The sequence below is a fragment of the Rhinolophus sinicus genome, chromosome 12 (assembly GCF_057876585.1).
Source record: "Rhinolophus sinicus isolate RSI-liver-muscle chromosome 12, RSI-T2T, whole genome shotgun sequence".
Classification (NCBI taxonomy): Eukaryota; Metazoa; Chordata; class Mammalia; order Chiroptera; family Rhinolophidae; genus Rhinolophus; species Rhinolophus sinicus.
Genome location: NC_142512.1, coordinates 3,496,534 through 3,944,555, shown reverse-complemented (window position 1 = coordinate 3,944,555; position 448,022 = coordinate 3,496,534). Strand labels below are relative to the sequence as shown.

General features: G+C 53.6%; 13 protein-coding genes, 1 non-coding gene and 2 pseudogenes across 37 annotated transcripts; 9 read left to right on the top strand and 7 right to left on the bottom strand.

Annotated features, from left to right (window-relative positions):
• Positions 1-14,060: 14,060 nt before the first annotated feature.
• On the bottom strand, positions 14,061-123,897 carry TOM1L2 (target of myb1 like 2 membrane trafficking protein). 8 transcript variants are annotated; one of them, XM_074320044.2, is made up of 17 exons: positions 123,732-123,897; positions 67,809-67,893; positions 61,327-61,405; positions 55,109-55,258; positions 47,638-47,772; positions 46,065-46,223; positions 43,279-43,395; positions 35,115-35,248; positions 32,787-32,835; positions 32,259-32,382; positions 30,367-30,484; positions 29,222-29,297; positions 26,835-26,900; positions 21,111-21,170; positions 19,078-19,114; positions 18,572-18,620; positions 17,944-18,082 (listed from the first exon to the last, which is right to left on the bottom strand). In XM_074320044.2, coding segments are annotated over exons 1-17 (1,491 nt in total). In that variant the 5' UTR covers positions 123,784-123,897; the 3' UTR covers positions 17,944-18,081. The 8 variants fall into 8 exon arrangements, 7 of the variants coding, with proteins under 7 accessions (XP_019609298.2, XP_019609299.2, XP_019609300.2 ...); XR_002139386.3 differs by lacking the exon at positions 18,572-18,620 and having other exon boundaries at positions 14,061-18,082; positions 26,765-26,900; XM_019753739.3 differs by lacking the exon at positions 18,572-18,620 and having other exon boundaries at positions 14,061-18,082.
• Positions 86,543-86,649, top strand: LOC141569121 (U6 spliceosomal RNA). The gene has a single exon (XR_012492513.1). It is a non-coding gene; the product is annotated as a U6 spliceosomal RNA (small nuclear RNA).
• A 424-nt stretch (positions 123,898-124,321) lies between the features above and the next one.
• On the top strand, positions 124,322-166,716 carry DRC3 (dynein regulatory complex subunit 3). 2 transcript variants are annotated; one of them, XM_019753761.3, is made up of 14 exons: positions 124,322-124,443; positions 125,440-125,539; positions 128,847-129,011; positions 132,238-132,354; positions 135,335-135,501; positions 143,169-143,315; positions 145,693-145,812; positions 146,375-146,487; positions 147,795-147,969; positions 156,552-156,683; positions 158,453-158,523; positions 159,993-160,116; positions 165,124-165,255; positions 165,608-166,716. In XM_019753761.3, the coding sequence occupies exons 3-14, from the start codon at positions 128,852-128,854 to the stop codon at positions 165,719-165,721; spliced, it is 1,572 nt and encodes a 523-aa protein (XP_019609320.3). In that variant the 5' UTR covers positions 124,322-124,443; positions 125,440-125,539; positions 128,847-128,851; the 3' UTR covers positions 165,722-166,716. The 2 variants fall into 2 exon arrangements, with proteins under 2 accessions (XP_019609320.3, XP_019609321.3); XM_019753762.3 differs by lacking the exons at positions 124,322-124,443; positions 125,440-125,539 and having other exon boundaries at positions 128,431-129,011.
• A 190-nt stretch (positions 166,717-166,906) lies between these two features.
• Positions 166,907-186,220, bottom strand: ATPAF2 (ATP synthase mitochondrial F1 complex assembly factor 2). Of its 2 annotated transcripts, none has more exons than XM_074320641.2 (8): positions 186,040-186,220; positions 175,904-175,948; positions 175,509-175,654; positions 174,109-174,206; positions 171,256-171,336; positions 169,538-169,650; positions 168,928-169,043; positions 166,907-167,236 (listed from the first exon to the last, which is right to left on the bottom strand). In XM_074320641.2, exons 1-8 carry the CDS (start codon positions 186,203-186,205, stop codon positions 167,099-167,101), a joined length of 903 nt encoding a protein of 300 aa, XP_074176742.2. In that variant the 5' UTR covers positions 186,206-186,220; the 3' UTR covers positions 166,907-167,098. The 2 variants fall into 2 exon arrangements, with proteins under 2 accessions (XP_074176742.2, XP_019609325.3); XM_019753766.3 differs by lacking the exon at positions 186,040-186,220 and adding an exon at positions 184,153-184,440.
• On the top strand, positions 184,492-204,838 carry GID4 (GID complex subunit 4 homolog). The gene is made up of 6 exons (XM_019753765.3): positions 184,492-185,197; positions 190,136-190,195; positions 195,085-195,192; positions 197,569-197,670; positions 199,263-199,393; positions 201,683-204,838. The coding sequence occupies exons 1-6, from the start codon at positions 185,009-185,011 to the stop codon at positions 201,744-201,746; spliced, it is 654 nt and encodes a 217-aa protein (XP_019609324.3). The 5' UTR covers positions 184,492-185,008; the 3' UTR covers positions 201,747-204,838.
• A 5,596-nt stretch (positions 204,839-210,434) lies between these two features.
• Positions 210,435-210,951, bottom strand: LOC141568959 (lamina-associated polypeptide 2, isoforms beta/gamma pseudogene; annotated as a pseudogene).
• An 11-nt stretch (positions 210,952-210,962) lies between these two features.
• Positions 210,963-213,558, bottom strand: LOC148756438 (lamina-associated polypeptide 2, isoforms beta/gamma pseudogene; annotated as a pseudogene).
• Positions 213,559-221,106: 7,548 nt separating this feature from the next.
• DRG2 (developmentally regulated GTP binding protein 2) lies at positions 221,107-242,597 on the top strand. Of its 2 annotated transcripts, XM_019753779.3 has the most exons (13): positions 221,107-221,265; positions 224,765-224,925; positions 231,305-231,394; positions 231,944-232,004; positions 233,523-233,613; positions 234,242-234,314; positions 234,423-234,513; positions 235,314-235,411; positions 235,810-235,886; positions 237,115-237,203; positions 237,980-238,038; positions 241,475-241,528; positions 241,890-242,597. In XM_019753779.3, exons 1-13 carry the CDS (start codon positions 221,202-221,204, stop codon positions 241,974-241,976), a joined length of 1,095 nt encoding a protein of 364 aa, XP_019609338.1. In that variant the 5' UTR covers positions 221,107-221,201; the 3' UTR covers positions 241,977-242,597. The 2 variants fall into 2 exon arrangements, with proteins under 2 accessions (XP_019609338.1, XP_088657992.1); XM_088801866.1 differs by lacking the exons at positions 241,475-241,528; positions 241,890-242,597 and adding an exon at positions 239,088-239,244.
• A 5,986-nt stretch (positions 242,598-248,583) lies between these two features.
• On the top strand, positions 248,584-300,791 carry MYO15A (myosin XVA). The gene is made up of 65 exons (XM_088801865.1): positions 248,584-252,324; positions 254,351-254,433; positions 255,007-255,070; positions 255,799-255,908; positions 256,258-256,332; positions 256,560-256,650; positions 260,989-260,994; positions 261,351-261,454; positions 261,599-261,662; positions 262,617-262,730; positions 263,235-263,396; positions 264,247-264,360; positions 264,934-264,992; positions 265,077-265,200; positions 266,157-266,252; positions 266,653-266,784; positions 267,328-267,453; positions 268,172-268,249; positions 268,988-269,136; positions 269,239-269,284; positions 269,471-269,595; positions 270,055-270,172; positions 270,517-270,692; positions 271,178-271,262; positions 272,016-272,069; positions 272,145-272,226; positions 272,305-272,435; positions 272,932-273,027; positions 273,923-274,158; positions 275,580-275,761; positions 276,090-276,162; positions 276,361-276,552; positions 276,808-276,968; positions 277,075-277,169; positions 277,666-277,789; positions 277,972-278,039; positions 278,113-278,190; positions 278,347-278,527; positions 278,620-278,752; positions 279,023-279,128; positions 279,259-279,331; positions 280,407-280,528; positions 280,743-280,802; positions 281,267-281,342; positions 281,654-281,769; positions 281,855-281,973; positions 282,838-282,979; positions 283,615-283,726; positions 283,825-283,899; positions 284,321-284,499; positions 285,098-285,213; positions 285,470-285,542; positions 285,821-285,893; positions 286,140-286,213; positions 286,444-286,526; positions 287,809-287,939; positions 289,122-289,216; positions 289,445-289,522; positions 289,902-289,998; positions 291,792-291,952; positions 293,023-293,156; positions 295,572-295,705; positions 296,064-296,197; positions 297,477-297,617; positions 299,742-300,791. Exons 1-65 carry the CDS (start codon positions 248,704-248,706, stop codon positions 299,841-299,843), a joined length of 10,614 nt encoding a protein of 3,537 aa, XP_088657991.1. The 5' UTR covers positions 248,584-248,703; the 3' UTR covers positions 299,844-300,791.
• Positions 300,792-305,038: 4,247 nt separating this feature from the next.
• On the top strand, positions 305,039-325,360 carry ALKBH5 (alkB homolog 5, RNA demethylase). Of its 2 annotated transcripts, XM_019753755.3 has the most exons (4): positions 305,039-306,577; positions 314,107-314,187; positions 322,917-323,072; positions 323,753-325,360. In XM_019753755.3, exons 1-4 carry the CDS (start codon positions 305,808-305,810, stop codon positions 323,928-323,930), a joined length of 1,185 nt encoding a protein of 394 aa, XP_019609314.2. In that variant the 5' UTR covers positions 305,039-305,807; the 3' UTR covers positions 323,931-325,360. The 2 variants fall into 2 exon arrangements, with proteins under 2 accessions (XP_019609314.2, XP_074176622.1); XM_074320521.2 differs by lacking the exon at positions 314,107-314,187 and having other exon boundaries at positions 305,674-306,577.
• Positions 325,361-333,720: 8,360 nt separating this feature from the next.
• Positions 333,721-350,452, top strand: LLGL1 (LLGL scribble cell polarity complex component 1). Of its 4 annotated transcripts, none has more exons than XM_074320603.2 (23): positions 333,721-333,910; positions 337,333-337,430; positions 339,496-339,577; positions 339,669-339,799; positions 340,906-341,064; positions 341,138-341,300; positions 341,379-341,514; positions 341,809-341,863; positions 342,027-342,181; positions 342,253-342,476; positions 342,667-342,734; positions 343,737-343,890; positions 343,964-344,068; positions 344,663-344,955; positions 345,292-345,439; positions 345,616-345,769; positions 347,323-347,618; positions 348,088-348,352; positions 348,543-348,657; positions 348,866-348,978; positions 349,202-349,322; positions 349,451-349,539; positions 349,791-350,452. In XM_074320603.2, exons 1-22 carry the CDS (start codon positions 333,830-333,832, stop codon positions 349,527-349,529), a joined length of 3,195 nt encoding a protein of 1,064 aa, XP_074176704.1. In that variant the 5' UTR covers positions 333,721-333,829; the 3' UTR covers positions 349,530-349,539; positions 349,791-350,452. The 4 variants fall into 4 exon arrangements, with proteins under 4 accessions (XP_074176704.1, XP_074176706.1, XP_074176705.1 ...); XM_074320605.2 differs by having other exon boundaries at positions 341,382-341,514; positions 349,791-349,928; XM_074320604.2 differs by having other exon boundaries at positions 349,451-349,530; positions 349,791-349,924.
• On the bottom strand, positions 350,412-363,305 carry FLII (FLII actin remodeling protein). Of its 2 annotated transcripts, none has more exons than XM_019753731.3 (30): positions 363,148-363,305; positions 361,296-361,406; positions 360,980-361,051; positions 359,752-359,832; positions 359,378-359,463; positions 359,088-359,249; positions 358,850-358,953; positions 358,350-358,525; positions 358,102-358,259; positions 357,383-357,467; positions 356,867-357,014; positions 356,550-356,686; positions 356,150-356,362; positions 355,693-355,872; positions 354,945-355,027; positions 354,763-354,837; positions 354,457-354,540; positions 354,177-354,348; positions 353,562-353,666; positions 353,285-353,476; positions 352,813-353,001; positions 352,527-352,666; positions 352,208-352,448; positions 351,905-352,059; positions 351,761-351,821; positions 351,547-351,675; positions 351,362-351,468; positions 351,164-351,269; positions 350,977-351,042; positions 350,412-350,894 (listed from the first exon to the last, which is right to left on the bottom strand). In XM_019753731.3, exons 1-30 carry the CDS (start codon positions 363,208-363,210, stop codon positions 350,760-350,762), a joined length of 3,816 nt encoding a protein of 1,271 aa, XP_019609290.3. In that variant the 5' UTR covers positions 363,211-363,305; the 3' UTR covers positions 350,412-350,759. The 2 variants fall into 2 exon arrangements, with proteins under 2 accessions (XP_019609290.3, XP_019609291.3); XM_019753732.3 differs by having other exon boundaries at positions 356,550-356,683.
• Positions 363,306-364,537: 1,232 nt separating this feature from the next.
• On the top strand, positions 364,538-369,525 carry MIEF2 (mitochondrial elongation factor 2). Of its 4 annotated transcripts, XM_019753737.3 has the most exons (5): positions 364,538-364,668; positions 366,569-366,725; positions 366,880-367,060; positions 367,527-368,616; positions 369,037-369,525. In XM_019753737.3, exons 2-4 carry the CDS (start codon positions 366,579-366,581, stop codon positions 368,609-368,611), a joined length of 1,413 nt encoding a protein of 470 aa, XP_019609296.3. In that variant the 5' UTR covers positions 364,538-364,668; positions 366,569-366,578; the 3' UTR covers positions 368,612-368,616; positions 369,037-369,525. The 4 variants fall into 4 exon arrangements, with proteins under 4 accessions (XP_019609296.3, XP_019609297.3, XP_074176711.2 ...); XM_019753738.3 differs by having other exon boundaries at positions 367,530-369,525; XM_074320610.2 differs by having other exon boundaries at positions 367,527-369,525.
• A 5,375-nt stretch (positions 369,526-374,900) lies between these two features.
• TOP3A (DNA topoisomerase III alpha) lies at positions 374,901-403,940 on the bottom strand. 4 transcript variants are annotated; one of them, XM_074320607.2, is made up of 20 exons: positions 403,522-403,915; positions 397,581-397,719; positions 395,962-396,021; positions 394,970-395,043; positions 393,815-393,890; positions 392,981-393,089; positions 391,496-391,639; positions 391,179-391,349; positions 390,809-390,909; positions 389,543-389,617; positions 387,546-387,628; positions 386,410-386,617; positions 384,701-384,886; positions 384,376-384,505; positions 381,507-381,620; positions 381,236-381,401; positions 380,270-380,413; positions 378,318-378,440; positions 376,670-377,367; positions 374,901-375,651 (listed from the first exon to the last, which is right to left on the bottom strand). In XM_074320607.2, the coding sequence occupies exons 4-20, from the start codon at positions 395,032-395,034 to the stop codon at positions 375,473-375,475; spliced, it is 2,772 nt and encodes a 923-aa protein (XP_074176708.2). In that variant the 5' UTR covers positions 395,035-395,043; positions 395,962-396,021; positions 397,581-397,719; positions 403,522-403,915; the 3' UTR covers positions 374,901-375,472. The 4 variants fall into 4 exon arrangements, with proteins under 4 accessions (XP_074176708.2, XP_019609294.3, XP_088657990.1 ...); XM_019753735.3 differs by lacking the exon at positions 397,581-397,719 and having other exon boundaries at positions 403,522-403,940; XM_088801864.1 differs by lacking the exons at positions 381,507-381,620; positions 397,581-397,719 and having other exon boundaries at positions 403,522-403,940.
• A 215-nt stretch (positions 403,941-404,155) lies between these two features.
• On the top strand, positions 404,156-414,885 carry SMCR8 (SMCR8-C9orf72 complex subunit). Its single transcript, XM_019753736.3, has 2 exons — positions 404,156-407,028; positions 413,023-414,885. The coding sequence occupies exons 1-2, from the start codon at positions 404,669-404,671 to the stop codon at positions 413,474-413,476; spliced, it is 2,814 nt and encodes a 937-aa protein (XP_019609295.3). The 5' UTR covers positions 404,156-404,668; the 3' UTR covers positions 413,477-414,885.
• Positions 414,886-418,235: 3,350 nt separating this feature from the next.
• On the bottom strand, positions 418,236-447,541 carry SHMT1 (serine hydroxymethyltransferase 1). 3 transcript variants are annotated; one of them, XM_019753767.3, is made up of 12 exons: positions 447,356-447,541; positions 434,825-434,940; positions 433,742-433,887; positions 430,221-430,336; positions 429,697-429,857; positions 426,234-426,315; positions 425,531-425,743; positions 424,088-424,204; positions 422,590-422,712; positions 420,352-420,468; positions 419,649-419,759; positions 418,236-419,331 (listed from the first exon to the last, which is right to left on the bottom strand). In XM_019753767.3, the coding sequence occupies exons 2-12, from the start codon at positions 434,918-434,920 to the stop codon at positions 419,159-419,161; spliced, it is 1,455 nt and encodes a 484-aa protein (XP_019609326.1). In that variant the 5' UTR covers positions 434,921-434,940; positions 447,356-447,541; the 3' UTR covers positions 418,236-419,158. The 3 variants fall into 3 exon arrangements, with proteins under 3 accessions (XP_019609326.1, XP_019609327.1, XP_074176702.1); XM_019753768.3 differs by lacking the exon at positions 447,356-447,541 and adding an exon at positions 446,570-446,700; XM_074320601.2 differs by lacking the exon at positions 447,356-447,541 and adding an exon at positions 445,849-445,920.
• Positions 447,542-448,022: the final 481 nt, after the last annotated feature.

Genomic DNA, 448,022 nt, shown 5'->3' with positions numbered 1-448,022 from the left:
GCTGAGGGCCTGGTATGCTGAGGGCCTGGGATGCTGAGGGCCACCGATGCTGAAGGCCTGGTATGGTGACTCCATTGAATGCTGAGGTCCAGGGATGCTGAGGGCCAGGGATGCCGTGGGCCTAGTATGCTGACTCCCTGGTATGCTGAGTGCCAGGGATGCTGAGGGCCTGGGATGCTGAGGGCCAGGGATGCAGAGGGCCTGGTCTGCTGTCTCCCTGGGATGCTGAGGTCCAGGGATGCTGAGGGCCTGGATGCTGAGGTCCTGGGATGCTGAGGGCCAGGGATGATGAGGGCTTGGGATGCTGAGGGCCTGGGATGCTGAAGGCCAGGGATGCTGAGGGCCTGGATGCTGAGGGCCTGGGATGCTGAAGGCCTGTTATGCTGACTCCCTGGGATGCTGAGAGCCTGGGATCCTGAGGGCCTAGTATCCTGACTCCTGGGATGCCGAGGGCCAGGGATGCTGAGGGCCTGGTATGCTGAGGGCCTGGGATGCTGAGGGCCAGGGATGCTGAGGGCTTGGGATGCTGACTTCCTGGGATGCTGAGGGTCTGGGATGCTGAGGGCCTGGGATTCTGACTCCCTGGGATGCTGACTTCCGAGGATGCTGACTCTCTGGGATGCTGAGGGTCTGGGAAGCTGAGGGCCAGGGATGCCGAGGGCCTGGGATGCTGAGGGCCTGGGATCCTGAGGGCCAGGGACGCTGAGGTCCAGGGATGCTGAGGGCCAGGGATGCCGAGGGCCTGGGATGCTGAGGGCTAGGGATGCTGAGAACCAGGGACGCTGAGGGCCATTGACACTGAGAGCCTGGGATTCTGAGGGCCAGGGATGCTGAGGGCCTGGGGGCTGAGGGCCAGGCATGCTGACTCCCTGGGATGTGAGGGCCTGGGATGCTGAGGGCCAGGGATGCTAGGGCCTGGGATGCTGAGGGCCAGGGATGCTGACTCCCTGGGATGTGAGGGTCTGGGATGCTGAGGGCCAGGGATGCTGAGGGCCAGGGATGCAGAGGGCCTGGGATGCTGATTCCCTGGGATGCTGAGGGCCAGGGATGCTGAGGGCCTGGATGCTGATTCCCTGGGATGCTTAGAGCCTGGGTTGCTGAGGGCCTAGGATCCTGTCTCCCTGGGATGCAGAGGGCCAGGGATGCTGAGGGCCTGGGATGCTGAGGGCCTGGGATGCTGAGGACCAGGGATGCTGAAGGCCTGTGATGCAGAGGGCCTAGGTTGCTGTCTCCCTGGGATGCTGAGGGCCGTGGATGCTGATGGCCTGGGATGCTGACTCCCTGGGATGCTGAGGGCCTGGGATGCTGTGAGCCTGGGGTGTTGACTCCCTGGGATGCTGAGGGCCTGGGATGCTGAGGGCCTGTGATGCTGCCTCCCTGGGATGATGAGGGCCTGGGATGCTGAGGCCCTGGGATATTGAGGACCTGGGATGCTGAGGGTCTGGGATGCTGAGGGCGAGGGATGCTTACTCGCTGGGATGCTGACTCCCTGAATTCTGAAGGCCTGGGATGCTGAGGGCCTGGGATGCTGAGGGCCAGGGATGCTGAGGGCGTGGAATGCTGACTCCCTGGGATGCTGAGGGCCAGAGACGCTGAGGGCCAAGGACGCTGAGAGCCTAGGATGCTGAGGGCCTGGGATGCTGAGGGCCTGGGATGCTGAGGGCCAGGGATGCTGAGAGCCTGGGATGCTGACTCCCTGGGATGCTGAGAGCCTGGGATGCTGACTCCCTGGGATGCTGAGGGCCTAGGATGCTGACTCCTTGGGATGCCGAGGGCAAGAGATGCTGAGGGCCTGGCATGCTGGGGGCTTGGAATGCTGACTCCCTGGGATGCTGGGGGCTAGGGATGCTGAGGCCTTGGATGCTGAGAGCGCGGGATGCTGAGGGCCTGGGATGCTGACTCCCTGGGATGCTGAGGACCTGGGATACTGAGGGCCAGGGATGCTGACTCCCTGGGATGCTGAGGGCCTGGGATGCTGAGGGCCAGGGATGCTGAGGGCTTGGGATGCTGACTCCCTGGGATGCTGAGGGTCTGGGATGCTGAGGGCCTGGGATTCTGACTCCCTGGGATGCTGACTTCCGAGGATGCTGACTCTCTGGGATGCTGAGGGCCAGGGAAGCTGAGGGCCAGGGATGCCGAGGGCCTGGGATGCTGAGGGCCTGGGATCCTGAGGGCCAGGGACGCTGAGGTCCAGGGATGCTGAGGGCCAGGGATGCCGAGGGCCTGGGATGCTGAGGGCTAGGGATGCTGAGAACCAGGGACGCTGAGGGCCATTGACACTGAGAGCCTGGGATGCTGAGGGCCTGGGATGCTGAGGGCCTGGGATGCTGAGGGCCAGGGATGCTGAGGGCCTGGGGGCTGAGGGCCAGGCATGCTGACTCCCTGGGATGTGAGTGCCTGGGATGCTGAGGGCCAGGGATGCTAGGGTCTGGGATGCTGAGGGCCAGGGATGCTGACTCCCTGGGATGTGAGGGTCTGGGATGCTGAGGGCCAGGGATGCTGAGGGCCAGGGATGCAGAGGGCCTGGGATGCTGATTCCCTGGGATGCTGAGGGCCAGGGATGCTGAGGGCCTGGATGCTGCTTCTCTGGGATGCTTAGTGCCTGGGTTGCTGAGGGCCTAGGATCCTGTCTCCCTGGGATGCTGAGGGCCAGGGATGCTGAGGGCCTGGGATGCTGAGGGCCTGGGATGCTGAGGACCAGGGATGCTGAAGGCCTGTGATGCAGAGGGCCTAGGTTGCTGTCTCCCTGGGATGCTGAGGGCCGTGGATGCTGATGGCCTGGGATGCTGACTCCCTGGGATGCTGAGGGCCTGGGAGGCTGAGGGCCCGGTATGCTGACTCCATGGGATGCTGAGGTCCAGGGATGCTGAGGGCCAGGGATGCGGAGGGCCTAGTATGCTGACTCCCTGGTATGCTAGTGCCAGGGATGCTGAGGGCCTGGGATGCTGAAGGCCTGGGACGCAGAGGGCCTAGGTTGCTGTCTCCCTGGGATGCTGAGGGCCGTGGATGCTGATGGCCTGGGATGCTGACTCCCTGGGATGCTGCGGGCCTGGGAGGCTGAGGGCCCGGGATGCTGTCTCCCTGGGATGCTGAGGTCCAGGGTTGCTGAGGGCCTGGATGCTGAGGTCCTGGGATGCTGAGGGCCAGGTATGCTGAGGGCTTGGGATGCTGAGGGCCTGGGATGCTGAAGGCCAGGGATGCTGAGGGCCTGGATGCTGAGGGCCTGGGATGCTGAAGGCCTGTTATGCTGACTCCCTGGGATGCTGAGAGCCTGGGATGCTGAGGGCCTAGGATCCTGACTCCTGGGATGCCGAGGGCCAGGGATGCTGAGGGCCTGGTATGCTGAGGGCTTGGGATGCTGAGGGCCAGGGATGCTGAGGGCTTGCGATGCTGACTCCCTGGGATGCTGAGGATCTGGGATGCTGAGGGCCTGGGATTCTGACTCCCTGGGATGCTGACTTCCCAGGATGCTGACTCTCTGGGATGCTGAGGGTCTGGGAAGCTGAGGGCAGGGATGCCGAGGGCCTGGGATGCTGAGGGCCTGGGATCCTGAGGGCCAGGGACGCTGAGGTCCAGGGATGCTGAGGGCCAGGGATGCCGAGGGCCTGGGATGCTGAGGGCTAGGGATGCTGAGAACCAGGGACGCTGAGGGCCATTGACACTGAGAGCCTGGGATGCTGAGGGCCAGGGATGCTGAGGGCCTGGGGGCTGAGGGCCAGGCATGCTGACTCCCTGGGATGTGAGGGCCTGGGATGCTGAGGGCCAGGGATGCTAGGGCCTGGGATGCTGAGGGCCAGGGATGCTGACTCCCTGGGATGTGAGGGTCTGGGATGCTGAGGGCCAGGGATGCTGAGGGCCAGGGATGCAGAGGGCCTGGGATGCCGATTCCCTGGGATGCTGAGGGCCAGGGATGCTGAGGGCCTGGATGCTGATTCCCTGGGATGCTTAGAGCCTGGGTTGCTGAGGGCCTAGGATCCTGTCTCCCTGGGATGCAGAGGGCCAGGGATGCTGAGGACCAGGGATGCTGAAGGCCTGTGATGCAGAGGGCCTAGGTTGCTGTCTCCCTGGGATGCTGAGGGCCGTGGATGCTGAGGACCAGGGATGCTGAAGGCCTGTGATGCAGAGGGCCTAGGTTGCTGTCTCCCTGGGATGCTGAGGGCCGTGGATGCTGATGGCCTGGGATGCTGACTCCCTGGGATGCTGAGGGCCTGGGATGCTGTGAGCCTGGGGTGTTGACTCCCTGGGATGCTGAGGGCCTGGGATGCTGAGGGCCTGTGATGCTGCCTCCCTGGGATGATGAGGGCCTGGGATGCTGAGGCCCTGGGATGTTGAGGACCTGGGATGCTGAGGGTCTGGGATGCTGAGGGCGAGGGATGCTTACTCGCTGGGATGCTGACTCCCTGAATTCTGAAGGCCTGGGATGCTGAGGGCCTGGGATACTGAGGGCCTAGGATTCTGACTCCTTGGGATGCCTAGGGCAAGGGATCCTGAGGGCCTGGGATGCTGAGGGCCTGGGATGCTGAGGGCCAGGGATGCTGAGGACGTGGAATGCTGACTCCCTGGGATGCTGAGGGCCAGAGACGCTGAGGGCCAAGGACGCTGAGAGCCTAGGATGCTGAGGGCCTGGGATGCTGAGGGCCTGGGATGCTGAGGGCCAGGGATGCTGAGAGCCTGGGATGCTGACTCCCTGGGATGCTGAGAGCCTGGGATGCTGACTCCCTGGGATGCTGAGGGCCTAGGATGCTGACTCCTTGGGATGCCGAGGGCAAGAGATGCTGAGGGCCTGGGATGCTGGGGGCTTGGAATGCTGACTCCCTGGGATGCTGGGGGCTAGGGATGCTGAGGCCTTGGATGCTGAGAGCGCGGGATGCTGAGGGCCTGGGATGCTGACTCCCTGGGATGCTGAGGACCTGGGATACTGAGGGCCAGGGATGCTGACTCCCTGGGATGCTGAGGGCCTGGGATGCTGAGGGCCAGGGATGCTGAGGGCTTGGGATGCTGACTCCCTGGGATGCTGAGGGTCTGGGATGCTGAGGGCCTGGGATTCTGACTCCCTGGGATGCTGACTTCCGAGGATGCTGACTCTCTGGGATGCTGAGGGCCAGGGAAGCTGAGGGCCAGGGATGCCGAGGGCCTGGGATGCTGAGGGCCTGGGATCCTGAGGGCCAGGGACGCTGAGGTCCAGGGATGCTGAGGGCCAGGGATGACGAGGGCCTGGGATGCTGAGGGCTAGGGATGCTGAGAACCAGGGACGCTGAGGGCCATTGACACTGAGAGCCTGGGATGCTGAGGGCCTGGGATGCTGAGGGCCTGGGATGCTGAGGGCCAGGGATGCTGAGGGCCTGGGGGCTGAGGGCCAGGCATGCTGACTCCCTGGGATGTGAGGGCCTGGGATGCTGAGGGCCAGGGATGCTAGGGCCTGGGATGCTGAGGGCCAGGGATGCTGACTCCCTGGGATGTGAGGGTCTGGGATGCTGAGGGCCAGGGATGCTGAGGGCCAGGGATGCAGAGGGCCTGGGATGCTGATTCCCTGGGATGCTGAGGGCCAGGGATGCTGAGGGCCTGGATGCTGCTTCCCTGGGATGCTTAGATCCTGGGTTGCTGAGGGCCTAGGATCCTGTCTCTCTGGGATGCTGAGGGCCAGGCATGCTGAGGGCCTGGGATGCTGAGGGCCTGGGATGCTGAGGACCAGGGATGCTGAAGGCCTGTGATGCAGAGGGCCTAGGTTGCTGTCTCCCTGGGATGCTGAGGGCCGTGGATGCTGATGGCCTGGGATGCTGACTCCCTGGGATGCTGAGGGCCTGGGAGGCTGAGGGCCCGGGATGCTGACTCCATGGGATGCTGAGGTCCAGGGATGCTGAGGGCCAGGGATGCGGAGGGCCTAGTATGCTGACTCCCTTGTATGCTAGTGCCAGGGATGCTGAGGGCCTGGGATGCTGAAGGCCTGGGACGCAGAGGGCCTAGGTTGCTGTCTCCCTGGGATGCTGAGGGCCGTGGATGCTGATGGCCTGGGATGCTGACTCCCTGGGATGCTGCGGGCCTGGGAGGCTGAGGGCCCGGGATGCTGTCTCCCTGGGATGCTGAGGTCCAGGGATGCTGAGGGCCTGGATGCTGAGGTCCTGGGATGCTGAGGGCCAGGGATGCTGAGTGCTTGGGATGCTGAGGGCCTGGGATGCTGAAGGCCAGGGATGCTGAGGGCCTGGATGCTGAGGGCCTGGGATGCTGAAGGCCTGTTATACTGACTCCCTGGGATGCTGAGAGCCTGGGATGCTGAGGGCCTAGGATCCTGACTCCTGGGATGCCGAGGGCCAGGGATGCTGAGGGCCTGGTATGCTGAGGGCCTGGGATGCTGAGGGCCAGGGATGCTGAGGGCTTGGGATGCTGACTCCCTGGGATGCTGAGGGTCTGGGATGCTGAGGGCCTGGGATTCTGACTCCCTGGGATGCTGACTTCCGAGGATGCTGACTCTCTGGGATGCTGAGGGTCTGGGAAGCTGAGGGCCAGGGATGCCGAGGGCCTGGGATGCTGAGGGCCTGGGATCCTGAGGGCCAGGGACGCTGAGGTCCAGGGATGCTGAGGGCCAGGGATGCCGAGGGCCTGGGATGCTGAGGGCTAGGGATGCTGAGAACCAGGGACGCTGAGGGCCATTGACACTGAGAGCCTGGGATGCTGAGGGCCAGGGATGCTGAGGGCCTGGGGGCTGAGGGCCAGGCATGCTGACTCCCTGGGATGTGAGGGCCTGGGATGCTGAGGGCCAGGGATGCTAGGGCCTGGGATGCTGAGGGCCAGGGATGCTGACTCCCTGGGATGTGAGGGTCTGGGATGCTGAGGGCCAGGGATGCTGAGGGCCAGGGATGCAGAGGGCCTGGGATGCTGATTCCCTGGGATGCTGAGGGCCAGGGATGCTGAGGGCCTGGATGCTGATTCCCTGGGATGCTTAGAGCCTGTGTTGCTGAGGGCCTAGGATCCTGTCTCCCTGGGATGCTGAGGTCCAGGGATGCTGAGGGCCTGGATGCTGAGGTCCTGGGATGCTGAGGGCCAGGGATGCTGAGGGCTTGGGATGCTGAGGGCCTGGGATCCTGAAGGCCAGGGATGCTGAGGGCCTGGATGCTGAGGGCCTGGGATGCTGAAGGCCTGTTATGCTGACTCCCTGGGATGCTGAGAGCCTGGGATGCTGAGGGCCTAGGATCCTGACTCCTGGGATGCCGAGGGCCAGGGATGCTGAGGGCCTGGTATGCTGAGGGCCAGGGATGCTGAGGGCTTGGGATGCTGACTCCCTGGGATGCTGAGGGTCTGGGATGCTAGGGCCTGGGATTCTGACTTCCTGGGATGCTGACTTCCGAGGATGCTGACTCTCTGGGATGCTGAGGGTCTGGGAAGCTGAGGGCCAGGGATGCCGAGGGCCTGGGATGCTGAGGGCCTGGGATCCTGAGGGCCAGGGACGCTGAGGTCCAGGGATGCTGAGGGCCAGGGATGCCGAGGGCCTGGGATGCTGAGGGATAGGGATGCTGAGAACCAGGGACGCTGAGGGCCATTGACACTGAGAGCCTGGGATGCTGAGGGCCAGGGATGCTGAGGGCCTGGGGGCTGAGGGCCAGGCATGCTGACTCCCTGGGATGTGAGGGCCTGGGATGCTGAGGGCCAGGGATGCTAGGGCCTGGGATGCTGAGGGCCAGGGATGCTGACTCCCTGGGATGTGAGGGTCTGGGATGCTGTGGGCCAGGGATGCTGAGGGCCAGGGATGCAGAGGGCCTGGGATGCTGATTCCCTGGGATGCTGAGGGCCAGGGATGCTGAGGGCCTGGATGCTGATTCCCTGGGATGCTTAGAGCCTGGGTTGCTGAGGGCCTAGGATCCTGTCTCCCTGGGATGCAGAGGGCCAGGGATGCTGAGGACCAGGGATGCTGAAGGCCTGTGATGCAGAGGGCCTAGGTTGCTGTCTCCCTGGGATGCTGAGGGCCGTGGATGCTGAGGACCAGGGATGCTGAAGGCCTGTGATGCAGAGGGCCTAGGTTGCTGTCTCCCTGGGATGCTGAGGGCCGTGGATGCTGTGAGCCTGGGATGCTGACTCCCTGGGATGCTGAGGGCCTGGGATGCTGAGGGCCTGTGATGCTGCCTCCCTGGGATGATGAGGGCCTGGGATGCTGAGGCCCTGGGATGTTGAGGACCTGGGATGCTGAGGGTCTGGGATGCTGAGGGCGAGGGATGCTTACTCGCTGGGATGCTGACTCCCTGAATTCTGAAGGCCTGGGATGCTGAGGGCCTGGGATACTGAGGGCCTAGGATTCTGACTCCTTGGGATGCCTAGGGCAAGGGATCCTGAGGGCCTGGGATGCTGAGGGCCTGGGATGCTGAGGGCCAGGGATGCTGAGGACGTGGAATGCTGACTCCCTGGGATGCTGAGGGCCAGAGACGCTGAGGGCCAAGGACGCTGAGAGCCTAGGATGCTGAGGGCCTGGGATGCTGAGGGCCTGGGATGCTGAGGGCCAGGGATGCTGAGAGCCTGGGATGCTGACTCCCTGGAATGCTGAGAGCCTGGGATGCTGACTCCCTGGGATGCTGAGGGCCTAGGATGCTGACTCCTTGGGATGCCGAGGGCAAGAGATGCTGAGGGCCTGGGATGCTGGGGGCTTGGAATGCTGACTCCCTGGGATGCTGGGGGCTAGGGATGCTGAGGCCTTGGATGCTGAGAGCGCGGGATGCTGAGGGCCTGGGATGCTGACTCCCTGGGATGCTGAGGACCTGGGATACTGAGGGCCAGGGATGCTGACTCCCTGGGATGCTGAGGGCCTGGGATGCTGAGGGCCAGGGATGCTGAGGGCTTGGGATGCTGACTCCCTGGGATGCTGAGGGTATGGGATGCTGAGGGCCTGGGATTCTGACTCCCTGGGATGCTGACTTCCGAGGATGCTGACTCTCTGGGATGCTGAGGGCCAGGGAAGCTGAGGGCCAGGGATGCCGAGGGCCTGGGATGCTGAGGGCCTGGGATCCTGAGGGCCAGGGACGCTGAGGTCCAGGGATGCTGAGGGCCAGGGATGACGAGGGCCTGGGATGCTGAGGGCTAGGGATGCTGAGAACCAGGGACGCTGAGGGCCATTGACACTGAGAGCCTGGGATGCTGAGGGCCTGGGATGCTGAGGGCCTGGGATGCTGAGGGCCAGGGATGCTGAGGGCCTGGGGGCTGAGGGCCAGGCATGCTGACTCCCTGGGATGTGAGGGCCTGGGATGCTGAGGGCCAGGGATGCTAGGGCCTGGGATGCTGAGGGCCAGGGATGCTGACTCCCTGGGATGTGAGGGTCTGGGATGCTGAGGGCCAGGGATGCTGAGGGCCAGGGATGCAGAGGGCCTGGGATGCTGATTCCCTGGGATGCTGAGGGCCAGGGATGCTGAGGGCCTGGATGCTGCTTCCCTGGGATGCTTAGAGCCTGGGTTGCTGAGGGCCTAGGATCCTGTCTCCCTGGGATGCTGAGGGCCAGGGATGCTGAGGGCCTGGGATGCTGAGGGCCTGGGATGCTGAAGGCCTGGGACGCAGAGGGCCTAGGTTGCTGTCTCCCTGGGATGCTGAGGGCCGTGGATGCTGATGGCCTGGGATGCTGACTCCCTGGGATACTGCGGGCCTGGGAGGCTGAGGGCCAGGGACGCTGTCTCCCTGGGATGCTGAGGTCCAGGGATGCTGAGGGCCTGGATGCTGAGGTCCTGGGATGCTGAGGGCCAGGGATGCTGAGGGCTTGGGATGCTGAGGGCCTGGGATGCTGAAGGCCAGGGATGCTGAGGGCCTGGATGCTGAGGGCCTGGGATGCTGAAGGCCTGTTATACTGACTCCCTGGGATGCTGAGAGCCTGGGATGCTGAGGGCCTAGGATCCTGACTCCTGGGATGCCGAGGGCCAGGGATGCTGAGGGCCTGGTATGCTGAGGGCCTGGGATGCTGAGGGCCAGGGATGCTGAGGGCTTGGGATGCTGACTCCCTGGGATGCTGAGGGTCTGGGATGCTGAGGGCCTGGGATTCTGACTCCCTGGGATGCTGACTTCCGAGGATGCTGACTCTCTGGGATGCTGAGGGTCTGGGAAGCTGAGGGCCAGGGATGCTGAGGGCCTGGGATGCTGAGGGCCTGGGATGCTGAGGACCAGGGATGCTGAAGGCCTGTGATGCAGAGGGCCTAGGTTGCTGTCTCCCTGGGATGCTGAGGGCCGTGGATGCTGATGGCCTGGGATGCTGTCTCCCTGGGATGCTGAGGGCCTGCGAGGCTGAGGGCCCGGGATGCTGACTCCATGGAATGCTGAGGTCCAGGGATGCTGATGGCCAGGGATGCGGAGGGCCTAGTATGCTGACTCCCTGGTATGCTAGTGCCAGGGATGCTGAGGGCCTGGGATGCTGAAGGCCTGGGATGCAGAGGGCCTAGGTTGCTGTCTCCCTGGGATGCTAAGCGCCGTGGATGCTGATGGCCTGGGATGCTGACTCCCTGGGATGCTGCGGGCCTGGGAGGCTGAGGGCCCGGGATGCTGAAGGCCTGGGATGCTGAGGGCCAGGGATGCTGAGGGCCTGGGATGCTGACTCCCTGGGATGCCGAGGCCCAGGAAAGCTGAGAGCTTGGGATGCTGAGGGCCTAGGATCATGACTCCCTGGGCTGCCGAGGGCCACGGATGCTGAGGGCCTTGTATGCTGAGGGCCTGGGATGTGAGGGCCAGGAATGCTGAGGGCTTGGGATGCTGACTCCCTGGGATGCTGAGGGCCAGGGATGCTGAGGGCCTGGGTTGCTGTCTCCCTGGGATGCTGAGGGCCTGGGATGCTGTGGGCCTGGGGTGCTGACTCCCTGGGATGCTGAGGGCCTGGGATGCTGTGGGCCTGGGGTGCTGACTCCCTGGGATGCTGAGGGCCTGGGATGCTGAGGGCCAGGGATGCTGAGGGCCTGGGATCCTGAGGGCCTGGGATGCTGAGGGCCAGGGATGCTGAGGGCCTGGGATGCTGACTCCCTGGATGCTGAGGGCCAGGGTTGCTGAGGGCCAGGGATGCTGAGGGCGTGGAATGCTGACTCCCTGGGATGCTGAGGGCCAGGGATGCAGAGGGCCTGGGATGCTGACTCCCTGGGATGCTGAGAGCCAGGGATGCAGAGGGCCTGGGATGCTGAGGGCCTCGGATGCTGAGGGCCTGGGATGCTGAGGGCCAGGGATGCTGAGGGCCTGGGATGCTGAGGGCCTGGGATGCTGAGGGCCAGGGATGCTGCCTCCCTGGGATGATGAGGGCCTGGGATGCTGAGGCCCTGGGATGTTGAGGACCTGAGATGCTGAGGGTCTGGGATGCTGAGGGCCAGGGATGCTTACTCGCTGGGATGCTGACTCCCTGGATTCTGAAGGCCTGGGATGCTGAGGGCCTGGGATGCTGAGGCCCTAGGATGCTGACTCCTTGGGATGCCTAGGGCAAGGGATCCTGAGGGCCTGGGATGCTGAGGGCCAGGGGTGCTGAGGGCGTGGAATGCTGACTCCCTAGGATGCTGAGGGCCAGGGATGCAGAGGGCCTGGGATGCTGACTCCCTGGGATGCTGAGAGCCAGGGATGCAGAGGGCCTGGGATGCTGAGGGCCTGGGATGCTGACTCCCTGGGATGCTGAGGACGAGGGATGCTGAGGGCCTGGGATGCTGAGGGCCTGTGATGGTGAGGGCCTGGGATGCTGATGGCTTGGGATGCTGACTCCCTGGATGCTGAGGGCCAGGGTTGCTGAGGGCCGGGCTTGGAGGCCCTGGGCCAGACCTGTCTGCGGGCCACCCAGCTGGAACCGGCAGGGGCTCCTCTGAAATAACCTGGAATTTCTTGGCGATTCATGCCTATGCAAGGACTGTGGTTCTGCCCACCCCCAGCACCTCAAGACCAAAAGAGACCCTTTTTTGAAACTCTGTCCTCCTCCGATGCTTTGGTGGGGGTCTAGCAGGCAGGGGGCCATGAGCCATGATAGGACCCACAGTGTTCCCACACTGCCCCTCCCAGATCTCAGGGGAAGGGAACTATAGCGGGAAAGCAGCGCCTCTGAGAACTCCAGTGAAGGGAAACAGCCGAGGGCTGAGGAGAGAGCAGTGAAGGAGGACTCAGAAGTGTGTCTTTGTCCAAGTTGTGCCTGCGTGTGTGCCGCGCCCATGCTGGTCCTCTCCATCCACACGGCAGTGACCGCCTATTGTTTGTGCCTCTCAGATTTCATCTTCCCTCTCCTAACAGTCTGGTGTGTCAGGGTGGGTTCTGGGACTTGTGCTGCTGAAACTACCAGGAAAGAGGCAGCCTCTCTCTGCCAGCATAATGTCAGGCCGGAGCTGCAGGCAGCCTTCAATCCACTGGGGAAGAGGCAACGCAGAGGAAGCACAGCCACGACATGGGGAGAGGCTGGTTCCTGACCAAATCTGTAAGCACCTGCCTCGAGCTGTACCTGAAGCTGAACTTTTCCGTTACGTAAGCTAATACATCCCTCTTTCTGATTAAATCAAACATTTCTGCCACAACCAAGAAAGTTCCAATATGCCGTCTCTGAATGAGGAGTTTGGACCACAGACTACCTTTGTCTTGGACAAACAGGTCCTGACACTGCTTAACTTTAGTCCAGCGTTTCCCCACCTCCTTCCTCCACAGAACCCCTCCTTTAAGGAACAGCGGTTACGGTTACATATGGGGAGATGCATCTTGGCCAGTGTCCGCCAGGGGTGCTGACTCCCCACCCTGCTGACTCCCCTTCCCCTTCCCCGTGGCTGGCCTGCCTACTGAAACAGCAACAGCGTGGCTGCTTCCCCAGGGCCTCCCTGCCCCACAGGCCCCAGAAGGAGGCTCCAGTGCTTCCCGGCTGCTCAGTGCCCTTGATTCTGGGAACTAAACCGGGCTGCGAACTCCCCCAGGGCAGGACCCGAGCAGCCCCTTTCCTCTAGCACCAGCCTGCACACAGCAGACTCTCAGGAACCTGGGCTGAAAGCACAAGTAGACCGGGTGTCCTGGCAAGTCCCCGGTGGTGTCTCACGGCTAGCCCCCTCTCCACGGACAGGGACACAGCTCAGGCTTCTTCTGGCGCCCCAGTGCCTCCCACAGGGCTAGGGGCACAGCCCCTATTCACAGGGACTGGGGCTTGCCGGCCTCCCACCCTTCAGAGGCCGCTCCCATGTTCCCCCTGGTGTGGGGGCTCCATCTCACGCTGACTGGCTGGAAACACGCAGGGTCTCTACAGAGCTCCCTAAGCCCAGGGACGCACCTGGCTGAAGGGAGCTGGGCGCTGCTGCTTCTGGCCTGGGCTGATGTCTGTCCCCGTGCGGCTCCCGGCCATGCCCACCTCCCACCACCCACCCTGACCCTCCCAGGAGGGCTGGTGTTCAGGGTGGGTGGGGCAGCCTTGCCTGCTGGTCACGGAGATGGTTTTCCCTGCCCACTTCTCCATTTTTTAAAAGGGAGAGAGGAATAGGGGGTGGGAGTGACCACTAAAGAGTAGCGGTGTCTTTTGGGGGTGATGAAAATACTCTAAAATTGATTGTGGTGATGGTTGCACAACTCTGTGAATATACTAATAATTGTATGCTTCAAATGGGTTAATTAATGCTATGGGGATATCTCAATAAAGCTGTGACTAAAAGCGGGGATTGCTTGGAGCAGCAGCTCTCAAATTCAGTCCCTAGCACAAACTCCAAACAATTTGAAGGCCTAGCCAAATTTGGGGAGCCCAGCTCATGGGGTGCTAAGGTGGTGGTGCAGGGCTGCCTGCTCAAGGCCTCAGATGCTCCGGGTGGGGGAGTGCCCCCCCCGCACCCCTGGGACCCCGGATGAGACACAGGAAGAGCAACGGCCCCTGGTCCTACAGCTCAGGCAGGCAGGGGCGGGTTTACAGTTGCTACAACCAGTGCCTCCAAACTGGGCTGTGCCCCAGGCTCAGGGATTTTCCTCCAGCCCAGACTCCTCTGGAAGCCGGGCATGGGGCAAGGCCATGGGGTGGGCTTCCCAGGCTGCTCCGAGCAGCAGGGCACCGAGGCAGCCCCTGCTTAAAGAAAATAGGCGTGAGCCCTTCCATAGTCACGGCCGACTCAACAGAGATCACAAAGGAATGGTTTGTTTGTTTGTTTGTTTATTGTGGGGTATTTTACATGCAAGAACACAAACTAGACACACGCTATCTGGAAGGAGAGCCAGTGGGTGGACGGACGCTCTGCTGTCACTCTGACCCACCCTCCAGAACTGGCTCCGCCTGCAGAAGCGCATGACAGTGACAGAACACCAAACTTCTGGGACAACTGGACAACAAACTCAACACTCTTTTTCTCAATAGCCCCCAACAATCCTGAGAACCCTCACAAATGAATTGCAAACTTTAGGAAATAAATATCCATCCCCCTTTCTCCTGGAGAGCCTGAAGGTTTTTTGAGAAGCAGTGTGACTCCGGAGTTGAGAGCTGTTGGGAGAGTGGGCAGCAGGGAAGACCGGCTCGGACCCCCATGGACAGGAAGGGCTGGAGACGGGCCCTGGGAGCGGCGGGCACCACAGGGGCGTCTTAGGGGTGCACACACTTATCCACAGGTGGTGAAGCCTGCTGTTCCCCATGTGGTGGGCCGGGTGGAGGAGCCCAGAGTCCTAGCGGGAGACAGCAGAGAGGCTCACGGTGGGCCGGCTGAGGGCACAGCACTCCTCCATGGAGCTTTCCCCTAGCTGGCCCACAGCTCCCTGGAACCATCCAGAAGGCTGGGCCAGACTGAGAACACATGTACGGGCGGGCGGAGGCGAAGGGGGTGTGGTGGCAGGACGGAAGAGGAGGGCAAGGGTGTGAGCGACAGGGCAGCGCCTGCCCCCCGCCCCACACTGGGGGAGTCGGTGTCTGCTGCTCCTGGGCCATCCTGAGCCCTTCCAGCACAGGCCCCACACCTCCCTGGCCCCCTTGCTCTGGACCCCTGGGGGAGGGAAGGGCAGTGAGCCAAGGCTTGGTCCAGGACAGATGGCACGTCACTCACACTGAGCAGGCTGACAGACAGACAGGAGGACAGATGACAGAGGAACAGTCACCTTTCCCTCCGGCCCCGGCCGGCCGCAGCAAGCCCTTTGGGCTCTGAAACCCCTTGTCCCATGCATGCTGGTAACGCCGGTGGTCATCTCTGCTTGGTGCTTGGGGGTTCCGGGCAGGGGCTGCTCTGGGCAGGATGGCCAAAAGCCCACCAGTGCCTGGGGCACACTGCACTCAGTGCCATCACCGCTGCCCAGTGCCAGGCAGGCAGGCAGGAGGGAATGGCTAGCCTGCACGTCTCAGCACACAGCGAACACAGGGAAGGTTAAACACATCCTCAAGAAAATATTTTGACAAAATAAATATTTTAACCTATAATCAGGTATAATTAGTACTTATAAGGAATCCCAGCAATAATTTAGTGTAATTAAGTCCATACTGTATCTGTGATTTCTAACACTTGTGGAGAGGAGGTGGCTCGCGAGGGTCTCTCTCTCCTGGGGTAGGATCGGCCAGCTCTGCTGCCAGGGCTCTGCTCCCTGCACTAAGCAGGTGGCCTGTGGGCCGCGCGCCCCACCGGAAGGAAGGCAGGGCTGTGGCCCAGGGTGCCTGCGGCCTCAGGACAGGAAGGGCTGAGCAGCAGCCCTCAAGGACATCTGGGCCTGTGCTTGTTTCCTGCGCAGGCCTCCAGCAAGCGTCACCTCAGCCTCCAGGTAGGGGCAGGCTGCCTCAGGTGCTCTGAGAGCAGGACGGGTGGCTCCAGGCAGGGGAGGCAGGTGACACTTCTCTGCGTGGGCCAAAGCCTTCCTGCCAGCCCGCAGGACTTCACCACCACCTGCTGCCCAGCTGGAGCTGGGGTGCCAGCTTCGCTGGGGTCTCCCCAGGCAGGCGCGTGCCTCAGCTTCACTCACCGCCAGGGGCCTCCTCTCCCCTCAGTCCCCAGGCTTCATCTTGTTGACACTTTCCCTTCCACAGAAGAGGGGGGCTGGCTCTGCCCTCAGAGGATGCTGGACGGCTGCTGCGGTGCTGCTGCTGCCGCACGATTGGCCACCACGGGCTGGCAAACTGGCAAGGGTGTGCCCCTGGCCCTCAGAGACAATCCCTTCAGACTGTGCCAAGGGCTGGGGATATGATTTGGGGTCACCGGGTAGCACGGGGCCATCCCAGCCACCTTCACTGCAGCTCGTGTAAGCCCGCTGACTTCAGCCATCTTGACTTTCGAGCTGGCCTCAAGGGCTGTGCCCTCAGGAAGTGCTGAGAGAGGTGTGGCAGGCCGAGGGCCGGGGCGGAGGTGGGGGAGACTGAGGTGTGCACGTGTTGCCAGAGGTGGCGGGGCTGGGAGCGGCTGGCTGAGCTCTGAGGGAGGGCTTGCTGGGTGTCCTCTAAGGAACCGCAGTGGCATCTCCAGCCGGTCCTGACAGACGAGCCCCCAGCCAGAGCCCAGGCCTACTCTCTGGAGGAAGCTGCAGCGGCGCCACACGGGGTAGGGGCCCTGGGGACGCCAGCACGCCCAGCTGCCCCGCTGTGCTCTCCTACAGGCTGCTGGCGGCGCTCGTTTCCCCCTGCGGCAAGCCCAGCTTCTTCTCCCTGCCGGGACTGCCAGGTGGGAAGCGCTGGCCGCACCATGGGTCAGGAACACCGTGGCCTGGCCAAGTTCTGCCCCGACACCTGTGCAGTGGGTGCTGGAACACTGACACAGGCCCAAGATCACAGCCGGTGCGGAGCAGCTGTGCGGCATTTTCTCTTCTGGGCAACAGCAGTACAGGGTGGTTTAGGCTGGACCCCACTGGGGCCGAGCCACGCGCACCTCACCTATGGCCAGGGGACACACCAGTGAGGACGCAGGCTGGGAGCAGTGTGGCCGGCTCGTGGCTGAGAGGCTCCAGCTCTGTTCCCTTCTAGGCTGGCTTGCAGAGAAGGCGCAAATCGGTGGCCTGTCAGGAGAGCCTGTGGAAAAGGCTGAGGCCCAGGCCAGGAACAGTGCAGGGACCTTAGTATCACTGGCCGTCAGTCACGTGGATCTCTAAGCGTAGTGCAAAGCCGTCGGCTGCCGGGCCCTGGCGGTAGAGGCACCGAGGCTGCCACAGGACATGCTCACAAACCCACAGCCTGCCCAAGCAAGCCACAGCAATTCCTCCCCCTGCAGCCCCTCCGCAGCCTGGGCCCACTGTGCGGGGAGCGTGTCGTGTGCTTGGGGGCAGTCTGCTTTCTAGTGTTATCTCTGCAGGAGCTAAGCCAGCGTGCCACGTGGCCACTGTCCATTGGCTACATGCAGCCTTCCCACTGCCCCTTGCTCTTCCCATGCCAGGAGCCTGTGAGTCCATGAGGGGCCACTCGGTCTCCAGCATGGCTGCTGAGTGATGGAAAGAGGTGCAAAAAGATGAGACCCCACACATCGGCTTCCCACAGAGTCATCTAAAGTGCTGAGCATGCCAAGTGCCACAAGGTGACACACGTCAGGGAGCAGCAGTCCAGGAGGGAGACCGAGCCTGCAGGTGCAGACAAGCCCTTTTCTGGATCAGAGGGGCATGGGAGGGCAGGCCAGATCAAGGAGACCCGCTGAGCCAGGCAGGGGGCAGGGGCACATGGAGAAGGGGCTGGGATCTGACCCCCTTCTCTGTGGGCAGGTGACAGGAGAGACAGTCCAAGTGTCTGCTCAGGAAACAGTCCCAAGTGGACTGCCTTGCTTGAGGCTGGGCTCTGCTGCCCGCTCTTCCTGGGAGGAAACATGGGCAGAGGGAGCCTGTGGGCAGGAGGGGCGGGGACGGGGGAGGTGCCTCTGGCTACAGTGCCGCTGTCCCACTGCCCAGAGAGAAGGTGGCTAAAGCGGGTCCTGACTAGTGGGAGGCCTGGGAGCAGACACAGGGGTGTTTCCATGGAGACGACAACGCAGGACCAATGGAGGCCAGGGATGGGAGGCGTGGCCAGTGCCCGTGTGGACAGGGATGAGAGGTGACCTGCTATCTGGGGAGCCACAGCACAGAACAGCTCACAGGGCGAAGAGGGCATCCTCTGAACGCTCTGGCTTCTTCCGGCCGGAGGGGTTTGAGGCCGGGGCTGGGGACTCCACTGGGGGCGACGGGAGGTTGGGAACCATTTCAGCAGCTTTGGCTCTTTCTTCAAGGAATTTATCGAACTCTGCAATACAAAACCAAGGCAAGGGCCAGGACTGGGGGAGGGCCAGGCCCACACTGAGGCTCAAACAGCCGCATCCCACCTGCTTCCCACAGAGTCCCACTCGCTTGTGCCCACAGGGTCACCCCAGCACGAGACCCCACCATTGCCACACTGGCCTGGAACACCTGCCAGGGGGGAGCAGTGAGTGGCAGGGTAGCAGCCAGCCAGAGACAGAGGTGCTTCTGGGTGCGCTGCTGCCTGCGGACCTAGCCTCAATTTCCTCCTCTGCCACCTCCAGGACAAGCAGGAAGTCCGGCTAGCAGTAGGAGGGGGGTGGGCAGTTATATTCCTGCCTCCCCCCAACTTGGAGCTTTTCCCCTCTCCTGATTAGCATGAGAGGCAGGGCAGGGACAGCTGGAGGGGTGAGTCCTACTTAAACTTGGCAAGGAACATTCCCCCTCCCGCCACCTCCCCACCAAGCAAGGGTCTGTGCCTGCAGGGGCGTCTCACCAGAAGGTCTGGCTGAGGGAGGAGGCAGAGCAGAGGAAAGGCCTGTGGGCTGCAGGGGAGGCAAGATGGGAGGGGAAGGGGGATGAGAGAGGGAGGGGGGGTAGAGGACCGTGATGGCGACTTCCCCACGTGACCCATAGAGCTGGCGCCCCAGAAGTGACGTCACGGGACACCAGGCCTGGGAGGCTCCCCGTGTACCCTGTGGACTGCATGGCATGTCTTTCCCCTGCTGGGCCGAACATTTGGGGGCTGGCTGAACTGGTTAGGAGTGCAGGTTTGGGGATCGTGTTGGCTTAGAATGGCAGTCTGTACCTACTGTCCACTAGCTTTGTGACCTTCTAATTGTCACAAGCTAGGACACTCTCCTCATCAGCATGAGGCCTGGAAGGGACAGAGCCAAGAAGCTCCTGGTCCAGGATGCCTAGCTCAGCCAGGTACCAGAAAGTGCTCTGGCAGAGGGCTGGGGCACATGCAGCCAATGGAGGGGCGGGGCTGTAAGGCCTCACCTTCACTTGTGACGCCCTCCTCCAGGTCATCGCCCTTCTGTGGGAGGAGCAGAGAACACCATTAGGCCCCCAGCCAGCCCCGCCAACTCTCCCCACCAGCAGCCACCCCAGGGCGCACTGCCCACGGGAGCCCAAGCAAAACTTCCAACTTCGTATTTCCCGTGCCCAGAGTTCTGTAACAGTAAGGCACTGTTTGCCTTATTAGAGAAACAGAAAGTTTGTTTTTAAAAAGCAAAAACAGAAACCATTCAAGTTGGTTCTAGGTTTTGATCCTCCAGAAGGGCCCAAAAGAAAAATGCCGCAGAAGGTGCAGGCTGGCTCTCTGGGCTGAGCTGCAGGGCAGGGCTGTGGCAGGCCTCTGCCACTGGTCTCCTCCAGAGGGGGCCATGAGCAGGCTGGGCCTGGGGCGTGCCAGGGCCCTTTCAGGCGTTCCTCTCCTCAGCAGTCCCTTGCAGCCAGCCACCGGGTCCTGGGAAGTCACTGCCCATGTCAACGGCCAGGAGCCACACGGGGCCTGGGAGGGCCACAGCCGTGAAGCCCAGTGCACAGGGCTCGACACCAGGCAGGGCTTGGCAGTGGAGCACTGCCGGCTTAGCTGGGAGCCCACCCCGCAGCCTCCTGGGAGCTGCGCCAGCCTCCTCCTATGGCCCAGATTCCATCAGCTGCTGTGGGTGCTGAGGAGACGTGGGGCTCTGTGAGCTTCATGAGCGGATCAGACTTGCTTTTGTTTGGAGGGCATGGTAGTCATCGGGGAACTCACTGCACAGACAGTGATGGGGCAGAGAGCTGGGTGGCCAGGGGATAAGGCCCTGGGCTGGGCCAGGAGACCTGGCTTTCTTCTTGGCCCTGCCACTAGCCTGCTGTGCAGCCTTGCCAGACACGTCCCTCCCCCTTTCTGGACCTTGGGGTCCCCTTCGTGAGGCGAGGGCCGCCGTGGCCCTTCCTGCTTTGCTTCTGTGAGAGGAGCTGTTTCTTTTCCAGGCATTCCCTTGGGAAATATATAATGAGGCATTTTCTCCCTCCTGTGGCATGGCACGTGGGTGGCAATGAGTGTCTCTGGAAAGCCTGGCCTTCCAGAGAGGTGGTCGGGAGCAGTGGGAGGCCCTATCTGAGGTCTGCTCGCCTCGTGTGGGAGGGGGCCACGTTAGCAGCCTACAGCCAGCTAGGCTCTGGGGACAGGGCTTCCTCAAGGGGAGGCAGCTAGGAGCAAGAGATGGGGCATCTCTAGGTCCGGGGGACCCACCCAGCCCATGACCGTGGGCAGGCCACTTTCCCTCCCAGAGTGCATTTCTTCATCAGTCTTCAGCCCACAACCTCCACCCCACCTCCCGCACAGGCTCCTGGGAGTGAAGGTGCTTTGTAAGCAGCAGAGAAAGGGGCCGGCACGGAAGCGGCCTGCTGCCGTTTGCAGACGCGTGATGCCCACATCTTCCTGCCCTCTCTCTGGGGACAAAGACAATGGTCTCTGGGGCAGGGCTTCTTTTAGGTCCAAGATACTGGAAGCTACTGAAGAGGGAGATAGCGGTGAATTAAAAAACAAAAAACAAAAAAACCCCACTTGATTTATCTCTGTGTATATGTCACACTTAAAAGAAAGAAAAACCAAAAAACGAACAAAACACTCCACAAAAAAACCCCTCTCAATTTATCTTTGTGTATACGTCACAATTAAAAGAAATGAAAACCAAAAATCAAAAAACTCCACAAAAAGCAAAAAAAGAACCCAAGCACAAACACACCTGCTGAAAGTGAAAAGTAACGGGGAAAAAGTAAGTGTATTTTGGAGCCGGCTAGAGCTAGATGAAGGATGGGGCCAGCTCGGGGCGCCACCCCAACTGGCCTCCTCAGGCCACAGGTGTTGGAGGGGAAGGCCAGCTGTGAGGGCCTGGTGGCGGCAGGAGCCACTCTGGCCCGGCCTCCCTCCTTCACCACCCCCTGGGGGAGCGGCCCCCTCAGGTGTCCCTGAGGCCTGTCCTCAGAAGCGCCTCTGCCTTGCTACACCCCACACACGAAAGAGAAAAGTCGAGTCTCACCAGGTCGGTCCTGAGCCACAGCTCAATGTCGTCCATGACAGAGGGCCGCACAACGGGGATCTATGGAGGCGGCAAGCAGCGGGCCAGGCAGCCCCACAGCCAGGTGAGGGAAGACAGAACACCGAACAAAGGAAATCGTCAAAAGCAACCCCAAACAAAACCAATATGTACACAGAGCAAAAAAAACACATGAGCACAGCAGGCACGGGCAACGAGGCAGCCACATGGAATGGCAGGTGAGGAAAGCAATGAGGTGGCGAATCTAAGCAGCAGGACCGACCGGGGGGCGGACGGGCAGGCGGGCGGGCGGCAGTACGCATTCTTGAAATGGAGAACTTTTTGACTATGGTGTCAGCCCTCACATCATGGGTTTCTCAGCCCCCGCTGCAAAGCAGGGTGCTTGCTTCTGAATGCATCGCTGATGACAGCTGGAGCACGAATGCCTACCTACTGCTGAGCCCAGCCCTGGGGGTGACTCCAGGGGCCACCAGTGGGTCCCTTGTGCCACTGGGAAGGCCAAGTGGCAGTCTGCCCGGAGCATGGGTGCAGGTGGTCAGGCAGGCCTGGGAGTCTGCACGGGGTCTGCTTACTCACTGAAAGTATTTCAATGCATCTCTAAGGGGCGTGGGGGTGTGGGTGTGGGGTGCGCTGGGTGTGGCCTGGCCAACAGAAGACAGGCACATCTCACCACCAACAGAAACTCAGTAAAAACAAAGGCTTTGATGACAAAAGGGACTGCCAGGCTTTAGTTGCCTTTGTGTCTCTTTAGGAGAAACTCACTAAGCGCGTGTGAATGCAGCAGCTCCCTTTAGCCCTTTCTTCTCCGCTTTCAATGGCTGTCTGTGCCTCAGCAGCCAGAGAAAAGAAGTTCAACTGCGATCTGGGGAGCAGCGGGCGGGGGTGGGGCACTGAGCCCCTAAGCAAACAAAGACACACCTCACGGGTCCTTGGACAGTGTCCACGCAGTGGTTGGTCACCTGTGCCAAGGGCCTTGGGGACAGTGTTCTGAAAAATGCATTTGGCTAGAAATATTTATGTTGCAGTAAGACATGATGAGAAGTAAAGGTAACCTTTAACCCTCTAGAAGCCCCGTTAACGAAATGCTGGCTCCCAGCCTAGAGGAGTGATCTGATGCACATCAATCCAGGTGACCTGCCCCCCCACCTGGCCTGGCGCACGATTTCTAAAAAATCCCCAGCACTGAGTCTATAGCTAGCTTCACCACAATGTCACAATCTAGGGTAAGAATAAAGTTAAAATAAGCAGTAAGAGGATTGTTTCAGTGTTTGCCAAATCTAAAAAATCACATGACCTTAACAAAGGAGAACAGAGATTTCGTATCAGCAGCCCTGCCCTGCGTGACAAGGCACTCCTAGAGGTAGAAAGCTGCCGAAGATGGGGTTTACAGCAGGCAGTGGGCTGGGGCCTTCGAAGCCCTCCCCACGCACGCTGAACAGAGATCTGATTCGGCCAGAGTCCTGCACACACTCACTCAGCGCGGCCGAAGACCCCTCACTCTGGTAACTTCATGTGCTTGTGCCAAACTACAGACGCAGCGTGGGCAGTCCACACACATTTCCATAAAGGCTCGAGTTAATCTGGATCAGATTCGGAAGATTCTATTTTCATTTTATTTCTTTGACTTACTTACTAGGGACTTAAGAATATTGAAATGAAAAAATGTCACAGAGTTCAAATCATCTGGAAATGACTGAGGGACAAAGAAGACGTGATTCACACTCTGGAGGGCACACGCGCCCAGTGGACGTGCTAACAGCACTAGACACAGCACCTACCTTCCCCATCGAGAAGCAAGCAGTAGGGCACAGGGTGCGATCTGCTAACTTTATGCTTGCTGGCAGGGCTTCTGCCTGACACATTCTCATGGCAGGAGATGCCAGTTTCATTATCTTGATGCTTATAAGTCAGAATGCCTGGCCTCTGGGAGGATGTGTACATCGCCAAGTTCCCAGAACTAAGGCTTAGAAAGTCAGCCGCATCTCCAAAGAGAAAACATGCCCAACAGCAGCTGTTGGAGTGCGTGCTGGGCTTTTTTTTTAATCTACCCAGCTTTAGTCCACCTAGGAGTAATGAAGACTCCATGGACAGAGCTTTCCAACATGTCGCAAAAAGCTTGAAAAAAGCCACGGAGGGGTCATGGACCTTAAACCTTCAGATTTTGCTCATAATTTTTTTGTTACTGTTCAAAAATAAATCCCTTGAGGCTGTGGATCATGCTCTAGTTTTCTTCTTTGAGGATTAATCTTGAGAGCCAGCGTGCTCAGAAAATAAACATTGACATTTGAGAAACTCCTCACCACCTCAAAAAAAAAAAAAAGAAAAAGAAAAAAATCCCCCCAAAGTGGATCATGGGAACCCTTTTCTTCCCTCTCCCAGCCTTCTCCAAGTGAGCATTAGTGTGCTTATGGGAAGGCATCCTGCAGGCGAGGCTCAGGCTGGGCTCAGCTGGTCCCTGCGCTCACGGTGTGGGACCGGGGGTGAGTCGCTCCTCTCTGCAACTGCTCCTTCACCCAGGAGCTCCTAGGCCCCTGCTGTCCTAAGAAGCCTCAGAGCTTCGGTGGAGAGTCAGGGGCAGGGGCTTGGGCAATTCTGGTCCTCGGTTTCCTCATCTGTGAAATAGGGTGATGGCTAGGTTGTATTTAGCATTCACCACGCATGATTCCAAATCCCTTAATTTCTAGGTTGGTGTGTCTGTTTTTGGATGTCAGAAATTATTAGAATTGAATCCTTACAGGCACTTGGCCTCAGGGCATGAGTCACTGAGGAGCTGGGGCTGGGCTAACAATAATGCTTCTCTAAGGGAGGGCAGGGGTTGCCTTGCTGTGGTCCCACACGCTCCTTAGCGATATAACCCTCCTGCCCTGGTAAGCCAGGGCCTTCAGTATCACAACAGGGTAAAGTCCCTTCTAATGATGAGGCAGGAGGGTTAGATCGCTACCAGACACAGACTAAACATGTCCGCTGATCTATAAATAGGGGCTGGAGACACGGTGAGGGAGGAAGAGGAAGGCCTCCCAGCCAGGCTGACGGAAGGGGAGGCCGTAACTAGAAAGAGGGCGCTGGGCTTCGTCACTGCCCTGTGGCCTCGGGCACAGCACCAGGACGCTGGGAGGCCTCATCATTCCCATCCCTCAAATGAGGGCCGGCCCAGCTTATCCCTGAGACTGTGGGCTCTGACCTGCTGCGGTTTTAGCATCTTCTTGGACAACGATCCCAGCTGAAGTTGGGTCTAAGGGGTCTGAAGAAGAGTGTGAGTTGGAGGAGGGACACAGAAAGGGAGAAAGAGATGCAGGAAGAGAGAAAAATAAAAGAAGCTAGTCCCGGAGCACCCTCCAATAAAAACCAGGGCCTAGAGTAACCCCCTCTGAGGACAGGCCAGACGGGCTGGCTTGGCAGAGGCAATGGTGAGATGAGCCCTGCCTATGTTCAGAGTCCAAAGAGAAACGGACATGTCAGGTGCCAGTAGCAGAACTGACAAGAGCGGTGGGGGAGCTGTCTGCTAGCAGCTTGTCCTCACGTGGCTGCAGGCAGGGCAGCTCTGCGTAGGGAGCAGAGAGGTGCAGCCACTGCCAGTGGTCTCTGTGGCCTCGGGCTGTGTCTGGGGGTCCTCCAGGTCTGAGCAGGGAGCCCCCCACCCTAAACCTGGGCTTTGGCAGCAGCAGACTTTTCACTAACCTAGTTCTGTTCGTGGGACTTATATTCGTTCATCTCCGGATATTTTCCTGGCTGCACCCTCAATGTGGGGGATACTCCTCTCTGATCAGCAGCCGGAAAAAGGCCCACGAGCTGGAGGGTGGGGAAGGGCACCCCCCACCCCACCCCCCGCAGCCTCGGGCAGGCCGGCTCATGGTGCTTGTCAGTGTTTTCTTCGACTGGTCACGAGCCTGGCAGTGTTGACTCCGGTGCTGGAGAGCCATTCACCTAAAGTCCCAGGAGAGCCAGGCTCTGCCGCCCACAGCGCCCACCTCCAAGGAAACCTAACTGTCCAATGCGATTTCCAAGGTGACAGGAGCAATTTCTGTAGCTCGGGAATGCTATTTCCAGAGAAGTTGTGAAGGTCTAAGAGGCCTTTGGTCTCACTCCATAGTACAAAAAGTTTCCAAGTAAAGAATTTGTACCTGGGAGGTCTGGAAAGGCTCAGGGTTCTAAACTACAGGAAATAAGGCAAAGCAATTAATGCACGTCGTTTAAAAGAAAAAACACAGCAGTCAGGCAGGTGAGACACCAGGTTAGCTGTTAGTTGGGCTTATTTCTGGGAAGTCGGAAACTGGAGCCCTCGGAGGGGACAGGTCAGCGGGGGTGGCCTGTGTGAGCAGAGGCAGCCCCCACACCAGCTGCCAAGGCCACACACAGGGTCGGTTTTGTGGGCAGTATCCTGTCTTGCAGGATTAATAGGCACAAGGACACATGGCTGGACTGTCCCAATTTGGACAGCGGAGTGCACATGGTCTCTAGGAGTCACCACACATGTGGGCCAGAGCCCCAGGGTGTCACTGAACAAGCAAAGGAGGAACCCTGGCAGCCCATGTCTCCAAGAATGGCCATGGGGTCTGGTGCAGAAACAGAGCAGGACGGAGTGCCTGCTGCTCTGACAGGTGGAGGGAGATGGGCACGGCTGTGCAAAGGTTACCAGCTCCAAGCTGGGGGGCAGGCAGAGACCCCATGTCCCCATGGCTCTGATGGGCCTGCATGGCCCACAGCTTTGTATACTGGTCACACCTTGCTCAGGCAGGAGACCCCATGCTCCCCGCAGCCTCGGACATGCTGGCCCTGCTTGAACACCTCATCCCCTGGACACAGCCTGGCACGGCCCCAAGGGATCACTTATGCTTCTTCCCTGGTGTGTGCCCTGTGTCTCCCCACCCCAGCTATAGGGCAGAGGCCTACATTTCCACTGCTTTTCTCACTTCTCCTTCTCTGCGCCTCCTGCCACACCAGCCAACCTCTGGGTTCTATGTCAGAGGCGTGCGGTGAGGGCTATGGCTTCATCACAGGTGAAACCAGCACACCAGGGCAAGCAGCCTGGAGCAAGGTCACCCCCTCTCTGTGCCTCTCAGGGCCACCTGATCAGATGAGGCAGCAGAGACACTCACAGGTGTCTGTGTCAGGAAGGCTCTACTTCCTGAGAACTATTAATAACTGCATTTAGGATATTAAACTCCCCTGGCTTTAATTTCATTCTTTTTATCCTGTTCCTATTGTGTTTGTGAGTTTAAGAGGTTTTAGATCCTTCTGGGGGACATAGTGAGCACAAATAACTAAATTGTAAACACCCATCAGCCCGGGACTGCCAAAGTCACAGGCTGGCGGGGGCTTCTCTGACCGGTCAGATGCTTGGAGTCTGTTCTCTTAGAAACATCCCCTCCCAAGCAAAAGCCACAGTAACGTGTGCTCATCCTGGAAAAGCGAATACTGTTGAGAGCTCCAGAGACCAGTGAAAGGAGGGAAGAGGCCCTCCCCTCACTCCTGAAAATGCCCCCGACCCTGGAGGCCCAGGGCCATGGACTGCAGCACACAACCAGAGGCGGTGTTCCTGGGCTGGACGTCTGTGGCTGAAGGAGACTGTACAAAGACAGGAGGGGAAAATTTGGCGCCCGGTCAGAAGGAGAACGGCCTCGTACTGTCTGACTCACAAGGGCTCAGCAGGTGACACAGGGAAGCGCTGGGGTGGACAAGGGCTCGGCTCAGCTGGTGACCTCTCACCATTCCTTGGGTTATGAGCCAGCTGTCTATGGGCTCCAGGCCAGAGTCCCCACCTTTACCTCTCTTCTGCATGGAGGACAGAAAAGTCCCAGAAAGAAAAGTCACAGCAAGACCCATGGTAAAGTAGCAATCGTATATACATCATGGAAACAGAGAAGCCCCTGTTCAGAGCTGGTCGTTTGTCATGTAAGGAGATGTGACCCAATGTCTGCCCCCCTGCCTGGCACGTCCCCCTTACCTACCTGGCAAAGAAAAGTTTAGCAACCAAGAGTCCCAGCACCGTGCTGTGTACTCGCGCCAACCATTCCCATACACTTGGAAACTCTCCGTGAGGTCACGGAGGTCACCCAAGGCTGCTTCTCCCAATTAGGGCTCTCGGGGTTGGCAAAGCATCGATTTAGCAAAGAACTTGCTTTTACAAAATCATTTCTACTTTTTTCTAACTTATTTCTGCTTTTTCTTCTTTTTTCCTCCTCAGTTACCTGTGTGTTCTTTTTCCAAACTCTTAATTTGAACATTGAATTTGGGTAAATCACCTTTTTTTAAATGATAAAAGTATTTAAAGCTAAGACCACCGATTTGGTTGCACTGCGGAGGAATGGCTGTACAGGTCCCCCCCACACACCTTATTGTATTCTTACTTTCCCCCTTGACCCAGTTTACATTTCCAGGCCAGCATGGTTTAAGATATGTAACACCGTAACCTGAAGTACTGGTCTAAAGATGCACGTGAGTCAGTGTGTGTGTACAGACACCAACACACACACACACACGGCTAACACAACCCTGCTTTCCCACATTGCCCCATCACGCAATAAACATGAAACGCAATATGCCTACCACCATGAGGAAAACATGCTGGAGTCATCAAGACCTTTGAAAACAGGGAGACTGGCCAAGCCACACACCCAAAGGGTGAAGGGTGGGAAGCAGGCTACCTCCATGCTCGGACCCAGGTGTGGGCACGGATAATGGCAGAGGTGTTGTAGGACACACCTTGGCATGGCCAGGGCAGGCCCTGGAGGCAGAGTGGGAAACCACCCAGGTGAGCCTGGCTGAGGTGTGGGGCTGGAGGCCAGGACAGGGTAGGCCAAGAGGAGGGGTTGTCCTCATCTGGCAGAGTGCGGGTGGCCCTCACCCGGCTCCCTAATGTCCTCCCTGGGTTAAGTAGTGGGAGCAACAGAACCAAGCTCACTGCATAGATTTTGGGAGTCTGGGTCTCAGGGGTTCAGGTGGCGTTCTTCCATGGAAAGCAGGGTGCTAAGAAACCAAAGCAGCTGGGTTGGCTCTTCTGTGCCCCCTGGTGGCCAGTGGAGAGGGGCGTAGAGTGCTCCGACCAAGTCGGCTGAGGGAAGGAGAGGCGTCCCTTCCCTCAAGGGGGGTTTCCCATGGAAACCAGGCTGCAGCACTGCTGCCTGCCTGGGCCCATTGGGGCCGGGGCTACCGGAGACCAAGAACTGGCATTTGGGAAGCCAACCCTCCCATCCAGTGAACAGGGGAGCCCCGCCTCTTTCTAGCCCATCTGGGGGACCTGAAAGGAGTTCCAGCTGTTCTGGGCTATTGTCCCAACAGCCCTCCGTTTCCCCACCCCTGCAAACAAACATTCATTCACACACAGCCACACACATTTCTTAGTTAGGCAAAAAGGGGAACAATCTTGTGAGAAGCATTAAGACAAATCCTTTCTCCTGTCATGATCTGAAATCTTACAGAAACCAGGGCTGCATTTGGGGGCTCTGACAGCACCACCCCTCACCTCAAAGTACCTCTGCTTTAGCTCTGCTCCTTCCAGACACAGAGCTCCCAGAACACCCTCGAGCCCACCCCCACAGCCCCAGCTGCCCAAACAAATCCTGACCATCGAATAGGGTGGGCACTGTTTCTCTAGGCCAGCTCCCGACGACCAGCAGAGAGGTGGCTCAGGTCAGCTTTGCCCCTCCTGTAAGCGTCATTATTTTGTCAGGGCAGGCCCACCCCCAGGGCACTGACCATTTGAGGAGAGACCCTCTCTGGCTGTAGGAGACCCGTGCTCTGAGAGCTCAGGGCCACCCACTCACGGCAGGGGGACACAGGACTTTCCTTGGCACTCCCAGGTCACCACGTAGGAAAAGCAGGGACTCTGGAGCTGGACCTCCGAGGAGTGGACCCTGCTTGCTGCCTGCTCACTTGTGCCTCACACACATTGCCACCTCTCTGGGCCCATTTCCTCTCAGGTGACCTGGGGTGTCCCTCATGAGGTGGGGTGAGGACTCAGTGAGTTAATACAGTGCTCCCATCCTGCTCTCCAGTGCAAGCCAGCTTCTGCCTAATTACCCAGCCAGCGTTACCAAACTGCCTGACTTTCCCTCCAGAGGACCCCCGGCACAAAAACGGGGTTAAAGACCTACCACTTCGGAGCTCTGTTTCCGACTGTCTAGTGCAGAAGCAAGTCCTCCGACTGCCTGGGGATCCTCATAGGTTACCCTGGAGACAAAGCACAAGCAGAATCAGTGGTCACGGGGGAGGGGCGGTGACCGCTAATCACGTTCCCTCCATGGCACCTTCTTCACATGTGCTCGGAGAAACGTTTCCCACAGCCTTGGCATTTGGCAGAAGCTACCGGCTCATCTTTCGCGCTGGCTGTTACGGAAGCTAGGAGGCCTGCCTGGGCTCCAGCACTGGCTCAGCTCCCCCTCTCCTCTCAGGTTGGGGCACTGTGCACCTCAGCAGTGGTGAGTGCTGAGCAACGATACGAGGGCATCTCTACAGCTCCCGACAGGACGCCCAGAGACTACTCAGCGGGAGGGGTGACATAAAGGCACTTCTTATTCTGAAAGCAGCGGCCTCAGTGGCATTTAACAAGGATGCTATGGGATTGGGGTCTGCTGCTGCTTATGAGCTGAGGGTCACCTTCCTTTGCTCCTGACCTCTTTTGTTGTATCCGTTTTAAAAGCAACTTTTGCTGGTGAAGGGCGCATGGGTCCTTGGGCTTCTGGCCAGCCTGTTGATTCTGAGCGAGGGACTCAGAAAGCTAAATGCATAAGGTGCTAGGCCCCCAGGAAAGGTGGGGAAAGTGTTCCTCGCCTGCCCGTAGGCTGAACAGAAAGCTCAAAGCCTGCTCCAGTGCCTCCCTGACAGGCAGTGGACTCTCTTCTGGAATGGCCCATCCTGACCAGACTGCTGTCAGGGAAGGCCCTGCCCGCACCCGGGGCAGGAGAACCGCGGAAGCAGGTCAGGCCCTGCCTGGCTGCACCTTCTTGCTCGCAGCTCCTCCTCCAGACCAGGTTTCAGCAGCAGCAGCGTGAGGAGCAAAGACAACAACAAAGCACTCTCTCCGACTGACAGGAGAAATCCAGCTACAATCGACCCCAAGGTGGGGAGGGACTGTCATTTAATATCTGTGCCTACTGCCAAGTCCTCACAGCCATATTTCAAAGTTCTTGGCAGTCCTGGCGCTGGTAAATAAAAGGCCTCTTTGTGTTGGCCCGTGACCAGGCCTGGATCCATCCTCCCCCAACACCTTCTGAGAGCCACTGAAATGGTCCCCACATACGTCTTGCGTTGCTCGGCCAAGGAGTTCCCTCTCGTCTGGGCAAACATATCAAAGCCGTCATGGGGATTACACTGCTGGAGTGAACTGAGGGTGCCGCTGACGCTCTCTGTCCCCAAGTCTGTGGCAACAAAACAGATGAGGGGAGCATGAGAACAAAATGTGGATCGCGGACTTCATGGAGGGTCCCAAGTTAGGGTGCCAGTTGAGCAGGTTCAAGTTCTATGGGTGGGGGGAGGTAGGGGGACACAGGACTTTCCTTGGCACTCCTAGGTCGCCACGTGCAGGAGCAGCCACGGGGGGGGGGGGGGAGATGGGGAAGAGAACAGCCACTGACCCCCAAGTTGCTCACGTGGGGAGAGAGTCATTACGAATGAAAGGGAGATTCCTGCAGTGAGAAAGCCGGGCCTAGGGCCGGTGTCCCTGCAGACGTCCGGTAACGCCTGCCGTTAGTAGTAGGGACTCCACATGACTTTGGCGCAATGTCTACGGACCTGGGCCATTTAGTTATGTGACAAATATTTCTCAGGTACCCACCACGTTCAGAGCCAGATCCTGAGAGGACCAAATTGAATCTGACGTGGTCCTTCCCCTCAAGGAGTGCACAGAGTAGGAGGGAGACAGACGCCCACAGCAGTGCGCAGCTTGAGATACAGGAAAGACTCGAAACTGACACAAGAGTGGGTCTTTAAAACCGAGTGCGACTATGCTGTGGGGAGAAGGGTGAAGGGCAGGTAGGTACAGAGGCACAGGGCCTGCAGCCCAGGGTGTGTGAAGCAAGCAACGCTCATGGAGCAATGAATGGAGGACGAGGCTGGACAGGCAGGTGGGAGACGGCTGGGGAAAAGCCTCGAATGCTAGGTAAAGGAGTTGATGGGAAAAACTAGACCCTTTTAAGAAGGGAGGCAGCATAATTCAGTTTGAATTTGGGGTATTAAATCTGGTGGCCAAATGCTGGATGGATTGAAGGCAGAGAAATCTGTTCTGTCAGAGAAATCATGGCTACAGATATATGAGATACTGAGAGCCAGAATTACAGCAACTGACAGGTCACTAAGTAAAAGCTCAATTCAACTGAAATGAAATGAAGGTATAAATACTATGAAATAAGAAAACAGAAAAGCAGGGTAGAAGAAAGAATTTTGAGGGGGCCATGCTTATTCATTATTTCAATACTATAATTTTTTTGGTCATAAATTGGTATCATCTAGTGTATTTGCAGCATCCAGAGTCATATATACACTTTTAAACTCAATGAACTGTTCATTCCCGCATGGGCCACTGTGAGCTGCACCCTCCTTAAATAAACAAACAAACTAAATGAACTGTGGAAAAGTGTTAAGTTTCTTGTTTTAGGTTTCAGACTGTGAAACACTTTAGGCTGATGTTAGTTCAAGGAGAGCAATGTGTCAGTGCCACCACCTCCTATTTCCAAGTCCATGGCAGACATCACCAATCAATCACAGACTCATCATCCAAGCCCTGATGTGGCTTCAGCATCCTTCTTAGACCTGTGTTCCAAGCAGCCAATGACTGAAACTTATTTGCCATCCTTGGCCTAGTTGATAGTGAGAAGGAAATTGCTTCAACCATAAGGAATATTGTAGATAAAACACAGCAGCCACCTTTCTTTAAAAAGCAAACAAGTTCCAGTTCTTTGGAACTCCCCCAGCCCCTGCTTTCCAACACAGGTTTAAACTTTTAATTTTAGGGAAAGAAGTTATGAACTGAAGGTGGTACAACTGGCCAGGACTCAGGAATATACTTTCCCATGGATTCCCCAAAAGGGTCTCTTCAGGCATTCCAACACAGAGAGCAAACGGGACCGTCAGCCCAGACACACAACCGGGAAGTGGCCTGTGAGGGAGGCTTTGCACCCCCCATGAGACACTCACCCAAGCCGGCAAGCTGGGAGGAGAGGGAAGATGGGGGTGCTGTGTTCCCCACCATTGGGCTCACCACGGCTGGAGACCCTGGCCCCAGGTCTATTAAGTTGTCTTCACTCACTTCATTCAGTACCTGTCAGAGCATGAGATGGCAGTGAGCCCCAGAGCCCGTGCTCTGGTCTCCAAGGTCAAAGCCAGCAGGCACCATGCAGGGTTTCAACACTGCACCAACACAGAGCAAGGCAGTTTCCCTCACTCCAATATCAGGGGTCCACCGTGGGCCCTGGCTGCAGTGAGCACCTGCCCACTGGCTCCCCCACACACACTTAAAGGAGGCAGGGCTGAATCAGTCCCCAGCACACGACAGGCCTTCCCCGCCACCCTCCTGCCAAGGATGTGCCTGCTAGCCCTTCCTCAGTACCCCATCAACCACAGCCTGCTGTATTTACCCAAATATTTAATATCCCAGTCAGGAAAATCAAACTGAGGCAGTTCTCCTAGCCTCCGGAGACGAGACAACCCTGCAGGAATACTTACACCGTTACTGCCATTTTGAACCGATCGGCCCGACCTGTATCGTTCGAACCTAACAGAGGAAGGGAAAGCAGAGTAAGGAAAGAGGGGTGATGGGGCACCGTGATGCTCACTGGTCCTGTGAAGAGCTCCTGGGCACCGAGGGCCCTGGGAGGCCAGCAGACACTGAGGCTCTGGGAAAGGAGACCAACCAGACCCATACTGGGGGTGTGGGGAGCGGACTCACACATGACTGCACTACGCCTTCCTCTGCCTGGGGCTCCCCCAAGGAGGATCAGGCTCTTGGGCTCACCCAGAGGCACCCACGGGCACCGAGGGAGGGTGCTGGCTGGCATATCCGGGAGGCCGTTATAAGCACCCCCAGCCATCCCTACACCCTGGACCCAAGTGCTCCTCTTGTCTCTGGAGGGACAGGCTGAGCCACCCACTTTACCTGGGGGCAAAGCCAGGCAAAAAGTGCAGCCCCCTCCGACTTCAGAGAGCTGTGCTGGGGAGTAATTATCTGATGTCACTGAAATTTTGCAGCTCAACTTGCTGGAGTAAGGGCCGTAGGGCACCCACAGGGCCGGCCCCTAGAGGAGAAAGACAGGCACGGGCCCCTGGCCTAGTGAAAAGGATCCCCCACAGCTGTAAAAAGGGTTAGGCCAACCAGAGATGGGCAGCCAGCCAGTCTCCTCCCCCAGCCTGTTGGCTGCTGTCTGGCCGAGGATGGGACGTGGCTTGAAGCAACTGCAGAAGCCCTCTCCTCTCCCTTACCTAAGTCCTTCTCATGCCAGGTAGGGAGCACGAGAGCAACTGTGAGGCGTGTGTGGGGGCTGCCGGTGCATTGAAAAGCTCCCAAACGCTCTGGCACATTGGTAGCCTAGAGCATGTCTCCAGCTGGAGCCTGGAGAAACCAGGGCTCACTGAGGTTTGCTGCTCCACACTGGTCGCCACTTGCTGGGTCAGTGCCTGGTGAGCAGGGATCCCCACATGGGACAATCTGGTTGGGACATGTGTGTTGACCGTGGTTTTAAGAAAGACTTGTGTGGATTTTCAATCATGGAGAACAGCAGTATTAATATATCTGAAAAGTATCTAACCCTGGAGTGCCTTTCTGATACCCTCTTCAAGGGATAGTCTTGTCAAAGGCACTCTAGCCAAATGGCACCCCACGGCTAGACCCAGGCTTTGCCTCTGAATGTGGGGTAACACTGGGACTGGCAGACTCAGGTGAAAATGCCCACATTAGTTTCTGTCATCATATTCTGGAAGGGGCTGAAATAGGTCTAACAGGTTAAAAGTCAAGCCCCTTTAAAGTGGAGACATTGGAACCGCATAGCAAAACCAAGAGGTCTCAGGCTGGGAGTCGAGGGGCGTCAGATCTGCTCCTGTTCTCCCTCCAACTGGCACATCCCTGGGTGGCCCCACGTTCTTACTGCACGTTTCTTCATCTGTCCGGTGGACACTGAGCCACTTGTCCCTGCTGCCACAGTCAAGGTGAGACAAAGCCCAGCACTGTGACAACCACAGCAAAATCATCCTCTAAGCCCCCAAGTGCAAGTAAGTATCTGTCACACAGATAGTACATGGTGCTGGAGCCAGCGTGGGGTCAGGGCCCCAAGTCTCCAGGGGACGCGGGGATTAGACCTCGAGTTAGGCCTGGTCAAGGTGCTTTCTGGTGCTGACGGTGGGTAATTCAGGAAAGCCCGAGGCGCCCCCGAGGGCCGATGGGGTGGGACAGTGATGCAGTGGGAACACCTCCGGTGGAAAACTGCTTCTGAATGAGACTCTGCACTTCCCCCCAGGGAAGGCTTTGGAAAGGGAATAGAATTTGCAAGTTTGTTACCTCAAACCCAAAAATGATTTGGATGCAGAAAGAACTGAAGTGAATGTGTGTGTGCTCTGTACGCAGACACATTCCAGCACTTACAGCCTGCCTGCTTCTGAGCCTCCAGACACTCTGACATTTGCAAAGGGAGGGAAAAAGTCTCTTTCTTTAAAGATTGGAAAGAGGAAGTCTTTTTTCTGTAGTAGAGATTTTCCCCCTTTAATCCTTTTCAAATTCAAAGGATCTTCAAAGGAGCAGGTGCCCCCGTCCTCCCCCTGCCTGGGGGGGGGGGGGACGGGAAGGCAGAGCAGCCTGAGGCTCACAAAGGGCAGAGCCTAATTCTGCAGTCACCGTCCTGCTGCTGGCTTCCCAGGAGAACAAGAAGCATTTTCCCTGGCTTCTGGGAACAAATTAGCAGCTCTGATGAGTATTTTCCAGCTCTAATCTCTCTCCCCCCCCCCTTTGTTTATGAAGGAAATCGCTCTTGTGGCACCGGTGGGAAAGAGGCCCCTGGCTCCCACCTCTCGTATCTGAGGAAGACGTTGTTGAGGTCGTCGTTCACGTGCAGCAGCTCCTCAGTGACCTCCTCGTTGGACACGCGGGAGATGAGCGCCACGATGCGCTGCTGCATGGCCCGGCAGGTCCTGTTCAGCTCCTAGGGGACACGCGCCGCGGGCTAGCCGGCTGCCTGCGCTTTCGGTCGGGACAAGGCGGGCCAGCTCGGGCCAGCTCGCACAAGGCACAGAGGGTACATGCTTGTCCACAAAGCCAGGCCTGGGCAGGCTGCAGAGTAGGGGCCTCCCTCCCTGCGCACTCCTGCCCCGAGCAAACCCGTCCTTTCCCAGCAGACAGGCAAACGTCCGTACACGTGCACTGTGGTGTGTATCTAAGCACATGTATGCACAAGCTGTTTTTAAATGCAAGGGGTGATTCACTGCAGCTTGCTTGTTTTCTTCAACAGAATATTCCAGACTCTGCCCATCCCTTTGTACAGATGATCTCATGCCCTCGCGTGTGTATTATAATGTATCGCATCATTCTTCTATTGATGGCCATTTAGCTTGTGCTCTCCCTTCCTTGGGCCAACACAAATAACGTACAGGGAGTATTGTTATGCGTACACGTTTACGTATCTGCCAGCCTCCATAGGATGAATTCCTAGAAGTGGAATTTCTGGGTGAGAGGGTGTTTATGGTCTTTGGTAAACTGACTGGTAATAGTAAAAGCCCATTCCAAAGGATGAGCTCAGTTCATTTATACTCCCGGCAACAGCATGAGAGTGTTTTACAACGGCATTAGGTGCATGTTGGTCAACCTGCGGAGGTCTCAGAAGCTCCTAACGCCCCCACATGGCTCTCATGAACCCCCAGTCACCATTGGAGCCCTCTCACCCTTGAAAGCAATGGCCTCTGCAGACAGGCTATACACCTGGTTTCCGTGGGCCTTCCCTGCCCGACAGCAGCCTGACTCATGCTCTCATTCAAACCTGCTGCGGGGCTCCCTCCAACACCTGCCAGGGCTCCTCGCCACCCTGTAGGCCAGGCTGAGGACCTACAAAGGCGAGAGCTGGCAGCCCCGCCGGGCGGGCCCCACAGCATTCCGGACTACAGGAACTGCCTGTGGGAAGAGCTCCACATCCCAGTGGGTCCGGCAGAGGTGAGATGCTGCCCCCACCTACCTGGACACTGGAGGCAGCTGAGAGAAGGGGACCAGGGGTGAGGCAGAGTTCTTCCTTCTCACGGCTCAGCCTCAAAGCTACCTCTTTTTGAAAATGTGCTGGTAGAACTACTCATTGCAGACATACGTGACCTCTGCTCAGTTCTGGATCTTGTCTCATCATCGGGCTGGCTTGGCCAGGTTTCCCCTCCTACCAATCCTAGACTCCGTGAGGGAGCTGCCATCATGTATCCCCTGGCGATGCCACACACAGGGAAATGGCCCAGGAATCATCTGCTGAGTCTGATCGCCCAGCTGATCAAGCACAAAGCAGGAAATCGGGGCCTCCCTGTGCCCCTCCTGCCCCCCAGGGCCCAGGGCGCCTTGCGGCATGGTGTCACCACACAGGGGCATTCTTATCTGCCCCGCACCCCAGACCAAAGCTTCTGGGGGGCAGAGATGGCATGTCTTGTCCCTGTTTAGCTAGTGCTGGTCACTGACACATAGGAGCCCCTCCTTCAGTGCTCCTGAGAGAATAAAGGCAAGTTGCATTCCTTCCATCCACATGTAGGCCAAGGGATGCAACCGCGTTCCCTTACGCACGCACACGCACACACAGCCCTCCTTCACTCCTGAAGGGCGATGGGTGTCCTAGGTTGGATCCTCTTACCTAGGCAGGTAAGAGCAAGGTAGTGACAGAGTAAGGAGATCACGGCCAGCCAGACACAGGCCTGGACACTCATGCGATCTCCTTCCCCAAGAGCGGGGACAGCTGAGGAAAGTGGCTCAGCCCAGTATCACACCAGCACAGCTGTAGTTTTCAAGACAGAAGTTCCATTGATTTAGGCAGCGGGGTACAAGAGCGGGTGTCCCCCCTGAGCAAAAAGTTTCATTTGGAGATTCTCTGGCTGGCTGGGCCCTGTCTATCTGGTTATGGAAACACTGCCCTTTGCCTTTTGCCCTGTTGCTAGCCCCCTGCCCAGCCAGAATGCTGCTGTCAGTCTCTCCTGGGACAGCAAGACCAGCCAGCATCTGGACCTTCTGGCTTCTTCTATAAACAGATTCCCACTCTTGGTTCTCTTAAGACTAACATTCTAGGTTTTGGAGAAGACAGGATTATTTCTGAAAATAGGGGGCTTCTAGGAAATCACTGGATACTCACAACCCGTCTCTCCATACCCGACCTGGATGAGACAGAGGAAAGAGACACAGCCCCTGCTGGTCTGCTGTCTGCCATCAGCTCTTCCTGGGCCACCACTCACTTCACTGCCCTGGGCATGTGCCCAGTATACACAAGACCAGCACTCGAGGTGCCTGAAAACAAACCCCAATGAGCAAAAGGATCTCAAGTCCCAGCGACGGGCCTACTCCCTTCAGCTGAGGCGGCCCCAGCAGACAGTCCCAGGACAGGGAAGTGTGGCTGCGTCTGGGGCTTGCTTTCTGGGTTCCTGGGTTGGGGAGTAGAAAGGGAAGAGGTCAGTGACTTCCCATCCACACTGCAGGCCAATTCCAAGATGCGGGACCTGCCAGCCAGGGGAATGTGGCAGTGTGTCCTGGGGAACAGGTCCAAGGCCACCCCTGCAGAAGCTTGCCCTGAGAAGTCGGCGCTCTGCCTGCACTGTTCCTCTCCTTTTCCATCAAGCAAATTCCTACTCTTCCTTCAATGCTCCAGGATGTTTCCCCACCCCAACACTTAATCATAAAATCTTTCAAACATAGAGCAAAGCGGAAAGAATTTGAGAGTGAACACCATGCACCCAACGCCTCAATTCTACCATTAACATTTTACAGTCCCGGCTTTCCCACACGCCTACCCAGCTTTCCATCTCCGTACCCACCCAGAAGGTTTTCTGGGGACCCCACCACCCTCCCTGCTCAGGACTTCAGCAGCACTCTAGACACAGCTCAGCGCTGTCACCCCAGGTCTTGGGAACTCCTCTAGCTGAGCCTCCAATAACTCCAGCCCTGACCCCACCCTAACCGTGGAAGCCCCAGGACAAAGAACAGGCCTCAAGGATGGTCCACTGCAGTTAAAGGAGAACCAAGCCAGATTCCTCAGAAGATTGCAGGGAGTGTCTCAAAAACTTGTCTCTGAATGCCCCTCGCAGCAGAACCCGCAGACGGGAGCGCAGGACTGGATCCCGCCTCCCCGACAGAGCCCGGTCCCTTCTGGGTGCTGGGGACTAAGTGGCAGGCGGCAGCAGCCATGACTCGATCCAGGCTGCCAGCACGCTCCGGGTAAAACAAGGGGGCTGGAAAAACGGTGAAGCTCTGCAGAGGCCACGGAGGTGCCTCCACAGCATTGGGTCTGGGGCACTCCTGTGGCAGCCTGTGAACATCACAGTGCTCTGTAGAACTCTACTTGCAGAGAAAAGAGTTCCAAACTTTATAGAAATGTTTGGAAAATACTAGATGATTTCTGAGCCTCTGCTAGCTTTAACATTATGACCTCCGGTTGGAGGCAGAATGGGACCCATGGGCACATGATCTCACGGACGGTAGCACCACGTGTGCTTCTGCCGGCCGGCCCGTGCATTTGCAGCCTCGCCCCCCCCCCCCCCCCCCCCCCCCCCCCCCCCCCCCCGCCTCCCACTGCAGTGCTGGCTGCGACCGCCCCAGCCCCACAGGCAGAGCCTGCCTGGCGCTCTAATCCAGAGAGGCACTCAGGGGTCTGACCTGGGGCTTCTCAGTCAGGGATCTATCTCCAGGGCTCTCTGCAGAGACAAAGTTACCATCTCCGTGCTCTTACCTTTAAGTTACTGTCTTAAAAAAAAAAAAAAAAAAAAATTAAAGAGGAAGAAAAAAGACAAAGAGATTGAAGGAGAGAGAAGGGCCAGAATGTTAAGATTCTGCCACCGCAGATGCCAGCCGGCCACGTGGCCTCCACAGGGTCACCCCCAGCCAGACCACCGCAGGCGCAGCCGGGAGGCCTTCCTCTGCCTCCCTCCACCTCAGACCGCTCAGAGAGCGACTCCTCTCTCGTCCTGAGATACCAAGCGCCCACAGCCGGCCCACTGACCAGCAGCTGCGACAGGAATTTCCTAAATGCTGAAAATTTCAGCTTTGGCCTCCTTCTCTATTGGTTCTCAACAGGGGGAGAACATCTGGTTTCTGTTCTTTGTGCAAAAGCCCTCTGCCTATCAGAACATCTTATTAAAATATCCTCTCTCTTCTAATTAATCCCAGTGCCTTTATCTTTTCTTCAAGGGACACTCTCATCCCCACCTCACAAACAACCTTTTAATCATCGTATGGGTATCCTCTGAACCGACTCCAACTTCTAAAGAGCACGAATAACGTCCTGAAGATCTGCATGTTACAGCTGCAAAGGAGAGGGGAGGGAGAACACATTCTTTGTTGAAGAGAAAGGAGGAATGATGAAGCTAAACACGTAGAATAAACTAGATTTCTCTAGAGAAAATGGTCCTGAACATTCAGTCTTTTGTTGACATGAGATGGAAGAAGCAAGAAGGAAGAGGGGGATATACCATCTGCCTCTTCAAGAAAAGACATGGAGGAAGGCTTCTTTTATTATCTGATGAATAGCCAAGTAGGAATGCCCATCATTGAATTAATTAAATTTTAGCATCATTGAATTAATTAAAAGTTCTTATTAATTGAAGACAAAGGTCAAGAAGCTCATTTGGGAGACAGAGGATACCGGATGACAGCATCAGGATCATGAAAGAGACACAGGCTGCAGCCAAGGGCAAGGACTTGAGCGGACAGAGATGCAGAACCTCGTTTTAGGCCCAGACCCAATGCACAGGCTGGGAAGATATGGCTCAACAGCCACATGAGAAAGAGACGGGCGGTTTTCAGTTGACGGAAGCTCTCGATTTTATGACGTCTGCCTCTTGCTGAGAACTGCCTCGTCTTCTACAAGGTGGGCTGCCAACGGCCACACAGAGATTGGGCCATGGGCAGTCTTCAAATATTTCAGGACCTCCCACATGAAAGAGGAATTTGTTTTGTTCTTTGCTGGAGAAGACAGCCAAGGGCAGCAGTTATGGGGACAGACTAGCTTGTCGTGTGCGAGGCTATGCCAGTAACAACCACAAAGGCTCCCACCTGTGGATGGCGTGTTTGTGCCCAGCACTGTGCTAGCTAGCCCTGGAAACGGATGCTGTCCAGTCCTTCCCAGGCGCCAGTGAGAACTCCCGCACGTGAGGACAGGCACTTGCTCGGTGTCACCCAGCTCATCAGCAGTTGGGACGGGACGTAAACCCAGCGAGTCCTCGGCCCAGCTGTGCGGCTTCCACCAGCCTAACCAAGACATGCGAGTGGAAACGGAAGTGCTTCCACAGGCTGACCTGAACAGTCTATTGTTGAGGACGTTACAAAAAACGAGGCAGGCACCAGGCAAGCTGCTGCTGAGGGCATCTGAGCGCAGGCGTGGAGTTGGACTAGTTGCCTAGGTCTCACCCAGTCCAGAGCTAAGGGCTCCACACACTGGAGGAGGTGCTGTGTTCCCCCTGGGGGTCCTGCTTTACCTTCCCCAGGGGCTGCAGCTAAGCTGACAGCACAGTTGAGTGGAGTAGCCTCAGCCTCCCTCAACCACAAGTCACGCACCCACGAGTCCTCCGGCAAACAGCTCTCCCCACCGAGCTTCTGCGCGGCGCTGCAGGCCTGTGGGAGGCTGCACCTGAAAGTGCTTTGCGATGGGCAGGAAGCGCTCGGGACATAAGCCACCCCTAATTACGGTTGCCCGCACCAGTGCATCCTGGGGCTGACACCTCCAATTTCCTCTCTTCCCATTTCCTCCACCTCCTACCCAGCAATTTACGTTCGAGTCGGGAGCAGCTTCTGTTGGCACGAACATTTGGGTTGATGACAAATGTGTTTATTTCCACGGCCCCGGCCAGCACTGTGAGCTCTGGACAGCTTCTACCCAGAGCAATCTGGCAGCTGTCCAGCTGCACTGAGGGTCCTCGGGGCACATTCTGATCCCGTCACTTTCCAAGCAGACTGTGCCATTTTCCCACGTGGGAGGCTCGCCATTCGGGGTGGCCCTGACCCCTGGGAGACCCTGCCTGGCGGGCTTCTGACTGCCGGGGGAAGCAGGGGAGGAAAATGTCAAGAGGAACTGAGGAGCGAGGCCGGCAGCCAGGGAGCCATGTCTGTTCACACAGAGCTGCCTGACTCCCGAATCTTCCGTGCTGAAAGGACAGCCGCCCACTGATACCCAGAGCCGTTCTTTCTCTGTTTGATTTATAAGATAGCAGTGAGGGCTGGTAGGCTCAGAGTTGGAACAAAACAGAGGGAAGGAAAACGTCATGGGAAGCAACCTATTTTTGAAAACTGTGAGCTGACGCCAGGAGATTATGTTCTGTTTGTCTTGGCTGATGGGCTTGTTTTAAAAAAACACACACACACAGACAGACACACACACACAGAGTATTCCTGCTGTCTGGGTCTGCTCTGGCTGTCTGGAAGCACGCTGGCTTTGTTCAGCCTACCCCCTGCTGCCAGGAGCTGGGCTCTGTCCACTGCAAACCCCTTGTCAGCAGGAATTCTGATGCTGACACAGCACTGAGCTGCCTCAAGAGGCCCTCTCAGTTTCTGGACTGTTTCTGGACGGATCTCAGATTCCAGTGCCTTGGGTACTGCCTGGAAGAAGCCCCGACTGCAGGCTGAAAATGGAGGCCAGTGATGCATTAACGGGATGCGGGGTCCCACGGAATGTGGCCTGTGGACAACTGGACCTGCTCAGCTGAGGCAAGCCTGGTCTGCTGCAGTTGCCAGAGTGAGGTCGGGGACTAGGAAGGGAACACTTAGGGGTCCTTGCTTGGGCAAGCAGAGAGGACTCGTGCTAGCTCCAAGAGCAGCCCGATGTGGTGATTTAGTGGAGATGAGCTGTTCTCCTGTCTCCTGCACTAGCTGTGAGCTCCCCCAGGGCAGGGGTCTCAGCCTATGCATCCCTGTGCTTCTAGGCCTTTGCTCTGTGTTCGGCCCGGAACAGGCCTTCACCTAGCCTCCCCCCGAAGCTGCTGGCTTGGGAGGACGAAGAGGGCACAGGAAACAGCTTGGGACGAGGGTCAGGCACTCCAGCTGTGTGTGTTACTGAAGGACAGGGCCATCAGAGCCAAGCCTTCACAGGCTGCAAGTGTGTGCCAACAGAAGGGTGGGAGGTGTGGCACTGAGGGGGCCACGACGGACGACTCTGATCGCCAGACAAGAACGGCAGCAGCAGGCACTTCGCGAAGCACTCAGGCCGGCTGGCCAGGCTGGTCCGGCTGCTGACCTGTTTACTCAAGCATCCAGCCACTTGCAGTTTACCGCACCCCTTCTCCACCACCACCCCCTTCAGAAGGTCACTGCTTCTAAGGGCAATGCTGCTGCCACAGCGAAGACCTGCTGTCTAGGTCTGGACCTGCTGGCCTGGGAAACAGGCCTGAGGCCGAGTCACTGGCTTTAGTCTAAAGGCGTCCCCTCAGGCCAGCCCTGCTCCTGGACCTCTTTCTGCCACAATCCCAGAGCTGCAGGGTGTCCAGAGGTGGAAAGGCCAGTTAGCAACCGAGCCCTGGGGACTATCCCGCAAGCCCCTCAGCCTGGGAGTCCTCGGTGCTCGGGAAGAGAAATGGAGGTTCAGCTCCACCTCGGTGTCAGGAAGGTCTGGGGGTACCGTGTGACTAGAAGGGCTGCCATGAGCAGGAAAGACTGAAGGTCCCCTTGCAAGTGTTTATGACGTAATGTTGAGGGAGCAGAGATACACAAAACGTACACATAATATCATCTCAACTACATTTGACATAAACACAGAAAAACGTTTGAAAGAAAACATATCCACACATCAGTGGTGGTGACTTGTGGATGCTGGCATTAAAGAAAATTATTATTGTCTTCTCTGTATGTCTATTTTCTTTCCAAGGGCATCTGTTCTGCAGTTGGTATTTTATAACCAGGAAACAAATTAACTGGCCTCTGAGCACCCCCAGGAAGTGTGAAGCTGAGCAGGCCTGCGTGGACTGGGTCGCCCCCTCACTGCCACCCCAGGCCCCGAGCCCCCACAACAGGAGGCCCCCTCACCTGCAGCAATTCCAGGTCAGACGAGTCCTCCTGCCCTGGGACCATTTCCGTTAACATCTCAGACATGACTTTTGTGTTTCCTCGAACAATGTCCAGCTCGCTCCGCAGCCTGGCAATCTGTTGGGGCCAGAAAGGAGAGGTCAGTCAACTATACCTGGCTGGTGACAGTCCCATCCACTGTGACATCAGGTCACACTTCTGAATCGGTGCAGCAGCAGAAGCCTTCTCGTCTCACTGCGGTCTGCACGTGAGGGTGACGGCCGCTCTGAGAGAGTACCGAGTGGGGTCGTGAGGACACCCCGGTGACCAAAAGTTTGCCACTGGGGACTCTGCTTGTGACGCTGAGGCAGTGCCACGCGGGGCAAGCATGCCGGGCCTGGAGTGGGCCGCGTGCTGTGCAGCCTCAGCGCTCCCACCACAGAACCTTGAGTAGGGAATTACTCTCTTAGGCCTGTTTGTGCTCTTTCAAGTGGGAGTGATGCAGTGCGTGATCCCTAAGGTCCCGTCAGGGCCGGAATTCTTGTTGAGAAACCTCATAGTTATAGACTCTGGCCCCTAGGAGTTTATAACCTAAATCCTATGTCCTCTGAGAGGCTGGCCTGCATTACCTGCACTTTGCTGCTGTGGCAGGACTAAAGGAGCGGGAGCGAGAGAAGACCCCAGGGGAGACCCCTCCTCACTCAGCTCCCTGCCAAGGGATAACACTGCCCCTTGAAAGCTCCCCAACCTGCCCATCCAACAGAGCTCCCCAGAGCCTGGGCCGGGCCGCCTCCCCTGCTGCAGGGGCACCATCCAGAAGGGCGCACCTTAACTTCTCTGAGCTACAGTCTCCGCACCTGTGTAAAGGGGATGATCGCCACACCTCAGACGGGCGCTGCGACTGATGGGAAAACGCCCGCACAGTACTGACGCACACATAAACACATATTGATTAGGTCCCTCTCCTGTTAGAAGGTCCAGAGGCTGGACTTTGCTATTGCTCATAACTGCACTGACCCCTCTCCACAGAGAAGCCTTTTCTGACTGCCCCCCCCCCACCGTGCCCCTGAGCACTCCCACCTTCCCCTGCAGGCCCCCCTCACCCCATCCCCCATCCTGGGCAGAGCTCCTGGGGACAGGGACCCCTGCTGGACTGAGGTCTGTACCCTTAGCATGGGGCAGGGACAAAAGGACTCAATACATGTTTATCTGATGGACGGGTGGATGAATGGCCATCCAGGGTGATGGCCGGGTCCTGCGGCTCCTGCCTACCTCTGGCTCTGCCTGGTAGGCCCAAGTCTTGGCTGAGAAGAGGTTTCTGGCTGGGGAAGCCCAGGCCTGAAGCAGTCAGAAACCATGTGGGTCTGAAGCCCGGGGGAGTCTAGGCCAGGCTGGCTTCCTGCCCAGCTCTGCTTTCATTTTCCCTCGGGGGAAAATTTTCACTCCAAACCCTCCTCTCAACTCTGCTGGCTGCTGGGAGGGCTTCTCCCAGGCTCCCACGCACACTGGGCGAGTTGGCAGGGGGTCTCAGTGGCCATCCCCCTTCAAAAATGTTCACCTTCCCTTTTAACAGAAGACAGCACAGTTCTGCCCATGGGAGCAGAGCCTGGAGCCGGAGACAGTCTTCCCCAGAGCTCCCTGGCCATTGTGGATAATGACAAAGGGAGAGTGCAGGGAAGTGAGGCCCACAATTAATGTGAGCCCTGCATTCCAGCACCCCCACCCCAGCAGTGCACACAGCACTTGGGTGATTATCACAGGCCCGTGACTGCCCCACGTGGTGAGAGGGAAGGATTACTGCCCCATTCTACTGACAGGAAGACTGAGGCTAAGTGACCTGGCCAATGCCTCCTAGTGAGCAGCAGAGTGGAGACGGTCCAGGCTGGTCTGACTGTCCAACCGTACTCCCTCCTGGACCCGGCAGAGCACCGAGAGGTGGGGCCCTGGCACAACACCTCGTTAACCAGAGAGAAGCGCCTGACCCCTCTGTTTAAATGAGGTTCTGTAATGATGACATTGTCACAGATATTAAATAAAGACTTTAAAACTGCAAACATTGGACAGATTTTTTTTTTTTCAAGTCTGACCAATTCTCAAATTTTAATGAATGGAAATTCTAGAGATTCACCGAAAGACCAGTCTCCACAACTCATCTAAAAATACCCAGCTTGGGGTTAACCGGCATTAGCATCTCAGGAAATTACTCAGGGAAGGAGGCGGTGTTTGGGATAAAGGCAGGAAGAGCGCTTCCTGAAGGCCTCCCTGCCATGGCCTGTGGCCTCTGCCCTGCTGATCGGGTCACCGGCCTCTGATGGCTGACAGCTCTCACAGGATAAATCAAAACATCTCTGCATGACACACAAGGACACACAAGGCTTTTCACAACTCAACTCCATTCCCGTGCCTGGGCCTCACCTGCTGCCACCATTTCCTCCCCACCTGGACCCTGCACCTGCACCTCCCTCTGAACCTTCCACCTGGTGTTCCCTGCGCCTCTGGACCACACGTGGCTGGCAAGGCCCTCGTCAGCTCCCAGGGTTGCCTTCCAGGCACTGCTCACCGCTGGGCTCACCGCTGGGCTCACCGCTGGGCTCAGAGCGGCGGGTCTGCTCCCGCCACAGCATGACCACGCTGTCCTGAGTGACTTTCCACCTGTGTCCCTTACTTGACTGTGAGTCCCCCTCGGAGTGGGGGCTCGGACCTTCCATTTGCGTGTCATTCGTCTGGGAGGCCTCTGTGCGTGTCCCCTGGAAGGGTGGATGGGGACAGTCGGCTGGCTCGCCTGTGGCCTGGAAGTATGCAAGTACCTGTTCTGAGTTGGCTGTGATGGGGCCAGTCACACTCAGAGCCGGGGCCTGCGGAGCGGAGTAGGGAGCAGGAGGCGGCGAGGAGTAGGAGCCGGCACTCGTCCTCTGCTGCGACTGGGACCTGGGCATGGTGGCGGCTGGATCCACTTCAGGGACACTCTGGCATGGCAACAACAAAGTCCTCCGTTCACTTGGGCGGCCTGTGCAACTGGGCCTGGCACCTACCCCACCCAGCACGGCCCTGCGCACCACAGCTGCCTGCAGGGAGGCGGGGGCCCCACTTTTCTGCTGGCCTGTGATGCTTGAGGACGCTCTCCGCCCCCAGTCTCTCCATCTGAGGGGGGAGCTACCAGTGGCTCTTCCCTCTGCTCCGAAGGCAGCAGCGAGAGCACTCGGAGAGAGCGCGGCTCGTGGTTCCCATTATGGGGCCCACCCAAGGACCCAGCAGAGGGGTGCTGCTATTAAGTCTTGCTACTCGTGAAACCTTGTTTGGTACCAGAAGATTCCATTTTGGTCTTTACAAGGAGACAAATATAAATAGTAATTATGCAATTTACGGAATGTTCGTTGTAATTATAGGGACAACAATACTGTTCTGTGTCGTTATTAGAAGAAAAAGACAGGTTATGTGCTTGTTCCACACAGAGTGAGTGGCTTGGAGGCACCAGAGTGAAAACACTGCTGTGGAAGTATGATTCCTGGTGCTTTCCCTCTGGGCACCGCCGAGCCTCCTCAGCATTAATGAGCTGTGTCCCCGCGACAGACCGCACAGGCACGCCGTCCTTCTCACCCTGCTTCACAGATGGGCCAGTGGGGCCAGGCAGTGTGCTCAGATGAGCCCTGCAGCTGCTGGCTCTCTCTGCCCCGGCCGGCCAGGGCTGCTCCCAGCCGGCAGAGGTACGTGCTAGCTTCCCCGGAAAAGGACGGACGTCGTCGCCGGCAGGCTTCTAATTCTGAAGCACAGAGCTGCCCCTGTGTAAGAGCTTCAGCAAGAGACATCTAAACGGACCTTCCACGGGCTTTGCATCCCAAGGCTGATGGAATCCAAGGGTGTCTAGGCTGACGCTGAACTCGTTGCTCAAAATGAATTTTAGACCCATTTAGATGCATCTGATTCACTTGTACAGCTGAAAAAACCCCAAACTGCTCTCTGCGCCATGCTCAGTGACGTCAGCTGCTCTGCATGCCAACGCTGAGGAGCTCTAGTGCTGTCAAAGGGGGATGCTGGCACCCCCACGCCGGATTCCTGAGCCTCTGCAAAGCAGCTGTTAATGACCCTCACAGGATGGCTCCACCCAAGCCGCCATTTCCATGAAAACGTCTGAACTGATCCCTCTATTCTATTCCTCCACAGGCAGGATGAAAACTGGGGGGAGACACTGCTGCCACTTAATCACCAGTCAACCAGCTGTCTCACTCCTGCATTCCCCTTGTTATTAAAAAGAAATGCCCTGGAGCTTTCAGGAAGCATGATGACAAGCTGAATAATTCAAATGGAGCAGCAGAAGGGCGGTGGTAGTGGCTTGCCTGTTTTGCAATAGGTCTTTCCAGAAAATGCCAGCTGGAAGCTTACCCGCTGTGGTGTGTGTATGGGAGACAGAGCGTCCAAATCCGCCATGGGAAACTCGACGCCTTTCCTTTTCAGCTCCTCATATATGTGCACCACGCCTGTGAGGTCAGGGCTGCTTCGAAAGGCATCAGCCCACGCCTGGAGGACAAAACAGGCCTGTTAGGAAGCGTTTCTCACCAAAGGCTGTCTCGCTGCTTGAAAACCCAAAGCAGCCCAGGTTCCCTCAGAGGCCAACGCTCTCCTGCACGCGAACGCACATAGCGCTGCCCAAACGTATCGTGCTCCTCTCCAGCCAGCTCTGCCACGATGCAGCACAATCTTGGTTTTCAAGGGAGCTGCTGAGCGTGAACAAAACACACAACTTAAATCAGCACGTAGTATTTCCCTGGAGAAGAGACAGAATAACACCCGAGGGCTGTGGTGCACCCTAAAACGCTGGCATCCCCCTGATGCAAGGAAACCACTTCCTGGTGATGTTTAGCTGAAGGGCGAGAAGCGGACGCCTTGGCGCCGTGTCCCCGGCTGCCATCGGCCTCGGGTCTACAAGCACGGTCACCCCTGCCCTCTGCTCTGCAGAGCTCTCCTCAGGGGAGGCAGGAACCGTAGGCAAGCTGAGCAGAAGGGACAGGAGAAAGTGATGTGTGAGCGGGAAGAAAGGCGACACTCGGTTTCCTCAGTAGGTGAGACAACGTTAAAGCCTAGCCCAGCCCGTCCCCTGGGATGGGAGGACCCGTGCTGCCCGCAATGTCAAGGCACACGTGCCCACACGGACGAATCCACTGGAAAGCATGACCACTAGATTCCCTTACATGAAAAAGCAACAGAGAAGAAAAAACTAAAATATGAATAGATTGCTACTTATCATTGATTAATGAAAGTCTTAGAAAATTAAAAAAATATATTCTGTTCTTTAGAAGTTACAGAATTATTTTTTTTAAAAAGAAATATAGCCAAAGGGCTCCCCCAAAACGGGGCCCAGTTCTTCAAGCTGTCCCCGTCACCATACCTACCCAGAGAAGGCAGAGCCTCTGGCGCCCGCGGTTCTGTTGCCAATTCTGTTGTCTCAAGCATTTAACTGCCTCTCTGGCTCCAGCAACGCATTCCAACCAATCCTGAGGCAGCCATGGAAACTCTATCTCTAACCAGCAGACCCATTTGAAGTGAAAAGGTCAGTTTCCAAAAAGCCTTGTTAATTACGACTGCCGCATCTCACTTACTACAAGCATTACCGGCAGCCCAGCTCCCTCGATGCACACACTTAATTTGCATACTCAGGGACTAAACGCCAGCATCAGGACAGCCCCTCTTGGCCAACACTGCCTTCTGGAGTCTCGGTGGGGAGGAAGGGCCTGGGGGAGCCGTGTGGAACCAGCTGGAGGGCAGCCCCGCAGGAGGCCTGCCCTTGGTGAGTGCCCCGGGGCCCTGTCCTCCCCCAGCTGCTTTGGCTGAAGCTACCTGGTTCAAACTCCAGCTGGGTCCTGTGACTCCAGCTTCAAAATGCACTATTAGCATTTAAGTTTAGGGCCTAAACTGGAGTGTCTAAGACTAGTTTCACAGCCTCCTGTGGGCAGCTGGGGAGAAAAAAGCACAACGGTCCTTCCGGGTGCCCCTTGAGGCCTCTACTTCCATGGGAGGACAAACAGCCCCTTTAATTCATCTCGCTCTGCATCCCAGCTAAATATGAGATACGAAGAATGAAGATTAAAGAGCCATCATTCTTCTCTCCAGTCAGTGGATAATTCTCGTGGTATCTGCCCAGTCAGGGAGTCAACAGCCCCTTCCTGCCACCCCCCCAACCCCCAGCACTGGGAGGGGAGGGGAAATACACATCCTAAGTTGGGCCAATCAGCTTCTTCTCCTAGGAGCTGGGCCCGGGCCTGGGCTTGCTGCGCTGCTCTCTGCTTAGGTGAAACTGTCCTCTAGCGATTCGAGCCCTGGGAGGCAGCCACGTGCCAGTTCAGGACCTGTGCACTCAGAAAGCTGCAGCTCATGTGCTGAGAGCAGTACACATACAGAAGATCTGGAGGGTTTTCCTGGTCCTTTCTGTCCCTTCCCCAGGCCCAGTCACACTCCAGGGTTCTGGAAAGCCCTACCTTGTCATGACAAACAGCCTAGGAGACCTGGAGTTGGCATCTGTTATTTACAACCAAGCAGTCTTGGCTAATCCACACCCTTCCCACTGCCACTGTTGCAACCCCTGTATGGAACCCCACTGCAATTTGGGTGAGGTGGCTGCTAACAGAACATATGTTAATGGCAACATTTTCTACCGATTCTGACGCCAACAGGGGAATGGGGCGTGGGGGAGGGGCGCCTTTAAAGGAACAGTCATATGTAGAAACACAGAAGTAGGAGAAAGCCAGAGATGCTGTGTCCCTCTAGCATCTTCCTGGGACGGTGCTCAAATACTGTGTTCCTGTCTTCTTTCCCAACGTCACACCTTTGAAGGCACACACTGAGTTTCGCCCTTGCACAGAGAAACCAGTCAGTCAGCATTTGTCAAGTTAGAATGAATTCAGTCCTCACGGTTACTAAGCGTCCTTATTGTCATACTTCAGGGAACAGAGGAAGATGGCCACTTCGGCTGTCAACAGACTGAGGTGATAGTGATAAAGCAGGAACCCCTCTAGACAGCTGACCCAGCTGAGAATGGAGAATCCACTCCAGGGGAAAGATGGAAAACCTTAGGAGGTCTGGTTCGCTCTGGGTCCCCATCCTGAAGCCAGGAAGCCACAGAGGTGGTGCTGGCAGGCTGCCCTTTCAGAAAGCAGAGTGACACGTCAGTGCTGGCAGCCTCTATCAGGTCCCTGTCACAGGTGCTGGCTGGTGAATAACCGAGTAGCCACCTCACTGCTCTTTATGTAACTCTCCCTTTCTCTGCCTGTGCCCACAGCGTTAGGGGGTTAAAAGACCCAGAGGAAAGTCTAATGAGGAGAAAAAAACACAGAGGTGAGAGCAAGTCATGCTTTCATCGCCTTCGTTCCTTTGGATTGTACACCAAACCGCAGACTAAAACCTCACACAAACGTGAACCATATCCTATTCGTTTCTGTTTTGACAGAAACAAGTTTTGAATCATCAAATTTCAGATCAATAAACAATTACCGATTTAAACTATGGTTCTGTTCTTTGGACAAAAGGAGGCTTCTGCTCCTGGGCCAGACTTCCTGTTCCCAGGGACAGGGTCGCCAGAGAGCCACCCGTCCACACGGAAAGTGGCCAAGGGCCGGGCCACCAGGCCTCTGACACCTTCCAAGAACATAACACCTCCATCAGCTCGCTTTCTTCAGTGGAAAGAAAAACCTTCAGTGGAAAGAGAGTATTTTTAGATTCTATTGCTGGGGCACAGCGGGGGCGAAGGGGGGGGCTCAAGTGAGGGAGAGAAGCAGGAGAGGCCTGAGCGCCACGAGGGTCCTCTGCCAGGATGACGTCATTTCCGCTCCTGAAAACCATTTCAGCGGAAGGCTGAGGGACGGCACAGACTCGGAGCAACCTTGTCTTCCCAACAAATGCGACTCGCCGCGAGGAAACAGACAGGAATGCAGCCAAGGCCAGCCATGGGAGCACGAGTAGGGCAAAGCTAAAAGTTGCAGGAAGTTCAGACTGGGAGAGAGAGAGGTGGCGGCTGCCTGTAAGGCTGCTCCGCTCTCAACATATCTCCTCCCATGCTATGAGGGAGACAGGGCAAACGCCCACTGCGGGGTAGGCCCCTGAGCCCTCACACCTGAGTCGGGTAAATGCACCCAGAACTCCCTGAGAACAGGAAGCTGGGACTGACCCAACTCCACTTCCAAAACACTGGGCTCCGAAGCACCAAGAAATGTCCTGAGAATGACGATGGTGAAGAGACCCTCACGGCTCCGGCACCCACAGACTTAGCTGGACCTCTCTGCAGTCTAGCTGTATTTATATGAGATCCTGCTGCCATTCATAGGCTGGCAAGAGAGCCAGTGTGTCAATAAAAGAGCTAGTATGTCAACCTGTCAATAAAAATCACCTTCTTTCTCAAAGGGATTAAAGAAGGTTGCCAGGATGCAGGACCTCTGTGTACTCATCAGGTGGGCTGCGTGAAGATACCGTGTGTTGGTGACGATGTGAAGCGGCGGAAACCCATGCCGGTGGGAGAGAACAGCGCTGAGACCGCCACTGCCACCAGGCGTGCCCCCCCACCCAGCAATTTCACCTCGGGATTGGGCTGAACCACATGAAGTGGCTAATATTCAACCAGTTTTGCCCAATGCAGATGGCAGTTCCACACATTAGACTTACTGTATACCCAATAAAAATGAATACGTATGCTCACCTAAAGACACGTGCTACATGCTCAAAGCAGCGTTTTTCATAATGGCCTAAACCTGAAAACACAAGTGTCCCCCGACAGTGGGAGAGACAGATCAACTGGTGGGTTCACCCAGAAGACCCAGCAGAGATGTGAGCCCCGGGACAGCCTGCGATGAGGCGAGGCCTGCAAACGCAGCAAGGCCAGACTCACAGACACGACACAGCGCGTGTGCAGAGGCCACACAGACGAAGCTCAAGAACAGGAGAACCCATCCACTCGGTGAGAAGGCAGGTGGTGGTCATCCCGGGTGTGGGGCTTTTGGGGGTGGGTCATATTCTGCTTTACAACATAGGGGCTGGTTACAAGGGTGTGTTCAGTTTGTAACAATTTATCAAGTTGTATATACTTTTTTAGTACGCGATTTCCTGTATATGTGTATGATTCAGTGAAAAGTAAAAGAAAAGAAAAGGCTGATCCTGGCTGTCCTTTAGCCGTTACAGAAGCCAAGCCACCTGCTCGCTCCGAAGGCTGCCTGCTTTTCGGTGTTGGTTAGTCACGGCAAAAGAGGAAAATCTTGAGGAAGTTGGACAGGCGGTGCAACCTGGACAGGAAGAGCTCTCCCCGGGAGGTCAGCAAGCCCTCCTGAAAGCACCCCACCTAAAGTCTTGCGTTTTTCCAGATGGTCCAGGGAGATTGGTCCAGGAAGGAGCCTGTGAGGCCCTGGAGGCCCATCCTGCTCGGTCCCGGCCAGGCCAGCAGGGGGCGTCCTCAGAACACGGGTAGGACCTCACAGACCCCCGCTGGGAGTAGACAGGCAGGAATGCAGATAAGGAGGTAGAAGCCCACAGAAGTCAAAATACCTGCCCAGGTTACATAGTGAGTCGACGCAGTGCTGGGAAGAGGTAATGACAGTGACAGGAGAGCTGCGGAGGTGAGGGCAGGGTGTACAGGGCTGGTGAGAGCCCTGGGGATGAGAGCCACCGGCCACAGCCAGTGCAGCCTTTGCCCCCAGCCGGGATCCCCGCACAGTGTGCAGGGGAAGCAAGCACAGATAAGGACCCTGGCAGCCACCCACCCACCAGGCCTGCTCACAGCAAGTGCTCTGTCCAAATCTGACCCCAGACAGACCTTGCCTGCGGCCATTGCAGCTTGCACAGTTCAGGTTGGGATGGCCCATCTTTTGTGAGAAAAAGCCACTATTCATTTCCCTGACATCAAATACTGGGGCTGATGAGGCAGAAGAGTGTACTGGGGAGTCCCAGAATGAGGGGCTGTTGGGGTGCAGATGGGGTGGGGAGGGTAGTGGGTGAGGTGATGTGTGTGTGTGTGTGTGTGTGTGTGTGTGTGTGTGTGTGTGTTTGAGAGAGAGAGAGACAGAGAGAGAGAGAGAGAGAGAGAGATGCCCGGGGGCAGGAGGAAGGAATGGGCACTACCCAGGAAGCATGGGAGCGGGCGCTGCTGTCATCCACACTCCTCCCTGTCTTTGAGCTTCAGCAACTACATTCATCCGTTCATTAAGAAAAACAACTTACTGAACACTGACTCCACAGTCCGCTGCCTGAGGATAGAAGCCCCCGGGTTCTCAGGGAGCTGAGTGAGGCGGATGACAGAAAGTGAGCAGGAGGCACTTGAAGCCCATAAAAGAGGGTGACTGAAGAGACAGAATGCGTGGTGTGTGCTGTAACCCGTGGTGGGAGGCCTGAGGGCTGTCTGAATGATGGAGAGGAGTCACCTGCCCCAAGAGCTGGGGATGATGTGCAGGTAGAAGGTGCAGGTGAAAAGGACAAAGCCTGTAGGCTCGCTGACTCGCGCCCCTCTCTGCTCCCCGGCCTCGGCGCCACCCTTGGTCACACCGCCCTGCCTTTTCGGCTCCACTCCCACGCTGGCTCGGTCTCACCTCTGCTCTTGGCTTCTGCAGGCGCTTCTCTCTCCTCCACCACGGCACGAATCACCCCACATTAGATGTGCTTCCTGACATCTGTGCCTTCTACTCTGTCCCTGGGCGCTCTGTCTAAAGTCTAGCTCTGACGGTGCATCCAGCTCAGGCATATTCAATGGCTCCTCACGGCCTGAAGGACGAAGCACCAACTCCTCGGTCTATGTGGCCCACAAGCCCTGACCATCCTCCTGGCCTCATTTCCTGGCCCCGGACATTCTTCATTATATTCTGCTCTCCATCCTCTTCTCCTTAAGAGGTGCAGCTTAATTCCTCTACTTTTGAAGATGAACCTGGTGACTCCCTTCTAACAAACAAACTGAGGCTGAAAAGATGGTGTGTGACTTCTGAGACCCGGTCCCAACAGGCGCTGCCGCTTCTCCCTCACCCTCTTGGATCGCTTGCTCTAGAGAAAACCAGCCGTCTTGTCACAAGGATACTCAAGAGGTCCACGTGGCAAGAAAGTCAGGCCTCCTACCAATAGTCGGCGGGAACTGAGGCTGCTTGCCAACAGCCATGTGGGTTGGCCACCTGGGAAGGAGCTTCTCCAGTCGAGCCTTCACATGAGGCGACCCCGGCCAGCATCTTAACTGCACCCTCAGGAGAGCTCCCAAGCCAGAATCACCCAGCTGACCTGCTCCTGAGTTCCTGACCCACAGAAACTACGAGATAGTAACTATTTATTGTTTGAAGCTGCTGAGTTTGGGGGGAATTTGTTACATAGAAATTATAATGAATACATCGCAAATGTGTCCACCCCTTATTGGTGCTTCTGGGCCTTTGCACATGCTGCTGTCTTTGCCTGTGATACTGCCACACTCTGAGCTTTCCAGCAAGCTCCTCATCATCCTCAGGGTCCAGCAGAAATGTCACCGCCTCACTGAATCGCTCCCCTCTTCCCATCTGACCCAGAGCTGGCCCCTGCCCTGTGACTCACCAGCCCTGGATATGGCTCTCACATGGCCCTTCCTACTCCACGTCGTCCCTGATGGCTCAGAGGCCTGTCAAGGCCCCACCTGTGGGCAGCAGAGGGCCAGGTACCCAGAAAACTTCAGTGAAGGCTGTCAACTGGCTGGAGAGTCACTGCTTAGGGTTTCATTCCCGTGGGATGAGTGCAAAAATGAAGTATTTGCACAGATGTCTAACCCCAGAAGCCTCCATCCTTTTCCCCACGTGATGGGCAAGCAGGAGGACTCCCTGAGTAGAGACCCCACCTGACTCTGCCCCAGGGACCTGGCCAAGAGGAGCGGACGTACCTGGATCAGAGCGAGCACCTTGTCCTGTACGACGGTGGGAGGGTTGTTCTTGGGAGAGATGATTTTGACCAGAACACTGTCAATGAAATCTCGGCTGGCCACGAGGATGTGGAAGCGGTGGCCACAGTTCTTCACACACGTCTCCAGCACCTGATGTGCAGGGAAGGAAAGAGGTCACCACAGTGGGAGCCGGGAGCCACAGGGAACTGGAGGCAGCCGAGTTTCCACCCCCCTTTCCTTCCCCAGATCATTCTTTCTAACAGTCTTCTTTCAGCCAAACCTAAATGGCACAGGTACCCTCACCCTCTAGCTCTCTCACTCCTGGCGATGAGGGCAGCCCCTTGCTGACTGAAGTCTCCAGTCCCCGCACAATACTCAGGCAATTAGTTGGTAATTGAGGCACCAGTTTTGCATGAGAAAGATGTTGGTGTTTCAATGGGATCAAAATGACTGAGTGGTCCCTGAAAATTAGCATTTTAACTCCTCTCTCTGGGCTTCTGGATGTGAGGCATTAGCCAATGGCACATACGCTCTGTCACAAGTGAAGGCTGCTGTGACAGCCTGAATTACCCAGTGAGTTATCAGCCCTTATCTGTGAGGAAGGAAGCAAACACACACACACACACACACACGCACGCACGCACGCACGCACGCACAACTCACAACCCTTCTACAAGTAAAATTGATAATAACAAAGAAAGTCCCACCCGGAATAAATGGTTTGTGGGCCTCCACTGCCGGTCAGCCTTACGGTCCCATGTACGTTTCAAACCCTGCCCTCTCCTTCTTTGTCTGGAAAAATGAGTCACACAGGTCTTAACCATTCAGAAAAGCATGGCATGTGTGGGTTCTGGCCAGATGGCCAGTGGGGGCTTAAATCTCAGCTCCACCACTTTCTCCCTGAATGGGTCAGGACATTGTCTAGGCCTCGGCTTCCTCATCTGTAAAGTGGGCACATGAACACCCCCTGCAGGACTGTAGTGAGGATGAGAGAGTAGGTTTAAAGCACCTAGCACAGTGGCCCTGCACAGGGGAGGGGCCAGTAAATGAGAACTATGATAATACAATTACCATTCAGAAGGCTACGGTACACACTTGAGTAAAGGGGGAAAGGCCCCCTGGAACTCAGAGGTATCAATTAGAGGGTCTCTCCAGCCTTGAACTCAGCTTTCTGAATTTCTTAGCTCTCTGTAAACCAACCCATATGATTACCCGGCCCTTCCCATGCCAGCACCCCCAGTGCCACAGTCGACCACTGGGGAAAACCTCCTTGGAAGTCCATCACCAGTAAAAGGGAACACCTCTGACTGCCTCAGTTATCCTCATTTGCCCAAACTGACCTGACCACCGGTTTCCGTATGCAGCCTTTCCACAGGGCTGGGCTCACCCACTAGGCATTACCTTGTCAAAGCACAGTCAGAAAGAAACGTCCCTAACCTTGACCTTCAGTGTGAGGGATTCTTTCACATTATATATACCTGCATTCAATTCTTACAACTAATTCTCTTTTAAGTGGATTTTAGGTTCCCATTTTCTCAGCGTTAGGAGGCTTAGAAAGGTGAAGAAACCGGCCCAGAAAAAAGCTGATGGTCAGGGCCAGATGCAGGAGGGAACCCCAACCACCCTTCCTTGGAGTGGTGGTCTCTGCACCTCCGGCGAGGCCTTCACTCCCTGACAGCTCCCCTGCAAGAGACAACAGGCAGCGTGCGGAGCACTTCTTGTTCCCTCATTTGTCCTTGAAATAGCCCTGAAAGGTGGCTCATCTGCCTCATCTGTCCTCTCATTGGACAGATGAGGCAGCTGCAGCTTGGAGACGCCAGTGAGCTCGCGGCGGAGGCCAGAGCTGGACATCGCCCTGGGCCGGCAGGGCTCCGCCACTCAGCACTTCCCTCCTCACCCCGTCTGCCCCGGGGAGGCTCTGGGCTCCGCTCGGCTTGCCCAGGAAGACTCCAAAGCTCAGCATCCTCGGCCCGCTGAGGTTTTCCTCTCTTCTTCTGCTTATGCTGGACTCCAGGTGACCATGAGGTAACCGGCATCCTCTCACAGTGACCCATAGAGGCTGCCAAGATGAACCACAGGGGCTGTTCCTGCCCTCAAAGACTTCAGTCGCCCTTCTTTTTAGGATCCTCTAAACCCTCCTCCTAACTTAGCCTATGCAAGCAGTGGGCTGCTGGGGCCCAGGCAGGTGGCAGGAAGAATGTTTTACTCCATGAGGAGCAGGAGGGAAGGGAGGACAGGAGGCTGGGGAGAGCAGGTGTGGCGGGAGAGCACGTGGGAAGAGAGGAGCAGGGCGCCCGAGGCGGCGGGGTGGCGGACGCTCTGCCCTCGAGCTCGGGCGGCGGCGGCCAGGACGCACTTCTCACCCTCAGAGAGCACATCCTTCCAGTTTCCTGGCAGCAGACTTTAAAGTCAGAAACTCTGGGGCTCAGACACAAAGGCTTGGAAATGCCTGGACAGAGGTGGCATGTGCTACAGAGCCGCCCCGAAGCCGAGCGGAGCAGGAGACGCAGGAGGCCCTCCCTGACTAGTGAGGGAAGCCCCGCGGTCCACTTTAAGCCATTGTACCAGAAAGGCCTGTGGAAAATCTGTCCCTGTGGGTTGTAGGACAGGAAACACACAGCAGCAATTTTCCAGAATGCAGCCAAAGCCCACAGAGGAAGCAATCAGTGCCTCCAAGCGATCAGATGTTCCCAGTCCGCACACGAGGGCCAAGCAGACAGCCTGCAGCACCTCTGACTAACTCCTCTTTTGGGTAAATATTAGGTTGGTGCAAAAGTAACCGGGGTGTTTGCAATTATTTTTAACCTTTTAAACCGCAATTACTTTTGCACCAACCTAATATTAACAATCTCGGTGTGTACAGACATGAAGGGAGGAAGGGCCCACAACGAGCAGGAAACTGAGACCGACTACTAGAAGTGAAGACGAAGACAGAGAAGCCTTAAAGCAGACATGAGACTCCACAACATGTGCCAGGCTGGAGCTTTCGGTGTAGGGAGGAGGGAGCTGCACATTTCACAAGTCCCCCCAAAGGCATCGCTGGATTTGCAGTGAAGACCTGACACTAAAATGAAAATTAAATTAAATACTTAGGAATAAATTTAATCAAGGCGGTGAAAGATCTGCACCCTAAAAATGATAAAACACTGATGAGAGAAAATGAAGAACACACAAATAAATGGAAAGATATCCCGGGTTCATGGATTGAAGAAATTAATATTGTTAAAATGTCCATACTACCCAAAGCTATCTACAGATTTCACAGAAAGAGAAAAGGCAAATCTAAAAGTTATATGGAACTACAAAGAACCCTGAACAGCCAAAACAAACATGAGAAAGAAGAATAAAGCTGGAGGCCTCACATTGCCTGATTTCAAACTATACTGCAAAGCTACAGTCATCAAAACAGCATGGTACAGGCATAAAAATAGACACATAGACCAATGGAACAGAATCAAGAAATAAACTCATGCCTATGTGGTCAACTCATATTTGACAAGGGAGCCAGGAAGACTCAGTGGAAGAAAGGAGAGTCTCTCCAATAAATGGTGTTGGGAAACTGGATCGCTACATGCAAAGAATGTAATCAGACCCCTTTCTTAATATCACTTACAAAAATTACCGCAAAATGGACTAAAGACTTAAATATAAGGTCCCAAACTGTAAAACTACTAAAAGAAAACATAGGGAAAAAGCTCCTTGACAGTGAGCTTGGCAAAGTATTTTTTTGATATGACACCAAAAGCACAGGCAACAAAAGCAAAAATAAACAAGTAGGACTGCATCAAACTAAAAAGCTTCTGCACAACAGAAGAAACAGTCAGGAAAATAAAAAGGCAACCCACAGAATGGGAGAAAATATTTGCAAACCACCTATCTAATGAAGGTGGTTCATATAAAATATACAAGGAACTTATACAATGTAATAGCAAAAAACAAACAAACAAACAAAAAAAAAACCCAAAAAACCAAAAAATAATTCTATTTAGAAATGGGCAAAGGACTTAAATAGACGTTTTCCCAAAGAAGACATATAAATGGCCAACAGATACATGAAAAGATGCCCAACATCACTAATCGTCAAGGAAATGCAAATCAAAACCACAAGGAGATACCACCTCACATCTATTAGAAGGGCTGTTATCAAAAGGAGAAGACAGCAAGCGTTCACCAGGATGTGGAGAAAAGGGAACCCTTGTGCACTCTTGTTGGGAATGTAAATTGGTGTGGCCACTATGGAAAACAGTATGAGGATTCCTCAAAAAATAAAACTAGAACCAGCATATGACCCAGAGATCCTACTTCTGGGTATTTATTTGAAGACAAGGAAAACACTACCTCGAAAAGATATCTGCAGCCCCCTGTTCACTGCTGCATCATTCACAACAGCCAAGACATGGAGACAACGTAAGTGTCCATGGACGAAAGAATGGATTAAAAAATGTGGTATATGCCATATACAAGAAAATATTCAGCCATAAAAAGGAAGGAAATCTTGTCTTTGTGACAACATGGATGGACCTTGAAGTCATTATGCTGAGTGAAATAAGTCAGATAGCGAAAGACAAATAGACAAATATTGTATGTTCTCACTTGTACACAGAATCTTACAATGCTGAACTCATAGAAGGAGAGACTAGAATGGCAGTTCCCGGGGCTGGGGGTGGGGGAGGAGAGACGACGGTAAGAGGGTACAGACTCCTAGCCAGAACATGAGTTAAGTCCTGGGAATCGAATGTATAGCATGGTGACTATAGTTAACAACACTGTAGTACACACTTTTAAGTTATTAGGAAAGTAGATCTTAAATGCTATCAATACCACACACGCACACAAAAAGGAAATGATGTGAGGGAATGGAGGTGTTAACTAACGCTGTGGTCGTCATTTTGCAATATGCATGTGTATAAAATCATCACACTGTACGTCTTAAGCTTATATGTGTTATACGTCAATAACATTTCAATAAAGCTGGGGGGAAATACTACTACTAAATGAGACCTGACCATCAGGAAAGGTGAAACGAGGCCGCCCTGCTCTGCTGTAGGGAGGAAGTAAAGGCAGAGGGCACTTTAGAAAGATTTCCATCTGGTACGGTTACCACGAAGCTGGGCACAGACAGCGGTGCGTCTTAGATACCAGGAGAATGTCCTGGCATGTTTGAGTTCATTCCCTGCTCATTTTAGTTCCTTAAAACAACTCATTTGGGGCGCCCTCTGGGTGCTCTGGGTTTAGTGAACGTGATGGTTCAAATTGAGGAATTTCTGAGAGAAAAACCAAAGGCTTTCAACAACCTATTTCTCAACTGGTCTTTTGCTCCTTTATATTCAAATCCCAATTCTGTGGCAGAGAGAACTCTCCTAACAAATCTTGGGTTCTCAATTGGGCAAAAAACCCAAAGTTTCTGTTTTTAAAGGATACATGTTACAGCAGTTTTGAATAAGTAACAAACCTACATAGAAGCCCAGCGCTGACCTGTTACAGTTTCCATTATAAGAATTCACTGTGGCCCAGATTTTGCCACATCTGAAAAACTGTTAACTTTCAAGACAAAAATAACACCTGAAGTTGTCCCTTTTAATTTTCTGACACCTTAAGGAAGGGCAAAAAGCTGATCTTTCCTTTCTGAAAGGACTCACTTGGCTGACTTTTTCAAGAGCGTCTCAGCAGTAATCAGTTTTTATTCCGTAATCCCCAGCTGGGTACGTCACTAGCTGGGAAGTCAGGCAAACTCCTAGACCTCTCTGAGCCTCAGTTTTTTCATCCCTTGAGAGGGATGGTGAAGCCTATTTTGGAAGGTTATTGTAAACATTTGCAGTAACATCTGAAAACCACGGCAGGGGGCAGGTGCTCAGTGGAAGCCAGCATTTTATAGAGGAAACTGACATGTCAAGCAGCAGCTAGCCTAGAGGTCTTAGTCAGGTTGGTAGCCCAAAGGAGACCCACACCCAAGGCTCTGACTTCTCTGATTTGGGCTTCTGTACTCGTCAGTGCTGCTCATGCCTTATCATCTGCTGGAATATACCAGATTGAAGCTGATGTCCCATCTAGAGGAGGTAGGAAAACTCAAGGGGACTACAGGAAGGCTGCACTGGGCTCCAGCGGCACGCACACCAGAGGCGGTGCTGAGCGACAGAGGGAAGGGCCTGTGAGTGGGGCACAGTCGGGAGCACGCCTTTTCCCACATGTTCTTTCACTCCCAGGAGGGCAGCACTTACTGTTAATGCCAGCATCACTTCTCTGTAGTTTCGGTTCCCGTTAAGCCGCTTCTTCAGGGCTCGGATGGCATCCTTTGGCCTGGAGAAAAGGACACATGAAAATCCTTGCAAATGACACGTTGTGCACGCTCGTGCAGAGTCCCCCCGCCCCCACGTGTGTGAACTAGCACACATACAAGGTTATTTGCTGCAGCATGTTTGTAAACGTGAAAGACTGGAAACAAACTAAATAGACATCAGTATGAAACAGGTTAAATTAAATCATGTCTATCCACATGACGGAATACTATGCAGCTGAAAAAAAGAATGGACCACTCCTTACGCACCGCTAGGGAGCAAGCTCAAAGATACGTGAGTAGAGCCATCAGCATGCAGAGCAGTGCATATGCTACCCTCTGAGTTATAAAGGACAACAAGTACATACATAGGACACATGCCAACATAGGGAAGAGTCTCTGAAAGCAGGCGCAAGAAGCTGGTACCCATGGCTGCCCCCTAGCAGGGGAGCTGGGTGACAGAGCGGGGAGAAAGGTTTTTCACTGGATGGTCTATTTGCAACCCTTTTGAATTTTGTATTATTTATGCAAATATTATTTACCCAAAACGATCAGTAAGCTGGAAAACACCAGAGAGAGAGACAGAGAGAGACGTCCGGGCCCGCACTCAGGCCTGCTCCTCCCCAGCCCCACGGAGCTCCTTCACCCCTGAGAAAACTTAACTTTTCTTAAAACCCAAGGAATTGTACACTTTTAAGTGATGGATCTGATGTGGCATCCCAGAGAGAATCTCACAGAACTACAGGCAGCCCCCAGTTTACAAGAGGGCCGTGTTCAAAAGCTCACTCATACGCTGATGCTTGGGACTTGGAACACATTCACTTAAATCACTGCTGGATCTGGGAGTTAGGGTCCCCAGCCAGCCCCCAAGAGCACCTATTACGTGCAGTCCTTGTGCCTGACGGGTTAATTTATTCTAAGCCAGGATTCAGCAAAGGTGTTGGACTCAGAGGCACCTCTGGCACGAAGCCCTGTCCCCTGGTACCCCATCACCTGCGCTCTGGGGAGGCCCCAGTCCGGCTGCAGGCCTGCCTTTCGCTCTCACAAGTGGGCTCCTGCCTCCTACAGATTGACACGTCATTATATCTGGGTCTTTCCAAGGCTGGAAGTCGGTCAGCCGGGGACCTCCTGGTCCTACAGCTCTGAAATATTTATGATCTATTTACCAATCGAAAAAGTCCTTTCAAATGTGTGTGACGAAGCTGAGGGAGAGGAGGGCGGAAGCTCTGCTAATCAGCCCAATTTAGACAGAAAGACGCAGTAGTAAGGCAAGCTTCTGGAAGAAATTTAAAAATACTTGAGACCTGTTTCCATTCCCAATTTGAAACATGGCTGCCTGGAGGAATGAACTCTCGGCTCCCGAGTATAAGGGCTGATGGGATGAGGCTCTCGGGAGACGGGTCCCTGCCAAGGGTGTGTGCAGTATGGCTGCAGTTTCCAAACAGGAATGCTGATTTCTGCAAATACGGGACTTGACAAGCTCTCGGCTTTGAGGACTGCTTGTGGACTCGAGCTGGTGAAGGTCAGTGGCTGCTGGCAGGAGCACGGATCGGTTTCCTCTCTCTCAAGGTCTCTGCCCAGCCACAGTTAGCCCTGACCCACGGCTGCCATCCCTCTCAATCTAGTCGCATTCCTCTCCCCTTGAACTTCCATGGAGCAGAAAAATGGGAACGACCTCCAAGGGCTGCCATCACTTATAGCTCACCGAGCACAGCACACTCAGAGCTCTCCTGGTGTGGGGGTGATGGTGGTCGAGGGAAATCAGAGAGTCAGCAGGCTCCTGGGCTGCAGTTAAAATGAAAATTCATTCTGGGGAAGTGCTGCCTGGGAGTGACTGGGTGAGCACAAAAGCAAGTATTTATCTCTCTCCCTGGGGGAGAAGCTTCAGAGAGGAGGATCAAAAGCATGTCAGAGGAATTGCAAAGTTTCAGAAAGCAGCAGCAGATTTGACAGCGTGGAGCTGGAAACAGGGAGAAAGCAGAGAGGGAGGAACCAAGATGGAGCAGGAAGAGCCAGGAGGGAAGGACACTGAGATGCTCGGACGCCCCGCCCCGGCAGCTCTCGGAGGAAAGGCCGGCCCCTAGGGCAGCCCGCAGGGCCTCAGCTCTGGCCTCTGGGCCATCGCCAGCCTCCCCACGCTCACCTGCGACTCAGAGGAGCCCTCTCTCCAGTCATACTGACGTCACACGGTCCTCTGGCTGCAGAACCGCCACTTGCGGGATGCTCCCCCTCAGTCCCGGCTGGGGGACACGGCTGCCCTCCCTCAGTCTGAAGGCCTCCTCGCCCCCCACCCCAGCTGCTACTGCTCCATTTCATTGCTCCTCTGCGCCCCCTCCATCTCAGAGGCTGGGGCACCCACCAAGCTTCAGTGAGCTGGGGAAGGGTTGGAAATGGTCCTGAACACAACCCAGGTCAGTGGATCGTCATCAGAGCCACACGTCAGAACCGGAGAGCACTTCCCAAGTCCATGCACCTGGGCCCTGACCAGGCGGCGTGAGTGAGGGCGGTAAACAGGGTGAAACACTCCTGCGTAGGCTACTCAGCCAGGCACGCCCGGCTAACGACCCATGGTCCAGGCCACGAGGGACTGCCACTCCAGGCCTCTGGCTGGAGGTGACTGGACATTAGGGAAAGCCCAGGGAGGGGCCTGTGGGGCGCCCAGCAAGACCCCAGCCTTCCAGAGGTAGAGCTTTGAATAAATCAGAGAAGTGCAGGCAGAGCGTCCGTCCGTGGGGGAAGCCAGCCTGTATCCTGCATCTGCCTGTCCTCGCCACGGTGGGCGAGTTTTGGCAAGTGACCAAACCACTGTGAGCCTCAGTTTCCTCAATGTTACTAGGACTGTCCCTACCTCCTAGGGCTATTGGTGGGAGGCGGGATGGGCTGGTACAATCCAGGGCTCAGGAGAGGGGCCTGGCACATGGCAAGTGCTCGGAGAATGGCAGACTGGGTAAGGGCAGTGAACCCACAAGATAGGTACTATTGGTCCCCCCACTTGTTAATGAGGAAACAGATACAGAGAGATTAAGTCACTCACCAGGGGCACATGGCAAGTGAGTGGGGAACCTAGGATTCCAGCCCAGGCTGGTGGCTCTAGGCCCCAGGCCCCTAATCCCACAGCCCCTTCCCAGGGTGACACACTGCCTCGCAGCCTGCGTGTCCAGCTGCCTCCCCTCACGTGGCTGACAGAAGGCTCCGCATGGCGTCACCTCCTCCAAGAAGGCTTTGCGGCTGACGGCCCCATGCCGGCCAGCTGCCACTGCTCTAGTCTCTCTCTTGCTAGCTGTATAAGCTTCTTTCTCAGAGCACTTGTCACGCTGTGTTATGATTCTGTTCACAGGCCTGCGTTTCTCATAGGGACGTCATTCATGTATTCACTTATTTAACAAATGTTCGTCAGGAGCCAATTATGCGTGTGCCACGCTAGGTGCTGGGGATAAAATGGTGAGCAAAACAAAATTGCTGCCCTCATGGAGTGCACAGTCTAGGGGGCTTTGGGGATGAGACACTCTAACAAATGTCACACAAATATGTCAGTTTCCACTGTGATGAGTGGGAGTATAAAAAAGAGTATTGTGAAATCATATAAGGGGGGACTTGTCCAAATCAGGAAGGAGGCGTGTCAGGGAAACGAGGTTCAAACTGAGATGCAGTGAATGATAGAACTAGCGAAAGGGAGACGTGAGCGGAAACAGAAGGAACACCAGGTCTAGGGCCCAGAAACAGGAAGGAGTGGGCAGGGTGCCAGCCGTCAGCCCGTCCTGTGGGGAGAGGTTCTGACAGGCATCTCACAGCCGAGGCAGGGACAGGAACTCCCCGGCAGGCGCGCACTGAGGGACTGTCACGGAAAATGCAGGAAAGGAGTGTGGGCCACTTCAGAGGAAGGAGCCTGGAGGATTGTGAGAGCAGCTGGCCCAGCTCTCAGACCCCGGAAGGAGGCCTCCTTCCCTTTGGAATGAGCAGCCTCCATTCACACATTGCATGCATGGCCCTCATTGGTGGAGAGTTACAACCTGGGTCCAGGGGGCTAACGGGCGAGGACCCCAAATGGAGTGGCAGAGGGAACAGGTCGTCCTGCAGGGCATGTGAAGGACTTTCACCCCGAGAGGAGGCTTCTTAGCAAGACAGTGCCTCTGAGTGCGGAGTTTCTAAGGGCCTCTCTGCTGGCAGCACGCAGCATGGACAGCGGGACGGGGACAAAAGTAAACGGCCTGCCCAAGAGGACGGCCCTCTCCTCAGGGTGATGCAAGAAGAAGGCGCTTCACATTCTGACCAGCTTTCAGGACTGTTGCAGACAGGTCCTCCCCACCCCTCCCCTGCGTACCCAGACCCCCTGTACCCCCACTGCACTGCCCTCTTCATGCCATCCTTGGCCACACGGCACGTTTCTCCTCTCCTGCCATCCTGGAGGCTCAGCCCCAAGGCGGCCCCTCTAGGCGGCACCCCACTGCCTTTCCCTCGGAGTCTGCAGCCCTGGGCACAGGCCTCGGCCACGGCCACGGCCCATCTGGTCCTGCCCTGGGAGTGCCTCGGGAGTGGCCATGCTGCCCTCACTCACCTTGGCATCTGGAACCAGCTGGGCCTCCAGCCGTGGTCACTAAATGTGGCTGAGCAACTGGATAAACAAGTGAATAAGTGGCATCTGAGGGGGACGTGAGGAAGAAAGAAACGCAAGTGGGTCTGCGGGAAGACGACCAGTGTGAGCCCAGTGACGTGGGTTAGGAATGTGGCATCCCAATTGCAGAAACGCTCATCTCCAGCACAGGCCACTGCCCAGCTCCGGACCCCTCTGTGCCATCACCCCTGGAGGCATCCCTGGCAGCTCAATCTGAAGGATTTTAGCTGAACTGCTGATCTCTGCACCCGCAGCCTGCTCCAGCCCTGTTATTCGTGACTTGTCTCAGGCCCACGTCGGCACATTTCATTGGGTCCCCTTCTAAATCTACTCAGGATCTGATCATTTTCTCACTGTCTCCTCCGCTATCGCCCCAGTCAAAGCCGCCATCATCTCACACCGGGATTACCGTGACGACCGCCAACCACCTGGTCCATTTCTGCCTTTGGCCCAGCCCTGCCCCCACCCCCAGACAAGCCACTGTTAACATGGCAGCCAGAGTGACCTCTTTAAAATGAATGTTGGACATGCCGCTTCTCTGCCTGAATCCTCTGAGGGTTCCCCGCCCTCTGAAGTCAAGCCCGAGGTCCTGCAGTGCCTGTGTTACCGGGATCCCCGACATCTCTGATCTCACCCCGGCACCTCTTCCTCTCGCACTCTGCTCAGGCCCCACTAGCTTCCTTGCTATTTTTCGCACTCATCAGACACCTCTGTCCCAGGACTTCTGTGCGTGCTGTTTCCTCTGTTGGAAAGTTCTTCTCTGGTATACTCGTCATATCTCACCCCCTCATCTCCTCATCTCCCTCAGGTCTTGGCGGAAGGTTACCCTCGGCGACACGTGCCTGGATCACTCCATGTAGAACGGCTAATTCCCAGCCTTCTCCCTCCCCAGCTTTGTTTCTCTCCAGGGAAATGTCACCGGCTGACCACATTACGTGTTCTACTTTTGTTGTTCATGGCTTGCCTCCCCACTCGGCTCACTAAGGGGAAGGCGTCTGTCTGTTCTGTTCACCTTGTGTCCCCAGGACTTACTCACATTAGCCTGGCACAAGGTCGTCACTTAGTACAGATTTGCTGAATGGAAGCAGGAGCAACCCTAAGAGGCTGGTCCCTCGTTTATACATGACAAGGCAGTAAGTGACAGTGTACTGATGGCAAACTCACGGCAGCCTGACCTCTCTGGAGATGGCTTAAGACGGTATGGTGATGTACCTTGCCTTTTCATGGCGTGGACAGAGGGCCCAATACAGACTGCTTTGGAAGAAGCCTCACTAGCACGCAGCTGTAACACAGAAGGCAAGGCTACACGGCGCACAGCAGTAAGAGCAGACCCGCACACAGGGGTAGCCCAGAGGTGGCCTGCGGGGAAAGCCCTCCCCCATCGGACACACCCAGCTGCTCTGGGCAGCACGCTTCCTCTCTCACTGCCGCCCTCCTCTGTGGACACTATGGGCGCTCTGACTGCTGGGGTGCCGGCCAGCAAAGCAGGGCCCACGGCCTCCTACCTGTGACCGGGAGGCAGAGTTTGGCCGGAAGGGCAAGACCAGCGAACGACCACTGGGATCAAGCAACCAAGCAGCTTCATTGTCAGTTGTGATTAAAAGCAGGTTATTAAAGAGGCTGCCACGGCTCTAACTCAGCACTGCTTTTGGGAAAGTGGGGGCAGAGTAGATGTAAGAGGAAAGACAATTGAGAGTGTCAGCGTAGTAAATGCCAAGGCACAGACTGAAAACAAAACGAAAAGTAAAACCCCCAACGGCCGAGTGACACCCAGGAGCCACCGAGCTCAGGGCGGGGTGGAGGGACACACGTACCCTTCCTCCGTCTCATTGATGATGTCACAGATCTCCATGTTCAACGTCCAGTCCTCGCTTTGCAGGGAGCCATCTGTTGCCTTTTCTGTAACGTAAGACAGAAAACTGGTTAACATTCTCCTGGAACAGGGGGCCCTGGCAGGAAACAGGAAAGGCCAGCACCACCACATTGTCCTTCCAAGCAGCTGGGCTGAGCCGACAGAGCAGCTCTGGGGGTGCTGCTTTCACAAAAGGACACCCAGCAAGAGATCTGGGCCTGATGGCTGATGTCATAACACTATCCTTCACTCACCAGACTCCAGACTGGACATCTCCTCATAGGCCTAAGCTATTAAAAATCACCCCAAACACATGCTGGTGTCAAATTAACTGAGTTTGAATAGCTCCACCACTTATTAGCTATGTGACCTCGGGCAAATTACTTAACTCCTATGTACCCCATTTCCTGATTTGTAAACTAGTGACAACAATAGTACCTAACCCCCAGAGCTGGTATGACAATTAATGGGTTAATATACACGGAAAGCCCTTGGAATAGAGCCTGGCACAGAGTCAGTACTATTAGGTATTTGCTATTATACTTATTAAAAATCAACTTCAGTCATTAAAAACTACATCTCAGATAAGGGGGAGCGAGAGGCACATCATTTTTTAAGTCACAGTTGGGTGTGGTGTTGGATGCCTCACGCACACTATTTTATTTCATCTACAAAATGACTTCAACCAATGGCGCTGGGAAAACTGGATATCCACATGCAAAAGAATGAAACTGGACTCTGAACCTTCACCATAGACAAAAATCAACTCAAAATGGATAAGAGATGTAAACCTACAAGCTAGAAATCTTAGAAGAAAACATAAAGGAAAAGCTTCATAACATTGGTTCTGGTAATGATTTCATGGCTATGACACCAAAAGCGCAGGCAACAAAAGAAAAAAATAGATAAATTGGACTACACAGAAATAAAAAAAAATCGTGCATGAAACGACACAATCAACAGAGCGAAAAGGCCTCCTACAGATGGAAGAAAATATTTCCAAATCACACATCTGATATACAGAATATATGAAGAACTCTTACAACTGAACAATAAAAAACAACCCAATTTAAAAATGGGAGAAGGATCAGAACAGACATTTCTCCAAAGAAATACAAATGGCCAACAAGCACATTTAAAAAATGCTCAATATCACTAAGGATTAGGAAAATGCACATCAAAACCACAACGAGATACCACCTTGTACCCATTAGGGTGGCTGCTATCAAAAAAACAGAATGTAACAAGTGCTGGCAAGGATGTGGAGAAATTAGAACCCTTGTGCACTGTTGATGGGAATATAAAATGACATAACTGCTATGGAAAGTAGTATGTCAGTTCCTCACAATATTTCAAAAGAATTACCATATGACCCTTCACCTCCACTTTTGGGTATATATCCAAAAAGCGGGGTCTCAAAGAGACGTTTGTACACCCAGATTCATAGCAGCATTGTTCATAATAGCCAAAGGTGGAAGCCACCCTAGTATCCATCAATGAATGAAGGGATAAATGAAATGTGGGGTATCCATACAATGAAATATTATTCAGCCTTAAAAAGCAAGGAAACTGTGACACAGGCTACAACATGGATGGACCCTGAAGACATTATGCCAAGTGAAATGAACCAAACAGAAAAAGACAAACAGTGTATGATTCCACTTACATGAGGTACCTAGAACAGTCAAATTCATAGAGACAGAAAATAGAATGGTGGTTGCCAGGGGCAGCAGGAGAGGGAAACGGGAGTTGTTGTTTACTGGGTACAGAGTTTTAGTTTTGCAAGATGAAAAAGTTCTAGAGATTGGTTGCACCACAATATGAATGTACTTAAGACTCAAAAATGGTGAAGATGGCAAATGTTATGTGTATTTTAACACAATTACATTTTTAAAAAATAAAAATAAAAAAAGACCTCCTAAGGTAGGCATTATTCCCTTCCACATTTAAAAAGAAGGAAAAGAGGTTCTGCAAGGGTAATTTCTGAAGTGCCCTTTCTGAGGGTACTTGGTCGGTCAGGATCACACCGTTAAATGGGTGGTTCCGACGTTCCATCTGCGGTCCGTCTGTCTCTGGAGCTGAGGCATTTGCCCCCACTCAGCAAAGGTTGAGTTGGGACCCAAAGGTCATTATCTTAGATGAATTCTAGACCTGCCCCACCCTAACTACTATTCATGAGAGGGATACCATCACCGTAATTTTAACAAAAGCTTCATACAACTCACACTGATGCTCAAATAATAAAACAGATGACCTCTGTACGTGCTGGAGTGTCCTTGTTTTGCTGGATGCAGCTATGGAAAAGTGACACTTGATTTTTACATACATATTAGAACTCACACATACAAACAAAGGCTGTACTTAGAAGCAGTGACAACACACTCTAAAAATATGGCTATTGCTCAAAACATTCTTGCCACAGTCTTCAGCTGGCATTAAAAAGCCTCATTGTTTTAATTTTTACCAAAACATATATATCCCCAATTTTTCACCCTCTTTATTCATCACCCTTGGCCCCCGAAGTCTACCCCCTGAAGAAGCAAACCCACCGTCAAAGGGTGCGACTCTGCCGCAGACGAATGCCATGCCCGCGGCGAACTGGGCAGGGCACGGGGAAGGCTCTGAGATCCGCAGATCCCTTCACCCCAGCCCACAGAGGGTGCCAGTCTGGCAGGGACAGAGGCAGTATGTGATGTCTGCCGACACGAGAGCAAAGTGTGTGTGCGGAGAGGGAGAGAAAGGGTAAGAACCCACGTCAGAGACTGCGCGGAACCAGGCAAGCCCCTGGAAAGCTGCTCCCTCGCCCCGCCCGCAGCATGCACGGGGAAGGGAGGCCACAGCACAAAGCCAGTCAGTGGCACCGCTGGGCATATGGGGGAATGAAAGCCACGGGGGTGACGGTATTTGTGTGTGTGCGGCAGCCAGGGTGGGAAGGGAAGGGTAGAGGCAGGCACCCAGGAAGAATGGCTCATGGCACCAGTCTAGTCTAGAGAAAAAGAGAGGCAGCATCTGCCAGTGGGCACGGGTGGACGGTCGTGCTTTGCCCAGGGGCAGAAGAGGCCCCGACTGCTTGGGAGGCTGCCGCAGGTTCCTGAGCAGGCAGGTGCGTGGGTGAAATGACCTGTGCCTCCAGCTCCCTGCTCACGTGTCCCACTGTCTCTGAGCACCGCCCCTCCCCGCCCAGGTGTCCAGTCCCAGAAGAGGTGACTCAGTCCCAGAGCCACACACAGCAGCCTCCTCAGGACAGGCCAGTCCCCATGCTGCGCTGCCTGCGGGCCTGGGCTTGTGACCCATCTGAGCCAGCGAGGGCAGAGGCCAGCGGGCCAAAGGGCCTCCCGGCACTTGTCTCTGTCCCTTTCGATGCACACGCTGCAGCTCACACTCTCACAGGGAAGAAAGGACCGAGATTGCACTCTGCTGGGGCCATAGGGACACTGCCTTGGGAGGCTTAATAGAGAAAATATTAAATCAATGAAACCTCATTTCCAAGTTGGGTTTAGCAGCAGAATCCATTAACCTCATATTCACCCTCTCCCTTCCTCTAAGAACACCGGGAAGAGTTCAAAGGCACAAACACTTATCCTCAGGGTCAGTGCCTTCTAGTCAATTATTGGGATTCTGCGTTTTCAAGCTAAAAGATACATACTTGTTTTGATTATAAAGAACCAACCCAAAAAGAATGCTTTTTTCTTTTCCTTTTCCTGGAAACGCCACACAAACACAACTGTGGATATTCGGCTCTGGTAAAACAAATGAGGAAAGTAAGGCCGACAAAGGAGCTCAAATCGGTTCTTATTTTTCTCTCCTCATAAAAGAATTCCCAGCAATGGGAACAAAGTTGTATCTGATTGCCCTGGAACTGCAGCCACTCAGTGTGGGCTCCCTCACTTGGTCCTGTCCCCAGGCCAGAGGAAACAAAATTCAATCTCATTTCTTTGGTCACGTAATTGTCAAAACCTGAAATAAATCCTGGCACAACAGCAGAAACACAACGCTCGAGGGAGCAATGAGGCAAGTCATTCCTACCAGCCAGCCCTCGGGATGGATAAAGATCAAAACACAAGTGACCCTGGTTGCAAAGGGCTGACCTCTCAGAGGTCTTGGTGAGATGCTGATGGCCAGGGGCAGGGCAGGGCTGGGCAGGGCTGGGAAGGGGAGGGGAGGGGAAGGCAGGGCAGGGCTGGGGAGGGGAGGGGAGGGGAGGGAAAGGAGGGGAGGGGAGGACTGGGCAGGGCCAGGGCAGGGCAGGGGAGGGCTGGACAGGGCTGGGAGGGCTGAGCAGGGTGTAGGGGAGGGGAGGGCAGGGCTGAGCAGGGGAGGGGAGGGCAGGGCAGGGCTGGGAAGGGGAGGGGAAGGGAAAGGAGGGCAGGGCTGAGCAGGGGAGGGGAAGGCAGGGCAGGGCTGGGGAGGGGAGGGGAAGGGAAAGGAGGGCAGGGCTGGGCAGGGCTGAGCAGGGGAGGGGAGGGGAGGGCAGGGCTGGGAAGGGGAGGGGAGGGGAAGGCAGGGCAGGGCTGGGGAGGGGAGGGGAAGGGAAAGGAGGGCAGGGCTGGGCAGGGCTGAGCAGGGGAGGGGAGGGGAGGGAAGGGCTGGGCAGGGCTGGGTACAGCTGGGCAGGGCTGGGCAGGCCTGAGTAGGGCTGGGTCCGGCTAGGCAGCATAGAGCAAAGCTGGGCAGAGAGAGACACAACTCCCATTAAACATTCAGTGCAAGAGAGTATGTCATCCTGATGCTGTTGCCATGACATTTTATCCACTTAGAATACGCTGCCTCCCGCCTGGTGCAGGCCGAGGGCCAGGGTGCCCTGAAGCCTGGACCCTGACAGTAAAGCCAGTGCTCTCAGGCGTGTTTTCCTGCCCACCCCTCCCCTGCAGCCTGAAACCCAAGACAGTCCTGATGGGAGGAGCCTCGCAACCCCGTGACTTGGTTTCGTGGCTGCTGCTTTCAACACTTTGATGTTAAATATAGTGACTTCAGAAGCAGCCAGCACCAGAAGGCAAAAGAGGGCTGATTTTAGCATTTTGCATTCAGCAGCATGCTTTTGGTGAGAATGGAGGAAAAAACAGGCAAATTATCTACCTCTCCAACCATCAATGGTGTGGGTGGGAGCTCAGAGGTACCAGCACAAAGGAACAGCGTTTAGGGTTGCTTCATGCCAGGTGTGGAGAAAAAAGAAAAAGGGGTTTGGATAGGCAGAAAGCTGATCTGATATCATGCACCAATAATATGAGATGAAGCTTCTGGAGGCAGGCTGGCATCTCCCAGTCAGGAGGAAAGAAAAATCAGCCCTGACGTTCTACACAGAACCGTGACCGCCTACTGCTTCAGCCCCTATCATGCCTCACGAGCGTTCATTGCAGCTGCTTCCCTTCCACTGGGGAGACAAGAGAATGAATTCCACAAACGCATCCCTACTTCACAGCATGTCCTTTCCTAGGACAGCGCCCCCACTCCTCCCTCACTCCTCTTCAAGGAAGAAAACAGGGCCCGAAGAAGGCACACAAAGCACCGTCGGGCCAGCCTGCAGGCTGCTGTGAGGCGCTTGCTCTGCAACTTCAAGGCAAAATAAAACCATGGTCTCCATGCCATTCGCTCAAGCTTGGCAGGGCCTGAGATGCGCCATGCACTGTCCTTGGAGCTGAAGAGGAGGAGATGGTTAAGACCCTGCCTGCCGTACGAGGTCGGTCTAATGGGAGCGGCCGATGGGTCATGATACAGTCCAGCCTGAGCTAGGACAGAGGCCAACCAGCTCTCTGAGTGGCTTCCATGCCTGTACCTGGTTCCAAGGGGCTGGGAGGAAACTAAAGGCACACACACACTGTCACATGCCTCTGTAAGCAGCGCACACAGGACCACAAGAGAAGCCAGAATGAGCCAGTCAGAGACTGTGTGAGGTCCCAGAAGCAGCTAACACTCCGCCTCTGCCCCTCACGCCGGCTGCAGACAGCACCTAGGAAGGCACGATACAGAGCAGCGCTTCTCAACCGTGGCTGCAGGTCAGAACCACCAGGGAGCCTTTACAAAAAGTCCTGCCTGGGTCCCATCCCTTGCCTTCCAATCAGAACCTCTGGGGCACAAGGCCCAGGGACTGACATGCTCTAAAAGCTTCCCGGGAGGTTCAGTGTGCAGCCAGCGCTGAGAATGCTAACTCAGGAAGGAATGCCAGGATAGTCAGGCAGCTGGCACAAAGGGGTACACAGCTGTCAAGTGCTGGCACTGGGAATGCAGTGGACAGGCCTGCGCCGGCCCTCGTGGAGCTCACGGCCCAGAGCGGGATGGGGCATCAAGTGACCCTGGTTCCAGCTCTGGCGCTGCCACTGACGGTCCTGAGCTCCGGGGCTACTTACTCCTTTCTTCTTTGGCCTGAGGTTTCCTGTCAAATGAGGCGACCGCCCGAATCATCTCCAGTCCCACCCATTCACCCCCCGGCCTCCGACTACACAGACAGCACATTGGTCTATGTATACTTTTCCCTTTTCTTTTCTTTTTTCTTTTTGGGTGATTTTGTGGTAAAGAATACAGGACATAAAATTTACCATTTTAAGGTAAGGGTCCAATTTCATTATTTTCTATGTGGATATCCAGCTTTCCAAGCACCAATTGTTGTAAAGACTGTCATTTCCCCTCTTGAATGGTCCTGGCACACTAGTAGAAAAACAATTGACCATATATGGGTGGGTTTATTTCCAAGCCGTTTATTCTTTCTATCCCATTGGGTTATATGTCTGTCCTTAAGCCAATACCACACTGCTTTGATTACTGTAAGTTCTGAAATCAGGAATTGTGATTCCTCCAACTTTGTCCTTCTTTTTCAAGATTCTTTTGGCTATTTGGAGTCTCTTGAAATTCCATATAATTTTAGGATGGCTTTTTCTATTTCTGCAAAAAAAAAAACGTTGGTGGGATTTAGGGTGGGAGTGCATTGAGTCTATAAATCACTGTGGATAGTATTGTCGTCTTAAAAATATTAAGCCTTCCAATCCATGAACATGGGATGTCTTTCCATTTATTTACACCTCCTTTAATTTCTTTCTGCAATGTTTTGTAGTTTTCGGTGTACAAGTCTTTTGCCTCGGTTAATTCCTAGGGACTTTATTCTTTTAGTTGGTATTGTAAATGGAATTGTTTTCTTAATTTCCTTTTTTGATTTAACTCATTGTTATGTGTATAGAAACACTGCCGATATTTTTTTTTTAAAGAAGGGCGCTGCTCACAGTGGCCCACGCAGGGAACGAACTGGCAACCTTGGTGCTACCAGCACCATGCTCTAACCAACTGAGCTAACCGGCCACCCGACACAGCTGATTTTTTGAGTGTTGATTTTGTATCTTGCAACTTTGCTGGATTTATTAGTTCTAATGGTTTTTCCATGAAATGTTTAGGGTTTTCTACACAGAAGGTCATATTACCTACAGAGACCATTTTATTTCTTCCTTTCCCATTTGGATGCCTTTTATATCTTTTTCCTCTCTAATGGCTCTGGCTAGACCTTCCAATACAGCGTTGAATAGAAGTGATGAAAGTGGGCAGCCTTGGGCTTATGCCTACTTTTACAAAACCCAATCATACACTGTGAAAGCAAACAAAGCTGAGAAGACGCACATGCGTCCTCATTCTACAGAAAAGTAGGTTACCTGCTGGAGGTAAAAGCAGGACCGCATCAGGATCTGGAAGGCTCTGGAAGCCGCGGGGCCTGTGTCTGGGATTCCAGCCCTGAGGAAATTACCTGAGACCTCTCTGGGGGGAAGGCCTCCACGCCAGCCCACCAGCCCACCTTCCAACCCTCTCTCTTCTCCAGAGCCTCCTCTGAAACCATCCCCAAGTGCTGCCGTCTGACAGGCACCAGCACCGGGAAGTACTGTCCCCGCACGGACTGAGCGCCGAGGCCACTCCAATGCTGTGCTGAGAGGTTCTCCCAATTCTACCGGCTTCCTGAGCCACGATCACGCTCTGCGTGTGAACCTGGAGCTGCCTGAAGGCAGGGCCTCTGCACTGTCTGGGAGGGCCCGTCTCACGCTGACAAGGGCCTTTCAGAAGGGAAACGTGAGGGCAAGCCCTATGAGAACCCTGGGTCCCAGGCTCCGAGCAGTCTGCTGAGGGAGGAACTGGGCTCGCGGCTGTCCCCACCTTCTCCCTTTGGACTCAGACGCAGGAGACATGGCCTCATCACACTGAGGCGTGTGGGTGGGTGCGGCAGGGGGGAGGAGGGACTCAACTCAGACTTTGCTTAGTCCTGGTTCTGCCAATTGTTGTGTGACCCCAAGGCAGTAACTTGACCTCTCGAAGCCTTTCTGTCATTTGTAAAATGCGCTAATAATAGCACTTTTCTCACACAGCTGTGGTGACCAAAACTAAATAACACACAAAAAGCACTGTACAGAGTAACATTTCTCCACAGGTCGTGGTCATCACTATTACTTTCATTATTACTACAGCGTTTCCGAAAGGGCTTCTGCCAGCCCTGCCCTCGGCTCCCCGCCTTCAACATTCCTGTGTCACCACTGCCACCTGCAGGTAAACTGCCACCCAGAAGCTATGCCCAGCAGATTCGATGCTCTCGAGGTCTTGCAAATATCTCCAGCCTTTCTGATTTCTGGGTTTCTGAGCAGACAGCTCCATGCCCAGAAGAAGCACAGGGGCTCCCCCACCAGAAGGAAGCCCCCAAACAGCCTGGCCCACCAGCAAGGTGAACAAACAGGCACGGAACAATTTCCTGAGGAACCAAATGTTAAAGCTCCAAGAAGTCTCAGAGCCCATCTAATAAGAAGATTCCCCAGGAGTTACTCCAAACAGACGTCACACTTCCTGGACCCCTAGAAATGGGGTATGTGTGTGTGTGGGGGAGAGGACACAGTGTGGCTGCCAGCGTCCCACTGGCAGCTTATTCACCTCAAAGCTACCACTGAGCCACTCTTCTCAAGTCTTTAAGGAAACAGCACTCATGTCTTTCACCAAAAAATGGAGAAGCAGAGGGAGAATGAAAACCAATGTTTGCCAAGCACAACCTCCTGTCTGGGCAGAGCTCTTCACATACATTATCGTATTTAACTCTCTCTTCCCCCCCCAGACAGGTTATCCCCCTTCTAACAGGTGAAGAAAACGAACCCCAGATTGTTGACTAGTCTAGCTGCATAGCTGGCAAGGAGCAGCACTGCCAGCCACGTGACCCAGGTCTTCCTGGTAGACCTGGCCTTGACCCTGGCTCATCAGAGAAGGCCCTTGCTCCTAGAGCAGGCCGGCCTAGATGCAGCGTGCCCTCCTGACCGTGCAGGTGAAGGCTAAAAGCCCCGGGGTGAAAAGGGCAAACGAGAGTGCTGACGAAGGGGCCAGTTAAATTAGCTGCCGGATCAGCCTTTCCCCTTCTTCTTCTTCATTATTAAGAAACTTTTAATATTGGAATAATTTTAGATTTACTGAAAAGTTGCAAAGATTTATAAAGGGTCCCTATATGCCCTTCTCCCCTTCTGCTAATGTCAACTTCTTATACAACCATCGCTCACTTGTCAAAACTGAAACATGAACACGGCAGAGGACTATTAACGAAACTGCAGACTTGATTCCGATTTCCCCAGGTTTGCCACTACCGCCCTTTACTGTCCAGGAGCCAATCCCTAATACCACACTGCATTTACTTCTCCCTCTTTTTCATCTTCTACTTTCTTTAAAGACTGACAAACTCACCAAATCACTGCTAACTTACTCTCCTGCCTGGCGCACTCAGTTCCACAGGGCAGCTGCGTGGGAGCCACAATGCCACAGCCGGCCTAATTAGGACACCACGTCCTCCCACCCCCAAACAAAGGAGCCCTTCAGGCCAGCCAAACAACAGAGAAAACAGAAGCTTGTTAGCCACACAGGCCCGAGGCTGCTGATCCAAGTTCTTTTTTAACTGGAATTCCCTTGAGGGGAATCCACAGATTGAAAATGCATCTGGGGTGTGTTCTCTAACGAGAGCCTCCAGTTTGATGAAGTCCCATCTTTGTACTTAAGGGACTATTTTACGTGTGGAGTGAGTGTGCGAGACAGGAGTTGGGGGAGGACCCAGATGGGGGGGCGGGGATGACAGTGGGCTACTGGGGAGGAGGGACCCTGCGGGAGCCAGGCCCAGGCCAGGAGAACGGGGCCACAGGTAAGTCGTCCCAGCGCAGTGCTGCCCTCACAGCCAGGCAGGTGGGCCAGTTGACTAGGAAGATAAAAGGTCCCCTGGGAGCTGGTGTTCAGGTTCGAGCTGCATTAAAGCACAGCGGATATGCTGCCAATTTCTTGTCTCCCCAGAGTGCCTCTTGGGGGCTGTTCACCTTGCTCACTGTGCTCTGAAAGAAGAGACGAGGTCCGCCTGCAAATTCCGCGGCGCCTGCCTCAGCCTCAGCCTCAGCCCCTGCCCCCGCCCCCGCCCCCGCCCCCGCCCCCGCCCCCGCCCCCGCCCCCGCCCCCGCCCCCATTCCAGCCGGGGCTGATCACAGAGACACAGAGACTCCGAGGGGAGCTGAATGCCAGTCCTTGGGGAGGGGGAATGGCAAAGGCCACCCAGAGGCTTCCGGGTTCAATGACAAAACTTTCACTGAGAGGTCTCTCTGTGCCAGGCACCATGGGAGGGGAGACAGAAAACGCACAAGATGGGGCCCCTGCCCATGAGGAGGTCACCAGGCAGGGACCCACAAACAGGCAGCCAGCACACAATGTAATGAGTGTTACAATAAGAGGGCACGGAAAACAGAAAGCCTCGTGGGCCCACAGATGACAGAGGAACAGTGAGTCATGCAGCAGCGGGCAGAGCAGGGTCTGGGAAGCCACGGGAGGAGCTGTGAGATGGAAGAGCAGGAATTTGCAGAAGGAGGGCGAGGAGGAGGGAGGCTCGTGGGCAGCGGGGACGGGCTGAGCAGAGGCCTGAAGGCCTGGGGCTGGGCCATGGGGAAGGGACGCAGGAGGCGGCCAGCTGGGGGGAGTCCTTTCATTTCCTGTCCGGAGCCAATGGAAGAGGCTTTCCAACATGAGTGACGACAGTATTTGCGCGTGAGACAGATCACTCTGGTAACAGTGTGGGGGCTGAGCTGGCTGGCGTGCAAAGCCTGCCAGCAGGACATGGGCGGTTCTCACACCGGCTCGGTGAACAAGGAAGGCAGCACAGCGCTCAGTCAGTGTGATGCGTGAGGGTCGGGCCTGGACCATTTGACCCTGGGCGGATTTCTTAACCTCTCTGAACTTCACTTTAGTCATCTATAAAATGAGCAAACTGGTCGTACCTCCGCAACAGGATGGTCATGAAGATAAAATGACTTAGTGATGGCAAACCCAAAATGGGGGACCTGGTACATGGTGAACGTGCAATGAATAGGAACTACAATCCTTAACATGGCACTATGCGTACTGGACCTCGGGAAAGACTGGATTTGCGCATGGGGGGCAACAGGGAAGGTGACTGCCTCCCAGGCTTTCACTGCAGCCCCCGCACAGAAACCGAGGAGGCCATCCCATCTACGTCCCTCCTAGAGCGTGGGCAGACTGACGGTGACAGGGCTGTAATCTGTTGACCAGGCACCAGTCAGCCTACCAGACCGGCCAGGAACGGCAGGCATCACCATAAGCCAGTCTAAAAAGGAAGGTCTCCTTTCTGCCTCAAAGAGCAATTACAAAATTCCAAGCCTGGAGGCACCGTCCCCAAAGTTCCCCACGCTCACACCTGCCGTGCTCAGCAAAGCCAGAGGCTCTAACTCCTGCAAAGAGCTGTCCTTCAGCGCCAGGTAAAGAGAAACACTCTCCTTGCCACCATCACAGCCTTTGCAGTATTCAGAGGCATTTGCAGGGAGCAGTCAGAGTAAAGCTCAAATGTTAGCTGGTTTTCCCATCCAGAGGCTCCTCTTAGGAAGAATATCAACTATAATAACAGTATATGAAAAGCGTCCCATGTTGAAACAACCAAGTTAAGTTCTTACTCTTAAATTAACACTTATAAAAGAATAATACCCACTGCTGGGATGGTTACAGTGAAACCAGAACATTACATTACTAAAGACAGCATACATTTAAGAACCTCCTGGATAAACAACTTGGGCAATAGCTATCAAGTGTCATGTCATAAAAGGATGTTTTCCTTTAACCTAATCATCTCTTTAGGTCTCAGCTTAAAGAAATCCTTCAAAGGCAAACCCAGCAATTCTAGGCTTAGGTACATACACCCAAGAGACATGAAAACACGTCCGCACAGAAACCTGCCCATGAATGCTCACAGCATCATGACTCGAATCGCCAAAAAGGTGAAACAACCCAAATGTCCATGAACAGATCAACAAAACACGGTCTATCCATACAATGGAACGGTATTTGGCCATAGAAAGGAATGAAGTTCTGATATGTGCTACAACACGGATGAACTTTGAAAACGTTATGACAAGTCCAAACACAAAAGGACATGTGGTGTGTGACTGCACTTGTATTAGGAGTCAAATTCATAGAGACAGAAAATGGCAGGGTATGGACAGGGGCTGGCGAGTAAGTGTTAAAAGGCCACGGAATTGCAGATTGGGAAGATGAAAAAGTTCTGGAGGCGAATATGGGGGATGGTTGCACAGCATTTGAATGTACATAATGCCACCAATCTATACACTTAAAAAGGGCTAAAATGGCCAATTTTCTTATGTATATTTTATCTCAATATTTTAAATGGGAAAAAAAGACCACAAGTTTATGATTCCATTTATAGGGAATATCCAGAATAGGCAAATACACAGGGACAAACTAGATTCGTGGTTGCCTGAGGCTGGGTGGTTGCTAATGGGTATGAGGTGATGAAAACGCTCTAAAATCGGCTGTGGTGATGGCTGCACAGCTGTGAATAGACTGAAAACCACGCAATTGTACACGTTAACTGAGTGAATTGCACGGCATGTGGATTATATCTCAATAAAGCTATTGGGGAACAGGGGAGAAAGCTACGCACATGTTCAATACAGTATTATTTAAAATTTTTAAATATCTCAAATAGGAAATAGAAACTGACGGCTAAGTAAATTATGGTACATATCAACTCAACTGAAAATTATATAGCCATTATAAATAATCATTAAAACATATAATAGGTGTAAAACAAACAACACACAAAATTGTTTTTTTTTTTTTTTTTTTAAATGGATGCCTGGAAGAGAAATGTGAAAAACTGAAAATAATCAATGTGTATTTGGCTTAGAGGGAAATCTTTAAAATTTTGACCTGTTACTATTGTTTTATAAAGAAGGAAAAGGGATGCTGCATTACAAAAGACTAAGAGTAAAATGGCAAACTCATAAGCAAAACTAAAATCCAGTTATTTAATTCTTCCATCTGAAATAGCTGGGCACAGGGAATACTAAGCCTGTCTGAACGTAAGTACACCTTCTGACTATAAAGACTATTTTCCCTAAGGATAAAAGCCCTTAACCCCAATATCTCTGAAAAGGCATTTTCATCCTAACCAGGCCTCCCTATTAACTCCCCTTCACCCTAGACTGGGTTACCCATGATTTGTTTTTTTACCACCAGCTAGTGGAGGACCAAACCGAGAGCTAGTTTGGGCTGGCTCAGGGGGAGAGGCAGACATAATATACACACGCAATTTGCATTCCAAAGCCAAATCCAGCAGGGTTCTGAATCATCTGGGAAATTGCTCTATCCATCAACATAGAAAAATCAGGAGTATCAACAGTGAGAACAAACAGGGAGATTACATTTAAATGCAACCATACTGAAATAGGAAGAAGAGATCCAACGCAAGCATGTACACTGCTTGTACAATATGCAGAGCTAACAGACTTATCATACCCTGGTTGTATAACTTATTAATGGCCATGTGACTTTCCACAGTAGTTCTAGCTGGGTCACCTTGAGCAACACCAAACAAAGCTTGCCAAGGGAAACATGCAAATGAGACGTTCGCAATCCAGTGGGAACAGGCATTTTCCTAGCATGTTGGTATTTTTATTGTTGAAAAAGAAAACAGTATCCATCCAGCTTCTTCAGCACTGAAGCCACAAGCACCCAATTTCATTCTTCAGTGGGGTGGGTTCAACGGGCGGCGCCTGATGCTTTCGGCACATGGCTCCCCACTGAGTGGAGCCAGTATGTGGACATTGTGACACAGCCAGTCCCCCGAGGAAGTCTGAGGAACGGTGCCTAGTCCTCCCCCCACCCACCCCCTGACACGAGGCAGGCCTTCCTCCCTCCTTCCCTGTCTGAAGGCAGAGCACCCTTATCTGGAAAGAACCCCAACCTTGGGACAGAGAAGATGCTGGTGCAACCCGCCTCCAGACAATGGCCAGAGAACAGTGGGGCATCTTACACCTTCAGTTAGATGACGAGGCATTTTATCATATCAAGAATAACGGTCAGTGTTTTTAGATGTGATAATGAAGTTGTGGTTCTACTTTTTAAATGATTCCATACCCTTTAGAAGTACACGCGTGGGTATTTTTAGATGAATTTATATGATGTCTGGGGTTTACTGAAAAACAATCCAGGACTGAAGTGTGTGGGCCTGTAGATGAACTAAAACTGCCATGAGTTGATAATTGTTGAAACTCGCTGATAAATACATGCGAGTTCATTTAAATAGTCTTTCTCCTTTTGTATATGTGTGAAATTTTCCATAATAAAAAGACAAAAAGTTCGGTAGGAAAGGCATAAAGCCATTCATAACTGTGACCCAGCAATATACCCTAAGGAAATAAGTTGGGGGAGGGGAGAGCTGATTCTGCAAAGACGCCTAATTGAGAAACACTCTGCTGCTCCCAACAAATGAGAGAATGGCTAAGCAACAAGGGTACATCAGTAAAGCCAAAAAACGCTATGTGGCTTTAAAAAATGAGACATACTTTGGCCAAGTCGCTAGGTGGAAATCGGTATGCGGCGTGAAAAACAGGCAGCATGAAATAGTACATGCACAGCAATCACCACAAAGTAAAGAGCACACAGGAGGCAAGAGCCCCCCTCGACCCCTCAGCCCCCTACTCCTCTCAGAGGCCCTGCCCACCCCGTGTGTGCGCATACACCCGCTGAATTAACTGTGCTCTTCTGGGACCCACAGGCCTCCATCGCGGTGTCATGGCTCCTCATAGACCTGCCTTCCCGGAAAGACGAGAATTCTACCAGCACACAGTAGGAATTCAACAAATGCTTGTCCAACGGAACAGAATATAAATGACTGCTGTCAACCTTCTAGGTTTTGTTTGGCTTTTTTCTGTACAGCACTTCATACCCACTGTAGCCACTCAGGAAAGGCATTCCTCAGTGATTACCAGAGAACAATGCTTCCATTTCTGATTCACAAAGTGCTTTTGCAACCGGGGACTTGGGAAGAGAGCAAAGCAAAACAAAATCAAGCGACTGACAGTCCAGATCCTCGCTGGACCGCAGAGAAAAATCTAATTTTGTTTTGCGAGCTTGTCGTAAGTTTCATCGCTGTGGCTCCTAATAGCAAGTCTGGAGCTATTCCCCAAGGACAGCTGGCCGCACGGGCCTTTCCTCAGCCCCTGGAAAGTGGAACACTGCAGGCTGCCGTCTGTGGCGGGCTCAGGGGCCAGGGCCGGGGCAGGAGTGCAGCCGGGAAACAGAAGCCGTGGGCTCCGCGGCGCGGCGGGGAGGACAGGAGCTGCATCGCCACGTTGGAAACCGCACAGGAGTTTAAAGGGCTGCACAGCCAGCCGTGTCCTCCGGGCCAGCCGGTCTCCCCGCCTGGCTGCCTGGCTGTCTCTGTGTCCCTGCTGCTCAGAGCTGCTGTGAGCAGCAGGCTTTGGGGAAGTGGTTTGATATGGATATTCAAGAATGTGGGAAGGAAGCCCATCGGAGGTCATTTTTCAGAGTCTGTCTTGACTCTTCTTGGATAAACCGTGACAGGAAGCACACATTCCCTGTGAGAACCTGTAAGGCCTCCCCAGAAGCGCGCGCACCCCATTCTGCCCACACTTTCTGCAGCTTCATCACGAACCCTGCCCCGAGTCAGACACCACACGTGCCCTTGAGCAGCGCAGGAGCCTCCGCTGCCGCTGTTAATAAGAACACTTTAAAGAGCTAAAGACAACATGAATTTTTGGAGCAGCAAGCGGCTGCTGTGTCTGAGGCGCTCACAGAAAGTGAGGTGCATGACTTCCTGAAGGCCACCAGCAGGGAAACAGCTCGGGCCTGAGCACACACGGGCCAGAGCGCCCCAGCTAACACACTCTGCTCCGGACGTTCAGAAAGGACACTGCCACGTCGGACGTCCTCATGGCCATCAGACCTCAGGATAGCGTCTTCTGGTTGGCCTGCGATGCTGACACACTCACGCAGAGTCATTTCACTGAGGGTTTCCTTAAATGCTCCAGAAAGCGGGGTACAGAGAACTGCCAACACACAAACTTTAGTCCATTTTCCTGGTAAGAGTAAAAATAGTGGTCCGGGGGGTCCTAGAGAATGAGCAAGTCAGAAACTCCTGCGAAAGTGAAAGAAAGGGTGATGTGGGCCCGGTAAGGACATGGCGTCACACTTGGAAGGGGTAGGAGGGCATCCGAGAGCTTCAGTCACACACCCGATGGCCCCTCAGGATATTCCACAACTCTGGGGGCTCCCAGAGACTCATTTCATCCGTTGTCCGAGAGATTAAATGCCCTTCCCAGCAGTCTCCTGCAGGCAGCTCATCAATGTGCAGGAGAGCTTGGATGACACAGCTGCCCTGCACGGGCCTTTACTCTCTCTCCCTATGGGGGTGCAAGAGAGTCCATCTAAGTTTCTTCCTATTCAGCATTAAAACATATTTTAAGGGTGTCCTACCTACTTCCACAAGGAATTTAAGGAAGTTTTTAATAATAATTTGTACCCAAGGCAAACAAAATAAAGTAAAAGGCAGACTAGAAACCACATGAAATAAAACGTGTGCTTTTTCGCTTTGTTTTGTTTTACCAAGAACAGGGAGGTAAGACAGCACAATCAAGCCTGGGCTGCCTGCTGGCCTCAGCAGAACGGGGAAGACAGCGAGTTCCAGTCCTCACTTTTTGATTAAAAGCAGAATAAAAGACTTTGCACTGGGGGGGAGAAATTCTTTTTCCTGACACTACATTTTGAGATGAATTTATTGCAGTCATTCTTATATTAAAGAATAGTGAGCAGCACAATATGTAACATCTTCAAAACGGTTTTACATAGAATACAAAACGCGCTTCCTATACCTTAGCTGGGCACCGAGTGCCCTTCACAGTTTGTCTCAGTTACTCTCCCAGCTTCATGGCCCTCTCCCCGCCCCGCCCCAGCCCCACAAGGAAACACACATTCAATAGAACCAGGCTCCTCATTCCCAGAACATACTCTGACTTTCTCATATTTTAAGAGTTGAAGAGTTTAATCATCCTAAACGCTTCAAATCCTGCCTCTTCTACAAAGAGCTCCCCAATCCTCTCAAGCTCAAGACGTCTCCTCCCACACCCTTCCCACACCCCTGCCACCCCACCAGGCAGACCCCATGCAGGCAGAGTCAGGCAGAGGTGCTGCGCTGACCTGAGCTCACATCTGATTCTGCTGTTTATTGGCTATGGGACCCTGAGCAAGCAACTAAATCTCTCTGACCCTCAGTTTCTACAGCTGTAGAGCAGGAATAATAATACCCACACCTTGCGAAGCTTTCGTCAGAATGAGATGAACAGCTCTCAAGGCCTGGCACAGGACCTGGCGAATAACAATCCTCAGGAGAAGTGGGGGTGCCACTAGCTGCTATTGTCATAGCTACCGAGACTTGGTATCTGTCTTCTCTCCTCCACCAGAAAAGGAGCTCTGTGAGGGCAACATACGGAAGCATCTCCCACAATGCTTTCCACATAGGAGGACCTCCACAACAGGGAGAGGTCTGCAAGTCTGTTTGGAATTAGGTATGTAAGAGACCCTGCCACACAGCGGCTTCCTGCCAGATGCAGGCCCAGAACTCAGCGCCTTCCTCCTAGGCCACACTTTATCCGGGCAATGCTGCAGCCCCTGGAGGCTCTCAGGACACTGACTTCCTGCTCACACAGCAAAGATCATCTTCCCCATCGGGAAGTCATTCTCACCATACAGCTCTCCAATACCCACGTGACTCGCATTATTACAACCGGAGGCGGCCACGTTACCCAAAGCTCCCATTCCAGCCAAGAGGGTGTGTATTTAATTGTAATGAATGTAGCGCACTCACCAATGCCTTCGTGATCTACAGATCAAATCCATCAGCCCTTGATGGCTAATTTGGTATAACATGAATACTGCGAGTTCTAATAACTCACAGGAGACTGCTCTAGCACTTACAAGCTGTATGTCTTCCACATTCATAAAACAACCATAATTACCTTTCATGGGTGAGATGTTCTAGTAACTCTTACGTGACTTAACCCTAGAAAGTCTACAGAAGAAACAGACTTCAAAGCATTTTTGTTTCAAAAGCAGAAGACAAGACCAAGGACTTCGGAGTCCACGTTTGCACAAATCCGCCGGGAACCACTGCCTTCTTCATTTCCGGGGGGATCGGCATTGCAGTGATGGGGTCCCTGGACACAAGTGCAAAACTGGCCCAAACCAGTTTTGAATCTTCTCTTTTGGAGTTCCCTTCAGAAGTAACACGTCTGTCTGTGTTGTGGAAAGAAAAGCCAGGCCTCACTGGGCTGGGAGGGTGGGGGAAGCACTTTGGAACCAGACAGTACTGGATGTAAATCTCATTTAAAAATATTGGGTAAAGTGCTCGCTTTGGCAGCATATACACTGACATCGGAACGGTACAGAGAGGATTAGCACGGCCCCCGCGCAAGGATGACACGCAAATTCGTGAAGCGTTCCATATTTTTTTAATGAAATTGGAACACCTCCCTTACGCCATATACAATAAATTCAAAATGGATTAAACACTTAAATGTAAGATATGAAAACTAAAACTCCTAGAAGAAAATATAGGAAGTAAATTTGCAGACATTACCCTTAGCAATATTTTTACTGATATATCCCCTCGGGCAAGGGAAATAAGAGAAAAAATAAACATATGGGACTACATCAAACTTCAAAGTTTTTTCACAGCATAGGAAACCATCAAAATTAAAAGGTAGCTTACCGAATGGGAGAAGATATTTGCCAATGATACATCTGATAAGGGGTTAATATCCAAAATTTATGAAAAACTCATTCAACTCAACACCAAAACAACAAACAACCCAATTAAAAAATGGGCAGGGGACATGAAGAGACACTCTTCTAAAGAGGGCATACAGATGGCCAACAGACATGAAAAGATGCTCAACCTCACTAATCATCAGAGAAATGCAAATAAAAACCACAATGAGAAACCACCTCACCCCAGTCAAAATGGCTATCATAAATAAATCAACAAACAACAAGTGCTGGCAGTATGTGGAGAAAAGGGAACCCTTGTGTACTGTTGGCGGGAATGCAGATTGGTGCAGCCACTATGGAAATCAGTATGAAGGTATCTCAAAAATCTGAAAATGGAACTACCTATGACCCAGCAATTCCACTCCTAGGTATCTATCCAGAGAAATCCAAAACGCTAATTTCGAAATTATATATGCACCCCTATGTTTACTATGGAGTTATTCACAATAGCCAAGACATGGAAACAATCGAAATGCCCATTGGTAGATGACTGGATTAAGAAACTGCGGTACATTTATACAATGGAGTATTACGCAGCCATAAAGAATGAAATCTTACCATTTGCAACGATATGGATGGACCTAGAGAACATTATGCTAAGTGAAATAAGTCAGACGGAAAAAGACAAATACCATATGATCTCACTTATATATGGAATCTAAAGAATAGAATAAATGAATAAACTAATCAGAAACAGTCTCAGAGACATAGAGGAAAAGCTGAGGGTTGCTAGATGGGAGGAGGGTGGGGATGAGGGAAAAGGTGAGGGAATTAGAAAGCACAAGATTGTCACAGGGATACGAAGGACAGTTTGGGGAATATAATCAATAATGTTGTAAAGATTTTGTAGGGTATCTGATGGACACTTGTCTTATTAGGGAGACAACCTCAGGGATGGTGTAGATGTCTGACCACTGCGCTGTACACCTGAAGCTGAAGCTGAATAATAATGAATGTCAACTATAATTTTATTTATATATATATATAGCCACGGGATGTGGAGTGCAGTCAGTGGAACTGTAACAGCTGCATACGATGTCAGAGGGGTAGTGGATTGGGGGAGGGGGACTATCACTTTATGAGGGGTGTAAATGTCTAACTAGGACATTGTTTTGTACACCTGAAACTAATAATAATAATAAAAATAATATTAGGTAAAGTTGTTTAACCTCCTTGGTCCTCACTGTTCTCATATATAAAATGGGGATAACAGTATTAATGCACATGGAAAAGATTCTCATATTTTATTGTGCATCAGAGTCATTTGGGAGTTTGTTTAAAATACAGATACGTGAGTCCCATCCCCAAAGATTCTGTTTCAGTGAGTCTGATGTGGGGCCTAGGGATCTGTGGGGATTTAAATTATTTTTCATTTTTAATTACACAATATGTAAATATACTTCCCCCTTGTAAAATATTAAAACATTACCTTATCAGTTATGATTGCATTCAGCTGCAAGCAATTTTAAAAAACCTAACAGTCACTTAAACAGGCGGGGGGGGGGGGTGTATTTTTCTCATGGAACGAGAACAAATCTAGAAGCAGGCAGACAGGGTTGCAGCAGCCGCTCCAGGACGGCACGAAGAACCCAGGATCTTGTCTTCTTGCTCCGGCATCACCGGCCTGTGGCTTCCACCCCTGTGACTGCCATGCGGCCGCTGCTCCGGAAGGCAGCGTCCATGAAACAGGCAGGGAGAAGGCACAAGGCCCTAAGCGTTTACCTTTTTATTTATGAAGGGGTGCTCTCGCTAGGGGCTTATGCCTCCATCTCATAGGTCAGAATTGTGTCCTGTGGTCACTCCTAGTTGCCAGGGAGACTATGTAAGACAATTGTTTAGCTGGGCACATATCCCCCCAAACAAAATCAAGGAGAAATGAGGCATAGATGTGGGATAGGAAATGAGCAGTGCCCAACTACAATTCCAGATAAGGTTCATGCCCCCTGTGACCCTCTCTCCCTCGTACCCCCATTAATCCGGGCCTCATGGGCATTTTTACCAAGCTCCTCAGCAAATCCTGATGCCCCCAAGCCACGGCGTGAGGCCCAGCGCCACACTTCCAGCGGCGTTCACGTGGAGCGGTTAGAGCTGGCTGTCAAGTGCGCAGCCTCGCGGAGCCGTCACACGTGTCCAGTCAATATTTACTCTCATCTTCTTTCCTCCCCTACAAGTCACCGAGAAACACTAACCTCATTTGCTGTCACCACATCTCAAGTTTGGCCTTGCCCAGCATACAACAGTGGGGTGTGGGAAATTATTGGCTTGTTTTAAAAATCAAAGCCACCCTTTAAAAGATGATGATCTGCCACCTCTGACTACACACACACACACACACACACACACACACACACACATAATTTTTTTTTTAATTGCGGAACAGTGTGTTTCTCCAGGGCCCATCAGCTCCAAATCATTGTCCTTCAATTTAGCTGTGGAGGGCACAGCTCACTGGCCCATGTGGGAATCGAACCGGCAACCCCATTGTTCAGAGCTCGCGCTCTAACCAACTGAGCCATCCGGCCGCCCACCTCTGACAATATTTAAAGAATATGATTGGGGGCCCCAAACCTGACGCCATGAGGCCCTAACCGAGATGACAGCATCATTCCACGAAGTGACTTTCTGCCTGCAACGGCTTGCTTGCAGTCTGCACATTTGGCTACTGCGTTAGGGGAAAAATGTGACAGTGGACAAGTGTTCATCACACATTAAGTGGGACAAAAATCAAGATAAAAGCAGTACACATAGTTTTATATTAAAAAGTGTACACCTATGTAAAAAAGAAAAGCCTGGAAAGCTAATCCCAATATGGTCACAGTGGTACACATCTTAGTGGTAAGAACTACGTTTTCTTCCATTTTGGTTTTGTTGTTGGGAAGGGAGGGTAACTTTCCAAAATTTTCTACAAAATATATATATATTTCTTTTAGAACCAGTTTGTCATTTTTTTTTCCCCCTAAGGAGGGCGCAGCTCACAGTGGCCCATGTGGGGATCAAACTGGCAACCTTGGTGTTATTAGCACCACGCTCTAACTAATTGAGCTAACCAGCCACCCCCAGTTTGTGATTTTTAAAAAAACTTGTCAACCTATACAGTCATCATATAGTAACTTTTGGAAGGCCTCTGGTGGGCCAGCTCATCAACTCTATGCCATATCTTATCTGGTCTTTGTGTAAAATTAGATGGTAACTAAGGAGGTCTTCAGCCAAAGCAAGGGCATGACCACGTACACAGAACCATGACAACGCTGTCAGCTATGATGGTAGCATTTTAACAACCTGAAACCATCCACATTTAACAGGGGAAAACACTCCCCAATGAAACAGAGGCTCAAGGTCCCTGTGATTTCCTAATCGAGAAGCTGCAAAGAAAAATGTGGGTTCATTACTCAGCTGCTACGCTGCACTCAGCTACCCTGCACATAGCAATTAGGGGAAGATTCAGGGTGCCATGTGCACTGCATACAAAGCCAGCCACCCTCTGGGAGGAACCAGGTACACAAGGCCCTGCAGCATGGCAAGCAGCCAAGTATTAAAAAATTTTTTTCCAACCAGGGTACGTTTTTGGCAAACCCCTGCCTGAACTTCCCTCAGTAAGCCCACGTAGCTTACTAATAAATATGTTAATAGGCAAGATCTACAAGTTGGATGCTGTTAACTTTAGAAAAGCAGCTGAACTATGGGAGTCAGGTAGGGGGAGGTAACTTCATATCTAAGACTCTACTGTCTACTTATCTTTTCCACTCTAGCAAATGTTTGTGGCCTGCTGGCAATAAAGAGCCTTGGCTGGGCTTCTTCTGAAACAAAGCTGCCCTAGGTCAAGATGGCAGAGTAGGTAAATGCTGTGGTCACCTCTTCCCATGACCACATTAAAATTACAACTAAATTATGGAACCCTTGAGAACCACTGGAAGACTGGCTGAACAAAAGTCCCATACCTAAGGATATAAGGAAGAAGCCACATCGAGACTGGTAGGAGGGGCAAAGAAGAAGAAGGGCTGGTACCACACCCACATGTGGTGGTTAAGAATCAGGAGGGATTTCTCTGCTGTGGAGGTCCCCACTGGGGAGTGAGGGGTACCAGACCCACACTGGGTTCCCCAACCCAGGGCTTCAGTGCTAGGGAAAGGAGTCCCCATAACACGTGGCTGCAAAAACAGCAGGGATTTCATCTGAATGAGATGGAGAGCTTCTGTAGACCCAGGTGTCCTCTTAAAGGGCCTGAGTACAGATTCACTCACAAACACTCACCCTAAGCTCCAGGGAAGGGACAGCAGCTTAAAAAGTGCCAGGGACACAAGGGCAGGAACTGAATTGTGTGCCTTCAGAACGAGGGCTGGAGGGGCAGCTCTCTCCTGGACTAAAGTGCTGGCAGGCACCACTGTTCCTTTGTTGAGCCGTCCCCACACAAAGTAAGAGCAGGCAGGTGCCAAATCTGAGTCTCCATCAACCTGGCTAACATAACACCACTCTTGCCCCACCCTGGTGATTCTCTGAGACCTTGCCCCACCCAATTTACATGCCCTGCCTTTCTGTCTAATCCACACCAGCGGCCAGCCTGGGCCTGGGCTGAGGACTTTTCTAAAATCTCTCAAAGGTCCACAAACCCCAAACAAGCAGCAGCTGGCCTTGGTGTGCCCTGTACCTCTTGCTAAGCAGCCCCAAGCCCAGCACTAATGGCAGCTGGTCTCGGTTCACAGCATACCCACTCCCAAGTGCTTCCAAGCCAAGCACAGGCAGCTACCAACTGCAGATCACTTTGTAGCTCCTACCAGGTGTCTCCAGGCCAGACTCAGGCAGTGGCTGGCATTGACCTGCACTAGAGCCCCTCCCAAGAGGCCCCAGAACCAACACACTTGTGGCTGGCTTCAGACCACACCAGAGCACCACTCAGTTAATGCCACAAGTGACACACACAAAGGGTGGACTCTGCAGGCACCAGAGTTCCGCTAAAGCAAATCCTGCCTCGTGGGGTCAGCCCCTGCACAACAGCTTGTCTGCTGTGCACAGCCAGTCTCCTCACAGCCAGTTAGCCTGGGGCTCAATCCCACCTACTGATGTGCCAACAGCAATCAAGGCTCAACCACAACAGGAGAGCACACATAACCCACACAAAGGACACCCCTGGAGCACCCGGCTCAGGTGAACAGGGAGATGGCCCCACTGGGTTGCACAGGACACCTACTACATAAGGCCACTCTGCTAAACTGGCAGACATAGCAGATCTACCTAATACATAGAAACAAATACAAGGAGGCAGCCAAAATGGGGAGACAAAGAGACATGTCCCAAATGAAAGAACAGAACAAATTTAACAGGGGGAAACAAAACTCCAAAAAAGAACAAAACTCCAAAAAAGAACTAAACAAAATGGAGACAAGCAATCTGCCAGACAGAGTTCAAAACACTGGTTAGAAGGATGCTCAAGGAACTTCAGGAAAAAATAGAGGACCTCAGTAAGAACTTCAACAAAGAGATAAGCAACAAAAAATGAGATAGAAAACATGAAAAAGAACCAGTTGGAAATGAAGAATACAAAAACTGAAATGAAGAATCCATTACATGGAATGAACAGCAGATTAGATGAAGCAGAGGATCAAATTAGTGATTTGGAAGACAAGATAGTGGAAAACACCCAACCAGAACAGCAAAAAGAAAAAAAGAATTAAAAAAAAAAAAAAAAATGAGGAGAGTTTAAGGGACCTCTGGGACACCATCAAGCATAACAACATTCACATTATAGGGGTACCAGAAGGAGAAGCGAGAGAGAGAGCAAGGGATTGAAAACCTATCTGAAGAAATAATGACAAAAAACTTCCCTAACGTGGCGAAGGAAATAGACATACAAGTCTAGGAAGCACAGAGAATCCCAAACAAGATGAACCCGAGGAGGCCCACACCAAGACACATCATAATTAAAATGCCAAAGCTTAAAGACAAAGAGAGAATCTTAAAAGCAACACGAGAAAAGCAGTTAGCTACCTACAAGGGAGCTCCTATAAGATTGTCATCTAATTCTCAAAAGAAACTTTTCCAGCCAGAAGAGATTGGCATGAAATATTCAAACTGATGAAAATCCAGGACCTACAACCAAGATGACTCTACCCAGCAAGGCTGTCATTTGGAGTTGAAGGAGAGATAACGAGCTTCCCAGACAAGAAAAAGCTGAAGGAGTTCATCACCACCAAACGAGTATTACAAGAAATGTTAAAAGGACCTCTTTAAGAAGAAGAAGGAAAACAAATGAAAAATATGAATAAGAGAAATCACAAAGGAAAAAAATCTCACTGAAGTAAGCAAACACATAATAAAAGCAGTGAATCAACCAACAGTAAAGTTAGCACAAAGGTTAAAAGGCAAAAGCAGGAAGAGCATGTGTAATTACAACAGTAAATTAAGGGATATATACAAACACATAAACACAAAAGAAGTAAAAAATAATGACAAAAACATGAATGTGGTGGACGGATGAGTAAAAGTGGTAGTGATTTTTTAATATGTTTGAACTTAAGCGACCATAAACTTAAAACAGACTGCTATAAACATAGCTTCGTTTATACGAAGCACATTGTAACCACACACCAAAACTCTACAAGAAATACACACAAAATACAGAGAAAGGAATCCAAACCCAACACTGCAGAAAGTCATCAACATACAAGAGAAGAAAGCAAGAGAATAAGAAGGGAACAGAGAGGAACTACAAAAACAATCAGGAAACAATTAATAAAATGGTAACAACTACATACCTGTCAATAATTATTTTAAATGTAAATGAATTAAATGCTCCAATCAAAAGATGAACCAGATAAAGAAAATGCGGTACCTATATACAATGGAATATTAGTTGGCCATAAAAATAATGAATCTTACCATTTGTGACAATGTGGATGGACCTAGAGAGTATCATGCTAAGTGAAATAAGACGGAGAAGAAAAAAGTACCATATGATTTCCCGTGTGTGGGATTTAAAAAACAAAATAAATGAACAAACAAAACAGAAACAAACTCATGGATATGGAGAACAAACTGAAGGTTGCCAGATGGGAAGGGGGCTGGGTGAGGGGTACAAATGGGCAGTGACAGAACAGTCACAGGGATGTGGAGTACAGCTTACGGGAGCACAGTCAATCTTGTAGTAATTACACGTGACTTCAGGTGGGTGTTATTGGGGGATCACTTCATAAGTTACGTAAATGTCTAACCACTATGCTATACACGTGAAACTAATACAATATAGAATGGCAACTGTGATTGAAAAATTTTTTCTAAATTAAAAAAAGATAATAAAAGAAACCTGCCCCGATGACTAAGGACCCCTGATTTAAATTAAGTTGCTGCACTCTGAGCCTCTTCCTCCAAATCTGATGGCAGAAAAGTGACCTCCGCGACCACTGCTATTTCCAGTCAGGTGACTCTGAGCTTGCTGAGCTGTGCTTTCCAAGGCCCTGGTCATGGTGCCTGCTTTAGAAGGACTGGGGTGAACAGAGGCTGGTGTGCCTGGAAGCCGCCATCCTGGGCCCAAGGACCCAGGGCAGCCCCTCGCCTTGCCGGGTCTCCCAGGCTCTGCAGCAAAGCTGACTTACACGCCTGGCCACACCGTTTCCAAAGTCTGCAATGGTGGTGCCTGAAGGCGCGAAGAGCCTTTCGGACATACGTGCTCGAGTCACAAATGATGAGACACAGCTGGCAAACCAACATAGGAATATCCAGCCTCAGTAGGAAGTAAACAGTGGGCATTTAAATGAAATGCACTCTCTCCTGTCACTTCAGCAGTCTGAGGAAGCCTCTTGTGCAACACTCCTAGCTGGTCTCCCCGCAGCCCCTCCTGCCCTTTCCAACCCATCCCCAACCAGCAGCTGGAGTGACCTTTCTGGAATGCAAGTCCCCTCACGTCCTGGTCTGCTTCAGGCCCCTTTATGGCTGCCCGCTGCTGTCAGGGGAAAGTCTACATTCTGCTCCCGCCCTGCTTCCACTGCATCCGTCTCCCTCCACCCCCCCATCGTCTGGCCTCAGCTCCGCTGCCTTGTGTTGTCTCTGCCTGGGTAACTAGGATACTCCCTCCCCACCACCTCCACGTGCTTCCACCCTACTTAACGCTCAACACCTTCACAATGTGGCCTAAACACCCTTCTTCCAGGAAGCCCCACCAACGCCATTCCACACGCGAGTCCCTCTAACCGGACCCGCATTGGGTCCCAGCAAGGCTGAGCAAATAGAAAGCAACATACATCTTTTTGGAGAGTAAGAATCTTAAAAATGAGCATACCCTTTGACATGGTAATTCTACTTAAAGGAATTTATTATAAGTAAATAATCTAAAATGCAGACAAAGATTTAAGTCCTACATGTTGATCGCTGCATTAATTATAACCACACAGAAAAAAGAACCAAAAAGAAACAATCTAAATGTCCAACGTTAAAGGAACGGTAAAGTAAATTACAATATATTCACATGATGGAACTTTATGGAGTCATTTAAAAATGATATTTATAAGCTGTTTTTTAATTAAAAATGCTTATTGTATGTTAAGTGAACACAGAAACAGTGCACAAAGTTGTCTTCACAGCACAATCTCTGTAAAGAAAAATGTATTAACAACACGGGAAAGAAATATGCCAAAATGTTTATTAGAGTGACCTCTGGGTAGTAGGATAATGAATATTTTTCTTTAATTCACGCTTTGAAATTATCAGGGGGGAAAAGGGCTTAAGAGCCTGATTCAACCCTTGCAGTCACCCTGCCTTGCTTCTCACCAGGTCACAGAGCAAACGCAGGACTGGCCTCCCATGACCCTTTCATGCAGGGTCTCCTGATGCACAGCATGTAGTGACAAATGTCAGGACAGCTGAGGACATCTGTCCCTGCACCCTAGAGATAAAGGAAAGCAATACCTGGCAATTGTCCCTTCTCCAGTGGTACATATTCCCAGAGTTATCTGGTCACCCCAAAGCAGGCCAATATGACCTCTTCCTCAGATAGAAATGTCATAAAAGCCCAACTAACTTATCCCCTGGTTTGGGAACAGGCATTCCACTATAATCCCATTTGAAGAACACTAGACTATTTACTTTTGTCTTTGATAGGGGTCAACCAACAACGAAATGGCAACCTATGTGTCAATATCCACCCAGTCCCATTAGGGGTTCCAAATTAGGGGAATTTCGTGGGCATGGCTGGTAATAGCAAGTGGGGCCTGGTACCCATCAACCAGATGAAACCAAAATTCTTTCCCACTTTTCTGTACCACCGTTGCAGGAGGGCATTTCCCAGCGATCCCGGAGCCCGAGGCCTGCGGACTCTATCCCCACGGGTGTCACGGGTGCTCAGCCCACCAGCAGCTTTCTGAGGCTGACATACTGCCCGGCATTGACACAGAGCACAGCACACATGCTGCAGTCTCATTTCCTGCGGGCTGCAGGAATGGGAAAATGCAAGGATAAATGACAGTGAGTAATGCCACGGCGAAGCACTCACACCGGAACATAACAGAGGCCCTAGAGAGCGCTGCACCGTAGGGGGAGGGGACGTGTGGAAAGGTTAACACCCACTCCGGGCTCCAAATCCACTCTTAAGCTTAAGGGTACTTCCCACATCGTCCCCTCTTGTCTCACCAACCCACCCCCCCAATCCCCACGTCTGACAGCGCATAACAGAGAACTGTACTCCATTTCGGTCACACCCACAGAGTCTCCACATACCACGTGCTTGCTGGGACTTTGCCATAGGGCACCTCTGCTTTGGGGGGCTCTCCAGAACACAGTGCCACTGGGAGCAGAGACCCCCATCTGTACGATGACCCCACACCGAGGTCGCCCCTCCCACAGCAGTGTGGTGCAACGGAGAGTGCCCCAGCACTGACAAGAGGAAAGAGGAGGGAGGCAGACTTCAGACAAAATCAAGGCCTTTCTGTTTCACCGGAGACGCAGCCAACAGGGGGGTGCGCTGCCTGTGAGACAACGAGTGTCCATCACTGGAGGTACCGGTGTGGGCTGGTGCTCACCTGGGGACACTCTAGAAGGAGCACTGCTTTGCCAGAAATGTTGCTCTTGGTAACCCAAGGGGCTGCTTCCACCTGGGAGACCCTGAGTGCCATGGATTTCACTGGAGTGGCCAGAAGCTGCCCTCTTCACTCGAAACGTAAGGCTGACGGCAGTCTTGCACCTGGCAGGGCTGTCCCACACAGTGAATGATGCAGGAGAGGCCCTGGGAAGAGGAAAGGAGTCACTCAACCCTCCACGAGGGAGTGGAATGGCGGGCCATCGTGGAAGAAGCCTGTGAGACTCACGACAGCCAGGAGGTTGCAGGTCTCTCCAGATTCCACTTCTACCTGCACGTCATAAACGCGCGGGCCTCGTTCAGGAGGCAGAGGATTGTGAAACGCCACCACCGCACCTGGCTGAGTCCTGTACTATCCTAGGCGCCTTACTTACCTGATTACCTCAGAGGAGCGAAGAGACTTGGCCAGACACACTCAGCAAGCAGCAGGACCGGTACTAGACCCAGTGTGTCCCACTGCTGAGCCCAGGTGCTCCGCCGCTAAGGTATAATGTAGTGACTCGGAGAGGGATGACAACGATCCAGTTAAGACCCTGATACGCGAACAGCTTCTAAATGACTTGCTGTCACTCAGTGCGGAAGTATCTTCATCTGAACGAAGCCTTTCCCAAGGCTCACAGAGGAGGCCAGCCCTGTCCGGGTGACGCTTCCCTCCCTAGCACTGTCTGCCTGGTGGTGCTGAGACCAATGGCAGGCAAAACACTGGCAGCTGGCTGGCAGGGCGGCACGGAACCTTCACTGCCATCTGGGGAGAGGCTTCTGAGACCAGCTGTGACCAGTCGCCGCCCGAATTCAACACGCGGCACTGGTGGCCAGCGCACCCCAGGTTAGTGCCCAGGCTGCCTGAGGCCCTCAGCTCCTGCCATCAGGCCGCACGTCAGTGCCCTCGGATCGCTGGGGGTTAAAGGAACAAACACCAAGAGCACTGAGCCCATGGGGGGCTTCTAAATCAAGGAGACAGTTTAATTCCTCTCCCCAGGGAGGGCCCTCTCTTTCTTTTCTCTTCTTTCTTTTTTTGAGGGCCATTTCTTAATGACCAATCAGTGAGCAAGAGTGTCTAAGCGAGACAAAAAATCAGTAACTAGTACTAATTCCCACCAAAGTTTCTTTGTGTGCCCAGCCCTGGGACAGGCATCTGAGGAACAGGCCTCAGGGCAGTGAAACTCCAGTTTGGAAACCACTTACAATCCCTAAGAATCGGTGGATCTAGGCACAAACATCACAAAGACAAATACAGCCAGACATCAGGTCCCTGCAAGACAGAAATCATCACCCTAAAGCAGTCTTGTCAAAAAAAATTAAAGCTGCCCCCTGCAACTAGAAAACAGCAAAACTGGACCCGGAGCTGAGCTGCGCCCTCCACAACTAAGACTGAAAGGACAACAACTTGAAGCTGAACGGCGCCCTCCACAACTAAGATTGAAAGGACAACAACTTGACTTGGAAAAAAAGTTCTGGAAGTGCACACTGTTCCCCAGTAATGTCCTGTTCCCCTTCCTCAATAAAATCTTAAAAAAAAAAAAAAAAATTAAAGCTGAATTTGATGAGACCATAGATGGAACTTCCAGTTTACATGAAATACTGAGAACAGAGGAACATGAAAATGTGAAATGATACCATGGAGATACAGTCAGCAAAACCGAGACCACAGGAAACTATAGGACAAATGAGCTGGTTTCTTCAACAAGTAAATTGTAATGAAATGAACATGGAGGAGGAACCTAGAGATTAAAAGAGACATAAGAGACATGTCAACCAACTGTAATGTTGTACCTTATTAGATCTTATTCAAACAAACAAACTTAAAAAAATGTAACAGTTTGAGACAATTACAAATTTGAATACTAACTGAATATGCAATATTAGGGGCTTATTGCTAATTTTTAAAGTATAATAATAGTATTATGGTAGTATTATGTTTTTTTTAAAAAAGAGTTCATTTTCTTTTAGAAATACACACTGAAATACATAACTGAAATAATGTGATTTGGGGAATTTACTTCAAAATAATATAGGCCAGGAGAGGGAGTAGGCAAACATATTGACAAAATATAAAAGGTCATGAGTTAATAATTGTTGAAGTTGTATAAAGGATAAGTAAGTGGAGGTTCATTATACTATTATACTTTTGCATGTTTAAAATTTTCCATAACACAAAGTTTAAAAAGTAAACCCAGATTTGAAGATGAGATTGGTACAGTCAATATTCTCAGAGAAAAGTTAAAGTAAAAACTATAGGGCACAGGTTATAAATGTAACAGATATTTAGATGAGGGAGGTATTGAGACTCAATAAACACTTATTGTATGTCTACTATGTACTAGATTCTAAAGTATTGTGTTTCCCTGAAAATAAGACCTAGCCGGACAATCAGCTCTAATGAGTCTTTTGGAGCAAAAATTAATATAAGACCCAGTATTATATTATATTATATTATATTATATTATATTATATTATATTATATTATATTATATTACCAGGTCTTATAGTAAAATAAGACTAGGTCTTATATTAATTTTTGCTCCAAAAGACACGTTGGAGCTGATTGTCCGGCTAGGTCTTATTTTGGGGAAACACGGTAGGCACTTTATTTACCAGTGGTGTGATCTCTGCACCTCAACTTCCTCATGTACAAAATGGGGACGTTAAGAGGTCTGCTTCATCCAGTTGATATTAAGAGGAGATAAGCTTGTATTTATCAAGCACTTAGAAAAATGCCTGGCCTGTAGTGAAAGTACTCAATAAATGGTAGCTTTAAATAACTCTATGCAATAAATGTTAGGCCCATTTTATAGCTGAGGAAACTGAGGCTCATAAAAGGTGACTTGTTCAAAAGGTCACGCTGCCATGACAGGTAGAGCCTGGGGACCCTGAGGCTGAGCTCCCTTGGGCACAGCACAGGCAAGAGAGCCCCCAGACTGCTGGGGAGCATGGAGGAGGAAGGGGTCAGGGAGGAAATGAGCTGTGACTCTTTGAACAAAGAGTAAGAGTAAGGTAAGGCTGAAAGGAAGAAGAACAACACTCAAGACCTTGAGAAATGCCATTCTGATGAAATTCAGGGCAAATTTTCTCCCAATTAAAGACTGGTCTCCACGGCTGTCATTGGGGTGACGTCACTAATTCAAATAAATAGCCACAGGGTTTCAGAGGGAACAATTTTAACTCTGCTTTCCATAATAAAGCTTCTGGATTACAGCTCAAAGCTTTAGCTAGTTAAGTGTGTGGGTCAGTCTCATAAATTGTTTTCTTGGCTGGATCCCAAGAAAGCCAGGCTGTCGTGCCAGAGGTGATCGCTTTTGCATTCCCACCCAGAAAGGTGGCTTCTCCACAAGGCTTGCAAACCATCCCTGTCTGATCTATAGTCCTGGGACGCTCAACCTTCCCCTAAAATCTGTCCTAGTGTTTTATCTGAGGAAACTACACCGTTGAAGACGGCTGTCCAGACATGACACCCAGAACCTGCCCACGGCCACAAAGGAGACCATTTCTCCAGGAAACAGGTAGACGAAGGTCACCTTAGTAGCAGAGCCTTCTAGATTTGCTGACCGCCATTTCCCGGACCTGGGCTTGCCCAGCACCGCCTGCGAGCAGGCCCAGAGGCCTTTGTGGTGGCCTCGGAAGAGACTGCTGGGGGCCGAACACGCCCCTCAAGTCACCGCTCTGCCCTCCCATGGCCTCGGCGACGCATTTATGTGTTTGGCTTCCTTGCTGACGAAGAGAACCTCACTGCGCCGTGAAAATGAAACATGTGAAAAGCCGGACAAAACGCTGAGCACGTGTGTGCTTATGCTGACTCCCATGAAACCAGAACCACCTCAGCTCAATGGCACTAGCCAGGCGGCAGGGCCTGGGTTTTATTTCCGGCTCTGCCACATTATCTGCAAATTTTCCATTCCAAGCAAAAGAAGCCCTGTCCCCCCCTCACTATCCTGGCTGAATGGAAAACAAAAATTCACAGATAACCTAGGAACCTCATTTTTGCCTTCGTGTTTCAGCCTCCTTCCACTAAGGTGGAGCACAGAAGGGCTAATGGGAACTTTTTTTACTTGAATGTTCTCCCTCACTCTGCTGTCTAGTTCTCTCCTCGCAGATGCAGGTGACCACTAGCAAGCCCCTCAAATGAGAAGCAGGAAGAAGGCAGGAGATGGGAACAAAGGGGCCCAGGGAAAATCTGCAACACAGATCAGCAGCTTCTACAAAACCAGCGCGGGTGTAAAACATCAGACAGAGGTAAGGACCGTGTGACCTTGGTCAGCCTGCCCCAAGATCAGCATGTTCTTTTCACAGGGCCGCACAGCAAGGCTCAATGAAGAATTAGCCATAATTAAGGTAGGGCCTTGGGGGCAGTCAGACCTGAGCTCAGACTCCTGGCTCTGCAATTTATTCGCCCCAAGACCTCAGGCAAATTACTTAACTTTGGATTTAAGCCTGTCATTTCATTTGTAAAATGGGGATAGTAACGAACACTGTGGGATTGCTGAGAATCAGAAATAATATATACACTTAAAGGATGTTTACAGTAAGAGCTGCCATGTATTAAGAGCCGTGCTGATACATACATTGTCTCGCTGAAACCTTGAAACCGTCCTCTGAAGGAGCTATGACTGTCCCCATTTTTCACAATGAGGGCACTGAGGTTCAGACTGAGTAACGTGCCCCCAAAACACAGGTGGTGAATGTTGGGGCTGAGAATGGAGCCTGGGTTTGTCTGCCCCCAGGCAGGTCGTAAAGAGACGGTAGCTATTAAGGTTCCAGCAAAGGCCTTCGCCAGCCTGCTCACAGCAGCCCTGGCGTGAGGGCGTCGTCACTCCCGCCTTTCAGGGGACCAGGCTGGGGCTCAGCTAGTTCAGACACCTAAAGTTCAACGAAAAGCCATTGTCTTTTAGAAACATATACTCCAGTATTTATGGATAAAATTATATGATGTCTGGAATTGGCCGCACAATAATGCTGGGCCCAGGAGCGGGGAATGAGATGAAACAAGACTGGATTGGCCAGATGTTGAGAACATGGGTACATAGAAGTTCATCACGCTGTTTTCCCTATTCTCATGTATGTTTGAAACCTGGCATAATAAACAGCAAAAACAACAACAAAAATCACCTCATCTCCTAGAGAATGTACAAGGCAGAGGTGGGTCTCAAACCGAGATGTGTTCTGTCCCCAGTTCGAGTCCCCTCCGCGCCGCTGTAATTGCTTTAAAGCGTCTCCCCTTGCCTTCCTCTCCATATGGCCCAGCCCACTAGGGGACTGGCACCATTCTAGAGCCCAAAGTGCTATCAGGTTGGTGCAGAAGTAATTGCAGTTTAAATGCAGAAACCACAATGACTTTTACACCAACCTAAGAGTAATCTGAGTTGGGGAACAAGGTAGTCTCTGCGGAGGGTCAGATGGTGTCAGCCGGCACTGCTGTGGGGCGCGGGAGAAGGGTGAGCGCTGCTCCCTGCAGAGTCCAGGAAAGACCTTCGAAAGGAAGCAGGACTTGGGTGTGAGCTGAAGGAGGAGGGGGAAGCGGCAGCGCAGGGGCCAGGACAGGGGCTGCAGGACCGGCTGGGCTCCGCCTCCTCAGCTCCCATGGGAGTGAACTGCAGCCCCCACCAGCGTCACTGCCCACACTGCCCCAAACAGAAATCTGACCGTATCTCCCCCACGCACAGTAAAAACCTCCCCGAGCTCCCCAGTTAACTCCAGATAATGTCCACGCTCCTCAACCTGACTCCCAGGATAACTGTCACTAACCAGCCCTCCCTGCCACCTCTCCCCTCGCCAGGTCCCCACACAGGCACCCAGAGCCTGCAATCTGGCGGCCTCACACTCCTGGGTACCTGTTCTCTAACGTCCTCTCTTCCCAGCACGCCCCCACCTCCTGTAGGACCAGCTCGGATGTCACCTCCTCGCTGTGCCCCAGCACAGCACCCCCCCCGTTAGCAGGGCACCCTCATGCTGCACTTGTTTGTGGGAATGTGGCCTCTGGGGCAGGAAGAGGCCACCCCTCACTGTCCCCCGTCTACACAATGGGTGGCTATTACCACTACGGTGACTACAAGTGAGATCCCTGAGCAGACAGGCCGAGTGCTGGGCACGCAGCAGCTGCTGGGAGAGGCTGCCTCGAGTGGACAGGGGAGGACGGCGGCGTGCCGAGCAGAGGGCTCCTTCCTGACCTTGGCTGAGGCAGCCTTACTGCGGTGCCTTCACATGTCTGAAAAGCCCAGGGCTGCAGGAGGCTTATTTAGTGCCTAAAATGTTACGGTTTCCTTCCAAAGGTTCCAGACAAATGGAAAGAGAGAATGACAGCTTGATGCTCCCTTCACCTCCATGGCTGCAAACCTAAAGAATATTTATGATCCGTGGGATCAGAGATTTGGTGTCTTAGACGCAACGGAAGGTCACAGGATGAACCCATGCAGACCATCTGCTCCTGGGTGGGGAGAGAGCCCGGATTCAGTTATTCTCCCCAGCACACCAGGCACCTACTTTTCTCATGAAAATCTGGAGCCCACACAGTGATTTTTATTTAACTTAGAATAAAACCAACGTCTCCTACAAGGAGGGGTGAAAAGCTGAACACAAACATGCAACTCGCAGGGAACTGAGGAACCTTCTGGCAGGGTGAGAAGAGACTGTGCACAGGGCCCACCGCCCTCACAGGGAAGGGCACTTGTGCTCTCCATATTAAATTCTTAGCAACAAGGTTTAACGGAGGAGAACAAATGCTCCAGGAGATGTTTGCATCATTGCAAACGGAGGAAAGCTCGACAGGGGCTGGCGCTAGAGGAGCTTCCCTCCTCCTCCATTTTTCATGGGCCTGCTGCTCCTGCAATTCCCAACACCACGCTTCTGACATTACAACAGATGCTGCCCGCCACGGCGGCCGCCGCCACACTAATCCTTCATCCTCAGGGGCCAATGGAAATGCAGGATTTCCCATTAATCAGGGCCGTGGACACCAAAATAGCTCATCTGACCTTTGCAAATACCAAACAGTGGATTTTAAGCAGAAACTAGCAAAAGGTAATGCAGAAGTCTTTAGCTTTCCTTTCAAAGATGATTTTATATCATTAGCTAAGAAACAGACTGCCTATAGGACCAACACGGTTAAAAATTGGGTAGAAACAGTCAAATTGGAAGTGAGGTAGTCACCAATGTTTCAACACACATGTTCCTTGATGAATTATTTAGCATATATTAAAAATATATATGGCTCAGAAATCTCTTGGATTGAAAACAATGTCAAGCTGGGAACTAGCAGTTTTCTGAGAGAACACACACATCGAACTAAGCATGGATTTCAATGCCCGACACCAGTTGGACTCCATCAGACAATAGAGAGCTAACACCGCCACAAAGCACAGGTCTGCCGCTGACAAGAAGACAGAGCCTCGCTTAGGAGCCCCACGTGACAGCAGGTCAAACGCATTATTAAGCTTCAGCACATACATACCAATTTCCTATTTATTGGCTGGAAATATTAGTCGATGGTAGATATTTTAGGAGCAAAAGCAACCCCTTAATATTTCATGGAGATTTTCTTTGCATGGCTATAATTCAGCACCACCCAAAACTAGATCCCAAGTAATCATCATGAAATGCAGGGCTCTGGGTTTTTCCCACTTAAACAAAGTAATTACAGAAAACTTGAGGAACAGTAAAAATGCTTTCCATGCATTATCCAATTTGAGCTAAGAGGTATGTAGTGGTCTGAGGCTGAGAGAGATTAAATGCCTGCATGAAAGCCTGTATTTCCTTCATTAAGGTCCCAGTCTAGCAGCTCCATTTTGAAAGACCAGCTGGACGAAACTATTCACGGACCTTTCACTGAGGCCGTGGTGTCACACACTCTGGATACCAAGATGAATGCACCCGAGTCCCTACCGTAGAGGTGATGTACAGCCCAGCAAGGGAAGGCGACAGCTTTCAAGGAAACGTGGAGCAAATTAGAAAGAGGGGCCCCTTTCTCAGACCGAAGCGGCACCAGGGCTGCTGAGCAGGCCACAGTCCACACGCCTCTTGCTGAAGCGTGAGGTCAGCAGAGTGGGTGCAGGGCAGCGTGGGCCTGCGGGGGCATTTGGTCCTCTGTCCCCACTGGCCACGCCACGAGCTGTGGGCATGCGCACTCTGGGGAGCGGGTGGAGTATAGATCCAGACTGTGCACAGTGGGTCGTGGACAAAACCAAAAACGGACAGTGCCAAGCAGGGGCCACATGAGCAGCGGACTGCCCCAAAGGCCAGTGAATGGGGAGCGGGAGCCGGCCAGCCAAAGCGGTGGAAGCCAAGGGACATCAGGGCCCCAGAGCAGCTGCAGAGGACCCCGCTTAAACAGTGTCGGGGACCCTCCATGGGGGCGTCACGCCCTGTGTTTCTCACACGGGAGCCTTCTACCCCGGACAGCTGCTCTTGCCACCTGCCACTCAGGGGCCGCACAGCCGCCCCTTCGCAGTGCTGGGTGCTGCTCTAGACTGGGGAGTGGTAGTTGTCGAACGCCTGCCAGGAAGACCCAGGTCCCAGCACCATCTCTGAGCACCCAGCACAGTAGGACAGAGGGCCTACTGTCCTACTGGTGCAGGGAACAGCACACCGACGCTTCAGCGCCCAGCAGCGTCTGCCCAGCCCCCAGGGCCTCCTGACTGAGGCGGGAGAATACACACCACAAAGCGACCTTCCCACAGGAAGTCTTACAGGATAAACACACACGCACCTTCTCACCATCCGATCTGTGCCAGGATGGATATATGGAAAAAGGTCCCAGGGAATCACTGGGACACCTGCAGCGAGGATGACAGTGGCCCTGTGATCAGAGGACATGTCTCAGTAACTGTGGCATTTGAGCCTCGCCTCGCAGGAGGAGCAGAATCTCACCACATGAGCAAGAGAAGCTGAGGAGAGAGCCACCGCGGTGAGGGGAAGGGCAGAAGCACAGGCCCAGAGACAGCTGGTGCGCCTGCAAAAGGGGCCCAGTCCAGGGAGCGCTCCCCCAAAGAGTGGGCTGTGGACCACTGGTGGGTGGCTTTGGGCGGGCCAGGGAAGCAGGTTCCAACCCGGAATGTTTTCTAACCAGGGCGTGGGGCTCAGGAAGCCAACAGGATCCAGTGAGAATAACCTTGTTTTGATCTCGCTGTGTTTATTATTTTTGTTACTTTAGATTAATGCCAAGTGAAACTGGTTTTCAATTTATAGTAGTGATAAAGGTCCTTTAAAAGTAAATTTGCCCAAGTAAAAAACGTGAGTCAATATAAAGAAATTATTTTGTAAATAACAGCATAGGTGGCTCATGGACACATCAAAATCACGAAGGTGGTCCCCAGGGGTGAATGGAAACAGCGAGATCTGGGGAACACAGGCCAGAGTCTCGGTGTGCAGGGAAGGGCGAGAGGAGAAACTGCAGTTTCTTCTGCCAGGGGGCCCACCAGGAGAGGCGCTCCGTCTTCACCTCTAGGGGGAGGGTCTCTGGGATGGCATCTCAGGGACCAGCTTGGAGCCCGCCTCTGAGCAGAGTGGTGGCTTCAGTGTGGGCCCACCTGGGGTCAAGTCTCGGCTCTGCCACTTGCTCCCTGGCAGGTCTCTGGCATGTGACTCAGCCTCACTGTTAAGTCAGAGGAAATCACACCACTGCCTGGGGTTGCTGCACCCTCAAAGAATGGCAGTTCCAGCCTCATCCACTCCCTTCCCAGCTCTCTGGAAGGAAACAGCACCTGAAACCCAGGCTCTGAGAATGCTCATCAGATCTGGGGGAACAGAATTTGACTCCTCTGTTCTGACCCTAATTAGACATACAAAACGCCCGATCTCAGTTTATCTCACTGGGTTAGAGACGGGGCGGGAGACCCTGGATTCTCGGGGCTAACAAGTCACCAGCCACATGTGGGGAGTGGGAGTCTGGCATCAAAGGTTGCTGTCCTGGAGCGGCCAGAGACAGATGTGGTTCCCTCACAGCTGGCAGGCGATGGGAAAAGAAAGGCGGCTCTGAAAGCCAACTGGGAAGTGGTGACCAAAAGGGTTCTTAGGAAACCAGACTTCAACAAGGAAAGGTAAGGTGCTGGCTGGCCTGGTACAGGGCGGGGGGGAGGCCAGAGCTCCAGGAGGGGCAGTGGGCTCTGCAGCCCCACCGGCGGGCACTGTCCCCTCTGCATTGTCACGGTGTCAGGAAGGAAGCCGCCAAAGGCCACGAGCTTTAATCCACAGGTGTCCGAGATGGTTTTCCCTCAGGGAGAGTGGCCCCCCACCCCCACGCACACGCCCCTGCCCTCCTCAGATGTGCAGAACGTAACAGGTGCTTAGTACTGATGAGCGTGCAGGGGAAACGCATACTGTTGGGGCCTGCTGGTGAGAGTCTCATGCCGGACCCCCTTCTGGAAGGCTATCTGGCAGTCTCTACAAAAGTTTTAAGTGCTCCTATAATCTGACCCAAGTTTTTACTTCTAGTAATCTAAACCACAGAAATGTATAAATGTACAAAGACATGGTGTTACAGCCTTGTTTATAAGGGCAAAACCCCCCCAAAAAAAACAACAACCAAAAAACTGCCCCCCAGTAGGAGAATGGCTACTAGGTGCACGTCCATTCTGTAGAACGCTGCGCTCAGTGAGGTAGATTGAGATGCGCTGCCAAGGAAAACTCCGAAACAGACAACGGCGTGACAGAAGCAAGTTGTAAACGGAAACCTATGCAGGAGCCCAGTATACAAAGGAGACGTCATGGAACAAGGAACAAACACTAAGCAGCTGCTGGGGTCACCTCTGGGGGGCCAGGCGTGAGTGGGAAAGTGGGGACCCGCACTTTGTACAAAACAGACTCCTGTATTGTCTAATTTTTTAAAAACAATGTGTACATTTGTTACTTTCACTTTATACACTTCTTCGTGTCTAATTTTGAAATAGGAATGGGTGTACCTGTGAATATGCATTCACTGAAGCGCAAACACACATTGGGCTCAGAAGGCCCAGAGGAGGCAGCCTTGCGGGGGAGGGGCCCTGGGGCTCGGTTCGGCTCCAGTGCTGGCCCCGCTGGGGGCGCCCTACACACGCCAAGGTGTGGCTTCCCCCTCTGCTCTCCTACAAGAAGGCTGGCAGGCTGTGCGCACGGTCCTCAAAGGCAGCCTGCCGACCACCGTGACGGGGCTTCTGGGAGGCCACACTCAGAAGGCAGCCCCTGCCCTTTACCCGCCTCCATCCCACCCCTTGGCGAAGCTCTGAAGCACGAATCACCCACCTCATGTCCTTCTCTCTGAAACTGAAGACCCCTTGGGACATTCACGTAAACGAGAGCAAGCACTTGATGAGGTGCAATGACAAGCTGAAGGCTTGTTCCCTCCACCTCCTTTCTCTCTCCTGGCCAAGTCCTACTCTTCCTCCCAAACCAGGTGCAGGCAGCGCCTCCCAGGCACCTTCCTGCTGCTTTCCTCCCAGCCCCCCAGGGCCCCTTCTATCCCAGGTCTCACTGGGGCGCTGAAATGCTGCTTATATCCCTCAGTGGAAACTCCCTGAGCGGGCGATTGTGTCTCAAACATCCCCCGCACCAAGCAGGCCATGGGGGGTCTGTTCCACCTCACCCCATTACCCTGCAACCTGCCTGACTGTACCCAGGGTGGTGAGCTGCCCCCCAGACAGGAGGTGTCTCCTCCTGGAGGACATCTATTCTCTAAGGGCCAAGATCAGCTCAACAGAGGGCTATACTTTGTGCTCTGTCACTTAGCCACAAGTGACCCCTCAGGTCCCTCTATTCTATCACTGCCTCTAAACCCGTAAGGCTAAGTGGCCACCCTCCCTCCCAGCAAAGCAATTCTATCTAACAACAACCACATAGCATCATCTAGCAAATACGAAATGCTGAGAAATGAACATATTCCCCATGACACTGACGCTCGGCTTTCCTCCAGATACACACCCTTCACTTAGGTTCTGAACAATCCTGAACCTATATAGGATCTTAATAATACACCCCCAAAAGTATGCAACCAGCTCATACCCATTAGGATGGCTACAATCAATAAAAGAGTGTCAGGAGGGTGTGGAGAAGTTGGGACCCCACACACAGCTGGCGGGAACGTAAAACGGGGCAGCCACTACTGAAAACAGTACGGAAAACAGTACGGCAGTTCGTCCTCAAACTATTACAAATAGAATCACCACAATCCCACCTCTGGGCATGTATCCAAAAGCATCGAAAGCGGGGACACGAACGGATACTTGAACACCATGTTCATAGCACTATTCACAGGCAGAAGCGACCCAAGTGAGCAAAGGTAGATGAATGGATAAACAAAGTATGGTGTGGTATATCCACAAAATGGAATCTTATTCCGACTTAAAAATGGAAATTCTGACACATGCTCCAACATGGGTGAATCTTGTAGACGTGATGCCAAGTGAAATAGCCAATGACAAAAGGGCAAAGACTATATAACACTGTCTGAGGTCCTGACAGTCCAAGTCATAGAAAGTAGAATGGTGGTTGCCAGGGGCTGGGGGAGGGGAGCAGGGAGTTGATAAATGGGTACCAAGCTTCAGTTTTGCAAGATGAAAAAGGTTCTGGAGATGGCTGGTGGTGATGGTTGCACAGCAATGTACTTAATGCCACTTAAAAATGGTTAAGACGGTAAATTTTGTGTTATGTGTATTTTACTACCATTTTCTTTTTTAAGTATGCAGAGAGGTGTTCTGTGCCTTGAGAGTGAATTAATCAGGAAACAGCAATTTGGTTTTAGAAAATTGGAGAGAAGCAGGAAGACTGCGAGGTCATGTTCCCCGGCCCCAGGAGAAGGCTGAACACAGCCGGCTCCCCCGCCCCCCCCCCCCCCCCCCCCCCGTGAAGCGCTCAGACTTCCACTTGGGATGCAGACCCCAAACACGGACCCTCTTGGCAGCAGAGGCTTTTCTCACCTGGCTTCAGCCTAGGAGGCAGTTGCACCCGCTATTGCAGACGGGACACAGAGCCTGCCAACAACTCACTGCCCTGCCCCAGCCCCACCCAACACCACAGGAGGCCGGGCGGGGTGCTAGGAAGCAAAGTTGTGTTGTGGACCTCAGTAGCTTTTAATCCTGCTGGTTGTGTGATTCTGAGAAAGTCACAACTGAGGCGAAAATGCCCAGCTCACAAGGTCAAGGGGGTCAAATGAGATAGAACCTTAAGTGAACCCAGCATCATTCATGGCCCACGTAGGCACTCCGTAAATGTCAGTTCCCTTCCACTTCCTTCCATCTCACACAAGGGTTCCATCCTTGGGCCCTGCACACTTAGCTCCTCTCAGGGCAGACATCGGACATTATTCATCTTCGAATTCAAAATCCCACATCGCACTACACCATGCATTGAAATAGAGTCAGATAATTATTCAATACATATAAGATATTAGTGCCACTGTGGTTCAGGGGCCTCTGGGCCAGCTTTGTGCAGCAGGGGGCAGAGGGGAATCTAAGCTAGGTCTTGAAGGATATACAAGAAAACAGGACCAAGAAAGAAGTGGGAGGGCCAACCCGGTGGCTCAGGCGGTTAGAGCTCCGTGCTCCTAACTCCGAAGGCTGCCATTCGATTCCCACGTGGGCCTGTGGGCTCTCAACCACAAGGCTGCCAGTTCAATTCCTCGAGTCCCGCAAGGGATGGTGGGCTCTGCCCCCTGCATCTAAGATTGAACACAGCACCTTGAGCTGAGCTGCCGCTGAGCTCCTGGATGGCTCAGTTTGTTGGAGCTCGGGCTCTCAACCACAAGGTTGCCGGTTCGACTCCCACAAGGGATGGTGGGCTGTGCCCCCTGCAACTAGCAACGGCAACTGGACCTGGAGCTGAGCTGCGCCCTCCACAACTAAGACTGAAAGGACAACAACTTGAAGCTGAATGGCACCCTCCACAACTAAGACTGAAAGGACAACAAATTGACTTGGAAAAAAGGCCTGGAAGTACACACTGTTCCCCAATAAAGTCCTGTTCCCCTTCCCCAATAAAATCTTAAAAAAAAGAAAGAAAGACAGAAGTGGGAGCGCCACGCCGGGGGAAAGAATGTGACCGCACAGGTCAGGAGGGCACGGGGCTGGCAGAACACACGCGGGCCCCGTTAAAGAGCAGACGGGAGGAAGCCCGCTCAGCGAGGGCTGAGACACCAGGCTACGTTTATAATTCGTTCTGGCAGATCTGGCAGCAATGTGGAGTGACCCAGTGCAGAAAGGGAAGGAGAGCGGAGGAATGAGACGGCTGAGAGGTGCCTGCCGTGGCCCACGTGTGACCAGGGTATGAGGAGGCTGACTTAGAGGAGAGGTAAACCAAGAAGAGGAAACACAGGTTAGAGACATTATGAAGCAAAACCAACCAAACCGTCCGCTCACCGAGCTCCACAGCCCAGGGCGGCCACGGGGCGTCCACACCGGGCCAGCCCCCCGACCCAGCTCTCGGCCCCTTCCAGGCCCCTGACTTCGGCTGTTGGTCCCTGGAGCAGTCGGCCTTTATGTTCAGAAGGATAGCTGTGAAATTGAAATGAGTATCGCATGGGCACCTTGTCAGAAATGTGCCATTAAAGTGACATTTTTGGGTGTCGGAGTTCCTCTCTTCCATCTGCGGCTGGATCCGATCTGCCAGTGACAAGTGAGAAGCCTGTGACACCAGCACTTACAGAAGCAAACCCAACCTAGTCTCTAGGAATCAAGCTGTTCCCTCTGGCACACTCAGCAGATGATATGGTGGCCCATGGAGAGCGCCCTCACCTCTCAAACCACAGTTCAGGGGGACCGGCAGGACCCCAAACCTCACAACCTTTCATGATGACAGGTGGGGAAAATAATATACATGATTTCTCAGGACTGGGGGAAGAAAGCAGAAAAGTTCAAAATACTACTGGGACCAAACGCAAAAGAGCACATACTGTATAACTCCACTGACAGAAACTTCTAGAACAGGCAAAACTGACCAGTGACAGAGTTAGAATCAGTGGTCACCTCTGCAAGGGGTGTGTTGGAAGGGAGGACTGACTGGGGACGGGCACGAGGGAACTTTCTGGGGTGATGGTGAGTCTATATTTTGATAGGGGTGTAGGTTACAACTGTGGAAGCATTTGTCAAAACTATAACAAGATTTATGCATTTCATTAATTATAATTCACAAGTAAATTATACCGCACTGAAAAATATTAGAATATATAGAATATATATATATACACACAGAGAGAGAATACACACACACACATATACACACATATATATGAATTAAAAATGACATTAGAATCTCTTATGGAGGCTAAACATTTTAAGAAAAACTAAAAGCCACTTGGACCCAGGACTTAAACTTTAGGTGTGGAAATGAACTTGGAGACCGACCCTATTGTTCAATCCATACTCTTCAAATGCGGAAACAGGTAGGACATGACCTACGGAAAGTCACAGAACAAGTCAGCGGCAGAGCACTAGTCCCCAGTCCTAGCCTGGGATTCGTGTCTCTGTTCTACGTCAGGGCCAGAAAAAGCAGATAAAACAGAAGACCAAAGGTTATTTTATGAACTAATTTCACTTCAGTCATCAAACCTGGAGCTAAACAGTCACCCCCACCAAGGCAATCTAAATCAGGAGATTAACTTTCCAACAATAAAAAAGTATTTACCTTCATAAGTCTGAGTCAAGAACTGCCCTCCAATGAAGGGCAGACTTTAGCCTCCCCGCCCATATGCAAATTTCCAAATTACTGGGGTAAACAGAAAAACACGTGAGAGCATCATAAACGGGGTTCTTTCCCCAGTCTTACCACTGACTCACTGTGGGATCTCGGCTGGTCATCTACTATGACACAGTAAGAAATGAATATTTGATCTTTGTCCTGGATTCCTGGCATGTAGCTCTTAAAACCCTTGGGACCTCCAGAGTGATGAGTATCTTTTATATAACAATGAAATAACTGGCGGGGGCTGGCTAGCCAGCTTCAGGATGGGGCCTGGTCCCCAGAAAGACCAGGGCATTAGAGGGTTGGCAACTTCCAGCCCACCCTGCACCTCCAACCTCCAGGAAGAGAGAGGGGCTGGAGTTCGTCGCCAAGGCCGCTGATGAATGACTTAGCCAATCATGGCCGTGTCCAGCGGCTCTGAGAATTCCCAGTTAGTGAGCACACGGGGCAGGGGGGGGGGGTGCACCCAGAGAGGCCTGGCAGCTCTGCGCCCCTTCTCTTCACACCTAGACCCAGGCATCCCTTCCATTTGGCTAGTCCTGATTTGCATCCTTTATAATAAACCATGAAATGTAAGTAAAGTGTTTTCCTGTGTTTCATGAGCCATTGTCGAACCTGAGGCGGGGTCATGGGAACCCCCAATTTACAGCCAGTTGGTTAGAAGTACAGGGGGCAACCTGGGATTTGCCACTGGTGTCTGTAGTGGGGGCAGTCTCGTGGGACCGAGCCCTTAACCTATGGGGTCTCTGCTAACTCCAAGTAGTTAGGTAAGAACTGACCTACAGGACACCCGGTTGGTGTCAGAAACATGCACACGCACACACACGCAGATGCGCACACACACATTTGGTGTCGGGAGTGTTGTCAGGGTATAAACATCACAGACCTACCCTCTCTAGGCCTCAGTTTCCTCAACTGTAAAATAAGGGGCTGGACCAAATGCCACCAAGACCCTTTCAGCTCAAATTCGGTAATTCTTTGAATTGCTGGTTTAAAAATTTCCAGAGTTAACATGAGGGACCCCCAGCCTCTGGAAGCCAGCAGCACATTCCGCTTTGCAACGCCAACCAACGCGTCATTTCTCAGGCCTCATTTCCTATTTTGACTAATGACGTGCCAGAACTCGGTGTGATTTCTCCTTTGAGGGGTGGTAGGAAACGCTGCAGTGTCCTCTTCCAGGACTCTGTCCTTGTCCCCAGCTCTCGAGACTTGCAGCTCAATTCTCCGAGATGAAAGAGTCAGTCTCTCTCCATTACACTCAATATTAAACCAAAATCCAAAACAGAATTTTTGACGTGTCTCCCAGACTGCAAGGCTTATGCTTCATTAATGATTAAAACAACAGCTGGTAACGTCTCAAAAGCAAGTTGGTCAGTTAGACAACTTGGCATCTGTTTAAATACCCTTCCTTTCTCCTTCTGATACTGTAGTTCCAAAGCAAATCCAAAGAAAAAGCAAAAGACATCAGTCTTGCATTACTGAGAAGGGCTTCAAGGACTTGTAAGAAAGTACATCCTTTAACCAAACTCTCAGAAAGCTGCCGGGATGACGAGGACCCTCGTATACTGAATTACACGAGGACGACCGAAACTTGGTGAATAATTTATAAGACTAAGGCAGAGATGAACTTGAGACAACTATTACCAGATTTTCAGCCACCAGGTTCATGCAGGTATCCATTCACTCAATTCCACAAATAATTACTGAACGATCCAGTTTGGTGGTTCAGAATACCAGCTCTGGAGTCCACAGGCCTGGGTTCAAGTCCCTGCTCTGCCACTTATTATCCGCAGACCTTGGGGGAGGTACTTAACTTCTAAGCCTCCGTTTCCTCCTCTATAAATGTGAATGACAGTACCTGTCTCACAGGGCTGTGGTGGGAATTAAAGGAAGTGGCGCATGTGAGGTAATTAATCCAGTACCTGGTGAGGAGTAATGCCGACTTCTTAGGAAGTACTATTATCTCCGATATCCTGTCTTTCAGGCATGTGTTAGACTCTATTGAAAAATAAGGGCAGGACACAAAGGGTGCAGGCAACAAGAAAAAGGAGGCACACTGGACTTCATCAAAACTAAAGACTTTTGTGCATCAAAGGACCCAACCAACAGTAAAAATGCAACCCACAGAATGGGAGAAAATATTTGCAAATCACGTATCTAGTAAGGGATTAATATCAAAATATAGAAAGAACTCCTAAAACTCAACAACAAAAACAATCTGACTTAAAATGGGCAAAGGACGAACAGACATTTCTCCACAGATACCCAAATGGCCTAAATAAGCACAGGAAAACATGCTCCCCATCACTAATGATGAGAGAAATGGTAAGGACATGGGGAAACCGGGCCCCTTCGCACGGCTGGTGGGAACGTAAGACGGTGCAGCCACTATGGAAAACAGTACGGCGGTTCTTACTCAAAACATTACAAACAGAATTACCTGATGATCCAGTCATCCCACCTCTGGGCATGTATCCAAAAGCATCGAAAGCAGGGACACGAACGGATACTTGAACACCATGTTCATAGCATTATTCACAGGTGGAAGCGACCCAAGTGACCAAAGATGGACGAATGGATAAACAAAACGTGGTATGTATATCCACACAATGGAATCTTATTCACTTAAAAAAGGAAATTCCGACACATGCTCCAACATGGGTGATGCCAAGTGAAATAAGCCAGTGACAAAAGGGCAAAGCCTATATATAACACCTGTCTGTCTGAGGTCCTGAGAGTCCAATCCATAGAAAGTAGAATGGTGGTTGCCAGGGGCTGGGGGAGGGGAGCAGGGAGTTGTATCAGTGACAGAGTTTCAATTTTGTAAGGTGAAAAAATTCTGGAGATGGCTGGTGGCGATGGTTGCACAGTAATGTGAATATACTTACTGTCACTGAACTTAAAAATGGTCAGAATGGTACATTTTGTATTACATATATTTTACCACAATTGTTTAAAAATAAGCAAATACAAATAAAAACAGGTACGCTCATGGAACATTTAATCTAAATGGTGCATAGTAACATATTTTGCTTTTACGTACAGTATCTCACCACCCTCTTCACAACCCTGTAAGCTAGGCCAGCACAGGTGTTCTTCCCACACACATACCTTCCCTGTTCACAGGTCAGGAGATGCGTGTTAGACTCAGACAGGGAGTCGCACGCAGAGGCAGCGGCAGAGGCAGAACTGACTCCAATCCAACATACTAAGTGCCAAATGTCGGTGAGGGAAAAAGAGAAGGCAATGGGCATCTATATTGTTCTAGCATTTGTGGACGGAACGATGCTAATTTCATGGAAACCACGCAGCATCAGTAAGGCCCCTTCGTGTCTAAATGGAAACAGACCACGCTTGCTGTCTAAACGGCAGTATGAACACAAGCCGGAAGCTGGACGCTCTGCGTGCAGGACACGCTCAGCCTATGCGAGCTGCCTCAGGCAACTTAACGCCTCCATTTCTTCATCTGCAAAATGGAGATAATGCCACTGACTTAACGTAGTTTTCAGAAGAAAACATTTTAATGAGATCATGTGTATAAAGCACTTAACACGGTGCTTGGCACACAGAGAAGGGTCAGTAAATGAGGGCTAATATTTTTAGCTTGGAAAGATGCTCAACAATAAGAGTGATAGAGAGGAACCTCTGGGGAGAACAGCTGCCGCGCACGCTCCCACACGCTGTGCCAGTCACAAGGAAATACAAGTACGCATCCCGCCCTGACGAACCGCCAGTCTGGATCGGAAGAGAAGGCAGTAAGACACAAGACACAAGATGAGTAACAACAGGAAACAGCACAGGCAGGAGAAATGGAATCAATAGGGTGAGTTATGTTAGTTCTAAGTGCAGCACACGGTGCTGGAGACATGTTTTTTCATATTTCTGTTTCTTAATTTTATTAAATGTAGTGAGGTAATATTGGTTAATAAAATTATATAGGTTTCAAGAGTACAATTCTGTAATACATCATCTTTGTATTGCTTTGTGCGTTTACTACCCAAAGTCAAATTTTCTTCCGTCACCATATATTTGACCCCTCTTTCCTTCTGGTAACCACTATACTGTTGTCTGAATCTGTGAGTTTTTGTTTGTTTGTCTTGTTTGTTGCTTTCAGTTTTATATCCCACATATAAAGGTCTGACACTGCTGAATATCACTACGGTCACCTTTGAAGTACTCCCCTTGGGAAGCTATGCACCGATACCAGTGCCTAGTCCACCCTTCAAAGCAATTTTGAACTCTTTCTGGAATGGCCATCAGAGCTGTCGTCGTATTACCCTTGATGTCCTGAATGTCATCAAAATGTCTTCCTTTCAATATTTCCTTTATCTTCAGGTAAAGAAAGAAGTCACTGGGGGCCAGATCAGGTGAGTAGGGAGGGTGTTCCAATACAGTTATTTGTTTACTGGCTAAAAACTCCCTCACAGACAGTGCCCTGTGAGCTGGTGCATTGTCGTGATGCAAGAGCCGTGAATTGTTGGCGAAAAGTTCAGATCGTCTAACTTTTTCATGCAACTTTTTCAGCGCTTCCAAATAGTAAACTTGGTTAACTGTCCAGTTGGTACAAATTCATAATGAATAATCCCTCTGATATAAAAAAAAACGTTAGCAACATCATTTGGAGTCTTGATTTGGACTGATGGAACTTTTTTGGTCATGGAGACTTGGCTGACTTCCATTGTGCACTGACGCTTTCTTTCAGGGTCCTATCGGCACGCCTGGTTTCATCACCAGTGATAACACGGCCCAAAACATGGTCTCGCCTCCAAAGGTCTTGGCAAACTTCCTCTCCTTTGCTTTTGTTCATCAGTGAGCGCCTTCGGGACCATTTTGCACACACCTTTCTCATGCCGGGATTTTCGGTTAAAATTTTCCTCTTTCTCTATTGATGTTTACTTGGTCTGCTATGCTTCTCACAGTCAGCCAACGATTTTGATGCACAGGTCGACGAATTTTTGGAATGTCTTCATCAGTTCTGCTCTTTACTGGCCGCCCTGACCTCTCTTCATCAGTGACGCATTCTCTCGCCTCAGAAAAGTATTTAATCCATTTGTTCACTGCCATTTTCTTCATGGCATTTATCCCCATAAACTTGGACTAACATGTCCCTGATTTCACTTCCACTCTTGCCAAGTTTAACAGGACATTTAATGTTTGTTTGTTGCTCTAATTCAAGCTCAGACTTTCTCGCAATGGCACACAAAAACATGCAACAACAATAATGAACGCCACTCAGCAAGACACCTCCACACGTCCACACAAACACAGCTGTGAGACACTGATATACCAAGGTTATGAAACCTTACTGGGCTGTTTGCACAGGGCTGCCAATGTACTAGGCGCACGGTGGCAAGTTCGCGAACTTAATTATCAGACCTCATATGTGCTACAGACTTTACACATGTTCTTTCATTTGATTTTCACAAACACCTGGAGGATAAGTAATATTCTATTTAACAGGTGAGGGAAGAGGCAAATGAATGACATGGGACAAACACTGTGAGTTCAGAGAAGAGATTCAGCACCATAAACAGGGTGGTCCGGAGAGGCTGCCCGGAGGAGGTGACTGCTGACTGACAGCAGGCTTGATGACCGGGGGAGAAGACCAAAGAGCTTTTTCTAGGGCAGGAGGGCTGGAGAGAGCACTAAAATAAGCACCACATCTGAGATTAGTTTTCAAAGGGCCCCTCTTCTAACCGCAAGGAGCTGGGTCAGCAAACAAAGCCTGAATGCTATTTGTATCTTTTCAGACCATTAGGTTGTCCTAAAACTTCTGAATTATTTATCTGCTAGGTCGAGAGCAATAACCATGAGCTGAGGCTCCTCTGGACACTATATTTCTACCCTTTTCCTCACTTTATATCTCTCCCACCAAAAAAACAAAAACCAAACACAGGTGGAGTACACAGAAATATGCTAAGAATGCATGTACAATGTTGCATTTCCAAAGCATGCAAAAATGAAAAATGAAATGCACAAGAATTCCACTTATTCCACTTGTTATATGAAATGAGAGGAATCTCAATGAGTTATTTAAAAAGCACATAATTTTTTCCTCTATTGCATTTTTGTACATTTTTCAAATTTTCGACATGGCTATACATTGTTTTTGAAAAGCACAATTCTGAGAATTTTTAATACCCCAATTAGCCCCTCTTAGCAGTGGTACCCCTTCAGTAAAGCCTTGAGTGTCTCAGCTCCCGTTCATGCACATGGAAAGCAGGGCGGGGCGAGGAGCAGGCTGACCCTCACCACGTGACTTTCCATGGCTGCTGATTTACAACCTGTCCAGCTCGCAGGAGCCCAGACTTCTTCCCATGCTCCATCACCCTGCCTCAGCACCTCCTCAGCTCTGATGGGGGCTCACAGGAAGGTCCCTGCTCAGACCTTGTAGGAACTGGCACTGCCCGCTGCTGTCTTCCTTGTAGGACCCCCCTCCCCTGTTGCACACAGAGCAGGGGCTCTGACGGTAAGAAAGAATGACCTTTGGGTGACTGTCAAGGAGGAACTCTCCCTGACTCTGTACAGACATTCATGCCTCTCCCTCCCTAGAAATCGGTCATGGCTCCCCAGTGAGAGTCCACATGACTTGGCCGACCTTCGAAGCCCTCCGTAGTCAGGCTTTTCCCCACCTTTGCAGTTTCACTTTCCACCTGTCCCCTCCAGTCTCTGGCACATATTAATACAATACTGAACTTAAAAAAAAAAGCAAAACCTTTAGCTGTTATTATTACTGCTCGAGGTAACCTCTTCCCTCCTTCACTCCCTTACTTCATTTATCTGTCCAACCTGTGCCACTACTTTCTATCTTAGCTGATTTAGCTCCATTATTAGTCTGAACATCCTGGCAAATGCTTGGTTTGGTTCTACAGACAGTCAATATAGGGCTACTGAACGAATGAATGAATTCTAAATAATATACTTATTGTCTATCTATAAGAACATTTAATGTCTGAGGAAAGATAAAAAAGAGATTAAAGAAGCAAAATTTTGCATCTGGAACAATAGTTTTCCAAGTGTGGGGCCCGGCCCAGCAGCACCAGCCACCCTTGGGAACCTGGTAGAATTGCACAAAGCTAGGCCCCAGCCTGCACCCCCTGAGTTGGAAACCCTGAGAGTGGATCCCAGCAACAAGCCCTCCAGGAGATACTGAAACCCTGAACCGTGGGCTCTGCGGTGCCGGAAGCAACAATGCACACAGAATGAGCACGGGATCGGGAGTGGATTCTGGGCTTAACTCTGGAATTGACCTTGCACAAGGCTGAACTTCTCAACTTCCTAGCCTCTCATACCACTGCTTGCTCTCTCTCTGAACCACACATCCTACTTAGGAACCATCTTCCAGAAGGAAGGGCAGAGTGGATGCAAGAAATGCAGACTGTGGGCTTAGCTGCTGCTCGACATGGGCAGACTATATTGGACCAAATGGCACCAGGTTAGAATGGCCGTGTGGGGCCCATGAGACAGAGAAAGAATTACTCTACTAACCCCTCCTGCTATGAGCCTAATGCTTCGCAGTCCAGGGCACCTTTGGTGGGTATGTTACCTCTGCTGAAAGCTCCAGCTTTCTAATATTGTATCCCAGAGCCTGGTACCCAACAGGCACTCAAAAAGCCCACTGAATGGGTCTGAAGGAATGTAAGTACAAGCCCCATGCAGCCACTGCGAGGTCTTTTTTTTTTTTTTTTTTTTTTAAAGAGAGAATGTTTTTCTTTTTTTAAAAGATTTTATTGGGGAGGGGGAACAGGACTTAATTGGGGAACAGTGTGTACTTCCAGGACTTCTTCCCAAGTCAAGTTGTTGTCCTTTCAGTCTTAGTTGTGGAGGGCGCAGCTCAGCTCCCAGTCCAGTTGCCGTTGCTAGTTGCAGGGGGCACAGCCCACCATCCCTTGCGGGAGTCGAACCAGCAACCTTGTGGTTGAGATGATGCGCTCCAACCAACTGAGCCATCCAGGAGCTCAGCGGCAGCCCAGCTCAAGGTGCCGTTTTCAATTGTTCAATTTTAGTTGCAGGGGGCACTGCCCACCATCCCTTGCAGGACTCGAGGAGTTGAACCAGCAACCTTGTGGTTGAGAGCCCACTGGCCCATGTGGGAATCGAACCGGCAGCCTTTGGAGTTAGGAGCATGGAGCTCCAACCACCTGAGCCACTGGGCCCGCCCTAAGAGGTCTTTTATGAGTGAAGAAATTGAGGCCGAGAGAGACTAAAAGCTGAAGTTAGCTGAAGAATATGGTCTTTGATGTTACCCACCCAGGGCGTCATACCCTACTTGCCACTGTTCCCCGCAATCACTTCTGTTCCAGTCCGATTCGTGCCCACATGTGCTCACACTCCCCTCCCTGCCTCATTTACCTGTCCCCAGGGACAGGGTCTGCTCCTCTGCCTCTGGAATTCCCACCCATCGTCATGACCAGCCCTCAGACTCAAAGAAATCTGTCCTATCACCCAGCCCTTCTGATTCCTTTCTCGACTCCTACCAGCACCACCAAGCCCTGAGCACCTAAGTACGGGGCAGCCTCCTGTTAGTGCAACATATCGCTGTCCTCTCTCCTGCTGCCCGAAATCCCTTGAGCACCAGGACAGCTATGAAATCCCAGCTCTCCCTCTTACCAGCTGAGCAGTCACGGCACTCCTCGGAGCCTCAGTTTCCTCATTTCTAATGTGGGAAGACAATAAAACGTCTTCCCAGAGCAGCTGCAATGAGCAAAGAATGGCTGTAGAATTGCTTTGCGTAAGCTATGGTTGCTGCTTTTAATCATTAGCTTTGTTGTTGTTTCATTTCTGTATTCCCCTCCCTCCCAGCAACCCCCTGGCACATACTTCTAAAAAAAGTACTAACAATACTAAGTGTCAAGAAAATCACTATTACACTCACTTTGTCACAACAGTACAGAATATACATTAGAATTGAACTGAACTGTGAAATCTCCTAGGCCTTGCCAGTTGACTAACTGGCAACAAAGAGGCTCCATTCTCTTTATGGTCGTGTGGTGGACACTGGGGCCTAGAAGGGTACTTTCCTTCACAGGACGCACACAGGCCAGTTGTCCCACGTGTCCTCTCCAGATAGAAAATTCAATCCTAACTTAATTATTCTGTTATTAACAGCAACAGCTACAATTTATTGAGCTTCTACTATGTTCCAGGTACTATGTTAAGTATTTTATATCCATCATCTCACTTAAATCTCACTACTGTATGAGTATAAACCAATCTCTCTCTCTCTCTCTCTCTCTCTCTCTCTCTCTCTCTCTCTCTCAGCAAACAGGCTCAGAAGCATTACACAATTTTCTGGGATCCCACAGCCAACACATGCGCAAGGCAAAATTCAAAGGCCAGGACTTCCTAACAGAAGCATCATGCTCTATGCTCTCACTACTTACCCCTGCATCCCTTATATTTATGTATTTAAGTCCCCTTTTCTTCTATCCTTCATCAACTACCTTGGCATTTCAAAGGTGTAGAGCTTCCTACTGGAAAGGATATAGAAAAGAGGGAAAAAATCCTCCCCATGCTTAGCGGCTTCCTCCAATAGCAGGTTGGAACTCAACATCCAACTGAGAAACGAGTTTTAAGAATATGGCTGCAGTGAAAGAGCACCCGAGCAAAAGAAGTGAGAAAAAAAGATGGGTGAGACTCTAGAGAGACACAGTAGTTTGTGAAGGTGGGAAAAGGCTCTCTCAGCACCCAGTGTCTATTATGTCTTCTCAAAGATCTTATAATAGAAAGAAAAGAAAGGTTCCCAAATACCAGTTAGCCAACAGGAGAGGTCTCAATAATTTCACAGGCCCCATTAAAGGCTGCAAAGTGAGCTGGAAGTTCTTAAGTAGAGCAGATTGTTCTTAAACAAACAAATCATTACTGCCTAAACCAGCCAGGCCCATAGGGACTCCAAAGGTCCCTGCTCATAAAAGACGTTCTACCAGTCCTTCCGCCAACCAGGAGGAACCCAGTTTTAAAAGAAACTGATCAACATTCTGGACTGCTCACTTGGCTAAGCTCCTGCCTTGGGTGAAGAGGCAGGTTGCCATTTCAGTGCGGAAATCCCATATGGTGGCCACTCTGGTGTTCTTCACCGGCCTTGGGCTTTCCTTACCCAAGATGCTGGTCACTTCTGGCTGCCGTTTTCCAGGTGCCCTGGCCCCCTCTGTAGGATTACCAGGTACTGCCGAGTACCCCTTTCTCTGCACTGCCACCAAAAGATTTCAGCTTTGGTGATTTCACACAGCAGAGAAGCCACAGTCAAGAGTAGAGTCTACTACCAGGAATACCAAAACTTTAGAATTCGGAGGAACCTACTTCTTCTAAGTACCTCACCTCCACACACCTCATTTGACAGACAGGGAAAGTGTCAAACCAGAAAGGGCAGTGACTCGCACAAGGTCATAGGGAGAATCACTGGCAAAGCCCCCACTGGAGGCCAGGCTTCCTGATTCCCTGTCCAGCGCTCTGATCATTAAATAACCTGGCCTCCCTTTCCCCCAAGGCAGTGCCGGCGCGCCACCCCCCCCGCGCCCCCCGCCCCGCCGGGATAATCACCCTCCAGAAGCCCCGCCCCCATCCCAGTCCCGCCCACAGCCCAGCCGAGTTGCAGCTCTAATTAGCAAATCTTCCTGCAGGGAGCCTCCCCGGGGAGGGTGCCCGGTCTGAGGGCTGCTAGTCCTGAAACGGAGGGCCAAGGATGGAGGGAGACAGGTCGGGAGGCACTGGTGCTGACGGCTGGCAGCGAGTTGAACAAGGGCGCACGCAGTGGCATTTCCCAGGAGGCGAGACGGTAGCCGACTAGCCAGCCGCCGGCACCACCTCGAAAGAGCCAGGAGGGGTTGGGCCCTGACGGGGAAGGACGCGCGGAGCATCTCCGACTCCAAGTTGGGCCTCCGGGCGCTGCCTGGCAGGACGGCACCGGCTTCGTGAGCAGGCCCAGCCCTTCCGTGGGCAGAGGCCCGACGACAAGGATGCCCAGCCCGCCCGTGAGGTGGCACCGGTGCCCCGCAGAGGCCCGTGGTCTTCACCAGCCCCGTCAGCCGCCGCCGTCGCCCACCCAGACGCCCGCCCTTCGCGTCGCCTTACCGAGGCACTGCCCCACCGGGGTGCTGAACGGGTTCCCCAGGAGGAACTCCATCTTGGGCGGACAACACGGCAGCGGCCCGGGAACCCTGTCAGCCGCCGGGGTCTCCGCTGTCCCCGGTTGCGCTCGCGACCTGACTGACACTCAACCCCCGGCCCCACCCTCAGGAACGCCGAACGCCCGGCCTCTGGCCCCGCCCCCTGTCGCGTCTCTATTGGGCAACGTTTGCCCAATCCACCTCCGATTGGCCCCTACACCTCCCCCAGCGAAGCTCCACCTACTCCACGGCGTCCGATTGGGCGGAGGAGCGAGCTAGGTCGAAGGACTCTCCGTCAGGCGTAGCGGCACCTCCCCTGGCCCGCCTCGGAACGAGAGTCTGTGTATTTTGATTCATCTACATATCGGTCCCTCTAGAATCCCTACTATTATTGGAAAACAGATGAGTCAATCACTCAAACAGGAGGCGGGAGAAAAGGCGGGGCTAGGAAGATCCCCGCCCACAGAAAGTGCTGATTGGAGAAACATTTGTTTTCTCTCCTGCTGGTTGGTAGTAGGAGTATTGGCCCACCCAGAAATGTTGTCACGTGACCCAACTTTCACCCAGGATGTACCTCTTAACTTCCCCTTAGCAACGAGTGGCGGCTCTTGGTTCCCCTAGCAACCGTTCAAAGCGTCTGCTGCGCGGAACCAGCTCGGTAGCCTGCGCTTGAAAAGGTGAGACCCAGGAGCTGAAGCTCTGGGAGGACCAGCAAGGGCAGACAGCGCCCCGACTTAACTCTTTTCTCTGACTTTTCTCCGAGGAGTCCGACCCCGCCCGTCTCATCTGTAAAATGAACCCACAGGTCCTCTGCTAGTTACTTTGTAGCCTCGCTAAGACAATCAAAACACTGGTCCTGGGCTTTCAGGCATGTGGATAAGAAAGAAATGCTAAGGAAGCATTTCTTTCGTGGGCAGGGCCCGAAGAGATTTTTAATGGGTTCCATCCCCCAGACTTCTGGCCTGATCCCTTTCATAGAAAGAAAGGTACCCGAAAGAAAGGTCCACTGATAACTTCTTCAAGAATTTAATCCTTATATCCGGCTTCTTAACTATCATTAAATTATTTCTCTTATTTTTATTCTTCATCTGGGTCTCATTTAAAGTGCTTTGGTTGGGAATATGGATACCTGAGTTCCATGTCTGTCTTGTCAGTTGCTTGTTGCATGACTTTGGACAATTTCCTTCCTCTCCTGGGTCTCAGTTTCCCTATCTGGGAAATTAGGGCATTAGGATTCTCCTCTCCAGGATTATGTGGCCTCCAGAGCTGATGCACTTACCATGTTTCCCCAAAAATGAGACCTAGCCAGACCATCAGCTCTAATGCATCTTTTGGAGCAAAAATTAATATAAGACCCGATCTTATTTTACTATAAGACCTGGTCTTATATAATATGATATAATATAAGAGCAGATACAATAGAGTAGAATAGAATAGAATAGAATAGAATAGAATAGAATAGAATAGAACAGAATAGAACAGAATACTAGGTCTTAAGTTTTGCTCCAAACGACGCATTAGAGCTGATTGTCTGGCTAGATCTTATTTTTGGGGAAACAGGTTAGTACACAGTAAGCACTCCACAGGGGCCAATTGGTTTTCCTCTTCGCAATTCATGGCCAGTAGGGGCTATATTGTTTAGATCCAGTTGATTCCAGCTTGTTTACTTCCAGGACAATTCTGGATCTGTTTCTCCGTGAGAAGGCTACTGCATTGACCGTGGTGCGTTCCCTGCCTCCTATCTGTCGTCTTCACCAGCTGAACTGTCATCAGGCAAGTCAACAGGAGCTCAGGCTGGGTGGTAAATTACTGACAAAATCCCCTTCGGGAAGGATTTTCGGACCTTGGCCCTGACCCAGAACATCTGTGAGAAGCACCGTGAGCTGTGACAATGGTCTGTAGTGCCCTGGGTACAGCTGAGGCAGATTGAGGAGATGGCTGTGGAGTCATGCTGTCCTTCTCTGCCATATGCTCGGTGTGTCAACGTGGGCACGGTACCTAACCTTTCTAACTGGATTCCACTGTCTTATCCGAAAGCGGTGGATGACTAGTCCTGCACATACATTAAGTTCCTAGAGAGCCACATCTTACCACCACCCTGGTCAGCTCTCATCTCATGACTCTTGCCATTCTCAGTAGTACCGCCAGAATGAGTTTCTTAAAATTAAAATCTGATCGTCACTTCCCTTATTAAGCCCCAGGAGCGTCCCAGGAATCCTAGGATAATAACACAACTTCTGTAGTCCTCTCCAACCTTGCATCACTTTAGCCAAAGTGAAACATGTCTTGTTCTCTCCCACCTCAGGCCCCTCATTGCGCAGTTTGCTCTCCCTTCTTTCCTACTCGCCCTTCAGATCTCAGCCCTGTCGCCCCTGGCCAGGCCAGGCGCCCCTTATGTGTCATAGTTCCCTACACCTACAAACTTGCCATGGTTTGTAATTAAATACTTGTATGATTATCTGGTTCATGTCTGAAACAGACGTAAGGAGATCTGTCTGCTGTAGTCACAACATGTAGTAGCTATTCATTACGTATGTGGACTAAATAAATGATCTTAAACAAATGTAGGAGGGAGGAATGGTTCATCTTTTATGGATGGGAAATCCAAGACTTAGACAGGTGAGGTGAGTTGCCAAAGGATGCACTTGTGTGCACAACAGCTGTTCCACATTGCAGCGATTGTGGGCTACACTGAAAGCAAGCTTGATCTGCCAGAGGTGCCAGGCCTTGATGATGTGGGAGGGATGAGAAGTCAGTTAACTGAATTTTGAAATAAGAACTAAAAATCACTTCCCAAAATATAGCACCTTTCTCTGAAAAAGCACAAATACTTTGCAGGTACCATCTGCCACATATAGCTCATTAAAATCCCCTAAAGGCAACATGGTGTCAAATTATGGGAAATCTTAGAAAAATTTGTTTCAGAAGAGCGGGGAGATGGAGGCAGAGGACTTGGAACATCCTGGCGGGGGAAGGCGCATGCTGAACCAATCACCCTGAGGAGATGGAGCCATTGTTGACAGGTTGTTGAGAATGGGAAGGTAGAAGGTGCAGGTGGAACATGGGTGGGGTTGTAGGGATCAGGTAGTAGGCTTAGGGCAGGCTGTGCCTCCTCTGGGGGTAGAAGGAAATGTGCATGAGAGATAAGAGCACTGGGACATTTGATCATGCGCAGTTCAGAAATTAAAGATGCATATTTGCATAAGCTGCATTCACGTGGATGGTGGGGGAGGAGGGAGGGAGGCAGCTGGGTAGTGGCAGGCTCTAAGACCAGGTGCTGTCATGCAGGGTCTCTGGTCCCGCTCCCCACACAAGAACGCAGGATATGGTGAGGCCAAAAGGAACACCCACGGAGACATGGATAGGGGAGTCATACCACTATATTCTCGATGGTGGCTGGTCGAGACACAAAAGCAAACATCCGCCTGTACCCCAACAAGAGGTCTTCCTGCACCCCAGTCTCGCTGGTGGCTGGGCGAGATACAGGAAGTAGGATCCACATGATCCGCAATCCACTGTCCGCTTCTCTGCCAACCAACCAACCAACAAGAGTAGCCACAGCAGTTATATTAGCGGCCAATGGCTAACTGGTTACAGCTGATGGCCAACTAGTCCTAGCTGATGACCATCCACTACCCGAGCCAGCACCTTTCCACGTGAGGCCGAGAGCCTAGAAACTGCTCTCTGGGACTCTGCCCGCACAGGTGGCAAGATTGTGGTGGACACCATCAGCCTGCCCCCAGGAGTCTCTCCAAGCAGCACTCAGTGGTTAACGGACAGAGTGCAGGGGCTGCCCAGCCTCAAGGACTAGCAGGGCAGGGAGGACAGGAGGTTCAGAGAGGCCTGGATATGGCGGACACGTGCAGACAAAGGTGGAAGGTGAAGCCAGAGGGGAGGGGAGAAGCAAGGGTGGAAAGTAGAAGGGAGGACTGAGTGTCCAGAGGGTTCTGGAGGCAGAATCTGGGAGCTATCTGTAAGCTGACAGCAGAGTGCCTTCCTGTAGGGCCAGCCCTTCTGGATGTTCTCGCTAGGAGGGTTGGTGATGAGAGCGAGGGTGTGCACCCCGGATCCCCAGGGCTGTGGCTCTGTTCAGCCAGGAACAGTGTCCCAGTGCCAGCCTCAGAGTGGTACTGACCAAATCCACAGCTGTCGCCTCTGCCTGCAGTACCTTAGCCAAATCCCTTTGACCGTTAGCAACAGAAACCTGCTGGAGTTAGTTTAAGTAAAGGAGGATTTAATGCAAGAAGTCAGGAAACTCCCAGAAAGGGCCACAGAAACCCTCACAAAGCCTGAACTTAGGGACATTAGGGGCTGAAAAGCCAGCAAGAAGATGGTAGCCTCAGTCTGTCTATCCTTTGGTCTTTTGTTCCTGGATCACCCAGGTTCCCATCTCTGCTTCTCTCTGTCCATCTGCCTCATCCCCCTCTGGCTCTCTCTGCTCAACCACGTGCCTGACCAGCCCCCAGCCCCCAGTTCCTCTCCATCTCAAGCGGCCAGCTCTGATGGGTATTCTCGTCCTGCGGCTCCAAGCTCACATTTCTCAGGGGGAGAACATGAATAACCAACTTGAATTGGTATCCACCTACACACTGAGCAGCTTGTGGGGTGGGTGGGGGGAGGACGGACATGATGCTGGAAGGGAGGCAGCTCCGAGAGAAGCGGATATGCGGCTGGGGCTGCCAAGGCTGGCAGTGGTTGGTGCCAAGAAACCTGAATGAGGGTGGGCACAGAAAGCCAACGGCCCAGTATGGCCATGGCCATAGAGGAGTTGAGTTCCAAAGGCTCAGGAGACCAGTGTGGATACCAGTCCACTTGTGTGGAGTAGGGTCACAGCTATGGTTGTGGGGCAAGGGGTACACTCCCGAGGAATGGCACCAGGCAAGATGGACACTTACGGCCACCGTGGGAGGCCCTGGAGCAGCCTTGGTGCGAAGGTACTGACCCCTAGGAGCAGAGGGCAGCATTTGGCGTGTCCTTTGCGGCCACGGTGCTCCACACCACCTTGAGAGGATGCCCGCCAGCCCCTGTCCTCAGACAAAGGGAGGAGCGGATTGTGGAAGAGGAACGTGTTGTTTTCCAGGGAGGATGAACCGGCTGTGCAACTCACTGGAGCCCAGAGTGATGGACGACGACATGCTCAAGCTGGCTGTCCAGGAGCAGGGCCCGCAGGACGAGGCCGGGCAGCTGGCCAAGCAGGAGGGCATCCTCTTTAAGGACGTCCTTTCCCTGCAGCTGGATTTCCAGAGTGAGTATCCTGGGTAGAGCAGGGCCACCAGGTGGGCCGCTGGCTTTCTTCACGCCACATACCAGCCCCAGGATTCCATGCAAAGTCCGTATAAAAAGATTAAGTTCTCCCACTCCAAATCTGAGTGAACCACATCGGCCTTGGTGTCCTGGCAGGTGGCACCTAGAAGCTGGTCCCTAGCTGTCAGGAGGGCGCTGTGGGGAGGAGGAGGAATGCACTGGGAGAGCAGCTTTGAAGGAGGGACAGGAAATGGGCCATGAGGCAGGGAGGCGCCTCGAGGGGCAGGACAGCCTCGTGGGAAGAGGAGGCTGGGGACCAGATACATCCTCAGGGCCTCGGCGTCCCCATCTGTGAAGTGGGATGGCTGCAGTCACTGTCCCCAGTGCTAGTAAGACAACATGTACACAGTGTCTGGTACACTCCGAAAGGCCAGAGAGGGAAGCCCTCCCCAGCAGAGTGACCTGGTCAGTCTCACTCCGGCCTGTCCTGGGCTCCCGTGCTGGCCTGCCGGATCGTGCGCTCAACAAGGGGTTCTTTCTTGTTGCTGTTGTTGGCAGGTTTGGGTGGGGTTTTATCCTCTTTTTTTAAAATTAAATTTAGTGGGGTAACAGTGCTTAATAACATTATGTAAATGTCAGGTGCACATCTTTATAACATCTGTGTACTCTGTTGTTTGCTCACCACGCGAAGTCTACTCTCCTTCCATCACCATATGTTTGACCCGCTTCACCCTCCTCATCCTCCCCGAGGCGCTGCCTCAGCCAGCCTGTACCAGACCGAGGACCCAGCAGTGGGCAAGGCCCTGGTCCCCACAGGCATCCCCGGATCACGGCCTCCAGGGCCCATCACACTTCTGCGGGAGCCAGCTGGCCTCCCAGAGCAGTGGGGGCCCCTGAGCCGCAGCCCCCTCTGTGGGGAGAGGTTAAAGGGACTGCAAAATGGCTGTCACCAGAGGGGGCTGTAGGGTTGAGCACCTTCCTTTGCTCACCCTCCCCAACCTAAGGTTCATTCAGCCAATATTTATCAAGTTTCTGTTATATGGCAGCTGCTATTTTAGGTACTAGGGATTCAACTGAACAACAGACCAAAATACCCTATTGGTCGTTGGTCTTTGTATGCTAAAGTAGCATGTGCTATGGACAAAAATCAAGTAAGGAGAGGAGCAAAAGGGAACTGGGGGTGGGGTGCAGTGTTTTATTGGGTGGTCAGAAAAGGTGACAACTGAGCAATGTCTGGTAGGAGGTGAGGGAAGGAGCCATGTGGAGATCCAGGGAAAGTGTCCAAGGCGGAGAGAATAGCCCATGCGAAGGTGGTGTGTGGACACAGGTCAGAGAGGTCCTGGGGTCAGCTAGCATCGGCCTGCGGGGCTGAGAGGGTGTTGGGCTTGTGCAGTGAGTGAGGTGGGAGCCCTGGGAGGGTCCTGAGCAGAGGAAGGACAGGGCGGGCTCCAGGTTTTCACAGGATCCCACTGGCTGCAGGGGGACAGACTGGCGGGCCCAAGGGCCAGAGCGGGGGTCTAGCGAGACAGCTACTGCTGTGGTCCAGGGAGCAGTGATGGGCTAGGACCAAGGTGGTGGCAGTAGACGAGGATTCCATATCTACGCTGAACATTAAACTGGCTTTTGGGGCAGTCCTGTCATGCTCGTAACTCATTTAGAGCTAACTGCTAAATACATCTTGGTTTTGTTGAGTTGTTTTGGCTTTTCCACATGAACTGCTGATGTGTAGCGAAAAGCCAGCATGCAGGTGTGCCAGGCAGAGCAGCCAGCTTGGCGGGAGCCGCCCAAGGGGGTGGGATCTGCAGGACGTCAGCCACAGCCAGGGGCTGTCAGTCTAAGGCCAGGGCCAGGGAAAATGGCTGGAAAATCCAGCTCAGGATGTGAGGTGGCTGAGATCCTGGGGCTGAACTGGGCTCTGCCCCAGAAGCACAAGGAGGGATGGTCGCTGATGTCATTCTGGGAAGTCTGGCCACAGAGAGCTGGGGAACAGACACCAGTCCCACCTGGCCCTGGGACCCTGGGGGAGGCAGGACCCTGGGTCAGAGAAACGCTGTCCGTTCACCCCATGGATACCAGGCTTGAGGAGGGCAGCGAGGAGAGCTGCGTGCTTCCCTGAGAACCTCACAACCTCAGGGCAAACCCTACCCCTCTGAATGAATATTGAAGCTGCTGCCCCGAATATGTGGTTATTAAGGGCACTTTTTTTTTTTTTACCCCTTTCACTTCTGTATTATTTCAGTCTTTTAATGAGTGTATTCTAATTTTACAAGTTTTAGAAATCATTACAAAAGTAAATATAGAAAAAAGGGGCATATAAGTAACAGAGCTATTTGTGGCTTCTAGAAAAAACTGGGGACAAGTATAGGCCTCTAGAATTTGACGTACACAGTACATATTTATAGTTAAGTGTTTTCAGAACTCTTCTGGCTGCCAGTGATAGAAACCACCCTGCCTGGTGTAGGAGCAACGGAACGAGTCGGCTGTGTAACTGTGAAGGTGGTGTTCAGGGACATCAGGGTCAGGTGCTTTGGTGACATGAGAAACCTGACTCTCCTATGGTGTGGGCCATTTATGCCATTCTGCATTCATGGACATTTGGGGTTCCTGCTATCTTTCTGCCCCTCATGTACCTGTAAGGTATTTCTTTGGGCACATATGTAAGTGTCTTTGCACAGATTCCAAGTAGAGAAACTGCAGGGCCAAAGGGCACACACATTAAACATTTAAGTAAACGTAGCTAAATTGCCCTCCAAAAATGGCTGAACTAGTTGACTGGCCCTCCCACCAGCAGTGCATAGGGAGGCATTCGCCCCTCAGCCTTGACTCTGTCACATGGCAGAAGGAAGAAGGAGGACCCCTGCCTGCATCCTGTGTCCTGTGCCCAAGTGGTTGTGGCCTCCCAGGCAGCCCTGAGCCTGGCCCTGGAGGCCCGTGCCCTGAGCAGGTCCAGCCCACCTTCACACAGACCCCCACCCACTGACACACCCATGGACCCATTAGGGCCTCTATGGCCCGATCACTACGCACTGTGCACTAGTGGGGCCTCGGAGCTCCTCAATGCTCGGCCCACATCTCCCGGGCGCTCACAGACTCCAGGGCGAGGCAGCGGATTGTGGGACCTTCTGTGTGGTAGCACTGGTCGCCTCAGTCCTCTGATACATTGGTACCCAACTGTAACCCCAAGCCGAGGCTGGAGCCCGCTGAAGCATCTCCTCTGATTGTTGCAGACATCCTCCGCATTGACAACCTCTGGCAGTTTGAGAACTTGAGGAAGCTGCAGCTGGACAATAACATCATTGAGAGGATCGAGGGCCTGGAGAGCCTCACACACCTGGTCTGGCTAGGTAAGGCCCTTCCTGTGTGTGTCCGCCCTCATCAAAGGTGACAGCCTGCCAAGGTAATTGTCTCCCCAGGCAATAGTCTGCTGCCGGCCCACCATTAGCCCAGGTGCCGCAGAAGCTCTGTCTGCTGGGAGCAAGAATGCCGCTTTCTTTTAAAAGCCCAGGGCCTGTGCTGGGTAGACACAGCAAAGACGTGCTGGGACAGAATATTCTATTCCCACCTGCCAAACTTCCCAGTTGCGGGGAGGTCACAGGAGCAGCCTTGGGTTCCTTCTAGGTACTCTAGATTCAGGTTGGCAGATAACTATGGGCCCTACCAGTCAGCGGGGCTCAGATAAAACCAAAAACAATCATCACAGCTGTTAGTTGCACTTACTACCTGCTAAGCATGGGCCTGTATGCTTTTCATGAGAGCTTTTTAATCCACACAGCTTCCCCATTGTAGAGATGAGCAAAGTGGGGTCACAGGCTCCCAGCACAGCTCTGCCTGACTCTGGAGCTGTGGCCCTCACTGCTGAGACCACAAGGGTCCTGATGAACTGTGTCTACCTGCTGGCCTTCAGAGGCAGCCTCACAACTGGTGGGCACCACAGAGGGGCAGGTGGGCACCTAACAGCGAGAGGGGCCTGGCTGGCGAGCTCTTCATAACTGTCTTGTTTAGCTCTCACAACAACCCTAAAGGACAGGAATCTGTCACTGTCCCAATCTACTGAGGAGGAACTCAGCCTCCAAGAGGCCAAGGCACTTGCCTGAAGCTTCACCACCAGGAAGTGGCAGAGCTGGGGTGCCCCCCATGCCTGTCTGAGCCCAAAGTCCACGTTCCCTCCGTCCTGTCAGGCTGCTTCCCCACGAGGAGCAGCCTGGGCACTGGTGTGCCTCTCAGTCTGCAAAGTCCTTTCCCCTACAAGTGTGCTGACAGTGGACAGCCCACAGCGCCACGCAGGCAGGACCGTGCTGCCATTTCACAGAGGCAGCAGCAGAGGCGGACCACAGCCAGGGCTCCTGACTGCTAGGCCCAGGCACCCCCTTCCGGCACCCACTTCCGGCACCGCAGCACTCAGCCAGCTCAGTCCCGGGCTGGGCAGCACGACAGCCTCACTGGGAGTCATCTGTTTCTCTAGGAGATGAAGGAGGAGGAGAGGGTGCGGGTCAGCCCCGATCCTGAGCCGTGTCCCCCACCCCGAAGGCCTACCAGGCACCGGCGTCTGAATGCTGTGCTTTCAGGCCAGAGCTATCTGTGGTATCAGGGTGAGAAAGCAGAAGAGGGAAGCTGTGGCCAGCCGTACCCCTCAGTGGCTCAGAAGCCAGCCCTTGTCCAGCCACAGCACTCGTCCAGGGACCTGCCACAGCCGGAAGAGCTGCGTCCCTGGGATGTCGGGGCTCTGATGGTTCAGCACAGCCCCCACCTACATGCACAAGCCCTGCTGGTGACCCGCCACCGTCTGCTGCCCCAGGGCTCAGGATGGGCTGGAGCTGGCAAGTGCTGGCCCTGCAAAGCTGGCCATGCTCACCTCGTCCACTGGCATTCAGGGATGTGTTGTTGGTAGCTTGAAATTGGCCGTGGTGGGAGGAGCCCTTACACCACAGCAATCAGCAAGCCCCGCACATCAGAGCTTCCCTCACCCCACCCCCATTGTTAAACATTCACCTGCATCACACCGCTGCTTCCAGTGCGTGTAGCCAGGCCTCCACGGGGTAGACGCTGGCTGCACGGTGGGAAAGGAGGTGCCGACCCCAGCGCACTTCCCAGCTCCGCCCATGTACTGACCGATTGTACACGAGTTGTTTCAGCCTCTGCCCCGGTTCCTTTATGTGCTGTGTGATCGTGACCCAGGCCCTTTTGCGTCTTGGTTTCCTCACCCATAAAATACAGGCGGTGACAGCTGTGCTGTGAGGATTAGATGAGGTAATGCACTTAGAGGGCCGTAGTCTCAGCTGTCAACAGGTGAGCGTCCCGTGATATACCAAGGAGGCTGAATTCAGAAGGGTAACTGACTCTCCAAATCACCTTTTTAAAAAATTTTATTGGGTAACAGTGTGCTTTTTCCAGGACCCATCAGCGCCAAGTCCAGTGGCCGTTTTCAGTCTAGTTGCAGGGGTGCAGCTCACCGTCCCATGTGGGAGTCAAACCGGCAACCTTGTTGTTAGGAGCTCGTGCTCTAATAACTGAGCTAACAGGCCGCCCCAAAAATCACCTTTTCAATGTGGTAGCTTGCAGCTATCATGGCCATATTTCCTAGTTCATGGAAAATTCCGTTTGGGTGTCTGGGCCGTTGGAGTTGCAGGACAGGGTTGCAACCCCAGTCCCAACCAAAAACCTGTGAAACTTGGGTTAGAGAGCATCCTGCCGTCTCAGCTGAGGTTGGGCTCGGGCTGGGCGGGGGAAGGGCAGCCGGAGGCAGCTGCGGTGCAGCTGGAAGAACTTGGCTGCCACCTGTCCAGGGAGCAGCCCTGGGTGAGCTGTTGGCACCACCATCGTTAGCTGTGTGCTTTGGGGTAAATCATCTGAGCAAATGGGGAGAGAAGCTGCAAACTGCCACTCAAGGCTGTTGTCTGGGGTGATACACACAAGCACTTGATAAAGTGGTAAACGCTACGCAGACAGGTATCATCACTAAAACACCGTAGGAGAGAGGGAAGGAGACACTCCCTCTTGTCTCCCCCACCCCAAGATACACTGTTTCAGACCTGCCAGTAAGCAGTTTCATCTCAGGACAATGACAGAGCACAGGCGTGAGTACTGGGCCATGTGTCCCCGGCCCGGAAGACGGGTGGCGGGGCTGGAGGGGCAATGAAAGTCTGAGGCCACAGGAAGGAATCCATGCACGGCTTCTAGAAGACCATAAGCTGCCAGACAGTGAGTCAGTTCCCGGCCCGACGACTTGGGGCTGGCTCACAGGGCATAAGTAGCCTTGATGGTTTTGTGGCAGGACACCCCACCCCCTCACCTGTCACCCAGCCCTCGCGGCCCTCTTCCTTCCAGACCTCTCCTTCAACAACATTGAGGCCATCGAGGGGCTGGACGCACTGGTAAACCTGGAGGACCTGAGCCTGTTCAACAACCGTATCTCCAAGATTGACTCTCTGGACGCCCTGGCCAAGCTGCAGGTTCTGTCACTCGGCAACAACCAGATCAGCAACGCGATGAATGTGAGCACAGGGCCCGGCTGAGGGTGCACCGACCCACCCCCAGGTCAGGGGGAGCTGGGGCCTGGGGGTCTGTGGCGAGGGGAAATGCAGGGTCAGCCTTCCAGATCGTCCCTTTTTTCTAGAAAAGCTAGAAATCCAGATTATTCTACAAGAGATCTGATAATGTTTAAACAACATGCTTCACCCATGAAAGCCCATCTGCTGGTGCCACTTGGCACCCTGCCTTGGTGGGGTCTCTTTCTTCCTCTGAGCCCCACCCTCAACAAACCTTTGCTAAGCTGGATATGGGGCATTTGGCCTGTGCTCAGTGGGTACAGAGACCAAAGCTACAGCCGCTTTGGGGTGCCCAGCACACACCCACATAATCAAGACACACAAGATGACAAGAAGCCTGGGTCCACCCCCAGGGTGTCAGGGGTATATGTGTGAGTGGGCAGGGGCCATTGGTCATTTGGAAGGTGGGCTGGCCCCTGCCCACCCCCACAACAGGTTCGCAGCAGCGAGCTGGGGCCATGACCCCAGCGCTGGGCGTGTGGCATCTTTCATGAGGGTCCTGTGTCAGAGGTGACATTACCAGATTTCTCCTGGATTAGAACCGTTGCTAGGACCCGTTTTTCTGGCTTGCCAGTCAATCCTGGGAATGTCCACTGCCCTTTCAAGATTCCTTTTCTGCTTAGGTCAGTCAGATGGTCTAGGTCCAAATCCCAGCCACACGCCCTAAGGCTTAAACCTTCTGTGCCTCGGTTTCCTCATCTGTAACATGGAGATAATGGCCATAACCTACCTGCCAGGGATCAAGTGAGGTGGTGAGCGTGAGGCAGGCACTGCGTTCAGGCTCAGGCTGGAGTACTTCCTTAACAAAGGGAGGCCTGTGATAGCCGAGATCCTTCCTGAGAGAGCGGCAGAAGAGGTGAGGTGATTTTTGAATCAGACTCACAGAAAGACGATTGGAATTTTGTCATTGAGCAGAAAGACCAGGCTTCCTGGGAGGAGGGCATGGCTTGAGCAAACCAAGGCCAGGAGATGCGCTCGGGGTGCCTGCCTGGGAATGCACATTCCCTCGAGGAGCTCAAGGTCACTGGAGGAGGTCCAGGGGTGTGTTGCAGGGCAGCGCCCAGGACAGCAGAGGGGAGTTATGGAGGCTTTGGGGCTTCGGTGTGTTTTGGAAGGAAACTCTGCCACCATGAGGATGGATTTGAGGGGGATTGTGAGTGGGGGAAGCAAGGATAGCGCCATCAGAAAGACACAGCATCTCTGAAGCAAGGACTTGGGTGAGGCGGTGTGTTGGTCAGGTGATCTCAGGGAGCTGCAGTGAGCCAGAGGGCAGGAAGAACCAACTTGCAGGTGTGGTACTAAGATTGCTGCTCTAAGTGATGGGGGTTACCCTCTGCTAGGCCCTCAGGGGTATCCAGAATGCCTCCCCAGAGTGAACACCTGAAGGGGCAGAGCCTGAGGCATTTATTCCCCAGTAGCTGAGGGATGCCGCAGAGATGAACTCCCGCCTGCCCTTGCTTCTGGGTGGTCTTCAGAGAGCTGAGGCCGGTGCAAGGATGAGATGGGCATTACCAGCAGGAGTCCAGCCCGGCGGCAGCTGAGCCCAGGGCATGCCAAGGGCCCAGCACAAGCAAACGGGGCATTCAGCACCATGATGACCGGTGCTGGGAAGATGGGCAGGCTTATCGCCAGGGCTTCAGGGATGCACGTGCCTTCTGCCTCTCGGCTCTGCTGTCCTCAGCATCTCCCGGGCTGCTGCTTTTCATGGTTGTAGTCAAGGCCACGGGCTTCCTCATCCACATCGGGCCGGGCAGACAGCTCAAGAAATCGCCGCCTAACAGAGACACTTCGTTCTGAGCAGAGCCCACACCCTCTCTCAACCAATATCAGAGCTGGGGGATGTCCAGGCGGGATGGCTCAATGGATGGCTGGAGTGGGTCAAGCTCCAGTTCTGACCTGTATTTAAGTCTGTGCAGCGGGGCTGCACCCCAGAGGCCATGTAGTCTTGGTAGTTTGCCACCCACCCCAGGCAGGAGGATGTAAACCAAACCAGTGCCCTTTTCAGGGCTCGAGTCCTGATTACTCAGCCTGCTTCTGCTGTGTGCAGCTGGCCCACAGCACAGCTGCCTCCTGAAGGGTCCGCAGAGTCCAGAGCTGAGTGGAGAGCTGAGATTTAATCAGCTACTGACTGTCTGACCTTGACCAGGGACTTAGCGTTCTGGGGGCTCATTTGCCCATCTGTAAAATGAGAAGAGCAGTAGTCTCCCCCAGGTTGCTGTGAGGGTTGAATCAATTAGAGAGTGCTAAGTAGCTCATGCAGGGCATGGCACATAGTAGGTACACAGAAAGTGGTGGGTATTCAGGAATTTCTAGATTAAGGACTACCCCCAAACAGCCATAAATCTTTCTGTTTGAAAACCTCTTTGAGCATTTCCCAGCTGTTCCTGCCTAGGCAGGTCCAGTACCCCCCAGGCCTGACTTGTTATCCCTTGGACATCGGAGACTTCAATGGACTGCAAGCGTTGTCCCTTATGAAGGTCCAGGCCTACCCTTGGAGGTGGCTGCCCACTCCCAGTCCATGCCCCAGCCCCGCTGCGGACACCCCACTCCCTCCCCTGACCTTGGGCACGCTCCCATTCCTCCCCTTCAGGGACTGGCAGCAAGAAACTCGATCCCTGTTTCCAGTGGGATGTTGGGGACCAGGTAGCCCATACAGAAGAAAAGCGGGTAAAGCTGGTCCCCAGAGAGACAGAGGAAGGAAGAAGATGCCTGGGAGAAGCCCCCGGGGACTGCTGAGGTGTCTGGGCCTGGATCTCATTGTTTTGGGGGCCTGGCCATGGGCCAGAGATACTGGAGTCCCTGCGTCCTCTTCGCCTAGTCAGGGGCCAGCCTCCTTGGTGCCTTCTCCCAGAGTCCGGACTTAATCAGCTGCAAACCCATCTGTGACTTTAGCTCTTACCTGCACTGTATATCTGACATCTAATTATACACTTTTTTGTTATTTATTTACTTACTAGACTTCTTTTAATACCTGTTTATTGTATTATAAACAAGCAGATGTTTCAGCAGAACTCAGGGCACACAGGGAAGAGCCCCTCTCGCTCCTGGCCCCTTCCAGAGGCCACAGCTGCTTATAAGTTGCATGTATCTTTCCAGGCATCTTGTTTAAACGTTTCACATGATTGTCACATCTGTCTGGCTAACCCTCCAAGTGCCTGCCTTCAGTCATTCCCTCTCCTTCTGAGTCATCAGTTCCCCCTCTGCTGGATCATTCCACTGCTTACGTAGATGTGGCACGATATATTTTTCTAGTCCCCAACAGGTGGACACTTATGTTGTTTCCAGCCTCATGTTGTTAAACAGAAGCTATAATGGATGTCCTTGAACAGGGCTTACTTTAAACCTGGATGAGTCCATGTGGAATTGCTGGGTTAGAGGGCATTGCACACTTTTTATTTTGATGGATCTTGCCACATTTTCATCTATAGAAGTGAAACTATTTACAAACCCGCCAGCAATTATGAGAGGACCTATTTCCTCTCACCTTCCACAACATATTTGGTTATCAGACCATTCTCTCTTTAACAATCTAAAAGACAAAAAGTGAAATTTCACTGGGAGACCTCTTAAAAATTAAATCACATCCTATCTCCTCCCCCCACATACACTTAAAACTGCAATGGCTTCCATTGTCCTTAGAACAAAATCCAAACTCGTGACTGCAGCTTTGACCCACGTCTTACATGAATCCGCCCTGACTTTGTTTCCAATCTTGCCTCAAGTCCTGCTCCGACCCCCTCCCCAGCCAAGCTGCAGCCACCCTGCCTGGCTTAATTCCTGGCACATGCCAAGTTCTCTGCTGCTTCAGGGTCTTTGTGCTGTTTTTGCTTTGGGGAATGCACTCTCTGCCCTCAGAGACTTCTGAGTTCCCTAACTGAAAAAGACCTCGCTCATATTTTTTCTCATGACCAATCTTTATGTTTTTATAGCACTTACCAAAAAAAGTAATGATTTTACTTATTTTTAAAAACATTCTTGTGCCCTACCCCTAGAATGCTCCTGCGATAAGGGCAGGGACCACGTTGGCTTTGTACCCCCTAACTCCCCGAGGCCTAGCATGTGCCTGAGGCCTGGTAGGTGCTTAATAATGTTTGTTAAATGAATACATAAATAACTGAACAATTCCTTCAGAAAAGCATGCTGGGTTTCTTTTCTGTCTTTTGCATAGTAAGACAGTATCTAGGTGCTCAGAAGTTGCTAGGAAAGAAAATACAGGCATACCTCAGAGATATTGCAGGTTTGGTTCCAGACCACTGCAATAAAGTAAATATCATAATAAAGCAAGTCACATGAATTTTTTGGTTTCCCAGGGCATATACCGTGTTTCCCCGAAAATAAGATCTAGCTGGACTATCAGCTCTAATGTGTCTTTTGGAGCAAAAATTAATGTAAGACCAGGTCTGATATTATATAAGACCCAGGCTTATATTATATTAAAATAAGACTGGGTCTTATATTACATTTTGCTCCAAAAGACGCATTAGAGCCGATGGTCTAGCTATGTCTTATTTTCGGGGAAACACGGTAAAAGTTATGTTTACACTATACTGTAGTCTATTAAGTGTGCAACAGCGTTATGTCTAAAAACAATGTACAGACATTAACTGAAAAATATTCTATTGCAACAAACTCAGATGCAGACAACAAACAGAATGGAAGTTACCAGAGGGGAAGGGGAGGGAGTGGGGGGAGGCTGAAGAGGGTAAAGTGAATCAAATACAAGGCGATGGAAGGAGACTAGACCTCCGGTGGTGAGCACACAATAGACCACACAGATGTTGTATTATAAAGTTGTACACCTGAAATTTGTATAAGGTTATTAACCAATGTTACCCAATACATTTAATTTTAAAAGTTTCACTATAAAAAATACTTTATTGCTAAAAAAATACTAACCATCATCTGAGCCTTCAGTGAGTTGTAACCTTTTTGCTGGTGGAGGCTTTTGCCTCGATGCTGATGGCGGCTGACTGATCCGGGTGGTGGTTGCTGAGGGTTGAGATGGCAATTTCTTAAAATAAGACAACTATGAAGTTTGCTGCATCGATTGACTCTTCCTTTCATGAACAATTTCTCTGTAGCATGTGATGCTATTTGATAGCATTTTACCCACAGCAGAACTTTCAAAATTGGAGTCAATCCTCTCAAACCCTGTAGCTGCTTTATCAACTAAATTTATGTAATGTTCTAAGACCTTTGTTGTCATTTTAACAATCTTCACAGCGCCTTCACCAGGAGGAGATTCCATCTCAAGAAACCACTTTCTTTGCTTATGCATAAAAGCAACGCCTCATCTGTTACAGTTTCATCATGAGATGCAGCAATTCGGTCACATCTTCAGGCTCCACTTCTAACTCTAGTTCTCTTGCTGTTTCCACCACATCTGCAGTTACTTCCTCCACTGAAGTCTGAACCCCTCAAAGCCATCCATGAGGGCTGGAAGCAACTTCTTTCGAACTCCTGTTAATGTTGCTATTCTGACCTCTTCCCATGAATCACAAAATATTCGTAATGGCATCTAGAACGGTCAGTCATTTCCAGAGGTTTTCGACTTATCTTGCCCAGATCCATCAGTAGAATCACTATGTATGGACTTATGAAATGTAGCTCTTAAATTATAAGGCTTGAAAGTCGAAATCACTTCTCTATCTGTTGGCTGGATGTTGTGTTAGCATGAAAGTGACATTAATTTCATCATCTCCATCAGACTCTTGGAGTGACCAGGTGCATTGTCAATGAGCCGTAATATTTTGAAAGGAATTTTTTGTTCTGAGCCGTAGGTCTCAACAGTGAGCTTAAAATATTCAGAAAGTCATGTTGTAAACAGATGTGCTGTGATTCAGGCTTTATTGTTCCATTTATAGAACATAGGCAGAGTAGATTTAGCATAGTTCTTAAGGACCCTAGGATTTTTGGAATGGTGAGTGAGTACTGGCTTCAACTTAAAGTCACCAGCTGCATGAGCCCCTGACAAGAGAATCAGCTTATCCTTTGAAGCTTTGAAGCCAGGCGTCGACTTCTCTCTGGCTATGGAAGTCCTAGATGGCATCTTCTTCCAATACGAAGCTGTTTTATCTACACTGAGAATCTGCTGTTTACTGTAACCACCTTCATTGATGGTCTTAGCTCGGTCTCCTGGAGAACTTGCTGCAGCTGCGCCGTCCGCACTTGCTGCTTCACTTGCACTTCTGCGTTACGGAGACGCCTTCTTTCCTTACACCCAGCTTCCAACTTTTCTTCTGCAGCGTCCTCACCTCTCTCAGCCTTCACAGAATTGAAGAGAGTTAGGGCCTTGCTCTGGATTAGGCCTTGGCTTAAGGGAATGTTGTGGCTGCTTCGATCTTCTATCCAGACCAGTAAAACTTTCTCCATATCGGCAATAAGGCCTTTTCACTTTCTTATCATGTGTTCACTGGCGTAGCACTTTTAATTTCCTTCGAGAACTTTTCCTTTGCATTCACAACTGGCTCACTGTTTGGCACAAGAGGCCTAGCTTTCGGCCTGTCTTGGCTTTAATATTCCCTCCTCACTAAGCTTCATCATTTCTAGCTTTGGATTTAAAGTGAGAGACATGTGACTCTTCTTTCACCTGAACACTTAGAGGCCTGTGTCGGGTTATTAACTGGCCTAATTTCAATATTGCTGTGTCTCAGAATAGCGAGGCCCGAGGAGGGGGAGAGGGACTGGCGGGCCGGCCGGCCAGTGGGGCAGTCAGAGCACACACCTCATTTATCAATTAAGTTCACTGTCTCTTATGGGTGTGGTTTGTGGCACCTCAAAGCAATTACAGTAGTAGCATCACTGATCACAGATCACCATACAAATATAATAATAATAATTATAATAATAATGTTTGAAATATTGTAAGAATTACCAAAATGTGATTCAGAGACACAACGTGAGCAAATGCTGTTGAAAAAAATGCCAGTAGACTTCCTCGGTGAAGGGTTGCCACAAACCTTCAATTTGTGAAAAATGCAATATCTGCAAAGCGCAATAAAGCACAGTGCAATAAAATCAGGTATGTTTGTATTAGCTATCTGGTTGACATTTCCCCCATTTTAATAAAAATAGGGTATAAGAAAAATAAACAGTAGTTAGTGAAATATTCCACTAGCTGTTATCCAGTTAATTCAAGGTTAACTATAAATTGGATTCCACTTAATGGGAGAGATTTGGACCTTTCACAGGGCTTCACAGTCTAAAAAGGCACACCTATTCTGAGTGACCAATAATAACGATAACAACTACCACCATTTATTGAGTAGGTGTCAGGCACTCTCCTATGCACGTTTCATAGCTCATTTCATTTGGCGCTTATAACACATCCTTATACCCATTTTACAGATGAGGAAATTGAGGCTCACACATGTTAGGTAACTTGTCCCATAGGTGGCATTTGAACCCAGGTCTGCTCGTTCTTTGGAAAGCCCAGGACTTACCAAAGGCCTCAGTGCAGCTGTCCTGCCTGGAACCCCAAGTGCCCCCTCATTGTCACTTCACCCTGTGCTGAAGACATTATGGCCAGGCAGAGTGCCAAAGAGAGAGACTCCCAAGGGTGTTTTCAGCTCTGCAGCAGCCAAGAAGATGGGTCTCCCCCCTCTGTTCCCCAGATCATCTACCTGCGGCGGTTCAAGGACCTGCGGGCACTCAGCCTCTCGGGGAACCCCATCGCCGAGGCAGAGGATTACGAGATGTCCGTCTGGGCCTACCTCCCTGACCTCGTGTACCTGGACTCGCGGCGCATCGATGACCACATGGCAAGTGTCTGCCTCTGGGCCTCCCAGCTCTGTGAGACGGCGTCAGGTCCCCTGGTTTCACGGAAGGAGACACTGAGACGGAGCTCCCCGTGTACCCGAGGAGGAGAGAAAGGGCCGCTCCCTCTTCCTTACTCCTTCCCTGCCTCTGCCAGAGCGATTCCCGCAGGACCTTCATGGTCACTATCGAGTGCGTGCTCACAGTGGCCAGGCCCCTTCCACGGGTTGCCTCCAGCCCGCTCACAGCCAGCCTGCTGTCTGGTTTTCTGGATAACGAAGTCGAGGAGACCAAGTGAGGACCAGCATTAGCCAGGATCAGCAGCTTGTGGCAGAGCCAGGATTCACCCATACTGTATGTGACCCCAGAAACAATATTAACACCTAACGGTTGTCATGCGCTTATATGCAAAACACATTGCGTTATTTCACATTATTTTCACAACAACCTGTGATGTGGGCCCTGCTCTCACCCCCAGCTTGCGAATGGTGAGGTGACTCACTCCGATCTCATGGCCAGTGGTGGTCAAGTAGGGAATTGGACCCAGGCCGTCTAGCAGCAGAGCCTGTGCTGTCAGCTCCTGTGCAGGGCCGGCCCCAGCGGGAGGGCCTTTCCCCATTCACTGCCTGGTCTGTCCACTGTCTGGTCAGTCCACTGTCACATCTGTCCACTGTCACGTCTGTCCACCGCCTGGTCTGTCCTCTGCCCACTTCTTTCCCGTGTCCTCTGCTATAAGCCGGACCTCTTTCACTTGCTTCTTATTCTTTGCAGTGAGATCAGTTTGTGGGTACTTCCCCCACTGGGAAAAAAGAATCTGCCCAGTTTCTGAGGCTTTGGCAGTGGAACCTGGGTGTCCCTGTGTGTTGGGAGCCAGGGAGACCAAGGACTGCTTGAGCTGGCCTCTCCTCACGGGAAGCTGGTGCCTTTCCTTGGAGGAAGGAGCCTGTATTTGGGGCACCCTGAGTTGATGTGGGGAGCAGCCAGGAGAACCCAGTGGAAGCAAGGAATGTAAGCGTACAGCTCAATGAATAGCAAGAGATATTTAGAAGGGTTTCAACTCTGGGCCACGTAAACTGTTCGCAGCCAAGGCCCATGTTAAGGCATAAAACTACACTGATGTGTGCTGACATCAGGTTCGGGAGGAAACGGGCCTCAGCGCAGGACGGAGAAGGCAAGCTGAGGCTCTGGAACTCTGGGGGAGCCCTGCCTTCCTTTGTGGAGCCAACACACAATTAGATCTTCCCACAGATACATGAAAATGTCAGGAGGGAAGGACACGGGCTGAGGTGGATGTACAGGAGGGGCTTGGTGGTTATGAGGTCGCTTCCCAAGGCAGTGGTTTGGAGCTGGGATCTACAGGATGGGCAGGAGTTGGCTGGGTGAAGGCAGAAGGCAGAGCACGTGCAGAGGCCCTGGGGGAGCAGGCCAGTTGCTGGAGTTGAGAGAGCTGGATATGGGGTGAGGGTTAGGGGGTGGGGGTAGGCGGGCAGGACCTTGCCGGCCACAGCAGGAGTTTGTCATTAACCTGTGCCCAAGAGGAAGCCATAGGAGGTAAATGAGGGGCTGCAAGATCATGTTTACATTTAACAGATTGCTCTGGCTGCTCGCTGGGAAGGAGTGGACAGATTGGAGGGGGACAGGGTGCACAGGGAAGGCCAGCTAGGAGCTGAGGCGGGGCTCCTGGCAAGAGATGATGTGACAGGTGAGGAGGCAATCAGGGAGTAGCACGGACAGACCTGGGCACAGCCTGGGTGCTGGCTGGCTGGGGGGCATCGTAGGACTCTAGGAAGGCAGAGGTCCATCTTGGGCAGGGTGAGTGGGCGGCGCTCTTGAGGCAGCCAGGAGGCATGAGGTCATCAGCAGCTGAGGTGCAGCGCTCAGTGGGTCTAAGCTGGAGGTAGAGACCTGAGTGTTGTCAGAGGATGAAAAGCCTTATCCTTGGAGCGTTAGCACAGGTGAGATCACCTGGGGTGTGTAGGGTGAGCCCAGAAGGGCAAGCACCAAGCCCTAGGGACACCCGCATCCCCAGTAGGCACAGGGGGTGAGGACAGCCAGGAGGCGGCAGGGCACAGAGCCAAGGGCAAAGATCCTTGTGACCAGACCCGTGAGTCCAGTTTTTCACTTAAGCTCTCCTCTCCCGCACTGTGTACCCCTAAAAGACACCCAGAGCACCTTCGGGGGGCGGGGGGCTGGGCTGCCTTCCTCCACACCTCTTGGACCTTCCCTAATTTCTCTTAGACTCAGAATACTTGAAAAGGGCACCGAGCCGTTCTCATGCACACCCGCACCCACGCTCAGGACACCACAGAAGGCAGAGGTCAGCATGGCTTCCAATTACCAAATGTCCTCTGGTCACAACGCCCCGTCCTCTTTCCCTGTCAGAAAGAGCTGGCGGCGCTTCAGCAGCAGTACAGCCTCGACGAGCTGAAGCACCGGGAGAAGCAGCTTCAGGCGCAGCTGGAGAGCGCGCAGGACCTGCGGAAGGAGCTGGAGGAGCACAGGGTACCCTCTGCCAGGCCCCCCCCCCCCCTGGCTCCCGGATGCGAGCTAGCCGCAAGGCCTCAGTCCAGTCAGCAAGGGTCAGCAGGCCCAGGAAGCAGGCCCTGTGCACCCACACCGGGCTCTGACGGGGCGTCAGTCGGGCTCCATCCGCGGGGCCTGGGGCCCTGCCCCTGCCTCGCTCTGCCCAGACCCACACGCCTGTCTCCTGCACGGGGCTGGGAGGTGGCGCTGAAGCGTCTGTCAGAGCAGCTCCTTTTCCTAACCCGCTAGGCAGTTCCCCACGGCAGCCGGGAAGGTTCACCTTCCTCCCTGTTCAGCCCGGCCCTGGATTCAAAGCTGAGCACCCCTGCCGCCTCCCACAGTCGCCACCTCCCCCCTAGACCAGGCCATGTGCAGCTTTCAGGTTTATGCCACTGGACCTCCTTGCGGGCCCGGCCCTGGGCCCAGCAGGCCCTTTCCTGCCCTGCCTCCCTCGGGGGACAGAGTGTCCGCCAGCCGCAGTGCCCAGGCAGGGCCTGTGCAGTGGCTCAGTCCCAGAGCTGGGCCGTGTTTCTGCCCACAGGCTGCATTTGTGGAACACCTGAACGGCTCCTTCCTGTTTGACAGCATGTATGCCGAGGACGTGGAAGGCAGCAAGCTGGCCTGCCTGCCCAGCGTCGCTGAGCTCCTTGAGGCATATCCTTCCAAGGCCATGGCTGCCTTCTCTGGCGGAGCCTGGGCCCCATGCCACCAGCCTGCCTGGGGCAAGTCCCTTTCCACTCTGGGCCTTAGCTGCCCCATCTCTCTTTGCGACCCAGGAAGGTAAAACCTCTACTTCAGGGCAGAGCCAGGTCATCTGAGCGGCACAGGGAATGTCTGGATTTCAGGGGACACATGGGGGGGTCTGGTCACATGGCCTGGGTCTGGATATTGACAAGCCAGCCTGTCAGAGAAGGAAATGTGACATCTGTGGCACTAATCCTCCTTTGCCATATTTCCTGGCTCTCCTGTGTGCTTTGCGTATAATTCTCTCACCCGCCCCGCTACATGGATGCTGCTAGTAATCCCGTCTTGCAGCTGGGGAAGCTCTCCGTGGAGAGGTTGACTTGTCCAAGGTCACACAGCTAAAAGCTGAGACTCGAACCCTAGTCTGTGGGGCTGAGAGCCTGCACTTTTCCCAGTTGGTGGAACACACAGGATTGTGACTGACACTTGTCATCAAGGCCATGGCTGGGACGGCTAATCAGTTGGCTTAGACTATACGCTGAGGGGTTCCTGGTCTGAGAGTACTAAGATGAGGCAACGAGTCACAGAGTGGGTCTGTGGAACCTCCGTGGGTCTGTGGAACCTCCGTCTCAGAGTACAGAAAAAGTCTCTGTAAAAAACCCAACATGCTGAAGAGTGTGGGAGGGAGCGGGGAGGGCCTGGTGAGCCGGACTCCGGGCCACACAGATGGGCTCCCGCCTGGCTCTGCCACCTGCCAGCTGGGCGACCTGGGCTTACGTCGAGGCTGCAGCACCTGCCTGACCTCCAGGCCTCTCAAGGACTCCCTGCAGCGGGTGGTGCTGTGCAGGTGAGGACCCCGGGGCCCAGCTTGCCAGGGAGAAGCAGCGGCCGAGCCAGCACTAGAATCAGGCTCTCTCTGCTTCTAGCCTGGGGTCCCCACCTTCGCAGTTCCCTCAGTGTCCCTGCAGCACCTAAGACAGAGCCTCAATAAAGGTGCCCTCTAGACAACACAGCACAGACGACAATACTCACTGCTTCGCTCCCAGCCCCGCCTGGCCCCGCCAGGTCCCCCAGGAGTCTCTTCTGGGGGCTCCCTTAACATACTTGTCCTCTGCTCTGCAGTGGCCCCCGCCTTCTCCCCTCACACAGGTCCTGTTCCCGAATCCCTCAGGCTGGGGGGTAGAGACCCCCCCACACTGCTTTGTCCTCCACATCTCAACTCCCACCACCAAGGCCTGCGCCCGAAACAGCCTCAGGCTTCCTTAACAGCCACTCACCTACAAGGACAAATTTGTCATCATTTGCCTGAACATTTTCGAGTATGGACTGAAACAGCGGGAGAAGCGGAAAGTGGAGCTCGACACGTTCAATGCGTGTGTGCACGAGGCCGTCCGGGAAAACCAGGAGCAGGGCAAACACAGGGTTGCCGTGTTCGAGGAGAAGCACTTGGTGGTAGGTCCTTCCTTCCCCTTCCTTCCCCCCCCCCCCCCCCCAGCCTCTGTGCCCCTGACGGCCTGAGGCCTGTGAGCCTTGGCCCCATTTGCCAGAGTCCACACAGCTCGGTGGCTGAGCCTTCCACTGGGGCAACCACAGCTCCTCTGCCGGCCAGGGCGGAGCCTGTGGGGCCTGTGGGTCTCCTTCCCCTAAAATGCACCTGGGTTCAAGGTAGCGTCATCATTGCTATTACAATGTTGTGACTGTTACCACTACTACTGTGGTGACAATGACGCCTCCTTCTCTTTTGTTCATTCGTTCATTTCGCATTTTCTGAGCTCTGCCCTGTGCCCAGCTCTGGGAAGCCGGAGCCGTGCTGGACGCGGCTCCTGTTCTGAGAGAGCTGCCATCTGTGAGGGGCGCAGTCCCAGGCCTTCCCCTTGACAGGCCAGCGCCAACCTGGAGGGAAGCCTTGCGGGTTTCCAGGGGCAGCTTGACTCTGGCTGAGGCGTGTGGGACCAAGGAGAGTTGTCCAGGGCTGATGGAGGAAAGAAAGGCGGTTCCCCAAGGCAGAGGCCGCGGGCAGGCAGGAGCCGTGTGTCCTTGACGGGATTGTTTTCGTTAGCATTACTTTTAAAGACCACTTCCTAAGCTGCTCTGAGTCACACGCCTGAGACTCTCAGGGAAGCGAGCTGTGGACCTTCTGTCTCCTCACAAGCCTGTTTACACACCAAGTATGTGAACACTGGCCTGCAGCGTCGGGGGCTTCCAGGCGCCCAGAAAGCCCCTCCTGGCTGAGAACTCTTAGTTTAAAGCAGAACAAAATCCGCTGCTGATGCCAGTTCAGGTGTGATGGGGTTGGTGATGGGCTCGGTCTGCCGCCCAGCCTCCCACGCCCCAGCGCCATCCTCCAGCCCTCTTCTTGTCTCACGAGGCTCCCCAGCTGGACCTAGGTTACAGGAGGGTGTTGTATGTTCAAGCAGAAGTGTCAGCGTGTCAGCAGGAAGCACACGTGGCGCACAATGGGTTTTGCGTGACCGGCTGAGGGTCTTAAACCAGTTTGAACACCCTGCTGGTGTTAAAAATGGGAGGGTTTCACAGAAAAGCCGTGACCGCCAGCTTCTCTGCAGGCACTTGTCATCAGGGCCTGCGCGTCACTTGTTCCCTCGGGACAGGCCACATCTCCAGTCCCCAGGGCCCGGTGTGGCATCTCCTGCATGACATTTCTTATCTGGTCCCTGTAACCACTGGATTTGGGACACCTGGATGTCAGCCAGCTGGCACCTCCTGAAGCCCCAGGCTGGGGCCCGGGCCCCTCAGCAACAAATGCCCTGCAGAAGCAGAGCCTGGGCCAGGCCACAGCCAGTGCTGTCCTGCTGGCACTGGCACCAAGCCCGACTCCCCAGCCGCTGCTCCTCAGACCTGCTGAGGCACACTGGTGTGCATGGCGGCGCCCTCACAGGCTGCCTCGGATGAGCTGAGTAACCTGAGCCTAGAGCCTAGAGCAGAAATCCTCATCCAGCCGCAAGCCAGGACCGTGGGGACCCGACGACACACTGACGCTGGCCCAGGAGCGCGCCTGGCCCTGGGAGTTTCCGGTGCTCCCAGGGGCCTGCAGTGCTCAGCCCAGTTGACCCCGTCTTGGAAGTTCACACCCCCACTGGCCTGAGGCCCCAGGCCCCTCCCCTCACAGAACCTCTCCTGTGAGCTTGCCCTGCGGTCCTGTCACACCCCCACTCGGCCCAGGCGCACACAGCACCCCGCCTGGTGTCCAGCAGGGCGGTTCAGGCGGACCCCTCACTGATGACCCTCTCCTAGCCTCCATTTCCTCATTAGTGAAAGGGTGATAACAGCCTCACAGGCTGTAGTGGGGACCAGTGAGATGGACCAGAGCACAATACACGACGGACAGTCTGTATGTAGTTGTAGTCACCTGGTGACTAGGTAGTGGCCAGTAGAGAACAGGTAATACCGTGTTTCCCCGAAAGTAAGACCTAACCAGAAAATAACCCATCGCATGATTTTTCAGGATGACATCCCCTGAACATAAGCCCTAATGCGTCTTTTGGAGCAAAAATTAATATAAGACCCGATCTCACTTTCAGGGAAACACCATACAAGTGTAAGCACAGACACGGAATGAAAAATGTACACAGGGGAGTGCAGTCAGTCTGCCTCCAACCCACGTGTGCACATGTGTGCCATTTGCCATGTACATGCACATGTGTGTGCATGTGTGTGTACATGTGTGTTTGTGTGGAGACAGAGCCCCAGAAAGCAGTTTCCAGGCTCTCGGCCTCACGTGGAAAGGTGCTGGCTCAGGTAGTAAATGGCCATCAACTGTGATGGGATGGCCATCAGCTGTGGCTAGTTGGCTGTCAGCTGTAACCAGTGAGCCATTGGCCACTAATATAACTGCGGTGGCTACGCTAGCAAGAAGATGGGGGCTGAGCTAAGCGGCGCAGTGAGGGTTGAGAATTGTGCGGCTCCTGCTTCCTGTGTCTCCAACCCAGCCTCCAGTGAGAATATAGTGGTATGACTCCCCCCATCTATGGCTCCGTGGGTGTTCCTTTTTGGCGTCACCATGTCCTGCATTCTTATGTGGGGAGGGGGAGCAGAGACCCCGCCTGTCACCCTGCACGACAGTTTGCATGTCAGTGTATATGCATACCTGTATGTGTGTGCATTGTGTGTGCATGTGTGTATGTTGCATGTCTGCATGTGCGCGCCTGTATGTGTGTGCGTGCTAATGTATGTGTGTATGATGAAAGTGCAGAATGCACTGTTCCACACTTTGCTTTGCTATTTTCTCTGTGCAGCTTAGAGGTCCTCCCAAAACTTGAGTTGCTTCATGCTTTTAATAGTTGTAAAATATGTCATTGCATAGGTGAGCCATAATCTATTAAGCTAGTCCCTACTGATGGATAATTAGGTTTTTTCCAATCTCTGGCTCTTTCAAACAGTGTTGCAATGAAGAACTTGCCGCGGGTGTGATCTGTAGGATAGAGCCTGCACGTGGCACTGTGTGTTGCTACGTTTACTAGTTATTTGCCCAACTCACTCCACTGCCGCTGCAGGTCTGCGGCGTTAGCAGGCTTTGTCATCTCTGCTAACCTGTTACACCGGGAGTGGATGTCCATTTTCTTTTAAATGGGGTGAGCATCACATGTTTTACAAACATTTGTATTTCTTATTCTATGAACTATTTGTTCTCATAATATGCCCTTACCCATTTTTTCTATTTGGTGTTTCTCTCTCTCCCTTTTTTATTTTTTAAAAAAACTATTTGTCATGCGGGACGGCCTGCAGGGTCTCAGCTCCCGCTCCCCACATAAGAACGCAGGACATGGTGAGGCCAAAAAGCAACACCCACAGAGCCATGAATAGGGGAGTCACACCACTATAGTCTCGCTGGTGGCTGGGTTGGAGACACAGGAAGCAGGAGCCACACTGTCAGCAACCTGCCGTCCGCTTCTCTGCCTGCCAACCTCACTTGCTGACTGCAATCCGCTCTTGCTAGCTCAGCCGCCATCTTCTTGCTAGCCCTCATTTTGCTGCTATAGCGTAGCCACAGCAGTTATATTAGTGGGCAGTGGCTCACTGGTTACAGCTGACGACCACCTACTACCTGAGTGAGCTCCATGTGAGGCCAAGAGCCTGGAAACTACTCCTGGCTCTGTTCCCACACTATTACTTTGAAGGAGCACTTTATAAATGGAGAAATTAGCCCGGGGTCAGTGAAATAATTTGCAAATCTTTTTCCCAATGTGTTGTTTATCTTATCATTTTGCCTATGGTGCTTTTATACCATTCAGAATGTTAAAAATTTTTGTGTAGTAGAGTTTATCAATCTTTTCTTCTGGTTACACTTAGAAAGGACTTCTCCATGCTGAAATAATTTATTTAAAGTCCTCCATTTTTTCTTTTAGTACTTGTATGACTTTATTTTTTACATTTAAATCCACACTGTCAGGAATTTGTTTTCATGTAAGGCTTGAGGTAGGAATTGAAACTGGTTTTTTCTACAGATGGGGTGTCATGCAGGGTGTCGTGCGGGAGACCCTGCTCGCTGCGCCATCTTTCAGGCGGGGCGGCCTGCGGGGTCTCTGCTCCCGCTCCCCACACAAGGACACAGGATATGGTGAGGCCGAAAAGGAACACCCACGGAGCCATAGGTAGGGGAGCCATACCACCACGGTCTCACTGGGGGCTGGGCCCACCGGACGCCGACCTGCCGTCCGCTTTTCCGCCAACCGACCGACCGACCGACCGACCGACCGACGACTCTCCTCCACTCTCTCTCCTCTGTTCCTCTCTCTCGGCCCTCCTCTTCCGCTCTCCTCGGCCCTCCGTAGTCGCAGCAGTTATACCAGCGGCCAATTGGCTAACCGGCCACAGCCGACGGCCAATCAGCCACAGCCGACGGCCATTCACCACCCGAGCCAGCACCCCTTCACGTGAGGCCGAGAGCCTGGAAACTGCTTTCTGGGGCTCTGTCCCCACATGGGGTAGCCATTATTATAAACACCATTTACCCCCTGAATCGTATCCAGTTACTTTTCCTTCACAACTAATACCAAACATCAATAGAAACAAGTTGACATTTGTGGGGACAGAGTCCCAGAGAGCAGTTTCCAGGCTCGGCCTCACATGGAAAGGTGCTGGCTTGGGTAGTAGATGGCCGTCAGCTGTGACTAGTTGGCCATCAGCTGTAACCAGTTAACCATTAGCCACTAATATAACTGCCGGGGCTACGCTGGCAAGAGGGTTGGTTGGTTGGCAGAGAAGTGGACGTTGGATTGCAGTCAGCAAGTGCGGTCAGCAAGTGGATTGTGGATTGCAGATCGTGTTGATCCTACTTCCTGTGTCTCACCAGGCTGCCAGTGAGACTGGGGTGCAGGAGGACCCCTTGTTGGGGTACAGGTGTGTCGTGCGGGAGACCCTGCTCGCTGCGCCATTTGTCATGCGGGACGGCCTGCGGGGTCTCTGCTCCCGCTCCCCATACAAGAACGCAGGACATGGTGAGGCCAAAAAGGAACACACAAGGAGCCATAGGTAGGGGAGTCATACCACTATATTCTCTCTGGCGGCACTATACTCTCACTGGAGGCTGGATTCACACTGTCCGCAAACCGCCATCCACGCTTGCCAGCCCAGCCGCCATCTCCTTGCTAGCCCCATCCTTCTTCTCTTTTTCTTCCTTCCTTAGCCACAGCAGTTATATTGTGGCCAATGGCTCACTGGTTACAGCTGACGGCCAACTAGCCACAGCTGATGGCCATGCAATCACAGTTGGCCATTTACTACCTGAGCCAGCACCTGTCTATGTGAGGCCGAGAGCCTGGAAACTACTCTCTGGGGCTCCGCCCCCACACTCCACCCCTACAGGCTCTCGCCTCACAATCTACGCGACAAGCGTCTTCCGCGAGGGGACCTGTGCAAGGAGCCTGGGGGTGAATGCAATATCCTGGACACAACCAGGCTCTCTGGGCACAGCCAGGGTTTCTCAGGGCACCACCAGTGCTTCTGGGCACGGCCAGACTTCCTGGACTTCTTAGGGTACCACCTGTCTTCCCGGACACAGCCAGGGTTTCTCAGGGCACCACCAGTACTCCTGGGCACAGCCAGACTTCCTGGACTTCTTAGGGTACCACCTGTCTTCCCGGACACAGCCAGGGTTTCTCAGGGCACCACCAGTACTCCTGGGCACTGCCAGACTTCCTGGACTTCTTAGGGTACCACCTGTCTTCCCGGACACAGCCAGGGTTTCTTAGGGCACCACCAGTACTCCTGGGCACTGCCAGACTTCCTGGACTTCTTAGGGTACCACCTGTCTTCCCGGACACAGCCAGGGTTTCTCAGGGCACCACCAGTACTCCTGGGCACAGCCAGACTTCCTGGACTTCTTAGGGTACCACCTGTCTTCCCGGACACAGCCAGGGTTTCTCAGGGCACCACCAGTACTCCTGGGCACTGCCAGACTTCCTGGACTTCTTAGGGTACCACTAGTTTCCCCGGGCACAGCTAGGATTTCTCAGGGCACTGCCACTTTCTCTGGGAACAGCCCGACTTCCTGGGCACAGCCAGGGTACCTTCAGGGCTCTACTACTCTCTCTGGGAACAGCCCGACTTCCTGGGCACAGCCAGGGTACCTTCAGGGCTCTACTACTCTCTCTGGGAACAGCCCGACTTCCTGGGCACAGCCAGGGTACCTTCAGGGCTCTACTACTCTCTCTGGGAACAGCCCGACTTCCTGGGCACAGCCAGGGTATCTTCAGGGCTCAGCCAGACTTCCTGGACTCAGCCAGGGCTCTACTCTGTCTGGGAACAGCCCGACTTCCTGGGCACAGCCAGGGTATCTTCAGGGCTCAGCCAGACCTCTCAGCGCACTGCCACTCTCTCTGTGCCTCTCAGGGTACCCTGCTGGAACAACAGCGACTCACAATCAAGGTGCTTACATATTCTCAATGGTGGCCAGTCAAGAGACAAAAGCAAATATCCCCCAGTTCCACTAACTACAGTTCCCAAACAAACAGTCAAGCGGTCCATTAAATTAGGGATGGAAGACAATTCCCCATAGTCCATAGTCATTCACCAGGGCTGTCCTGGGGGTGAGGGATGACCTTGACCTCACCCTCATCTCCCACGGAGGACTCAGCAAGCGTTACCTCCTGGGACTATAAGTCCTGCATCCGGGCTGCCTGAGCAGGAACTTCCCCGGCCCACAGGGCTGCAACGACCTTCGCTTTCTCCGGCCTGTGCTGGTTGGGGAACCGTCCACATCTTTCCACCTCTCCGCGGGGCTCCATCTCTGCAGCAGCTGCATGGCTTTTCCTGTGCTGGTGGGAGAACCGTCCACATCTTTCCACCTTTCCACGGGGCTCCATCTCTCCAGCAGCTGCATGGCTTTTCCTGTGCTGGTGGGAGAACCGTCCACGTCCTCCCACCCCTCCACGGGGGTCCAGCTCTCCGGCAGCTGCTCCTCCTGGTCTTCCTCAGGCTGGGTGTTCACATGCACAAACTGCTCCACCGTCCTTTGGAGAGCTTTGGCTGGCACCATATCCTGCCGACTACGCCATGTGTCGTGCGGGAGACCCTGCTCGCTGCGCCATTTGTCATGCGGGACGGCCTGCGGGGTCTCTGCTCCCGCTCCCCATACAAGAACGCAGGACATGGTGAGGCCAAAAAGGAACACACAAGGAGCCATAGGTAGGGGAGTCATACCACTATATTCTCTCTGGCGGCACTATACTCTCACTGGAGGCTGGATTCACACTGTCCGCAAACCGCCATCCACGCTTGCCAGCCCAGCCGCCATCTCCTTGCTAGCCCCATCCTTCTTCTCTTTTTCTTCCTTCCTTAGCCACAGCAGTTATATTGTGGCCAATGGCTCACTGGTTACAGCTGACGGCCAACTAGCCACAGCTGATGGCCATGCAATCACAGTTGGCCATTTACTACCTGAGCCAGCACCTGTCTATGTGAGGCCGAGAGCCTGGAAACTACTCTCTGGGGCTCCGCCCCCACAAGGTGTGTGGGGACAGAGTCCCAGAGAGCAGTCTCCAGGCTCTTAGCCTCAAGTGGAAAGGTGCTGGCTCTGGTAGCAGACGGCCGTCAGCAGTGATTGGTTGGCCCTCAGCTGTAACCAGTTAGCCAGTTGGCTACTGATGTAACTGCCGTGGCTGCGCTGGTTGGTCAGTTGGTTGGGTGGCAGGCAGAGAAGCGGATGGTGAGTTGTGGGTCATGTGGATCCTGCCACCAGTGAGACTACAGTGGTATGACTCCCCTACCTATGGCTTCGTGGGTGTTCCTTTCGGCCTCGCCATATCCTGCGTTCTTGTGCGGGCAGCAGGACCAGAGACCCCGCCTCACAACATTGCATCCGGTGGCCAAGTCCCCAGGCCCTTTGTCGGTGAACAGCTGGTATTCAGTGGCGGGCTTGGACCGCAGGGTACTCTCCAGCCTGTGAGCAGCCTGTCCTTCCAAATGGTCCAGCTAGCGATGATTATTGCTAACACCCACTCACTTACTGGGGTTCTGTGAGGTCTAACTGGTGTCCTCAAAGACTGGACCTGTCTTACGTTTCCACTCTCTCTCCCTCCCTGTGCCTTCTATAGTATAGGCCTTTTGTCGGAGTCTCCGCGAATTGAGCCCTCACTATGAGCCAAGGCCCCACACACAGCCTGTTTCCCAGGACTTTGTGAGAAGCATAGCTTCTCCCCTTTACATGAGGAGTGGAAGCTTAGAGAACACAAGTGAGTCTCTCAAAGTCACATTGCTAATCAGTGACCCAGAGAAGATTCAAATGCACATCCACCTGACTCTGAAGCCATTGCTCCTTCCACCCAGCCCAGCCACCTCTAATAAAACCCCGAGCTAAGTAACGTGGATTAAGCACTTGTCAGCTAGTGCTCTAACAGCCACCAGGCATGGAAAGGGTGCTTACTACAAGCTCACAGGGCTGGCAAGGGGCAGAGCTGACTCTTGAGCTTGGCACACCGAATTCAGAATCCAAGTTCTTACCTACAAAACCACATTGCCCAGTGTCACTAACTAATTGCACTTACTTGTGGATCCCTAAAGCACACTTTTGTTTCCAGAGTCTAAGTGCCATTCAAGATGAGGCCGACATAACCAGCACTGAGATGAAGATAGTGGAGTACGGTGAGGACATCACTGAGCTGTACAATGCGCTCATGACGCTGGAGATGCAGTTGGTAGAGCAGCTGGAGGTGAGGCCAGGCCCCTGGGCACACAGGTGATGTGACCGTGCCCTGCCAAGCTCATTTGCAAGAACCAGGTGATACAGTTGCAAAACCACCCTCTAGCTGTAACCTTCCCGGACTCTCCTCTGCTGGAACTGTCCGGTGCAATTCAGTGTGTCAGACTGACGTTTTCCTACTCATCAGTCCTGTTTGCTTTTAATACGTTTCAGTCATTTACATTGCAAGTGATTCTTAAGCAGCATGAGAGCGGTGCGCTCATTACTCCTCCGGAATGTTTCCCCCCAACCCTGGAGGAGCCCAGAGCCTCAGCAGGGAGAGGATTTTTTATTTTTTATTAGACCCAGGTGCTCAAAAAACAAGGTGGATCCCCACTCAGGTACGAAACAAAGCCTGCTCCACATCTGAGCCTGTAGTTGCTGCATGTTGGGGCCATTGCAAGGAGCCTGCAATTCAGCACTAAGTAGTAGAGATGAAAAGCGCTGTTATCTAAAATTCCTTAGAGGCCAGAGTGACTGGTGTGTTCACAAGGCAGCCGAGGCCGGGACTCTGAAGGGCTGTGATGAATCGAACCTCATTGGGTGCTGCCATGGCTGGGCCAAGAGATAGCACCTGATCAATTCCTCACATGTCAAGTGACACCTCAGCCGCAGGATAGATTTCCCCATCACATCACACAGCAGATGCGTGCGCCCCACTGGGGAACACTCATGCACGGAGAGCAGCATGCAAGCCTCAGAGGAGGCTTAGGCAGCGGCTCCCAACCTTTGCAAGCAGCGAGATCCCCTTTTCAACACCCCAACGTCCCCAGGACACAGGCACAGTCGTACTTGTATCGCTGTCATACCTGTGCACAGCAGCCAAAAGGCTGCAGTCATGCTTTTCAGTCACCCTGTTTTTATTCATTATAAGGATGTTTATACACCTTTGGAACATGTGTAATTGCCTTGGCCTGCAGATATCCCCAGGCTCGTGTGGACTCCCTGCGCCCTCAACCCACTCTGCAGTCCTGGGGCTCACAGGGTAGCTGGCTTCACCAGGCATCTTCCATTGTTCCCATTTAGGCCCTGAGTGCCTTGCTAAGCACTGGGACGCAGCAAGGCTGGGGTGCCCTCACGGCACTGATGTGAGTGGTGTGGGGTGACAGCCAGCATTACTGAGGGTGTCCTCTGCCAGGCACCTGACCTTGCACAGCATTTTGTGTGAAATAGCTCATTTAAGCTTCACCACAACTCCCTGACACAGGTACTCCGAAGGAAACCCATTTCATAGATGAGGAAGTTGAGGTCTAGGGAGGTTAAATAACATTTCCAGAGTTACACACAGCAGCAGAGCTGGGATACTGACCCAGGCAGTCTGGCTCTTAGTGACTACCCCTCTGCTTCTCTGGAGATGATAGATGCATGCCACTGAGAAGCCCCAAATAGGGGAGGAGCTCTGTGTGTGTGCTGGGGGTTGGTAAAATCAGGACAGGTGTTCCTGGCAGAGGGAACAGGCAAAGACCTGGAGAAGGCACCCATTACACATGCAGGGGGTGGTAAGTGAGTTGAAATGGCCAGGGAGTAATGGAGCTGTGGGACAGAGGTCAGGAGGGAGAGGCAGGGTTGGTTCACAGACTCCTACCAGGAAGGCCAAGGTGGCCGGTCTCTATCCTGAAGGTCTGTGATTAGAGCAGCTGCCGTCTAAGCTCTAAGGAGCACCTTTTGCTCTGAGGCTGGACCAGTCAAGTTCATGTGTGAATATGCATGCATGTTGACTGTGTTCTTTACTGTTTCCAGGAAACTATAAACACGTTTGAAAGGAACATCATTGACTTGGTGGGGCTCTTTATCGAGAATGTCCAAAGCCTATATCCTTTCCTTGGTGACCTTCCATGGGGAGGCAGTGCTGGGCCCGTGGCGCTATCCTGGCCCACACCACTACCCTTCTTCTGGGGGCTAGGGGAGACGCACCCACATTTTTAACACAAGGCAGGGAAGGGTAACACTTCTTCACAAACTAAGCAGGATGCAAATGAGGGGGGTGCCCTTCCTGCAGGGTCAAACGCCTGCCCCCTCCACTGCCACCAGTACCCTAAACACAATGGCAGAGACAGTCAAAACTAGCACTCGCTTTTGACCAGAACTACACGCCTGTTTGATTTACAGGAAGATCTGCACCTCAACCCCGAACACATTCATCACAGGATCCTATCGAGTGGGAATCTCCACCTTTGAATTTAGAGGAATGTAAAACCTCCAGTTTTCCACCAAGGGAAAACCCTCACCTTCAAAGGATGGAGATTCGTCAAGCACTGGAGGGTTCAAAGAATGCTCTCTGGTGGGGGGGTCTGAGAGAGCTCCCCACACCTAAGAACAATGATAGCTTTGAGTAACCCCTCCAGGGGCGCTGTGCTGGGGTGGGGGCATTGTTTGCAGGAGAGCTCCTGGCATGTTCTCAGCGGAATGACACTCAAGGGGACACCACAGCCCAGGTGCACACACAGGGTTGGGGGGCACCCTCCAAGTTGAAGACACTGACAAAGTATTCATAATGAGCTTGGCAGGTTAAATGTCGGGGTTTGGAGCCAACCTTTGGGGCATTACTGACCCCTCTGCCCATGAACTCAGGGCCCCGCCGTGTAGGGTGTGAATCGTGGTGCCCTATCCCAGAAGTCATCCCTGGTCCTGCCTTCCTGGTCCCACAGTCCTACAGGGAGACAGAAGTGATGGAGGCAGCCAACCCAGAGACCAGGGCCTGGAGCCTGGGGGGGGGGGGGCACTAAGTGACGACCTGAGGGTGGGCCAGAGGGACCCAGTGCAAAGGTGGGGAGGGCGCACCAGACAGAGGAGGCAGCCTGTGCAAAGGTCCTGGGAAGAGCCAGAGAGTTCCGGATCCAAGAGGAGGCCGTTAGAGCACAATTGAGAGGGGGAAGCCCCTGGAGGGCTGTAAGCACAGCAGCGATGAGTCCCATCCACCTGCACTCGAGCTGCTGTGGGGAGAAAGAGCCAGAGCGGGAGGCCAGGCTTTAGTCTATTGTCAAGTCAGGAGGTGGGGGGATGGAGGAAGCGGATGATGGAAGGACAGGTAGGGCGCCCATTGACACGGGTCAGGGGGGCGGGGGCAGGCAGGATAGCCTGAGGTTTGCTGTGCACAGCTAGACAGCTGTGAAGGTGACAGTGCACCGGCACCTCCCAGTTTGCCCTTTGGCCCTTAGAAGTCTGTTCTCAGGGAGCAGAAATGGCCCCGCCCTGTGCGCGGTGCGGAGGCCCCAGCCCACAGGTCAGGGGCTTGTGGAGCCTGCTCCGTGCCTGACCTTTGCTTAACTCCAGACTGCACGATGGCTCAGTGTCGGGACCTGGAGACCCACCACCACGAGAAGCTCCTGGAGATCTGCATCAACACCCTGGAGAAGATGCTCAAGGGGGAGCTGGACGCGGACCTGCCTGACGACGTGCGAGCGGTGAGCGTGGTGGGCGGGGCGGGGGCGTGGTCAGGGCGGTGGCTCTGCAAAGCGGACACTACCGCCTTTGCAGCGTGGTCGGCAGATGAAATAGGCTAACAAAGCAGCTGGTGGAGGCCAACGAAAGAGGAACTCCTGATAATTAGGTAGTTTCAACTTACCAACAGGTTGGTTTCCAAAAGCTCATTTCTGGGGGGCTTCTGGCACTTTGTAAGAGACACAGCTCCTAATAGAAGCCAAGGTCTGAGATTTCCCCAAAGGTCTTAGCTCTTGAGTCTCTATGATGAGAAGCAATGCTGGGGTGTGAGAACTGCCCCCAAGCACCAGTTCTGATCCAGCTCGGCGCCATCCTACTTTCCAGCAGACTGCCAGTGACAAATGGTCACAGAGCAGCAGGGTCTCCTCCCCGGGGCTCCGGGGCTCCCACATTGGGGCCAGTCAGAGTGTGTCTGGGAAGAGGCACGGGCAGCGATGGAAGGGCCCAGGCCCACGTACTCTCCTTCCCTCAGCGTTCACGCCAGTCGCGGTTTCTCAGCTCCTCTCCCTCTCTGCTACCACCAAGTCCAGCCACCACTGGCCTCTCCCTGGACACTGGCCTCCTTACTGCTGTCTTACAGGCGGTAGCCAGAGATCCTCTGAAAACCCAAAACACGGCGTTTTGTGCTTTTGCACACACCCTCTCAGGGCTTCCTATGACTCACAGTAGGCGCTCACCCGCATCCCCCAGAGCCTCCAGCCTGGCCCGCTCCCCCAGCCGCCAGCCGCTCCCCCAGCCGCCAGCCGCTCCCTCACCTCCCAGGTTTGCTCCTTTCATTGATGTTCCACCTGGCAGACATGCCCTTCCCTCTGGTCTCCGTGTGCTGGGCTCATCTTTGTCATTCAGATCTCAGCTCAGATGTCAGCTCCGTAGAGAGGCCTTCCCTCATCACCTTCCTGAAAAATCATCGTCTATCACACACCTCATTTGTCATTGTCAGAGGCCTTATCACAATTTCAAGCTGTCTTGTTTATGTTGCTTTGCTTCTGTGACTCCTCACACTGAGTATAGCGAGGGCGGGCATGGCCTCTTCACCACCACATACCTCCCCAGCGCTGGCAACAGGCAGCCGAGGTTCCAGAAGTTAGGTGCAGACTAAGTCCTGCAGACACCGAGACCAGCAGTGTCCGACTCTCACAGCCTCCGTCTGGGCTGAGACAGACCCCACCACAGCAGCATGGAGATGGGGCCACTGCGTCACCAGCGTGTTCCCTAAACACACGCTAAATGCTGTTGTCCAGACACAGGGAGATGCCCCAGCCCTGAAGTAAGGTTGCCACTAAGACCCCCTCTGAAACCCCTGGACCACAAGAGCTGGGTACAGTTCCCTCATGGCACCGCTCCCAGGCCTGTGACACCCAGCAGGCACAGGACTGAAACATGCTCCCTCCCTAAAGACTGGGACACACAGGAAAAGGTGTCCCCAAGTCCGTGGCAGACGAGCAGGCTGGCCTGGCCATCTCCTGTCAGGATGGCTGCCCAGCGCCGTCTGACACCTGTTTCGTGGCTCCAGGAGCACTGGGCATCTGCTGACTGGTGGGGGTGGGGGGGCTGACCACAGCGGCTGGCGGTGCAGCGCTCCCCTCCCCAGGCTCCCACTGTCCGGGCATCGAGCGTGAGGCTCACACACGAGCGCACTTCCTCACCAGAGGCCCCACGCAGGCAGTCCTGTTAGCATCCTTAGTTTACAGATGCGAAAACTGGGTCTCAGAGAAGTTTGGTAAACTGCCCCGGACAACACAGCTTCTGAGGACCAGGGTCTGTATTCACACGAGTCTGGGCGGTGCAGAGCCTGGGCCCAGCTGGCACTGTGCCCCCACTGTGGACTGCAGGTTGTGTTCTGGTTTGCCCATGGCCCCAAGCACTAGGGTAACGGAGCTCTGCCTCTGAGCTAAGGGGCTCCTTGGGCTCCATGGCAGGGGTGCTGTCGCCCAGTGGGGGCAGCCAGCAGCGCCCACTGGACACCCTTGCTGCGGCAGGCCTGTATGAGCCTCTGTCCTTTGGGGAATGTGCAGTAGCAGCAAGAGACGCTGCCAGGACCTTACACTGTTGCTTCTGTGTCCTAGAGTTAGGCAAGCCTATGTGTCGGGGGAGAAAAGCATGCCTTGACTGTAAGACGTAATAATAGCAAAATAGCCGACAGTTCCTAAGGGCCTCCCGGGGGCCAGCTGTCTGAGAAGCATTGGATGCATATTCGCTCATTTAGTCTCCACACCAATACAGTAAAAAAGGTACCATTACGGCTCCCTTTTACAGATGAGGAAACTGAGGCAGAGATGAGCGTCACCCACCTAAGACGCATAGTGTACACGCGGTAGAGTTGTGATTTGAACACAGGCAGTTTGACTCCAAGCCTTTGACAAATGTCTCCTGAGCCTGTAGCAGGTGGGGCTGTTCGGAGGAGGGAACAGGCCTTTGGTGAAAAGATCTGGCTTCTGTTTGTAATTATCAGTGAGCGTGTCGTAAAAAGTCACACTGTGAAGTTGTTCCTCACTTTAAAACTCATTCAGCTGAGTAATTGTGACCAGCTCATGACATACTTACGGCCAAATCTGTGTTTTAAAATCCTTCTCCACTTTGGGAGGAAAAGCAGAACACACACGCTCAAGGACGGAGCCTGGAGCTGGCAGCGAGGGAAGGCCCTGAGTGGCGCGGGCAGCCAGCTGCCCATGGCAAGGTCAGCGGGGCAGTGAGCATGTGACTGCTCCCCCCGCCAGGGCTGGGGGCGCAGAGCTAGCCTCGTGCTGCCATGAGCCACTGCCACTTTCAGGAGACAGCGGGAGGCCGGACACGCTCCTTGGGTGCTCTGAACACCCATGTGGGAATCCAGCCGCAAGGGCAGGCCAGTGCTCAGGCTCAGGCCATAGGACCTGTGAGTCCCCAGTCTGCTAAGTGACAGTGGGTGTGACCCAGTCATCAGTCCCTGGATAGGGGGCTGTGACAAGGTCCTGGCTGGGACCTGAAGGCTCCCGTCGGCAGGGGGCTGGCAGGCCAGGTCACTGCCCCTTCAGCTGAGCAGGGACTGGGTAGGGCGGGCTCTCTGCTCATTTCTCTGTGGCGGAGGGGGTCAGTGTCATCAGGTGCCCATTGGGTGGTAGAATGGTCTGATGCCACCTGGACACAGGGCCCACAAATCCTCAAACCCCCAGCATTGTGGTAGCCCTGGGGAGGGTGCTAGCCGTGCCCTTCTCAAAGGTCCCTCCCAAGAAGTCGTTTTGAAGGAAATGTGTCTTTATGGGCTCCAGGCCCACAGAGCAGGGGCGAGTGGCTCAGCAGCCAGGAGTGGCTGCCACGCCTCAAGGACCCCTGCATACCCTCCCCTCTATGTCAGGGCTTCCAACCTGCAGAAAGGGGAGGGCAATCTAGAATACGCTACCCATAAGAACTATTTTGAAGGCACTACTCCTGGAGTCCAGAAACAACTCGAAACTTTCATTTTAAAATCATTTATTTAAACCAGATTCCTTTCGTTTGTATTTTACAAATGTCAGTTTTCCATAACCTATTCTTATCTTGTCCATTCCAAGCAGACTTTACTTCCCACGGCTTCCAAAGCTGTCTTCTACGTATTCAAACTTTGGGGGGACAATTTCTCTGCATAGCTTAGGACATCAGCTGTGACACACTTTTAACATCATGGTGAGTCGATGTCGTTGTTGCCGTGTTTGAAATGGCCGGCGGTCACTCCGGCGCGTGCTGCCTGAGGCTCATGGCCAAGCAGGTTGTGTAGGTCTTTGAACCCTTCCCAGAGCCTGGCCCGGGACCTTCTATGCACAGAGGAAGAACTTAATGACTTCTTGTCATTTCTCCCAAGTGACAGTGCTAGTTAGTCCCCAGATGCCCTGCTCCCTGCATCAGCAAGCCTGGCTTTTCCATGTGGGATTCTGTGGAAAACCAGTATCCCACCAGATAGTAACAGGCTTTACTCTGCAAAGAAGTCTGTGGCCAAATCAGTTGGAAAATTGAGAGACAAAAGGTTTTCTTTTCCACAGGACTTTCCAGAGCCATCACTGGAAAAATGCTTTGAGCAGTGTGAAGTGCAGGAGGGACCTAGGGTATGCAGACTGTCCCAAACATATTTGACCAAAGAATAATTTTTTGCAGAAATATTCACAACTCAAATTCCACAGAACATCTTTTGGAGACTATCACGTTCCCTGCTAACATACAGAGGAGAAAAATAAGTATCCATCCACCTGTAGTCCTCTCTTCAGTGTAGACCATTCTGGTCGTGCGCTGTCCTTGGCACCGTTACAAAGCACGTCCCTTCACGGCGGAAGCAACCACTTGCCAAGTGCTTCGGCAGCCTTCCCCTGCCCTGGGAAATGATTCCACTTGATTTTCAACTGTGCCAGGCACACAGCAGCCACAGTGTGAACACCTAGAACCGGCCAGGCCTAGTAGAGGATGGTCGCTTTCAACATCTTTAGGCAGAAAGTAAGGTGAGGAATAAGAGCAGTCTGGAGGCCCCAACTGCGACCCGAGGTTTGATTTGATTAACATGAGGGGCAGTGGAGAGACGTGGGGTGAGCACCCCTCAGTGTGCAGGGCCCTCTGTCCTCAAAGCAGCCTCAACGCCCTTGGAGAGCCTCATCTCACACTTCCCAGCCGGCCAGCAGGGGTTCAGGCGAGTCAGACATGAGGGCAACCGAGAGAGATCCATTGTGAACGCAGATGTCCTGGGTAAGGTCACCCCTGGGGCAGCCATCTGCCTTCTCCCTGGAGAAAACGCGCTCCCAGCGAGGATCGCTGTTTCCCTGTAACACCCGCCACTGCCCGGCTCTGGGAGATAAGCAGTGAGAAAGGGCGCTAATACAAAGGTGGGCTATCCTCTGGGTGCTGGGCAGCCACCTTCCGGCACTGCCCCCACCAGCCAGGGGACTCTCGGGTGTTCTTTTATCTTCAGCTTGCTGGCTTTGTGCTCGGGGCACAGTGAGACACACTCACTTATTAGATCTTTCACTCACCAGCTTTTTGTGGACAAAGACACAATCGTGAATGCTGTCGGGACATCGCATGACATCCACCTCCTGAAGATCGACAATCGAGAAGATGAGCTGCTGACCAGGGTCAACTCTTGGTGTGCGCAGTTAGTGGACAAGGTGAGCGACGCACCTGGTCTAGCGGGCCGCACCGATGCCCCTAGGGACAAGTGGAGACCTTCCCTGGGGAGTGTATACTATTTGCAGTAAGAAATGGAGAAAGAAGTAAATTAAGGCTTGCAGAATTCCACACTGAAGACTTCCTATTGCCCGGACTTTAAAACCCAGGCGCTTCATTTTTCTCTTACCTCAAACAGGTAGGTAAGTAGAACACAGGAAGCTTGGAAGTAAGTGGAAGATGTAACTATGCAAACTTCGAAGAACTCCCTTTCTTTCCCCGAAACTGGACTCAGGGAAAGGTATGAACTGGTTTTCTGACTTGAGGACACTGGGCTTTGGTTTCCCCCCTCAGATTCACAAGGACGAGATCAGCAGGAACCGTCAGCGCGTGAGGGAGATCAATCAATACATCGACCACATGCAGAGCGAGCTGGACAACCTGGAGTACACGGACGTCATCGACTAGGGGCCTTGTGAGAACACGGCCTCGGCCCTGGCAGGGCAGTGCCTCAGAAGACAGTACTGGGGACTGCCCCGCCCACAACACCCAGAACGCCATTCCTCCCCCTCCCGGGAAAAACTTCCAAAGGTAGAGAAAAAGAAAGAACTTGTGTCACGTTCCTCCACTATTTAAATAAATCATCAGAATTCACCTTCGTGTAGGAGCAGGAGAAAAGCCCAGGTGAGCAGCTGGCCCGTCTACTGAGAGCAGCTCCACAGGCTGAGGCCTAATGCCAGCTGTGTGCGCTTCCGGGTGTCCCCGGGGCAGGTGGCAGGCTGTGGGCAGAGGCGGCCAGTGGGACTGAGCCCTTCTCTCCTCTGGGTGTGAGGAACAGCCAGAGAGGCTGCAACACAGCCCTGGGGCCCGGGCTGCCTGCTCAGGCAGAGGCTGCGGCTCCAGGTCCCTGGGCTTGGCTGCAGGGACCCAGCAACCCTACAGAGGTTACGAGCACAGGCTGGGCCTCCCACGCCACCTCTGCCGCCTGAGCGTCATCTGTGCAGTGGGGATGTGACAGTACCTTCCCTGAGCACAGTTGAGGGGTTCAGGGAACACGTGTGGAAAGCGTGCAGAAGCACCTGGCAGTGGCCAGTGCCCCATGAATGGGAGACATGCCGTTTTGTTTTGTTGGGAGAGGTGTGCGAGGCCTGGAAGCTCAGAAAGCCTTTGCTGCCTGCAACCAGACTGCGGCTTCCGTCTCCCTGAGCCCTGGCACCAGGACGTGCGCCTGCCTCCCAGGACTAAGCAAGTGGCTGTCGGGAGGATGCTCTGGGTGCCCTGCGTGGGACACGTGCACACACGTTGGGTGGCCTTGCCAGGCCTGCCAGGGATTTTAACCCAGGAGTGACGTATAGTTTCCATTTTCAAGAATAAATCATTTTTTTCTAAAGTAGTAGGAACAACCAGCTTAGACCAAAAAGGACTCACTTTCAAAAGATTGTTTGATTAAAAATCAGGAAACAAAAGCCTCTGGGCTGAGGGTCAAGGGCCACACACATAGTTGTCTGTTGGTGACACGATACCTGGGGGCAGGTGACGGAAGCAGATACCAGATCACGCTGTGAGAGGCAAGCTGGTGGACCTTGTGAAACGCAGACACAACAATAGGAATGAAGAAATGCCGAGGCGCAAGTGAAAACAGGGCTCAACACCTTTACAGGGTGGAGAAACATTTAATAAACCAGGGTGAAGAGCAACTCACTCAGACGGCACGTCCCCTCCGGCCAGGGCAGGGCACCCAGGTGCCCTCAGGCTGACCCCACACTGCGCACAGGGCTGAGCCGGTCCGCAGGCGGGGGCGGTGTCTGTGCAGCCAGGTCCTGCGCTGTGTGGGCGCCGCGGGCCTCACTCCTGCAGCAGCTTGTGCTTGAGCGTGCTGCTCTCGGAGCAGAGGTGGACGAAGAGGGTGCCGGCGGCCGTGCGCGCACGCAGCTCCTGCAGCTCGTAGTCATGGGCCCACTCAACATTGCCCCACTTTTGGATCTGAGGGGGGACAAGAAATGCCGTGGAGTGAGTGGCTAGTCCCCAGCGCCCGCCAGCCAGGGCCTCACACCATCCGTGTGGCCGGGGTGAGGGCCACAGGCTTCGATCTTGCCAAAACATGCCCGACACGCGTGGTGGGGAGGTAGTAGGTAAGAACACGCAGGTGGCCAGAGTAGGCACCCCTGTTCTACAGGATATGCATGGTCTGGAGGGGGGCAGTCCAGGCCCAGGCCCAGTGGGTGCCCACTGCTGGGCAGGCCAGGCACCAAAACTACATGTTTTGTGAGGCCCAATCTGTGCTGTTCCCACACGGCAGCTGTAAAATGTCAGTCCTATGAGCTGCCTCACCAGGTGGGGCTGCAAGTGGCCCGCGCATGGGTGGGATTAAAAAAGAAAAAAACCCAACCAAGCCCACATGGTCACTTCATTTCTGACACCGGGGGAGCTCAGCCCCGCCTCTCTGCTCTGCATACGGGGCCAGGCGTCCAGGTTGTCTCTCCAGAGTCTACGAAGTACAGGGACAAAGCCTGGACACACGGTGTGGCCACCCAGATGTCAGAGTCACTCCAATCCGACCCCGCTGACTCCTCCCTGGCCAAGGGCCCAGGGGGCCGGGCCTGGCTGCCCCAGCCCATCCAGAACTCAGAATGTGGCATGCCACAGAAGCTGTCAGCATTTCTGGGTGGCCCAGCCTCGATCTGGACAACTGTGATAACATCTGGAGAGCATTTTACACTTTCAGAGCGCTCACATACATAATCCAGGTTACTCTCCGTTTTGTGACAGACCAAACCAGAGTTCAGAGAACGACGGCCTGGTCCAGGCCCCGTAGTCAGCAGCAGCGCCCAGACCAGAACCCTGGTTTCCGAGCTCGCTGACTCTCACACCCCCAGCTCAGCCCTCTTTCTATTCAGTCGTTTCTAATATCCAGAGGCGGCCTTGGCAATACAGAAACAGCTTTTCCCAGGCGTTTTTCTGAGCAGATGACCAGCTGGACTGAGGCAGTACTGCCATGACAGAGGGCTTTCATCACGCTAGGGACCAATCTGTGATAGCCATTAACCTTCTGAAGTTGGAGGAATAACAGCAAAAAGGCTGCAAGACCGCCAGAATTCTCAGAATTAAAAAATGCGAATGACAGCGTAGCAAAACCTTAGTAATTCTGAGCCCACTAAAGCAGGATGTGTGTGGAGGCAGCAGCCGCGTGCTCCCCGCCAGCCAGCGGACCTGCTGCGTGAATGTCAGCGTGTGGAGGTGCCATCTCCTCGAGCACACATGTGGCTCCCACTCACTTAAGGAGGCCGGCGCTACAGGTATGCCAGGCCCACAATCGCCATCTGTCCATGAACCTGTCTACCTGCAGGGTTGGGGGAAGGACCTGGCCTGGAGTCACAGACCTGGCTCCAAACCCTGTGCCCCCGTTTCCTCCTGTGTAACACGGGGATGACAACAGCCCCACCTGACGCGGCTGTTTAGAAGAGGTGAGGGAAGGGGGGGAGCTGAGTACAACACTGGGACGCAGCAGCGGCACTTACTGGGATTATCCGACAACACTCTGACCCTCAGTGTGGCTTCTGTTTGTACACAGAAGTAATAAAGCCCAAGCTTACACAAAAGCAGACAGGCGAGCCCCCGCCCGCCCCGCCAGTCTGCACCTGAGGCCCTCGCTTTTGGGCGCTGGCGGCCCTCACCTGGTACTCCTCCTCCAGGCGCGACAGCAGCACGGCCTGCTCCACTGTCAGGCGCAGGTCCATCAGGCCCAAGGCCAGCACCATGGACTTGAGCTGGGCCACCACAAACTCAATCCCTGCAGGGACAGAATCCAAGTCAGGACCCAGGGCACCTCCACCCCGAAACAGGGCAGTTGCTAGACCTGCAGCCCTAGAGAGGTACAGAGGCACCAGGCAGGGGAGACCAGTCCCAGGGAACTTCGCTTTTTGGCCAACTCTGTATCCATCCCCATTCTCCTCCCAGAGCACTCTGGTCTTCCTTGGGGGAGACCCCTCCTCTGTTCCTACCTGAGGGGGGCACATGATCCACACCTGGCCAATCAGAGCATTCCACCCCAACCCAGTGACTGGCTCACGGAGGGGCCGTGGGACCCCGGCCAGGCCGGTGAGACGTGAACCCCTAAGAAGAGAAAGCGCCTTTCTCCTGGAAGGGTGTGAGCCTCCCTTCCCCTCTGACACAGCACAAGGGTTAGTGTCAGAGCCACCCCTTAGAGCGCTCCTGACTCTGGGCTTTGGATGTCCATGCCTAACCTGCCCGCCCTCCCAGGCCCGCAGGAAGGGCCATGTGTACCTTGTAGGGCCCACATGTTGTAAGAGGCCAGATGGCTGACGAGTACCTCCCGAGTCCTGGCTGGGATGCTGGGCCCCATGATGCTGGTGGAGGAGCCGATCTCCACGCCGTACCTGAAAGGAGAAGGCGTTGGCGTGCCCCAGGTGTTTCAGGAGCAAAGCCCTAAGCTGCTGAGCAGGTGTGCGCCCCTTCAGGGCGTGCGGCCAAGGGCTCAGGTCTGAGGATTCTGGGAGCAGCTGCCACTGGGGTCAGTGACCTCCTGACCTAATCATTTCTATCACGAGCAAAGCCAGAGGACTGAGAGACTGCCCTGAATACAGGTGCTGTTAGCGGGCCATGCAAGCAGGGCTTTCACTTATATGAGGCTGCCCTGCTTTTTAAACTTTTTAAGAACGATTTTCACATCTGAAATTGTAAAAGATTTCTTTTAAATATTGTTTTCCTTACAATAATATTTACATATGTCCTATGTCATTCAATCACTTTTCAAATATTTATTAAGCCTCTACTATGTACAAGGTGTTGTTTTTGGTCTGGGACATGGGCTGGCTCCAAGAAGGATACGTTTTCAAGAACAATTATAACTATATAAAATATAGGAAAAACATACTGGAGTAAAGCAATTTTTATAATTTTCTTTCATATATCACTGATTTTTCCCTACTGCTTTAGAAATAGTCGCTTAAATTTCTAATAGTACAAGTGGAACATAGGAAATGGCCAAGTTTTTCTATAAATTATTAAGGACAAGAAAGCTCAACTCTCACAAAAAGCTGACAATTTTATATCACAGTAAAGATCTCCAGGCACCTAAATGACCGTTAGATTTCATCAGACCCCAAAATGACAGTGTAGCCTCCCGGTTCTCAGCACTGCAGCTGTGACATTTTACCTGACCTTTTAATGCACTGGCCGTGCCTTTTACTATAGACCCCAAAGATGCCTGGCGTCAGCAGGCACTCGGGAGACACGTATTATACAAACGGGACAGAGCGACAGTCATCACTTTCGTGAAAAAAGCTATCCCCGAAAGTAATGCACGTAAGCTTACAAAATACTGCGGGGCAGGATACTCCTAAAGTAGGAGCCCTTCCAAAGTCCCCTTGAATGAAACTGAATTTTGTCACATCAATAGTCTGTTCAGTTCACAAAAAGAGTCTTCCTGCTAAGGAAAAATATTGGGTCTCATCAATTCCTAGACACCTTACATCCACAGGATGTCACCTATAATCTGGTAGGACACTGTCCCAACGGTGTAGACATGTCATACGTGCCATTTGATGACTTGTTTTAATAGTGTAGCAACTGTGACAACAGTCAAGATGTTCATGCCAGGAGGTGAGCATTTCCTGTGTGCCGAGCGGGACACTAACCATCACCCGCTTACTCTTCACAACACCCTAGGAGGTAGGGATCACGAGCCCCATTCACAGACAAGGACGATCGAGTCACCAGCCCAAGGCCACAGAGCCCATCAGGGCAGAGCTGGGCTCCACCCCTATGCTCGGCGCAATCCGCACTAACAGCAGGTGCTTGGTGCATGGCGCCTGAGACAAATCGGAGGAGCGTGTTCCCAAGTGGCCTTATTCCTGAACACATGGGAGGTGCCCAGTCCCAAGGGTGCTCTGGACTCGGGAAGACCACCGGCTAAGGGCTTCGCTTTCCAGTGTGGCCCCGACCCAACAGCTTGCCCAGCACCGCGGGGCTGCACATCTTACCTCTTCTCGGTCCAGTCTATGATGGGGTCCCATTCGTTCTTTTGAAGTTCCACTAATGTCTGTGGTTCTTCTACCCTGTAGCTAATTCATTGCAAAAATCACCTTCATTAATAAAAAAGTACAATTTCTTCCTTCAGTGACAGAAAAGGGAAAAACACAAAAGGCAACAGCATAAAGCACTTCCCCGCCGCCCCAACCCCACAAGTCTTGCTCCTAAAGCGGTGGTTCTCACAGCGTGGCCTTGCGGCCGGCAGCAGAACATCACCTGGGAACCTGTTTAAGCACAAATCCCCAGGCCCCATCCCACATCTGAGAGCAGAAGCTCTGGGCAGCGGACACGCCCTCCAGGGGATTCTCATGTGAGCTTGAGAACCAGTGTCCTAATTGTCCCCAATTACTTGAGGGGTCATGGCTTGCACCACTATGTTGGTACCATTCTAAACACTAAGACTGTCCCCCCAGAGCCACACCCACCTTACTGGAGGATGCTGAACGTGAATGCTGAACGTGAATGCTGTACAGAAGCTCAGTCACTGCATTCCTACCTACCTGCACCCTGGCCACAGACCAAGTTGCCTGTTTGTACTTCATAAGCCCACCTGTTGCCATGGAGGCCTGATACCACCTGATGCCAGGCTGTGCCACTTGTTGTGACTAAGAGACACAGAGAGTCAGCTGAGGGGAGCTTAGCTGCAAGGCCTTATGGGACGGGAACCCAAATGGGCACTGTGGGAAGCCAGTGTGGTGTGAGCAGAGTGGAGGAGATCACGAGTGTGCAGGACGAGCTGGGTTGCTGCACAGACAAGCGGGCAGGCCCTCCCCGGGGCAGAGGGAGGGCTCTGGCACACTGTCTTCCAGCCCCCATCCCATCCCTGGTGGCCAAACGTCCTTCATTTACGATCAGGTTCCCTGTATAGTTTTCAAGAAAACCCTTTTCACCTGAGCTAGGATGAGTGGGTTGCTTTTCCCTGCAATCAAATGGCCCGCAGCACCTATGGGGTGGACTTTCTGACTAGCAACTCAAAATCAGCACCTCTGGCTGCCTCTCCAGAGGCACTTCTGCCCCACGCCCAGCCCTCCTCGGTGCTGATTGCACACGCCACCTGTGCGATAACTCCGGCGTCCAGAGCACGGGAGCAGCAGACACGGTGCTGCTCAATTTAGCTGTTTCTTCAACTTTCCTGCAACACCACTAACCAATTAGCTAAGAACACAGAGAAGGGAGCTCCTTCTGCCTGATGCCTAAGCTGGGACATCAGTTCTTTTCCTTCAGACTCCAGCTGAAACGCTGGCTGATTCTAGTTCTCAAGGCTGCGGGCACTCAGACTGGGGCGCAGCGTCACCTCTCCGGGGGCACCAGTTGCTGACTGCAGGTCCTGGGACTCGTCAGTCTCCATAATCCCGTGAGTCAATCGTTTATAATAAATATCTTTATATACGTATATATGTATGTGTGTGTGTATATATATACACACACGAGGGGTGATCAAAAACTACGGTCAATATTTAAATTTAAAAAACCTGATTAGAATAAAAGACACATTGCCATTAATCCCCCTCAAAATACTTGCCCTCACTTCGAACACACTTATCCCATCGTTCTTGCCACTTTCTGAAGCAGTTCTGGAAGTCCTCTTTCGTGAGTGTCTTTACTTCATCCTCCATCATGACAACGCTCCGTGTCACACATCCCTTCTAGTACGGCAATTTCTGTCAAATAAAAACATTACCATGTGTCCTCATCCACCTTATTCACCAGACCTGGCACTGTGTGACTTCTGGCTCTTCCCCAAAGTCAAATGACCATGAAAGGTAAATGTTTTGAATCGATTCAGCACATGGAGGCAGCCATGACAGCGCAACTAAAGACACATGACAGAGGACGTCCAGAACTGCTTCAGAAAGTGGCGAGAATGATGGGATAAGTGTGTCTGAAGCAAGGGGGAGTGTTTTGAGGGGGATTAATGACAATGTGTCTTTTACTGAAAAACATTTTTTTTTTAAATTTAACATTCACTGTATTCTTTTTTTTAACTTTATTTATTTTAAGTGTGTTTTTCCAGGACCCATCAGCTCCAAGTCAAGTAGTTGTTTCCATCTAGTTGTGGAGGGCGCAGCTCACAGTGGCCCATGTGGGGACAGAACCGGCAACCCTGGTGTTACGAGCATCATGCTCTAACCAATGGAGCTCACCGGCCGCCCCCACACCATATTTTTTTCTTACACCTCATACATACTTTTTCAGACCTTCAGACCTGGACTGAATGATGCCACCTGCTTTAATTCCCCAGCTTGCAGACAGATCATGGGACTTCCTGGCCTCTAAAATTACATGAGCCATTTCCTCTAATAATTATATACATATATATGCAAACGAATGAATGATATACGACATGAGGGGAAAATTGAGGAGCGGAGGAAGCCAGCTCCTGAATGTCGACACCTGTGTCCACGCTGATGCATAGTCCTACAGACGCCTACCTGAGAACGTGCCGGTAGGCAGAAGTCCAGGGTCAGAGGCCCTGCTGGCGGTCGGCAAGCGACCCCCTTGGTCCTGAAGCCTGCAGAGCCGCCTATTCCACCACGCCACCCTGCCCCAGACCAAGGCACAGCTGCCAGGCCACACAAGAGGAGTGCCCAGTGCTCCGATAGCGTTCCAGCCTGAGGAGCCCTCCCTTCTAGGAATCTGCACAGTAGCTCAGCACCGATGTCAAACAGACTGCTCTCCCCGCCCTGTGAGATAAAGGAAAAGGGCCTGCCTCTTCCTCCACTGATAACTGTCAGGGCAAATGAGGCAAACAGCCCGAGGGACTTGCTCGGCCCGAGGGGAATGCCCATCTGCACGTCAATTACCAGATGGTGTCGGTGTCCAGAAACTTCACAGCCGCCCGGATCAGCTGGTCCTTGTTTCGCTGGGTTGGGTTGTCTAAAGACGTGTTGCACAGTGTGGTCTGAAGCAAAAGGCAGAAAGCCCCCTCACCACCTGCTGGGGCCTAAGGACACCAAGTCCAACCCGCAGCAACAGGGAGCAGTGGCCCGCAGCACCCAGCAAGGAGCAGAGCCGAGCCCGCAGCGGCGGCAGCACCTCCACGGAGACCTTATTACAGCCAGGCTCTGTGCCAACAGTGCGCCGTGTGCGCCCGCCGCGTGGGACTCACGGACTCTCACAGTGGCCCCAGGACGAATTGGCTTCCCAAGGTCCCATCCTCTTTACTACCACGCTCTGCTGTGTTTAATTTTGTCCTCACAACAAGCCTTTCTATAGGTGCTATTACACTCATTTCAGAGACGTGGCAACTGAGGCCCAGAGAGCTCAACGTCAGTTAAAAGACACGTAGGCATTACTGGAATTCACATCTGACTGGAAAGCTTACCCGTGGGCTCCCTTAACACCTTAGAAAGCAGGGGAACAAAGCAGCCAAACCAGGAGCAGGATTACTGTCTGGATTTAGGTACTGTGGTTCCGTTACCCTAATGTCATCAGACAGTCAAAGGAGCAGGCCAGCACTGCCGCAGGCTATGAAGGTGTTGAGGAGGCTTCCAGCGTCTGCGTGTCAAGGCCAAGCGCTAACTCCCATGCCTCCTGAGGGCTCTGTCTGCCAGCATCCACGCCAGGCTCATCCCACCCTGACCACCACTCCGTCACCCACCTCACAGATGAGGAACGTGGGGCTGAGAAGGGACAACTTGCCCAAGGTCATTGTACAGAGCCTGGACCCAAAGAATCCAGCTGACCCACTCCCTAGGTTGCCCTAGGAGCTTAGTGCGTCACCCTATGGGAGGGGGCTGGCGCCAAGGCGGGCGGAGTCCTCACCTCACCCCCTGCCCCTTGGGTTCTTGCACTCAACCAACACTCACTGAGTGCCAACTAACTTTCTGCTAGGGATCGGCTATGTGCTGGGGTCCTGCCCTTCTGTGCTTACAAGGCAGTGAAGGGGACAGACAACGACAAATTGCATAAGTGCTGATGAAACAAAGGAGCAGCTGCCATGATAGGAAACAGACAGCTGGGTAGTCGGGGAAGATGACCTCTGCCCTGAGAGCAGAGAGGACCAGCCATCCAGCAGTGTTCTGAGCAGGGGAACCGTAGGTGACCAGGCCACAGGGGAACGTTTGGCACATTCAGGGAGGCAAGTGTGGCTGGCACCACCCCCACCAAAAGGGCCTTCTCGTTGCCGGGAGAGGAGCCCTGTTTGGGCCGGGAGCCCGAGGAAGCCAGCAGCGGGCACCGGCTGTGGGGCTGAGCTGGTTACCAGGTGCATGGTGTAGAACTTGATGGTGTCCTGCTGGGAGTCCCACTCGGTGGCCACTGCGACGGCCAGGGCCTCGCTGGGGACAGTGAAGAGCTTGGCTTGGGGAGTTTTCAGCTTCCTGTGGTCCAGGTTTATCTCAAAGCCACCTTGAAAGATCAAGTGAAAACCTCTCAGAGACTGTTAAGTGGAATTGACCGATTATTCCTATATTTAGCTATTTGAACTGGTGCAAAGACAACCCCGAGTCCCTTCACGGAGGACTTACAGACACACACCCAACAAAAGCGGGAAGGGCAGTCACACCACTGAACCAGCTGCAGATGAAAAACGTTTCTACTCATTCACAGGGAAAAAAAGAAAAAGAAAAAGAGGCAGTCAAAATGTCAGATACTCACCTTCACCCTGCGTAATGCTGACATTCTGATAGAACCTCTTCCTTTCTGTGAGAAAGATTTTTCAAAAAGGCAGTTTAAAATCATGTTGAGACAGCTCAAGAAGCCACAAGACCAGCTGGTATCGTTACAGCTAATGCTGATTGATTGGCTTAATTTTCCTATCACCATTCAAGGTCTGCCCTACTCTATGCAGCATAATCAACGGCTTCCGATTAAAGCGGGGGGGGGGGAGGAGGGCATTCACTCTCCAGGGACGAGGAAGAGGACACACTGGTCAAGCCCCTGCCAGCCCCCAGGCTCAGGGCCAGTCTGATCGCATGACATCACGAACTTGCAGACTGTCTGACCTGAGAGACTTTTCCAGCACCTTCTGCTTTAAGTTCTAAGCATGTTCCCCCCACACTACCCTCACCAGGGCTGCTCCCATGCCAGCACAACGTGCCTGAATCTAAAGATGGTGTCTGAATGTGATAAAGCCAGAGACCCATTTCGGGCGAGTCCGATGCCTCTGAGGAGGCAGGAGTCGGGAAGCCTCTGTGAGCGTGCGCCCGCGTGCACGCGTGTGGTGTGCAGGCAGTAAGTAGAGGTCCCAGGAGCCCTACCAATTAATTAACCTAATTAGCCAGCTAGCTTGCGTATTCAAAAGGGACGCCAAACATTTCCTGTAAGAAAGGGGTAAATCTGGTCCTGTTTCCCTCTGAAAATAACTTGAATAAAATCTTAGATGAAAATGTAAACACATTCCCCCTTTTACCCGGGGGGATTAAAAACCAAGAACACCGCATAAGGAATTATGCAGATTCCTTCAACTAATAAAGAGCAAATAGGTCACATTTTGAAAGCAATAAACCATAACCCAGCCCTTACCATCTACGACAAACAAAACCTTCCTTCCTTCCTCCGTGTGTTTGTTCCTTCACATATTCATGAGGTGCTAAAAGCCTTCAGAGTCCCTGACTGAAGTTATTTATTGAAAATAATGATGCAGCATGTGAAGGAAAAGGAGATTCATTAGTATTTAATGCTTTTTAACTTCTTTTAATTTTTTTTTAAACCAAGCTTTGGCTAGTTTTTTATTAATTCAAATAAACTATGAAAATTAAGAGAACTTGGTTTCTGTGCACAGGGGATGGGAAGGGAGTGATGGAAAGAGAGTATCTGGTCTTACTCCAAACACTGTATTTTTATGTTTTCCACATTATATCAGTTTTTTTCAGAAATCTAATTTGCTACCATGAGTGCTTACCCACAGAGGGCTCAAAATTGCATTTCCATGGTTGCACTTACTGAACTAAGGCCCAAACTGTCTTCCCACAAAAAATATTTGTGCCTAGTATGTGCTGAGTCCTGTTCTAGGTACTCGGGATGAAACAAGCAAAAATCCCTGTCTTTGTAGAGTTTAAATTTTTTGTTCTAAGTGATGAGATGTGGTCACCAAGCTGACGCTACATTATTATGGCAGGACGTACCACCTTCGTCCGCAGTCATCATACTGATCTTCTGACACATTTGACATCAAAATAGGAGGTTTATACCCCCAGCTGTTTTTAAATTTCCCTACTTTACAAGCCGTCCCGGTCACACACAGGTAGCAGGTGAGACACAGGCATCCAGGCTGCGCCCAGGATGTTCTCCAATGCTGGGCTGGACAGCATGTGAAAGCCAATCCAGGCAGGAAGTGGGAAGAGCATTGAGACCTCTGCCTCATGGTTGGGGGGGAGGCGGGATGGGGAAGCAGGGAGGAGTATTTACCCCTCAGCAGAAAATGCCAGTGGAGAGCATTCTAGTACATTGCCCCACACAGCCCTGGGGAAATGGGCCCAAGAGACCTGGGGGCCAAGGAATGGACTCTGACAGCACAGACCGAACCGTCCAAAGCTGCCAGGATGGCAGGGTTTCCCACGAAGGAAGTCATTTTCTGCTTTGCTAGTCAGGCCTTGGCTCCTCTGTCCTGGCCAGACCCACTTCTTTATCTGTTAAGAGGAAGAAAAAACTGGAAGGGAGTGGGATTGATGGAGGGGCAAGGAGGCGGCAATCCAAACTGCTCAAAACAGGAGAGAACCACGCTGCAAGAGACGACAGCTGGGCAAAAGGAGCGCAAAGGCTGCCGGGCCTCCGTCGAAGGTGGGCCTGTGTGCGGGTGTGTTTTAGACAGGTGCTCTCTCGAATGGAGCTGTGACAGGTAGAGGGCAAACTTCCGGCTTGGAAGTTTTGAAACAAACTTCAGTGAGTGCTACTCCTGTTCTAGGAAGCGTGGTGAGTCCCGGTGATACGACTCAGAGTTCAGCCCTCTCCCTGAGGCACTAACTCGAGTGGGGGGACAGACTCTAAACCAGCCAAACAATAAAGTGACTGTGACAGCCAAAGTTATACAAGGGACACTGACGCACATGCAGAATTTCCTCCTGCACTAACAGAAGAGCCCCCAGCAGTCAGATTCCACCTGAGATCTGAGGAAGGGGCAGGAGTTAGCCAATCTGCATTGGCGATTTATTTTTGGAGGGGGTGCGAGTGAAAGAAAGTTTCCAGCAAAACAGCTAGGGCGTCAAGAGAGCAGCGCTTTGGAGAATGAGAAAGACGGTGAGGAAGGTAAGACTGTAGCCATCCAGCAGAGGACGGTTAGAGATGCCCAGAGACGGCGGTGGTGGCCAGATAGGTGGCAGTGAGGAGGGCAGAGGGAGCCAAGCGAGGGACTCGCACAGGCAAACGTGACCTGGAAAATTCATGTGGTGGGAGCCATGCTCCCCAACGACGTCAAAAGACAAAGGTTCTTCACCTGGCCCCTCAAAGGTCGTGGTTCCCATAAGACAAATTATGAGGCCCCTGGGAGCCCGTGAAACTTTCATATTCACCATGAACACAGGGCTAGCCGGCAGCATCAGGAAAACACCATCTTTGAAGATGAAAGAAACAGCCTGGCCTTGTAGGGATCACACAGAACTCGTTTCTATTTTGAGTATGAATCACTCCCCTTACAGAACACGTTTCTGTGGCAAAAAACACTCAGTGCCTTTTAAGAGACAATTTTGTGCACTGCGTAGCTACAAAGAAATGGGTATGTAAAGAAGTGTTGACATTACAAAACTGGCCAGAATAAAATAGGCTGTATAAGCAGAGACAACCAAAAAAAACTGCTCATGTAGATACTGAATTGGAAATTACTGTCCACTGGGTCCCTGTTCCTGCGAGGCTGCTCGATCCACACAGAGAAACAGGCTGTTTTCAGTGTCACTTCCCTTACACTGCTCCTCCTGTCCCAGGCTGCGGGGACCAGTGAAGGATCTTTCCACCGCCTCGATTTCCGGGCTGGCCTTTGCTTTGTAAAGACTGAAGCCTCAGAACTACAACTCCCACCGTGCACCACGATCAGAGGAAGGCCCTTCTCAAAGCGGTCTAACACCTTTATCTTTTTAAACAGCGCCATCTGGCGGGCCTTAAGCCCTAAAGCCGAAATTCTCTCTGGGCGCATCTCTCCGTACGTAATCCTCCGGCATCTCTGACCAACATTTTCTTGAATCAAATTTCTTCAGGCCAACTATATAAAGAGCCCTTAAAAATCAAATAAAAAGACAAATAACCCAATCAAAAATGGTCAAAGGACATGAATTGAGATTGCTCCAAAGAAATGTACAAATGTCCAATAAGCACATAAAAACACGCTCAACATCATTCACCATCGGGGAAATGCAAATCAAAACCAGGAGATAACACCTCACATTCATTAGGATGGCTCTAATCAAAAAGACAGATAATAACAAGTGTTGACGAGGATGTGGAGAAATTGGGACCTTCATATACGGCTGGTGGAAATGTAAAATGGTGCACCACCTTGGCAAGCAGTGTGGAAGTTCCTCAAAAGGTTAAACAGTTACCATCTGACCCAGACATTCTACTCTTAGCTGTATGAGAAATTAAAACATATGCCTGCATGAAAACTTGAATGTTCATAGCAGCATTATTCAGAATAGTCAAAAGATGAAAACAACCCAAATGTCCATCAACAGATGAAAGGATAAATGAGATTCAGCAATGAAAAGGAACAGAATACCGACACATGCTGCCACTTAGACAAGACTTGAAAACATTCTAAGTGGTGGAAAAAAAGGTCGTTAGAAAAGACCACATTCCATTTGTAGGAAATGTCCAAAATAGGGAAATAGAGACAGAAAGTGAAGCAGTAGTTGCCTAGGGCTGGAGGGGAAGAGGGGACAAAAGGAGGGTGACAACTAAAGGGCACAGGGTTTCTTCTTCTGGGGGTGAAACAATGTTTTCCAATTGACTGTAGTGAGAGTTGCACAACTCCGAATATACTAAAAACCATTTCATTGTACACTTTAAATGAGTGAATAGTAAATGAATTATATCTCAATGAACCTGTTAAGAAATTCTTCAGTCCAAATGTATCTGCCATAGCAATTAATGTAAGTGGACTAAATAACTAAACACACTTTTTCAAATTGCTCTAGCATCTAGAGCAGAGGTTGTCAAATTTTTACTGTCAAGAGCCAAATAGTAAATATTTTAGGCTTTGCAGGCCATTTGGTCTGTTGCAACTAGTCAACTCTGCCATTGTAGTGAAAGCAGCCCTAGACAATATGTAAATGAATGCGTGTGGCTGCGTACCAATAAAACTTATAAAAACAGGTGGCAGACAACAAAAGAACAAGACAAACAAATGAGAAACAAAAACTCATAGACACAGACAATAGTTTAGTGGTTACCAGAGGGTAAGGGGGGTGGGGGGTGGGAGATGAAGGTAAGGGGGATCAAATATATGGTGATGGAAGGAGAACTGACTCTGGGTGGTGAACACACAATGGGATTTATAGATGATGTAATACAGAATTGTACACCTGAAATCTATGTAACTTTACTAACAATTGTCACCACAATAAACTTTAATTGAAAAAAACACAAAACAGGTGGCAGGCTGGATGCCTTATCTACGGAATCTCCCTCAACCAACCACAACCACTCTATGAGGAAGACAGGGCAGGTGATGCCTCTGAGAAGCTAAATGACTTGTCCAAGTGACACCTTGCAAACGGAGTAGACAAGACTTCTAACCTTGATTTCACTGGGTGTTTCCACTCAGTCAGACGTGCTGCCCCTGCAGAGCACCTCCCCTCCAAGCAGCTGGTACAGAGCTGGACCACACAGCCTCACACAGGTCCCGTTGCTGCAATGTCTCCTCCAACAGCCCAGTGGCCCTTTCCTAAACCCCTTCTGTCCTGACAACCTTCAAATGACATGGCCATTCCTAAGAGGCCAAGTTCAATCCACCTGCCAATCGAAGCCTTCATCCAGGCCCCACTTGGATTTAATCTTCCACCACTCCAAAGCCTCAGAAGCTCACAACTGGTAAAGTCTCTGCAGAGCATTCACACGCCAGATTCATGTACCTCTCATTCTGCGCTTCATTCTTTCATTCGGTCATATTTTCTTTCACACTTGATACCTACCATGTGCCCAGTACTTCCAGGAACCTAACCTACTAGGTCAGCAGCAGAAAGGAAAAGGATATGGCAGACGACATGCCACCATAATGGGAAGTAGCATCCACTAACTTAAACTCACCCTCTGCTTTTGCCAACGTAAGTGAACCCCTGAATGAGTCACTTTGCTTATGCTATGCTAGGATGTTGCAAAGGGAAAAACAAAAAACCTCTCATTTTCCTTTATATATTCACACTCTGTGCTCCAGATGTGTGGTGGGTTTTCCCACCAATCAACTCTGCAACACCCACTGGGTGTCCCACAATTCAATTAAATTACAACACTATGCACCTGGAGTTAGCGTCAAATCCCACAGGTTAAGAGCTCAGTCCCATAAGATTGCCCCCCTCCCCTTCAGACTCCAATAGAAAGTCCCGATTGTCACCTGTGCTTCTGACCAACCCAACCAGCTATGAATTGGAGGTTCCCATGATGCCTCTTCAGATTTTATTAATTTGGTAGAGCAGCTCACAGAACTCAGGGAAACATTTCACTTACTAGATTACCAATTTACTATAAAAGGATACAGCTCAGGAACAGCCAGATGGAAGAAATGCACAGGGAAGGTATGTGGGAAGGAGCAAGGAGCTTCCCTGTCCTCTCTGGATACGCCGCTCTCTCAGCAGCTCTACCTGCTCACCAACCCACAAGCTCTCTGGATACGCCGCTCTCTGCGCAGCTCTACCTGCTCACCAACCCACAAGCTCTCTGAAACTGTCAGAACCCGTAGTTCAGGGATTTTAGGGACGCTTCACTAGGTAGGCATACAAGCCATTAGTGATGAAGTCACTGTCATGCAGGGCCTCTGGTCCCGCTCCCAGTACCAGAACGCAGGATATGGCGAGGCCAAAAAGGCACACCCACGGAGCCATAGATAGGGGAGTCATACCACTATAGTCTCGCTGGCGGCTAGGTTGGAGACACAGGGTGGGAGACACAGGAGCCGCAATCTGCTGTCTGCTTCCCTGCCAACCAATGTAGCCACAGCAATTATATTAGTGGCTACGGCAAACCGGTAACAGCTGATGGCCACCCAGTCACGGCAGATGGCCACCTGATTACAGCTGATGGCCATCTAATAACAGAGCCAGCACCTGTCCACGTGAGGCCAAGAGCCTGGAAACTGCTCTCTGGGACTCTGTCCCCACAGTCACTCTTTAGCCCCTCTCCCCTCTGTGGACGTCAGGGGGTAGGTCTGAAAGTTCAACCCTCCAATCACTGGGTTGGTTCCCCTGGCAACCAGTCCCCATCCTTAGGGGTTTTCCAAAAGTCACCTAACTGACACAAACTCAGGTGTGGTTGAGAGAGACTTATTACGAGTAACAAAAGACACTCCTTTCATCTTTATCACTCTGGAGTTATTTGAGGACAAAAGACCAAATATTTTAACAAAAGATTCTCCCACAGCTCTTCTGGCTTTTAAGAGATGTGTGCCAAGAAGAGCACAAAGACCAAATACATATATTTCTTATCATAAATCCCACTTATCGATGTCCCTCCTTCTTTACTGGCTCTTCATGGCCCACCTCCAGGCCCTTCACCTGGCCCTGATGGGTGAAACCTCAGATCCCTGTTGCATCTACCCTCTTCCACATTCGTATAAAATTATAGAACTTAACAGAAGAAACCTCGGAGGCAACCTAGTCCTTCAACTCACACAGGAAAATGAGGCCGAGCGCACACAGAACCTCAGCGGTTCAGCCAGTATCAGACCCGATTCGCACTCCTGCCATGATGCCTGTGGCGTTCTCGGTTTTCTAAAGGAGGCAGTGCTACAGCAGCAACACCCCTCACCCCCGTCCCCTCTGGATGTGTTCTAGCTGCCCAACACTCTGCCTCCTCTATATAGACCTTCTACTCATCTATCAATTCTCAGCTTAAGTGTCCTTTGGAAAAGTCAAGGTCTTTCTAGGCCATGAACAGCCCCAAGATGGGAGTAGGTGCGTCTTTGTACTTCACAGCTCCTTTGTACTTCCCTTCGCACGGCATCACAAGCTACTGTTAACCAGGATATAACCTTCCGCACCTGACAATGAACATCACCCAGGTGGGGACCACGTCTGTGTCCTGAAGACCACCATGCCTCCTGTTCTCAGCACAGAAAAACGAATTGAATGGAAAGAGTTACTACTCTTCGCTCATTTCAGTCACTGCCACTCTTACCCTAAAACCTCGCCCCAGGAGCAATGAAGGAGTCACTACCTTCTGCCAGGCGTCATGAGAGTCAGGAGTGGAAGGATGCACGAGTGTATGGATCAGCCCCCTCACGGAGTGGCAGTGGCTGCGGCAGGGCAGGGGGAGGGAGGTGGGGATGCGACTCAATGCCCGGGTCTGCGCCCCTACTGCGCGGGCTCCTAGGACACACAAGGCCGTCGGACGCCCTCCACTAACTTCTGAGTCTGCTCTGTGACCTTGGAGAAGTGCTGATCCAGGACCCGAATTTCCGTCTAAACACGAGGGTGACATCTGCTTTCCTTTTTAAAGAGAAGAAAGCCATAAACTTTGAGACAGGCTATGCGTGCCAAATGTCCATTACTGTCCCGAGCCGTGACGCGGTGTGTGCGATCTGAGCCCTCGGGTTGTCCCTGCCCCGGTCGGGACTTCTGTTTCCTAATCTGTAACCCGTGGCCTGTGTAACCCGACGAGCCTGAGCGCTGCCTCAGTTACCCCACCTGGCATGGCTGGACCCCTCAGCCCACCGTAGCCCGGCTCGGGCCCTGGCCATCGGGGGTACACGCCCTGGCCTGCCTCACCTGCCGGGGGCGCGTAGTCCCGGGATGGGGACAGGGTGTTTGGCCCCGGCCCCACGGAGGTCGTGGGGCCACCTGGCGACCAGTTCAGGAGACGGCGCCCCCAATGCCGCAGGCGGGGGCAGTTCCTCCACATCGCGCCCGAGGGCCTGGGAGCGCAACGGATGGGAAACCTGAGAGCAGGAAACAGAGCGAAGGGATTTCCCAAGCAGCACGCTCCGGCTGTACGGAAACCTCTCACCGCCTCCCTAGAGCCCTCAGACTCCGCTGGACGCCGCCATCTTCCGCATGACACCGACGGCGTGCCGTCACTCGCGCGCCTCCTGCGCACGCCCTCAGTCAATCAGCATCACAAATGCACTTCGCCCCGCCCCCTTCACGCCGCGCTGCGGGAAGAAGACTACAAGTCCCAGAGGGCGTCTCGCGCACCCCGCCACGTGTTTTTCTCCTCTCGCCAATGGGTGGAAGCGCCGCGTGAGCCTGCTCCCGCCCCGCTGGCGCGCCCGGGCCAATCGGAAGGGGTGGTGTGTATATGTGTGTGTGCGTGTGTGTGTGCGCGCGTGTGTGAGTGTGTGTGTGTGCGCGCGCGTGTGTGTGTGTATGTTTGTGTGTGTGGCTGCGCTAGGGCAAGTGAGGAAGGGGACTCAGCTCAGGACGAGGAGGCGCTCCTCGCAGGTCCCGGGGTCCAGGTGGCGGCCGGAGCGCTCGGTCCGCAGGCAGCGGGCGGGTGGTCCACCTCCCGCCCCAACCACGCGCGTGCGCGCCCCGGCCCCTCCCTCCCTGCCACCCTCCTCGGCTCCCGCGCGGCGGCGGCGGTTCCTCTCCCCCTCCCCCAGCCCTGGCTCCGGGGGACCCCGCGATGCCGGTCCGCACTGAGTGTCCCCCGCCGGCCGGTGCCTCGGCCGCCTCCGCGGCCTCTCTCATCCCGCCGCCGCCCATCAACACCCAGCAGCCCGGCGTGGCCACCAGCCTGCTCTACAGCGGCTCCAAGTTCCGCGGCCACCAGAAGAGCAAGGGGAACTCGTACGACGTAGAGGTGGTGCTGCAGGTGAGCGCCGGGCCGGGCCGGGGCCGGAGGCCTCCTCGCGGCGCTCACGGGCCGTGCCTGCCCTCGGCTCCTCGAGCCCACGGCCGCGGACCAGGCCCTCGCCGCCGGGCCTCCTGCACCCGGCGCTTCACCCCCGGGACCTGCCTAGCTGGTGTCTTACACTCTCTGAGCCCCCTTCCTGACCTGCCCCCTCACACCTGGTTCCTGTCATGAGCCGCTGCTGGCAGTACCTGAACACTCTGCCAGACCTGACGCCCATGACCAGCCCGCCTGGAATCCGGAAGCCCCCTGTGACCGGCCACCCTCCAACCTGGGTCCTGCGCATGACCTGTCACCCCACGATCAGCCCTCTCTCCAGTCCCTCTCAGACCCTGAAAAACTCTCCATTGGTTCTTCCTCACTTGGGACCCTCCTCTTGGCGGAGCCCATGTCAGAGTCTCCCGGACCTGAGACCTGCCTCCTTTGCCTGCCCTCTTTCCTCAGCCGCAGGAGTCCTCAGACCCTGGGGCCTCTTCCCTCCCTAGGGTTTCCCCTTGGGGGAGCTGCATCAGCCCCCTCAGACCTGGCAGCACCCTCCCTCCGTGAGCCCCTGAGCTTGAGCGCCCCCAACCCCCAACTGACTCCTGGCTCCTGAGCCCTCCCCCTCCCGCAGACCAGGCACGTCCTGGGTGCTGCTGGGGGAGCTCCTCACGGTTGTGAGAGCCCTGCCGCCTGCGTGCCCCCCGCACACCGTCCCAGGCTTCCTGATCGCCACCCTCACGCCGCCCCACACCACGCTGCTCACACTCCGACCCCTGTCCTCTTGCCACTTCAGTCTCCTCCCACACCGGCCCACCCTGTACCTTTTCCTCCTTCCTGACTCCAGGCACCCTCGGGCTCTTCACTTGTATCCACACAGCCAGGCTTCCTCCCAGTCCCCGACAGCCATGTGCTGGGGAACCTAAGGCACCCAGTTTTATTTGTCGCTCGGGTATTTCCTTCCCATGTCCTGCCACCCCCTCCCCCCATTTGACCTGGATTTCTGAGGACCTGCTGTCAGCCCCTGATGGGTTTGGAACTGCGGCTGCACCTGCTGGCCCTTTCCTACACCTCACCCCTCTCATGCAAATGGTAGTACAGTTGACCTTTTTTTCCCTGCCACAGGCACTCGGTAGTGGTTCATACTCCTTTTTCTTTCCCTTCCCTACAAAAACATTCCTCCTCTGTAGCTACCCTTGCCTGCTCAGGACCCACTTTCCCCCTCCCTCTGTCCCTTTGTCCTTAGCCTGACACCCACCTACTAGGCTGTTCCCAAAAGCCTCTCCAAACATCTGTCCCCTTGAAAGGACTTACAGAAGCATGGAGGTCCTAGCGTGCTGCCTCACTGCTGCCGTGGGAGAAGAGACTGCACGATGTGTCTTTTCCATGTACTCGCCCTGTGCCCTTTTACATTTTAAATCTCACACGCCTCTCTTCTGGGCAAGTAGGTCTCCCACCCGAAAGACAATGGGAGTACATTTTTCTTCTGCTAACTAAGAGTATTCATCTTAGTGTTTTGTGGGAATAAGTAATTTTCTCTTTGTTTGATTAGGAAAGCTGCATCTTCGCGTTAATTGTATCTTTGGTCTAGAAACTTAAATTTCTATCACGAGCCGTGATATTTATTGTAATTGAAAAACTTGTGGCTGAGGTGTTTCAGTCTTCATAATGATGTGATTCATGTGGTGATCCCCCTTTGCCTGAAATGTGAAAATTTAGTACGAAGGCACAAGTTTTTTGTTTTGTTTATTTGCAAGTAATCAACATTTTGGAAGTGAAATCCCTGGTGTGGGCCATGTTTGGAATGATCTTGAATTTGTGCCCATTGTTGAACTTGATAGTTTCTGATATGCTAGGGGACAACTGGCAGGGTAGCCAAGTGTCAAAGAGAAGTCTGCTTTGGTTACTGTGGCAACTACTCTACCGTCATCAGTGTGCTGTTTCTGAATTTCTGTCAGGTGCCAGTTTCCTTGTGAACCAGTGGAAGCGGTGATTGAGGTGGTACAGGACTGGTCTCAGGGTCTCAGGCCCAGCGCAGAAACCTGCTGAGTGGCTGGAAGCCACTTGAGTGGGGTGTGTGACAGTGGGGGCTGTTGCCATGCCCAGGAATGCTGGCCTGTGTCTGGGTGGGTGAGCTGCATCACTGAGAGGCAGTGGCATGTGAATTGCTCCATCATCTGGTTTTTCAGCCAGGACTAGTTTCTTGGACTCAGCCTTCTTAGAATACTGCTGTGTTTTATAACTCATCCGCTTTCCTGCTTTCTTTCTTTTCTTTCACAACAGGGTTGTTGAGATATAATATACGTACCATACAATTTACTCATTTAAGGTGTACGATTCAATAGTTTTTAGTATATTAACAGAGCTGAGTAACTGTCACTGCAATCTGATTTTCATCACCCTGAAAAGAAACCACATAGTCCGTAGCTGTGACTCCCCTCCAACCTAAGCAACTACTAATTTTTTTTCTAAGATTTGCTTATTTTGGACATTTCATACAAATGGAATCAGACACCGCAGTATGTGAGTGTTAACAATTTTTCTACGTCCTTGTCAACACTTGCTGTTGTCTGTCTTTTTTAGTGTCGCCATCCTAGTGGGGGTGAAGTGGCACCTCATTGTGGTTTGGATTTGAATTTCCCTAATGACCAGTGGTGGGGCACAACTTTGCGTGGCTCTTCGGAGCATTTTCCTATTTTGAGATTCCAGTTTAAAAAGTTCCTCAAACTCTGTGAGATTCTGACTGGGTTTGTTGTTGTTGTTGTTGTTGTTGTTGTGGCTGTTCTCCTTGTCGTCTGCCGTCCAAGAAGCCAAGAGTAAAGTGAGGGTCACTGTGAAAGGAATATTAGAAAGAGCAGCTGTTGGGCACAGCTGTGCTGTGAGACCTGCGGAACATGTGCCTTGCTGTCATTCTCATTGAGATGCTGGCCTGTCGTTTGGTTAAAGCGCTCTGCATTGTGGGGTATTTGATTCACCAACCGTCATCAAGATCAGTTTGGGCCGAATGGTTGAATGGAGGCCAAACTGAAATTCTGATTCCTGAGCGTGTGGTAATGCACGCAAAATGTTCGCTAATTTACAGTCAAGTTTTAATCTTATTAGCAAGTATTCTTGCCACCTGATACCCTTTCCAGTGGCTGTGAAAGCCCAGACTATACTGAATTCAGTGAGAATTGCGTACATGAAATGTAAGGCCTCAGCTTAGAGCTGTGTACCCTTTAATGAAAGTTCTTTGCTGAACGATGTTAGTGCTGATCAGCTGCTTAGGCAACGTCCAATGCCAAGGTCAGCAAATGAGGGTATTTAAAGTGCTTTGGCAGTTTTCAGGTGGAACACCTTTGTCACCAGCACCAAGTGGGGGGGCGCCTGAGCTGCCTGGCCCCCTGTGCTTGGTGCTGACCCCGTCTGGCTGCGGCGCTCATTGCAGTTTCTGAGGATTGCCTTAATAGTAGATTTATGGTGTAATTGAAGTAGTTGACTCCCCAAATCTGATAAATTCCACAAAACTTTGCTAGTTTCTTAAAATGAGATCTCACTTAACATTAAAATCTCAATGTGCTACAGCACCATTGTACTGGGTTTTACTTTAATTCCAGGGGTTTATTTTGTAGATAAATCCAGTTGTCATGAAATCTGAAAATCTGCCTATTCGGGATGAGCCTTTGTAGATTGGGGTAAAATGCACCCTTAGTATTCGTTCAGCTGCAAGTAACCATACCCATTTCAAAATAGCTTAAAGAATACGTGAATCCACTATCTCACATTACAATAAGTTGAGAAGTGGCTTGGTTCCAGATTGGCTCATTGAGGGGCCCATTTCTTTCCATCTCTCTGTGCTGCCATCCTTGGCATTTCCTGGCCTCGTGATCTCGAGATGGCTGCCACTGGACTGGGCATTGGGTGCAGATACTGCCACCACCAGGGGCAGGAAAAGAGCCTCTTCAAAAGCCAGGCTCTTTCCCAGAAGCACCCAGGAGACTTATCCACACGTCTACCTGGACAGAACTGGGTCACTCACCCCTAACCCAATAACTCACAAGGGGGCGGGGGCACCTGTTTGCATTGGAGCCATCAGGGTTGACCAGGTCTTGTGGGGCCACGGTAGGTGCAAGAACAAGATAGGGGCCTTGCCAGCATGGAAAAGTAGGAAATTGGCTGTTGGATGGACAGCCAGCAGTGTCTCAGCAACCAGTAATTGGTGGCTGCTAAACCTCAAAATCTACTCTTGTTACCCCTGTTTATTTTAGGCTCCTCTTTTCATCAAGAAATACAAGCACCCTTACGTGAAATGGGCAGAGCAAGCATTCACAATGTATTCTGATTTGGGGTCAGCATTCTGGTTTGGAACTGAAATTTATATCACAAAAGTCTTTGAAACATTCCTTTCCTGAATATTCTGCCTATCTCCTGAAGAAATAATGCAGGATGGTGCTTAGTGTAATAACATAGGAGGAGGGGACTTGCTAGACCAGTGACTGAGCAACGTGGAGACGGCCATAGGCCGGAAAGACATGAGAGAGCAGATGAAGCCCAGGGTAGGGATAACAGCACGTGCCCAGGTGGAAATGGAGGCCTGGTCTGCAGACCAATGGGAGACAGGGGTTGAAGACAGAAATAAGGTTGGAGTGGGTTTGCTGTCCCCGAAAGGGACTTCAGTCTTAAGATATTCAGCTGAAGGAAGTTAAGAGGGTCCTGCGATCAGTTTGCTTCATCTGAACAGGCACGTGGATGGAGAAGATTCACGAAGGCCTGAGGCCAGTGAGCCCCGGGCTGTGCTGGCCTCGCACCGACCTCCAGGCCCCCCTGACGCTGTGAGGCGCCAAGGTGCCTCTGACTGCTGGACACGTGGCTTTCTGAAGCACTTCCAGCTTGTCTGCTGGTGGCTCCTCTTTGTAACGAGGCTGTGTCCTTTCTTTCCAGCACGTGGACACGGGGAACTCTTACCTGTGCGGGTACCTGAGGATTAAAGGCCTTACCGAGGTAAGCGCTCATTTAGGTGAGCTCCAGCCGGAAAGAGGGCCGCCCTCAGCAGCCTCTCACTGCAAGCGCAGGCGTTCTCGGCTGAGGCTTGATTAAAGTGCCGTTTCTAAGTTGTTTTTGTAGTGGTCAACATAAAGCAGGCAGTGTTGATGTGTCCTGCTTGGAAGTATACAGATTCTCAAATCTTTAAAGTTTATAAATAAATCATAACAGGACCAATACTATTGATTTCATTTTTAATCCTTTTTGAGAAAAAGAAATACATAGTAGGACTATAGTCGCCACCCTCACTGTAAGTATAACAGTTTCTGAGATAAGCATCAATCCTTGGAGAAACGAGGCCTTTGAAGTTCTTTGTGTCCCTTACGAGCAGTTCACTGGAGTAATAAGCAGTGACCGTCCAGTTTCTAACAGAAGTAGCTGCTGTGTAAATGTAGAGCGTGTTCCTTCCTTTGAACCAACTTTGTAAACCTCAGAACCCCCGGGAATGTAGAGAGAAGAAAGCGCACCCTTTCTTTCCCACTGGTGACGCGACGCTGAGGAAGCGGGCGCTGCAGGGGCCGCCTGACTCCACAGCGAGGCCTCGGCTCCGTGCGTGTGGGTCTCGGCAGTGCTCACGTTCTTCACGGGCAGCGGTGTTTGGGAATGGCTCCTGGAGCCGGCAAGGGCTGGGTGACCTTCTGGCTCTGGCGCTCGCTAGTTCCCTGACCTTTAGTTTCCCTGCAGTTTCCTCATCTGTAAAAGGCGAATGAAAAGCACCTGTTCTGTCTGCTCCGGGGCCTGTCCCAGTGGGGAGCAAGTAATGGGAGAGTGGGGCAGGCGACAGTGTGATGCAATGTGGGCGCTCACAAGGCGGTGGTGCTCCTCAGGCTGGAAACACTCGTTTCTGCCTCTTTGATTCCGTTTTGGGTCTCCTGCTTCTCTACTGGCATTGTGGTTGAGAATTTCCCATGAAGTTTGTTGTTGAGACAAACGGTGATCTCTCCGTCACCTCTGGAAACTTACCCCGTCAAGCAGTGATAGGAAGTGGTAGCAAATGAGGAGCGCTACCCTTTGAATGTGGTAGCAGAAAACATGTAGTAAATAGAATATACTCACCTCTTAGGCAGCCAAATGTATTTATTAATCGAGTACAGAACATAAACATTTAGCTTCTTAAGAAAACCAGGAAGGTTTGTGAAGTGGACTATTTAATGCCGACCCTAAAATCAGTCATTCTGGTCATGGGAAGCTGCACAGAGATGGTAAAGTAGCCTTAAAACTCCCCAAATGGTACAGAAATGCTAGGAACGTCTGTCAGGAGCAAGTAACCCCACGGAAGGGAAGGGCCTCTGAGTCCTACACGCTCGGCTCCCTGAGGAGGTGCTGGTGCGGCTGTTCCTTGGAGGTTCCCCCCAGGGAACTTCGGCTCTGGGCCGGAACCGGACGCCACCCTCCTGGCCCGTCCGTCCCACCTGCTCCTGGAGGGCCTGTGGAGCACGCAGCCCCCTCCCAGTGCTCTGCTCCAGGCCAAGCAGGGCTGGCTTACAGCGCGGAGGAGGCGTTGGTGACACAGGCGCTGAGCTTCCTGAGTCCTGCTCACCTTCACGGTTCTTTGAATTCTTCTTTTTTAATACGTTTTTAGTACTTGACTGAGATTATAGTTCAAATACCGTACAATTTACCCATTTAAAACGTACAATTCATTGACTTTTAGTATAGGCCCCGTATTGTGCAACTTAGTAACTTTTAAAATTATAATCTAATACATGGTCACTGTAGATAATTGGTAAATGCAGAAAAGGGTGATGATTCTTTGAATGATTTTATACCAATCATTCTTTAAATGATTGTAATATAAAAGTTATTCATTTTTGTTTGCTTTTCCATTTATAGCTGTTAAAGTCTAAAGTATATAGTTTATTTTAATAAAACTATTTAAATAGTTTGGGTTTTAGTTATAATCTTCCTCGTGTTTGCAATATGGGATTAACAATTAAATTGGAGCTAGTTTGCCTCTTAGCTGCCTCACATTCACAAACAAGCACAGCTTTAAGGCCTGTGTGCCTCCTGGAAATGAAATCCCAGAATTGTAAAGAACAGGGTGTCAAATAACACTCTCTTTGTAATTCTGAGCCAGCCACCAGTAGGGAGAGGGACCATCCTGGGGAGGCCCCTGGCTGTCGGCCAGCACAGGGCCTGGGGGGACCCCAGTCTTGGGGGAGTCTTGTCAGATTCTCCACTCACTCACTAGACCAGTTTGGAGGGGCTTGGAAGCTCCCACTGAGGTTTTGCTCAACTTGCTTAGAACTAGGGAGACAGGCCATACTAACCAAACTCACAAGAGTTCAATGTATAAACAGTGCTTAGTTTACAGATTTATAAAACAAATTCCATGCATGTTCCAGAAGTTCTCTGTGCCTTAGTGGCCAATTGAATGTTGATCCCCCAGAAGGCAAGTGTACATGGAAAGCCAAACCCATCACCTGACAGTTTTCGGTGAGCCTGGAATCGGTTAGGGAAGTGGGTTGGACAACTTCAGTGCCTGGCAACAGGCAGCCCACCATAAGAAACTCACGCCTGTGGGGAGAGTGGGGCGTGCTGGCTCTGCCTCTCCCTCTCACTCGTTTTCCTGATGTCCCTCTTTCTGCTGACAGTGAATTACCACCAATTTGGCTGTAATCAGGTGCTTGAATTTCCTATTCCTGCACTGCGCGATGTTTTATCTTCTTGGGGACATCTGTACATATTGACTCTCATTCATTATGTATTTTATTTAATTCTCTGAGTTTGGGGGTACCTTGTAGTCACCCTGATATACTGCCTAAAATGTTTTTACAGAAAAATCAGTGTAGAATTCATTAGGAAAACAAATGATTTGAACTATACTTGTAAGTATTATCTTTGTGTCACATAACAGGACCACTTTATCATTTTCTTCACTCTTTTATGGAAGTTTTAAAAAATATATTCAAGTTCAAAACTCAGAAAAATCAGTATTTTAATTTAAAATCTCAAGTCAGGTGCTAACTTACGCAGAACCTTTTTCCTTAGTAGTCTTTCCTAAAACAGATTAATATAATTTGTACCATTAAAATCAGGTTTCCATGTAGAAATTTTTCTCCTCTTTCATTTCTTCACTCTATGTATAAATATCTGCATGAGGAACCCCGCCACAGTGTTGGGGTGAGAGGTTGTGGTTTGGGGGGATGTTAAATTTATAATATTTGAAAGTTCACTGTTGAGGGAACAGAAGGATGCCCAGTGGTGTGTCGTGACACAGGCCCCTTCCGTCACAGCGCAGTGGCGGCCATGCTGTCTCCTGGCAGCCGCTGAGCCTGTGCAGCAGCGTCTCAGGAACACGAGCCACGTGGCAGTCAGAGCTGGGGGAAGAGGCAAAGCCATCAGGATGGACTTATTTTAAACGTGTAGATGTTTGATGCAGAACAAGAGGGGCTTACAGAGGATCTGAAGGAGAAAGTGGGACGTCTGTGGTTCCAGGGACATTAGGACCCTAGGTGGGCTGCCAGGCACGGCCATCATCCCCTTGCTCCTGAGAAACACCGGGGGCTTGGCAGGCTGGGCTGAGGGGTGGATGGGTTTTTACAAATGCAGAGAAATGACAGACTTAATAGCATTCAGTTTGCTTCTGTTGATTTGGTACCTCCTTTATTAGCAAATGAACAAGTAGCAAAGAAAATTAACACGAGTATTCTAAGCACTCATGGTGACAGCTTATTTATTTTTTCCAGCAGAATTTTTTTTTTTTTTTTTAAGATTTTATTGGGGAAGGGGAACAGGACTTTATTGGGGAACAGTGTGCACTTCCAGGACTTTTCTCCAAGTCAAGTTGTTGTCCTTTCAATTTTAGTTGTGGAGGGCTCTGTTCAGCTTCAAGTCGTTGTTCTTTCAATCTTAGTTGTGGAGGGCGCAGCTCAGCTCCAGGTCCAGTTGCCATTGCTAGTTGCAGGGGGCACAGCCCACCATCCCTTGTGGGATTCGAACCGGCAACCTTGTGATTGAGAGCCCGCGCTCCAACCAACAACTGAGCCATCCGGGAGGCAGCTCAGCTCAAGGTGCCGTGTTCAATTTTAGTTGCAGGGGGCAGAGCCCACCATCCCTTGTGGGACTCGAAGGATTGAACTGGCAACCTTGTAGTTGAGAGCCCACTGGCCCATGTGGGAATCGAACCGGCAGCCTTTGGAGTTAGGAGCACGGAGCTCTAACCGCCTGAGCCACTGGGCCGGCCCCAGCAGAATTTTTTTATGGTTGTGATTTCCCATTGCAGATTTGATTTACATATATTTTCCTGGTATAAATCGTCTTCGTTTATATGATAGAATTAAATGTATCTAGTATTATCAAGGTAGCTACAAAAAAATCCACCCCTGGAAACTTGAAGAATTGGTGTAAAAGAGACAAAGCAGTGAGCCAGTGTGAGAACAAGTGGGCCAGCCCATGACTTGAGGGAGACTTAGCTGTGAGGGCTATTTTGGAGCCTCTTTGGGGGTTTTCCTTGGGAAGTACAATCCACTTAGTTACCATCTGCTTTATATGCTGGAATATTCAGAATTTACTTGTGGGAATCGTCCAAATTCTTTTTTGAGCCATCAACACATAGCAAGCGAAATCAAAGAAAGGTTCTCTGCTTCTGGCAAAGTCCCCGAACCAAGCGCCTCCCCTCACCCCCACTTCACCACACACACACACTCTCTGGGCACCTTCACTTCAGGTTCTCTCCACAGCCGTTGGCAAATCGCCCAGCCTGACTCGGGTTTGGATTGTTGGTTGGCAGTGTGATGATTTTTTCAGTGTTGGGAAGAAGTTATACAAGGTTGATTTTTTTTCCTTTGTAAAAGGTTAAGACTCCCCTTCAACATCTTGTTTTGATATTTCGGTTTTTACCATAGGAGTATCCAACCCTTACAACCTTCTTTGAAGGAGAAATAATCAGCAAAAAACACCCTTTCTTAACTCGAAAGTGGGATGCGGATGAAGATGTTGATCGGAAACACTGGGTGAGTAAGTCTGATGGCTCTAGGTCCCCAGGGACCGCTGGGAGCTGAGGAACGTGGCCCTCAAGGTCTCATCACTGTCTCCCTGTCCTTTCTGTTGGTCCATCTCCTATCCACTGTCCTTTCTAATCTCCTGTACCTGGGGAAGCCCTGTGGAGCAGAGCAGTGGCCTCTGACTTTAGGGGTGAGGCGGGAATGCCGTTCCTGGAAACCTGTCCCTGCGGCTGTATCATCCCGGCTCCCGCTAGGTGAGGCCCACACGTAAGCGCTGGCAGGATGCTGCCTCTCCCCCTTAACGGTCAGGTGTGGCGCGTGTTCTCGTTCACCAGAGTGAACACTCAGGGCAACTGAGACTTACTGTCCTTGAATCTTTTCTTCAGTTGTCACACAAGCCTTGTGTCTTCAAAAATCCATTTCTCAACCTATCGTAATGGCCTTTGGGCTTAGCTGACCGTGGCAATGAGGAATTGAGGTTTAACACTGAGGAAGTCCAATGTGCTCACCCTCTAAGCCGACCAGAAATGATTGTTTGTGTCAGTAGTGGAGAGTTGAGAACTCCTGTTCTCCCCATGGCCGTCCACACCTGGCCGTTTGCACAGCAGTCCTTGGATGCTCTTCCTGCTGCTGCAGACCCTCATCTGAGTTATCATCACTGTAGATTAGCTGCTGTGCTTGTTACCGTTTTTCTCTTGAGTTAGGAAGGGAACATCTGCCAAATGCTGAGTCTCGATTAAATTTAAACTTGAGCTTTTTAGAACATTTTTTGAAAGTTAACTTGTCTTGACTATTGTAGCAAAGAGACACTAAAACTTACACAGTTATTCGTATCTCCGTAATACGAGAGAATGAACAGGACTTGAGAATCCAGAAGGTTGGAGTGGACAGCAGCGGTGCCAGTGTCAGGAAGCAGCGTTGGAGGGCTCCTCGGCGCCGTTGGCCCACCTTGCCCAGTGCCCACTCTTCCGTATGGCTCGTCACCTCATGACGTGGCTCCTTCCCCTTCTGGACAGTCCCAGTGCGAAAGTTCTTCCTTGTAATAAACCACAGTCTGTCTCCCATTCAACTTCGTTTTCCGTCTCAATTGGTCCCGCAAAGAGCAAGGTCTTTGAAGCCCTATGAAACCTCAATTTTAAGCAACATAGGCTGCGAATGAAACACCTGGAAAGCATCTCTGAGGTTCTCATTGTCTTCCATTAGAACACTGGAAAATATCTGGGACTCTAGTCTTTGTTAGGCTGGATTGAAATATTTTGAGTGAGAATGGGGTGGCTTCAAGGCCACCCTTGGCCCTGGCGTGCTAGCGTGGTAGGACAAGAAACTGCGCCCGCGGCATCTCCTCCCGCAGCCGTCCTGGCCTGGCCGCCACTGCTGTCCTCCTTTCCCGTAACTTCCCCGACCCCGGAGGACTCGCTGTGCCCACATGGGACTCCTGGAGGTCTGCATTGTGCCCTTGTTGGTCAGGGATTGAAATGTCTAAGAAACTTCACCTGTGGTACCATATTTCCAGTGTAAACTGGACTCAGAAACATTGTATTTCACCCTCAAATTTTCCTGAGTGGTATTTAAAGTTGGTATCGTAGCAGTATATAAAATCAAGAGTCCATAAACTTAATCTATTTAGAATTTTTAAAAATGTATGTACCAAACTCTATGATTTAATATCTCTATAGCCTATTTTTACATTTAAGATGTTTTCTTATAAAATTATTACACGCTTTAAAAATATTTGCAAAAAAAAAAGCCAAAGTTAAAACAATTATCCATAATGACAACACCTAAAGCTAAAACAGGTATTAGCTTTTCCTGAATCTCATTTGAGTAGCTATGCTTTTTTTTTTTTTTTTTTTTACAAAACTGGGATCACAAGATACAGTTTTGTAGCCTATTTCTAGTGTCCTTTTCTTTTAATTTAACCATATATTTCCTGCTTCCCCAAGCCGCTGTATTGTGTCAGCGTCTTTCCCCTCGGCTCAGCGGCCGGTTCTAAGGTGTTCTGTAGGCCTCTTTCCTCTACTGTTGATGTACTTACGTGCATATTTTCACTAATCCTGGCCTGTCTGTCTGGTGAGGTGTCCTGAGCAAAGGCCCCTGGAGTCGCCTCTGCCCCCACCCTGTGGCCTTTCCTCAGGCCGTGCTCATAGGCAGGCGTAGCCTGTGGTTGCGGAGCTGAGTCTAGGCTTCTGCCCCGGAGTCCGGCTCTTGTTTCAGTGCAGGTGGCCGAAGGCTCTTCCAGGCCTCAGCCTTGGCTGCTCTCGCGGCGCCACGACCCCCAGCTGGCATGCCTCTGAGAAGGTGACGGCGCCTGGCCGCAGAAGGGTCGCTCTGGCACCAGCCTTTCCCTCTGTGGACCAATTCTCTTCCCCTGTGTTTTGCTTTCAGGGCAAGTTTCTGGCATTTTATCAGTACGCAAAGTCATTCAATTCCGACGACTTTGACTATGCAGAGCTGAAGGACGGCGACTATGTCTTCATGAGGTGGAAGGTAAGCCCCCGGGGGGTCCTCCGACGGCCGGCTCCGGGTCCTGTGCTGCTTCCAGTTTGTCTTCCTGGCTGAGTCTCGACACACTCCTACAAGGCAGGCGCAGCTCCGGGCACGCTGGTTTCCTGCTGACACCCAGACGCTTTCTCTCTGGTTAAACTTCTTAGTGTTAGCCCATGAATTTGTGCCCAGGGTGGGCACCCTCCACACTCTGTGTGTCTTCTCCCACCCGAGAATTCCTGTGCCCCACCCCAGCTTGACTTGGCCCCCGTGTTCTGTGGATTCAGGGGGGACCAGACTCCCTTTGAACTCAGCCACCCTCTATCCCCTATTCTCAGCCACAGGCCTAAATGCCATTTAAGTGACTGTTCCCTCACCACATCTTTGCCCAGGGCTCAGTGCAGTCCCCGCTCATCTGGTTCTCTCCAGCTCAGGAAATGAAGGACCAGGAATGGAATTCAGGTTTTCCACTCACCAGCCCTCAGACAGCTCCATCTGGCTGCGCTCCGTGGATTGGCGTTCGGCTGAGAGGTCATTTGTGCTCCCTGCTTTGATAGCACGGCAGTTACTGTGTGTGACCACAGCATAGCAAAATCATGAAGCAAGTTTGTTAAATCACTTTGTGAACATGCACCCACCTCCAAGCCTGACTCCCAATCCGTAGGGAAAAGCTGTTTTATCTTAAAATCTTGCTGATTTTCACATAGACGCATCATTTAGAGTAATCATGCCCAACCTTTACCTTGTGAAGCTAATAGTTTTGGGGAGTGAAGCTCATCACTCCTTCAGGAGACAGCTGCCAGGTGCTGCGCCTGCCCCTCTGAGCCATCGAGGGGGAGACAAGCCAACCACGTGACCTTTAAAGGGCATATCTTGTAAGGTTCTCATTTTGAAAACTATAATTTCAGAGTTGAGGAAAGGGACGGAGAGTGTCTTAGGATCCAAAAAGCAATGGAGTCGTTTTGTCTCCAGAGAATTTCTCAGGGCGACTCACCTGTGGGCTTGTAGTAACCTCTTGGGCCCTGGGGCCTCTGACCTTGTCTCCGGGGGACTCTGGCCTTTCATGTCTTGGCTCCAACCAGAGATAACAAGCTTGCCTGTCTTTGCAAGGGGCCTGATCGAGAACAGGACCATTCTGGCTGCTTTTGATGAGATGCAGAGCTTTTTAAGGGGGTATTACTGGGGCTGCTGGTGATTGAGCTGCCCTCAGAATGATCCACAGGCCAACAGAGGTGACCCGCTGTCCCAGAGGTGATCAGGAACCTAGTGACAGTTCCTGCAGTGGAGCAGAAACTTACTTTTCCTCGGTCGTTCTGTCTGTGGGCTCTGCCAGGTAGGTGGGTGGGAGGTACTGATTCATTTATGGATGCGTGGGCCGTGGTACCATCTCAGTTGCTGATCCCACTGAGCTCAAGACACGGCTGCGTGCATTAGTATGTAGACTGCTCCAGTGGCCCCTGTCTGCTCTCCACGGTCAAGCGGAATGCAGCAAGCCCGGGCTATGGTGGGACCTTAGAGCCACCTGGAGGACAACAGGGAGGCCCAGAGACGGTTGGAGCGTGGCCGTCGCTGACCTACCTTCCTTATCTGTGCAGGAGCAGTTCCTGGTCCCGGACCACACGATCAAAGACATCAGCGGTGCTTCCTTTGCCGGGTTCTACTACATCTGCTTCCAAAAGTCGGCAGCCTCCATAGAGGGCTACTATTACCATAGGAGCTCAGAATGGTAAGGGGTCCCAGGGGCAGGCGGAGGCTTGCTGTCCCAGCCCTCTTTCGTCCTCGCGGATGTGTCTGCCTGGCTCTGCTTGGATTTCATGCTCTGTTTGGATGCCCAGGGCCTCCTTAAGTGGTTTCAGTTGCTCACACTAGGAGCTTATCCCCATCCACAGTGCAGAGTAAATGGGATGAAAATGAACTGCTAGTTGAAGGAACTCACTGCTAAGTGCTTTCAAACAGGACTGTATTTTCAGCAATGTTTCTCTCAGTCTTGCTGGTTTTGTATTTAGTCTGCCCAAATGTAACCAGTAACAAAAATGTCAGATCCAGCTGCAGACAGTGTGAATTTTGTCGTCAGCAGCCTTGTTAATTCTGTGCTCACATTCCTTAGATACTGGTCCCATGTGCACTTGATCGCAGCCTGGTGCCCTAGGGGCCCATGGGAGTTGGCAGTCCTGCCCTGTGTTCGAGGCGGAGGACCAGTAGCCACTGCGAGTGCTAGCTTTCTCACCTTTGTGGGGACTCTCCCTCCTCCTCGCTGCTTTTCAAGCTCCTCGTTAGACCTGAAAGGTGAACCATCTCGTAAAATACCTGATTTCCTCTCGAATGTAGAAACACCTTATTTCCTTTCAGATTTTTCACACTTTGGTGACTTGTGAGAGATCCTACCCTGAGTCGACTCAAATTTCTTGTTCAGTGGCAGCAAACTGATATCTGCAGGTCAGTGCCCTCGGGCTCAGGGTAGTCCCAGCTCCTCTGAGAGCCAGTTATTAGAGTTTCAATAACTGTTCTATTTTCAGAGGAGTTTTTGAAACTTTTCATAATCCTTTTTTACATAATAGCTTTATTGAGATACAATTTGCATACAATTCACTCATTTAAAGTATGTAATTCAGTGGTCTTTAGTATATTAACAGTTGTGCAGCCGTCACCACAATCAATTTTAGAACACTTTTATCACCACAGGAAGAAACCCTGTGCCCCCTTAGCCATCACCCCCAACCCTATACCACCACTGATTGGCCTTCTATGTAGAGAGATTTGCCTATTCTGGATGTTTTGTATAAATGGATTCATACGTTATGTGGCCTTTGTGTCTGGCTTCATTCCCTTAGCATCTTAGCATCATGCTTTGAAGGTTCAGCCATGTATTATTGCTGAATAATTGTAAGGATACGGACCACCTTTCGTTTATCCATTCATCAGTCGATAGACACTTGGGTGGTTTTCACCTTCTGGCTGTTGTGAATAATGCTGCTATGAACATGGACATACAAGTATCTGTTTGAGTTCTTGCTTTCAATTCCTGTGGGCAGGTACCTAGGAGTAGAATTGTGGAGTCATACGGTAATTCTGTTTTTGACTTTCTGAGGAACCACCAGAAAGCTGCTACACCATTTTGCGTTTCCCACCAGCAATGCATAAGGGTTACAGTTTCCCCACTTTCTCCATGTCCTGCCCGACACTGGTTGTGATGTCCTTACGATTATAGGATTCTAGGGGGTATGAAGTGGTTTTGATTTGTATATTCTGATGGCTGATGCATAATCGTTTCTTAGTGGGTTTTTGGGGTAAGAAACTGCTTTGCCCTGTGCGCCTCCTCCCTCCTGTGTGGAACAAGTCAGGAGAGAGCTGACACCCACACCATCGACTCTAATTGTCCCTGTGGGTTATCGCCCCTGGCCTCTGCTTCTCCCTCATCTGCTGGACTCCTCAGAGCACCTGCCAGTGGGGAAACACAAACACCACCTTAGAGTTCTCCAACATTCTCCAAGCCGACCAGGCATGTTTAGGGAGCGAGAACGGGAAAATGATGGTAAAACAAGGGTTAGCTGTGGAGTTGTCTTTTCCGTGCTCTCTCTGGATTCTGGGGGCATTGGGATGGGCCTGTGTTACCCATGAGACAGACTCGAAGGGTCGTACAGCCTGACTGACGTTCCAGAAGGAGCTGAAATGCTATACAGCAAAGGCAGAGCGAGAAGCGGGCTGAGAGTGAGCACAGGGCTGAGTCCGTGACTTCTCTCAGCTCCCTCAGTCTCTGTTATAAGACGTGCTGCTAGGGTTGCTTCATGATTAGAACACAAGCCCTGAAAACATGTATGTATAGTTCCGGAGGATTCACCAGAGCAATAGACATCAAACCAAACTCAGTTCACCTGAAGAAGTCTGAGAGGAATTTGCATTCCCGTCCAAGTCTGTGGTTTGTCGGGTGCTCTGGTTGGGGGGTGCTTCAAACATCCTTGCTTTGGTTGTCAGGATGCTGAGACTGCTGCCTTCTGTTTGTGTCCCCCCATTGCAGGTATCAGTCGCTCAATCTAACCCATGTTCCTGAACACAGCGCACCCATCTATGAATTCCGGTGACAGTGGTTCAGAACAGCAACCAAATAAATCTGAACTTGGCAAAAAAGAACTTTGCCAAGAAAATCGTGTACCTGCCAGAACCAGGAGAACCTGTGTTCCTGTTTCTTCATGAGCAGACTCACATCAGAAAGCATGAATGTTAACCCACAGAATCAGAGGAGCGTGGCCAGCCGGTGGGGCAGGCGGAGGGGGCCGTCTCCGTTCTCCGTTCTTCCTCCCTTTCTGTGGCAGTTTGGTCTTAATCTGTTTTTAAGCTACCTTATATGCACTTTTCCTTCCTGCACAGCTAACTTCCATGTCACTGAAATGCCCATTCCTTCCTCCATCCCGCCGCCAGCCGAGTAGGTCAGCCCCCGGTCTCCCTCAGCCTTGGTGCTCAGTGGTCCCCATCCACCCCCCCAGTTGCTTAGTCTGGTAGCTCAAGAAAAGGCAGCGCCCCAGCACATGTGTGCCACCCAGAGCTCTGTGCAGGGAGTGGGTGAGCTGTAGCAGCGTCCACCGCAGAAATGTGAGGCGGAGGCTGATTGCCTCACAGGGTCGGCTGGCCCTGCCCAGCCCGGTAACGTTCACGCGAAGCTAGGCAGTGACTGGCAGGTTCCCTGGGCCTGCCATCGGGGATCACTAAATTTCAGGCTTCCAGATCCCTGGCAGGAACAGATTCCGATCCTGCTTACTCAGCACGTTTGCTCCAAACTTTTGAACTTGAGGGCAATACTAAACTTTAAAAAAAAAAAAAAAAAAAAAGAGTTTTTTTATTACAAAATTATTTTTATGGTCCCTTTAACAAGGACCCTATGGCAAATGCACAAATATTCAGAATTACATTTTATCGTTTTCACATTGAAAACAGCAAATGTTGACTTAGTAATTTTTATACCTATATCTCTATGTAAATGTATATTTAATCAACCAGCAGTTTGAAACTAGTCATCCTGGTACAGAAGTTTTGCAGCATTGCATAAATTACAGTGCTAAACATGAGAACTCTTTTTGGGGCCAGTTTAGCATTTGTACCTCCTCCTTTTGCTACTCAGAACAGCAGTGCTTCGTGGCGACTTCTTCTATAAGGCAGAAGGGGCCGTCATTCTCCTAAAACAGTGACTCTGAAATGTTGGGATGGGGGAGGGGTGGGAACATGAACACGTTCAAATAACTCAAGGCTCATGTGCCAAAGTAAGTGTGTGTGTGTGTGTGTGCGTGTGTGTTTCTTTTTGTTTTTGTTTAATGTTTAAAAGCTTAATAGATTGGCATCAGTTGCGGACCACAGATACAGGCAGGGCTTTGGGTGATTGGCATTTTCTGGTGGTTTATGAGACTGACTCAGTACAAGAGGGAAAGCTTTAACAACAAGACAGCATTATAACTCACTGGAGCGCAGCAAGCTGAGCGGCGTGTACATCATGGGTGGCGGGAGACACCTCAAAGCCCTCGGTCTAGATGAGTGGTGGGAGTCTTCTGTTATTAAAAGTGTGGACTAAGTAACCCCCATGCAGTCACATCGGCTCTGAACATGTGTGTGGGCTGTGTGTTACTGAGACTGAACGTTAGGGAAGCCTCAGAAGAGAAGTGCGTGGGGAAGCAGTCAGCATTGGGACATCTAGGACGTGTAGTCCTCAGGCTTTGTACAGACGTGTGACCAAACCATCTAGTCAGGCCATGGCCATGCAGCCCTAAAAAGTTGCTTCAGTGACTTTAGGGGAAAAATGATTCACATCCATTCTCAGAGATGAGTCAGAAATGTTTTCTTGGTTTTAAAACTCCAGAAGGCAACAAATGGGTGTGTCTGGCAAAGCCAGCTGAAGGCACAGTAACGAGGAGACAACGGTCGCTGTAGCTCAGGAGCTACAGACAACGAAGGCTCAATTTAGCTGACGGGTGTCACCTAAGAGAAAAGGAGGCAGCAGGGCTGCACTGGCTTTCTTCATACAATACGAGCCTTTCCATTTCACCTCCCACACCGTGCTCGTAAACATAGTCTGCATTTTGCAAGCTCCTGGAAGGATACAGCCTTCCTCAGAACACTGGCAGGGAGGTCTGACTTGTCAGGGCCTCCGGGTGGCTCCGAGAGGTCAGTGGGTTGGTTGAGTGGGCAGGAAAGGATGTTTGCAAACGATGGTGTTCAGCGAGCCACATGGGCCGGGTTCTGTGAGGATTTCTTTTTTAGCTGCGTAATGAAGTGTGCCAGTTGGGGGAAATGAAGAAGTGATACTGTCATTAGATCTTTTGGGCACATCGTGAGGAAGATTTGTCCGCGTAAAACCTGTCCATTGAGGCCCGGGAAGGGATTGTTTCCCACCTTCTCAGTAACGCCCATGCAGTCCGCGTCGGCTCCTTTTCTCTTGCTCAGTTCCCGGAGGCACTTTGGGGATCCTCTCCGTCTGCAGACGGAGGTTCTTTCCAGAACCGCCTCTGGTACTATGTGCAATATTTTTGGTTGACACTTGTATTCATCATTCAGAAGTTAGTGCAGATTGCAGGTTTTCTACCCTCTTCCTCTGCCCCCAACAGTACCGCCAACAGGTGGGACTTGGCTGTTCTTACTGCACTGCTCAGAAAGCTTCCATTCTGAGGTCCCAGCCTCATCGCTCTTCTGCGCTAGAATCCTCTCTTCCCACTCACCCTCCTCTTACACGTCCCGGCTTTCCAGAAGTACCTGAGCAGTGCCCAACATGAAGTAGAAAGTCCCATCTGTGAGCTGGTTCTGTTGGTGATGTGGAAACCACAAACTCCAGGGGAGCAAAGGGACTTTCCATGTCATTTGCTTTCAGAAACGGGATTTCTGTTCTTTAGGGCCTTGGATTGATTTTGTTTTCTCATAAAATGGTCTGATAAGCTAATTTAAAAAAAAAAATGCCATTAAGTATGTTGCATTGTGGTTTAAAATTACTAACAAGTTCTGGGAAAAAAATATTTGATTTTGAATCTTAAATGTTTTTAAAAATTAGATATGAATGGATGCAAAGTGTGAATATTTTGTTTCTTTAGGGAGGACATGTGGAAAAGGTTTGAGGGTTTGGGATGGGAGAAGTATTTTGCAGAGCTATCAATGTCCAAATAAATTTTTTAAAGTAATAAAGGTATTTAAGCAGTGACTCTGTCCTATTTCTCAGTCCAAACCATTGTGTTAGAAGATACCAGTCCTCTTTCTGGCCCTGTGGCCATGCAGGTTTCCAGGCCACTGGAGGCCCTGCCCGAGGCCCACTCGGGAAGTGGTGCAGTGCAGCGACCTTGTTCCCTCCTCATTCCAGATGTCACTCGACACTTCTATTTGAGCTCCATTGCCTTAATTTCTGTATATATTTTGCATGTGTGCAGAGCTTCTATTTAACGCAGAAAATAGACAAACGGAGCTATATTTCACTGTCTACTTTGCAGTCTGGGGCTGACACAGGCACTGTGGACAGGGACAGGCGTGGCCCCTCAGCCCTTGGCCCCTGGTCCTCAGAGGAGATGCCTGGGGCCCAGAGCACCTCGGCTCCTCAACAGCTGCCCCCAGCTGTGTTCTGAAGCCAGATGTATGCGGTGAGTTCTGGCCCTCGGTCTCTCTGCACCCTGTGGCCTAGGGCCCTAACCCAGCACGTTATGTTTGCTTTTCATTTTGACCTACCACACTGACTGGTGGCAGGACACCTTGGCTCTCTGGCTGCAGTGTTAGGTTTCAGGTACCACCTCCCTAGGCAGCGCCAACAAACACAGCTGGAAACACCATTTGAATTTTTGAGAAAATGGGTATCGTGATGAAAAGGTTTAAATTTTAAGCAAGATGAAATCCTAAGGGAATTTACATCAATGTCCGGGCAAAGGTCCCCTGTGTGTATAAAGGCCCATCTGATCTCGTTTCAGCAAGAATAAACTCTTCCCAAGGTGTGGGGTCAAGGAAGGAAGAGACTGTTCACAGGCCAGACTCTTGGCTGAAGACACCCTTTATTGGCTGTTTTGTAGACTGGGAAGCCTTGGCAGGCCTGGCGTGTTGACGTGCCTCCGTCCTGACGCGAGCTCCCGTGCATCAGCTACACCCTGGACCAAAATTCCCTCTGGAAAGTGGAAAGAACAAGCTCTACCTGGGTCAAAGACTCGTTGAGAATTCAATGCTCTCCTTGAAAGCACTTTATAAGCTATAAAAATGCTCCACACGTGTGAAATGAAGTTCTTGGTTAATAGTAACGCTACGACATACTTCCTGAGCCTCGCGATGTGCAGGGTGCCATTCTCGGTACGGGCATGGTGCAGAAACAAGCCATGCTCCCCACTCTCGGGGAACCAGCAGTCTGGACCAGAACGGAAACTGGCATTTTCTGATCCCCAAAGCTAACAAAACCCTCTTTCATATCTCAGTTCTTAGATCCCCAATTTTTAACCTTTAGTTTGCTTTTTTTTTTCCAATCGGGGAATATTGGGGAACAGTGTGTTTTTCCAGGACTCATCAGCTCCAAGTCGTTGTCCTTCAATCTAGTTGGGTGCAGCTCAGCTCCAAGTCCAGTTGCCATTTTCAATCTTTAGTTGCAGGGGGTGCAGCCCACCGTCCCATGCGGGAGTTGAACCGGCAACCTTGTTGTTGAGAGCTTGCGCTCTAACCGACTGAGCCATAGGCCGCCCCTAGTTTGCTTTTAAGCCATCTATAAAAACAATAGAAAATGTGCAGATTGTGACAAATGTGAAACCAACTGCAATACAGGACCCGGGAAGTTAAGTATCAACGCCGTCTCCATTGATCTGAACTGCACTGGAGGAAGAAGGCATTAAAATAGCTCAGTTATGAAACAGGCAGCTGGCTTTTTTTTTTTTTATTAGTTTCAGGTGTACAAAACAACATAATGAATAGACATTTACCCCCCTCACAAAGTGATAACCCCACAAGTCTACTACCCATCTGACACCGTACATAGCTATCACAGTACCGTTCATTATATTCCCTACGTTGTATTTTACGTCTTGTGAATATATATATATATGAATATATATGTATATACATGTATATGTATATATATACATATACGTAATGTTTTTTAGTTGACATCCAATATTATATTAGTTTCAGGTGTACAGCATAGTGCTTAGGCATTTAAATAATTTATGACGTGATCCCCACTATAAGTCCAGTACCCATCTGGCACCCTATCTACTAGTCTTTACAACATTATTGACTATATTCCCCAGAGTGTATTTCACATCCCTGTGACTATTTTGTGGCCACCAATTTGTACTTCCTAATCCCTTCACCTTTCTCACCCATCCCCTAACCCCCTCCCATCTAGCAACCATCTGTTCTCTGTATCTCTGAGTCTATTTCTATTTTGTTGGTTCATTTATTCTGTTCTTTAGATTCCACATGTAAGTGAGAACATGTGGTATTTGTCTTTCTCAGTCTGACATATTTTTCTTAGCATAATATCCTCTAGGCCCATCCATGTTGTTGCAAATGGTACAATTTCAGTCTTTTTATGGCAGAGTAGTACTCCATTTTATAAATGTACCACAGTTTCTTTATCCAGTCAGCACATTGGTTGTTTCCATATCTTAGCTATTGTGAATAGCACTGCAATAAACATGGGGGAGCATATATTTTTTGAATTGATGTTTTGGATTTCTTTGGATAAATACCCAGGAGTGGAATTGCTATGTCATAAGGTAGTTCTATTTTGAAATTTTTGAGGAACCTCCATACTGATTTCCACAGTGGCTGTACTAGTTTTCAATCCCACCAGCAGTGCATGAGGGTTCCCTTTTCTTTACATCTTCATCAACACTTGTTTGTTGATTTATTGGTGATGCCCATTCTGACAGGTGTGAGGAGGTATCTCATTGTGGTTTTCTCTGATGATTAGTGACGTTGAACATCTTTTCACATGTCTGTTGGCCATCTGTATGTCCTCTTTGGAGAAATTTCTATTCAGGTCCTCTGCCCATTTTTTAATTGGATTGTTTGTTTTTTTTTGGTGTTGAGTTGTATGAGTTTTTTTAAAAAAATAAATTTTGGATATTAACCCCTTATCAGATGTATCATTCGCAAATATTTTCTCTCATTCATTGGGCTGTCTTTTTGTTTTGTTGATGGTTTCCTTTGCTGTGAAAAAAAAAACTTTTTAGTTTAGTTTAATGAAGTCCCATTTGTTTATTTTTAATTGTTTCCCTTGCCCAAGGAGATATATCAGTAAAAATATTACTAAGGACAATGTCTAAAAGTTTACTTCCCATATTTTCTTCCAGGAGTTATATGGTTTTGGGTGTTACATTTAAGTCTTTGTCAAGTTTATTCTTGTATATGGCATAAGAACAGGTCCAGTTTCTTTCTTTCTTTCCTTCCTTCCTTCCTTCCTTCCTTCCTTCCTTCCTTCCTTCCTTCCTTCCTTCCTTCCTTCTTTTCTTGCATGTATATGTCTAGTTTTCCCAGCACCATTTATTGAATAGACTGTCTTTACTCCAGTGTAAATTCTTCCTTCCTGTGTCAGATTAAACGACCATATAAGCAGGGATTTATTTCTGGACTCTGTTCTGTTCCATTGATCTAAATGTCTGTTTTTATGCCAATACCATGCTGTTTTGATTACTATGGCCTTGTAGTATAATTTGTAGCTGTAGTGTGATACCTCCAGCTTTGTTCTTCTTTCTCAGGATTGCTATGGCTATTTGGGGTCTTTTGTGGTTCCATATAAATTTTAGGATTATAGGTCTAGTTTTGTGAAAAATGCTGTGGGTATTTTGATAGGGATGGCATTGACTCTATATATTGCTTTGGATACTATGGACATTTTAACTATATTAATTCTTCCTGTCAATGAGCATGGTCTGTGTTTCCATTTTTTTTTGTATCTTCTTTGACTTTTTTCTTCAATTTCTTATAATTTTCTGAGTACAGGTCTTTTACTTCCTTGGTTAAATTTATTCCTAAGTATTTTATTTTTTTGATGCAATTATAAATGGAACTGTTTTATTAATTTCTCTTTATGATAGTTCATTATTGGTGTATTAAAAATGCAACTGAGGGCAGCCGGTTAGCTCAGTTGGTCAGAGCGCGAGCTCTTAACAAGGTTGCTGGTTCAGTTCCCACATGGGATGATGGGCTGTGCCCCTTGCAACTAGATTGAAAATGGCAACTGGACTTGGAGCTGAGCTACACCCTCCACAATGAGATTGAAGGACAACGATTTGACTTGGAGCTGATGGGTCCTGGTAAAAACACAGTTATCCAATAAAAATTTTAAAAAAATACAACCAATTTCTGAATATTAATATTGTATTCTGCTACTTTATTAAATTCATTTCTCAGTTCTAATAGTTTCTGGTGGAATTTTTTTGGTTCTCTCTATATAGTATGTCATCTGCAAATAATGACAGTAATGCTTCTTCCTTTCCCATCTGGATGTCTTTTATTTCTTTTCTTGTCTGATTGTGGTGGCTAGGACTTCCAGAACTACGTATGTTGAATAAAAGTGGAGAAAGTGGGCATCCTTGTCTTGTTGCTGATCTTAAGGAGAATGTGTTTAGCTTTTCCCCATTGAGTATGATATTAGCTGTGGGTTTGTCATATATGACCTTTGTTATGTTGACTTATGTTCCTTCTATTCCCACTTTGCTGAGAGTTTTTATCATAAATGGCTGCTGGATTTTTTTTAATGCTTTTTCTACATCTATTGATATGATCATATGAAAATTGTAATTTTTTTCCAATCATATGAACACGTAATTTTTATTTTTCATTTTGTTTATGTGGTGTATCATGTAAATTGATTTGCAGATACTGAACCAACCTTGCATACCAGAAGTGAATCCCTCTTGATCGTGGTGTACGATCATTTTAACATATTGCTGAATTCGGTTTGCTAAGATTTTGTTGAAGATTTCTGCCTCTGTTTATTAGGGATATCTGCCTAATAGTTTTCTTTTTTTCATAACGTCTTTGTCTGGTTTTGGAATCAGGGTAATGGTGGCCTCATAAAATGAGCTTGGGAGCCTTCCTTCCTCTTGAATTCTTTGGAATAGTTTGATGAGAATAGGTGTTAATTATTTTTTGAATGTTTGGTAAAATTCACCTGGGAAGCCATCTGGTCCAGGACTTTTGCTTATTGGCAGCTTGTTGATTACTGATTTGATTTTGTCGGTGGTAATCAGTCTGTTCAGATTTTCTGTTTCTTCTTGATTCAGCCTTGGAAGATGGTATGCTTCTAGGAATGTATCCATTTCTTCCAGATTGTCCAATTTGTTGGTGTATAGTTGCTTATAGTATTTTCTCAAATTTTTTTGTATTTCTGTGCTGTTGGTTGTCATTTCTCCTTTTTCATTTCTGATTTTATTTATTTAGGTCCTCTTTTTTTTCTTGATGAGTCTGGTTAAAGGTTTGTCAATTTTGTTTATCTTTTAAAAAAGCAGCTCTTGGTTTCATCGATCTTTTGTATTGTTTTTCAGTCTCTACTTCATTTATTTCCACTCTGATCTTTATTATTTCCTTCCTTGTACTCACTTTGGGCTTAGCTTGCTGTTCTTTATCCAGATCCCTTAGGTATAAAGTTAGACTGTTTATTAGAGATGTTTGTTTGTTTCTTTCTTTCTTTCTTTTGCTTTTCAATGGAATACATTTATTGAGGTGAAATCACATTATTTTTAGCTCTTGGGTCAAAAAGTGAACACAAATGTTTTTTATACAGTTGTTAAGAATAGGAGACCAAGATGGGTGTGCCCAAAATATATTATTCAGTTGGCATTTCTATGGTCATCAGGAAGAAATTTAGAGAACGGATTTCATTGGTTGGTTTTCATAGCTTCACAGACAAAAAATAAAATAAAATAAAATAATGACCCCGACAGCAAACAGCAAAATTTTTATCCACATAGGAATGGAGCACCCCTTTTTTGTCTTTTCTGATTTGACATCTGCCAAAGGAACATACTTAGGAATATATTTAGATGAATAAAATTCCCCCGTCCTAAAATCACTGAGTTCTAATGGCCAGCCTGCAACCCCTGTGATTGGTCTGTGGCAACTAGCACTAATTCCTGTTGGTGTAGATGCTTCAGAGGGAAAGATTTCTTTAAGAATATCCCTTTCTGTTCTTCTTTCCTCCTTTTCTCCCACTTCAGCTCTTGTCAATGGTTTCTTTGGTGTTCTTCTGGGGATGTCTGAGAATTCAGTAATTGGCAGAATAGGAGCTGCATACTTGAAATTTCCAGTCACCCTGTTGACAACTAAGGTTTTGTTGCTTGAATCCATTATAGTTTCAGCTATGGGAGGAGTACTCTGAAATTATTGCACCATCTATACGAAATGTTCTGAAGTATCCACTGATTTTGCTCAACTCTTCTTTGCTTGCGTGTTACTGGAGTCTTTGCTCTGCCCTTTGGTGGGTCTCTCTTCTCAAGCTTGAGCTCTATTTTAGCCTTCCTCATTGTCACTGTATCTGTCAGAGTCATTGATTCCAATCTGTCTTGTATTTCCTGCTGAAGAAGAAATTGTTGGCAAAGAAGTAGAAGATCTTGATTCTGTTCCTTGTTCCCTCAGTTTTCAACAGATTTTTCTCATATAGCTTCCTGGTTGTTCCCACAATAGGACCAGGATTCACTCCATATTTCACAAGCTGATCCAGAAGGTCTTCATTAGTGAGTTCTGTTACATCTACATCATCTTTATCTTCTGGTCTGGGCTTATCAGTTTTTTTTGTGGCTTTCCTGCTGATTGTTGCTCAGCTGTGGCCCACGGCAGCTGCCCCAGAGCCAAGGACTGGGGTGGGCTGGCACTCGTCCTCGCTGGAGAAGTCCGGAGACCCCTTGCTGTTAGTGCCTGCGGCCTTTTGTTTCTTGAGATAGGCCTGCGATGCTACGGAGGTAGACCTCCAATGCTGTTCCCTCTTAGGACTACTTTCACTGTGTCCCATAGATTTTCGGTCGTTGTGTTTTCATTTTCATTTGTCTTAAGGTATAATATCTTTTGATTTCTTCCTTAATCTTATTATTGACCCACTCATCATTTAGTAGCATGTTATTTAGCCTCCATATGTTTGTGTGCTTTTCAGTTTTTTATCTTGTAATCATTTCTCGTTTCATACCGTGTGACCAGAGAAGACACTTGATATGATTTCAATCTTCTTAAGTTTATTGAGAGTTGTTTTGTGGCCTAACATGTAGTCTGTCTTGGAAAATGTTCCATGTGCACTTGAAAAGCATGTATATTCTGCTGCTTGGGGGTGAAATGCTCTAAAGATATCAATTAAATCCATCTGGTCTAGTGTGTCATTTAAGGCAGCTGTTTCTGTGTTGATTTTCTGTCTAGAGGATCTGTCCATTGTGTCAACGGGGTATTAAAGTCCCCTGCCATGACTGTGTTACTGTTGATCTGTCTTTATGTCTGTCAATATCTGTTTTTATATATTTAGGTGCTCCTATGTTGGGTGCATAGATGTTTACTAGGGTTATGTCCTTTTGTCGGATCAATCCCTTTATTATTATCTAATATCCTTCTTTGTCCCTTATTATAGTCTTCATTTTAAAATCTGTTTTGTCTGATATAAGTATTGCTACACCAGCTTTTCCCTCATTTCCATTTGCATGAAATATCTTTTTCCATCCCTTTAACTTTTACTCTATGTGTGTCTTTCAATCTGAGGTGAGTCTCTTGTAGACAGCATATGTGTGGGTCTTGTTGTCTTACCCATTCTGCTATCCTGTGTCTTTTGACTGGAGCATTTAATCCATTTACATTTAAAGTGATTATTGATAGATACATAGTCGTTGCCATTTTATAATTCGTATTTTTGATCTTCATTTGTTTGTTTTCTCCTTTCTTCTGCTTAAAGCAATCCCTTTAACACTTCTTGTAATACTGGCTTGGTGCTAATGAATTCCTTTAGCTTTTTCTTGCCTGGGAAGCTCTTTATCCCTCAATTGTAAATGATAGCCTTGTTTGGGTAGAGTAGTCTTGGTTGTAGGCCCTTGTTTTGCACCACGTTGAATATTTCCTGCCACCCCCTTCTGGCTGCAAAGTTGCTGCTGAGAAATCAGCTGATCGTCTTATGGGAGCTCCCTTGTATGTAACTAGTTATCTTTCTCTTGCTGCTTTTAGGATTCGCTCTTTGTCTTTAACCTTTGCCATTGTGGGGACAGAGTCCCAGAGAGCAGTTTCCAGGCTCTCAGCCTCACGTGGAAAGGTGCTGGCTCAGGTAGTAGATGGCCGTCAGCTGTGGCTAATTGACCATCAGCTGTTACCAGTTAACCAATTAGCCACTGATACAACTTCTGTGGCTGCGTTGATTGGTGAGTCGGTCGGTTGGCAGGCAGAGAAGCGGACGGCAGGTTGCAGGTCGTGTGGATCCAGCCTCCAGTGAGACTATAGTGGTATGACTCCCCTACCTATGGCTCCGTGGGTATTTCTTTTTGGCCTCTCTATATCCTGCGTTCTTACGTGGGGAGCGGGACCAGAGACCCCGCAGGCTGCCTCGCATGACAAATGGCGCAGCGAGCAGGGTCTCCTGCATGACAACCATTTTAATTATGATGTGTTTTGCTGTGGGCCTGTTTTTGAGTTCTTGTTTGGGATTTTCTGTATTTACTGGGCTTGTATGTCTATTTCCTTCACCAGGTTAGGCAAGTTTTCAGTCATTATTTCTTCATATGGGTTCTCATTTCCTTGTTCCCTCTCTTCTCCTCTTGGTACCCCTATGATGCAAATATTATTATGCTTGATGTTGTCCCACAGGTCCCTTAAACTGTCTTTATTTTTATTATTATTTTTCTTCTTGCTGTTCCAATTGGGTGGTTTCTGCTACCTTGTCTTATAAATCACTGATTCGACCCTCTGCTTCATGTAATCAGCTGCAGTTTCCTTCTAGTGTGTTCTTCATTTCAGTTATTGTATTCTTTCTGACTGGTTTTTTTTTTTTTTTAATGGTTTCTATGTCCTTCTTTATGCTTACTGTCTCTGTGTTGAAATTCTCACTAAGTCTTAAGCATTCTTATAACCAGTGTTTTAAACTCTGTCTCTGGTAGGTTGGTTGCCTCCATTTCACTTAGATCTATTTCTGAAGGTTTCTCCTGTTCTTTTATTTGGGACATGTTTCTTTGTTTCCTCATTCTGGCTGCCTCTTAGGCAGCTGGCTTTGACACAGAAAAAAAGTGCCTGGAAATTGGATTGCAACTGAGCAGCTTTTTCCTCCAGATTTTTCTCCCAAAACATCTAAAGATTGAAGTTTCCCATTTGTACATAGCCGGAAAAACACATACGGCTTTTCATTTATAGAGAAGCATATGCTGAAATTTAAGTTTATTTTGCCATTTTTTTCCTTCTGATTTTTCAGCTTGCCTCATCATTCACTATACTAGTTATTGCTCCTCTTCATAATTGTTCCTAGCCTCCTCCCTCCACACCTTCTCTAACTGGCACTGATTGGCTTAGAGCGTCTCAAACTTGGTTGCACCTTGGAATCACCTGGAAGTTTATTAAACTCCTTGTGTTTGGCAGCTCCCCAGACCAGTTCTGTCATGACCTCTGGAGTGCCTTAAAGTTCCCAGGTGATAAAATGTGCGGGAAAGTTCAAGGGATTAAGCCAGCCTCCCCCACAACATTGAAAGAAAGGCTTTCAGGCTTGTGATGTTGCTTCACTGAGTGTGGTTCCCACAGAGTGGCAGTGGCAACGCAGGTGTTCCAGTAGCGTGATGTCAAAATACAAAGTGCCAGCCTGGTATCTCAGTTAGTGTGCAGGTGGAGCCAGTGAAAACTCACCCCATCTCCGACTTCAAGCCCTTGGAAAATAAAAAGAAGGGCCGACACTATCCTTTCACATATCAGTGTTTATGTTCACGAGGACTTTCATTCATTCAGCAAATACTTATGAGCAGTTACTGGTTGCTCACCACTGTTCTGTGTGCTGGGGGTGCAAATTTGCACACCAGATAAAAAATCCCAAGAATGGCCTGTGTTTTTGTGAGGGGGGAGATACACAACCATAGATATCACCAAAAAATCATGTAATGTTAGATGTGATGGTAAGTGATAAGCATTACAAGAAAAGGAAAAGCAGAGCCCAGGGTTTGAGAGTTCCAGACTGTGGCAGGGTGCAGGTTGCCATTGCCAAAAGGACGGTCAGGCTGGGCCTCGTTGAGCAGGCAACATTTGAGCAAAAACCTGGAGGTGGGGGAGTGAGCCAACTGTGCTAGAGGAACAGCAAGGAGGTGAGTAGTAGGAAGTGAGGGCAGAGGTGACAACATTGTTGGGGGGGTGGGTAGGGTTAGGAGAGTCAGACCCTGTGGGACCCTGTTGCTCCCTGTCGGCATAAGGACTTTGGCTTTTACTCAGAGAGAGATGAGTCATTGGAAGATGTGAGCAGAAGAGGGATATCATCTGATTTAGATTTTAAAGGATCTGAAAGGGAGCAAGTGTACGAGCAGGCAGACCGGTGAGGAGGCTACTGCAAAACCCAGTGAGAGGCAGGGGGGTAACAGCAGGGACGTGAGGCGTGGTGCACGTGTGCATGTTCTGAAGATACAGCCAACTGGATTTGCTGGCAGACTGGATACGAAGTGTAACAGCAGAACAGTCCAGGGTGATTCCAAGGTTTTTGGCCTCAGCAACTAGGAGGGTGGAGTGGCCACTATATTAGTTAAAGTTACTATCTCCTTTGTTTCCTTCAGAATTTTAATTTATGGAGGTCACTAAGTGAAGACATGGAGAGGCCCATCCATTCAAAGCAGGTTTTTATTCTAGTCCCCAAGAGGAGGGGGCCCACTATGCCACGCAGCGCCCAAGAGGAGTGCAAGGTTTTGGCCAGGAGGCCAAAGGAGTGAGGGCAAAGCCAAGGCCAGCACACTTACTGGGGTTTCCAAGGAAAAGCAGTGTGGGGCAGAGCAAACAGTTCCGATTGGCTAGTTTAAATAATTCCGGTGGGCCTTGGGACATGAGGCTGTCCCTAGTTGTCTGGTACCTGGGCCTGGGTTGATTCGGGCAGGGAAATACTGATTGGACCTGTGAGAGTTTGGTAAGGAGGTGGCAGGGGCTGTGAGGTCTGCACTGGTTGTTTGCATGTGAAAGGCATACTGGGCAGTGGGGAGCCCTGTGCTCTAAGAATTGACTGGACCTCGGAGGGGCAATGTCTCCCCAGTCAGGAAAGCCACATAATGCCAGAGTATCAAGAACACAGAAAACAAGAAAATACAGTTAAAATAATTGACCCTATGATGAACGGATGCCAAACCAGACACATCCAGGATCACAGAACAGGTACGTATACCAGCGGCTAGAAAGACATACCCCGAACCCTCAGTGGCTTGCCCTAATGGAAGTTTACTGTTCAGTCACATCAAGTTGAGTTGGCACAAGGTGGGGTGGGGCTCTGCTCCATCAGTCGTCAGGGCTCCGCTGACAGAAGCTGTGCTGTCGTCAACCTGTGCCTTCTGAGACCACCCTGGGTGGGTGGCGGGTCAAGTGGTGGGTTTCCGTGGGCCGGGTCTGGAAAGGGTAACATCGCTCCTGCCCATTCACATAGGGGCGGAAATGCGGGGGAATGGGTGCCCAGAGGACAGGGAAATAGATTTGGTGAGAAATGGGTCAGTTCTGAGGGGCAACAGCTGGGAATGGCACAGGATGAGGGGCAGGGCAGGACATGTGAGGTCTGAGCTGTATACACAATAGACTTCTGCGTGGTGATGGGTGTGGATCTGAGATTCAGGAGCTACACGGTTGACAGCTGTCCGCATCTAGATGGGGAATGAGATTACAAAAAGGGTGAGGGTAGTTGGAGGGGGCCCTCCAACATGAGAAGTTCATGGACTGGACAAGAGGAAGAGTCAGCAATGGAGACGGAGGGGACAGCCAGTGAGGCCAGAGGCGGGCCGGCCAGCTGGTGTCCTGAAAGACGCGTGACTGCAGGGTCTTTAGCAGGAAGTCCCCGTCAGTGACCACAGTGATGACACTGAGGGTTGACCTTGGGGTACAGCTATGTGAAGGTCACTGCTGAGCTTGATGAGGGCGGCTCCCACGGAATGCTGGGGCTAACTGGGATCATAGCAGATTTAGGAGAGAAAGGAGGAGAAAGCCGGGACAGTGAAAACAGGCAACTTGCAGTTTGGGGCTGTATAGGGAAGCAAATAAATAGGAAATCATTCAGGGAAGTAGTGAAAAGGTTTTGGGGTGTATTTTCTTTCCTTTGGCAAATTATTTTTTATACCATCATATGTAATGAGGATTTTTTTTATTGTGGTAAATGTGTATAATATAAAATTCACCACTAACATTTTTAAGTGACAATATAGTGGCGTTAAGTACATTCACATTGTTGTGCAACCATCACCACCATCATCTCCAGAAATTTCTCATCATCCCAAACAGAAACTCTGTGCCCATTAAACACTAACAACTCCTCCCCCACCCCCAGGCCCTGGGAATCTCTAATCTACTTTCTGTCTTTATCAATTTGATGACTCTAGGGACATCATATAAATGGTATCTATCGTGCAGTATTTGTCCTTTTGTGACTGGCTTATTTCACTTACCATGTGTCAGAATTTCCTTTCTTTTTAAAGCTGAATAATATTCCCCTGAATGTACATGTCACATTTTTCATCCATTTATCCAGCAGCACTTGGGTTGCTTCGACCTTTGGCTATCGTGAATAATGGTGCTATGAACGTGGATGTACATATATCTCTTTGCAACTCTGCTTTCAATTCTTTTGGGTATATACCCAGAAGTGGAATTACTGGGTCATATGGTAATTCTATTTTTAACTTTTTGAGGAATCTCCATATTGTTTTCCACAGCAGCTGCACCATTTTCCATTCCCACCAGCAGTGCACAATTTCTCCACATGCTCGCCAAAGCTCCTTTTCTTTTCTTTTTAAATAATAGGCATCCTAATGGGTGTAAAGTGATTATCTTACTGTGGTTTTGATTTGCATTTCTCTACCGATTCGTGATGTTGAGCGTCTTTTCATGTGCTCATTGGCCTTCTGTATGTCCTCTTTGGAGAAACGTCTATTCAAGCCTCTGTACATTTTAAAAATCTAATTGTTTGTTTTGTTGTTGTTGACTTGTAGGTCTTCTTTATATATTCTGGATATTAACCCCTTATGAGATATATAATTTACAAACATTTTCTCTCATTCCATAGGTTGCCTTTTCACTCTGTTGATAGTACAGTTGTCCCCACCCCCTTATCCACAGGGGATACGTTCCAAGACCCCCAGGGGATGTCAGATGGTACCAAGCCCTGTATATACTGTTTCTTCCTGTGACGTGTTTCACCTGAAGGAAGCGCTTTGTGGGCATCACTACTCTTGCACTTTGGGGCCGTCACTAAGTAAAATAAAGGTGACTGAACACAAGCACTGCGAGACCGTGACTGGCCACCTGACAATCGAGATGGCCACTGAGTGACGAATGGGCAGGTGTGTGTGGCTACTGTGGACAAAGGGATGAGTCACGTCTGCGCGGGATGGAGTGGGACCATTTGAGATCTCATCACACTAAGAATGGTGCACAATTTAAAACTTAGGAATGGTTTACTTCTGGAATTTTCCACCTAATACATATTTTTGGACTGTGGTTGTCCAGGGTGACTGAAGCCACAGAGAGGAATGATGGATAAGGGGCGGCTACTGTGTCTCGTGATGCAGAAATCAAATGCAGCCTCCTCAGAAGTTTGTAAACTGTATCTCAAAGATCCCTTGGGTAGCAGGAACAAGCAAGGTTTGTTATTGGCTTCCCAGGTTTGGGACTGGAGGACCCAGGCCCTCCAAGCAGGAAAGGCCTGTTGCCTAGAGAAAGCCTGATATGCAGGTTATCTCCCTCGACCGTTGAAGGAGGCACGATTTGCACATTACTTGTGAAGAAACTGAAGCCCCTAGCGCCTGCGACTCAAGCAGACACAACAGCAGAGATGCCAGGACTCTGGGAAGGTGAATCATAGTCCAGAATGCTTCTGTTTCCTCAAACATAAAACAGAAGTACACGCACCCCTGCGGACACAAGTGTGGCAGCAAGTGGAGCCCAGGGAGCTGTGCCATACAATTTGGAGACAGAGGTGAGTTAGAGGCGGCCCCCAGGCCAGGGCTCTTGCAGGCCTCCACATTGGCATGGACCTTCCTAGTCCCCAAAGGGCTTTCCTATCGTCTTCTTTAAACCTGACAGAAACCTTACGCATAGACACTCCTATCCACAGTCTACCAGGTTACCTTGGCGTCACTGGACTTGGAATTGAAAGCTCTGCTTTCAAGTCGCAGCCTTACGATTGGACAGTCAGCCACCGGGCCAGGCACTTTGCACAGCTTGTACCCTTGATTTGTAAAATGTGGATGAGAATGGCAAGCTCATCAAAACTTACCAAAGCCCCTACTTAGCCCAGAGCCTGGGTTGAATACATGTGGGCTGAATGTGAGGACTAATGTGAGAACCACAAAGGAGAAGTGACCTACAATGGCTGGGATATCGAGGAGAGCTGTGAGCCCGCAAACTATGTGCCAGGTGCTCTACATCAATTCTCTTATTTCCTTTTTACAGCAACCACGTTATCCCATTTTTTGGACACAGAAACAGGCTCAGAGAGGTTAAGAAATGTAACCAAGCTCACACAGTCATAAATGTCAGATTTAAACACACAGTATAATTTTCAAGGACCTACTCCCCCTTCAACAGTTTTTTTTAAAGATTTTATTGGGAAAGGGGAACAGGACTTTATTGGGGAAGAGTGTGTACTTCCAGGACTTTTTCCAAGTCAAGTTGTTATCCTTTCAATCTTAGTTGTGGAGGGCGCAGCTCAGCTCTAGGTCCAGTCACAGTTGTTAGTTGCACGGGGCGCAGCCCACCATCCCTTGCGGGAGTTGAACTGGCAACCTTGTGGTTGAGAGGATGCGCTCCAACCAACTGAGCCATCTGGCCACCTGGGAGCTCAGCGGCAGCTCATTGACTTCGTTCTAGTTGCGGAGGGCGCAGCTCGCTGACCCATGTGGGAATCTAACTGGCAGCCCTGTTGCCCAGAGCCCGTGCAGAGCCCGTGCTCTAACCAACTGAGCCACCCGTCTGCCCCGCCTTCAACTTTTTATTAAAAACATATAGAAGAGTTGAAAGAATAATTCAATACATACCCACATACCCCTCCCCCAGGTTCAACAACTGTTAACATATTGCTACATTTACTTTAGCTTGCTTTCTCCACATGTATATATACTATTTTGAACTAATTGAAAGTAAGATATAGACATCATGAACTTTCTTTCACCCCCGTTATGGACTGAATATTTGTGTCTCCCCTCCACCCAAATTCATATATTGAAGCCGTAACTCCCAATGTGACCATATCTGGAGATGGGTCTTTGAGAGGTTATTAGGGTCAGATGAGGTCATGGGGTAGTGTCCTCGTAATGGAACCAGTACCCTTACAGGAAGGGACACCAGAGATTCTCTTTCTCTCTGTCTCTCTCTTCCTGCACATACTCACAGGGGAAAGGCCACACAAGGACATGCAGGAAGAAAGTGGCAGTCTGCAAGCCAGGAAGAGGGCTCCCGCCAGAACCCAACCACGCGAAGCACCTCCGTCTCGGGCTTCCAGCCTCCAGAACTGTGAGAATATTAATTGCTGTTGTTTAAGCCGCCCACTGTGTGGCCTTTTATCATGGCAGCCTGAGCAGACTAAGACAACCTCTAAATACCACAGGCTGCGTCTGCTAAGAATAAAGACATTCTCCTGCATCATCCCTCCCAGGAAAATTAGCAGCTACTCCATAATATCTAATATCCTATCCAAAGTCAAATTTTCACCAATTATCCGAAGAATATCTTTTTACAGCTGGTTTTAAATTTTTCAGCCAGAATCTAAGCAAGGTCCACCCATTATATTTAACATCTTTTAATCTAGAACAGTCCCCTTGCTTTCCCGCACACCCGCCCATTTACAATTTTGAAGAGCCCAGGCCATTTGTCTTATAAAATGTACTACTGTCTCGATTTCTCCTCGTGTCTAAACTCAGATACAGTGTTTCGGGGCAAGAATTGCACATAAGAGACGTTGTCTCCTTCGCACTGCCTCCTGTCAGGAAGTGTCTGATGGCAGATAGTAAAATTTAAATCGGAACACTCGGTTCACGTGGTCATGGGGACCCGCTTTTAACCTCTCCACAAAGAAGAGCCACCAAGCTCAGCGCCTTTTATTTACGCCCGCAAAGTCCACTACGCTCCCGACCCGCAGTCCAGGGTTCAGCACCTACGATTCCCTGTCTGTCCCCGACGCCCTACGCCTGCCCATCTCAGCCCCGATCCAGCACAGCACCACCTCGCCCCAGCCCCGCCTGCCCGGCGGCAGGAACCAATTGTGCCGGGCACTCCGCTCGGCGTCTCCCGCCCGGACGCTGAATGCCGGAGCGCTAGGCGCCCGGGGACGCTATTATCCGTGGGCTTCCGGACGCTGGTTGTTCCGCCGCCGCCGACAGGCCGGAACTGCTGGGGCTCTTGTCTCTGTCGGTGCGCCGAGCTCAGTCGCGACCATGGGGATCCTGGAGAAGATATCCGAGATCGAGAAGGAGATTGCTCGGACGCAGAAGAACAAGGGTGAGGGCCGGCTCGGCGGGGCCTTCCTTTGTGCCCGCCTCAGTTTTCCTGTCTGTTAAATGGGTGATGTTCTGCAGCGGTAGAGCTGGAGCCGGCTCGAAGGCCGCAGAGTAGTGCCTGCCCTATTAGTCGTGCCGAGGCAGGCAGGGCCGGGCAGGATCCCGGTCCCACGTCCCTGTCTGATTGCAAACGGCCCCTGAGACATCGGATCAGTGCCAGATCAGGCGACCGAATAGAGAAATCCCAGGTCACAGCGCAAGCATCAGACCCAGGGAAAGGCAGGGTCAGGGCTCGGACGCAGGTCTCCTGGTGGCCAGGCTTGAGGAGCTGGTGCCCTACACCTTTGCGATGGGAAGTCCGGGCGGAGACGTCTCCCAGCTACAGCCTCGCTCAGCAGCCGGCAGAGCCTGGGGCAGCAGTGGAGGCAGAGGACTCTGGCGGCTGGCGGACCCAACTCTGAACCCCAACTCCACCACTTACCTGCTGTGAAACCTTGGAAAGTCACTTTACCTCTTTGAGCCTCATTGTCCTCATCTGCAAATGGGGTTACTACCCCCCTGCCTCATCTTAGCTCACCGCTAGGTTAAGCTAGATGTCATATGCAGAGCGCTAGGCACATAGCGAACACTCGGTGTTTAAAGTAAACCTCCCAGCGTACGTAGCACATAAGAGTAATGAAGCATCAAATCAGGACTTCGGCTTGTCAGGGTTGGAAGAGATCAGAGAAGAGCGGAGAGGAGGGAAGAATGGTGACACCTAAAAAGGCTTCCAGGAGGAGGTGGGACTTGAGCTGGTAGAGAGTATTCCAGGTGAGGGGCACTGCTGAGGCAAAGACATGGGAGTCTAGGTGAGCATGCTGTGTTCATAGCAGTGAGGAGAACAATCTAGACCAGATGGAGGGTCTGGAGTAATGGCGGATGCGACTGGCCAAGGTGGGTGAGGCCCCGTGCTTGCTCAGACCTGCTGTGGGCTTATAGGAGCAAGAAGCAAGGAATGCTGGATGGCCGGTCTCAGTGTCTGTTCTGCTTGCCTCCGCTCAGCTCTGAGGCTGAGGTGTTGAGGGGCTTCCATCGTTCCTGCATTCCGTAAATCTTTATTGAGCCCTTACTGTGTGCCAGGCGCTGGTTAAAGCAGTGTGCACAGCAGGTACATCCCTGCCCCAATGGAGCTGACCTTCCAGTGGACAGGCTGTAAATTAGTAACCAAATAAACAAGACAGCAAAAACTTCTGTGAAGACAAACCAGGGTGATACAGCAGAGTGTTAAGGGTGGGGCTGGACCCACTAAGGTGTAATGATCGTAAAAGACCTCCATTTGAGCCGAGATCAGAAGAAGATGGAACCAGCCATGCAAAAATCTGGGGGAAGACTGTTCCTGGCAGAAGGAGCAGCTGGTGCAAAGGCCCTGAGGCAGGAACAAACTTGGTATGTTTAGGGATCGAAAGGTCTAGGCCTGGAGTGCAGTGATAGGAAAGGAGAGGACCAATCATGTAGGACCTTGGAGGTTATGGGAAAGAGTCTGAGTCGTGTTCTAAGGGCAGTAGGAGCTAGTAGTGGAGGGTGTTAAGCAGAAGAGACGTAGTCTGATTTCTGTTTTATAAGTTCCCTCTGGCTGCCCTGTGGAGTGTCATCTACAGGACTCAAGGAAAGTAGCCGGGAGGCTGAGGGGAGGCGAGAGCTGCTGCCATTTTGACAGTGGCAGAAGAGGTGATTAAGACGTAGTCCTTCCTTTCAGAGATGCTCAGAATCTCCTGAGCTGGGCTGACAGGAGGCCCCATGCGAACCTGACTTGCTGAAGCCATCCTTGACAATTTCTCACTGCCACCAATCCACTCGTTCACTTGCCCCGACATTGCCTGCGCACCTGCCCTGTGCCGGCAGCTGGGGAATACAAGTATGACAGTGCCAGTTCCTACCCTGTGAGAGGGCGAGAACTAAAGAAGCAAGATAGATTCAAATAGTGATAAGAACCCTGAAAACTAAACTCTGGACCGTGACACAGAGAGGGGCCTAGGGAGGGGCGCGCGTACTGTAGAGAGCAATACCAACCAACTTTGTTGGGTGCTTAATATGTGCCCGTCGGTATTCTTAGTGCTTTCTCGAAGCCTCACAGAAATCCAGTGAAGCAGTTCTTATTGTTAACATCCCGATTTTGCAGGTTAAGAAACTGACGCACCAGAAGATTAAGTACCTTACCCAAAGTGAAACGGCCAGTGATGGCAGGGTGGGATTCCAACACGGGCTCTGAACCTCTGCATAATGCTGTCCCCCAAGGACAGTCAGGGAGGCCTCTTTGAAGAGGGGATGGTTGAGTTGAGCCTCGAATGTTGAGAAGGAGCAAGCCCTGGGAAGATAAGATTGAAATGGAAGGAACAGCAAATGCAAAGTTTCTGAGGCAGGAATGGGGTCAGCATGTTCTGAAGAAACAAAAAGAAAGCCACTGTGGCTGGAATGTAGTAAAGAAAAGCGAAAGTGGTAAGAGATATTGTCGGGGAAGTAGCCAGGGTCCAGGTCACCTAGGGCCTTCTCATGCCTTTTATAGCAAAGATTCTGTGATACCCTCTTTACTGTCCTGAAATACAATTCCCCATCAATAGTATAACTGTTGTACACATAGAATTTGACAAATATCAATAGATTGCCCTAACAGTAATATAAAGGTGGAGAAAAAGGAAAGTTATAATAAAAATAGTGTGTATTTCAATATGCAAATGTGGGGCCACAGCCAAGATAGAATGAAGTTACAGGGAAGCAGTGAGGTGCTTGTAGCTCTGGGTAGAATCACGGGGGAGTGGTAGCCACCATGAACGCCAGTGTGGGTGTACTGTGCTGGTGCCTCGGGCCCTGCTCAAGGGGTATCACTGTTGTCGGCCTGAGATCCCAAGACGGTCAGCAGCTCTGGGGAAAGTTTCAAACAGAACATGCTGTAGTCTTCCCTGAATATACACAGGAGTTGCATTCCTGGGAATTTCAGCATTTATTCACACTGCAAAAAATACTCTGCATGTTTATGTGCAACAGAGTCTTGGCCCCCGCGATCCTAACCCAGGTTTCCCCTCTGGGTGTCTCAGGGATGTGAAAAGTCAGGTGGGACACAGGACAATTCCAGGCTGTGCAGGATGACTGTACCTTGTAGGGCAGTTGGCTTCCCTGGCCCCTGCCTGCAAATGCCAATGAGGCTGTCACAATCAGAGGGACAGTGGAAAACATCCCTGGGGATTTCCAGAATGCCCCCCGGGAGTGGTGCTGCCCCCGCTGAGAACCACTGACTTGGGGTCTCGAGGTCTCTTAGTAAGGAGACTCGCTTTTATTCTAGATGAAATGAGAAGCCAATGGGATATTTTAAGCAGAGGGCTGGTCATTTCTTTCCTGACCTTGACAATGATTGCTGTCTGGTTCTGATAGTCCCGGCCAGCATCTGGTTGTATGTGGGGCCCCACCTGACCCACGGGCTTGGATACTTTGGACACTTACCTTCCATCTTGCTTTTTGTCCTTTAGCCACTGAGTATCACCTGGGCTTGCTGAAAGCAAAACTCGCCAAGTATCGAGCCCAGCTCCTGGAACCATCCAAATCGGCCTCATCCAAAGGAGAGGGCTTCGATGTCATGAAGTCAGGCGATGCCCGTGTGGCACTGATTGGATTTCCCTCTGTGGGTAAGGTCAGTGACGGTCGGTGTGGGCCTGGGGAGGAAGGCAGCTTGTCTCCTTTCAAACACGCACTGGCCCTCTGGCTTAGCTCCAGGAACGGAGAAGACGCAGGGCCACGTCCCACTCCTGTGTTATCCTAACAGAACATTCTTTCTGCTCCAGCAAAATTAGCACCACTCAGTCTCAGACTCATCCACGTCTGTTGGATGAGCACCATGTGCCCTGCCGGTGCTGGAGCTTTGGCAGGGAACGAGCCCGTTCTGTCCCTGTCCACAGAGCCCCATTCTCAGGGGAGAAAAAACAGTAATGGAGTACCAGGCGAGGACCGCTTTGGAGGGGTGTGTGGGGTGGGATCTGACGTCACGCCAGTTAACGTCGCGAGTCGGGGGGAGGCTGCTCAGGTGAGCAGGTAATTGAGCAGAGGCCTGAAGAAAGTGTGGGAGCTTGCCGAGCCCTGGGAAGGAACATCCCAGGCCGAGGGGACAGTGAGTGCAAAGGCCCATAGATGGGAGTTGGCTTGGCGTGTTCAAGGGGGCCATGGGGGCCGGGACTGAATGAGCAGCAGTGGGTGACGAATTATAGAGCGCGATGACCTTGGGGTGGGGGAGGGGGCACCACACAGCTTTGGCCTTGAGTGAAGAAAAGTGAATTGAGAGCCACTGCAGAGTTTTCTAGAAGGCTTCCTTTGTAAGCTTCTCAGTTTAGTGTAAAAACCATATTTAATTTTTATGGGGGGAGTAAGATACACATCATTGAAGGGTTTTGAGCTGAAAAGGGACTGCGCTGACTGGCTTTTCTTTTTTTTTAATAAGCAGAGAAATCATTTCTTTTTCTTCCTTTCTTTCTTTTTTTTTTTATTGGGGAAGGGGAACAGGACTTTATTGGGGAACAGTGTACACTTCCAGGACTTTTCTCCAAGTCAAGTTGTTGTCCTTTCCATCTTAGTTGTGGAGGGTTCTGTTCAGCTTCAAGTTGTTGTCCTTTCAGTCTTAGTTGTGGAGGGCGCAGCTCAGCTCCAGGTCCAGTTGCCGTTGCTAGTTGCAGGGGGCACAGCCCACCATCCCTTGCGGGAGTCGAACCGGCAACCTTGTGGTTGAGAGGACACGCTCCAACCAACTGAGCCATCCGGGAGGCAGCTCAGCTCAAGGTGCCATGTTCAATCTTAGTTGCAAGGGGCAGAGCCCACCATCCCTTGCGGGACTCGAGGAATTGAACTGGCAACCTTGTGGTTGAGAGCCCACTGGCCCATGTGGGAATCGAACCGGCAGCCTTCGGAGTTAGGAGCACGGAGCTCTAACCGCCTGAGCCACCGGTCCGGCCCCTGGCTTTTCTTTTTTATAATAAATTTTAAATTTTAGAAGTCTTGCATTGACAGAAAAATTACCAAGCTAGTACAGAGAATTCCTGTATACCTCACACCCGCTTTGCCCTACTGTAAACATCTTAACACTAGTGCAGACACTTGGCACACTAATGACAATAGTGATCTGTTATTATTAACTACAGTCCATACGTTGCAGATTTCCTTAGTGTTTCCTGTCTTAGGAGAGCACGTTATACTCAGTTGGCATGTGTCCTCAGGTTCCTCTTGTTAGACTTGCCTTGATTTGATGATGTTGATAGATTTGAGAAGTGCGAGTCAGGTAATATGTAGAAAGTCCCTCAGTCGGGGTTTGTCTGATGTTTTTCTCATGATTAGACTGGAGTTGGGGGTTTTGGGGAGGAAGGCCACAGAGGTAAACCGCCATTCTGATCACATCATGTCCTGGGTACATACTATCAGCGTGACTAATCACAGTGGGTGCTGACTTTGGTCACCTGGCTAAGGCAGCGTTTGTCAGGTTTCTCTGCTGTAAACTCAGTTTCCTCCCCTGTTCACACTGTCCTCTGAGGGGGAAGTGTAGCCACACAAATTATTCAGAATTCTTCTCCACGGGGAGATTTGTGTCTGCATTTTGTTTTAATCATTTATTCGTATCAGTAACGACTCATGGGAATTTGTTTTTTACTTTGGGTTCTAATCCCATACTGTTTTACTTTGTTACTCAGATTGTTCTAGCTTTGGAGCTGTTTCATTTGGCTCTGTGACATACTCCTGTCATGTTTTCTCAGCACTTCCATACTTTCTGACACAGCAGATTTGCTTCAGGCTCATCGTGGATGTTCTCTGCCCGGGCCCGATCATCAGTCACTTTTCCAAGGGGCCGGGCTCCTCTCATTGGGGAGCGGTGTCTGGAAGCTGCGGTCTGGGCGCTGACTGACTTTGTAACAGAATCCCTGGGTGGCGGCTGGCGAAGAGGCTGCTCAGATATAGGCCAAGGGAGCAATTACCAGGTGGCTTGATTTTAAATCAATTCAGCTAAAAAATGTACGGAACCCATCACTCTCGGCCAGGCATAGGGGGAGTTGGTAACAGCTACCATTTCTTGAGTGCTTGCTGCAGACCAGGGAATATACTCTGTGCTTTATATGATTTCGTTTTGTTTATTTTTCACTCTGCCTGTACGATGGGTATGTGTGTGTCAGGGGGGGCAGAGTTTGATCTGCTGTCTGACCACACACACACTGCAAATGGGAGCCTACCTCCATTTGTCACTGGCGTTTTCACTTCTCCGTGGACATCTGTCATGCAGTTACCTTATGTCCTAACAGCTGCCTAGAATGCCGTGCTGTGGTCACAGGAACGTCCACAGTCCGTTACGTCCCCTCCCCCACCTCCCGATGGTACTGGGTTGTCCAGGCGACGACCACGCTGCAGGTGCTTGGAGCTCTGTGCGCCGGAGCTTGTGTTTCTCGGGGAAGCTTCCTAGACGCAGGCACAGTGGCTCGGGGGTTTGGGGTTTTTAAGTGGCCATGAACCCTGCAATTACCCACCAAATAAGCTCTAGCTGACTCCATCTGGGGACAGTTGGGGACGTTTCCTAGTGTACCCACTGCACACAGTGCCGTGCCGGCTGGGTTGTGTGTGCTGGGGCAGGTGCAGATTGGACTGAGACCGCGCTCCTTCCTGATGGCATTTGAGTGCTTCTTGGTCTTCAGGAACCTTCTCATCCTGTTTTATTATCAGTACCCAGCTGCATTCGTCTTCTCCTTGTCCTCCAGCATTGTGGGCTCGGGAAATACAGTGTCATTTTCATAATCATTTCAGCCGCGTAGGACGAGGCGGGGAAGTGGATGTGGATGAAAGTTATAAAATAGGCCGGGAACCAGCTGCTGAGGCCCCTGCTGCTCCTACCCTCCCAGCCCTTTGCAGCTCATCCAACATACCCCTTTAGCTCTCCCAAAAAAGGCTAGCCCCCCTTTTACATATAGCTTTCTGCTCTGTGCTCAAATTCCTTTAGAGACAGGGTGCTCATGACTCCCCAACTTCACAAAAGCTAGACATGGAGTGGCCCAGCGGCCTCCTGCTTCAGCTCCTCAGAAGGAGCCGCCCCGCCCGCCCCGACTGGAGCCCCTCCAGCTGAAGCAGGTGGGCCCTTTCCCAAGTGGATAGGCCTCCCAAGTGTGCGGGCCTCCCCCCAAGTGTGCGGGCCTCCCCCCAAGTGTGCGGGCCTCCCAAGTGTGCGGGCCTCCCCCCAAGTGTGCGGGCTTCCCAAGTGTGTGGGCCTCCCCCCAAGTGTGCGGGCCTCCCCCCAAGTGTGCGGGCCTCCCCCCAAGTGTGCGGGCCGCCCCCCAAGTGTGCCCTCTGGAGACTGAATACCCTCACAGTCTTCAATCCTGCCATGGTTTCCAGGTTCTTCTGTTTTTTTCGTCCTTTCTCGTTTTTCCCAATTTTATATAATAAAAATTTCCAAACATGCAGAAGAGGTGGAAGAACAGGTACAATATGCCCTCTTACCTAGATGCATCGCTGACTGACGTTTTGCCGTACTGCTGTATCTCTGTATTTATGTGAATGTGTGTGTGGTTTTGTTTTTTGGGTTTTTTGTTGTTGTTGTTGTTGTTTTTAAAGGGGAACAGGACTTTATTGGGGAACAGTGTGTACTTCCAGAACCTCTTTCCAAGTCAAGTTGTTGTCCTTTCAGTCTTAGTTGTGGAGGGCGCAGCTCAGCTCCAGGTCCAGTTGCTGTTGCTAGTTGCAGGGGGCGGAGCCCACCATCCCTTGCGGGAGTCGAGGAATTGAACCGGCAACCTTGTGGTTGAGAGCCCACTGGCCCACGTGGGAATCGAACTGGCAGCCTTCGGAGTTAGGAGCATGGAGCTCTAACCGCCCGAGCCACCGGGCTGTCCTTGGTTTTGTTTTTGTTTTGACCGAACCATTTGGGAGTAAATTACAGGTATCATGCTTCATGACCCCATACAAATCGTTAAGCTTGTACCTGCAAAGAACAAGGACGTTTTCTTATCCAGCCACACTGTTGTATCGCAGCAAACAAATGAGCAGTAAGCCAGTCTTCATGCCCAGACTGTTCTGATTTCAGTAGTTACCCCCAAGTGGCTTTTACAGCTCGTCTGTCCAAACCAGGGTCCATTCTGGGACCACATGTAGCCCCTGTGTGTGTGGTCCCTACATCTGCTTTAATCTGGAACAGTCCCTTTTGTCATAACCCTGACTTGTTGTCCTACAGAAAGTTTGTGCTCTGACGTGGTCTGCTTGCTTCCTCATGCTCTGCTTTAGCTTATCGGTCTATTCGCTGTATTTCTGTGACCTGGAAGCTGGGATTGGTTGGCCAGGTTCCATGTGGGAGAGGGTGTGTACCTCGTTTTGCCCCAATCCAGAAAATCCCTGAGCTGGCTGCATTGCCAAGACCACTGGGTTAAGGAGGGGACACTCCCCCATGCAGACAGACTGGCAAGTCACCTGTGGGTCACTACTGAGGTGGCGCCAGAAGTCAGGCCCTGTCAACATCCTTTCAGTGGCTTTGTCACCACTGAATTGTCCTTGCCGGGGGATTTTTATTAGTGGTTGTAAAATGGCAGTTTTCTGGTTCTCTCACTCCTTCGTCACTTACTAGCTGACGTGCCCCAGTGAAGTAGCACTTCCTGTCGTCAGTGTGGGCTGTTTGGCTACTCTGAAAAGTTCTACCTGGAAAGGCAGAACAAATGCTTACCTGTTGGCCTTAAATGATCAGGCAAGATATTGGGCTCGCAGCTGTCCCACAGGTGACAAATGAAGATTTCCAGGCTTTAACTCTTCGGGTGTTATTATGGGCTCATTAGTTTTAGTCTTTTGATTTGATTTGCCTAGGACTTCTTTCCCAGGGGAGAAGCCCAGGCTGGAAGAAGCCACTCTAGTTCCCAAGGTCTGTGCCCCTTGGGGTCCGGGCCCTGTGGCTGGCCAGCTCCCACCGCCCTGCTGGGAATCCAGGCTCCGGCCATGAGAGAGCCCAGGCCTCTCCAGCAACCACTGCTGAGGGTCTCGCAGCCTTTGTTTCCCCCACCCTGCCTTCCAGGAGGTCCCCAAGGCGGAGTATTTCTGATTTTGAGCCTGTTTCCTTCACATGCTCCATTCTGGGTTCCAGGGCCTGAGGGTATGTGAGTGAGGTCTCCCCAGCCTTCCGGCCCACCCCCCAGGGAGGGGGCAGGGTCTAGGCGGCACTGTCCATGTTGCAAGTACACCGCAGGCTTCTTATTCCAGGTGCCCTGCTGAGTAGGTGGCGCAGGAGGCCAGGGCGGGGTTTCCTCTCTCCCTGGCACTGCCCACTGCTGTGCTCACCCTCTGGGCCACGGCCTCCAGCACTGGGGGCTTGCCGTGCCCTGGCCTCAGTGTGCCACTTGCCGTAGCGTCTCCGTTAATCCCTACGCAGCCCGTCAGGGTAGAGACTAGATGGATGGCCACCCCACACTGAGGACTGAAGCTGAGAGGATGAAGCGTCTTGCCCAGAGCCCCCAGCAGAGGCAGGAATCCAGGGCCAGGTCTCTCTGTCTTCTAGCCCAGCCGCAGCCGCTGTAGGAATGGTCCTACAGCGAAGCGTGACATAAGTGTCCCCATGTGGGTCCTTCCTGTCCCACGCCTGCCTTCCTCTCAGCACCTCTCCCACCATCTGGCTTTGTCTCAGACCAGAAGGTCGTGTCCCCTTGCACATCTCACCTCTCCTGAGTGAGCAGCAACTTGAGGCGCCACGTGGCTGTCGCCCCTTTGAAGTTCTCTGGGGCCTGGGAGCATCCACAGGAAAGGGCCCCTGATTTAAATGGGGAACCCACTTAGAAAGCAGGTCCCTGTGTCCACCTGAGACAGGCCTTAAGGCCTCAGGAATGGAGGGGTCCTCTGGTGCCCCACACCTCCTGGCGGGGCCGGGAGCAGCTTTTCCAGCTGTTGTCCTCTTCCCACCCCGACCCCGCCATCACCAAGCTGAGGGTAAGGAGGGGACCCCCTCTGCCTGACCCCTCTGGGACTCTGAGCAGGCCAGGACGGGACTTCTCAGTGTGATGGCTTCCTTTCCCTCCCAGTCGACCTTCCTGAGCCTAATGACCTCCACAGCCAGCGAAGCTGCGTCCTACGAGTTCACAACCCTGACGTGCATCCCTGGGGTCATTGAAGTAAGTTGGGGTTTGCTGGCTCCCGGGAGGGGAAAGGGTGTGTGCTTGTGTTTGCGATTGTGTGTATGTGTGTCATGCACGTCTGTGTGTGTGTCTGAGGGGTGGGTGGCGATTCTGGCCGCTAAGACCCCAGAGATGCCTGGCCCGTCCTGCAGTCCTGACTGGTTTCAGGAGTCAGGCCAGTACATGGCAGCTCTCCTGGTACTCTTTGTGCCCCACACACCGTGCCAGCGCAGGTCGCTCGTTGCTACTTGGCTGGATGCTGCTTCCTGTGAAGCTCCAGAGCCGTGAGTAGCCAGTCCTGTGGCCGGAGCCTCTCTCTGTGAAGCTGTTACCATGAGCAATGAATGTTGTGAGATTGTACACCGTGTAGCGCCCTCCCCAGTGGCTTCTCAGCTTGCAGTGAGTGACGGCTCAGACTGGCCATGGAGGCTGAGCCCGGTTTCCTCCAGCCCCTCGCTGCAGGCTAGTGTAGGTGTCCTGGCTGCAGGCGGGCTCTGCTCAGCCGCAGCCCCTCCTCACCTGCCTGTCTTCTCTTCTGTGTCCTAGTACAAAGGAGCCAACATCCAGCTCCTCGACCTCCCTGGAATCATTGAAGGCGCAGCACAAGGTACGAGCCTGCTCCCTCGGGATGCAGGAAGCCTCGCTGCTGAGATTGGGGGTGGCTGTTGAGGGTTGATGGTGGGGCTCACAGCATGTCATGCTGCTCAGTGCTCTCTTCCTAAGGGACTCTGGCCAAGTCTGCGAAACCCACCTTAAAGTTGAGGAAACTGAGGCAGTGAAATGACTTGCCGAAGGTTGCCCAGCTCGCCAGACAGGCTTGAGTCCCCCCTTCCAGTCCGTGTGTTCCACTCGTGCCCTCTGAGGAGTGGGCACATGTTAGCTGGCGAGCTCAGACCGTGGCCTGGAGCCCTGCCCCTTGTTCTGGGCCGTGGTTTTGTTTTTGTTATTTTGAGATGGGAACATGGCTGTGGCTTCTGGTGGCAGGTGGCTGCGTCCAGCATTTGCAGAGATGGTGACCAGCTGCTAATTACCCAGCACCTGCTAAGTGCCAGCTCTGCGCCGAGCAATGTTTCACTGAGTCCTCAGATAGCCCTGTGACTTAGGGAGTGGCATCATTTCCTTTCCAGAGCCAGGAGGAACCCTGGGGGCACACAGGTAAAGGGTCTTCCTTAAGACTGTTCAGCTGTTAAGTGGCAGAGCTAGGATGGGCGCTGCCTCTCTCGCTCTATGGCCGCCCTGTCCGGGCAGCGAGATCTCCTCTCGAGGTGCCCAGTGCCATCTCTGCCAGGCACCCTCCCACGCCCCACCGCCCTCCTTGTAGCCTATTTGAATTGGGTGAGGGCAGTGGTGATGGTTTCCCTGCCATCCCAGCCAGCATATTGGGCCTGGAGGTGGTGTGGCCCTGTGGGGAAGTGCACAGACCGGAGGCTGGAGGCAGCGGGCCCGTGGGGACCAGCTTGGGCAACCCCTCGTTAGAAGAGGACGCAGGTCATAGTTGAAACGCACACTGTATGGATCCTGGTGCTGCGATTTCGGTCCCCGGCTTTGTGTGACGTTGGCCAGGTGCCTGACTTCTCTGGTCGTCTGACAATAGTGGTCTGGCCTTTGTATGGCGGTCCCTAAAGCACCTCCGCCTATGTGATCTCCGGTGCTCCTTCTGTAGCCCCAGCTGCGTTCTATCAGCCTGTTTTCTAGAAAGACCAGACAAGTTCAAATCCTAGCCCCACACTAGCTCTGTGTTCATGGGCAAGTGATTAAGTATCTCTATGCCAAGCCTCAGTTTTCTCATCTGTAAGGTGGACGTGGTAACACTGACCTTATGGGATAGTTCTGAGGATTACGTGAGGAAATGTTCATGAAGCACTTAGCACAGGGCCCTCCGCACGGTGGGGGGAGGGGGCGGACATCACTGCTCCGAAGGCGATGTCGGATACCCTCCTAAAACAAGTCTCCACGAGTAAGACAGCACCTGGATTAAAGGCATCACAGCCCGACAAGCAGCACGTGGTAGACAGCAGCATGGCGGGTCTGTAAAGGACCCGAATCCGGGTGCTCTGGGCTGGGTGGGGTCGCACGGGTCTTACCTATGTCACTGTGTCACATGCCTTCTGTTATACCTGTCCAGGGAAAGGCCGTGGCCGGCAGGTGATCGCTGTGGCACGCACAGCTGACGTCGTCATCATGATGCTGGACGCCACCAAGGGAGAGGTGCAGAGGTCTGCATGGTGGGGTAGGGGCAGGCTGACACGTCTGGGGAGGCCCCTCAGGCATGGCACTGGGACACCTTGGCTCCAGCAGATGTGTCCCAGAACTCACAGAGGGCGGTCTGAGGGATGCGTAGCCCTGTCACATGGCAGTAGTGGCAGGACCATTCACAGGCCAAGCCCAGTGCACTTGGCCTAGTGTGTCCGCTCTACGAAGCTTGCATGAAGCACCGAAGCCGGCTGACGCTCGTATCCCGAGCCCCCTGGCAGCGCAGGCTGGCCAGGGCCCGAGGACGTGGCCTGGCTCCGGTTCCTACCTATGGGGACCTAGTGCCCCAGTCCCTGCCCAGAACCTGCTAGGAGCTCAGCCCCAAGCGACAGACGCCTGTTCATGGCCCAGCCTGCCGGCCGAGGGGCACAGCAGGCCTGCCTCTGCCTGCTGACCACAGACCCGGCCGGTCTGCCCTGGCCTAGGCAGAGGGTACAGACACTCCTCTGCAGCTCTGGGTTGTTGGGAAGGGACGTCCCAGGTTGCCGGGGAGAGTAGAGGCGGGTCTGGGTGGGCAAGGGCTTCTGTGTAAGGTGGACGCCGTGCAGCGTGCCTCTGGGCTCCTGTGAAGGCTTGTGGGGGCCCTGCCAGGTCTCTGCTAGAGAAGGAGCTGGAGTCGGTGGGCATCCGCCTCAACAAGCACAAGCCCAACATCTACTTCAAGGTGAGGCTGCAGTGCGGGAGGTGTGGGACTGCGCCAGCCCGAGGCCAAGGCACAGAGGGCAGTCGCAGCTGCCCCTCCTCGGCAGCTGCCTTCCCCTTCTTCCTCCAGCCCAAGAAAGGCGGTGGCATCTCCTTTAACTCGACAGTCACGCTGACCCAGTGCTCGGAAAAGCTGGTGCAGCTGATCCTACACGAGTACAGTATCCTTCCCAAAGGGCAGGGGACCAGCCGGGCCAGGAGGCCCAGTGGCCAGGGTGACAGCACCACCCCAAGCAGGCCCAGGAGAGCTGCAGCCACGGACGCAAGGCGCTTCCTGTCTCCTTTGTCTCTGTGTTCACTGACTTCCAGCGGCTGAGCCACAGCCACGCGGTCAGCAGTGGCTCCCGTGTTCCTCACTGACTACTCGGTGTTATGGCGGCCAGTCCCATCTGGAAGGAAGACGGGGTGTTGAGGGAAACTGCTCCTGAGGACCAGGGCCTCGGCCTGGAGAGGCCTCGGGGAGAACCAGAGGCCTGTGCCCACACCGCTGAAGTATTGTTGGGGGGAGCTGGCTGGGTGCTGGAGCTCCGGGGGACAGGGCAGGGCCCCAGAGGCAGAATGGAGCTCAGCGTAGGGAGAACTCATGGTGGGACGGGCCACCGAGCAAGGCTGTGAGGCCCTCATCACTGGAGGTGCACAGGTAGAGGAGAGTTCTGCGTGGGGGCGGGGGGGCGAGCTGGACCAGAGCTGTCAGGTGGTGCTCCCAGCCCTTCTGGCAAGTAGGTTTTCTTGCCCAACAGCAAAGATGTAAATTATTGGTCGAAACTTTTACATATTGTGGTTCCATGTGAAAAGAAAAGTGAGGGGCTCCCCACACTTGAAAATTGTGTAAAACCTTGCAAGCAGATGACCAGGCAGGTCCCTGTCAGCTGGCGTATTTCCTGCTCGGCTCTCCAAGCCCTCATCTGACTGGGCACAAGAGGCACTGGCACACAGTTTGCCCTTAATCTGAGCCCCTCAGAGATCTTCAATGCAGAAGTGCTCTTCCGAGAGGACTGTTCCCCAGATGAGTTCATCGACGTGATCGTGGGCAACCGAGTGTACATGCCCTGCTTGTATGTAAGTGGCACCAGACCCCTGCCCCCCGGGCGTCCTGTGGGAGGGGAGCCATTGTCCCAGACCACGTTTCCTGAGCCCCCTTGACCCTGATAGGAGATAGGCTTCTGCAAGGAGCAGAAAGAGCCCAGAGCTGTCTCCGCCGTCAGTGGCTCCTGCTACCCTGGTGGCTCCCTGAGTCTTGCACACACCTACATGTCTCGCTGGACACGGGTTCCTGCCCAGGCCCCTTCAGCCTTTCCCCGTTGTTGAGACAACGGGAGAAGGACCCTTAGTGTCAGCATCCTGTGCCATCGCGTGCAGAGGAACCATGGGCAGCACTGTGGCTGCTTGAGGGCCCTTGTCCTGTAGGCCTTAGTTCCTTTCCTTCCCCAACACCCACCTCCACCTTTCAATCCCAGGTTTATAACAAAATTGACCAGATCTCGATGGAGGAAGTAGACCGCCTGGCCCGGAAACCCAACAGTGTGGTCATCAGGTGAGGCTCTGCCGTCATTTCTGTGAGCCCGTCAAGGAGGCCTCCCAGGCGCCTCGGCCAGGCACAGCCTCCACGGAGCGCCTCGGGGCAGAGGAGACCCTCCCACTTGCTGCTGACCTTGCCAAGTCCCACACTGACTTGACATGGACAGTTTGGGTGATGTGGGGTGGGCTCTGGTAAGAAAACAGAAGGATTTTGTCCACCAAGGTAAATGGTTAGGAATAGCTACAAGGCTTCATAACTTAGTAGTTAACTTCGGTCCCCCAGAAAGCGCCATGGTGTGAGCCAGTGTTCTTGATACTCTGGAAGATGTGGCTCTGTCACCACAGAGCAGGGGCAAAGGGAACTGAAGTCCTTGGCCTGGCAGAGCCATCCTTGGCCCCACGTTCTCTGCCCTGCAGGGTAGGTCCTGGGGGTGCCCTCTGCACTCTGGCTGATAGCTGTGTATTCACTTCCCATCATCGCTGCGGGGTTCCTCCTTTAGGGCAGACTGACTTGTGTGCTCCATCTTCCTGGTTTTCCACTTCAAACAAGGTGCCCTGGAGCTTCTGAGGCTTGGCTTATAGCGAGGGAGATGCTCAGGGACCAAGTGGGGGTGACAGGTGCAAATGATGGGTGAGGGGCCTGGACCCAAGCATGAGGACCGTTTCACAAAGGGCAGCAGAGAGCCAGCACCCCTTCCTCAGCCCCGCGCCTCCTGCTGCATCCCAGGCTCCCTTCAGGGGCGGCCTGAGGACATGCCTGTGTTCAGGGTGTGAGAGCACCTTTACCTGCTCGTGCTGACAACAGCTCCGTGGACGTCAGGCCACCCGCTCGGTTCCCCCATCGATGATACCCTGTTGGGCAGCCCCTCACCTCGCAGGAGGGGCGAGGTCTAGATTACCATCTTCTGCCCACATCCAATCACAGCCCCCCCCTCCCAGCCTCCACACAGCAGGTACCAGGAGGAAAGCCAAACTTCCAGGCACCCGTGTCAATTACAGGTGCCATGTGCCCTCCACAGGGAGCTCCTGGGGCCCCAGGAGAGAAGACAGCTCTGTTGGGCCTGATCCCGACTGCTGACTGAGGTATTGGCAGCTGGCGTGTCAGGCTGCCATCAGACCCCCACAGGTGCCAGCCGGGCCGTACAGGCCTGGGTGCCTGGGTCCTCTGCACCAGTGAGGAAGCAGGAACCCCTGGCCTCTGAGCCCCTGGGGTTCCTCTGACTGGCCGCCTCCCTTCCCTGCAGCTGTGGCATGAAGCTAAATCTGGACTACTTGCTTGAAATGCTTTGGGAGTACTTGGCCCTCACCTGCATCTACACCAAGAAGAGAGGACGTGAGTCGGGCAGCAGGCAGCCCTAGAAACAGCTGAGCTGCACCCTCCCTCAGCTGCCACGCTGTGCACGTGACACCCAGAGGGCCCAGTGCCCCTGGCCCAGCTTGTGCACACGTCCGCTTTTCTCCCATCTCAGAACTGGCACTGCCCCTACCCCAGGCTGCTAGAGACCTCAGCCTGAGCCCTTACGGCAAAGACTGCCAAGGGCTCGAGGGTGCCCTGGCGGGGTGGGGGGCAGTGAATTCGAAACTGCTCTGGAGTCCCCACCGGCTTCAGCAGTCACCCCCTCCCCCCGTCTCCCCCAGCAGTGGCAGGCCCCACGTCAGGATGTTAGGCAACTGAATGCACAAGAGCCTTTTCCGTGTACACGCACCTTACAGACTCAGGGACCTAGCCACTGAGTTGTGGCAGTTTTCATTGACCTTGACCTTGTAAGCAAGGGAGAGACATGGCTGCCCCTGACGGGACGCCCAGAGCTACCACATCTCTGCCAGTTCAGTCCAGATGCTCCCAGGCTCGTCTCGCTCAGGCCTCGGCCGACTGGGTTGCGTGCAGTTTGAGTCCTGGACTTGGACTTATTTGGATTTTTCTGTGTTAAGGTCAAGGCTGTAGAAGACCTCATTGGGGGGGACTGTAGTGAGGGTATGCCAAATAAGGGGGAACGGTTAGCCCGAGGCTGGGATGGGGAGGGCCTGTGTTCCCTGTGGAAAGGAGCCCCATAGCAGTGTGGGGCCCTGGCTGGGGCTGACCCCTGCCCCCCATCTTTACCTGTGCAGAGAGGCCAGACTTCACAGATGCCATAATCCTCCGGAAAGGGGCCTCCGTGGAGCATGTGGTGAGTTAACGAGACCTGCCTACCTGAGGGGCTCGGGGAACTCACCATCTACTTTGAGGGTGCTGGGGGGGGGCAGTGTGGGGGGTCCTGCCTGAAGTTCTTCCGGCCCTCGGCTGACTCCTGGATGTCACATGCTGCCGTGGCAGAGTTGGCGTTAGACCTGGGATGTGTCCTGACCACGCTTGCTAGCTGAACGTCGAGCCTCCAGCCTTCTGTAAGCAGGAATGGTGCCGCCCACCCACTGCAGTTAGGGGTGGATGAGGCTGAGCGTCTGAGGCACCAAGCACGCTGCCTGGTACATGGCAGATGTCCTGTCACAGCCCAGCACTGCGGGCTCCCCAGCGCCATTGAGGTGTTCTGTCAAGGAGACTCCTGTGCCCCAGGGGGCGCCTCTGTCCATGCCAGTGTTGGCCTAGCGTTCGGAGATGCCACCTCCCATGCCCCGGGCCGGCCCCTGCCTGCTCCCACATCCCCCCCCCAGCCTGGGGATGGTTTCAAATGTTTCCCGCACTTCTCTGAGCATTGACAAAGTAGCCCCAGTTCCCACCAGAACTAGGGTCCTTTGGGGTCAACAGATGCCAGACCCCCAATCCCAGAGCTAAGCAGTCGCACATAAAAGTGAGTGCAGGGAAGGAGGACAGTGGGTGGGGGCGGGCGGCACCGAGTACACAGAGAGGCCAGGAATCTCGGAGGAGGTGACCTTAATGGCCTGGAGACTTAAGCAAGACCTGACTGAAGAGTTGGGGGGAGGGGGAGCCTTCCAAGCAGGGGAACCAGAGGAGCAAAGGCCCTGAGCCGGGGGCTCTGGGCTGAGCTGGGGGAGGAAGGTGCGCTTCTGTGTCTGGAGCTCTGTCGGAGGCACAGGTTCCCGTCCCCTGAATGTGTCCTGCGCCATCTGCAGAAGGCGCCTTGGGCCCTGCAGGAGCAATGGCAGCCCGAGAGCCCAGGACGATGCTCCAGCTCATGCAGCCGTCTTCTTGGGCTTTTGTTTTCCTCAGGGTCTGTACTGTCGGCAGGGGTGGGTCTCAGGCATTCTTCCATTTGTTCAGTTGCCCAGCCTGAGGCCTCTGCCAGCCTGGAGATGCTGATACAAACAGGGTGAGGCTTGGCCTACTGACCGCGTAGAAGCCAAGGAAACTGGAGATTACCCTGCCACGTCCCTTAGCTCACTCCAGAGAGCTCTGCGTGGGAGTCCCTGGCCCCCCGGGACCGCAGTGTCTCCTGGGGGATCCAGCAGGCCATAACACAGGTGCCCACATATGCTGGCCCTCCCTAGGGTTGCCCTGCACCTTTTGTGGGGTTTCAACACTCAGACCCTCTGTTGCTTACCCAAGAGGTTGTGGGGCTTCAGCCACACCTGGGAAGAGAAGCAGGTGATACCAGGGGCAGGAGGGTATTCCAGGCACTGGGAATAACGTGCATAGGCCCAGAGGCAGGAGCAAATGTGAGGACTGCTGGCTATTTGCTGTCCGCTGGCAAAGAGGGTCAAAAGCAGCAAGTGAGGAGAGGCTGGCAGGGTGGAGAGGAGCTTCGCAGGCCTTGTTCCCGAGCCTGGACTTTGTCCCAGGGAGACCTGCTCTTCAGAGGTCACCGCCTCCCCATGAAGCCTCCCTCCTGGGATGCCCACCTGTCCCAGGTGCCACGGAGTGGATGTGAAGGCCTGCCTGCATGCTGGCAACAGAGACCCAAAGTCGAGGGACCAGGCAGACGCTGGAGCCAGGGAGACCTAGCTGCTCATACTGTCAGCCTCCCCGTGCCTTAGTGTTCTTATCGGGGGGTAACCCACCCCCCAAGGCCATTGTAATACACCCAGCCCCGGCCCTGGTACGTCTTCAGTGAGCTAACACAGGCTTGGCCAACAAAAGGGTCAGGGGCCATAAGCCCCAGAGGCAGAGAGGACCATTCAGGGATCTCAGGAGTGAGAGCACAGTGTACTCTGGGAAGCAGTCGTCTCCCACCCCCAAACAATATGCTCTCCCATATTGAAAAGATGGCCTTGGATGACCTTCAATTCTCCCCATTGCTAGAGACACAAGTACAGAGAACTGCTCTTGCATGAGAACCATAGAGCATGCGCAGTCAGTGGTAAATGACTTTACTGATAACACTTCACCTTCGTGTCAGATACACTGGGGGGGGGGGCTGTGATGAACGGAGAGCACGTGCCCAATCTGCCTTAAGGGCGCGAGCGCCAGCCCACTGCTCCCAAAGTTCTCCATCCCAGGAGAATCCCAGAGACTGTGCGACCCTGCTTTGCAACTTTGCCAGTGGGTTTAATTTTTTTAAAAAAGAACACTTTAAAAAAAAAAAATTATTGGGGAACAGTGTTTCTCCAGGGCCCATCAGCTCCAAGTAATTGTCCTTCAAGCTAGTTGTGGAGGTCACAGCTCAGCTCCAAGTCCAGTTACCGTTTTCAATGTTTAGTTGCAGGGGGCGCAGCCCACCATCCCATGCAGGAATTGAACCGGCAACCTTGTTGTTGAGAGCTCACGCTCTAACCAACTGAGCCATCCAGCCGCCCCTCTGGCAGCTCAGGTTTAATTTTGTTGTTGGGCATGCTGAATAAAACTTAAAGCCCATTTGCAGGCCAGAGCTGAACTCTGGGCCATCAGATTTCGTTCTCTGGTCTGGAAAACAGCGAGTGTGGGAACCGATTGTGTGGATATGTGCCTGTTACTGGCAGCAGCACCCTCTGCCATGGTTCTGGCATCCTTGGTCGCCCAAGGAGGTTCGCATCAAGTTGGCTCCTCGGGAAATGTTTTTGTAGGCCCGACATCTGTCTCTGTCCCCACAGAAGCTGAGCCATTTGGTCTCTGACAGGGGAGGAGAGGCACCACTGCACCGTCTTCTCCCTGCCCCATGTCTGCTGTGCCTGTGCAGCGCTGTGCACCCAGGGTCCCCCGTCCTCGGGGGAAGAGCTGCCTGTCCCTCCAGGACTACCTCCTCTGGCTCCCGACAGTGCAGGGATTCCCATGACCTTCAGCCCCACCCAGGAGTGCTAAAGGCTATAGGCTGTCCTGGGGTGGGGGGTGGACGTGAAGCGCGGGAGGCTCCAGGTCACAGCTGGGGACAGGTGTGGGACATGGTGACTCCAGCGGAGGCTGTGTCCATCTGAAGGAGCATCTGTCAAGGCCATTATTCAGGCACAGTGGGCAGAGGGCTGCTGACAGCCAGGTGCCAGACCCTCCTCCAGTGGCTATGGGAACATTTCCAACGGGGCCCCACGGCCCTGGGGCAGACCCGGAAGTGGGAGCCTCCGCCTGGATAACCTGCAGCCGTGAATGTGAGGCCGTGTGTGGACTGAGTAGCTGGCATTCCTTGACAAGAGGCCATGCTGCTTGAGCACCCTCCTAGGGAGTTACCGCTTGGCATGTGCCAGGGCTTGGTGGTGTGGGTGGGTGGAGCCTCATCGCACTTTCTCACTCTCTCCCGTTAGTGCCACCGCATCCACCGGTCACTCGCCAGCCAGTTCAAGTACGCGCTGGTGTGGGTGAGTCTGGGGGCGAGGCGGGCCGAGGTGATCCCCAACAGCCTCTGGGTTAGGCAGGAGGGAGGCGTCTGCACTGCTCTGGGTGGTGTCCCTGTCCTTCCATATGGGGACTGGAGTGTGTCCCGCTCCACACGGCATGCATACTGTCCTTAGCTGGGCACAGGCCTCCATCTGTGGGATCCAGGCATGGTCAGACCAGTCCTGCCGTCTGAGGCCTGTGGGGTTTGCCAGTGCTGGGACCCCCACTTTAGACTGTGGCATTCACACCCCCCCCCCACCTTGCTCCAGTGACAGCTCCATCAGCCTCTGCCCTGCTCAGTGCTGAGACTGATGCGGCCCCTCTGCCCTATTCCCCTCCCAGGGCACCAGCACCAAGTACAGCCCTCAGCGGGTGGGCCTGACCCACACCATGGAGCACGAGGACGTCATCCAGATCGTTAAGAAGTAGTGACCTTGGCCTGGCCACCACCCACCCACCCTGTCTTCATGCGGAGTTGAAGCCAATGGGACACACTAAAGCCCAAACGGGAAACATACAAATACACGTCTCTCAAGTCTGCTTTTTCCAGAAGTTTCTTCAGTAGGCAAATGATGAAGAGTTTATAGGACAGAGGGACAAGGTTGGGGGACTTGGGCTGTGCTGAGAGCATTTCCCATGAGACTGGAACCCGGGGCCTGTACCCTACCTCCAACCCCCTTCGGGCATTGAGGGAGCAAGTTGCCCCCTTACTCCCCAGCCAGGCCCACATGCAGTTGGCTTGCTTGGTGCTGGGGCGGTAGTTCCTGCTGGGGCATGTTGGCTCAGTTCCTGCAGCTTCAAGGTACTCAGGGGCCTCCCGGAACAACCCCCACCCCACCCCCCAGGGCTGCCTGTAGTGGCCCAGCTCGTGCCCTCCACAGCCTGACAGGTCCTGGAGTGCCACCCCTCCCAGGGCAGCCCCTGCCCAGCTTAAAGCCCCCTCCCCCAGGCCCTCTGCAGACACTGGGGTGGGGACTTTGGAGTTTGGGTTCTTTATCTTCTCTTTAAGCCCCCCAGCTCAGCTCTCTCTGAAATAAAGAATGAAAACAATTCCTGTTCAAACTGAGGTCAGTTTTGTAAATTTGCTGAATTTGGGTGGCAGGTTTGGTCAGGAGGCAGCAATGAGCCTGGTGACGAGTGGCTGGAGCCTGGGCTGTAGGGGACGAGGTCCAAGCCTGCGGTGCAACAGAGTGGGGGCTTTCAGGAAGGGCTCTGCCCTGTAGATCCCAGACAGGACACATCCTGAGACTGGGCCTGGCTGCCACAGTGGGCAGCCTCACGAGAAGGCCCCTGTAGCAGGAGTGGCAGAGAGGCTCCTCTGAGAGCAGGGCAACCAGTACATTCCCTGTTGCCTCAGAAGGGCGTGGGGGAGGGGCCGAGCAGTGGCGCCTACTGCGTGCGAGGGGCCGAGTGGGGCCACCTCCACAGCAGCCTGTTCTCCAGGGGCAGCGACTTGTTCTTGGCTACACGTCTTGGAAGTGCAGACCTGTGTTTGAACCCCAGCCTGCCATGTCCGAGCCATAGTGAAGGCTTCCTGGAGGAGGTGTGCCTTTTGGGGGTGAACGTTAACAGGTGTGAGGCTGGCAAGCACTGGGCGGGCAGGAGGGGTAGAGAGTTCCCCTGGGGGGTTCTCTGGGCCAGGCTGGGGTGTGGAGCAGGCCCACTGCACACCTCTCCGCGCTGTTCTTGCTCCTCTGTCAGCCGCTCAGGCCGCTTTCCAGAGACAAAACAGGAATAATAGACATCATTAAATATAGATGGGGCCCCAGGCGGTTAGCGTGGTGGGCTGGGCCTCCCTGCCTGCAACACTGAGCTGTTCCGCTGGGCCAGCCTTGCTTCTGGGGCCAGCCACAGGACCCCCATAGGCGGCATGCAGGCAGGGAGCAGACCACGGGACCCAGGTAAGGAGACCCTGGTCCTGGGCCCTGGGGGTCTGCCACTGACGCTCCCCAGGTTGCAGGTGGGAAGGGGAGGGCACAGAGCTGGGGGCTTGCCCCTAACAGTGTGAGGTCCTTCTCTGGGTCTCACTGTCTTTATAAGGTGGGTAAGACGATGCACATACTGGCCCCCTCTTGGCATCACAGCTATGCGCCCAGGGGCTTAGCTCAGCCCCGTCCCAGCTGCCACAAGGCCTAGGCACGAGGTCCTACATGCGGGTGTTCACCTTGGTAATGGTCACGGCCACTTCCTGCCTACAGGTAGGAAGGGCCCTGGGTTCACAGGGCAGCAGATCCTGTCCCCCAAGCTGGGACAGAGGGCGATGAAGCCAAGCAGTCTGGGCATCCTCGGACACTGGGCTTGTGGCGTGCAGTGTCAGTGGCTCTGGCCACTGGGCCACCATGTTCCTCACCATGGATGGGCTTGTTTCCTGGGCAGGGTCTGTGTGCCCGTGGATTGGGGCCATCACTGCATCTCTGTCAAGTCCTTGGCCTTGGAGCTGAGGCCAGCACGGCTATGCCGTCTTAGCCTGAGTGCGAGCCACAGGCTCTGCATGCTGTGCTCACCCGGCTGGTGCGAGCTGGCAGCTCCCAGTCCCCTCGTGCTCGGGCAGGCGTCCTTAGGCCTGGAGAAGCCTCTCCTGACACCTCCCAAGTATTCCCCGTCCCACCAGGATCAACTGCAAGGCTCGGGCCCTGCGCCAGGTGCCACCCCGTCCCATCCCTCACCAGGAAGGGTCCTGTGGGCAGGCCCTGCTGCCTGCAGTCACCCAGAGCCCCTTCCCAGAGCAGAGGGGAGCATGGCCGGTAGTACTGCGATCCGCAACAAGAGCAGCACTTTGTGCCTGGCTCCCCACTTCTCTCTGAATGCTTCCGTCAGCCCCAGGTGTAGGAGGCTCTATTAGTACTCACATGTCCAGATGACAAGCAAGTGCAGAGGCTGTGTAACCTGCTGCGGTCAGATCCAGGACAGGAACTGGACCCGACCCACAGCTCTGAGACACCGGCCCCACACCCCCTGGGCTCCACTCCCACAGCTGGGCTTGCCTCTCTGAGCTTCCATCTCATCTGTGCAGTGGTGCTTCGGGACCCAGAGACCTGCGTGAAGCTTGCTGTAGGCCCTGGTCAAACCTGCTGGCCTCTCAGTTCTGGACAAACTCCAGGAGGCCCAGGACCCCTGACTGGGGGCGCAGAGCACGTGGCTGTGGGAGGTGTCCTGGAGCCCAAATAGCCCTGTCCCTCTCCCCTCCTGTTTCCTCAAATGTCACATGGAACCAAGGGGTGGCGTTGGACCCTGTAGCCTTGACGTTCTTCTGGGAGCTGCTCTGAAGGGCTGTTTCTACTCACTGTGTCCAACTCCTTTTCTCCCCATTTTCAGGTTTTCTCTTTTTAAATGTTATTTGTTTGTTCATTTGAATTAGAAATGTATCCACATTTCAAAACTCAAACCACAAAAATGATTACAGTGAGATAACCACTTTCATCAATTTCTTGTGTATCTTCTCCAATATTTCTACATGTAAATAAAAGCAAATAGGAATTCATATTCTTACACACTTCTTACAGACAGCACAGTTTCCACACCACGCTCCACTCATTAGCAGATCTGGAGAGCTCCCGTCGCACACAAAATCTCCTACATTTTTATTACAGCTGCCCAGTCATCCACTGTGCGATGTACAAGGCGTATTGTAGAAAAGAGTAGTTTGGTACGTAGGCTGTTCCCTGTGTGCACGAGCCTCTATAGGACACATTCCCAGCAATGGCCTCTTTCCTCCCTCCTCCCCTCCTTTTTTTTGAGATATAATCCACACACCGTACAATTCACCCATTAAAGCGTGTTCACCCTGCGACCACCACAGTCCCTTCTTCCTCGAACCTTTTGTCATCAGACTGTAAACCCCTTGCCCCCACCATTCCACTGGGACCACCCTTGTCACTCTGTATAGCTGCTTCCAGTGGTTGGCTCTCTGTCCTCAACTAACCTGACCCATGTGCCCATTTGCTGCAGCAGCTGCCCTGCCCTCCGTTTCCGCCACTCACCACTTCTTTGGCCCCAAACAGTGCAGCTCAGGACTCTCCTTGGGCCTCTTCTCCATCCACACTCACGTCCAGCTGTCATCCTCCAGAGCTGTGGTTTTGACACCACTAGGTGCCAGTGACTCCCTAAGTGATGTTATCAGCCCTGAGCTCTGTGATGCCCCCCACCTCCTTGGCAGTGCCCAGCAGACATCTGAAACCAACAGGTCCAAAGCTGACGTGCGGTCTTCCCTCCTCTACTGCTCTGCCTAGAGCCTTCCTCCTCTCAGCTATGGCCTCTCCATCTTCCCTTTGTTGAGTGAGGAAATCTTGGCAGGTACTGTGACTCCCCTGTAAATCCTGTTGGCTCTACTTGCAAGATACACCAGCATCCCACCACTTCTCTCCACCCCCACTGCCCCCAGACTGTTCCAGGCCCCCTGCAGCAGCCAGGGGAATCCTGCGAAGACCGAGGTCCAATTCCAAGCTTTCTCTGCCAAGTCCTTCCTGTGGCCCGCAGGGCCCTGCACGCCTCGCCCCAGCCTCTGGCCTCACCTCCCACCTGTGCCTGACTGCACTGCTGTCACCCTGACCTCGCTGTTCCTCCAGCAGCACATCAGGAGCGCTGTGCGTCCCCCAGAGCCCCTCCCCTCTCCTCCTGCAGCTCTTGGCCCCAGTGTCACGTCCCAGTCGGGCCATCCCCAACCCCTAGTCAATGTTGCACACACACACACTTTTTCCTGCCCCTGCCCTGCTTAGTATATTTCAATTCCAGCATTTATTAACCCCCTGACCAATTACATCTTTTACTTATGGTTCCTTGTTTGTTGATAACTCCCTATATGTTAATTCCACAAGGGTAGGGTTTTTATCTGTTTTGTTCTCAGCTGTATCCCCAGCTCTTATACAGAGCCTGGTGCACAGCAGGCTTTCAACAAATACTTCCGAATGAACAAATGAGTGACGAAGCAAATGTGTTTCTGGCTATAGGACCCTGAGGGTCAGGGTCCAGGCTGACTGGGGAATCCGGCTCCCATCCCACATGATGGCCCAAGTACCCACCCGGTCCTAGGTCTGAGCCCGGGTCTACCCTCCCAAGCTCGGTGACCTTGAACAAGTCACTTTCTGTCTGAGACAGTTTCCTTATCTGGAGAATGGAGATGATGGTTCTCATCCCAGGTGCCTGTGAGAATCTCCTAAGATAATAGTGACTGGGGCCTCAATTTGGAAACTCGTTCCAGGAGGGGCAAGATGTTAGCATCTTGGCTCAGATAGAACGATTCCCCACCCCTCAATTTTTCCTCAAGTGGGCAGCAGCCACAGCCCACGAGGCAGAATAGGCAGCATAGGAGGTGATGGGAAGAGTGGATGCCCCTCAAAATCCCACAGTGCAGGAGGCCCAGTTCTTACACGAGCCTCACCCCCACCCCGGAAGCTGCCTAACTGCTCGAGTTTCCTTCAAGTTCCCTTTCTGCTACCTGGGGGTTGCCTGTAGCAGGCACCACCAGCCCCTGGCGCGACCCCCTCTTGAATTGCTGGGCACCTGACTGGCTCTCAGTGAATCTTGGGGGAGAAACAACAGAGATAAGAGGAGCAAAGTGAAGAGGCAGCGGAAGTGAGGAGATGGGGAGAAAGACCTTGCTCGTTTGCAGAGTCACCTCTCAGCTCCCCACCCCTTGTCTGAGAAGGACTTCTCACTGTCCCCATTTTATAGCTGAGCAAGCTGAGGCTCCGAAGCCACCTGAAGGCATGGAGTCAGCAAGTGGCAGAACCAGGGCCAGAACCTCTCTGCTCGGGTCTCCTACGCAAAACCTTAAAGGACCAATTTGCTTTGGGTCTAAACATAAGTTCAGTGAGTGGGGAGCCTGATATTAGCGGGTGGTCTGTCTTCAGACACCCTGTGCCCTGTACGTCCTCATCCTTGATCCTTGAGCAGAGAGAGGAAGAAAGAGGGGGAGGAACGAAGCCTCAGGTCCGAGTTGCCACCAAGTCCTCCTTCCCACCCCTCATCTAACAACCCACAGCTCCTACCTCTTACAGTGCAGGTTCTCAAAAGCGGACTGGTCACCGGCCAGACATGGGCATATGGCCTGGGGTCAAGTGTCCAGTCTGGGACAATCAGCTGCACCCAGAGAGGGTAGGAGGCACATGGCCACTGCCTTCTCAGCAAGGGCAGAGACCGAGCGGAGAGGCCAGGGACCTCAGATACGAGCCACACATGTGGCACCTCCAGCCAGTTATGCTCCCCAGCAGCTCCACCAGCTCTTGCTTCCTCCTCACGAAAAAGGCAGGGCATGACTTATCACTACCATCCTACAGATGAAGAGACTGAGGCCCAGAGAGAGCAAAGGGCTTTCCTGAGACCACATAGCCAGTCAGTGGCAGAACTGGGGATCAGGGCCAGGCCTGACCCATCCCCAGTTTCTGGTCCTCCAGCTCCCTGGCATGTGGCCTCACAAGGCCCTGCTGGACTTGTACTGAGATGGTCTCGCCTTGCCCTGCCTTCTGAGCTGGCAGCCGAGTTCTCCCCAATGCATTATTTACACTCCCAAGAGCCAGCCAGCTCCTATTACACTGACCGCAGCCCTGGGCACTTGCCCTGCCCACTCAGCTCCTCCTTTTCCCAGGACCTGGATGATCCAAGGCTCCCCTGCAAGGCAACTTGGTGGGTTTTGAACATCCCACCCTGGCTGAGGAGACACAGCTCCACATCCAGCCCAGTACAGATGTACTGGGCAGTTTAGGGCAGGTGGCTTCCCCTCTCAGGGCTGTGTCTTCTTCCCAAAAGTGGCAGTGACCCAAGCACTCACTTCGGTGGGCTGAACGGGCTGAGGCACTGGGAGGGCTTGACTCCGTCAGTACAGTGGTCCTGAAGGCCAAGATGGTTGACCCCAGCACGGGCCTCAGCCAGGCTTCCCCTGCTCGGGGGTAAACAACACCCACGCACTTTCCACCACCGCTTGACAGTGAAACCCAAGGCGGCGTTTGGAGGAAATAAATTATGGATCCGCCCTCTCAGAATCCAGGTCCCGGCCAGAAGCAGCTTAGCTGTCCCTCCCCAGGCACCCACGCCAGTCCTGGCGACTCAGAACCGGAGGCCGCCTGTGCAGCTACAAGCAGGAGACCCAGCAGGTCCCCTTGTCTCCAAGTCCCTGAGCTCGTGACACCGGCCCCGACCCGGTGGGGAGCAGGCAGCCACCATGGCGAAGGACGAAGAGGAAGAGAAGAAACCCAAGAAGAAGAAGGGGAAGAAGCAGGAGCCGGAGAAGCCCAAACGGAGCCTGAAGGGGACGTCGCGGCTGTTCATGGGCTTCCGAGACCGCACGCCCAAGATCTCCAAGAAGGGCCAGTTCCGGAGTGCGTCGGCCTTCTTCTGGGGCCTCCACACCGGCCCCCAGAAGACCAAACGCAAGAAGAAGGCGCGCACCGTGCTGCAGTCGACGTCGAAGCTCATGACGCAGATGCGCATGGGCAAGAAGAAGCGCGCCATGAAGGGCAAGAAGCCGTCCTTCATGGTCATCCGCTTTCCGGGCCGGCGAGGCTACGGCCGCCTGCGGCCGCGCGCCCAGTCCATCAGCAAGGCGTCCACAGCCATCAACTGGCTCACCAAACGGTTCCTCATCAAGAAGGCCGAGGAGTCGGGCAGCGAACACACCACAATGGATGCCTGGCTCAATCGCTCCGGCTCCCACGTGGGCTCCCGCAAGCTGCCCTTTCCGTCGGGCGCCGAGATCCTGCAGCCTGGAGGCCGCCTGCGGAGGTTTCCCCGCAGCCGCAGCATCTACGCGTCCGGCGAGCCGGTGGGCTTCCTGCCCTTCGAGGACGAGGCCCCTTTCCGGCACTCGGGCTCCCGCAAGTCCTTGTACGGGCTGGAAGGCTTCCAAGACCTGGGCGAGTACTACGACTACCACCGCGAGGGCGACGACTACTACGACCAGCAGTCGCTGTACCACCAGTACGAGGAGCAAGAGCCCTACCTGGCCGCCTACGGAGCCTACGGCCCAGCCTGGCCGCCCTACGGAGACCAGCCCTACGGGTACCCTCCCGAGGCCCCCTACGACTACTACCAGCCTGACTACTACGGTGGCTCGTACTACCCCGTGGCCGGCTACGGCTACGGCTACGGCTACGACGATTACGAGCCCCCCTACGCGCCCCCAGGAGGGTACGCGTCGCCCCACAGCTACTACGACGCCTATGAGGGCGAGCTGTACCCACACGGCTACTACCTGGACCCCTTCGCACCTTACCAGGCACCATACCCGCCCTACGACCTCCCGTACGACCTCCCGTACGAGGTCCCCGCCTACGATCCCTACGCCCTGCCCTACGCCGCGCCCTATGGTGTCCCCTACGCCGAAGGCATCTATGGTGGCGGGAACCAGGCCATCTACGCCCCCGATGTGCCCTACCTCTACCCGGAGGAGTCAGCCTTCGCATACCCGTGGGTGCCGCCGCCCTTCCTGTCGCCAGTCCACAACCCTTACGCCCACCCCATGGATGACATTTCGGAGCTCGAGGAGCTGGAGGAACCGGAGGAGGCGGCCCGGGAGCGGCAGGGCACCTCTTTCCGCCTGCCCAGCTCAGCCTTCTTCGAGCAGCAGGGCATGGACAAGCCCGCCAGGTCCAAGCTCTCCCTTATCCGCAGGTTCCGCCTCTTCCCGCGGCCCCAGGTGAAGCTGTTCGGGAAGGAGAAGCTGGAGGTGCCCCTGCCCCCCTCCCTGGACATCCCCCTGCCCTTGGGAGATGCGGACGAGGACGAGGAAGAGGTGCCGCCGATGCCCTCGCGGCCCTACACGCACCCCTTCTGGGGCTTCCTCACGCCGCGCCAGCGCAACCTCCAGCGCGCCCTGTCGGCCTTCGGCGCCCACCGCATCCACCACGGCCTGGGCTTCGGCCCTCAGTTCGGCCTCCCCCAGCCGCGCCCGACCACTTCGGCCACCTCGCTGGCGCGCTTCCTCAAAAAGACACTGTCGGAAAAGAAGCCGGCCCAGCGGCTCAGGGGCAGCCAGAAGGCCCGGCTGGGAAGCCCGGTGGTCAGGGAGGCGGCCTACAAGCGCTTCGGCTACAAGCTGGCGGGGATGGACCCCGACCGGCCCAACACGCCCATCATGCTGCGGAGGGCCGAGGCGCGCACGCGCAACAACAACAACTCGCACCACGTGCCCGCGCCGCCCGCGCACTGGAGCGCGCTGCTCCCCCCGCCTGCACCCCCGCGGCCCCCCAGCCCCGTGCCTCCGCCCGACGCCCCCTTCTCCCCGGTCCTCTCGGGCCTGCCTCGGCCGGTCTCGCCCTATGGCTCGCTCCGCCGCCACCCGCCGCCCTGGGCTGCCCCGGCCCACGTGCCGCTCACACCGCAGGCCAACTGGTGGGCTTTCGTGGAGCCCCCGAGCGTGAGCCCCGAGGTGCCCCCCGACCTGCTGGCCTTTCCTGTACCCCGACCTTCCTTCCGTGGCTCCCGCCGGCGAGGGGCAGCCTTTGGCTTCCCCAGCCCTTCCCCACGGGCGTCGCAGAGGCAGCCCTGGCCGCCCCTGCCCTCGCCCCAGCCCTCGCTGAGGAGCCTGCCGGGCCTGGGCTACCGTTCGCCCGTGGGGCCGGCGTCCCCTCAGCCTTCCATCCGCGCCGGCCGCTTCCAGCCGCCCTTCTCTCCGCCGCCCCGCCGGCCCCACTCGTTGCGGGAGCCCTTGTTCCCACGCCACCGAGTCTCTGGGCGCCCGGGACCACCCCGCTCGCCCACGCTGGGCTCCCGGCGGCAGCCCTCCCCGCCCCCTCTGCTGGGCCCCAGCCCGCGGCGCTACTCACTCAACCTGCCCTCGCGCCTCCCACACACGTGGCGCCGCCTCAGCGCGCCACCCACCGGGGCCGTGAAGCCCCGGGTGCGCCAATCCTTCCACCGGTCAAAGAGTCCTGGGTCTTGGCGGGCAGCAGTGGCTGAGGCTGCGGCTACCCCGGAGCTCTCGGAGAGCCAGCGCGAGTCTGAGGAGTCGGAAATGCCCTGGACTGTGCCCCCACTGGCCCCCAGCTGGGACGTGGACATGCCTCCCACCCAGCGCCCATCCTCACCCTGGTCAGGAGGCGCTAGGAGCCGCAAGGGCTTTTCCAGGCCACCCCCTATACCTGAAAACCCCTTCCTCCAGCATGTGGGCCCTGTGCCATCCCCTGACTCCCAGCCCGAAGACTCAGCCACTGACTTGACCAGTGTCTTCCTGAGTAGACACCATGACCTGGGGCCTGGACAGCTGGCCAAATCGGCCAGCCCCGACCCTGAGAAACCCGAAGAAGAGGCCCCCCCAGGGCATCCCCAGCCACCAACAGAGCCTGAACCCCCCACCTCAATGCCCCCCAAGGATTCCCCCCCAGAGCGGAAGGCACTAAAGCTAAGCTTCTCCTACCCACTGTCTGCACGTGACCAGATGAGGGCCACGTGGCCACCATGGCGCCGCTGGGGGACGCTGCCCAGTGCCCCAGCCCCCTTGGCGCCCACTGGGGTTCTGGGGCCCCTATCCAAGGTGGGTGGGCAGCGCCTGGCAAGTCCGGGGCGCTTTGCGGTGGTCATGCCTCAGCAAAAGCTGAGCTCTTCCCAGACTGTTGGTCCTGCCACTCTGCAGCCCCCCACCCAGCTGACCCAGGACCCAAAACCTGGTCCCAAGCCAAGAGCGTGGAGTCTGGTCTGGTCCTGCTTCTGGCTGTCAGCGCAGACCCACCAACCCTGGCCGCAAGCACAGGACCGCCCCCCATCCTGCCGCCTGGACCCTGGAGCTGCCTGTCTATCCCATGGGGGCCCCTGGGAAGAGGTTGGCCCCAAGAGCTGGTGGAACAAGGTATGGGGGCACAGCTCAGAGGGAGGGCTTGGGGGTTCTGTCCTGGGACACAGGGCAGAAGACAGCCTCAGGACCTTGGTGGACTGCTGCCTGCTCAGGCCTCACAGTCTTCCCATCTGTAACTTGGGAAGACCAGCCCCAGGCTCCCCAAGCCTCTCTCTGGAGGATTGGGATGCCCGCCCAGACAGGCACTGGACAGAGGCACCAGAAACTCCCCTCAGGTCACTTTGGGGAAGGGATCTTGTCCCAGCCTGGGCTCTGAGCAGCTTTGTCCTGGTCCAGTCTGGACGGCACATCCATCTTCAGTCACCCCTCAGAGATGCTGGCTGAGCACAGAACTGCAGTACTTGCCCATCTACCCTGTCCCACCCCCACGTTTATGTCCGTGCTGTTTCTCTTGCCTCCTTCTGACCCTCCCCCCCAGTTGGAGCCTTCTCTCTCTCTGGGGTTCCTGCTTAAGGGCAGTTCCCTGGGCTGCAGGATTCTGAACTACCCGAGGTGTGGGCTTCAGGAACCAAACTTTTAGCCTCTTCATTGAATAGTGGGGAAACTGAAGCCCAGAAGGTCACACAGTGGGTCAGAGTTGAGCCAGGAGTCTGGCCACCTGTGGGATGCAGGGCAAGCAACTTGCCTGAGGTGTGCCAAGCCCGTGCCTGGCTGCCACGCTGGTGGCGGAATGCGAGTCGGACTCTGAGTGGCCTGGCCATCAGGGAAGGGGGGTGGTCACCGGAGCCTCCCCCGGGACGCCTGGGGTGGGCGGGGCATACAGGGGCGGCAGGAGTTTCTCAGCTTGATGCAGACGGTGCCGGTGCCCCGTGGAGCGGGCAGCCAGCCGGCCCCACAATGGCGACGGGGGCAGCCTGGCTGTTGGGGGGGCCCTGGCCTCGGCGGCGGGTGCCCCAGGCTGTGTGGGCTGCAGCGTTGCGGGAGCGGGCCACGGGGCGCCCTGGGGTGAGGGGCAAGGATGCCTGGGCCCTCCTCACCCTGGAATACGTGAGTGGCTGAATTATTCAGGGTTTGTGGCCACTGGTGCACTTGGGCAGACGGGTGGGCGGGAGGCCAGGGCCTCAGGGTGATACTCGCCGTGGCCTCCTTAGCACACAGTAGTATCCCCTTTCCTCACCTGCTCGGGGAGGGGTTCAGGACGGCTCTGAGAGGCTGGAAAGGGGAAGCGCACACGTGTGCTCACAGTCGTGTACATCACATGCCGGCCTGCGTGCCTGGGGTGTGTGCTCGAGGGTACCAGAGCCAAACAAGCAGAGTGTGCGTGTGCACGCTCAAGGTCTGAGCAGCTGTGGCATCTGGGGGGTTATGTATGTACATATAGTGAGGCACAGAGAAGAGCCTGTAGCCCAAAGGTGGAATCGGGACTTTCGTTGTAAGACCCCCAAAGGTGAGGACAGCTCCAGGTATCCGTGTGCTTGAGAACATGTCACACGGACGCTGGGATCATGTGCCTCCAGCTAGGCACCACAGGCCTTCACCCACGTCCTCAGGCGTCTTGCAAGACACAGCTGTGCATGGGAGTTGGATGAGCTACAAACGCCGTTGCCTGTGGGTCTGTGCATGTGGGTCTACACGTTTGTCCCAGAGGGGTATCGCATGGAGTGGGACAGTCTCAGTCTTGGCCTTTCTGGAGGCCCCATGAGCCAAGATACGAATGTTCATCAAGTTGTCACATAAGCAAAGACTTGGAGCCCTCCCTGGAGAAGGGTGTCAGCACTGGGAGAGCATGAGGTTAGGAGGGCTTCCGGCAAGGCTCTGGGAGCAGTGCCCATGTGCAGTGCTCATCCCCCACGGCAGGACACGTGGAGCACATGGGAACACACGGGCAGAGGGCAGCCGTGTGTCCCTGTAAGGGCTGCATGCAGGCTCCACCGGCCATATCACTTCAAGGCCAGGAGGCCCACCGGACCCACCTGGCCTGGACTTAGGGTTCCCTCTTCCACAACAGGAGCAGGTCCCAAGCCAGGGGCCATGCGTGGGTGCCCTCCAACTGGGTGACCACAGACTCTGTCTTTGACAGATGCACTCTATCCGCAACCTGCCATCCACACGGTTCCGTGAGCAACACCGGGAGGACGGTGTGGAGGACATGACACAGCTGGAGTGAGTGGGCAGGGTGGCAGGGTCAGTGCGGGGTCACAGTGCAGGTGCCACACTCCCAGCCAGAGCACCTTCTCCCACCAGGGTGCCTCTCACCTCCTGGAACATTTTCAGAGTCTCGGTTTCCTTGTCTGCGAAGTGAGGCTCGTGCAATATCGCAAAAGCCAAACTTGTGCACAGTGTAGCTCTGAGAGTCAGACAGGCCTGGGTTCACCCAGCCCCACCACTTACCAGCTGGGGGATCTCGGGCAAATCACTTTGCCTCTAGGTACCCCAGTTTCTCGTCTCCAAGATGGGAGTCATATGTCTATTATGACGGTGCTGGCACATTGGAGGTACCTAAAATGTGAGGGTTGTCATTATCCCTCTGTCCTCACATCCACAACCCAGTGAGGTAGGGACAGTGATTATATCCACTGGACAGATAAAGAAACTGAGGCACAGAGAGGTTAAGTAACTTCCCAAGGCCTCATGGTTAGTTGGGGGCAGAGACAGGACTTGAACTCAGGCCTTTCTGACCAGGGCCCTGCACTGAGGCAACGCTGGCCCTGACTGCCCTTCTCCCTGCCCTCCCAGGGACCTCCAGGAGACCACCGTGCTGTCCAACCTCAAGACCAGATTTGAACGGAACCTTATCTACGTGAGTCATGGGGCTGGCCCTGCCCTGGGCTCAGGTGTGGCACGCAACTGCCTCCCTGCCTCCTGGGGCTCCAGTGGGAAACATGGTTCTCCTGCTGGAACCCAGACTTGTGACCTCTGGTTTCAACTCTGGGGTTTCTACTATCTGAGCACAACACACTACAGCTTGGAGCTCTGAAATCCACTTTTCTGAACATAGAGTCTTAGAGTGGTGGGTGCCAGGGGCAGAGCCCTACAGATAGGGAGCCCCTTGGGTAAAGCTTCCGGAGTCCTAGAATCCACTGATGTGGGTCCCAGGAGTGGGGTGGCCGGGAGAGGAAGGGAGCTGTTGCCACCGACAAAGGCTCCGGCAGCCTCTGAATCCCCTGCGACCCCGCCCCCCGCCCACAGTAGAGGTTTGACCTCACTATGAGGCAGAATCTGCTGGAGCCTGGCCCTGACTATGAATAAATGAAGTAGGTAGCAGCTGACACAGCCACCTTTGCAGAATCATGGCTGTGCGGCATTTCTCACTCCAAACTCCTCCCAGCCTCAGCCTGGCCCAGTACCTGAAATCCCACTACCGGAACGGATGACCCATCAAGCTGTTAGAGGGCCCAAGGTTCAAACACCAAGGCCAGGCAGCCAGATATCTGTCCCCAGGGAAACAGGGATCCAGGCTCCCAGGAGAGGGGGGGGGCACAGGGCTGCCAGGAGCCGTGGGCACTGAGGCCACTGTCTGCCCAGCAGACGTATATCGGTAGTATCCTGGTGTCGGTGAACCCGTACCGAATGTTTGGCATCTATGGGCCGGAGCAGGTGCAGCAGTACAGTGGACGGGCCCTGGGAGAGAATCCCCCGTGAGTGTCTCTCAGGCTGGGGGAGGGAACTGTCCTGGGCTCTCCTGGGTCCCTGTCTGAACTTGGTGAGTCCCTGGCTGCCCGTCCGCCATGAGTCAGGACTGACGGTGGTGGGCAGCCCACCTGCTCAGCCTGACGATCTTTCCCCCAGCCTGGCCACAGCTCCTACTGGGTGGGAGGCCACTGTGGCTCAGACCACGGCGGGGAGCATTGCAGGGAGCATTTCCCCAAGGGTTGGGGGGGAGGAGCAGAATTGGCTGGACAGAGATGCCCCCACACATCCCCTGGGAGGTTTGGAAGCATGAAGACAGGGGTCCTCCCCAGTGCCCCCTGTGGCCTATCTCTCCAGGCATCTCTTTGCAATTGCAAATCTTGCCTTCGCCAAAATGCTCGATGCCAAACAGAAGCAGTGCGTAATCATCAGGTGAGCGGCAGGTCAGGCGGGGGCCTTGGTGCATGTGGGAGGGGTAGATGGCGGGGCCTCAGGCAACGGGCGTTCATCGGGACAGACCTGCTGTGGGACTGGGGAAACCACTCGACATCTCTGGGCCAGCCTGCCTGCCCGTGTCCTCTTGCATTGTGGCGTGGTTGGGGGGGCCCAGAAGAGGCAGTGAGTTGGGTGAAGCTCACTCCGCCCCTTTGCTCGGTCAGTGGGGAGAGCGGCTCTGGAAAAACTGAGGCCACAAAGCTGATTCTACGCTACCTGGCTGCCATGAACCAGAAACGGGGCATCATGCAGCAGGTAAGTCTGTCTGTCCCCAGGGCCCTCAGGTGAGCACCCCTTGTGCTCCCCAAGAGGCAAGACTTCTTGGCTCACTTGGATGGGAAGGGTTGCACCAAGAGCGCTCTTAGGACTTGAGACTCTCTCTGCCAGCCGTCCCAGGGAGGGTCTCCCAGGGTCCCCTCCTGCCTGCGTCTGTCCAGCTCTCCTGGGCCTGGCCAGAGGAGAGGCCACATGAGCAAGGGGAGTCACTCCACTTCTCCCACCTGGCCTCACCTTTCTGGTTATGGCTCTGTTAGTCGTCAAAGAAGCAGGACAGGCCTGAATGTGGGGGAGGTCCATGGGAGGAGGGGTTAGTAGATGCCGGGGCACTGAGGAGGCCAGGCCAGGGTCTGCAGGATTGAGGTCTGCTGAGAATCCTCTGAACCTGAGAACGTTAGAGGTTACCCAAGGACCTACTGTGTGCTGGGCCTGGGCTAGGCTCTGGGAAGGCAGGCAACAGTAACGCAGACTGACTAATGTTCCCACCCTTATGGGAATTCCATTCTAGTAGAGGAGAAAGAAAGAAAAATAATACCCAAGTAAATTATGTTTATGTGAAAGGGTGGTAAGTTATGGAGAAAAAAAAGTAGGGAGGAGGATGGGGAGTGTTAGGGGTTGTAATTTGAAATGTGGTGGTCAGGGTATGCCCTACGGAGAGGCGAGGGCATGGGCCCTGAGGGCGTCTGGGGGAAGAGCAGGCAGGCAGAGGGAAGAGCACACGCAAAAGCCCTGGGGTGCAAACAGGTCTGGTGTGCTCGGTGCAGAGTGGCAGCATGGAGTCCAGGTGAGGGAGGACGGTGGCTCAGGCCAAGGAGCTGGACCGCAGTGCAGTTCAGAGGACAGCCAGCGACTTGTTGAGGGACCAGATAGAGTTGTAAAAGACGGACAGTCCAGCAGGCATTGAGCCTAGGCCACAGGCAGCATGAAGCTGCCACCAGCTGGGCGAGAAGGGCTGCAGAGAGAAGACAGATGCCCTTGAGGTGTCTTCTGGGCATCCACACAGAGATGGTGGGGAGGTGTGGATGCACGAGCCTGGAGCTCAGGGAAGGTGGGGCTGGAGGCAAAGGCCCATCAGCTCAGAACCTGACTCTCAGAATCCCCGCCCTGGGCCCACAAAGGTTTACAAGGGGCCACAGTGACCCAGCCAATGGCAATCTCAGCAGGTGATCTTGGGGGCATCAGGTGGGGGCTGCTCAGCCCTCAGTGGGGAGTGGGTCAGCCCAGGCTTTGCAGTCAGGAGGGTTACTTCCTGGCAGGCCCCTTCTGATGCCTACCTTGGCCTGCCAGCCCCTCCCATCAGCCTGAGTCTCCTGGCAGCCAACCTCGGCTCCAGTCAGGGTTTTCAAATCCTCTAAGGTTAGACTTCTGGAAGGACTGGCTAGGTAGGCAGGCAAAAGTGTGCGTGAAGCCCTTCCTTGCAAGTGTGGAGGTGCCTTCAGTTACATCACTCCAAAGCCTCGCAGCAGCCTGGGGCAGGGACATTGGTGTCCACTCACGGATGGCAAAACTGAGGACGCGATGGCTTACGCAGGGTCCCAGAGTGAGCGGGTGAGGAGCTGGGACATGACGCTCACAGCGGAGCACTATCTGGCAGGGTGAGGGAGGACGGTTGGAGCTGCGGGACATGGCAGGTGTGCACGTTTCTGTGCCAGGCACACGGTAGGTGTGAGAATGTGCCAGCCAGCTAGGATAACCATGGGCTCATTTCCTAGCTGCTCTCCGCCCTGCTCATGTACAAGGTGTGATAAAAAAAAAAACATGGTGAATGTTTAAATTTAAAAAACTTATTACAGTAAAAGACACATTGCCATTAGTCCCCCTCAAAACACTCCCCCTCGCTTCTAACACACTTATCCCATTATTCTTGCCACTTTCGGAAGCAGTTCTGGAAGTCCTCTTTTGTGAGTGTCTTAGTTGTGCTGTCGTGGCTGCCTCCATGTCCTGAATCATTTTGACTTTGGGGAAGAGGCAGAAGTCACATGGTGCCAGGTCCGGTGATTAAGGTGGATGAGGACACACCGTAATGTTTTTATTTGACACAAATTGCTGTACCAGAAGTGATGTGTGACATGGAGCCTTTCCATTGTGATAACAAAATATAGTGAATGCTGCTGCTGAGTGCCATCCAAAGGAAAGGCAGGGATCTTCAATACAGGAAGTGGGGCATGGTACATTAGTAACAGTGTGACAAGTTTCAGCTTGCTTGGTCCAGTCAGTTGGGTGTGACCTACAGTTGAGAGAAGATGTGGTTTAAAGTGTGCCGTAAATCTTCTTCCATCATGACAATGCTCCGTGTCACACATCGCTTCTGGTACGGCAATTTGTGTCAAATAAAGACATTACAGTGTGTTCTCACCTACCTTAGTCACCGGATCCAGCACCGTGTGACTTCTGGCTCTTCCCCAAAGTCAAAATGATTCAGGACATCGAGGCAGCCACGACAGCACAACTGAAGACACTCACTTCCAGAACTGCTTCAGAAAGTGGCAAGAACAATGGGATAAGTGTGTTCGAAGCGAGGGGGAGTGTTTTGAGGGGGATTGATGGCAATGTGTCCTTTACTGTAATAAGTTTTATGTAAGCATTCACCGTATGTTTTGATCACACCTCATATGGACAGGCCAGATCTAGGACCCCTGTCAGGCAGGTCTGGATTCAGTGTCATAAACAGTGTCCCTCATCTTGGCCCCTCCCTCCCCAGTCTCCCATTGGTCAGCAAGATGGAGCCACTAACCCACAACGAGCACCTCCCAACGTGCCAGAAAAAGTCTCAGGGCTCCCTCTCGTTGAACTGGTTTTGGCCACATGTCCTCACTGGACCCAGTCATGCCTTGACTACCTGAGTCTTGGGCCACTGGGCTGGGAATGTGACAAGGGCTCCCCAGGGGGTGGGGGTGGGAGGTGGATGCTGTTCACCCCCAACCACAGGCACCCCCCCCACCTGGGACCTGGGCTGATGGCCCCACAGGGCCAGATCTTCACCTGCCTGGCTCGTCTGTCCTTGCCCCTGGCCCTGGCCGTGTGCCCCAGCCCTGCGGTCGGCACTAGGCCCAGACAGCAGCTGACCCACCCTCAGGGAACTCGCAGACTAAGGGATAGTATAGGCCACACCAGGCAGACCCCGACTCGCTGAGCAGCCCCAGGATAGCCCCTGCTCCTCTCTAGGCCTCAGTCTGTTCCTCTGTACAATGGGCACAGGATTTCCTGATAAACAGGACTGGGGGGTGACCAGATGGAGGAAACTGGCACTGTCCCCAAGGTAACAGGTATTATTTCTGCAGAGACCAGGCCTCCAGGCCTCCCCTGCTGCTCCCCTCAGAATTCATCCTGAGAAAATGAAGTCAGCCAGAGACAACACTGCACACACAGCTACGCACATGGTGTTGTGCTCTCACTCTTACAGACGCTGGCACCCAGGGCACATACCTCACCTCTCCGAGCCTCAGTCTCCTAATCTGTAAAACAAGGGCGATATTAGTGCCTACTTCATAGGATTGTCAACTATGATATAATTAGGCCAAAGAGTCCGGCGCATAGTAGGTGCTTAATAAATGCAAGCTGTGATTAGCTGTGCTCTGGGTGGCTCTGCTCTCATAAAATACTATTCCTCATTTCTTCCGTTTAGCAGATGTTTGTTCAGGGTCCTATGCCCCAGGTCCTAGTAGCTGCTGGGGAGCCAGAGGTGGGCAGACAGATTCCTGCCTGTGGAGGCTGACATTCCAGAGGAGAGACAGGATACAAAGAAATGAGGGTATTTGCCAGTGGTACTGAGGGCTACAGAGGGAGAGAATTCTGATGCTCACAGGCAGGAGAGTGCCTGAGTGTCCAGGGCACAGCCAGGAGGGCCACGGTGCTGGGCAGAGTGAGGGAGGGGAGCTGAGCAGGAGGTGAGGCCAGCAGGGGCTGGGCTGTGCAGGGCCTTGGGCGTCGCTGGAAGGACTTGGCTTTGAGCCTGAGTGCGTGGGAGAACATGACCTTGAGGGAGCACGGGCAGGATGAGGCAGGAGGCTCCTGCAGGAGCCCAGGTGAGGCGTGTGGAGGTGAGAGGATGTCCCCAGAACCTTGTGGCAGGTGGACCCGGCACTCCCACACCTGGGGCCTCACTGCAGTCCCCAAGCTTGTGCACCTGGCGTCTCTGAGGCTCATGGCTTTCCTGTCACCTGGTGGCTCTCTGCGCACCTCAAGACCCCAAGGGGTCGGCCAGTCCCTCCGTGGTTGGAGGCCCCTGGTGTTGTGGGGGACGGGGGGCAGTCCTCCAGGTGACCTGCTTCTGTTCTGTCCTTGTCTCTTTCTCCTCTCGCCTGGCTGCTCGTGAAGATAAAGGTACGTGGAGTGTGTGAGTGCGTGTACGTGTTCATGCTCGTGCCTCTGTGAAATGCATGTCTGGGTGTGACAGCAGATGGACAGGAAGCAGTGTCTAAAGGCCTGTCCTGCCGTGGGCTGCCTTGTGAAAGGCCCGAGCTGGGAGAGGGGAGGCTGGGTCTGCGTGTAGGGATGGAGCAGCATGAGGTCGGGGCACTGGGGGACACTAGGGAGACCTGGGGTTCTCTAGGGAACCACTTCTGGTTGCCCCTCACAAAGGGGGTCCTTGGGGAGGTCTGTGTCTGGGGAAGCCGGGTGGCCCTCGTCACGCTCCCCACTCCAGACTCCCAGAATAATCCCACATCTTCGGGGCCCAGATCCTGGAGGCAACGCCCTTGCTGGAGTCCTTCGGGAATGCCAAAACGGTCAGGAACGACAACTCCAGCCGCTTCGGGAAGTTCGTGGAAATCTTTCTGGAAGGGTGAGTGCAGCAGTGGAGGAACCCCCGAAGTCCCTGCAACACACTCCATGTCCTGGCACAGCCCCCGGAGCAACACCGGCTGTCCTCACCCCCACCCTGCCCACTGGCTGCCCAGGCGCGCTAATGGTGCGCCCCCATTTCCAGGGGTGTGATCTCTGGTGCCATAACCTCCCAGTACCTGCTTGAGAAATCCAGGATTGTGTTTCAGGTGGGCCAGGCTCTCCCAGGCCTGTGTGTGCTGGGGTGTGGGATGGGGTCGGTGTGTGTGTGTGTGTGTGTGTGTGTGTGTGTGTGTGTCTGTGTAGATACACACAGCACCTGGACCACCCCGGGGGGGGGGGGCGGTAAATGTTGAATTAATGAACAAATGCATGTGTATTGTGAGCATGTGACTGAGTCCCCTCCCCTCCCCCACGCCCTGCAGCCACATTGGCTCTTCCCTGTCCCTGAAGCCCCAGGCACGATCCTGCCTCAGGGCCTTTGCACCTACTAGTCCTTCTACCTGGCGCGCTCTTCCCGTAGACACCCACCCCTCACCTCCTGCAGGTCTCCCCTGAAACGTCATCTCCCCAGGGGAGCTAGCCCATTAAAAGTGCTGCCCCTCTGCCCCACACGGGAACTCCCCACCTCCTTTACTGCTTTATTTCTCACCACCTGACATGTTTTATGTTTTCACCGGTGATTTGCTGAGTGTCTGTCTCCCCAGCTAGGAAGTGGGCTCCCTGAGGCCAGGGGCTTCTGTCTGCCTCGTTCCCCATTGTGTCCCAAGGGCCTAGAACAGGGCCCTGCCCACAGTGGGTGCTTAGCCACCCTGGCTGAGCCATCAGGAGGCCTGCGTGTGGTGTCACCTCTGTGGGCACACGTACATGTAGGTGTGTGTAGCCGGTACACGTGTGAGAAGGGCCACTTTTATTTCTCCAAAAAAATTAAATCCTGCCCAGAGCCCCTCCCCACCATATCGGGGCTTCTCCTATCCCCCCCCCCACCGCCTCCCGCCAGCCAGTGCCAGCCTGGGAGCTCACTCTGCACAGAGGTGCCCAGTCTCATTTGCAGGCCCTTGTGTGTATTTATATTTGTGGCCACACCTGGGCCTGTATGTGTGTCTAGGGGTCATCTAGGTGGGCGGCTCCCTCTTTGCAACCCCCCCCCACCCACTCTGCAGGCCAAAAATGAGAGGAACTACCACATCTTCTACGAGCTGCTGGCCGGGCTGCCCGCCCAGCTCCGGCAGGCCTTCAGCCTGCAGGAAGCTGAGACCTACTACTACCTGAACCAGGTGAGCACCAGCAGGGATCTGAGGGTCTCCAGCCCTGGCCCCCTGCGCCATCACCCCAGTGGGCTGAGAGAGCCAAGTCATGGTGTCCTGATGGCAGCGAAGGCGATGGAGGTTTGGGAGGGCAAATTGGATTTGAGGTGTCTCATCACGGCAAGCAGACAAAGCTGGGGCAGGGGAGGCCTACCTGACTCTTCATTTTTCTGGAGCCTAGAACAGAATTAAGCGGCCTGGAGCTACTACACATCCCCTCTAGTGCCTCAGCTTCTGCATCTGTAAAGTGGGGGCAGCACAGTACCACTTTCCAGGAATGTGTGAGGACTAGAGGAAGGAAATAGATGTAAAACGCTTACCACAGTCCCTGCTCAGAGCCTCCCGGCCTATGGGAACAGAACGAGAGCCGAGTGACCTGCTCAGGCCACACTGTGGGGTTGGGGCAGAGCAGGGGCCTGGAGGGCTCCCGGCCCTCGTGCAGGGCCCCTGACCCCTCACCCTGCCCTTGCCCAGGGTGGGAATTGTGAGATTTCAGGGAAGAGCGACGCGGACGACTTCCGCCGGCTCCTGGCTGCCATGGAGGTGCTGGGCTTCAGCGGGGAAGACCAGGACAGCATCTTCCGCATCCTGGCCTCCATCCTGCACCTGGGCAACGTCTACTTTGAGAAGTATGAGGTGAGAGAACGCCACAGCCTGCCGTGGGGCCCCAGCACTCTCGGGACACGGGCGCCTTCTCAGAGGCCTAAGAATTATTTATATCTGCCTCTCAGGTTACGCCATGCACACACGTAGCATTAGTTCTCCCCCACCCACTTTGGGGTTGTGCGTGGTTTACTTATTGATATATGAGAGCTCTTTACATATGTTAAGGAAATCAGCCCTTTGTCTCTGATATGAATTGCAAATACGTTTCTTGGTTTATCATTTCTATTTTGACTTTAGAGGTTGTTTGGTGTTTGGGTTTGGTTTTTTGTTTTAGCCATGCAGGCTTTTAAAATTATTTTCAGGCATTTCATTTATCAAGCTTTCCTTGCATAAATTTTAGACTTTTTATCATTTTTTAGAGAAATCTATCCCTCTAAAATTATAGCAGCCTTCTCCCATAATATTTCAAGACCTTTAATGATTTTCACGTCCTTTTTTTAACATTTAAATCTTTGGTTCATCAGAAATTTGCTCTAGTGAGGTGAGAGGTAGGAATCCAATTCCTTTATTTCCAGGCAGTCACTCAGTTAGCTAATCCTCCATCTTGAGAAATACATATTTATCATATACTAAATTCCTATGTACATTTGCGTCTAATCCCAGAATTTCACTGTGCATCATTAATCTATTTGCAAGCTGTGTCTTTCCCCGTACTGTTTTCATTATTTTACCTTTATAACATGTTTTACCGTCTCGTAGGGCTCCCTGCACACCTATTTCAGAATTTTTCTGGCTCTTCTAGCTAGTTTATGTTTTTTATATGAACTTTAAAAATCAGCTTCTCCAGCTGAAAACACACTCCTGTTGGTATTTTGCGTAGACGGATGCACAGGAGGTGGCCTCGGTGGTGAGCGCCCGGGAGATCCAGGCTGTGGCCGAACTGCTACGGATCTCGCCTGAGGGTCTGCAGAAAGCCATCACCTTCAAAGTGACCGTGAGTCTCTGGGCGCTGGACTCTTGCAGAGCCTCCTGCCAGTGTCTGCACAGAGCGACTTTGTGCCCCATCCTGTGGGGGCCCTCTGTCCCCCTTCCATCTCCTCCTGTGCCATCCATCTTCTGGGTCGGGCCCAGAGCGGGGTAACCTCAGACCCCAAAGGCGTTAGGCACCCAATCTCTGGGCCTTTGCATAGGCTGTTCCCTCTGGCTGGAATGCTCTTCTCTTTTCATACCTACTCCTCCTTCAAGACCCCACATAGGTGTTCCCGCCTGCAGGGAGCTGTCCCTGCCCTTCCTCCCTTCCCAGGGCTCATCTCATTGTGTTATGTCTGCTATGCCTCTGTCTCCCTGTGAGACCGGCACCCCCCACCCCTACCAGCATAGCCAGGCAGAAGAGGGGACAAGGCTGTCCTGTTCCACCCCTGGCCGACTGTGTACCTAAGACCTAAGTCTCAGGTGTACCTAAGTCACACCATCTCCTCGCCCCCCCCCCCCACCACACACACCCACCTCAATCCCCGGGGGAGGTGGTGGTCAGCCTACTGCCACTCAGGGCCATGTCCTTCCCTAGGAGACAATGCGAGAGAAGATCTTTAGCCCCCTGACTGTGGAAAGTGCCGTGGATGCCAGGTGAGCCCACACCCCTCTCTGCCCGAGCCTCCAGATGCCTGGCCCCCACCGTGCCCACCCAGCCCAACACCACCTCTTCTCCAGGGATGCCATCGCCAAGGTCTTGTACGCGCTGCTGTTCAGCTGGCTCATCACCAGGGTCAACGCGCTGGTCTCCCCACGTCAGGACACACTGTCTATCGCCATCCTGGACATCTATGGCTTCGAGGTGGGCTTCCGGGGTGGCTGAGGGCAGGGCACGGAAGGCTTTGTCTCTGCCTGCAGCACAACCGTTATCTATCGGGTTCCCTCCCTTACTATTACGCCCTTGTCGTGTACCGGTCCCTTCACTCCCCACAGGCACGCCTTGAGGCCTCTGGGTGCCGGACCCTGTGCTGGGCTACACAGGGGACCCTGGAAAGGACCAGACCTGGGCCCTGCCCTGGGGGGGAATGGGGGACAGACATTGACAAACACATATGGTCAGAGCCATGACAGAGGCAGCCTGGTGCTGGAAGAGCCTAGAGAAAGCCCTTCGCCGGGCAGGGATCGGAGCTTTCTGGAAGGGGAGGAGACACCCCTGAGCTAATTCCTTAAGAACTAGGAAAGGTGGAGGGAATGGCGTGTGCAAAGGCTGAGTGTGTGGCGGGACGTGGCATCTGGGGAGCTGGAAGTCGGGGGGCGGGGAGCAACTACTGTGTTGAGGGTACAACGGGCAGAGTGGTGAGAGACACAGCAAGATCATCATAGTAAAGTGTAGCTAAGACTCACGGCATCTATCATGTGCCAGGTGCTATTCTAAGTACTTTGTTTATGAGTTTACTAATCCTTACAGGCACCTTATGAAGTGGTATTGTCATCCCTGTTTTACAGATGGAGAAACAGGCACAGAAGGGTTGTCCAAGGTCATATAGTTAGAAACATTGGAACCCTGGAAGAAGGTTCCAGAGCCTGGGCCTTTAAGCAATGCCTAAGCTGCCCCTCACTGGGACGTAGGCTGTCAGGCTCAGGGCGTGTAGTGGGAGCCACAGCGCGTTCTGAGTGGGGGTCTATGGTCAGGACTCCAGCTTTCTGCAGCTGCGGCCATGGAAGGTGGGGGGCACTGAGCCTGAGCTGGGGCGTCGGGGGTGGGCGGGGGCTGCTGCCAAGGAGGGACCAGGCTCAGCCTCACCACCTGCCCGGCAGGACCTGAGTTTCAACAGTTTCGAGCAGCTGTGCATCAACTATGCAAATGAAAACCTTCAGTACCTTTTCAATAAGATCATCTTCCAGGAGGAACAGGTGTGCACCCCCACCCCGTCCTCACTGACCAGAGGACCTCTTTGGTGACAGACGGGATATGCTGGTCCTTGAAGGGCAAATCAGAGGTTGTCAGTAGGCCAAATGGAGGGAAAGGCATTGTAAGCTGGGGACCAGCACATGTCAAGGCCTTTGTTCTGGGGGGGGAAGGTGCTTGGGTGCTGAGCCCAGAGAAGAGCCCTCTTGGAGGGCCGTCCTAGGTGGAGAGAGGAGCAGGGCCCAGAGATCATTTATGTTGCCCTGCTAGGGAGTGAGCTCCCTGTGCTAGGAGGCATGCGAGCAGAGGTGCCCCTGGCGAAGTCCCTTCAGAAGGATTCAGCCTGGGAGGCCGGGTGGGTGGGACCTGGGCAGGGCTAGAAGGCTGAGCTTCTGCTGCCTGCAGGAGGAGTACATCCGCGAACAGATCAACTGGCGGGAGATCACCTTCGCTGACAATCAGCCTTGCATCAACCTCATCTCACTGAAGCCCTATGGCATTCTGCGCATCCTCGACGACCAGTGTTGCTTTCCCCAGGTGGGCCATGGGCGCTGTGTGAGCCTAGTCAGGTTGCTCAACGTCTCTGAGCCTCATGTCCTCATCAGGCCTGAGTCCTGCCTTCCTCTCTGCTCTGGCCGGGGGGTGGGGCCTCAGGACACCCAATATGCCATTCACAACCTGGGGTGATTGAGGCTGGATAGGGGGCTGCAGGTGTCCAGAGGAGGAGCTACACTAGCCTAGGAAGTCATAGAAGGCTTCCTGGAGGAGGTGACCTTGGAGTTGAGCCTCAAATTCTGATTGGAAAACACAAGGGTAGGATGGGTGTTCTAGGCAGTGGGACTAAAAAGTGCAAAGGCTGCTGGGCTGGAGGGGAGGCAGCTGGGAGCTAATCAGACACACTTGTCTGCAGAGGTCCACTTGGGCCTCCCCACCTAGGGCAATGGGCAACCAGGAGAAGCTATGACTTGTTCTCCTGCCCAGTACTCACTGGGAACCAGTCAGGGCTGGAGAATTTGCTACTAGGCCAGGAACAGGGTGCCCAGGCTCCCTGCCCACCCACTGACCCCCACCTGCCCCCAGGCCACAGACCACACGTTTCTGCAGAAGTGCCATTACCACCACGGCGCCAACCCACTCTACTCCAAACCCAAGATGCCACTGCCCGAGTTCACCATCAAGCACTACGCAGGCAAAGTCACCTACCAGGTGAGACCCAAGACGGCCTGCGCGGCCTCCAGTGCCACAGCTCTCGGCTGTTGGAGGCGTAGAAACACAACACGGGCTCCAGACACTGCCACCTGATGCCCGTTCTGGTCCTGCTGATCCTCAGCTGTGTGACCTTGGACAAATCGCTTTAACCTCTGTGAGCCTCAGTTTCCTCATCTGGAGAATGGGGATAATAATGGTACCCGTCTCATGGGTGAGTGTGAGAAGTCTAGGGCTGACAGTGGTTTTGATAAAGAGCAGCTATTATCAGTAGTGATACTGTAGCACTGTGCTCACTCTCGTCACTTATCTCAGACACGTTCCTACCCTGGCGTGGTCTCAGGCCAGGATTCTAAGCCTCTGTTGCCATCGGGGCCTCATTTGTACGATGGGCACAGGATAATGTTCTCCACTGAGGATGGGACCGAGACCCAGACTGGTCGTGTGAAGGGGGCTAGTGCCGCCTCTCCTGGGAGTGGGAGGATAGAGGGGCAGGAGGAGAGGGGACCATAGCAGGGGCAAGGCTGCAGTCCCTCCTAGGACAGACAGGGAGACAGGCCTGGAGGACAGGACCAAGATCACCCAAGCGCTGTAGGGAGGAGGGGAAGAGGAGGGCAGCAGGCAGGCTGATGGGCGCTGGGGTGGGTTAGCTCTCTACCCTGGACTGCATGGGGCGGGGGTGGGGTCCAGTCCAAGCTGCCCCACATCCCCCTTTCAGGTGCACAAGTTCTTGGACAAGAACCACGACCAGGTGCGGCAGGACGTACTGGACCTATTCGTTCGGAGCCGGACACGGGTGAACAAGCCTGACCTCCTCCTGCTCTGCCCCTGCCCCTGAGCACCCAGCCCACCCACAGGCCACTCTCCCAGTCCGAGAAATGGGGTCCTGCCTGGTCCTGCCTCTGGCTCACCCTAGCCCCAGCCAGGCCCTGGCTCCATCCCGACCCTAACCCCATACCCACCCAGCTTTGTCTTGCTCTGTACTTTCTCCCATTCCCGGCCCCGCCCCTGGCTGGCCCCAGTGAATTGCCCTGTCTCTCCGCTGGCCCATCATGGCCACGCCTACCCAGCCCATCCCCTCATTGAGTGGTTCTCCATCCCGCCCCATATTTCATCCACCTGCCTCTTTTTCCTCCTCTGGGAGGAAAAGGGCATCCATTTCCTCCTCTGTGAAATGGGCACCCTCCTCCTGAGATTGCCAGAGTTCATGACCATGTGTGTAATAGGCTACCTCAGGCCCAGGCACAGTCAGTGCCTGTGTGTCCCTCAGACTGAAGACAAAAGTCATGCCAACCACGGGATGGATCCGTTGGAAGGTGCTGAGCACCCTGACTTGAAACATATGCAAGCCAGGAGGACAGTGGCCTTGCATAGGGGGCAGGGGTTCAGTCGGTTAGTTTTCTGGTCCCTCTGACCTGGAGCTGATTCCTTTTGTTCTCTCTCTCTCTCTCTCTCTCTCTCTCTCTCTCTCCTGTCTCTGTCTCTCGGTGCCTTGACCACTACCCTGGGCCTGCTACCCCCCCCCCCCGTCCAGGTGGTGGCACACCTCTTCTCCAGCCATGCCCCGCAGGCTGCCCCTCAGCGTCTGGGCAAGACCAGCTCTGTCACCCGGCTCTACAAGGCACACACAGTGGCAGCTAAGTTCCAGCAGTCGCTCCTAGATCTGGTGGAAAAGATGGAGAGGTGGGCGTGGCAGGTGGGCGGGACGTAGCCTCACTTATGACCTTGAGGGATAACCACCTTCCTTCTCTGGGGCCTCACACTGCCCTCCTCCCCGCTGCCCAGGTGTAACCCCTTGTTCGTGCGCTGCCTGAAGCCCAATCATAAGAAGGTATGTGGTGGCTGAGGTCCCTGGGAGAGCCAAATGCTCTTCCCCATGCTGTGTGACCTTGGGCACATGGCTTTGCCTCCCTGGACCTCCATTGGCCCAGGCTACTGTGGGGACTGTTTGCCGTAGATAGTGCCCTTTGCCGTGGGTGGGCCCATGTGCAGACTCCCTGTTGGGCCCTCCCCACAGGAGCCAGGCCTCTTTGAGCCGGATGTGGTAATGGCACAGTTACGCTATTCGGGAGTGCTGGAGACGGTGCGGATCCGCAAGGAGGGCTTTCCAGTGCGGCTGCCTTTCCAGGTGTTCATCGACAGGTACCTCAGTCAGAATGGGTCCTGAGCTCCACAGACCCCTACACAGCCCCCCATGGTCCCAGAAATACACAACCCAGACAGAACAGAGCTGTGCAGTTGCTCAGGTTGTACACTACACAAGACTACCACATGCTAGCTGTTATATGGCAGATATACTTATTATTTTACATTTTTTCCTAGTTCTTTGTGTTGATTCCAAAGAGGAATATTTTTAATAGTTATTATGACGTTTCCAGCAGATGGCAGTAAGGTTTCTTATTCTACTGAAACCATTTTTACAATTGTCTGACTCCAAGAAGTAGTGTTGTGGATGGAGTGGCTTTTTCTGATTAGAAGACACTGAGTAGAGCCACTGCTGGGACCCAGGCCTCCTGGAGATGGGGATAGATGTGGTGACTCTGACCTAGTGGGCCACTGGGGTAGGCTCCACAGCCCCAGGCTGAGTGTGGGCCCCTGCAGGTACCGCTGTCTGGTGAACCTCCAGCACAACCTGCCCGCGAGTGGAGACATGTGTGTGTCGGTGCTGAGCCGCCTGTGCACGGTCATGCCAAACATGTACCGCGTTGGCATCAGCAAGGTGAGTGCCACCCCACACTCAGTCCCTGGAGGCCCCAAGTTCAAGGGCCCCGGAACTGGAGCCTGTGGAATCAGAAATGCCCAAGCTAAAGCTTCCTGTCCCAGAGGCGATCCAGTTGAGCTTGGTAAATGGATCGCTAATTCCACCTCCAGACCTTTGCTCAGGCAATTCCCCTGCCTAACGAACCTTCCCCCTGTCTTCCACCTCTCCAAACACAACCCATCCTTCACCCTCTCCAGGAGGCTGCCCTGTCTCTTCTGTTTCCATGGACTTCTGGCGAGGGAGGGGTCCCCAGTCCAGTCACGTGGCCCTTCCCTCCCTCAGTCCTTGCCTCCTGTCCTCAGTTGTTCCTTAAAGAACACCTTCACCAGCTGCTGGAGAGCATGCGGGAGCATGTCCTGAATATGGCGGCCCTCACTCTGCAGCGCTGCCTCCGAGGCTACATCATCCAGCGGCGTTTCCGCTCCTTGCGCAGAAAGGTCATCCTGCTGCAAAGCCGGGCTCGAGGCTACCTGGCCAGGTGCAGCCCAGATAGGGCAGGACTCCCTGGGGCCCTATGGCTAGGCTTGGGAGAGGCCAAGCCTGAACTTGGGTAGTAAGCTCCCTGTCCCTGGGGGTATGCAAGCAGAGAGTAGGGGCCTCTGCAGGAAGGATGATCAGGTTCTCTGCGTCTCTGCTTTTGGATGTCCTTCTGTCCCAACCCCTGTCCCTCGTGACTGGTGGGTGGGAATCCATCCAGCCAAGAAGGACCCTGGGACTCTGACCTGACGGGAAATACATGGTCCAGGCTGTTTAATCCAGGCCCTGACACTTAATTTGCTGTGTGACCTTAGCTAAGTCCTTCCCTCCTCTGAGCTCCAGTTTTTGTTTGTGCCAAAGGGTCCCAGAGTAAAGTGTGGGCACTGGCACCCAGGCCAAGCTAGCATGGGCATCTCTGATCCTTGTTCCCCTGTGACCCCAACCCCTAAGCTCCCACCGAGACACTGCTTTCCCCTCCACCCCCAGGCAGCGGTATCAGCAGATGAGGAGGAGGATGGTGAAGTTCCGGTCCCTGGTGCACACGTACATGAGCCACCGGCGTCACCTCAAGGTGCAGGCCTCCCCCTTGCCCTGTCCCAGGAGCCAGACCTGCCCGTCTGGGTCCAGGGCGCGGCAGGGATGGGGAAGAGGCACTTAGCTCCTAGGAGGAGACAGTCTTGGGTTCGAATCCCCGCTCTGCCACTCACTAGCTGTGTGACCTCAGCCCCTCTCTTGCCTTGCTTCCCCATCTTCCCCTTGGGGTTGGAGAGGGTTAAATGAGTGTTACACGTGAAGGATTTGGCCTGGTGCTGGGTTCACAGTGGGGTCTTCAGTAATGGGGTACGATTAGAATTTGGCAACTGGACCAGCACTGCATATGGTTTTGCCCTTACCTTGGCGCCAGTTTTGCCGTACTGTCGTATAAACCAACACCAGCAAGACAAATGTAAGCCCCAAATCATTGGGAAACTGTGGCTTTTACTGAAGGTTTTGTGGAGCAACGGGAGAGGGTTCCGTCACACGTCTCTCAGCTACTTCCCAGAAATCCTCTGTGCCTGCCTCCCTTTCCCCAGTGTCACTCCATCTGCCCTCTGCATCTACCTCTCTCTCGCTCTCGCTCTTTCTCACTTCTCCTCTCTTTCTCTGGCCACACCTCTACCTCCCTCATCTGTGAGGTGGGGGAGTCATCTCCAGACATCAGGCAAACTGACCCCTTGTTTCTTGTGCTGGCCACCTTGTGTGAGCTGGCTTGGCCTGCCCGGGCCTGCGGCCGGCCATCGCCTCTGCCTGCCGTTCTCCGCCTTGACCATCTGCTCTCCTGCAGCTGAGGGCAGAGCGGAGGCTCCAGGTGGAGGAGGTGCGGCTCCGGGAGCAGGAGGTGGGTGCGGGGGTCTGGGTGGCAGCAGGGGACAGGAAGAGAGGCCTGTCCCCTCACCATGCAATGTCCCTGCAGGAGCTGAGCAAGCGGGAGGTGGTAGCTGTGGGACACCTGGAGGTCCCAGCAGAGCTGGCTGGGCTCTTGCGAGCAGCGGCAGGTATGTCAGCACTGGACAGTGGGGTGGGGTGGGCACGGGCAAGGGAGCTAGGCCCGTCATGCCCTCCTCTCTCCACAGGCCTCAGGCCAGCCCAGCTGCCCCGGGTGGCCCCCGTGCGGGCTCCCCGGCTCCAGGCTGAGCCCCGTGTCACACTGCCCCTGGATATCAACAACTACCCCATGGCTAAGTTTGTCCGGTGCCACTTCAAGGTAAGGGCTGGCATAGGCCCTGGTCAATGGGCACTGGCCAATTAAAATTGATGCTGTCCTCAGCCTGGGCAGGCTCCTGGCTGTATCCTGCAGGATCTGGTATGAGCCCTTTAGTTGCTGGATTATAAGGAGTCTGAGAGCTCCACACGGGGCTGCGTAGCAGTGGAGGGCCCGCAGGGGCTCATGAAGTCACTGTTTGCCAACCAGTCTGGAAATGTTTCAGAAAATTCAGAATAAGTGGAGCCACGGCTGGTCATCCCTGCTCTAATTTCCTGCCCTCCAGAAAGAGCCCAGACGGGGGCTTAGACTGTCTCTACCACTGGCTCACTGAAAGCCAGTGTCTGGCCCTCTCCAAGCCCCAGGTTCCCCATCTACACACTGGGGAGAGGAGCCCTTGCCTCCTAGGCTCTTGTGCCCCCACCTGGCACAGAGCAGTGGCTCCAGATGTGCCTGTCAGTCCCAGCTCTGTCCCCATGGATCTGCCCTGTGCCCGCAGGAACCTGCCTTTGGGATGCTGACAGTACCCCTGAGGATGCCCCTCACGCGGCTGCCAGTAGAGCACCACGCAGAAGCCATGAGCATCTTCAAGCTGGTACAGGACTGTCCAGACAACCTCTGAATATATAGCCGCTGCCCCTAAGGCCAGGCCACGAGGCCCCTCGTCCTGCCTCCTGGACCCTCCACTAGCCAAAGCCATAAGCCCAGGCCTCTTCCTTGGAGGAGAGACTTCCGTTGGGGGTGGGGGTGGGGGTCTGGCCTTTTTTCTGGGCTGGAATCTGGGGATTAGGGGCTTTTCTTCTCCCAGCCTTCTCCCTGGCAATGGGGCTCCCTCTCTGGGTTTCCAGGGACACCCAAGAATAGACCCAGGTCCTTCCCTCCAGAACTTCCTAAGAAAAGCAGAGCACGCCTGACTAGTGAGCAGCAGCATGGACAGAGCAGGGCACAGAGGCTGCTAATCCAGCCCTGGGCAGGGTTCCAGAGGGCTTCCTGGAGGAGGGGGCATTTGAACTAGGGTACAAGGAGGAGTCAGAATCCCCCAGCCAGGGCAAGGCACAGAGAGAAGAGGAAATTGATGTGGTTAGAACAGAGAATCAAGAGAGCAAAGGCGAGGGGGCATGAGTCCTTGATTGACAGCCTGGGAGCTCAGATTTCATCCCAAGAGCCCTAGGGAGCCAAGAAATGTGCCTCCTCTGGGGCCTGAGTGGAGCAGGAGGTGCGGGGCGTGCTGGAAGCCGGGGTGCAGAGCAGGGCTGAGGCTGTATGGGAGCTGTGGAAGGTTCATGAGTAGAAGAGAAAAAACATGGATGTTGCATCTTGACTTTTCTCATGGTTGGGTGAACTGCTGCTCATCCGGCATCGGATATGGCTATTACATTGTAATGTGGGGGACTTTTTTATGGACGGGGACACATGGGAAGGACATGTTGAGGGTGGGGACCTGGCAGAAACCACTTTTCGAGAGGCTCAGGAGAGTGTTTGTGGCCCAGATCCTGCGTTTCATGGGTGACCCCCACCTGCATGGTACCCAGGAGAATGTCTTCGGGAACTACGTTGTGCACAAAGGGCTGGCAGTGCCCGAACTACGGGATGAGATTCTGGCACAACTGGCCAACCAGGTGTGGCGCAACCCCAGCGCCCACAACGCCGAGCGGGGCTGGCTCTTGCTGGCCGCCTGCCTCAGCGGCTTTGCACCTTCCTCACGCCTCAACAAGTACCTGCTCAAGTGAGTAGAACCGGGTGGGTCTGGGGTGAGGACGGTGACTTTGGCACAGGCACAGGCACAGGCCCAGGGTGCCATGCGAAAGGTCAGGCCAGGAGTGAGGTCTCTGAGCGGAAGCTCAGGCACAGAGGTCAGCCAGGGGCTGCTCTCTGTTTCCACTGGACTCACTGCGGGGCCTAGGAGTCGGGTGAGACTGGATAAAGGACTGCCAGAACTCAGCAGGAGGCAAGACCAGCGTGTGGGGAATTTGGAATTGAGGCATTGACATCATAGGAGTATAGCAGAGTGGTTAGGAGTATAGACTCTAACAGTTTGTGTTCAAGTCCCAGCTCAACCCCATTGGAGCTATGTGACCTTGGGCATGTTACTTAACCTTGCTGAGCCTCAGTTTTCTCAGTCTAAAATGAAAATAATAAGAGTGCCTACTCCATAGGCTGTGTGAGGATTAGATGTATAAATACATGTGCAGTGCTTAGAACAGAGACGGACATGGTCAGTGCTATGTGAGGACAGCCGTCATTAGCATCCTGAGGACGATGATGATGTCCCTCTGCTGGGTGATGGCTGCTTTGTGGCAAAGAGCTCAGGCAGGCCCTGGGTGCGAATCCTCGCTGTGACAACTACCTGCTGTGTGACCTCGGGCAAGTCGCTGCCCGTCTGTACCTCTTTCCTTACCTACAAACAAGGGACGGTGACAGGCCCCACCTCACAGGGTGCCTGAGCTTCACCCAGGCTGTATGCAGTGGGTGGGCAGCTCACTTGCCAGTCCTGTGAATCTATGGCAGTAGGGTCGGCCTACCTGCCTGTCCAGGGGTTCCTGTGGGCACAGCTCTAGGTTCCCTCTGGTAGCCACCGTGGGCCTGCTCCACTGCTGCTCCTGGCCAGGCCCCCCGTAGTTGGGAGGGGGACAGGGAGCCAGGCGTGAGGAGAGCCTGCCACTGGCAGGGATCAGGCTTACTGGTCCTGGGTCACGTTGAAGCCTCACAGCCCTCTCTTGTATAGGTGAGAACTTGGTGGCAGGCTCGGAGAGGGCAGATAAGCACTCTGGTTGCCTGGTAAAAGAATGGAGGGCAGTCCTCCAGAGTCCAGGCTCGTATTCACACCGTGTTGCAGACCCCACTCTGCCAATGACGTTCTGCTCCAACAAGCTTAGGTGGGCCAGCCTGGAACCTCTTTGGCCTATCCTGGGAGCGTCATGCTTCACGCTGCCTTGAAATACTTCTGGGCTAGCTTGGGACCCTTTCAGTTTAGCCCTGGACCGCTAGGCTCGTCTGAGATCCTTTGTAGCCTGGCCTCAGAACTCGGGCGCTTTTTCAGCCTTACCTAAAGCTCTGGGCTGGCCTGGGCCTCCCTTAAACTAGCCTCAGAACCTTCCCCCACCCTGAGCTAGCCTCTTCATCCTGGCTCCAACTCCTACCTACTAGGTTTGTGTCTGATTACGGGCGGAATGGCTTCCAGGCCGTGTGTCAACATCGCCTCATGCAGGCCATGAGCCGGGCCCAACAGCAGGGCCCTGGGGCTGCCCGCACCTTCCCTCCAACCCAGCTCGAATGGATAGCAACCCAGGAGAGGGCTGGCATGGCGCTGGATGTGGGCTGCTTCAACGGTGAGCCACCCTGTCCCACTGTGTACTGCCTTTTCTCCCTCCCTCCCTCGTGGAGGGGCAGCCGGAGTCAGCAAGCCCCAGCATGCCCTGGGGTCAGGAGAAGCCAGAGCTGGTTCTAGAGCTAGAGAAGGACCTGCTGGATATGGCCCTGGAAAGGGCTTCGTGTAGCTGTGGGGCTGGACCTGGATTGGGGACCGGGGGAGAAGATGCAGACCCAGGGTCCTGGATGAGAACGGCAGGCCTAAGTGCAGGAAGCAGGTGGGGAAGCAGCAGGACGGGGCTGACAGCAGATGCCCCACACTGAGCCCAGCACCTGCTGTCGTCCCAGGTGACCAGTTCTCCTGCCCGGTGCACTCCTGGAGCACCGGGGAAGAGGTGGCTGGAGACATTCTGAGGCACAGGTTGGCTCCTGGAATGCCCTTCCCAGCACGCCCCTGTGCCCATGGGAAGGAGGGAGGGAGGGGAAGAGGCCAGATCCCTTGAAGGGCCCCACGGGGTCCACTCTGGTCACGTTGGGGTCTGGCTCACCCCAGGGGTCTTCCTAGGCTGTACCTCTTGGCTCCGTCCCTCATTTCTGTCTCTTCACATGCTGTCCCCAGGGGACTGGCAGAAGGCTGGCGAGGCTGGACAGTGGCCATGAAGAACGGGGTCCAGTGGGCAGAGCTGGCAGGCCACGACTACGTGCTGGACCTGGTGTCAGACCTAGAGCTGCTCAGGGACTTCCCACGGCAGAAGTCCTACTTCGTTGTGGGTGCAGAAGGACCCATGGCCAGCAGGGGAGGCCCAAGAGCGTAGGTGGCTACCTGGGCCCCTCACACAGACGGCCTTTTCCAGCACAAGGCTCCCTCTCCCAGCTGCTGGGAGAGGCTGTATTGAATTTAAGTCTCAAGGAGGTGGGGCTCACCAAAAGGTTCTGCCTCTAAAGGGAGAGAGTCACCCAAATCCAGGGTACAGAGGAAATGGGGAAGTGGTTTGGGAGGGCCATGCGTCTCTCTGTCTCTCCGTCTCTTCGGGAGTCAGCTGCTCCATGTTCCCCTCCCCCACAGGGTGTTTGGGAACAGCTGGGACTCGGACGACGATGCACCCACGAGGCCCCAGCCGCACGGGCACGTGCCCAAAGTAGCTGACTCTGATGGGTACTGCAGCCACAATGAGGACGGTACAAATGGGGAGACTGAGGCCCAGAGAGGGACAGCGACCCACCAAGGTCAAACAGCAGTGGCCGCTGTCTCTGGTGGGGAGGGAGCGTGGGGGCTATGGGAGGTGACAGCAAGAGAACAGAAGTTGACTTTTGTGTGTCCCCCCACTGCCAGACTCGGACAGCCTTGGGGAGCCCACTGCACCCCACAAGGGACTGGACTGCTACCTGGACAGCCTCTTTGACCCTGTGTTGTCCTACGGGGATGCGGTAAGGATGGCTGGGGCGTTTGCAGACCGCAGTACAACACATACACACCGGGGCCATCGGGTGGTATCACTCCTGGGTGTCTGCTGGGGACGGGGCAGAGGATGAGGGAGGGTATCCTTGCAGCTAGAGATGCAACTAGCTGCCTCTAGAAGGAGCCACAGCTACAGGCCCACCTCCTGTGGTAGCCAGCGAGGCACCCTTGCTCACTCTGGGATCTCCCGGGAGCCCCTCCAGGGCACGCTATGCAGCCCTGAGCAGGGCACAGCCCCTCTCTGAGCCTCAGTTTACGCCTCTGTGAAGGGAGGGGTGAGTTGGGAGCTCGCACGGTTGTAGGAGGACCAAATGGAATGCACGTGGACAGAGGCTGGGCGTGCAGCAGCCACTTGGCGGGTGGGACGCCCCTGGATGGAGGAGGTGGCTGGTGTCAGGTGCCCGTTGCCTTGGAACCTCGGGAGGACAGCATTGAGGCGGTCACTCGAGCCACCGCTGCCCCCAGGACCTGGAGAAGCCAACAGCCATTGCCTACCGCATGAAAGGGGGGGGCCAGCCTGGTGGAGGCAGCACCGAAGACACCCCCAGGAGACCTCCAGAGCCAAAGCCGAGTCAGTGCCTGCCCCCAGGTTGGTTTCAAGGTTGGGCAAGGCCAGGGCTGCCGCTGGTTGTCTGGGCTCCTTCACGTGCAGAATGGAGGCAGCTATGAGCATGGTGGGGGTGAGATGACTTGGGGGGCCGTGGTAGGGATTCCTGTTACCCTCAGCTTCTGCACCTTGGGATCCACGCCCTCTGACCCGGCTCTCCCCAGTTCCAGGTCTGGATGCCTCCACGTTGGCTCTGCAGCAAGCCTTCATCCACAAACAGGCTGTGCTTCTGGTAAGTGCCAGACAGGCTACGGGGGGTCCCCCGAGCATGGGCCTGCCTGCTCACCACCACCACCTCTCCCCAGGCCAGGGAGATGACCCTGCAGGCCATGGCGCTCCAGCATCACCCTCTGAGCCCCGCCCCAAGGCCCTTGCCCCCAGAGGTGAGCCTGGCCCGCCCGGGTGAGTGCTGTGCTGCTCCAAAGCATCACTGCACCTCTCTGAGCCACGACCCTACAGTCCATCCTGGGCAGACATGGGGACCCTGAAGGCAAGCTGCTGTGTCCCAAGAAACCCACCTCACACTCTGCTCTCCACAGAAACCCCTAGTACCAGAGGCACGGCCGAAGTTAGCAGGCACTGGACCCCCGGCCAAGCCCGTGCTCCTGCGCTCCACACCAAAACCCTTGACCCCAGCCCCTGTGGCCAAGGCCCCACGGCCCCCCACCAAGCCCGTGGCTGCCCCCATTCTAGCTCAGGACCGGGCTTCTCCAGAAACCAGTGAGTGTCGTGTCCCAGCTGAGGGGGGCTTCCCAGCACAGGACTGGGAGCATGGCCTTACCCTGTCCCCCACCCTCACCCCTTGCCCACAGCTTCGCCGTCCCCAGAGCTGGTCCGGTACTCGACCCTCAACTCGGAGCACTTCCCACAGCCCACGCAGCAGATCAAGAACATCGTGAGGCAGTACCAGCAGCCACCGGGCGGAGGGCGGTCTGAGGCCCTCAGGTCAGCTCTGCCCCCTTACCGGTCCTCCAGACAGGTGGCCTCCTCACCAGGTCTCAGTGCTCAGCGACATTTAGGGAGTGAGTCTGTTTATGCAGATGGTCCCCGGGGCAGACGGAGGCCCAGTCTGCACTCTAGCTTGTGCTGTGTGACCTCAGGCCAGTCTCTGATCCTCTCTGGGTTCTCATTTATAATGATGGGGGGGGGAGGAAGAGGTTCCCTATTGTAGGAATTTGTGGCTGGGAAGAGCAGACTCAGTGTCCAACCCACCAGGAAGGACGGCGGGAGGGTGTTTGTGAAGCGGCCAGACCCCCACGAGGAGGCCCTGATGATCCTGAAGGGGCAGATGAGCCAGGCGGTAGCAGCACCTGGTACCCAGGTAAGGCCCAGGTAGAAGGGAAGACAAAGTGGGGCCTGCAGGGGATCCTTAGAAGCCATGGCCCTGCTGCTGCCCCCCTCCACGGGGCCCACTCGTTACCCCCTGAGCACTCTCTTTGGGGTGGGGACAGGTACCCAGAGAGGCCGTGGCCCGGGTGAAGCCAGTGACCAGCGCACCGAGGCCATCCACAGGGCCCACTCCAGGTGAGGGGCCAGGAGAGAGGGAGGGCGGGGCAAGAGAGCAGGCATCCCAGTGTATGAGTGTCTGTGAGCACAGGTGCGTCTCGGTCTGTGTCCGTGCCCTGAGCCTGTGTGAACCTACTGTGTACACATTGTATAATTGCATCAGCACTTAAGTACCTGATTTCAGGTCAGGCCCACCCTGGACTCATTGAAACCTTTTGACACAGTACCATTTGTAGCTATAGATGTTACAGATGGGAAACAGAGGCACAGAGAGGTTAAATGACTTACTCAAGATCACACAGCTCAAAAGTGTCAGACCAGAGATCTAAATCTAGGCCTCCTGACATCACAATGGGAGCTCTAATCTCTATGTCCTTTGCCTCCTGGCAGCCACAGTCATCTGAAGTGAGATAAAGAAGCTCCCATATGTCCCTGGCAAAAACGCTCCAACGGCCCCTACTGGGGTACATGCCACACTCCTCACCGTAGCCCACGAGACCCCACGAGACCCTGCATGGCCGGCCCACCTCCCCAACCTTGTCTCCTCCCCTTGTCCCCTTGGCACACTGCTCCTCAGGGTTCCTGGAACACCAAGCCTGCTCCTGGTCTTTGCATGCCTGGCCCCGTCTTATCATTCAGGTTTCAAGTGTCACCTCCTCAGAGAGGTCTGCCAGACCGCCCAAACTGAAGGACCCTTACAAACCAGCCCCCACCCTAGACTCTCCTCAATCATCCAGTTTTATTTCCACCCCATAGCTCCTAGCGCTGAGCTTTGTCATTTTCGAATAATCTGTCCCACCCACACCTGCTAGGAAACTTTGAACTCAAGGCAGGCGCCGTGTCTGTTTACGGTGGCACCCCCTGCCCCTAGAATTAGCCCGCATACACTAGGTGCTCTCTGTATGTATCGCATGAAGCGTCAGGCTGTATAAGTGTTCGTGCGCCCACATGATCAGATGTGTCTGCAGCCAGGGATGTGGGAGGGAGACCAGTCTGCCCCAGCCCCTTCCCCAATATGAAGTCGCTCCAGTCACCTCCTCGACCGACCCTGCCTCCCCTGACTCATGCCCCTCCAACTCGCTGCGCCCCCCAGCGCAGCCTTCCAGGTCGCTGGAACCTGCGGAGGAACCGGTGCAGACGCGGCTACACCGCCTCCTCAACCCTAACTTCTACGGCTACCAGGACGCCCCCTGGCGCATCTTCCTGCGCAAAGAGGTGCCTGGAACCAGGGGCGGGGCCGAATGGGGGAGCAGTGACCTACGCGGATCGGGTCATAGGGATGGGGCCAGGAGAACTGGGTCTGAGCAGAGCTGAGCTCGGGAGGGGACCAGCGGCTTGTGTACAGCGGGGCGGAACCTAGAGGGTGGGGCAGGGTGTGAAGCAAGGGGAGGGGGCTTGCAGGGTCCTCATTGAAGCCCCGCCCCCACAGGTGTTCTACCCTAAAGACAGCTACAGCCACCCTGTACAACTAGACCTCCTGTTCCGGCAGGTAAAGTCCTGTCTTTCCTCTCTGCCTCCGTGTGCTCGGTGGGGTAGTGGGCACAAAGACTAGAGGTCTGCAGGTTCTGCTTCTGCTTCTTGGAGTTGGGTCCTTGACGATGTTGAGGATGAGAGCTGCTCTCCTGCGTCCCCCACCCCAGGGACGGGGTCAAGGAGTCCACAATCCCAGCTAACCAGACTCGCAGTCCGTGTGAGCCAGACAGGGCCCAGAGGGCAAATCCAGGTCCCACTGCGTAGATTAGGAAACTGAGCTGGGATGGGCGGTATGGCTTGAGGAGGTGAGGGGAAAGGAGAGGGTCCTCGTCAGTGGGCTCTGTTTACCGAGATGACCCCACTGCTGCGTACTTGGAGCCCCCCACCCCCACCCCACCCCCACTGGTCCTGCAGCAGCCCAGCCTGGGCTCTCGGTGCCGGAAGCCCACGGGCTGCCTGCATCACCACTCATTCCCACAGATCCTGCATGACACCCTGTCCAAGGCCTGCCTGCGCATCTCCGAGGATGAGAGGCTCAAGATGAAAGCCCTATTTGGTACCACGGTGGGAGGGAAGGGAAGGGATAAGCCTAGTCCTACTTGCCTCCCAGACATCTCCTTGCTCTGCTGCTGGTCTCTCCCATGGCCAGGTGACAAGTTTGAGGTTAGCTCTGCCTAACCGCCTCAACCCTAACCCATCCCATCTGTGTCCCAGCCACCCCATCTGTGTCTGGATATCATTTCCCAGTCTGGACACTGAGAATACAATGGCCCCGTACCTTCTTGCTGAGTGTCAGCCTCCCTCCCTGCAATGTGGGCCAGCAGGGGAGGGAGGAGAGGGCCCTGACCCCACCTGGTTTCCCCTTAGCCCAGAACCAGCTGGACACACAGCGGCCCTTGGTGACGGAGAGTGTGAAGCGGGCCGTGGTCAGCACCGCGCGTGACAGCTGGGAGGTCTACTTCTCCCGCCTCTTCCCCGCCACGGTCTGAGCCCCTGCTGCCCCCCTCCCACCTAGGGGCTTTAGGGATGGGGCGCGAGGACCCTCACATGCCCTCATCCCCACTGCAGGGCAGCGTGGGCACTGGCGTGCAGATCCTAGCTGTGTCTCATGCGGGCATCAAACTCTTGCGGATGGACAGGGGCAGCAGGGAGGCTGGCGGGCAGCTGCGGGTCCTGCGCACCTACAGGTGACTGGGAGGCGGGTGAGAATGGCACTAGCTGGGCATTGGGGCACAGACTGGCATCAGCATTTCCTCACTGACTTTCCACTGCCAATTATTGAGCACTTACAATGTGCCAGGCTTTGTGCCAAGCTGTTTAGTCCAGCCCATTTTAGAGCTGGGGAAACAGGTTCAGGGAGAGAGGATGCTTGTCTCAGGACACACAACCAGGAAGTAGACGAGCCAGGAACGGATTCTGCCATCCTGCCTCGCAGACCACAATCCAGCCCTGCCCTCCCAGAGCGCTTTGCAGTGGGGCGACGGTGTGGCCAACAGCCAGCCCAGCCCAGAAGGGACAGGGGGCTGCAGCATGAGACTTTACTGACTCCTCTGGCCCCTGGCTGGCATCAGCCCCATTTGTCTGTCTCACAGGACAGGGGCAGAGCCTGGCTCACTGGGTGGGTGAAAGCTCCTTGCTTGGAAAGATGGAGAGAATTTGGTCAATGAAAAAAAGATAGATGTGTGTGGGCAAAACCTGGGAGATTGGATCAAGGGGTAAATAGATAGATGATAGATAGATGACAGATAGATAGATAGATAGATAGATAGATAGATAGATAGATGATAGGTAGATCAATAATGATAAATGGCAGAGGGCGGGGAGGACCTGGAAGGTCGGTGGTAGGCAATGAGCTGGAGCCACGTTGGGACCAGGGGAGGAAATGCCGGGGAAGTTCCTGGGCCCTTGCGGGGGGGCTGGTGTAATGGAGCTGAGTGTGGCTGGGCTTCAGGAATGGGACACGGCAGGGGCAGAAGGAGCAGGACGGGTGGGGTAGAGGGTGTCCCTCTGGTCACGGGGTCCTGCCCTCATGCCACCATCCCATCCTCCAGCTTTGCAGACATCCTGTTTGTGACCATCCCCTCCCAGAACATGTTGGAATTCAACTTAGCCAGCGAGAAGGTCATCCTCTTCTCAGCCCGAGCTCATCAGGTCAAGACGCTGGTGGACGACTTCATCCTGGAGCTGAAGAAGGTCAGAGGGCCCCCGCCAGTGGTCAGGGCCTAAGAACAGGCATCTCCCACCCCAGATACGTACCAGCCACGCCTGCCTGGGGAGTACGGATGTGTATGTGGGGAGGGGCCGGGGGGCAGTAGCTGTGTCCATCGACTTTTGTAGGCCTTCAGGCCTTTGCACAGGCTGTGCCTTCCAGCTGCGATGCCCTTTTGCCTCTTGCCTACTCCTTCAAAAACCTTTTCTTACCCCCTCAGCTGCTCTGAGTCGCACGGCAATTGCATCCCGCACCCTCCTGCAGTGACTGTACTGCCCAGCACTGCTTACTGCAATGGCAGTGTCCACCCCCCCTTCCCTCCAGACTGGGCATCCCCCAGGCTAAGAGCAGGTCATCTCTGCCTCAGGCTCAGCAGCTGGCCTCAGTGGGGCAGCTTTGGGAAGGGATGGAGGGTAAGACATGCACCTGCGTTCCTCAGACTCAGGCCTCTAGCCCTCTGCAAAGCCATCCCTTCTGCCTGGAATGCCCTACCCTCTTTCACCTAGAAAAGGTTCCCTGATGACTGGGGAGGAACGCCTGTGGATGTGAGGGGCAGGGGAGTGGCCCCTGGGAGGAGGGGTCTGGGCCTGTGACCCCTCCCCCTGCCTGGCTGTCGCAGGACTCTGACTACGTGGTTGCCGTGAGGAATTTCCTGCCTGAGGACCCCTCCCTGCTGGCCTTCCACAAGGGTGACATCATCCACCTGCAGCCCCTGGATCCACCTCGGATGGGTCAGCTGCCTTGCGGGGGTGGGGGGGGTGGGGGGTGGGGGGGGGAGGCTGGGCGAGGGGGCCTCCCTGGCGGGTGCTGACAGAAGCTTGGGCCATAGGCTACAGTGCCGGCTGTGTCGTCCGCAAGAAGGTCGTGTACCTGGAGGAGCTGCGCCCGAGAGGCCCAGACTTCGGTGGGTACCCAGGAGTCCTGCGTCCAGACTCCAAAACCTGGAAACCCCAAACAGCTCATCCTGGTTTCATGCACTCACACCGCAGATGCATGATTGGGGTTTCCCAGTGCCCCAAAGGCGTCTGCCCTGGCCGGGTCTGCTAGTGAGTCCTGGTGGCCATCCAGCCCAGCCCGCTGCCCACAAAACTGGCTGAGGGGTCTCTGTGGGCATTAGTGTTTCCATGTTTGTAGCGAGTCTCTCTGTGCCACACATGCTGCTCCAGCTCCCACTGAGGGAATCCGTTGCCTTCCCAGAGCCTCCAGTTTCCTCATCTGTAAATAGGCTCCCAGGAAGGAGGGGCCAAGCTAACTATCCTTAGAAGGCCCCTTAGTTCCAAGAGGAGACACTCCTTTTTGCCTCAGACCCCTTCCCCGTCCTCTAGGCTGGAGGTTCGGGACCATCCACGGGCGCGTGGGACGCTTCCCTTCCGAACTGGTGCAGCCCGCGGCTGCCCCCGACTTCCTGCAGCTGCCCGCCGAGCCGGGCAGGGGTCGTGCCGCTGCCGTGGCCGCCGCCGTGGCCTCCACGGCAGCTGCACGGGAAGTGGGCCGCAGGAGGGAGGTGAGACTGGTGGGGCAAGGCCAGTGGGGCGGAGACAACAAGGGGGTCAGATCAGCCTGGTTGTGGAGATGGATGAGAGCAAGGTTAGCCTCGGGAGTGGCGGGTTCTGGGATAGGGCGAAGCTGGTAGGGATAGCCAGACGTGTGACCCGCGGGATGTGACCAGAAGATGGCGCCAAATGGGGTAGGAAAGAGTGGAGTCCGCGGAAGGGTTGTAACCAGATGGATGGGGCAGGACTAGCCCTGGGATGGGGCGTGGCCAAGTGAGTGGGCGGGGGCGGGCGTGCGAAGTGGTGAGAGCAAGGGGTGGAGTGACGTAACACTAAGTAGTAGTGAGGGGCAAGGTCTGCTCGACTACGCAGCTGGAGGTGGGGCGTGGCCTCGTGGGGCAGGGGCGGGATCAGCTGGGCGTGTGGAGGGTGTGACTGGGCCGAGGGCAAAGCCAACGGCAGCGGGCTGAGTGTACAGGGTGGGGGCAGGGGCAACCTGAAACAGTAGGCGTAGCCAAGCCGCGGGTTGCATTGTCGGCTTTGGTGGTGGGTGCGGGGTGTGGCGGCGGGTGTGGTGGACAGGCCCTCCTAGCTCCTGCCCTCCTGCAGGGTCCCCCAGTCAGGACTGGCTCAGCTGACCGTGGGGAGGATGGCCTGGCTCTCCCACCTTACACAATGCTGGAGTTTGCCCAGAAGTATTTCCGAGACCCTCGGAGGAGACCCCAGTGAGTGGTGGCCCCACCCCTCATCCCGACCGTGAGGAGGGCCCTTCTGGGACTTCTTGGAGCTAAGTGGGAAGGCCCCACTTCTGGTGGAGGGCTGAGAAATAATCCAAGTGTGAGGCCCACCTACATCCTCAGCTCCTGGGAGCCTTCCAGCCTGGTGGACTGACATTGGATCAAGAATATCCCTTTGTGGGAAAAGGATGTAGCCACAGGCTGGGAGGCAAGACTGGTCAGCAGTGTCCACTTCCTGTTGCAGGGATGGCCTCCGGCTGAAATCCAAGGAGGGCCGGGAGTCCAGAACCTTGGAGGACATGCTTTGCTTCACCAAGGTGCGCAGCCCTGGGCCTCAGTTTCCCCATCTGTAAAATGGTGATGCAGGAGCCTTCTCCCAGGCCCCTGGGGCAAACAGCCTTGTTCCCAGAGGAACCCCAGCTCTCACACCCTGAGGGCCTGAGTCTTCCCAGGGGTGGTATCTGTCTGTAGTGTCAACCTGGTTCCCTTCTCGTGACTTGGACCCTCCTGTCATGAGACAGGACATACCATGTGGGCCTCTTCTTTTCTGACTTGTCCTCCCCCCATCATGACACAACGCCCCCTCCCTTCACAGACCCCACTCCAGGAATCACTCATCGAGCTCAGCGACAGCAGCCTCAACAAGATGGCCACTGACATGTTCCTAGGTGTGGGGGTGGAACTGTGCCCAGGGCCCTGGGCCAGGGGGGATCCAGCAGTGTGTGACCCCTGGTCATCACCACTCCTCTGGTCCTCACATGCTTCCCCTCCCCCAACTCAGGCTTGGGCCCTTTAAGAGGAGAAAAGCCCCCAGCTGCCCTGACCATAGCCTCTCAGGGAGGGGCCTGATGCTGGGGTCCCCTGAGGTGGGTGGGCACCTGGGGGTCTGGTGGCCTGAGTGGTGTTCCCCACAGCTGTGATGCGGTTCATGGGCGATGCCCCCCTGAAAGGCCAGAGTGAGCTGGACGTGCTTTGCACCCTCTTGAAGGTCAGTCCAGCGTCTGCCAGATGCTCTCTTCCCTGCCCTGTGGCTCGCTTTCCCCTCTGCCACACAGAGTTGCAGGACTTTTGGGGTGGGCAGTTTCTTGCATGGCCCAAAGAGGAGTGCATCCCACTGGTGGGAGGGGTTGGGGACAGGCTATCAGGCCTGTCGCCAAGTGCCCACTCTGTTCTTATGTGCCTGGTATGTGGCGTGTGACCTGGCCTGCCCTCCGACAGCTGTGTGGGGACCATGAGGTCATGTGGGACGAGTGTTACTGCCAAGTTGTGAAGCAGATCACGGATAACACCAGCACCAAGCAGTGAGTGAGCTGGGCCTTTACTTCTGTCACTTCCCCGCTGTGTCCCTGTCTAGGAGGGGCAGTCGAGGCTCCCACTTCCGGATTCTTTCCTCAGTCCTCTCCCTCACTCAACAGAGCACATGTATTTGGAATTGCTTGGTCTGAGACCAGCCGTTCTGCGCTCAGGGCTTCAGTTTCCTTATCTGTACAATGGCCGTGGTAACATGTGAGTCCACTTGGTGGCAAGTGATGAAACGCAATTCAAGCTGGTTTCAGCAAAAGAGGGTTTAGGTGACTGGAAAGTCCAGCATGTGACTTTAGGCATAGCTAGATCCAGGTGTCACCAGGAAGCAGGCTTTCTCTGTATCCCGGCCCTGCTTTCCTCTGTGTTGATATTCCCAAGCAACATCTTCCATAGATTGGCAAGATGGTTGCTCTGGGGAGACATTTCCCAGCTCAGCAATCCCAGGGAAAGCAAGATTGACCAATATTTCCAGCAAAAATTCCCAAATCCAGTCTTATTGGCCTGACTTGGTCACATGCCCATCCCTGAACCAACCACAATGGCTGGAGGATACAGAGCTGTGATTGGCTAGACCTGGGTCACATTCCTGTCCCCACACCAATCACAGCCAGAGGGAGGCTGAACTGTAATTGGCCAGACCTGCTCTCCTGCGTTCTCCACACAACACGCATCTAGGGAAGGGTGGGTGGTGTCCGAAGCGCTGTCCCAGACACTAGGTCCCCGCAAGTGAAATCCTCACACCAGGGCAGTGTGAAGGTGAACTGCTGTGTCTCACGCAGGAGCAGCACACAGCAGGGGCCCCAAGTGTGTGCTGCTCTTGTTACCACTGGGTCCACTGTCCCGTCCCCCGCTCCTCCACTTCCTCCTCTTGCTCTCCACCCCCCTGGGAATTTTAGAACCACTCAGCCTGTCCTTCGGTCCCCATCCCCACCCCAGGCCTTACCTGCCTTTACCTCTGCACAGCCCCAGCAGGTTCCCATTGCCTTGCTTCCGGGACCTTCACCCAGAAGCCTCTCCAGAGATATTCTAGCCAGGGAAGGCTTGTTTCTTCGTGCATGTCGGGGGCCTCATCCCCTCCTTCCCTGCCTCCCACCCTGGCTTCCCAAGCAGAACATATCTTCTGCAGGGCTTTGGGGCCACCTTCCCTGCTCTCGCCAGGCAGGGAGGGATGTCCTCAGAACACAGGAGCTGCCTGAGGACCAGAGACCTCCAGCGCTATCCCAGGAGACTCCTAGCACGGCACTCTAGTGATGTGGCCCTATGTGTGTGTCCTTGCAGAGACAGCTGCCAGCGAGGCTGGAGGCTGCTGTACATTGTAGCTGCCTACCACAGCTGCTCTGAGGTCCTCCAGCCACACCTCATTCGCTTCCTCCAAGATGTGAGCCGGACCCCAGGCCTGCCCTTCCAGGGTGAGGGACCAGCAAGTGGGAACCCAGGGCTGAGGGCCTGTCTGCATGGGGACGGGCTGGGCAGCCAGCAGGAGAGGAAACCCAGAGGGCCTGGCCCTCTACAGGTGCCCAGGCAGTGTTTACTAAGATTAATTCACTCCCCAGACACTTGTGGAGGTCCCACAGGGGCTGATGCGAGGGGTTGTCTGATCTAATGGGAGGGTGGCATATCAGGGAAAGCTTCCCAGAGGAGGCAGTGCTCTGGTAGAGCACATGGGAGGGGTTTGTAGGTGGACTGAGTGGTAGAAGCAAAGGCTTGGAGATTGAAAAGTGTGGCATCCGGAAGAAGAAGAGAAGGAGGTGGCAAAGTCTGGAGTCCTGGGGGGAGGTCTTGCTCCTCTGGCGATCGGCAAGGGTCTTGAGTGGGTCCAGGTGGGGGTGGGCCCAAGGCTGCTCGCAGGGTCTCAGCCTTTCCCCCCTGGCATATGGATAAAAGGGGTCATTCCTCAGCCTCACCTCCAGCCTTGTTTCCATGGCAACTCCTGGGTCCCCAAGAAGGAGGCCAGGGCCCCTGTGGTCACCACAGCAGCCATGAAAGAGATAGGGGACCTCCCTCTCTCTGCCTCTGAATCCTCCTTTCTGATTCGATTAGCAGACACTCCCAGGCTCAGAGGTGAACAGGCCCAGCTCTAGGGAAGGGCTCCCAGGGCCCTACAACTCTGGATTGGACCCCTCTCCTGAGCAGGATGAGAGCACTGCTTACCCAGAGAAATGGAGAAGCAGACAGTGGGTGGGGTCTTCTGCATTGGGACTCTGGGTGAGAGAGGGTGGTAGGCAAGGAGGTCCCAGCTGGCAGGGGCGTAGCTGCATCGCCAGTCACACAGCCTGTCGGGGGCAAGCTCCCTAGTCAGCAGCTCAAGGTGACAGCTATTTCCAGGGCTCATAGGTAGCCCAGGGACTGTGGTCTAGACAAAAGGCCTTAACCACGTGGGACGTGCATTCAAAATCAGCTCTTATACTCCAGCCCTTGACCTTGGGCAAATCACTGCCCCTCTCTGAACTGTTTACTCAACTATCCAATCAGAGAGTAAAAGCCCGTCCCACAGGTTGTGGGGAGAACCCAGCAGGCTGGTGGCTGGTGGCACGGGGAGCCCCTTGCTCTTCCTGCTTAACCTGAGCAAGGCCTTGCTTCTGTGTCTGTAGGGATTGCCAAGGCCTGTGAGCAGAACCTGCAGAAAACCCTGCGCTTCGGTGGTCGTCTGGAGCTCCCTAGCAGCATGGAGCTTCGGGCCATGTTGGTGCGTGTGCAGCGGGCGGGGGTCAGGATGAGCGAGAGACGTGAGCCGGGCCCAGTGACCTGTCGTGTGCTCAGATACACGCAGATGGGCCCTGTCAGGCCCAGGTGCACAAGTGTCCCTGCATGTGACTGCCCCGAACCTCTGGGCTGGGGCTGCCCATGGTGTGGACAGTGGCTGGCCCAGATCCCAGACCCCGCCTCTCCATCTTCTTCCCCTCCCTTGTCCCAGGCGGGCCGCAGTTCCAAGAGGCAGCTCTTTCTTCTCCCCGGAGGCCTCGAACGCCATCTCAAAATCAAAACGTGTACCGTAAGTGAGGGGCTGTCTCTAGCAGGCAGCCGTTGGAGGGGCAGGGACACCCCAGTCTTCAGAGTGGGTTCCCAAGGGTACTGAGCTCTTCCCAGGCTCTTGCACAGCCCCGCAAGGCAGGACTTAGTTCTCAGAAGAGCAGACTGAGCCTTGCAGAGGGGGAGCCTCCAGCTCAGGGTCACACTGCAGATAGGGGACCAGCCTCTCAGACTCCAAAAGCTGTGCTCCTCCTCTGTGAAGCTGACTCGCAGAGACCTTAGAGGACCGTCGCTACTATGCAAAGGGCGTGAGCAATGCTGCACTTGGCCTCCTGTGGCCTGGGCAGCTGGGAGGACACAGGTCAGCCTGGCTGGCACAGCCTCACTCTTCCCTCCCCCAGGTGGCCCTGGACGTGGTGGAGGAGATCTGTGCTGAGATGGCTCTGACACGCCCTGAGGCCTTCCATGAGTATGTCATCTTTGTTGTCACCAACCAAGGTGAGTGTCCAGGAAGACCGAGCATGCTGGGCTCATGCCTACCACCCTGGCCTGTAGGGTCCAGGTCAGATGCCACTTCCTCCCTGGACCCCCTGAACCCCCATGTGGAAGGACCTCTCTGTGCACTGAGCACCCCTTCAGCCCTTTGTCCTCATCTGCTCCATGGGAGTTCATGGAGGACAGGGCCCTCTCTGATTCCTTCCTCTGCCCTCAGGGCTTGCTCAGTGGGAAGGTTTCCTTTAATGGGTCCTGACTCCTAGAACCCACAAGTGCAAGCATTTTTCCTGCCACTTACGCCTTAATGTTGGCCATGTAGCCCCCGCCCTCGGTCTCACCAGGCCCTTTTCATGTGGCCCAAAGCCCTTCCAGCTACTGTCTACCCACTCTAGACCATGGTCTGGCCTGCCACCAGTGGGTCGGCTCCATCTACTTCAACCAGCTCTCCCCACTGCCTCTGTGTTCCTGAACCATGCCTGTGTCTGTCCTCAGCCCTGCTTGCCCCAAGTCAGGCCAAAACATGTGGGGGAGGGGAAGGCGGTAACAAAACGTTCCTAATAACCAGCATTTGTGGAGCAGATACTATGTCCCAGGCATAGTTCAAAGCATTTAATTCTATCAGCTTTTTAAATTCCCACAACAACCCTATGAAATGAAAACTGTTGTCATCCCCATTTACAGATGGGAAAACCGAGGCCCACAGAGGCTATAGTAGTTTCCTGTTGCTGCTGTAACAAATCACCACATACTTAGGGGCTTAAAACAACATTCGTTTATTATCTTATTCTGAAGTTCAGAAGTCCTGAAATCAGAGTGTCATCTGAGCTGGTTCCTTCTGGGGGTTCTAGGGGAGAAACTTTTCTTGCCTTTTCCAGCTTGTAGAGGCTGCCGGCATTCCTTGGCTCCTGGCCCTCCCTCCATCTTCAAAGCCAGCAGTGTAGCATCTTCATATGTCTCTTTCTCTCTCTCTCATCCTCCCACCTCCTCCTCATAAGGATCCTTGAGATTACATTGGGTCCACTCGGGTAACGTAGGGTCATCTCCCCATCCCAAGGTTCTTAACTTAATCACATTTGCAAAATCCCTTTTGCCATGAAGGTAACACATTCACAGGTTCCAGGGATTAAAATATGGACGTCTTTGGGGCAGGGTCATTATTCAGCCTGCCGTGGAGGTTAAGGGGTTTGCCCAAGGTCACATAGTTGGGATGTGAACCCAGGCCGTCGGGCCTCAAGAGTCTGGACTTTATCATCGTGCCTCACCCTGTCTCTTTGGTAAAATTTCACTGAAGATGTGGGACAGGGAGCAGAAATGACAGTGTGGGGAATAAAAACGTGAGCTTCTCCTACAGGCTCAGACCCACTCAGTGGCGGACCCCAGTCCTCCCACCCCCCACCCGTCCAGGAGCCCGGCAGGGGTCTGTCTAGAAGGAGTTCTGCAGAAAGGCAGCCCCTGGTCTCGTGATCTGAGACCTGCTGTGCTGCTTGTCTCCAGCCTCCTCTGCAAAGGGACTAGGCTTTCTCTGAGCCTAACCCGAGACCCTTTCCGAGACCTCGGGGGCTGTAGCTTTGAATTGGAGGTATTCCCATCTCTGGGCATCAACGTTCCACAAACCCAGGGCACCCTGTTCCATAACATGCTCTCCTTTACTAAGGACATTGTGTCCCAAAGTAGGGAGGGGACTTGCCCGAGGTGATGCCTCGCCTGGGCAGCAGGTTGGGGTCTGTACGTGTGCCTTGCATGGGCACACGTGTGCCCATGAATGCCCCCACCCAGCTGCCCCTGGCTCTCTGCAGGCCAGCACGTGTGCCCGCTCAGCCGCAGCGCTTACATCCTGGATGTGGCCTCAGAGATGGAGCAGGTGGACGGCGGCTACATGCTCTGGTTCCGGCGCGTGCTCTGGGATCAGCCACTCAAGTTTGAGAATGAGCTATACGTGACCATGCACTACAACCAGGTCAGCACATACGGGCCACTCTGATGCTCTGGAAACGTCCAGGCTCCCCCAGGCCTGTGAGCTCAGACTCCATGGTCAAACGCCTTGGCGTTTGGGGCCTTCATGCTTTGAGTGGGCCCTGCTGGTGTTTCTAGCCCTGGTGCCTCTACTCCCATGTGTGGTCTTCTCAGAGCAGTCAAACGACCTCAACCTCACTGCCCAATTCTCAGAGTTTTGCAGGCGCCGTCACTCCGCCTGGCCTGCTCTTCCTGCATCTCTGCTTTTCTAAGCCTCCCCAGCAAGGCTGCCTCAAACAGCACCTCTTCCACGAGGATCCCTCTGACTTCACCTTTCCTCCTGATTTTCTCCTCCAAGCGCGTGGCCTGGTTCTTGCTCAGAGGCCTGCGCAGGCTTTGGCTGGCATTGTTATTTTTATCTTTGTGTTATTCCTTCTTGATACTTGGTCCTCTAAGTCAGGGTCCTGGAATTTACAAAATCTGGTTCTCATCTCCTGTGCTAACATTTGTGGAAGTGCTTGGACAGAGCATGCGTGTTTTTGTGGAACGGCTGCCAAAGCTTCTGCAATTCTGAGTGCAAAATACGGTCACTGGGCTTTTTGTGGCCACGTGGGGACGCTGTTGCCAACTACCCAGAGCAGTCCCATACAGTGTTGGTCCAGGTGTGGCCTGGAGGCCAGCAGCATCCCTTGGGAACTTGTTCAAATGCAAATCCTCAAGTCCTGCCCCAGATCGAGTGAATCGGAGTATGGAGGTGCAGCCCATGGGTCTGTTTTAGTGACTCGAGCGTGTTCAGCTTTCAGTAACCCCAGCCCAGCAGACACTCCCACACACTGCAGTGTGGATGCCCACATGCTTCCCAGGTCACTGTGGAGACTGCCACGTGGGCTTCAAGGCCACAGCCCTCACAGCTCACCCTCGCATGCCTGTCATCTTTCCCCAAAACCCAGGAAAGGGATAGGCCACCCCACCCCCAGAAGCAAATGAGATTGGAACCATTAGAATGTGTGTGCACAGCCCTGTGATTGGATGCCCGAGTGCGTGCGTGCCCCTCATCGGCGTGCTCTCCTGCAGGCCCTGCCCGACTACCTGAAGGGCCTCTTCAGCAGCATGCCAGCCAGCCGGCCCAGCGAGCAGGAGCTGCAGCAAGTGTCCAAGCTGGCTTCGCTGCAGCACCGGGTCAAGGACCACTTCTACCTGCCCAGCTTGTGAGCACCTGCCCACCTGGTAGCCCTGCCCCCCCACCCCCGCACTCCCCAGGGCTGGCCTCCCTGGGCCCCCGTGTGGCCCTCTTGCGCCCGCAGGCAGACTAGGAAGGTGCTGTCTGGCCATGGGCCTGAAGTCCTCCAACTCCCCACGTGAGCGGGGCCCCGCCTCCTCCCGTACCAGGTTGCTTCCATTTGGTGTTCATAGCTCAGAGCAAATTTAATGATTCGGAGGCTTTCAGGACACACACACCCTGTGGTCCAGGAACTATACATGGCCATGTAGAAAGATTTGGCCACAGAAACGTTCACCGGCTGTCACCTACAGCAGCAACCCTTGTCCAACAACAGGGGGTTCCTTAAATAAATCCTGGGTGCTCGGCAGCCTTTAAACTGATGTTCTCAAAGGGGTGATAAAACAGTCCTTCTCAGACTTGGTCCAGGACCTTTTTACTCTCTAAAAGTAGAACCCCAAAGAGCTTTTGTTTATGTAGGTTATATCTATATAAATATATATATGAATATATAGAGAGATATAAATATACATCTCTCTATATATACATATCTATATATGTTTACCATATTCAAAATGAAAACTAAGAAACAGGTGGCCGGTTAGCTCAGTTGTTGAGAGTGTAGTGCTGATAACACCAAAGGTGCTGGTTTGATCCCCGCATGGGCCACTGGGAGCTGCGCCCTCCTTAAAACCAAACAAACAAACAAAAAACTGAGAAACAACATAAAATATTGATTTGTTAATTTAAGGATAATATGTTACATGTTAATGGAAATAACTAATAATTTAAAATATATAAGGAACAATTATAATACAAATAATATAAATTAATATTACATGTTAATATAAGTAACATGAAAAAAACAACTGTCGTTTCCCAAAAACTTTAGTGAGAAGGGTGGCACTGTTTTACATTTTACAAGTCTCTTTACCGTCTGGCTCAATAGAAGAGAGCTGGATTGTCAGAGCTGCTTCTGCAGTCAGTCTGTTGTAACAGCCTCGGGCAGACTCCGCTGTCCACCCGTGGGAGTAAGAGGGGAAAAAAGCAAATAACATCTCAGTGTCATTATGGAAGTGGCTTTGACCTCCCAGACCCTCGGCCATGCTTTGAGAATCACTGGTGTGACTAATAGTAAGACAGTGTATGTACAGTGTGTCCTCGTCTGGTAATGCAGCAAGGGCTCAACACGTAAAGCTCTTTTATGTTACAGTTTTATGCAAAAAGCACAGGAAGCACATAAAGGTATAATCCCAATCCTGGATAAAAATAATCACTGAGTTCTTAATTTTTGCAAGGCACTCTTACTTTTTGCATTGTCTTACCGTATTTCCCCAAAAATAAGACCTAGCCAGACCATCAGTTCTAACGTGTCTTTTGGAGCAAAAATTAATATAACACCTGGTCTCATTTTACTGTAATATAAGACCGGGTCTTATAATAAATAATATAGTATAATAAATATAATACTGGGGCTTATATTAATTTTTGCTCCAAAAAACACATTAGAGCTGATGGTCTGGCTAGATCTTATTTTTGGGGAAACACGGCAGCTAATCTTCCCAAATGCACTTTATTTTCCCCGCATACGGATGAGGCAGCTGAGGCCCTGAGAGGTTACATAGCTCACTGAAGCTTAGCCAGCTAATAGGTGTGTGTGGGGGGGACCAGGATGCAGACCTGGGGGGGGCCGGGTCCAGGTGCCAAGCTCTTACCCCAGCAGTGCAAAGAAGAAAAGATACGCCTGGACAGGGGCGGCTCTTGGGGCAAAGGTGCTCCCCTGATTTTCTCCCAATCCTTCCCCAATCTGCAGCCCAGGGCAGCTGGGACAGACTAGGACAGCTGTTGGTATTTTCTAGATATCCTGAGAGGAGGAGGAATTGCCCTGAGATAGCCAACATGTGTCAGAGAGAAGGGACTGGAGTGGGGTGGGGGACTGGTGGTCCCTAGAGGTGCAAGAGGGGTCACAGCATTCCTCTCCCGTGCTCTGACCAGCGGTGGTGGTGGCTCTGCCTGCCCCGGTATTCGCCCCCCACCCCAAGTGCTTCTCACGCTCTGCCCTGGGCTTCTCCTTGGGGGCAGGGGCTACAAGGCTCAGCCCTCGCTTGGTGACTGTGTGACTTGGACTAACCAGGGAACTTCTCCGAGCCTCAGTCCCTTCGTCTTCAAACAGGGAGCCTAGTGGTGTCGGCGTGCCGTTATTGAGCACCTATTGTGTGCCAGACTACTGTGTGAGCACTTTACACCCACCTTCACACCTTCCAGCATTTCGTCTTCCAGCGAGGTGCAAAGATCACGTCCGTTTGGCACAACACGGGCATTGAAGTGAGGCTTGAATGAGCCAGTGTGCAGAGCTCCTGTGGTGATGGTGACAAGCATTCAGGACCATTTTCCCCCCATCTAGGCGGGAGGTCCAGGAGTACATCCCGGCCCTGCTCTACCACACCATGGCCGGCTCGGCCTGGCTCAACCTGGTCAGCCAGCACCGGCAGCAGACACAGGCGCTCAGCCCCCACCAGGCCCGTGCCCAGTTTCTGGGTAAGAGTCCGGGGCTGGGGGAGAGAGTCATGGGGGGCCTTCTAAGGAGGGGATCCTGGACCGTGGATATGGAGGCGCCGTTTTCTTTGTACAAAGGCATTTTCGGTGCTAGCCAAGCCGAGCTGCCTCAAGAGAACACCTTGCTAAAATTTTCCCCATGGCACCACCTGGGCTATGGGTGGCCCTGGGCAGAGAGAGCTGGCAATTGGGGAGAATTGCTGGGAGTGGGGGGAGAGGAAGGTGCCAAGACAGGAGGCTGAAGAGGCAGCGGGAAACCCAGGCGTGGGCAGCAGGTGGCCATGCGGTTGAGGGATGTCGCTGCGGAGCCCCCACGCTGACCACCCCTCTCCCGCTCCAGGCCTCCTCAGCGCCGCCCCCATGTTCGGCTCCTCCTTCTTCTTCATCCAGAGCTGCAGCAATGTGGCTGTGCTGGCCCCCTGCATCCTTGCCGTCAACCAGAATGGCCTCAACTTCCTCAGCATTGAGACCCACGTGAGTGGCCTCAGCCTGGCGCTGCCGCTCGCCCCCTCTCCTCTGAGCCCCACCCTCGGAGGGGCTGAGATCGCCAGCTGGGGATGCCTCCTCTACCACTTACACCTGTGTGACCCTGGGCGCGTTTTCACCCCTCTCTGAGCCTCATTTCCTCACCGGGAACATGGGGATAAGAGAAACCCCCCCCATGAGATAAAGTACATGCCAAGTCCTCACACAGTGTCTTAGTCAGCTCTGCTGCCATAACACAGCACCAGACGGGGCCTTCGGGGACAGAAGTTTATTTCTCACAGTTCTGGAGGCTGGAAGTCCAAGACCCAGCTGCCCGGGGGTTGCTTTCCTGTGAGGCCGCTCTCCTTGGCTGGTAGACGGCCGCCTTCTCCCTGTGTCCTCGTGTGGCCTGTTCTCTGCGTGCACATTCCGGTGTCTCTGTCTGTCCGAATGTCCTCTTCTCATGAGGACACCAGTCAGATTGCATTCAAGCCCACTTTTACCGGCTCATTTTAATTTAATCACCTCTTTAAATGCCCATTCTCCAAATACAGTCCCATTCTGATATGGGAGTTATATAAGGGCTTCAACATATGGATGGCCGGGGGCACAATTCCATAACTACTAGGACCTGTTGCCTCCGTTTTTACTTCTTCTTCCAGAAGTGGACCCTGAGATGAGGTGTCTAGGGCAAGTGGTTTATTTAGAGGTGATTCTAGGAAACACTGAGTGAGGAAGTGAGCCCAGGAAGGGACGTGTCACACACCTTGGGAAGGTATTCCCAAGCAAGGCAAGCAAGCTGGCGCTGTGGCAACTGGTGCTCAGTCCAGCTGGAGCCCTGGGAGACAGCATGAAACACACCCTTCAGCTGTCCCCTAGCCTGGAGGATGGAGCTAAGTGTCTGGCATCGGCTCTCATTGCTCTGGTTTTGCGTGCATGTGCTCCGAGTTTCCTCCTGGGGCTAAGACAGAGGCGTAGGTGTGAAGGGGCAGCTTTGCTGTGAAGGTCAGGGCACCACGGGCCTCTCCAGCACCGCTGGGTCCCAAGCTGAGAACAGTGCCCGCACACTGTACACGTGTGCACGTTACTTGTGGAATCAGCTTCATAAGTGACGTCCAGAGAGGTAAAGCGATGACTTGCTCCAGGTCACACAGCAAGTCACTGGGGAACTGGTACTCGAACTGGGGTACCCTGCATTCTACTGATCTGGTCTGCAGGGGAGGGGTAAGGGTGAGTGAGGCTGTCCCACCTGTCCCGCCTGTCTGCTCCCCCCCCCCCCGCCCTCCAGGAGCTGATGGTGAAGTTCCCCCTGAAGGAGATCCAGTCGACGCGGACCCAGCGGCCCACGGCCAGCTCCAGCTACCCGTATGTGGAGCTCACACTGGGGGACGTGGCGGCCCAGTGTACCATGCAGCTACAGCTGGAGCAGGTGGGTCCCACTCTGGCCCCCAGCCTTGTCACCCAGCCCGTCTCTCCATTATTCCGCTCACCAGCCTCTTCTCTGGGCCTTGCTCCAAGACGGGTCAGCTCCTGGCCCCGCCCCAGGGAGCATCCAGCGCAGTGCAGGGGACAGAACTAACCCAACACGGCACAGAATTGCAGGTCTTTCGCGTGGTCTCCCAGGGAAGCATCTTGGTGATGGGATCATGGGAAAGGGCCCAAGCTGTTTGCAGAATGGTGAAGAATTTGATGGGGAACAGCAGGCGGGAGAGCTCTTGAAGGTCCTTGAATGTCAAGCTAAGAATCGGGGACTTTTGTGCTGAGGGCACTAGGAAGCCATAGAGGTTGGTGAGAGGACAGAGACACACCAAGTTGAGGGCATTCACCTGGGCTGAGGCTTGGAAGATGGATTGTAGGGCCTGGGATTGAGGTTGGGGATGAGTCCCTGTGTGACAGACAGGGAAACTGAGGCCCGCCTGCCCTGTCCCTTCTCATATTGGTGGCAACTGTGGCCGCCCCTTAAAAGGCGTGGCAGACCTCTAGGTTCCTGTCCAAGTATCACAGCCCCTTTGGGGTGGGGCAAGACCAGAGTTCTCGCCCCACTGGGAAGGGGACAGAGCTCACAGAAGGGGCAGAATTGCGGCAGGGGCCCACATGTCTGCCCTGGCCAGCCTACCGCATCCCTCCTGAAGATCTGGCCCCAGGACCACCCCTCCATGACGGGATCTGCTTTGAATTTCTCCAGTGGACCATAATCAGTGCTGAGAAGGTGTATTTGAGCTATCTGGGAGGTCATCAGAAAGGCTTCCAGGAAGAACTGCTATCTGAGTACAGCAGCGTATGCAGCCAACAGATATGGGTCGCTATCCCACCTACCTCTGACAGGCTGTGTGGTAGGATCTCGAAGCAACCCCACTTCCACACCTGTCAAATGAGGCAATAACCCCAGTGAGGCCTGGAGCCCTGCAGCATGTGGGTAGGAGGATTGGCTGGAGGGGGAGAGCCCCCACCGTGCACTCCGATCTCAGGAGCTGAGGTGGCCCCCAGGGAGGGACAGCCGCAGCTAACCTCAGCAGAGCACTTCAGAGTGTGCCCTTGGGCCTCCTGACCTGTTCCCCGAAAGTAAGACCTAGCGGGACCAGCAGCTTGTGTCTTTTGAAGCAAAAATTAATATAAAAACTGGTATGTTATATTATATCATATATATCATATCATATATTATACCCGTTCTTATAGTAAAATAAGACGGTCTTATATTAATTTTTGCTCCAAAAGATGCATTAGAGCTGATGGTCTGGCTAGGTCTTATTTTCAGGGAAACACGGTACCAACTGTGAGGTCTGGGGCAAGTGGCTTCAGGGCTCTGGCCTCAGTTTCCTCACCTGTGGAATGGGATCTAAGAGCATCTGCCTCATGGGAACACCGCCAGACTGTAAACTGAGGGACCTGTCAGTCCCTGGTGTGGGCACTGGAAGGGGTAGGACACAGGAAGCTCTCAGGACAATTCCAGGCACATAGTTGGCACTCAGTAAGTGCTGCCCTCATTATTTCTACCTCTCTCTGAGCAGTCCTGCGGGCCCGCAGGACATTGACGGGGATTCCAGTTGGCTGTGGTCTGAGAACCACACTCACACATGCATCCTCCACAGTTCTCTGCTTCCTTCCTGCGCCAGTTGGGAGCTCTGAGGCAGTGGGTGCCAGGTGGTAACCATGGCAACATCGTTAGAAATGGTTACCATTTATTGACTGGACTAGTATTTTTAAGATCTAAAGGATTCACATATAATGAAATCCCATGAACTCCTCACCATAGCCCTGTGAGGCAAGCCCTGGTAAACTGACACCCTGCAGATGAGGCTACTGAGGCTCAGAGAGGTGAAGTAACTGGCCCCAGGTCACACAGTTCACATGCAGCAAAGCTGACATGATCTTTAAACCCCTTCCCGCCTGTAGCCCGGCATTCCTCCTTCCATCTTCTTACACTCCTCCCAGGGTCCTGGGAAAGGTGTGGAGGCTGGCCTCTGCCTCACTCCCAACTCACCTTGCGGTAGGTACCAAGGTGAGAGCTGGGGAAGAGTTGGGTGGGCATGGACTCTCACTGTCTCTCCTGCAGGGCCTGGAGCTGTGTCGTGTGGTGGCTGTGCATGTGGAGAACCTGCTCAGTGCCCGGGAGAAGCGGCTTACACTGCCCCCCAGTGAGATAACGCTGCTGTGACTCAGTCCCCAGCCCTGAAGCTGTCCTCTGCCAGAAGGCTTGCTGTGTGGCCCCAGGGGAGTTACTCGGCCTCTCTGGGCCAGTGATTCCTGTAAAGAGCCGGAATCTTAAAGGAGACCAACAGGTGGTAGGAGGAGTGACCCATGTCCCCAGGAACCCTAGAAGACCCATCCAGAGTTTGGATAGAATCACAGAATGTGATCCTGGAGGAGATAGCAGGAGGAACTTCCGAAGGCTGGCTCCTGGGGCCTCCTGCCACGTACCCGATGCGGACCCTGCCCGACTCCCACCTGTGTCACGGAAGCCCCATACCAGTGGCCTGGATGGCTTAGACTGCACCTTTGGGCTACCTTGGGTCTGATGTTCGAATCTGCTCCACATCCCAGCCCCTCACGTGTCCTCCTCCTAGGGTGCCTCCCCACCCCGCACTGCCGCTCAGCTTGGATTCATGACCCTTGGTTATTTCTGTGCAAATAAAAGGTGCGCCTGGCAGCCACCATTCCTCCATGGAGTTGCTGAGTGGCTGGAAAACAAATCTGAGGGATGAGGCAGGAGTTGAAAGCCTACTTGTGCCCAACTCACTGCCCAGGCACAGAGCTTCCAGAAGAGACATCTGTCCTTACCTCTCCCTGCAGACCTCGCCCTGCACTCCACGCTGCTTGGGCAGCCTCAGCCCCCATCACTGGATGGCCCACACAAGGTTCAAGAGTGGTACAGCTGAGGGAGAAAGAAGTTCCACATTAGGGGCTGGGGCAGGAGAGGTCTGGGGAAGAGCTTCCCAGAGAACAGTACTTCATGGTTAGGTTTCGAAGGATGAGTAGGAGTTTACTAGGCAGAGATGGAGGGGAGCGGAATGAACATTCCCGAGAAAATGGTGGTGTTCCTTACTATATGCACCAGAACCTAGGACAATGCCTAACACAAAGCAGGCGCTCAAAAAATACTTGTCACGTGAATAAAAGAATAAATGAATGAATGTTTTGTTTTATTGGGGAATATTGCGGAACAGTGTTTCTCCCGGGCCCATCAGCTCCAAGTTGTTGCCCTTCAATGTAGCTGTGGAGGGTGCAGCTCAGCTCCAAGTCCAGTCGCCGTTTTTTCAATCTTTAGTTGCAGGGGGTGCAGCCCACCATCCCATGCGGGAATTGAACCGGCAACCTTGTTGTTGAGAGCTCGCGCTCTAACCATCTGAGCCGTCCGGCTGCCCCAATAAATGAATGTTCGTGGAAAGTGCTGGTGCTTTGGAGGGAGCCGTGAAGGAGGGGAGCAGTAGGCTTGGGAAAGGAAATCTGGATAGACGTGGGGTCATAATTGGCTAGAACCACGGTGTCAGAGAAAAATTTATTCAGTACCTATTAAGCACCTACTGTGTGCTGGCCACTGCCAGGCACTGGGAGTTGCTTAGTTAAGGTATAAACCAGGACAAGGCCTGTAAAGGAATTAGCTAGGTGGTGAGGGGAGGAAATCAGCATGTAGGAGCCCAGAAGTGGACATTACTAGTGCAAGGTCTTGAGACTGAAGAGGCTGGCAGAGGTGGACTGGGTACGGCTTTGCAGGCTGCACTATGGATTTAGGATTTCATCCCAAGAGCCATGAAGAACCTTCAAAGGGTTTTCCAGCGGGGGAGGGACAATCTGCTCAGATTGTACTTTGGGAAGGTCATTCTTACCCCAAAGCAGAGCGCATGTAGGAGGCAGGGAGACCAGAGAGGAGGCTGCTGCAGCATCAGCTGGGAAACTGGTGTGGACACTGGTGGTGGAGCCAAGGGTGGGGAGAAATTTAGGAGGGCCAATGGGCAGGACTGGGGCATCAGTCACTGTCCTGAGACAGGGAGGGAAGAGATGCCACAGGGCTGTTCCGTTTTCACCACTGCCTTAGGCTGGCTTCCCCTAGAAGCAGCCCTGAGGAGTCCAATGCATTAGCAGATTTAGGAGGTGAGAGATAATGGGGAAAGAGCTACAAAGAGCTATGCCTGCTGCAGTCGCTCTGCGTGGGTGAGAGGTGAGAAGCCGCCTGGGTTTCAGAATACCAGCAGGCCGTGTGAGTGAGGCCACGGGAAAGTGAGGCTCCCAGGTCAGCCGTCCAGCTGATGCACATGGAACTGAGAAGAGCCTCCTGGGCAAACTCTGGCCAGACTGCAGACTTGTGAACTGAGTAAGTGACTGAGGTCTCAGTTTTGGTGTGCTTTGTTACAGAGAATTGGGTAACCCAAACACCAGGGTTTTTGGATTTCAGGACCTGGTCCTCAAGGCATAAGGCTCATGTTTTAACAGCTATTCTGGTGGCTCTGGTAGCATCAGTGAGTTGAGCCCTCATAAGAGGAGGTAATAATCTCCACGAGGGTGAATGGAAAGAGAGGTGGCAGGAGAGTCAGACCCTGCCTTGTCCCCCAGACACCCTAGGAGTACCACACTGGGTCCCCCTACCTGGGCCAAGGCCCAGAAAGAACTGCAGGTAGATGTGGGGAGATCCAGAGCAGAGGGGACCAAGCCCCAGGGTTTCCAGCCTAGCATGGGGTGAGAACAAATACAGGAGAAATGTCTGGATGGCATGGGAACCTGAGATAGTCAACTGGTAAAGGCTTGTAATCCCAGATGGGTGTAACAGGATGCGCCATATTTGCACTCTGCAAAGTAACCGGAAGGACCTCAGTGCGGCCTGTGTGGGACTGGGGACCGGACTTGGCCAGGTTCGTGTCCACATCTTCACACCCCTGGCCTCCCTCTGCCCAGGGGTGCCTCCTCCTGCCCAGGACCCACAGTACTGTTCAGAAAATCTTGGCTTGGTAATTAAAGGCCAGGCTGTGGAGCCAGGAAGGCCTGTGTTCAAATTCCGTATCTGTACGCTGATGAAATGTGGGGCCTTTTGCAAGTTGCTTGCCTCTCAGAGCTTCTGCTTCCTTCTTTGTAAACTGGAAGCATTGACAGCTTTAGGGCAAGTGCTTTCTGAGTGGTCATTATGTCCCCCATTCAAGGGGATTGTCTGGGGTGGGGAAGACTTCTTTCAAAGAAAGCTAATTCTTACCAAGTTTTTACTTTGCAATAACAGGCACGGTACTAACCCATTGAATCCTCAAAATACCCCAACAAGATGGGCACTATTATTATCGCCATTTTGTCATATGGGGAAACTGAAGCCCACAGAAGTGAGGCACGTGACCACCAAGCGGCAGAGCCAAGATTCAATGCAGGCAGCTGGTTTCAGTCTGTGCTGTCTCACTGAGGCTGAGGTGGGGCGCCTGGCTCCAGAATAGTCAGACAGGCGGGAGGACATGGACGCTTCCAATGGGGTGTCTGGGGTGGGCGGAGCTGTTGAGATCTAGAGGAGGCGATTCACATTTTTGCCCGAGTGAGCAGAGCCGGGCTCCACTGGGGAGTCTCTGAGAAGACTGATGGCTCCCTGTCAAGCAGGCGTGTGAGCAGAGTCCAATGCCCCCGTTGGAGGCAGTATAGAGGTGGCACCAGGCTTCTGATGGGTCTGAGCCTTCCCAGCCAAACTTCCCAGCACGCAGACAAGGGGGCCCTGCCTAGGTGTTCACACAGTGAGGCCCAGGAAGGACTGGGCCACCGCAGAGGCTGCACTGCCCACTGGCCACCTTCTCCCTACCTGAAGCTGCCTTCCTACAAGCAGTAGCAGCAGCAGCATCACCACCCCACTAGGCTATGTCAAAAAAAGGCAGAAGCCAAATTTACTAAAAGCTTCATGCCTGCTCCGTTTTCCCCCTGCACCTGCTGCTTCTGGGGAAGGCAAGCTGGCAGGAAGTTTGGGGACAGTGCTCAGGGTCCCAAGTATCCAGGGTACCCCATCCTACAGACCCTCTTGCGTGGCCTTGCCAAGTCATTACACAACCCTCACCTCCCAACAGGGACTGACAGGACCCTCCGTTTACAGATGCAGAAACTGAAGGCCAGATTCAAGGTCAGCAATCCCGTGCTTAACATACATAGCTTTATTCCAACCTCACAAGTACCACATGAAGTGGACACGAATATTATTCCCATTTTACAGACCAGAAGACTGAGGGTCAGAAAGGGGAAGGCACTTGCCCAGGGGTATAACAACCATACAGTCTGTCAGGAGGTCAAGATTCAAACCCATGTCTGTCAGATTCTGGAGTCCAGTGCTCATGTCCTGACAAGCTGCGGGGTAAGGGGGCGGTGGAGAGGGCGCAGAGACACACTGGCAGGGAGCAATGGCCAGGGCGTTGGGTCTGACGGCAGACGCCGAGGCCAGATCGTGAAACCTGAGACGCATTTCATTTCAGTGAGAATCTGGGAAGGTTGCTAGAAAGAAGTGAGCTGAGCGTCAAAATATGAAAATGAAGATGGATGGAAGGGAACTGGTATTCCAGGTGGAAGAAACAGCTTGGATAAAGGCCAGGATGTGCAACAGGTGATGTATGCAGACCTGGCAGTGTCAGCGCGAGGCTGGGGCTGTGTTCACGGAGAAGGGTAGGAAGGGTCTTCAACAGAGGCCTTGAACGCCGAGCGAAGCAGATGAACTTTATCCTGGGAGGTTGAGCAGAACCCCCGATCTGAGGGCCCGCCTCTGCGCACCCCGAGTCGCCACGCCTCTGTTCACGCCGAGCATCCCGTCCGACCGCACTGCTTCACAACTTTGGAATTGTCTCTCGTAATCACCTACAGTTTTGCCTTCTCCGTGAGCCTACTCGTTTCCTTCTGTCGTTCCCAGAAGAGGCGCTCCATACCTGCCTCCAAGGAAAGGCTCAGCCAAACCCCGCGCGTCCCGCGGCTGAGCATGCGCCCGCCGCCTCCCGGACGTGACTCTGGGAACGTCCGCTCCGGCCGGCGGCGGCGGCGGCGGCGGGGTGGAGGAAAGGTGGGCAGGGAGATGCCCCCTCAGTGCGTCCAGGGTCTGCGAACGTCGCCGTCTGGGTTTGGAGCTGGGACGCGCGGTGCTCTCGGCCTTCCAATTTCAGAAGTTTCCGCTGGTTTCAGTAGTTTCCTTAAGCGCCTGAGGGCTTTCTTCCGGTGGGCTCTACATTCAGGCACTTCCTTGGCCACCCATTCACCCTTCAAGGGTCCTCGCCGCCCTCCCGCTGCTAATTAAGTGACGGACGCAGTAGCCAAGGCGACCTCCTGATTGACAGGCATAATTACCAACCAACTCCCGAAGCTTCCGTCTGGACCCGCCCGGCGCGTGGCCGGTGGCCCAATGAAAGAAGTGAAAGCGCCAAAGAGGACGGTAGCGGAGTATCTTAGGTTGTGGCGGTTTCTCGGTGATTGCGCGCTGTGGGCTGAGGCGTTTACGGTGGTCGGACGAAGCTGTGACGTAACATAGCGACAGCGTTGGCAGTCTGAGCGCACTCCTGTGGAGGGAGCCCTTGGTCACGGAGGTGTCGCAGCGCGGAGACAGGTTGCTATTTGAGGGCGCTCTCTCGGAGCCCTTCACGAGTGGGGGAGGGGCAGCGGACGACGAGCGGCCCCGGTCTGCGCTTGCGCAGGCACCCCTGCTGAGCCGGCCCGCACGCACGCGCATGCCCGCTGCGCGCGGAGCCGCGGTGACCGGCAGCACTGCGCGTGCGCGCTGAGGAGCCCGCTGAGGAGCGGCGCTGGCGGACGTCGGGCGGGCGGCGCGTGACGTCGTGAGGAGCGCTTTAAAGTGCGGGTCGGGCCGGGCATCCGGAGGTCTGGTCCGGAGTCAGGCGGATCCAACGCAGCGGCCCAACGCGGCATGAGGCGCTGCCGGCGCCCCTGCCCCCTGGGACGCGGAGAAGGTGGAGGAGGAGGAAGCCCCGTTGCCGCCACCGCTGCATGACCCGCTGCCCCTGAGGTTCGAGCCCTTGCCTAGCCCCTCGACTCCCCCCGCCCGCCCCTCCGGCCTCGCATGGGGGCCTGGCGTTGAGGACCTTCTTTCCTCCGGGGGCCCCGGGGCACGTCCCCCGAGAGCCATGCCCGGCCGCCCTGCCCGCCCCGGAGGACCCTAGAACAGCGTCGCGGGGCCATGGCGGCCGCCAGCGGTTACACGGACCTGCGTGAAAAGCTCAAGTCCATGACGTCCCGGGACAACTATAAGGCGGGCAGCCGGGAGGCAGCGGCGGCCGCGGCCGCCGCTGTGGCCGCCGCCGCCGCCGCCGCCGCGGCCGCCGAGCCTTACCCGATGTCCGGGGCCAAGCGCAAGTACCAGGAAGATTCGGACCCCGAGCGCAGCGACTACGAGGAGCAGCAGCTGCAGAAGGAGGAGGAGGCGCGCAAGGTGAAGAGCGGCATCCGCCAGATGCGCCTGTTTAGCCAGGACGAGTGCGCCAAGATCGAGGCCCGCATCGACGAGGTGGTGGCCCGCGCCGAGAAGGGTCTGTACAACGAGCACACGGTGGACCGGGCTCCACTGCGCAACAAGTACTTCTTCGGCGAGGGCTACACGTACGGCGCCCAGCTGCAGAAGCGCGGGCCCGGCCAGGAGCGCCTCTACCCGCCGGGCGACGTGGACGAGATCCCCGAGTGGGTGCACCAGCTTGTGATCCAGAAGCTGGTGGAGCACCGCGTCATCCCCGAGGGCTTCGTCAACAGCGCCGTAATCAACGACTACCAGCCCGGCGGCTGCATCGTGTCCCACGTGGACCCCATCCACATCTTTGAGCGCCCCATCGTGTCTGTGTCCTTCTTTAGCGATTCCGCGCTCTGCTTCGGCTGCAAGTTCCAGTTCAAGCCTATCCGGGTGTCGGAACCTGTGCTTTCCCTGCCAGTGCGCAGGGGGAGCGTGACTGTGCTCAGGTAACCACCTGGGAGGTGGGGACGGCCCTGCTGCTTTAGCTGCCCACCCTGACCCAGGAGGCAGCAGCTAATGTAGGAGCCTGCGCTTTACGGTTCTGACCCATTCTTCTGTTTCGTGGGTGTGGTGAGCGGAACGGAAAGGATCTGCCTTTAAAACATGTACCAAGAGAGCAGGCAGGGACGGCTCAGGGAACCGTCTAGAATTTGTATCGGGAGGGTAGGTTTGACAAGATCAGGGACCTGACTGAGAATCTAAAGGCATTTTTCCAGAAGGCTAAGATTTTAGGAGTCTGCCCCTTTGTGGTTTTTAGCAAGTCTCTTCTTTATTCTTGGCCTCCATTTTCAAATTTATGTTAAAAAAAAAAGTTGAATTTACCATTTTAAAGTGTTTCCAACTCTGCCATTCATGGTTGCCTTGACAAGAGAAAGTGTTCATGGATTCCGTAACAGAGAAAATACTCACAGAGGAAGGCCCCTGATCATATTTAATTGGTAGACGTTCTCCATTCCCAAGAGGGGGAGTGACTTCCCTGGAATTGAACAGAGTTGTGGTTGGGCCAGGAATCCAGTGCAGCCCACTCTTAAAACCCAGCCCCTGCTGGCTGTAGAGGAGCCCATTGGTCCTTTGTAAGAATGTGTTATCTGTTATCAGGACTAAGTGAAACAAAGTAAAGCTGGTTTCTTTACCTGGAGTTCGGTCTAGTAATTATGTCAGCAGCAGAACTTAGGTTCTTGGCCTATTTTGTATCCCAGACCCTGCTGAGAATTACTTAGTACCCTGGTTTCTAGAGACTTCCTGCTGGAACACCTTTGCTGTTTATATGAAGCAGAACATTTACTTGGAAGCTAAGCTGCCTCCTTCTAGCCCCGAAACAAGTACAGCTAGCAATGGATTCAGTAATCCGCAAACCTCTTCGGGAGGTCTAGACTCCAGTTGTTCTGAGTAGCTCGGTTGACCCCCAAACTCTAGTACGGGATCAGGACACAGATTTTGTTGTGAGCAGTCTAACCTCGGAAGTGCAGTCATGCCGTAGCCTGTGGTTATGGGGAGAAGCAGGGTCCCTGGAGCCCTCTTAATAGCATGAGCAGGTCATCTAGTTTGAGTTGAACAGCTGAGGCTGCTTTCATATCTGGGGATGGCGGCAGATCGCCAAGGTCTCCTGATGGGGAAGTTTGGGAAGTTAGCAGCAGAAGCAGTACTTTGGCTTCCTTACGCATCACTTGCCGCTTTGTCGTTTGGGCTCTGGAGCTTCTCCTCAGACCTATACGTGGTGCTCCTACATTGATGGATTAGCGAAGCCCTTTAAGATGGGATTTCTAGGGCAGATCCTCCCAAGTGGCGTGGAGACAGCTTGGTGTGTTGACTTCATGGCAGGGTGCTAGCTGCTGAAAGGAACTAATGCACGGCCGTTTGGTCTCTTACAGGGATGTTGCTTTCCCCCTAGTCACAGGCCTTCCGGGTGGTGGTGAGGTCTGACAGTAGTCGGGAGTGTGATGGGGAGATCACAAGAGGCAGCTTGTGACTGAGACGCCCTCCACCCCTGTATTGAAGAGCAGCAGTTTCAAGTTCTGAAAATGCAGGTCTGTTAGTGATCAGCAACAGGATTGCGTCATCGGGAAAATTCTCCTCATCTTTTCCTTAGAAAAGTCCTAAAGCTTTCCTAGTCCCTCCAACCCCTCCTGGGTTCTGACTTGGCTGTGGAGTTTGTGTGGGAGGCTCAGCCATGTCCTGAAAAGTGCTGCCCCAAGCTTTGAATCCTCTCATTTGCTTTGGGATCTTGTGGGTGTTCTCTGAGCTGGCTTTCCCGTCTGTAAAGTGGGGGTGATGCCAACTTTCAAAGCCTACTAGAATTCAGTGTGATTTGGTGTGTGATACAGGGCCTGGCGTAGGGTGGAGGCTTGCTTTCATGCACAACCATTTAATGGTTCCCTGCTCTCTCTTTGGGGAAGGGGCCAGGGTTGTGGTGGAGCCTAAAACATGGCTCTTCCCTTCATGGAACTCAGCACAGTGGAGGCCGCAGACAATTACAGCCCAGGAAGGTAACTGCGGGAGTACATTGAGGGGGCACATCTTAACCCATTCTGGAATGTCGGAAGTTTGGGGGAGGAAGTAAGCTGGAACTTGAAGGGTAGCTAGGAGTTAGCCTAGCAGAGAAGGCCTTGGCAGCAGTAGCAGGGACTAGCGTCGGCAAGGGGCTGACGAAGTGCATTGTTAGTGCTCACATCCGCCCTGGGCCTGAAGTCGAGACTTTGCTGAGCTGCCTTGGGGAAGCTCTGCTAGATCAGAGCTCAGCTGTGCTGGGGACGTGTTGGGTTGGCTCATTCTTTGCTGAATGAGGGCTGTCCTGTGCATTGCGGAATGTTTGCAGTATCCCGGTCTCTAGGCATGAGATGCCAGTGATACCTTCTGCGACAACCAAAAGTCTCCAGACGTTGCCAGGCGTGCCTTGGGGGGGGCAGAATCATCCGTAGTTGAGCTCCACGGCGCCAGGGCTCTGACACCCCACTAATTTAAATCTTACAGCCCCTGCTAACGTAGCGCTCCCAGCTTACTTGGTGTGCGGGTGAGTGAGCGCCTGCCTGTGAGCCGTGGTTCTCTTCAGATGGTGCTTGGGCTCTTCCCCAAGCTGGTCACAGGTAGCCCTTGTTTTCAGTTCCTAGTGGTACGGACCCCAGCCCAGGGGTGAGGGCTGATGCAAGGCTGCATTTCGGACGGGAGCCGAGCGGCTGGGGGGGCTCTGGGAATCTCATGACGCAGACTCCACTGGTCGCTGGCGGTGGTGTCTGGAGCCGTGCGAGGCAACATGGCAGGACTGCAGTTTTATATTCAATGGTTGTCAGTGTGATGTTGGTGTGTGGCACCCGTTGACTCAGCAGTGTCCAGACGTGGGCATTTAGAGCAAGGCCTCACATCCCTCTGGAAGTGCTTCAAACTTCTCTCCAAACCCACTTGGCAGGTGTTTTTCTTTTTTGTCACCTTCCCATCTTAGGCCTGGTTGGATCCCCTGTTAGTGCTGTTTTCTAGGAAAATAAATATATTTTATCACCTCTTCATACCAATTCATCCCACCTTCTTTCTCCTGTTCCCTGTGGGGTGAATGGGCAGATTAAAACAGATTTCAACTGGGTTAATTAGAATAATTACCTCAAGGCTAATTGCTGACTTGCTGCTACCTTTGATCATTGCTGAGTGGTCTGTGTTTGTGGTGGCCACATACCAAGACCCAGGTCTTAGCCACCTGTCTGGAAATTTCTGTGTCACCTGGCCATGGGATACGCAGAGGTGAGCTCAGCCTGTGAGTCCCCAGTTAGCAGTTGATACTGGGTAGAGTGGGCACCCCTGTTAGTTCTGGGCTAAGGGCTGATCTTCTTCAGCTGCTGAAAGGAAAATTTAGCTTTCTGGCTTAAAATAGTTGGGAAAGTAGGGCAGATAGGTCTGGGCCACATCTCCTGTGTGGAATCTTCTGGTTCCCTGGGAGGGGGAGGGACTCGAGGATGAAGTCAGGGCTGTGCATTCCCGGGAGCAGCTCTGGGCCGTGGGGGTCGGCTGCCCTTGGTTCTGCCGGACCTGACACCAGGCAGAGGGCAGCAAAGGAAAGGAGCTGCAGGCGCGCCGTGTCTTACTTACGAAGCTCCGAGCAAGCGGAAGGTGAACAGGGTGGCCGTTTCCGGCTGGGCAGTGGGTGTGCAGCCGTCGCTGAGGTGCGGTGCTTGCTCTCGGGGGGCCTCTTTGCAGACTTCTTCCGTGGGAGTGGGTGCTCTGTGTGTGTCCTCTGCTGAGGTCGGTGAAGCTCCCAGGACAGATTGGATCTTGTCACTGGGAAACACAGATGGGCTTTTCTTCTACCCCTCATTACCTACTCCCCCACCCAAAACCAAAAAACCATGACCAGTGTAGCACAGACACCGAAACCAACAGTTAAATTGGAGTTCCAGTGTCACCACTTTAGGTGTTTGACCTTGGGCAAGTTATGTAATCTCCTTGGGCCTTAGTGTTCCTCTGCACAATGGAGCGATGCGTATCCTGGCGTTGTTCCTGAAGATTGAGTCTCTCACGCTGCTGAAGTTCAGGTGAAGTGTGTCGAGATCAGCTGCCTTCCGGACTCAGCTGCGCTCTCCCTCTGTACCTTGGTGTGTACGGACCTGGGACTTGCAGCAGGTTTGCCTGGTTCCTTCTGGATTCAGAAGCCTCAGGACTCGTACCAAGTTAGGCCACGTGCCTGGGAGGTGTGGTCTGGTTATAACGTAAACCTGAGCTCACAGTTGCAGCCTGTGTACGCGTGGTTGGCCTGCTGCCTCCGAAAGCCTAAGCTGCTCAGTAGTGCTGGCCTGTCACTGGTGAGAGGCTTGGGGGGCTGCCCAGAGCAGGACGCCCCTGCCGGAGGGAGGCTGTCACAGGCTGGTGTCTTCGCCAGTCCTTCCTTCCATCTCGGGTCTGTCCTATGCCAGGTAGGGCAGAGTCGAGTCGATGGGAAACGGTGGCCACCTTGGAGATGCGCCTTACCAGCTCAAGTCTCCCAGACTGTCCCCTGGAGGAGAGACGTACAGTCCCCGTACTGAGTTTTCAGGTTCCTCATTGAACCTGCACCTAAGCCTCCGAGGAGTGACTCGCCGGGATTTCTGTTTCACAGGTGTAGACGGCGAGGCTTCAGAGCAGTAAAGCTGTTGAGCTCAACACGTATTTCATTGTGTCCACCGTGTGCAGAGATGAGTAAGAGCTTTACAGAGCGTTGTCTTGTAGGGAAGACAGGCTCCACCAGGCCAGATGTAGCAGTAGCGAGGCGTGGGTGGGCAATGTGGGGGAACCCAGCCCCGGGAGTTGAGGAAAGCTTCCCAGGGGCGGAGACTCAGGAGTGGAAGGTGCAGAGCTAGTGGGTGACGCAGCCACGTGCTGTCTGTCGTGATGCTTGTGGCATACTAGTCACTGCTGCGTGGGGTGCGGGGGGCGCAGGGGGGCTCAGCCAGGCAGGCTGACCAGCTCGAGGTATTTCCTCCTTTCCTTGTCCTGTGAAAACAAAACAGCAGGAAGCGCTGGCACTTCTCATCACGCTACAGGTAAGGTGGGCCCAGGGCGTGTTAAGTTCCAAGCTGGCAGACTGGGACTTGTAGCGAGTAGGTTCCTTAGCAGTAAATAAGCCTCTGCTGGACACTTTCTGCTGAAGCGTGGCCAGAAGAGGGTCCCTCGGTCAGGACATTGCGCCTCCCGCCCCAGAGGAGCCTGATACTTTGAGGAGGGCTCAGTGGGCTGTGGCGCAGCTGCCAGGGAGGCCGAGAAGACCTTGCTCATGAACTCGTCAGGCGGAGCCAGAGCCACGGTCACCTTCGTGGGCTCCTGCAGTCTTACCTCCTCACGAGTTCTTCTGCGGCCTGGGCTCTGGCGGGAACCTGGCAGGGCTTGGTGTTCATTCTAGAGCCCTTTGGGGGTGGGGACAGTTAAGGTTTGACAAACACCTGGGTTTGCTCCAGAATGGCGTTAAGGGCAGAGTTTCCTTGTTGCAGATGGGAAAGCAGGCCCCTCAGTAGTCGAGTCAGGCAGATGGGTACCACTTGTTAACAGTGGGGAAGATGCCCGCATCCAGCGCTGCAGACCTGGCTTTAGGAAGGTGCCTCGCAGGACCTTTGGGGAATTGGACTCAACATTTGGGGAAGTCCTGTGTGTGTGTGGCTCTCTCTTGCATCCCAGACCTGACTCCTCGATGTGGAGTGACGAGAGCATAGGAGAGCTAGAGCCCCTCACCCTGGGCATAGGGCCCAGGTGGTCTCTGCTGCTGGCAGGTGCCCGCGGCGGGGCCTGGAGCGCATCTCTTGGGCAGGTGCTGAACCCGAGGCTCTGGCTTGTGTCAGGTATCTAGTAAGTGGGAGTGGGGTACCAGGCACCCTGCATTGTCTAACTTAATTCTCCCACTGCCCACTTCCAGGGGTGTCAACCATGTTGTCATATAACTCTGTAATCCTGCCTGGGAGGGAGGAGGCACTGTCCCCCTTTAAAAATTTTATAATCATTAATGGCCACAAAAGAATACCTAAGTTACAAAGCATAACAAAATGAATGCCTACTGTTGTCCATATTACAGATGAAGAAACGGGGGCGTAGGCCCAGCCTATGACTTAACCAAAGTCACAAATCTAGCAGGTGACAAAGCTCAGGTTCAAACCCAGGTCTGCTCAGTGCCTCAATCCGTGTGGCGTTTCTCACTGAGGGCCTCCAGGTAGTGAGAGGTGTAACTTAAGAGAAAGTCTTTGGTCACTGCTCGGTTAAAGGCAGTGGATTCATCTGCTATCGTTATTCTAAAATCCTTTAACATACTAATGCTTTTTTAAACTCTTTAATATTTTCCAATTTTGATTTGACTGTGGACATTTGTCCATAGTCTCGTGTGACTGATGTTCACAGAGAAAACTGAAAAACTCTGAATTAGGAGCAACTCTGGGGGGAAATTCCTAAGACAAAGGTTCTTTTTTCTGCCCCTAGTATGGCCTCAAATCAGATTCCAAATCAGAGTGCTTCCCTCTCAGACTTAGTTTCCATTTGCTCTTTCCTCTAGGTCTTGCCCAGGGTCGGGGTAGCCGGGCCATTTTGAGGAGTACTTGCCTGGTCTGGTTTTTCTGACAGTTAAGCATGTGTGTTTAAACATGTGTCCCTTGAGAAGGGAGCCGATTAGCAGCCATGTGGAGACAGATTTGTTGTCTAGGGATGGTCAGTGGAATCCTGAGAAGGAAGAGAAGGTTGAGCAAGGCCTGTGGCCAAGTGTGTTTCAAGTGTGTAGAATGGCCTCAGCTCAGTGGAGGAACTTGGGGCTGGGGTGACCCGTGGGTACCAAGCTCCCATGTATGTGAGGGGCTCGGGAAGCTGAGTTTGCTTCCACAGTTTCAAATTGAAAAGACATTAGCTGTGAACAGTCATGTACATTCAGTGGTCTGGGAGCACTTTTAAAAATCATATAACTTGATGAAAATAGGTATTTGTGATGGAAATTCTTAAAATATCCCAAACACAGCTGTCTTGAAGATTTTGAATTCCCCCCGCCCTCCAAATGGAGGTTTTTGAAAGCTTTTTTTCAAGTAAACAAATTCTCTTTTTGAACGTTGCAGTCTTATTATCCTTAGTGACTCAGTGCTGTCAGCGTCTGCCGTGGCTTCCTCGGCAAGTCGCAGGGTGGGGACAGGGAGGGAAGTGTCACCAAGGTCTGGCCTCAGTCACTCCAGCTGCCTCCACAGTGACTGAAGGTGCACCCTGTTGGAGGTCCTTTAAAAGAAGGGTTCCTGGCCTGTGCATGTAGATGCCTGCTTCCGCTTCTGCCTCAAGCCCTCCTTTGCCCATCCCAGGTCTTCCTTGCACAGTTTCTGGGTATAAGTGTAGTGGAGCTTCACGTGTTGTTTCTCTTCCATGTAGATCTTTGAACCTCTGAAATAATGGGGCAGAGGGTGGCCATAAGACCTGGACTGTACTTTTTCTCTGTGCCCCCCGCCCCCGGAACTTGGGTTGTCTGCCTACTCTCCGTGCTCATAGGCTCTGTGTTTCCTTTCAGTGGATATGCTGCTGATGAAATCACTCACTGCATACGGCCTCAGGACATTAAGGAGCGCAGAGCGGTCATCATCCTCCGAAAGTAAGTGCCCTGGTGCCGGCAGCCGCAGGCCTATCGGAGGTGCTCTTAGAACTGGGCTCCTCTGTATCAGCAGCGTGGCCTCGTGAAGCCTGGAAGGGGAAAAGGTTGGAAGGCGCTTTGGTTTGAATTCTGTGAGGATAAAGCTGTTTTTGTCTTTTCTTCAACAGAAACTTAGGTTCTGTGGCTGTTTAACCAGGAAGTTTAAGACTGAACCAAAGCACACGCTCCTGGTGTTTATGGGAACAGCCTTAAAACAAGATTTGGGGAACAGTTTTCCAACCCCCCCCCCCCATTCCACCTTCTCGATCCTTATTTGTCATGTGCTGTTGCTGATTATTTTTAGACTGTGCCTTAGCAGCCTGCTTTACAAATGCCTGGGTTTCCGCTTTTGGGAGGAGCAGGGAGTGAGAAGCGGTAAGGAGCGCGGTCGGTGACGCTGCCGTGCTCTGCAGGCACGTAGCGTGTGTCTGTCCCTCCTGGCCGGGGAGTCGGGAAGGACTGCTGCCAAAGCCGGCCGCTCTTCTTTCTGCTCGTGGGGTGAATGGACTGACCGAAGCAGACTGTGGGTCAGGACAAGTCTGCCTTTCGAGGGGACTCCTGAGAGGTGGCGCGATCGCCCGGGTGGGAACCCCCGTGAGGAGGGCGCGGGGTCTGTCCTGGGGCTCACCTTTCCTTCTTCTTTTTTTCAATTTAAATAAACTTCGTTCATTAGAACAGTTTTAGATGTGCAAAAAGTGGTGAAGATGGTACTGGGAATTCCCGAGTGGCCCACACCCGTGTCCCCTGGTGACATCGTGTGTCGCTTGGCGTGTTTGTCACTATCAAGAGCCAATATTGATCCATGAGTATTAAGTCCACACTCGACTCAGATTTGTACACAAGTGTGTTAGTTTTTACCTGATGTACTGGTTTTGTTCCAGGGTCTCACATTTAGTTCTCATGCCCCCTTAGTCTCCTCGTGGCTGGGACAGTTTCACAGATGTACTTTATTCGTGATGACACTGGCTGGGCAGGTATTTTGTAGAACATCTCTCAGTTGGGCTTTGTGTCCTGTGTGTCTCACGATTAGACGGGGGTGGAGGTTTGGTGAGGAAACCCACAGAGGGCGAAGCACCCTTTTTATGTCCTGACCTGTCCAGGGCCCAGGACTCACCTCTGTTGACGTTGACCTTGATCGCCCGACTGAGGCACGTGCATCAGATCGCTGCCCTCTAGAGTTACCCTATTTTTCCCAGCTGTGCCCGTCAGGGGGAAGGTCATTGTGTGCGGCCCACACAGAAGGACGGGAGCTAGCTCCACGTCTTCAAGGGGGGAGTAGCCGCACAAGTTACGTGGGATTCTGCACAGGAATTGTTTCTTCCCCCCATTTGTTTATCTCTTTATTCAGTCATTTCCTTACAGCAGTATGGACGCGGGGGTTTATTTGTGCTCTCCTGTTCCAGGTTTGACTCTCTTTAGTCCTCATTCTGGCTTGGCCGTCTTTTTAACGTTAGTCGCTAACTTGGGTACTTGGCCCTTTGGGCCTTGAACCCCAGAATAATGTGGTGGTGAAGTCTCTTTGGCATGGCTCTGCCACTTGGTCAAGTCAAAACTTGGAGTCTCTGTTTTATCACCTGTAGCCTGGAGGTGATTCAAATCTGTGGGACGGCACAGTGGTGCAGGCAGAGCGCTGGGCACATGTGAGGGCTCCAGACACGCACGGCTCAGTGTCTCTCCTCTAGCCCAAGTGTGTTCCCAGAACTCATCAGAGAAGGGTTTCTATCTGCCTTTTCCCTTTCTTTTCCTGTGATTCCCCGCGCAGGCCAAACCCCAGAACCTGGAAGTGGTGAAGCCCAGGGTGTAGCGCCTTACTGGGCATCCTGCCCACTCATTTCTTCTCGGGCTCTACTGGTACCTCCAGCCGCAGCCAGGGACAGCCGGCCCCCCAGGCCAGGAGCCTGGCAAGGAACTTCCAGGGGGATCAAGAACCAGAGCAGCACCTTCCAGGTGTTGCCTTCAGGCCTCTCCCAGTAGGCGATGTCAGGGAAGGCGGCATTGCAGGTGCGGTGGAGGTCAGCTTGCTCTCCCAGCGCTTTCCTTGCCCTGGAACGGTGGCTCCCCAACCTGGCCGCCCAGCCTGGCGGGCTCAGATGCTCCTTGGTAGCACTGAGTATCTATAGTTGATGAGCTCCCCCGAGAAGCTCTTTAGCCATCTGGGCCCCTGACTGTGGTCTGACCTCAGAATGGCTGTTGTGGGTGCCGGAAGCTCTTTGACCTGACTTGAGTGGTCCCAGGAGCCAGTCAGGGACTAGGCTGGAGGGGAGACACACGCAGCTTCGGTGTGAGAGGGCTGAAGAGGTGCGTGAGGAGGCCCCCGCAGCCTCCCCAGGCAGCTGGCGCACAGGCTGTTGCATCAAATCCAAGCCACTTTGCCTGTCCATCCAGCCTCATCTCTTCTGCTTCTCACATACGTTAAAGTACTTGCCGTTCCTAGTGTGCTCCGTGGGCTTGGGTCCTGGGCTCTTGGAACAGTGTGGCCTGTTGGGAATACTTTCCCATCTTAGGATGTTCATGTCTGATCCACACCCTACCCCCCAGAGGACCCACGTACACACACTGAAAGTTGGTTAACCTAGCCATCCTTGAAAGCTCAGGTGTTGACTGTTTTTTTTTAAACTTTTTTAAGTGTGTTTTTCCAGGACCCATCAGCTCCAAGTCAAGTAGTTGTTTCAGTCTAGTTGTGGAGGGCGCAGCTCACACTGGCCCATGTGGGGATCGAACCGGCAACCTTGTTGTTAGGAGCACCGCGCTCCGACCAGCTGAGCTGACTGCCCGGCCCGGGTGTTGACTGTTCTGACATGCAGGGAGCATCACATACATGCCTGTGGTCCTCTCCGCACACCCCTTCCCTCTACACTTGCCATTGTGAGTTTCCGAATCTGCGTTCTGGGGACAGAGACGTCCTTTTTCATCTAGGGCTCAGCACGAGGCCTGGCCCAGAGGAGGAGCAGCTCCAGAGTAGCTCAGGGGCTGGTCTTAGAAAAGGACAAGCTGGTGACAGGACGAAAAGGGGAGCATCCTGGCTCAGATGTTGCCCAGATACTGGGTATGGCCTTGGGGGTACCTGGCTTACTTGATGTCTTCTGGTGAAGTCGTGTGCAGATGGGTGCAATTTGGGCATTGAGCCTGGCCCTGCCCGCCATAGGCAGAGGGGTACAACCAGTCCGTCTGCCCTTAAACAGGCTTCTGAGGGCGGGCCTTGGGGCGCTGTCACTGTCTCAGGTCTGGCAGAGCTGGGATGGTCTTTCTCGGTGTCATGGAGGGAAATGGGGGTGGCGGCTGCCAAGTGCTGTCTGGCTCAGCACAGTGCAGCTCTGCTGACTGGCTAATGCTGTCGTCGTCGTGGTCGTGCGAATGGTGCTGTCACTTCTCACAGGGAGGCCGGGGAGACTGGGCGTGACGTGAGCGCTTGTGGAGGAGTGAGGTCCTCGGGTTGCCGTTTAACGTAACAAGCTCTGGGAGGGCACGACCAGTGAGGGCGGAGTGAGGTCTAGAACCGGGGGCTCCTGGTGCTGGGTATGGTGGTCCCTTGGTGGTTGGCACAGGCACAGTCCAGCGCCTGCTGCTGCCCGTGTCACTGGTGTGGGTGGTGAGCTTAAGAAACAAAGTGACATCCAGAGGGCTTTCTTGCCCCTGCTGTGCACATTGAGAGCTGGTGAGCTAGAGCGTTTTCAGGGGCCAGGGGGCTACTCCAGAGAGCGGGGTGAGGCGGTAGCTGCAGGCTGGTCACCCCTCAGCACCCTTCAGCTTCCCTGAGTGTCACTGCCCCCGCCCATGAGCGTGCTGGGCGGCCCGCCTCTCTGTTAATCATTGGTTCTCCGGCGGGGAAGCCAGACCGAAGCTTTTTGAAGATGTGCTTACAGTTTCAGATCACTGGTTAGAGAAGGCAGGGGCTGGCCAGCTGCTGGGGTGTAGGAGTCATTGGGGCCGGGGGGTGGGCGGTTCCATGTTTTCCACAATCCCTGATGTGCAGCCTTCTGAAGGACCTTAAGAGCTGCCCCATGTCTAACACTCAGCTCCTAGGTGCTGGGCGCTGGGTGCAGCACGGCGTGCACATGAATCCTCAGCGCAAGCTGTGTGAACCCCGGAAAGGGCTTAGGTGGGAAGCGCGCTGCCTCGGGTGATCTGGCTGGTCTGGAAGGATCTGTGAGCAGTGATTCCTGACTTGGAACATGGAGCATTGACCGTGCACAAGCACCGGAGGCAGGCCTGCAGGGAACGCAGCTCCCTTAGTGCTTGGTGTGCGGTGGGTGGGCAGCGCAAGCAGAGTGAGCGCGTCCCACAGGCATGGTGTGTTCCCTGGGGCCCAGCAGAAAAGAAACAAAAACACAAAGTTACGTTCAGCTTGGGGGGGGGGGGCATGTGTAAGGTGGGGTCGTGGTCTGGCTCCTGAACCCGACCTTGCTGCTAGGCGGGAATGGTCAGCTCAAAGGCCGGAGGCAGGAAGTGTCGGGGACCGCTGTGGTTGAGGGGCGACGGAGAAGGAGGCCTCGGATCAGCATTTGATCATTAGGAGACGGCTCTGGCCCTCGGAGCCGTCTAGTTGGTGGCCACTCACCAGTCCCTGGGTCTTCAGGAGGCCCCCCCGGCTGCACCGGGTCTGCGTACACTATTCCTGCACGGTTAGCCTCTCCGGTTACGTAGCTGAAGTGGTCCAGGCAGTGTGAATACACTTCCTGGTCAACTGAGGCCCAGCTCACATGAGGCAGAAGCTGGCACAAGCAGCGGAGGTTCATTTGCCGAGTGTTAACCATGGCTGGTGTGAACGGACTCTGCTCGTGCCAGGGACATGCTTAGTGTGGTCTCTTCTCATTCCCTTCGTCCTCCGGGGGAAGGGCAGACACCTCCTCGCCAGGGATGGCTCTCCAGAGAAGTGCCACCTGAAGTGAGTCAATATGTGGGCTCCAGGCAGCCACAGAAGAGGCTTAGGGGCAGACAGTTCAGGCAGAGGAGAGGCTCTTTATAGAGGCGTGCAGTCTGGGGCTCTTAGGTAGGACTTTCTAGAACACAGTAGAGATGGGGTGGAGCAAGCGATACATTCAAAGCGAGTCAGAAAAGGCTTTGTGCTGTGCCAGCGAAACCTGGTTGGCGCTGGGGAGGCGGTGGCGTGAGAGATGTGCAGGGAAGAGACTGTGTGAGAAGCTAAGCGGCTGGTGTGGTCGTTCGGCCCAAGGGGAGCTCCTCCCTGAAAGCAGGGCAGCTCAGATGCGAGACTGTGTAGATGGGCCGAGGGTGAGAATGGACGCTGTCCTCTGGCCTCCGTCCCTCAGGGATGGCCAGCTCTTGGTGTCCCTGACCGTGGCCACGCCTGAGACATCACCCTCACGGAGACCCCAGCCACTGCTTCTGTTTGCACGATTCTTCTCCCCTGTGCCAAGGGGTAGCCCGCCTTTGTGTGCTGGTCCGATGAGTGTGCCCACATGCATACGCCCTGCCCACGTGGCAGCCTGACCAGCCTGTCATGTCCACACCTGTACAAGGAATAAGGGAGCAGTGAGAGCATCGGGGTGTGAGTGGCTCGGGCTCCTGGCCTGGCTCTGCCCCTCTCGCTGACTACAGGGGTTACCTGCGCCCTGTGTTCTCGCCTGTGAGTGGGCGCAGTTGTGCTGGGGATGATTCCACTGAAGAGCGCCGAGCGGGTTCCCTGCCCCTTCCTCACCACAGCCCCGTGGGCTTGCTCAGGTGGGGCTGAGGGAGGCTGGCCGGTCCACGCCCAGTGTGAGCAGAGGCACGTGCCGCGGGAGGAGAGGGACACCGGTGGCCCCGGTGGGGGAAGCCAGCGTGGTGTCGGGCCTCCTGCTTCTTTGACCCTACCAAGCCGGAACTAGGGGATCCCTGGGCTCTCATGACGCGGGCCCTGTTACCTGGCTGGCATCTGTGGAACCCGGGCTCTTGGAGCTCTGCGTTAGGCCCGTGTGTACGACGTGGTGCCAAGCAGGCTGTCCTTGCGGCCTGGGTGTCTTTCAGGCTGCGTATAGGAGGAGGTGTGGACCGTGTGCTTGGGGTGCCCTCCCTTTGGGTAACGCCTTCCTGTGCCTTTCAGGCTCTTCTGACCACGGCAGGCTTCTGCACCGGCCAGAACTGCCTTGTGGGGAGCAGGGTGATGTTGGAGGAAGATGGGGCTGGATACTGTTGCAGGAGAGAGTGGCCCAGGTCTGGCCTTTGGGGAGTCTGATACTCAGGGGTGCTGGAGCTTAGACCGAGGAGCCCTGGTCAGTCAGACAAGGGGTTGCTCAGAGGTGCCTGCCGCCCCCCCTCCTGCCTCCTCACGCCCTTGGGAAAGGCAGGCTTCGTAGCGCTAGGCTGCGGGGTGGGGGTGGAGCCAGAAGTTGGGAGAGTGGTTGGCAGCAGGGCCTGAAGTGCAGACTGGGTCGCCGTTCCCAGCGGTGGTCGTGGGCCCGGGCAGCGAGCCCGCCTGGGCTTCCAACACCATCGTCAGGTCGCAGCTGTGTGACTTAGGCCAGTGACTTGCTCTGTGAGTTAGCATTGCTTCTCACCCCCACGGTGGGCATAGCCCTCCCCAGCAGCTTCTCTGGAGGATTCCGTGAGTGATAAAGCAGATGAAGGGGGCACCTGGGGCAGAGTCAACTGCCTCCTTCCCCTCAGGTCCCAGGGTAACGTGTTATATTAGTGCCAGCTGGCACGTCGTCCCTTTATTGTGGCTTCCCCCATACCTTGGCCCAATCCCTGCTTTGTCCTGGGGGCTGTCCTGCCACCCTGGGTGACCTTCCTGGGTATGGCAGTCTGCCTGGGTCACCCTCACCTCCCCTGCCTGGCTGCCTCGCTGTGACCCCGGCTCACAGGTAACTCAGATCTGGAACGCAGCTCTTCGTTCCTGTTGCCACTCGAGGACGCCCAGGCCCGGCCCAGGCCTCTGCTGGAACGGGGCTTCCTTACTCCAGACTCGGGGCTGTGTGCACTGAACCTTGAGACGCCTGGCCTGTCCCTGGGAAGGCCGTGCTCTGACGTTAAGCTGCTGGTGGGCTCTGGGCTCGGGATCCAGCTGTAGCCTGGCTTCCTGCAGCTCGGTGGCCTTTTGGAAGTGGAAGGAGGACAGGAGCTTCTCTTGCTTTCTGAGATGTGCATCTAACAGCCCTGGGGGATGTGTCAGGAGCCGTTGGGGGCCCCAGAGCTTATACTGTCCCCAAAGTGGCTACAGGAGGCTGCAGGGCCATTTCTGATCATTCCTCCTCTGAGAGCTGCCCCTTGATGGTCACAGAGCTGTCATGTGGGGGTAGGGAGGAACAACCCCCGTAGGCAGGCAGAGAGCAGCAGAGCCAGCCCGTGTCCCTGGCCTGTCCCCCAGCCTCTCCAGCAGTCCTAGACCCATAATGAGGGGCTTGCCACCACTGCCCCTGGCTGCCCAGGCAGGCCGCCGAGTAGTAAGTAGCTCAGGAAGGCAGGGCTTGGCCCGCGTCAGCTGTGCCTGCGTGGCAGGGTGTGCTTGTGTTTTCCAGCCCCAGCCCAGAGGTGTGTAGGCCTGGCTTGGAGTCTCACCTGGGCTTAAACCTTTCTCCCGTGACTTCCAGCACATGTGACTTCCTGTCTTTCTGACCGTTTCCCGTCTGTATCGCAGGCCAGCCAGTAGGGGTGGGGGCGCGGTGAGCACTGCTCGCAGTTGTTAGCAAGAACGCCAGGAGGCCTAGGGCAAGGCATGGCTCGGACTCCCCGCCATTCTCTTCCTTAGTGTGCTTCTGAGGGTGTCCTTTGAGTCCTGCCCTGACCCCAGAACCTTTTTCCTCAGAAGCAAATTACTACTTTGTGCCCAGCAGCCTATGGGAAAGGTGCCTTCAGGCCTTCTGCCAGCTGTGCCCCCATCACTCATCGCAGGCCTAGCTCCTGCCCCTTGCTGTACTGGCCCCACTTGCCTGCCTTCTCTGTACCGTACAACGTACTTCGGGTTTCTCTGAGGTTTCCCTGGCCTGGGACTCAGGTCACGGCCCTCGCCACCGTCCTGCCCAGCTTCTCCAACCCCTCTTCCCTGTCCATACTTGCATGTTCTCCCTTTCCTGGGCAGTGTATTCCTTAAAACTCCCAGCTGGTGGTAGGTGGAGATTTTGCCTTCAAGAGCCCTGGCCTCGGTCAGTCTCGGCGAACGGGCAGAAGCCGCCAGGTGGCGGTGATAGGACCAGAGCCCGGTGCACAAGTGTGGAGCTGGGTCTGGGCTCTCCTGCTGACACAGCCTCAGTGTCCCCATGTGAGGGAGCGGGGAAGCTCACTGTTCCCCTGCAGCTCTTCACAGGCCTGGGCCAGGGCAAGCTTCTGTCTTGGGGTTTCCGGCCAGGATGCGGTCCAGTGGAGTCTGTGGTACCCACCAGTAGGCCTTCTTCGGTCCTCTGGCAGGTGGAGTGGACGCCCCTGGACAACCTCGCCTGAGTGGGGCGAGGTGGGGATGCCTCATCCAACCGAAGGAGCGCCCTGGGGTCTTTCCCCTGGGGCGGTAGATCCTCGTGGTGGAAGTCTCCAAACACGAGTATTCTCCATCCCTGCCCTTGAGCCTGAATCTAAGGAGCATCTGGAAGTCAGCGGGCCAATCGCTATGCAGCACGAGGAGACGGGGGCACCGAGCGCCGCTGCCGGCCTCCCGTTCAGCCTGGCTGCAGAGAGCCTCGGTCTGACAGGGTGTACACCCCACGAGAGTCCCGCTGGTCATCCCATGCCTGGTCATCCCATGCCTGTTTCTTTTGCAGGACGAGATTAGATGCACCCCGGTTGGAAACAAAGTCTCTGAGCAGCTCTGTGTTGCCACCCAGCTATGCTTCAGATCGCCTGTCGGGAAGCATCAGGGACCCCGCTCTGAAACCCAAGCGGTCCCACCGCAAGGCAGACCCCGATGCTGCTCACAGGTACAGCTTAGGAGCCGCGGGGTAAGATGGGAGGTGGTTAGGGGCCTGGCATTGCCCACCTCTCGAAAGCCTTGTGTGTGGTTCCCTGGGTAGGCGGCATTCACACGTCACCCCTGACTCATTGCCTGTATCCCCAGAGAGAAGGGGTTGGGCCGAGACTGGTAAGTGGGAACGCTTCGTGGCCTGCCCATGCCTCACCTTTTTTCAGTCCACCCAGCAGACAAACGCTCCTGTGGGTTGTACATAAGTGTTAGGAGGCAAACGCAAACTTGGAAGGTAGTGGGTAGGGACCCCTTTCAGGGGCTGGGACGGTTTCTGAGGACGTGCTGTTCCTGGCCGAGAAAGACCTGTGGGGAGGGCAGCGCAGGCAGGAGGTCCCGCGTGGCCTGCAACTCGGAGGCAGGAGGGGCGGGGGCAGAGAGAAGCCTGAGCGGTAGAGGCCACAGCGGGACCACGCAGCGTCCAGAGGCTGGCGTGGGGCAGGTCTGTGTCCGGCGGCCTCGGAGCCAAGCCGGCCCCACGTGTGCACGGTCACGGCTCAAAGCCAGGGGGGGCCGCGGGCACTCGGGGCCGGCACTGCGCTGCCCGCTTCTGCCCGCACCACCCCGTGGAGAGCTGCGGGCGGGGCGAGCAGGCCGCAGGCCCACCTGGGCGGTGCTCAGCCTCGGGTCCCCCCACAGGCCCCGCATCCTGGAGATGGACAAGGAGGAGAACCGGCGCTCCGTGCTGCTGCCCGCGCCGCGGCGCCGGGGCGGCCTCAGCTCCGAGAACTACTGGCGCCAGGCGGCCGAGGCGGGCGGCGACTGCTCGGCAGCGGCGGGCGGCCCCGCGCGCAAGGTGAAGATGCGGAGGCACTGAGGCCCCTCGGGGACGGCCTTCCTCCTCACCCAGCGCCCGCCGGCCTTGGGCTCGTTCGGAGGGGCTGCGTGGTTGGTTTCTTTGTGTTGATCCTTACATTATTTTCCTCGATTCGTTGCCTGATAAGGCCGAAGAGCAGCACTGGCTGGGACCTGGTTCTCATGTTCTTGGTGTTCCTGCTGGATGGAGAGGCTGCCAGAAGCTTATGCTGGAGTGGCCAGAAGAGGCCCGGGGGGCAGCCGACCTCACGTGGGGCTGTGTCAGGCTGGTTTTATTTAAAAGCATCAAAATGTTTCGGTTAAGAAAATTCTTGTTTTGCTTTCCGTGTAAATCTTTGTTGTAAATGAAATTCAGTCTCCTGCCCACCCGCCCGGTGTCTGCTGGGTTGAGGTCTCCTGGCCTTGCTGGCCCCACAGGGGTCCTGCTGTCCTCCCACCTCCCACCTGCTCTCCAGGCCCCAGAAACTCACGCAAACACCCTCTTCTTCCTGTGGCAGAGTCATTCAGGGTGACGGGGCAGGGGCTTACCCAGTGCGAACCCCTGCAGCCACCCGGAGCTATTGACGGCGCTCGGGCGGCTTCCATGCCACGGGCCGCTCTGCCCACAGGCCCCTGGCTGCGCCCGTCCTGACCTCTCACCAAGAGCATAGGCGTGTGATTGTATGGGACAGTTAGACTTACCATGTCGGGGCAGTGTTAGGAATTGTTTCTAGCTACAGGGACTGGTGTCCTTCCAAGTCTAGCATTTGGGGTATGGAAAATTGTGGCGTGTGGTAGGGTTTTTGTTTCGTTTTGAGTTTTTATTTTTTCCTTTGATCTCTTGGCTTTTTCCTTTCCCTTTCCTTTCTCGTACATTGGCCAACTTGGGCCTTCTTCCCATGTCATCCCTGTAGGAAGGGGCCTGCCTCCCGTGTCCGCCTGCAGCACACATCCAAGGCCAGGGCTCAGGCCTGCAGACTGTCCTCTGCCTCGGGTGTGGGAGCAGGGGAAGGGGCTTATAAAAAATAGTAATGAAAGGGGGGGAAAAGTGAAGTCTTTGGCAGTTTCTGCCTACTCAGATCCTTGAAGGTTGCAAGGTTTTGCTGATCTAGATTCATTAGAAATGTCTCCTTGCCAGCCAGGGCCAAAGCCAGGCCTGCTGAGAACAGAGGCCCGCCCAGTCCCCAGGCTGCCACCACCCCAGGGGGACCTTATCTTACAGAAGCCCAGGCCCAAGGCTGCAGAAATCTGGGGCAGCCACCATCCAGAAGCCCCTCTCAGGGGCCAGGACTCCTTTGCCGGTGTGGATTCCTCAAGTTGGAACTGCATAACTAAAGCAGTTGCAGTTTTATTTTTTTTTACAGCTTTTTTCCCAAAAATGATTTGTAGTTGTGTGTGTGCAGCACTTTGCCCTGATATGTGTGCTCTACAATAAAAACCAAATCTAATATATTTTGAAACAGTTGTCTGATGTTAATCGTAAGCGAGGGCTTGCCTTTGGTGCCTCCTTCCTCCCTGGATTTGCTCCTCAAACTCAGCGGGTTGGGAGTGGGCAGAGCGCATTGCCCACTAGGGCTCCGGAGGGACCAGTCGCTGACGCAGGGCTGAGGGCTGAAGGTGGGCCTGCCTCCTGCCTGCTGCCTTCTCTCGTGCTCCAGGAGCATGGATTTCACAAACCGCGTGTCCACGTGCTGGGCCACAGGGGCCAGGAGTTCTGGAAGGGTGATCAGAGAGGCTGTGTGCCAGTGAAGGAGGGACAGCATGAGCAAAGGCAGAGGAGAAGATACGCAAGTGGTTTTGCACATGAAACAAATTCTTGAGTTCTTAGTATCTGCCATCCAAGTCCACACTGGCCTCAATAGTGAGCAAAACACTTGTCCCTGCTTTCCACATGCGTATGGTAGAGCTGTGGCATACGGATCCAGGCTTGAGGCAGATGTTCTGAGGTGGTCTGGGATCGGGGCCCAAGGGCTTCTGGTCCTTCCACATTCCGGACCTGGCTCTCGGCTTCTGGGCAAGGCCTTTGGTATAGAGTCTCCCTCAGTCGCTTGCCCAGAGCCAGTCTGCTTGGCCAAATTCTTGCTGTGGAAACCTGGTAAGCCACTTAACTGCCCATTTAACAGAGGAGAAGAGAGTCTAGAGGAAGCAAGTGAGTGACCAGGGCTCAGTCCTGCAAATTGGTGACAGGACATAAAGGGGGGACCAGAGCCTCCGTCTGGCCAGACCGGGCCCTGGATGCCACAGACAGCAGCCATCGGAGCTGAGAGGCAAAGTGACTTGCAAAAGGTCATGCAGACTATGTGGTAGAGGTGGGCACCCCCACCCTCTGCCTGGGCCCCTGCCTCGCGGGGAGCGGGGAGTGGGGAGGGACGCTTCTGTAGTGGGGACAAAGCCAGACCTGACCTCTTCCTAGTCCCTGGGTAAAAGAGGCCCTTTGCCCTGCAGGATTGACGGACAGGAGCGGAGAGGGAGGGGCTCCAATCCTAGCAGGTCCTACTGTGTCGTTGGCTTCAGTCGCTGCACCCCATCTCTGCGGCTGTGATCATCTGAGCAGTCCTCAAGCCTGTGCAGGCCTTAAGGAAATGGGTCCCCCAACTGACTCCCAGAATCTGACTTCCCGGCCATTTCCTGGGGCACCAGCTATTTGGGCCACGCACTGCGTCTCATCAGTCTCTGCCCCCAGTCCAATCTTGCACATAGTAGGTGCTCTAACAACATCCAGTACCAGTATGCCCCTCTGGGAGCCCATTCCTCCAAGCCTGTTTTGTGGTGGGGTAAACTTAGGTCCAGTCGTGTTCGTTCATTCAAAAAATATTTGTCCTGTGTGCCAAGCTCTGAGCTGGGTGCTGAGGATGCAAGACCTGGTATAACACACACACACACACATACAAGGTTATAAATTGTACTGATATGAAAGATGTATAGCACATAAATGGCAAATAATAAAATATACAATATTATATAAATTCTGTATCGACAGTTGTTCCTCACAGGATACTTTTGTTGATTTTTTTGCTCAGTTCTTGTATTTGTAGCTTAAAACCTGTGGTTGTAAATGAACCACGATATGGCAAATGGAGTTGCGTCCCGTCAGCGTGTATTACTTTCCTGTGGCCGCTGTAACAAATTACCACAGACGTGGTTTAAAAGAACAGAAATTTATTTTCTCACAGTTACAGAGGTCAGAAATCCAAAACCGCTCCTATCACTGGGCTGAAATGGTGTCAGCAGGGCCGTACTCCTTCCAGAGGCTCTCGTCTAGGCCTCCGGTGGCTGCTGACATTCTTGGACCTGTGACCACATGGCCTTTTGTGTGTATCCAGTCTCCCTCTGCCTCTCTCGTTAGGACACCTGGGATTGGTTTTAGGACCCAGCTGGATAATCAAACAATCTCCCCATGTAAAGATCTTTAATCACATCTATAAGGTAAAAAAAGTATAAATAAGTTCCAGGGATTAGGACCTATTCTCTTTGGGGGCCACCGTTCGGCCTACCAACTGCTCTTTTACCGGTAAATTTATTGTCATTAATTCTGTTACATGACATTGATTTCTCATCGTTGAACAAACTGCGTATGTTTATTGGATTAGCATTTCTCAGCCTCAGCACTACTTTTAAATTTAATCTGCATCGTTAATATTTTCTCCATCTGTTTCTTAAATCTAGACCTGTGCTGTCCAATATGGCAGCCACTGGACAATTTGGCTGTTGAGCACTTGAAATGTGGCTAGTTTGCATTGAGATGTGATTTATGTGTAAAGTATACACCAGAATTTGAAGAATTAGTATGAAGAAAGAATGTAAACTATATCACTAGTTACTTTATATTGATTACATGTTGAAATAATATTTTGGAGTTAAATAAAATGCTATTTAAATAAATTTCACTTGTTTCCTGTACTGTTTTCATCTGGCTACTCAAGTATTAAAATTACATGTGTGGCTTGCTTTATATTCCTATTGGATGGCACTGGTCTAGAAAATCAACAATCAAATCTGATATGTAGTGTCTGCCAATTTCCATGGTGTAAATACTCCCACCATGGCTGACTTCAAGCTACTCATGCAATATAACTGGAGTGAAGAAGAGATAGCAGCAGCATACAGTGTTTCCACCATACAGATACAACAGATAAAGAGCACAGACAATAGTAAAATATGGTAAAAAAGGAAGTGCTTAGTTTTGAACATTACGTTTGTTTTTAATATAATTAAATTTCATATAATTTAATTTTTAATAATGGCCGTGTTTTAACAACTGACTCTCAAAATTGTTAAAATTTGACAGTTGTTTCTTGCGAGTGGCTTCTCGTGAAGAACAGAGGAGGTCATGATCAGACTTAGAATCCCTCGTGCTGCTGTGTCAAGGACAGCCAACCGTCAATAAGGAAGCCATTGCACCGAAAGGACGGGCTGGGGCCCAGGCTGGGCTCAGTTGGGGCCAATATTGGGCATTGTGGGGCTGGTGTCCCCCAGTTAGGTTCCAGGGTGCTCATTGGTGCAGTTCTCCCCGGTGCCCACAGGGGGGCAGCAGAATCAGCGATGGTGCTTCCGAGTGGTGCAGGGGACCCCTGTCTTTTGGTTTGAATGGGGAGCTGAGGCCCCAGAGGCAAGAATTTAGGTCCCCCACTGCCTCTGTCTTATCCAGGACCGTCGGTTAGTTAGGCAGAGGGGCCACCGCTCCCTGGGACATTCTCGCCTCATCCTTTGTGCGTGCCAGTGCCTTCTGCCATAGGCTCCTGCTGGAAGCCACCTTCTCTGTTCACCCAGTTTCCTCAGGGCGGCCTTGATGCTTCTCAAACCCCAGCTTCCCTCGGCACAGAATGTACTGCGTGGTCCCAGTGCTTCTACTCCAGGCTGAGCTACTAGGACCTAAGCCCCACCCTCTCCTGGACTCGCATTGTGAGTGAGGCCCTTTACAAATGGTCTCATTTAATTCTCTCTGCACCCTCTAATACCGTACCTCACTTTGTGGCCTGGGTTCAAATCCTGACTCTGCCACATACTAGCTGTGGGACTTGAGGCAAATTGCTTAACCTCTCTGACCTTGGTTTCTTCCTTGATAAAATGGGCATAGGATTAAAGGAATGACTAGGTGCCTGGCACCGACTAAGTGCTTAGTGTCGTTAAATGGTAGCAATTACTATTCACCCCCTTTTTGTAGATGAGTAAACTGAGGCCCAGAAAGATGAAGTGGCAGAGGCAGGATTAGAACTTGAGACCACAGAGAGGAATGAAGCCCAGAACCCCACCTTCCAACAGGCTTGTGACAATGCCCACCTGCTCAGCCCCTGCAGCCTCAAACCTGACACTCCCTGTGGGGGGCAGGTGCACCTGAATCCCCAGGTCCTTGTGCCAGCGTGAGCCGAGGAAAGCACAGCACAGATCCCAGCTCAGGGCGAGTGTCAGGGGTGAGACTCCTGGTACCCAGAGAAGGAATACTGGGCTGGAGGTCCAGAGACCCTTGTGTTATCCCCCATGTCACCTCTCTCTGAGCCTCAGTTTCCTCCCTTATAACATGAGGACAGGCGGGATCTGCCAAACACTCCTGCTACCTGTTTGGCGTTTCTTTCACTGAGGCCCAGGACACTTCACCCTGTGGACTGAGGGCCCCAGGTCCACGCTGGGCCCTAAAGAGCGCCCTTAGATCCAGCGTCACTTAGCACACCACACAGGATGAGGGGCTCACCCCTTGCCACTGGCTCGGGCTCCCTAGTGGTCTTCCAGCCAGTCCCCAAACACTCCACTTGCTTTCTGCCTCATTTCCTCCCATCCCAGGCCCTGCCTGCCTCCGCCCTGCCTCCAGTCTGCCAGGCCCCTGGGGAGGTACCAGGAAGCAGCTGCTTGTGTGGTTCGAGCATCAGAGGAGGGTCGTGGCCTCAGCGCGGATCTGGGCCAGGTCCTAGGAGGCAGGGCCCAACTTCCTCAGCCAGGCTCTCCTGGTTCTTGCACTCCCTTTCTGCTCCTACTCTGCCTCCATTTGGGGCTTTCCCCCTTGTCTCCCCTTCTCGCCTCCTTCCCTCCACAGGTGACCTTGGGCAAGTCACTTCTCTGCCCTTAGCTTTCATTTACTGTCTGTAAAGTGGGATCATCCTTGTATCTACTTCCAGTGCCGTTGCAAGGACTCAGAGAGAAAGCACCGATACCACATCTACTGGGGTGCCTGCCTCTGAGGTTACCCTCGATGCATGCCAGCATGGCTCAGGGACACCCCTACTCACCCACCTGCTCCCCCCACATCCCATCAACCACCACTTCCTGTGGACTTGATTCCTAAACAGTGTGGATTATTTGTGTGTGTATGGGGGGGCGGAGTTAATGAAATACTTCAAACGCACTGAAAAATACTTAAAATAACAGAGAAGCCACAAAGCACTCACCACCTGCACACATTTTTTATCATATTTGCTTCAGGTATTTTTAAAAAATTAATTTATATATGTATATTTTTTCAAACTGTGTTGAGTACCTACTATGTCCCAGACACTGTTCTAGGCACTGGGACACAGCAATGAACAGCATTAAAAACCTAACCCTCAGGGAGTTCATTCTCAGGCTGGGGAGAAAATAGGAAGTCAGAGAGAACCAGGCAGAGGAGAGCATCCAGAATGGGGGAAATAGGTCAGGGAGGCTTCTGGGAGCCAGTGTCATTTAAGCCAGGACCAAAAGGAGGGGAGGGATTCGGCTATGTGAAAACCTGGGGACAAAGCGTTCCAGGCAAGGGGACGGCATGTGCAAAGGTCCTGAGGCAGAAGAAGCTTATCTGGTACATTTGAAGAATGATGAGGCAGCCTGCATGTCCTAGAGAGCAAGAGTCCTAAAAGTCGGCTCACTAGGTACAGACCTTGCAGGGCCCTGTGCTCAACTCCTGTTTCGAATCATCTCATTGAGTCCTCACTACATTTTACAGATGAGGAAACAGGCCCACGGTGGACAAGTGGCGTAACTGAAGTCACCCAGCCAGCATGGGGATGTCCTGGGATTTGAAGCCAGACCTAGGTCCCACCTCAGAGCTAGGTGAGGGCCCTAGGGTGGCCTAGGAGGAGGGGGGAGGGAGAGGCCATCCCAGCCAGGAAATGCTGAAAAGGCAGCAGTTCCTCCCTGGCCCAAGGTTGGCCTGAGTCTGAAGGAGGGACCCGCTTTCCTTCTAGTGCTGCTGACTCACGTGCCCTCCTGTCTGACCCCATCTCCCAGGGTAGGTGTGGGGCGCCTGAAAGCACTGAAGACCTGCGTCCACACCCTTGCTTGGGATCCCCTGAGCCTTAGTGCTGTGCTTCGAGCAATGAGCAGACTTGGCTTGGAGGTCTGGCCCTGGTGCCTTGGGCTACCCTAGTAATCATAGGCCTGGGCTGCCCCAGCTCAAGGGCAAGGGGAGACTCTCGGTCATTAGTGCCCCAGACCCTCCAGGCTGGGAGATGGTCCCTCCCCAGTGCCGTTCCCAAACCCTGCCTGGCTGTGTGGATGGGCTGGGCCTGTCTGCCCAGGTCTCAGGTTACCCATTGGTACCTCAGTGTACCCGTTTAACCCCCTTCAATTGGACTGGGTGGGGGCAAGCTGGGCCTCAGAGTCTCCTGGGAAATGCCTGATTTAAAATCCAGATTCTGGAGCCCCGCTCCACAGGCATTCACATTTGGTGGACCTAGAACTGTCATGTTGACAAGTGTGTGTGTGGGGGGGTGGGGGTGGAGTTCTGCCAATTTGAGAACGCCTGCCGGCCAGCGACCCTTGTCTGTCTACCCTCCAGCCCTCTCTACCGGTTACAGCCCAGCTTGAATTGTGCCCCCTCCCTCCAGGACACCTGCCCAGGGTCAAATGCCTCTGCTGGGCTCCCACAGCCCCCATGCATTGCCCCATCACAGCACAGTGCACCCCTGGTGGTTGTGGTCTTCACTCAGCTCTGTCCCACCCCCTAGATTGTGCGCTGGGTGTACGTGGGATGGAGGTGGGGTGGGGATGGCATGGTTACTTACTGACTGATGACTAAGTCCCATTTCAAAGAATGGAGACTGAGGAAAGGCTGGGACTGGCCCAGGATGATAGAGGAGAAGAGCTCAAATAGCGAGTAGTAGGAACTCTAATAACAGCTAACACTCACGTGGCTCGTCCTGTTTGCCCGACACATTCTAAGGGCTTTACAAGTAGTAATTAATTTCATCTTCACAATAACCCTTTGAGGTAGGTACTAGTATTATCCACATTTTTACAGATGAGGCACAGAGAGCTTAAGTAACTTGCTCCAGGCTGCACGGCTTCTAAGTGGTGAATTGGGATATGAATTAACAAATTCCTAAGACTTCTCTGTGTGAGGCCGTCATTTTGTGGAAGAAGCAACTGGGGCTCAGGCCTTGTCACTCACTCAGCCAGTGGATGGCAGGACAGGGACCAGAACCCGGTGTCAGAGCTGCCTGAGCTGCCCGTGCAGGGTGTGCGATGGGCACTGGCCCAAGGAGTCTGACGCCTCTGTCCAGCCAGCTCTGCCCACAACTCAGGTCAGAGCTGCTCTTGCTTTTGCCCATGTATCTTAGCTTCCTCATCTGTAAAACTGGGATGATATTGTTGTTTCCCTCGCGGAACTGTTGAGAGCATTAAATCAGCTGAAATCAGGAAAGAGTTTTGAATAGTGCCTGCCACACATTAGGCACTCAAGCTTTGGTGTTCTTAACATTCTTCCCTCCTCTCACCATCCTTACCCCCACCCACCCCTCTTCCAGATCCAGCTTCAACCCAGGGAAGGGCTGAGCAGGGCTGACATGGGTGGAGAGGGCAGCCAGGCCCCTGTTGCTTGGCAGCTGCCTCTGGGAGTCAAAAATCAGGCCCGCCTCCCTTGACACAGCTGGTTGGGTTGGGGCCTGGTCCACCTGCCCCACCTAAGTTTCTGGGACCACAGACTTGCCCAGCCCTGAGCCCAGGGCAGCTTATCCTCATCCTGGAAGGAAAGGTTCAGCCTGGAGGCCATTGTCCAGATGAGAAAAGGAGGCCTGAGAGGTGGGTGGGGACAAGTCGATTGTCCCTCCGAGAGGGGAGGCCGGGTACAGCTTTGTTTATACACTGTTCCCTGCACAGGGGAGGCCCTTCCCCTTTCTTGGAAAAGCCACAATCCAATCTCAGGACCTTTCCAATTGCCACCTCCTGAGAAAGGGCCTCTCCTCTCTGCTGGGTCTCTGTACCTCTCTTTGGCTGGTGGCACTCCCAAGAATCCCATGTCCTGCCACACAGAGCCTTTTATGTCGGGTCCTGAAGGCCGTGTAGGAGTTCCCCAGGGGCTGGGGGCTGAGAAGGGCCTTCCCGGGGGGCTGACCACACAGCCAGGGCAAAAAGCATGTTGGTGGAGGAGTTTTGGCACACTGAGGAACAGTCAAAGTGTTGTCCCACGAAACTGGTAAAATATTGAGCCAATGGCATCGATGGGGAAAACTGAGGCTGAAGGACCAGAAAGTTGCACCAGTCAGAACTCTCGTGGCTTTTGAGACAGGGCTGTCTCATTACCTGAATATGCACGTCGCTCGCTCGTTGGAGGAGGGAAAAAACGTCCTCCAAGCTCGGGAACGCGCGGGGGCCCGCTCCAAACTCGTCCCCCAGCTGCCCGCGCTGGAGCCCTGGCTCGCAGACTACAAGTCCCGGCAGGCTCCGCGCTTCAGCGCATGCTCGGCGGGTGTTCCTTCGCGAGTTTGGAGGAGCACCGGGGCCCTGTCTTCCCCCATTGTCTGGCTCGCAGGGGCGGGGCGGGAGGCTCTGGGACGTGCCCATTGGTCGGACGGTGCGTCAATCGCGACCGGCGCCCACCCCCGTGAAGGCCCCGCCCCGCTCCCGAGCCTGGGCCGCCTGGCGCCCCGCCCGCGCCCCAGGACCGGCGGGGCCGCGCGGCGCATCTTGCAGGCGGCAGCGGCGGCGGCGGGCGCGGCGCCGGCAGCTGGACGCAAGATGATGAAGTTTAGGTTCCGGCGGCAGGGCGCCGATCCGCAGCGCGAGAAGCTCAAGCAGGAGCTCTTCGCCTTCAACAAGGTGCGGCGGCGGCGGCGCCCGGGGCTGGGCGGGAGGGGGCGGCAGGGGGCGGGCCGGGGACTGGGGCTGGGGGCCCGGGAGCCGGAGCCACGTCGGGCCCGGGGGGAGGGGGCGCCGGGCTGGGGCGCGGCGCGGGGGCCCGGCGTCCCCTCGGCTGGCCCCACTTCCCGCCTCCGCCCCTGCCCCGCTCGCTGGGTGGGTCTGGGTCTCTCGCTGACTTTCCGTGTCTGCGTCTCCGGGTCTCTGGGCCTCGGTGGCCCTGTCTCTGCGTCTCTGTCTGTGTCCTCTGACTCTGCATGTCTCTGGGTCTCTGCCCCTGACTGTGACCGCCTCCCTGTCCTCAGTGTTTGCCCGTGTGTCCACCTCTGTCCCTGTGTGTCTCCTCTGTTTCCCTTCACCTCTCGGCCTCTTCATTTCTGTCTTAGCATCTTTGAGGCTTTGCCCGTCTCTTCCTGCCTGCCTCTCTCCGCCTCAATATGTCCGTGGGGTCTCTCGAACTCTCACTCCGTCTCACTCTCTGTCTCTTTAGCTCTCTTTCTTTGGGGGCTCTTCCGTAGCCCTGTCAGCCCTTGGGGCAGCCAGGTTCAGGGTTTGTTTTGCTTTCGCACCCGGGCGGGGCAGGAGGGATGAGGAGAGGAGGCAGATGTTGGGGGTGGGGTGGGGCTGGGAAATCCCTTCCATGTTCCTCTCCTCCCTCCCCCACAGCTTTAGACTCTGCCCTGCCCTGCCGAGGGCTGTGTACCCAACTGCACTTCAAATCATGGGGCCTCGGTTTCCCTTACTGTGAAATGGGGCCATTTTCCTCCCTGCTGTGAGCCCTGGCTCCGTGTCACATGGGCCCGGTAGGAGCAGCGGGTCAGTCCCTGCCGCTCTGCACTGATGTGCGGCAGCGTGCACCCCCGCCTCCCCTGGCTAACTCCTCCCAGAGTGCCCGATGTGGCCTCGAAGCCCTCTGATTGCACAGGTCCTCAGGGCTCTTGGGGATCTGAGTTGTTCTCCCCATCATGCAGGTGAGGAAACTGAGGCTCAGAGAGGGGCGATGACTTGCCCAAAGTCCCAGATGGAGCTGGGGCACTTTGTCCTTATGTCCTTTTGTTGGTTGGATCTGACTTTAAGTTTGAGGGGCTGCTGTGGCCCCAGAGGAGACTTGTCCAGTAGGGAGCTCTGGGACAGCTGGACCTGGAGTGGCTGAGGCACCCGGACATCTCTTGGGGCAGGTGGGGGGCTGCCAGGAGCCTCAGACTTGGGGACCGAGAACCTGTCAGTGGCCTCCGGGGCCTAGAGGGAGGGCTGGTGCCCAGGTGCTCCCAGACTCCCCCCTTCCTGTGCCGGGTGGCTATGAGGGTGAGCCCCTGTGAGGTGAGAGAAGAGTGATGGGGAGGCACTGAGCTAAGGTGTCACTTCCTCGGCCAGTGAGTGGGGATGTGAAGTGGGGACCTGAGACAGATGGTGGGGAGGTTCTGTCTCCCTGGCTGGCCCTGGGTTGGCAGAAGGCGAGGGTTCCCCCTAAGGAGAGTGAGGTCCCAATCTGAGTGGGCAGCACTGCTGGGAGAGGGTGGTCTTGGGCAAGGGGCTTGCTCACCAGACGGGGTGGTGGGAGGCCACTAGAGAGTAGGCCCCAGGTTCCCTAGTGGGGGAGGCAGGTCAGGGGCAAGCGTGGACTTTGTCCACACCCAGCCCTGCCTACAGATTGTCTGTGGGATGTCCACAGATACTGTTCCTACTGGGTGTGAGTTCTTCTAGGTGCAGGGGACACCAAAGTGACCAAAAGGGACAAATACCTCTTCACTCAGGGGGCTAATGTCCTAGAGGGGGGACAGTGAAAAGGCAAAACAAAAGAGTAAAAGATGCAGCAGTTTGGATGGTAGCCAGTGCGATGGATAAAATAAAGTGGGGATGGCCTGGGGCGTGCGGATGCGGATGGCTGCTATGGCCAGGGCGGCTTCTGGGGGCCTCGGAGGGGCTGAGTAAACTGGGACCTGAGTGACGGGCAGGAGCCTGCCATGGGGAGTGCAGGGTGAAGTGCATTCCAGGTAGAAGGACAGTAGATGCAAAGGCCCTGAGGCAGGAGCCTGCCCAGTAAATTGGAGGAGAGCTAAAGGCCAGTGAGCCTGGAGTCAAGTGAGCTGGAGGAGCGTGGTAGGCGGAAAGGGGTCAGCTGTGAGAACGTGGCTCTCACTCATAGTTAGCTGGCAGCCCCTGGGGCGTCCCAAGCAGAGGAGGAGTCGGTCCAGACATGGGCAGGCTCAGCACTGGCGTGGCAGTGCTGGTGGGAAAGGGACGCTGCCCTCACTGCCAGCCGAATGGCTGCTTGTGTTCTCAGGTGGACTCACTGCCCCCAGTGCCCAGGTGGGCAAATGAGGCTTGGAGAGTGCTGAGCAGCCCAAGGCCACGCCAGCTGTCCAGAGGGCTCCGTCCCTGCCTGGATGGGCTGAGGCAGGAGGGAGGCTGGGGCCACAGGCCCGGGAACCAGGGTTTCTTACAAAATGTGCGTCTTGCTGAGGCAGTGGTCGGGAGTTCCAGTGGTGCACAAGTGGTACCCCACACTGGCGTTCAGAATGGGGCTGGGGGTGCAGACTTCCCATGGAAGGGCCCCCCTAGCTTGGCTTCAGGGCATGAGTGGGAGCACCTTGGGTGGGTGGGCAACGGAGGAAAGCCTATGTCAGGTTGGTGGGGCAGGGCCAGTCTGTGCTGGGACTGGCTCAGCCGGGAGCAGAGGACCGGTGGGAGCTGTTCCACTGACACCCCCAGTGCACAGGCCCCCTTCACACCATTCCCACCACAGATGGGGTGGGAATCATGTTCCTCAGGTCCAGATGTGGAACCCAAGTCTGGGAGGTGGGTGATACCTTCAGGGTCTGGGCAGGACGCTCCCTGGGCCTCAGTCTCCCTGTTTCTGAGTCTGAGGACTAGGGGTGGCTTGTGGACATTGTCTAGAGCCTCTGTCTAGATGACTTTAGGGGTTGGCCTCTGACCTCCACACAGGGCCGGTGTCTGGGGAGCACCATGGACTTCACGGGGGACCCCAGGCAGCATGGGGCCTCACCACGCTTCAGTCTGTGCCTGTAGGAATGGGGTGCGGAACCCCACCTCCTGAGGCAGATGGGGTCCACTTCTGTGCCTGCAGCTCCTTGAACCTGTCTTTCCTTTTTGTTTGTTGCCAGGGCCCTGTGCACAGTGGGGTGGAGACAGGTGTTGAGAGGGATGGTGGCTTGGCCCGGGGTGGGGCCCAGGGGCTCAGACCCTCCATACCAGCTGGAGGGTGACTGCCCGTTTCGGGGTTCACGACGCAGGCACAGCCCAGGTAGACCCGGCTTGTGTCCCAGTGTGCAGCAGCGGCAGAACCGGAAGGCTGCCGTGGGTGGGCTCGGCTAGGCCGGGGTGCAGCTGTGCCTGGACAGATGCCCTCCCCTCTCCCACAGACTGTGGAGCATGGCTTCCCTAACCAGCCCAGCGCCCTCGCCTTTGACCCCGAGCTTCGCATCATGGCCATTGGCACCAGATCTGGGGCCGTCAAGATGTATCCTTTGCAGGTCATGCCTTCGGGCTGTGAGGACCACCTGCCTGTAGCTCCCGGTGTGCTGTTTAGGGCCCAGGCTGGGAGGCTGTGGTAGGTGCCTAGATACTGGTGGAGGCTGGCAGAGCTTCTGCCCTGGGGTACCTCCTCCCAGAGATATGGGGTGGGGGGGCAGCTTGCAGTGGCCACAGCTGTCCCTTGCTGCATTTCAGCCAGCCAGTTTCCTCGGCGACCCTGTGATCCATCGTCCCAGCAACTGATCGGAGGCCGGCCCTGGGGCTGGCTGATCACGGCACCTGTGGAGGGTGGTGGGTGGGCCAGGGTCACACAGCCAGACTTGCCCTGATGACTGGGTGCACATACGTGTGTGACTGAAGACACGTGTGTTCATCAGAGGGGCTGGGGGCAGTGCCAGGCTCTGCCTGGTGAACGCAGCTCAGCCCCCACCTGGATGCTGGCGGCCGCACAATGGGCCATGTGAGCTGCACAAAGCGGGCATTTTCCCTGCGAGCGCAGGATGGGGGTGGGGTGGGGGCACGCAGACAGCTGATGCCTCCCTGCCTGCCATGGAGCATCCCACCCCCACTGCCCAAAGGGAAGCCTCTCCCTCAGGGCAGCCGGGTACGGTGTGTCTGGTGGCTCCCTGGACAGGGACAGCCACCTCCACCCTTCCCTGTGTGACCCTCTGGGTCTCAGTGTCCCCGTTGGGGGTATCAGTTGACACAAAGTGAGTCAATGCCTGTAAAGCGGAGGGGCGGGGGAGGGGCGGCATCCCCCCACCCCTGGCTGGGGGCCATCCCAGGCAGAAGTGGGCATCTGAGCCCGCAGGTGCTGACCTTACCTGCTTCAGGGGCTGTGGCTCGGCCAGATGCCCCCTTCTCCCGTGGGCACCCACTTCCTGGCCTGCTGCTCCTGCCCCTCAAGGTGCTGTTCTGCCCACACGTGTGTCGTGTCCTTGCAGTTGGTATGTCACAGTGCCCCAGGCCACGCGTCTCAGCCTCTCGAGCTGGCCCTCCTGGTGTGCTGGTCTGTCCTGGGCACTGGCTGCTCGTGCTCACAAAGAGCCTCTTGTACAGACTGGGAGACAGCTTCCGAGGAGGCCAGAGCTCTCCCAGCCCTTCCCTCCTTCCCCCAAACCACCCCGGCCTGGAGCCATGGGTTGGGAAACTGAGGCTGGAGAAGAAGGCCCTGGACACAGAAGCCACCCCTCCCCCTCGAGGCTAGCCTGTCTCCTTGGTGACCCTGGTTCCCGCCCAGCCATCTTGCCCTCTCTTTTGTCCCCTCTTCTGTGTTCTCCCAGCTCCTGCAGGGAATCCCAGCTCCATCTCCAAGCAACGGCTTGGCTCCTGCGTTGTCCCCAGGCAGCACCGCTGACCCCTCCCCGCCCTCCCTTCTGGGGCCCCATAGGCCCCGCTCGTCCACCGTCAGACCTGGAGTTGCTGGGCCCCTGGCAGTGATGCCAGGCCCTTGAAGCAGGTTACCCAACCCTCCAAGCCTCTGTGTGCTGGTGTGTTTCATGGGCGGGGGCTTCTGGCTGCCTGCCTGCCCTGGAGGGAAGTAGGTTCCCTCACCGATGGCTGGGGTTGGGCCTGGGGCTCTGGGAAGAGGCACCTGCACTCTGCTCTGCCTTGGGCTCCCCTGCCCAGGCCTGGCCTGGCATCCGTGCCTGTGATGCCCTGCAGGGCTGACTCTCGTGCACACAGACACCTGTGAGGCTGACAGAGCGGAGCGCTGGCTGTGTGCCAGGCCTGGGCCAAGCGTGCTGGCCATGTTTTCATTCTCACGCGCCCTGTGTCAGCCCCACGAGGTAGACGTCAGTGCCCCTGTTACAGGTGAGGAAGTGACGGTTGTACCGCAACACGGCTGGTAGGAGCGGCGTGGAGCCTGCACTCTGAGCCTGGGGATGGATACCTTGGGGTGCAGGATGGTGCTTCTTCAGAGAGGGGGCCCACCTGGACTTTGGAGGGCTCCTGGTGACGCAGGCCTGGCTGGGGCCCATCGGAATGGTCCTAGAAAAAGAGGAGGGTTGGGTACCTGCTTCTTTCTGCCCTTAACCCATCACCCTCAGCTACGGGGCACCCGGCGTGGAGTTCACGGGCCTGCACCGAGACATGGCCGCTGTCACCCAGATGCACTTCCTGCCTGGCCAGGTAAACCTCCACCCCCGCCAGCTGGCTCGTGGCCCCCAGGTGCCCCTCCCAGTGCCCACCAGCCCAGTCTTGGTCTCTGCTCACCCACCAGGGCCGCCTCCTGACCCTGCTGGATGACAGCAGCCTGCATCTCTGGGAGATCATTCACCATAATGGCTGCGCCCACCTGGAGGAAGCACTCAGCTTCCAGCCGCCCAGTCGGCTGGGCTTTGACGGTGCCAGGTACGAGGGAACTTGGCCGGGGACCAGCCGCGGGCATGGTGGAGATGGGAAGCTGCCTGGGGGCTGGGGTTTGGGGCGGTGGGGTACGGTGAGCTGAGCCTGGGTCCCAGAAGGCAGCATTTGGACTCCTTTTCACTGAGATGTGCTAATGGACTTGGCGGGTATCAGAAGGGGAGTTCTGGCTGAGCCCGCGGTCAGTAGGTGGGGTCCAGGGTACAAGACCGCTGGAGCACCAGGAGACGCAGGAGGGCAGGGTGTGCATTGGGTCCCAGACGTCTCTCACCTGATACACGGGCTGCACAGTGATGGAGGCGTCTGGGGCGGGGGCAGGTCTAAGCTGAGCTGACAGCAGCAGGGATCCCCTGCTGTCGCAAGTTGGGGGTGAGGCGACAGGCCATAGTGTACACAGGTGAAAGGGCAGGTTGGTGGCAAGCAGGGTCCTGTGGGGCTGTGCTGTTGGAGTTGCTGATAGGATGCCCAGCAGGGCGCCCGGAACGGCCTGGACCCCGTCCATGTGAGAGAGTAAGGGCCTCCCAGCCCCTGGTCCCGCGGGCCTCGCTAAAATGGCCAGAGTGGGTGAGTGCTTCACGCTGCAGAACGTGAGGCGTGGACTGCTCCTGCTGGGGGCCGGATGGCAGCCTCATCCAGCCCTAGCCCAGGGGTGGATTCCTGGGGTCTTCCGGCCTCTTCAGGCGTGGGTGACCTGGGGCCTGCCTGCAGAGTCAGGGGCTACCCAGAGGGCTGGTGACGGGGTTCCGGGGGGGTCTCAGGAGAGCCGTGTGTCCTGGATCTCCTGGTCCTGGCTCAGGCGGTGGCCTGCTTCCTGCCTTTGCCTCCTGGTGGGTGGGAGGAGCTCAGGAGCGCGTCTCTAAGACCTGGGGAACCTATTTTTATCCCTTTCCTGCCGACAGCGATGAATAATTGAGTGAGCGAGTGATGGCCACAGCACCACCGCTGCCTTCCTGGCTCACCAGCCACTCCATGATCAGGCCCTAGCGAGCACGGAGGGGCCCTCATGAACTAACAGTAGTGGCTCAGCCCCCCCGCGCCCTCCTCGGCAGGGCGGTGGGCCAACACCCTCACCCCCCGCCTCTTGTCTCCTGCAGTGGCCCCCCCAGCCTCGCCCGCATCACGGTGGTCCTGCTAGTGGGTGCTGGCGACGTGGCAGCCCTGGGCACTGAGGGTGGCAGCGTCTTCTTCCTGGATGTTCCCACCCTGATGCTGCTTGAGGGGCAGACCCTTGGCCCTGATGAGGTTCTGCGAAGGTGAGAGGCAGGTGGATTCCCACAGCTGCTCTTGCCTGGGCCGTGCTGCTGGCTCACTGTGCTCCCTCTGCAGCGTGCCAGAGGACTACCGGTGCGGGAAGGCGCTCGGCCCCGTGGAGTCCCTCCAGGGACACCTGCGGGACCCAACCAAGGTCCTCATCGGCTACAGCCGGGGCCTGCTGCTCATCTGGAACCAGGCTGCGCAGTGCGCCGACCGCGTCTTCCTGGGGAAGCAGGTGTGTGTGGGAGGCGGGCCCACAGCGGGGCCCTCTGTACAAGCTGCCTTGCTCACGCCTGTCCGCCTTGCCCTACAGCAGCTGGAGAGCCTGTGCTGGGAGCGCAGTGGCAGCACGCTGGTCAGCTCACACAGCGATGGCAGTTACGCCATCTGGTCTGTGGACACCGGCAGCTCCCCGGTAACGCAGCCTGTGGCAGCCACCATGCCGTACGGTGAGTGCCGGGTGGGCTGAGGCCAGCCCCTCCACCTGAACACAAGGTCAGGCACGCGGGGACATCCAGGAGAACTTGTGCGAGGTGGCAAGCCAAACCACATCCGCGAAGGCGAGAGCCCCGGGGTGGGGCACAGTCAGGGGCGGTGGGCCTTCCCCTCGGGGTGGCAGGAAGCAGCTTCCAGGCCAGGAGTGATAGGGGCAGCGTGGGAATGGGAGAACGGGTGAGAGATGTGACCTGAAGCTCTTCTGTTCCGGGCAAGCAAGTGCGCCTGACACTGTCCCATTCCTCCAGGCCCCTTCCCCTGCAAAGCCATCAATAAGATTCTGTGGCGAAACTGTGAATCTGGGTAGGTAGGGAGCCGCTCTCAGGGGTGGGTCGGGGGCTGCATTGGCTGGCGGGGGGGGGGGGGGGCGCTCTCGGGCACCGGATGTCCTGTAACGCTCTCTCCGGGGCGAGCAGTGTGTGCACTGGGCCCAGGTGGCTCACGTGGCTCCCCTGCCCCTGTGTAGGGGCCACTTTATCATTTTCAGTGGCGGCATGCCCCGTGCCAGCTATGGTGACCGCCACTGTGTGAGCGTGCTCCGGGCCGAGACCCTGGTGACGCTGGACTTCACTTCCCGCATCATTGACTTCTTCACGGTGCACAGCACACGGCCCGAGGACGGTGTGTGCCCTGCCCTGCCCGACCCTGTGCCCGCACCGCCCGTGGCCACGCTCACCCGCCCTGTCCCACAGAGTTCGACGAGCCCCAGGCCCTGGCCGTGCTGCTCGAGGAGGAGCTGGTGGTGCTGGACCTGCAGACGCCCGGCTGGCCAGCTGTGCCTGCTCCGTACCTGGCCCCACTTCACTCGTCCGCTATCACTTGCTCGGCCCACGTCGCCAACGTTCCTGCCAAGCTGTGGTCCCGCATCGTGAGTGCTGGCGAGCAGCAGAGCCCTCCACCTGCCTCCAGTGCCTCGGTGGGTACCTGGGCGTCCTGCCGCGTGGGGTCCTGGGGAGGGCAGGTGTTCCTGGGGAAGGGCACTGCCCAGGCCTCGGCCTGGAGGTGGGAATGTGACAGGTGTATCCAGTCCTGAGGCCAAAGCTCAGGGTGAGGGCGGAAGACATCTGTCCTGACCTTCCACTGACATCTCCGCTTTCCCCTCCCAGAGCTGGCCCATCACCGGGGGCCGGAACCTGGCCCAGGAGCCGTTGCAGCGAGGGCTGCTGCTGACCGGGTAGGGCAGACCTTCAAGTCCCATGGCCAAGCACAGTTGTGACGTGTGTGTGTGGGGGGGGGGGCAAGTGGGGCCGGTGCAGCCCACGCAGGTGTGGGAGAGCGCAGCCTGGGACAGGCAGGCACTGACCTGCCCAGTGACTCAGGCCTGGCTCTTGGTGCGACCTGGTCACCCTCTTTACAGAGTGGGTTGGGATGTAGCTTCCTAGCCCTTGGTTCAAGCCCGTCCCTGCCCTGCCTTTTGGCCTGGATCTGAGCTCCACCTACCCAGCCTGCCCTGGGACCGGAAAATCTGGGCCGGCCCACGCTGAGCTGCCCAGGGCAGGTGCTGGAGAGCCCGGCTGGGCCTGGCGGGCACTGGCGTGCCAGGTGACTCAGGCCCCAACTTCCTGCCCTGCCCCTGCTGCCTGCCTGTGCTGGGACCCGTGGGCCTCTGAGTCCTGCATCCCCTCCCCTGCTGCAAAACTCTTACCTGTGGCTTTCAGGGCTGCAGGGGTTTCCCAGCCAGCAACACAGAGTCAGGTCCTCACGCCAGGCGTTCCCACCTGAGGCGACACCCAGATTTGCCTGCTCTTCCCCCACTTCCTCTCTGCTTCCTCCCGGCCTCCCAGTCTTCCTGCAGGCAGCCTGCATGGCTGCCTAGTGCCCCAGCTGAGCCCTCTGCTCTGTGACCGGCTCACCGCTGGTCACCTTTTCTGGATGTCCCAGTGGGGGCAGAACCTCCTAGTCCTTTGTTCCCTGGATTACCCCCTCTTCCATTTCCTGCTCTTCACACTGGTGATTACGTCCACACCTTCCCACCATGTTTGAAGGGCCCAGGTGCACGTGGCCTGGCATGCGGTAGGCACGCAGAATGTGTTTGCTGTCGGTCCTTCCTATTTGCTGTATGCATAGGAGTCTGCCAGTGTCGGGCAGACACAGTAGGTGCTCATTGAGGGTCGCTGAGGAGTGGGTGGGGGAGTGTGCCAGGACCCGGCGGGGCCTGATACTCGCCTCCCTGCAGCCACGAGGACGGCACCGTGCGGTTCTGGGACGCTTCGGGCGTGGCGCTGCGGCCGCTCTACAAGCTGAGCACAGCTGGCCTCTTCCAGACAGACTGTGAGCACGCCGACGGCCTGGCCCAGGCCGCTGAGGACGACTGGCCCCCCTTCCGCAAGGTGGGCCCCGCCCCGGCCCCGCCGAGCCTGCTGCTGGCTCTGCCCCGTGTCATCACTCCATCCCATTTCCCAGGTGGGCTGCTTTGACCCCTACAGCGATGACCCTCGGCTCGGCGTGCAGAAGATGGCGCTCTGCAAGTACACAGCCCAGATGGTGGTGGCTGGCACTGCAGGCCAGGTACGCCCGGGGAGTCCCCAGCCTTTCTGGAAGAGGTGGACCTGAACTGCAGGGTCTGGTGCTGTGGTAGGGAGACCAGCAGGGGCAGAAGTGCAGAGGTGGGAAGCGGGCCCTAGGGGGCGCTGGCGGGCCCAGGCCAGTCAGGGAGGTGGGCCTGTTGTTGGGCTGCACGTCCAAGCACTGGCTGTAGGGAAACAGGGAGGGTTGGGGCCGGGGCGGGAGCACAGCCGTTAGGTGAACCCTGGGAGGGCAGGGACCTGTGGGTCTCGGTCACTGCTGTGCCCCCAGCACTCTCCAGTGTACAGAAGGTACTCAGTGTGTGCTTCTTGCTAAATGGGAGACGAGTGTGGTGCTGGTGGGGTACTTTGCTCCAGGAAGACCGGGACCAAATGGGTCTTGGTCATCACTGTGTTCCTCAGTGCTCAGTGAGGGACCTGGTATACAGTCGGCATTCAGTAAGTGCTTGCTCAGTGGATGAACTGGAGATAATCTTAGAACCTGCCCCCAGCAGTGGCTTTGCAGGCTCAGGTGGGGCACAGGTGGCCCCTTCCTCCATGTTGACACCCCCTCTCACCCCCCCGACTTCGGGCTCAGGTGCTGGTGCTGGAGCTCAGTGACTTGCCGTCAGAGCAGGCAGTCAGCATGGCCAGTGTGGACCTCCTCCAGGACCGCGAGGGCTTCACGTGGAAGGGCCACGAGCGGCTGAGCCCACGCACGGGGCCTCTGCCCTGGCCCGCTGGCTTCCAGCCCCGGGTGCTGGTTCAGTGCCTGCCGCCAGCTGCCGTCACTGCTGTCACGCTGCACACCGAGTGGAGCCTCGTGGCCTTTGGCACCAGTCACGGCTTTGGCCTCTTTGACTACCAGCGCAAGAGCCCTGTGCTGGCCAGGTGTGTGGGGGCGGGCCCAGAGCGGGCAGATGGGGTCTGCACCTCCACCTGGCCCGGCCTCCTGTGGGACCCCTGGTGTTTCCTCACCCGCCTACGCCTCAGCTGCCCCTTGTAAGACTTGGTGAGGCGACGCTGCTCCGTTGCCTCTGGCAGCTGCGTCCTTATGTGCGGTGCAGCTGGAGCTCTGAGCCCACTGGCTGCTGGGCTGGCGGGGCAACAGGAGGGCCTTGGGCATCCTGCCCTGGGACCCTTCACACCTGGCCCGGTGGGCCAGTAGCAGCACGGTGGCTGCTCCAGGGCTGCTCCGTAGCACAGCTGGCACCTGTCTGCCCCCAGGTGCACGCTTCACCCCAATGACTCCTTGGCCATGGAGGGGCCTCTCTCCCGGGTCAAGTCGCTCAAGAAGTCCCTGCGCCAGTCTTTCAGGCGCATCCGCAAGAGCCGCGTCTCAGGCAGGAAGCGGGCCGCTACTGCCAGCAGCAAGGTGAGCTGGGGCCGGGCCGCTGGGCGCTGCCTCCCTCGGCCTGGGCCCGGCCCGGAGCCACCCTGCAGCAGCCCCCAATCCCCCGGGTGGTCAGGGAAAGCGGGGCAGGGTGATGGGATGTCGGGTGGCAGACTGTGTGGGAGAAGATGGCGTCCCGGAGCCCCACGGCCCTCCAGTTGCAGGAAGCCAACGCGCAGTTGGCAGAGCAGGCCTGCCCCCACGACGTGGAGATGACCCCCGTGCAGCGCCGCATCGAGCCCCGCTCGGCCGACGACTCTCTCTCGGGTGTGGTGCGCTGCCTCTACTTCGCTGACACGTTCCTTCGAGATGGTGAGGCCAGGGGAGGCACGGGTTGGCATCTAGGGAATGGGCAGTGGTGGGGGAGGGGGAGGGACTGCATCTTCCAGGGGTTGGCAAGTGTTACTGGGCTGGCGACAGGGTGCCTTGGCCACCCAAACTGTCCCGTGGAATTTCTGGTGGCGCGGGATTGATGAGTGAGCCAGCAGAGCCTCTGGGACTTGAGAGCCCAAGATCTGGGGGAGGAGAGCTCGGGGTCCACCAGTGCCAAGGCCCTGAGGTGGGCATGTGCTGGGAGACTGCCCGCGAGTGTGTCGCAGTGGAGGGAGAGGCACTGGTGCCGGCCTCTTTGACCCCGAGTGGTTGAAGCCCCGAGAGGGTCCTGCACAGAGAAGTGAGGTGCTCAGGGGTATTGAGTGATTCACAGATTGATTTTTAACTTGCATAATGGAGTCTTAAAACCATACACAAAAACAGAGAGAACTATGGGCACCCCACATATGTCACCTGGTGCTGCTGACACTGCCACACATGTTGACCTTGCTGGAGTATTTTAACTGAAACCCAGTGTGAGTACTTCAGTGTGTGTCTAACGGATGTCACCTGCAGCCATGGTGCCCGTGTCACACCCCACGGAGCTAACACTGGTCCCGGAGTCCCCTGTCACACTTGGTCCATGGGCAGCTCTTTATGTTCATATCAAAAATGCGTTTTATGGTTGGTGCTGGGTCAGCATCCAGTTAGTCTGAACGTGGTGTTTCACTGATGTGTCTTTCAGTCTCTTGGTTCTGAGAGAGGGTCCCCCTCTGGTGTTGTCAAGGGTCCTTTGTAGAGTGGATTTTCCCATTGTTTGGATGTGGCAGCCTCGGGGGTCTTTTCCTTGTTCCATGCTCCCTGTGAGAAGGCCCACGCGGCTCAGTTCCCAGCCGGTGGCGCAGTGGGGTGTCGGCTGCGCGGTGACTTGCTCACTAACTTGTCGCTGGGGTTTGGCTCCCCTGATGGTTGCTGACGTCCATCCATGCCGGGTCCACGGCTGTGACCAGTCGGGCCCACCCTGGCTCCTGGGCTTTTAGCTCTGATTCGTCACTAAAGGACCTTCCCCAGAGGTTCGGCTCGCAGGGGGAAAGCAGGCGAGACAGCCTCAGTTCATTTTAGCCCAGGCCTGGGATTTCGTGTCTGGCTGCTGTGGAGGACACACTGAAAGTTGTGGGGGTGAATGAAGCAGGGGGCACGGCCAGGACCCTGATGCACCTTTGGGATGAGGGCCCTATTCTGAGGTGTCAGCGGGACTAGTGATGGGATGTGGGGGGTGGGGAGAGTTGGGGCTTTGTGGTGGGGCTGAGGGTGCAGCAGGATGGCATTGGAAAGATCAGGGTCAGTGCGTGCTGCTGACATCTGCGTGGAGGTACCTGAGAGGCTGTTTCAGCCTCTGCGGGAGGTGCATCCGGGGCTCTGATTGTGGCAGGACAGAGGTGTCCAAGGCCATGAGGCGGGCTGAGGTCACTGGGGAGAACCCGTCAGGAGAGGAGGGAGGAGCCTGTGGCACGTGGGCAGAAGCCCCGCCTCACCAGCCTGTTGCCCTGCAGCCGCCCACCACGGACCCACCATGTGGGCAGGCACCAACTCGGGCTCTGTGTTTGCCTACGCGCTGGAGGTGCCAGCAGCAGCGGCGGGCAGCGAGAAGTGGCCTGAGCGGGTGGTGGAGGCCGTGCTGGGCAAGGAGGTGCAGCTGATGCACCGCGCTCCCGTGGTGGCCATCGCCGTGCTGGATGGGCGCGGCCGCCCGCTGCCCGAGCCCTATGAGGCCTCGCGGGACCTGGCGCAGGCGCCGGACATGCAGGGTGGCCACGCGGTGCTCATCGCGTCTGAGGAGCAGTTCAAGGTGAGCTGCCGCAGAGACCACGCCATGCTCCTGCCTCCCTGGAACCCCTGCCCTACCTGTACCCCTAGCTGCCAACCCCCCCCCCCCGAGACCCTCCCCAGCTGGCAGAGATGCCTGTGAAGAACCTCGATGAACCCTCAGCTTGCTGCGTTCCTGCAGGACCCTCCTTTCTCACTGAGCCCCTACCAGGACCCCTTGAATGCTCCCCAGGGCTCTGCCTGGCAGGAAGTCATGGTTTGGGGGGACACCAGCCATCTAACCCTCATAACCCATCGTGACTGGCTTTGCCAGGTTCTCCCAGGAGGGGCCCTGGGAGGTTTCCAGGAACATGTGAAGCAGGCAGAGGTGGTACAAGCTTGAGTGGCATGTTGGGCTCCAGGTGGGGGCTGGTGCTGGCACCTGGGAGGGATGGGCCCTGGGGGCGTGGACAGGGCCAGGATCTGCTCACTCGTCACCTGCCCGCTGTCAGGTGTTTACACTGCCCAAGGTGAGCGCCAAGACCAAGTTCAAGCTGACAGCCCACGAGGGTTGTCGCGTTCGCAAGGTGGCCCTGGCCACATTTGCCAGCGTGGCCTGTGAGGACTATGCCGAGACCTGCCTGGCCTGCCTCACCAACCTGGGGGACGTGCACGTCTTCTCGGTGCCGGGCCTGCGGCCCCAGGTGCATTACTCCTGTATCCGGAAGGAGGACATCAGCGGCATCGCCTCCTGTGTCTTCACCCGCCATGGCCAGGGTGAGGTGAAGGCTTCCTGGGGCAGGGAACCCGAGTGGGTACAGAATCGCCAGGGGGCGTCAGCAGAACCGGTGATGGGGGGCGGGGGGGGGGGCAGGGCCAGCTAGCACGTGCAGGGCAGACGAGCTGAGGGGCTGTGGGTGGAGTCATGTCTGCTAACTGCACTCTTCGCTTCTCCCACCCCATCCAGGGTTTTACCTGATTTCCCCGTCCGAGTTTGAACGCTTCTCGCTAAGTGCTCGGAACATCACAGAGCCGCTCTGCTCTCTGGATATCAGCTGGCCCCGCAATGCCACCTCTGCCAGGTGTGTGGAGGGGTAGCCCCTGGCCTGCGAGCAAGGCTGGTCTCATCCCCATCCCCGGATTCTGCATGGAGCAAGGGTGGCCTTCCCTGGTGTCACCCCTCTCTGGTTCTAGGGCTCAGGAATGGGAGGACCAGGGTCTGGCCCTTGAGCCTTGAGGTACCTGCCTGTGACCACCTCCTCCCCCCCCATCACGGCCCTGTCTCTGCAGCTACAGGCTCCAAGAATCACCCAAGCTGAGCCAGGCTAACGGGACCCCAGGCATTGTCCTGGCCCCACGGAGCCACGATGGAAGCCCAAATCCTGTCCACAGCAAGGGAACTGGTGAGGGGCTGGGTGTGAAATAGGGGTGGCGGGACCCCAGTCAGGCCAGGAATCAGGCCAGGCCCTGCAGGAGGCAGCAGCTGAGCCAAGGCTGGAAGCCTGGGGGGGGGGTGGGGGGGCGTGTCATTGCCATGTCCACCATGTGCTGGGTTTGACACCGGGTGCCCAGGTACAGAGGGTACCCCAGGGCCCTGGCAGAGGCCTGATCACCTTTTCCCTACAGACACCCCCGAGCCGCCTGAGGCCACACTCTCACCTATGTCCATTGACTCGGCTACCAGTGCTGACACCACACTGGACACGACAGGGGACGTCACAGTGGAGGACGTGAAGGATTTCCTGGGGTGAGGTGGGCGGGATCCACAGAAGGGGCTGCCCTGGCTCCCCAGCCTCCCTCCCCCACCCTCCCCCACCCTCACACGGGCGTGAGGAGGGGCCCAACCCCACCTTGATCCATGCCCTCTCCTTGCAGCGCTTCAGAGGAATCTGAGAAGAATCTGAGGAACCTGGTGGAAGACGAGGCTCGAGCCTGTGCCATCCTGATTAAATGAGGTGCTGCAGGTATGGGGGACCCTGGGTCTACCTGGTCTTCACGCCCAGGCCACGCCCTGGTCTCAGTGGGTCAGATGTGATCAGTGCTCAGTGGCTTGGCCAGCCCCCTTCAGGCTGTCACTGCAAGGCCCTTGCCCCAGGGGGGTGGGGCAGCCCTCTTGCCTGCTCTGAAGAGGAGGCTGAGTGGTGGCACCTGTGTGGCCAGGCCACCTGCCCGTTGGCTCCCTGGCTTTCTGCTGACTCTTCTCTTCCGCTACCAGGAAGGCCAAACCTACCTGGCCACCAACAGCCCTGTTCGGGAGCTGGGATCCAGGACCCCTGGCTCATGCCTGGCCCTTCGCAGAGACCTGTTTGCGCTAACCTGCGGGCTCCAGTGGCACCTGCCCACCTGGCCCCTGGGCAGCCCAGGGTGTGGTCCTGGAACTTGGCTCAGAGCCTCGGGTGGATTTGGACTGGCCCCTCCTGTAGGCAGTTGGCTACCCTGGAGGGCAGATGCCACAGGGGAGGACAGCTGGGGCTGGCAGCTCATGCCACCTCCCACGCCACACAACATCCTTCCCCCATCTCTTTACAAAGAATATTTTTCTAATGCCTGGCCTGGATAGTGCCAGGCTAGACAGTCATTTCTAAAACTATTTTGGTACTTGTTCTTGGGCAGCCCCCCCTGCCCCCCGAACCTGTGCATTAGTGTGTGTGTGTGAGAGAGAGACAGAGAGACAGAGAGAGATAGAGACGGAGGGAGCTCCCTGGGCACCCAGGACTGAGGCCAAGATGTGTGGGAGGGTGTGGGGGGGTCAGGATGGGTTTCCCTGTAGATTGTATCTTGGGTTCTTCTTTTGTCATTTTTGTTAAAATTAGGGTTTTAATATTGAAAATACTGATTTTTTAATATTGAAAATAAAAGCATTTAATATCTCTTAAATGGCAACTGTGTCTCTTTTATCCCTGGCAGGGGAGGGAGTGTCACATGTGAGCTGACTCCAGAGAGGCCTAACTCCCCAGAGCCCTGTGAACTTCTGCTAGGGTGACCCCCGCTGGTACTGGCTGGACTGTGCTGCTGGGGCCCGAGGCACTGGGGCGGGGAGGGGGGACGGAGCGGGGGCTGCACCTGCACACAGCTTCTGCTGGCTCCATGTGTGCGGGTGGTAGACGGCCAGAGAGAGGCCCTTCCGCTTCCTCACCCAGAGCTTGGCGTTGCGATGGGAGCACTGCAGGCGGGGCCGCTTGCCCTAGGCCAGGGCCTTTCGGAAGGTGCTCCAGGCGTGGAAGCATCGGGTAAAGGCGTGCTGCTCGTTGCCCTTGCGGACCAGGCGCAGGCGGCGGGGATGCTCATGCTCTTTGGCGCGCATGTGCTGGATGTACACCTGGCAGCAGGACAGGTGTGAGCCCCGGGCAGACCTTCCAGCCCTCCGGTGCCAGCCTCGGCCCTCCCCTCCGCCCACTCACCTGGCAGGCCTTCAGACTCAGCTTGATCTCCACTTGGCTTGTCTGGGTCCCCACCCACATATAGACCTGTTGGGAGGGCAGGGGAGGGAGTCTCAGGAGGGACCCAGGACTCCCGTCCTCTGTCCTCAGAACTCCCATTGACAAACGGGTGGGCTCCTTGAATGGGCAGGGTCAGCAGGGGTCTCACCTCTTGGCCATTGTCCAACAACATGATGTCATCATCGGCCAGGTCATCTTGGCAAAAGTCGGAGCATTTCTCAGTCACTGCGAAGTAGCCCTTCTCGTTGGAGCACCTGGGGGTCAAGGGTTAGGGAGCGGCTAAGGGTCCGAGCAGCAGCGCCAGCACTCGGGAGGGAGCTGGGGCAGGGTCTGGGCGCGGCCTCACCGGAAGAGCCGGGTGTGCTTCATGTATTCGGCGTCATCGTCATAAGGCTTCTGTGCCCCAATGCCCACCCAGAAGAAGTTCTCAGGCTCCTCACCTTCGTTGATGACCTGTGGGGAAGAGGCTGGTCCAGCCCAGGGGCCGTGTGTGCCGCGCTTACCTGCCCGCGCACCGCACGCCCTGCTCACCTGCTTGCTGTAGGAGGCATCAAACATGCTGTTGAGTATGTCCTCCGCCAGCTTGGCCTCGTCGGGGTCTGAGGCCCGGCCCACCCACGCGTACACGATGCCCTGGTTGTCCTCACTCTCAAAGGGAACCTGGGGAGTGTGCAGGGGGCTCGGTGAGGTCCAGCCTACAACCCCCCACCCACACCCACGGGCCGCGTCAGGCCCACATGCCCACCTTGAGGATGAAGCAGAACTCAGAGTTGAGGAGGCTGGAGTCGGTATTGATCTGGATGCACCTGGGGGAAGGGCGTGTCAGCAAGCAGTCGGGGTGGCTCAGTGACCTCAGCCGCCCACCTGTGCCCCTTCCCCAGCCAGGCACCGGGTGCAGAGGGCGCTGCCATTGGTGCGAATCTGGTAGAGGCTTGGCTGCAGGGTGCCCTGGGCCGCCTTCCTCTTGCCCCGGTGGATGATGAACTTCCTCTTAAAATGGGACAGGAACTTGGGGTTCTCCTGCTGCTGTGTCATGCGCACCACCTGGGGGAGTGGAAGAGTCAGGGGCAGCTGCCCAGGTGCCTCCCTGCCCCGCCCAGGCCAAACCTTCCCTAGGTCTCAGTCCCACTCCAAAGCACGCCCTCCCGAGGCTACGGGACGCGTGGCTCTGGGGGGGGCATGGCAGGCGCACCTCTAGCTTGCCCGGGAAGAGGCTCTCAAACTTCTTTTGCAGGCTGAAGGTGAAGGTGAGCCAGCCCATGTTGGAGGCCTCGCGGCCCTGCCAGAAGTACACAATGCACTGGAAGTCCTCCTCGGGCTGCTTCTCCTCCGCCTCGGCTGCTGCGTCCTCAGCTTCTTTGCCCTCAGCCCCCGCCTTCTCCTCTTTCTCCTCCTTCTTCTCCTCCTCCTCGTACTCCACGGGCACCCAGTACCTGCAGCGTCAGAGAGGTGAGCAGGGACACGCCGGCACCAGGGGCCCCGCGAGTGAGCGAGGCGCGCTGGGCCCGCACCTGCACAGGAAGACGTAGCAGTCCTGCGTGTAGAAGTGGCCGAACTCCTCCTCCGGCAGCCGCGCGAACTTCTTGCCCTCGAGCACGAAGCCCTCCATGCCGTCCAGGTCCTCGTTCCACTCCTCCATCAGCTGCTCCGCCTGCACGTGACCATCGCTGGTGGGCTGCGGCCGGCCCCTCCTCACCCGCCGGAGACCCACAGGGTCCGCTCGCAAGACAGGCGCCCCGCGGTCGGGGGCCCCAGGCCTCGGCCCGCCCCGCCCCGCCACCCTGGGCCCGCCCCCACCTCCGTTAGCGCCATGGGCGGCTGCCGGGGCAGGAACAGCGCAGTGAGGTCCGCCTTCATCTGATCCTTCTTCTCCGCGTCGCGCTTCACCTTCCCGGCGAGTCCCGGGCCCTGCAGCACGGCTTCTGCGTTGCGTGTGTAATCCACCGTCAACACGTCGTCCCAATTCTTGAACTTGGCCTTGAACACCTGCCGAGGGGGGTAAAACACGAGCGGGAGTAGGTTGAGGTGGGAGGTCGAGCGAGGCTCGGGAGGCGGGGCCCAGGGATACGGGGACCCAATTAGAAAGAGTGGGAGGGGCATGTTACAGAGGGGGCGGGGCCTAGGCAGCAGAGGGGACGTGATGGGCTTGGACCGGATTCCATAGGGTAATTCCGTAGGGTGGTAACCAATCCACAGAAGGTTCAGGGCTTCAACGGGTCCGCGGGATCTTGGCGCGGCCTCAGGAGCGCCGCCAGGCCGCAATGCGCACCTGTGCCTCAGTGCCCTCCAGGCTGCGGCTGACCGTGGCGTGGCGTGGCCTGTGCAGCATCCCGCATAGCTCCTGGCCCAGCTTGAGGGCGGCGGCACGCACCAGGCGTGGGGACTTGCGGCCGAGCCAGATGAACACGTCGGACCAACAGTCCAGGATGTACACACAGCGCGTGTCCAACAGGCTCTGCAGCTGCGGGGCCAGAGGCTAGAGGTCAACCAGCACCTGGCTACCTGTGAAGCATCCCGCCTCCTTGCCTCCTCCCTGGGTGTCTCACCAGCCGCATCCCCGGCATCAGTTCCACCTTGGGCCGCGTCTTATGTTCCACAGACAGCTTGTAGTTGATCTGTGGCAGCTCCAGGTAGCCCAGGCCCAGGCCCACCTGGCAGGAGAAAGGTGTTACATGGGCGGGGTCTGGGAACACGAGCCCCACCCACAACAGACCCTGATTTGGAGCCTGGCCCTACCCTGCTGTGTGCAGTCAGGCCCAATGCCTCTTCCTTAGTTTCCTCCCTCTACCCCAAGGTCATTTTAAGGATATACTATCAGTGGAAAGACCTTGTAGTGGTGCTTCCCCTGCCTGCCTTCCCTAGTCCTTACTGTCGTTTCTAATTCTCTAACTTGTCGTTTTCCTGCCCACAACACCCCACGGCTTACTGTCACCTATAAAATTAAGGCCAGGTTCTTAGGCCGGGCACCTGGGCACTTCTCAGCCTCCCTCTCCAGCCCCACCTTCCAGGAAACACACAGCCAGCCTCCGCCCTCTGCTCAGGCTATTGCGTGTCCACAAGGTGGCACCCTCTCCACACCGAAGTCCAGATGGAGCCTGCCTGCAGACACCACTGTGGTGCGTGGCCCATTCCCCCCACCTGACCACCTGCACTCAGCTCACCTTATACAGCTTGGGCTGGGGTGGCCAGAAGTCATCAGGAACGTGCTTCTTGATCTCAGAGGGCTCACCACCCAGTGCCTCCCAGAACTCTGGGGGCTCCTGGCCCTGCACAAGCAGTGTGATCTCTGCGTTCCCTTTCCGCTCGTTCTTGTTTATTTTTTCTGCAAAGAGCCTGAGGGCAGGTGCAAAGCCCTTAGTAAGGGCTGTACCCCTTCTTAGGTGGCAATGTTTCTTCGCACGAAACCCCCCACCATGTCTGAGAAAGGCGTAGTGCTCGTACCTGGCTTTGGTGGTGTTACTCAGTGTGGCCTGGGCCCCGCGCCACACGTAGATGTCCAGCCCTCGGTCCAGCAGGAAAACAAACCTGGACAGGAGGTGCGAGAGGGGCTGTGATGGGTACAGGCAACGACTGCCTCCAGGCCCCGACCCCACCCTGGGTTTTAGCCCCCCTGCTGGTCTGCTGAGCTCTGTGGAACGGGTTAAAGACTTGCTGGAAGACCTTCTCTTCTAGAGCCCACACCTGCCCCTCACTGGTGGGGAGGAGGTTCAGGGTCAAGCACCCCCACCTCACATCATCGGGGCTTACCTCGGGTCCAGGGAGGCCCCCTTGAGTGGCACGGGCTCCAACTTGATGTTCTTTTTCCCATATATGCGGTACATTCTGGGGGCCGGAGCAGAAGTAACATGGAGGGAGGACCAAGGGACCGGTTTCCCCTAACAGCCTCCCCCAGGCCTTCCCTGCTGGGTGCAGGTCACACCACCCCTCACCTGGTGATGTAGTGCGTGTCCTCCACAGTGTAGAATCCACTGGCTGTTCCGCCTTCAATGTATGCAATGTCGTTGTCAAACACCTGTGTGTGAGGGGACAGTCCATCCTTGAGCGCCCCCACCCCTCACCAAACACCACCTTGTGCACAGGTGTGTCCGGTGCTAGAAATCCATGAGGACGTTAAAACGGAACAGTAAGATTTGTGTCTAAATATAGACACGTATTGGAGTGTTGAGATGTACAGAAACATGAACGTGCTTATATTTGCGTGTCTGAGCCAGTTTAGACATACACAGCACATTTAGGTACGTGTGGTGTGTATCAGGGTACAGAAGCAAGCAGGTTTATGGAGGAGGGCAGACTTGGGTGAATCTGGGTGAAATTTCATGTGTACGGTCGCATCTACACGTAACCAGCTGGCAGGTGGGCCTGCACAGCTCACTAACCCTGCCACCAGACTCAGTCCGGACCTTGGCCTTGCCTCCTTGGTGCCCAGCTGGTGGCCCCGCCCCCTGGCCCCTATTGGTCCCAGCTCCCCATGTCTCTCCTGGCCTCTGCTGACCAAGGCTCCCCACCTTTGGCCTCCTCTTGCCCCCCTGATCTCACCCTATTTGTCCTTGCCTTTTGCTTTAGGTCTCCACCCAAAAACCTTTAGTTTCAGCTTCCTGCCCCCCATCAGCCATGCTGCCCACCCTCGCCCTGCCCCTCTGCCCCCGCCCCCTCAAGGCCCTTGCAGTCCACGGGTACCTGCAGGAACTCCTCACTCTCGTCGCCCATCTCCTCCCGCACAGTGCGGCATTCTGCACCCAGGTAGTTGCGCAGGTTCACGGCGTGGATGGCAGAGCAAGCCTTCTTGTCAAGTGTGGCTTCACCACCGATCCAGTAGTAGATCTCCCAGTTCAGAGAGCCGCTGTCATCCAGAAAGGTCTGGGGGCCGTGACACAGCGTGTCAGCCCTCACCGGGCAGTGCCAGCTTCCCAGCTCACCCCAGAGGGGCTGCTCTGATGGCACCGGCTCCCCGGCCCCAGGATACCTGGGGGGATGGCTCGCACTGCCGCACCTCTGCTTGGGCAATCAGCACCTGGGCTCCTTTGCCAAGCCTTGCCCTCCCACCTTGAACAAAACTGTGGAGCTGAGGATTCTGAGCAATCTAAGATGATGGCACTGGGGGTCACATTGCTCCTGACAGTGCGCCCAGTCTCACCTTGAGCACGATGTAGCAGTCAGCCTCATAGAACTTGCCATGCAAGGCTTCCTCCACCAGCGTGGGCACGAAGTTCTCAATCTGCCAGATGGTCAGGCCGGGCAGCTGGCCCACGTCCTCCGTGAAGAACTCTGAGTAGTCAAGGCGAGGCTTCTCCAGGCCCTGGTCCCAGCGCCGCACCTTGCCCCCAGGGGCTCGGGCATCAGTGCTGTCCTGGGGTCAGAGTCACAGCACATGGATTGACTGCAGCCACGCAGGCTGGTCTCACCACCCACCATGGGATGTTTGCTCAGGGTCCTCTCTCTCTCTCTCTCTCTCTCTCTGTCTCGGCCTGGGTCACAATGTGTCTTGAGCACAGCCCAGGGCCACCTGCCCTGCCCCAGCCCCTGGCTTGAATTACCTCCTGGTTTTTGTTCTTTTCCTGGGCCACGTCCGACATGCCCTTCAGCACCTGCTTGGCCTGGTCATCCTGAGCTGAGTCCTTACGCCTCCGTAGTCGCATCTTTCGAGCAAGGGGGTCTTTGGGCCCACCCCCTGCTTGGGGGAGGGACAAACAACTGAGCTCTGGCTGGTACTACCCCCTGAGGCATCCAGCCACCCAAGAACCAACGCCATCCTCCAGGGTCCCGAGAGCTGGGTCCCACCCAACGTACAGATGGGTAAGTAGAGCCCCAGAGAAGAACACCCCACTGTCAGGCCAGACCTTTCCCTGCTCACCAGCCACGGCTGCAGCCACTGCAGCAGGGGAGGCACCCGCCAACCGCAGCTGGTTCTGCAGCGAGAAGTCGATGTTGTACCACTCGGCGGCGCGGTCAGCGGGCTTGGGCGGCATCACCAGGCTGGGGTTCTCCCGCACGTCCAGGACCTGCTCGTGCGACGAGCAGAGGTGGCGCTGAGCCTGAGGCCCAGCTCCCAGCCACACCACACTCAGTTTCTTGCTCTCTGCAGCCGCCAGGGCTGAGAGGCCCAGGGCTGGGGCCAGGGGCCTGGGTTCTCACCCCAGCTCTGTGGCTGCCCAGCATGTGCTTTGGTTTTACCTTCTCTGAATGTGACCTTGCAAATTGGCTGTGGGACCTAAATGACACTGTCCAGCACGCTATGGATATGAGGACGTGGCTCACCTTCTCCCAAAAAGCTCCCTGGCACTGGCCACCTGTGCTTGGTCTTTCCTGAGGGTCTGGCAGTGCCTGCCTTCCCCACTCCCCGCCCTCACGTCCCTGGGCCTGCCCTGACCTCGATCTCTGTCAGGAAGTGGATGGCCTCTGGGAGCGTCACCAGGCGGTTTTTGTTCAGCACGAGTTTCTTCAGCTTTGTGCACCTGTGAAGACAGAGCCGAGGCCTCAGGGAACAAACAGACGAGGGGCAGGGAAGGCAGGTAGGGCCAGAGGACGACAGCCGGCTAGTTAGGAAACCGGTGGGCTCTAACATGCTGGAAAGGCAGGGAGGCTGGAGCGCGTGGAACTGGAGCCTCCTCACACTAAATGACTGGGAAGTTCTTTTTGTGACTTTGATGGAGCAGAATTTTTCCAAATGGCCTTCTGCAGATTAAGGGCCCCTAGACATAAGAGGGTACCAAAAAAAATGTTTGGTCCTCAAATTAGTTTGGAAGCTGCTGCCAGTGGGGGTGGGGGAGGGGCAGCCTGAAGAACTTCCGAGAGCCGGAGACCACAGTAGTGGACACTGTGACCTCCAGAGGGGACGGAAGCAGCACCAGGTCCCAAATTCATGTGGCAGTGGAACCCGTATGACACCATCCCTGTCAGTGTCCCCCAAACGTGCTCCGGGGAAGCCAACTTGGGAATTGCTAGCACAGGACTGTGAGACCTCATCCCCAAAGCCAGTTTAACCATCCATTCTGTACGGTGGAAGACCGCAGGGTGGGTTCCGGCCATGCTTCTGGGGCTTTCCGTGCCGTGCCCCCCTGCCCCCCTCTCCCAGCCTCGCCCCAGCACCTGCAAAGGCTTTCGGGGATGAGCTCCAGGTTGTTGTTGGCGGCCATGAACTCCTCCAGGCTGGCCAGCTTGCCCACGCCGGACGGCAGCCCGTCAAAGTCCAGCTTGTTGGAGTTCAGGTACAGCCTCTTCAGCTTGGTCAGCTTGCAAATGGCTGACTGGAGGGGAAGCAGGCGGGGGCGGGAGTCAGGGGAGCAGCGAGGGGGGCCCAGCGACCTTCCCGTCCTCCTCCCCAGGCCTAGACGCACCGGCAGTGAGGTGAGCAGATTGCGGGACAGGTTCAAGGTCTCCACGTGCACCCACTGGTCAATGCACAGGGAGAGCTCCACGATCTCGTTGCTGCTCAGGTTGAGGCGGCGCAGGCTGGGGAGCGTGTACAGGCACTCGGGCACCCGCGTCAGGCCGTTGCAGGACAGGTCCACATCTAGGGCACAGGTGGCGTGTGTCAGCCGGGCCCACACAGCCAGCCCGAGCTCTGCCACCTCCGGGCTCTGTGGACTTCAGCAAGAGACTTAACCTCTCTGAGCCTCAGTTTCCCCACTTGGAGAAACTTCCTCGCACCGGTGGGTCTAGGCATAAAGTCGGTGCTCATAAGTTGCTGTTATCACTAGTCACTGTGACAATCACAGAGTGACAACCACATCCTTTCCTTCTGGGAGGCAGGCAGAGAAGCAGGGTTCAGTCCCTCCACAGGAAGCGAGGGACTGGAGGGGACGAGAGCCTGAGGGGTCACCCAAGGGTTGCTGACCTGTGAGGTTGCTCAGGCCCTCTAGGCTCGTGGGGAGGTTGCCCTGGGTGCGCTGGGTGTTCCTTAGGTGCAGGGTCTGTAGGGCCGTCAGAGCCGGGAGCTGCCTGCAGGGAGAGGTGGGTGGTCAGGCCAGGGACAGGCCCAAGGGCACGGGGCCAAGAGCCACTGGGGAGCCGAGGGACCAGGCCAGACGCCCCCGGGGTGGGCTCTGGAGGGGTGTGGCCCCAGCAGTGCTGACCGGAGCTGCGCATGCAGCAGAGGGTTCCCGTTGAGCACGAGTGTCTGCAGGTGCACCAGGCGACGCATCTGGGGGGGCAAACTCTCCAGGTGGTTCTCACTGAGATCCAGGTACAGCAGGTCCGTGAGGTTGATGAAGAGCTGGTTGGGGATGGTGTCAATGCTGCGGGCGGGAGGGAGGGGCGAGGCGGGCAGGGCCACCCAGTCAGTACCACATGCCCACCTCCAGGACCCCCCTGGCCTCCCCTGTGTGTGGCCCTGCCCAGCTCCCACTCCCGGCCTGACGGGCACCTGTTGTGGCTGAGGTTCAACACCAGCATGTTCTTGGCATTCTCCAGCTCCCGCGGGCACTCTGTCAGCTGGTTGTAGCTCAAGTCCTGGGGAGGAGGGGTGAGGCCAGGTCAGAGGTGTCAGCGCTGGTGCCACCTCGCCAGTCCTCTGCCAGGCTGGGGCATCAGCCAGGGCATAGAGAGGGGAGCAGATGAGGGGGTTCAGGGCCAAAGGGAGACAGCAGGACCCTGGGAGGAAGGGTGCCCAGGATAAGGATGTGACTCCATGAGCAACCTTGGACAAGGCACTGTCTACTCTAAGCCTCAGTTTCCCCATCTATAAAATGGGATAACAATGGCCCCAGGGCCCATAATAGTGCATGAGTAACCACTGACCAGGACTGAGAGGTCATCCAGCTTGAAGATGTCATCGGGGACTCCAGAATTCTTCAGGCAGTTGGCTCGAGCCACAATGGCCTGGGGAAAAACCGTGTGAGTGCGTGATTCCTGGCTTCCGCCCCCAGGAGAAGCAGAGGGATCAGGGAGGGACATCTCCTTAGGAACTTCACTGGAGGCCAGGCCTCAGTGCTCTCCCATCCTAGTCTTTACACGCAGTTCCTCCACCTGGTGAGCTCTTCCTAGCCTCCCTATGAGCTCCTATTCACACCTCAAAGCCCAGATCAAATGTGCCCCACAGCCCAGCACAGGGTCCTCAGGGAACCTTTTCCGATTGAACAATCTCTCCTCAATTCCAGAGGGCAAGATGGGGGTGTAGTTCTGAATCAGGGCTTCTAGAACAGAGGGTTGGCCCAAAGGGAAATGAGAGTATGGGCTGAGCAAGTCTGTTTTCTCTCCCCTTAGGGCTGAAACCTCCTCATGCTACAGACCTCTAGAAAGTTCGAGGGGGAGAGAAGACAGGCTGGGCAAGTCACAGCAGGGTTCAGGGCAGCTGCTCCTCTCCTTTGGCCGTCCCCCACTGAACCCTCCCCAGAAAGTAGAAGGGACTTGTCTGAGGTCATGCAGCCAGGAAGTGGCAGAGCTGATGTGAACTCAGGCAGCCTGAATCCAGAGGCTGTGCTCTTAACATCTCAGGGCTCTGGCCATGGACAGGAACAACTTTTGCTGAGGCCAGAAGGGTCTGGCCAAGAGCCTGGTGTTCTGGGATGTCAGAGGCTCTGTGAAGAGCAGAAGAGTGAACAGGCCACCCTGACTACCTCCCCTCCTGGCTAAACCCCACCCTACGCCAGCTCTACCAATGTGTGGCTGGTGACCTACGGCAAGTGACCTGCCTCTGCGGCCAAGTGTCCTCATCTGTGAACTTGGGAGAAGTCAGGATTATAAGAAAAAACCCATGTGGAAATAGTTGGAGCAGTGCTTAGCCACTATTAGTTGTTGTTATTGTAGCTGTCCAAAAAGGGTGGGATTTTGGATTTTTTTACGTTTTGCCCCATGGGTTACTTAACACAGGGCATCATTATATCCTCTCCCCTTTAGGGACAGGCACCGGGGCCTGACACGGGGATAGGCAGAGGTGCTAGTCCAGCCTGGGTCTGGCCCTGCCCGCACACCTCTGGCTGGACTCCAATCCCCACCTCCAAGCATGGTGGCCTCCAGCAGCACTCACCCGAAGCGATGGCAGACTGGACAGCTCCCCATGAAGCGTTGTCAGGTGGTTGTGGCTCACAGACAAGTGCTCCTGGGCCAGGACAAGGGAGCAGAGGCTCAGCGGGGGCCCCATCTGCCACCACAGTCTTGCACCATCCGAGGTGGCCCTCAGACACACGTGGCGCAGTGCACCCCTGCAGCCTCCCTCCCTCTCTGCCAGCTCTACTCATGGTTATCAGCCTCTTCCTCTACGTCAGCGGCTTTCTGCACAGGCTCCGCCCACCTGGCCCAGCCCCACCCACAGGGATCCACCCAGCCTGCTGAAAGCCCCTTACCAGTTTCTGCAGAGCAGCCAATTCCTCTGGCAGGTAGCAGAGGCCAGTGCGGTTCAGCTTCAGCCATCGCAGACTGGTCATGGCCTTGACATTCTCAGGGAAGTAGCCTCCCTGCGGGGTATGCCATGGTGAGGCTGGTCTGGGAGAGGAACGTCCCTGCTCTACCACCCTCTATCGCCCCCAACTGCCCATGGAAGCCTTTGGGGAGTAACAGAGCCAACTCTCACCAGCTGAGTGGCCCTGGACAAGTCATTTTGCCTCTCTGTGCCTCCATTTCCTCATCCATGAAATAGAGCTAATAAAAGCCCTCTCATGACAAAACTCAGGAGGACCAAGTAGTGATCAGCATGGCTATTGGCCTAAGATCTGTCTCTCTTGCTGGATTCTGAGTCCCAGGAGGGTAGGGATGAAACTGGCTTGTTCCAGGTAACACCTCCAGCGTCCAGCTGTGTGGTTCACATGCCTTTGCCCAGCATTCCAGGCTCTGCCTGGGCCACCTGAAGTGAGGGTACCCCCCCGAGCCTCTGCCAAGGTCCCACCTCTGCCCCCACCCTGCCATCAGCATACAAGCCGTTTATGGCAAGGTCCAAAACCCCCGGTGCAAGGCCCCAGCTCCCCACCCTGCACAGGCACTGTCTTGTTCATTTGTTTATCCATTCATTCTCCACATTCAAATGCCCACCTCAGTACCCCCAGCCCTTGTAGCAGGGAGCCTGGAATAGCATGTGCCTTTAGTGCCCTTGGCTGTGTCCCCTTCCCCCTATAGCCACATTCCCCACCAGTGACTCAGACTCCGGGTCTGAAGAGGACACAAGGAGACCCCAGGTGAGGATAGCGCGGATGGAGGCAGAGAAAGTGGTGTGGCCACCTATGCATGGGGTCAAACGTGTGTGCACATGTGGGTAAATGCAGGAAGAACCCGCCTCCCCTCAGTCCTGGCCCGACGACCCCAGCCGAAGCCTGGGCTCCCTTAGGCTAAACTGACTCCAGCCTGAGTCTGCCCACTCACCCACCCTGCAGTGGGGGCTGCCCCTCTTGGTACTCCAGGCCAGCTCTCACCTCCACTCTTGCCCTGATTCCTCTGGCCACCGGCACTGCTCACCTCATCCTTGCCTCTAGAACCACCTCTCCCACTGACTGGCTGGAAGGCTGGGCTCAGGCTCCTTGTGGCCCTGGTCTGTCAGTCCATAAGCTGCTCAAACAACGGCTACCCAGGGCCTCGCACAAATGTCTGACACACTCTCCACACCAACTAATCCATGTTTCCAAGAGGACTACTTTTAAGTCCCTTTACTGGATGAGAAGACTGAGGCTGAGACAGGAAGTGATTTGCCCAAGACCACACAGGCTGGGAATGGCGGTGGCAGGGACAAAGCAGTGGCCGCGAAGAGTTCCAGACCCGCCCAGGGACAGCCCGGCAACCTGCAGCGCGACAGTGAGTCAGGGCCTGGCTTGGGCGTGTGACCTCAGCGGGACGGGGAAGGGGGGCTGGGGAGGTGGGAACAGAGCTCAACGACCCCGCCCCACTCTCCAGCCCCGGTGGGGCCCAGATGCCAGGACGGGGACACGGGGTGGGGGCTCTCAGCCCATCCCTAGCGTGACTCCGAACCCAAGGGTCCACGCCGCCCCGACCCGGCCTCGGTCTTCCCGTAAGGGCACCGAAAGGAGATCTTGGGGATCCGTTCCGGGCGGGGAACCCGAGCCCCGGGAGAGCCCCACCCGGCCCCGCCCGCAGTCCCGAGCGGTACTGGGCCCGGAGGCGGACGGGACAGGAAGCGGAGACCGGTGCGGGCTGGAGCGGAAGAGACGGCATAGAGGGGGCCCGCCCCGCCCCGCCGCCGGGTCGCCTCACCTTGAAGTCGTTGCCGCTGAGGTCCACACCGCGCACGAACGGCAGCACTCCAGTGGCCTCCATGGCGCTGCGCTTGCTGCCGGGCGGGCCAGACGCTGGGGGCGGCGGGGAGAGCCGCGGGCTGGGCCAGCGCCGACCCCGCCCCTTAACTCGCCCCCGCCCGCGCCGGCGGGAAGGCGGAGTCAAGGCCCCACCCCTCTAGCCCCGGCGCCACAGGCGCAGCGCGGGAGCACCGGCCCCCTCCCCTGGGGTCTTTAGGCCTCCCCGGGCCTCAGTTTCCCTGTCTGTTCGAGTACTGGAGGGGCCTCGAGGAGTCCGGGCGTCCCGGTGCTCCCGCAGGTGGCTTCATAACCTCCAGGCTAAGTCCCTGGGCCCCAGGGCCGGGGCTGTGTCACGGGCTCTGTCCCCTGCACTGCAGCCGCAACTGAAGTTGGCTGTGGCCGGGGAGGTTCTGGACCCAGGCCGGGGGGCTCAGAAGGCCCGGGAGTCTCTGTTCGCCCGCTGGGCCCTGGGTGGCTACCAGTGGTAGTGGGACGCAGAGGCCCTAGGGTCCAGGAGCTGCGGGCAAGCCCAGGCCTCCTCCTGGCCTGTTTTGCCCCATCTGTGAAATGCTTCCTAAGGTTGTCGCCAGAAACAAATGAACAAACGCAGATGCAGCTCATGGCATACAGAAAGCACTCAATAAGTGGCGCGTTGTTTCTGCTTCGAGTCAGCAGCCCCTCAGTCCATTTATTTGCTTGCTCGCTGCCCTTGACCCGCACATAGTCGGTCCCCAATAAACAAATGACAAATGAACCACAGGTTATATGCACAACCATCCTTCGCAAGGGTGGAGGGGACCTGGCGTTTCCATTTCACAGGAGAGAAAACTGAAGCTCGGTTGGAGAAGTGGCCGGCACAAGGTCACACGGAGCTCGTGGCAGGGGTAGTTCTGGGTCACGCTGTGTGCCCCGCAGGCCAACAGATAACAACGAGGCCACCAAGGCACTCTCGCAGAAGTGACCTAAAGGGTCAGACCTGCGCGCCTCTGGGACAAGTGCCGCCTGTCTGCCCAGCCCCCAGAAGGAACGGGGGCGCAGATAATTTTCTCCAAACCAGAAGCTCATGTTACAATCACACACACACGTCACAAGGGGCCCGGAGGGCCAGCCAGCTCATTCCGCAAGCCTCGGCTGTGCCACCACACCACCGGGCGGGAGGCTCGGAACACAACTCTGCGCCTTTAAATCCGTGGTGCGTCAGAAAGTCCCACCTCCGCAGAGCGCGGAGCGCGGTTAGGGGGCGAGGCCTGGCCACCATTGGCTGAACCGCATAGTATTTTGGGACGAGGGAGCGGGCCTTGAGCACCCCGATTGGGGCTAGGACCTGCTCGTCTGCGTGCGTTCTGGGGTCAGCGACCGCCCCCAGAGCCTCAGCGTTCGGGTCCCAGGTCCTTCCCATTCCATTCCCAGGCGGGTCGGGGTCCGGGGCCCAAGAAGACCCGCTACCTCCGACGGTTGGGGCGCTGAAGCAGCGACGCAGGTACGGCCGGAGCGGGGCGGCCCCGGTCACCCAGCCCCGGCGTGGAGAGTGTCCCGGACGCAGGTCGGGGGCGGAGCCACCGCTGCGGCCGGCGGTCACGGCCCGGGAAGGAGGGAATGGCTTTGGGCCGTCAGGCCGCAGTTCGAATCCCGTTTGGGGTACAGCACTTAGTTTCCCAGGGCGTCGGTGAGCTCCCCTGAGAGCCGGGCCTTGACAGGTGTTCAGGGGCTGCTCCGCGCGCGGCCCGCTCAGCCCCGGCGCTGGGTTTGGCGGAGGCGGGGAGGACAGGCGGCGTCCCGGGCTCTACGCGTCCGGGCTGCGCACTCAGGTTATTTTTAACCTCCCGCGCCCTCCTGCCTTTCCTCGGGCGAGCAGGCTGCGTGCTGGGGCCTGCGCGCCCCTGCGGGGTTTGGGCCGAGTCCTACCTAGACACGTGTGGGGGATTGAAAGCGCTTTACTGTTTACAAAGTGGCCTCCCGGCCCCTCTGGAGGCAGCTGGCAATACCGGTCACCTGTGCGAGAACTGACTGCTGTGCTGTAGTGGGCAGCCTGCCAGCCTTTGACCAACCAGGCCCCAGAGCCGGTTTTTATTTTTAGTCTGGGCGAATGGGGGGGGGGGGGTGTTGTCCAGGCATCTCGTAACCTGGCAACAGCCCTGAGTACCCACAGCCCCAGGCAGGGAGGGTGGAAGTCCTTGGTGCCCTAGCTGGCTCTGAGCTCAGGGTCATCTGCTCAGGTGTCCTCAGGGAGCCAGTGCTGCCTGGTGTCTGCCTGGTCCCCTGAGCGTGCCTCTTGATCACACACTCTCAGCTCCCAGGGCCTGAGGGCGGGAGTCCCCCCGGAAGAACCTGCCGCTGGGGCGCGGTGGATGGGGCCGTGGGAGAGGTCTCTGCCTCTGCTCCCCGAGTGCCTGACCCACCCAGCCCCTGTTCTGGGCTCCTCACCCTAACCCTGTCTGTGCCACTTTACAGGTGAGCAGATAGCTGAGGCTTCAGGACCTCAGCTTACCTTCTCTGTTCCTCAGGCTGCGTGCAGCTGAGGGCAGCTCCCCACCTTCCCATTGTCCCAAGCCCAAGAGGCCAAGAGAGGTCCCTGGCCCCTGGGCCAGTCCTCTGTTTGGAGTCTTCGTGTTTACTTTGCCCGCTGTCCCCGCAGCGCGGCCTTTGGCTTTGACCAGCACATGTCCATTGACAGGCAGCTCGTGCCCGCTCCTCCCCCCACAGCCTGGGCCATCTCACTGGATAGCTCTGCTTCTGGCTGCTACCTTGTCAAGATTTGGGGGTAACTGGCCTCACTGAGGTCTGAGACGCCCTCCAGGGCAGGCTGTCTGGGACCCCAAGGTGTGGTTTTCTATGGGCCTTGTTTCCTCCTGCTGTGCCAGGGGTGAGGAACCAGGGTGAGGCAGCCTCTAGGACCTGACCGCAGAGGGGGTCTGATGGAACTCTGGGGGTGGGCAAGAGTCTGGAGGCTTTGCAGTCGTGGATCCAAGAACCCACTACTCACGTATGGTTCAGCAGCCTGTTCCTCTGTAAAACTGGGGTGATGGTAAGACCCTCCTCATGAGTCTTTGATGACATCAGGAGTCCTGGGTGGTAGGGTCAGGGAGATGGGCCCCCTTCTCTGACCTATCCAGGACCTTTCTGTGTGAGCCACCCTGTCCGGGGGGTGGGGATGGGGCTGGGTTGTTGGCAGGTTTGGGGAAGGGGCCTCAGGCAGTTCCCCATCTCCTCACAAGACACCCCTTTAGTGGCCCCTTTTTTCTGAAACTCGGGAAACCACCTTGTGGGCTTGACTCAGAGACCCCAGCGTGATGGCAGCCAGAGTGCCTACCCACACCTGCCCCACTGCCAGCCTGGCCGCCCCCACATTCAGTGGTCCCTGCACCCTGGCTCTCTTATAGGCAGACAGACATGGCAGGGTTCTCCCAGAAACGGGGGAAGCGGCATGATGACGACGTGCTGGGCAATGCTGTGGACTTCCTCCTGGCCAATGCCCGCCTGGTGCTGGGCGTGGGCGGGGCTGCCGTGCTGGGTATTGCCACCCTGGCTGTGAAGCGGGTAAGGCCTGGGGCTCACGGGAGGATGCCAGGGCCGGGGCCTGCCCAGGACTGGCACCTGCTTCTCTACCCAGCAGCTTGCTTTGCTTTGCCCCTGGGCTTTGCCGTGGCTGCCCAGGATTTGGACCCTCTGATCTCTGTCACTCTGCCTGCAGCTCATTGACAGGGCCACCAGCCCTCGGGATGAAGATGACACCAAGGGGGACAGCACATGCCTGGAGGACAGTTGGAAGGAACTGAGCCTGCTCAAGACCGCTCCACGCCTACAGCCCCGGCCCCCACCTGCTGCCCTTAGTCAGCCTGTGCTGCTCCCCGCCCGCTTGCCCTCTGCCCAAGGTGAATGGCACCCCTTCCCCTCTAACCTGCGGGGGTCCCCCTTTGGTGGTCACATTCAGGAGACGCAGCCCAGGACCTGCCACTGACTGGCTGTTGCAGGCTCCTTGCATGTTTAATGGTTCGGTTTCTCTGCCCTCCAACTACTGGGACATGTGGCCGCAGGGGTGGTAGTGGAGCAGGGCAGCAGCCTTATGACAGTGGGGGGGCCTCAGATGGGGAAATTGAGGCTCAGGAACTGTCTCCCCACTCTGCATGAAGCTTTTTCGGCCTCAGAATGTTGGGGTCTGGGCAATGGGAATTTGTCGTCAAAGTGCTCTTTGTATGTGAGGACGAAAGTGCTTTCTCGGGGTCATTTTACAGGTGAGGAAAGGGAGGCCCAGGCCCGGCACAGTCAGTGACCGGGGTGGAGTCCTCTCGGCTTGTCCCAGGGCCTGCTGACCTGCTCTCTGGCCCTTTCGTTCTGCAGCAGGGCCCGCAGACGCTAACCCGCGGCCGCCGCCTCAGCTTGGCCCCCCAGCACCGGTGTGCCTGACGTTCCAGGAGAAGCTGCTGCTGTTCGAGCGGGACCACGTGACCACCGCAGTGTCCCATGTGGCTCTGGCCAAACAGTTGGCCGGTGACATTGCCCTGGAGCTCCAGGCCTACTTGCAGAGCAAGTTCCCTGAACTGCCCTTTGGGGCGCTTGTCCCCGGGGGGCCGCTGTACGATGGCCTGCAGGTGGGGGCTTGCTCCGACCACGTGCGCCTCCTGGCACCCCTGGTGCTGGAGCCGGGCCTGTGGAGCCTGGTGCCTGGCGTGGACACTGTGGCCAGGGACCCTCGCTGCTGGGCTGTGCGCAGGACTCAACTTGAGTTCCGCCCCCGGGGAAGCAGCCCCTGGGACCGCTTCCTGGTGGGTGGCTACCTCTCTTCCCGTGTCCTGCTGCAGCTGCTCCGCAAGGCACTGGCTGCCTCCGTCAACTGGCCAGCGATTGGCAGCCTGCTCGGGTGCCTGATCCGGCCCAGTGTGGCCTCGGAGGCGCTGCTGCTCGAGGTTCAGCATGAGCACCTGGAGCTCACCGTCGCCGTGCTGCTGGCGGTCCCCGGTGCCGACGCCGGCCTCCTGGTGGCCTGGCCCCTGGAAGGGCTGGCTGGGAACCTCTGGCTGCAGGATTTGTATCCGGCAGAGGCCGCCCGGCTGCAGGCTCTGGATAACCGTGACGCTGGGGCCCGCCGGCGGCTGCTGCTGCTGCTGTGTCGTGTCTGCCAAGGCCACCCCGCCTTGAGGCAGCTGGGCCGGGCCCACCTGACCCAGGTGGTTCTGCGTCTCGGGGAAGAGGAGGTGGACTGGGCTCCGGAGGCCTTGGGGGGGCGCTTCCTGCAGGCCTTGGGGCTGCTCATCAGCAGCCTGGAGCGGGCCCACCTGCCCTGCCATTGCAACCCCAGCATCAACCTCTTTGACGGCCTGCGTGAGGAGGAGATTGACGACATTGGCTACGCACTGTACCTCGGCCTTCAGGACCCTGAGGGGCTGCTGTACATGGTGGGGTGGGGTGGCCGCCATGTGTTCTGATGCTGGTAAGCTGCACACTCCTCCCTTCCAGGGATTTGGAGAGCATTTCTCTGACTTTTAGCCAGAATCAGAAGGTGCGTTATATAAGCCCACGGGGTTAGCACGTGCATAGGCGACAGTCACTTGGAACCGTCTGCGCCCAGAGTGCTTGGGTTGCTGTCAGGTGAGTGTGGCTGGACTGCCCAGGCAGCCCAGAGTGCCACCACTCACAGGCACCCCCTCAGCCTCTGGGCTGGACCCCAGGGCCTTGGGCTTGCTCCACCACCAGCAGTGAATCTGGCTTCTGCTGTCCTAGGCGGGCGGTAAGGCCAGCTCCATTTTTCTGTTGAGAGGGTGAGTTGGTGCTTTCCTCAGGTGCCGCAGCTCCAGGCATGTCGAAGCTTCTGGTGCTGAATGGTAAACACCACGTGTTTGTTCATCCCCAGGGGCCGGAGTCACCTGCTACCCACGGAATGCTGCTGTTTGGCTGGTGTTGCCAGTGTCCTCGGTCTACTTTGTACTTTGCTTGTTGAGCTCTCTCCTCCAGCCTGGAGTGGGAGCCGAGCCTGATGTGCTGCCCACCTCACACCTCTGGGGAAGGCGCTTTTCCCTCCAACTAGGCGAGTTTTCTCTTTGGGCAGTGGAGGCCCCTGGAGCGCGATTGGCTGAGGTTCTGGGCTACCTGCCTTGCCCAGAGCCAGGGGACTCCTGATAGCTGCTACTGGGCCTTCCTGAAGGGGCCTCCCAGTGGCCACATGAACTGTTCTCAGCCTCCGCCTGTGTTCTCACTGCAGCGTGGCGGGGGTGGGGGGTGGGGCGGGGCTGGGGAAGGGGGGCCTGCCTCCCCCCAGGTGGCCCTCCTCATCTTGGTGTCCTTCCTGCTGTAGCAGAGCTGTACCTCTAGGAATGTGAACAAGAATAAAAGGACAAATTCAGCTGTCTGTGTGACTTGTGCTAGGCTGTCATAAGCAGCTGTTTGGAGTCCTGAAAGCTTGGCCAGAGGTGCTGGGGATCAAGCTGGAGGGGGTATGATTTGACTGGAAAGGAGGTTAGATGGAGAATATTACAAGAGTGCTGGTGTGATGCCTTGCTTTGGGAATGGGAGCCTTACTGGTTAGGGTTTTGTTTCTTGCCAAAGCCTGAACTTTTGAGCCTCCCTGTGCGTTCTGGGACAGCTGAAGTTGCTCCAAAGCTCTTCAGCCAGCATCAGACAAATGATTTCTCCACCTCCTTCGTTTCTCCTTATGGCCCCGTGAGGGGGGGAGGGCAACCTTTCCAACTGTGACTACAAAACAAGGATGGGGGACAGGACCTGAGGGGCTGTCACATGAGGACAGATGAAAAGCATTGGGGCCCTCTGGGTGCAGGACCCTGGGCTGCCCTCTGCGGCCTTCAGACGGATCGCTGGATGGCTGCGAGCAGAGGCTGTGGTGTGGGCCAACGGGCAGGAGGCTTAGCTGAGGGCCATTCAGGTAACCTGGCCCAGGAGCCGGCGCAGAGAGCGCCTTAAGCAGCTGTAATGGCCGCTGAGATGAGCGAGGGAACAGGCTGCAGGCAGGCTGTGCCTTGGCCTTCTCATCCAGAAACGGATGACGTAATACACTTCCTAGGGCTGCTGGAAGGAGTAACTGCTGGCAGGAGTGTTAACCCAGAGCCTGGCACAAAGTGAACCGTCCCCAAACCAGACTGCTGGGTCTTGCTGCCTCCCTCACTGACCAACATCGCAGAGCCCAAGCACACAGCCCCCCGCTGCCGGGGCCGGCCTCTGAGCACGGCCGCCTCCACAGGACCACCGTGGCCTGGTGAAGGGCTGGCCTGGGCGTGCCCAGGGCGGCAGTCCAGGATGTGAGCTTGGTCTAGAGTCCTTCTTAGATGACCAAACCCTCACATGTAGTCCCCTCTGGGGAGGCCTCATGCTTTAGGAAGCTCCGAATTTATCCTCACACCATAATTTCAGTAAGAAAAAACCCAGGATGAATTAAAAGGGAGAGAAATGAGGTGTTCGTGCTTACATCACCGATGCAAGCTTAACATCTGGGACTTCAGTTTCTAGCCGGAGATTGGAAACCAACCACCATTCTGCTTCAGAGCCTTTGTAGGGGCTTGTCCTGGGCTGGCCTGGGCCGTGCTCGCTGCATGGCCAGCTGCTGTGAAGGACAATCCCAACTCCGAGCTAGGTGTGGTCTCAACTCAGGGTCTAAACAGCTTAATATTTAGGCCTTTCAGCCATGGTGGCAAAGCCGGGCAATCTGCATCCTTGGTTTAACTTTTCCAAGTGACCCCAGGCCTGGCGTTGTGAGGACTGTGAGGCAGCAGAGATGCCACCTGCTCAGAAAGAAAGCGTTGCCAGAGCAGATAAAAATAACACAAAAATGGCAAACAGAAACTTACTAATTCCAAATGTCACCTGTACCTCCTTTACTGTAACAACTCAAGAATAAATCTTACCATATAAAACAGCGTATCCTTTTTATAAATTCACTTGTAAGCATGTCTTCTCAGGAATACTTAGCTGCAGAATATTCTATCAAGTGGGGGTACCTGTCCAGCTGTTTCAGTCTTTGCTATTTAAAAAAAAAAAAAAAAAGCCCTGAAAGAACCTTTGTGCACATGGATTTTCTCATTACGACTCCTAGGAATGGAAAGCATTCAAACATCGTTCATACCCTGTAGGATCTTGCGGAACTGTTCTGACAGGATTTCAGCCTGCAGGTCAGAGAACCACCCCTAAGGCGCTGAGCTGGGATGGCAAGACTGGGGCAGAAGGGAAATGCCGCATTTGGGAGACAGCAGGTGGCCCACCCTCCAGCCACCACTGAGCTCAGAATCTCCTCTCCCAAGATCTTACTACTTAGAGTGCAAAGTGGACAAGTGGACGTGCAACGCCTACTCCTGCCACCGACACCGTGTCCGTGGTTCCCAGTCTGCCCCCTGTACGCTAAGGAAAAAGGAAGTCAGTTTAGTGTCAGTTGAATCAGCTGGTTCGGAAACCTTAACGGGCCAGACTCTACCTCTAGAATAACTGCCCCTGAGCTAGTGTACGAGCCACACAAGGAAAGCACTTCCTGCCTTTTGCCCCTTAAGACCCCAGGAACTTAGCGGGCCACGAGGCCAGGCACGGAGCGCCAGGGGGCAGACAGGAATCCTGCAGGGGCTGTAGAGCAGGTGTGCACCTCCTCTGGGTACAAGAAGGGCGCTGGGCCCAAGGTCAGGGTCTGGAATAGCTCACCCCGAAGCCCCTCATCCAGGGCCACTACTCCACCTGTCCTGTTCTCCAAAACGAGGGCCTTCAACCTGGCACATCACACACTTGCATTTTCCAAAAGTACACTTTTCTTCTCTAATCAAAAGTCTTAACGCCGCCCCCTCCCGCCCCCAGTAACATTAGTTTGCTTGTACTTAATTCAATGAGGAAGCGTGGGTGTAGCAGATGAAAACCAGTGTATTCCAAAGGCCAACACAAGTGCTGTTTTGGGCCATCTTTGCACAGCTGCCCATTTCCTGAGACAACACAGTTTCACTGGCTGGGGCCTCAGGCCTCGCAGGCTCTTTCGCTTGTGTGATTTCACAACACACTTTCCGGCTGCCCGAGCACCACCCCGCAGCGTGAACGCAGGGGGTCTAAGTCAGGCATAAGGCGCACAGGTGCCCCCCAGCCCCCCCTGCCCGCACCACCTTTGTACTCTAGCCCAGGGATCCTTGGGTCTGCACAGCTGAAGCTGTGGGCTGTAATGGCCCTGAAAGGAAAGGTGGCTGTGAATTCACCCCAAAGGGCAGCGGGGTCTCAGTGCCCAGGCTGGTGCTGCTGGGCACACTGGGCCTGGTGCTTGGAGAGAGGCCGGCTGTGAGCGTGAAGCTATTTTTAGCCTCCAGCTGCTCCAAGAGGTGTAAGCATCAGTTTCCTCAAATACTAGCAACTGTGGGGGTGGCCACTCGAGCTGTTTCTCAGACTGGGGCAGGCAGAAGCGCTGTGGGTAAGTTCAAGAGGTGTCAGCCAGGTTTCCTCTTCTCCGAGGAACGGCAGGTGGCTCTTCCCCTGCCACGCAGGTTCTCACCTGGGGATGGAGAACGGGGCTATGAGGTGTAGACATGGAGGCAGACTGCTTCAATTCCCACTTCGCTGCTTGTAGAAGGCATTAACACATCAGAGCCTCCACTGCCCTTGCAGGGGAGCTGGAAGGCTGAGAATGGCGCAAAACCACCTGGCCTGCTTCCTAACCTCGGCCAGGGCTCATAAACGGGGGGCATCTTCTCTTCAATCCTGCACTGTCAAGCTGTATGAGACGGGGCTCACACCTTTCCAGTCGCCGTAGGAGGGGGAAGGATCTATTTGTCAGTGCACTAAATGCTGCTGGCCTGAGTGGGCCTCCAAGAGACATGGAAAACCCCCTCACAGGTTGTACTGGTGAAGTTCTCACTGTGAATGTGCCTGTCACCCTCCACCAAAGAGCCTCCAGTTGACTAACGCGTTACAGACGAAGGGGCCCAGGCGTGGGAAGGCCCAGGCCCGGGGGCACAGCAGGTTGAGCGAGCACCAGGACTGGGGCTGGGTCTGTCCTTGGTGGTCTGATCCAGCACTTCTTGGCCTTGGCACACACGGGGGACCTGTGAAGATTACAACCCACAAATGCATCTAGTATCCAGAATCTATAAAGATCCGCAACTCAACAAAAAGACAAACAACCCAAATGAAAAATTGGGGGCGGCCGGATGGCTCAGTCGGTTAGAGCGTGAGCTCTTAACAAGGTTGCCGGTTCAATTCCTGCATGGGATGGTGGGCTGTGCCCCTGCAACTGGACTTGGAGCTGAGCTGCGCCCTCCACAACTAGATTGAAGGACGACGACTTGGAGCTGATGGGCCCTGGAAAAAGAACACACTGTTCCCCAATTTAAAAAAAAATTAAAAAGAAAAATGGGCAAAAGACTTGAGTAGACATTTCTCCAAAGATACACAAATGGCTGACAAGCCCATGAAAAAATGTTCAACATCAGTGGTCATTAGGAAAATGCAAGTCAAAACCACAATGAGATATCACTTCACACACCAGGGTGGCCACACACACAAAAAAAAGTATTGGTGAGACAGTGGAGAAATAGGACCCTAGTGCATTGGTGGGAATAGAAAATGGTGCAGCTGCTGCAGAAAAGCGTATGGTTATTAAACACAGAATTACCCTAGGACCCAGCAACTCCACTCCTACATACATACCCCAAAGAACTGAAAACAGGTGTCCGAATCCTTGCACGTTTATAGCAGGACTGTTCCCAACAGCCAGAAGGTCGTAACAGCCCAAACACCCACCAGCTGGTAAATGGATGGACATAATGTGGCCTACCCAATGGAACAGCGTTCAGTCACAGAGGGAATAAAGACTGACGTGTGCTGCACAGTGGATGACACTTGCAAACCCCATGCTCAGTGAAAGAAGCCAGACGCAGCTCACAGTCTATATGATTCCATCTATGTGAAACACTGTTCAGAACAGGTAAAACCAGACAGAAAAGTAGACTGGTGCTTGCCAGGGTTGGGGGGGAGGTGGGGGATGGGACATAAATGCAGGGCCGTGACCCACACTCACTGATCAGCTTCTCCAGGAGCAATTCCAGGCATCTATCTGCACTTACAAAAATTCTCCAGGGGCAGCCGGATGGTTAGTTGGTTAGAGCGCAAGCTCTCAACAAGGTTGCTGGTTCAATTCCCACATGGGATGGTGGGCTGTGCCCCTGTGACTGGACTTGGAGTTGAGCTGCGCCCTCCGCAACTAGATTGAAGGACAACGACTTGGAGCTGATGGGCCCTGGAGAAGCACACAGTTCCCCAATATTCCCCAATAAAATAAAAACATAAACAAAATAAAAAATTCTCCACCTGGGCAGACCTACTGGTCCAAAGGTCAAGGGGCAGGAGTCCCAACACTTGAGGACAGCTCATTTCTGCACCAGCTATAGCGCTAGCAACGCAGCTGGGCGACCCACACCGCATTCCTGCTTGTCTTCTAAGCACAAAATAAAGCCAATACGGTTACATAATATTCACAAGCTCTTTGTAAAGGCAAACAAGGAAACGTGGCAACTTCCCTAGGTATGGAAGATGAAGAGTGTTCGGAATCTTGGATCTGCTCTGCTCTGCGGAGCAAGCAGGTTGTGGGGCTGCCAGAGGGTAGGCTTCCCACGTAGCACACGGACAGGGAGGGGAGGGTTGGGAGGGAGGCCACGGGGCCAGAGGCCGACGAGCGGCCCCTCGAGCACTGGCTGGTGTATTTGCCACTCTTGCCACTGTTCACCAGACACTGCACCATACCCACCAGAGTAAAGGGGTAGAATTCTTTATTAAGGCACGTGAGCTGGGAGTGTCCCAGGTACAGCGGCTTTTAGGTAAAGGAATAAAGCCTCTTCTATAGACACAATTTTAGGACAAGACCACTTCCTTGAATTGTACACCCTCCTTTCTCAGGACATCTGCGGAGAGAAGCCCCCTCCAGGCTGCCCAGAGCCTGCTCTGGGAGCACTGGTCCCTCAGGGTGCTTTCTGAGCCAAAGGCAGCCCTGTGGCCACAGCCACGGCATGCATGGACCCCAGGGCTCAAGGCTCTGCTCCCAGCTTCTCTGTAGTGCTCGCAGGAACAATCCAAGCGGGCCCACAGGGAGAAGCTGCAGTGACTTCTCCACAGTGGCCCGGGCAGGGGGCCACTGTCCAACAGACGGACTCCTTGAGGGGCAGTCTGGATCTTGACTCGGTCACACCGCAGGCCAGACTCCAATCGCACTACTTTCCTCAGCGCCTCCAGGGCTGTGAAGGACCACATGGTCCTAGTGAAAACAACTCATTTCTGAGACCAAAGGGGCAGATCTGAGGAAGTGGCCCTTTCTCCCCGCCCTGCCCTCATCTGTTCTGAGGACAGAAGGGGCGGGTGTGTCCAGGCTGGTGGCAAAGGCTGCATTTCCGGGGTTTCTTGGCTGTGGACCCTGCGTCTGAGGAGCTGGACTGGGCTCTTTTGCTTCTGGACTCCGGGCCCTGGGTTCTTCCTCTGCCTCCGGGCCCGGGTAGGGCTCCAAAAGTCCCTGTGGGAAGAGTCAGGGGAAGGCTGAGGACACACTGAAGGGGACGGAAATACAGGTTAGTGTTGGGTGGAGGTGCCCTCCCCACCTTTATGCAGTCACACGTACCGCACAGGCCAGGCCCCCTCCACTCTGCCAACACACGTCACTACCTGGGCCCTAAGCTCTTGAAGGCCTCGGCCCACTCTCACCGTCCTGGTAAAGGGGCACTGATGTCACTTCACCACGCCCTTTTCACTGAAGTGGACACCAGGCAAGCAGCTGGCCTGATGCTGTGTGGTGAGGCAGCAAAGTGGGCCCGTGACCAACGACCTGTTCCCTACGTTCCGTGCAAGGAACCCAAGCTCTGGCTGCTTCCAGTCCTTACACCGGCCTCTTAGCACTGACCGCCTGACTATCCAGGACGACGAGCTGGGCCGCTGTCCTGGAGGTCCGACACCCCCTCCCTCCAGCGGGGACAGGAGTGGCCCCCGCATGCCTAAGCTATACCTCTCACACACTTCAAATGTGGGTGCGTCCCAGCAGTGGTGCCAGTTATCACATACCCACTGTTGGGGTATCAGACCCAAACCGTGTAACCTTGGGTAGGCTCCGAGACGGGAGGGTCAGTTTCTTCACCTGATTAATTGAGACTGATGATAACAATTTCCAAGGTTCACAAAGGCTACAGGAGTACAGGACTGTGGGAGCAGGTCACCTCCACTCAGATGTGGGGCTGTGTCACTGTGACCCTGAGCTAAATCACTCCGTTTGTTGGGGCCTCACCTTCCTGATTTGTAAAGCTATGATCACATGCTTATCTGGTGAAGCTACTCAACTCATGGTGGCACCCTCTGGTTTGCAATGAAGACGGTGCAGTTCACTGCCTTGCTGAACGCGGTCCCGTGAGGAGACGGAAGAGCAAGGCGACCCACTCCCCGTCCTGCTCCCACCACCGCCCCCTGCCTTCTCCCGCTGCCCGCAGTCTGAGGCAGGGGGCTGCACACCCCACCGCCAGCCCCGCTCCGGAACTGCTCCTCACCTGGGGCCACGTTCTCGTCCACCCACTCAAAGAAGCCACACTGCCGCTCTCTGGGCTTGGTGCACGTGTGGAACTGACGCCCCTTGTTGGGCCCATCCTTCTGCACAGTCAGTCTGACAGCGGGCTGGCCGCACAAGCAGGATGTGCCACCATCACGGTCAGCACCAGGTCTGCCAAACCCACCTGGGTGGTTCCCCGAGCCCAGTGGGCGCCCCAGTGAGCCGCCTGGGGGCCTTGATGTGGAGGCAGGAGCCCTTCCTGCTTCTGGATGGCTGCTGTCGGACCACAGGAAGAAGCTGCAGCTGCCGCCATGGCACTTGTAGAACTGCCGGCCCTGGTTGGGACCCTCCTTGCGGACAGTGAGCAGCAGGGCATCCTGGCCACAGTTGCAGGTCACGGAGTTGCTTTCACCAGCAGCAGCGGGTGGTGGTAGATTCTGGGCCAGAGCCGTCAAGGGCCTGGCCGGCTTGGTGTCAGGAGGTCGGGGGTGGCTGTGCTGGCTGTCTATTCTGTTCAAGGACTGGCTAGCCTGCAGGTAGCCAGCGGGCTGGGCGGCTGGCTGGCAAGCTCTGGGGGGGCCCCGTGAAAACCTGAGGTCCAAGATCTCCCTCAGGGTCTCATCACATCCACCAATGCAGCCAACAAGTTCCAGAGGCATGGTCGGCGGAAGGCTCCCACGTTTAAACTTTAACTTCAACCTGGAGAGGCCAGAAGACGAGAAGAAGCACTCACTACCAGGTGCAAGAGGCTTCTCCTTGGTCCCCAGAAGCGTACCCAGCCTAGGTCTCCCCTCAGCATTCCCTTGCCTCAGGAAGCGTCCCCAAGGCACCAGCCCCCCCCCAGCCCCCTCCCGTCTTCCCAAGAGTGCAGAGTGGGGGGCACATGAGCCTAAGCCCCCAGTGAGGCGGGGCAATACCGAAGCTCCCCCCGAAGCAGGGCTCTCACTGTGCTTCAGCAGCCTCCGGGGGCTTCGAGCTGAGGTCAAAAGTTATTTTGTAACAACGCTAAGCAGTTAAATGTGTTGTGCTCTCACTCTTCCAAGTGTTGGCAGTGGTTTCCCAGAGACCACACCATACAACACAGGCAATACACTCAGCGGACTGCGGAAGCAGATAGAACCCAGCTGGCGCCTATTAAGCCGGATAGGAGACTTACAAAAATGGAAAACCATACATTCTTATTTCTGAGGGGTTGGGAAATAGGCACGTTAGCCAAAAACATGTTACTTATGTTAGCATGCAGTACACTTGTTATAAACAATAAACTAAATTTTGGAAGACATCTCCACTTTAATTTAGAAAAAGGTAAATCTTGATACACGTAACCCACAACAAAGGCTCTTTGGGCTCCTCAATGATTTTCACAAGTGACCAAAAGGTGGGAGGATCCATGCTCCATGAGGACCCTGGGCTTGGGGAGAACTTGGAAGCGACATTCAATGCATGTCCTCTCCGCAGCGCTCGCAGTGCGGCCCAGCCGGAGGGGCAGCCCCCGCCCCGGCCCAGGCCTGGCTGCCCCGCCTCCGCAGCCTTTCATGGCACCGGAAGGGAAGGCACGAGGCCTGCTGAGCTGGCTGCTGCTGGGCACAGCGGACACCCTCTCTGAGGTCTTGGAATTCCAGTCCCAGCTGACTCAGCACCCAGCTCACCTGTAGACAGGGTGTGGCTGACACACTGGACACACACTCCCATCCCTGCTGGCCTCCAGCACCGACTCAGGGAACCACACGGCTGATCGACATTCCGGGAAACCCGTGCAGCTGAGGTAGAACCTGCAGATCACGGGGACCAGGGGGAGGCAGGAGCCAACATGAGACCACGAGAAGCAGGGGAAACAGTCCTAGGCTGTTGCCCATCTGGCAAAGCAACTTTTCTTCAGTTGATTACAGGCATTCATTTTTCTGGAGGACACTTAAATGAATCCAGTCACAGTAATGAATGACTTAGAAGAACTGGCCTGCATTTATTTCTCACCTCCCTAAGAAAGTGACACGGCTACAGCTGACTGCTTTCTGCTTAGAAACAGCCAACCCACTACCAACACCTGGAACACGCACTGCCGAGTCCCGAGGGCTCTGCTCAGGCCCTGTGCTGAGCTGTCTCGCCTCTTCCTCGTGGCGTCCTCAGCTTACACTGGAGCAAACTGAGGCTTGGAGCAGTCTGGAGACCTGCCCCAGGATGCACAGGAAGTGAGCTGGGCACCAGGACTAGAACGCTGTCTGTGACGAAAGAGCCTTTACTCTCCGCACCTGCGCCACGCCTTTCTTGGCCAGCGTTCCTGATGCCTCCCAGTCATGAAATGTAGGACTGGACTAGCCAACACGCACACAGTTTACAAGGCCCTTGGAGCGCGCCTGGGTGATGACTAGACCAGGAAAGACAAACCCCAAATCCCAACGATTCAAACAGCAATTCCAAAACCCCAGAAATTATCAGATAAACCCTGGAGTGGTAAATCTCACAAGACAGTCTTAAGACCCACCTGCGTGACTCAAGAATTTAGAGAACTCAGAGCTAACACAAAAGCAAGTCTTCCCCATCCACCCCTGTGGTTACTAGTCCACTTACCCACTGGTGGCGGAGAAAAACCCACCGACAGCATTTACTACACACTGATACGGCATCAGCGCTGGCTAAGCCACGTCTGTGGGCCCTGACACGGGATCTCAGGTCGGGGCCATTAGCCCCTGCTTTCTGAGAGCACGGGGTGAGCAATGCTGCCGCCTAAGGGGCCAGCACACCGCTGTGAAGACTGGGGTTCAAACTGCCCCTTTCCTGCTACCCGGGGCTTCCTGCTATGGGCAAACTGCCTCAGCCCCCTAAGCCTCTGTTTTCACTCCTTAGAAACACCTGCCCTGGAGGGTCGCGATGGAGTCAAATGACGTAATGCCTGGGGAGCACCTGGCATCACGCCAGCCACAGGATGACTAACGAGCGATGATGACCGCCACCCCATGCCACTCTCCTGCCGTGGACTTCCCCCGGCGGCAGGGCTGCGCGGGACAGCCAGGCCGGGCCGGGCGGGCACCCCGAGCCCCGGGCGAACTGCCCACTCTGAACTGCTGCACTGAAAGGGAAGAGGGGTTCAACACGTTCAGACCCAATTCAGCAAACCCAGGAGAGAAGCAAAGCAGTGTTGCCGAGTATCTCTAATGTACGCGGCTCTGTGCTACACCCCTGCCCCTTTCACGGAATCCTCACCTTTCCCACAGCACCACCGCCCTGAGGATATGGAAGAGGAAACTGGGGCTCAGAGTAGTAAGTACCCGCTTTGAGGCACAAAGCTTATTATGTGGCAGAAGTGGGATTTGAACCCAGACCTCCCCGGGTCTGAAGCTCATGCTTCTCCACCATTCTCCACACACTGGATGAGCGAGTGCTTTCCACAGGGGCCCGAAGCCCCAGCATCAGCCGTCGCCCCTCTCCTCAGAACCCCGTAGCACTTCACGCCTCCACGACCAGGTCCCAGGAGGCTGCCAGTGTAGCTCCAGCCCAAATGGGGGCTGCCCACAGCAGGCTGCCTTTAAGTAACGCCCCAGAAATGAAACAATGGGGCCTGGCACCGCTGGGCGAGCAGCGGGGGGCGCAGGCCGGCACTGACCCGCCGCTCTTCTTCGTCTTGAGGACCATGTCCTTGTTGCACTGGGGGCACTTCTTGACAGGCTCCGGCTCCGACGGGTAGATGGCTTCTTGCTGGGCCACCTCTGCCCCTTCCCCGAGGTAGTGGGACAAGGCCTCGTCCAACCTGAAAACAACAAAGCATTTGCAACATTCTTCTGTGCACACAACACGTGTGTGACCTGGGGAACCGGCCGCTTGGTCAGCCACAGAACGGAGGCAGACAGAGAACTGTGCTGGCCAAACCCCCCTGGCTCCTCTGAGCCCTGGCAGCTCCCAGGAGGGATCCAGCCACAGGGCAGGTATTTCTGCCTTGTCACTGGCTTCACATCACGCAAAACCACACAAGGTCCGTGCACACTCCAGAAGTGTGTCTGGGTTTAAGTATAAACCAGCACATGCATTTTTCAAAACTGCCATAGGTTACAAATATTTGTAACAGAACGCACACATACTGCTTGCTACGCGGCCACCTCTAAATACGCCCCAGAACAAGCGGTCGCACACCAGCGCCCGGGTTTTCTACGACTGTGCTGTCTACTAATTCAAGACAATCAGAATCAAGAGAACGGCACTTCTGAAGCCAAGGGCTCAGAACAGCGGGTCCCAGCCATTTCAGGTTATTGTCTCTACATCGGCAAAGCTCTATGGAAAGGAACAAACAACACGCAGGAGGAAAACCTGAAGTGGAGGAGCGGTATGTGGACAGCCCTGCCAGGTAACGGGCTCCTTGTGAAGAGGAGCTGGCCTGGTGGGGATTTAACAGCCTAAAGGGCAGGGCTCATGAGGACATACACCTTGTTAAAATGTTAAAGAATGTCAACAGCTTGTCTCCATGTCTACACCACGTTTCTGCTGAACGACCGCAAACTCCCACTTAGGGAAATGTCAGGGCCGAGGCTGCAGAACTGACCACCACGTGTGCAGGGCAGCGGGGCTTGGCACTCACTTCTTAGCTTTAGCCACTGCTTCAATGAAAACCTGCTTGTATTTCTGGATCTGCTGCCTTAAAACCACAGATTTATCCTTCTTCCCCTCACAGATCAGCTTCAGATCGGCTTCCAGCTCAGCCCGGAGGTCAGGCTTAGACATCTCGTAGCCCATGGAGTCATAACCTACAGGGAAGAGCAATGTGCTGTGAGGCCCCAGACAGCACCACTCAGGGCTCCGGCCGCATGGCTCCCGCAGCCGCCCGCCGCAAGCTCCCTCCTCCTCCTCACCTTCCACAAGTCCCATGCCCAGATGCCCAGGGAGAAACCGCCTGTCTGGTGTAAGCCCGACGTACATCCGGGCTTTGATTGTCTCAATGTGCTCCGCGTGAGTGGCATCGGTACCTGGAAGCCACTGCCGGTTACTCAGGTTCATCCAGACGTCCTCCCACGTGTCCCACGGGTCCCTTCCCCTGCCTGGATTTCCCATTCTCGGTAAGACACCCCCACTCACTCCCAGCCCATGTAGAAACCACCACGGCCCCTCCGCTCTCCCTCATATCTGCTTGCTCACTAAGGCTGCCAACTCCAGCTCTGAGGTTAAGTCTTTCTCCTCAATTCCATGAGTCAGAGCCACGGCCAGAGTCCACACCGTCTCATCTCATCGTTACATCCTCAGTCTCCTAGTTTCTGCTCTTCCTCCACCCACCCCGTTCTTTATGGTGTGGCCATAGGGATCTTTTCAAACAGCTCTGCCATCAAGGAAATGCACACCAAACCCACAAGGAAATATCATCTCATGCCCACTCGGATGGGTGTAATAAAAAGGACGGATAATAACAAATGTTGGTGAGGATACGGAGAAACTGGGACCCTCATACGCTGCTGGACGAATGCAAAATGGAGCAGCTGCTGTGGAAAAGTCTGGTGGTTCCTCAAAAGATTAAACAGAGTCACCATGTGATCCAGCAATTCTACTCCTAGGTATCTACTCACGAGAACCGAAAACATGTCTACACAGAAACTTGTACACAAAGTCTACGGAAGCATTACTCATGATAGCCCCCAAATGGAAACAACCCAAACGTCCATCAGTGATAAGACAACAACTGATAAACAAGATGTGGACGAGTATCCGGTAATAAAAAGGAACAAAGGGCTGACCATGCTACAACACGGATACATGCTATAGCTCAGCGTGAAAACACGCTGAGTGAACCCAGTTAGTTACAAAAGGCCACATGTTGTATAACTCCCTCATACGTTTATAAGGAATGTCTACAACAGGCAAATCTATGGCCTCACAAAGATCAGTGGCTGCCTCTGGCTGGCGGAGATCGGAGGGAAGGGCGATGGAGCGTGACTGCTGGTGGGCATGGGGTTTCTTTCTGACGTGATGAGAATGCTCTAAAACTGACTTGTAGTGATGGCTGCACAATTTTGTGAATACACTAAACACTGACTTGTCCATCTTAAAGCAATGAATTCTGTATGTGAATTACGTGTCAATAAACCTGTTAGCATTTTGTAAAAATGTGTCTCTGTCATTCCTTTCCTCAGAAATCTTAGAAATGGCTGTCTGCTGACCACAGGCCAACGCCCAGGCCTGGCATGGTTCAAATCATCTTTCTGGCCTCATTTCTGTGAGTCCCCCACCCCAGGCGGCACGTACTTTCCTGCCCGTGCCCTTCCTCAGGCCCTGCCTGCACTGCTGGGCTTGGTTCATTCATTAGGAATTCTTATGATGAGGTTTTAAGGTCCCTCCCTGCCTGTCCCCCACAGAACCCATCGTATTGCAGCTAATGGTCTGGTTTGACTCTCCCGCTAGACAAGCTCTGAAAGGGAAAGACTAGGCCTTCTCCTCTCTGTGTCGCCAGGGCCTAGGCCTCAGACATTTTTAATGAGCAAATCACGGAACGAAAACTACCTGTAATTTCACCTAAACGTACGGGCTTTCTGGAGGGCCAGCGACGGCCAGTGGACTCCAGCTGGGAGCACATCTTCCTAGGTTACAGAACTACGAAACTCACCGGGTAGCGAGGCAGATGCGCAGGGAGCTGACCGCCCCCTTCATCCACTTCCCTCACCATCGTGCACGGTCCTACTGGACCAGGCTCACCACAGACAATCCTCGAGTTGTGGTGAGAAATGACAAGCGGCAGCAGGTTAGGCACGAGAGAGCCACCTGGAAAGCTTGGGCTATGGGTCTTAGTGAGCAAAACAATTCTGATCTAGCTTTAAAAAAACACAAACAAAAAACTCCACCTAATTTCTATTTCTTAAACAATTATGGGAAATGCTTTAACAAAAATCTAAGAACATCGCCACCCATGGCTAATAGCGGGGTGGCAAACTGAGACCCCACGGGGCCCTGGCATGTAGGGAGTAAGTCAGGGCAGCCCAGGGTGAGCCATCTTGACAGGAGGTGGCTGCCACTCCAATCCAAATAACTGTCGATGTGGGAGTGAAGGCCCAAGTGCCAGAACTCCAGATAGTTTAAAAGGTGAAGAGGCAGATTTTTATGTGGAATCTCTCGTTTTAAATGTTGGTACCGTATCCAAAATAAAACAAGAACAGCAGATCCCTGTGTGGGACAAAAATATCAACTCTGCTGACAGCGCCTGCTCCTGGTTGAGACCTCTGAGTTATGGGAAATGTCTGTCTTTACAGGTATCCCTTGTGTTATCGGCTTCACAGATACTGCATTTTCATCAACACCAAGGCAAGACCCCCACCAGTAAAAACATTACGACTTTCTGGAGGCTCAGAGGTGGTTAGCATTTTTTAGCAATAAAGTATTTTTAAATTAAAGTACGTACACTGTTTCTGTCTAACATAATGCTATTGCATGCATAATAGACTATAGTACAAACATACTTTTCTACGTGCTGGGAAACCCAAAGTGTGTGACTCACTTCATGGCCCTGGTCTGCAACCACACCCACGGTACCTCCGAGCTGTGCCTGCACGTGGATGGTGCAGAGCCGTGGTTCAGAGCGGAGTTATTGTGACCTAGCTTGTAATAACTCGCACACTTTGTGACCTTAGGTTAAGTTCTTAACTTCTCTAAGCCTCACTTCAGCTATAAAGTGGGAATGAAACCCACATTAGAGTTGCTGTGTCCAGAGCCACGTTACCATGACAACGAGCTACTACTGACCAATGCCATGCTTTTCCATGAGGGCAATGAGGTCGGCTTCGGTGAGCAGCTGGGGTGGACTGGTCTCCCCATCCACCATCTCCACAGTGCTGGGCTGAAAGCGGGAGCCTCTCTCATAGACAGGAAGGGTCTACAGAGAGCAGCAGAAGCGTCAGTCAAATCCCTGTGCCATGGCACTCGGGCAAAAGACAACTTCCAGTTCAAAGGACATGCCCTGCTCCATCTGATGGCACTAGTGTCGGGAATACGACTCTGTTCCCCTCGCCCTGAGGCCCACGGGGTGAGACATGGATTCTGACCTCTGACTGCACCTACGATTTATCACCTTGTCACCCCAGCGGTCGTATGGGTACACGTCCAGATAATTCCGGGCCAGAATCACGAGGCCATGGGCCACAAAGCGTTCCTGAGAGATGTCAATCTCCACGGTGGTCTCCTGCCCCTGAGCATCCTGGGAGCAGCAAGCCAGGAAATGGCGAACGATAAACTCGTAGAGTCGCTGCTCATCTCCCTGTGAAGAAGAGAAGAGTCTGAAACTCCCACCAGAGCATCGCCACTCAAGGATCTCAGCATCATCGGTAGGTGAACCTGGTTTAGGCCGCCTTTCAGCCTGAAGTTGTGCAGAGCAGGGCTCATTGCTCCTGGAGCCCCCGCACTGGAGTGGGGTGCCAGGCATATCCACTGCGTGCATATGGGTCCAGGCTAATAAACGTCCCAAGTCCGATCAGGCAAAGGGAAGCAAGAGAGTCCTCTTGCCCTGAAGAGTAATTCTTTGGACATAACCCCACCTACGCAGAAAACAAGGCGAGCGCAGAAGAACCACTTGTGTGTGGGACACACAGTGACGATGCACCTGGCAGCCTTCCACCAACTCCCTGAGCACAGGGTTCACGGTGATTTCCTACCAATTCAGACATCAAGCACTTAGTGAGGCTCAACCCATCAAAGCCCGGAAGATGTTCATACTCATACCCACTCATTCTCCTTCGAGAATGTATTCAAAGGAAGTACCGAGAGATCCGCATTTATGTGTGTATATATATATACACACACACACACACACACACACACACACACACACACATATACACATTATATATATACATTTATATATTTATAAATGTTAACTTTAGTACATCAAGTATCAAAAAGTTGTAAACAATCCTTCAAAAACAGATTTGGCAAAATAAATAATGGCACATCTATGCAATCCTTAAGTACCATACTTTAAAATAGTTCAGCATATGGGGAAATACTCATGATGTAAAATAGAAAAAGTAGTTTACGAAACTAAAGTTATAATTTTATTGTAAGAATTGTATATACATGCATAGAAAAAAAGGTGGTTTTCGGTAGGAGATGAGATGACAGGCAATTTTTGTCTTCCTTACAATCTTTTATATTTTCTAAATTGTCTAAAATAAACATTACTTTCAAAATCAGAAATAATAACATACGTAATGAAAAGAAGGAAAAAAAAAAAGACCAAAATTTACGTAGCTTTGCAATAAGCCTGCAGATGTCAAAGAGGCATAACTAGCTTGGGCCTCACTGAGCTTATTCCCAGCGGAGAAAAGCACAGACATGGGACAAGCTCAAGCACAGCTGAGTGTGACAGTCCTGGCGTGACAGGAGTATGATGTGGAAGTTTCGGGAAGGCGATGGAAACTGATCTTAGGAAGATGAATAGGGTGTTTCTAGTCTACAAGGGATGGAGAAGGTGGTTGTGTGGGGGCTGTGGAAGGGCGCCCTTTGGGTGTGCAGGAAGCAGCGAGGCAGCAGCGGGAGCCGACAGAGTGGGGACGTGGGTGGGGCTGGGGAGAGAGCAGAGCCCACCCTGGGCGTCTTTCATGGAAGCCAAGCAGGAGATTGTGAAATAGGAGAATTTCGACCCTGACATCTCTTTTCTAAATGGAAGAGATACTTCAAAATCACTTAGTTCCTACAATAAGAGCCCACGGAGAAAATTCACATCCCACTACTGACCCCTCACCTCCCTCTGGGTTCCAGCAAGCAGCAATCAGGGAAACCAACCTGTAAGCTGCTGGTGTATTTGGTGGGGTGGATGGGAGGGTGAGCTTGGTCAGACTTGTGCCCGTTACGAGGGGTGGGGGCACCCCGCTCTAGAATGCCCCGGGCAAAGGCCCCCCAACGTGGGTCTGAGGTCTGCTGCTCCACCAGTGCTGTGAGGTTTAAGTCTTTGGGGAAGATGTTTGTTTCAGTTCTTGGATAGCTGATGTACCTAAAATGAAGGCAAACAAACAGAACAAGAAATTGGTCTATAAACAACCGAATTAGATTGAAAACACCCACTCACACCTGCAATAACCCATCCGATCCAGCCAACTCAACCGAAGACAACCTTGGTGACCTACGTTGAGACAAGTTCTGAGATGTGCCCCCCTCCCCTGCACACACACTCAAGGGGGTGAGAAGCAGCAGGATCTCCTGCTGGGACACGCAGAGAAGCCGAAGGATAAATGACAGGCAGCCGACAGTAGGGCACGCTCACTATAGCTCAGCGCTGCCGGCAGCTGTGCGGCCGAGGCACACCGTGGCTCCAGCATCAGTCTGACAGTAACCCCAGGAGGAGCCCCACGGCCCTGACACCTGCAACAGTCTGTGCTCCTTCAAATACAGAAACAACAATGCTGCCCAGTAACTTAGAATATGGTCCCTATGCCTACGTGATCACTTTCTCTTAGCCCCTTACACATGCGGAGAGTGTCTGCATTCTGAGTCAGACGAGTCTCTGAAAGCCAGTATGTATTTCACTTACAGCACATCCCAATTTGGACATTCCATAGGGAGCTGTGGCGTGTGGCCGCACACTGGTCCCTGGATGGCCCTGGGGTGACCCTGGCCCTCAAGGCTGATTTCTGACAGGCAAACAACTTGGATGGGTGCTGCTGTCACCTGCCAGGGCCCCAGGGGAGCTGCTCAGGGCTCAGGAGTGGGATTGGAATGTACTCTATGGGCTCTGATTTTAGGAAAAAATTTGAAATGCCTTTTCCATGATCAGAAAATAGAAGTCAGTGTCAACATTTTTCTATTTCAGAGCTTGGGTGACATCTACCTAGACAGTTTGTATTTCCCCATAAGGTCTACTCTATAACATTTCAGACCGATAAAAATGCACCAAATTCTATTCCCAAATGTGGACTATTTACCCTTGAGTGTAGAGCTTCTCAGCAATCCTCATGGTGTCTTTAGCATTGATTCTCAACTTTCGAGAAGCCAGCTTCTCAAGCTCCTGTGAAATGTGTCGACAGGCATGTTAGGGTGCAGCGTGGGAGTCAGAGGGCACCACACAACCACACCACCCATCGCCAGAACTGCCTGGCCCGTCACAGAGGGAGAAACACTGTGTTGCAGACAGAGTTCTGGGCCTGCCAGGCAGAGTCAGATTCTACTCCAGTGCTCTGACTCTGACATGCAGAAGCAAGAATTATCCAGGAAGCACGCGGGTTCCCGGGCCCTGAGCACTAGGGATTCTGCCAGAGGAGGGCAGGCAAGGAGGCCGGAAATCTGTCTTTTTTAACAGGCATCTGACACACTGCTTCTAACCCAGGCAGTCTGACAGCCACACTTTGGGAACACCATCCGGGCCCACCAATCCCCCTGGATATTGAATCCCATTCTTTCAGGCCTCCTGGGAGATAATTGCTATCCTTTCCCCTTGGTGACAAAAACCCTGGTGTTGGCTACATGTGAAAGCACATTTAACCAGTGAGGAATAAAACACAGACGCCTTCTATAGGAATCCTTAACTCTCCCGTCATCCCTTGCCACTCCCCCGCCCCACACACGTCACACTCAAGATAAAGACTGCATGGCCCACTGGTGCCCGACTGTTTCTCAGCCTGCCATTCTGCAGGGTCAGCCTCTAGAGTTAGCCCCCACATGAATTATACCCTGGATTTTCCTGCAAAGTGGTGACTGGGAAGGGACATTCCTAATGTGGCTTACTCAGATGTATCCCATGAGGGTGACTCTTTTTGAGGTCAAAAAATTTGAGAGGCTCATACAACAGGTATTTAAAATGATGCTTACACAGATGATACAGAAACACTGAAAAAAAAATACTTGGGTGGAAAAAACAAACTACTCCAATGATAACGCTATAAAAAATAGGCATATGAAAAAAATAGGAAAACACCAAGATTACCTAAGTGTTGCCACGCAGGAGCCTAGCCGACTGCCCCCCCACCCCACCCCGTGTTTTTCCTTAAAGAAGGAAGAGTCTGTGAGACTGTGCCTTTTTGGGACTTTGTTTTATCATGATGTTTGCACCTCATGTCTCTCTGTCTGGTCCCCAAAAGATAGTTTGCAGCCAAGGATGGGTAAGATTTCTCACGTGAGGAACAACCTAAGACACGCAGAACCATGTGGGGACTCCCAATGAGCTGCCTTGGAAGATCTGGGAAGGGGCCTTGCCTCCCCTCCCCGCTGCCTGGGAAAAGCCATTGCGGACTCTGGCTTTCCTCTCTCACCTGATTGTGAGAAGTCATGAGGGCAATAAAGATCAGCTCTCTCCGCTTAGCTCAACGGAACAGGTTCAACATGAGAGATTTGTCCCCAGGAAGGTGCATACCTCACCTGAGTTATCAGAGGGCTTTCCGCTCTGGCTGCTTGGGGACAGGGATAATTGGCTTGATTCACCTTTGTGACATGATAGATGAGTCTCACAGACCGTGGAAAAAACAACGCTACTTCCTTGCATGATTATCAATAAAAGCCACCAGTCGGTCCGATTCCGGGCTCCAGTCTCTTGTCAGGCTGTGAGACCCCCTGGCCTTCTGAGATTTAACTGCATTAAATCTCTGTTTCTTTCTTTCTTAAATTTTAACCTAATGCCGCCCCTTCTCGCTCCCTCACTGCCCGTGTTGCGCTGGACGCAACACATAAGGATGGTGAGACGATGGGTGATTTATCTTCCTCTTTCTGCTTCTGAAACTCCACATAAAGCACTTATATTGCATTTATTAACTTAAAAAAAAAAATCCTGAGGCAAAGCAGGCCATGTTCTGGGCTTTGTGTTTCCCAAGCACGTTCCTGTGTGGCCCTGTGAAGGGTTACACTTCCTGTCACTGAGCCAACATCCACGGCAGGGCCCTGGTGCGTAAAACAGGAAGTCAGGGGCTGGCACAATCCTTCCCACACATACCACAGTGTCCAAAGCTTGAGGCCTCCACTTGCTCTTTGCCTTACAGCTCACCTCCACCACGGTTGCCCTGGGATCCTAGAAAGCCAAGAAAAGCAGAGGCCACTTTCACCTGCTCTTCGTCTTCCCGCTTTCCGGCCCCGACTCCCCATTCCCAATCACACGCCCGCCAGCACAGGCCCCGCTGCAGCTGTGAGCGCCCCATGTAATGTTGGCCTATAGCCCACAGTGGGGTGGACACCATCACCACCTTCCCACGCAAACCAACTTCACGAGCCCTACAGTGCCTCCTCCAGAGCCTAGGAAATGCAACAGCCTGTGTGTCTCCTTAGTGTCCTATCTCACACGCTCAGTGTTACTATTTTTCTTTTTTTTAAATTCTTAATACAGAGTTAGAAACAGGAGACATTATAGAATACATGCTGGAGAACTCTAACCTTAAGACCAACTTCATACTTTTAAGAGACTTCACATGCACAAAGTTTGTTAATGAGAATATTTGTGTATCAAAATCTAAATTTCTTTCTCCAAATGGACTGGGACCAGGTGCTCAGAATATCCCACCTACCACATCCTAGTAAAGCAACAAAAGGGGCAGGTCATTCTGACTGAACAAATACATGCGCAGTATCACGGAGCTGCCAGCTGGTTCTGTGACCTTCAGGGTCAAGGGGTAGAGCAGTGGACAGACAGGGTAACTCCTGGGAGGCGGCGTGGTCTGCAGGAGCTGAAGTCAGACACACAGGACCCAGTCCATGACCTGTCCCTTATGAGCTCTGCTGTGGCTGTGCAGTTCCCTCCCTCTCTAGCTTCCTCATCTGTAAAATGGGGAGAGCATCACCACCCACACAGGTACCACACGGACTAAGGGAAACCACATGTACACATAGTGTCTGGCACGCAGCAGATGCTCGATAGTCATTCCTGTCCCTTAGCAAATGGACACTAAACCTGCCAGTGGACACAGCTGACTCATCAAACCTAGAGAGCAGAGTTTTATTTAGGCTCCACTGTGTGCAGCTGCCGCTGAGCTCCTATGTGGCCAGACGGCTCAGTTGGTTGGAGCGCGTGCTCTCAACCACAAGGTTGCTGGTTCGACTCCCGCAAGGGATGGTGGGCTGCGCCCCCTGCAACTAAGATTGAACATGGCACCTTGAGCTGAGCTGCTGTCGAGCTCCGGATGGATGTCTGGAAATACACACTGTTCCCCAATAAAGTCCTGTTCCCATTCCCCAATAAAATCTTAAAAAAAAAAAAAAAAATTCTTACCTCCATGCATAGCTGATAGAGGACAAGACAAGCTGTGTGGTTAAAGAGACGATGCCTTTTCCAGTTAAATTCTACAATGCCGTCTCTGTGGTCATGAGTTACTATTGGGAAACACAAACAGGAAAGACACGACTCAGAACCACATGGTACGACAGACATTAGGGACATTACAGTGAAACCCAAAGGAATAGGAAACAGAGAAGATCACTGAGGAAACGGGTGGGTTCTGAGTATTACAGTGGAGTAGGGTGAAGGGCAGCAAGACCAACAAAACCCCACACATTTAATTAGAGCCACTGAGGTCCCACGGTGCCCTCGCTAGATGCTGGGCTGTTGGGTTCCGTATTATAAACAACTCCCCCAGCCCTACCTTTAATTTTGTGGAAGATTTCTGGTACAAAAGCCTGAATAGCTTTAAATCTCTCCACCACAAACCCCAGTGTTGGGAACTGGCAGCTGCCGTAACTGATCAGCTGCTCTGCCAACACCTCGGGAAAAATCTTTTGCAGCCTCAGAGTCTGGAACCTAGTGAAGGCAGCTCCTGGAAAGTGAGGATGGAAGGAAAGAAGGAACAAGGAAATGAAGGTCAAAGCTAGCTCCACATGTGGACACACAAACCTCAGCGTTGGGTCTAAGCCAACAATGGCCACGTGGGCCATCACAGGAGTCAGTCCGTGGGCTCCTTACCGATCCTCAGGTCCAGCTCCCGCCTCACGTCCACAGCGGCGCTCACTCTCTGATCAGGCTCAGTCAGGTTTTCACAGGCTGTCTTAACAGCTCGGGGGGTGATCTCAGAGAAACGGGCTCTCAGCACCTGCAGGGTGGGCTTTACTGTGGAACAGAAAGTGGCACCGAGGTCAAAGCCAAGTTACACTGCCCTCCCATCATCAAGGGCTCACTTTTCTTAAACCTTGAACGAAAGGTAAACCAGTGCTCAGGTGTCCAATTTTACTGATTAGGTTACTGATTAGGTTACATTGACAGTATGTTGTCTAAACGGGAAACTTCACTCTAACCATCAAACTCAGTGTTGTCAGAAATGATGGTGGAATAAATAAATAAATAAATAAATAATGGTGGAATAAATTTTTAGCTATTAACTAAAACTCTCTTGGTGAACATTTCCAGACATTAATCTCACTTGCTCTCTTAGACCTTTTGGGAAAAGAAAACTGTTAATTAAAAGGTCCTATGGGGGAATTTCATGTCCTGTCATGGAAATAACAGACATATACACTATGCCTGAAAGTGAATGTATTTAAATCCTAGGAGTCATTGTAGCTTCAGACACAAAAACACTTAGGGAAAATAGAAACCCCACATTGTGAAGCCCGAGACTGGTCTGCACATCGCTTTGTCTACATTACCTGAAATCACTGACCCTGTGAAGAGGCATTTATGTTCACGTCAACAATCATTTACTATGTTGAGGCATTGTATAAAGAATATGAGATTAAAAAACAAATGGAATTTTGCACACCTGAAAATTATATACCGTTATTAACCAATGTTACCCCAATAAATTAATTTGGGGCCGCCGGTTAGCTCAGCTGGTTAGAGCGTGGTGCTCTTAACAACAAGGTTGCCAGTTCGAGTCCCACATGGGCCACTGTGAGCTACGCCCTCCACAACTAGATTGAAACAACTACTTGGCTTGAAGCTGATGGGTCCTGGAAAACCACACTTAAAATAAATAAAAAGTTTAAAAAAATATTTTTAATTTAAGAAAAGAGACAGTAAAAACAAAAAAACAAAACACATGGAACATTCTAGGATTATTCTTCATACTTTACACATGGTATATACATTCTTTTGTATACATATCATTTTTAAAACCATCTAGTCCGTGTTCTGGAGGAGCTGGCACTACTAGGGCCTAACACCTACCAAACCCTGGGCTACAGCATCTATGCCACTTGTCAGCTCATTTAGTTCTCACGCAGCCTTGGAACTGTGCCAGACGGGCCTGACTTTCCAGATGAGGAAGCTGAGCGAGATTCCCCAGGGTTCAGTGACTCGCTCCAGGACACACAGCCAGTGAGACTGGCAGGTGGGTTCAGGAGGAAGAGCATACAGGGAGGAAGTCAGGCAGAGCCACTCGCGCACAGGTGCAGGAGAACCATCTGTTTTTGTGGACCCAAAGTACAGAAACGCAGAAGCGGCATCACTTACCAGCCTTGCACACGTGGATAACCTCGAACCCGATATTTTCACCTTCTCTGTCACAGTCGGTCCAGATCACCAGGACCTGGCACTGCCGACTCTCTCGTTCCAGAGTTTTCTGAAGTTCCCGGTGAGGAAAGAGCAGTGAGAACACGATCTGCAGAGCAATTACTTTATACCCCTTCACTGAACAGATCTGACTGAATATTAATAGTGTTCTTGAAATATGCTAACTTGGTGAGAAAGAGACCAGAGAAAACTTTTTTTACCAGTCCTAAGGATGGTGAAGAAACTAGTAAAATCCTCCAGCTTAGAATGACAGACCCATTTAATGAGTTTCTAGAAGACTCATTTAATAAAACTACACTAGCATGAAGGAACCTAAAACTCAGCTCTAACATAGATGCATAACTCTAATGGTTCTGGTTTAAAAAAATGAACGCTTAATTGAGTTTCATGCCAAGGTTTCCAGTTAGCAGTGAGCTAACACAGGGCACCAGACTGCTTGAGAACTCACAACTTACTGTCAAATGATCATGTATACTTTGTAGTCTCTTAATCCTAACTAGGGGTGGGGTGGGAGTTAGAATTAATAATTTAACAATACTTATTTTTAAAGTTTATTTCAACAACTACTATTCATAAAAAGGCTTACTTCAGTCCCTTGGCCACTTAGTTTAAATGGCTTCATTTATATGATGGGTAGGAGTGATTTTTAAAATCATGGTACTTAGTTTGGTGGAAAACCTTATCTCTAAATTCCAACGCATTATAGAAATCATTCAGTTCAATTATTTTATGTTTCTTCAACTCCAGTGCTATATGTCTCCCAAAAGAGCCTACCTTGATGTCTACAAAGTTCTCTGGGCAGTACTTTTCAATTTCTGCTTCAAAGAGGGCAACGGGATTGCAGCTCTGCCTAAAAAAGAAATGAAAACAAAAAAATCCCACCTCAGCCCATGATGGCAAGTCCTCCATTACTAATGAGAAAAATTCACTCCAGGACACTCATGGATGGATCCCCAACAGCAAAAGTCCCACATGAAAATGCCAGAGAATTAAAAGCAAGCCTCTGACCCTCTGCACAATGTACTTTCCACTTCCCATGACAATTAATAGAAACTGCTAAGGAGAAATTTTAGAACCCTTTCATGCATATACCCTGTTTCCCCGAAAATAAGACCTAGCCGGACAAGCAGTTCTAATGCGTCTTTTGGAGCAAAAATTAATATAAGACCTGGGATTATATTATATTACATTACATTTTATTATATAAGACCCAGTATTGTATTTGTATCTGTATCTGTATTGTACCTGGTCTTGTAATATAGTAAAAAATAAGACTGGGTCTTATATTAATTTTTGCTCCAAAAGACGCATTAGAGCTGATTATCCTGTTAGGTCTTATTTTCGGGAAAACAGTATCTGCAATAGGATAAATGCAATCCAAAGACTGCATGAAAAAATTCTGGCTATTTTAGGGAACACGACTAAAAGTAGCTGTTTATTCTAAACATATGGTAAAAATTCACAATGTCTTGGTCACTGCTAGGTCTCTATGGTTCGGATCCTCCAGAATTCACACGTTGGAATCCTAACACCAAAGTGACGGTGTTAGAAGGTGGGACATTTGTGAGGTGATGAGGTCATGGGGGTGGAGCCTCATGAATGGGGTGAGTGTGCTTATAAAAGAGACCCCACGCAGCTCTCTAGAACCCCACCAGGTGAGGATGCAGTGGGAGGTCAGCAGTGTGCAAACGGAAGGAGGCCATCACCCAGCCGCTGGCACTCTGAGCTCCTGCCAGCCTTCAGAACTGGGAGAAATACAGTTGTTTAGAAACCACCCAGTCTATGGCATTTTGTTACAGCAGCGTGAGCTGAATCAGTCATCTTAGTACTGTAAGTTATACAGTAAGACCAACATGCCTCAAAATTCCTGTAATGTTTTACAACCTGCTGTAATAATCTCAGAGTCCCTCCCCTAGGGCTGGTACTGACCATTTGCGAAACCGCATCTGGAAATCATCAGCCAGCAAATGTCCAGAAACTGAAGTCATTATCATGGTAACATTCTGAATGATAACAAAATTCGAGTTAGTCTTTTAGCAATTAGCTTTTGCCAAATCATTCAAATAAAAGGGAGAAACTTCTATTAAAGAAAAAAAAAAGTAGTTGCAGGGGAAGGAGGGAGGAACAGGTGGAGCACAGAGGGTTTTCAGGGCAGTGAAACGGCTCTGTATGATATTATCATGACGGATATGTTTATATACACATCTGTCCAAACCCATATATAGTACAACATGGAGCGAATCCTAATAAAACCACGGACTCTGGGTGATTATAATGTGTCAAGGTAGGTTCATCAATGATAACAAATGTACCACTGTGGTGAGGGACGTTGATAATGGGAGAGGCTGAGTGTGTGGGGGGCAGAGCGTATGTGAGAACTCTGTGTACCTTCCCTCAATTTTGCTGTGAACCTAAAATTGTCCTAAAAAATAAAGTTTATAAAAAAATAAAACAAAACAAAAACCAGATGATTGGGAAGAAACAAACATAAATAAAACTCTTTGAAGCCAAAAGTCATAGTAACACAATCACCATTCTAATTCTAGTACCATGACACTTTTTTATAGCACTTCAAACTTCTTCAAACTATTGTACGTTAGCCTCTTTCCTGTTATAAAGAGCTGAGACGGGACCACGTGTTATTAAAAAGAGACTTCCTTATGAATGAGAAAATGATTGCCTGTCACGGGGATCTTTTGGTCACAACAACAGTTCTTCTTAAAAGATAGTGACATATTCTACAATGGTCAGGCTAATTCTTCTTGATTAAATAATTCTAAAATACAGCAATTTAGGCAGGGTTTGTAGTCATCAGCTCCTCTTTTTCAGCCGTAACTAAAACCCCAGGGAACATACACCAAAATGGCACATGGGTCTAAAAGTACACTTCAGTTTCATGATGGAAATATTGTAGTACCTACCTGGCCGTACAGATGATAATCAAATTCATAGATCTTATTGAATTTAGAAAGTCCTTCCCTCTAGAAAACAAAAACAAAGGAAACACATAAATTTCATAAAAAAAAGATTCCTTAGCATAAAGATCAAGCAAAACCCTGCTAAGTGAGAATATTAAAACTGCAACAGTATTTCCCATAGATAAAACCTAGGGTAAATTTGAGGGACCACTAACACCATTAAGTGGTCCCTCAAAACACAGTTTCAAGGATGTACTTGACAGTGTCCATGGAGTTCTTATGTTGGAAGTAAACCTCGAGATCAGCTAATACAACATCCTTTTATAGATGAGAATGGACTTGTCTAAGGTCACATGATAAATTAATGGCTGAGGAAGGGTTAGGGCATAACTCCTTTGATGATTTTCTCCTTCCCAGTCACACACATTTCTACTACTTCCTGGCTATACAGTTGCACCAGTAAACTGGTGACCATGGGCAAACCATTCACTTTCTGAACGTGTTTATTCTTAAATGAAGTTATCTCTAACGTCCCTCTGGCTCTGAAGTACAGTAACACATGAAGCCCAGTCAGGGCTGGAATCCAGTCTACACAGCACTACTTTAGCTGCACTTAGGGATGAATAAGAGCCTCTCTAAGCAGATAACACCTTCTTCCACAAAGGGGTTAAAGTACAGTTGACCCCTGGACAACGCAAGGGCTGTGGGGGGTGCTGAGCCCCCACAGTCAATAATCTGCGTATTACTTTTGACTCCCCCCAAACTTAACTACTAGTAGCTTACCGTTGACCAGTAGGCTTACTGATAACATAAACAGTCGATTAACATTTTGTATGTTATATATACAGAGGGTGCCAAAAAAATGTATACACGTTTTAAGGAAAAAAACTGTATTAAAATTACGCTGAATGGTAACCACTTTGAGCACCTCTTGTAATTGCAGACGTCAAACGTGACTTGTATTCATCTTTTGTTATCGGTATATATTGAGTATTACAATTTTAATACAATTTTTTTCTTTCTTAAAATGTATATACATTTTTTTGGCACCCTCTGTATACTATATACTACATTCTTACAGTGAAGCAAGCTACAGAAAAGAAAATCCTATTAAGAAAACTGTAAGGACAATACATTTACAGTACAGTATGTATTTATTGAAAAAAAATCCACGTGCATGCGTGGACCCATGCAGTTCAAGCCCGTGTTATTCAAGGGTTAAGCGCAGTTTGCATGTGAGTTTCACACTAACACTGCGCAGAAGACAAGAGAAAGGCAAACTGGGAATGGGGGCCAAGAAAGACCAGTGTCGGCAAGATTCTCCCTCAGCCTCACAAACACAACTTTTCTGTGGGGAAGAACATCGAATGAGGTTCTTTGAGGCATAATGGCAAATTTGAAAAGGGAATTTATTTTTAGTATCTGCTACTTTAGAATTCACTATTCTCATGATGCCAAGAAGAGAAACTCCGCTCTATAATCTCCAATTACTAGTTAAGCCCTTTCAGTACAGTAGTCCCCCCTTATCTTTGGGGAATACATTTTAAGACTCCCAGTGGATTCCGGAAACTTCAGATAATACTGAACCCTATACATACTGTTTTTTTCCTTTACATACATACCTTTTCACTTAAAGGAAGCACTTTACAGCTTCTCTTTGGCTTGTCCAAATTGCCACATCACTACTCTTGCACTTTGGGGCCATTATGAAGCAACACAGGGTGACATGAACACAAGCAGTGCGAGACCGTGACAGCACACCTGCTAACGAGATGCTACTGAGCGGGAAGCATATACAGCACGGTATGCTGGGCGAAGGAAAGAGTCACGTCCCAGGCGGATGGAGGGACAGCGCGAGATTTCATCATGCTACCAAAACAGCACGCGATTTAAAACTTATGAATTGTTTATTTCTGGAATTTTCCACTTAATATTTTCAGACCATGGTTGACCACAGGTAAATGAAACCACTGAAAGTGAAACCTCAGATAAGGGGAGACGACTATAATAGAGAATAGAAATTGTCTTATCAATGGTTTCTACTTTTTTCCCTACTTCCTTTAAAGAAAGCACTGAGGCCTTCCCAAACAAAATCTTACATGGAGCCTCACACAAGGTGGACGTACGCTGGCTGCACGAGGCTGAGTCCGGCTGACACAACCTTGCCCCAGGCCAGCCCAAGCGGCTCCTGAGGTGCACATCCACGGTCCCTCGGGTCTCTTGGGAACACAGTCTGAAAAACACTGTTCTAATCCTCTTTGGGTAAAGACTTATCTAATGATGTGTGCAACCCCAGGTCCCGGCTCTCCTAGGCAGCCTCCTCTACCAATGGATAGTCTTGAGGATGTAAAGTGTTTTTCCTGATATTCTAAAGTTTCCTCCCTGTAATTCCTGTCTGAGGATTGGATGTGATTGTGTGTGGTTCCACTGCTTGGGTGAGGTGCTCAGGAGCTTTGGGCTGCTCCCAAATTACAGCGGCGTTTTGGAGCCTAGAGAAAGAGAATAAGCTAGTAGATAGACCAAGAATGTAACTTCTGTGATCTCTGTTGCAGTGCTAGCCACTCTATTGAAAAAGAAAAAAAAAAAAAAAGAGCCTAAGGCCCATCTTCTTTAAGCACTCTGGAGAAATTGATCATATTGCTGCCTCTGAACCTATAGTAGGGTTTCTTTTTTAAAGAGTTTTCCTTCTGACTATAAAAATAAAACCATGAAAAAATTGTGCACACATAGAAAAGTCCTCAAGGATCTGTAAGTTATCAGCGGTGGTTACTGCGGGTGGTGGGGATGGATTACTTGATATACTTATGTATTCTTTGAACTGTTCAAGTACTACGGTTTAAAAAAAAGAAAGATTCTATCACTTATTATTGAATTTCTTTCAAATATATACGTATATTACTTAAAACGTTTCAAAGTCTTTTCTATAACAGGTGTCTAATAATCTGTCATAAGAACATACAATTTATTAGCCGCTCTATTTCCATTACTAGTTCTTGTTCTTTTACTTCCTTGCTATTATAAAGCGGCAACGATCATCATTTGATTCTGAGTTGTGTGTATCTATGTGTCTTAGCACCGCTATCAGAGTTTAAGTCCCTTAACGGTAGGGATTACGACGTTTGATGTGTATTTACCCTTTGATTTTCATGAAGCAGGCTCTGTTTAGGGGATAAATACGTGACTAGGAACCGTCACTGTTGTTAGGGAGGTGACACACCATGGGAGAGATGGACAAACAACTAGATATCTTGATCCATGACGACTGCTATTATCAAGAGAGATGAAAATGAATCTGGAAACAGAGAGGAAACGGACACTTAGGAAAGACTTCACAAAAGAGGTTACATTTAGGTTGTCTTTTATTTTCTTTCAAAAGATGAAGAGCTCATCAAGAGAAAAGAAGGAAATTATCATTCCAGGAAAAAGGACCGCTTACACTCTCATTGTTTCACCATTCCCTTCCTTGCCATTCCCTCTGCTCCTACCCAAACTATTCCAAGGGTCTCGAGTTCAGGCCTCTGATCTCTCACCAGGGGAACTCCAACAGATGCCACCTTGACTCTAGCTTTCAACTCTTCAAATCCTCTGCCGCCAAAATGATTTATAAAATACAAATAGGACCTTGGTACTCCTCCACTTAAAACCTACATTGCTCATCTCAATTGACACATAAAAAGCATTTAATAAAAATTGAACACCCTTCATGATAAAAGGCATCCCCCCCCCCGCCCCCCGTTAACATCGTACTCAATGGTAGAAGACTGAAAGCTTTTCCTCTGAGATCAGGAACAAGACACGGATGTTCATTTTCACCATTGCTAGTCAAGGTGACTAGATTCTAACCGGAGCAATTAGGCAAGAAAAATAAATAAAAACATCCAAATCAGAAAGGAAGAAGTAGAACTATCTCTATTCACAGATGACATGATCTTTTTTTTTTTTAATTAAGTTTATTGGGGTGACAATTGTTAGTAAAATTACATAGATTTCAGGTGTACAATTCTGTATTATGACATGATCTTATAGATAGAAATCCTAAAGAAGCCATAAACTATTAGTATTAATAAACAAATTCAGCAAAGTTGCAGGATATAAGATTAACACACAAAAACCAGCAGCAGTGAAGGATCTGGAAAGGAAATTAAGAAAACAACTGCATTCTTTACAGCATCCAAAGGCACAATGAAAATGACAATGCAATGCTGCAAGAAATTAAAGACGTAAATAAATGGAAAGACGACCTGAGTCCATAGATTGGAAGTCAATATTAAGATGGTAATACTTCCCAAAGTGATCTATAGATTCAATGCAACCCTTACGAAAATCCCAACTCTTTTTTGCAGAAATGGAAAGCCGATTCTAAATTTCAAACAGAATCGCAAGGGGCCCCAAACAGCCAAAACAATGTTGAAAGAGAAGAACAAAGTTGGAGGACTCACACTGCCCAATTTCAAAACTGACTACCACGCTATGGTAATCAAACCAGGGTGCTACTGGCATAAGGACAGCTATAAAGAACGATGGACTAGAACTGATAATCCAGAAATAAACCCAAACATCTACAGTCAATTGATTTTTGACAAGGGTGACAAAACCATCCAAGGGGAAAAGGACAGTCTTCAACAAATGGTGCTGGGAAAACTGGATAATCCACATGGAAAAGAATGAAGTTGAATTCTTCTTTACACTATATAGAAAAATTAACTCAAAATGGATCAATGACCTAAATATAAGAGCGAAAACTCTTACAAAATTAAAATCTTTTGTGCATCAAAGAACACTATCAAGAAAGTGAAGACAACCCATGGAATGGGATAAAATGTTTGCAAATCATATATCTAACAAGGATCTAGCATCCTGATTATACAAAGAACTCTGATAAATCATAACAAAAAGACAAACAACTCAATTCAAAAATGGGAAAAGACATTTCTCCAAAGATACACACTGGCCAATAAGCACATGAAAAGATGCTCAGTGTCATTGTCATTTGGGAAATGCAAATCAAAACCACGAGATACTTCACACCCAGTAGGATGGTGATACTCAAAAAAAGGAAAAAATAATAAGTGTTGGTGAGGATATGGAGAAATTGGGAACATGGCTGGTGAGAATGTAAAATGTCCCAGCCATTGTGGAAAACAGTTTGGAAGTTCCTCAAAAAGTTAAACATAGAGTTTACGATGACCCAGCAATTCCACTCCTAGGAATTTACCCCAAAGAACCGAAAACAGGTAATTCAAACAAAAATTTGAAAATGAATGTTTATAGTAACTCTATTCACAATAGCCAAAGCTGGAACAAACTCAAATGTCCACCAACTAATGAATGAATAAATGAAATGTGATGTATCTACACAATGAAATATTATTCTGCCATTAAAAAGGAAAAGGTACAACATGGATGGATTTCAAAAACATCATGCTAAATGAAAGAAGTCTTACACAAAAGGCCACAGATATGATTCTTTTTATATGAAACATCCAGAATGAGCAAATTCTTGGGGGACAGAAAGCCAATTAGTAGTTGCCAGGGGCTGGGGGAAGTGGGGAGTGGGGAGACACTGCTTAATGGTTATGGCACTTTCCTTTCGGTGTGATACAAATCTGGAACTAGAGAGAAGTGATGGTTGCACTACACTGTGCACATACTAAATGCTAGTGAATTGTATACATCAAAATAGTTTAAATGGTAAATTCTGTACTTTAACATTCGTGCATAAAATACATGGCTAACACCCTCATGATCTGCCTTCAACTGCCTCTTGCTTAACTCACTGGTTCCTCCATCTCACACTCCTAACTTCTCAGTTTTTCAACATGCTGAGCTGTTTCAAGCCAGTTTTTGTTTGTTTTTTATGAAAAGGTATCGCTTGCCCTTCCTCCCTTCCCGTGTGTATTTTATTTTTATTTTTCAGTTACTGTTGACATACAATATTGTATTAGTTTCAGGTACACACACGGTGACTATACATTTATACGACTTATGCAGTGATCACCCCGGTAAACCCAGTACCCATCTGACACCATACACAGCTATTATAATGCTACTGACTATATTCCCCATGCTATATTCTATGTACCCATGACTATTTTGTAACTACCAATTTGTACTTCTTAATCCCCTCCCCCCCTTCACCCATCCCCTACACCAATCTCACAACCATCAAAATGCTCTCTATTTATGAGCGTGTTTCTGTTTTGTTTGTTCATTTATCCTGCCCTCTAGAGCCTACATATAAGTGACTCACATGCATCTGTCTTTCTCTGTCTGACTTATTCCACTCAGCACAATACCGTCTAGGTCTATTCATGTTGTTGGAGATGGCAAGATTTCATTCTTTTTTATGGCTGAGGGGCTGTTCTTTATACATACTGTTTCCACTTCCTGCTAAAACTTTCAACACTCAGCTCCAACATTCTTCCAAAAAATATTTACTGAAAGTCTCCTGTATTCCAGACACTGTATTAGGCACTGGAATACAGCAATGAACAAAACAGAAATAGCCCCTTTCCTTTGGAGCTTAGAGTCCAAGGAGGGATGATGAGGGACATCAAATGAATAATTGCATAGTGCACTACTTACTTGTAGTTGGTAGGTGCCTTCCAAATAGAACAGGGTACCATGACAGCTTATCACAAAGTGTACCTGACCCAGTTGGGGGGAGGGCAATGTGAGGAAAAGGTTCCTTGAGGGAGAGATTTAAACAGAACCCTGAACGACACACAAGTTAGGTGTAGACGGGCCATTACCAAGAGCCCAGGGCCGTAGAAGTAGGCAAACCTTGAGGCTGGTCAGCAGGACTCTGCAGCATCCACACAACCTGGGCTCCTGCTCCACTAGCCACACGCTGGAAACAGGTCTAAGGACCCCGGGATTTGAAAGAAAAAGGAGCAGGGAACTTCCACTCCATGCTCTGAGACATGTGCTCCAGAAAACCATTTCAGGATCCATTTTTGTTGTTTCCGATTTTCCTGAACAGCTCTTAAGGCCTCTACGTGACCTCCTTTACAAAACCCCTTCTCACCTTCCCCTTCCTTTGTTCCCTCAGTGTGTCTAGAACACATCTTATCCCTTAGTTGCCTGCCCCTCAGAATTAGTTTTGTACGAGTAGGAATAAAGCTGACATCGCCTCTAATCCCCAAACACTTACACAGTGTTGCTGTCACCACAGTTGAAGGAGTTTGGTCAGCGGTTCCCAACTTAGCTGAGTTTTAGAATCACGAGGGAAGAATGTTCAAATACAGATTTCCCCCGTCTCATCCCAGGACCACAGAATAGCCAGGGCCCCAGGTGGTTCCGAAAATCAGACAAGTTTGGCAATCGCTGTTGAAGGCAAGAAGGACCCAAGGTTTTCAAGTAAATGAGCAAAACGTCTTAACTACATTTTAAAATGCCCGTCAGTCCGAAGGGAAGACAGGAGGCTCCTGCAATGGTCCGCACGAGACGCTAAAGACCCAGAAGCGGGAGAAGCCACCCTCATCTCTGTTCCCGGGGCCCACCGGTCTGCTCCGCTCCGTGGACTCCACAGCCAAGCACAGCTGAGCGGACGCGCTTCCTTACCCGCCTCATGCGACCGTTGGAAAGCAGGTCGGCGATGCCCTTGGCCGCGTCGTTTTTCTCCGCCACACAAAGCACTTTCCGCACGCCTCGGAAGGCCACCTCCATGGCGGACGGGGGCAGGGTCTGGCCTCCGGGCCGATGCAGCCACCGGACTGCGTAGCGGGCGACCGGGAAGATCATCCCTAGGCCCGGCGCCCGCAGCTGCTCCCCGGGTGCCCGCACATGCTGGGGAAGCCAGGCGTGAGGGCCACCTGACGCCTACCCTAAGGGAACTAGAGCCTCTGGGAGCCGCCAGCGCCGCTGCCCGGCTCCTGGTCACCACCCAACAGCCCACCGGGCTTCGGAGGTGCAGCCTTCTCACCACCGCCGCCTCTGCGCGGAATCCCGCACCTCGGCGGCCAGCTTCCGCCCGCCTTCTCCCACCACTTCCGCCAGGAGCGAGTCCACGGGGCCGCGAACTACAACTCCCACACTGCCCCGCGCTTCCGGACCACTCGTCCCATCGCGTTTCCGCTCCTTCGCCTCACTTCCTCGCCTTGATCGATTCGTCCTTGGGATAAGCCGCTCTACAGTCCAGTCCAAGCCTCTCACCTGCTGGGAAGTGTACGCAGACGCTTCCGGGTTACGTGGCGTCGACACCACGAGTCATGTGACACCAAGATGGCGGCGCCGCGGTAGCTGGTTCTGGCTTGTGGCGTCCGAGGAGCCGCGACGGTTTCTGCTCTCGGGTCGTGGGGGCCGCAGCGCTTGGCTGGTCCCTGCAGCGGCCCGTAGCCCCGCGTTAGGCGTCTGTCCAGGGTCGGGGCTGTTGCTGTCACGGTGGGTTCGGGGGAGTCCCGGTGATCTCGCTGCAGGTGTTCTGCGTCGGCCGCCAGAAGAGGAGGCGGAGGGGGGCACCCGGCCTCCCCGGTCGTCTGTACCTGCGGAGTTCCGGGGCCTCCGCGCCCTGCAGGAGCTGCACCTGTGAGGGCTGCGGGAGTCCAGTCCTCGGAAGTGTGAGGGGCAGCCTGCGACCCCCGAGGGCGGGCGCAAAGAAGACCGCAGGGACTTGGCTTCCTCTTCCAGGGCCTGCTTCCTCTTCGCCGCGTCCATTACCCCGGCATTCTTCCCGGCTTCCTTTCAATGTTGTCTCAGTATATCTGGAAATATGATCAGCGCCCCTGACGTGGTGGCCTTCACCAAAGAGGACGAGTACGAGGAGGAGCCCTACCATGAGCCGGCCCTGCCCGAGGAGTACTCGGTGCCGCTCTTCCCCTTCGCCAGCCAAGGAGCTAACCCATGGTCCAAACTGTCCGGAGCCAAGTTCTCTCGGGACTTCATCCTTATTTCCGAGTTTTCGGAGCAGGTGGGACCCCAGCCCTTGCTGACCATCCCCAATGACACCAAAGTTTTCGGTACCTTTGATCTTAATTACTTCTCCTTGCGGATCATGTCTGTGGATTACCAGGCTTCCTTTGTGGGCCATCCGCCTGGTTCTGCCTACCCCAAGCTGAACTTCGTGGAGGACTCCAAGGTCGTTCTGGGAGACTCCAAGGAGGGAGCCTTTGCGTACGTGCACCACCTTACCCTGTATGACCTGGAGGCCCGTGGCTTCGTGAGGCCCTTTTGCATGGCTTATATCTCCGCAGACCAGCACAAAATCATGCAGCAGTTTCAGGAGCTTTCAGCTGAATTTTCCAAAGCTTCTGAGTGCTTGAAGACAGGCAACAGGAAGTCGTTTGCTGGGGAACTTGAAAAAAAACTAAAAGACTTGGATTACACCAGGACAGTGCTGCATACTGAGACGGAGATCCAGAAGAAAGCCAACGACAAAGGTTTTTACTCATCTCAGGCAATTGAGAAAGCCAATGAGCTGGCTAGTGTAGAGAAATCCATCATTGAACACCAAGACCTGCTGAAGCAGATCCGCTCATACCCTCATCGGAAGTTGAAGGGGTCTGATTTGTGTTCTGGGGAGCTGGAGCATACCCAGGGTCAGCCTGCCCAGGCAGCCACTACCTCTAATCCTGATGAGTGTGCTGACACAGACCTATACACCTGCAGACCCGCCTACACCCCAAAACTCATCAAAGCCAAGTCCGCCAAGTGTTTTGACAAGAAGTTGAAGACCTTGGAAGAGCTCTGTGACACTGAGTATTTCACCCAGACCCTGGCTCAGCTCAGCCACATAGAGCACACGTTCAGAGGAGACCTGTGCTATCTCCTGACCAGCCAGATTGACAAAGCACTACTAAAGCAACAGCACATAACAAATTTCCTCTTTGAAGACTTTGCGGAGGTCGATGAGAGGGTGGTAGAGAAACAGGCAAGCTCACCCCCTCAGCCCAGTCAAGACAGGCCACCTTCCAGGTCCCTAGGAGAATGTCCCATTCCTCAAGTGTTGATTAGCGCTGGCTCCTACAAGTCCAGTGTGGAGTCTGTGCTCATCAAGATGGAGCAGGAACTTGGCGAGGAGGAGTACAGGGAAGTGGAGGGGACAGGCCTGAGCAGCTTTGACCCCCAGGAGAACTTGGACTACCTGGATATGGACATGAAAGGGAGCGTCAGCAGTGGGGAAAGCATCGAGGTTCTAGGCACGGAGAAGCCCACCTGTGTGCTGGCCACATCTGACAGCCAGGCCAGCCTCACGGTGTCACTGAGCCCCCGGGTGGTCCGGAGCAAAGCGGTCAGCCACAGGACAGTCAGTGAGGACAGCATCGAGGTCCTCAGCACCTGCCCTTCCGAGGCCCTCATCCCTGAGGACTTCAAGGCCAGCTACCCAAGTGCCATTAACGAAGAAGAGTCATATGCAGATGACAGTGAGGGAGCCATCCACTTCCAGGTAGGCGTCAGCCTGCCGGAGCTGGGGGAAGCCGAGGAAGGGAGCCTAGACAACGCCACCTCACAGACAGACTCCTGCTGCATTGGGAAGGAGAGCGACAGTCTGCAGGGGCCGCTCTCCACTCCAGTCCCCACACGCTCTGACAAGAACGGAGTAGTGAGCACCCCCCCACAGCGCTACAGGCAGAAGGACCAGGGCTTCCACGCGGACTTCACGGTGGAAAACGCCAGCCCTTCTTCCCGAGACAACAGTTCTGAAGGCTGCCCTGCCTATGAGCTGGACCCGAGTCACCTGCTGGCTAGCCGGGACGTCAGTAAGACCAGCCTGGACAACTACTCAGACACCACCAGCTACGTGAGCAGTGTAGCCTCCAGCAGCTGGGACAGGACTCCCTCCTCTGCTCATCCTGCCGGCCCCTCTTCTGAGAGGCATAAAAAGAGGGCTGGCCAGAATGCCTTAAAATTCATCCGTCAGTATCCCTTTGCCCACCCAGCCATCTACTCCCTGCTCAGCGGAAGGACACTCGTGGTCCTGGGCGAGGACGAGGCCATAGTCAGGAAGCTTGTGACGGCGTTGTCCATCTTCATCCCCAACTACAGCCGCTATGCCAAACCCGTGAAGCACTGGGTCTCCTCCCCTTTGCACATTATGGATTTTCAGAAGTGGAAGCTTATTGGCCTGCAGAGGTAATTGGTTGTGGATGGGTAAGGGCCCTGTCCAGTTAGAAATGAGGCTTCAAATGTACACCCCCCAGTTAAGGTTAACAAGTTGGTGTGGTGGACCCCGAATCAGGAGCTCTAGCTTCCAGACGGCACCAACTCATTGTTACTTTGGGCAACTCGTTCCCTTTCCTGGCCTCTGTTCCTTGTCTGTCACGTGAGGGCGTCGTAGTTCCTAAGTGGTTGCCAAGCCTGCTCTGCTCCCTGCTGTGTCAGAATTATTAGAGAATTGTAAAAATCACGATTCCTGGGCCCCACCTGCAGCGATTCTGATTCAGTTGGTCTTGGGTGAGACATGGGCTTTCTGTGATGTGCAGCAAGGTTTGGGAAAGAGTGGACTTTGAGATCTCGGGTCCTTGCTGAGTCTCAAAGGAGCGCTATGGTGTAAGTGACCCAGGAGAGATCTGCTTCCGAGAAAGGACGGGGCTAGTAATAGCAGAGGGCAGCCATCACCAGTGAGGCACCTCGGCTCTGCGGCTTTCACTCCCTGTCCTGGTTGCCCTAGAAGGCTTTCTTCACAAGGAAATGGAAAAGCCAGTTCCTTCTCCCTCTCTGAGTGTTTTCTGCTTCATTTCCCATGTTACTCTCTTGTCCTTCGGTAGATTCTTTTTGTTTTCCCACACACTGCTTGACAAGTTGTCTGGCTCAGGCATGTGCACTGTGTTCAGTTTCCTCATTCCCTTCTCTGCACCCCACTTAGCTCGTGTGTAAGATGAAGTGTCGAGCGAGGTGAGCCTGGAGTCCCTGCTGACACAGACAGTCTCTGCCTCCTGCACCGCAGAGGAAGGCAAAGGAATGTCTTCCACGCCTCAGTCAGCGCTGTTTCTCAGTTTCTGGCTTCCCCTTTTCACGGGTCTCTGGTATCAGTGAAGTCACCATCCGAGTTTCCTTGTGAGTCACCTGGATTCACTCTAACGCTTGCGGCATTAAGCTTTCCCCAGGGTCATGGGGGGTGGATTCAGTCAGGTGCCACTGCCGTCGTCAGACGCGGCCGTACTAGGTGCCACTTCAATGTCATGCTGAACTCACTTGTTGAGAGTCTACCCGAGGCCATGGTGGCGGGTGCTGGGGTACCAGCCAAGCCACTGCTCGGGAAGGATGTGTAGTTTAGGAAATGGGGCACACAGGTGACCGGAGCCTTGCCGTGAAGGGAGATGCGAGTTCTAACAGTTAGTGCGTTGTGTGTTCTAAGAAAACAACAGGAGTAATTTAGTGACAGGTGGGAGGGAGGGAGGGAGATTGAAGAAGGTCTGAGGTCTTTGGCTTTGGAAGATGGGGTTGCCCTTGTTGGGGTTAGAGGGACAACGTGGGGACTTGGTGTGACAGACTGAGACACCTGGACAAGCCCATGCCTCGGGCATCGTAGGAAACTGTCGAGTGCTTGTTTACAGATGCAGAGTCTGAGGCTCAGCAGGTTAGGTGACGGCACCGAGTGGCCTTGCAGCTTTGTCCTTCCTCCCAGGGTCCTGACCCTCTGCTGACGCCACCTCTGTGTGCTTGGGTTTAACCATTCTGTCCCGGGAAGGGAAGGGTTTTTCAGGGATTATGTTTTGTTACCGTTCTTGGTGGAATGATAGGTTGGTGTCCCTTTTTCTCTCTCTCTGTCCCTCTCTCCCTCCTTCCTCCCCCTCCCCCTCCCCCTCTGCCTCCCTCTTCCTCTCCCCCCACCTCCAACTCAATCCTCTCACCCCAATCCTTGACCTTTGACTTTTCCTCAAAAGAGAATGTAAAACGCACATCAATCTGTGGACATTATCTGCTTATCGAGGACCAGGTTCAGTGCGGTCCTGCCCTTTCCAGAGGCTTTCCCTGAACGTCCCTCCTTAGATTGTGCCGAATGGCAAAAGGTTGATCTCTCACGCCAGCTGCACTCTACCAGGTACCTGACTGGAGGCGGTGTGGAGAAGGGTTCTGAGGCCTCGGTTGGCTGCACGGAAATCCCGCTGTGATTACCTAATGACGTGCCCAAGGGTGCAGGAGAGGGCAGTGGGCAGGTTGGCCGTGTTGGCAGCCAGGAGGGCAAGAGGGCATGTGAGCTGGTGGGCACCTGGGCGAGGCTTTGTTCCCTCCTGAGAAAATGAGGGTTGGCTCACCGAATGATCATTTGCCAAATATTTATTGAGGGCTGTGTGCCAGCCACTGTGCCAGTGCCAGCATTATCAGCTGAGTCAGCAGCCATGGTGCGTGCCATGACAGGGCAGCCCTCACTCCAGCCCCAGCCGTCCCCACTGTGAGCCTGACCTCTCGGAGGCTGTTTCCATCCGCAGAGGGAGCGACAAGACCTGCCCCTGGAGAGCAGTGGTCGGAGGGCCCTGCCGCGCCCCGCGCAGCGAGCTGGGGGAGCGAGGAGGGCGGCGCAGGGTTAAGGGAGACAGTTGCCATGAGTAGAGTGCAAGCGGGGCCAAGGGACCCAAGCCTCAAGGACTGAGCCCCGAATCGGGCCAACACGTAGCTTTTATTGATTAACAAATGAGGAAGTGAAGCTTGTTAATCTCAAGATCTGTGAATTTCATACATTATACCAGGAAACTGATTCAACCCAATCACCCTGCAGGCAGCCGGAACCGAAAGTCCCGTGATGTCTTAGTAATTGCTGTATGTACCTCCCCAAGGACAAAACCTTTATGCTGAAACTTACTGATATGAATAGATGGAGAATTGATGTTATCACATCATTGAAACTCTTCCCAAGCAGGTTGTGGGAAGGAATGCAGCCACAGAGGCAGAAGCTCTCCTTAGCCGGGGGAAGGTGGGGGTCTATGCCCACCTCTATCAACCCCGTGAATTCTCCAGATGGCCCCTGTGCGACTGTGCCTGTCTTAGGTTGTTCCTCCCTTGAAGAATCTTACCCGTCATTGACTAACCAGCCATCCTTTGGGGCCAAACAGGGAGACATAAGGTGTGAGCACAGAGGTGAAGCAAAGTCCCTGAAAGGATCCGTCTCACAGACTCTTTTGTTTAGGGGCAGGTACGAGGGGACAGACGGGTAGGCTGCTGCGTGACAGCAGGGCCCATCATGTCTGATCCCCGAGTATTCTGCGAGGAGGGCAGGCCTGGGTGGCGGGGGCTGGTGCACCTTCCCCGCTGGACTTGGAGCCTGGAAGCAGCCCTCCACAAACGCGAGACCTGTCAGAAGTGATCACTGAGGTCTTTCCAGGAGTCCCAAGTGGGAAGTGAGTGGTTACTTCTCTCTCAGAGCTCTTCTGCTCAGACCTCCTGTGTACACGTGCTGGGAGTTGGGACCGCTGCGTCCAGGGGTCCCGTTCAGGCATGAGGAATGGTAGGTTCCAGGGGGTGGGAGGCCTTGTTCCCCTGGGGACCTGTCAGTGAAGGGTCAGCTGAGGGGCTAGAATCCTGGGGGGTGAATGGTAGACAGGACGTGACAGGGTCACAAGGTGGAAACCTGTGGCACGTAGTCTGTGGCTGTTAGAGGGAGGCAGTGGGTTTTCTGAGTTCAAGTGCTGTGCTAGCTCTGCGAGCTGTGAATTTGGACCAGTCATCGCATTCGTTCACTCAGCAAAGCTCGTCGGCCCATCTGTGAGGGGCTTGTAGTAGCAGCCCCATGCGGGTCTGGATGTGTGGCCAGCTCCAGTGCCATTCCTGGCCCTCGGAAGTGCCCGGAGTTGTGGACGGACGGTGAGTCAGCCCCACAGCCAGACCCAGCACTGAAACAGGGAGGCAGAGAATCAGCATTAAAGAGAATGCGCAGAAAAGGGACCTTTGTGTGGTCATGAACGTCCCGTTCGTTGGGGTGCTCAGCAATGGAGGGGCTGGTCTCGTGTGCTAGGTTAATGTGGAATCAGAGGATTGTGACTCAGGAGGGTCGCGTCCCCTTCAGGGGCTTTGACTCCAGCTAAAACCAGCTCAGGTGATGAACTGCTTTTACGGGCTCCCACCCAGAACTGCCAGTCTCGTTGGCCCCTGATTTTTTATTTTTTCACTAAAGTAGGCCCTCTGCCACAAAGTGGGTACAAGAGATGGATAAACAATCAAGTCAGTCTCCCATTATTTTAAGTCAAAACCAGAGATTATCTTATAAATTACTAAGCAACAGTAACAAGCCCTGGACTGTTAGAAAAACAGCTCAGTTCTGGTGGGAAACGTGTTAGAGGCCCTGGGTTGAGTCCTGACTCAGCCACCTTCTAGCTGGGTGACCCTGGACAAGCCGCAGCCCCTGTCTGGGCCTCAGTGTTCTCTGTGCAGAGGCTGCCGCCCTGGCTCTGGGATGGGCTGAAAGGAATCTAAACGGGTGTGGGAGGTGAAGGACGAGGCCCACAGACGCCCCAGACCTGCTGTGCAGCCGAGGGACAGGCCTGCGGCTTGCCTCTTCCTTCCCGTGTTATCTGGCCTCCTGATGAGGCGCTTTGAGGGAAACAAATGGAGGAAGAGGTAGAAGATGCGACATCGCAGAGAACATGTGCTGCCACAGGTAGGAGAGGGTGGGGGTGTCAGAGCAGCCCCGACGAGGCTGTGCCTGCGGCCAGTGTGTTCCGGCGGACAGGTGGCTGGGATGGAGGGGCAGGGAGATAAGGTGGGGCTTGGCTGTGCTGCTGCAGCAGTGCCTCGGTGAGCTGGGAGGTCAGGGTGCCTCAGGAGTGGACCTCGCGTACTGGGAATGTGGGGGGAAAGGCCTGCCTCCCCGAGAAGCCAGTGAGCTGCTCACCTGACTTCCCGTCCCCATGGGATGCGGGCCACAGCCCGCTGCTCTCCTTACGGTTCCCAGAACGTGTGGCTCTGCTTTCCCATCTCGCCACCCTTGGTCTGGCTGCGGTCTGGGTGCCTTCTACATTCGCATGGCCCACCTTTCTTTCACGGCCCAGCTCCTCCGGGGCCACTGCTCAGGGACCTTCCAGCCCCAGGCCTCCTGTGGACAGACTGCACCCCCTTCACTTGGTACAGTTGAGTGAGTGTGTTTTCTCCCCAGCACAGCAGGCTCGTCCTTCATTGCCTGCTCAGCCCACGAGTCACTGCCTTGAATATAGTAGATGCTCAGTAAATGATTGTTAACTACATAAGATAACCCTCGGGAAGGAAAAAATAGGAGATTACCTTGGTCCCAAGCGACTGTTAGTCCTTTTTACACACCACCTTGGGTCGAACACAAGCCATCAGTCCCAGAGGTGTGTCAGTCTGTGAGATCTCTGGTCGGCCAGCCATTTACCGGGCTGCAGGGTTGTCCCAGGCCCTCTGGGAAAACTGATGCCGAGGGGGGTTTTGAGAAGCTGCTTACCAGGACCGACCGCCGACCTCCTTCCCTCGCTGAGCGAACCCTGCTGCCAGCCTCCGATGTGCCAGGCACAGCCCTGGGCAGCAGGGGTAGGGGGCCAAACTAGGGCCAGGCCTGGGTCTGCAGCAACTCGTCCAGTGAGCAAGACAGGACCGACAGCTGTCGCCACACTGCCTAGTGCCAGGCCAGGCTGGTGGTGCTGAGGGCCAGGCACTCAGGTCTCCTAAGCACAGCTCATTTCGTCTCCACAATGACTCATGAGGTAGAACTAGTAGGTCTGTCTTACAGATGAGGTTCAGAAAGGTTAAGGAACTTGACCAAGGTCACACAGCAAGAAAGCAAAAGAGGGGATCAGGGGAGGTTGGAGAAGGTTTCAACTGGCATAAGCTGAGTATCAAAGGGAGTGGAGGGTATCCCAGGGAGAGCAGGTAGGCCCCTGAGTTTGAGGCCCCACCGAAAGCTTGGCGTGGCTACAAGGGAGAGTCACTGGGGAAGTGACAGATGAGGCCTTAGAGGCCAGCAGGAAGCAGGTGTGCAGGGCCTTGTGGGCCATGCCAAGGCACGTGAACTTGGTCCTGAGGGTGGTAAGGAGCCCTTTGAAGATCATGATGATCAGATTTGCCTTCCAGAAAGCCAGTGAGTGTCGGCGGGTGGGCACTGGCCAGAGACAGGAGGCCACACTCCCACCCGGTGTCCGCTTCACCTTCCTGCTGACCTCGGCCTGTGTGTTTCAGGTTGGCATCCCCTGCCAGTGCTGGCACTCTCCACGCGCTGAGCCGCTACAGCCGCTACGCGAGCGTCCTGGACCTGGACAACAAAACCCTGCGCTGCCCTCTGTACCGGGGCAGCCTTGTGCCTCGGCTGGCAGACCACCGTACGCAGATCAAGCGGGGCAGCACCTACTACCTGCACGTCCAGAGCATGCTCGCCCAGCTCTGCTCCAAGGCCTTCCTCTACACCTTCTGCCACCACCTGCACCTGCCAGCCCACGACAAGGACACACAGGAGCTGCTTGCCAGCCGGCAGGCGAGCTTCTTGAAGCTGAATCTTGGTCTCGTGAATGAAGACGTGAAGGTGGTCCAGTACCTGGCTGAGCTGCTGAAGCTGCACTATATGCAGGAGTCTCCTGGGACCAGCCACCCCATGCTCAGGTTTGACTATGTCCCCAGTTTTTTGTACAAAATCTGAGGTCAGTCCCAGCCACTGTGACTCAGCACGGGGAAGGGAAGGGTTGGCGTGACCAAGCTGCCCTCGGAGCTGTTGAGACTTGTGGTGTCGTAGGTGGGAAGGAAACCAGGGTGGCAGCTGGGGTTCTCAGGCGGCTCTAGGCAGCTTGCAAGTTGGAATTGGGCAGAGGGGGGCCTGGCTCTCTGAAGGCGTCTGGAAGGACAGTAACAGCTCCGTCTCCCTGGCGAGTGGCCCCAGGATTGGGAAGGGGTGCTTGGCTTCCTGAGGACTGGCAGCCAGAGCAGCAGAAAGCCTCAGTGGGGCGGGATGAGGGGCAGGAAGGCAAAGCCCTGATGGGAGGACCATGGGGGCCACCTGCAGCTGCGCTGGACACGGAGCGGCAAAAGCAAGTAAAGCAGCCACTACTGCACCGATTTGGTGGGAAATAGGACACCGGGACATCCATTGTCTCATTCAGGCTCCAGCTCAATGGCCTGCTATAGCGTGTCATCCCAGGGGAGGCCCCGACAAGTGAGGTGGAGGGGAGAAAGCTGTGTCCCCGCTGGGGCAGAAAACCACCCCGGTTCCAGTGCTGCAGCGAGCATGAGCGGCACCCATCCCCATGCTCACGCCCTCACCAGGCGCAGAAATGCCTGTGGGTGGGCCCTGGGGAATGGGCCCACAGGTCAGCAGGAGTCCCTGGTCGTGTCACTGAGACACGTGTCAGTGCGAACGCTCGCGGAGATGCTGGAAAACCCGGGAGCCAGGCAGGGCCACGGGGCCATGAGGCCACCACTGTGCGCGTGATGGAGAGCCGGCAGGCTCGGGCTGGCCCACCAGTTCTGCAGAGCGAGCGAGCACAGGCCTCTTCAGGAAGGTCTGCGGATGTGTGCTGGAACTTGGCAGAGGTCACACCCCGGTCCTCTCACCCAAAGCAAACCTTTGCAACTACTTCACTACCTCTCATGGGGTCTTGTGGGCACGGTGACAGCAGAGTTCTGTTCAGCTGGCTGGTCTGGGTGGGCAGCCCAGCTGGTGATAACTCATGGCAGGGATTTCCTCCAGGAAGAAGAAAGCTTTTCTTGTGTGACTGACTTCATGGATCTGCCCTGGGAGGCTGTGCAGGCCCAGAGTGTACTCGCCTCCCCGCAGCTCGCTCCCGCCTCCATGAAGCGCCCCCAAGTCCTCACCGCCACACAGCTCCTGCCCCCATGGACCCCCCAAGTATATTCACCTCAAGGCAGCTCAACTCCCACCCCCACTAGAGCCCCCCAAGTATCTCCCCACAGCTTCCTCCCTCCCCCCCATGGACCCCCCAAGTACTCACCTCCCTACAGCTCCCTCCCTCCCCCCTGGAGCCCCCCAACTACTCACCTCCCCACAGCTCCCTCCCTCCCCCCTGGAGCCCCCCAAGTACTCACCTCCCCACAGCTCCCTCCCTCCCCCCTGGAGCCCCCCAACTACTCACCTCCCCACAGCTCCCTCCCTCCCCCCTGGAGCCCCCCAAGTACTCACCTCCCCACAGCTTCCTCCCTCCCCCCCATGGACCCCCCAAGTACTCACTTCCCCCCCATGGAACCCCCCAACTACTCACCTCCCCACAGCTCACTCCGCCCCCATGGACCCCCCAAATAGGCCCCCCTCAGTGCAGCAGCTCACTTCTACTCTCATGAGCCCCCCGACCTTCTCAGGAGACGCTCCCTGGTTCAACCAACATGACCTCTCTGAAGCTTCTTAAACAAATGCCACTGGTATATAGATGGAGGGTTTCTTGCAATCTTGAAAATTTTATACTATTTTGAGCTGTTTTCCGACTAAGTAGGGAGAACTCTCGATATTTGCTTTTCATTTGTTCCCAGAAAATTGTGATAAAACACACCTGAGCGAGCCACTAGTGCTGAGCACGTGCGTGTCTCCAGGGCCCGTGTTGTATCGTTGGGGGACCGGTCCACCTGTCAGCTTTGTGGCACGTCATGGAGGTCCCAGAAGCAGAGCCCTCTGTGACTAAGGAGGGCTTGCATCACGTCGCTCCTGTGGTCCCTTCTTTGCCCAGGCCTCCGCACAAGGATACGGCCATTGGCTCGCACCCCCCAGCTTCTGGTCAGGGTCCCATTCCTGTCATGGCGGAAGTTTCCTCCAGGAAAGGCGAAAGCCTTCTGTGGCTGTCTTCGTGGATGTGTGATTTTGTTTCTGTGACCGAGAACCGTGTGTGGCAAGTGTACTGCTTACATCTCATCGTTGTTCTTTATACCTGTGCCTGTTGCATATGTTCACACACACACGTTTCCAAGAACATCTTGGCAGCTTTGAAATGGGGTGGGTGTGCCAGTGGGGAAAGCTGCATCGGAATCCTGTTCCTCTCAGCTCCCATCTGTCACCTTCTCCCCTCCCTCGTGTTCAGATGCCGCTTTGTTTTCTAACTGGATGACTAACTGCTGTGTATTGAGGCCTCCAGGGGCGTGAGTCTGGGGTCCCAACAACGAGGTGGAAAGGGATCATTGGCACGCCCATTGCTGTTTCGTTGCTGTGTTTCACACCACTGTGGACTCAGCGGTTTATACTGTTTTCACCCGGGAAACTGATACGGGCACGTCAGTCAGACTTGGTCTGTGGAGGCACAAGCCACACACTCCCACAGACGTCTGCCTCGGAGGGTGTTTGCTCAGAAGCTCAGCCTCCACGATGGTCCCGAAGGCAGGCCAGGCAGGTGTGAACAGAAGACGGCCCTGCAGCGCCCACCACAGAAAGAGCAAACGAAGCGGCTTCCTGGAGTTGTTTCTTCACGAAGAAGGCAAGTCCCCTCACTGACCAGTAGGTGAACGCCAGGATTTTAATTTGTGGTTAAAATCTAGCTTTTCAGTGCGGCCGTTTGAAAGGATTGCTTGATGCCAAGTGTTTCTTTTCAGCGGGATCTTAAAGTGGCACTTGGACTGAGCCAGCGTGGGGCGAGGCAGCTGAGACTGTGACGCTGCCCTGCCTCAGGCCCCTCCCCTTTGGAGGACTGGAACCTACTACAAGTCTCCGATGCATCTGTAAATCTTAGTGGTGGGGGGCCCTATGCAATGGGACTAATCTCTTCTAGAATTTTCATTTGAGGTTTTCCTCTAGTAATAGGTCAATATAAGTGTCAATAATAAAACATTGAAAAACTCTCCCCAGAAAGTAAAGGACATCAGAGCCCCTTATTCTCCAGTCCTGTCACTTTGAAGGACCAGGCACTGAACTTTGAGGTTTGTTTCGACTTCCAATTACATGCCTCCCCTCCCCCCTGCCCACCTTTCTAAAAGCAGCCCAGGCCAGCAGTTACGCAGCCGTGATTTCCAGAAGCTCCGTTGTAGAGATGAGCCGAAGTCGTGCGCAGCACCTGGCGCTTAGATGGCTCCAGCCTGGGCTGCTGCCTCGCACCTTCCTTTCCCCAGGGACCTTGCTCCTTTAGTGGGATCTTTGCGTTTTAGAAGTGACTTTTCCATAATCATCCGCAATGGCCGAAGTTACACATTGCCCGAGAATTTGGATATGAGCCATGATAGCTCACCTGTCATTTCCCATCTAGCTTTTAACTTCATTTCCGATCAGTTACTACATGCAAAGTAGAGTAGCCTCCAACCCCAATTCAGCAACATCCCATTTCAAAATCCAAGGAAGGCCACCCGCTCTACGCCAAAGGCCAGGGCTGCTGCAGTTCGGAGCCGTGGGTCTGGAGGCCTAGAACAGTCCTGAAGACCGAGCACGCACACTGACCACCTGCGTCTGCCAGTGCTGTGAGCCCCCGCCTCCCTGGGCCTGCTGTTGCCAGGCGGGTCAGCATCTCCTGCTGTTGCCGTGTCATCGTTGCACAGGTGGCAGCACTCAGCTGCTGGGGACCCATCAGGTGTGAGTGGCCTTCAGAGGCACTGAGCCCCCTAGCCAGCAATCCGATTTTACCTGCCATCTCCCTGGACAGCTCAGACGAAAGTGCCTTGGTTCGTGCTTTGAATCAAACCAGCCAGCTTTCTAGCTTTTGTCTAGTACTGTCATAGGGACTAGAGGTACCGTGTTAACAGACTGCAAAAAGGAAAAAGTATCAAATTTCTATTTCTGGCTGGAAAGTGAAACCAGTCTCGGCTGCTAAGGTCTGAGCATGCCAAGTTTTCCCGAGCCCTTACCCAGTCGGGCCCTACCTGTGAAGGCCTGGTCATGGCCATGGGAAGGAGGAAGCACCGTGCAGTGAACTAAGCTGCTGGCAGGGAGCCCTGGCTTCCTGGGACTGATGGTTCCACTCCAACATGGAGGCTACACCGAGGTCTCGGAGATGTCTGTTCCTGGCTGGGGAGGAGTCAAGCCCCAGAAGACTTGGCAGCATAAGAACTCCCAAATTGGGCAGAGATGTGGGGACTGGTGTGTCACCTACACCCCAGGGGACTGCAGCAGCCGTCCCCCGCACGCTGGAGTAAATGCCAACAACATGCCACACTCCAGACTGCAGGGGCACCTTCCAGGACCCAGGGCGCCCCTCCCGCCGACACTGGCTGTCTACACAGGTTGGGCCGAGAGCAGTGCCGCCCTTAGGGTTGCAGTGAAAAGCATAGTCTGTGAGGAAGTCATATTTATTATTTTTTGAAAAGTATTTTATTACTGCATGTTCCTCTGTCCGTGCGTGAATGTGACCCGACCGCTACGTGAGCTGCGGTCATCCTCCCTGGCGAGGGCAAGAGTACAACAGACGTGTGACAGCAGCTCGTAGTTAGGGCTGCACCAGAGTTCAACCAGAGTAAATGCCAAACAAATAGTATGAGAAATGTACTTTTTAAGAAACTAATTTATTTGCGTTATTTTTGAAATACAAAAATTGGTTGTATTTTTTAAAGCTATAATTCTTGTAGACATTCTGTGGTTAAAAATTTGATTGCTTATTACAAATGGTCATTTATGTTTTGCACTTCAGCTTTGTGAAAAATAAACTCCCTTTGGGAAGGTGACCTTTGGTTTCCTGATTGCAGGAGGGAGCTGGTTCTCACGCAGGGGAGAGGGGCCCCTGGCCTGATGCTGACACCAGGAGAGGACCAGGTACCCCAGGCGCTCCCGCCTGCCCAGGGGTGGCAGGTGAAGGAGACCATTTCCACAGCTGCTAACAGAAACCACATATTGGGGGGCACCTTGCATAGGTTTGTCTAACTTAGAATTCTGATTGAAAGCATACAGCAGAAACTTGAGAATTTCTCTCTTCAGCTGTAATGTCATAATTCCGGTCTCCTTTGACATCTTACCTGGTAACAAAATATTAAGAACGGGCAGCTTTTACAAGCTGCAAACTTGGGTGTTTTTTTATCTGCTGCATTGATTGGGGGAAGCCCAGTAACAGAAGGATGAGTAAACTTACTGGAATCTTTCTAATAGCTCTGCCCTATCCCCCATCTAAGTTAATTAAGGCTAAAGAGGTGTTTCATTTTTCCAGAGTAACTATATAGCTGTGTAGCAATTGAGATTCAGATTAAAACTCCTTAATAACTTGTCCCAGAATTACTAACAATGGGCCTTAAACAGATTTTGATTTGTGAAGAAGGTAACATGAGAAAAGTCCCCACAGCAAGCTCCGAGAGCACACAGGTGACCAGGTCCCCTATGGTGGTGCTTCTCCGTCCTCAGAAAGGCGAGGTCGTCGGGCAGGCACTCCTGGGCAGGCCCGACACTCTGGCACTGAGGCGCTGTGGCCTGGTGGCTCCTCTAGAAGTCGGGCAGGCCAGGCAGAGGGAAGAGAGCCGCGAAGCTCTCCACCTCCTCCCTGAGGGCCCTGATGGCGCTGCGGTGCTTCCCGTCCCCTGCCAGCTTCTCCTTGAACTCCTTCAGGGTGGCTCTGGCACCGACGTCGCTCTGGAGCTGCAGAGTCAGTTCTATCCCTGTGCAGCAGAGACAATGAGGCCGCTGGGCCAGCAAGACACACCCGAGGCCCAACTGCCCAGGCGCCCCAGCCACTGGGGGCGTGGCAGCCCTTGGGAGCGTGTTCACCCCGGAAATGATTCCTGTATGCACCCTTCCTTGAGCAGGACAAGTTTACAAACCTCAGACCAGGTGGTCTGCTAAATGACCGCTGTCTCATGTCCCCGGCACTCAGCCTTGACACAGAAATGTCCTTCAGTGGTGAGGTCCCAACCATGCAGTCAGAGACCACCTGTACACAACATGACGTGGCAAACTTCCAAACCTGTATCCTTACCTCTGTGAATGAAGTGGGCTACTTTTTGGAACTCTTTTTCCAGAAGTCCTCGGGACGTCAGTGCTGGAGTCCCCAGTCGCAGCCCGCTGGGTCGCAGTGCACTTTTGTCACCTTTAACATAAACAAGCTCTGTGCTTGGGCTGCACTCACCTCACCACTGCCCTCTGTGTAAGAGCCACGTGGGCAAAGGCGTCGCCTGCTTATGCCGGCTCGACCTAGCGAGAGCGCGACGAGCACCGCTGACTTCCACACTAGAGGTGGGAGCTAAGGCACAGGCAGGGGGCACGTGACCATTCTACTTCAAACAGTAAGAAAGTGAAAAGGAAAGAAAAGAAAAAAAAAAGGTGGCCTTCTGTGACATGGCCTTTGCTTCTAAAAGTGCGGCTAGCATCTGTCTGGCTTTGAGGAGTGTTGCCCATGTCTTATTAACAACCCACCGAGAAATCCAGCCTGTTTTCCAGAGGCCCCTCCTCCCTCATCCAAACCCCTCACCTCCAAGCACTCCACCTTCCACCTCAGTCCCCCGTCCCTGCCAGGGGGACAGCCTGTCAGGAGCGGCCCAGAGAGAGCCACAACTGAGCTCCCAAACAGTATGGTGTACTACCCCCAAATCATTTGCGGTGTCCCCAGAGCCACTTCCATCAGCCGTAACCCCGGCCCTCAGTGCAGACGTGTGGAAGAGGAGAGCAAGGAGGACTCTCACCTGGGCAGGTGTTCTTGTTGCAGGCAATAGAACAGGCTTCCAGCACCTTCTCAGCCCTGCCACCATCTGTGCCTTTGGAACGGAGATCCACGAGGATCAAATGGTTGTCAGAACCACCTGGAAACCAAGTTGGACATGCAGGAATGCCTTAGAAGGCTGATCCCATGCCAAGCGAAGGAAATGCTCTCTTCTGAGATGAGGGTGGTGGAGGAAGGGGGCTAATGCCGGCGAGGCCAGGCCGGCGTGTTCTGGGGGGTTGAATCAGGGCCTGAGAGTTTGACAGAAAAGACGGAGTAGGGTAAAAGCGCGCCTGGAGGTGCGGGGGCTGCGAGCTGGGAGGACAGGGACCAGAGTGCCCGCTGCAGCGACCTGGCGTGCCAGGTGCTGCTGAAGGGCCTGGCAGCGTATCCAGGGAGTGACAGCCCACTCAGGGCCCTTCACACGGCTTCCGTTTCCTCTGACAAACCACTTGGGAAATTGCCTCCCATGCAGCATCTCTGAAATCAGTCTTCAAGGCTCCCTCCAAGGCAGCACGGAGTAGCAGGCAGTGGTTCCCTTATGGTAACTGGGTAACCACGGCCTCCACTGAGCACTGTTAGCCTATCAGACATTTTATCCCTAATCCTGTGAGGGTGACAGTATGATCAGAGGGGGCAGATGAGGATATCAAGGCTGAAAGAACTTTCTGGAGCTGCTCCAAGGCCACCCAGGAGTCTCCCAAGTACCTGGATCTCTCCGCTTTGAACTCTCCTTCATCCCAGGTCATTGACTCGGGCAAGCAACGACCACACAGGTGTGGGTGAGCTAAGTCAGCGCTCAGCTCTGCACCCCACGTCCCAGAACTTACTGACTGTGCGGCTGCAGTCAGGCAGCTCAACATTTTGGAACCTCAGACGCCCATGTGTCAAATAAGTCCAACAACATACAAGGCTCGTGAGCTTGAAATAAGGGGCTGTATATAGAGCTCAGCGAGTGCCAGGCACGAGGCACGTTTCCACAAGTGCTGGCTGCAGTATGGTCACCATTATCTGCTTCAGCTGCCTGCACCGTGTCCTGAGAGCAGTGTGAGCGAGGGGTGAGGAAGGGCCCTGGGAGGCTCCGAGCAGCTGGCCCGGCAGGGCTGCCATGGGCGCCGGGAGCCAGAGGGAGTTTGGCCTAAATCCTTGCGACGCCTGGTTCCCGGACCAGCACCACCTGGGAGCTGGGCAGAAAGGCAGATCCCAGCCTGGCCTGCATTTAACGGGGTGCCCAGGGATTTGTATGCACATCCAAGTTTGAGAAACAGTGACCTAAGGGACCTAGAGGGTCACAGTGCACACCGAGATTTCCGGGGCTTTCTTACTAGATGAGGAGGGTGGAGAAGAGGCAATAAGAGGAAGTGAAGGAAAACAGAAAAAAGGTGCGGCCAGGACTGCTGAGAGGACGGTTTGCCCCCGCGCTGCTGCTCACAAGATTTGGTGGGAGCCCACTCCTCAGACGGGCCTGTAACCTCTAAAGGACAGTGGGCAGGAGTGGGCACCTTCACACACAGGTGACCAGGACCCATTTTCCCGGACCCCCTACCACTAGCATGCACGGCAGCCTTGTGAGAAGAATAAAGCTGCCTTTCCTCGAAATAACAAAGCACGCGCTCTGCCAGAAAAACTGTGCCATCCTAATTGTGTACCCCTGGGCGGGGCCTCACCAGGGAAGTCCCTGTCACTCAGGGTCACTGAGCACCACCATCTTCGCATTAAAGCACGTGGACATAGCAAACTCCCACGCACTCCCGGCAGGACAGCCGGTTCCACCTTGACTCTTGGTGAGTGGGGACATGCCCGGAGGACCGTGCAGGCATCGCTGCGGAGACGGCCCTGGGCTCACGTCCTGGCTCTGCCCCCCACCAGCCGTGTGACCACCGGGACCTAACTTCTCTCAGGTGAGCCTCGGGTACTCCTTTCAGAAAGCTGTTCTGAGGACTTGAGGCCTCACCTGCCAGGTGACAAACAGCAGGTGATATTACCACCATCTCTGGCCTAACCACGGAGGCAGCTGCCATTGAGTAAGGCAGGCGGAAGCCATGGGGGGCGCACCTCCTCTGGAGGCAGGCCCGACTCAGACCCCAGCTGTAGCCGCAGAGCCAGGGCCACTACCCTACAGCCACAGCCTGGCTGGCTGAACCGCGGTGTGAGGCTTCATGCAGCATAAGGGGCGGCCTCGTGTCCCGGGCTGGCGGGGCCGCCAAGTGTCTGCTGGTACCTGTTACGACCGTGTAGCCCAGCTCCATCAAGGTCTCAGCCAGAGCCCTGCAGTTGGCCACCACCTGGCGCTGATAGATTCTGAACTCTGGAGTCATGGCTTGCTTCAGGGCCACAGCAACACCTGGCGGGCAGAGACGATGGGTCCCGAAGGAAGGAAGGGATCAGAAGACAGGCTGCGAGTCAGAAAACACCCCTTGCCCCCACTCAGGCTTCCTCGCTTCTCAGTGTCACCAAAGGGGGTGGATCACATTCCCCGCCCCCAAATGACATATATTTTTAACCTTACAATTACCTGGCCAAACTGCCAGACCTCTTCTGTTTGAGCAAGTGCTTCTGAGGTGGCCTTGATCCAGGCATGGAAGTCCCATGCTAATGAGATTATCACCGGAAAACTGCTCTTAGGCAAGATGGACTTTACAGTCCCTTTAAAGCTCGATATGTGAAAACACTTACTCAGCGGCACTACACGCTGATGCTTTGAAGCCCAATTCTGCAGAGCTTTCAGAGTCCAGGTGAGAGGTGCAGGCCTGTTCTACCCTGCACATCCAGACTTACCTGGCCGGCACCCTGTGTTGAATCCCAAAGGCTGCTTACAGGGCACAGAAAATAGAGGAGAATGCAAAATGCATGTGGCTGAGTCCCAGCACACAAGCCTCCAGTGTATGTGGCAATGACTGGAAAAGGCCGCGAGTGGCTGGAGGCTGGGCCATGCCATCATCCAAGGGTTAAGAAACGGCAGGTGCTAGCTGGCAGGTACAAAGGGGGGCATGAAGCCACCCTGCTGGACGCCCAGCCCTGCCCCATGCTGCTGCCTACATCCCCCATTCACTGCCTCCTCCTCTCCCCTGCTTGGAAACACGAGTGCTTCTTTTGATGGGAAGTTACACCTTCGTCCTGGGCTCTCACCAGCTGCTTTGTTCCAAAGAAGACAGTGAAATAACTGAGATCATCACAAATTTTCTAAGCCCTTTGTACAGAGGAAGAATCGTTCACTGAATGCTCGCTGGAGGGTCATGGGATCAGACACCCAGCAGCTCCTGGTGCGACCCCGAGGTCGACGGCGTGCTGGTCAGACACAGGTGCCTCTCCCCACGGGAGGTCAGCATGTCTGCGAAGAGGCAGCTCGTCCTTGCTAATCGCACTCCCTCCGCTGTGCTGTTTTCTACTTGTCAGATTCCTCTCTTGTTTCTTAAAGAGGGCTACACACAGAACCGGGGCTGATTCAGTGTGCCCAGGGCGGCCACCACTGCCTCGTGTCCCTCCCTTATACCAGTCACCAGTTTCCGCTGTCTTCCTTGCTAGCCTCTCCTAGACAGAGAGATTCCTCTACTTTCTCCCCAGTGTGAAGTCCTGGCACACACTGTGGTCAGGTGAGACGGGAGCTCGGGGCCAGGGGATGAGCAAAAGCGGGGAGCCCCCAGGCCGACTGCATGGGGGCCACCCTGAGTAAAGGCGCTCCCTCCAAGGGCTCGCAGTTGGGTTTGGTGCTATTTTACCAGCAATGGCGTGGTTGTGGGGACCTCCCTGCAGGCCTGGGAACACAGCAGAGTTGATGAGCGACTCCAGGTTGTACAGAATCTCTTTGCCGGTTTTGGGATCCACGCTGCGTACTCCTGGGTGAAGGAAAACATCAGATAGGCTTTCCCGTTTCCTGCCTGCCTGGGCTCAAACCCAGACGAGCCATGGGGGCACGAAGCTCAAGCCTGGCCCGTACTCCTGCTGGGCAGAGAGGGCGGTTGCTTCCAGAGGGGGGCGGACCACCCTTTCAGATGAAAGGAAAAGATGAACATTTTCCCTCCACTGAGACTGTAACAACAAGTATGCCTTGGGCATATTTCCTTAAAGTACCAGGGGGCGGTCTTCCAAGGTGATTACTTGGAGGGAGACAAGACTCATGTGGGAATAGGGTTCCTTTCAGAGAAAAAGTTGATAATCAGTAATAACTACTGTTTCCACAGAGCTTTTTCCGAGCCAGAACTGCTCTAAGCACTTTACCTAAACTCATTCGTTAATCCTCACAACAGCAATCCAAACGGACTGGTACTGTTAAGATCACTATGGAGTTAAGAAAATGAGGTACAGAGAGGTTGCACAATTAGCCCAAGATCACACAGCAAGTATGGGGCCGAGCCAGGATGCGTTGCAGCTGGCTGGGTCAAACAAATCACACCAACATACAGTGGGAAAAACAAACGTCTTCCAGGCAGGTGGGAATGGCCACCTGCCTCAGAAACGTTAAAACACAACTGAAGAAGGACCTCAGAGGAGTGTGGAGGCTTCGAGTAGGCACATGGTGTGAGCAGCCCGGCCAGGGGCTGGGAAAGCCAGTCAGCAGAGGGCAGCTTTCTCTGCCGATGCCAGGCTCGTGCGCCAGGTCCCGAGGGCTGCGTGATGGCCTGGTTGCTGCTCTGGCTTTCTCTGGAATGGGAACTGCAGAATGAGGGGCGCACCTCATGTGGGCGCTAAGCGTCTCATTACGAGCACGAGACATTCCTTACTAAAATGACAAAACGGGGGCTAGGATTTACACATCAGCATCTCACGGTTTAATCGCTGTAGGTCTTTCTCCAGGAGCCACACCTAGACTACAGTAAGTCACCACAACACTGCTACGCCGTGAGGCCCCCTGCAGCCCCGGCCAGACACACACACCTTCCTGTCACTCACACCCACCTCGAGAAGAGGATGAGTTGAGCCAAGGGTGCTCGCACCCAGAACAACGCTTCTCCTTTCCCAGGACCGGGCGAGCTATGTACGCTCAGGGCTTTTTTCGAGATCCCTTCTATAGGGCCTGTCACTGTCCCCTCCCATGGAACTCTTTAAGGGACACTAATAGCTTCAAGGGATCCCAGCTCAGTTTCCCCCAGCTTCCTAAGCCGAATGCAAACCCCCAGAGAAAGGCAGACCCAGCGGCGCCCGGACCCCACGCGCGAGCTCACCTCTCCTGTAGAAGATCATGCCGGCTCGGCAGCCTCTCAGGGTTTTGTGGGTGGTGGTGGACACCACGTGGCAGTGTTCGAAGGGCGAGGGCACCATGCCTGCCGCTACCAGCCCGCTGATGTGCGCCATGTCAGCCATGAGATACGCCCCATTGTCATCAGCGATCTTCCGCAGTCGAGCGTAGTCCAGGTTTCGGGAGTAGCAGCTGGTTCCTAAGATGGCCAAGGTGACACCGCATAGTCAGAGACACCCATGGCCAGCTGAGAGTTGGCTGCAAAGTGGCCTCTGGATATGCATATTTGAAAGCTTGGAGATTTCTCCTTCTAAAATCTGACAACAGAAAAGAATGTTCTCGAAAAACATCTTGTGCCAAAGGCAACCACTCTGATCTCTGCCTCTTCAATGTCATGGTGGTTGGGGTGGCCCCCGGCTGTTATTACCCCCAATCAGTTAGGGATTATTTCTAGATGCTTCTCTGAGAACAACCTCAGATCTTATTCTACCTAGTAGAATTACTCTACCTAATGGTGGCAAACATGGACATTTGTCCTGAAAGAAAAGAATATACTTAGACCCAAGAAGCTCAGCTATCCAAGGCAGAAGCTAAGCAGGGAGCAAGGGCAAGCTGGGGAGCTGTCACTTCTTCGCTTTGCAAGAGGCCTGGAATCGGCTAATGCAGTTGCTGTCTGTCCAGCTCATCACCTGCGATAATCAGCTTCGGGCGGAAGAGGCGGGCGTTTTCCTCCAGTTGGTCGTAGTTGATGTAGCCAGTCTCCGGGTTCACCTGTGGAGTGTCATGGAGACAGCGGGCTCGCACTGCTCCCTCCAGCCTGCCCTCCCGCCCAAACTGGCGCCAGCTGTCAAGGACAACGTGACTTTCCCCACCTGCCCACAGCTGTTAGCTCCCCTCTGCCGTGCAAACCAGGAAGGTGTCCCAGGCCAGGACTTGAGGGAGAGGTGGCCTACCGAGTATTCGGCCCGCGCAAGGGGTACAGACCACCAAGTATGGCTACGCACACACGGCGATGCCCTGAGGGCCCCGGGGGAAACTGGGCTCTCCCGACAGGAGAAGGAACCCGAGGCCACTGCAGAAGGAGAGTGACACGCATGCACCACAGCGCGCAGGCGCGGGGACACTTCCCTGCAGGAATGACACACAGTGCCTGTCAGCACCACTTTCTCATCCAGGTACAATGAGGCCAGAAAGAGAAATAAAGGCGTAAGGATTAGAAAACACAGCAGCTGACATAACTCAGAGACACCGCGATTATGGACCTAGAAAATCCAAACTCCACAGGCAAGCTATTAGAGTTAGTAACTGAATTTAGCAAGATCACTGGATAGAGCGTTGGAAACCAAAACTCAATTACAGTCACATATACAAGCAGCAAAATATAGAAAATGAAATTTTAAAAATTATATCATTACTTTCAAAAGCCATAAAATCTCTAACAAAAGATGTGTAAGACCTCTACACAAAACATTATTGAGAGAAATTGAAAAACATTTAAGCAGTTACACTACCGAAGGCAGTGTGCGCTTGTGGATGGACAAGCTGACAGGTCAGAAGAGAGCCAGCAAACAGAACCCCTAGTGACAGGTGGCCATCTGATCGATGACGGCGGTGGCACTGCAGGGAACGTTTAATTTTCCAGTAAATGGCACTAGGTCAACTAGATATCCACATGGAAAAACCGTCATCCAGACGCCTCCCTCCACCACACACAGAAATCAATTCCATTGTGGATCCATCTACACGCAAAGAAACTTTTTTTCTTTTGTAGCAACACATTTCTTACTAAGTCAGTTTATTCAAGTTGTGTTAAAGCATTTCTGCTAAAGGTAAGTAAAAATAATCAAAGGGAGTTACTGGAGGAAAGATTTAGGGGTGTGGGGCATGGCAGCCCTCTCGGGAGGAGGTGGTGAGAAACTTCCTGTGCTGAAGCCCCCAGCCCCCAGACCTGACTGGCCTCCTGCAGCAGCCCCTCCGCTGCCCACCAGCTGCCTCCCTGCCCAGCCTTTCTGGCCCCCGCCCTCCATGGGACCTTCTTGCACCTTCTGGTAACACCCCGACACAGAGCTAGGATTTCCTCTCTCTGGAGAAACACCAACGTGAACTCTCTGTCGCTCGCCCTCTGCTGGTTCTAAGCGCCCCTAAGAGGAGGGGCTGCTTCCTTCCTGGCCAAATAAAAACAGTGCTTTCAATTCAACATAATTACAGAAGCTCATGTGCAAGCTTATGGGAACTGAGACATCATCTGGAAAGACAGGCTGAAGGACAATTTGTGGTTTTAAATATGTAGCTGATTTTTTCTCAGTCACCTGAACTCAGCAAAGAAACTGTTATCTTAATGAAAAATCAACAGCTGATACCACGGTAAAAAAATGGACATAATTCTAAAAAAAAATGTTTCAAGACATAATTACCCAAAAATCTGTTGCTGCTCTCTCCCTCCACATTTTGCTTTTGAAACTTGTGGGGGTTTTTTTTGTTAAGTTTTTTCCTTTTTTTAATCTTGAAAATTCAACGATAAAGTAGCGCCTGGGAGAATTCATAGGCATGTGTGAGAAACTGTGCTGGGGCCAGAGCCCTGGACAGGAAGGAAGCAGCCCCTCCTCTTAGGGGCGCTTAGAACCAGCAGAGGGCGAGCGACAGAGAGTTCACGTTGCTGTTTCTCCAGAGAGAGGAAATCCTAGCTCTGTGTGGGGCTGTTCCTAGAAGGTGGAAGACGTCCCACGGAGGGCAGGGGCCAGGAAGGCTGGGCAGGGAGGCAGCGGAGGGGCTGCTGCAGGAGGCCAGTCAGGTCTCTGTCTCCCTCCCTGCCCATAAAGGCTGGTGCCCTCCATCGGCTGAGCTGTGCCTCCTGCTGCCCACACTGGCCAGCGTCCCTGTCCCTGCCATTCTGCACCGCCGGCAGGCCCACCGCTGCGTGGGCCTTCCTAGTGTGCCCACAGGTCTGCAGCCTGCACAGTGTGTGTCAAGCACGGGGTGGCTAGCGGGGACGGGGGTGCAGTTCCGAGCTTGCTAATGCCTGGAAGACACTTCAGTAACAGCGGACATTGGGCTAAAAAGCATGAGGCTCCCTGAGACCTCATCTAACATCAGAAAACAAGTCGGTGATTACTCTGCTACCATTCTTTCCATGGTGAAAGAAACTGTAGTAACCGGCTTGTGTTCTAAGTGCAAAGACAGAAAACACTGCTACTACTGCTATGTTTCAAAATCCAGGTTCAAGGTCAGCGCTGACCAAGGCGGATACCTGTGACTGGAAGTACAAAGGCTTTCCATGAAAAGCAATGCAATGTCATTTGCACAAAAGGTATATGTGTAATTACCAGAACTGAGACAAAAGCTAATATAACAAATAAAAACAGCAACAATCCAGGACATGCGACAATGACTACAGAATGCCAAGAGAGCGCTGGCTTGATTTTCTCAAAGGAATCAAACTATGTGTCTGATATGCAACCCAGCATAGTGATGCATGGCTCGCTTTGCTCGTGGTAGGACATCTGAAACGAGGAGTGGCCCATGTGACAGTAAACACCACGAGATGGTTCCTGGATACGAGGAAGAATCACCATGTGCACAGTCTACACCAAAAGAAGTATGCAAGTTACCTCTTTTTTACCCATCCCTCTAATCCTCTTTATAGGTAAGTCACTATGCCCCCCATGAGCTCATGAATCTCACATGAATCTTTTTAACCGAATTGTTTATAATGACAAGGGTCCCCATAAATAATTGCTGGTCCCATGATGGGCACATGGCCTGGTTGACTGGACTGTGGAGGGCTGACCAGATGCTGACGGTGCATCAGCGCTGGGTCCAGGGATGCAGCTGTTGTCACTAGGGGTCCGGCCATGGCCGACCTGGTTGCTAGGAGTCATCCCAGGTGTCGCTGCCCCTAGTTCTGGAGCAGCCAGCACCCCTGCTGCAGCTGGAACCTCCTCCAGCCTCCTCCACCCACCTCCCTGTTCCTCACCTCAGCCCCTTGGTCTCCATTCCAACTGTCCCCAGCCTGCCCTGTAAGCCTGAGGAGTCCCCAAGCAGGGAAATGACAGATGGTGAAAGATGGGAATTTCCTCTAGTGCCACGTGAACAAGATTTATTTCTATAGATGTAGCCAAACACTGGAGCTATGGAGAAAAGAGGCACTCTTACCTTATAGGGCATAGATTCAAAAAAGATGGATGTAGCCGAGATTTTCTTCTTGTCTGTCATGAAGCCATGGGTCAGGTGGCCTCCATCGGGCAGGTCCAGACCCATGATGCGCCCGTGGGGTTCCACCAGGGCGGTGTACACTGCGAAGTTGGCAGGGGAACCTGGACCGGACAGGCCAGAGGAGACACCATTGCTTCTGTCCATGAGGCACCAAGCAGGACCGCGAGCTTGGGCACTAAGCCATCAACCAGATGTGGCCAGAACAGGCCTGGCCGCCATTATGCATTCCCCCAGCCCCCAGGGGATCCCCTGCACCAGTCCCCTTGGGGGGAAGCGAGGGGGATGTTCAGAGATAGGGCACTGCCGGGGCGAGCACAGCTGAGAGCCAAGGGCGATGGGGAAACACACACCTGGAGAGTTTAGCTATTTGTAACTTTTGTTAGGGGCCGTCCTTTTTTAGGGCCCTTCTCTGTGAATGTCATCCCCAGGAGACGGCTCCAGGCCTGTCTGGAAGTGGTCATTACCTGAATATGGCTGGACGTTGACCCCCCAGCACTGGGGGTCCAGATCATAGACCTGCAGCGCTCGTTTCTGACAGAGGATCTCCAGCTCATCGACAAACTCAGTCCCGCCATAGTACCTGTGGTAAGGAAAGCAGGAGCTTTAGGCCCAAACCTCTGTGCTCAGTACAGAGGCCAAAGAGCTCGGGGGTGGGACAGGAGAGCGGAAGTGGAGACCTGGGGAGAACCCAGCACCACTCATCTTCCATCAGTGCCAAGCTGTGTTACGTTAAGCAAGTGTCTCCTCACCTGTAAGGACACTCTGACATAAGCGACATGGATAAACCTTGAGGACATCAGCATCGTGCTAAGTGAAATAAGCCACTTACAACTGTATGATTCCCCTTATGTAAGGAATCGTGTTTCCCCGAAAATAAGACCGGTCTTACATTAATTTTTGTTCCAAAAGACGCATTAGGGCTTCTTTTCAGGGGATGTGTTATTTTTTCATGTACAACAATCTACATTTATTCAAATACAGTCATGTCATCTTCTTCTGGAACATCGTCATAACGTACTAAATGCGTCCGTCTGGCTGACGATCTTAACGGGGGCTTATTTTCGGGGTAGGTCTTATTTTCAGGGAAACACGGTACCTGGAATAGTAAGATTCATGGAGACAGAACGTGGAATGGTGGTTACCAGGGGCTCGGGAGGGAGAGGGAGAGAGTTACTGGTTTTTTTTCATATTTCTAATAAAAAAAATTTTCGTTTAATAACTACATTTAATATCAAAATTGATCATATATTTGTTTTTTATTATCTGTATACATACTAATAATCATAGTAACTCAATACAGAAGAAATTTTTAAACACTTAGGCCTTGTAATCACAAAAAACTTTAGAAATTTTAAGTGAAATTTACATATATATTTTTTATTACAGTAAACACACGTAACTAAAACTTACCATCGTATTAACCATTTTTAAGTGTCCAGTTGAGTGGTGCTAAGTACCTCACACTGGTAAGTGCACTCACACTCCATGCTAGAGCACTAGAACGTCTCCATCTCTCAGAACTGAATCTCTATACCCATCAAACTCCCATTTCTTCCTCCCCAGCCCCTAGTCACCGTCATTCTACTTTCCATTTCTATGATTTTCACTACTCTCGATACCTCATATAAGTGGAATCATATAGTACTTGTCGTTTTGTGACTGATTTATTTCATTTAGCATCATGTCCTCAAGGTTCATCCTTGCTGTGCAGCACGTCACAGGATTTCCTTCTTTTATAGGGGCCAGAGGACCTTCCATCGTATGGATACATACGGATACACCACATTTGCTTATCCATTCATCCATCAATGGACACTTGGGTTGCTCTCACCTGTTGTCTATTGTGAATAATGCTGCTATGAACACGGCGTACAAATAAGCTGTCTGACTCCCTGCTCTGAAATCTATTGGCTATATACCCAGAAGTGGAATTGCTTCGTCACATGGTAATTATATTTTTACTTTTTTGAGGAACGTCCATACTGTTTTCCACAGTGGCTGCACCATTTTACATTCCTACCAACAGCAGGGGTTGCACAGGGGTTAGTTTTTCCATATCCTCACCAACACTTGCTTTCTGTTTTTTCTTTTTTACTGTGGCCATTCTAATGGGTGTGAGGTGATAGCTCATTGTGGTTTTAATTTGAAGTTCCTTAATTATTAGTGATGTTGAGCACCTTTTCATGTGCTTGTTGGCTGGAGTTATGACTTAATGGGTACAGACCTTTGTTTCTAAAAAATGAAAAAATTCTAGAGATGGATGGTGGTGATGGTTGTACCATATTGTGAATGTACTTAATGCCACTGAACTGTACCTTTAAAATGGTTAAAATTATAAACTTTATGTTATGCATATTTACCACAATAAAGAGGGGGGATAAGAGGTTTTTACTCACAACACTTCTGATACCAAACGTGTGGGGTATCTGACACCAATCTGACACCAATCAATTGTCCTACAATTAAATTCAATTCTGACCTGACTACCCAGAGTTAGCATCAGACCCTCAGGTTACGTGCTCAGTGCCACAGGATGCCCTCTCTTCAGAGGCCAGTCACAAGTACGGGTTCCTAGGTTACCCTCACTTCTGTCTGACAAACACAGGGATTCCCACAACACTCCCTCAGGTTTGATAATTCACTAGAATGACTCACAGAACTCAGGAAAGTGCTTTACTTACTATTACTGGTTTATTACAGAGGATACAACTCAGAAACAGCCAAATGGAAGAGGTGCATGGGGCAAGGTGTAGGGAAAAGGTTCGGAGCTTCCATGCTCTTTCCAGAGTGCCACCCTCCCAGCACCTCGATTGTTCACCAACTGAGGAGCTCTCCAAACCTCACAGTTTAGGGTTTATGGAGGTTTTATTATGAGGTGTCATTGACCACTGATTAACTCGTCTCCAGCCCTCCAATCATGCCTTGCTCGTTCCAGCCACCAGCTCCCAACATGAAGCTGCTTAGGGATCCACCGCGAGCCACCTCTTTAATACAAACTCAGGGATGCTCCAAAGGGCTCATGTGACTAATAAAAGACGTTCCTAGCACCATAGATGTGAAGGGTTTTAGGAGCTCAAGTGAAAGAAACCAGGGACAAAGACCAGATATTTATTTTTTTATCCTATCACAGTTTGAAAATATCTGGATTTGAGTCCTAGCTCTGCTACTTGTGTGTAAATTTGAGAAGTCACTGAATTTTAGTGAGTCTCAGCTCTTCATCTTTAAAATGTGGAACATAGCGCCACTTTCTCTGTAGGGCTACCACGAGGATCAAATGAGATGTTAGCTGTGAAAATACCCAATAAACTCTTCGAAGCACAACATAAAAGTTAGTTATTCACAGCAGGAGAAAGACAATGCCCTTCAACAGAGAGCTTCAGGGTATCTCAGGATAGAATGCCAGTTCAACTCCAAGGTGACCCTTCTTGCTCTGTGTTCTCTGGGACATAAACGTACACATGTGAAAAAAAACATATGTCAGATTCTGCAATCATTACCTTTGGTTGACGATGACTGTAAAAAACAAAAATGAATATAACTTCTCATGGTTCTCAGGGTGAAAGAGTCGACTGAAATTGTTGCATATGTAAACCCAACATTCCTATTGCAGAAACGGTTGCCGGGGCAACAGATTCCGTTTTCATGTCCAGGTGACTCCTGATACAGCTCTGATGACTCCCCCAGCAACAGCCTCCTCCCATGGCATCGGAGCACTTACTGACTTTTATCTAGAGGCTTGCTGACAGTCCAGCAGCTCCACATTCCTTATGGACTGGCCTGTTATTCTAGAAAGCCTCCAAAGGGACTGTTAATGGGACCCTGAGTGTACCTGCTGCTAAATCACAGGTGCTATCTGTCACACACTGGTCATTGGAAGAGTGTCAGAGCAGGAGCGGAATAGAAATCCCCACGTAGTTTGGATTCTATCCTGATTCAGGACCTCCCATCACTATGTCAGAAGCAGGCCTTGACAACATTCACATACCTCTGGCCTGGGTACCCCTCAGAGTACTTGTTATTTAAGCAAGAGCCTAGGGCCTCCAAAACTGCCCGGCTGGCGAAATTCTCAGAGGCGATCAGCTCCAATCCAACCCTCTGCCGGTTACTCTCCTTCTTAATGATGTTGTAAACCTGATGAGAAGAAAGCAGATGCAAAACATTTGGGCCTTTCACTTTAATTTAACATTTTGCTCTGATCAAAGCAATAAGTCAGGAAAGAGAAGGGCCACGAGTATACAGCCATACTTTGCCCTCAGAAGCCGACCATAACTCAAATAACCAAACTCACAAGACTCCCACAGCTCTTAAGGAATAGAGGAAATCTTCCTCAAAGATTTTAGCATCTGGGAAGGAATTAATAGAAGACAACCACTTAAGGAAAACTAAATAATTAAAGAGAAAATGAGCTTTAAAATAAGTATCTCACCTAATTTTTAATTCTACACCATCTTGTTATTTTTATCCCTACATTTCACCAAGTTTTCCCCTCCCTGAACCTTATTTCTTGCTTCTCTTCCTTAAGATCCAAGGTGCTTAGGTAAACCACAGAGACAGTAAGGAGACCAAAGGTTGCCTAGGGTTGGGGAGCCTGGCAGGGCCTGGGGTAACTGCTGATGGGTTTGAGGTTTCCTTTTGGGAGGATAAAAATGTTCTAAAATTGACTGTGAAAACACTAAAAACCAATGAGTTGTGCACTTTAAATAAATGATTTGTATGGTTAGTGAATGCTACCTCATGTATAAAGCTGCTATAAAGATACATAAATAAAAGATGCTTCTCAGTGTCTAGATGTACTCCTCTGAACTGGGGTTAATGCTCAGCGACCCGGCCCCCTCCCCTTTGCCCCAGAGCAGACAGCACAGTGCTCGCTCTGCTCTTTGTAGAAATTCAGAAATATTTAAAATTTACCCTGGAAGGCCTTTTAGCACTTTGTCAGCTACTGTCTCTAAAATCCGCACTCTTATACTAATTGCAAGGCTGTTCCGAATAAAGTTCATTTATGATTCTAACTAGAGAGTAAGCAAGAGACTCCAGTTTAAGAAGACTGTGAAGACCCCACACCCCTCACCTCAATGTCGCTGTCTTTCAGGGGCTGCACCATCATTTTCTCATGCGAGGGCCACAGGTCGCCATCCTTGTGAGACCCGCTGACTGGGGTTGCCATTGCACTGCTTCAAAAGTTGCCTGGAAGAGGAAGAACTTCCAACATTAAATTTAGTCAAAGCTCATTTGCAACCTGTTAGTTCTCTGAGTTGCTAAAGTACTGACATTATTTTTTGAGCATTTCCCTCAGAACGGCTTGGTAAACATGAAGATATTCTTCTGCAAAACCACTGTGTGGAACTTCTGGGTCCTTTCTGAACTAGGATGTCAGTTTGTTATCCTGTTAGTAATGAGAACTACCCCGGTTCCCTTTGAAGCCGACTCGGCAGACAGACAGCCCTGCGCAGCGTCCTCCCAGCTGACCTTTTCCTGGTTATGGCTTTTCTCCCCCAAACTTCCTTGAAGGCAAAGCCTATGTTCTTTTAATTTTTTTGAATCCACAGAATCCAGCATGGCCATACACGAAGTAATATTTGCCAAATGACTGAACAAATGAATTGCTGAATTAAGTGTTATTTTTTCCATTTTTCAAGTAATGAAAATGAGGGTCAGAGAAGTAAAGCATCTTAACCCATGGTTGCACAGCAAGGTGGCCATGAAGGTCAGACTGGAAACTCCAAACCCCATGCTCTAGGTGCCCGGTAGGGTTCCTGTAGAAACTGCAAGTTAAAGCACTCCCTTGCCTCAAAACAAATCCCACTGTAAGAATCACAAGGTCAGTTTCTCCAAAGAGGACATACAAATGGCCAATAAGACGTATGAAAAAATGCTCAACATCACTAATCATCAGAGAAATGCCAATAAAAACCACAATGAGCTATCACCTCACCCCAGTTAGAATGGCTATCATCAACAAGACCAATAGTGACAAGTGCTGGAGAGGCTGTGGAGAAAAAGGAACCCTCATACACTGTTGGTGGGAATGCAGACTGGTGCAGCCGTTATGGAAGGCAGCGTGGAGGTTCCTCAAAAAATTATGAATAGAATTACCATATGACCCAGCAATCCCACTCCTGGGTATCTACCCAAAAAATCTGAAAACATTTATACATAAAGACACGTGTGCTCCAATGTTCATTGCAGCTTTATTTATGGTGGCCAAGACATGGAAACAACCAAAATGTCCTTCGATAGATGAATGGATAAAGAAGTTGTGGTATATGTACACAATGGAATACTATTCGGCGGAAAGAAAAGATGATATAGGAACATTTGTGACAACATGGATGGATCTTGAGAGTGTAATGCTGAGCGAAACAAGTCAGACAGAAAAAGCAGAGAACAATATGATTTCACTGATATGTGGTGTATAAAATTGAAAACAATAAAATAACAAGACAAACGAATGAAGAAACAAAAACTCATAGACACAGACAATAGTTTAGTGGTTACCAGAGGCTAAGGCGGGAGGGGAGGTTCTAGAAGAGGGTAAATGGGGTCAAATACATGGTGATGGAAGGAGAACTGACTCTGGGTGGTGAACACACAATAGGATTTATAGATGATGTAATACAGAATTGTACACCTGAAACCAATGTAATTTTACTAACAAGTGTCACCCCAATAAACTTTAATTAAAAAAAAGAATTACTAGGTCAGATTTGTGTCTATATTTTTCATCAGAAAATTGCATCCCATTAAAATCCTGGAAAATCCTTCACATGTTTCTACGAAGAACCAGAGTTTGTGATCAGTGGCATCTCCCATGGCGCAAAGTTTCACTTCAACACTTACAGGAACTAACCTCCCTTAGTCAACAGTTGGCAGCTTTTCAGTACTTTTCCATTAATTTGGTAAATTTTCAGCTAAAATTCATTTATTCGACAACTATTTATTGAGGACCTTCTCTGTGTCGGCTATGGCATTGCTGCTGGAAATGCAGCGGTGACCGTGACAGACTGCGGCCCGCCTTCCCGGGCTTCCCTCACAGGGAAGATGAGCAGCACACAAACAAGTGCGCTAAATGCACAAGGACAAAACGAGGACAGTGATGAGACGGGGGATTGTAACGGGGGCACTACATCTTCTATTTTGAGATTTAGCTCTCTGGCATAATTCAACTTAACAAGTGTAATTTAGCTTGGGACTTTTTAAAAGGTTTTTTCTGTTTTCTTGGCCTCCTTTCTGCCAGATCCTTAATGACTGTTTACTATACGTTTACTACCATATTTCCCCGAAAATAAGACCTAGCCGGACCATCAGCTCTAATGCGTCTTTTGGAGCAAAAAATAATATAAGACCCGGTCTTATTTTAATATAAGACCCGGTCTTATTTTAATATAAGACCGTATATAATATAATGTAATACCGGGTCTTATATTAATTTTTGCTCCGAAAGACGCATTAGAGCTGATGGTCCAGCTAGGCTAGCTTTTATTTTTGGGGAAACATGGTATGCATATTAGTTTCAAAGGTTCTGTTTACTTCAGCCCAGTGCTGGCCTGTGACTTGGGAGAGGTTTTGCATCCTATGGGATCCACTCCTGGCTCCAACTTAAATCTACAGAGCATGTGCAAAGGCTGTTATGACAAGTTTAACTGCACCTTCCCCCACCCCAACGGGCAAAGCTGAACTCAAAAGAAAATTCCACTACAGGCCGAAACAATTTACATCCTGGTTAGAAAATATAAAACTTCAGACGAAACAATTCTCGACGTAGTAGTTTCCAGCAGACTCTGCCCAGCCGATCCTTCTCTTACTTTAATAAATCTTCCTTCTGTATTTCTATCTCCCTCATGAATTCTTTCACAACCCACAAGCAAGCAGCCATGACATATGGTGGCCCATGTGGGGACCGGCTGTCTCCTGTCCCCACCAGAGTTCTTCCCCGGTGGCTCTATCCCCTCTGAGACCTACTCTGCAACGTGTGGCGCAGTGCGCAGTGGCAGCTCATCCAGGGCGAACCCACACGCACTAGTAGGTCTCCTTCCTCTCCCTTTCAGGAGTCTCTCTCAGATCCCCCATTGGTTAGGCGGGAACTGATGGTTCCTGGAGGGGGCTGCTCTCCAGTGGAATGGAAAGCCCGACCTGTTCTCCAAAGGGGCCTCCCAAGGCTGAGTGGTGTGAGACTCCCATTTCTCTCTCGCTCCCTGTCGCTTCTACTTTCGCCTTTTATCCGATCTTTCAGGGAAGCACCTGCAGTGACTCCTCAGAATGTCAGTCGTTAAGTGGATACACCTGGGGACAGCCGTGGGGCGCCGGGCCGGGTCCACCACCCACGACTTTAGTACTGCAGGGGACGCCCTTGTAGCCAACGGTCAGTCAGTTTCTCTAGTTCACGCCCTCTCGGGTGCACGGTAAAGCACCAGTTAAGTCCATAACCGAGTTGGAGGAACCCTTCGGAGATTGGGTGGGCAATGCCCTCAAGCTCCTGCCCAGCTATCACAAACTACTGGCCCTTCATTCACGGGAGGTATCCCCTCTATTTCCCAAGACTCTCCTCTTGGCTGACTTCTTAAGAATTGGACAAAATTCGACCTCTCTAATAGTTTTTTTCTGTAATGGTGCCTGGCCACAATATAAGCTACTGTGTTCCCCCGAAAATAAGACCTAGCTAGGCCATCAGCTCTAATGCGTCTTTTGAAGCAAAAATTAATATAAGACCCGGCCTTATTTTACTATAATATAAGACCGGGTCTTTAACATAATATAACATAACATAATACCGGGTCTTACATTAATTTTTGCTCCAAAAGACGCATTGGAGCTGATGGTCCGGCTCGGTCTTATTTTCGGGGAAACTTGGTAGATAATCAGGAAGTCTGGCCGGCCAACAGAACTCGTAACTTTAACACCATGCAACTAGACCTCTTCTGCCTGTGGCTACAAAAATGGTCCGAGGCCCCCTATGAACAAGCCTTAATGGCCCTAAGTCAAGATCCAGACCACCAGAAACAATGCTGCCTGTGCTTGGCTAAGTTTCCTCAGTCTACCTCCCCCGACCTCCTTGACGGTCCTCTCTTTTCCTGTGCCCCCCATGGCGGAGACAGACTTTCCTCCTCCCCAGGCTTCAGCACCCCCTTCCTCTCCCTCCCATTCTCCCGCCCCATCCCTTTCCCTGTCTCCTGTGACCCCTCCTCCTTACTCCACGGTCCAGTTCTAAGTCCTGCAGGGACCACCCACAGTGGGACTCATTATAAGGGAGATGGCCTTTGGCCAGGGGTCCGCCGTCCTCCCAGAGCGCCGGCATCCTGGCATTACTTTTAAAATAAATTCATGTTACCTCTGTTACAAAATTTGTCAAGAAAATAGCTTGGACAATTAACTTTAAAATCTCATAGAGTTAAGAACTAATAAGAAGTAACTCAAATAAGGTTTTAAATGAAACTTTTCAGTATTAATTACACAATGTGGATGCTTGGATGTGATTTCCCAGCATTTGTTGGTAACTTAAGACTTTAGTTTGCTAAGTTGTGTTAAATGATGACAATGAAATGCTGACATAATTAGATGCGTCTGAGTTCATCTATTTCTGGCTTCTTGTCACAGGAACATTAAAAGATAAATTGAGATGTTAGTAAATATATCTTGTATTTTATTACAAAAGCCTATGCTTTTGAAGTTTGCAAAATATATTCCTGGATTTGCCAATGGAAGTGCTAATTGCTTGCTTTTGATTGGCAGTAAAAATTCTGAAGGTTATGGATTCTAATTAATATGAAAAGAAATTGTGTTTTCAAGGAAGGCATAAGGTATGGAAATTCATTTTTGAGGGAACTGAAAGCAAGCAGTTTGTCCTAAAGATGGTTATTTCTGAATGAGTGAGAAGAAACAAACTAAGAAGGACTGGGAAAGTTGTAGAAGGTTTGTAAAAAGTCTTGAGAGAATTTTATGTATAGTTAAGCTACATAAATATGATTAAGTAAATTTGAATATCAAAAGTAAGCTAGTAGAGTTTTTTTTGTCTCTCTGCTAAACAGGACAAATTTCTTAGACTATTGGTCTGCTACTAATATTATAAAATAGTTTTCTGCCTAAAAAGCAAAGATTTTATGTGTCATCAGAATGATTTTCGGTTTTATATTGTCCTAATCAGTTCCTTGGTTACTAAAGAAAAGTAAATCTTCACAATAGTAAGAACTAGGTTTTGCTAATAATTGTGTAAGCTTCTGTATTCTAGGCCTACATGTGCCCGTCTCATGTCACATATAAGCCAGAGTAAGGAGCAATTTAAGTGTTTTTACTAAAAACCTAGATAATTTTAGAGTAAATTCATTAAGTTTGGCCTAATGTTTTCCCTAACCTGGCAAGATAGTAGAGTAATTCTGACCCATTGTTGCATCTTAATGAAAAGGCACAGATCTTACAGAAGGCCAAGAAATTGGTTTAAATGTCTGTAACAACCGAGACAGAGAAGACGAGGAAAGAAAGGACTAGCGAGACCAGACGAGGCCAGAGATAGGCCAGACATTTTGCTGCAGTTAATAGACAAGCCAAAGCCACCTCAGAGCACCCTGGAAACCCCAGAAGAGACACACCAGGTAAAGGAGCCCGCTTTGGACATAGAAGCCCAGATTCACCGGAGTGAGGAGTATGCTAATCTTCCAAAATAGCTGTGCTCCCTGTGCAGACTAAAAGGGCACTGGAGGAGGGATTGTCCCCTGCTCTGAAGGGAGTTGGGATCAACCCCTTCCCCACAAACGGCTGTGATTAATTAACAGGCCTGAAGTTCCCAGCAGCTCCCAAGCTGTTCTTATCACAGGGGCAACACTGCAGGTGCCCCTTGACGTAGCAGGCAAGCCTGTTAATTAGCCATTTATTCTGTCTCTATCTCGACTGCTCACTCTGGACCTATTTTCTCTGAAACCTGCTCAGTTGTAAAGGTCAATAGAGCCCCTTGAAAACGACCGGGGGAAAGCTTGGTCAGGAGACCTCTAAGCCCCAGCTCTAATTGCTGCCCATTGCTTTATGCTTGTAGATTCTGACCTCAATTCTCTTATTTTCTATATTATTAACTTGAGAGGTTCAGCGGGCTCTCAGGAAATACAGGGACCGGCACCTCCCCCAGGCCAACCTCTCTACACATCGCCGCCCCCTGAAGTCGGGACCAAGTATTGTTAGAAGCCTAGAGGGGGAAAGGACCCTTGACAGTCCAGTTAATTCCTAAATAGAAGGGACCGTATGCAGTTCTCCCGAGCATCCCAACTGCTGCTGAGCTGCAGAAAGTCAGCAGCTGGGTCCCCTTCCCTCCAATCAAACCTGTTTCATTTAAGTTTCCACAGGCCTCCCCCAGAAGGAAGGCTGCTGCTTCTGCTCCTGTGAGCCAGCTGAAGACCTAAAGCGCCTCTGCAAACAAGGAAGTCGCTCTCCCTTGGCAAGAACGGGTAAGTGCTAATAGCTTCAGACTCCCGGGGCTGCTCATTATTACTCTTCTCCTAAGAGCTCTTGTTTTCCTCTTTATTGCACCCCACCTGGGACCCCCTTTGCACTCTTAGGGATCCTGGTTGTGGTCCCTTCTCTCACCTTTTCCAGCTCCCCTCCTTATTATTTTTACGTTACTTCTATTTGGATTATGCCTCTTTAACCTGCTGGTTGCACTGGTCTCTTTCAGAATCCAGTCCACTACATTGCACATGGTTCTCAGGCAAGGCTCCCAGCCCCTCCCTGAGGATGACCCTGGAGTGGCCTTTGGCCCGAGGGCAGAGCTCCAAGGCCCAGTTTGGAGCCCCCAACTCCATCCAGTTTCTAGACAGAGCTGTCTGGATTTTCCGGGGCCCCCACCAATGTCGCAGGTGGGACAACTCTACGCGCCTGCCGAGCTCTGAAACAGAAGATGGACCCTTGCCCCAATTTCCAAAGATTTTTCATCGCTGAGCATAGATGGGGAAATGATGAGACGAGATTATAACGACACTAAATCTTCTATTTTGAGATTGGAACCTCTGATATAATTCGATTTAACAAGTATAATTTAGCTTGGGACTTTTAAAAAGGTTTTTTCTCTTTTCTTGGCCTCCTTTCTGCCAAACCTTAATGACTGTTTACTATAGGTTTACTGTGCATACCAGTTTCAGTGGTTCTGTTTACTCTGGCATGCTGGCCTGTGACTTGGGAGAGGTTTTGCATCCTATGGGATCCACTCCTGGCTCCAACTTAAATCTACAGAGCATGTGCAAAGGCTGTTATGACAAGTTTAACTGCACCTTCCCCGACCCCAAAGGGCAAAGCCAAACTCAATAGAAAATTCACTATAGGCGGAAGCAATTTACATCCTGGTTAGAAAATATAAAACTTCAGATTAAACTAAGACTCGACATAGTAGTTTCCGGCAGACTGCCTAGCTGACCCTTCTCTTCCTTAAATGAGTCTTCATTCTTCATTTCTACCTGCCTCGTGAATTCTTTCACAACTTGCCTGTGAGCGAGCACCCATGACAAGTGCTGCTAAGGCCCAGAGCGGGGGGCTGGGGCAAGCAGGGCTCACTCGACACCGCTGGGCCGGGCGTATCTGAGGAGACCACCTCTGTGCTGAGAAAGACCCAACCATGAGGAGAGAGCCCATTTCCCAAGAGTCCTATGAAATAATAAGAAATACGTATTGGTCTCTATCCTAAAACCCTTGTGATTTCCTAAGTGATAAGAGGACTAGGAATTAGCCCGAGGTTGCATAACAAGCTGGCCATGAAGGTCAGACTGGAAACTCCAAATCACATGCTCTAGTAAGAGAACTAGCATCTCTTGTTCTACCGAGGTGACTCTGGGTGGGCCCCTGGGTGGCTCCTGGGTGGGGGCTGCTCACCAGGAAACCAGACCATGATTAGAAGCTGGAATTGTCAGCCGCAGCCCCCATTTCTCCAGAGAGGGGCGGGGGGCTGGAAATGGAGTTAATGATCGATCGTACCTACGTGAGGAAGCTCCGTAAAATCCCAACAGCACGGGGTTCGGAGAGCTTCCAGGTCGGTGAACACAACCACAAACCAGGGGGGTGACACACCCCAACTCCACGGGGACAGAAGCCCCTGAGCTCGGGACCTCCCCCCAGACGTCACCCCGTGTATCTCTTCATCTGTCTGTTCAGCTGTGTCCTTTATCACAGCCTTTATAACCATCTGGTAATAGTAAGTATTTCCCTGAGTTCCCGGAGCTGCTCTAGCAAATTAAGGGAACCCTAGGAGGGGGTCTTGGGAACCTGTGATTTGTAGCCGAGTCGGACAGAGTTGTGGGTAACCTGGGGACCTACTACTTGCAAACAGCATCTGAAGTGGGGGACGGTCATGTGGGGCTACAGTTACCTCCAGTTAGTATCAGAATTGAATAGAATTGTAGGGCACCCAGCTGGTGTCACAGAACTGCTGGCGTGTGGGAAACCCCCGCACACTTGGTGTCAGAAGTATGAGTGTGGCAGTGGTGTAAAAGGGAAACACAGCAGGAAAGCAGGAAGGTTGTAGTTTCTACTATACAAATACGCAGTATCATTTGCTAGACAGATAGACCCATTCAATAAAATAGTCTAACGGTCCCAAACCACAGTGATCGTCCTTAAACTCTGGCACAGCTACTACTGGAAAGAAACTACCAATAACCTTTAACCAGGAAATGCCTCACTGGAGCTTTCAAAGCACCCAGTATTCTACCATAAGCACAACATGATTAGAAATGCAGCCATGCCTGCAAATCGCAAAGCAAAGGTGAAGCACTTGTACTTGAATGCAATGGACACTGGAGGCAACAGCAGTGTCACCTTGCCAAGGTCAGGCAGAGAGCCTTGCATGTGGCCGGCCACATCCCCATTCCCATCAGAAGTGGAGGGAGAGACGTGTAACTGGTTTGGGCACTGTGCCCATGGCTTCTCCATGCTGATCTCTGCACTCAAGCATGGCCAGTGCAACCCAGGGACCTCTGCCTGGGCCAACTCTCACGCCCTCAGCAGGGGGTAAGCCCATAAAAAAAAGCCGCAGAGGCAAAATGGGCTTCCTGGTCCTAGGATCTCAAAGAGAAAAGCTTCTTTTAAATATCGACTCGTCAAGGTTAAAAAGGATTTAAAGGTGGCAAGCAACACAGCAACCAACAAATAACTAATGTCCATTTGGAACCTTTCTCCTCTGAGGACAGTCAGACAGATGTACAGTCACCCCGGGAAAGGCATTCGGTTCCACTCTGCTCAGCAACAAGAAGAGTCTCTGTCTCCATCTGTGTTCTCACTCATTTCACTTCAGCTAACAACCTACTGCCCTTTGCCCTCCTTGTAAATCTTTTCCTTGGTTCTGAGTCACAGTCACTTCTTAACCCCGGGGAGGGAGTATGTACGTGTGGCGTCTCCCCCTCCTCAGGCCAGCACCCTGCTTTCACCGTCCACCCACTTGAAGGAGTTTTCTCTCCGGCATCCTGTTACCACTCAGGATCAGGTCAGCCCCCAAATGGAGGACTTAATCTTTCCCTCATTAAATCCACACCCTCCTGGAGTCCAAATTAAGCTTTTTTTTTTTTTTTTTTTTAACCATTTTTGTTTTAACCATGAAGAAGTCTGAATTCTCCATTCAAAGAGTTCAAGATTCTTTGTCTTGTTTCAATTAAATCAACTATATCTATTATAGATGTAATCTATCATATCTAGTAAGTCAATTTAATCTGTTATATCCCCAGGCATTCTGAATTACAGTAAGAAAGCCCAAGATCCTGAGTGTGATGGTCAATTCACGTGTCAGCTTGACTGGGCTTAGGGAAGCCCGACAGCTGGTAAAACAAGAAAGACCAAGATCCTGAGACTGTACTCTTTAAGGTGCAGAGAGAGCGTCACCATTTTTAGCTAATACTATATTTACGGAAGTCACACTTCGCATCTCTTCTTAAGGACTGGAAGTTGCCTGAAAAACAATATACCTTTAACTTCTCTCACTTTTTAAAAAAACTGTAATAAAATATACACAAAACTTATCATTTTAACTATTTTTAAGTGCACAATTCGGTGGCATTAAACACTTTCACATTGTTGCGCAAACTATCCCCACCATCCAGCTCCAGAATTTTTTCATCTTCCCAAAATGAAACTCTGTCCCCATTAAACAACTCTCCATTCCTCTCTCCCCCAGCACATGGGGGCAACTGTTCTGCTTTCTAGCCCTATGAATTTTATTATTTCAGGTACCTCACGTAAATGAAATCACACAATATTTGTCCTTTTGCATCTCGCTTATGTCACTTAGCATAATGTCTTCAAAGTTCATCCATGTTGTAGCATGTGTCAGAATTTCCGTCCTTTTTAAGGCTGGATAATATTCCACTAGATGTATATGCCACATTTTATTTACCCCTTCATCCATTGCTGACATTCGGTTGCCTCCACCTTTGGCTATTGTGAGTAATGCTGCTACGAACATGGGTGTACAAATATCTAGTCCCTGCTTTCTATTCTTTGGGGTATATACCCAGAAGTAGAATTGCTGGATCATATAGTTATTCTATGTTTGATATGATCCATAGTAATTCTATGTTTAATTGAAAATAAGCCTTTGATATTTACAAGCTCTACTCCACTATCAGCCTACATTGAATTCATTCATTCCTCCAACAAATATTTATTGAGCAACTCCTATGTCCCAGGCACTGAACTAGGAACTAAGACTATTAGGGCCAACAAGACAGAGGTCCTGCTCTTATGAAAAACAGACTATAACTAGGCAAACAAGAAATACACAAGATAATGTCAGGCAATGATGATTGCTATGAGGACAATACACGAGGGGGGCGCTCTTCAGATGGGGCCTGGATTGCGCCTGAGCTGGGAGCTAAACAGTGGAAAGGAGCCAAGCTTATGAGATCTGGGGTAGGAGAGAACAAACAGCAGGCAGGGCAAACACAAAGTGCAAAGACCCTGACACTGAAAGTTCAATTTGTCAAGGGTCAGAAATCACACCTCTGTGGCTAAGCCTGGGGACTAAAGCACAGGCTCAGGAGATGAGACTCACGGGCCGAGGGTCAGAGCAGGGCTGGGAGAACAGATTTTCACCTTGACAGTACATATTTTACAAGTTTCAAACTGTGTTCTAGAAACCTTGGTCTTGGGCTGCTTCTCAATCCATCTGTGAAATCGGATGCTCCCGTTTCCCAACCGTGCAGGTCACACCTGAGGAAACAGTGCTGGGGCTCAGCACAGAGCCAGCCTGCTGGGTTCCAAGCCCACTCTCCACTTTCTAATAAGCAACCCCAATTACCGACACCTCTATGTCTCAGTCCCCTCAATGTAACATAAGGAGGGTGACAATTCTGAAGCCGGGTATGAGAATTAAATGAGGTACCAGACAAAACGCTCAGAACGGCCAGGCACAGAGTAGTACTCCAAAATTATCAGCTACGATAGTTACTAAAGAAACAGGTGACCTTAGGGCCATCTTCGTTACCACTCAGTAACCCGTGCTGAGCACCCCAGGGGAACACAGCTCACTGGAGCCTTAACTGCCATTACAGTGTTGGATACCTCTGTTGGGGAAATGTCACTCATCTGTGGCATGACCCTCACCTCAACCCCAGGGAGACAGACCTCGTAAAGGGAATTCACTCGCCAAGGTCACCAGCCTCCCCATACCTCCAAATCTTCCCTGGGCTTTTGTCACACAAGTGGAACCAGCCAGGGGTCTGCTGAGGAAACTACCCATGAATGCCTGTCTTACACACAGATTTTGTGATCTCTACTTTACCATGGAGGAAACTGAGGCTCAGAGAGCTAACTGGTCCAAGGTCCTATAATAAGAGTCAGAATCTGAACTACGGCTTACCTCTAGTTCCGAAGTCCTTTTTCATGACACTGTTCTAAATAAAAGCACAATTACCCACTTCCTCTGCATGTTCCCCAAATGGGTGTTTCCAGTGCCGCAGCTGCCTGATTGATTGCACAAGTTTGTGCTGGCCTGAACTGATCGAGGTTCTCTTAACTTCCAGGATCTCAAAGCACAGGGCACTGGGCCAAGAACCGTACAGTGCAACATTTGTCTCCTAGAACAGGGGGTAACAGATTGCAGACAACAGGCGCAACCCCTCCCCGCAGCCTCTCCCGGGCAGGGATCTGGTCGTATACTCTAAAAGGCGTAGCGACCACATCCACAGCGTAGGCTTCAGAGAGCCTTGGTTCAATTCCTGGCTGTTGCCATTTTGCCTGCTGCAGGGTCGCGCCTCAGGCAACTCTTCTCTCCCAGCCTCACCTTCCTCATCTGTAAAATGGGCTACCTGATAGCACACGACGTGCAGCTTTATTGTGAGGATACTGTAGCGAGGTGAAGAGCAGCAGTTAAAATTAAAATGCTCAGCGACAAAAGTGCTCAGTAGACAACGGTAACTTGTATGAGCACTAAGCCTCCGCAGCTGTGTTACGGAGAGGCCATCACCCCTACTGCCCCGATCTGTGGGCAGGAAACGGTCGCTCCCGGCTCGCCGCCGTCCGACCCTCACCCCAGGCACCAACAAGGTGCTCAACTCCTCCGGCTTCTCGGAGCCGGGGTGGGGGTGGGGAGTACCGCCCGAAGGCGCTGACACCGAGGCCCTGGGCCCCGAAGCCGCCCACCTACCGAAACGGGGTCCCGTGCACCAGCCTAGAGACACCTCTGCCCCACGTTGCCGCCGGCGCGACCAGAGTCGTAGATCTGTCGCCCCGCGCCCAGCCGCGCAACCGCCACGTGACCGCCGCGCTAGCCTCGAACAGTGAATTTGCCGCTCGGAGGCCGCCGTTTCACTCGGTACCCGGCGGGGGCCGCTCTGGGCCTGGCCCCGCCTCTGGAGGCGCCCAATCAGAGCGTGCCAGCGCCATTGGCTGCCGCGGAGCGGTGGGCGTGTCTGGGGGTTCTGAGAGGCCCGCGGAAGCGGCTGCTCACCTAGGCTGAGGACTGTGGGGCGGGCGGGTTTGGCTGCACCCGGGGGTAGGGGAGGCGGGGACTTCTGGCAAGACTGCTGAGGGCTGGGATTGGGGTGAATTTTGTTGCTTATATTTAACTTGTGCATTGTCCTACTTACAGTTTAGCACAGTGGTCATTTAAATAGGACCAACGTGGGTTCGAACTTCGAAACTATTATTCTGTGTATGTGGAATCCTATCCCAGTGACTTAACTTTTTGTTTCATATTTCTCATCTTTGAATTGGAGATGATTATCACTGCCTGGCAGGGCTGGCGGAAGGATTAACAGACAAATCTAAAAAACACTTAACATTGTGCCCGACGCATAATAAGGGCTCAATAA

What these genes read in the sequence shown, in the direction of transcription:
- DRC3 (XM_019753762.3), top strand. Translation starts at nt 128,777, where the DNA reads ATGCCCGCCAGCCCCTGTCCTCAGACAAAGGGAGGAGCGGATTGTGGA. An exon ending in GGCGCATCGATGACCACATG is followed by an intron (nt 143,316 to 145,692) that starts GCAAGTGTCTGC and finishes TTTCCCTGTCAG; the next exon opens with AAAGAGCTGGCGGCGCTTCA. An exon ending in GTGCGCAGTTAGTGGACAAG is followed by an intron (nt 165,256 to 165,607) that starts GTGAGCGACGCA and finishes TTCCCCCCTCAG; the next exon opens with ATTCACAAGGACGAGATCAG.
- GID4 (XM_019753765.3), top strand. Translation starts at nt 185,009, where the DNA reads ATGCCGGTCCGCACTGAGTGTCCCCCGCCGGCCGGTGCCTCGGCCGCC. An exon ending in ATGTTGATCGGAAACACTGG is followed by an intron (nt 195,193 to 197,568) that starts GTGAGTAAGTCT and finishes TTTTGCTTTCAG; the next exon opens with GGCAAGTTTCTGGCATTTTA. An exon ending in ATGTCTTCATGAGGTGGAAG is followed by an intron (nt 197,671 to 199,262) that starts GTAAGCCCCCGG and finishes TTATCTGTGCAG; the next exon opens with GAGCAGTTCCTGGTCCCGGA.
- ATPAF2 (XM_074320641.2), bottom strand. Translation starts at nt 186,205, where the DNA reads ATGGGGGGAGGGGGTGGCAGGACATGGGAAGGAAATACCCGAGCGACA. An exon ending in GAGTCAGGAAGGAGGAAAAG is followed by an intron (nt 175,949 to 186,039) that starts GTACAGGGTGGG and finishes TCTTTCTCACAG; the next exon opens with AAAGGAAGAGGTTCTATCAG. An exon ending in CAGCATTACGCAGGGTGAAG is followed by an intron (nt 175,655 to 175,903) that starts GTGAGTATCTGA and finishes TGATCTTTCAAG; the next exon opens with GTGGCTTTGAGATAAACCTG.
- TOM1L2 (XM_019753739.3), bottom strand. Translation starts at nt 123,783, where the DNA reads ATGGAGTTCCTCCTGGGGAACCCGTTCAGCACCCCGGTGGGGCAGTGC. An exon ending in CCCGGTGGGGCAGTGCCTCG is followed by an intron (nt 67,894 to 123,731) that starts GTAAGGCGACGC and finishes CTTACGTTACAG; the next exon opens with AAAAGGCAACAGATGGCTCC. An exon ending in CTGACCTGGAATTGCTGCAG is followed by an intron (nt 35,249 to 43,278) that starts GTGAGGGGGCCT and finishes CGTGTCCCCTAG; the next exon opens with GAGCTGAACAGGACCTGCCG.
- DRG2 (XM_019753779.3), top strand. Translation starts at nt 221,202, where the DNA reads ATGGGGATCCTGGAGAAGATATCCGAGATCGAGAAGGAGATTGCTCGG. An exon ending in TCGGACGCAGAAGAACAAGG is followed by an intron (nt 221,266 to 224,764) that starts GTGAGGGCCGGC and finishes TTTGTCCTTTAG; the next exon opens with CCACTGAGTATCACCTGGGC. An exon ending in GATTTCCCTCTGTGGGTAAG is followed by an intron (nt 224,926 to 231,304) that starts GTCAGTGACGGT and finishes TTTCCCTCCCAG; the next exon opens with TCGACCTTCCTGAGCCTAAT.
- LLGL1 (XM_074320603.2), top strand. Translation starts at nt 333,830, where the DNA reads ATGATGAAGTTTAGGTTCCGGCGGCAGGGCGCCGATCCGCAGCGCGAG. An exon ending in AGATCTGGGGCCGTCAAGAT is followed by an intron (nt 337,431 to 339,495) that starts GTATCCTTTGCA and finishes CATCACCCTCAG; the next exon opens with CTACGGGGCACCCGGCGTGG. An exon ending in GACGTGAAGGATTTCCTGGG is followed by an intron (nt 349,323 to 349,450) that starts GTGAGGTGGGCG and finishes CTCTCCTTGCAG; the next exon opens with CGCTTCAGAGGAATCTGAGA.
- MYO15A (XM_088801865.1), top strand. Translation starts at nt 248,704, where the DNA reads ATGGCGAAGGACGAAGAGGAAGAGAAGAAACCCAAGAAGAAGAAGGGG. An exon ending in CGGGTCCTGCGCACCTACAG is followed by an intron (nt 281,974 to 282,837) that starts GTGACTGGGAGG and finishes CCCATCCTCCAG; the next exon opens with CTTTGCAGACATCCTGTTTG. An exon ending in GGCCACTGACATGTTCCTAG is followed by an intron (nt 285,894 to 286,139) that starts GTGTGGGGGTGG and finishes TGTTCCCCACAG; the next exon opens with CTGTGATGCGGTTCATGGGC.
- SMCR8 (XM_019753736.3), top strand. Translation starts at nt 404,669, where the DNA reads ATGATCAGCGCCCCTGACGTGGTGGCCTTCACCAAAGAGGACGAGTAC. An exon ending in AAGCTTATTGGCCTGCAGAG is followed by an intron (nt 407,029 to 413,022) that starts GTAATTGGTTGT and finishes TGTGTGTTTCAG; the next exon opens with GTTGGCATCCCCTGCCAGTG.
- MIEF2 (XM_019753737.3), top strand. Translation starts at nt 366,579, where the DNA reads ATGGCAGGGTTCTCCCAGAAACGGGGGAAGCGGCATGATGACGACGTG. An exon ending in CCACCCTGGCTGTGAAGCGG is followed by an intron (nt 366,726 to 366,879) that starts GTAAGGCCTGGG and finishes CTCTGCCTGCAG; the next exon opens with CTCATTGACAGGGCCACCAG. An exon ending in CCGCTTGCCCTCTGCCCAAG is followed by an intron (nt 367,061 to 367,526) that starts GTGAATGGCACC and finishes TTCGTTCTGCAG; the next exon opens with CAGGGCCCGCAGACGCTAAC.
- ALKBH5 (XM_019753755.3), top strand. Translation starts at nt 305,808, where the DNA reads ATGGCGGCCGCCAGCGGTTACACGGACCTGCGTGAAAAGCTCAAGTCC. An exon ending in GGGAGCGTGACTGTGCTCAG is followed by an intron (nt 306,578 to 314,106) that starts GTAACCACCTGG and finishes GTTTCCTTTCAG; the next exon opens with TGGATATGCTGCTGATGAAA. An exon ending in GACCCCGATGCTGCTCACAG is followed by an intron (nt 323,073 to 323,752) that starts GTACAGCTTAGG and finishes GTCCCCCCACAG; the next exon opens with GCCCCGCATCCTGGAGATGG.
- FLII (XM_019753731.3), bottom strand. Translation starts at nt 363,210, where the DNA reads ATGGAGGCCACTGGAGTGCTGCCGTTCGTGCGCGGTGTGGACCTCAGC. An exon ending in ACTTCCTGACAGAGATCGAG is followed by an intron (nt 357,015 to 357,382) that starts GTCAGGGCAGGC and finishes TCGCACGAGCAG; the next exon opens with GTCCTGGACGTGCGGGAGAA. An exon ending in AGTTCTGCTTCATCCTCAAG is followed by an intron (nt 351,676 to 351,760) that starts GTGGGCATGTGG and finishes CACACTCCCCAG; the next exon opens with GTTCCCTTTGAGAGTGAGGA.
- TOP3A (XM_019753735.3), bottom strand. Translation starts at nt 403,701, where the DNA reads ATGATCTTCCCGGTCGCCCGCTACGCAGTCCGGTGGCTGCATCGGCCC. An exon ending in AGAACTTTGTAGACATCAAG is followed by an intron (nt 393,090 to 393,814) that starts GTAGGCTCTTTT and finishes CGGGAACTTCAG; the next exon opens with AAAACTCTGGAACGAGAGAG. An exon ending in GGACGAGAACGTGGCCCCAG is followed by an intron (nt 375,652 to 376,669) that starts GTGAGGAGCAGT and finishes CTCTTCCCACAG; the next exon opens with GGACTTTTGGAGCCCTACCC.
- SHMT1 (XM_019753767.3), bottom strand. Translation starts at nt 434,920, where the DNA reads ATGGCAACCCCAGTCAGCGGGTCTCACAAGGATGGCGACCTGTGGCCC. An exon ending in CCCGAAGCTGATTATCGCAG is followed by an intron (nt 425,744 to 426,233) that starts GTGATGAGCTGG and finishes TGGCCATCTTAG; the next exon opens with GAACCAGCTGCTACTCCCGA. An exon ending in AGCCCACTTCATTCACAGAG is followed by an intron (nt 419,332 to 419,648) that starts GTAAGGATACAG and finishes TCTGCTGCACAG; the next exon opens with GGATAGAACTGACTCTGCAG.